This window comes from Rhea pennata, chromosome 3, assembly GCF_028389875.1.
Source record: "Rhea pennata isolate bPtePen1 chromosome 3, bPtePen1.pri, whole genome shotgun sequence".
Classification (NCBI taxonomy): domain Eukaryota; kingdom Metazoa; phylum Chordata; class Aves; order Rheiformes; family Rheidae; genus Rhea; species Rhea pennata.
The window spans coordinates 68,908,055-69,484,770 of NC_084665.1; the positions used below are offsets into that span (position 1 = coordinate 68,908,055).

General features: G+C 37.5%; 3 protein-coding genes across 8 annotated transcripts; 2 read left to right on the plus strand and 1 right to left on the minus strand.

Moving 5' to 3' along the window:
* Positions 1–757: 757 nt before the first annotated feature.
* ARHGAP18 (Rho GTPase activating protein 18) lies at positions 758–70,320 on the plus strand. Of its 2 annotated transcripts, none has more exons than XM_062572560.1 (15): positions 758–885; positions 31,347–31,546; positions 33,320–33,555; positions 36,464–36,536; positions 42,257–42,426; positions 44,676–44,841; positions 47,585–47,676; positions 50,634–50,711; positions 53,243–53,402; positions 55,899–55,981; positions 57,247–57,453; positions 58,281–58,427; positions 63,198–63,322; positions 64,520–64,581; positions 67,981–70,320. In XM_062572560.1, the coding sequence occupies exons 1-15, from the start codon at positions 818–820 to the stop codon at positions 68,070–68,072; spliced, it is 1,959 nt and encodes a 652-aa protein (XP_062428544.1). In that variant the 5' UTR covers positions 758–817; the 3' UTR covers positions 68,073–70,320. The 2 variants fall into 2 exon arrangements, with proteins under 2 accessions (XP_062428544.1, XP_062428545.1); XM_062572561.1 differs by lacking the exon at positions 67,981–70,320 and adding an exon at positions 65,288–65,441.
* A 30,487-nt stretch (positions 70,321–100,807) lies between these two features.
* Positions 100,808–478,584, minus strand: LAMA2 (laminin subunit alpha 2). 5 transcript variants are annotated; one of them, XM_062572565.1, is made up of 66 exons: positions 478,440–478,584; positions 385,066–385,236; positions 380,842–380,954; positions 359,979–360,221; positions 334,928–335,107; positions 332,695–332,784; positions 329,717–329,834; positions 327,835–328,013; positions 326,140–326,239; positions 320,590–320,750; positions 316,823–316,963; positions 315,257–315,430; positions 274,756–274,857; positions 273,976–274,187; positions 269,096–269,207; positions 264,237–264,350; positions 257,452–257,579; positions 251,965–252,051; positions 245,622–245,833; positions 240,659–240,765; positions 239,368–239,631; positions 237,058–237,238; positions 233,310–233,446; positions 230,559–230,795; positions 226,746–226,889; positions 223,962–224,141; positions 223,008–223,196; positions 222,679–222,917; positions 217,816–217,933; positions 212,533–212,667; positions 211,741–211,865; positions 207,183–207,269; positions 206,058–206,251; positions 197,859–198,001; positions 197,245–197,343; positions 192,119–192,230; positions 187,427–187,589; positions 182,762–182,972; positions 181,118–181,234; positions 179,828–179,991; positions 176,017–176,155; positions 169,613–169,715; positions 160,502–160,618; positions 156,817–156,999; positions 154,042–154,196; positions 152,134–152,277; positions 151,078–151,211; positions 145,042–145,201; positions 139,934–140,058; positions 137,700–137,862; positions 132,339–132,483; positions 130,029–130,167; positions 128,302–128,313; positions 125,664–125,784; positions 123,383–123,601; positions 120,898–121,046; positions 118,189–118,365; positions 117,217–117,439; positions 114,469–114,528; positions 111,962–112,074; positions 110,122–110,311; positions 108,982–109,137; positions 105,542–105,695; positions 105,064–105,194; positions 104,170–104,392; positions 100,808–101,342 (listed from the first exon to the last, which is right to left on the minus strand). In XM_062572565.1, exons 1-66 carry the CDS (start codon positions 478,513–478,515, stop codon positions 101,185–101,187), a joined length of 9,852 nt encoding a protein of 3,283 aa, XP_062428549.1. In that variant the 5' UTR covers positions 478,516–478,584; the 3' UTR covers positions 100,808–101,184. The 5 variants fall into 5 exon arrangements, with proteins under 5 accessions (XP_062428549.1, XP_062428548.1, XP_062428546.1 ...); XM_062572564.1 differs by having other exon boundaries at positions 206,196–206,251; positions 478,440–478,579; XM_062572562.1 differs by lacking the exon at positions 128,302–128,313 and having other exon boundaries at positions 478,440–478,579.
* Positions 478,585–515,046: 36,462 nt separating this feature from the next.
* On the plus strand, positions 515,047–539,277 carry LOC134138867 (vesicular inhibitory amino acid transporter-like). The gene is made up of 2 exons (XM_062573066.1): positions 515,047–515,355; positions 538,126–539,277. The coding sequence occupies exons 1-2, from the start codon at positions 515,047–515,049 to the stop codon at positions 539,275–539,277; spliced, it is 1,461 nt and encodes a 486-aa protein (XP_062429050.1).
* Positions 539,278–576,716: the final 37,439 nt, after the last annotated feature.

The following is a 576,716-nucleotide window of genomic DNA, read 5'->3' on the forward strand; positions in this document are numbered from 1 at the left end:
AACTGTATCTAATCACAAATGAAGCTTTGCTCCCACAAACAAAATGAAAGAAAGGAAAGAAAGAAAAGGAAGGAAACAAAGGAAGTGAAGGTAAGGAAAGAAGGAAGGAAGAGAAAGAAAAAGAAAGAAAAAAGAAAGAAAATAAAAAAGGAAAAGGAAAATAAAAAAAGAGAAAGAAAGAAAAAGCAGCGCGAAACAGTCACTTTATTCATATGTGCTCTCGCATGGAAACCAATGGGGAAAAACCCGAGACGTTGCCCTGTGACCATGCCTGCCGTGGGGACAGGGTCCTGGCCGGGTCTGGGAAGCTGCCGTCAGGACAAAAAAAAAAAAAAAAAAAAAAAAAAAGTGTGCATACGTAAATATATGTATGTATGTGTGTGTGTGTGTATGTATACATGTATAAACATACATACATGCATATACTCACACACATATATATTTTCTAGTTGGCTAGCTACCGCAACACCGTGTGTGTGTGTGTGCGTGCGTGTGTGTGTGCGTGTGTGTGTGTGTGTTTTCAGACTTCAACAAAAAAGCGTGTTTAGAGGGGGCGTTGTGAGCTCAGCGCGCAGGGCTCTCCCGGGCCGGGCGGAGGGGAAGCCGCGCCGCGCCGCGCCGCGCCGCGCAGCCCTGCCGGCACCCCCGAGCGGCGGCGGCGCAGGAAGCGCTTCCGCCGCGGGCCCTGCCCCGCTCCGCGCCCGGCGGGAGGCGGGAGGCGGCGGCCGCGCTGCGCTGCGCCGCGCCGCGGCCTCGTCGCCCCGCGGCCTCGTCGCCCCGCGCCGGCGCCCTCGGGAGCTATGCGGCCGCGCACACCATGAGCTGGCTGTCCGGCTCCCGCGGCGTCGTGCTGACGGCCTACCACCCCAGCGGCGACCCCGGCGGGTGAGTGGCGGCGCGGCGGCCCCGCGGGCCGCGCCGGCGGCAGGTGCGGCGCGGCGCCGCGGTGAGAGGCGCCGCGGTGCTGGCGGCTGCGCTGCTGCCGCCGCTGCCGTAGAGAAGAAACGGAGCGGGCTCAGCGCGGAGCTCTTTCACGGGCTGATCGCGTTTCCCTAGTCCCCTAAGTGCCCTAGCAAGTTTTCTCCGTCTTCGCACTTTTTCCTGCGTTTTTCCAAGCTCCTTCTCCCCCCCGCCCATCCTCCAGTGACTTCCGCGCCCCGGGGAAGCCCGAGGCGTGCCGCAGGTGTTCGCGCCGCAGCAGCAGCAGGCGCCCGCCGCAGTGCAGGCGTCTGCGTTGGAACGGGCAGCGGCGGTGCCGGGGCGAGCCGTGGGCGCTCCTCGGCCGGGCGTTTTCGGACGTGGAGCGCGGAGGATCTGCAGGGCGCCGGGCGGGGGGTGCTGCCCGCTGCGCATCGCTGCTTTGTGCTTTGCATTGCTGTTACTTTTTAATGCGATGAGCTTAAGGATGGTGTGAGTAAGAGCAAATAATTTCTTTAAGGGTTCATCTTTTGGCTTAAAATGCAGAATTGATGACTGGCCAGTCTGGAGGCTGAGGACCTGCTAGTGCCTCGTAATGAATGTTTAATACAGGCAGAAGCATTACAGGCTTTTCCATAGCAGCACCCAGAAAGACTGTGCATGGAAGGAAGTTTTGTCATTATGGCCCATTCAGTCTTGTCTCTTCTTTGCTGGAATTGTCAACAAAGGTCCCATTGAAAAGGATGGGACTTCTATTAATGCTGTGGAGCTAGCTGAAGCTGGAAAGGTATTGAAACTGGCACATGACTTGCTTGCGTGCATAGGGAAGAGCATTTCTGATCAAAGAGATGGCAATCTGAGAGGGGGGAAAAAAGAGGAAGTACTCTACGTCACTCTGGACGAAAGATAACTGATACACCACAATGTGTCACACCAACAGTCAGTCCATGGCGGAGGCAACAGCTATCCTGAGACAGCCTAGGCAGTGGTTGGACTACAAACCCTCTTGTTTGTTGAGGGACTGCCTTCCTCGTAATTAATGTTAGTAATCAGTTCTACTTTAACTCCTGCTGTTAACTTAGCTATGTATGTAAGGGCACTGCAGAGCCATTTGTTTACTAGTATGTGCAAAATATGTGCATTTCTTCAAGGAAGTCACAAAATCCACCACTTTATTACTGTTTGTGGTGGTTTTTCTAATCTCGGATTTCTCCTACTTCTCGAATTTATCACTTAGGAAGGAGAGAGTAAAAACCGCTTCCCCTGTTCCTTGGGATAATCTCAGGATAAGGATCTGTGTTGCAAGATCGGTTCCCTCTTTCTATGTAGGACTGAGTAGATACATGACTTTGAGCTGCAGTTACTCTTCACCCACAGAGGCCTAGGATGAATGAAGGCAGTCCTGGGACTTGCTCTGTAACCTGGAAATTGCTCTCCAGTGCGGAGATAGCAGTGTTAGAAGGAGTGATCTCATGAGGTTCCCACTAATTTGCAGCTGCTTCTGGAGGCTGCTTCCTGGGTTAAGTGAGTTAATGCCATACAAATAAAAATTCCTTCAGGAATTGTTCTGATGTGGAATAAGCCCTATGGGCTTTAAGGAGTGTATATCGGGGAGGGGGATAAAATATGAAGAGCAGTCTTCTTTTCTTACACATACCACAGAAATGTGTGTGTAAAAGCTATGTAGAACAGGAGTTCCCACATTTGCTTGAGATCCACCACTGGCCATGTTGTGGCTTTCCAGGGCGGGTTACATTTTGCTCTCTAAACTAAGATCCCAAAGGATAACTTTCCACCTTTCTGCTGTACCACTCTAAATTTGGACTTTAGTCCTATGCCTTCCATCTTCATTAACCAGGATCTCAACTCCAGGGTTCTTATGCTTCTGTTCCCACCCATTCTATATTCCCAGTCTCTTTTCAATTCACTTCTGAAATGAAAGATACTTGGAATTTTATTTTCGTGGGGGCAGGAAGGCAGGGCAAATACTTGTAATATTGCATTTTTTTTCCCTGAAGAAAATTCTTTCAAGAAGACCAGTGGTATCCTGGGGTGCAATAGGAGGAGTGTTGCCAGCAGGTTGAGGGAGGTGATCCCACCCCCTCTACTCGGTCCTGATGAGGCCACATCTACAGTACTGTGTCCAATTCTGGGCTCCCCAGGACAAGAGAGACATGGAGCTACTGGAGAGAGTCCAGCACAGGGCTACAAAGATGATTAAGGGAGTGGAAAATCTCTCCTATGAGGAACGTCTGCGAGAGCTGGGCCTGTTTAGCTTGGGGAAGAGAAGACTGAGGGGGGATCTTATCAATATCTACAAATATCTTAAGGGAGGGTGTCAAGAGGATGGGGCCAGACTCTTTTCAGTGATGCCCAGTGACAGGACAAGAGGCAATGGGCAGAAATTGAAGCACAGGAAGTTCCGCCTGACCGTGAGGGGGGAATTTCTTCCCTGTGAGAGTGACGGAGCACTCGACCAGGTTGCCCAGAGAGGCTGTGGTTCCGTACCAGTGCACTAAGGTAACAAAATGCTGTTACACAGCGGTTTTTATGATCCAAGCCTAAAATCCAAATCAAGTAATAGTTAATTGATTTTAAAAGTTGTGGCCATAGATAGTTGACTACTACTCTCTGCTCCTTACCTTACAGGCCCGCTCTGTCTTGCCTAGGAGGCTGCCGCTGTGGGCTGTCTCTCTCTTGCTGCTCCAAATTGCCACATGAGTTAGTGTCTCTCTATATCTGTTTCCAGTGAGTCATTCTGCTTGCTCACCATCAGCCAGCGCGTGCCCTTCGCATGCACTTCTTAAACTCATGCAGAGGAAAACCACTTGGAGTTTCGAAGCTTTGCAAGCAGGTGCCTTTTTAACATCATGCCCTCTCAAATAGCCTCTGAGTCTTTGCTCATGCTAATGGCTTCCTAAAAAGGACTCAGACATTTCATAAAAAACAAAACATGGTTCTCCTCAGAGGCCATGTGGCTGGGCTCCCCCTCACTTATTCTACCCTATTTAAATGTTGTGCTGATTAGCTGATACATGCTTGTAAAATGAGAAGAAGAAGTTTGGTTTCCCTTAGGTGGAACTAAAAGGCAGTCCAGTTCTGTAAAAAGTGCTATGATGTGCTACCATAAAAGAGAAGATTGCCACCTCCTCAGGTCTCCTCTTTTGAGTGATACCTGCCAGCCATGGTCTGCTGTCCTTGAGCCCCCCTGCCCCACTTCAATACATGACTTACGTGGAGAGATATCAACTGAAACTTGGAGAAGTTGCCCTTTGTGGGTTGCTGTGTTAGTCTGCTTAAAACAAAATATTTACATATCTTTGTAAATACGGGCCTTACTCATGGCAGTAGTATCTGTGTTTGCTGTGGGAATTACTGACAAAGAAGGGGCACAAAAACTTGGTGTTTTCTACAGACAGCTAAGTTCTAACCTCACTCACTCGCTATTTGGTCTCCCTGAGAAAGATATCAGAAGATAGAAGTCCTTTGAGCTTTGAATATGACAGACTTTCACATACAGTAAATTGTCCACAATATATAATTTTTTAAAAAAATATTGACCGTAATAGAAAATACAAATCACATATACAAGAGGAATTTATTCTTTCATTACCAGAATTATCTGCTTTGTTCATTGTTTAAATGTTTACTCAATTTGATCTGAAAACTTAATAGTTTGTATCTCAGGCCAAGAAAAAATGCAGTAGTAAGCCTGAATTCATGCCTTCTCTCAAGGCCTCATCTTCCTTTTGTCTTCCTTTTTGCAGGGAGGAAAGCTCTCATTTCTCTCTCCCTTTTCCTACCAATGAGTCACTCTCGGCAATGAAGTCCAGTGAAATCCAGTGTGCAGAACTAAAGCCCTGTGAGGAATACATGTAACACCCAGGGTTCAAGCAGCAAACAAGTTGATTATTGCAACCCGCTTACGCTAGTAGGCCCCTTTGCCATTTCTTTTGCAGTCTGCCAGTACAGGACAGATTTCGTACTTTCCGTATCATCACAACATTTGTTGTTTCTAACACCTGTAATCTGTCTTTCATGGTGTCAACATGGACGGCTCAGCACAGAACCTTCCCTATGTGGCTTTGTTTTTGCAAAACAAATATCTGTCACACCACAGCTGACTTTACAAAATCATAGCAATCTTTTATCTGCTATGTTTGCAGGTTCTGCATGAGCACAGTCTTCATCTAAATATATTAAAAAAAATCTTTCCTGTCTTGGATTTGCCTTGTAATTTGTACAGTGCTTATTGTACAGTGCTTATTGTCTGATGCAGACCAACATACTCAAATGAAGCTGATAGCAAAAATGCACTAAGTCACTCTGTTTAGAATTGCTTTCGTTTCTTTTGTGCTTTATGGATATATGAATATGTAGTATACTGCAGGCACTTTGTTGCTCAGTTGCCACTGTGTTAATCCCAATAACTTGATCTACAGAGAACAAGATGTGGAAGCCTACCATTTCCTGCTTCCTGGATTCCAGATTCCTGCCTTCCTTGGTGCTTCACCAGTTTGCATGTGATTTCTTTTTTGAGTTTATCTGGCTTCTGTCTTTGGTTCTTAATATGTCTTTCTATAGATTGAAAAGCCCTCCTAGTGCCTGTTAACCTGTTGTTAAATTACTATTCAATTTTATTTTGCTAAACTGAATAAATAATTCTTTTAAAGTCTTGCTTTCTCCAGTCGAAAAGCAGAGTTGTCTCTTTTCTTCAGTCTCTCCTATTTTCAGCATCTTTCTTTACCTTTGCCCTGCTTCTTAACCTGTCCTCCCCATAAGCCCTAATTACATGCACTACTTCAGTGTCAGTCTTATGAGTGTCACCTACAAATGTAAATCACCTCCTTACTGCTATTTACCATCTTATCAAATTGGATATATCACAGTCACGTTGTCTTGCTTTGCTGAACATCCTGGTGGGGCTTGCTTTGACTTGTATGTCCTTTCTGAGCCCCAGATTTGCCTAAGTTCTCCTTTTTTTCCTGTGCAGTCCTCCATTATGTAGACGTGGTCACTGTTGCTTGCTCTGACACACATTTAGCATCTGTCAGGATTATAAGACAACATGATTTCAACAAACCCAGCTGATTAAATGACCTACGTCATTCATCATTGTAGATGCAGATTTGATGTAATGCTCTTCGCTGTCAGTGGAAGTAGTCCATTCAGTCCTACTCCAGATTGGGCCCTTAGATGGATAGAAAATGAGAATAACTGTGCTGAATCAGAGGAACTATGTAGCATAGGAGGCGAAAATCAGGGCCCTCTGAACATAGGCTTTCTTTTTTGTTTTAATGACATACAGATAAAGAGATGTCATGCTTGTCTAGCTGTATGTGGAGCATAAAAGCCTTTGAACATTTTAATTAAGGGCTTTCCATTTTTTCCCAAATGTGTACGTAGCCAGATGATACAGAACGTAGTACAATATATTACTAAATGTGCTGTTGTAAGCGTGTAGACTTTATTCAAAAGTGGGATGTAACTAAACTTCCCATGAGGAAAGAGCCAGAGGAGCCTTGTAAATCTGAGCTTTTATGTTATCTCTGAATGTGATATGACAGGAATACTTTGGTTTATGTCTATAAGTGTTTTTTCTTTTTTCTTTGAAGAGTAAAATTGTTGACCTTGTTTTCAGATAAGCCTAATGGCATTTTCAATCTGCTTATATTGGCACTCAATTTAAAAATGTTAATTAACTATTATTGCCAGTATTTTACTCATGTTTTGTGACTGTTACTAAAGGTTGGAGCTGAAAGCTTTAAGGCTTTAAAAGGCTCTTCATAGGTGCTCCAGAAACATTTGCAATGTGAGAATCCTTCTCTATAATTGTTTTCTTACTGGAGTTATTGACTTCATTTTTTCCTCTTATGAATTGGAATACTACAACTGAACTGAGCCCATAATTACAGTGAGTGATACAGAGGAGTTCCTGCTGTGTGTGGCTCTGCAGATTCCTGGTTATGTGGAGGTCACTGATTATCCACTCCAGACTCTGCAGTTAATGAACTTGGCCAGGGGAAAAAAAGTTCCACACTAGTAATTTTTCAGTATTTTAAACATGACAGTGGGCTATTTTGTGTGAGCTGCTTGTTTTTAAGGAATGTGTCTCCGCCATGGAATTTTGATCTCAAAATGATCGTGTTCAGACAGAGAATTTAAATATTTCTAGCCAAATAAGCATTTTTTTTTTAAGAATTTGGAAGTATAAGAATATATAGACCTAGTTTATGAAAGTTTTCTAAAATACAATTTTTAACTATCATTTTTTTAGGGCATAGTTTTGGTCAAACCCAAGTAGTATAATGGGGTGAGTGTTGTATAAAGACTCTTCCAACTCCTGAAAAGGTGAAGCTATGAACTTACTCTTTGGACATTGCTTTGTGTCTGCTGTCTTGTATTAGTGCAGGGTAAAAGTGAGCACAGAGGCAGTTACTTTACCTGGTCACCTTCCTGTGAAGACAACCTGTTCAGTGTATCCCTTCATTCTGTGAGTCTTTCTGTGTCCTGCCCTTCCTGCTACGTTGTTCTGACCCCATTAGACTTGAAGTGCTTACATGAGAACTTCAGGGATTTTGCTGGACTTCTTTCTACAACATCCTTCTTTTCTAGGGATGCCTCTAGGCCAAAAGGTGAGAAATGTGTAAAAAATATGTTAGAATATTTATTTTATAGTGCCCACAATATTTTTTGGAGGGCTTGGGGGTTTTAGGTTAAAGTGAAGTATTTGAGGAGGAACAAAATGAATGTTTCTGGTATGTTTAGAAATATCGTTGAGGTCGTCCCATACATGAGACAGCAACAAGGTAAGAGTAATGCTGTCTACATCAAGTAAACAAACATTGTGTGTACTCAGCGCCAAACTGTGGCAAAATGGCATATTTTGCATGATTTAGCATCACTACAAGTTTACAACTCCTCAGACCTCCTTTACTTCCTGTCTACCAGTCCTTAAATCACCCAGACAGCTTTCACTCTGACTTGGGGAAGTAGAAATTTTGACTTCACTTCCCCATCTGAAAACAGGGAGAATACTTAACAGGATATGTGAGAATTTTTTTCCAATGTTTAGTGATACAGCAGTTAATAAAATACTGTATTTGTTTAATTCTTAGTACTGCTAATCCACTGATTATTTTTAGCTGATTTCTATGTAACTGTCAGAACAGTACTTGGCTAAAGACAAGGTTACTGTTGAAATGTTCCCTCTATCAGAAAGTCTCTGCCTTTAATAAAACATGACATCAAGGTCCAGGAGTATACTGTATCAAGATGTAAATGGGAGCTTTGCTGTTGATTTAAGAGAGTGCAAAGTTAGGCTTTAACTGTACAAATAAAGCAGAAAGTTCTCATATGTTCTTCATGGCCCAAAGAGTCATGTAACTGTGATTATAGCCATGGTTATAAGTCTGTGATCCTAGGTACAAGCTAAGGAGCTTAGAGCGATAACCAAAAGTCTCTACTACAGAACAGCCAGGAATCAATGGTAGATACGGTCAGATACACAGCCATTACTTACCTGCCGATCATAGTGAGAGACTGGAGCTTGATTACTGTGGGCCAATGAAATATGCTTTCTCTCTCAGCAATTGGAAAGAGGATGATAGATCTAACAGTCTCTGTAGTCTGGTTTCTGGGACCTCAAAGCTTGATTTTCTTTGCTGGAACTAGATAAGGGAAAGCCAGTAATTATCAGAAATCAGAAAGCATTATCATTGTGGGGAATGTCTTCCCCATCGTTATCACTCCTGGACGCTCGGTGGTCAGGGCTCAGTACTGGGTCCCATCCTGTTTAACTTTTTCATCAATGACCTGGATGAGGGGACAGAGTGCCTCCTCAGCAAGTTTGCTGATGATACCAAGCTGGGAGGAGCAGCTGACACACCTGAGGGCTGTGCTGCCAATCAGAGAGACCTGGACAGGCTGGAGAGCTGGGCGGAGAGGAACCTCATGAGGTTCAACAAGGGCAAGTGCAGTCCTGCATCTAGGGAGAAATAACAGTGGGCACCAGTACAAGCTGAGGGCTGACCTGCTGGAGAGCAGCTCTGCAGAGAAGGACCTGGGAGTGCTGGTGGATGACAAGTTGACCATGAGCCAGCAATGTGCCCTTGTGGCCAGGAATGCCAGTGGTCTCCTGGGGTGCATTAGGCAGTGTTGCCAGCAGGTCGAGGGAGGTGATCCTGCCCCTCTACTCAGCCCTGGTGAGGCCTCATCTTGAGTCCTGTGTCCAGTTCTGGGCTCCCCAGGACAAGAGAGACATGGAGCTACTGGAAAGAGTCCGGCGTAGGGCTACGAAGATGATCAGAGGGCTGGAGCATCTACCCTATGAGGAACGTCTGCGAGAGCTGGGCCTCGTTAGCCTGGGGAAGAGAAGACTGAGGGGGGATCTTATCAATGTGTACAAGTCCCTGAAGGGAGGGTGTCAAGGGGACGGGGACAAACTCTTTTCAGTTGCCCCATGTGACAGGACAAGAGGCAATGGGCAGAAATTGAAGCACAGGAAGCTCCGCCTGACTGTGAGGGGGAATTTCTTCCCTGTGAGAGTGACGGAGCACTGGCACAGGTTGCCTAGAGAGGTTGTGGAGTCTCCTTCTCTGGAGATCTTCAAGGCCCTCCTGGATGCACCCCTGTTTACCATGTTCTAGGTGACCCTGCTTGAGCAGGGAGGTTGGACTAGATGATCTCCAGAGGTCCCTTCCAACCTTACTGATTCTATGATTCTATGGTTGGATCCTACTAAATAAGTTCGAATGGCTTGGCCATGCCGTCTTCTCCAGAGAAGCCTGTATTCCAGGTAGACTTGAGGAATATCTTCTTATTCTGTTGGAAGTGTTATCTTGAGAGATATACCGCGTTATTCCCCCCCCCCCTTTTTTTTTTCTTTTTTATCTTCATCATAGAATGTCTCCTAGGGCTTGTCCTTAGCCTTTGTTGTATAGAGTATAGGCTTTGTTGTATAGTGACAGTGGGTGCAAGTCATGGCCACATTAAGTTAAGTGCAGGCTGAAATGAGTGTGGATTTTGCTGAAAGTGGAGCTTCCTTCCAGGACCCACCTACACATTCCTGATCCTTTTCTTGTCTGGCAGTGGCATGTCTTAGCCAGTTGAGGTAGGCTGAGCTGTATCAAAAAAATCCAACTGAAAATATTGTTTGCAAGTGTGGTTTTCAGATGGACTAGTTTCTTAACCTGGCTCAGCAAGTGACTACGCTAGTGACAGTGCTGACAAAAGGGGAGTGATGGAAACCTCCAAGAAAGGAAAGGTTTGACAGAACCCTACAGCAGCAGCCTACACTTATGTCAACTTAACATATTCCATCTGAGGCTGCGATTTGACAAGGTCACTCAGTTTTATTAAGACCTGGCACTGGCTATGGCTATATCATATAAAGGACTGATTCACTTTGTCAGTTCAGAATTGTTAAATATATTTGATGGCTTAACTTTTTACTACCAGGTTTTTATTTGGTTCCAGTATAGTTTGTCCTTTTTCAGCCACTCTGAAGCTAGCATAAATTTAAACTCTGGCTGATTTAGTCCTGACTTGTAATGTTTGGTGGTTTGATAGTGCACGTCTTCTATCTGCAAAAGGCACGTTGCAATGTGAGAAGAGATCCTCGGGATCCAGTTGCATTACCTGGTGGGAAGTGCTGTGGAGCATCTGTACTTTCCTTACCAAATTGTAAGTTGCTTGGTCTCATAGTGTACTATTTTGCAGTGGTGAATTAAAAGACACAAAAGATACAAAATGGAGAAATATAGCTCTTAATGCCATTTTCAGGTGCTAGGAATGCAGCTCTGCCATGACTGCAAAACTGCTGCATGAGACAGAGCATTCGTGCTTGAGTCTACAACAGCCAGTGCAAGGAGCCAGTTTTGTGATCAAAGCAGCTTGTGATGCAAATCTGATGGAGTCTGGAGAACCGAACACTGAGGGTTATAGAGAGGATACAGACTGCAGCTCTACAGCAGTTAAGCACTGGCATGGAGGCTGCCTTGGGATCGCAGAATCAGAAGGTGATGGACATATATGTAGGACAGAAACTCAGTGGCAGCTGGTGACTGGTAACAGTTTGGCTCTGGAAAAATCAATGATACAGGTTACTGCTGTCAAAGTGAGCAAGTCTATAAAGCTTTTCCACAAGTTAGCGTGGCTGGTTTTGAGGAACAGACAAATTCTGTGAAATAGGCACTGATGATTTGATAGGGCATTGGTGCATCCTATTTCTGTTCTGTGCCCCTTCCTTTACCTAATCTACAATTAAGTTGTGTATAAAAAGCTGTGAAGCATGTTAGATGACAGAAGATGATGTTCTGACAAAATGAGATCCCCACAGTATTTTTTACTATTCCCTTTCTAAGTCATTGCCATATTTGATAGGATGTCAGGACAACTGTTTAGTACACACAGAAGAGCAAATGTGCAAAACAATGGAGATTTAGCGTCTTTCAAAATAATTTAATTTTTTTAAAACATGGTGAGCAGTGCTTCACAAAAAGAGACAAAAGCCCAACTTTGCTTGCCACATTCTGTAATGAATCTCAATTATAGTAAACGGTTGATAAGCTTTTGAAAGCTTGCTGGTTATATTGTATCTAAACACACCTTTCTTTGCTCTGAACTTTGCACCAGAAAGATCAGTATAACTTCATGATGTGCAGGGTAGTACATCAAAGCAATATCAGAAATGAGAACTATAATCAACATAAGTCATATGATTTACTATAGTAAACAGAAACAAGCTGTGTTTTCCCCTCAGTAATGTTTTATTTTGCAAGAGTAAAGAGGTTAATGTTAAAGACATTAAATATATAAAATATTATACATATCTTATATAGATCATTAAAAATAGTACTGATTACAATGTCTAAGCATCAGTCCAGTGACTGGAATTCTTTCTGCTTTCTCCTTTCAGAGAAGGATATTCACACTGCAGTACATGTTGCTTTCTGAGGTAAAAGCTAAGAAAAATACTGTGTTTGAATTTTTTGCTATGGACGGTGTGTACAAGAACAAATAAAAAAAAATATATATTTTCTCCTGTAGGAGATAGCTCATCAAAATTTATGGGGATTTCACTAAACACAAACCTCAATATAGGTTGTTGTAATTTCTTCTAAGAAGTTTCATGTTAAATAAATATATGTTTTTAATCTTTGAAATACAGATTAGATGAAAATCAGTTTTCATTGTATACTTTTGGAGAAGTTGCAAAGTGAGGTAAAGTTACTTAGCAGTGTAAAAGCTGCCTTTAGTCCGTGCATCTTTACAAGACCCCATGGGAAGGGAGACCAAAGATTAATTCAGAATAAGCAACTTTATATGCTCATCTTTTCAAACCATTCCAGTTTTGTGGGACTCTGGAGGCAGTCTCTTAATAGGATTTTAACAACTGGGAATTCTCTCTCATAAAAATGCCAGTGCCCTTAGTGGTAGCTTTTTGGCGGTATGTCTCTCCCATCTTTATGTCTTGCAGTAGACTCAAATGCTTGAGCTAGCACCAGGCTGAGCCTGTTTGATTGATAGGTACGTTCTGTCCGTCTCCATAGCAGTACGGCTGTTTTAATGTGCTCTTGAGCTAGGCGGAGAAAGCCTTTCCTTTAACCGAGCTTTTCCTTTAATCTGGTTTGGATTTGTTTGTTTTTTCCCCACGTGTTGTATGGTGTTGACACAGATGCACAGCTTCTGATTTTGGACAAGGTTGGTGGCTTCTGTATGCTTCTGGAGCATGCTCCATTACGTTAGCCTTGTGGAGGTTTTTGAACTTGTTTCCTTCATGCCCTTCCAATCTTGTTGCGTGGATATTTTCATAGGAAAATATAATTCAACTTTGAGCCAAAAGGCCTTTAGCTCATTAGAGGATGTTTCTCCAAGCAGATTGCTTTGCTCAAGTCGCTAGTGAGAGATACTCCTTATAAACAGAAGAATGGAGGTCACATCTGGGTATACTAGTACATTACATTTTCATTTTATTTGCAGTCTTCTGTACAGGTAAGGGTAGAGATAATCTTAGTGTCATGTAAAAATGCAAACATTTTTAAGTGGGTTAATTGGTAAATGTTGTTTATTACAACATATACTGGCTTCTGACAAAATGCCTTTGTATCCATCTGTAGTTGTAATTCAGTTTACTGGCTTGGAACACTTAAGTTTTTGGTTAGCAGTGTTGCTCTAGACAACAATTTTCAATATAAAACCCTGTTAATAGGCTGCTATACATCTCTGTCTGCAACTAAAAGTTGTTCTCTGTTTTGATGGATTTCTTTCCTTCCATTTTATAATACCTATATTGTGTTAGTATATATGCTTTTATAGGAATAGATGATCTGGAATTCTATGGGAATTTGACTTCTGTTCTCTGTCATGTGAAGATTTCATTGCACCTGGGCATACAGGTCATTTTGTACGTATGCCTGTTAAACTCTTACTTAAATTTTGCTTTATTTTGCTTTCATTTTGTTTTATTCAACTTGTAGATGAGGCTTTGGAGGTAGAAGCCTTTTACTACAGTGTGCAACATCATCTATTAATGAATATCTCTGATTTAATATATGATATAATGGGGGGACTCATGCTCAGAACACTGTAGAACTGCTTAAAAGCTATTAAAACTGAAAAGATTTCCGGTGAAGTCCATCAGATATTCCACAATATTACGGTCTTTGCAAAAAAAATTCTGTTCTTCAGAATATTTGGAAAGTTAGAAGGCTGGAAATGAAAAGTCACCAGACAGTGTCTCATTTTACACAGCACTGTTCCAATAATTGTCAAGGCTATTCAACTGTCACTTCCATCTAAAACTTCCTAGCTGATTAGCATCTCATCTCTCATCTAAGAAACTTAATCCATTATATCATAACATTATTGGTATGAGAATTTAGTCTGTTCATATTTAAGGTTGAAATTATCTTTTATAGGGTTCTGGAATTGCCAAACATATTTTGTTGTTATCTTAGGTTTTATTTTTTAGATACATCCCTCATTTTTGAATAAAAAGATACATTTATACAGTACATTCTTTATATCATTACTGAATTGTTTCTGTTTGGCTTTAAAACCTTTTTCTCACTTGGAGCTTAAATTAATTGTATTAGGAGTTTTCTTACAACTGATGAAATTTATCAGAGTCAAAATATTAGCATGAAAGTAGATAGCTTGACTGAGGGTGGAAAACAAAAAAAAATGCTCAGGGAAAAATATCCTAGCATCATAAGAAGATTTGGAAAGAAGGAGCAATGCTTTTGCAGCTTTTATAACCAGTGGGTGAGCTGTAGCAATTTAAAGCTTTAATTTTTTAACTTTAGCTGTCTTTCTTTTATTCTGTGGCTTGTCCTGAGCCAACCAGAGATGATACCTTATCCCATTTCAGGCTGCTGCTGTCACCAGAAGCAACTGCTAGTACTTCAAACAAGGAAAAGACTTGCAATAATGCATGTAATGTATGAAGTATTTTTACCATACATAGTGATACCTCTGTGTAAGTGCTAGAGCACGTGTTCTGTTGGCAGCACAGGCCTTTTCCAAGTTTCCCATTCAGTAGTAAGCTGAACTATATTCTTGTAGCAGATGGTGCCTCGGGAATACCTGAGTATCGTTTGAATGAGAATGGCGATTGTTTGGCTGCCTGTAAATGATGGTGGTTTTCTCCTCCTCTTGGGACGCTGGTGCTCTTGCATAGCCCCCATACGTGGGACTTTCATGAGAGCTAATAAACAGTGCAAGGAGTGGGCTGCAGGAGTAGGAAGAAAGAGGGAGAAAACCACCAGTGAATCAAAAGGTCCTTTCAGTGGAGGGATAGCTGAACTCTACAGAAGGCTTAAAAGACTGCAATCAGAATTCAGTCAGTAGCATTTTTTTATAACTAAATAAAAGACAATCTTGCCCTTTTATAGCTTTTTCAGTACTAAAAAAGGCCCACTTCCATTGTTACTATAATGAAGTAGAATTCAAAATGAAATGTAGGTGAATTTATATGATCAGAATGTGCCACAATCCTGTTGACTTTAAAAAGTAATCAAAATAATTAAGCAAATTCTCAGGGATTGTGTTTATTTTTAGGCAGCACCTAATAAATTCCTGTGGCCTTTAGTGAGTGTGAGCTTAACTGCTTGAGCTTAGTGAGGAACAGAATGATGCCGAGGTAACTAATAGGATAACTACTAAGGATGGCATTTGCATCCATCTTTATTACAGTCCACAGCAAACCATGTCCTCAGGAGGAAGGAAGAGGGAAGTTCACCCTCTGCATATCTCTGTGGGGCCCAGAGGAATTACTAGACTTGCAGTGCAGAACTGACTTTCGTTCTGTGACTGTCAGAGTATGGAATAGGGTATTTGCATGTCCAGCTGGTATTGGTAATTCATGGTGAAGAGACCATTATATCAGGGGCGTGCTGCTGAGTTCACTCTTTTGCCCCACCAAATCGCAAGGGCTAAGTGGTGAAAATACTTTGTCTGTGCCCACACAGCAGGTCCTCAATGTATCTAGGAAGTACCTTGCAGCCCTTACTCTGTACCAGGCTCATCCCATCAGCCTGGCAGAGCTCCCTTGTTGTCCTCTATGCCAGGAGCTTGTCTGCCATGTGCAGAGCACTGGGGTATGCTGCGTAGCCATACCCGTGGGACCCTACCTGCTGCTCTCCTCTCACAGCTACCTTATGGATCTTACCGTACGAGTGTGTACATATTGGTAGTAAATCCGCAGTGGTATGTCATCCTCCAGATCAAGAGCAGGGCATTGATTTATTGATACAGAGGCTGCCTTTGTGGTTGGTCGCCATTAGCTCTGGCAATGCAGAACATGTTTCTCAGGCCTTCATCCTGATCCCAAAATACATTGCATTGCTTGTTGATGGTAGTCCATAGGGGTTGTCTAGTAGCCTGACAGTTTTATCTCAGGAGGTCTACTTTCTCCTTAATGGTCTTCAATCTCTGTGAGGCCATATGCTGTCCAGTCTGCTTCCAGCCAGTTGCCATCTCAGGAGAGTGGGAGTGTACTGCTATGGTAAGAAGTCATGGCGCACTCAGCTGTGCTGGGATACTGATAGGACATCTGTATCCATGTAGTGCCCTAAGGAGGAGGACTGTGCCTCTTTCAGCCAGAAGAGGCTGTTGTTCGTTTTCCGTTAGCAGGGCTCCCTTATGCCTCTTGGTTCTGCTTTTCCGGAAGCACCTACTCTGCAAGGTTGCCACCCAATTGCTGCTGCTACACATTTGGGATTTGGCCTGCTCATCGTCTGTTTGGGTGAGCTTTCCATAATGTTGAGGAAACCATTAAAGCAAAGAGATGTTGTCAAGATGCCTAAATGTGCTTTCTGCTAGATACGCCATGTTCTGCCTGTCCTATTTGTCTGGCTTACTAGCTTGGAAGAAAGCCAGAGTGGCTGGCAAATCCAGCTGTGTCAGGCTCACATATGGTAACTGCTGGACGTATGTGACTCAAATGTATATTCTGGTTCCCTTACAGGATGTTATGCAGGTGTTTTCCTAAGGACCTGTAGGATTAAATGTCATTAAGGAAAAACTAAAGACAGCGCTCAGCCAGAGCCCTTATCCTGTTCTGGGAAGTCTTCTGCAATGTCAAATAGAAGGAATAATGCAAAGGAAAAAGGAAAAGCACACGTTTTTTTTTGTGAGTGTGTGAGGTGGCTTAGCTGCTCAAAGTGGCTCAGCGTGTTAGACTGGCTTGTGCTGTGTTTGAAGAGGCCTGTGTGTGAGGACAGGGGGATCCAGGGATCTGGCACGTGGTTGTTTAGGAGTGTGGATTTAGGGTCCTCCAAGAAGGGTGCTTGAAGGATGGTGTCTGCCTCTTGCAATTGCTGAAAAGCGTGGGCTGGCCTAGGAGTATCGCCCTTGGCGGGTATTCCCCCAGGGGCCCTCTGAGGTTGTGAAGAGAGTGTGAACCAAGAAATACTGAGCTGAAGAGCATTACTCGAGCAGTCTTGTGGAACAGTGTGGAGGCAGCTTCTGCGTATTATCTCATATAAAGCAAGATTGTGGGTACTTGGTAATAAAAAGCAACAGTGACTCTAAGAGAACATTGCACAGATCATGCGAAGTGATATTACTTAGTTCAGAGTGAGCAGCAGAAAAGGGAAGTTGTCTAGAGGGCAGGGTCAATGCAAATAACCCTAAAATCTTTATTGCACTTTCCAGATTTTCAAAGAGCAAGGTGATCTGGGTATCTCAGGTGAAGACACAAAACAAGAAGCTGTCAAGTATACGAACCAGTTTAGAGAATTCAGAATTCAGCAAGTAGTATTGTTTAGGCATATGGGTATTTGTCATCTTTGAATGTCTGCTTTCTCCTTTATGTTAAAATGTGTTGTAGATTTTGTGCAACAGAATTTCAGCTTCCCTTGCCATTGCTATATTGGCATTAATTACAGGTTTTAAACCCTTTTGAAGCTGACAGGTGTATTCTTCCATTTCGGTGTTAAACTACTAGAACTTGTACCGTCTTTATAAATATATAATAAGGTTTTGTCCCGATACCTTACTTTGCTGAGTAAATTAGTCTTTATTCTTTGAGATAGAGTTGACTGTTTATACTATTAAATTGACTGCTTACACAATAAAATATTTCCGGTGTCCAAAGAAACTCTTAATATTGCCAGAGTATGTTTTCAGGGTGGAAAATATTAAGCAGCAGTTCCCTAAAATCTAGGGGAAAAGGGAAAGAAGGAAGAAAGAGAGATTTTAGGATTAGGCCACTGTCATAATATGCTTTCAAATTAATTATAAAGGAATTTTCATATGTGACTTAATATTGCATGCAGCAAATGTTTTTTTCTGTGTACATATAATACTGTATAAAGACATATGGTATTTATTTGTAGAAAATGTGTTTCATAATGTGAAGTACAGATGTCCAGCTTTGGGAGCTTTGTCCTGTAATGAAAAAACAGATAGCAATACATAAGTGTGCATCATACTGCTCTTGTTCTTCTGTATACAGTATATGAACATATGGCCAAAGAAAATATAAATTTGTATTTATTACCGGGGTCTGTAACGTAGCATCTTAGTGTTATGAACGAATATGTTCTATTTTTATCTTGTTTATGCATAGGAACATGTCTGAAGTCAAAGTCATTAATTTAACTCCTAGATACATTGGGAAGGTTAAAAAATGGTACAGTGTCTTTTTTTTGCCTGCTTTAGGTCTTTGGTGATTGATTCCTCTCATTTGGGCATGCAGTGTTAGAGTTATGGCTAGCGCTAAGGATTTAATCATTCTGAAAAGACTGATTGATATTAGTTAATGTTGCTTTATATAGCTGATTGGCATCTCCCCGAAATAGGCTGATACCTGTTTAGAGCAATAATCGTGGGGAATATTATCAGCTGAAAAACCGTATGTGCCACCTACATGTTGATTTGGAAACCAGTATCTGTCATATTTATGAGATGCTAGTAAAGAAAGGGGCATTGGTTAGGAAGAAAAACAGGATTTTCTTAAGTAATTTCTCTTAAGAATTATCATAATAATTTCAAAATCTAAGTAATTTTAAATTGTTTTTATATAATACCTAAATCTCAGATTCTTGCTCTGTCAGTCTGCATTCTCTTTTTGACATATGCAACTTAAACTAAAGTTGGTAAGAGCTCTTTTGTTTAGTTTCCATGATTTTTAAAACATGCTTTTTTTCCTTGTTGCCCTAGCAGCGTGTTTTTTTCACCTCTAGGACAAATAGCCTTTGCATTCTGGGAATATCAAGCTTCCCTTTTCGAAAACGGTTTTGAGCATTTGCTCTTGCCCACAGCCTGCCGGGCCCCTGCGTTAAGTTGTCATGATCTCCCTACCCCTGCACGCGCATGGGAGCCGCTGCTTACTGCAGGAAGAAGACTCAGCTTAAAGAAAGAAAAAAATGTAATGCTGTGAGTGGAAGTGAGGGTTGCATATGTAAAATACTAGATTAACTAAGAACAAGCTACATATGGGATAGTTTTTTAGGATTTTTCTTTTTGAACAGTTGGTTGTATTAAGTAATAGGTCACTTAATTGGTGCATTTATTTCTTTTTTTTCTTTTTTTTTTAATTTCCGGTGTTTGTTGTCTGTTTTTTTCCCTGTTGTTTTGTGTTGCGTTCCCTTTGCTTTCTCCCTCTCACAAAACCAAAGCAAAGCAAACCTCTTTTCAGTGGGTAGTGTCGGAAGCTGTTTTGGTGTTGAAGCCCTGATGCGCTTCTTTTTTCTCTCTTAACCTGTGGTGGTTTGAAACAAATGAGCTGCTGGCGCTCTTAAATTACAGGCCGGGCTGCTGCTGGCTTCCAGACTTGCATATCTGTATACTTGATTTGTAAGTGAAGTGACATATTATATTTATGCATGCAAGAACCAGTAAAGCTTTGCAGAGGGCTTGGTTGAAAAATTTACACACCTTTATGTCTTTTCTGCCGATATTTGGAAAGATAGAGGTGGTAACAAAGGCAGAGAGGGAAGGACTGGCTCTGTGATTCCTAATAGCTTCCAGTTTTTGTCATTTGTCTACTGATGTCTTAACAACCACCACCAATGTGAGGGGGAGGGAAGATACTAATGTAATTTTATTTTATTTTATGGGGTTCCTGCTGGGCCGTAGAACCTCTGGAAGCGTTCGTTAGTGCATGGTATATAACAGAGAGGGCTGTGAACAATTTAGTTGTTGTATCCCAGGAACAGATATTTCCCAAGAGGATTTGCCAAGGAAAAAAAGGAATTCAGTAGAAAAAGAGAAGATGCAATGTCTGAGCCTGAATTAAACCCTGCTTGCCCGTCTCTTAATCTCCCCTCGCCTTCAGGGCTGCTCCTTGGCCTCCCCGACGCCTCGCTGTGGTTTCTGCAGGCACGGCGTGCTCTGGTATCGCGGCGGGGCCCTCCCGCCGGCTCCCGGTGCGGGCTCCTCTGCCGCCTGCTCTCCGCGTCGCCCCGCTTTTGCAGGAGCGTGTTTATCCGCTTCGTTCCCGCGGCTCCTTCGTGGTGGTTTGTTTGGATAATGGAAGCGGTTTCCTTACCGCACGTCTTGAGACTCTGGCGTGGATTTCCTTGCATGCAGGCTCATGCAAATTCATTTATAATTTATTCTGGATATTAGGATTATGTTGTAATAAATTGACTATTTATGCATGCCAATTTTTTCAGGCATAAACTGAGCTAGTGAATTGTGCTGTAGGCCTTATATTTATAACTAACAGGGTTATACATCTAACTAATAGGTTCTTGAACATGGTGAGAGCTAGTGCTTTTAGAGAGCTAATTGCTTTTAGAGGCATAAAAGTGACTCCAGTATCATTTTGTCTCTGTAACTGTACTTTACTAGATAGTCCTGGTATTTGTTACGATAGCTGAAATTGGGCTTTGCTAACAGGCTTTTTTTTTTTTTTTCTTCCTGTGAAAAGAAAAATAAATTATTTAAATCTTTCCTCTCTGTGACTCTCAATAATGGAATTACAAGTACTGTATCTGTTTCACTTTCCATTTTATTCTCTTCGATATTTGTAGAGTCTGAAGTAATCTTAAACAGGTTTTATTCTCTTCTTTGTGAGAAGATTAGTTCCAGTGGTTTTCTTACAAGATTGCAGACTTTCTTTTTTTAACAAAATGGAGTGTACTTTTAAAATACATATGATATGTCTGAATATTTTCCCAATAAGCTGCAGGAGAGTTATTATAGAGAACATGCTTTGTATGTGTTTTTTAATGGTATTAATTGTAGCGAATGAAAAGAATCAGAATTACAGAGGAAAGCATCTGTGTCCGTATGAGGACAGATGATGTGGAAGGCATTTAGAAGGAATGAGAAAGGTGCATAAATGGACTAAGGGACAGAGTAGAAAATATGACAGAAGAGATTCCAGTGGCTCCATTATTTTCCTTTTTTTTTTTTTTTCCTAGCTCCGTGCAATATGTTTTCTTTAAAACCAGAGCCTTAAATATTAGGGTTGTCTGAAAGGGAAATAAGCTGAGGGTCTGTTGAGTTTGAGGACTAGCTTCTGTTTTCATTCAGTGGAACACAAGGCTCTGTAGCGACTTCCAGCTCTGCTGAGAATGGGCATGAGTTAGAATCACAGAATCAGTCAGGTTGGAAGGGATCTCTGGAGATCATCTAGTCCCTGCTCAGCAGGGTCACCTAGAGCATGTTAGACAGGGGTGCATCCAGGCAGGTCTGTTTTTTGCCCTTTTTGAAGACTGGAGTGACCTTGGCTTTCTTCCAGTCCTCAGGCACCTCTCCAGTTCTCCAGGACTTTTCAAAGATGATGGAGAGCGTCTTGGCAACAACATCCGCCAGCTCCCTCAGTACCTGTGGGTGCATCCCATCTGGGCCCATGGATTTGTGGATGTCTAGCCTGCCCAGAAGGTCTCTAATCCTATCCTTCACAATCAAAGGAAAGTCTTCCCTTCTCCAGACTTTCTCCTTTGTCTCCAGGCTCTGGGATTCCTGGGGGCTGCCCTTAGCAGTGAAGACTGAAGCAAAGAAGGCATTCAGTAATTCTGCCTTCTCTGTATCCCTTGTCACCAGGGCCCCTGCCCCATTCAATAGCGGGCCCACATTTTCCCAAGTCCTCCTCTTGCTGCTGATGTATTTGAAGAAGTCCTTCTGGTTGTTCTTGACAACCCTTGCCAGACTTAATTCCAAATAGGTCTTAGCCTCCCTCGTTGCAACCATGAGTTGCCTGGGTACTTATAAAAATATTGTCAATTGTATGACTGTGTATATACAGGCCAACCATTAGGTTTCCTCATTGCCCTGTTTTCCTCTCTGGCAGATTTGGCCCTCTGAGGAATAGGGATTTCTCTTCCTAAAAAGTATGCTCTTGAACCAGAAATTTCTATATGTGGGCAAAAAACAGGTATATGCAAAGCCTCTGAGAGTCTCCATTCGATCAGTAGGAGAATTGCAAAGTATTAGACTGGCAGAACCTCACACACCGTAGTCTTTTTCATGTCACCAATATGGAAGTAAAAACAACATTGTTTTCTTCTGATACTTGCTCTCAGTTTAGTGAATTGTGACAATTTTATTGCAAGTCTGGTCATATGAGATGTTCTATTTAAAGCCGCAAAGCTGAGTGCCATGAGACTCACCTTTCACTGAAAGAAATAAGCTGGCTTCTGTTTCTTATGGTTGCAGAGTAAAGCTAAAAGCATGAAATGGGAATGTTGAACAGCTCAGACACTCACAGGCAAACAGCCCCTCACAAACAAGAAAACCCAATTAATCCAGTTATTTTGTGGGGATGGGTTTTATGACTGCAGCTGTGAATCCTACATTCTCATTTCCATTTGTGCAGGTTCACTTTTTCTTCTGAAGCAATCAGGAATGGCATATCCAATCTTTCTTTTTCTTTTTTTTTTTCCAAATTTCATAAAGTTAATGCACAGATGTGTATATACGTTACAATTGTGACCTTGTTTGATAATAAATTATTTCCCCTATACACACACAGGGGACAATGATCTTGAAACATAGTGTATAACAGCCTTTCAGATGGATGTGTATGTGTATCAGTTTACCATCATTACAATTTATCTATTCAAAAATGGGAAAAATAGGTAGAGTCTAAATGGCTGTGTAGGAACAAGAGATCCTATCAAAGGAAAAGTCATGAAATATTTTAATCTTCTTAGAACTGCTGTATGTAGTTTGGGCAGCTTAGATTTTGGCATCATATCTGGAATCTCCCATTTTTGATACAGTGGATTAAAATGCTAAGTGTATTATTCTGTGTCATTGCCACAGCTGCCTTACGGGTTCCTTCAGTGGCCAGGATTGAGGAAGGAGGGAGGAAGGTCATCTTCACTGAGATTAAAAAAAAAAAAATCAAATCTCATGTGAGTAATGATGAGGATATGGCTGGAACTAGTGCAGTTAAAGTAATGGATATACACGTTTCAGACTTACAGTCTGGCAGCTGTTTTGCATTTATTATTCACAGTGTTGTTTAAAATGCCAAAGAGTTTGTGTGTGCAGTTTGTTGTTGTTAATCCCTAGAGAAGTTTTGAGCAGGTATTAACAGCAGCTGAAGGTATTACAAAAAATCCCAGGAGACCTGATTCTCTTTACTCAGCCCTTTGCATGCTCATTTAGAAAGTTAGGACTGTTTTATACCCTCTTTGTAATCATTTAGTACTCACTCTCTCTGAAAGAATAGGAGAACTTTGCCTAAATTCCTTCCTTTGGGCTTTGCTTCTGAACTTAAGGAGGAGTTGGGCAAGATCGAGCTTGCAATTGATGTTCAGAATATCCCATAAGGTTGCAGTGTAGCTATAGGAAAACTCTTAAGTTGTGAAAGAATTACTGCTAGAAATTTTATTTTGTTCTAGTTACTGTTATCTTTGCATGTCCTGTATGACTTTTTTGAGAAGACTGAATCACAGAAGAGTTTGCAGTCAGTCATGAAAAGAATAAATAATAGAAAAAATTGAAAGGGAAAGATGCAATTGTTGCAGCAGCTGATGAGTTTTAAGAGCTGGAATGAAATGCAGAAATAGAAGCTCAGTCTAAACCTTCTCTAATGCCTTTGGAAAATTATAAAGCACTTTAAAAGGGTGAGAATTACTGCATTGTTCTGGACACCAAATGTCTAGACTTGAGTCTAGCTAGGAATTACTGAGGGATTCCCTGCTGCTCATGAAAGCTGGTGATACTAGCTTTTCTTTTGCAAGGATGTTTTAGCTGTCAATGAAATAAAAAGAATCTTTTTGATATGTTAAGCCATACAAAAAGTCAAAGACATTAATCTCTCTCTTTTTTTCTAACTTCAGTTAGTTAGCGTCACTACTCTGTCACTTTATGCACAGTAAAACAAAATCAAGTTACTTTAGAATAACATGCTTTGATGGGCACAGGAATTACAATTTGATCTTTTTTAACAGAAGGCTTTCAAAGATGCTCAAAGCTGCACTGCAAAATACGGAATACTCTGCAAGGGAACAGAGGGGCAGAAAAAAAGGTTTCTTAAAGATAAGATTGAAAACCAATTTGAATAAGTGATTTGGTAATAATTATTCTTGACTTAACCATGTGCTTGAAATCAAGGCCTTGCATACTCCAGGTCTGATCATTTGGATAGTAGCTATGCCTAGAAGCTGTGAAGAATTAAGAGCGCCCTCCTGGAAGGCCGCATGGCTATAAGAAGTTCTATAGTGGCTGGCACTGTGAAAATTTTATTAAAAATGAAGAAAAAAAAAAGAAGGCCTAGGTCTGACCAATGCACTTGTGAAAGCCGGGTGTTTCTGTGGTACGGTGCATGAGAGAGCATGGCGCCGGTCCTAGTGATCGTGTCGCACAGTGTTTCTCACCTCAAGCTGGGTCTTTTCTGTGCTTTCTCCCAAGACCTTGCTGTCTGAGTATGTAAGACCAGGGTATGAGACCCACCAAGTGAAGTGGCTTGCTGGAGCTTTCACTTCCCAGGCCAGAGTCCCAGGCAGGAACCATCTTAAGCCAGGCCGCTTCTATAACCATTACATTGGTGCTTTCTCGGTTAATTCAGTTAAGGAGTGTTTGCACCCCAGAGCATTGCTTGGCTTTTTGGATGGCAGGGAGGGATGGGGGAGCTCTGCGCTTCGGAGCTTTATTTAGCCCCTCGCTTCAGCGGCACAACTGTTAGGTGAGAAGTGGAACAGCAGACCGTGTTGTTTCTCTCTCCTTATCTTTCCTTCGTGTTTATTTAGATTTGAAAGCATGTGAGAAGTTCTGTATTTATGTTTAAGAGCACAGCATCCCGTGGATGTGATTGCTCAGTAAATAGACTTCAAAATAGGCTGCAGTCCCCGCAGGCATTTTTTTGGTTGTTTAAATCTGGTTAGCCTTTATACGAACTTAAAATTACTTCTGTAAATCACTGTTCTACTTTGTAACTTCTGTGTCAACAAGATAACTGTTTTGAGAATGCCGCTCTATTTACAGCCACAGTGCTGGAGTCTTTCATAAAACCCAGCAGTACTTCCATCTGTCTGCCTTGCAGTTCATGCTGGGTCAAATCCTGATCTTTAAAGCTGTATGGTCCATTGGTGAAGGACTCTAGAAACCTGAGAAGTATTCTCATTTCTGTCAAGGATTTGCTCTGTGAATTTGAACAGCCCTCTTCACCTATCTGGGCTAGCCAACCACCCTCCTTTTTTTTTTTTTCTTCTTTATTTTTTTTCTTTTTTTTCCCCTCCCCTTTTGCATCTTATTTATCAGGTTATTAGTTCTTACTTGTGTTTGTATGATGCTCAGTGGCAATGAGCCCCAGTATCAGCTGAGTTATGGGTAAGAATAACAGCTTTTAAGTAGATGGCCTGGCATAAATACACAGGATTTGCGGTCATCACTCCCCTGGCGTGGGTGTTTTAGAAGCTGCTGTGTAGTGTAGCTGTGGTCAGATATATTTTCTATCATTTTATTTAAGTCGGGAAGGAAAGTGCTATTTAACTGGAGTACCAGCGCGTGTACCTGAAGGAGTAGCAGCACTTGAGATGTTGCCCATGCAAGAACCCCAATAGCAATGGCTTATAGCCAGGACTACTTAGAAAAGCTTTTAAGGCCAATAACACAGGGACTGTATTTGCAAAAACCCACTATATTATCAAGTGATAGTATTATTTGTCAGACTGGGCTGTTACAAATACCTACACTGTGCACTGAAAATACAGTCCTTGTGTTCTCAACAGTAGAAGTTGACTAATGTAAATAAATGTTCATAAAAGTTTTAGTGTGGTAGAACATTGAATCAGCCTTCAGTTTAGAGCCTGTTTAAAGACAGCGTTTAAGGTCCCATAGACTTTGTTAGGCAGCTTGCAGAAGACTCTTTTATTTATATAACCCCAAAGAGCTGAATCCTAATTGAGGTCAAACCCAGAAATGAATCAGGTGGCCTCTGTCCGTGTTCTGGTTGTGACACCTTATAAAGTTGTGACAGTTTTTACTCAGGCCCAAATCAACAGATGTTTTAAGCCAGACTTAATTTGTCAAAAGCAGCTGGGAGTAAGGACTCTGTACAGAAATTCCTGATTTGCGTGCAGGAAAGCGTTTCTTAGTGTTCTCCCGTTCTTCCCTTTCACTTACATTTTGTTTTTTCACCAAATAGATAGATAGTGGATTATAGGGACTGATGTTGTCTTTAATTTGTTTTCATACTGTATTTAGCAGCTGGACCTTGTCCTTTACTGGAATTGATGAGCTTTCCTGTAATAGTGTTAGACCAACTCCACTTCTCTTTCAGCAGTGCTGGTTTAGTCTGTTTGGTTCAACAGTGTTTTTAAGGTCCCTAGATTTTATGTCAATGAACACACTTGCATTTAGTATTTCTGTCTCTTTAGTATATTTGCACATCTCCTATATGTGTACCTATATATAATGTGTAAGGATACCACACAATTACTGTGTTTGTATAGGAGATGTAGAAAAAAAGACATTCACATCCAGAATTAGTGGCTAGTACTATAGAAATGAAAAAGCTGTCTTGTTCTGGTCATTCGCTGTTTTAAGAGGCAACACAATCCTTATTTCTTAAGGAGGAAAGATGGAAGTGAGGGCAAAATTAGATTTCTTTGAAATGAATTTATATGCAAAGCTGATGAAACTATGACTTACTAACTAGTTAATCTCAAGAAATCAGTTTCTTGCTGTCTGGCTGCTGTGGTTTACATGTAACTCATAATCTGCTAAAAAGACAGAGGAACAGGCAAGAGGATTTAGATTTTATTGGAAGGAAAATAAGGAATAAAGGCAACTGCACTGGTTTAAAGTGGCTGTTGATGAGATGAAAATCAGGCTGACAGAACTTGAAGAAAAAAAGTGACCTCTTTTTTATTACTGTGTAAAACAGTGATAAATGTTATGGGTGATGTTTTCTTACAGGCTGAGAAAGGCAAACTGTTGGTTGCAAAAGGAAAAGCCTAATAAAGGAAAAGCAAAATATTTATCTTCTCCCTTAAGTACTTGCCACAACATGGAGCTCACCAGTGCCTAGTGAAATAATCCAAATCTGTTTTCTTTTCTTGTAAATTGTGCCCTCATAATTTTACAAAGTATATAATGTGTGGTGTTCATTACAAGAATTGTTTTTAATGGCTCCCCTCTGGAAGATCGGGAGTGCTTCGTCTTGCATCCTTGATGTTTCTAATAAATAAGTGCATCTCCCATAGGTGGGGCATGAAGATTAACTCTGGTAAGAAACTGCAATAAAGGGATGTTTAACTATATTGAAGACTTGGTTTTATACCTGGGGGCTCAGTTTGGGCTGAGCTAAATAGGCAAAAATCCCATAGACTGCAAAGGGCCTGTGTCTGAATATCAGAGGTCAGAACTGACTGTATAATCTGGAAATATAAGTATTGCACTGCTCCCAGCAAAGCTATTTAAAGAATAAACTACATACTAATGACTGGAAATGGATGTTAATAAGATTTTAATGGAGAGAGTTTGAGAGTGTTGTTAGCTAAGACTTTAGTGCAAATAAGGGTTTTCTGAGGGGAAGAAACCTGTAAGAGAATAAACCTATTTAGTGAGAAGGAATTCTAAGTGAATCGTCTTCCAAGATTACTCTAAGCGACTGTGTTTGTTAGCAGTAATTTAGTTTTTTCTCGGGGAAGAAAAGGGCTTTCAATGAAGGCAGATATTCATGGAAAGCAATTGTGTTTTTCAAACTTTAGATAGAAAAACTGAAAAGTGAACTTAAAATGAAGGATGTGCTGGAGAAGCAGCCTCTTTTCTGCAGCCAGATTAATAGTTTTTTGTAGTGGACTGTGCTTATTTACTAGTAGTGTTTTATTTATTTATTAATTTATTTTGAAAGCAGTCTGCAAAACTTAAAAGCTTGCAGCATGGGATATTTGAGATCCTTTTTCAAGTTTAGCTTTTTTTCTTTGAGTCTTGCTTTGAATGAGTCATGAGTTATTTTTAAAGCATGTCTCTTTTACAGGTTCTTTAACATCTTGTTACTAAAATTAATGGTGTGTTTCCCTCCTTGCCCTCTATTTTTCTTGGCCTTAGCTTGTTCCTACCTATGTATTTTTACTCTGTAGCATGCAATTGGTGCTTAGTAAACATATATTTGGGAAAGGATTCAATTTAGTGGGAGATCACTTCAGAAAACCCATGTTCTTGGTCCTGTCAAAAGAGCACTAAAAATAAAAAATCTTAATTGTCAGCCTTTTTCCCCCCCATGTTGTGTATTGTTTTTTATTCTTTTTCTTCTCTCCTCTCACTGATGCGATGATATAAAGGTTATCCTCATTATCCTCAAAGTGCCTTTCTCATTTGCATCTCTGTGCACATGGGGGTTCGTAGGGCAGAGATAGCTGAGGATGCCCAGGACAGCTACTGCACAGTAGCATCCTGCTCGAGTGGGGAACACAAAGGAAGAAACTGGGAGTAAATGGAGAGAAAACAAGGACAGGACTGAGCTGTGCAGACCTGACTGGTTCTATCAGCTGAAATTTTAGCAGCTCTTCTCTCCCCATGCGAAGTCTATTTGTGTCGTAGCCTGTATAAATGATAATTGTGGATACGGTCAAATGCAGAACAAGAAGATGACTTCAAAAGAGTTTGCAGTCTAACCAGAAGTTGGGGAGAGCAGATTGATGAAGCCAAACAAGTGAATACAGAGAAACAGTGTGATCATCTGTGGCCTCAGCTCTTGGAAAGCCAGACTACTGTCGACTCTAGCTCTGATAGCTTTTAACAGGCCTAAAAGCAAAATACAATTTGAAGGAGAGTCATAGGAGAGCTATGAAGTTTTTGTGCGAATATTTCTTGGGAGGTTTTCCTGATTGCTTGCATGCTCCTTGTGATTGCTTGCATGCTCCTCGCTGTGGTCTTTCACGGTGAGAAGCAGCATTGTCGCTTGCCCAAAGGTGGGAGCTGCTCTACTACTTCATTAGTGAGATAGGAAGGGGCTAGGCTGTGAAGAGCAGTGGTGGCAAGAGAAGGAGCTTGTGTTTGGCCAGCTGGAGCAGGCCCGTTGATTGAAACAGCGAGCAGGAATGTGTCACCCTGAGCCGGTGAGAGTGACCAGTGCTTGAGGGGTGCAGGCTCTGAGAAATGGTGGAATATTTTTAATATATAACTGCAGAAAATGGGCTTGGGTGCTTTCTGCCAAATATCAGATGTCCGTTCCTGGACACAGACTTCTCTGGGATATAACTTAATTTGGGGAACATGAGAGTTTTCTTTTCTTTTTCTTTCTTTTTTTTTTTTTGGAAAAGCAGGATAAGCATTTCTTTGGAAGTGTGCCATAGAAGGGCTGTCTGTAGCAAAATACTCCCCGTGAATTTACCAGCGCGCCCTGCCAAAGTGCCTGCTTTCCGCTGATTTGGCGCGTTGCTCTTGTCTCTTGCGCGCTGCACTGGTTAAACTTCAGCCGCGGTGGCACAGCCGGAGCAGGGAGTTTCAAAGGTGAAGGGCCCCCGCAAAAGGAGCGAGTGGCTTCACGTGCCTACGCGGAGGGACGGTGAGCTGAAATCTGACCTCGCTACCGCCGCAGCTCCCATGTGCAGAGTCTGTTCCCAAGAAGGATCCAGGCTGCTTTGGACACCTTGAGCCGGACAAGGAGGGGAGCTGGCAAGTCCATCCTGCTTCCCGGGGCTAATGCTGCTCGGTTAAAAAGCTGCGTTGCTCTGCAGCCACTTTGCCTTTTGAGGAGGTTTCTCATGCAGCTCCGTGAATGTCTTTTTACAGCCAGTAGTGGTGGATTTACAAGGAGGTCACATGCAGACCGTGTCTGCAAGGAAAGGTTGAAGATCCCAGGTAGTTACAAGGAGAAATTGTATTTATTGAGTGACACGTGCTACCAGTAAGAGCTTGTTATCACCATTGGTGCACAAACTAAACACATCTTTCTATTTCTTTCTTAGGCTTTCAAATATGGAGAGGTTTTAGACGGTGTTGGGGTGCACATTAGCTTGGGAATTCATTGTCATTTATTAACTTGTACCTGGAACGGAGAGGCAGGGGCAGTGGGGAAACTAACAGACCTTCTATAAGGCTCTTTACCAAGGCTCTTTACCTTTAAAGGCAAAGTCCATAGAGTTAGTATTTCTTATCAGAGACTCGAGCGCGTACGGTGTGAAAGGATTTGTGACTTGGACGCACAAGGGACTTATCTGCAGGGAGAAAGGTATGGGGGTAACCAACAAGCGTCGGTTGTCCCAAGATAAAATGTGAGGACTAGGTGCTTTTGTTTTAACTCCAGATAAACTGGAGAAGTCAGCCAAATTGGAAGGCAGCACTGACTTTACTGGGTTTACATTGTGATAAATCCACAATGCTTGCTCTTTGCTGTGCTTTTGTTCTCTGAAGTGGTATTTCTTAGTTAACCCCAAACTATGCCTCTTTTTTTTTTTTAGCTATGGAGACAAATCTGGGCATGAAAGACATCTGAAACTGTTTCTGAAATGTTAAGAACTTACTTTTTATTAATACAAAGAAGATTTTGGGGTATACTGGCATAATAGTAGAATCAGTTAGTTTAGAAAAGACCTATGGAGGTCATGTTGTCCAACCAGGCCCCTGGTCAAAGTAGGGCCAACCTTAAAGTTAGATCAGGTTGGTATTCATGTAATATATCACCTCCTTCTGATCCTATGAATCAGTTTGAGGCATTTGATTTGGCTTATTTGACTGTACAGATGACCTGTAACTTAGATGACATCATCATAAACTTTGCACTTTTATAGATGATATCTTTGCTAGGTCAGTGGTAATTTTGCCATTGACTTCATAAGGTCAAGATTAGCCCCAGAGGTATCAGCTGGTTGAGTTTATTTTTCTAGTTGAAGCTATCCTTGAGAAGAAAGATCCCTGTTGAAAGCCTCAGCAAAATACATTTGCTAGGATGTACCAAAAACTAGTAACATCAAACTATAAAAATGGCAAGCTTTCCATCAAAGTGGAAGCAAGGTAGAAGCAAATAACTTCTATTAAATATTTAGACTCAACCATTTACTTTACAAACTCTACCTTTAGTATTCTACTCTGTCCTTTCCCAGCTGTAATTAAGGTCACGGATATCAGACATAACTTTATAAAAAATAAAAGAAGAAGAAAAGCAAAGCAGAGAGTATGAGTTGTGTCAAGCTATTAGAATTTATTCAAGCAAAAAGCAAATTTCAAAATTTCTGTGTGAACAGTGATGCTGGGAAGATATCTACCATGAAGTTAGTGGAATTGACTATTTTGAGTTGAATTAAAGATCTAACATAACTAGGATTAATAGAACTTGGAGTAGTTATTTCCTCTTTAACATAGACTCCTGTGCTGTTCCAGATTGGGAGGTATGTGCAGCAGAAGTGTTAAATTTAGAATATATTCCAGGTATTAAATGTTATTCTTAATATCTTGGTTTGCATTTTGACGTAAGCTTGCTTTAATACTGTTTTCCTCAACTCTCTACACAGATATTACTATGGCCTGTATTTTAAAATACTAACCAAGAATTGATTTTTGTTTTATGTGTATAGTCGCAGGTCTGGCCAGTACACAATGAACCATGAAGACCCCAAGAAGAACCCCGATGGAGCACCATTTGATCGTTCGGGTTCCCAGGACTCCTTGGATGAATTATCTATGGATGACTACTGGAAAGAACTTGAAAATATCCATGAAACCAGGGGAAATAATCATGAGGAACAGGAAGCACTTGTGGTGAAAGAGCCAGATGGTAATGAAATTCATGGCTGTGAATGATCACCAGTTTGCTGCTTCAAGGATTTACCTTATTTCAAGAGATGGCACTTACAAACACACTTACATGAAGGAGGAGGTTACTCTATTGAAAACTGACTATCAAAAATTCAGCCTCAGACAAACATCACCAGAAATAGGCAGCGCACTGAAAGAGAATTGAATTGGAGAAAAATAAAATAGTAGTTTTCCTGTAAATGATATTTGTAGAAAATCAGAAAGGTTCATATATTTGCAAATTATAACAGCCTAAGCTTTATTTGCAGTTTACTGTTAAACTGACTTACCCTTTCGTTCCTTTGTGTAAGTAATTTATTATTGTAGCTATTGTGGATAGCAACCTCATGATTTAGCAGACAAGTCAATGATTAACTATATTTAAGTTTAGTAAGTAACTTCTGGACTTAACAACTGTTGGGATTGGTTTATTATATTATTTCTGTTTCTCTGAAGCATTAAGCATGGGTCACTCCTAAGGGCAAGGACTTAGAGGAAGTGGGCAGTTTCTTTATTTTTAATACCCTATAAGACAAAAGAGAAGTAACGTCCTTCGTTTGACTGCTCTGTGAAAAGTTTGTTTTTAACAGTATAGTATATTCCCCTCTCAGATTCTTACAAGAGGCCCACAATCTTGGAAAGAACAGTAAGTTAAAGCAGTAAGCTTTGCATTTTAGTATAGCCTCTGTGTGACTGAGGAGATTCATTAACTTTCAAAGGTATTTGTACTTCTGACTCCCTAGGTGCTTTGAAATATCACCATTATTTACCAATATCCTGCAGCAGGTAGCAACGCAGCCTCTGGAGAAAGTAGGAAGCTCAGAGTCGGCGTGCCCTGTGAGCCAGGCACCCGACGGAGCCGCAGGGTACTCTGACCAGCAGCGCCAGCCTTTTTGCAATGCGTGATCCTCTTCTCTTCCTCCATCTCGCTAAAGCCTGCTATTCGGGCTCTTTGCTCCCAAAGCCACTATTTCCTTTTTCATTTGCCGAGGGATGTCAGCAGTCAGCACAACCCACGCTGCTACTGATCAGAACTTAGTGGCAGTGCTTAAAAGGAAGTATGATTAGGTGGACAGTGATTTCAGAAGCAGAAGTTTTGCCATTAGTGACAATATTTAATAGCTTTCTCCTCTTTCATGTGCAGTGATCTGTCGCTAAAGGATACTTTATCAGCTATAAGACTAAAGCAACAATTGTTTTGTGGGCTGTCAGCAGTCTGGAGACCATGTCATAAGAACTGATTAAAAAACAGCATTAAGGTGACTGCTGTAGACTGGTTTGTCCTTCATCAAATTGAGCTAGTGGAGAGCTGTAGGATTAATGTATCAAGAAAACTGGCCAGAACCCATGTCAGCAAAGGAGTTGAAAAGATTGAGGACCGAACTAAAAATCAATGAAGCAGCAATGATCAGAGGCTTTCAGACTTCCTCATATGCATTAACAGCTAGGCTACATTTATAAAATGCTGTATGACTTAACAGATATGCTGCAGATTATTATAAAAATTGCCCTATAGTGATCTGTAATGGATTAACTATTTGAATAGCTTTTATATCAAATATTAACCCTTTTAATGCTTTTTAGAAACAATATTTTTTTTCCAGGTCATGATAATGCAAATAATTGCTCTTAATCGTGAGCTCCTTTAGACCTTTCTCTGTGAACCACATTAACTTTGCCATGCCACTATAATCCAGTGTGCTTAAAAATACTTAAAAGCCAGTATTTATGCCCTTCTCTTTTCCTTGCTTAGAGGGGGAATTGGAAGAAGAATGGCTGAAAGAAGCTGGTCTGTCGAATCTGTTTGGTGAGAGTACTGGCGACTCCCTAGAAAGTATGGTATTTCTATCCACGTTGACCCGAACCCAGAAGGCAGCAGTTGAGAAGCGGGTAGAGACTGTCACACAAACCATGAGAAAAAAAAACAAACAGTACCAGATTCCTGATGTCAGAGATATCTTCAGGCTACAAAGCGACTCAAAGGGAAAAGTAAGTTGCCGTCTGTCATTTTGTTGGATTCTGGCAGATGGAGGAGAGGGATATGAAGGGGTGGGAGGTGAGAGAGAAGAGAAGGAGGCAAAGAGACAAAGGGTTTCCAGATGATTTTTGTTAACTTTTTGCTGATTTGTAAATGAATTTTTATATTGAAATCATGGGAATAACATTGATCCAGAGCTGACATTGCATTAAGTACTACTAATATGCAGAAAGGAGTATGTATGCTGGCCTCCTGCTACTCAAGAGTGATGAATAAAACAACCACTCCATGATCAAGATACTAATCAAATTTTATTTGAATGTGGACACAAAAATCAAGGCAGCGAACACCTAAAGAGTGACCAAATGCCCTCTTTAGGGAGCACTTTTCTCTTTAGGCAGTAGTACCCTATACTTTCCCAGGGAACAGTCTGTCACATAAGGAGCAATACCTCTTTCTTTTATACATACATACATACATACGTGTATATATATATATATGTATGTATATGTATATAAATATATTTTTTACTAGGTTTTTATGCCTATTCAGTGGCGGTTAACCCCCCCTGTACTAATTCCCAGAATCTGTGTGTTTCATTAAACTGTATGTGGCCAGTTGCTCAGACAGGTCCTGAAAGGGTCTGTATTTCCTCTCTTCAGGTATTGAAAAGGAGAGAAGAGTTCCTGTTCCATGTACAGGAAAGGGGAAGGAGGGAAACAGAGGCTATAATTAGAATTCCTCTTCTTTGGAAGGAAGGAATGTGTCATCATTATTCCCTCTCAAAGCAGCTAGATCTTCAACTTCAAGAAGACACTGATAAAGGCTAGCTTACCATTTTTCAGCTTCATTCCTAGTTGTTGCTGCTGCTGCCATTTGGGTTTGTAGTGGCAGTAGAAGCATGGGGAATTTCAAGAAGAGTTGATCTCTGTCCTTCCCCAGCTGCCTCCTTTCCCTGGGCAACTCCTTTCAAATTCAGTAGAGGTGAAATTTAGTGGAGCAAGTTTATAGGTGCAGATACATACTTCAGAGGAAAATTTTCCCTTTCAGTGTTCTGCTTTGCATGTGGTTTCAGATATTAACTCCATAAAAGCTTTCTGGGGTCTGTTTTGGAACTGACTACACCTAAAAATTACAAGATCTAACAGTAGAATAATTTAGGTAATATATCATGTGGTTTAAAGCAGTATAATTTCTCTTTCAAATATGTTATTTCAGCAAAGTACAAAAAATACTCATGTTCCTGTATTTAAGCTATGTGCTGCAATTTTTGAAAATTATATGTTGCAGTATCGGTAGACTGCTGTTTCCTCTAAATGACGTGCTTTAATATTGATGACATCAGGGAGAAGTCATGTGAACAGATGAATGATTGTAGTTATGAAGCACGTATAAAACAGAAGACTTTAATCAATATTACTATATTGATTAAATATAGTAATAACCAAACAAAAAGAACCTTTCTAAACCAGTCTCCTTGGCTGAAATAAAATAATGCAAATGTAGGCCCTCAAACCTAGACCGCATTCCTTTCTCTAAAGCAGTGTAGTTATTTGGAAATCATTGGTGGTGGTCATTTGCCTAATCTGTCACAAAAAGGCAGCAGTGAAGTGGATCCCACCACCTCCCTGGGCAACTTGTGTCAGCGCTTTGCTCCTCTCCCATTATTAGAAAACTCGGTACGTAACGAAAGAGGGCTGAAGCCATCTGCAGCTTTGTGAAGTCATCCCAGTTTAATAATAGCCTCTGAAAATCCTGTAACCTCCCTTCACCTGGGGGAAAGCAGAAGGAAAGGTAGAACAATAGACAATAGACATCAATATTGCGTTGATGTTTCTACTAAGTTTCCTGCTATGTTCCCAAAGAGAAGCTTGGCTGTTGGTGTCCTGACAGTTTTCCGGTCGGCTCCTGTCTTTGCTCTGTGGAACGCTAGCGGTTTTCTGAGCAGTCAGGCTCTTTGCTGCCACCTCTTAAGATCTCTGATAAAAAAAAAAAAAAAAAAAAAAAAATTAGGCAGATTTGTGTTGGTAGGAGAAAACCTTAAAACTCAAATTTGTGTTTACAGTAAGTAGGGGTTTTGTAGTGTCTGACTAAAATGCTGTTAGAAATCCAGAGTGCTAAACAATCAATGTTGATCTAAGGTGTCAAAAAGATGTTAAAAAAGAATAAGGTGGATAGAAGAGTACAGAAGCTTATCTGTAAGGTTTTCTATGCTTTCTGAAATGTTTTACCTAAAACAGGTGTAGTACAGTTCATGAAATGCAAGAAATCTTGAAACTGGGTAGTGCTTAGGCTTGTATTTCTTGATGAACTCAGGGCTGTACATATTTATGTTTTCTACTGGCTCGTATAGGGTTGGTCTGTCGACATCGTAGGAAGTAGAAGGTGCAGACCTTCTCCTGTTTTGTTGTCTCTTCGAAGTGTCATAGTTTTGCTGTTGGGAATCTAAGCTGGAAGCACAAGTATTAATGTGAGACTGCTGGCAAAAGGGATGGGATTGTTCTCTAGGGGGAAACAGCCATGTTACAGTTTGCAAGAGGAAGGAATTTGGACTGAGTTAGTCAAAATGTATCTGCCAGATACCAGTTCAAATCCTTTTCAGTGTAAACGATGGCTTCAGGTCAAAGACTAGACTGTGTTATAACACTAGAAATTTAAGTCTTACACACATCTGTCCTTCTGGGAAGAGGAGAAATAGATTTAATTGCTCATTTTTTAATTACTTTGATTTCAGATCCCTGTGGACCTTGGCAAAGGGGTTTCTATTAAAACCCCAGTCTAACAGCTGACAACACACAGGCGGACTTCTGCATACTCCTGGATTTCAGGAGTCTGTATTTTAATCCTGCAGAGTCAGAGGAATTTCTACAGCCATGCTTTTGGTTTTTCATAGGCGTGCATATTTTCTTTCTTTCTTAGGTCTGTGATGGAAGTGAACCTTCAACTGTAGGAACATGTGAAAACAAAAATGAAACACAAGAGGATGCAAAAGGTAATGCCAAACAGCTCCTTTGATCTTTTCTTTTTTGTTGTTATTGTTGCTGTTGTTTGGAGGCTTTCAACCTCACAGTCTAATACATAGGTCCTCATTTCAATTAACTTCAGCAAAGGAAAATAAAAATGTTATGAGAAAACCTATTCTAGCCCAAATTGTTGCGCACTTGCAAAATTTTTAAGTGTGGCTGTAGATAGTGTCCTTTGAGCCATCTGGTAAATCTTGTTTTTTTTACCAATGATCCTCCTATAATCAAGTCATCTGGGAGAGGTCTCCTCTCATAGCTAATGCTTAGGTTTTTCCTGGTCCTTAATTTATCCCTTCTGGTTTATCTCTGCTGTGCAGTGCAGGAAATGAAGCACTATAGATGAGCTCATCAGTGCATACAAGGGAACAAAAGTGAATGTACTATAAACATACAGAAAAGATGAGAATTGGCTATATATCCGCAGCTCAAAATGAAAGAAAAGCACCATTGGAAGAAAAGATAAGTTGCTTACCCTCATAAGGAAAACGGAAAAAAGTGGCATTCCATGTGTAGGGCTGGTTGTGCTCAAGAGTGTGTGGTTAAACAAGGAGGGGTGCAATATCTAAAGAAGACTGGCAGAGCTTCGGCCCCCCTCTCACTCCCACATAGGGCAGAGCACAACAGAATTGATGGCTGAATCCATAGTTTCTGTTACGAGGATATGGATTTTCATGAAAGACATTGACAAAACTCTCTGCTTTTCTTCAGTGCCAGTAAGAAAAGGGTCGCTACCCTTCATCGCTTTCGCTTTCTTGGAAGCAGGAATTGCATCTTATCTGCTGTACTATCATACCCAGCCCTGTAACTCTCACATGCTGTGAAATGTATTCAGATGATACTGGCAGCTATTTAAGCTTTAAGATTTGGTGTAAATAGGGCACTGCTTTTCTGCATTACTTTTATGTCTTGTCTTCTTTTGTGAGACTGGATACCACCTAACTGGTGCTGGACCCTACAACCACTTAAATAGGCACCTAGATCAGTGAAGTTCTGAACTACAAGTACACTTGTCCATAATTAAGCCAGCAAATAAATTTCTGCTGTAATTTTAGAGCATCGACCTGTAGTATTCTAGATAAATGGCTGCCTCAGGATTGGAATTAGGAAACAACTGCAAACACTACAAGACGTGCATGGAAGTTGAAGCGGGAGAGAAGAAGATAAACTAGCCCTGACTATCACCAAATCTGTGTATTTCCAGAAGTGCTATTAATCCTTCCCTTCCTCGCCCTCAGCAAACCTCACTCGAGTAAGAACAGTAAAAAAAATTGGGAGGACTGCCAAACTGCTGGTTCAGCACAAGGGAAGGAAGAGATGCCTGGTGCTTGTGTCAATAAACTGCACTGTAGGATTTAGAGCTGGAAAATTACCAGGCAATTATTACAGACTTTTATCACATCTGGCTCTTTTTTTTCCAGTGGCCCTGATGAACCCTTCAGAAATGGGAAGTTCTGAAAGGCAAGCTCCATATGCTAGCTCTCCACAGCACAGATTGGGATGTGGATCGCAAATACAGCCTACTCGCATCCTGATACGCTTCTGCTCTTGTCAACATGCTAAAGTGGGCTCTGCTCCCAAGATAAGAGCAAGGAGAAAAATTAGTTCAACTGTAGGCAAACCGTCCAAGTTCAGTCGTGTTAAAAGTACTGCACCTGTTTCAGTGCTGTGCTGTAATTTTTCCTCCAGAATAATGAGCTATTTTTTTATTATATAAACAGTGAATGAATTTAAGGCAATAACTAAAGAATGCCTGCTATTTCAGAGATACTAAGTAGCTATAAAAAAACAAATGCAAAAGCATCATTTTAAAATGGAGGCGCTTTTGACAAAGATGTAGTCAGTATCAGTTTTACTTGAAAAAAATGTGAATATCTTCTTGTACATAAAAAAAAAAAAAAAAATCCAAAGTTTAGGTTGAGATGACGATGTTTTCAAAGTTCTGTGTCTTAAAACTACTAGAGTGAGTGTGATTGACCCTTCTCCACAGGTGGTGACTTTGTTCCTAATTTGGTATTTGAATGTGGCATTCTCATATGTTTCTGCCAAATGGCGGTTGTTAATAATTTGTCCTCAGAGAGTACATGGGCTGTGCTTATTCCTCCTGAGCACATCCCAGGCCCAACACACCTTCTGTCCTCCCTGAACACTTATAAACAAACTTGGGGAATAATATGAAGCTGTCATGCTTTTGGACTTTTCTGCCTAGTCCTGATCACACGGAACAGTTGAATAAGTTCCTGCCTCTTTCATTTTTATTGTTAATAGAGGCATATGTGATTTTTTGGGAGGTCCCTTATTGAATGCTTTTAAGTGATTGTTTGTTGTGTGTAATATTGTTGTATTGCTGAATGTATCTGCAGTAAACAAAACAAAATTCAGTATCATATGTTAAGCTTTCAGAATATACTGTCATTTTAACTATCCATAGCATTCACTAAAATACAACAAAGCTAGCAATATGTTCAACAGATTAAAAAAAAAAGTAATTCTCTTTAGATGCCTATGAAGTGGAGTAAATATCAATGTGGATGAGATATCTCAGGAAATGAAAAGCAAAGAATAAAGCGGATAGAAAGCTGAATACTAATTAGCTTAAATAGGTGAGAAGCAGAGGTGAGTTTAATTTAGAGCTGCAGTTGTACTTCTAAACATAAATGATTGGCTGTAAGGGAGGAATGTTAGATAAAACCTCTGTATAAGGGCAACCTCAAAGCATAATGGTCTGACAAATGGATGAAAGAGTTGAGCCTACAATGTGTAACATGAGGGAAAAGAGTTGTATTGTTGTTTGCTTCTTAGTAGGGAAAAAATAAGGCTAAACCAAAAAGTGGGGTTTTTTTAAATTAAAAAGTCTTTTTTTAATTTTAAAAATTATTTCTTTTTAATTAAAGCGTTTGTTTCTGCTTTTCCTTTTATGTGATAAATAAGGAATCTATGGCTGGAGTGATAGAATGTTAGTGAAAAGATAACAAACTTTTTTACTTTCTATTCAAAGTCAGCAACAAATTAACATTTTAGAGAAATGTTTTGTCAGTTAAAAAAATCAGCCATTCCACATTTCAATTTAAAATTTGAGATCTATCGGTATAACTCAATTGGGGTGTACCCTGGATTCTCTAGCAAAATGAGAAATAGCAAGGTTGACACTTACGATTTTTCCACGCCATATTAAAAAGAAACCTCAAACCTAAACCCCCACCCTACTCCTGGACAATTTCCATTATTTTATGTGATCATTAAATAGCACGGTGAACCAAGGAGGGCAGACAGGACTAATTTAAAATATGGTTTCCACATCATTGTTAATGGCCAATATTTGCATTTCTCACATCACGCGTATTTCAGTCGTGAAATATTGCATGCAATTGGCAGGTTGACAGAAGACCAAATCTGCTTCCTCTTACAGCTGCTTCCTAGTTAATAAAGGCACAACAATAGCAACACGGCTGTACAAGCAGGAGGAAACTCAGCAAAACAGCACCGTTTCCAGACTTTTTAAATGTGTGTATCGTTTCCAAGACATCTGCTTTAAACTGTACCTTAGTAAGACCGGAGGACTGAAATAGGAGCTTTATTGTTTGTTAACAGCAGTTTCATCCCACTCCAGTATGGAGTACATAGGTCACATGTAGGCCACATTAGCATGACAAATATCTTTGGGGAGGGGAGGAGCTGTTTTCCTTTAGTTAAGATGCATGAAACAATTTAAATGATGTGTATACATAAACTCACACAGAGACCAGGGCTCTGAGCTGGGGATGAATTTGACCATGGATATATTTGGATACTGAGGTGTCATATATCTCTTTAGTGACAGCAGTGGCTCTGGTTTCAGGATCAGCTTAATCTTTAGCATATGCCCATAAAGTCTTCCAGATTCTGTCCAAATTGAGCAGAAGCCGCTCTGAAAAGAGAGGGGTGAATAACACCCACAACAGGTAAAATTTGGAAATGCTTAATTTGGAAATGCTTTCTTTGGTTGTAAGTCGAGTCAAAATGTTAACTCAAATTCACCTTCTCTTTCTGGAGCTGTCTCAGCTTCAGGTCAGTTAAACTGAAGTGAAAGTGTTTGCACTAAACATTGTGACCTACTAGAAAATGCCTGTTGGTGTTTGGGTCCATTTTAATACAATACACCAGAACCCGAGTTTGTCCCCAGTTAACTGAGGTAATTTTCAGGACTCACCCTAAATTAGTGACAATTCCTGTTTTATTATTTAATAATTTTACAAGAGAAATTTTCAAGTTGGTATATATATATTTTTTTTAAATGGATGCTTCACATGTTGTGGCTGCGTATTTGCAGCTCAGCTTTTTGCAGACCATTGAAGCTATCAGTGCACAGCAGCACTTCCCTGATGCCTGCTCGCTTAGTCAGATTATCTGCAGCCTTTCCTCTGCTTCATGCTCAGAGGCTGCTGTAACTGTTTTCTGGGAGGCTTTTCTGACTTAGGTTAGCTATACAGTGTGGTTATTCCAGGGCATAGAAGACTTCCCACAATGGTGAAAACAAAGTCATCTATTATGTTACCCGATATTCATATATAAAAGCATATGTACTGCTTGTAGTTCTCCTCAGCCCATGTCCCTTTCCATCTCGCATTTTCTACACTTCTTGTATATTATCTGTGAACACGCTGCAGCTGCTTTTGAGAAGGAGGCAGTGGCAGAATCTTGGCGCCAGTGAAATAACCAGGATTGATTTATTTATATTTGCTCTGGTTTAGGGAAAATCATAACAAAACCTTGCAAGGTATTTGTAGTGTCTGTTACTTGGAACCTAGTCTTGGCTACGTCCTTTAGAAGTAGCACATCACAGGTAATGGTGGGATATGTCAGAATCCTTCTCTGGCTAAATTATGTTTGATGGCTTGTATTACATTGTATACTTACAACATAGGGTAATTTTTCTCTTGCTTCTTTCCTGATGTGTTTTAACTTCACACTGAAAATCAGTGGTTGATTTGCTATGAAGTAGACTTCTTCTTTCTCTAAAAGCAGAACCACCTCTACCTCTTTCCCCCCCCCCCTTTTTTTAAGAAAAAAGTATTCTGAATTTATCTAGTGTTTGATGCCTGTATAGGGAACAAAGATGGATAAGTAAGCCATTGTTGTATGTTTAGTCCTCCCCTGTATCTTGGAAGCATGTCCAAACAGTTTTGAGGAATCTAGAGTCTTTAGATTGAGGAGAGAACAGGAATATCAGGACTAGGACATGATCCGTCTGATCCCCATTATTCCCAGCTGTTATTTCTTTGGGTCCTAGAGCAAGCATTTTGTATTACTTCTGAAATTAAAGCAGCAGAAAAAAATCTGGTTTGGCTGCAAGATGTTATGGACCTTGAGGTTGGAAAGTGTCTGAGGGCAAGAAACTTACGATATCAAAGCTGTTTGGTTCTGGAAGATCCTGGAAATCCGTTGTTAGTCTGAAATTGTTTTGTCTTTCATGACAGATAAATAGGCGAAAACCTCATGAGTGGCAGAATTATTCTAGAATAGCTACAAGAAATGGAGTCCTGTAAGGAGTTGCATTTTCAACAGGCATAAAGAACCTAGAAGTGAATAAATTTTCAACAAGGAGGTCCATCTTTTGAACAGGATTAACTTCTGCCTAGTTTTAAATACTTACTTTCAGATGCTGAGTGATATTTAGCAGTGCTGTTGTTGATTTGTTTGTCTCTTTTTTCAGGTCTAAAGTTCAGTCTTGGGACTGATGAAAAGACAAGCCTGCTTGAAGATACACAACTGTCTGAAACTGCCATCAATTTGGAGATATCATTTTCGGAGCAGGCTGCTAATCTCAAAGACAGTTCAGTAGGCAAAATGTGCAAGGGTGGAGGGGATGACACTCTTCTTCCTGTACGTGCTGCCTATTTATTGCTATTATTATTTGTTTCTAGTAATGGAACTGCTTGGATGATAGTGGTTGAATTAGATTTAGAAGGGTCCAACTTCATGGGGATAGACCTTCTCAAGATAACTTATGTTTTGGAATTGTGTTCTCAGTTATGTGGAAATAGTACTTTCATGGCTATTTGTCATTGTCTTTCTGGCAAAATGCACTTTATGTATAAGTAGTAATGGACTATTAGTATTAATCTGGGATAGTGGCTCTGTGGTAGTTACATTCACTACAGTTCAAAAAGTTCAGGTTATGTCTGTTGTCCAGGCCCTTGACTGCAGGCAATGGAATTTTTGGTAATTTTACACAAACTGTATCTCTACATCATACTTTACACATCTTTTCCTGTTATTTGAGGTGAGATGCCTTACCTCTGTAATAGAAATCTCTGTCTTCATTTGGAAAGGTTTAGTGGATATCTGCAGAAATCTTGTGCAGTTATGCAGTGCAGATAGGCGAGGGAGGAGAAAGAAGAATAGAAGGATTCGTAGAAGTCTGAAGTGAGGTGGCTGGAAGTTCAGGATTGGCTTGTGCTAAATTGTACTTTCCACCCTTTAATAAAAAAGAATCATTCTGAAAGAACTGAAATAAATACAAAATAAGATCCTCCAAAGCATTTTGTCAATGATCCTCAGGCATCTCTTGAGGGTCTTGTTCTGTCTAACAGTTTGTGATCATGCAGGCAGCTGTAGACTAATGACCAATGTGAAAAACATTTCTTTTGTCTAACAGCATATGCAAACATGTCTGAGTAAACTTAGTGTCTGAAGTAATGATCGTTCACAGTTCTTCAAACACTTAATTTAGATAAGGACATTTGCAATCCTTCAAATAGTGATTGCCCCATGATATCCTAGTTTAAACACTAAATCAGACATCACTGGATATTTAGAAATGAATTCTAAAATGTTTGAGTCACATTTCAATAATACAGCCAATAACAAGAAGACTATGGCTACACTATAGCTTATTTTTGTATACTTTCCTATTGCATGCTACATACTTTAGCTATACTTTTAGCTAGGCTTATGAAAGATTTACCAAAAGAAATGGCTATGAGATTTCTCTTTGAATGATGAAAGCAGTGGCAAAATGTTAGGCAAAGGGAGGGATTTAACAATTTAAACCTCCAGTTTGCTGTAGCTTCATCACTGGCAGCTATTTTTAAATATATGTTTATATCAGTGAAACTCAGGGCAGGAAATGGACATATCTGCCACTTGTAAATTACATTTATTTACAGTTTAGATATGTACCATTAGAGCCATATACCACAGCTAGCAATTCAGCTGTGCTATTGCTGGGTAAACACAGGATGAGAAAATCATTTCTAAAATACAGAATTTGTTCTTTCCAAATGGAGAGAATGTGTTGGCAACTGTTCTGGGTCATGCTTTAAGTCATGCATCCTGCTTGTGTGAGGCACAGGCAAGAGCCCTTAGAGGCCCATTAATGAGATGGAATTAAAAAGTTCTGTGAGTTGGGAAATCTCTCTCTCTCTCTTCTTCTTTTTCTTAATCTTTTGTGGTTGCCTCACTTCCTTATATTGGTTTTATGTCAGACCTTATATTGGTCTCAGAGAGGCTGCTGGGTATTTACTGTAATAGAAATAGAATAGAAATAATCCATAAACATGGGAGCTAAATAGGTGCCTAAATGCATATGGGTTTAGGATTGTGCATGGACAGCTACTTCCACCACTGTAAATTGCAAAGGAAAGCAGAAGGTGGTGGGGTTACAAGGAAGACAGAGCCAGACTCTTTGTGGAGGTGCACAGCAAAAGGACAAGAGGCAATGGACACAAGTTAAAAGACAAATTACCTTTGTATGCAAGGGAAAAGAAATTCCCCATGAGATTAAGCACCTGCATCCCAGAGATACTGGGGAACCTCAGTTATAGGAGGTTTTCAAAGTTCAGTTGGAGAAGGCCCTGAGCAACTTGGTCTAACTTTGAAATTAGCCTTGCTTTGAGCGGGGGATTGGTTTAGACTGCTTCCAGAAGTCACCAAGAACCTAAACGCTCCTCTGATTCTACAGTCGTCTGCTTTGTGAATTTTTTTGGGGTGGGGGTTGGTTTCAACCATGATTTAGTCAGTAAAAGCAGGCTTCATTAGGAAAGGTTGTGCCTTGAGAGGAGCACAGCATTCAAGCTATGAAATTTGTTATGACTTGGATTATTCACTCTGCTGCAAATCTCTACTTTTAGAATTTCAGATTGCCGAAGGACAAAACGGGCACCACCAAGATTGGTGACCTGGCCCCTCAGGATATGAAGAAAGTCTATTCTTTAGCACTGATTGAATTAACTGCTCTCTATGACGTACTTGGGACAGAATTCAAGCAGCAAAAAGCTGCAAAAATCAAAACCAAAGGTGAGTCAAAAAGTTTCATCTTCTAAAACAAATGGATCTGTTTTAACCAAATAAAACAAATTTATCTGCTTTTTTATGATTTTTTTCCCAGCAGAAAATGTATGTAAGTATATAAGTAGTAATATAGATTCTGATTTTGGGCATCATCTAATTGTAACATGTTACCTCAGGGCACATTTCTGTCAAATTCATGGATATAGTCACTTCAGCTAAGGGACCATGCTGTCTGTCTAAAGACAGCCCTCAGGCCAGGCCCTGAGCAGATAAACCAAAGAGTGGGGAAAGGGGATCTTCACCTTAGTAGCATGCTGTACAGGAGGAATTGCTTTACAGAAGTTTGTGCTCATGTATTCCCATGAATGTGCTCTGTATGAATATTTTTTTCCCTGCTTGGCTGATGGCAGGTATTGTGCCACTTCTACCTGCCTTTGGCTGGGGATGCTAGGAACCTTTGCCACCTATTTCCTTTTTCTATCTGGAATTAGTTTTCTTGTGACACATGCATAGCCCTTGCCCTCGATGCAAATTCTGCACTGAGCGGCATCAAACTAAGTGGAAGATTTGGGCTTTTGTAGAGGGCATTACAGTAAACAGCTGTAACAAGTCATTCCTCTGGAGTATATATATAATCCCAGTGCTTTCCTTGGGAATTTAGGGTACTTGGAAACCGATTTCAGGTTGGAAAACCTCACTAGAGGTTTTCAGTGCTTTGTTTGTTTTCTGTACTTTTGGCTTACACTAAATGTTTTACGTGAGCTTGAAATGTGTTACCAGTTAATCACAAGCCTACTTTGGCCAAAACCCTGTTGTCAAGGTTCAACAAATGTGACAGTGCAATAGCTCACTTTAAATAATTGAAAGCAACAGAGAGGGCTGAGAGCAGCAAGGTACAATAGATTCTTGAGAATATACTCTTCACTTCACTGTAGTAGAAAATAACTTCTTAAATGCAAAAAGTATACACAGAAACATCTATGAGACCTTGATCCTGTAATGCATTTTCATCTTGCAGAAGTGCTTGTGCTTTCACTAATACATAGTGAAATAGTTCATAGTTTTATGAATGTATCAATGTATCATAGTTTTAATTGATTATTCTTACCAAATCTTATTTTTGATTGAGCTTTACTCATAATATTATCTTTTTAAACAACAAGCCGTCATGAAGAATATTAAATTGGTTAAAAACCCTCTGTTTTCATGAAAACCAAAAAGATGGACTAGACTACTGGAAGTATCTAGGCAAAAGATAATTATGTGTTATCTTCTTTCCCTAATAAAATTAGTTTTGCAACATAATGGCTTCAATGTCCTGTTGCTCTGCCAGACCCACTCCTCTTCACTCAGGAAGTGTTATTTGGCCAGTTGATTTATACAGTGGTAGATCTATTGGCTGTTCTCCTTTGTGCTTGAGTAGATAAAAGTGATGAAAACATAATTCTTCTGTGGAATGATGTGCTTTTGCAAACCCAGTCTTTACGTTGGCATCTTATAATTTGTTCCTCCAGCTTCATCTCGACAGAAACTTTTACAATTGACAGGATCTTCAGGATGATAAAACTATGAGATAGGGCTATTGAGTGTTTGTATGGACCTCTACGTATTTTGTAGGTAGACTTTTTATTCTGCTGAAGTTTCTATTGAAGTTTTTATTTTGCAAGAACTGCCTGAATTGACACTTAAACTGATGTGTCTTTGATTATGTATCACATTCTTGCAAAGGCTGACACCTTTTTGTTATTTACAGCTCTTCTGTGCTTGATACTGGCATGGCATCATATCAAGCAGGAGTTTTTAGCTGCATGTAGTGTTATATGCTGTTTCAGAAAAATTACATATACAGCCATTATCAGTACTTCTGACTTCATCAGCATAGGGCAACAAACTTTGTGTTAGGGGTTGCTAGTATAGATCTCTTTTGCAGCCATTTGTTTCTGTTCAACTGGGCCATAAACACATGGGATTCCCATTTACTCCAAAAGGTTTTGCATCAAGGCTAGATTATCTGAGACTAGATTCCTTCTTATTTTTTATTGTTTGCATTATATTTGCAGTATGTTAAAGGCCATTTTCTAAGCAGCACTTTCTGTACTTTTGCTCTCACTTAAAAAAGAAGTACCTTTGGCAAAATGATATCTTGTTCTGCTGATAATTGAATAATGCAAAAGCACAAGAAAGGTTGAAAAGCTCTTCTTTCAAAATGCTCAGGAAGACAAGTGTTGAGAGTAAATCTGGATGATAACTACAGCTACTTCATTTTAGTAGCCAAATTTCTGGTTATTTTACTCATGCATTTGCATCTTAACTAAGATAACTTGCATTAAGTGATGAAGATGTGCATTGCAGAGTGATTATCACAACCATTCTAAAACCAGACTCAGGCAAATGGTTCATTTATGTATTTGCTTCACTGTACTGCAGAATGTGTGGATAGCAATTTGAAGTTGAAACAGAAGACTCCTGATTTGTGGGTGAAGGAAGTGATGAATGAATCCTTTTAGCCAAAATGCTTTGTTTAATGACTTGATTGACAAAGACATTCAGATATTTTGAATGAAATGTCAATAGCTCTGAACATATTGAATGGGCTTATCTCTTCAAAAATGTGTTTTTATGCCACTAGCTCATGTGTTGGAACAGATGTGGATAATACCTTAGAGGACTGGACTAGATGATCTCCAGAAGTCTCTTCCAACCTTACCAATTCTATGATTCTATGATTTTTTGGCTTTATTTTTTTCAGACTCGGGCTTGTTTGGTGTCCCACTCTCGGTTTTGCTGGAACAGGATCAAAAGAAGGTGCCAGGCACCAAGACCCCACTGATTTTTCAAAAGGTAAATAGGCATGAACAAATCAACTTATTGCATACCTGCAAATGAGAAACAAATAACATTTTGTCCTGGGTTTATTTTTTCCCTGTAATGAAGCTTTCACTGTGTTTACTTAAAGGGAACCTAAGGTATAGTACTCTCATCAAAGTTATTGTAGTATTTATTTGCAGCTTTATTTATTAATTCAGTAAGTCTGAGACTTATCAGATGTAGTTTGAGCTAAACGAATAAGGTGAAGTTTTTGTTCTAACTGATCTCTACTTTATAGGTATTGCAAACTGTTACTGATGTGTTCTAGGGACAGAGAGTGAATGATATTAGAAAAACATGCTGTAAGATGTGTGAAGTAATCCATGATTTAGGCAAGCTTGCTAATAAGCCTGTGAAACTTTACAGTTTCTATACTATCAGTATAAGAATTCCTGTAGAATTAGAATTCTTGCTATCAGTATAAGAACACTCTGTAGCCAATTCCATTTCACAAGGGTGGTCTAAGTCTCTTCGTCTGCACTTTGTCTTCCAGAGCAAATAACTTGAAGTTCTGTAGAAATTCTCAATCCTTGGTCCACCTAGCTTTCTAGGAAGCAGTTTTCTGCTCTCAGAAGTGTCTTAGGCCAAGAGGCAAGTCTTAGGGAGTGGATGTCAGGCTGGATAACTGTCTCTGGTAGCATTGGTAGTGCTTTTTCAGCTGATATGTTGCTTTAGTATGTGAAGGGACCTTTTGGCCTGTACCACATCATGTTAATGGGGAAGGTAATGGGAAAGATGATGGAGGCCCTGGATTTACTGCATTTATGTAGCAGGTCTTATCACATAATGAGCAACCACAGTGTATGGACCTATCCTGACACTGAGAGAAGCTCAATGCTATCTCATCACCATTTCAGAGCTCTTTTTGTTCATTCTTTTTCAAGAAACAGAAAATTCCAAGTAATTTTCCATCACTCTCTCGATACTGTTTCTGTATCATTCATGGCAGCAATTACTTCCTCAGGACTGTAAAAATATATTTGTAGGAAAGATGGTATCTAGAAGAAAAAAATCAAATGACAAAAAGTGATTGAGCACAGTGATATACTAGCATCATGGTAAGCATAGTTTTCCATGAAGAAAATTCTGCATGAACATTTCTAGCTTATATATGTAATTTGTTTTGTAAGGCACAGATGTCATTTGGAATATAGTTTTTCTTTAAATGAGAAGATAAAAATAAGAAAGGTTTCCTATTTCTTAAGTATCTTTTCTTTGAAAATGTCTGCTGCAGAGGAGGGAATTTCTATAAAGTACAAGGAAGAACATTTTTGTGGAAACTGCTTTATCACTGACATGAAACAAACCAAGCTAATAGGAAGTCTGCTTAAATTAAAAGAAATGTTTTAATAAAAAAATCACCTAGTTTTTATTTCATTGAAGAACTGTGGTTAAAAATGGTGATACAGTATAGCCTATGGGATTTCTGACTGGAAAATCTGAATCTTGTGGTATACTCTAGCCGTAGTTTTTGGTGTGGTTATTGTATTTTCCCATAGATCTGTCAGGATTCGGTGGATTCTCTCTCATTTTCTGTCGGTTTAAGACAGGCTGTCTTTTAAAAGGGTAGCTTATCTTCCAAGTGGAAGTTTTGAACTTCATGAGAAGTGGAATGAGGACCTGTGGGTGCTTCTAGGTCTCCTCTGTCTTTAAAAATGACAAAAGTGTGCATAGCTAGTGAGAGGGTGGTACAGATCCATACATCTCCACAGGTCTTTCATTCAGGTCTTTGGCCTGCTAATGAAGCAAATGAGAAGAGTCTTAAAATAGTTGAAGAGGGAATTTCCTGTTGGCAGGAGGCTGGTGGCCAGCAGCCACCTCTTTCTGCCTGCAAAGAGGGTACTCACTTGTTCCGTGTGCCTGAAGGCTAACTATAGCACGGCTGGACCTCACCTCCCCATAGATGTACGGGCAGTGGCTAAAGGAAGGACATTCCTGCAGTGTCTTTGTGCCTGACAGATGCCTAACTGCTGTTAGGTGAGCTGGGCATGGTAAGCATCAGATTTGGGCTGTCAGCAGTCTTTTTTTTTCCTTTTTTTTTCTAAAACAAGGAAAATATACCACAGCGACAAATTCTGTGCTGTGTTCCAACTTTGTGGCTTTCTGTCTGAGCCTTCCTGTGAGGTGTATCAGTTACATAAATGCAGTGGTAGGTAACCCCCCTTTAATTTCTGTAGCTGCAAAAAGTGCAACTTTTGCTACGTTAATTTCCTTACATCAGAGCTGGCGCAGGAAGATGTAACAGAGGCACAATCCTAGCTAAATGCTGTGAGCATCCATTTGTGCTAAAATGATGTCATCAGCATTTCACATTTACGGATTTCTTTGGAACGCTTTTAGGTTCATCCTTTAGCAAGTACTTCTACACTTATCTTTTGGAAAAACAAAATTCATGATACATATGCTAAGTGATTTTACAGAATTTGCACTAATTTAAGCCATACATACGACTGCAAACTGATGAGTCTGATAGAAAAATGCCAGTGTTTGCAAAACTGAAGCCTCTCTAAAGGCTAAGAGTACTCAGATCTTCTCTGTTAAAGTTGTAAAGAAGGGTATTTGTGAGAAAGTACTATATTTTTATTTTACCTAAATTAGTTTGAATCATGTCCATTTTAACAAGGATAGTAATTGGGATTTGTTTTTCAAATTGGAGTAGTTATAGAAATAAACTGCTTCACTATCTCTGGAGCCAGGCTAGACATTGCTGTTTTGAAAAGATAAACTCTTTTTTAATAATGTTCATAAAAAGGATAAGAGCCATATTAAAGGTTTCTTCTATATCTACAACAGTAATCCGTTTGCAAACCGTGTGTTTGTGTGTGTGCACCCATTCATACATTAATATAAAAATTCCACTATATTAGAACTATCTACCAGTGATTTTTAATTAGCATCTTTTTTCATGCAATTTGGTTTGTTTTTGACAGCTGATTTCCCAGATAGAGGAAGCAACACTGGAAACAGAAGGACTGCTTAGAATACCAGGAGTTGCAGCAAGAGTAAAGGTAAAATATTACACAGATTGTCAACAGCCCCAAAAGCTTATCTGCACTTGCTACCTTTATTTTTGTCTTGGGAATGTATTTCAATGCCAGGTTGTTACTAAAGTCTTTTAAAAACGAAAAGCAAAATGTCTTTACAAAAAACCCTGATTTACTTCAGCCAGGAAGCTGATGATTCCATCCGGTGTAGTTTTATGGAGAAGACTGGAGTTCAGGTTTGAAGCTGAGTCAAGGCTCTGTTTTAAATTCAGTTGTGCCAAAATCTCATTAATTCTTGGCACGAGCTTTCCAGCCTCTTGTTTTTTTCCCTGAACCAGCAGTTCATTCGTAGTATTTCTGCCCCTGGAGGAAGCTCTTCTCTGGCATCGTGAGCCTATTTTAATAGCTAGACTTAACCTGTGTTGCAGGGCAAAGCAGCTAGCATGCACTGAAGAACCTCTCACATTTATTTTTATGAACAGCAATGTAACTACTCAGCTCACTAAGCACAATCTTGTTAGGCATGTCTGTTCACAGTGACACTTAGCAGAGTGAGTGCCAATTACGTGCAGACTCTTGCCCAGTATTGCCTTAATGCAGGAAACTAAATACACTGTATGATTCACACCAAGAGTCAATGCGTTAGAAAGATGCTCTAAACTGGCCTTAAATTCTGAACAGAAAGGACCATTTAAGTGGATTCAGCTGTCCGAAGATGTCTGCCAGCCTCTGTCATGTAGAACCAGCAGCTGGTTCATTAGAAACAACTGAAAGAAAGGAATATTATGGAAACTGGCTTTGTTTATTCACCAGTAACTAAGAGGTTTTTTTTACAGTTTTCCTCCCTTCTTTATTTTCCACTTTTCATCAGTTCTGCATACTGGGATGGTTTTGTTTATTTGTTTATTCTTGAATTTTATTTGTTTAATACAATTTTCCAGGCAAGAGATCACTCAGTATTTGATTTCATTCATGTTTTGTCTATTTATTGCAGGAACTTCTTCTTTGAATTAAGCAATTGCTTTGTTAGCTAGGATGTTAAGTTCACTTATTTTAAAACAAAACTTTATAGAAAATCGCAGCATTAGATTATTAAGACTGATGTGTTGTCTAAGTGTCTTCTCAAATTTTCTTGAACTTTTTTCACCTATACAAAAAAAAATACTTTCCTTCTTAAATAATTTTATTGGAATGGCACAGATAACCTCCAGAAAAGAAATAATTTGCTATCTTTTTGTATAGATTTCAGAGTATTTTTAAAAAAATGTATTGCATATCATAACACTCCCAAATATATATATTTACTTTAAAATCTAAACATTAATCCATTAGGATGCATAGTTTATTTTTTTGCTCTTGCCTCTCAGATAAAATGATTCATTTTATCTAATTGTTTAATACTACATTTACCACAGTGACTTGAATGTTGATGGAGAAGCTAGTGAAGTGGTGAGGGAAAATGTTTATTTTTAAAGCTTGTTTTTGTTGACCAGCAGGAAATCACACCACTTGACTTTAGACATCTGAGTTAGGATCTTAATGCCTGTAAACCTTCTGTGCAATCTGTGGAGTCAAAAGATTTCTCTGGAGAACAGCTGAGAATATCCAACTTTTATTTCAGTCTGTAACACTTGATCTAAGTGTCTACATTTTCTTTCGAAATCACAGATCTATTTTCCATTTGGACAAAATAAATGTAATGAGAATAATATCTTAAAAAAAATCTAGTTTTCTTTATCCAGCTTACCCTTCCTGTCCAAATAACTAAGGCCAAATCTTTTCTGTAGTACTTCTTATCTTTGTCTCATGCACTTTGTCTCATGCACTTTGCAAAGCAAGAAAGTACTTCTGTCCCCATTTTCTGTCTGGAAGAACTGAGGCAAAAAGAAGGGAACGCAAGAGGGTTTAGTCTGTTGGTTTGCAACACTGTCCCCTTCTGGCAGAGGGCATATTTGAGATTGAGTGCTAGGCAAAGCTGCATGTGTCCAAAGGCAAGAGGTTCCTTACAGATGGCAAGATACCCAGCTATGCAATCACCCAAAATCTTGTCCTTGTATTTTGAAGAGAACCAGCCTCACCTTAATGTATGTTTTGATAGGAAATCAAGTGTCAGCATGCATAGTTGCCATATTTGTTTATGAAGGAGAAGCTACTCACACATTACAGCAACACCCTCTGCTATGCAGTTTCAGAACTGCTAAGAGACACATCTTAATCTTTGTGGGGAGGGGGAAACCGTAGCCTTTATGTGAATGCATAGATGATATCTCGCTCTTACAGAATCTACCATGTGGCCCTAAGGCAGGCACACAGGATTTCTTTCTCTATGATTTAGCAGTCTGCTGCCTATCACTGTTCATGTACTCTCAGGGTTTCTGATCTTCAGTTTATCTTTTTGTAGCAAAAGATCAGTGACAGCTGGAGTTAAGTGATATTTCAGATGTCCTTTTCTTCTCCTCCCTCCCTTCAAAGCGTGGAAAGTATTGCTATGTGTATAATGCATAACTTCCAGCAGCCAAGTGTTATTGATGCTCTCTGTGTTTGTTGCCTTTCAGAGTCTTTGCCAAGAACTGGAAGCAAAATTTTACGAAGGAACTTTCAACTGGGAAAATGTAAAGCAACACGATGCAGCAAGTCTTTTAAAACTCTTCATCCGAGAACTGCCTCAGCCACTCCTCACTGTGGAATATCTCAAAGCTTTCCAAGATGTGCAGAGTGAGTAGTGTCCTTTCCATCTCAGCTGTGAAGAACTGAGATCATAAGCATATTGAGTGCAGAGAAGTACTTTGTTACAACAGCATTTCTACTAATAATATGTTAACCTGAAAAACAAACTAAATAGCAACAATATGGCTTCACTGAGAAAAGACAGGGCATAATTTTGCTGACATACAAATAATATTTTTCATGGAATATGCATTTTAGTAGTTTATGCATAAAATAAAAACATCTAGTGTCACTCTGCTCAGATATATCTAATAGTCTTTAGGAGGTGTAGATGAATTATAAGAAACTAGTGATATGTTAAGATGCTATCAGTTTGTAAACAAAAGAAAACAGTACAACAAGATAAAATAGTTCTGCAGGAATCCAACAAAGGTTAATTCATACTGTTTAGTGTAGTATGTGGAGGGTATTTGATCTATTTGGGAAAGGTAAAGTTACAGCAGAATAGTCAGAACTGTTGATCATCCCTGGTCCCTTGAGGATCAGCAAGCTCCTCTGAAAATGTCCTCTGTGCCAGCTGGTCACCAAGACAGCAAACACATCAGTTGTACTGGAAGGAGTGTGACTTGGTGATAATGAAATCAGTTGTGAGGACCACATATATTAATTCCACAGCCAACACAGGTGTGTTGGTTTCAGAAAAATCTATTCCTTTGCTCATGGGCAAAGTGATGGTTCATTTCTAAGGAGCACATTCAGGACATACCAAAGGACAGACAGACAGATGAATACTCTTAAAAAGCTTGGACTGTTTCACTCTCCTGATTGTGAGCTGCTTGTCAGGAGCACATACCATTAATTTAGCGTGAGTAGGGGGTTAGTGCTTAAGCCCATTACACAACTTTGATTTTGCAGTAGTGAATACTGAGCAGTAAGTTAAAGCAGGCTGGAATGCTTTTAAGTGATACTGGCTGCTAACATGTCCAAAAGGTTGTTCCACTTAGCAGATACTGACTGAAACCAGTCCTGGCTCTGCTTGCCACTCCTGAGCAGTCTGAAAGCTTATGTGGTTTTACCTAGCCAAAAAACATTTAAGTTCCAGCATTGAAAATACTTTCTATGTTGAGCCAAAGGATTAGAGGCAAAACAGACAGAATGCTTCACAGCATCCCCTTGTTTGTGTTGTCTGTCTGCCTTGCTGTTTAAATGTAATAAGAATAGGTGTTGCAGAAAAGAGGCCACCTTTATGACAGTAATCAGTATCTTTCATGATACTGTGATTAACCACACTGTCTATGTGATTAAACTTAAATAAATGCAATTAAAACATCATTGTTTAAGTGAACAGATAGAAAACCTCAATTTAAGTTATCAATTTTAATTGCTTTTTGACCATTGTGACATGGTGCTTTGCAACTAAATTTAATCCCTACTTTTAATGTATGTTTTTCTAACCAGGTGGATACACTGTTATCTCTACTATACATGTTGAAATGAATATAATTCACCATTCATTTATTCAGATTCTTAATTGTGGTAGAAAGTGATGAGCACACATGTCTTTTATATTTAATAAATGATTAATCTTTTTTTGCTCTTTCTCCCAATTTGAGCTGGATTAAATGTTTTTGAAATAGCTGTTCAGCTGGAATTCTAATGGAATGCACAAAAGGAGCCCTGTTGAATTTTACTTTAATGTGATAAAACTATGCCAAGTATAGACACCTACTTCCTAATTTGTTTTATATATGGCAGGCTATATATAAATTCATTAGGAATCCTATGAGAACACTTGACAGACTGTGTCCTCTAAAGCCTGACAAGAGGACATGGGAACTGCAAGGACTTAGGAATTCTTCTAGGAGGTGGAGGAGTGGGGAAACATTTGTCTTGCATTTTGGGTGAATGATGCACCATTGAGCTATTGGGTAAAAAGGAGAGCCAACATCACTATTCTTTAATTGAAGCTTGCCATTGGTTTGGTATGGCACTCATTGCTGTAGATAAGTGTTAAGGTGGCCTACCACATCTTTAGTTTTATGAAGATGGTAGTTAATTTGTAGCTTCTCCGCTATTACTTTTATTCCGACTGGTCTGCCCTAGGAAACCTGCATTATTCAGCAACACAGTCTTTCTGCGTGGGTAGATGCGGGAGACCATGTAATTGTTCAAGCAGTTGCAGAAATGGCAAATGCAGTTGTGAATGCATCCTTTCATATATTGGGGCACAGGCTCAAAAACAGAGGAACCGTTAGCTGTCTAGTTAATGTTGTAACATTGCAAAATAAGTATATAATAAAAGTCCCGTAAGGCATCTAAAAAGTATTGCCAGAGACTGTTGAGTCATATTGCAACTGAATCATAAAAGAACATTTGGAAATGAGTATCAGAAGAGAAACATCTCCAGTTGTTTATCATACAATGACAATTAGCTTTGTATATGCATTCAACATTTTACGAGAGGATTCCACTTAAAAGTCAGTTTTTTTTCAAGAGGACAAGTGACATTTTTAAAATACTGAGGTTAATGTGTTTCACTGGCAGATCTTCCAACGAAGAAGCAGCAGCTGCAAGCTTTGAATCTTTTGGTTCTCCTTCTGCCTGAAGCAAACAGAGACACTCTGAAGGTTAGAATTACTGATTTCTTTTTCCTGTAAAAATAAGAGAATTTTATTGATTTCTCATGAATTTACTGTAATGAATACTGTAATGAATGTTGTCTTTTAACATTCTAACTGATGTGTGAAATATTATGATTTCCCTTTTTTCAGTTCAAACTTAATGCTGAAACTTGTGGTTTATTTTGTTTTCATGTATCGCAGAACTTCAGAAAAAAATACGATTTAGGAGCATAATTCCAAGCATCCAAATGACTCTTAAGAGGGGAGGACTTGAAATTTTTCCAAGAGATTGCAATAATAATCTCTCTGTGAGCGACCTCTTCTATTACGAGTTTATTTCCTTCTTTGCAGGAGCAGTCACTGATTATTTAAATGGAGAAAGAAACAGTATTGGAATACTATGGATGAGATTTGGCTTTTAATGAATGGGTTTAGCTCTTTGTTTTTATTCCTAGCTTTTATATGTGCTGTTTTGTTTCAATTCTCAATAAGCTAGAGATGTATACTTCCTCTTGGTATTTGCAGCCCATTACATGGAATCTTCCAGTCTGGCTTGTACTCATGTATCAAAGCTATTCATCTTTTCTCAGAACATATTTACTATTAAAATTGCTCCAAACAAAAATAAATTTGCAAGATTGTGTAGGATGAAGAGGATCTTGGATGCTTTCTATTCTGGGCAAAAATCCCATTAGTTCTTATTATTTAAACATGCCTTCATTTTTAAATATATTTACTGTGTGGAAGCACTCAGCAGGGCTCCTGAGTTGATTTATAAATATCTGGAAGTGAATTAATTGAAGACTGACAGTTTCTAACAGCCTACCTGTCATTCATAATTCAGTGGTTTACACGAGTTGCATACGTGACTGAACTAGCCACATGGAAAGCACGACAGCTGGCATTATTGTGTTCACTTCTAATTTAGAAAAAGCCAACAATAGTGTTTTCAAAAGTATCTTTGAGATGCTACCTATGCTCTTAAATAACAAGTATTTTGAAAGTCTTACTCTGCAGGGCTTCAGAGTCACTTGAATGCTTTTGAAATGTTATCCACAAAATTAACTAGAATGATTTACTTCATTAGTTAAAAGAAACAACATTTGCATTACAGTCTTATGAGTAAATGTATCCATAATTCCTCTATTATTGATTGCTATTAATATAGTTTTATTAGGAATAAAGAGCCTTTTCCAAGGATATATAATATGATATTTCACTCTAACTTTTTGTTGTGTAGAGATAAGGTTCAAGTTCTGCTATTATTTTAGGTACTGCTTGAATTCCTCCAAAGAGTAATTGATCATCGAGATAAAAATAAAATGACACTAAAGAACGTTGCAATGGTGATGGCCCCAAACCTTTTCACGTTTCGTGGTTTTGGCTCGAAGACTATTGAACAAAGCGAGTTTGTTATGGCAGCTGGAACAGCAAATGTCATGCGCTTTATGATTCAGTACCAAAAACTTCTCTGGACAGTAAGTATTCTTTAGGGGCAAAAAAAAAAAATCATAAACTTCACAAGCAAGGCAATTGGACAAAGAATTAATGTGAACTATGAAATTATTTCCATGAAATAGAGAAGGATCAGCCCCATCCTGATGAGTTTTTGCTCAGAGATAACTCTTAAGTGAGTGAAATAAAAATCATTACATGTTATGGTAGAATTAGCAGTGGTGATTAGGATGTTAAGATTGTGTATATAATACGTGAACTCAGAAATAAGTCCTTGGGGGATACTTGTGATTGATCTATCAGTATGCATTCTTACAAGGAATTTATTCTTTTCTGCTTGGAGATCTTTATGTCTTACCTTGCAGAAGATGTGCTGTTTTAGTCCATTTCTCTTTTGGGCCAACTTCATATTATGTAAGAAATAGTAAAACATATTTTGATAAAACAAGGAGTTGAGCCACAATTTCAGGCAGGCTCATGCACTGGCTGAAGAACTTCAGGCTTTGTTGTCCATCAGCAACTTTAAAGAATCTTGACCTTTGCATGGAAGGGCTATTATCACCATCACACAGACTGTGTTGAATGAATGTTTTTGGCTGAGGAAAGTAAAAGCACTGTATAAAGACTTGATTCTGCCTGTATTCCATTGAGAGCTTGCTGCATGGAATGTAACACCACAAGTGCAAATTTTCTAAAATAATTCATTGCCTTGTATTATTTTAATCTTTAATTATTACAAGAAATAGATACTATTTTTTTTCTATTCTACCTCATAATCTGTCAATTTACAAAGTTCTGATAGTTAAGGAAGTTATGCAGATATTCATACTCACTGTCTATATTCATTTAGATTCCTAAGTTTATTGTTAACCAAGTGAGAAAACAGAACACTGAAAGCCAAAAGAAGGAAAAAAAGGACAAAGCTATGAAGAAACTTCTGAAAAAGATGGCTTATGACCGGGAAAAGCATGAGAAACAAGACAAGACTCCTAATGATGTAAGGAAAGATGCATCTGATAAATGTGTTACTAAGATTAATAAGACTCAAAAGATATAATAAGTTTAATAAGACTCTCATATATATTAAAACTATGGATATGGCTGTGGAAATGGAGCTGCGAGGATTTATTTAGCATATTTTTTAACTGAGAATTTCAGTAAGTAGTAAATTAGTATAGCTTACATAGTTTATGGGTTCACAGCAAGATGCATCTTTGGGGGTGAGCTGGCTGGTTGGTTAATTGATTAAATTATTTATTGCACAAATTTTGCAAAACAGCTGTATTCTGACAAATGATATCCCACAGGTAGTTTCAGTTTGGGCATCTGAGACAAAAGTACCTGAAGTTCTCTATTTGTATAGGGGACAAGTGTTGTGACAACATTCAGAATTATTGTACTTATGTTTCGGTGCATTTCTGCTCAAAGGAGTTCACAATAGACCGTGCATTTATTTACTACTAGATTTCAATATTTGATATCTGTTTCAATTCAATCAGTTTCAATATTTGGTATTGAAATCTCTACTAAATTTCAATATTTGATCTTTATTAGTCATTGGAAACAAAGCTAATTCCCAAAGCACTGAACTCTGCCTCAGTGAACCTTTAAATATTCCTTGTAAAGAAGAGCATGCTGGAGCATGTACAAAGATGAGAATTCAAAAACTGATAAATTTACTTATTAGGCAGCTAATAAGTGTCTGTGTGTCCACTTCCATATTATCCCTCTAAATACAAGCTACAGTTCAGTATCTCTTCAAGTAATTACCTTCTACTGGAGCCTTCAGTGATGGCTAGGCAGATGTTTCAATGTAACAAACATTCTTCACACATTTTTCTTTAAAAATAATAATAAAAAAAAAAGTCCTGTGGCATTTTAACGTGAATTTTTCCTGTGCCTTAGGAATTTCTTAATTGAACTGTTTCCCCTGACATGGAAACTTTTCTGAAAAGTATCTTATGTACCTAGCAATTACTTAGTGTTTGTATTTCAATTAAGTTAATAGTTACAAATATATTTTATTTTATTGGCCTATACAACACTGTTTCTTATATTCATTCTTCCTTTCTGTGTTTCAATGCATCTGATGTAACCTTTGCAAGGTTGCTTTAAATATATTAACAGGTAACAGCAAATATGTGTAGTCTCATAACCCAGTGAATACAAATCAGATTTAAATGATGTGAAAATATAATCTTGTGGCTTGAAGTCATACTGAAGATTCTGGTGAGTTAGAGACATCTTGTGGTAGCTTGTAAAAATGCATTGGCATAAGTTGTCTTTTTCTTACCATGTATATGTATAGCAAACTGTTAAAGCTGTTAAGCCAGAAATTATAATAGGGGATATGAATATAATATCCCACAAGTCTGATTGGCTTGCTCTTGCAAGTATACTTTTTTTGTTGTTTGACGACAGCAAATCCTATTTTGTGTAGATTGTAGCTTGGGGAGGAACTTCTCTTAAAGAGTCAGGAAAGAAATTTAAAGTATATGTACACATTTTAAAGGTGGACTCGATAACTTGCTTGGTAATGCTTGAGTGCCACAGAATTTAAAAATGGGGTGGGAGAGATTGTACATGTTTGAGGGACCAGTGATTTATAAGCCAGAAATATATTTTGTAACAATTGCATATTTAAACATGTTTCTATGCAGTAACCATAAAAATACCTAGTGAAGAATGTTCATGCTGCAGAATGTTCATGAAGTGACACTCGTTGTAAAAGAATAAGTTTAAGAGGTGACTATTTGAGTAGCAGCATCTTACAGCGCATATTTCCAATGTTTTGAAAATAGTTTTTTAGATGGTTAGTGCAGAATTGCATCCTTACCATTTCAAAAAAAGTTTAGTGGTGGAGTCTGCAAAAAGCTGGATCGTTCAGGCCATTGCATCCACTATCTCTGCTGCAGCCATATTTTCCAATGTTCCTAACTCATTTTCTATGGAGTATTTGACACATCTGTAAATGTTCACTATGGATTAATTCCTCAGACATCACTTTGCCTTACTTTCACATCTGTGTGTTTATATGAATATAGTTGAAGGAATACACACACAGAATCACAGCTTATCAAAAATTTTAAAATAAAGCTTATTAACACTGACATATTTGTTTTACATTGTCTAATAAGAGGATTCCTTGCAAACAATTCAGCTGAGTTATGAGGTGACACTTAAAAGAATGCTGCCATCACCTGTTCAAAGTGGAAATAACAATAGAATACACTGAAATAGGCAAATGATGTTGCAATTTTAAATATATATATATATATATATATATATATATATATATATATCTAGTAATTCAGTTTGATCTTTTATAGTAAAATATGCCTTTTTAATCCACCAGAGAATTAAAATTGAAGTCTCAAGTAATGTATTCTTACCCAAATGTAAAGTTACTATTCAAGAATTTTCTTCAAGCTTTAGAAATCTCACGAGATTTTCTGAAAAAATTTAATGGCAGTACCTTTCACAAGTCCTTTCATGCTTATTTCTCAGGCACCCAAATTATGGAATGCTTTAACATATTACTCCTAAAATCATATTCTCAAATATTATTATGGCTTCATCATAAATGATTACTTTATATAAGTTTCAAGTAGCTAAATTTGCCTCAGTTCTTTAAGAAAGTAGTCCAGGAAATACCTGAAAATTTATTTTTTCAATTTGCAGTTTGTATTGCCTTAATTTTAAATTGAGGTGATTTTAATGTGCAGTTTCTGAGCTACTTTCTTTTCCATTATTAGACAGCAAAGGATGCACCAAGATTTATGGTGAATCACAGCTCCAGTGCAAACTATCTGAATCTTCTGAGAGTTGATTTTCTTGCTGGCAACTGAATAAAAACTTTGTAAAAGTAGCTATTTCCAACACCAGGTTTTGCCCCACTACACATGATTTAACTGTAGCTGGACAAGGCCTGGATCACTTTCATAATCTTCAGAAATATCTCAAAATCTGCACTCTTAAGTAGCAGATGAGACCTTTCAATCAATCATGTTTCCCCAGAGATTAAATAGTATTTCTTGGGAAAGGGGAGGAGACGTTGGGCAAGACTTCCCAGTACAGTGCTGGGAGTGGTTAGTATTAGAAACCTCTTGTGGGTTAACCACTTTTCCTGGTATCTGTGCACACAAGTCTGTGGCCCAGGTTTGTGCTAGGGATTAAGTCTCTATGTTTCTGTTGGAGTGCAGTGTGTTCTAGTCAGGCAAAGAAAGATATCCTCAGGACTGGAAATTTTTCAGCTGTCATAGCCAGGTTTGCACCATCCGTTGCTCCATTCCTTTCTATGTGGCAATTGCTCCATAGAAAGGTGGAACGTGGTTAGTGGTACAACACAACGCTCCTGGTCTATCTCATACAAGGCAGAATAACCACAGCATCATCTACCCTTTCTGTTTATATAGCCTGCTTGCATTTTCACAGTGTAACATTACTGACTTTTGCTAAATTTGTGATCCACTGTAATCCCGGATTATTTACTAAAGAATTGCTACCTGCTAAATTGTTTGTCTTTGCGCAGCTGTATAGCTGATTCTTCCAAACCAGATGCAACACTATACAGTTGTTCTTTCTGAACTGCATCCCACTTTCAGACTTTTTCTCCCATTTAGCAAGATCAGTTTGAATGCCAGTTCTTCAAAATGTTTGTGCCCTCTTTCTGCTTGGTATCATTTGCACGTGTGTGGTCTATTCTGTCACCTGAGTCACTAGCAAAAATACTGACTAGTCATTTAATTCCTCTCTGTCATGCAAAATGGAACAGGAGAATCTCTAAAAGACCCACCCCAGATCCTAGAGCCAAATAGCTATGGTTCTTTCATAATACAAAACTCAAGTCCTTCTGAAAATTAAGAGTTTGAAACAAGATGAGTACCTTGCAAGTAAAGAGAATGAACTGTTATAATCAACCTTGACTACTGGTGTTTTTACATTTCTTTTCCTGTCAAAATGAGTACATATAAGTAGTGTAATACAAATAGAAAAATTATCTTAAGATTTTCAGGAACAGAAATTAGGACCTTATTCACAAATAAATTATGCCTTTTGTAATTTCAATGTCATGTATTGCAAGTTGAACAGAAAAACAGTCTTTGGAGCCCTCCTTCTCTATAACTAGTATGATTGATATTCATCATCATGGGTTTTTGAGTTGAAGTAAAATGCAAATCCATTATGTAGTCAGACCTGCTGGTTGCCTAGCCTGAATATATTCTGGAGAATAAGAAATGGGGAGAAAAAGATGCACTGCTGAATACTTGTTCTTTAAAAGGAAATGGTGTTTGAAAAGAGGAATCACTTAAACTAGACTGACCCATGAATATGTTGTTATTTTTTTTTCTTACCAAATTCAGGTGAAATGAAACTGGAAAGGCTTCTTCTGAGAAGAGGGGAGAGGGAGGGTGGGCGTGCCTGGCTTTCAGGAGCACAGCAAGTCCTTTCCATATCAGTCTCATATGCTGCATATCATACCAGAATGGGTTCTTAATATAGCAGTAATCATTACTGTTACCCTTACCATCTTTGAAAAATAATTAAACACTACTGTTCTTTTGTTCTAAAGTTCTTCCTATCATTAAAAAGAGGTTTGAAGGTCTGATGTAATTTACTAAATTACTGCATAGTTATCATATTTCTGCAGTGAAGTAGACAATAGTTAAGCATACTTACAGAGCATTGTTCTAAGTTACTTACTCTGTACAGTATTTTGAGAAACTCCTGAAAGCCAGCTGCTAGCAGCTTTGTTATTGCTTTGCAGGCTGATGTTCCTCAGGGAGTGATACGGGTGCAAGCGCCTCATCTTTCAAAAGTTTCCATGGCAATACAGCTGACAGAAGAACTGAAAGCTGGTGATATAGTAGCCAGGTTTCTCAGCCAGAAAAGGTACAAGCATATTTTTGCTTTGTTAACATTTCAAGTGGCTTTTCATACATAATATAAAGAAAAAAATTTTAAAACAGTTGGAATCAAGGTGAGGTCACTGAACTTTTGGGCTTAATTTAGCCTGTTCAAATACATGCTTGAGGAATTAGTGTTTCTAATGCTTCTAAAGCTATTAAGGCCTTCAGGAATATACGAGCGCCAAATGAATTGCTATTTTGTCATTTGGGCCAGGAACACTTTTGTAACTTTCTGGGAAGAAGTTAGAGGGGAACTCCAAGAAAAAAAAATCTAAGAATCAAATGGATGAAGAAAAGGGAATGAAAATATTTTGTAAAAACTGCATTTGTATAAAACAGTGGTCTAAGTATGGGAATATAAATATGAGAAAATGTCGTGCACATGTAGTGATTTAAAAGGAAAGCTACATTTGAGTCATCCAAATCCACTGAGAAAGGGGGAAAACTGAGTTTAAAGTCTAAGTTCAGTCTCTACATCTACTTATCTGTATATAATATCTATTTATTTGTATATGTGAGCAAAATAAGAAATCGAAAAAGATTTAGTACAAAATAACATCTTCACATAATTTTCATATAACTGTGCTAAGGTGGTAATGTGGCACAGTAGTTGGCATTAAGAAGCTGTTTCTTTCTAAATGCTATTTTCAGGGGCTTATGCTTCTGACGTAAAGTTATTTTCTGGCCATACTTCAGCATTTACGTCTGCAGTTAAGCAATGAGAAAAATAAAGTCCTTTTGTAATTGGGAGATTTATTCTTCCACTGTCTATTTTCTCCTTCTTATAGCTGCAAGAATGTGGTTTCCCCTACCTAACTATAAGGTTATTTCAGAAATATGAATTGTGTGAGGGGAGTACTTACTTTGAAAATGAAAGAAAATTAGAGGGTAAATATCAGGCTACTTGCTAATAAAGATGAAACTGTTTTCTGAAAACCTCAGTTTCTTCCTGTCTGTCTTATTTTACTGTTTCTATTGTTCATTTACAAGATTGTTCATTTGCACTAGTGTGCAAGTGTATTCTTATTCACTTATTGTATCAGTAAATGAGTAAAAACATGAAGGGATATCTTGGTACAGTGTTGACTTTCACTAGTGTAACTTCTCCTGGATATGTTTAAATGGCTGGTGTACAAGCTCTTTAGCAGCATAATTAATCATTTTGTTTTGTTCCTGACAGTGGAAATGTCCAAACACTCAAGAAAGAAGAGGTCTTTCTGTATGAAATAGGAGGAAATATTGGTAAGAACGGCTTCTGAACAACTTCTTTTGTTAGAATAGGATTCCTTGGCACTTTGTCCGTGGACTTCCCTGTGATTGCATGCTGATGTAAACAGGAGAGGAATTTGCCCCTTAAAGATTACAGTGAATTAAGGGGGTACTCTTTCAGTCCACATATTATCCTCAGGCTCATATGTCAGCATATTAGTCCAGAGCCAGCTGATGGCGATAAAGATTGTTGTTATGGAGGGAGAAGGACTGCATGTAACCAGGAAATTTATTTACTTAATAGTTTTTTTTTCTATAGTCTGCTGGCCTGAGCGCTGTTTAGCAATGTCTAAAGCTTGTATCTGTTCCACTCTTTTGTCCTCCTCCTTCCAAGTATTTCTATTTATCATTAGCTGGCTGAGATAAAGTTGGATTCAGGTAGTTTTTTCTATGTTCCTATCCAGCCAAAGGTGAGGAGAGGTGATTCTGAATATTGTTCTTTTTTCCCCTAGGTAATTGGCAAACATTGAATGGGAGAGAAATGTTTAAAATATAGATGTGATTATGGGCTTTGTGTTTCCCTGACGTGTATTTTCCTGCCAGCTGATTTTGGGGGTTAAATCATTTTTATTCAAGTCCTTAGTTCACCCTGATGACAACACAGAAAGTTAGCCTTGAGGAGAGGGAAGCAAAGAAGTTGGTGTAATCATTGTTAGTAATATCTTATTATCTCTGCCAGAGGAAGACAACAGTTGTTGCAGGTGATCCTGGTATGTATGTACAGTGAAGAACCATAGAAAGGTTGGACAGGAAAGTGCCTGAAGTTCACCTTATTCATCTCTTTGAATTGAGGCATAATAAAAGAACTTACAGCCCTTTGTGCTCTGCATTTGAGTGTTTATTACAAGTTACTATGGGGAAGTCACTGCTAAAATGGAAAGAACCTAATCTTCTAGTGATGAAATTTTCTAACTGTTCATCTTTCTTGCTCTGTGTAACCACTGATTAAAACAAAGAGTAGATCAGCAAGGTTAATGCCGAAGTATTATTTTGAATGCAGTTCTGAAATTTTCTTTAATGAATGCAGAAGTATTTTTGCATTAAGAATCAGTTTCTAATCAGTTTCTTTCATGTGTTGAGCAAATTAAAAAAAAAAAAAAAACAAACTAGAAAACAGTATTGGATTGGATTTACATTTGCTTTTTCCCTACTAACTGTGGACTATTAAAGTTTACCTGAAGTTATAAAATTCCATGAAGACTCAGTACTTCTGCACACTGTGAATTCTAATCCTGCATGTAATTGCTACTTTTGGCACTTTTCTCTGTACCCGATCATTACTTTAAATTAATTTAATGTTTTTGTATGTCAACCAGAAGACTTAAGCTGAAATAATACATTTGTATTTTCTCTGTTACAAATTTGTTTGAGTTTTTCAGTAAGTCTGAAGTCAAAAAAAAAAAAAGTTACTAAGATATTTGGATGCCAGATTAATATATTACCTGTTTTCTTGCATATCCAATATGTATGTATATTTGTTCATGCCTGAACATAGTTTGTGTTCCCAGACTTGTATGACTTTTTTAAAGGAAGGGAGTATCCTGTTTATTGTATAGAGGTGTTAACATTGTAGAAGAAAAGTTTGTAACAGATTTTCAGTGAAACTGGAACAACTTAGTATTACATAAAACATGACAGAAAATGTGTGCGCCTCTTAGAGCATAGATGTGGCTAGCAACAGATATATTTTCTATTTGTTAGGCAATAGGATAGAATGCTTAGAAACCTACTTTGTCCGATAGTTTATTACTGGAGAATTTCAGCTTTAATTAGCTCTTATAATACTAGTCCTAATTAATTTAGCAAAAATTCTTAAGTATAGAGAGCAACTCTCTATTTTAACCTGCTCTGCAGGTTTAAGTAAACTATGTATTCTGAACTTCACTGTTTCTAGTTTTTCTGCTACTGACTCTGACATTCAGCCTGATGTGACTGACTCCTGTAAAGGGAGCCCAAAAGAAGGAAGACTCAACAGGCTCATAATAAACTGATAAGCTTATACTTAGGCTCTTAATTGCATCCTGAGCAATACTGTGATCTTGTCCCCTAACAGAGCTGCTGAAGTCTCAAGACATTTTTTGAGTACTGAGTACACTGTAGGACTTTAGGGCATTGAACAGGATTTCTGCCATTGCTTCATGGCCAGAACTGGACAAGGAAATGAGAAGCCACTGTCCCCATGCTCTCAATGCCTGAACGTGCTAAACAGTGTGGGCAAGTAAGCCTAGGTCAGGAGTATGGATGGTACATGTCATGTAAACTGGGATAAAAAGCCTGAAGGGAAAACAGGCTACCAACTGGTAAGGAGAAAGGAGAGAAACAGCAGAGAGAGACTGGGCATGGCTGAGCATGGAATCCAGACAGCTGGCAGACAATCTGGCTGCAATGGGGCACCTCCGCTTGTCTTCCACTTCAGGAGCACAAGATCTAGGAACATCTGGCTGGCCGATTAGAGGGGCCACCAGCCATCTACCCTGACACTTGCATGGTGGAGTAACAGAGTGGGTATAATGCAGAGCTGGAAATGCATGAGACGAGGCTCTGCCTATGAGAGAATGGGAGGTGTAAGCACATCTTGATGGACCAGCATATGTTTTCATAATAACTATCAGACATAAATCAGTTGTTTATAATACGCCAAAAATAGTGTACTACTTCTCCCTTCTATGACCATAACCACTGGAAGTGTTAAGCAGGCACTCCTAACCAAGGGGAGCAGGATAGAAAGTAATGCCTCCTTAGCAAGGACAAACCCTGCTTCATCTTTCCATCTAAGAAAAGGAGAGTGACTGGAAATTTTAATGGACTTCAGCTCAAATGTGTACTTAGCATTTGGATTTAACCATAGGAAGACCAGGGCATTGCTCCTCCTTTCCTAAACCCTGCACACAGGGAAGCTGTTGGGCTCATTGTGTGAAGAATCACAGAATCACCGAATGGTTAAGATTGGAAGGGACCTCTGGAGATCATCTAGTCCAACCTCCCTGCTCAAGCAGGGTCACCTAGAGCATGTTAGACAGGATCGTGTCCAAGCAGGTTTTGAATATTTCCAGAACAGGAGACTCCACAGCCTCTCTGGGCAACTTGTTCCTGTGCTCTGAATCTGACGTAGAATGAGCTACAGAAGTGAAAACAACTTCCCCAAATATAGCTGCTGCTCTCCCTCTCGCTCTACATCTATTCCCTTCCTTCTTCAAGCTGGAAGAGAAGGATAACAGATTACTTCTGGATTATAGCTGTGTCATCCTTTTTTAAATACTATAGAGGCCATGAAAATCTAAATGGAATAGAAGAGTGACAGGAATTTTGGAAGTCTATTTATTTACTTATTTATTTATGGTACTAATGTAACCACATATCTCTTTTTACTAGGAGAACGCTGCCTTGATGATGATACCTACATGAAGGACTTATACCAACTCAACCCAAATGCTGAATGGGTTATAAAATCTAAGAATAGCTAAGTTCACAACTGGGGCAGAGGAACAACCTGTGGACTGACTTTGTAATGCTGAATGTTTCAAAGGGATAATGTGTGCTTTCACCATTCTACTGTATTATATATAAATTAATAGAATCTTACCTAGTTTAAAAAAAAAACGAAAAAGGTAATAGAAACACAACAGTGATTACCAGTAAATTCTCAGTTTTTCATACATCAAAATATTAGAGATAGCACAGTTTTCCTGCTCATATTTGGAATGAGACTAAGTTAAATATTTTAATGGAACTAATCCACCTTAATGACACTCCCATCTGACAGATCTTGTTTCGGAAGAATTTATTTTTCAAGCAGATGTTTAATGTTTTTATATTAGAGATCTACAGTCTGTTTGTATAGAAGTGTGTGTTGATATAGGTTTTTACAGTGTTAATGCACTGGAGAACCAAATTCTGATCAGCACTTCTGAATGGTACAGTATTAAAAATACTTAAAACCAGTCACATGAATTTCCCAAGTGTGAAATTCACAGGAAACAACTGCAATGCAATATATCCTGTCTTTGTCTTTGGAAGTCCAATTTTTTCACTTTTTAGGTAAAGTTTGATGAAAACTATGTAAAAACAACTGTGAAGAATGCTTTCTATACAGCTCTTTTGCTAGATCTTTTTAATATTGTTTTTTATTCTTACTCAGGTTTTTGATTGTATTCCTGATACTTTTTTAAAAAAATAAGACAATATGACAAAGTGAGTCATTGTAAAGCTCACCACTCTTGACAGTGTCCTTTTTTCAGCAATTATATGTGGCCATGTTGCATACACTGGTTTCACTTTTCTTGAACATCTCATAGATTGCAAAGCATTCTGTGAACTGCCAAAAACTGCCAATTATTAGCAGAATACAGACTTTCAGGATGAGTAAAACAACTGTGGAGAGAAACTGTAGTTTGAATTTTGTAGCTAGCAAACCTTTCACTCAAAATTAATGTGAGGATTTACTGTAGAGTGTACTCATGCTTTTTGGATAATGTTGCAGCGTGACTACCATTAGCTTTATACCTGATATCTCTGGCCCATCCTGGACAAGCTAGAAAACAAATTTGGATTTCCCTTAGGTTGGTGGATGCTGTCTAAACCACTTAAAAATGAATAGTCCATCAGGCGAACTATTGCAAATCCTTCTCTTTGTAGGGAAGAACTGAAAGTTCCCCATGGAATTCACTGGTGATTGACATTAACTTAATGCAGTGCAAAGTGCTGTGAACTGTAGCTTCAGACACCTAGCCCTGTAGCAATACTCTGGGCCTACTAACTTGTCTAACACTTTACAGTTTATTTGCAAACTTGTTCATCCACGCTTAAATGCTCACACCTGCATGCCAACTACCGGAAATAACAACTGTGAAATTATACCCTTGGAGCTATGTATTTTCTTTTGGTGCACATACAGAGTTAAATTGACCTCATAGAGAATATTCTACAATCAATCAGGGCCTGAATTAGATTTTTTTTGACTTGATCAAAGCCACTAATGGGGGGGAGGAGCACACTTACTGTTGTGTGTTGGTACAGGCCTTGACACTGTGGTGTTCTCAAAATAACTGGGACTCTCAATCTGATATATAAGCAATGAAACAGAACTCTGAAAGGTCACAGAAAAATTAGGCACAGCGTTCGAACAATTTTGGGAGCATAAATATTCATTGGTTCTTAAAAGTCAAGGCTATGTTGTTATGGGAAGGAAGTATTGTTCTGAAGGATTCTGAAAAGCCGATTTAAAAAAAATTGGGTGGAATATTGTTCTAATGTGTCTATACTAGTCTTGACGCCCCATCTAACTGGGTACCCCTACATGGCATTGCACTGTGCCGTTATGGGCAAATCCCATAAGATAAATCATTTTTGTCAATAGAACAAACCTACTTCCTGTTCTTTATATGTAAGGAATAGAGTAGAAGAACAGTAAACAGAAAAAAACAATAGGTAAATATTTATGAATCTGATGTAGTAAATGTGTTTTTGTCATGTAATACAGAAATGTGTGTTCATAATACTTTATGTTCTGTAAAAGATTACTTGTTACTGGAACTCTAGATGTTATTTTAATCAGGAGTGAAGTGCAGATGATAGGAACAGCTGTACAGTTTCAGCATAAAATTGCACAGGACTGCCCTGTGTCTATGATCATTTAAATAACTTTGTTTCTGTTTTAGTGCCATTATATTTTTTAATTTAAAAGGCTTTTATAATTAAATGTTTTTTTCTGAACTCTTTTCTCATTGTGTTATTATATTTGTGTGTAAGATGTACACAAATAGCACTGAGTGCTGACTGCTAACATCGCGCTTGGTATCTTGGCAGGTAGTGTGTATTTTTGCACCTAAAAAGAGACATTGGTAGGTTATGTAGTTAGTTGCATATAGTCTTGCAATCTGCCTGCTGGGAAGGGAAACAGGGGAGAGGGGTTAATGGACTGAAACTTGTATGTCTAGCAGAGGAGCTCGTTTGGAAGTACACTACAGTCACTGCACACTTTGGGTCAGACCCTACTCTAACACTCCTTGGGCATTCGCAGCAGAGCAGCTCCCCTCTCAGCATTTACTGAAAATACCGACTCTTAATTCCTCATAATCAAAGAATTAAGTTGGGGCACGAGAGAAGATCCAACGGCATGCAGGTAAGCTGATTGAAAAAAAAAATCTGTTATAATTAAGGAGACGATACCGCCTGGATGCCTTATTCAGAGTAATTTAGCAGCCGATGTCCATCTGGCTGAATCAGGAAAAGCATCACAGCTTTTTTTTTTTTTTTTTTTTTTTTTTTTTAATAACCCTGCTGACGGATTAATTTAACACACGAGCGGCCGTGGCGGCGGTGCTGCCGCGCTCCTGGGAAACCGTTACGCGGAGGGTGGGGCGGGCGGGCGGGGGCCGCGCGCTCTGCGGCGGGCGCGAGCCTCGCTCCGCCTTCCCCCAGCGGCCGCCGCCTCCCGCCCCGCTGACGGGAACCGTCGCCGCAGCGCGCGCCGCTCTCCCGGTCGGGAGGGGCTGGAGGCGGTGGCCTCGGCGTGGGGAAGGGGCCGGGTGTCGCCTGCTCCCTGAGTGCCGCCGAGGCGTTTTGAGCGGCGTGCGGAGAGCGAGGTGGAAATCCTGCGCGCTTTGGGTCACGTTTGAGGATGGCGCGGTTTGAACCGTTATCTTCAGGCGCGGTTTGGGGCCGAAAAGTGGTGGTGCGCCCTGCGCGGGGCTTCTGCAGGGCAGTTCTGCACTCAAAAACCACCTCCCCGAATATGTTTTTGTGAGTGTCTTTTTTGGGGGGGGGGGGCACTAGTGCACCTACTCAGGAGTCTGCAGCCAGCGGCCTTGGGTTGGGCTTGGCTGCCTCCCTAGGCTTGCAGCGGGCCAAGGTCCCTGACCAGCTCCACCCTGGCCTTCCCTGCTCCTCGAGTCTGCTGCTTCCTTCCCAGCCCTTGGCCTTTCCCATCCCGGGCGACTGCTCCCTCATCCTTTCCCTATCAGGGCTTCTTCTCTCTGTCCCTCCTTCATGCGGCAGTGGGAAGGACAGCGTGGGGGTTAGGAACAGCACCGGTTGCTATTTTTCATCCCCAAGCTGTGAGTTAGCAGAGGATGAGTTTTGAAGATCAGACATACGCTCCCCTGTGTACAGTATGGTGATGACCACTGTTAGTCCATCTTTTGTTCTGCCTGCCCGTTTTGAAGGCTGAAGAGTTTATGCTTGTTTTTCACAACCTTGTCCAGTTCTGTCTTACGTGAAGCGTACATGTCCTCCAGATAAGCCTGTAGGCCTCAAGAAGAAAATTATAATTTACATCACCCACTCCCTTCCTGACCACCAGAGAGGCTGGCAGAAATGTGGTAGTTTCACTTGTGTTGCAGGTAGATTGAATGAATGTTCTGAATGTGTAGAATTACTGGCAGAGTTTTCTTGAGAAAATATGGGGCAGAAGGACGAATGCGCGTTCAAGGGGTAAGGAAATAATATTTTTATCCGACAAGTAACCTCTGAGAAGGAAAAGTCTGAGGAGGTCTTGCTGAAGATTTTTTCCAGGCCATTATTTACCAGATATTCCTCTTAAAAGCAACAGACCTGTTTAATAAAGCATGCCTTTTAGTAAATGTTAAGAGATAAACTGCAACAGAAAGCTTACTTGGTAAAAGATTTTCTAAATGAATGCATTCCTTCTGTAACACACCTAAATATACCTAACTGTTAGACCTCTGTACTTACATTTTTAAAATGATGCAGCTGCTCAAAAAGACTAAAACATGTATGCACTAAAGCTATAGCAATTTTTGTAATATTTTTTATTTATATAGAACAGTGCTGAGGCTCTTCAAACCAGTGTTTGCACACAGACTGCATCTGAGGCAGGTAAGTACTTACCATCTCCATTTAACAGATGGGAAAACTGTTCATGAATGGCTGGCATGCAGCCAGAAGTTTGATTCAGTCTGATTGTAGAAAGTGTATATAGTCCTTCAAAAATTGTTTTTCAAATCTGCAGTATTGCCAATAACAGAAGTTCAACAATCACAAGTCTGGCTTCAGGGGATGGAACTGTTTTAATAAATACCATGACTTTCAGCTTTGTTTCCAAAGGAAAGGTGTCTGGGGTAATCCTTCTGCCTGTGTGTGTGTCTTCCCCTGATTACTTTTGAATCTGTTGGCAGACTTCAATCATTTTTGGCAAATGTAGCAGGGGATGGGATGTCTCAAAATAATTAAGTTTCTACAAGCTTCATAGAACTAGGCAACTGGAAGGAAGACAGGCAGTGCAAACCATTTGATCAAAGAAAAGATGACAGTGAAAATTCAGCCTTTATTTAGACACTGGAACAGATGCAAGAGAGCAAACATGCACATGCTGTGACCATGGAAGGAAGTTGCAATTGGAGCTCACAAGCAGCCGTAGGAAGTTAGCATTGTTCATTTGGGTGCTCGTGAAAGCACTTGCTTATGTTGCCTTCTGACTTTTGAACTTACCTTGCTGACTCCATGTGTGTAACTCTTGTTGCTTATGCTGCAGTAGTTTATCTGCTCTTGCTTTTGTGGTGCATCGTCTCTGTAATTTCTGACTAGTACAGCTCATCCCTTTTCATCTCCCTTTGGTTTCAGCAACTAAATGAGCACCTTCCTTGCCTGAGCTCTGTCTGTGGTTAGTGGACTTCACGCAGGCTGGGAGGTGGGTAGTGTTGCATCTGTTCTCTCTATTTGTAGGTGTAGATCTGGGAATTATTTGCATGCTGGACAAAGATCAGATCAGATCTAAAATATGTCAGTATAAAATGGTAACCTTAACATGCAAGTGTTAAGTTGTGGAGGGGATATAATTTACTATTCAGATTGGCTGTTCCAAATTATGCAGAAATGGTGGTTCAAAATCCCTACAGAGCTTACCACTCTGTGACTACGTACTGTTGTCTGTATCTCTGGGAAAAATTTAAAGGATCCTTTGACTCTTTCTGTGACACTGTAAAACCAGTAAGTAACATTCAGTCATACTGGAGAGCTGAAGTGTCTCATTGTATCTGCTAAATGAGATTTTTCCCTTTTCCCCTCTCTCTTACCATTGTCTCTGTAATACCTTCCTCTTGATTTTTTTTTTTTTTTGATTTAATCAGTCCCTCTGAAACAATCTGATCACATACTAATAGTTTTTAGGTCTGGTTTTGTAGTTAAGTCAGTTTAGTGTTTCTTTCCCATGGGATTTCTTGTGTCTTCAGAGGAGTGAAAATACTGTCTTGTTATTACATCAGTATGTGTTTGCTGTCTGTTACAATTCATTGCCTCATTTCGGGGGAGAGAGAGCGCAAGCGCTGTTGGGAGTAGTGGAGCACCAGTCCTGCAACATGTACATCTTTATTTCCTTGTCTGAATGATGCCGTGTTTGTATAAAATTTCCGTAAGCTAGCACGGTCAGTGAAATGTTGATTTCCTGACTCGAGTGTGACTTTCTATAACTACACTTTTCTTTGGTTTACTTTTTAGGGTTTTTTTGTTTTTGTTGTTGTTTTTTAACTACTATGTTATGTATGCAGGATTTACATCAGAATTGGGGATATTACTGCGGTAGGTGGCAGTGTTGTGTAGGTATTGTTTTCATATGTGCCTGACCTGGCAGTCTGTGCTGAGGAGGCATGTGCGATGCTTGACACTAAGGGTAAGAAATTTTGGTATATGTGGCTACGTATGGGTAGCGGGACTGACTGTCTGCAAACGGCATACTTAGTAAATAGGAGAATCACAAAACATATAAATGCCTAATTAATCTCTTGTCATTTTTGCAACATATGTAACCATAAAAGACTACCTTCTGGGAAAGTGAGAATTTAAAGTATTAGATAGTGTTCTAACTACATATGTTTTGTCTATACTAGTGGTATTTTTTGTGTTCCTATCTGCTTTTGTGCCGTCCAACCTATCATTCACACTAAGAGTTCTTTGACTTCCTAAATTGATGTTGTATTTTTCTGCCCTCACACAGATGATCAGAAGCTACATCACTCATTTTTCTCTGATCACACATCGATCATATACAACTTTGTAGGGTCTAGTTGTCTGGACACTGAAAAGGGTCAACAGTAAAACTGTGAGAGTAGAAAACTTAGCAATAGAATTGCATTGGCTCATGTGAATTACTGAAGTAAGTAAACCGTACTCATTATCAACTGATGCAAATGCATGACTCACTCCAAATGACCTAGAAGAAATGAGGGAACACGTAGTTGCTCAGAAACATTTCATTGTCTGATTGAGATTCCAAACCCTGGGCTGCACTGGATTAGCAACTGGAAATGATTTGCTGCTAATTCCTTCTTTCCTAATCTGAGAAGAGGTTTGTCATTCAGATCTTGTCTTCTGATTTTGGTTAGTCTGAAACTTAGGAAGTCCAGCCTCATTTCATTGTCTTAATTATATGCTAGTATGCTTGCACATTATGCCTTGTAAAGCAATTGAGTTCCCAAGCTCTTCTTCTGGATACTCATCCCTCACTATACAGAAGCGGTCCTTATTCATGAGTCTGGTTCAGCCTGTGTGAAGGGAAGGTGTCTTTCAGCAAGAACCAGAACCTGAGGGGTGAAATGTTATTGAGGCTTGCATTGTGCTTTGCATCTGTGAAAGACTGAGCTGAGAATTGCCCATCTCGGTATTCCAGTCTGGCTCCTCTTCTTCTGTGTGGTTTCATATTTATTCAGTACAAGTTTTTGTTACTGTGACTGTAAAAATTTAGGATGTAGCCAGATGTCATTCATCTAGGATGCTGGTTTTTGTTTAGGATACTTTGATCTTGAGATAAGCAGTCTCTTGTGGGACATGATAAAGGTGATATAGATAAGAACAACTTTTTAAGACCATTATCATGCAGTCTTGGAGTCCTGGCAAAAATCTGTGGAGGTTCTTTTATCTTGCCATAGTGCACCAAAAAATCAAGATTCTCTTCTCATTGGGTTTAGCAATGAGATAATAATTAGGAGTTCAGATATATTTTTACAGTACAATAAAAGATAGGATAGAAAACATACTGTGCAAAAACCTTTTCTCTTCAGCCATTCAACTTTTTCCACTAAAAAGGTGTGTATTTCTTTGTAGATTTCTGTATGGAAGGTATTCTGGTTATGTTCCATTTGCGTCTTGGCTGGGCAGCAGAGGAAGATCCAAGAAAGTTATTCTGAAAGAAGTCTTATTGTTAAGAGTATTGTTAAGATAACAGTAATGGGCCAGCTTGTGAACCTGAAATGGAGTACTTCAAAAAAGAATTCTTACTTATCCTAGTTCCTTCCAACCTGAGGAACCGGGGCAGTCAACTGTGTAGACCAAAAGTTGCCGTCATTCATGCAGAACTATTTCATCCAAGGTCTTCTAAGAAGAGTCAAAAGAAGTGAACATTTTCCTGAACATTTAATTCAAAAAAGCTGAGTGTTGGCACTACTGATTAGAATGGCTATTCTTCATTTGCCTCTACTATTACTTTAGGTAATTTTATGCTCTCCATTCTTTTAACAATAAACAAGCAATTAGTAAGACAGAAACAAAAGCTGATGGTGGTTTTTATCTGTGCTGGTGTACACCACCTGCAGTATATGCAGAGGAACAGGGAGGAAATAAGAACTACCATTCATTTATGTAAACCCAGAAGGAATAGCTGTTTCCAACAAACATGTTTTAAGGGGAAGCTGTCTTTCTTTGTGCTCCAGAGAGCATTCATGACTACAGGGGAGTCTCTTTGTACAAATGTAGGAGTGGTTGCTGCTTGAAGTATGTATATATGCTGAGCTGAAGCAGGATGCACTGCTTCTTGAGCATTGTTGAGTGAGTGTGAAGTAACTATGTATTTTGCGAAGTGAAACTACATCGTCCACCTCACTAGTAGAATTAGCAGAGTAATTAACACTGGCTGCTTTGGCAAAATTTCTCTGGACTTGGTAAGCTTTAATAAAAGAGTTCTAGCTACCATCTCGGTGTGCGTGTACACTTCTGCTTTCTGTCTGTCTCACCCTCACCCTCTCCCCACTGATCTTTAATCAAGTCTGGAGTTTTTAAACAAAGTGTTAAGATAGTAAGAAGAACTGTGTTGGGTTAGATCAAAGGTCTGTTTAGTTTTATTATCTGCTCGTCTCTGGCAGTGACTAATAGTGGATGCTTAAGGAAGGACTGAAGGACGAGGCAAGCATATACTGACAATTTTTTGGTAAACTTTCTCAGTAAGTTTATAGTTTAAATATAGTTTATATGTAATATCCTTGTATTTGGTAGTTACTGATAAGGTTTATTTCCACATTTTTGTAATTACTTTTTGAACTCCTGTAATGATTACTGTACAATTGAGGAACTGGAGCATCTGTCATATCAGGAGAGGCTGAGAGAGCTGGAATTGTTTGGTGTGGAGAAGAGAAGGCTCAGGATGAATCTTACCAATGTGGATAAATATCTTATGGGAGGGTTTAAAGAAGACAGAACTAGGCTGTTTTCAGTAGTGCCCTTTGAGAGAACCAAAGGCACTGGTCACATACACAGTGACACCCAGGAAATTCTCTCTGAACATGCAAAAACAAATTTTCACTGTAAGGGTGACTGAGCATTGGAGCATGTTGCTCAGATAAGCTGTGGAGTTTTCATCCTTGGATCAGATGATCTCCAAAGTTGCCTTCCTTCCCACCTCAGTGATTCTGTAAACATCTGGCATTCTTTGGGCCCATCCTATGGGAAGATGTTTTGCAGTGTAACTGCGTGTTGTCTGTTTGGAAGGGAGTCCCTACTCCCTTGCACAATGAACAATCCTCTTTATTGTTGCCCTGCCACTTTAGATTTTATAGACTCTCTTGATTGTCTTTTCTTCCTGCTTGAAGAGTTGCAGTTCTTTTTATTGTCCCACAGGTAGAGGCCATTTCATAAGTTTGACTGTCTTCATTTCCCTTCTCTGAATCTTTTCTCATTCTGTTCCGTCTCTTTGATGAAGGAAAAATCATAAATGTGCTTTTCATTCACATGTTACCAGGAGGTGAGTGTGCCATAATCTATACAGTGGGACAGTATTTTGTTGCTGTTGTTTTATTCTCTGTTCCCTAATGATTTGTGATATTCTGGGGCTTTTTTTGCCTGCTCTTAATCACTGAGTTGACATTTCGTAGAGCTCTCTGTATTAACTTGGTGATCTTTCCTGTCTAGTAGTAGACAATTCAGAGTTCATCAATGTGTATGCAGTTCTGGACATTTTTTTCTCATATTCATTGCTTTTTTAGCAACATTGAGTTTCATCTGTCATTTTATCACCTGTCATTCAGTATCATGAGGTCCATCTGGAACTCTTTGCAGTTGGCTTGTTTCTTTACAACCCTCTATAATTCAGTGTCAGCAACCAACTTTATCACTTTGTTCACCTCCGCTGTAGATCATGAGTGAGTATGTTCAGCAACGCAGGCTTCGGTGCTGCACTGGTAACCTGCCTGCAACACGACAGTGTATTTGTTCCTTTTCTTTTTCATTTCTAAAGCTGTTGTTTATCCGTGAGCAAGCACTCCTCCCTTGCACCCCTCCCCCAACATCAATTTATTAATTAAAAATTTTGATATAGATGATTTTTTTTTAGGAAGTCTTTCTTCTCCACTTGTTTATAGGCTTCCTCAAAAAACTTTAGTAGGTTCGTGAATCATGACTTCACTTTATAAAAACAAACAAACAAACAAAAGTGTCATATTCAGTAATGGATTACTACAGTTAACAGTTTGGCTGTGTCCTATTTCGAGTTCCATTTCAGTTTGTGAGTGAACACCAACTGGTGCTGGTACCTAGAGAGTGTTAATATACTCAGTTTGTGTTGCAACTTTTTGCTGAAACTCAGTTTGAGACAGTTCTTCCAGAGTCACTCCTGTAACTCCTTAAGAGTTAATACGTATGAAGAAAATTTAGTTTTTCTGACGTGGTCTCCTTTTTGGTCACTTCATTTACATGTTAATTAGTAGTCTTACAAATTTGCTGGCAGACCGCCTACTCCTGAGAAAGGACTAACTATTTTTATGCTCCTCTAGCAAAACAGGCCCCCTTTTTGTTCTGCTTACTATCTTCCTGCTCAAAACATGACAGTGTTTTTTTTTCTCTCCTTTTTTATTTTTATTTTTTTCCCTCATCTGGACATGTCCTTAAATTCTCAAAGGGTACCTTCTGGTAGATTGATTAAATAACAAAAACATTAAATGAATTCAGTGAGTCTCCACTACAGTATTTTTGCTACTTGTACATACTTTAACCATTGGCTGACCCCCTCATGCCCATTTTTTCATTTTCTTTTTTATTAATGGCTTCTTCCTTTTTATGTAATTTCACTGAAAGGAAGTGTAACCGTATGAGATTTGGGAAGGGGCTATTACTGCTTCTGTAGTTTAATATATCTCAAGTGTGACAAAATGAAATGTCTGCAACATTTGGAACTGGAACCTGCGCATTGCTCAGAACTAAGTCAGGAATTGCTTTGCCTCTTATGGATTTCCTGACTAGTACTTCTGTAAAGCAAATATGTATTTAAATGTGTACTGGCTTCGTATTTTATACAGCAGATACCCACTCTATGGGGATAATTGGAGTCTCTCATTGTTGTGTTTCCAGCACTTCATGCCTCTCTGATCTCTCTCAGTAGGTGAAAATCGCCGATATGCTCATGATGGGTGCTGATACTACATTCTTTCTATTTATGGCTAGAATTTGAGTCTATAGGGTTTCTGTGCTATTTCTCTCTCTTGTTAATTTATCTGATTTAATTCCAAGCTTTTTTATGTATGGCAGTTCTGCACATGCATATCTTACTCCCTTGCCTATGTAATTTCTATCTGTTATTACTGTGTTTTTTTTGGCTGTCTTATTTCTGCACAAGTTTTTGGTATGCCCATTATAGTAATACTAATCAAACCCAGGTATTTGAGGTTCTGTTCTTTTATTTTTTTCTGTAGTTGAAACATCATTCTGAGCAGTGTACTTTTCTGCGTTTGTCTTTGGTTTAAAACTCTCCTATAACCCTCTAAATGGTAGCAACATGGTCCTGCATTGGCTTAAGTGAAGACTTTTTTTTCTTGTATAAATTTTCTTTCTTTCCTCTTCCAGAAGTTTCCTCAAGTGCCAGTGAATTCATACCTTCTATACAAATTCTTTAGCAATCTTAGGAGCATTGCAGTGGTAGAGAATGCTACCACTGATGTTGTGATCTTTAACTTCCTACCCAGTTGACAACCTTGCTGTGTGGAAGGATCATAAAAACACATCCTTTCCCTTTGTATTTTTCATGATAGCTTATTGAGATCAGCTATTTTATCCCTTTAGGCCAGTCAGTACCTAGGAATCCCTAACATCTCAGGTATGAGCAGTTTTGCTGACAGTTCGCACTATGGGCTGCCTCTTTCCTAAGAACGAGGATCATTGTCCTGACCTCATTTAGGGGATCATTTCTGTATTCATTAACTTAATGCTGTTCCACCATGAGACTTCATGCCACATCAGCAGTATGGAGGAAGGAGTGTGCAGGGGTTGTTAACAGTATCATCAGTGAATGACATTGCTGTGTTCCTCCAAATTGATCAGCTTTGTTTTGTGTCTCCAGGGGCCAAGAGCTGCTTGTGTGTATACACATATGTTGCAGTCATACGTGACAGTCATGCATGTATCTGGGGAACCTCTTAACTCTGCAGAGAATTTCATCAGCGTTTTGTTTAATGTGATGTCCAGCTGGTCAGATGGTCTATTTGGTTTCTCCCTTTCCTAATCAGATCCCAGAGTTAAGAATGAAACTTCTAGAAAACTTTCCTCACCTGCTGTGAACCTGGCTGTGGACTTCAGCCAGCCTGTTTTTTACCTTGATAGCTCTCTTCATTCCAAGGTCTACGTGCTCTGTGCTAGAGCTCTCCTCACTCCAGCAAGGAACCCTTGCTGTGGTATTAGATTTTATGCCTGTGACAAAGGTATCTTTCAAGCTTCTCCACCCTAATCATTTCTTTTACTCTTGCCTTTCTCTTTCTCCTGAGAACAAAGGGAGGCAGGAAATCTCTCCCTTGATAGTGCATGATGCCTTTTGTGGGATGGCCTTTCTCTCTGAGCTCTCCTGATTTGTTATGATTACTTACTTACAGTCTCTTTTCTGCGTATCTTGCATAATATTTAATTTGCCAGTCCACAACACTCTCCCTGAAGAAAAGCTTTTAAGAGAAGCCTGAAGATATTTGCTCACTAGTTGAGAGGTGTGGAAAGCACTCCAGCTTGCTATGTCTGTAGCTCACGCATGATCTGATGGGCTGTGATACTGCTAACTTTATGTATTTTTTCCAGTTAACTGAAGAACAGTCCCTGAGCAGCTCAGGTAGACTCCGTTGGGTTATAGCACCTAGACTGGTGTAGAGCTGTTGTGCACACAAGCTACTGATTATCTAAATCTCTGGCTGTTATACAAATTGAGCCATGGAATTAGCTGATGCTGATGCTGTTGAATTGCCCTAGAGCATTACTCCCTGTCTAGCCCAGCCCCAATGGAGTGCTGAGGTCCTTGAGGAATCCCTGTAATTTCTTGTCTCTGAGCTGTGCTTGGGTTGTTCATGTTTTCCCTTCCCCTGTATATAAGGCATGTGTTTTGAGGCTCCTAATACAATAAGAATTTTGGATAGTTTGTAGGATCGGCAGTGCTGGCCTACTCTTCTGCACTGTTATGTTAGGTATTACATAGTAAACACAGTTCAAGAGTGTCTTAACTCTCTGTGGAGTTTACCTTTGAATGATGTGATAGTAAAACAAGACTGTGTAAATTTGGCTCCAGCCATGTTAGTGCAGCTCTGAGACCATCCTGTTCTCTAACATGTTCCCTGTAATGTGGTGCTTGAAGGATGTGATTCCACCTTTGGGCAGCTTAGCTTTTCTTTATCCTTTAAATATTTTCCTTTTAAATTTTGCAGCCAGTCTCTGTTGGATTCCTTACTGCAGTAGGAGGTCCCACTTCACAAAAGCAAATGAGTTTTCTCATAGAAGTCGGTTAAAGTGCCTGGAGCTCTGACACCTTAATATCATGTCAGTTGATATCAAGATGTGCATTGTAAACCAAGGCAGGAATATTGTGCTCCCCAGATAACATTTTATGATTTTTGTGGTTAATATTTAGCATTTTTTTTTCTTTCCCAGTAGTACAAAACATTTGCAGTAACTAATGAAACTGAGGTTTTTCTATCCTTGCAGGACTGTATCAGAACACTCAAAAAAAGTTTTGAAACACAGACTCCTTTTAATTTCAGTGCTCACCTGTTCTCTGTAGCATTTTGCTTCTGTGGCTCCAGATCACATTTGAAACCACAGGAAAATTTGCCACTATCCATTCGCCTATCCTCTTCTCAGTTTGCTCCAAGGGCTTCTATTGTTTCAGCGTAAGAACCAAAATGAAAAAGAGTTAAGCAAATACCTATTTTCTTCCTTCTGTTTAAGGAGAAAGAGCCTCTCTGGAGGGTCAATGTTATGCTGATTTTGTTCCTTCCAAGGGTGCATGTTCTGATGGGTTATCTCAGACTGACATTGCAAAAACTGAGTCTTGCTTGGCTTTTTGCTCTGACACTGGTCCTCCTCTTCATGACAATTTGATTATTGATTACTACTAAACATAACTTGATGGAACACACCCTTTTCCCTTCCCACTTTGATTTTTTGAATCCTTATCTAGTACTTTCCTGTATCCCTCCAGCTCAGAAGCAGCTTCATTTCCTTCTAAAATGATAATGTTTTCCATTTCTCCTCTTTCCACCCTTTTGTTTCCTCCTAATGCGTCCATGGTGTTTCAGTGTCCCTGTGACCTTGAATCCCATTCAGAAGTGAAGAGGAACAGCTGTGCACAGTTTTTAATTGTAACTCAGTAGCTAAACTTCTGAAGACAAGCTTACACAGACTGCAAACCACCAGCAGTTTTGTGTCTTTATGCTTTGTCTCTTCATTCTCTTAAATGATTATCCAAAGAGCTGCTTAGAAATGTTAAACAACTACTGTAATTATCTAGTCTCTCTTAAATCCTTCTGATCTGTGTCACACTTCTTAAAAATGCCACTCGTTTCTGAATGAAACAGCATGGGTACAAATGATCTTTTTTTAGGCTACTAATTTATTTCTCCTCTGACCTTTCTTATCACTTCTAGGTATTTATAGTGTCGTAAAGGCATTGGTTTGCTACATTTCAGTTCAGCTTTTATCTGCTTTTGGATTCATTGCATTTAATTGGTCCTGTATCAGTGCACCTGCTATCTACCTCGATCAAAGAGGGTATGAGAAGAAAATAGCAATTTGTAGCATCGTGTACAGCTATTAACCTCGAAAGTTAAGGCAATGGCTGAATCTTCAATATGGAGCCCTAATTTTCACTCTTATTTAAAACTAGAATAGAATAATCTGTTTAGATGAAATACATGCCGCAATTTCAAAAGATTTGGGGCAATGTGCTGCAAAGTTCAGAGAAAAATGATTTATTTGTTTCTAAGCCAGAGGTTGCTGCAAATTTTCTCTAATCTGACATTTATTTGTGTCCCTACAGCCCAGAAAAAGCTTGTTATTATTCCCCTTCACATTGTCTTGAGAGTGTAGTTAGCTGACTTTTGAAAAATGATGCACAGAAAAAGTTGAGTAGTCTTATATTGGAACAAAAGAAAATGTAAAGTCAGCAGGATTCAACCTAATTGTCTCTGTCTCATTGAAGTTTATAAGGAAGGGTCAGTTCTAACTTTTAGGGGTCAGATTTTCATAAGAGCTTAGCATATAATGTCTTCCTTACACTGCTGTCTTTGGAAACTATTGGTTCTGAGGTGCAGAGTTTTTTTTTTTTTTTTTTTTTTTTTAAAGCATAGTCCCACATGCTCATTGAACAATATGACACCTGTACAGTAAGATGCTGGTTGATGGATGGTTTAACCAGTAATTCTTTGTAGCAGTGGAATTATAGGAAGTAGCATCTGTTTTGTTTTTCTTGCATGCTCAGTTGTTGTATTTTTTTAAAAACTTTATATTCCTTACCTCTTACAGCTGCTACTGGATTTTTTTTTAATAACATATTGGAAGGCCTTGTGGAACTGGGAACAGCTGACTGGTCAAGCAAATTTACAAATAAGAATTATTGAGCCTGTTTTTAGATGGTTACTTTTTGAAGTTCTGTGCCATTGTGTCTGAAGTTAGTGTGATCTTCAATTTGGTATTCTAACAAAATCTATTAAAAGCAAGCAAAAACCAAACCAACCATGTGTACTGATTAAATATCAGTCCAGTTGTGTGGTCCAGCAGTGTGCGCGCTGAATAGCCTGCATGACATCGCTCATATGCACTCTTTGCTCAGCTTTGTACGAAATGAAATTGCTTCTCAATTCTGTAGGGCAGAAGAAGATTTAGAAAAAGATTTGTATTGTGAAATGTAATCCAAAATGAAACTGGAAGCATCTCCATTCATTGTTTTACAAATCTGGGTGAAGGGAACAGTCAGTGAAACTAGAAAGTGTCTAATCAATATCAATCAAAACCTGAAATTGAATATTTATTTAAAAAATGAGGCACTGATGTTGCAGCAAATGAAACTAAAGTTGAACTGGCTTGTTATGTGACTGGACTGGAAGTTACATTGTTCAGTTGAACAGAGAACAGTATGATAAAGGAACTTCTGTAAACTTAGTAGGATAGCCTATTGAAAGAGACTTGCAGGAGTTTGAAGAGGGTATAATTTGTTCTATTAAGAGGAAGACCCTCCCTTGATCCATCTGTGATTCACAAATTGTTAAGGTTTTCTAGGCTGCTGGCAAAACAGAGGAGAAGGAAGTGTCTTGGGATAAAAACTGTGAGTAGTGAAAGCAGATCGGAAAGTTGGATGAAGGATTTCTTAAATTTCATAAGCTCTGCTAGGTTATATATATTCTCAAATAATTATTGTGCAGTGAAGTGCGGTCCTTCAGTACAGAATATCCATAGTTTAGGAAAAAGTGGAAGGCAATGTCAGATTGTAGGAGAGTCTGATGTACATTGTGCTGATGAAATTTTAGAGGAGCTCCTGTTTGCTCATGTGGTATAAGCCATCCTTTAGTTATTAGAGGTACAGCTGAGTCAAGTCCTTCATGAGGGCACATTATTCCTTTGTTGGCCTATTGCAGGCTCCTTAAACCTAGTGCATCTGTGAGATGTCTGTGGCTGCTCTCTGAACACAAGACTAGATGGACCGTGACTGAAAATGGCAATTCCTACGTCGCAGTGGCATGCCAAAGTGTTGCAGTCTAAGTGAAGAAGCTGGTAGAAACTATGAGTTTTACTGAGCAATGGTGTCAAGGGAAGGATGGGAACCACACTGAGCTCATGAACTCTTCAGAGCAAGGTGAACTAGATACAGGACAGTCCTCAGAAAGCTCCTGAGCAGTATTCCTTCAGAGAAGTCACAGTGGGCCAGTGGAGGCATTGAGAGCTACTAAACGCCCAAGGTTATGGTAGACATGGGGACAGCATCTGTTACTCAGCACCTTGTAGGACTTGCACCTTAAGGGAAAACCTAGTCTCATCCCTTTCCCCCCAACAGTGGAGTGTGTTGAGTATCAGAATGCCTAAGAAAGGAAAATTGTATATGCTCTTCCCCTTTGCCCCCACCTCCAAAAAACTCAGATGATCTCTGTTCTCACTTTCATAGTTAATGGCATTTATATGCATAAAATAAAAGGGATTTATGAAATGCACACTGTATAATGCTGATTTTGTTGCATAGTTAACACTTTTCAGACCTTGATCATCAGTCTAGATCAAGCAGCCATAATACAGAGAATGCCATCAATTAATATCTATTCTACCAGTAACTCTCCCTCTCTGCAATTACATTTCAGGATGAGTTGAGTTACAGCTTTCTAGTCATGAAAAAGAATGGAGAAAAGGGTTAAGTTTTTAAAATTTCCCATATGAATGTGATATTCACCAATATCTGCCAACTCTGAACCTTTTACAATCCTTGGGGAAAAAAGGTAGGGGAGGTAAGAAGAAAAATTCTATTCAAGTATTTGGAGTTCATTCGCATAAAGATTTGCCATTTCTTTGAAGACATGAAAGCTGCACTAGCCTTTAATTCCGTGTCTGAGATGCACTGACTTGCAGCAGGGAACATGGCAGATGTATAGTTCCACTTTTTGTTAACATGGGAGTTTCAGCCTGATTTCTCAGTGTACCAGGCTGAAGATGAACTATGAAAGGACTTACAGAAGGAGTATCAATAGATGGTGTTTTTGATATGATATTGAGCTGAATTCCTCAGATTCAGAAATACAGTGTAAGGCAAAGCCATTGAGCAGGCTCTACAGCATTCAAATTGAGAAAAAAAGGCAAACAGTGTAGTTAATACTATCCTGCTAGTCTCTGTGGATATGGATCCGTGGAGACCTTTGCAATAGTCTGTAGAAGGTGTTGATATAACTTTCTTCCACAGAAGCTGACAATCTTTGTGTGTTTATACTACAACACTGAAGTGAGCTAAACAACGCTATTTGGTGCTTTGTGCATTAATTCCATTTTACCAGTGAAGTAATATATATTTAATATGAAGAGTTGTAATAGCATCTGGCAACTTTCAAAAATTGAGTAGCAAGATACTTAGACAAGAGTATAATAAAATTATTTTTTACATCTGAAGCATTTTTTACTCCACAGAAGTGCTCCACTGGCAGAACTAGCATGTCTGAAAAATTTCTGTTACAAACATACTAAATTCAGGGTTTTGTCTTTAGAGATCTAGGCAGTATTTGAGTAGGAAATGATGTCAGAACTGTAAGACCTGTAGAGAATACATGTTACGTATTGGGAAGAGTAAACATGGCTTTTATAAAGAGAAGTCATAGTTTGCACTTACTTGTCTTGGGATCCCCAATATCTGAGGGCTTCTGCAAGCATTTGAGAAAGAGGGGAGGACCTGGCTTAGATTTTCAAAAGGGCATTTAATGAAGGCTGTTAAACTGAGCAGATGTGAGGTTAGAATCAAGATCCTTCTGCAAGTAAATAATTAGCTAAAGGATAGGAAATGAAATATAGCACTTGAGTAAGAGTTTTTGTCAAGGAAAGAATTATAAAGAGTCCTGTGTGGAAAAACTAGGCTGGGACCAATTGTGACTGGCACTTTCTGAAATGACCTGGAAGGAGATGAACTGTGAAGCGACAGCATTTCCTGATGATACTGGTTTATTCAGAATAGCAGGCAACACAAACTAGTTGAGAGGAACTGCAGAAGAACCTTATGAGAACCTGTGAGTGGGTTCATGTGATGAAATTCATGTAGGTATGTTGTTTCTTTTCCCCATCTTTTTCACTTATGATACAGCTATAAAGCTAGAAATGTGAAGTATACTGAACCAAGTTTTACACTGCAACATCTGACACAGTATGGTGGCATTTGTCTCGTCTCCCTGTTACACAGTACCAGGTACTTAAAATGCAACCATCTCCACAGTAAGTTTAAACATTTTCAATATAAGATGACAGTGAAGCCTCAGTTTGTGTTCTGGCTACCATTCCAATTAAGTTTGCAGTGCGTTGAACAAGAGAAAATACTTGTCTTCATAAAGTCATTTTTTGAACAGAAAATGGTAAGAAAATATACAAGAGAAACTTTGAGAAGATATTGCTTATAGACTTATTTACTTGTTTGATTTTTGCCATTGAAAAATACATTTTATATTTAAAAAAATGCATTTGATTTCTTTTAACAGCAGCAATAAAGAAAGCCACTATGTATTACTACCTGTTGCAGCAGAACAACTTTCTTCCTCTTTAGAAAATCATATTTTTTCTTTTTAAACTATGTTAGGGGACTGTAGTGAATTGTTCCAACCTTTCACTTCTGTACCATACATCATCTAGAAAATAGATTTTGTTGTTTTCCATTATTATTTACTTGACTCTAAGTAGCCCTTACGTTGGGGTCATGACTGCCTTTTGGTAATCTATTTGCAGACTTCTGTGGTTTGCAGACCACTAATATCATGACTCCAAGGCAAACTGACATACCTAAAAAAGCAGGGGAAATCAGTGTGAGTTATATAGCAAGCAATTCCATCTTTCACACTGTGGCTGATCTTTCAAAATGTGACTGGTGATTGCTGCTGGTTGATTCTTCTTTTCCAAAATGAGAACAGCTTTCTAGACAAGCATACTTACCTGAGATCCCAGGCCATGGTGGGAGGACTGGAATGTGCCCGTTTCGGTACTGGTAGAGGTTCGTCAGAGGGCAGGTCCCTGGAAGGAGCCCTTGCCCTTCTTCCACTTCACAGCAATAATACCAGGTTATGCAACAAGAAGCAATTAACCTTGTCTTGTCTTGTTTGTTAAGGCCTTTGCTTCGTGACATAGCATTTGTAGATGTGCCAGCATTTTGCCTTTTTGCCTCCCCCCTTGCTCTAAGCTTGAAAAAAATGCAAGGAGATTGTTAATGCTAATATTCTGTATATTAGACACAAGATAAATTACCTTCACTTTTTGAAAGGGTTAAAGGGTGTTTGACCTTTTTCTTCCTTTAAATAATGAGGAGAGAGTGATCTAGTGACAGCTGTCAGAGGAGAAAAAAACATAGAATCTACTTACTGCAGGTGAGCAAGAAGTTCCCAAGTGCTGTGCTCGGCTGCAGAGTTTGATGCTAATCTGGCTTCTGAAGCTTAAGAAAGAAGCAGGTTGTCAAGCTTAGCGTGTACTGTACATAAAATAATTACTTCTCTTTGTCAGCTGGCATTACTTTAGACAAGTCCTTAAAACAGTATAGAGGGATTGAGTGGAGTGTCTAATAGTGAACTGCAAGAAAGCAATTTAGAAATGCAGTAATAAAGTGGTTGCTACTGACTAGTGTCTTGTTCAGAGAATTACCTTAAATATATTTGCCGCTTCTGATTTTTAGTATTTCCTCTAATTGCACAGTTGCCTTGAAGGGCCAGTAGTTCTCTATCAGCTTGCTTGGATTGGGTCTGGATACAAGATAACAAGATATTGTTCAGGCAAGTAAAGAATCCAGGCACAAAGTGGCTAAGGGGGGAGTGGGGAACTGTAAAGTCAGAAATGGATACAGAAATGAAATGGCTCAACAAGTAGAGCAAAACGAATCGTTTTAGAATCATGGTACAAGCTGTCATCTTCCTTTAAAGTGAAAGAAGCCAACAAGAAAAAACATTGGTTCCTTAGAGTCATGCAGTTGCTCTCTAACCCATGAAGAGAATAATTCTGTCTATATTGCTACAGTGGTTGACTCTTCCATGCCTCTTGTGTCTCCAGTCTCATTAAATAGGCTTCAAGGCAAGGGAGTGAGTGATAAATATTTACTTACTAGTCTAAAACTTCACTATAACCTCATCAGCAAGAGACAGACTGAAGTTATGTGTATGTATGACTGCTGTGAAAAATGAAGAATGTGCACCTTTGCTAAATAAGTTCTTCTTTGTTGCTATAGGCAAGGATGCTTATTTTTGAGGGCAGAAGCATGGAGAAGTAAATCAAAGGGCTTGAATTCGATTTAATTTTTATTGGCTTTTAAACTGTTGCTCTGTCCTGTACAGATATAAGAGGGTTTGCTGTGTACGTAGACATTCTCTGGAGACACTTGGTTGTTAGCTATATTCCTACAATGAGAGAGGGGAACGTGAGATTATGTTTTGTCTTTATGTAATACAGAGTTAGATTTTATGTATTGTCTCTATATTTGGAAGAATGTGTGCCTAAAGTGCCTGTGCAATTGATAACTGAGTGCTAATTGCAGTGTTGGCAGTAGTCTGGAAAGAACAAAAGTTAGAAAACTGCCACCCGTGAGCAAAACCCTGGAAAATCTCCAGTTGTATCATCTCTTCCATGAGACTGCAGTTTATGAAGCTAGAACTGGGCTATAGCTAATCTCGCACTAGTAGTAGCACTAGCTGGTAACATGGATGCTCAGTATGTGTGAAGGGTCTCAGCAGGGTGTTTGTAGACACACTGAGACCTTTTCACACTGTTCACTACTGTTTCTATACATACTAGCCAGAGCATATGCTCTGTTCAATACCTGAGGTAACCCCAGTGGGATGTACTCTTGAGGGCAAAAAGAGAATGAGTAGACCACTACAGCTCTTGTTTTTTTATGTTCTTGATCTATGCCAATTCTTGTGCTCCAGATGAGCTGGTTTTGAAAGGAGGAATTCTGAAAATGGTGATTTGTTTTACCAAACTTTATATAAAGAGATGGAACAGCTGCTGCTAATTTTTGATTAACCTTTTCCTCTGCTGGAATTAAAATTTTAACACAGCTGTGGTTTCCTTTATGATTTTACTAGTTCTTTACATTTCTTAATTCCTCAGGATATTCCAGATTAATATGTGAATTTCCCCTAGTACTCAAACTGTCCTAATTGCAATTGAAATAACCCAGAATTGAAAGCCTCTTAGACTGGGGACTGTGGAAGATGTGGTTAATTCTGTACCTATTTCAGTGAACAGTATTCTAGTATATTTGCTAGACTATAATTTTATGTATAAAGATGAAAATATAAGTTGAATACTTCGTATAGAAAAGAAGTAGATTTTCTAAAAACTCATAAAAAAACAGGAAAAAAACCACTAAGGCCTGGATCCAGGAACTTAATTTTGTTCAGAGTATTTGGAAATCTTGTTCTCTGTTGTTTATCAGAGAAGAACCTTGCAAAGTGGATCAAACAAGATGTGCCCAAGGATCTTAATTTTAGTCTTTTGTAGATACATATGGGGTATTTTGCTCGATATAGCAGTCAAAATTATCTCGGTGACCACTGTTTGAAGATATGCTTTCTTGAAGTCTTCTCTGCTGGCACTCAGTATTAGCTTTTTCCTTATATCCTGTTCTCTCACCTGCCTTTTCAATGTCCCTTTTCCATTTTTTTATCCCAGTTGTTCAGTGAGGACCAGTCACACACTACATTAAAAATCTATGCAAATGTTCTTTATAAAACAAAAAAAAATTTTACTTTTTGGCAATTTTTTCCCTACCAAGGAAGAATTCACACTGAATTGCTGGTGTTCTTGCTAAAAGCATGCTACAGTATGTTCACAGCTGGCAGTTTTCCAGCAAACTGACAGTTCTCCAACATTTAGCATAAGCCCTAATTTATCCTTAAAGAAGTCTTTAAAAAAAATTAATGGTTATTGCAAAGCACTGAGTATTCCTATGCCCTTCAACTTGACAGCTGAGAGAGGCAGATTCAAGTCTTTTCCTAGTAAATAACTATTTCTCAATCACAAGTCCTCTTTCCTTTATTATTATGTTCATGGTATATGTAGCATGTGAAGCTACATCAGAGCTATACAGGCATGTCCAAGGAAAAATCTCTTTAATGTATCTGTACATAATTATTTAACATATTACCTTAGAAACCACAGCAGAGTCTGACATTAATTTTTGATGAAAATTAGCATATAAGGAACTGAAGGCAGAAGTTACAAAGGCAAAACAGATAAAATGAAATGGTGTAGTTGTTGGATGACTTAATTTCCTGATTTTACAGGTTTGCTGTAGGCATGCTGTTTGTAGTAAGCCCAAATTACTACTTTTGGTTATTAATAGAAAAATGGATGAGTTAATTTTCCTAAAGCATTTTAAAGATGACAAGTATTTCATAAACACTACATTTTATTAATTGCTTGTATTAAAACACTTCCCTGTTGTTACAAAAATTAGTCTGCTAGTTTGACTTTCAGCTCCAGTGATATATTTCAGTTTCTTTTACACAAATCAGCATAGACTGTTCGTAATGTTTTATTAACTTCTGTAACATCTTTTTTTTCTTTTTTTTTCCCCTCATGGCAGCTTAAATTACAGTTTGAAACTTGAACTGAAATTGAATTTTTCAGCTGTTTCGCCAAATAATCCTCTCTTGCATCGTATCTTGCAGGTGTACCAATGGTAGTAAAGTCCAAATAAGAATACTTAGTGTAGCTGTAGTGCCCTATGTCTTTCATTCCTCCTTTTAGAACAACTGTTGGTTTATGTGGTGTAATGTATTTATTCAGATATTGTTATCAATAAGCATGTAATTTTGAATAAACTGTTGAACAAATATAGGGTTTTCTTAAGGTGGTAAGAAGTATTAGATTCTGGTTTCTGTTGCTAATGCCACCATTGTGTTTAAATTAAAAAACTGTTGCAGTAAGTTATATTACTGAAATACTTGGGAGTAAACTGTTGTAGAGTTGATAGGATCTCCCATTCATGTCAGGTGGATCCTGGTTTGGATGTAGTTCACTAAAGACAGATAGAATACACTCTTGACTGATGAGAATGTATGACTTTTTAAATGACTAATTCTCAATTGTAAATCAATGTCCCTGTCCAGGCATTGAGCTGGAGACAGATCAGTGTGACTCAGATTTGCACTGCCATAAAAAACATGTACTGACACAGTGGTGCTATAATTTTATGGCCTTCTCAATAAATGGGTACAGTATACTAGATGGTTGAGACCCTTCAGAATGACTACAGCCTTTCTAATGTATGCATTAGCAGGGATATTTAAGTGCATCTTTCTCTACTAGTTCCTTTTCATTACACTGGAAAAATGAGCTTTGGTTGCTGTACTTGATAAAGCTATGTATCCTTCTTGCACTTCTGTTTTTTTTTTTTTTTTTTTTTTTTTTTAAAGTTTATAGAAGTCTAGCTGTAGGCCTCTATAAACTACATCTATTAGAGACTAGCTGATGATATCTAGTGAGAAACATGGTCATTAGCTGGAGTGGTGTTGAGCTCCTGAGCCAGCTTTTCAAGTGTAAGGAAGCATTTGATGCTCTTAGGAACTTGCTTATTTCAGTGGGTAATGGTTCTGTTTATTGCGTTTGCGCAAGTACATTTGATTTAGTCAATTTAGACTGTGCATTTAAGCAAATTACAAGTTAGGATTCGATCAGTGAGAGGTAAATTAGTTTGAATGCATATAAAAGGATCTTGCTGAGGGTAAATTTACAGTCAAACCATTACATGGAAATCATCATGTGCAGTACACGTCAGGTTTGATAAATGAAGGAGGATTGTAAAATTGCCCATATTTTGAAGTGTGCCTGCATTTGACCAGCTACAAAACTGAAGAGCTCTTATGCCTGTTGTCTTGAAGTGGCTCAGAGAGAGATCTGTTGAAAGTTAGAATTACTTAATGTAAAGAGCAGGAGTTAAAGAATGCCTGCAGGCGTAGGCAACAAGCACATACACTACCCAGCTTTTCTTCCTCCATTCCCTGGAGTTCCAGTCACCCAACTGGAACATTTATTGTGTTCACACATGGACCACTGATGTCTGTTTGGGAAAGACATTGTCAAAGGAGAAACACCAAGTACAAACACAGACAGGAAGTTACTGTTTAGGCCATAACTCTGCAAAAAGGAGAGGATAAGCAAGGTGGCCTCTCCAAAAGTCCTTTGTCCTTTTTTTTTTTTTCACATGTCTTTTGAAACGATGCCCCACAGTACAGGAAAAGACATATTTGATCTCTTGATTGCCCCAAATCATGTAGTGTGGTAGAGAAACTCAAGTAGTCAAAATATTTTTTTTGTTTTGCAACTAATACTTCAAAAATTGGAAAATTGTTGTCATTACTAAGGTGATTGAGGTGTAGCTCATCAAAGCTGTTAATTTTCATATGCTGCAAAACAGGATGTAATGAAAATGGCACACCAAAAAGTGAAAGGGAAATGGCTTCCCATGGAAAAGAAAAATATCAGTAAAAAGAAAGAACTAAACCAACTTAATTGGAAAGGAAGGGAGCAGGTTGTTGTCCTATCCCTCTGGAGAATTTTTTATTTCAGAAATGTTGAGGGGAAAATAATAGGAAACAGTCCATGGACTGGGCAGCTAAATGGTAAAGTAAATTTGCCATCTGCTTTAAGTACTTGTAACAGTTTGTAAGCAGTAGCAACATCCAGTGTCTTTTATGGAATAACATTTCAGAAACACAATGTGCCCCTGCCTACTGGTCTTTGAGAGCCATACTGGTTCTGCAGTTAACTGTGAAACTGCTTGGATGCGTAAAACAATGCACGCCTGTTAGGCGATGTATACAGTGCTGTGATTGTGCGTCTTGTAACTGTGCTTGCCCTAGTCTTACACTGAAATTACGTTAGTGTATTGTAAACTTAGCCTCAGAGCTTTGGTATGGATGCAAATTCAGCTCATTGCATCTCTTTAAATTTTGCCTCACAAGGCTTTAGGTGGCTATGTTGGATTTCAGTCAGTGATGACTACTAAGCTTTCTTTGAATGTAACTGGAATGCAGCGCTGTTGCCTTTACTTCAGTTTCTCAGGTGAGATGTCTACTCTTTTTTTTTCCTCCTCCCTCTGATATCTCTTTATGAGATGAGCACTAAGCAGCGTAGTAGTGGGAGAAGCAGTGTTGAATTTTATGGCCCATAATAATTAAAAACAACCCCAAACCCCCATCACTTTCAAAAAACCTACCTCTACCCATAACCATTATCTTATAGTTGAATGGTTGCAATCTTCAGGAGATGTAAGCAGGACAGTAGAGACTATATAGACACTTTGAGCATCATTTTATAGTACTTTTTTTTTTATTTATTTACATGAAAAAATCCAGAAACAGGAAACTACTGTGAGCCATTTTGTATCTGGTACTAGTGTGGATTGGCAATTTAAGTCCTGCCATCTGTAGCTACCACTTTCTCTGCCCTGCTATACTGGCAGGTCTGGCATTCCTGACCTGCCTATTTCCTTCTCAAAGCTGTTTGCATGGCTATATGATTTTATTGTAAGCTTATATCTAGACCTGATTTCAGCGTTTCGCATGTTATAAACTTTTCTTTCAGTGTTCACCAAACATATGCAGTACAAAATAAAAACTGAATTTTCTAGTTCAGGGCAACCCGTTGTTGCAGGTAGCTTTTATCTGAGGAGGAGACTCTCCTGTCAAACTGCCCATGATCTGGTAGAGATGTGATGATGCAATGTTATCAATACTCTGGCTTTTCTACCTTGAGACTTTCCCCAGGACAGTGGTTTTGTAACGGCAATCAGAAGTTACTTAAGAGTCTTTTGACTTGCTCTGACAGCAGTGAATTTTTAACCAGTATAATCAGCTATTCTAGCCAAATTTACCCTCTTTTCTAAATCATGTGTTATTTAATAGAGAAAATTGCTCAGTTTGTCAAAACAGACTGAATAGTAGCAATAATGCAGCCATTAACAGAAAGAAAACAGCTTGAGGAATTGCAAATGTAAGGTTAATTTCTTAGAAAGCTGCAGTTCTCTGTGACAGACATTGAAGTTATGTGCTTGCATCTGAGATTTACGGGGAGATTGTTTTTTTGAGGAAGAGCTCAGGAGCTTCTTGAGGAAACTATTCTGAGAATTTCAGATGAAGGGTTTGGTCAGATAGGTCTGTGTAGCTAGTGATGTTTGGTATTACCTGGATTTGAAATTTTTCAAGCAGTTGAACATGCACAGATATTTTTAATTTTTTTCTGTAAGCCCAGGGTTTGCTGCATTCAGTCAAGAGTAATTTGAAAGCTAGTTAGTGATCAAGAGTGTGTGAATGCTAAGATCTAGGCATTTCAGTTGAAAAGTTTGACATGAATAAAATTATATGCTGCATTAAAAGTTAAAACTCAAATTTTAATATATGCTTGATATTTATAGTTAGATATTCAGTGCAGGTCAACAATCCCCAAATTGCCATCTGTTAGTGAAATATTTCACTACATACTTGGTATAATACAAAGGCTAGATACTGGAATTTTGGAAAAGTTGTAGAAAAGCATACCATGATTATCCCCCTAAAGGAAACCCATTAAAATTTAAGTAAATGAACCTATTAAAATGTAAGTAAAAGTGAAATACTTGTATTTCAGAAACCTCACATAGTATAATCTTGAGAATTCTGTTGATGCAAGTGCTGAATATTAGTTAATTAAGTCACTAAAATCAGGAGGGATTGAGGACTCAGCATCCTCCAAGGTGGCACGATTGTCACTTTATTTGATTGTGTTCATTAAAACAGTAACACAACAGTGTGATGAACACTACCCTTTCTACAAATATGCTTAAAAAGCAAAAATCACTGCCTGAGTTATTTTAGAAGATCTAAACAGTTTAATCTTGTGAATCATGTTTAAACAAGCAGTCCCTAAATTCATTATTTCCCTTGATTGTCTCTCTGGTTTATTGCATTTGCAGAGTTGCAACTAATGACACTGTTAAAAATATATATATAGGGTGCCATTGCAAATTCTGGCAGAACTACCAACTTGGCTTTCTGCAAGTCTAATTGGGAAGAAAGGTTTTAGCAGCAACATCACATGAAACAAAACACCTAGAGTGCTATTGGGGCTGTCTGCTGCTTCTGCAATAACCTATGTTTGATGCTTCTTGATTATTTTGACAGTTTGGGCATGCAGCCCTGTTATCTTAATTGAAGGGTCATTCTCATCGTTTGGATTCTCAGGAAGTAGGAGCCAGGCAATGGAATTTGCAGATAGGGTGAGTATGAGAGCCTGTTGTGTTTATTTGGAATTAGTTCTTCTGGCCATTTGAAGTATCAATAACAAAAGATTGAGATGACATCTTTTGTTTCCAAGCAGCACTATTTCTTTCCATATGAAGATTAATAAATATTCCCATCATTTTAGTTGCAGGACTGACTTAATTCTTGGCCAGACAGGTCCATTTCAGTCAAGGAAAAAAAAAAAAAAAAGAGGCAGAATGGTATTCCATCAAGGGAATTAAACATAAAAATAGAAATTTTAAAAGAGGAAGGCAATAGCAGGATTGTTTGAACAAGGGGAAAGGAGAAAATAGTAAAAATAACTTGAAGCATTTGGATCTTTGTAGAATCTTCAAGTGCAGTAAAGTGGTACAACCACTGACACTACAGAGACATCAGTCTGTTGTTTGGCTTACATCATCTTCTCTTCTAGGCATTTCAGTGTTCAGAAAACTTTAATTTCAAATCATTTAAAAAGTTTTGAGTCCAGATTCATTCCACCTAACTTGATGGTTCAAAGGATAAGTTAGTAGCCTACATCAATGCTAAAAGTGTTACATTCGGTCAGTGGACAGGGATGGGCATATGTGTAGGCAATTCATCCTTTCCCAGGGAGCCCACTGTTGACATGAAACTGTGAAAGAATGAGGCCTTTCACCCTTTAAATCAAATTTCTGTTACATAGTAGTACAGAATCATAATAAAGAAAACTACAGGAAATTTAGCTACTCTAAGGCCTCAACTGCCTATCAGCCTTCCTCGCTTATGCCAACTAGAAGTACAGAAGTTGTCAGAATAAATTATGATTAAAAGGGGAGATGTCACAGCATATTATTCAGCTCTATGGTATATTTTATAATACCATATATCATAAAAATTAGTTTTTGAATTTCTAGACATCTGCTCTTGTTATTTTTATTCTTACAGTCTAAAACAAGAAAAACGGAAAACATCAGTTTAATTTTTTACTTGAACATCCTCCTGCAAAAGAAAGGAAAAAGGAGGTGATGCTAGCATTAGAAAAGCTTTTTGCAGTTTGCTTAAAAATAAATAAGTCTGTAGCCAAGTGAAAATTGTGAGACTGTTAGATTTGAACTGAAGGTTCTTATGCTGGTCCCCATGGGAGCATGAAAAGAGAAAAATGATTGTAGGAGGTTTTTTTCCCCATGATTTTCTTTCTTTTCAGAAAGTAAAATATCTAGTTTAAGCAGTGTTGTCAATTTATGCTACCTTTTCCACTAAGCTTGAAATGGAGAACGTGAATTTTGGAGTTAAAAATAGGTGCCTCACATCAGGAATCACCTGGGACATCAGTCACCCAACTAATTTATTTGTACTCTCAAAAAGAAAAATAGCACAGAAAAATGTAGACTGAATAATTCTGTGTTTTGTCTCACCTGATTGCATGACACATCAGAAGTATACTTCAGGATTTTTTTTTCCTGAAAAGAGTGGATGGTTTTGTGTATATTTATGAAGAATGAATTAGTAAAGGTGATGTTTCCTCATATATTTACACTAGGCATTCAGTTTGAATACACATGGCAAGACTTGATGGATGACTGAAGAACTGGTAGTATTCTGTCATTAGAAAATGTAGATGATAGGAAGAAAAAAAAAGTTAAAAATCCAGTAGTACAGCTATGGCATCCTATTAAATGGCTCTGAAAAAAAATAACATTTTTTTTGTTGTTGTTGTGCAGGATATTTTCAGCAGTTTTATAGAAATTCATAAAAATCTCAGGTAACTGAAAACTGCAGTGGCATCTTTCAAGATTTAAAAGAATTGATGTCTGCGAACAGAGGGAACTTTTGTGGGGTTTGGCTCTTCAGTAGAAAAATTCTCAAACTGTTTTTTTTTTTTTTTTTTTTTTTTTTTGGTCAGAAACAGGTCAGAAAACTGGATGCATTTGAGATAGCAAAGACAACTTTTTCTAATGTAGCAGGATGCCTAAAGCAAGAGGTTCTTTCTGTTCACAGAAGGAATGCAAATTATAAATGCCTTAAAGTCAACTGAGTCAATTTTAATCATGATTTTTAACAATACCTGGATGTGAAGTTTTTACTTCTGAAGGCTAGCAGTGAAGACTACTTATAAAAAAAACGGGGACACACACACACACATGCACACAAACACACACACACACACACACACACACACACAAAAAAACTTCTGTATGCAACAACCCAACCAAAATAAGAGTTTAAATACTTGTTAGCCGTCTTGAATGGGGAAGATATATGCCATCCCCCTTGGCACAGTCAGCAACAATGTAATGTCTATCCAGCAGTCTGAATATGGCTCTGAGGCTTAAAACCTGCTAATAGGAGTATTTTTATTCTTTGTCTTAAATCTATCAATCTATGAATCTGTTTATGGCAAAAAGTAATAGTTGGATCATTCCGGGGAGCAGGATCATTCATATTCTACTGAATCTCCAAAGGCTTTTGGAAAACTGTACTAACAAAATTTTAGGCATCCACACAATGCGCTACAAAGACAAATCTGGCAGTTTTTGGTTGGTTTCTTTATAGCTTGGCAATTTGCTGAAGTATTTCAGCCCACTGCATTTACTTCATTCAGCAGAGGACAGCAGTTGGTTGATTCTTTCCACCCCAAAGTTTAAGAAAATGTAGTTATGCACATTGTTTCATTGTTTTTGTTCTGCCCTACAAGGGACACAGCACATTCCTGCAAGGGCATGCACGGGAGAAATACTTCAACAAAGCACAGAACATAAAAGGCCTCTCTTTTTTCCTTTCCAGTTCTCTTATGCAGAAGCTTCAGTATTTGTTTCTAAGGCAAAGACATCTTTTTATGTGAAAGAAAGACCTTTGCTGATACAGTGCTGATTAGGCCAGCGACAATTTCCTGCCTCTGAAGGAAGGCATGGTATTTATTTAACCCACAGCATTCTAGGTTGTCTGAATTTCCCCTGTGTCTTTAAGTCTGAAAAGCTATGGAATATAAGTCTGAAAAGCTATGGAATATTGTAAGCACTTTCATGTTAATAGGAGTCTACTGTGCTGAACAGAATCTGGAGTGTGAGGAAATACGTCTCTAAAGTAGGTGATATCTATGGGCTTAATGAGCCACATAAATTGGCTGTTTTTTGTGTTGCCTGAAATGTATGACAATAATATGTATCCCTCAGCACAAGAGTGTTGTAGTTTTTTATTCATATTTTCAATAAGTTTTTAAATCCTCAAGTAGATTTGAGGTCTTCTGTCTTCTTATTGAGTAGCTTCGAACTACCCTAAAATGTTACACAGATGAGGGAAGAAAATTAAAGGGACATTAAAAAAAATTGAAACAAACATAGGAGTGTTTTACAGGATGTTTGCTAGCCACACTTGGAAATGGTGAGACATATTGTATTTGCATGCTTTATTAATTCTTAGCACTTCCAGTATGCATAACATTGCACTCCATTAACTGTTTGTTAACATTAAAGGTGATAGCTTCAAGTGAAAACTAGAAAACTTGCTGAAGTAAGTCAAATACTTCAGTGCCTCAGAGGAACTAGTTGTTTTTCTTCAGGGGTGTCTCTCTGATGAATGTTAGAATCTCCAAATCATTAATAACAGAAATACACATATTTATTACCATCTCCTTAATGTAGTTTCCCCATGATTAACATCTCTTTAATGTAGTTTAAAAAATATTTTTTTCCCTTAGCAGCTTGGAGGAAAAAATCTATCGCAAAGAGCCTGTGTATAAAATACAAAGACATCCTGCAGGAGCAGATTGTGCGGGAATCCTTTTTCCAGTCATATCAGAAATTCTGAAAAAGAATATTCAGGGCTCACTGTAGGGTGAAAAAAATCACTTTCCTGTTGATCACATGGTTTTGCTTCTTTACTGGTGAATTTAGGCTACTATGGATTTTTTGTGTTGTTATTGCGGATGTAGGTTTTTTTTTTTTTTTTTTTTTTTTTTTTTTTTTTTTTTTACATTTGTATTGTATATTCTTGGCATGTCCAAGGATAGCCTTTGCAAAGGCAGAGTCTAGCAATTTGAAAAAAAATCCATAGAAAAGATAATCCATACTTATGAGGGCTAAGAAATCACCAGTTAAAATATATCAAGCGCTGAGGAAAATCACCAGGATTTGGTGTTTAGAAGATCTGAGCTGGCTTCTATATTCAGAATTCGTCACAGATTACTGACAGCATTAGCAGAAATACTACAGTCTAACTTTCAAAGCTGCTTTTACATTAAGGATTTGATTAAAAAAGGGACAGAAGAGCATAAAAATATGTACTCTGGCATTCTCCTGCTTCACCTTCATTCTATTATAATGCAATAGTGCCAGCTTTTGCTTTCCTTTATAAACTTTGCTTGTGAATTTTGCTATGTGTAGCTTCTGGATTGTGGGTAGTACTGGAGGGGCAGTACCAAACTTTTTTTCATTATGAAACATTTAAAACCATGTCTCTAGATAAATGAGTAGAATCTGGTTTTACTCTTTCCATTAGAGACTGTATCTCCAAACATCAAACAGCATAAACTATATTAAAATCTAGTGCTGTTCAAATGATGATATATCAAAGATTTTAGGTGCAATATATTTTCCCCATTAACACCAAACTAAATGAGTAGAACCATTTCCCTTCCCTGAACTTGGTTTCGTGGTCACGCAGCATGACAACATCCAGAGAAAATACATAAAACTCAGAATTTTCTCAGCAAAATTTTCATGAGAGATACTATGATCAGAAAAACCTTCTAAAGTTCTTGGGAGTGATGAAAGCAAACTTCTGAATCAAGTTAATATGCCTATTTTTAATGAAGGACATAGGTGTGCGTGCAACCAAACAAATGATATATATCAGTTCCTGCATAATATGCATCAAAAGGATGCTGAAACTTTCCATTTCAAGCCACAAGGAAGGAATTATGAAAGAGTTCCTTACTGCTTTATTCAGTTAACAAACTGAGAGAAAAAGGATTCTTACGTACCTTCTTTTTGGGAGGTACCTTGAAATAGCCATTTGAATACATCACAGACACTATTAAAATACTTGCATAAAGACATTTTATTATGAATGTACTGTATATATAGTTCTTTTTTTTCTTTCTTTTTTTTTTTAATCTGAGGTGCTTATACAAACAGGCCCTTATCAGTTTAAGGATACCATGTTAGTTTGCAGGGCATGACAGTGGTTGAACACCCTTTAGTTCCAAAGCTTTGCTGAAGTTAATCTCTTGAGGTTTAGCAGTACCTTTCGTGAGCTTCAGAAATCGAATACATCCTTTAAAACGGATGTTAGTGGTCAGCCCAAACTGGTTCAGGCCATCTGAGAGAGAAGAGGGGAAAAAGGCAAAAAGAATTCTGTAAGTTTGAGTTGATACTTAAGTTTGCTCTACAAGAGTTTTGTAGAACAGCCTTCCCCAGGAGTATTTCTTATTTTTTATTTGCTGTTTATTTTTTTATTCAAAAAAGTGGCAAACATTATGACTGAACATGCTAACAGCCTTGAGTTAGTGATAACAGTCAGCTTTCCCAGCATGACAGTGGCAGAATCTGAACACATTTAAACTGCTGTAGTAAATCATATAGCTCAGTTGCATAATATAGAAAATTAGGCAAAATAGTCAAATGCCAGCTTACTATCTACAAATGATGTATGATGAGTACATATTCATCTGCAAATCACCAACTGCTCCTCTATTTATCCACAGAATAACAGAACAAAAGAAGGCCAAAATGGATACAGTTCTCCTTACCCCTAACATAATGAGACAGTTACTCAGTAGGGATTTCAGGTGTCATTTAAGGAATGGTTTTAAGAGTTTTCAAATATTGAATTTTATATATTTATTTATTAATCTTGCTGATGGTAAAGCCAGGGATTTGAGGACATCTTACTCATTAAAGGAGGTCTACTAGAGGGTAGAGGTGAGGGCTGGTTTGATGGGGATGCTGGAAATCTTTCTCTCCACTGCCTGAAATTCATGGCCAGACTTGTTCTGCCTGACCATGAGGGGGAATTTCTTCCCTGTGAGAGTGACGGAGCACTGGCACAGGTTGCCCAGAGAAGTTGTGGAGTCTCCTACTCTGGAGATCTTCAAGGCCCACCTGGATGCAACCCTGTCTAACATAGATATCATAGAATCATAAGGTTGGAAGGGACCTCTGGAGATCATCTAGTCCAACCCTCAGCGTAGCCCATATGGGGATTGAATCTGCAACCTTGGCATTAGCAGCAGCATGCTCTAACCAATTGAGCTAAAGCTGCATAATGCTCTAGGTGACCTTGCTGAGCAGGGGGGGTTGGACTAGATGATCTCCAGAGGTCCCTTCCAACCTTACTGATTCTATGATTCACACCTGTAGGGGACTGATTGGACATATCATCATACTGTTTCACAGAGTGTGTGCATATTCTGCACTCTAATGATAGTAGCAGCTGTGTAATGGCTTTATTGATAGCTAGGAATTGATATCCTTGCCCACTTTCTGGTGGCAAAAAGTTTTCTTTGAATAGGAAATTTGCCACCAGCTAATTCTAGCTGGTTTATGGCTGTTTTGCACTGCGTATGCAGCAGATGAGATGCCTCGAGTGGACTGGAAAATATCTAAACCTATACTGATTTTACAGGATCCTTTGATACCACACTTCAAATTTGTGATATTTGTACATATATAGAGAAAAGCTGTCACAGCTCTTGAACTGACCTATTCTTGTTCTCTGTCTCAGGCAAGGGTAGTTAGGAAAAATCTAGATGAAAATATTTCTCTGATGTTTTGATTAAAAAAGTGGCCAGGTGTATGTGGTATTGAGAATGTTAAAAAAACAATTCTTGGATGAGCTAGACTAGTCAGCAAGGCAAATTCAGGTGGTTAAATGTCCATAGTAAGTTTTTTAAAAAATATTTCATAATTTGGCATTTGGCTGTGGCTCAATACAGGAGTATCACTTCAACATAGTTAAATGTAATCTTGTTTTGTAAGATTGCAGTTTTACTTCAATTTGTTCCTCTTGATGCTAAATACAGTACAGAAGAAGACAGTAGCTCCATCTGCAGTGTTTCTTCAATACTAACTCCTATGTTATAATCCTGTTTGGTTGTAAAAATATTGCCAGTGAGGGTTTTTTCCTTCTAGCACCAAGTTGTCAGTCTTGTGACTGAAGTATAATCCTCTTGTATCTCAGTATCAATAATATTTTTAAAAAGTTCTGAAGTTTGAGAGAGAAGGGTTTTTTGATATACTGCATCACACAGATTAGAATAGAGGAAAAACAACTTCAAGAGAATCATTTAGGATTTAATCCAAGAGGAGTTTTGCCATTAACCTCTATATGCACTATGTCAGACATACAGTGCAATCACATATAGCTTTTTTGTTCTCAAGATAGAGGAAAACATTGTTATAAATACAGTGGAATTGGCAGTTTGTAACTAGCTTCATCTTCCACTATGCTGATTATGAATACTGGTATCTATCTATTCACAGACAATCAAGAGGCTTATCTAATAGCATGGTACTTTCTAAAATCACAGTTGAGATATTTGCAGAGTTCAGCCTAGTTCTGGATCCTGTTCATTCACCTCTGCTAGAAACAAGTTCTTTCTAGGATTCCCAGTATATTAAGTAGCAAATTTTGTTTTTTCCTGTAAAAAGCACTAGGCTGAAGACACTCTGTGAAGACATTCATCAGAAATAGATGTTCTCTTACCTCTTTGTACAAGCTGTTGTCCACATTCCTCAATGCATATTTTATAGGCTTATTTACACACACAGTCTCTTTTACCCCTCCTCACGAAAAGTACTTACACATTCTTCAGTTAAATTTGCCAAATGCTATAACCATTGATAATAAAAAAAGAAAGAATTAAGAGGGAGGTTGTGTTTAGGGGTAGCAGTGTCAGAAAGTGTCCCTGTTCCTCTGTGACAGCATCTGTATTTTAGAATGGACAGAGGAATATATGAGATCCATTTGGCACTGCAGTACTTCATCCGAAAGGCAGCTAGATGCAAGAACAAGCATCCATGCCAACTGCTACAAACTTGGATATTATTATTCATCAACTTTAGCATGTTAGTCCTAATAGCATTTAGACATTATCAAGGCAGCACTACGAGCATGAGTAAAGATTATTTGTATGTTCAATGCTCACCAGGATATCCTCCAACAAAGACAGGATCATTAGTGTCTGCTGAGGTTGAGGCTCTGTTTGGGCTGTTACCATCCACCTGGTTGCCATCCACAGTCAGCTCTAAATGGTGTTTGACCTTGTTTGCAATAACTCTGTGCCACTGTCCATCACACAAGCTGCCTGGTGCATCAGGCTCATAGACAGCAGAAAATCGACCCGCACCATTGTCAACATGAAACATCACCTGAATGACATGAAATTTCATGACATGAAAATGAGTTATCTCTGAAAATAGTTCTGCATAGTTTGGTAAGCCAGCTCCATAAAAAAGAAGTATGGATTTTAAATAAATGCAGATTATTTGTTTATTTTTATTATATCTTTGTTATTAAATCAAAGCTTTAGTGTGTGCCATCAACAGAGCATATTGATTTTAAGTTAAAAAAGGCAAATGCCATTTGGTTGGATTGCTGTGCCCTTGCACCAGTCTCACTGGGGTCTGGGTTATGTCACTCAGATAAATGTTAGTGGAAATATAAAAAATTGTTGTATTGTCATTTTTGTCTTGATTTTTGCCCCCTCCCCAAACTCTTTATAGTGATGGACAACTATGAAATAAAATAAGCACAAGAAACTAACAGTATTAATGACTAGTGAGCTTTTCTCACAGCTTTGCATAGTCTCACTCATTTAAGTTCTGATGTTGTAGTTTTAGGAAGATCAAGTATTACAGTATCTTTTAGAACATCTTAGCAAAAGTATAAATACCTCTTGATTATGGAAAGTGGCAAATGCTGCATATACAAGAGCCCTGATATTGACTAAGATATCTTGGGATTGGTGCAGTAAACTAGCATTTAAACTGTGTTTTTAAAAACAAGCTCTACAAAGAGCCAAAAATGCTTCATTACTCACTTTTCCATCTACTAGTTCAATGCCAAGCCCATCCATTTTCTGGCTGCTAATTCCTAGAAGAACACCATTCATTTGCATTGTACGGAATTCAAATTCCACTAGCAGGTCTGTTCCCACTCTGTATGCACCAACTTGGAAGGAAAAAGTATAATAAAACAAAGAAAAGCATTTAATAACATTAGTCCTAATAATCTCACTAAGTGTGTTGACAGTAATGCAAGGTAACATAGCACTATTAATGAAACCATTTCATGCAAAATCCTGTAAGTAACACTTACAGTGGTTGTACTTAGACCTTACTAGAAATCCATATAGTCTATCATTAGGCAATATAATAAACATAAGTAGGATTTTCAAACTATTGGTCTCACTTTGCTTCTGTTGAGGTCAATAGGAGTTAGGTAGCACTGAAAGTTTTTGAAAATACCATCTCCTGTTTCTTTGTTCTGTGATTATCAGAAATATTGTTGTTCATTACCTGTTTTGGCAAAGCCTGTTCCATCAAAGTATGTTCCTTTCTGTTCAGTGACAAAGCATTTTCCAACATTGAAGCTAGAAGTTGGATTATCCAGGTCAACAGGTGATTCTGTCATTTTAAAATTTCTGATGCAGCCAACAATGCTATAGGTGACCTGCATTCAGTATTTCAAACAAAAAAGTTTTACCATGCAAAGCAAGCTTAAGTACTCATAAGAAGGGCCTAAATTATGTCATCAAAAAGTACCTTTCCTCTGCTTATAAATCTGCTGGATTTATGGAGCCGAATAAGACTTGAGTTTTACATGGCTAATCCTTAATATCTGATTGTAATTGGAATCTAATCTCCGTCACACTGAGGATGAATTACATTACTTTTCAGAGATGTGATCTGAGTCATATCTGTTTGCCTTAGTAGAGGGGACATAAAATAATACACTGCATAATGAAACATAGCAAATTACATCAGCAAAGCAGAAATTTAATGGCCCATACATTACCTTTTTAATCAACTAGGCTATGGAGTTTGCTGGTTGACAAAGATACTGGATATAGTTCTCTGAGTTGCTGATTTTTTTTTTTTTTTGCTTTAATCCCTTTATTGTGCGCCTAGTGTTGCATGGTGAGACTGAGGTAATGCAGGTACATGCCTGCTAAAATAAACAGTAAAGGTTTTTGGCTGTACCTGGTTCTCCATATAACCTTATGTAGGAACACTTATCACATTCAGAATAACTGTTCTGCTGGCCACAGAGACTGGCAGAAGCTGGAAATGTGCTTGGGCATATGGAGGCTGCTGGGCAAGAGAGCAAACCGCAACTCTTGTTTGGCTTTTGTGCTGGGAGTACATTACTGCGCCTACAAACAAGTGGCATGTGCATACTTAAGCTGATGGTTTAAGTGAAATCCTGGGGCAGGAGTGAGAGGCTGCACAGGCTGGCGCTGCTGGCTTGCCCTAGGCTCAGCTGCATAAGTGCATCCTAGGGCACCTATGGAAGCATCCCTGCCTCTAGGAACCATTCTTGAGCTCGCCTTCCTTTTTCTTTCTGAGGTATGCACAAGCTGTATTTTGATTGTCAGCTTGAAATGAAGGCTTTGGTATGTGACTTGGCCAGGATTGCTTCTCCCAGATAATAATGGGGGAGAGGAAAATGGAAATAAACACTATGAAGAAGAAAAGGAAGACATACTCATAAGCAATGTGGCAAGGGAAAAATAAGAAACAACGTAAAAATACAGTGTTAGAAATACTTAAAAATACAGGCAGGAAAAAGGCACATCTGCAGAAAAGGGAAGTTTTGACTGTGCACACTATCTCCTCTATTAATATTCCTGACTACTAATTTGCAAGAATTCCCAAAACTTTTACTTAAAAAAAAACCCTTCCCTAATCAAAGCTGTGGTATTGGATCATATCAGATCATATACTGTGGTATTGTACAGCATAATTCTTTTAAAAAGACCTATTCAAAATTTTCACAAGAACTTTAAAATGTCACTGAGTAAATTCGTTTCTGGTCTGAGCAGTAGTTTCTGTCAGATTCTTCATAAACACCTGTTTTCTAATTTCTAAATGAAAAATATCTCCAAATCAACAAGTTCCAGTACCAAAAATTGAATCTTGCTAACTTTATTGTGAGAATAAATCACGGCAATGCAAGATTTTAAACAACTCTGATAAGATGCTCTAACTTTAAAATCTCACTTTCCCTACGGAAAGGCATGTCTGATTATACTTAGCATGATAATATGCTATATAAAATCTTTTTCAGAAAGTGGAGTTTTGAGTGCCTAGAATCTGAAATCTGCTGGAGCCAAACAACTAGGTATCACAGTCTTCTGCACTGAACAGAAAGCCAGCCCACGTACTGCTATGTGTTAGATTAGTGTCTAAAAGAGGTTGATGTGTGTTTAGTAGAAAGGCCTGGGATAATACATGCTTTCAACTTATTTTGCTTCAGAGACTACAGCACAACATACTATTAATACATCATGTAATATATTTTACTGAGAATGATTGAAAGGTAAGCACTGCTTTTTACCTTCTGTGAATGATGTCTGAAATTGCAGCTTCATTTAAATCCCAAAGCATAAAAGACTGTCAGAATCTAACACAACTATTATTGCCAGACTGAGCCATGTGTCTCTGTGGGTTGCCTCTATTGCTTCTGGCAATATCTAAGGAGATATAGGTGACACTTGCACTTCTGGCAAGAAGCAATGGGCAAGGATTTAGTGTCACCTATATCTCATTAGATTAGTATTTGTTAATTGCAGCAAAGAGCATAGTTTGATAGTATTAGGAGTTATTTGTTATGAGTAGTTAAGTATTTCTTCGTGTTCAGTGCCTCAGAGCTGTTTTGGGAAATCCAAATGATCAATGTGTCAATTGGGTCTTTCACCACAGACCAAAATTTGCTAAGTAGTATGATCTTTATTGATAGTCTGGATTTCTTGCTGGGATGTGTAATTTTGCCTCCTCTTTACTCATTCTGTATAACCCTGCAGAATGAGCCTAGACATAGTTGCTGCTGATAATTCATTTTTTTGTCTGCTCTTATACTGCACAATATGCCCAACGTGATTGCTGTAATGAAGCTAACTCAAGTTCAGACTTCCTGACTTGAAAAACCCTGTATCCAGAGAGAAAAGTAATACAGGGAAGAGGTTAATTCTGATAATGGCATGTGGTTGTTGGAAGAAGGGATCATCAGGAAAGAAAGATGACTGACATGGAGTTGTCTGGATAGTTGCAGTAAATGGCCTGGGTGAGGGGACGCAGTGCTCCTATTTAGTCCCGCGGAGTTTAGGCTAAAAATGGTATTGATCTCTCTGGGATCTCTGTTTGCCAAGAAATTTTTCATCATGGAAGCCTGGCATTCAGAAGGCCTAAGAATTTAAAGTAACTCCATGATAAATTCATGTATACACATTTGTTTTGGAAATAGAAAGAAGACAGCATAGTTTTCATATTCTTACTTGAAAATGAATTCTCTCCTAGTTTGGTAATAACACAAGCCGATTACTGCAGAAGGCAGCAGTACTGTTGGGTACTTTGTCCAGGGTAAATTTGGCTTTACCATTTCTTTTAGGAAAGTTCACAGTTCATTTGCACTTACTGCTAGGTGAATTACAGCCCAGAAAAAAGTCAACTGGATTTTAGGACCTCATGCTTTCTAGCTGTGTCGGGATTGAATTGGATACAAGTTATTGGATCTTTCTACTCTTCCATAAAAATAACTAATTGCTATTTCCGGTTCTTTGTACTGGGCTCTGAGTCAGATCCTTATACTGAAGATGTTTTGTGTCAGTAAGATCCATTTTATCAGTATTCCTGGGCATTTGAGTGGGGAGACGGAGAGCTGGTAAAACAAAGCAGAATGGGGAAAATAGCGGTACTGATCAGGACATATGCAGTATAGGATAGCTAACTAAACTTACCGGACCGATTCTTCTAGTTGTATAGTTCACTGGCAGTCCTCCAACATACAGCATTCCTACAACATCTAATATATCAGCCTTTTTGGGACTAACAGTCCTGTTTGAAACATCATCTACTGTAAGGTTTCCTTCTTGCTTGGTTCGAAATATTTTTATCTAAAAAGAAACACAAATGTAATACAATTACAGACAGTTTTCTGATAACAAAGTGTTTTCAGATTGTGACTAGCCTTATAGTCCAAACTCTGCAACAAGAAAGGCGAAAGTAGTAGGAGCCATCAGCAGTAGCAGTGTGGTAGCAGCTATGGATAATGTTTCTGGAATAGAACTCTGCCGTGCAAGCTTCTGTGCAAACGTGTGACTGCTTTTTAATTAGATCTGTGTCAGGAGGCTAGTTTGGATGTTCCTCAGATCATAGTTCAGGCTAGAATAAATATAATACCAACTGTATTTGTAAGACTTCTGTTCATATAAATGGGCTGTGAAAAATGTGGAAGAAGTGTGATTGCTGAAAAGTTGATGCAATTCTACTTCTAACAACTGTAGACCAATTTCTCTCTAAAGAGTTTCACTGAAATCTCTACAAAACAATATAATAATGCTCTGTGAATAAAAAAGAATTAAGTATAAAATGAAACCAGCATACCAGCAAATTTTAAAACAGCATAGTAGTTAGCTCAAAGTAGCAGAAAGAGAGAAAACAGCATTTTCTTTGGCTTTTCTTTCACATTGCTTCTTTCCGCGTAGCAGCACATTTATCATGAAACAGGTGTTACAGAATATTTACGGGGTAGTTTGGAGACAAGGAACTGAACTTGGTGTTTATACACAACTGTAAATTTCAGATGGACAGTTAACCTGGGCAGAAGGAGGATTTGGTGAGTGAGAAAGGAATCTTACACAGCATATAAAAAGACATACTTTTTGAAGGACATATTTCAAAGACAAGCATTATCTTTTTTGTTAGCAGAATATGTACTGTACAAAACATACACAAAACATACACTGCATCTGAAAGCACAAATTTTGCACACTACAAAAGTTCCTAGTTAAAAGTTTAGCTTGTATAGACTACATCTTGCAAATATCTTAAAGCAAGACCAAGATAGCATTACAGAGGGTAATTATAGACTATTATACCTTGTGCCACTGGCCATCATTTATTTTGTTGGGTATCATGGTGTTGGTGTCTCCACTGCCCAGATCATATGCAAAGTAAGGCAGTCCATTCTTTATCTGAACAGCAGCAAAATCAGCATGGTTGATGCGGGCCATATAAAAGAGCAAGCCAGAATCAGCCATTGTTCGGACTTCAAATTCAATTGTAAGTCTGAAAATCAGACAAACAAGAAGACAAAAACAAAGGAAAAGATATTCAGAGTCATACATAGACAGGTTTATCTGCTTTACCTTTCTATATTCCTTTAATGAAACTTAACAGTTAGGGCCCTATTTTGCTTGTCGATCGAAATTCAGGAAAAATAGTCTGGATATGTGTGAATTGCATTTCATACATATCTGATCCCCAACATGTAAGTGTTCTTTAATCCCTTAACTGTGGAGATATAAAAGTGCAACTTCAGCATGGAATTTCTAGATAAAATTCTGAACTGCAGCTGTAGTTGCTACCTCAAAACCCCCAGCATCTGTAAAACTCCAGTGATGTTATCAGTCATCCACACACATATCTTACAAAAAAGAGGAAGCTGTAGTGACAGTTGGCAAATATTGAGTTTCTAATGAGTTGTATTGCCTGAAGTTAGGTTACAAAACTTTTAAAGATGGACAGGAAAGACTTTACAGTAAGAATATTAAACATTGTTGTTCTGATTTCTCCCAAGAAAAAATGGGGATGTGTCTGCGGAGAGCTGCTGTCTCGTGAAAATCACTGACTGCCCCCAACAGAGAAGCCTTCAGAGGCTGCCAACCCCATATGAACGCCGGCAAGTGCAGAACAGTGGACAGTGAGGGTGATGGCCCTCCCCACATGGGATGCATTTACTGCATTTGTAGGTTTGTTCTTATAGCAAAAAAAACAGAATGTGATTCAGACTGTTGGGATGCTAAGGTTATAGTGGCAGCAGATCACTAGCCTAGCCCAAGTTAGGCTACCAAGTAAGCACCTGAAGTAGTTGATAATACAAACAAGAAAAATCATTCCATGAGAACAGTCAGGCGTGGATTCTTACTTGAAAAATAAAACATGCAAGTACTGCGGGATTATATATTTATTTTGATGATTTTCCTAATTTTCTAAAATTAGCATAAATGAAAATATGCAGTATGGCAACTTTGTAGGTAAAATAAGTGGGAAGACGATGGACTTGTAAATTAGTAAGGCTGCAAAAATATTCACTGGTGTGATATGGCACATTTGTTAATGATCATGTGCCTTCACAGCAAAAATGAAAAATTAACAAGTTATTGCTTCACAAAGCCATTGGAAATCGCTATATTTTTAGAAACAGCTCTTGGAATTCCTTTGCATGTCTATGTGTATATGTATATATATAGTTATACTTTAGAAGGACAATTGTCATTTTGCCTGGTAATTCTGCAAGTTTGATTTTAACTGTCAGAATAAGAAGGAAGAAAGTTTGCTTATTATATGGAATTATCAAGTTACTGAACCAAGAAACTCCCTTTTAAAAAGCAACTCTGTTGTATTAACTCAGTTGTATGAACTGGCCACACATTCTTCCATTTGTTTTTCTTTAAGTAAGTCAGTCCAGGATTTGTATGTATCTTAGCCTTTGCAAACAAAGAGGTAAACTGTGTTTGCGAGAGCTACTGAGGTGGACTCGCCTAGGTTTCATAACTAAATGCTACTGGTGTTCACTTAATGACATGAATTAGGCACAGGACATGATCCTCAGATTAGGCCCATAATTGGAAGGGAAAGCTTTTGAGCATATTTAAGGGAGAGGCATTTTATCTCACATTATTCCACCAAAACTTACTATTGAAATAAATGATATACCTGTTTTTCACTTTGGTGTCATCAAATGCAACTGCAAGGTGGCTGTTCCTTGAAAGACCAAATTGCTTGCCGCCTTCCAAAATGGCTGGTTCTGTGTCAGCAGCACAGGAATCCTGTAGAATTTATACTGATTATACAAACTTCATATTCTGTATCTCAGCTGGGCGCATGCTGGAAGTCTTTCAGCTGCTCAGGAATCGAGCATTCTACCTATTACAGACACTTGCCCTGCAACTTTTCAGGGTGTTGATGTCTCATCACATTAACTAAAGTAAGTCACAAACAGGTGTAACAGGAATTCAGTTTAAAAGCAGAGCTCATAAAGCTGGTTGTAAAAGCAAATACAAGTAATATATGAAGAGTGCTGCTTTCATAGCATCAGTGGATGTTTACAAGATTCCTAAGTGATTTCCAGGCAGCTTTGTTTTCTCTTAGCTCACATAACTCTGAGTTTTACACATTAGGATGCCCTCTAACAGAAGTGAAACAAGACTTAAATTTTAAAGGAATGCTGTTCTGTTGACTTGAAATCTAGTCAACCGAAAAATAATGAGTTAAAAGTAGTTTCACTTCCTGCGTCTTGTCAGTGAGTCCTCTGTTCCACTTTTGCCATATAGTTATACACTTGTATTCTTTGTTTAAAGTGCTGCTGTTTCCTCTGTTATTGTTGAAGGGCCCCCACAAGCAATGGGGGAAGCTGACTAATTGATTTATAGAAGAAACAACTGTTAAACTCCTTGAGCTGTCTAATGCGTAAATGTTACCTGCTGGAAAAATAAAGTTGTCCCTCTCTCTTATCTATTTTATTTATGTTAATCTTAAAGTGATACATTTAAAAACATCTTCTGTCTAGTATAATTTTCTCTCTTTAATTTGACCATGTCTGGCACTAAAGCTCTTTTATATGTGGGTGCCAGGGGCCATGAGAGACCATGGTAATTACCCACTCCTATTCATACCTAGCTTTTGCCTCCCATTGAGAATACTTTGAAAAAACGGCTCAAAGGATCTAACACAGCACAGTATCAGGACAACAATACCACAGAAAAAAAGCCAAATTTTGATAGCTGTGAGCTTATTTTTGAAGGACTGTGGCTGATACAGTTTTGGATTGGCGACAGTCTCTTGTTTGAGCCCTGACTCAGCAGGGACCTGCGAAGCACAAGGTGCAGTGCTTTGCCGACAAAGAGCTCTTTCTGTGAAACATTTCAAAAATGTCATGAGTGAATCATCAGGCATTGAGATTTCAACAGCAAAGAAGAAATTTCTTTTTCTCTCTCACTCAGTTTTTTAGTAGTGTCACATTTTTTTTTCCACACGTCACAAATCTTCCCAATAGTGTAGGAATTAGTTTTCACAAAGAATACTCTGTTTTGAATGTGACAGAGTAGAACACCATGCATTATGACAAATATACATCAATATACAACTAGGCAAAGCAAGGAAAAAATGGGGAAATCCAGAAGGACTAAGTTATGAATGTGTGATAGTAGTCTTCCAGTGCTCATCAAATAGATTAAAAAAACCCCGCTCTTATCTCATAATGCTGAATAAAAAGTTTCCAATTATTTTAAGCTTTACAACTTTATCTGGTAGTTTATCATTTTTAGTAGCATTTGGGCTTGCTTAGATTTGGAGACCGGGACTAACCGCTGGTACTGGAACAGCAGCAATGAATGAAAAATGCACAAACACATACTTTTTGTGGCACACTGTTACATGGTAAGAGGACATACAGTGGCATTATATTGACTCCCAGGCTGGTTTATGTTAGTAAAAGGCCTGGCCCTGATGCCTTGGGTGCCCCAGCATCAGCAAACACTGTGCCATGCCAGCTGGGGGACCGTAAGGACAGGGAATGGGAGGAAGTACCAGGCAGACCAGTGATGGTTGGAATCATAGCAAGCACATGCTGATTTTTTGCTGATAAATACTGATCAGTAATACTGAACACACACTGGGATGATGTAGAAATGTTGGTTAAAAAAAAAACAAAAAAAAACAAAAACAAAAAAAAAAAAAAAAAACAAGGCACTCTTAAAAACATTCCAGGCTCTATTCACAAGTCTGTCTCTGCTTTCATTTTAGCTTAGGCCAGCTAGCTCTACAGCTTTTACAAGAATGTGAACCAAACATTCCTGGTTCTGTTTTTCTTTAATGGCCCCAAGGTGTCCTACATTTAAACTGTTTAATAATCTTCCCATATTACCTTAGAGCTCCAAGACTGTACTCTTCAACTAGCCACTTTATCTCAGCCTTTTCAGGTGTCAAAGACTTGACTGGTTAAAATCTGTGTGTTCATCCCAGTGGCAGTGACCAATAGGAAAGCGCACTGGTGGACTGGTGTCACACATTCTCTACACACAATGCTATATTAGCAATCACAAAGCAAACAATTCATGAGGAGGGAAAAAGAAGGGAGCACCACTGAAATAATGGCACTGCAGCTCATCCAGTAGTGTTAATAAAACAACTAAGGAATGCTTAGGAAAAATGTTGGAAGATACCGTCACAGAGCCAAATGCAGATGTAATGCTGGCGCTCTTCATTTCAGTAGCAAGTGAATCCTGAGAAGCGGTAAATAACATGAGGCAGAAGCAGCAGTTACTCAAGCACTGGTCTCTGATAAGAAACGTTTTAGCACTTGCAGCAGGCAGTAGCAGCAGACTGGTGACCACTGTATTTCCCAACTACCCTAAACCTAGACCTTGTCTTGCCCTTAGTAGAAGATAGTTTCTTCATTTGGAATTAACCTTCCCCAATGCAAATGGATAACAGAAGCCTAAAACATGCCCTGAAAGGCCTTAAACAGAGCATATACCTTATTTAAGCCTTCTGTGAGGAAACAAATCTTTTCTGCTTTATATTTACCAGATACAGTCTTTCCACAATGTGTTTCTGTAGAGCTAATTGTCATATGACTGCTACCTCATTATTAAACTGTAGTTATTCATTTTGTTGCAACATTCCAGAAAAATGTTTAGGAAAATTCAGATTAGCATAAAAAAATCAAAAATCTTGCCTTCTTTGAAGTACTTTCAAGTCTACAGAATACAAAAAAAAAATTCCAAGAAAGAAAGTGGAAGAATGCTGTTTTTCAGATTTTTTTAAAAAACGTCTGTTTCAAGTTATCATAGACTCTAGATATCTACTATATAAAATATCTACTTACAATAGGACTAATTTCTGGTATTAACGAGTAACTGTTCCTCTCGATTTTGCCATTTAAGAGTTAGCACTCAGATCCTTAAAAAGTGCACTTGTCTCTGACTTTTTTTTTCTCCCTCCTTTTTTGATAATGCATGATCAAGGGACAATATCTGATAGCCTGACTTCACCTTTTCACCACAGTGAGAGTTAAGACTGGATTACCCTGTTACCTTGAGGTTGTCTGGTTTCTTATCTTTGTATGATAGCCTTACTGTACTGCAAATTTACTTACTTTTAACCCCAAATGGAAACATGCATCCAAGCCCTGACGTTACAACTACTCCACCTTGTGGTAATTGCTCGAAAATGCTGACCTACCTCAATGGCAGGAATGATGCATGAAGCCACAACTCTGAGGCTAGGGGCTAGGTGATAACTACGGTGAAGCTGCTTGTCTTGTGTCCCAGGTTCCCTTTTCCAGGTACACAGACAGCTACGTACACCATAGAGGCTTCAGTCTTGCAGGGTGAAGCTATGCCATATGTACCTGGCCAGTAAACTGGCCATAAACCTTGAATATAACTTTACTGAGTAGAGTTTTTTAGCCAAATTTTTGTATCCCTTTTTGTAAATCCTGCCTGTATTCAAGGAGAATCAGCTGTGAATTCTGAACGCAAGTCAGGTAACAAAGGATGCAGTCAACTCAGATTCTTTTGTCCCTAGCAGACAGACCCGCATCCGGCAGACTCACTGAAAATCACAATCGGGGTTTTTTGGAGGGTAGGGAGGGTCCACATGCAATTCACTGGGAATCTTGATCATCAAAGGCCACACAGAAAAATCCATAAACAAACAAAACTCACTGTTCTGTAAAGTTGTGGCAGTGAAGAGTTGTGAAATGGAAATGAAAATTAAACCTGACCTTCACCTAGTGTAGAAGCTCTTCTTAAAATGGTTGAAAGATCTTCAGAGGAAGACAATCTGGAGACACTCTCAAAATTACTGACTCTACTGTATTTTATATATGTAAAAAGGGAAGTTAAGTGTTCTAGTTGTCTACTTCTTAAAATTGCTGTTAATTATTAAAATTAGAATATATTGTAGTTATGCATCTGGAAAATTTAAACATAAGAGAATTCTTAGTATTTTGGTAAAGACTGCCTGACAGAGGGCAAGCAGCAAAAATGCTTAGGTGAGGAAGTTGATTGCCTTTCGTCTTGATGTGGGGAGAGAACTGACTGCCTTGGGAGGAAGTTCAGAGTACAGTAGTGTACACAGGCCCCCCTGCTGGGAAGTGTGCAGTCTTTTCACTGTTTGGAAACCTCACACCCCTACTGCACTGTGTAAACCTGGGCTTAACAAAACACAAAGGTTTTTTTTCCTATGAGGATTTTCCAGGGGATGTATTATTCAGTTTAATATTCAAATACCTAAGCTTACATCTTTTCTGGACAGGAAAGGGCTTCATCAACTTCTAAAACCATTGCCCTTGTGAGGGAAGAAGTTTTTTATCCAGTTGAATTGTGTAAGAAAGACCCCTGCTATGTAGCTATCTAAGTTTTCTGGCAACATCTGTTGCATTCATTTCAGCACTGACTGAAGTTTCAGTTCTCAAATTCTTCAATCTCCTGACTAAATTTATAGAATAATAGTGGAGGATTCGCCATATCAGAAAAGACCTCTTGTCTACCTGTTTCTTCAACCTGTCACTAACGTGGCTGTTATCACATGCTTCAGAGAGCAGTGCAAGTAACGTTGTGATATGATGTGGATCTCCCATAGAAAAATTTCTTTTCCAGTCCTGATCAGATAGTGGTTGGCTTACATACTGAAAAGTGGGGATTCAGGGCTAAACATGCAAGTAAAAGGCAATTCTGCTGCTAAATCATTCTTTAAAATACTCTTGCAATAATCCAAGCAAATAAGATCAACCAGTTTTCATGTATCTGCTGATTTCGCTGACCTGCAAGAAGGTGTTTCCTTTATAAAATTATGCTGTTTCTGTTATTTGACGCTGCTTTACTGTTCTTAATGGCTGTTCTTTCCATTTTGCCTTGTAAAGGAAACTTCTCAAACTTTACCCGAGAAAAGTGATCTACACTTACAAGAGCTGAGGTTGGAAATGGCGTTGCAGAAGGAGGGGACACAGTAGGAGGAGTCGTCCTTGGGCTCTCTTTCTCCCTGTAAGCATCGAGTTCAAGTTGGACCAGGGCTGTTGTGTAGACTGGTTTATCTTCTTCCTCAGGTGGCCTAGCCTCTGGTTCTAGAGAGGGACATTGGCCAATATCTGCATTTTCAAAGGACACGGGCTGAGCGAAGTCCATGGGGCTGAGGACATACAAAGAAATCAATGGCTTTGATCAGTTTTTCTGCCTCTTTGTCACCCATTTAAAAAAACAAAAAAACACTATATGCTTCAGTGTAATTCGAATTCACAGGACAAAACAGCCAGGATTCATCTGATCTATTTTAGGTACTTAAACAGGACACTTAAATTAGGAGTGATAAGCACCATGGGGTGCATTGGTGGGTCCTATAGTCAGCATAGGAGACAGACACCCTCTAGCAGATTGTAGGAAAGCTGAACTGCATTCTGAAGAGGTCTGTCATGTCTGTCTGTCTTTCTGTCTGCTGTATAGGGATGGAGTGCAAATTGCTAAAATCCTAATCTAGATTATTCAGTAAGTGAAAGAAAGATTCAGGCGGGAATTTTCTGCACAGGTTTTACTTTATTCACTGTTCTCCCCCTTTTTTTAACTTAGGTCATCCTTCCAGATCATTGCAGCAGACACTTGCCATAAGGCAAATTAATCCCTATAGTGATTTCCAGAATGTGGATACTCTTGGATATCAACCTTTTTTAAAACAAAACATCATAATATATGATAAATACTTATCACTGAGGCAAGCCTTACTGCAATGTTAAACTGTTGAATTTCTCTAATTTTATTGTTAAATAGGAAGGTGGTGTCTTGTCTGTAAAACAGTTTATTAATTGCATGTCACATGGAGTGCATATTGCAAACGAAAAAACAGGCTTCATTAACCAGATATTTGTTGGCATTAGTGAGACTTACATGGCATTAATGACAAGATTCCATATACAGCCCTCGAAGGGTGGTATGTTTCTGAGAGGTGCAGTGTGAAACTGAGAAGAAGTACCCCCCACAAAGAGCTTCTTTACAGAGACAGGCTGGTCTGTTGGTAATTTCTGAGTCTGTACTTGGTCTTCATCTACTTGAACAGTAAACATCCTATGAAAAAAGATTTTTTAAAAATATATATTTAGTACAGTTATTGCCTGTATTGAAATGGCCGTTTCACAGGCACCATTAACTCCTGACCAGCTATAACACTGAACCCATATTATGTAATTAGCAGCGCACATTAAATGAATATTAAGCACTAGAAGGTTTTCAGCTACTACTATGATTCCTTGGTAGTTCTCTGACAGGGCTTGGCAAAGCCATGCTGTGAAGAGGCAATAGTATCAGTCTCTGGTTGAACTGAAAGAAGTGGGTTGTCACGCAACAGCACTGACATGGTAAGAGCCAAGCTTGCTGTACTGTGAAGTTAGGTATAATCATATAGTGCTCAGCAGGTTGGTAATAGCATGGGGTCACCGTTTGCTTGGCTGTTTGTACATGTACATGTTATTAGCTTCTTGCTGGGGGACAAACAATGCTCCAGACTGCTCTGATTGCAGGAATCAACTGCAGATCCATACTGTACATTTTTAAAAAGATCTGGTTATTTTTTCTGGGGGAGAAGGCAAACTAAGAGAATTGCTGATTTTTCATCACATACTGACACCAGTGCTATAATTCACTCTCCTGGGTAATGCATATGTTATAAGCTAAAGACACAGCACATGCACAGAACAAACTGGAGGATGTAAAGAGCAAGGTTCCTGCAGCCTTCTAAAGCATGATGCTCCTGGCTGATCATGCCAAGTCAAGAAATGGGGGGGAGAACAAATAGGGAAGGGGTAAAGGGGTAACTCTGGTGAAGGATGTTACTCTGGTAGAAGCAAGACTCCAAATGTGAGAGAAAAGCTGAATGTTCTTGCATGTCAAAGCTACTGAGCTATCCCTTATGCTGCCGCGTGTTACTCATAGCTACTGCTTGTCAATGCCTTTATCTATATACAGTACATCTCATCATTAGCCACTGCCATAGTAAACATTTGGCACTAAGTAGAACGATACAATTGATGTGCATCAGTATCATGTACCTTAGAAGAGAAAGCAAATATTATAGGTGCAACATCCAGTTACGTCTTGATATACTATCACAGGTCAAGCTACTATATTTGCTGTAGCACTGCGTACAGGAACTTTCTTTGTTGTTTAATGCTTCTTACCGTCATCATTACTGCACAACCATGTTCTGTCACGGAGGCACACAGTGTTTCACATAATGCACTCATCTCTTTCCAAAACACCTTTTTTTCTCCCCAAAATTTATAGTTAACCTGCAACTGGACATTAAAGCTGGGGAGAATACTGCCCAAAGATATTTACATTTTTTAACGATAGAGAAAAGTAAATCAGTCAGAAAATTGTCAAAATACAAAACAAAGCAGGCTATAGAGAGTACAGAAGGACACGCAGTGACTAGACACTAGGGAATTGTTGCTCAAGGAGGCTGCTGGGAGGGCTCAGGACTGCTGCAATGTTGAGTGGAAAAAAGAGGGTTAAATTGCCAGCTGGACAGTGCAGCTTCACATTTCACTGCTCAGGGCACATAAGTTGCAGACATGTATTAGTCTTAAACCTATCTTTGCTGAGTGGGTCAAGGTGCATAAGTGTAAAGTGCGGTTCAGAATGATCACAGCAGTCTTAACTGCAGTTTTCAGCAGTGGCCAGAGTGAAGCCTGATGTTCACCTTGTTGGGTTAAGCCTGTTCAGTTATATCTAACACATTTTATAACCTGATGGATGTCACTGCTTATTTCCAATTCTTTTCTTTTCTTTTGTTTTTTTTAAAAAACAACACTGTTCATAGTGCCCTAATCCACTGAATGTTAGTAGGGCAAATACCTGCATCAAGGCTTTGATCCGTTTCAGAACGACAATTACTTCGGGCCATAAATAATACTAACTGCCCAAGTCCTACACACTAGTGTAATATATTTGCTGTTTCTAATCATTTCCTGAATGGTGAAGCAGTAATAGGTCTAGGCTTTTTTATAATGGCTGAGAAAGAGTAAAGGAAGTTAAATAAATGAAATTTCATTTAAAGAACATGCTCTGAAAAGGTCTGCAACAGCTTTCCAGCAATAAGAAGCGTTATGTTTATCTGGAATTATGCACTTTCATTGTTTTAGCATATTCAGTTGGGCACTAGTGTAACCCATTTATATAAGTCATGGTATCTCAAAAAGATTACATGCTGCTGTGCTGTTGCTGTTTATTTACTTTGAAAATAGTTATTCTCTAGATGTCTTGAAAAGGTGACTTACTGCACTTCAGCACTATTTCTTATGCACAGATTACATTACTAAAATATATATGCCAAGTACCAAAAGGTTGAAGATGGCTGTCCAGGCAAATGCAGATCTTCAGAGAAACAGGCTGATAATCTGTGTAAAGCACGTAAACCTTGCTCTGCCAAGTAATAAGTACTGTCAGAAGCAGACTTCCAAAAATTTCTGGATAAAGAAGTAATGACTCTGATATTCTTTGCTTTACAGAAGCATTTGCATAGATTGCTAATGGTGTCTGTGCATTAGGTTTGTTGAGTAAAGTTCTGTGTGTTCTGTAGCACTGTCAGGTGTCTGTTACCCTTTAGTGCGTTCGATCCGGATGGAGTGTGCTCTGCCGTCGTGAAACTCGCCCGCTTCTGGTCTGAGGGTGATTCTGTGCGGATCCCGTATTCCAGTGGAGATATGCACCTCGAGTCGCCCTCTGTTCAGGAACACCGCGTAATAGGCCTGCAACATACATATTATTAAAAGGTAAGCTACGTTTGAAAATATACCATTTGGCTTAATTTTACATTAGTATAGCTCTTGTAATTTCTTGAACTTGTTTCTAATTCAAGAAGATAACCTTAACACAGCCTCAGATCCAGACACTTTCCAACTTCAGGAGTGTAATCTGCTGAAACTTCACTAAAAGCCATGGAGGATAATCTTTCAAATTCTGCCAGCATGCACTGGTATGAATTAAAAATAACATTCCTGAAATTAAAGGCATTATTTTAGATTTAGTGGTATAAATGAGTATAGACTTGAATGCAAGAACACATTTAAAATTTTCTCTGCTACTTTTGATGTTTAGTGAAAGAAATCAAGCCTGTGATCTGTAAACAGATTTTTTTTCAGTTCTGGGATTGAATTAATTAGTATTTGGGCTGGGAATTTTTTGGGGGGCTGGGAGATCAAATTCATTATTTTGTTTCTAAAAATTTCTGATAAAAGTAAAGGAAATGTAGAAACTTAGGACTGGGGTCGCAGGGTGACTGGAGAGGAGCTGAATGCAGGTTATATGAATACACCTATAGCTTGGTGATTGGGATACTTGGTTTACCTGTGGCAGTCCTAGAGACTCAACTCTATCCATCCTGTAAAGGAGGGAGTGAAGAAGAATGACTTTTTAATCACTCACCAGGGAAGAGCATGACAGGCTTCTGGATTTAGTGCACACTTAAATGAGTATTATGTCCCACAGCACAGCGTTAACAGGTAGGATTGGGAATATCTGCTGCATCAGTAACTAGAGGTTCAAACTGAGAGGGCAGGGAGTTCAGCTTATAACTTGACTCTGAATAAAGTGGAGACTCATACCCAGGTGTTCTGTATCTCAAGTGTGTGTCCAAACCACCATAGGACTTATGACACTTCCATCTCTAATCTGGATTCACACCTCAAAAGCAAAATTATCATTTTGAAATTAATTACTTTGACATTTATGAGACTGTCCTTTCTGTTTTTATTGATCCACACTTTTGAACAAAATTGGCACAAGACTGCACATATCTACGTGCAAAAAGGTTATTTAATTTGCTCACCACAGCCAAAATACTGTAGTTTCAGTTCTGCTGCTGCTACTACATTCAGATTCTCTTGTATTTTTACAATGAGGATCAGTAAAATGAGGTCATACTGGAAATCCTCATTAAAGTATTCGACTCTCTGCACATACAAATGCAGTGAAGAAAGGAGACTGTTAAACTAAAAGTCCTCTGATTTTTGCTGTTACAAGGCTTGGTCTTAATCTTGTCAAGCCCTGAATAGCATTAATCTCCGTGAGTTCAATGTTTGGAGGCTTGGCAAAATCATGCCAAGAGTTACTCTAGCAACCAATACGTTGTAGCGGGTTTCAGGATCTAACCTGCAGTTACTATAGCAATGAGCATCACACTCATTTCTATGACCTGAAGAGCTAGTAATGGTAAAAGAGCCCCTACCCAAAGTTAATGTCATGTGGAGGAGCCATTAAAATGTGTTGTCTCTGGAGTGTGTTCCTTCAATCCACTGAGAGCTATGTTCCAAAACGGGTTTGGAGAAGAGTAATGAAGTATTTCCCCAAAGCATTGAGGAAAGAAAGCATCAAAATACTGTGTTTATCTTTGACGTAACATGTCTATTTATGAGGTTTTTAATTAATCAGGACTGGAATAATTTCTAACAGCAATCACACTTTTATCAAATAGTCAGTTGGAGTCTGTAGGTAGTTTATGTGAATACACTGACTCTGTCCTCTTCTTCAGAAAGGATTTACATTGCAGATTTTTATGTTAAGGGAGAGGAGGAGAGGCTGGGGCACTATTCAAACATGGATCCCACAGCAATGATCTCAAACATCTAGGGGCTTATCCTGCATTGATTTTTTTGCTGCTTTTATTGTCTTGTGGAAAACAGAATGGTCCTGGTTCAAAGTATTGAATTAAGTTTGCATGTCCAAGCATTAAAAGTCTGTAATTAGTCCTCAGAAGGAGCAAAGAGCAGTATTCTCCACTATTTAGGTCCAATTAAAAATGAAATGGGAGCATTTGTATGATAAAAAACAAATCAGCTGTTGTTTAACAATGAACGTATCTGTTAACATATATATTTAAGAGAGAGAAATAGTTACTTCAATTAAAAAAAAAAGAGTTTCTATCATATTTTCCTTCAGACCAAGGAAAACGTTACAAATAATTTATTTCCAAGCATGGAGTTTTTACTTAAGGATGAACATCTAACAGCAAATTGAAACAAACCAAGTGGAAAAAGCTTGGTAGAAATTATGGGTTTCTCTTTCTCTTTTGCTAAGTTCCTTGTACCTGCCCAGTCTGTCTGCGCTTTCTCCTCAGGGGGATTGCTTTCCTTCCAGAGTATCTGCGCTTCCTCCTGGTGGGGACAGTTATTCCACCTGTGCCAAACAAGATGATTCCAGACTCATTCTTGGTGCTGAAGGAGAGGTTGATTTCTGTGCCCGTGTCAAAAGAAACCGGCTGCAGTTCCATGAAACCTGGTTTGGGGAAGCTAACTGTATAAATGTTCTGTAGGAAGAAGAGGATAGGAAAGCGAATTAGTAGGACTAAAGCAGCCTGTGGACAACAGAAAGCTTAATTAGCTAATGTAATAAACTATGTAAATGTAACTAGTGTGAGAGATAGAACATAGTAATTAAGCAATTTATTTTTCAATATGCTGTAAAAAACATTTACATATCTTTTTAGGTCTGGCTTCATTGGAACATTTCTGAAATTCTTTCTTACAGAAATACAAAGTTCCAGTTTTAGTTCAATATCCTGAAGTCCTCTGGGATTAAAATTAACTGCTCAGAGGTTTTTATGTGAATGTTTTCCCTTGAGGTAATACAGTGGGATTTTGCTTTTAAATCAATATAACAGATAGCAACAGCCAATGCAAACAGGGACTCAATTCTATTATTTGTCAAACTTGGACAGAAAATACTTCCATTTATCAGTCATAATTGCTTCACCATCTACTGCTTTCTTGATGAGCTAGGCTCATAAATGAAGAACTCTTTGCTTATGGCCCAATTGTTTGCACACTGATAGATAGTAACTCAATTTATAGAGTAGAGTATGTCATCAAATAATAAATCAGTGCATTCTCTTGAAGATTTTCTGTAATCACTGCCAATTCTTCCATTGTTCCAGCTGGGGTGTAGAGAACAGTCTACAGAAACAATGATTTTTTCTAAAATAACTCATCATTTTTTTCAGTAAAGTAAAAGTTTTCACACATAGAGTTAATAGATTGTGCCAGATGATACAACCATTTTTTAGTTTGCCTTTCTCTGAAATTCCAGGGCATTTAAATAACTAAGTGTATCTGCAGCCTTTTTCTTTTGGTTTTACCTTATTTTATTTCATTAACTTAGATATCTGCTTTTGTAAAATTAGAATATTTTATTTAATTCCCCAACAAAATGCTTAATCCAACTACATTTCTCACTCTGAAAAATGAAGAGTTATAAGCAAAAAAACCCAAAATTCTAAGAAAATGAACACAACTATCCTTCTTTCCTAATTGAAAACAAATCTAAAGTTCTGAAGAAAATTTTAACTAAACCCAGATTCCTAAGATTTTTAAAAAAATTCATCAATCAGGTTATTTTCAATTTAGCTTTATCATAAACCTGAAAACGTAAAAATGGCCATCCCATGACAGATCCACCTAGTCTAATATTCTGTTTGAAAGTCCTATTTTGTTTGTCTTGCTCTGATGAAGGCCAGAAGTAATGAAAACAGCAAATAAAAATAGTAATAAAAACACTTTTATTTTGGCCTGGCCAAGTTCTAGTTACTGTTTAAAGGATAATTTCAATGTTTTGGAGATAAATGCTTGGACAGTCGCACAACGACTACAACTCGTTTGGATTTACTGTGCTGTTATCTGATATGAAACTCCAGAATCAATTTGTAAAACTATTTTATGCACCAGACATTTCCAGCAAAAAAGTACAAACTATTCACTGGGAGACAACTGTCACTAGAAATATTTTTTATATGTGACTTTTTTTTTTTTTTTTTTTGCACAGAAAACTATATTTCTCCTAAGCTTAGGATCAAATTCCTTGAGTTTTATATGCACTGAAAGCCTGTTAATTAGAAGTTGCACCGATTGAAAATAAATAGTTTTGAGTAACATTTAAAGTAATCACACCACTTTTGCACAATCATTCTTAGTTATCAGTAAGAAAGCTGCATACCAGTTCAGTGGTGATTCATAGTAAGAATAAGTGAAAGAAAGACAGTTTCTGTCCTAAAGGTGACTCTGTTTCAGTTACCCTGAACATACAGTATTGCTTTCAAAGTCCTTCTGGATTTTTTGTAGCGAATGGTTTTATAATCACCAATTCTGTTATACTTTGGATTTTATATGCAGAAAAATTTTTAAAGGTTTTTGCAACACTGTCAGTGCCTAATTATGTCCTTATTTATGTCAACATATAACAGTTCTGATGTTCAGATTTCATCCCTATCTGTGTGTATGGATATGCCCTATATGATAAATCTGTTAGGCCATAAAACCAGAAACCAGAAAACATTTATGCCCATTAAGACTAAAGTACATAGAAGACAGACTAACCTCCAGTGTGCATCCTTTGGTTAGGCCAACAAAATCAGGACTGCTTAATATATTATATGGTGTTCTTGAAATTTCAATCTCTTTGAGGCAACCTATATATTTCTTTAAGTTCACTTCAGGCCTAAAAATTTTAGAAATAAGATGTATTTTAAAAACTAGACTTTAGGGAGCAGAAATACACATACACACACACTTACATGCAGAAATGCTTGATTTTAAAAAAACTACACACATACACGAATACATGTTGCCTTCTAGCATTATCACATTGTGCACTCTGTCTTCCATCATCCATCAAAGGTGTAACTGGAGATTCATCTCATCTCCTGTTGTGAACAGTCCTCTTTTCTACTTTTTTGTAAAGGAGTACTGTCACCTTTGGTGTTTAAATGCAGTGAACTATGAAATAAGTAAGTAGTTGTTCTTCAGGCAAAGCAGAAAGATGCAAGCTGGGGAATCATAACAATAAAGAGAGACCTTGACTGGAAGACAGATGGTTTGCTCATCTCTGTGCACACTAGATTTTAATGAAAGAGGAACTTTTGCAGCATACAAACATTTTGGATGGAATATTTGCTAAAGGCTGAAAAAAACCCACTTTGTTTGAATCCTGGATTTTTTTATGCTTTGGGAATCCCGTATATTCATGTGAACTGACATTTCTTTTCTATATATTTTTAAAGTATCATTCACTGAAGGATGAAAATTGCAGTGAATTTCAGTTTGTGATGCAGCAATATATTTGACCTTTTCTGTCCGTTTAATAAAGAAAAGCACTCAAATTTGTTCCAAAACCTGACTATACATCCAAATCATGAAATTTTCTAACAGAATTGCAAAGTTCTGTGCTTTGGCTCAACAGCTAGAAGCCAGGAGAAATGAGAAAAGTCCTGAAAGAAACATTGCACTTAGCATGTTTGAGTGAAAACAAACAAACAAACAAAAAAAACAAAACCCCCCAACAATTTGGAGATGACAGACCTAGGAACACCAGAATGAGACCCATAACTGCTGGCAACATCTGAACTGGGTTTGCAAGAAAAAAAGGGTTTTCAAGTCACTTCAGAAAAAAAGTTGCTATTCATGCTCTGAAAACTAAATTCAAAGAGAGAGAGAAAAAACCCTACTAGTTAATTTACTCACGTATAGTATTACAGTCATCCATGCGTGATGACAGACAGTTTAGCAGAACACCTGAATAATCTGAACAGCTCAGAGAAAGAAAAATGATTTTGGAAAATAATAAGGAGTTAAAACTATAGGGAGAGATAAAACTTAGCTCTCAGAAAAGAAAGAAAAGATTTTGAAGAACACTGATTACAAAATAAAACCGTCTTACACAGATACTGCTAAGCTGCACATTTTGGTACTGAAGGCCATTCCTTGCAATAGAGCCATCCTAGCAAGCTCAGTGTATTCTCTGGCAAATTTGTATCCCTTACGTAAGTTAAGGTAACCATCTGTTTTACTAAAATAATCCTCATTCTACATTCTACAATAATCTTCCTCTACATAACTCATGACTACAGTCATGTAGTTAGGGTCACCTTTCATTTTTGTTCTTCTGTATCCTACCTCTACATCCCCAGTTCCCTTACAGACTCATCTCCCCAGCAGCAGAACTCTTTTGCCAGTTAACTGTCAATAATGCCCAATGCAGTCCTGTCTTTGCTATCCATAAAAAATTTCATGTTCCTGCCCGCTCCTTGTCCTGTCTATGCTGCCCAGTTACAGGAATTTGCTGTTGTCTCATCCTGTAATTCCCAGCAAGACCTATGAACTCTGCATCCTGGTAAACATTTAGCACTTGCTTCATCTTTTCTTAAGACTTCCTTTTTCTTCTTGTTCCCCTCCAAAAGATACAAAAAAAAGTCTGAGTTCATTCAGATCTCAGATAAATTCCTGTTGTCGGTCTTTTTTTTTTGGTTCAATTTCAGGCTCAGTTTCAGGAGTATACAAGAAAATACTTTTGAATTATAGGAGAAAATAATACAGGTTTGTTTAAAAAATGGGTTTGTTGGATCAGGGTGGGGAAGCTGCATTTTTCAGACTGAAGTCAGGTACTACACTGGAAATCAGGGTCAAGTTTAGGTCATACCTGAAAAGCAAAAGCAGCGGACACAAGCTGACGCAAACTGAAAACACAGGAATAGGTGGCAGCTCCTCACTCTTAAAGTCAGAAGTGGCAAATTTCACAAAAGACTGCACGTAGCAGTTGCACCCTTTTCAGCACTTTAATTGCTCGCTCGGAGTGCAGTGCTGCGCACCTATTGACCCAGAACAGAACGAGCTTCGCTGCTCTTACGCAGCAGAAGTCATAGCCAAGCTCCGAAATCCGGCTTGTGCTTCCAGAGCCCCCCTCCTCCGGCAATAAACAGACACAGCTGAAGAAAGCAGCTGCGTGAAGGAACTCGGGAAGCCGGTTGTGTAGGTGCGCGCGCGGCGTGTAACGCGACAGCGTTAGGCATCTGGGAGCAGCGTTGCTTGCTGCAGCGAGGCCAGCGAGCTGAGTTAACAGCGCTCGCGAAAGCAGCTGGTATCGGTGCTACCCCCACACTGCTTCTGCGTTGCTGCCTGCACTCCCAAGCTGTGCTTACTAGGCACATGCAAGTCATGCAAGTAATCCAATTATTTTTACCTTGCTTTCATACTAGGGCGAGAGAGAAAGACAAAAAAACAAACAAACAAAAAAAAGTCAAAAATACATGAATTGTAGAAAACGTTATTCACTAGCAAGGTTCGAAACAGTTCACACTAAAGCAAATATACATCATATATAAACAACACATGATGGATCGTGAGATTCTTTCCAACTATCTATACACACTGTTTGGCTACAATAGTTAACAGTGTTAGTCTGCAAACAGATACCTTAAAATGTAATATATCTGAGGGCTTTAATCATTTGTTGCTATACTTGGACTGAGTAAGAGCAAATCTCGTAAAAAATTTGGCAAGATTGACATAACTTGTAATTTACAAAGTCACGGGCACCTCAGTGTGTAGTGCCTGCAGTAGCTCAGCTTTTCCCTAATCTCCCTCTCACTATATTGATTCTAATTTACTCTAACATGCATCTTGCATCAATGACTGACAAATCACAGCTGTAGGCAAAATGTTACTACAGGTCCAAGTAGCTGTGCTGCACTTATTTTTTAAGCAAAAAAATAACCACAAAGGATTCGCTGAAAGATAATCTCTCTAGAGATTTTGTTATGCACTGGTGTGATTTCTCAATGACATAATATTGTGTTATATTCGGTGCGTAAAATAGCTCGGATCTTTTTATCACTGGGTAATTGGACACGCGAGGTCTTTTGTTAACCCCCCAAATTAACAAACATGTCCGTTCTTTTAGCTGCAGAACAGCCCATGGACCAATCGAAACCGTTCCTTGTGCACAAGGCGACTTCAGGCTGTCATCATGCCGGGTAGCTAAAGCTGACATAGATTAATGGGTTTGTTTTTGTCTTGTTATCTGCTCATTGCAGCGCAGAATTCTCTTGTTTTTGGCACTGCAAAACTGCTGAGTAGTCATTTAAGCCCTGAGAAAGTTTTTTGGTTTATTAAAAACCACATAATATACTTGCTAAATTCAAGTACCTGTTACCTCATTCCTTAACGCTTATTAAAACTTCAGTTAAAGTTTATCAATAATAATATCCAATACTTTACAAATAATTAAACAATGGGAATTTTATTTGAGTAAGAAATCCAGGATTGGGCCTACTAAGGAAAAAGGTAGCCATATTGCATTCTACTTACATTAAATATATCAAAAGTATCATATCATATGCTTTAATTTTATTCTAGGAGGAATTTAATCTAGGGAGTCCAGGAATTTATGCCTACAAAAAATTTTAAATAATTCCTACATGCAATATTTTTATATGTTTTAAAACTATACTGACCCTGATTATGCAAAGACATATAACAGTATATAACAGTAATCCTGTGACTTGTACCTTGTAGTTCAATTTTACTACTTATGCACATAAGGTAAATGCTTGTGTGCTTAATTTTGGGGCAGTAAGGAGCTACTTCTTTGAGTAGCTACAAATTCTATTCATCGAACAGAAGAATACATTTAAAAATAGAACGCCAGCTACGTCATGGTTGTACACAGCATTAGAAAGCTGTACTGTACTGCACTGTTCTCACAGCTTATGTTGTATGTGGGTTGTGGACCATGTGAGCTGTGTCACATCAGTACTGACAGCATATACAGAGCAAGTGTCAGTCTGGGGTGTAATTGCAGCTGTGGTGGGAATTCACCAGTCCCTTACTGCAGGTGAACTTGGGACAGTGATACAGAGAATAGGATCTTCTTCCCAAACACGAAGAAATTGCTCAGAGCCACATTACCTTAGATTTCTCAGGGTTGGCAATCCCCCAAAATATATTTTCTCATTGCTTTTCAAATTAAGCCCAAAGTGGCTTCCTGTAGAAGTTGTTGCTATGGTCTCTTCTTCGTTGGTGTCTATGTCTACGATCGATATGTTGGCTGGAAGAGATTAAAGAGATTAGTTTCAAAATACCAGACATGAACAATAATGAATAAAGAATAATGAATAAAGAAACCAAAAGAGGAATATGTGGAGGGTTAGCAGGTTGTGGTAAGGCCAAGGAATTTTTTTTGTTTGTTTGTTTTGCAGTTAAAGTACTGGATTTCCCAACTGTCAGCTATGGGTGGAGGAGAGACGCGTGCGGTCCTCTGTTGCCATAACAACCTGAAAATGCTATAGCCAGGCTAGGTGCTTTATTTTTATATATTCCCTAAACCAGTTCTAACTTGGTATGTTCTCTTTGTCAGTATAATTTTGAGCTAACATTTCAGGACAAAATCAAGACAGAAGAGATCATTTTACATCTAATTTGTGACTTCAGTCCAAAGCTTGTCACTTGAGCAATATTTTTTTAATGACAAAGTTTGTTCAGCATTGTCATGATGTGCCTAAGAGACTGGAGATCAGTCACTTTAAACCTACTGTCAACCCAAAGCAATCAACTGCTGTCATGTCATATCTCAATCCAGAGTCAGTGATGAGCTATGCCCAATTATTCATATAAATGCTCATTCCTTGTATGTTTTTAATGTACGGATTAATATAAAATGTAAGGTTTAGTGAGAGAGACTTGCTGTACTGAAAAATACCAGGCAGCTCCCAAGGAATATGGGGATGTCCATCCACCCTCATGGATGCAAAGAAGGTTTTTCTTCTTCCTCTATCTTTTTTTTTCTTTCTTTTTTTTTTTTTTTTTTTTTTTTTTTTTTTGGAGGGGGGGAGTAACAGTAAATTAAATGCAGGAAATCACTTCTAATCTTTAAAACATAGAAACAAAGAGAAATCCCCAGTTATTTACATACCTAAGGAACAGAAAGAATCTTTATTTTATTAAAAGAGTGACCTGGCTGATTTCAGGTTAAAGATAGAAAAGAATGATTTTTGGAGACAAAAGTCTTGGGAGATTTCAAAAGGAGGCCTGGCTAGATGAGGGCACGTATAGTCCATGGAGAAAACGGAGCAATCTGAGAGCAAGATGGGAGGAAGAGCGTTCTCTGATGGAAGTTCTCCCTACAGGCAAGTCTCTTGCAGAAGCTGATGAACAAATGCCTTTACAAAGAGAAGGAATCTTCAAACCTGAAAACTAAAACCTGAAAGCAAACTACCCAGCTGTCAGTGAACGGGGGATAGATTTTCCTGCTTTCCTGTAAATAAAGTGCAATTTTCCTTTCATTTCTGTAATTATATTTTCTTTATATAATCCTTCTTTATAACACTTGATGCTATCTACTTTGAATGATATAAATAAATCAGTTATTTGACCTTGTATTATATCTTAACCTGTCCAGAGTTAAGTAAGTATTAAGATAACTGGATAACAACAAGGCATCCCTCATTTAAAGCTGCAGCAAACCTCCACGTGAGAGCTTGGGTCACTTTAACCAGTTTCAGAGCTCCCCCATACATTAATTTGTCTCAGGTAAGATACTAGCAGTCTGGTAAGTAGATTAAAGAGAAAGGCAAAGAAGGGTTTCACCAGCACAATAGCCAGGATTCTTACCAATCTTATCAAATGCTAGTAATTCACATTTTGCACAAGTAAAAGGTTAAACAGTCAGGGGCACTTTTCAAAATATCCCTAGTTGCTTCCGGGCAGATTTATGCAATGGCAATTTGTGCATCATTTCTGAGTACAAAGTGACTGTTGTGTTTGTCTACCAAGATACTGTACTATTAATATTTAAGTCAGTATTTTTTTCAAGCACTTTGGGATACACTGAGTACGAGAGGACAGTATAGCATAAAAACTATTGCTGTCCCAACAGAAATCACACAGGTTTGTTTTATGATTTTGAACAATGTCAGGGAACTCATGAGGAAGCTTCCTTTTTCACCCAAAAGCATTTTAGAATGTCATTTATCTAGCTGTGTAGCAAAATTATGCTTGAAAAATAAGCTAACAGTTTCAAAATAAAGTCATAAAAGGTCTGTTTAACACTGCAATCACTCACATCCAAACTAACACACCTGCAATCTGCACAGAAGTTGCTAAATCACTAGAACTTTCTAGCTCCAGCAATTTTGTACATCATCTTGCCCATGATTAGACGGTTACTGTGCTGGGTAGGGTAATTAGGAAACTCGTGGTGTTAACTCCATAGGAACTCACCTTGTTTCTGAATTCTTGACAGGGTGAAAGATTTCCATTTGCCGTCATTATGACTGTGGTTGCTGGTAACAGAAGCGGTGCCTGAACCCAGATCGTAGCTGACTTTTATACGCCCACCGCTGAGTTCTACACTCATGAAATCCTTCTGTTCATGGGAAGGATTAGATACAGGGGTGAAAAGCGCATGAGTTACAGTTCCTGTTCATTTGGGTAAGAGACGTAGAGCATTAAACAAATACTCTCTCTTTGAGTGACAAGAGACAACTTTTGTCAATGGCTTTCGTAAATTTACTTAGGTGTTTACTGCCCAGAACTGTAATGTACCAAAGTCTACTGCCAACAAGCTTCTTTTTTTTCCTAATTTCTTCTACTTTGGATTGCTCACTTAACTGGAATTTTGCTAAATTAACTGGAGTTTTGCTGGAGAGTCTGTACTTTAATTTTCTCAGACTAAAGACAGGAATACAAGTGATAATTACCGGAAACTAATATTCAGTGTTGAGTATATTTAGTGTATTACATTTAGTGTATTTACTACATACCTCAGGTAGTTTTAAACTTGCAAGACAGAAAACAACAATACTAAAGATAGTGAAACAGACTGGTTTCCAAACCAGTTTAGGATTTCCAAATAGTAATCTATACTGATGGACCATTATAGAGCTATGATGGCTGCAAAGATACAGGGACAGTGCAGATAAGTTTACTATGCCTTGAATACAAAACTGGGAAAATACTGTTATGCATACCAACACAAATTAATGCTAAGGAAAAAAAGAGTAAAATTTAATAAAGTCAGTACTCTAGCTGCTTATGTATTTCTATCCATACATCAAAAGAATCTTCAAAGTTTTCATACCCTGGGACCATGTTTTAAGAGAGAGGTTCTGTCAGGAACTGCTTGCTTTCCTGCTCCATGGCTTACTCCCAGTCTTGTTCACAAATACAGCTGTATCGTTTTTATATAAAAACTAAATAAAGTAATCATAATTATATAGAATGATATAAAATAATTGCATAATTATACCATCAAGATACAATTATAAGAATTAATTAAATAACAATTACAAAAAAACTACATAAAGACATAATTTTCATACTACAATGTTATCTTTTGGCGCAGTCAGTCACTGAGAATAAGACAGCACTCGCTGTCTCTATAATTTCAGCAATTTTGTTCAGCTTTCCCAAGAGGGAAAAGAGAGTTACAGAAGCTAGAAATAAGACGGATTTACCCAAAAGCATTTTCTGATGTGTGGAATAGTGAGTGCTCCATAATGCTTCAAGACATGCCTGCCCCTGAGAACTGCTGTACATAATTTTTGGTCCATATGAAAAGAATAAGGAAAGGATTCTGTTTCCAGTCAGCCTTGCAAGTAATTCTGGATTACAGATGCAGAAATTCAGTTATTCCAGAATTACGTGAATATCTGGCCAGAGGTCTTTATAAATCACACAGGATCACAGAACAGTTGAGGTTAGAAGGCCCCTTAGAAGGTCCCTCTGGAAGTCATCTAGTGCAACCCCTTGCTCAAGCAGGGTCACCTACAATTGTCTCCAGATGGCTTTTGAATATCTCCAAGGGTGGAGACTGCACAACCCATCTGGGCAGCCTGTTCTGGTGCTCAGTCACCCTCACAGTAAAGAAGTTTTTCCTCATGGACTTCCTGATAGAACTTCCTGTGTTTCAGTTTTTGCCCACTGCCTCTTGTCCTGTCACTGGGCAAAACTGACTTGCATCCTCCCTTCAGATATTTATACACATTGATAAGATTCCCCCGGAGCCTTCTCTTCTCAAGGCTGGCTAGTCCCAGGTCTCTCAGCCTTTCCTCATATGACAGATGCTCCAGTGCCTTCGTCATCCTAGCAGCCCTTTGGTGGACTTGCTCCAGTAGCTCCATGTCTCTCTTGTATTGGGGAGCTCAGAATTGGACACTCCAGGTGTGTACTCCAGGTGTGGCCTCACTAGGGCTGAGTAGAAGAGGAAGATTACCTCCCTCAACTTGCAATATTCCTCCTAAGGAGACACAGGATAGATACCATTGGCCTTCTTGGCCACAAGGGCACACTGCTGGCTCGTGGTCAACTTGTCCATCAGGACTCCCAGGTCCTTCTCAGCAGAGCTGCTTTCTAGTGAGTCGGTCCCCAGCTTGTACTGGTGCATGAGGTTATTCCTCCCTACGTGCAGGACTCTGCACTTGCCTTTGTTGAACTTCATGGGGTTCCCCTCTGCCCATCTCTCCAGCCTGTTGAGGCCCCTCTGAAAGGCAGCACAGCCCTCTGGTGTATCAGCCACTTCTCCCAGCTTTATATGATCAGCAAACTTGCTGAGGAGGCACTCTGTGCCTTCCAGGTCACTGAGGAAGAAGTCGAACAAGACTGGGTCCAGTATTTGCCCCTGGGGGACACTGCTACTTACAGGCCTGCATCTAGACTTCACGCCACTGATCACAGCCCTCTGAGCTCTGACTTTCAGGTAGTTCTCAATCCACCTCACTGGCCACTCATCCAGCCCACATTGAGCTTACCTATTAAGATGTTATGGGAGACAGTGTTGAAAGCCTTACTAAAGTCAAGGTGGACAAAATCCATGGCTCTCCCCTCATCAATCCAGCCAGTCATCCCTTTAGCCAGTCATAAAAGGATAGCAGGTTACTTAAGCATGATTTCCCCTTTGTGAAACCATGCTGACTACTCCTGACCACCTTCTTATCCTTCACATGCTTAGAGATGACATGCAGAACAAGCTCTTCCATCACCTTTCCAGGGATGCAGATGAGGCTGCCTGGCCTGTAGTTCCCTGGATCTCCTTCTTGCCCTTTTTGAAGACTGGAGTGACGCTGGCTTTCTTCCAGTCCTCAGACACCTCTCCTGTTCGCCATGTCCTTTCCAAGATGATTGAGAGTGGCCTAGCAATAACAATCTCTAGCTCCCTCAGCACTCATGGGAGCTCATCCCATCAGGGCTCATGGACTTATGAATGTCCAGTTTGCCTAAACAATCTAATCCAATCCTCCTCCACCAAGGGAAAGTCTTCCTTTTGCCAGACTTCTTCCTGGTCCTCAGGGTCTGAGATTCCTGAGGAGACTGAAGCAAAGAAGATATTCAGTATCTAGTCTTTTCTGTATCTTTTGTCACCAGGGTCCCTGCTCCATTCATCAGCAGCCCCACATTTTCCTTAGTTTTCCTTTCATTGTTGATGTATTTAAAGAAGCCCTTCTTGCTGTCTTTGATATTTCTTGCCAGATTACACTCTAAATGGGTCTTGGCCTTCCTAGTCCTATCCCTGCATACTTGGTCAATGTCCCTATATTCCTCCCAAGTGGCCTGTTCCTGCTTCCATCTTCTGTACACTTCCTTGTTCTCTTAAGAGTTTTGCCAGGTGCTCCTTGTTCATCCATGCAGGTCTCCTGCCTCCTTTTCTCTTTGGGATACACTATTTTTGAACTTGGAGGAGGTATTCCTTGAATACTAACCAGCTTTGTTAGATTCCTCTTCTTCCTAGTGCCCATCCTATGAGATTCTTCCAAAAAGGTCCCTGAAGAAGCCAAAGTTCCTGAAGTTCTGGGTTGTGATCCTACTTTTTGTCCTTCTTCCTCCTCATAAGATCCTGAACTCTACCATCTCATTGCCACTGCAGCCAATGCTGCCCCCCAACCTTCACATCTCCAACCAGTCCTTCCTTGTTTGTTAGTACAAGGTCCTGCAGCACACCTCTCCTCATTGGCTCCCCCATAACCTATGTCAGAAAGATACCATCAGTTCTCTCCAGGAACCTCTTGGATTGCTTGTGCCTTGTTGTGTTATTCCTCCAGCAGGTATCAGGATGGTTAAAGTCTCCCATGAGAACCAGGGCCTGTGTTTGTGAGGCTACTTCCAGCTGTCTGTAGAAGGCCTCATTGACTTCCTTTTCCTGATCAGATGGCCTGTAGCAAACACCCACAACAGTGTCATCCATGTTAGTCTGCTTCTTAGTCCTTACCATAAGCTCTCGACCATCATCCACCCCTGGGCAGAGCTCCATACATTCCAGTTGCTCTCTTACATAAAGGGTGTTTACCCCTCCTTGCCTTCCTGGCCTGTCTTTCCTAAAGAGTGTGTAGCCATCCATGGCCACATTCCAGTCATGAAAGCTATCCCAACATATCTTCGTAATCACAATGACATCACAGTCCTTCCCCCTCATTGACAGCATTGAGGAGAAAATGACCTGGGCCCTCAGACCCCTGACCACCATCCCCAAAGCTCTTAATCCAATATGATACTTTCCAAGTTGGCCTTGGCAGTACCATAGGTGCCCACATGGAAGAACATCAGGGAGTAATAGTTGGATGGGTTGACAAGCTTCGACAGTCTTTTCATGACATCTCAGATCTGAGCCCCCAGCAGGCAGCAATCTATCTAGACAAGTGGTCAGGTTGGCAGATGGGTGCCTCCATCTCCTGCAGCAGGGAGAAGCATGCACCAAAATCAGTCACCACTTCTTCTGCCTGTTCCTGCATGTCACAGGGTCCATTAGCCCAGCTGCTTCACTTGAAGCCATGTGCAGCTCCCCCTCAGCTTGGAGAGCACTGAACATGTTCAACTGCAAGTCTTCAGGAGGAAACAAGAGCCTTTCTCCTTGTATGAGAAGTGACGAGTTTCCAGCCTTCTTCTCCTACAATTATGACTTGTTCCACGTAGCACAGGGCTCATCTGTATCTCCACTGCTGTGGGGGTTGAGACTCTTGAAGCTATAACGTCTCTGGGAACATCCTATCTATCTCTTGCTCATCTTCTCAGATGCTACACAGCCTGCTTACTTCCTCCTTTAATGTTTCTCTATTATCCAAACACATTTGATAACGCATAGGAATAAGAACTTGAACAGCTTCATAAACAGTGTTTTCTATTCTCTAGTTCAACTGTGAAAGACATCATTTGTAAACGCCATAAATAATTTTATCATCATCACACCATTCAGTTCTCCCTTAATGCCACTTAGGTCCAAACTTTTCCCATCTATTACTAATACTTCTACCTAAAAGTTCTGCCTCTTCTCATATTCTTTCCCCTCAACCTGCTGCTATTTCAAGCTATAAAAGTATAACTGTAACTGCCAATGTTTGCACAGGTAAAATTAAATTTGGGTAAAATTAAATTCATTAGTAGTTTCAGAAAAGCTGGAATTCCCCTCAGTCTAATATCCAGATGTCAACTTCTGTGTAAGAATATTTTCTGTCTTTACTCAGATACCAGACAACATCATTCCAGGACAGTGGACCATAAATTTCTATTTGTTCTCCTATTATGATGAATTCAGCTATTGTAAAGATAGAGTAAAACTTGTGAGGAGAGTGAAGGTTACTTGTTCATTCTTACCAAGTCCTCGGTAGCAAGATACATCAGCAGGGCATTGGACGAGAAGGTTCTGAATTTGAACATGACTGTGGAAATATTGGGGTTCCAGCGGATTGGGCGGCTCACCATTGCATAGCTGTCACCATCAAACTGGACAGTCCCTTCACTATCTGCCACCTGTGGGCTGAAAAGGAGGAATTTCCAACTAGTTTCCCTTGCCATATGGAGTTAAAAAAAAAAAAAAAAAAAAAAAGAAAAAAAAGGAGAGAAAAGAAAAGAAAGGGGGGATAAAGGGATGCTTCCTAGGAGTCTGCCCGAACTTGGTTTGATTTTATATCAAAGCTCCTTTCTGACAATTGAAGCTCTAAGCTTAGCTCACTAGGTATCCAAAACAAAAGCACTTCTTAGAGGAAGACAGAAGAGGAACCTGTTTTATGTATCTCATGGTCTGTACTGATTCATTGGGCAGCCTTCAATGTAAAATAGCATTATGTAATCTTTCATGTTGTCATAAATCTTACTTTTGTTATTGTTAGTGATTTTCCAACTTTTGTGGGGATCCAGACTGAAAATTTGGAAACTGTGATTCTCTGTTTACCCACAAATTACAACACTGCAAGATCAGCAGCATCAGTGTCCCTCCACAGTTTTTTGGCACTCCTCTCATTAAAGAACAGAAAAGATCAAAAGATTGGATTGAGAAATTGTTGAATATGATCTTTATGATGTAGACTGCTGTCCATTTCCATCACACATACCAGATAGCTGCAAGATAGCAATGAGTTTGGTTAATCACAGACATAAATAGATTTGAATGAGGAACCAACATGTGAAATACTGGCTAGGAATATGTTTCTCATTTATCTTGACACACATTAAAGGATCTTGAATGTAGGCCTGAAGACCTCCAAGGTAACGTTTAACAGCAATTTGTTGCAAATACATTTTCTAGAAGAACAAGACTCCTGTGCTATTGAAACAACAAGCTAAAGTAAGAGGGAGCTTTTAATGCAGTCTTCTATAAATTTCAAAGTCTAGTATTCTTTTTACAGTCCTTTCTTTTTCCTCTTCCAAGCAAGTAGTTCTACACTATCACTGACTGAATGAGAAAATTAAATTTAGGTGGAGATCCACATAGAGGTTTATGCATCTCCACTATATGTTTGGAACTGAAACACATATACCCATCATCATGATGCTTAAATTGCCATCTAAGAGCCTACATTACTGGCCAAGGAAATCCTCTGGTGTTTACAAAATTATTTTTATTCAAAATTGGTGTTTCCATCATTTACAAAGGGCTAAACCTTTGTAGTCTAGTTTGAAAAACAGTCTATTCTTAACTTCACGGACTGGGTCAAGCCTTTATCTATTACTAGATAGGCATGATACAAACGGCCACTGCCAAATTCACTGAAAAGCAGCAGTACACAGGGACAATGCTACTTTCATGTGCTGGGTCATTGTGATAGCCATGAAGCAAGAGATCTACAATCTAAATCTTTTTAACATGATAACTCCCAGGTCTGCGCTGCAATATCAGGCTGTGCCTCTGTATGGGGCCACTCATCAATGTTGTTCTTGCAGCTGAAATACTGCACAGTAAATTGTGGGAGATTTGTTTGGTGGAAAGAGACATGAAGAGGAATTACAGCTCTGGAGAGACAACGACGCACCTGGAAAGGAAGAAACTTGGCGGCAGATTGCCTGAAGATTGTTCAGGAGCCTGTGTATGCCTATATATGTGAACCCTGGCCTGGCACAGCTGGGCCATTTAGTATATTTGGCACCTGAGCGCTCTGACAAGGACAGGAGATAAAACACCTTTCTCTTTTGAGGGCCTCTGCTCACTACACTGGTGGCTGTGAAAGGCACCCGTGCTGCATGAGAGGCCCAAACACCAGAGCTGCAGAATCCAATCTGTGAGCCGGACTCAGCCCCACTGTGGAAATCACATTCTCTTGTGATTTGACTGATCTTGGTAACTGGTTAGAAAGAGTCTCTCCACCACACTGCTGCTGCGCCAGCTGTTTTGTTCTGTTACGATCCTGACCTCTCAGATTTGGTGCTTCTCCTTTCAGCATAATTTCAACATAACTTTGTACTTCCTACAACTCTTGGTGTCGCATACAGATCATAGTTGTCTACTGGAACTTGATGGTTGCTGTAGGAATTCCTACTGCTTGTAACAGAAAGTGCTGTCATCACAGACAGGTTCATAAAGTGGCATAAGAAGTCACCAATGTATTACCAACCTGACAGCACATCCTTTGCAGTCACCCTCTATGTCCCTGAAATTCCACAGTCCTATGGGTTTGCTGTCCAGAAAAGTTTCACCCATACAGCCAGTGAAGGTGGTGACTCTTACAGCATCTGACTTCTGCAACAAGAAACCACAAACCTCATTAGAATTCAGTTTTCAGTGACTTACTGCATCTAACAGCACAACTGGCATGAAAATCAGAAATATGAGAAGATGCTTATTATTTTAAATCTCAAAAGTAATATTTAATCTGACAAGCCCTCTTATTGAACAACTGATCAACAAAAACGTTGTTAAATCAACAAGATTTAACTCAAATCTTGTATCAGTTAGGATAGAAAATCCTATTTATTTGAGACTGTGGGGAAGGCAGAATGGTTCCCGGAGAACCTGGGGCTCCTCCAGGCTCCCCTGCACTGTTTGCTTTCCAGGCTGACCAGAGAGCTGCCCACTGGCGCTTGGTGAAGAGCAGATTCTTTCCAAGCTCTGTCTGTGTTTTTTTTTAAGGCATCATGGAAGTTACTATGGGAAATACTGCCCACCATACAAGCCCATACAACAAGCACACTGTTTCTACTTTACTTAATTGTCAAAAGCCTGAAAACTGAGTCAATCATCCAAGCTAAAAGACTGACCATGAACTCAGTCAGCTACACCTATAAAAATCATGCTGCGTTTTGGATGCAGAAAAAAATACAGATGGCAAAGCAAGTAAACCTCATATCCCACCAAAACTCATGAAACTAGGGCCACAGGATGGGATAGTACTCATTTGATCATAACATGGTACTATGATCAAGTGGTATTTGACAGTAAACAGAATACTCAGCTCAAAATGATCTTTCTAAAAATACCTGGTTTCATTTAAATTTCACTTCATCAATATGAGCTGACTTAAAATCTATATACTTAGCTATTTGAGATAGACAAGCACCTGCTGTTTTCCATATAGCAATTACCAATATTAAGATCATGCAAGAGAATAAGACTGCAACTTGAAAATATTCAAGGAAAAGTATGACTCAAAAGACTTAATGTGCTGGTGATATTTCCCAAGTAATTGGAAAGGTTTTAATTAGCAACAAGTTTGAACTTAATGTCACTTCTGAGAAATTCATGACATCTAAGCATCATAGTCTTCTACTCAAGTCAAATGAAAGATGTTCTTAAAAACTGAAAATTAGTATTTTTTTTTTTAAGTACATGGCAAAAGTGCATGCAAAAAGGGATGTGGACAATAATTCATGAAATCTAGCTTCGTGCACTCCAAAACCCAGTAATATGAAAAAGCACATTTGTGAGACAAAGGTTTTGAAAGTATCAGTAATGTTGATAAACGTCCAAAGAGCTTCAAGTTCTTTGAAAAAACTAACCAGTGAAAAACTTATTTTGTGAGCTTGACAACAGTACCACATGAGAAAAAACTTACAAAAAAAAGTGAAGTTACCATTTTTATTTTAATTCACAGACTGTGCCTGAATAGAGTAAGTATGATAATGTTTAAAATCTTAACTTGGAAATGCACCAGTCATATCAAACTTACAACACAGTGTCTTCCTACCTTTGCCTTCTTCTTCAGTTACCTGTAGGAGAACCTGATTTTGGGATAGGTTTTCTGGCTAAGATGGAAAAAATGATTCTAGTAAAAAAAAATTCTAAAGAATTCTTATTGAGGTTGAAAACTTGGGTTCTGGCATCAGACTTCCTGGAGCATCCATAATTCATGTTCCAGTTTGGCACTGCATTTTGCATTTAATGTCTTTATTAAGTCCTAAATTGTGCTCACAACCCACCTCTGTCTCACTGTTTCTAACTAAAGGATATATATATATTAAAAAAAAATCATTTATTTTCAGGGAAGAGTTCATATTTAACCATTATCATGTTCCAGGCCCTTTTTATTTCACAGAATCACAGATTTACCCCAGTACATCAAGAGCTCTTGAACCCTTTTCCTTTAGGGGTTCTGCTGCCATTTCTACAGCTTATCTTTTTCTTAAACACACACTTCATGATGCTTCATTATTAATTCTTGTTGTCTAAGTGTAATTAAAATAATTTTAACACTTAAATTTTAAATATCCAAAGTTAATATTTATAGTATTCAATAGCAGTAAACATTAAGTAACAAGCAGTAGTTACAATACTAAATATTGAAATGCTCATTCCAATTTTCCCTCTGATAGTGCAGTTTAAGTGAGACAAAGTTCAAGAATGGTGAAATCTTTTATTAGAGCAGTAGGTACCACCTTTAGGACCTGGTTACTCAAAGAATAAATGCAATCTCTCATAATCACTTTGCCTTGCTTACCTTTTTCTACCATCAGGCTACAATACAGAGTTCTTAATTTAGCAATAGGCTATTTATAAAGCTCAGAACTAGATATGACATCAAGTAAGTAAAAAATATGTTTTTTATTAGCCTAATGTGACAGCTTTGCTGCAGAAGCTAGCACGAGGCACTAACTATTTTATGCCCTGGCACAATAATGCTGCAGGGAGAGCTATTGCTGTATTTCTGTAATACCTCTGATTCTCCTGTTTTTTAATGTAAATGTAAGAATTCTTTTCAAGGTGGAAATCAGGTCAAAGCTTTGGTCTGGGAGGTTTGATATTCTAGAGTTGTGCAAATACAAATGGCATTACTAGGTTTTAGCACTTGCCTCACTTGTGCTCTGATAACTCAAAAATGAAATCTAAAATAAAATCCAAATAAGCTTCAAGTTTTAGTTTGTATTTGAGTTTGAAGTTTCTTGACTATTTTGGTGGATCACTCAAGAGCAACAGGCCAAATGCCACCCAACCATGCATTCTGTGCAGTCTCAACTGAGTCGATGAAATTTAAATATTTGCATAAACCAAATTTTCAAGTGCTTTTCTAAATATGGAGCGATTAAATGATTCTTTTAATCCTGAATATGGCACTTATGATCCTTACCTGAGCCAGTCTGTCTTCCTGAGCCTGCAGTTATATTTTGATAGTCAAACATTTCATTGAGGTGGGCAGAAACGACCTACAGCCTTCTAGGAACTTGTGTGTGTTTGGTCATTATAGATGTGCAGCATTGTAAGCTCTGAACAGGACTGTTCAGTGTTTACAAAAGCTCTATAAACTCTTTTTCAGAGCTTATAGAGTTAGAGTTACTATGGAGACTAAAAAACAGGACTTAACAAGACTAGAAACTAACATTTTTCATCACTAACAAATTTAATTATGTTAAGCATTTATCTAGCTCAGCAAACCTCAAGAAGTATAACGGACCCGAGAAAAACCATCAGGTTTGGGAGGTTATACCAGCTCTCCCTGGTTTATTTTCACTCCCTTTGGAAAAACAGATCATAGCGATAGAATACAGAAAGCCACTGAGGCCACTCTACAGTGTAGAATCACTTCATTAATTTTATAAATATGTTTTGAGGGTTCTTGTCTACAGCTCACAAAGTAAAAAAAAGAATAGTTGTCTCTAGATAAAAAGCTAGAGGAAGGCAGTAAACTAGAACCTCTTTTTAAGGCTGCAAGGAGAAAAGAGAAAGAGAAGACAGCAAGACTACTTTTTGTAATGTGCAATTCTCCAAGGGAGTGCTCAGTTGACTGCTTTCCCTATTTCTCATAAGAAATCAAATGGATTAGAAAATGAACATGACAGTTATTTATATCCCTCTAAAGTGCTACAAGAAGCTCTGAGATACATGGCACCTGCATCTTGAGAACTTTACAATGCTCATTTTAGATAAACTTAGATAAATTTAGATATTAATTTAGATAAAGCAGAAAGCACAGATCTGAGTTCTGCTCATATGGAATGACTTGCAATTTTTTTTAGCTCAAAATCTCATGAAATATTTTCCCAAGTTTCTGTGAATGCTTGTCAAGCACTCTGTGTCACGGTTAAGTTAGCTAGTATTTGTGCAAGCCTGCTCACAGTTGCTTTTTCTTTGTGCAGAAGCCTCAACTAGGAATCTGATCGAGTTCTAAACTAAAGTTACATTGAGTGTGTTCCAAAACACATGGATATCCTGAAGCTGAAGATGGACTTTGAGGCACTGATTTCAAGGAAGTGGAATTTACATTTTCTATTCCTCTTGTATCCTCCAAGGCCTGTTTTGTCTTACTGTCAGTCCTGGAAGGTGGTATGTGCACCCACACTACAAGAAAGGGGGAGAGTCTAGCCACATACTTTCCAAGCAGAACCAGCTAGAAAGTTGAACCTTCTGAAAGCTAGAAAGGTGTACCATAAAATACTTGAGGACATACAAAAGATTTAGTGCAAATAAATGCTCCTTACATTTGCTGTTTGGGAATATTTAGATGTTAACTCTTTTTTTTTTGGTAAATTCTTTTTTTTGGAAAGCAAACATTTGTGACATTAAAAAAATCAGAATATTAATCAAGATCAAAATATTTCATTTAAAGTGTTCTGTAATTAGTTCCACTAGAAAATATATGCTAATTTATATTTATTGGAGAGATTTTCTTTTTGTCAAAAGATTTCTATCCTTTCTATTTGATATAAATTTTGTGTTCATTCCCCTTAAGTAAAGGGATATAGAAGCTGTCACTAGGAAAATGAATGGTCAAAAAGAAGAAAGAACAAGATCATGGGTCTGATGCGGGTAGATTTTAGCACGTAAAAGGAGGATGACATAGAGGAGAAACATCAACTAAAATACAGAAAATAAAGCACTGACACCAAAAGTAGACCAAACAGAAAGAAAGAGAAAGAACCTGAATACAAATGAATATATGTTGTTATACACATTGTTAGGGGACGGGGAGTTCACGCAGACAGAACCGAGTTCCCGTTGCTGTGATACCGAAAGCCGGTGAGGGCAGCAGCATGTCCAAGGTGCAGTCCCCAGCCACTAGCAGGAATTAGTTGTTTGGGCTAAATCCTGCACTAACGCAACTACTGGGCTTCTGGTTAGAGCAAGGTAGTGGCAGGGGGAGCCAGACTTCAGATCTACACACACGCCTAGGCAAATCCTAAAAACATTTCAAGAGCTCAGGTGTACTATGTACTACTAACTCACCTACGACAATGATGCCGACGTATTAACACTTATTATTTTTATTGTAAGATAAAACAGAGAACACTTTACCTTTATTTTTTCGGTTAATCCACCAACAAACAGCATGGCATTGGCATCTACATCCAGAATGGTATATCCAGGTGGAGAGACCGCTCTGAACGTGCCTGGCACAATGCTGGCTTTGGGGCCGTCCAGAGCTCGCACTGATATTGTGCCGTTTTTTCCAGTCCTAGAGATTTGACCAACACAAATTAAACACGTAGGGTCAGTAGTTAAACCAAACGCAGGGAACAGTCTATTTAACAGCGTCTTTTAGTAAAGTCATGTAATACTGATTTGAGTATGTTCAATTCTGATACCAAAGAGTAGACTTTCTGTCTTACGTCTGTGTAAGTTAAAGACATGATCACAAAATCAGTGTTTTTCTCACCTCAGTGTCCTTTTTGTACAGAATTCACTTTACAGATAAAATGGAACTTTCACTGAGTAAAACAAATAAGTGTCACTTTTTTAATTACTACGACAAAATTATCTGTAATTGTTTCTTGACTTAACGAATGATGTAGGCAAGGTTCCAAACTAGATTTCTGAATTTCATCAAGTTTCTTAGATTTTATTTCCTCTGAAATGAATGATCATGTGACACAGTAATGTACTTTACTTCACTGGGATGTGGAGAGTTTGCATTTTCTACAGCAGAACTCTCTAGTTGCTTATTAAACAGGCACCAACCCCACTATGTTTAAAGCTGTTACTTCTTTGTCCTCTATGAAACATAAAAAAATTGATGGCGACAACAACAGAAATTACTATTTTTTAATAGTTTTCAACATTTCTTGTTCTGTTCATTAGAATTCAATTTACGTAGCGACTGGCATGGAAGCCGTAGGCTGACATAGTTTCACAACAGCATGAACAGAATGTGGAGAGATATGATACCTCCTAGTCTATCAGGTATGTAAAAAAGTATTTCAAAGGAAACTTTGAATCATTTTGAATCCTTTTCAATAACGTGCTTAATTTTTTACTAGCTTACAGCAGTTTGGATAGTATCTTTCATTGAGAAGCAGACTCTTAAGCATTTATGGTCACAGCATAAATCAATGGTTCTTCCCAGACAGAGACACACACCTAATTCAACGCACCTAATTTCTAATAGGATCATCAAACAGTTGTAGAAATAAGCACTGAGTTGGACCCAAACCCTGTCATGTGCAAATGAACTATCCAGTATGTCCAATAATGTGGTAGAGAAGCAGCTGGGAGAAGAGGTAGGTGCTGGGGGATCATGTACTGTGGATTCATGGGTCACTTTGGAAATGGCTGCTTCATCTCATTTTTAGTAAAATACTGGATTTCACATGGTAATTGTCATGTTACTTTGGAAATTCCTAACATGGATGCATGATCCTGCAACCTTAACCAACACTAAAATATTCAGCATGGATATGGATATTTATGGAACTCTTATAACTCATGTGATTGATAATTAATGCAGAAAGACACTGTTTTAACTAAAACTCATCATCTTTTCCTGTAACAGTTTACAAAGAATGTGCATCTGTAAAAATGACCGTTTTTTAAATGATCTGTTGGATTTTGTTGGCTACCCGATTACTTGCTATCAGTTTTCAAGGTAAACAAAACATTTTTTTCTCAGAAACCAGATATTTCTGATGAAAGTGTCTAGAGAAAAGAAATTAAATAAAGATGATTAAATTCACCTAAAACTTTCACATGTAGCTTTTCTAGATTAAAAAGAAATTAGCACCGATGCTATCAAGGTACCGTCAAGTCACAGATAGAAAATTAAAAAATTTCCCTTTGATTTTCTAAAGTCTTGAACTTTGCTGCATGTAAAGATGCAAAATTCCTGATTTGTCTAATTAGAAGAAAAGATGGGCTTGAGGTATTGAAGTAACAAGCAAACTGAAAGTTAAAAGCATACCTCTCAGGAAGAACTGTCATTTCTGTTAAATAAAGCTTTATTGAAGACTCAAAGCACAGCAAGGAAGACTGCATAACATTAGGCTACAGAATAAGCTTAATAAAGCCATTGCTATCTTGTACTTAAATGATTCCCAGATTTAGAAATTTTACTGGAGCAGGGCTCTGGAGGGTGGAAAAGCCTAAAAGACCTGTAACACATGTCTACAAAAACTCTACAGAAATTCCTTTGACTCAGAATCTATTACCCTCAAAACAGAGCTGGCTGAGAATTTTCTTATCTTTTAATGAAACAAAAAAGTTTCCTTGGAACACTTCAGTCCTGATAAATTTCTCCAGAACTACAAAGCAGGGCTGTTAGGTAATTTTGACAGTTTCATATAACTTTATTCAATGGGCAGTATCTTTGTAGAAGTATGCCATCCTGCCTGCTTTGGAGTCTGGGATCTCAAGCCTTTCATTGTGCATACTGAATATCTGCAAAAATATTGCTGGAGCTGCTGGATCACTCCTAGATTAACCCATAGATTTGGCAGCTCTGGAAAAGAGGTGAATGAGACTCGCAGCATTTCCTAGGGAACCTCCAAAGAGGTATCCAGCATACGGGAAGGATAAATGAGTATACAGTTGCTCCATGTCATTTCAAAGTGTTGGACTACAGCAATTCATATTATCCTAGATCATTTTTTGTTGGTGTTTCCTTTTGATTTAATATTTTATCTTTTATTTCAAAACCAAGTGGATGCTATCTAAACAGACAGCTTTCCATGAAGCAGAATTTCCCCATTTTGACTTTATTTTTTTCAAAAGGGTTATTAATGAGAAGCCCTTAAAAGGGTTCTCAGTGTAGTAGCTGTTGAAAGATTAACAGTTTCTACAGATGTTTATTAAACTATTTATATTTGATGCCCTCTGAAAGTAAGTCATTGGCACTTTCAGTATATACTGTGATGAAATCAGTATTCAGGGAAACCTGATAAAAAACATCCAAGTGCAATAGCCCAGAAGGCACTGAGCAGACTGGCACTTCTTACGGCGTCTAACATGTCACAAATAGCACGGATGTCTCCCCTCTTCGAACAGAGTGAAGTGCTAACTACAGAGTCTCTGCCATAAATAATTCTTCCTTACTTAAGGAGGATGAGTGAGCTTAAAGCAAGCATTTGGCTAGTTTAACAGCAAAAACGCTTTCCTATCCTGTGCATGCCAATTCATCAGATGAGAACTTTTTGCTCTAGTGATAGCCAGTTCCTACAAAATCCGCAGATTAAAGTACCACCACCATTTTGTGGCAGATCATCTGAAAAATTTCTGTAACACCATCCATGCAGGCTTTGCTCTTTAGGAGATGCATGATGCAAATAAGATGACTTTTACAAGTCGTCAAAATTAAAATACAAAATACCATGTAGAAACCTTTGTTGTTTGACCCCTTGAGAATAAAGAAAATCTGATGGGTTAGATTTGCCTTGGTAGTTTAAGATTGAATTCCTGCTGAGCTGGGTTGATGGGTCTGCAGTGAACTTCTGATTCAAACGTCCTTCCTCCTCAAAAGTAGGGCACTGCTAAAACTCTGTCATTAACAGTTAAAACAGTGGCGATACCTAAACTGCGCTTGATTAAAATCACAACTAATCAGGGCCTGCTCCTAATCGAGGCCCGCTAAAGTCAGTGACACTGTTTACCTGAACCGGAGGGCTTCAAAAATATTCTTTCATATATTTATTCCATAGGCATATGGTACACTTAAGGAATAAACAATTTTTACTTTAATTCCATGCAAAATTTTTTAAATAAAAAAAATAATCCAAGATAACTTCTCTATATACAATAAAATGTAAAGTATTAGAAGAATATAATTAAAAAGACAAGCAAAATTGAAAGCTTCTTTGGAAAACAGACGCAGTAGTTGTTATTATTGATCTTACAGACTGGAAATTTTGGCACGGAGGTTAACTGAAGTGAACATCTCTGATAATTACTCAACAGTCAGCTTTTCCTATTTAGATTTCATTCAGTATATGCCGAGTGCTCTTGGGGGAATCACAACCTCTTGTGCCGCTGTATCTTTTTTTAAGGTCCCTTGGGATCCTTGTTTAAGCACTGCTATAAACCTCCAAACCCACCATATTATTATTATTATTGTGGCTCAATGTATCTCCCCACTGAACCCACTGGTAAAATTCAGCAAAGCCAGCACTTCCTCTTAAGCCCCCATTCTGGCTGCCTGCCACTTCTGCCACGTTGCTGGGAAAGTCTGTGGCTGGAACTGCACAGAAATTTAGAGAGAAAAGGTGAGGGAATTAAATGAGCCAAACTCTCTCCAGCAGCTTACGGAGGGAGTCAGGAGTGTTAGCGGATGGACTAAAATGTTCAAAGTTAAAAAGCCTTCAGCAGGGTGGGTGATTTATGAAGTCTGCCTTAAGAATGCAAACCCAGTCCTAAGCTCTCCATCTTGATCCCACAAATCCAGCCAGTCTCCGCAATGTAATTCTCCTAAACAGTGCTCGAGACTCCAGATTTGTGCAACTGTAATTGTTCCAAATTGCTGATCTAGCAGTTTGCTCCGTTTGCTCAAAACTAATGGCATGGGCACCCTCTAGCAAGCACAACCGGCTTAATAGGCAATGTGCATTCGTAGGATGGCTGAATTTTTAAACCATGCCCTGGCTCCACATTCTGCTGAAGCAGCTTTCTTGTAAATGAAAGTCTGGCATTACTGTGTCGTGAAGCTATTTTAGTATGCACAATATGAACTGTATTAAACTGTTGAAGGTTTTAACAGTAGGTATTGTACCCCAGTTTGTATTTTCCTTGCAATAAGGTTTAATTAAGCCCGCTTTTGGAGAATGTGTAATAATTTTATTTATTTCTCTGCGCTGAATGGCTGATTTCTATGATTCCAGTTAATTATTTAAACTGGATACCATTTCCTCTTCTAAATGCTAGAGATATAACAGGAATTCAAGAGCTCTTTTTTTCTTGCTCCCTCTCTGCCTCATTTGCTAGCTATGTTATCATGCCTATGTTTAATACTATGAGAAATTAACATTTAAGGATGCAACAGGAATTACTCAGCTCTATATCAAATTGCCTTATAGATAAATTACTAAGATCTATTCAGAACTACAGGATAAAGGATATATACGTGTTGTACCTACATAGCATAGTTTGCTATTAACCCCCCCCCCAATGACATGGCATTCTTTACATATGAAATACTGTGCTGCTTATACTGAGCTCTATAATTTATCTAATAACAAAAGCCAACCTCCCCCCGCCTTGATATTAATACTCATTAGCAATAAAATCTTTTGCAAAGACAGAGATTAAAAACATAATCTGGATTTTTTTTTTTAATTATGTAATCCTTATGCTGTGGTTACTAAACCATTTGTCATGACTTTACTATTTGAAAGGAAAATATAAGGCTCAAGAAACTAATGTGAAATTTGAGTATTAAAGTATCTTAAGCTATTTCTAAAGTTAAAAAATATTCAACAGCTGATCTCAAAGAAGTACAAAGTATTTTCTATATGGTCTAACCATCTAGAGTATTTTATCCTTGACTTTCCATAAGCCGTATCTCTTAAAATATTGCCAGTCTGAACTGATGTTTTGCCTATTGAAATGACATTTTGAGTAAGAATCAAGATACTGGTGTATGACAGACCATCCATTTGCAGTACCATATCAAGACTAGAAATTCAGAAAAGATGCCATTCATTGAAATTCAAGGAGAAAATATAGTAGTTATCGTTTTGAGTGCCCAAATTTGTAACTTTATTAAAGGAAAGTACTCAAAGAAAAGAAGTGATGGAGTATAAGTAAAAAGGAGGGAATATAAGCAGTCATAGATCATTGACATACGAGGGGAAATACTTAATGAAAAAAATTATTGATACACAAGTAATTCAAATGTATACACTTTTGGTAATATTAGACAAAGGTTCAAAAGCTTCCATTAAATCAGATTCTAATTTCTCATATTTATGACATCACCTTTTTTTTTTAAAAAAACCAGATACTTCAAAGATAGCAAACATCTGCATAAATCTGTTATATGCAACATGAGAAGAGTGGATTAGAAAGAGAACACATTAAAATTAGTCATTTTTTCTTTAGGAACCAAATTTTGCAAGTGAAATATATACTTGCCTAGAGGCTTCAATCCGGTACCAATATCCATCATCAATGGTCAGATCTGGATACTCTACTCGTCCAACACCAGATCCCACATCCCACAGGAAGCTCACCTTGCCTTTGCGCATCTCAATGGCCAAGAAGTCAGTCTACATGTAAAATATTAAATTAGAAGAAAACTTGTACTTTGATTAAAACAGGAGGTCTCTGGAACACTAACTCCTCATATTTCAGAATGTCACATGGGGCTTCGGAAACCCATATGTAGACAGTAAAATATGAACAGTAATTCTCACAGCCACCAGAAACTCCCCTTTTTCCTACTTTTCTTAGTTCAGTCTAGGAATCTTAAGCCAAATAAGGCAAATATTCTCTGCCAGTGATATGGGCTAAATTGCTGCTAGATTTACAGAGATATTAATATTGTAGCCATAAAGAGAAGAATCTAACACAGAGTAACTTTATTTGTAAAAAAACAAGCAAAAAAACAATAAAAAACCCATTGAATTGCAGAAAGAAGTCAGGATTCTATAGGCTAATACATAATGCTATCTAACCTCTTCATTTTATATTAGGTAAATAAAACATGTAGTTCTGAATTTTAGAAATATAATATTTTTCCCATTTACTAAATTATTTTTGCTTATTCTAGAAGCCTGTCTGCTAGAGGGCTCATGGAAAACTGAATCATTCATCATTATTATGCTTGCAATCGTAGTCTTGACTTAAAATCATAATAAATAGGAGCTTTGACAGATCCAAGATGATTAGCTACTTCATTTCCAAGGGAAAACCCACAAGCAAAGCAAAAATTATTCTGGTTGCACCATGAATTTTAAAGCTCTAATGTAGTTCATGTAGAAGCCTCAGGTTTGCTTTCTGGTTAAAATAAAAATATTTGCCAGCCATATTTTAACAGTCAATATAGTAATATAAAAGAGAATAAATATCTAGTTTATCTTAGGCCCTCTACTATTGCTTTGAAGTTTCTATTAGGGAAAGAAAAGCCTTTCTCATCTTCTTTGTTTCTGATTGAGCAACTCTGACACAAAAAACAGGAGACAGACTTACAAACTTGGCACTTCCAAGGTAAAAAAGTAAATTGTCAGCAACTACAGTCTTCACATTTAAAATGACGGTGTTGTATGTTCCTTTCTTTATTTCTGGTCTATATGTGCGAATACAATTGCCTCCAGAGGACACAGACACTTTGATCTTCAAAAAAGAAAAAAGAGAAAGCAGTCAGTTTACTGCTTATTATTCCACAAATGACTTTAGATGCTTCAAAATAATTGTAAGAATATTATGGGTTTTTTTGTCCTTCCCATTTCTGTATCACATGTACAAGGGAGCTGGCAGTGATTGAGCATTCAGAGGTAGAACTTGAATTTTCTTTCTTACTGGGATTGTTTCTTGTATTTTAATTAAAAGGCATTGAAAATTCTTCCTGGCATCCAGATTTGAAAGGAGGAACTGCATGGATTTCAAATAGCTGGAAGATGCACTGGGCTGACTAAAGCAGTAATGGCAGTAGAGAGAGAGCCTAGAAGTAGAATATGCAGCAAGAACATTCTCTAGTGTTGTAGTGTATGTAGTGTACGCAGGAGGAATCGCAGTTTTTTTTTTTTTTTTTTTTTTTTTTTTAAGACAAGATGATCTATCTTTTTCTTTGTAATATCTTTGTAATATCTTTGTAATATTATCTTTGTAATTGGCCTTTGATTAGGCCAATTTAAGACACCTTTTGACAATTATTCTTAAGCCAACAGTTGTGTCTATCACTGCATTCTGCTTTGAACTGGCCCCTAATGGAGTTGGCACCCATAACTAGGTTTCATTTGCACAGCTGAGTGACACATGCATTCTGACATGTGTGCTAGTTTCCTGAGGCTCTCAGCATAGATAAAAACAATATACTGCTTGCTTTCACAATGCCAGCAGAGAGACAGTGACAGTACAAGGGTATCTCGATTCCAGCTAGACATGTTTGTGTTACTAGAACAGACGAACATAAAGGTATAACCTTATGCTTTTAGGACAAACTTTGACAGAAGGAGACCCACTATATGACCAAATACCCAAACACAGTATTTCCCTATCTCAGAAATGCTGAGCAGTTAGGTACTTCAAACTAGTTAGACAGAAGATGCAATGTAGCAAGAAAACTATAGACATCATCACAGTAACATGTCTCTCCATCCTGGGCAAATTTCCCTGAGAATATGAAATACACTTCCTTTCCTTGAGACTATTAGTCTGTAGATGTTTTTATCAATCATATGTATTTTTTCTATGGGAATTTAATGTATGTTACATAGGAAGTTTCGCTAAGTACCATCTTTAAGAATTTTTTGTAAATAACTTCCCTCATTGCATTGGATCTCAAGATAATAACATTACTATTGACCAGCTGGTCATTGACTTTAGAATATACCTGAGTCAGGGAGATGGGCTCAGTTCTGAATAATCAGACCAGAAAATGTACTCTTATCCCAAATATGAGTCCTCAGAATTGCTAGTGGACAAAGAAAACAAAGGACACGGGAAAAGCAAATACACCCAGGATTTTCAAGGGAGTTTAAGATGGCCCATGTCATTCTCAGGTAATGAGAGTTCTATGAACTTAGATGATTAATATCACAGCTGAGGAAGAAAATACATTTTCATAGACACACACACAAAAAAGATGGATATACCTTTTTGACTCTTCTGCTGTACTATCATCCACAATACTTCTTAAATAATAACTTTTCCATATATATTCTGAGAGATTTTATTGATTTAACAAGGGCACATTTTAAATGAGGAAACAAGATATAGAGTGAAAATCATCAGAACATTCTGTGTTTATCGGAGAAATTGTACTCCTCACATGTTTAGAATTAGAAGGGATTCACCTCATGGAAATGAAGCAGAAAAGTGAAAAATCAAATCGCGCCAATACTCATAAGGTCATCCTACTGAGAAAGGAGGGCTTACCGAATTGGCTTGCTTCCGAGCTTGGTTTATCAGCTCTTTTATCTGAGAAATATTTTTCCCTAAGTTGTCCTGAAGTTCTTTGATTGGCTTGAGTTTATCTAATAGGCGATCTGCTTCCTTTTCTAGGTTTTTAATACTGGAATCAGCATCAGCAACTTCATAAGAGAGAATACGATAGAATATTAGAGAAGGGTATCAGAAAATGATTATAAATAGCAATAATAAAATTAAAGAGAATTCTGCATACACAGTACTCAAGCAATTGTATATTCTACTGTAGGATATACGCAGACTAGGAAGCTAACTGAGCAGAATAACATAATTTATGAATATTTTAAAACAATTTTAAGTAGCAATAGTAAGATGATATAGTAGTATCAATAGTAGGATGATCCTGATGAAAAGCATTTGCTGTCATAAAATGTGTCTATGAATGAAGTACTTACCTTCTTTTTCTACTCCTGTTTTGAACAAATATGTTAGATTAACGAAAACCAGTTAGTGTCCATTAGTAATTTCTGCAAAAAAGTTAGATGGCTATAATTCTTTAATTAGTTATAACGGTCATAACCAGATAAAAGTTTTATTCTTATCACAAGTTTAAAATTATGTATGTGCTATCAAAAGCAGTAAAAAAAAAAAAGCAGCAGAAAACTGCAAATATTTGCTTTTTTTCAGGTGAAATTTATGATTTCCTAAAATGACGTTCTCTCTTTTTCTTTAAGCTCCAGATGATCAGTATTGCCTCTCAGCACACAACCAGTGAACTACCCCCTCTCTCTAACAATTTGTGAGTGGATCTGAGAAGTGCAGCACTTGGCTAGCATTAGGGCATGGGTTTGTGCAGATAACTGAAAGGGACAAACCAGCAGTTTACCCGAGGAATGCAGACAGAATGGAAAAATAATTGCATTATAGTTGGATAAACATGACAGTTTGGACATCTAGTTTTTGGATACTAACCCAGACACTGACACCAAACCTTCAGAAGGTTTCTTAAGGTTTCATAGTCAGTCACCATGCTTTGAGGGAACAGATGTTCCTTTAGTTACAGCCTTTCACAATTTAGCTGAATTACCAGTTGCACTTTTTCAGTCTTCTAAAAGTAACTCCCTATTCTAGTGAATAAGAAATGTGGAGCACCATGCAGAAGCTTTGACGGTAAGCTGTGAATCACCACTTAATAGAAAAAGCACAAGACAAGAAGAAAGAAAGAACGAAAACATACGTACTGATTTCTGTAGGCAAGATATGGAGACAAAGGAAAGAGAAGAAAGAGAAGGTAACATAAGAAAATGTTATTACCTTTTATATATAGCACATCTGCATAATGAGAACTCAGTGCCTGAACTCTGGCACACACCAGAGGCTGTCTACGTTAGCATGCAGTGCTGAGGGCCTAACAGCCACACTATATGCATTTTGGATGCTTTACTTTGCATTTGCTCTAATCTGATCCTGCGATCTGAATATCCATTGGCAGTTGGAGAATGGTACATGTATTTCTGGAAAGCATCTTCTAGTTTTGCTTCATCTGCCATGAATAGTGTTTGCAAGCTTTGATAGCAAACTGTTTGTGTGTAATAAACTCCTTAGTGTGAATTAGATCATGGTAATGGCACACAATCAAGAGATTCACCTCAAAATTTTGCTCTTGGCCTGAGTTAAAGTGCTAATGTACACATAGCCTTAGGGCATTTGGACTGGGGCAGAGGCCACACCAGCTGCACCACTGGAATAAACTTTTAGGCAGCCTCCCAGTTGTTTATCACTATTCTGACAGTATCTACCTGGAAGATCTGCTTGTTCCCTAACCTGCTGTAATCTAACTGAACTGCTTTTTAAATCAATACCTAACTTTTCTTGTTGCCTAAACTGATGTGGCTCAGTCTAACAGGGATTATGCCTGGGGCTCACTCGTATATCTCAGTGGAAGAGGGAACCACAAATTCCAATAGCAAGAAAGTGCCATTGGGATTAACTTCTTTCACTGGTGCAGTTGCAGCTGGAAAGAGACATCTATCCATGACATCAGACTAACAGCCTCCTAAACTGGATGTTTTTAGGTGAGTTCTGTAAGGCTGACCACAGATCTGGGAAGCCCAGATTAGCTGGGGAACTAGTCCTGCAGTAATTTTGTAAAGACACTCTGGTTTTGCAGTCAGCCCTGGCTGTACACTGCTATGCTCTATGTGCTATTATTCTACTATAAAATGTGCTGTAATTAGAATCTGGTATTTCCATCATAACTAAAGGGGAAAAGCTAAAGCAATTGTCACACTGGATAACAGGATTCACTACAAAATAAAGAGCACACAAAGAGTTTCCCTGGAATCTCTGTTTTATTCCTCCTTTTCTCAAATGTCTCCAGTGTTCCGCCAAAAATAGAAACTCACATGAAAGAAAGCCAGGATTTCTCTGAGAATTGATTATTTGACTGAAGGTAGGGATAGGGTAGGAAAATTTCCATGAATTGAGTGGTGAATTATCAGTCAAAGGGCAATTCTTTGGTTATTCACCCACTTAAATACTTCGAAGAGTAGTCTGCGAAAGAAATGTAACTACTTTGTGTTCCTCCTGCTGATACTAGCCTTCCTTGAGATTTAAAGGCTCTTTTATATATAAAGTCCAGAAAACAGAAGTGATAGAGATTCATTTTACCCCAACATACCACAGGAATTCTATGCAAGTGAAGTTCTGAAGTGTCTCTGTTTCTTTTGGGGATCAGATGGAGTACAGGTATTAAAAAAATAATAAAAAAAAGAAAGGTCTTACTGTTCTTGACAGGATCCTTCACAACCGCATTTGTTTTTGCCACATCATCTGCAAGTTTACTGTAGTTGTTTCTCAAGCCAAGGAGATTTTGGTTCAGATCTTTAATCTGGGCCAGGACATCATTTGCAGTATCGGTGGCTTGTTTTGCTTTGTCTTTAGCTGCCTGCACCTTTATAGCTGTATCTGTAGGTAGGAAAAGATAATGAAATGATGGTCTAGAACACAAAAGTTTTGCTCACATGTACCAAGAATGTACTTGGGTCAGAATGCTACCATCTTCACTTGTGCAGTTACATACTCTCTGAGAGCTCCTACTTCACATATAGCAAGACATTATTAATTGTAAGCATGGATTGCAGAATCTGACCATTTATGTCTTTTTTGAGACAACAAACACACCCAGAAAAGAGAAAAAGATTGTCTTTACAGCTCCAATTACAGGTCAAATTATTTTTATTAGATAATTTTTTGTGTAGTTTTGTTGTTCCTGAATGCCTGCTTAGCCTCTGACCAAGTATCAGAGATAATATTTGATATTTATAACAGAAATGGGATTTCAATGTTCTGATTGAAATAGACACAAATGAAAATAGGTATTTATTAACGCATGTGCACAGTACAGAAATATAGCCCTGTGTTCCATGTGTTTCAGCTGCAATCGTGACAAACAACAGATTAGAACAAATAATCCTGTGAACCAGAAGACTGAGGGTCCACTGAATGCGTTAATCACACTCATCTGTAGACATCCTTGGTGACCTTAAGTAAAACAATTAGTCTCATGCTGCCTCAGCTCTCTGTCTGCCAAACGGAAAAAAATGTTCTATCTTTGAGGTGAAAACATTCAAGTTTGTAATTTTTTTGATTCTACAACTGATAAAACAGACTAGTAGGTATTTAAATAGGTATTTATTTGAATCATGCATTAATAAATTGGTTAGCTTTAAAACTTATATTTCTTGGGCAACAGGGCAACACACAGCACTTGAGCAGTTCAAGTACAGTTGCCATGCAGGGATTAGAGCATGATGATCCAGCAGCATTAGGCTGTGCTGTGCTGGGGGCTTCCAGATATTCTGAATTCCCACAGATGGGACAAAGTGATCAAGCAGAAAGATGGACACACCAGCTTGCAAAGGAACCTGTGCAAACTCCCACTCCAACACCTGACCAGAATGGAGTTGTGGAACCCCCAGGAGCCTCTTTTTACCACCTGCTACCTGTGAAACTATGAAATTGTTCTTGGGATTGCTTTCCTCCTGTGTTCTCCAAGGTATCCTTGTGACTCAAAGTCATATGAGAATTTTGGAGTGCTGCTTATAAGTCTGGACATCTCTGATATGACTACACAGAGATGGTGCTGCTTCTTGTACTGACTGGGGCTTCCTGTTGCAGACAGGGAGTTAACTGACTGCATTTCGGCAGTGAGGAAGGCACAGGAGGATGTGTTTTTTTTTTTTTTTTTTTTTTCAGATTCATAGTAAGAGTTAATTTATACTGAGACTTGCTTGAAGAAGTTTGGACCTTTCTGATTCTATGAATGTGTGACAAGACAAGGCACGGACATTATTTCCATATTTCTCATTTAGAGGGATCAACAGTATAGGCTTCCAAACGGTTTCCTGGATGGGATCTTCTTCTGTGCAACATCTGAAGTGCTCAAGCCTGTGACCTGGGGAGCATGCTATGCTTCCTCAAGCCAAGCAGAATCAGCAGGTTTACCCTGTACACCAATGAGTTCTGCAACTCTTCTTGAGAGAAGATGTATACCTGTGGTTCAAACAACTCTATCCTCATTTCTGATGGTTTGGCTCTGAAAAGCCCCCAAAATACACTAGCACCTTGAAAGTACAACCGAACCTTTAATAAGCCATTACAATAATCTGTACTGACAAGTGAAAGAACAGAGCACTGATTGCCTTCTTCCACTTTCTTTTTTCATCATATCTAAGTATCTCTTTGCCAGGCCATTATTACAGGCCATGTGATCCTTCCATGTATAAGTTGGAGTGACTATGTTACTTCCCTGCACACCTTTTACTTATTTTCCATCACACTTACAACGTACATCCTTACACATGTGGGTTCTTGGCCTAAGGTGAGCTATTCCTCTCCCTCACTTTATTTTTTTCTGGTTTTATTTGGCTATTATCACATCATTCATAAAAGAATTATTAGTCTTAGTTGCTCTCTACTTTCTTGAATCCTTGAAGAACAGGATATATGTAAAAGTCATTCTCTGTCCCCACCCTTACTGGTTATTTCCCTGTTTGATAACTAATTTACTATATTTTCTTATCCTTGCCATTTATTAGCTCTAGATTTTATTCTTAATACACATCCGCTTGTGTATTTGACTGTCCTTGTCTCAAGAACAAGTATCCTGTAACTCTAATCTGACAAAAGTTTATTGAATTGCTAATGGTTGCATATTTCATATATTTCTTTTACTTGCTTTATATTTAGCATTCTACATTCAAAGGCCAGCTGGCCTCAGAGGTCCATTTTGTTTAACTGAGACATCTATCTCTGTGCTCAAGAAGAGAACATTCATGTCAATACCTGTGGCCAAAATCCAGGAACTGGGATAAGATGAGCATAACATATTAAAATAAAATCTTATGAATGACTGATTTCAATGATCTTCACATTTTTCTCAGTTATTTGGAATCTTAAAGCCACAAAAATATGCAAGATGAATAGTAAGTTATTTTTCATGCCAAGATTTTACTTGCAGTCTGGACCTTCCGGACAACCACAGAAGCGACAGAATATAGATTTTCTTTTGAGACATTTGTTTAGGCATATTTTCAGTTCATTATAATAAAGTGCTCCTTGGAGAGAAAAGCCATAGAAAATTACACTGACAAAGACAGGATAAAGCTTTTCATTTCCTAAAAACAAACATTCTCTTTATCACTGTCCATTATAATGAAGTTACATTGTAGCTCCCTATGACTATCACAACACAAAGCAATCTGCATTTTTTTAATATAGTATTCTAAGTGTTCATAGCACTACAAGGTTAAAGAAAGTCTGTTCCAGTCCTAAGCAACTTAGGGTCCAAATAATACAGGCAACACCAAGTAATGACAGTACATGATACTGCAGCATAAACCACTGAGAGTGCTAGAAAGGTAAAACAAACATAGCAAAGTTCATCTTGCTTTGCCTGTAAAGTCAATAGGTCTTTATTTTTCTTGAGTTAAATGATTTTACTTTTGGATCACTATAAAAAACACAGTTCATTACAACAGCAGTTTCATAGAAAGGATTTTCTGGTTTAAAGAAGACTGCCTGTCTCACAATGCATCATAATTCATCATAATTCTTTTCCTTCCTGAAACCAGCCAATACAAATTAGAAATATATGGCACCTTCTACCACACCAAAATACAAACCAATATCAGGTATCTGTTTTCAGTTCAGTTCTTGCTAACATATCTTCATCTTAATATAATAGCTTCATCTTAATATAATAATCAAATAATCATAATAGCTTTATAAAATAATTAAATCATAATTTTAATATAAAAATACAATCTTAAATAATAAAATTCGATCATATTAATAATGGTCAAAGTGGGCAGAATGTGGACATAGACAAAAATTAATCAGCTAGATGTTAAGTGATGGAAAATGAAACATGGGATGAGTCAAGTGCCTGAGCACTTTTTCCACTTACCATTAGGAATGGCTGACAGCTTTCCAAAGGTATCATTCAAAGCTCGCAGGAGAATGTAATTCTTCTCATCAGCATCTTTCAATCTGTTCTTCATGCTGTCCAGGTTATCCCCATTTTCTACCAAGAGTGCACACATACAGAAACTTTAACTCTTTGTTTCCAATATCCTTTCATTACACACAGAATCTGAAGGGCAAAGCCATTTCTCAACATATTATATTGTGCAAACGAGAAAGTCCGGTAACAATAGTTACTGTTGTAGAGTCATCAAGGATTTTACTAAGGTTTACACAGAGAGAGAGAGTAAAAAAAAAGGGACAATCACAGGCGGAATGATTTACCCAAATTCACATAATGTCCCAGGGATAGACTGAAGTAGCCTGGTGTCTAGTCACAGCTTAGATTCCTAGATTAAATTGCTGCTCATGTTTGCTTCCTTAAGGTGTTGCTTAGAACGAATGATTTGAAGACTGTGAGGAAAGAGGCAAGATGGATCGGGTCAGCTTACTGCCCTGATCAGAATGACCAATGCCCAGTTCTCACTGGGTGTTCTCAACGGCAGGAAATCACACTAGCTCTGACGATCAATACGAGCAGCCCACACTAACAACAAGTTCTTATGAAATAAACACACTCTTTTTTTTTTTTTTTTTTTTTTTTTTTTTGGCATGGGAGAAGCATTCCTTATAGATAAAAATATCATAGAAATTTGTTTAAACTGAAAAACTTGTACAAACCAACAGAACGGTTATATCATATTTTCTGTATGTTACTGATGAAAGTGACATTATCTTCTACAGCTAAGTTAATGTTCTTCACCAATTGCTTTGCATAAAAAGTATGAGTTTTTTTAGAACAGCAACAGCATAGCAATGATTTTTCAAACTCTCAGAAGTGAGGTTTTAGCTAAGCTTTACAACTATTTAAACGGACATTATTTCAAAAGTCAAAAATAAAGATTAGCAAGTAAAATGCTAGTTACTGCTGAAAATAACTATTTGCGGGGAAGGAGGTGTTTTTCATTATTTCTTCATACCAGTGTGGAACTCCTTGGCACAGAAAGCTGGTAGCTGCCCAGCCTGGAGGCTCATCCTATTGGCAAACTGACTCAGCATCACGGAGCTTGATAGCAGCAGGTGGAGAATAATTTGTACAAAAGTTGTTCGTGATGCAAACGATAACTGTGACCATCAAATATGTGACAGTTTATTGAAACTGAACCCCTAGTGTTTGGATACTTAGCCAAAAAGTTATGGGGGCAGGAAAACATATTGGAGAGGAGGTTTCTCAGGGAAGTACGGTCATACACTTATGAAGAGAAGAAAGCATCCTTTTCTCTTCACAGACAGTGATTAGATGTAGCATTTTTACTACAGCATCTCCAACAGCATCAAGGTTGTAACCTTTCTGTGAGAGACTAAACAGAAGAATGGATTAAAATGAGGAACTGATAAAATTGAAAATACTTTTTCTTTTTTCCACACCTTAATTCCAAAAGTTCCAATTTTTAGAAGAATATATTTTCTGGGAGTGGCTCAAGTTCCACAATTTATTAATTTTTTTAAAACTAGACCTGCAAAAAGCAAGAGCACAGTTTGCCATTAGAAAAACCAAACAAAATGCATATTACTCATGAGAAATCATTAACTGTATTTTCTGAGACTATAACAACACTGACAAGCTCATTCCTTCCATTCTCTCAAATCTGTGAACCGCTTAATTGATTGCTATCATGAAACCAAATTGCCTGAAGAAGCCAATTATTTAGTTCAACTGTGCTAACATATCTGGACTTCCCAGCTTCTAACTCTGGTAACCTCATATGATCTAAAAGCCTCAATACTTTCTGGCTGCACATGCACTCTACGCATTGATTCGTATGTGCATGAACCACAGCAGAATGATTGTCTTTGATTGATAAGCCAATTACTATAATGCATTAAGATATAAATTAGGAACTTTAAAAAATTATATTTTATGTAATTTATTAGAAAATATAAAGTCATTATTATAGAGTGAGTGATTCTTATTTTATTGTAAAAAAAAAAATAGAGCAAGCAAGAGAGATGAATGCTGACATTTCAATTTGGACAAAAGAAGCAACATCCAGAGGAAGGCAGAAGAAAAAGATCAGTCACAGTGGGAAATGGCAGCCTCTATTCAAGAAAATGATGAGAATAAGGAGCTGGCTAAAGCAAGATTGTGACTTCTTGCATGTGATCTCCAGCTATGACTGGATCTTGCAACGTCCCTGAGGACTGCATAGAGATATCTTTTGATACTAAAGATATGGGACTGTCTATACATATGAGACAGAGAAATAGTCGATGGAATTTAAATGACTCAAATTCTGAGTCTGAATTATCATTCGGAAAGAGATCCATTTACTTTGCTTAAATTAGAGTGACCTGGGACTCCTGGAGTGCCTGGGCGTAAGCCTTCGTTCCTGCCTAATGCCCCACAGAGAACAGGATGCTTGCGTCAGCTGTAAGAGGCGCAGTTAACACTAGAATAAAGTTGGGATGAATCCTGTAGGAATTCAAAAGATCACCCTTCTCCTCAAAAATGCCTTCTATTTTTAAATGACAGGTTTTGATTCCACTGACCGACGGAGCTCCCGGTAATGTGATGTTGTTAAACCATGATGAACATACGAGATTCTGACCTTAAATAGTCTGAGACTATTAGAGCTGAGTTCATTTCTTGTTAAGCAATACTCACAAAGTTGTTTTATTTGCTCCATTTAATTTTGAATTTACAGTCAGTCTGGTATTTTCTTGGTATCCCTGGTGCCTTTTTGGAACGTTGGTGTTTATAAAGTGTGTTAATAATTCTGACATATTTGATGCATTTCAGGTGGTGTTTGTAGTAACTTTGTTGCATAGTCTTAAATTATTCTTTTTTTCTCTTTACTCAGCCAGACCAAACATTATGTTAATTATTCCCCATTTCATATTTCTGAAGAATCACATTTTCAGACGTCTGTTTTTAGCTTTGTAGCCATACCAGCAAACTAATTTTTATGAATTTTAATAAGTGAATTTCCCCTGGAACTCCCAGATTTGAATATTCAGCCTCCAACTGTTCCATATTTTTTATTCTACTTCCTCAAATTCATTTAAACTCTTAAAAAAAATTAGGATAATAAATCCATAAATAAATGCCCTGAGGGAGGCTCTTACACAAAGAGACCTGAGGAGCTGCTAAGGCCACTGTCAGTTTTTCACAGAAATTGTTCATTTTGCTCAGTGATAACAACACAAAGCTATGTTTCGCAGTAACTAGTCCTACTCCAACTTGTCCAGACAGCCTCTTCACTAAGTATTGAGCTAATTTTGTGCATGAATCAAAATTGAACAAAATTCATTTCAGATTTTTCCCCTTCCTTTAATTATGACCATTTATGAAGAGTGCTGAAGCTATGAGTTGAAGGCCTGAGATCCTCTAGTTTATCATTGAAGCTAGATAAAATACAGGCAGCTACAGTCTGAGTTTTTCCAAACTACATAACGAATTTGGCTTGGAAGAGGTTAGTGCATCAGCACTGAAAGGTACCAGGCACTGTCAATTCCCTTTAAATTGCGGGTTGAGGAATACCCTGCAAAATCCATCTCAATCATGTTTCTACTTGATTACCTCTGCATGGAGATGGCACAGCATGCCAATCAAGGTAGTGTTTATTGTTCAAATCAACAAAACTATTTATGCATTGCTAAAATTAAACCCTAAAGAGTAAGCAGGATTATGAATGACTTTGCAGGTATGGGTCTTTACGATTTCTGGCTCCGTTAACATAAACAACTATTTTCAGTTTTTGTTCATCCTTCCCTGGTTAAATGCTGCATTCTAGAATAAACTGCTCCCCTTTTTCCTCAGAGTGAATAAACAGAAATAAGTCAATATGCTTCATTAAGAACTTAGCTATATGCAGTGATGTATTTCTTTTTTTTATAAGAGACTATTCACATCTCTTCAAATCACACACACCTGGGGCACTTGTTAATTACTGGTGATGTGCCACAGATGCTTTCTGATAGTTTGACCAAATGCAGATTTCCATGGGAAACTATCCAGGAAGATATCATAAGGCCATGCTACTCAATGCATGCCCCTCAAAAACAGGAAAGAAAGGTGTAAATCTATTCTGCAATAGCCTACCCAGTTGGTTTCATTGACTGGATGCTGCACAAATTAACTGGCAAAGATATGCACATCTCTGTGATGTTTGTTTTGCTTCCTACAGATAGAATTCTTTCACTCTACAATCTCTTCCTATAAAGAGGATGATGGTACCCAGCTAAATTTTTATCCCCCAAACAATCAAGACCTTAGAAACTGGCAGCACGAATGAACTGATGATAGGGATGTAACTAGAGAAAAGCAGCTTAAGATGGTCAGCTTTTTAAAAAGACTGTTTTCCACACCAGCTGTAGTTTGTGAATAAAGATTATGTTGGCCACAAAACTAATGCAATAATTTGCTGAATGCAATGTGCCACATTAGCTAAAACCAAAACAGGGGAGAATACACAAACAAGGGATTTAGCTGCACCTGTCAGCTGGAAAATGTTCTAGCTAAAAATGTTCACTTGTTGTCAGACGAGACAACTCCCCTAAAGTTGTCAATTCTTAGGCCAAAAGAAATGATATGAGCTGAATTTCTGTAGCCACCTGACACCAGTCTCCAGCTGAAGAGGAATTTATACATCTTATTTTTTTCTTCTCATTGATCAGTTTTGACAAAGCTTGTATATCGTCTCAAATCTGCACTGAGGCAAGTAAGTTTTAAATAGCAAATTCAAAATTACGAGGAAGAGAAATCGCTTCTGGCAAACTGAAAATCCCTCAAGGCACAGAGAGAATGAAGCTGGCAGGCAGCATTTGCTCATTTGCAGCCAAAATTTCAAAACTCCTTCTTAGCCAAAGCACTACATATAGACTCTGCTTCTCCCACTAGGAGTTAGAAGTTAGAAGGACTAACTCCTAGCCCCATAGAGACAGAAATGACTAAATCTCCATTTTAATAGCTTCTGTCAGAAGCTTTGCTTTGTAAGGACTGTTTCAGCAGTTCTTTGGTGGCATTTTCTTGATTAACAGCTGTTTTATAACTACTGTAATTGGCCACAAATCAGGGGAATGTCATAATGAAGTAAGAAAACATTTCCACTTCCATCACAGCCCAGCCTGGATTTCTGGAGGATATATTACTTGAATGGTTTACAGGTTTTCATTACTCTAATTAATGTACTACCTGTAGTGCAGAGAGAGAAATTTTAAACTAATGATCACTTCTGTCTACCAGATCTTAACAGAGTGCCCATCATCCATCCTTCACGTCTTCATTTCCAGCAGAGACCCTGAAAAGGGAGGCTCTGTGAGAACTATAAGAAAATCTCATTCTATTAGTTTTGCTCTGAACTCTCACTTTCTATCCTGGAAACACCAAGACATCCAAAAAGGATAATGCTCAGAATACTGGCAACATTACTACTTTGGAGCAAAAGCAGGTGAGGAAAAAAAGAAATCTCTCCTTGCATTTTATTTTTCTGTGTCTGCATTCCAGGCACAACATCAGCTGATCTATGCGGGTCAAGCTGTGGAGCGTGGCCATATTTCATCAGCTACAAAAGGCAGGCAGTGAGGAGTTCAGAATGCTTGTCTGTACGAAGCACTTTTAATCTAAGTCATATCGGAGAACATTAAGAAAACCCCATCTCATTAACCTTCAGAATGGGGCAAGAACATAGACAAAAATTTAATATGTGCATTTTAAGCCTTGTTCCCTGCTTGCATTATGATTGCTGTATGAATCTTCAGAACGTTTAGACTTTCGCTGCTGAATTATGGAAAGGGTATCTGTTCAAATTCTGGCTGGAGTGAAATGTGAGAATAATGCATGATTTTCAAAAAATCTCTTCCGTAGTGTCTCGCGATGACTCTAATGCACCATTTTCAGGGTTAACCCGGACAGTGATATGGACCACACAGACACCCCAGTGTAACTGTTGGGGCAGTCTCTTTGGAGGAACTCTGCAGCGGGGCAGGAGCAGCGCTGCCTTTTCAGGCGTCGCGTCTACGCCAGCCACGGCGAGCAGCAGGAGGCTGCCTTGCAGCAAGCAGCACGGATAGCATCCCTATTTTTTCTACTTCGGCCCTGCTACATTAAATGCACATTGGCCTCCCCTAGTTTTGTGATTCTCTGCGACCTATTTATTTAACGTGTGCCTCCAGCCGTAAGTCTGTACTGGATCTTGCACTAAAGAGTCACCGCAGAGTTCTATGTAAAGAGTAATCTAAAATGTATATCCAAGCTTTACCAGCTACTGCAGACACATTTTTTTTTCCCAGAACTGTTGCAATATATTTTTTTGATTTTCAAAAAGCATATGACAGTGAAAAGTAATTAATTAACTTATTAAACATTATATCCATTTTCTACTTGTTAGCAAGTTCTGACAGTTGAAATTCTAGGGCTGCCAAAAAGAAATGAAAACTTAGTAAAAGCCAAAAGATGACTCTAAGCTGCGTGGCTCTCATCCTTCATGCTGTATGTTTTTTGTAATGCATCTCACAGGAAGCCAATGGAAATTTTATATGTTAAAACTGGAAAGATTTGGATCTGTTATCAAAATCTTTCTTGCTTCTAATAAAAATAATTTTTAACTACTGTAGCATGACAGAAAAGCTTCAGGCATCATCTTTATGACAGCCAGTTAAAACTGCCTCCCAGGAAAAATCATCCGATATTTCTAATTCTGATGCAGGAAACAAACAGAAAAGATCAATTTTCAAATCCTATGATGAGCTTGCAACTTATCAGCAAAAAAACTAAAACCCCCAAAACATAGCATAGCTGTCTTCTTCCTCTTATCTTTTTTGCTTAGATCTGTTTTCTCTCATAGGTTTTTAAGTGCTATACCTTTTCCTACTTTGTGTTTAATCTCAGGTTAACCATAATCTAACACAATAGCTTCAGCCAACTGAATCAGATTAAACTATCATGTATTTAGTATGAAAAAAATTATGAAAAACTACTGTGACTGGACACATGCTTTTCAACATATATATTTGACAAAACTTCAAATTAGAAAACAGAGGGGATTACAGGGTACTAATTTGGAATAAACCATGAATTTTTCAACTCAAACTTCATTTATCTAGACCAATCAAAAAGTTAGTCAGTATTTAGATGAAAAACATTCAAAAGTAGTTGTATGGAAGACTCAGTAAATTGACACTCCTCTCTCTAAGTGCTTACTAACCCAGTGACACAAACACTACATGCTCTTTAAGTTGCTTTGGTAAATATAAAAACCCAGCAACCAAAGCATCAATGTTCATCATTTTTCACACAGGTGAGTGTGTGAAACAGTGTTGCCATTCTTCAGAGTGCATAATTGTGCTTATTTCTCCTCAGATTTAGACCAAACAAAATATTTCTCAGCTCCTTTCCAAGACTGCTGTGGAAAAGAACTGTTGCGTGCTGTTAAACAGATGCTTCATGAGTGCTGCAGTATTTTCTTAGAGGACCTATAAAACAATCTGTCTAAATAAAGGTGCATGAGATACACTGCTTTTTGTTACAAGCTTGTGCAACAGCACAAGCAATCATTGACTCATAGGCTTGAAACAGATGTCTACCCAAAGATGATTTTTCTCCTTCTGTCCAATAGTCGTTCCTAACTGATGTCTGTATGACCTGTTTTCAAAGATTTTCAAAGGCTGAAACTCCCTAACCTCAGATAATTTATTCCAGTACTTCTGTATTTTAGTTACTAGAAAGATTTTCCTAACGTGATCCATGTCAGTGCAGCTGGAGATATGTTAGTCCCTTCCTCTTTGCAGAAATCTTTACATAGTCCAAGCATATTAAGTCCCTACTCAATTGTCTCCTTTTCAGTATGGAAACATAAATTACTTCAATCTTTTGCTTTGGCCCCCTCCCCACCTTCTAAACCTCCAGTTATTCTTCAAGACATCTTCCAGATTTTCTGCAAATGACCACAACCTTCCTCAAGTGCAGCGCCCAGGACTGCAGACAGCTATCTAGCTAACGCACTATTAACCCTGAACTGAGCAGAAGGGCTGGTTCACGCATTTTATAAGTCGTGCTCCTATTTATGCATTCCTCTGTGTCATCTGTCTTTTCTACTGCTTCCCAGCGGGCGGTCCAGGCTCTCTCCTTGCTCCTCTTCTAGTTATTCACAAGAGCCCGAAGCAGTTTGCGTGTGCTCCCACCGACTGGTGTGCTACTTTCTCGGACTGTGACAAACACATTCGCAGTCATACATTTACTTAATGATGAGAAAATATGCAGATAGGTTATGAACACAGCCTGGCCTGAACTACCAGGTGTTAAATCTCATCAAATGGCACTGGTTAAAACCTTGCAGGGGTTTTTTGAGTGGAAAGTACTCGAAATGAAAACTTCTGCAGAAAGTGCAGAAAAATAAAAATGCTTGATTTTTCACCAGGAAAGCAAAATATTGTCTGAAGTCTACAAATTGTGTAATTCGAGTTATGTTTAGCCACGTATTTAAAGTTGGAGAATAACTATATACATTTTGGTGAAAATTTTACCAAAATTTCCCGTTACCTGCTTTTTGGCAAATATCTTCCTCCTGTGTCCCTATGCTTCCCTTTTCTGGCATGACCTCATAAGCAGCCTGAAAAGATTTAGTATCTCTGGCTAGCATTGCAAACCCCGCTTCAGTATTAACAAAAAATACAATTTAATGCTGGGCTGGTTTTGGTACCAATTTTCTGTCAGAGCAATTAGCAAATCAGAACCCCTATCTCCATCCCTCTCTTCTCCCTACCTCTCTTACTCTCACCCTTAAATAACAGAGCACATACTGTAGTTAGCAAGAGAAGACCAAAGGTCCCTCTTCGTTAGTCTTGTGCATCCAAGAAATGCACAGAGCAGACCTGTACCCCTGCACAAAGCCTGGACCCAAAATATGAGACTTTTCTCCATGGATCCATTGTTCAGTTTAACGTCAAGTTATAATTTCACTTTTTTTCTGTTGAGAAGACTTCATACAGGAACTATAATAGTCACACTATATTTTTCTTGTATTTAATGGACCTGAATGCAATATACTGCACATACCTTTGACATCATTTTCTAGCATCTTGGCTTCATTAAGGACCCTGAGGCTTTTCTGAAGAGAGCCCTTGGCGCCATCCTTTAATGATCCTTCAGGACCAGATGTCTGTAGGCAAACAAGCAGTGTCATACATACAGGAAATTATCTTTCTATCTAGCTCTGAATAAGTCCGAAGCTATAAAAGATATATAAAGAAGATCTATGTGAACAGTCATCTGAAATTTTAAGTGACCATCAATGTGAATTATATGCCATTGCCATTACAATGGTCTACAAGAGACCAATAAAATAATTTTCTCTTCTTAATTTTAATTTTCTTAAATTTTATTTTTTTATTTATATATATATATATATATATATATATTTTTTTATATATATATATATATATATATAAAAAAATATATATTTTTTTACAGGAAGACAGTTCTCTTTTGGAATAGCAAAAATGACTGAAAAAAGGATAAACTGTCTATAGCATAACAGAAACAGAGAGAGAGAGAGAGAAGAAAGGATATTGCAACTTAAACATGTGGGTTACTGCCTGCAGCCATGGACAGAACAGCAAACAGTACAGTCCTTCTCCCCAGCAGCAGCTACAGTTTAGAAGCCAGACTGGACCTAATGATCCAGATTCTAATACAGACAATGGAGATGTCTTCGTGGTTATATTCAAAAATTGTAATTGCTAGGTTAATAAAGGAAAGATGGTAAAGAAATAGAGTTTAAAAGAAGAAAGGGCAACTACAATTAACTTGAAAGAGTTTTTATTACTAAATAACCACCCTTCACCATGCCATTTAAAGATCTCTCTCTTTTGGAAAACATTCATCCCTATCTTCTGTGCAGAGAATGATCAATAGGTAGTATTATTTTTCTAAATTAGATTAGTATTTTCAATTGATAAGATATGCTCTAGGTTCTGAACCATTTACTGTTCAGTTTGTAGGAATGAACTCAGGTCACACATCATACTGAATACAGTTCTTTGAGAATACTCTTGACAGCCAGATAACATTCTATATTAGTCATGGGTCATAGCATTGTAACTAGTATGTAATTAAGAAGCAGCTATTTTTCATTTTCTAAGGCAGATACATATACTCCAAAATTAACCGTGTCAATTAAGTGACACAGTTATTATTAGTATTCATTATTTATATAATCAGCAAGCTCAGAGGTGATATTTTGCATACTAGTGAATCTATGTTCTTTCTCTAGGACACGTTATAAAGCACATATTGGACTTGCTCATGCCCCCCCCTTTAAAAAAAAAAAAAAAAACTTAGGGAATGCTTTGGATCCTTTGATACTTTCAAAGTTCACAGTAAAGTTCTCTCTAAAGGAATATCTCATGACATATGTTGCCATGTCACAGAGATATAGCTGTTCTTATAGTTCCTTGTAGTCATACGGGACATGAATGCATGCATAGCTTTCATCATGGGCGTAAGTGATTTTATGAAGCAAGGTTCTTATGGATGCTTTATTTCCAGGTTCACTTAAAATACTGTGCTATATACACAAATTGCTGTCAAAATCAACACGAACTATATACTTGGAATTTCAACAAAATTAGTTCTTTAATAGATTTTTATCTTTATTATCTAAGTAAATTTGCTTATAGAAAAAAAAAACATATAATACCAGAAAAAAAGACTACCCAATTAAACAAAAGACTGCTCCTGAAGGACAAATGTTTGGCCAGATTTGTTGGCAGATGCACCTGTCAAATCAGATAATACTTTCATATTCCTTTTCCCTTTAGCATCAGAACTTAGGGAACGATCACTCTGTGATCATGGATCAAAAATAATGACTGTTATTATTATTAACAAATCACTGGGCATACTTGTCTGGCCATTAAAGCTGTTCAGATTTGATAGAATGAAGTTGGAAGGCTAAATTTGCAATGCAAAAATAGGAAGTTCATCAGATCAGGTACAATAATTGGGTCAGGGCTGACACTTATGTCAGAAACAGATTTCATCATAAAGTTAATACTAAAAAAGTCCTTATTGAGAAAAAGAAATCCATACTGATTAAAAACTTTAATCCTCTCAATCAGAATTATTTCAAAATAAATATTAAATAAATAATCAGGACATCTGATGTAAAGCATACTTTTTTGCTAGCTTTGCTTGTAGCTCATCAGATGTTTACTAATGGTGAAGTCACAAACATTTTCTGACTTTGTGTGAGGTGAATTTGAGTGCTGGTAGCAAGCATCGGTCATGATGAACCCTGTTATGATTTAGTAAGACTGACAGCCAAGGGTCTGTGATATTGTTTTCTAAAATGGTACTCCTGCTATAGGAAAAAAAAAAAGAAAAAAAGAAATTGTGGTTCCAAATAAATTGGAATCTGAAGAATCCGAGTTCAAATTCCGTCTGCTCCAGAGCACACCTGTCCTGGGGACAGCAGCTTCCTCACTCTGTGACTTCCTCCGTATCCCCCCACAACCTCCTTCCACACATGCTTTTTGCAGCTTGAGTGCTTGTGGCATCTTGTAGCAGGAGGGGAATCTCAGTATGTATCCAAGCAAGGCAATCTCGATCTTGGTTTAGAGGCATAAATGCCTAATAACATACTACAAAATGCTGCCGCTGAAACCATACATCACCATTAATGGCCTGTTTTCTCCCTTCCATTGGGCATGGCAAAAATTTTAACACAGTTGAACAGAAGGTGTTTAAAAGAAAAACGTCCACTGAATTGCAGAAAAACTATGAATTATAATTAGCACATAATGATGGGTAAGGAAAGCAGTTGGCAAGAAATATTCCCTCTATGTTCCTTTTTCTGGTATTTCAATGAATCTTGAATTCCACTTCTGCCAAATGGCCCAGCTTCTGCAAGACTAGTGGAAAGATACCAGCTCAGCCCACAGCCTGAGGCGTTGTGGCACTCTTCTGGGACAGAGATCTCTTCAGATCTCCCAGAGATGGCTGTGCGAATCCCTGGGTTATTGCCCTAACAGGGAAATGTGCCACAGGCTGAAAGTTGGAGTAAGAGTAGCCACGGCCACAGTATGCTATGATGGCCTTCACCCATCCTCGGCAGCAGAGGCTGGGCATGGTCTGAACACGTATGAGACTGAGAACTGCAGGGGACTTCACAGAAAGAAACTTCTGAGGTTTCACAAACAGATGCAGGCATGAAGTAGGCATCAAGTCGCCACAAACTGCTGACATGTCAGCAACTTTGGTCATGTGCAGAGGTACAGTGCCAACCATAGAGGTAACTGCACTAGGGTAGTTTTAAGGATCACACACTTGAACTTGTCTGCCCACTTACAAGATGTTTTGTAGACCTGCGTTCTAATTCATATCAGCTCAAAACAGTTCTCCCTTACTTTTAAATTAAAGGATTTTCTTTCACATATACATATATTTTGAGGAGTTTTTACCTATACAAAAGCTAAAGCTGCAAATACTTTCACCAATTCTGAGAATTATTTGAGAATTCTGAAGTATCAAAATATTATGAATAATTTGCAGCTCACAATATCCTCCTGAGAAGGATTTCTAAGCTATTAGCTATATGTCACTATTATCTAAAGAAACCCGCCATTCAACGTAACCGTTGGGATGCTGCTACAAAGGGAGTAAAAAGCACCGGTGGAAGTAGGACCATAATCACCTAACATATCACCTGTGGCTCCAGTTACTAACCTGCAAGTCCTCTCTAAAAAGCCTGAAAACAATAAAAATACTTTTCCAAGCTACATTTAATAGCTATGATTCCGATCCGTTATTGTGACTCAACTCTTCAGTCAGTTACTGCCTAGGCTAAGTAATGGGATGTGGAAGCTGCTTGAATGCTACAGATTTCTCTTCTGTGATGAATTTATTTTGCTTTTAAAGGGGAGAACAAATCCATCATATAAAACTTGGGAAGAAATTTTCTGTCACATTTTTAATACATTTTTTTTCAGTCATTTATCAGGCTTCCTATAATCATGATGGATTTTAAGCACCTTTACATGCTTGCTTTTAGCAACATTAGCTTAATTTGAAAACAAAGTAATCTTCCAATTAAAAAACTAACAAAAAAAAAAAAAGTCCCTGAGAAAGTACTAAATTTTCTGTAATTTCTTCATTCCAATGACTTGCAGGATGGAATCTAAAAATCAGCCCAGCGGCTACCCTCCTTAGTTTATGCATCAGCTCGCTGCGGTTGGGGAACCCAGCGCTAGAATTTGCCCGTGGGAAAGGCTAAGCTCAGGGGTGTGACCCTCCTCTGAAGGTCCCTTTTAGGAACTTGAGACCTGAGTCCTTTCCACACGACAGCTGCTCCTCACTGTTCTCATAAAGAAGAGAGCATGGTTCCCTCTTTATAAAGGAGGGAGATGACAGGGTATCTGTCATGTAGAGCAGCTTCAAAGAGCACCTGCTCATGAAGGAGACAGTTTCCAGAGCTTCCTCTGTCTGAGAGGGCACAAATCCACAAATGCTGCCTTTCAGGAGATGCTCAGGTAGCCCTGAGCAAGGCTATGCTCCCATTCCCTCACTGAAACTCAGCTAAAAGTAAGTTCTTCGGGGCCTGAAAAACAAGGGAGCCTGCTGAACTAGGATGAGCAAACTTTCAGCAGTCTTTGCATTAAAGAAAATGAAAGAATAGAGAAAGGACTGAACTCCACAATTAGCTGTTGGGTTAGGCATACATTTTTTTAAACCTAGGATAAAATCCTAATGCAATCATTTACTAAATTAAAATAAAATAACTTATTCTGCAGGAGCATGATAAACACTTGCTACCTCTACTCAGTACTAAGTCGAATACATTTAAAAGGAAGTAGCTCCCTCCATTCTCCTTTTTTCTATTAACTAGATCCCTGTTACATAAACACAGTAATAAATATGCTCTCTAATGCATACATACAATGGAGATGTTTAAAAATCTTGCCTTAATCAAGTCTGAGTTTCTTTCCTTCCTACTCATTTGTCTCCGCTTACACCATATTGTCCATCTCTTCACTTCCAGCCCATTGAGATTATCTAGCCACTTCCTCTCTGTGGTATAATCAGCTTGTTCAATGCCTGATGCATACTCTTTTGTATAAGTGCTTCCTTTGTTTTTTGACTGCTGTATGTCTGCTTTTCCTAACTCAACCCTCAAAACATCCATCTGCCTCACTCACTGTGAGTCAAAGGAGCAAATCCTAATAATAAGAAAAAAAATCCACAGCTCCTTATTTACTTCTGCAGTGCTAATTAGTAGCTCCAGTGAAACAAATAACTGTATTTATAGAAAACCAGCACATACTAACATGTGAGGTGAATATTTTTCATCAAGGGAGAAAAATGGTAATTAGTGTTATTTGAACCGTAAGTTGAAAATCAAAATTGTCTAAAAATATAAAAATATTTGTGCAATGGTTAGCTTTATCCCTCTCTTAAATACAGACCTTTACAGCATGTTACTGCTTTTGCTATTTTTGTAATCCATCTGACTTAAGTTACTTTCTGCAACATACTTTTGTTCATCTACAAGTGCTGCAAGTGCAAGCTGCTTCTGTCCATCTATTTGTTCTTCTATACATTTCTGTGTTAAACATAGGGTCTGGAAATTTCATGCCATACTGTCATCTCCTTGGTTATTTCTTGCCTGTGGGGCTGTGCTCTCCATCTGACTTCCATAAATTAGCCGTTAACTCCTTTGATGCTTGACATAAAAAAATATGCTCCAGCTATGCTCAGAATGATCACTGCTCACAAAATATGTGTTATATAGCAGAGTTCCTCAATACAAATCAGGCTGAAGAGCTGGCTTTACCTTAGAATCCCATTTTCAAATGTTATCTCCATTTCATCCTAGAATTCACATTTCACACTAGGAACAAGGTTTCACTGTGAAAACTGGCAGTTTAGAAAAGCAGCTGTATAGTTTTTGTGAACAAAACGGTCATTTCCATTTCTAGAATTCTACTAATTCTAGTAATTCTGCTCTCAGTTCATCCCATGTGCAGGGAAGTACCTTTGAGTATTTTCTCAGATCTAGGTTATTTAAGTTAGGTACTTTAGATGTGTGCAAAAAAAATCTGTTAAATATAAGCTAGCTTTATAGAGTATCAAATGATGTATACTCCTGACTCCAAGCTTTCCTGCAACAGCTATTGGCTTGAGTTACAGGAGAGACAGAAAGACAGAAGACAGAAGGAGGACAAAGAGTAAAAGAAAAGGGAAAGGAGATTAAAAAAAGTAGGAGGTAAAGGCAAACAGGCACATAGTCTAAATGTACATGTACCTCTGGCAGGGACATAGCTCTCTGATCTCAACGAAAGCATTTTTGGCATCAGGGATCTCTAAATAAAGTTGTAAGATACAAAGCAAGGAAACTAGAATAAGGTACAGCAGGGCTCCACAGAAGATCTAAGCTTCCTTCCCAAGTTGCTTATTTTTCTTACCGCTTGCATAGCTTCATTTGCACGAGCCTTCGCTTCCTTGGCAACTTTTTCAGCTTCATCCGTGTTATCCTTTATGTTAGTATAAGCATTGAAAGCAAGAGTGGCATTGAAAGAGAGGTTTTTGGCTTCAGCAAGGATTCTGTTGGGATGGAAAAAGTAAACACACCATGAAACCTGCTATCAGAGCTCAACAGAACATAGTACCCTACTTTTTCAAACTGAACAGCCTGTCTTTCTAAGCCCATTTCTAAAGCACTGCTTTAAAGAGCAACGCTACACTTGAGATTTCAGGAGTTCTGGCATCATGTGTTTAATGGGATTCATGTTTTATCTGTGCAGAAAGATATAAAAAATGACGTTTCTAAAGAGCAGGTTCTGTGAGATAAAAATGGATGAGACAGCAAGAAAAGATAGCGCAATACTTAATACTATAATCCAAATGACATATATTCATAATATGGGTTTATAGGTTATTTACTGAATCAGACAACTACCGAATTTTACACTGTATGAACACGGGGGATATCATCACAGGCATGTTTCACTGTGGACTGTAGGAAGCACTCAATTCTTTGTTTGCCTGCCAAACACAGAAAGGCCAGGCTGGAGGAAGATCTCATTATCTAAACCAAATCCTAAATGTTCATTTTGCTTACCAAAATGAAAAATACAGCCAATTATGCTTCATATTGAATAGGATGTTCCATTAACATGAAACATGCCATTATAATAACTATAACCTAATTAAAAGATAATTAAAAGGTAAAATAATATTTCCTGGTGCAGGGATTGGCGCTCAGCTGACCCACTTCCAGGGAAATTTCTAGCCACTGGCTAGAGAAAACACTTTTCTTGAACTCTGTGTGATATATTCAGATATTTTCTGCAAAGAAGAATGGCTCCAATAGAATTAACTTGAAGATATCCATCTCAGAATACATTACAGCCTGATGCCTACGACGCTGTCCTGAATAAAGGGTAAACAGATTCAAAACCCTGCTTGAATTGAGCAAGAATGGATTTGAACTTAGATTTTTGCCTCTCAGGGAAATGCTCTAGCCATCAAGGTACAGGGTAATATAAGGGAAGCAGGCATTAATCCTGCTGGAACTGTTTCAGCTTGTACAAAATACTTAGCCATTGAGACAGAATGTGTGGGAGAAGGAGAAATTCCCTCTCCAACCTGGTAATTAGACTGTTCTCTGGGGAGCCAGGACAGCTGGGCTCCAACCCTCGCTTCAGTGAGTCTGTAATGATTTCTACAAAACGCAACAGGAATGACAAAGCAGAAGGAGGTTATACTCCCCAGACTCCATATGTAGTTTATCGAGGGTGGGAGCCTCTCTTAAGGCTGCTGCCTAGAAGTAACGTGGCTGAACTGCCTCTGCATCATCCCGGGAAGAGCAGATCTCCTTCCTCAAATATGGATGGAGCTCACTAGGCTACAGTGAGTTTTTGTGACATCCTTAGAAGAACGCCCAGCTAGTAAAGTAATCCTTAGAAATATGGTTCAAATCCCCTCTGGCTTAGGAGGGAACTCAACTGCATTTTCTACACTACAATGAGGTTTACTCATCAACAGGCTATTAGGCATAAGGGGAAAAGCCTATTCTAATACTTCCCTGTATAGAAGAAAAATGACAGTTTTTCCAGGTTAAATTCCTGAGTGGCTCCATGTTCCACCTCTCAAGAGAACATCCTCCCCATCAATCAATGTGCTATTTAAAGCCTTTGGGGGGGGGGGGGGTGATCTGAGAGAAATGGCTCTCCCACAGTTTCTCCTGTAAGATGAGATGGTATTTTTCAGCAAATTTAGTATTAACTAAAAGACACCCAAGTGCCAGTTGTGAGGATAAACACAGTTTTGAATTCATAAGCTAACTACATAGAGACTACATATCCCTGTAAAGTATGACTGTTTATGTTGGTGCATGCAGTAAACAGCGTTATCCTGATGCAGGATGACATGCTACCTTTGTATTTTTCCTCCTTTAAAATTTTGTAGCTGACCACACTAGAAACTTTAATTTTGAACTATTTGCTTTTAAACATAACTTCAAATGTCCTTGATTCTGCATTTTTTGGTATATCTTGAGAAACTGAGGGTGATGTCTGGATCAGATAAAAGTATACATTGTACTGCTATACCACAATGAAGGCTGCTTTAAACACTACCCCAGCCTCCCCTAAGGCCAATCTGTCAGCCTATGTTAAAGTACATGCATGCACCCATGAAAAAAATCTGTTTTACACTGTTAAAAACCTCTATCTCAAAATTTGTCTTGCCAGCACTTCATTATAGAGGTTCAATATTCTTTTCTCTCTGCATTTTCTCAAATGCTCAAATTACTTTCTCCACACTTATTCGACATCTATTTGAATATTTATATCCATATTTAGTATTGTAATTGGATGTGACAGAAGTCACCTAGTTTAGTCCCAGAGGTGCAGCACAAAACTGCCCTGTGTCCTGATCAGAAAGTGCACATAGCTTTTATAAAAGTCATTTTACTCAGGAAACCATAACTACCATTATTTCATGTATTCCTCAAAATGTAAATTAGACCAAGCATCTATGTAGAGTGAATACACTGTATGTGAGGCCAATAATTTTTCAAGTACATTATATTTTATCAGAGATAATTTTGTGCCTTTTCCTTAAAATTGCAGATGTAGGTATGAAAACATGCTAAGCTTCTGCTTACAAGTCTTTAGACATATTTAAAAAAACAAAATCCAGCACATTGTTGATGCATAGAAGTATCTGTTTTTTAATCTATGCAGTGCTTTGAGAAAATAAAACTGTTAAACTATACTGGGGACAGGTACAGGGGACAGGATGTCCATGATCTATTACTAACTGTTATCGTGGCAAGTTGTACTCCCTGTTCATGTTTCTTCAATGGAAAAGAAGATACTTACCTTTCAGTGTTTCCAGGAAACTATGCTCAAGATAAGCTATACGATATCGTTCTTTTAGACAGGACTGTGAACGTATAAATCAAGGGCATTGCATATCTCACACTTATTTAGCAACATGATCACGGTGAATGGAAACTTAAGTTTCCGTATTACGTTTAAGCATTTTGGTCCATGACAATTACTCATTTTTAGAGAGTATTTTGAAATCATTAGAGGGATTACTGTCTGTCGCTATGGGGAATTGTGAGCACCATGATAAGGTTCTCCTAATAAAAATGGTTATTTTAAAAATGAAAATATACTGCTTGTTTTTAACTAATGTTTATCCAAACACATAGTGGGCTCTGTAAGAGAAAATTGAGTTCATTTTTTTCATGTCAACACCAGCAGTAAGCATATGGTACGCCAAATTGTGTAAATTAAGAATATGCCTGAGGGTACCATTTGTACGTAATGCAGCATATAAACATCACAAAATGTATGAAATGGCTTACAACAGATATACATACACATATACAGTTACTTCTTTTTTTTTTCCAGTATCATAGTGGAGACATATAACAAACTGTAATGTATTTCTACGTGGACCTTCTGCAGAGCAGAGGTACATACTGATTGGCACATGGGTATGGTTGGAGCTAGAATCTGAACCACACAATGCACGAGGCACCTTCTGCTGAACTGATCACTCGCGCTAGTGAGTGTTTAATGCTTTGACGAAGAAGAGATGAATCCAGCTCTTTTAACTGGACTGGGTATTTGTATATCCACACAGAACCCTGGATATTTGTATACTCTTCAGGAGAGATGTCAAAGTCTGTCACTTTCTGCCAGGAAGTTTTACAAAGCTGCTTCACCATTTCAGAATTACCAACAAATGCTGCCGTACCCATCCAGTATCGCAGATGACTCATTCAGCTGGGCTGCATGACTCTCAGCTTGCAACACCTTTTCTGGAAGCATCCTCTCCTGAATTTCTTGCGATAGGTCATCTACTTTATCCTTCAGCTGATCAGACATTGATTGGATCTTATCTGCGATGCCTTCTACATACTGAAACCAAGCAAACAAAGCCTTTAAGTAGTTGAATACAAGCACTGTGTAGTATAATCCTTTATGAATTTTCTCTGTGAGATATTATCTCATAACTTTGCCATCCATTAAGGCTTCAGGGAGCAAACAAGGAAGCAATAAAGCAATGGGTGAGCTGGCGAGCACGAGGGAGACAAAACAATCTGCCAGGAGTCTCCTGCCTCTCCTGAGCTTACAGAGTGTGGGGGGAGAGGTTATTTTACAACTAAGCAAATGCACAGCTTAAACACCCACTAACTCTGATTTAGTTTTCTTTCCTAAATGTAGACTCATACATAGTTATACTAAATTGTGGTAATACTCCAAAATAAGAAGTAACCAATGACAGATGTTTCATGTATCACAAACCTTTCACTGATTCAGTTTTGGTTTTGCTTACTAAAGCATCTTATAACAACTATACTTTTTGAAGACCTTCCATTCCTGTCCCAATAAGCTGTGTCAAAAATCCTTTCCTTTCCCACTTCTCCATAAAGCATTTTTTCCATTCTTTATATGAATCTGCAGTGCAAGATGGGAAATATTTCCAGAATCAATGATTTTAAGACTCATTTCTTGGAGCTAAGGCACTGGATCTCAAACTGTGTTGACAAAACTGTTAAGGCAGAATCCTCAAAAACATTATGTAAAGTGAGAGTGCAATCCTCCCCTCGCCCTGATCTTTCTAGACTTAATTTTTTGCCACAGGCAACAAATTACTTTTGAAATTTCCTTCTGATAGGCACACACAGTTTTTGTAGAGATAAATCCGCATCTAGATCACAGTCACAGTGAGACTGTGAATAATTTTCTTGTACCTGTAATTCTAAAGATAAATTCAGTAAAATTGTAATGCCACATTTGTAAAAGAAGGTAGACTCCATGAAAAGCGATGAGCGAGCTCTCTGTGAAACAGCATAAGCTTAGTTCAAGCTTAATCATTTTTAAATACCAGTTTAGCTTTTCTGTCACATAGCAATAAAAAAATGATTCCTTACCATTAAAATATGCTAACATTCATATATGAAAAGAAAAATCAGGTGTTATTTTGCTTTCATAATAATGCCTCATTGTACTAATTCTCAGCCAAAGACGATAAAACGCTCACCTCTACAGCCGAGTTGATTTCATTTGCAAGTTGGCTGGCTTCATTGAGGACATCATTACCCTCCTGTAGGCTCTTCTCAACCTCTTGTCTGCCATCTTCTACAACTTTCTTCTTTTTCTTTAGGAAGGGTTCACAAAAAGCAAAGTACAAGTTATTTAATAGAAATGGGAGGCCAGTTCAAATACAACTGCATTTTGTTATGATGCTGTGAAAGTTAGATTTCTTAAACTGTCAGAGCTTTCAGAGGAGAGATGGTGACAACAACAGAGCATTTAATGTAAGATACCTTCTCTTTCTCCTCCTGCTCCCAGTTCTGCATCCTCCTTCCAATATGGTAGGGTTTTTTGTTGCTCTATTACAGAGGTAACTGACTATAGCACTGTTATGGAAAGGGTCAGAAAAAAGTCAGAAATCCTAAACTTTACACAGATGTGGATAAAGTTTCTCTTTTTGCCAGTTACCTTTTCTGGCTACAATGGCAAAATATTGTTCTGCTTTCCTAGGTGCATCCACTAATGTTTCACTAACTATTGAACGTAAAATGATGTTTTGAAGCAACTTTAGGAATCTTATATTTCCAAATAGTGAAAATAATTGCATATTGCATAATAAGGAAGGACTTGTGTGAGCAAGATTCATTATTCATTAAGCATCAAGGATTTGTTTGACAGGAGACTATGGCATTCTAGTGTTTATAACGCTGTGATAGCTTCTTGGTCAAAATATGGTCCGAAGAAAAAGAAACAAAATCATTGTCAAAATCACCAAGTGAGTCCTCATATTGTGATGAAGAGGAAACTTTAAAAATTGGGATAGCAGATAATTTCTCCAACCTTTCTCCATCCACCTTGGGGAAGTAAATGCACAGAACAGAAATCACCTAACTCCTTTACATCACTATTTCCTTAATTCAATCAAGCCCACAGATCTCTGATGAGAACTGAGGTCTCAGAACTCTAACCTCATCATTGTACGTTAGGCAAAGACTCATCGAGATATAAACAGAGTTTGAAACATTTATCTTCATTAAGTTGACTCTGCTCTTTATATCTTGGTTAAATGCTTGTTAATGCACAGTATAATGTGCTCTTCAAGTCTCTGCAATTTAAATTAAATCAAAAGTAGACCCCTCTGCTATGAGAGAGATCATTTATAACAGCTACTAAATACAGAGGATAGAGTTTGATTTATTAGTCTTTAATATCCACATATCCCCTTTGGTCTTCTTCCCAGGGGCTGGAGTGGAAGATGAAAGTGTAAGTTTTCCAGAAGCAAATATATGACAGCAAAGATTTTAACTGAATTCCCCTACTTAAATCTTGAGCACAGGATTTAAATTTTACATGACTATTTATACTGGGGCAGATTTAACCTCACAAAAGATAATGAATCCAATGGCACTCTCTATTCAATGTTTAAAAACAGTCAATATTATTTACTGTGGAGTTATTCTACTTTTTAAAGTCAGTGCATTTGCTCACTCAGGAATATTTTTGCTTCATATCAGATATTTCATATGAAAGAATATTTTTTTTTCTTTTTTTTTTCTTTTTTTAGGATTTAGTTGTTACAATATCTCTATGCAAAGTTTCAAAATTTGGTTAGACATCAAGTTAATCAAAGACATGGTTTGCCAGCACTCACCTCTATCATAGTCATGTTTTTCTGGTTGACTGCAGATAAACGATCAGCCTCCCTAATTTTACTAGTAGCTTCTCTTAGCAGATCTTGAGCATCATCAACTTTAGTATGGTAGTTTGCCAGCTTGTCACGGACCTCATTCTTGAGCTCCTCATTTTTTTCACTGGGTTCTCCAAATAATTTCTTCACTTTGTTCAAAAGATCTTCTGCATTCCTGCAACACAACAGCCCCCACCGCAAAAAGCATTAGGTCCATTTTCCCCACCTCAAATAATCTCAATATTCCTAATATCATGCAAATGAAGTGGACTTTTAAATAAAATCTCAGAGTAACTTTCAGGAGCTCACAGGCTTAATAAAATAAAATGACAGGTTGTTCTTAGATCCTCTGTTAAAGAGTTTTTTAAACTGCACTAAGATGGAGTGGGTTTTTTTGTTGCTTTTTTTTGTTGTTTTTGGTAAGTTGCCTTTCTTGAGATCTGAGTAGTAAAGTGAGTTTTTTTGAAACATTTCAACATGTCAAAATGCATTCCTTCATTCACATTAATGTGACACTTGACACAAACTGGTTTACTACCTTGAGTAGAGGCGGCAGAATGTAGATATGCCTGATTTCAAGCTGTCTAGGAGCAGACAAACTGCTTTAGTCAGTCAAAAATCATAAATTCTTTCCTGTGTCACAAACAACCTCCAGGATCCTTGGATTTATGATTCTAGTAGCCAAAGTATTTTCCTTATCTAAAATAAATACTGGGATATTTTTAATGGACTTTGGCAACGCAGAAAGTTCATGTGTCTGCTTTTGGCAGGGGATACAAGTATTTCTTGATCTTTACTGAGTTGCTGCACCCAGTTTTAAAGGACTGAGATAACCTTTACGCCATGTCACTTCTCTGCTTCGCGATACCCTGCCTTTCAATCACTTTCATGTAATGCAACACCACTTCCTAAATGATGCCTTAGAGATAAAGGAAAATCATAAGGAAATAAGAATCTGTATGAGAGAGAATATCTATAGAAGAAATCCATCACACTTCCATCTAGAACAGGTTGCATTTTTCTTCCTGTTACATTACGGCAAAGTGACTAGTTGTCTGGAAAACAAGAACTCTGTTTTCTGAAAAATTTTGCAGTTTGGCCTGCCTACAGTCAGTTCCATTGCAAACCTTTTGAAAACTTTATATAGAGATAAATGCAGAAAACCAAAGGTGAGAAGTGGAAAAGATATGCTGCCACCGGGCCTATGTTAGAGGAAAGACCTGAACTCAATCCATAAAACCCCGTATTATTACTTTAAGCTTGGGGTTTTCTGGGATGGATTTCCCCCCTGCATCATCTGCCCTCCCTTTGGTTTTGATGAAAAAAACCCCCCATTTAGTTGTGAATTTGCAACTTCTGAGGAGAAAACATTCAATCAAAAAAAAAAAAAAAAAAAAAAAACAAACAAACAAACAAAAAAAAAACACCCAACAACCCAATACTGACATCCTGTCACAGAAGAAATGTTGAAAGGAATTCAGAATTTCTTCGATACTTTCTCCTTTGCAGAAGTAATCACTATCTTAAACTTCTGGCAAATTATGGCACCTTTATGATTATGATATGGAACAGTACAAGACAGATGGATTTCCTTTTTCATGTCCTGTTTCACGGTGCAGTCCAAACTGCATACCTAACCAGTAGTCTATTTTTAAACTCATCACTGGAGCTCTAAAGATAACAGATCAGTATTATTTCTTGTGTACTTTTCCCTCTGCTCTTTCTCTGGAAGTTCAAGGCTCCATGTAATTCCTTGTTTTATGTACTGGAATTTCTGTGTGACCAGACCCCATCACATTTCTTGAAATATTGTGTTTTACATTCAACTTGTGTTATTTTCACTGGATATTTTCCTAGAAAAAGAACAGAACAGAACCATATAAAATACTATATATTTTCTAATATATTCTAATATATTAGAACTATTCTATCTGGAGAAGAAATGACTCTTCAGAGAGGACTATAAAATCATGAGTGGCCATGGATAAGGTGATTAGCTGACCACTTTCTCTCTCCTAACATAAAAACTGGTTAACATCGAAAGAAAATATCAGGAATCAAATTCAAAACACAGGAGGGAGTTCTTCAAACTGTGTGGTTGAGTTATGCAATTCTTTGTTACAGGAAACTGGGGAGGAAAGAAGATTATATTGGCTCAAAAGCCACCAGAGAAATTCATGGAAGAAAAATTCACAGAAAGATAAAGCTATTCAGCATATTAAATATAAAGATTCACTTCTGGCTTACATCATCTCTCAACAGTAACTCAGTGATGTCTGAGAAAATGAAAGACACTCTCAATCATATATTTCTAGGATCTTTTGATTTAAGAAAGTTATAACATAGTGTGAGATTTACTTTGGAAATATGAAAATTATGGAGTTTTGGACATAAAATGATATATTTTAAAAAGTATTTTCATTAGAGAAATATTTACTAACACGCCATTTCAATAGACTAAGGCATTCAGATTACAGACTTGACTTGAAAAGTTTGGAGGAGAAAAAAAAATAAGGGAAAAAGCTGCAAATATAATTGAAGTTTGGCCATCTATGACAGCAAGAAGCTTTAACTTCAAGGAGTAGTTGAAATAGTTTCTTTAACATTTAGTAATTCACTGAAAATGTAAGAGAGGGAAGAATGATCCACTGATTCTTGTCATTTTGTTATTGGACTAAATCCTGAAAACTAGCCAAGCAGAGCACAATCACTGTCAAATGACATCTCACCAAAGAGTTAATATGATCAGCTACTTAAAAGTGGTCATGAAACTTGCAGAGCCATTCAAAAAATAAGTATTTAAAAATGAGACTGTAAAGAATACATGTAAGCATACAGATGTACATACGTGCTTGCACAAACAGATACACACACCATTTTAAGAATGATTACTTTTTCTTTATCCCTTTTCCTGCATGCTATCCACTCTTTCTTACCACATTGTTTAAACAATTTTAAGGCATTTTTCTTTAAGAGGCAATAAGTCCCAAAAGAATTTCAGAAAACATTTTTCAGGAGTTTTTCACTCCCTCCTCCTCCCCCATAATCCACAGTGACTCTAATTTTCTTTCTGTTGAGTCAATTCTCAAAATCCCTTGGATTTCAATGGTCCAATGATTGCCCGTAATAGGCTAATCCTATCCTTAAGCTACCACCATACAACTCTGATTGAAATCAGTTAGTGTATTCATGTATTTCTGAGTATAAAATGTATTCCTTTATCAGGAAATGAAAATACTCACTTTGCACAATTCGGGAAGAATGGTAAGAGGGAGAGTAGTTCTTTTCTAAAAAAAACCCCACCACATTTCCTGCTCTAGCAATTGGACTGATTTCATGTTAGTCGGACAGTTTCAGGTTGGCTATAGCATTCAAGGACTATGAACACCATGTCTGAAAAGTACTTCTACTCTGGCAACTCCCGTCTGCCCTAAAATTGCAAATAGCACTTTCAATGAGTGGCCAAATTTTTCTCTTCCCAATTTTTTTCCTCCTGCTCCTTTATGTCTGCGGGTGATTAGAGAAGGTATAGCTGAGGCTCAGTGGAATCAAGAGGAAAAGTAATAAAACATTGCTGATGAATATGTTTTCATTATATCCTTTCTCAAGGGAACAGAAAGGGGAGCTATCAGAAGTACTGGAAGAAATACTGTACTAGTAGGACTGCTGGGAAATGATCCAGTCTATTAAGCATAAGATAGGCAGTGCAAATGTGACTCTATGCTGCTTGGAATTCTTTGCTAAATTTATATTCTATTTAAGTTTCCTTACAGTATGCACACACCTAATAATCAACATTTTCAAGCCTGAAAACACGTACTTCATCCAGCTTCTTAGGGGCTCATCATATTACTTCAATGGACTACATAGCTGCTAAGTTGAATGACCTGTTAGCTGCTTGTTGTAGGAAAGCACTTGCAATAAAGTGCTGAGTAATCTCTAGCTCTAGGAATATGCTTCGTCTCACAGAAGTAACAGACTGTCAAAATCTTAGCTTCAAGACAAGTATTTTGCTGGATCAGGTCAGTTTTCAGCATCCGGTAGAATCAGTGAAAGCACAGGAATAAGGTCTCAAAATACTTTACAAAAAAAGCAGCTAATATTATTATCTTTTAAGTTTTTTTTTTTAATTTATTTTTACAGATAGCCCAAACCTTGGGCTTCTAAAGCTTTGCCATGAAGTTGGAATATTTTGATCCATGCTGTTCCGGATATGTCAGAACACATTCTTTTGAACATCTATGTTATTGGACAAGCTTTGCAGACAGATGCTTTCATTACACCAATTAGCACTTCCAGAAAAAAACAGACAAGTTTTTCGGTGCAAAAGCCACTCTTCAGGTCTGAAACAGAAGCCAAACACAAACAGTACAACTGCTAAGAATTTGATCAGAAAAGTTGCTGGTAACTGCGGAGCAGAGAAGTAATTTTCTAGGGACTGCTTTATGCATATGTAAGCATTTCCAAAAATGCAAATGCAACATTAATAGATATGAAATATTAGACTTTGTTTTCTTTCACATTCCTGTAAGCCTCAGTTTAAAAACTCAGCTGTAATGGACGGTAAACACATTTATGAAATTTGGATGTTATCACCAGGAAGGTGAAAATAGAGGTCCCTCCACTCACTTTAACTCATCTTGGGCTATTCCTTCTTGCAGATTCAGCTTTCTGCTTCTCAGCTCTGCCATCATTCTGTCAGCCTCACTCTGCAGTTCTGGGAAACTCTTCTCCAAGGCCTTGTCTTGGGTTCTGAGCGTCTCGTTCAGTTTTATAGCATCTTCATTTACAGCTGCAGGGAGGGGGGAGAAAATATACATATATATATATATACATATATAGGGAGAGTTAGTAAGTAAAAATGACAGAGGCTTTAAGGATCTGCACATCAACTCCACCAGCAAGTGGAATGCAGTTTGCACTGGGTATTCCTGCTGTGAAATATAATGGATGGTTAATCCCAGGATCAGTAACACACGGGAAAATGTTATATATTTCAACAAAAAAATTATTGTAGCTCACTGTGAGGCACAATAATTAAAGTGAAGATCTCTTTATATACAGTGAATGTCTCTTTATATAGTTTCAGAAATATGTTACTTTCTCCTTCCTTCCCCCAAAAGAATTTACTCTGAAGCTTTGAAACAGCAGAAGATGATCTGGGATATTGCTCATGGAGTTAAGGAACAGGCAGCACAAGCAATGAAATCAGATTTAAATTACTTTTGAAGACCTTCAAAATATTTTGATTTTTTAGCATCCAGATTTAGCAATGCTAGGAAGAATAAATGATTGGGAAATTTGAGAAAGGAAAGGAGGAAAAAGAGGAGTGAAAGACAGTCACAGACAGAGAGCTCACGTGTTTAAAAGCAGATATCCAGAAGTGGAGAAAGAGAGTACGAGGGATAGAATACATGATAGTACAATGTAAACATACTATGTATTTGGAATAGTTGAATTATTCCTAAATGATAAAGTTGTACACATGGCATCATAGCCAAGGACCAGCAAAAATCTTTCAGCCATAGCACACCATAATATATTCTGAATAAACGCTTTCAGAAGCAACTATGTGACTGTGACAATCAGTTCTATTTTAAATTTAAGAAAGTACTATTGCTTCCCAAAGGCACTAGGCTTCTAAGTAACTGATCTCACCAAAATCGCGCAGTTCCTGGTCATGCAGGTACATTTGAATAATTTAAATAAAATATTTAATTGAAGAAATCAATATGTCTTTTAAAATTCAAATAAATGAGTATTTCATCGACACATTGTATAGGTTTAAAACAAATGACGAAGAGGAAAGCTCTAATTCCAGATTTGACTTGCGGAGGAAGACTGAGATTTGGGAGTTTAAGAATGCAGAGTAGTGAGGAATGGAACAAGACTACCAGTACTACTACTACTACTGGATTACTTGTGTGAATTAGGTTACATATCATTACTAGGTTACCTCAGGCCGTGGACAGGCATATACTCATTTTTAAAATTCTGGAATAAATAAATAAATAGCAATTTATACCCCCAGAACATTTACTTTAAAAGAGAAAATGGATATGTTATCTCAGCTCTTACTAGCTACAGGAAAATTTATATCTAGCTTTATCTTTTTCCTTCATGTTCCTCTTCTCATAATGATCTTTGCCTTTACTAGTCTTTATGTCTTACCTTGACTGCAAACTATCAGAGTTCAGTGATAGCACAGGATTTGGATGCACTGACATCCAAGTGCACAAAAAAAGTGCAAAGCTGTGAAAATTCCATGGTTATGAGGCAAAAGTAGCTACTGGTTCTCAGAAGTTCAAAGTGGGAATGGATCAATGCTCAGAGTACGAGTTTTACAAGAAACGACTAAAAACTTCTTCCTAATAATAAGGAGCACTGCCAATCTCTGGCATTGCCCTCACCCGGTGGAAAGAAATAGGCACTTTGAGGGCATTTCATCCTAAAGTAGTTGACTACTGAAAAAAAATGTTAGAGCGCTCAGGATCATAGACGAAGACCTGCATTCCCACAGCTCCAAAGTATTAAAACTTTCATAAATCTGTAAGCCAGTGGAGGGGAAGGTAAAGAGAAGGCCTGTAAGCAATCTGCTTGGTTGTCTCAGTCAAGACATCACGAGTGGGCGTAAAGCCTTTAGGGAACAGTCAAGCCCCAAGTCTACACAGGTCGAGAAAAGCAGAGGCAAAGTAAAAATTAACAGAAACTGAGTTGAACTATTCCCTGTAGAAAGAATTAAATAAGAGTGAAAATCATCATCTCTAAAAACAAACAGAATATAAAAAGAAACTATACGGCCGATATGCAGTGAAGATACAGGCAACTTTTAAAATAATCTAGAAATGGCTTCAAAACAAAGTGAACACTTACCTTCAGTTTTTGAAAGACAGTGATCTTGAACAGGGAGACAAATAGAGGGCAGCAATCAGAAGTAAGGATACAGAAATTATAACCAAAGAGGAAGAAAATTTCAAAAGAACTTAAGCTGGAATGGCCAGAAAACTGCTATTCTGAAAATGAAAGAGCTGGCACACGACATCATAAATCCAATTCAGTACTGTTCAGCTGAGAACAGCAAACAGTAGTGCCTGTTTTGAAAGAAGGGCAACTCCACTAATGCCTGAGAGCTTACTTTGGAAGTAAGTGGAAAACAGGATATAGGATTAAATCAACAGGATTTTTTCAAAGGTAGCACATGTCAGACTGTATGGTTAGTGACAGATCCAGTTTAATATTTTCACTGATGATCTTGGCAAAAAAAATGGAGGTCTACTGGTTAAATATGCTGCTGAGGGAAAGTAATAAGAAACTCTTGGTAGAGAAGGATTGGGATGTTATGCAAAAAGCATTGGGCGACCTGGAGAACCAAAGCAATCAAAATGGAATGAGATTCAACAGCACAAAATGTAAGGTTGTGAACTAAGTAACAAAAGAAATTTCAGGTCTAAGCTAAGGCTTTGCCAGTTGGAGATTAGCTATGGATGAGAAGAACATTGATACATTATGAGTCTCCAGTGGCACACAATTGTGGAAAAAGGAAATGCTATCTGAGAATGTATTAGGAGAACTGAGGTTGGGAGGTTTTATTGTTACTGAAGTGCAAGACACTGAAACTACCTTATTTCAATGCTGGTCACCTGTGCTCATGATGAACCTAACTTGTAACAGAGGCAAGGAAATAATGTGAAGGTGGCCAGGAGATTTGGGAGAATATGTTGAATGAGAAAAAACTTTTCTTAAAAAGAAGTGTTTTAATCCAGGAAAAAAGACTGAAGGGGAATATAGTCCCTATCTGTAAACACATTTGGGGGTAGGGGAAGAGAAGGAGAAGCACTAGGGAGAGGGAGAAACTATTTGAACTGAAGGAAAAGGTTGGCAAGAGGACAGATGATGATAAACTGACCAGAAATACATTTAGCTAGGAATGAGGTTTTGAGTTATCAAGAGTCATGTTCCGAAACCACCTTCTATTTAGTGTGTGTTGATGGGAGGAACTAGTTTGAAGAAACAGGTGACAAAGTTTATGAGGGCAGGGGACTGGATGCAGTAACCCAGGACATCTCTTTCAGTCCTGTGCCCCTATATTTAAACTATTGTTAAAATGTTGACTTTATCGTCAACACATTGATTTAAAAGTCTTTCTACCTGCTTCTAAGATACGGCGTGGATTTATTTCACCCTTCAACATCTTGTAATTCTTATTTTCTACTGCTAAACCTGCTTGAGGAAACTTTTGTGGGTGTTACAAACACTGAATGTAAACCTTGTGGAGGAAAAAATAGATTTTTGCAAAACCTTGTCATCATGAATTCATCATCAACTCAAATCTGAAAATGAAGAACATTTCCAATTTTTATTTAAAAACCTTCTTGAAAACTCCTGATCTTTCCATGTTGCTTTTCCCACATTTATTTCATGTCAAAGTTGCACATCCTAAAAGTATCTTAAATTACTGATTAGTTCCACTAAAGGTGTGTCCTGGGATGTGTTACATGAAAGTCAATACAAAATGTGTCTTAAAATGCTTTGACAGAATTAGTAGCTTTCCTGTTTAATCAGCCTTTTAGAGGCATGCCTTTTAGAGGCATGGCTACTGAAACTTGTACTATAGTGGGAGTCTTAAACACAAAAGGCAAGACTAGTATTTTTCAAATAAAAAGCCTACCAGTGATTGTCAATCATTTTCAAATAGCCAAACCATTTTCTCATTTCATAGCTCCATGGAGTATTTAGATCTTTCTTCTCGAAGTAGTCTACAATACATGAGTCTGCAGTGCAGTTGTAGAGATGGAGAATTAGCTTGTGGACAGAAGGGAATTGGCTCTGCGCCACTACTTAGGTACGGTTAAGAATCACTTGCAAATTCCAGGCAGCAAATGTTCATTAACAGCAAGCATAATGTAATTTTTTGAGTAATTTTGAAAAATTCAGGTGAAGTCTTAAAGTGTTAAGTGCTACGAGTATACCAGGCTTCTTTTCCAAATATATGTTTTTATCTTCTTTGAAAATAAACAAAAGCTAAGCAGAAGGTGCCCTTTTAGTTATTTCATCATAACAGCTTTTCTTCAAATAACTGTAAAATCCTCAATTTTCTGCTAGTCTGTGTTCATAATTACCATTGCACTAACTATTGATATGAACTACACCCTGTGGACTGCAAAAGTCTGAAGATAGTTGACTACAGCTTCTTAATTCAACATTTAAATCACACAACATTTTTCAGTGAATGAACTCTCTTCCTCACTGTCTCTCAGATCCTCTTCTCCACTGTCCTACAGTTTCCTTGAGAAACAGTTGGTATATTTATTTTTCCAGTACCTTCAGCAGCTTGGAGAATGCCTTTGACGAACTGTCCAAGAGATTTTGCTCTCTCATTAGTCCTCTCAGCATCCTGCCTGGTTTGCTCACCATCTGCTGTCACCTTGGTAGCCTAATGATCCAAATTTACAAAAAGTATAATTAATGAACAAGACAAGGTTGCATTAGAAAATATTCCTACTGGCTGAATCTACTTACAAAACTTTCCTCAGGCAAAATGTAATCAATGAATTATTGATCAGATGCATTGGAAATGACATGCTCTCTTCTAGTACACAATTAAATTTTATTACCTTTTCCTTTAAATGGAATTGGAAGACTTTATTTTAGGTTCTTAGAAACCCTAGTTGTGTGCAACAGCACAAAAAAAGGAGACAGAATGAAATTATTCATGAATTAGCTTGAATAAATGTTTTTCAGAACCTTTTAATGGATTCTTCAGGGGATACTTTCTCTAGTTTCACAATTGCACACTTTACCATTGAGAAAGTACAGCAGATATTGTGACCTCTTTGCTTCCTGCCCTGGGGCATTCTCAAAGAGACAGTCTGTGCCAGTAAGCAAGAAGAAATTTAAACCAATACATTAATTAAAGAAAGAAAGAGAGAAAGAAAGTGAAAGTAAGTTGTTTTCTTCAGTTCTAATACTTGATGTTATTTGCTTATAATATTTCAGGATGCTCAGTAAAATTTTACCCCTGTGAAATCAAACGCTTTAGAATTTTATTTAATTAGAGGAGCAGCAGGATGAAGACCTACACCTCCTGCAGACCAGAAAAACGATCATCTTAATATCTTCTACTAGGCTTTCAAGATCCACTTTCACAGAATGGACTAATTTTTATTATAAAAAAGCTGACCATTTCAAGCAAACAAAGCTTTTCAAATGGTATTGCAAAGCAAAAACCAAAGTATTTGGGGAAGATTGTAACAACCCAGATTGCATTCCCAAGAAATATCCAGAACCAGGGCATTTTGATCTTGCCAGTGTCTGGGAAACAGCTAGGTTAATGGTCCTAAACAAGCTTAGATTTTCTTTGACTTGAACGATAGAAAATCTTTTCTCAATTCGCCAAAAGCATTTCAATAATAGTCAGAAAGATACGGCATCACTTAAACGCTTCGATTTTTTTTTTTTTGATTAGTTCCTAGATGGAGGTTGTGAAGATACATCAGGACAGCTGGATTCCTGAAAAGAAATCCCTGGCATTATCATGCCACTTGTAATTTTGCTGGTAATTTTACCCTGTAGGTAATTTTATATGAAAATGGTTGAGGTAAATAGAATTATCACGGAAGAATTAGAAACACATACCAAACTAGGGGGAGCTGTTTCTATTTTAATCCCTAAACTGGTAAAAGAACATGGCTTTGGTTACTACTTTTAAGATTTACAAAAATCCTTTACCTGACTGGATGCAAAGCTATAATATTGTCATAGTGAGTTGTAAAAGACAGATAGGAAAAATGCAGGAATAGAGACTGGTTTTGATGGACTACTGCTCTAGCCCATTTTGGCATTTCTAATGTCATTTTATTCTTCATATAATTGAGAACCAGCTTATTATATATTGCCACTTCCTCAATAATTATTTTTCATTCCTTGCCTTTTATTTGCTTAGTTTTTTTGCATTTACTTTTATTATATTCTATAATATTTCTAGTCCTTTACTACAAATGATGTTTTATAACTTGCATATACTTTTATCCTTGATTACTTTTTTGACATTCATATTAATTCCAATTGGCCACTTTATTTATGACGGGATGACATGTACCACAATTTGGTGCACATTAATCTGCTTTTGAACAGTTTCTATTTCCCTTCTGTGACAGTTCTCCTCAGTACTCAAATCCCATTGAATGCTTTCAGTATTTTGTCGTAATTTGCTTTGCTGAAAAACAACCTTTCATTTCATTTTCTGGTATAGCTTTAACTCCATAAACCAAATTAAACAGCATATAACATCCCTCATATTCTACCTAGCCATTCCATGGCCAGTTGTTTCTATTTGTTAATAAAGTCCTATTTGTTTGCTACATATTCAGTTTACTAGAGTTCACCATTTCATTAAGGTCAGACTTCAATTGCTGCCAGTAATTTATCTTTAGACAGGCACAACAAACTCTCTTCTGGGAAAGTAATAAGGCTCAGGCAGGCTGGAACCAGAGTAAGAGTTTGGAATGAATCTTTGAGAAGTCTGGACACAATAAGACCTTTTGGCACAGAAGAGATCCCTGTCATGGAAATCCAGGAAAGTAAATACTTGAGATCAGTGAAATGTGCCTTGGTGGTGTTCATGGCTTATACTTAGCAATACAGATACACCAGAACAGCCTTCCCTGATCTGGTGGCTATGCAAGCATCAGTAAATGCCTTTTCATCTTTTTGTTTATTCTGAGGTCTTAATCAAACATGAGGAACTCCTGTTCTGGATTGCATTTGGAGGTGAGCCTTACAGTGAGTTCTCCAGCTAGTGAGCTGCAAGCCGCAGAAGGAGAAGGAAACACAGATGGAAGTATATACGGAAGTATTTGGGATGAGAGCCAAGAGAAATCAAAACAAAACAAAGAAACAACCCTCCAACCTCCTGACTTTTTGCAAACCAAGTTGCCCCTGCTAATACTTCTACAAATTCCTGAGCCTGAGAAGTTCAATGTTATGGGAGAAATGAAGAAGTTTTTAAAGTCAAAAGAAGCATTTCAAACAAAAGGAGCAATTCTGGTCCCTGACTTTCCTGAAGGCTCTGCAGGTATCTGATCTGAAGGGAGGAGTCATCTTTGGCTGCAAGCAGTGAACTGAGAGTGGAAAACCTGATGTCTGCCTCAGGTGGTAGACGCAGGAATGAGTCTGTAAGAATGTAATCAGTGGAAGAGAAAGAGATGAGGATCTTAGACCAACTGAGGTATAAATTGGCAGGGTGAAGGAAGGACAAAATGTAATGGAAAAGTAGGCAGAGGAGACTTGCACTCAAGGAAGAGATGAATGGTTGAGAATAGACCATGAAGAAGCAAAAAACTCAGAAGTTTTTTGGTGACTAAATACTACTGTCTTCTACATCTTGTATTAAAATGTTTAGAATTTTTTCTTTATAGAAATAGGCTCCTCGCCAATCCTCATCAACCTTTTTCTTCACCACTACAGCTTTCACTTTGAAAATCTGGTAGGTCTACAAATCAGAGCTGGAGAAAAGCTTTACTACCTGGAGTCCCACTACATACACCTAGCACTAGCCATTATCTGGTATTCAGCTATATCGTTTAGAAATGAGACTTGAATATGCTACGTCAGGATCTACTCATCTTGTTGTGACATTCCTCCTATTTAGAAATAAGAAAGAGAAGGGTAGGACTGGACATCTGTTGACAGTCTCCATATTAAAGCCTGCAAGTACAATCCAGTTAACTCCTCCCTGTAAAGATAACTGCAAATAATAAGCAAATTACTGGCTGCAACAAGGTAGAACCACAGGAAGGAAAGCTCTGATATCCTGGCCACGGCTCCAGCTCTGTAAGACCACCACCATTCTACTTTTCCCTTACAGTCTGCAAAAAGCCTAAATTCATAACCTTGTCTTAGGTTGTCACCTCAGGGGACTGAAATTTACTTCATTTTTTAGGGTGCTTTGAGGGTGTAAGAGAATTAGAAAAGGATACTAAAAAGAGCAACAGGGAAATGAAAAAAAAAAAAGTCATAGCCTGAGAAGGCTTAATGCAGGAAACGTGATTTTCCCTACTTGTTGGCCTGTCTTGAATTTAAAATCTATCAATACTTAAAACTACCATGGTTGCTTTTGGCAGAAAAAAAAAAATCGAAAAGAAGTGAAAGAACAAGCTTCCTGTATACTCACAATAAGGGTATGTACAGATGCGTCTGTGTGTGGATAGATACACAGGGTGCTAAAACTGTATGGGGCTTAGGTGCCCTCAGCTGTACGTATTATCAGATCAGTATCTTGCTTATTTGGTTATTTCAGTGCAGAAGAGTGCTCACCCTTTTGTAAATGATTTTTGCTAGTCCTCTATATCAACATCTTTTGAATGGTTGAATTTTAATAACAACTGGTCCCTTTCAGTATTTTTTTCCACTAGGTGGCACAATTTATATTATTTTCTTAGACAATCTCTCCTACTGACCAAAATAAGGTCTGTATTGAAATAAAACTTCCTTAATAGAGTAAACAGTACATCGAGTGACATCCAAGAGACTCTCACTTCCCTCATAAATGGAATATAGAACGTGTATATTTAAATAAACTCACACACGCTTTTGTGTATATTTGAATTCTCCCTTTAAATATTGTCCCCATTTCAATTACTTCACTCATTGACTTTTAATGATAACTAGTTATTTGATAAGCCAAGACTTTCTTTGTATTGCTATGGATTTTTTTAAAAAATAAGTGAATCAGCCTAGGTTACGTTTCCTTTATTCCTCCCGAAGAAACTAACCAACACAGTAGATAACCTAAAAATGGAAAACCAAATTCCAAAAAAACAGCAGAATTACAATATACCTGAGATGATTGGGCACTTAGTAAATCTGAGCGAGCCCAGAGTATCACTATGGCCACCAGCAATCCTGCGAGAGAAATAGGCTGAGAGCTATCTTGAGCCAGCCAGACTCGGAAGATTGAAAGAGAATATGCTGAGATGGTTTTGCTGACGCAGAAAACAAAGATCTTTCAAGAGACCATACTGACATTTAGGAGAAAATGAAGGAAACCAGGCACCCTAGGTTCTGAGAGCCTCAGCCCACCAAAGACAGACTCCTGCTGTCTGAGAAACTCTGTGCTAATTCTATGATTTGGTTGCCATTGGGTTTATAAAACAAGTCATGCGGAAGCCCATAAATGCTATATCAAGATATCAATGTTTTGGGGTACTTTGTTTGAGCAGCTTCTTACATTGTGAAGTCATGTAGAAAACACATCTCAATGTATTGACCACTAGGAAGCAGCAGCTAGAGGAGTTTCATTTCAAATCTAATGAAAGTCATTTCAAATATTGAGACCGAAAAATATCTTATCATATATTCATTCCTGTTTAATTCATCTTCCAAAGATTTCTATCATTATACAACCTTAACCAAACCCATAGTGCTACCTTAGCATACTACAGACTTACTCTTGTCAGCAGTTCATCCATTTCTGTCACCAACGTATTCAGATTTTCCTGTGCTAGCTCAAGAAGTCTCTCTGGTGCTCGCTGAGGTGAAAGCAAATGCTGAAGGGAGAGGAGAAACATAAATTTGTATTTAAGGGATTTCTCTGCTTCCAAATATTGTAAAGAAGAAACAGCAAAAGTCTCCTCCTCATTACAATATGTGACTCCCCCTGTCATTTTTGTGTGACACTTTTGTCACACCTATCCAACACCTTACTCAGGAATCTTGAGAGCTTTACATATTTTAGTGGAGAACATATGAGTATGGAAGGAAACATACTATCTATACAGTATATAAATGTTTTATGGATAGCTAGCATAAATATTCTTTTATTTGTATGAAACATCACTTTTCTGTGCCTGCACTATACTTCCTTCCATATATGTACACAAACAAATTATTGATACAATTTATTAAAGTCATAATAAATAACCATAATAACTATTTACCCACTACGATTAAACCTTGAATTTTTCTTCTCACTTGAACCTACTCACAGCTGTATGTTTGGACAGATTTAAGCACAGTTGTACTGAGGCCTTGTTATTTATGTGTGTGCATACTGTGAACATACCTTTAATTCCTGTGTCATGTTCTCAAAACCATGCAACATTTTATATGGAGCAGGCAGTGGACCACTAAGGTTTACACTCATGACCATCTGGTTTAGTTGATCCAGGTCACTGAGAAGGAGTCCTGTACATTCATCATCACAAACTGGGGGAAGGAGAGCAAAGCTTATTTACTCCTGCTAAATGTTTAAGGCAGATGTTTGAGTTAGAAATATTTTACAGCACATGATTCTGTGAAAGGCAATGCTACCAGCTTAAGATAATTAACCCCCAAAACATAGTGTGAGGAGAAAATGGAAACAGCAGCTAAGGAATAAGGAAGAACTTGCTGCCTTGCTGCTTAGGACTTGGTAATGGGACAGTAAACTAAGAGCAAAATTAGTAGACTTAGCTCAAAAAAGGAGGGGAAAAAAAAGTAATGTTACCCATTGCTCACCAGCCCATATAAAATTCTAAATTAGAAAAGAAATTTGGAGGAAGTCTGAGAAAAGTGGACAGGTAATTCAGAAAATCTAAGGAACACTTAAAAAACAACTATATATAGTACAGTTGTGGATTTTGAACATAAGAAAAAACAACTAAAATCTTATAATTTACATACTTCATATACTTCATATTACAGCACAGCCAAGCATGTTAAACTTAAACACTGACAGTTTTTTATTAAGAAATGCTTTTCCCGACCTCCCTTCACTAATGAGATTATAATTTTTTATGCAAGCTTACTTTCTTGAAAGTGTGCTTTAGCCTGAAAAATACTGGTATGTGCTGCATATGCTAAAGGAGTTTGCATCTTTTTTTTTTTTTCCTTGTTTCGCATTATCTATCACAAGAAGTTCTCATAACCTTAAAGTCTTGTACAACTTAAGCTGCAGACAGGAAAATTCTTCACTCTTTGGAAAGGAATTGGGGCCTTTTTGTTTCCGTACCCAAAGATCCTACACATGACTGGCAAAGCTAAAACAGCATCTCAGGAGGTGGAGCAAACAGTGAAACAGGGAATTTACTGGGGATTTTAAGAGACACGGAGGGCTGTGCCTAAAATTTTACAAGTATGTAATTATCTCTCTCAGCAACACTCCCAGGCAGCATAATGGCTAAGAAACCACTAAACAACATCCACGTTCTTACAGGAAAAGAGAAGTAATTTTCAACAGAGAATTACAGTTCTTTTTCCTGAAATCTATTGTTCATGTAGATTAAACCTCTTCTGTTCTTTACAATTTTTTAAGTCACAATCATTCAAGTGTTCTTATTCTGTAGAAGGTGAACTGTTCAGTACAACAAGGAGTTGAGTCAAATATGGAGAAAGGAAGACTAATGAATATAAATTTAATATACCATGAAGCTCATATGATGGTTGAAAGGGAGAAAAGATAAATGCTGGTTTAGTGCAGTAAGAAGTGGGTGCAGCAAGCTAGATACTGTTATTTTAAGATTTCATTTTGCATTTGCATTGCTTCCATTTGGATATTTCTTCCTTCTGTTTCTCAGTATTTTGTTACATAAGCTGAACTGCACTGTAACTACTCTGTAATTGTTACTGTGGGCATGACACCTTCTGATTTAAGTTTTTATGTCACATATAAAAAAATGCTTATTACCACCTCAGCTCTTGCCGTCTGTAGGTTTGCTTAGAAAGCAGGGAGAATTAAAGGAAATGCAACTTTTACAGCAAATTGAATGTTTTCTATAACAAACATCTGTCCTGTAACTGGTCAAAAAGTTAAGTAAATCTGATAACCATTTTGCAGGCTGCAAATAAATGATTTAGGACCTGAAACTAGTTGCTGTTTTATTCTGATGCACAGTATTTCATTTAAAGGACAAGCTAAACCTGTTCACTCTCACATTTTTCAGAGTGGTTGATAATAAAAGCTAAAAATTGGCTACATGTTAAAGACAAAGTTAAATCACACTGATAAGGAAAAAAAAAGAACAGCTTATGAAGACATGACGTATTCTCAAATAGTAAACAACTGCCATTTGATAAGTGTGCTGTGAGCATTCAGTATAAATTAACACATCTTGCATGATAATCAAGTTGAAAAGAGGAACTACATCAAGTGAGGACCACAGTTGAGTAGATGAGACAGGACTAAGCTTCTCCAAAACACTGTCTGAAACGTATTGGAGCTACAACAGATATTTCAAGAACATGATTATATTTTATATGACTAAATTTTGCCGTGGCTTGTTCTATAAAGCTGTCAGGATAAATTTGTATCTAATATTAACAAATGCAGCACTAAATTCAGATCATTACAGCAATGCAAGCATGTAAGAGACAAATCATGCAGTCAATATTACAGTATTTCAGTGAGCAATTAACACAAATAACTGCATTTTCAGCTTTCACTACACTTTCCCATGCACAAGAAGTCCTATAAGAATTGTGGCTTACCTTTTGTAAGAAGCATCTCCAAAGTGTGCGTGACAAAGAAAATTATTTAAAAAACATAAATCAAGAAGTAAAAGACACTATAGGCTTATGGACAGCTAGCCACTTACGCTGTTAAAGAGAAGACATTGTACAATGAAGGAATTGGATGTCTGAGCCATATTCCTCCAAACAGATGATTATCTAACATTCAATCTTGCTTTAAAGCATTTATCACTATTAAGATGCATAAGAAGGACAGTGCATTTGTAATATGGCTAGGTAATTTTTAGTCTAAGGGAAATCATGGAATCTCTGATAGGAGGCAGTAACTAATGGTAATTATTGACTCTTCAGTATTACTGTTTGCTACAGCGGAACAGTACGTACAAAGTGCTGATCTCTCATTAGGCTCAATAATCTTTTGGCCTTGACCCTATTTTTCCTGTTTTGGCAAAACAAACAGAAACAAATGACCAGAGCCCCAGATAGACTCCCAGAACATAGCTAAATATGAAGCTAAAAGTTCCATTGACGGTGCTGCTGGTTTCAGGGTTTGGCCTGATCTCAAAAATCTGGGAAAATTCAGATCCGGATCAGGATCCCAAGCACTGGCTCAGGTTTATTTCTGTCCTCTGTTATTTATAAAGTCCTATTTGCTGTTTTTGACTGATACATAATAACCACTACTAATTACACTTTTACAGTGTTTGAGTTTGGCAAAAGACATTGAGGTGTGCGTCTAAACTCAACAACAGCTTGCAGCTCCAAGAAAGGGATGACAACAGCAAGCTCATCAGCTACTATGCCAAGGAGCAGGGCCCTCTGTGAAGGCTGGGGAGGAGAAATTCCCATCTCCTGCTGAATCAAGGACTCTCTGAGAGCTAGAAGATGTTTCTTTTCAGACTCTTCCAGATATGCCTCCGACAGAGCACACCTGCTCAGCTTTGAATTTGGGAGGGCTGAGATCGTGGAGCTGCTATCTGGTTTAGAAAGAAGATCCTGATTGTGTCAGGACCAGTAGCTAGGAGTTCCCTCTTCCTCCTGAACGCACAAATGGGTGGGCACTAGGCAAAACTGCCTCTCATCGGAGGCATTGCTCCACTTAAAATACTATAAATATCCAAGATCTAGTGCTAATAAAATCCCATCAGTGGATACCTGACTATACAGTTTTCCTTCTACCAATTTTAAAGGTTTAAACTTGTAAAGATGTAAATTTTTTGACTACAGTGTGGCTGAAGGTCCATTTTTTTCACAAGATTGAGTCAAAGAAACATTCCTACTAACGACATGTCTTCTTGATCATATCTATGTCATGATTGCTTCTCCTTCACCATTCATCTTAAAGAACAGAACCAAACTGACTGTTTTACATTCAAGTTTTCGCTTGACCCATAAGAAAATTTATGACAGCAGCACACATCTGAGGAAAAGTCTTGCAATTTGTGTTGCAACACAGCTCAAAATATTGAAGACAAATTTTTTTGAAGTAAGTCCTCATTGCAGTTATGATGGGTGCCCTGAAAGCATTCAGAAAGTGAGTTCTGACTTACTATATGCTTAACAATAAAGCCTCATGAGGCTTTATTTATAGGAAGAAAATAAACTTCTCACTAGGAATGGTTTTTCTCTGACATTTCACAGTAGCAAGCATCATTGTTGTTCTGATGAGACTGCAATCTGTAGTTCCTCAGTTGTGGAGTTTGTACTACATAAAATGAAGTGGAATGTCACAGGGTATAGCAAAAAAAAATGCACAAGAGAAGAACTAATCTAAGAAAACACCCAATTGTTACGACTTGATGTAAACGTAAATCCCTTTGTAGCTGCTTTTTTTTTTTTTTTTTTTTCTTTCATCTCAGCTGGCCAAGGTCACAGAAATTTGGGAAGGATGAGGAGGGAACAATAGGTGCTCTGATTTGTTTACACATTGCAGGTATGTATAAAATATCAATCAAGCAAAAATTAAGGATTTCAGTCTGCCTGAGTGTGCTGGGTACGGATGGCAGTAGAATGATATGAAGAAGCCTCTGTTTATCACACAACTCATCTACATTTTGGATTAGAACTGTTGTGTATAACTAAGAAAACAGAAAATATGTCTTCAATACTGCACTGATTACACGCCTGCTGATAACTTTCATCAGAATGAATGATGCAGAGGTAAATTTATCATAGTACTTATGACAGTGATGAATAAGGGGCATCAATCATTTATAAGACAACACATTTTTAGTAACAAATAAACCCCCAAATCTGTAGGCATTAGAGAAGATTTAGGAGAATTTTATCATATTTGAAATTAAAAAAGGATATTACCCATATTATTAAAATAAGTTTGCAACCGTTACTCATTTTCTAATTGACTACTAATTGTTTGAACACAGAGGGGAAAATGAGCATAAGAAGTGCATTACTTGAGACCAAAAATTACAAGGAAGTATGCATCAGCAGAGTACTGTGAGCATCCTTGGAGAAGAGATGCCTCACAGGGATCTTATCTATGTTTATAAATATCCAGTGGGAGACTGCAAAGATGGCAGAGCCAGGCTCTTCTCAGTTTTGCCCCATCACAGGACAAGAGGCAGTGGGCACAAACTGAAACACAGGAGAAATCCATCTGAACACAAGAAAACACTTTTTCACTGTGAGGGTGGTTGAATACTGGAGAAGGTTGCCCCGAGTGGTTGTGGAGTCTCCATCCTTAGAGATGCTTCAAACCTGACTAGATGTGATCCTGGGCAACCTGCTGACCTGCACATGAGTATCTGGTTACTTGAGTTGGGGAAATAATCTAGTTATGTATCAATGTGATCATGTTATCAATGTAAAAATTTAGAATTGCTTATCCTGTGCTGTAGACTATTCAGATCCTTGTATTACTTACATAAAATCTGCTTTTTGGATAGCACTTTCCCTCCACTAATCATCCACTACAGAAAACAAAATTATTCTGTTCTAAGAAAATAATGAGAAGTAGATTCTCTCTGTGCCATTCACCTGTAATTATCTTTCCATTGTTATTTAGCAGTAAACAAACTCTTCTCCTTTGTACAGTGGCTTTAAAAAAATATCTTCTCTTTACGTTCTACCTGTAGCTTTCTAAAATATAACTGCTGTAACACAGCACTGAAAAATGGCATGCACTAAACAACTGAAAAATGACAAGTTATTAAAAAAACAGAAAAGAACCTGGTAAAAACAGATTTTCAGCTAAATCAAAAATAGATCACTTAAATGAAAGTGCATGCTCCTCTGGAATTTTTCTCTCTTTTCACTGCAGATTTTCACTGTAAAATCTTCTGAATACTTAGGATAAGGGATATATTAAAGTATAAATGTTATATCTAAACAACAACACATTACAGTAGTGTAGCTAACATCTCTAATAGGATTTAAGTATGTACTCTTTAGCTTTCATGTCATAATGTGGGGTGGCTTTTTAGAGAATTTGCCAAAATTCATTATTCAAATGGTTATTCTGTACTAAATATTCAAAATCAATTTTTACTTTCCTAAATATTAAATATAACATACTGACAGCAGGTAGCTTAACCACACAATATTTTATATCACTTCCCACTGTGTTTATCCAAATGTGAGGGTTTACATTTTTACGTATTTTCATTGAGCTAGAGTATTTTACCACCTAACTCAGGACTCCTCGCACTTCAGACAGTTACCATGCAATTGCAACAGTATTTGAAATGGAACTCTGCAAATAAGCAGAAGTAGATACACACACACAGTTCATTTGAAATATGGTCTGAAACAGGATTTTGCACATGGCATTAATTTTCTGTGCATTAAGAGTGCTTAATCACTATTATTACTACTATTTAGGTTTCACTACAACTGAGAGGATTTCACTGAGCATCCTGAACATCATCCTTCTTTGACACCTATCGTGTTTGATAAAAGGAAGTACAAATAAACTGTATATAAGGCCAAATCCTCAGCTGCATTAAATTTAGCTTGGAGCATATAAATGTTTTGGGAGTAAGGAAAGAAAGCTTCAGGGTTTCTCTCCAAAGGTCTTTAAAGGGGCTCTTTGCCAGCACAAGGGTTATTTGAGCACATCGAGGAAGGTGGCTGCAGCCTCTACCACAAGATGAGTTGTGCACGGAAGCCGGTGACAAGCGGGGCAGTGCTAACCCTGGGCAAACCCCCACCAAGCCTGGGCTTGCCCCGCTGCCTCTGCCTGCCACAGCCCACGTGTCCGGTACGGGCTACAAAAGCAAACGGTTATTCAGGTTGTGTTTTCGACCGTGTCAGGGGTATGCCCTGCATCAGAAGAGGCAGATTCGGAGTAATGTGGGGTTGAGGAACCTTTAAAGAAAAAGGAAAATCGTATCGTGAAAACCAATGGGCACAAACTGCCTAATGAAATATTGAAGCAGTTTTAGCAGTTCATAACAGGGATGCTATTGATGCGGTGTCTCTAGTAACAGAGACTAGTTCCTGCAACATAGGGGAGATTTAATGTCCCTTCCTGTTTATCCATATTCCTGTTTATCCACTCAAAAGAGCCATACATTTCATTCTTGTCTTATACCATACTTCCAATCATTTTTAGCACTTGTTGGGTTTGTCTATTTTTTCCAACTTGTTTTTAAACTGTTCACAATTTGCTTAAAATGTACCGGTTGATTTTAATATTACAGAACTGTAGTTCTGTAATATTAAACTGAAACCACTGGGTGTTTAGGTAAACACTGAATGTGTGCTATGAAAAGGCTACTTTTATGGTGTCTACTTGCCTTGATGTTGTAAGCACCTCACATAGAGGAAAACCCCCCAAATGGAAAAACTCCAATTAAAATCCCATAACAGATAAAAATCAGATGAAACATTAAAACCAATTCATTGTGCCCTGCCAATATATTCAAAGATGCACAGAATATAATATACTGTAGGCTTATTGGATTCCTATCTGTATTCTATTTTAAAATGAACAGTGATGGCCCCAGGGTGGGAGTGGGGAGTCACAATTAAATTAGTTCCCTCTCAGCTGAGGGAAAGGGAGGAAAGGGGGCGGAGGGAGAAAATGCCTTATTTCATTCAGGACTGACTAAGTGCCCAAATAAGGTTTTGCTATCTGATATTTTTTTTTATAAGACATAAGTGTACAATATCACAGGAAATGAGATTATGGGCTCAGAACAAATACAATATCCAATTTCACAGAAACCAAATTCCAAACAATAATAAAAGCGAAGACAATCAGTACATATCAAAACTGAAGGTAGGGCAAAGGTATTGGTATTGTAACATTTAACTCAGCATTTTGGGCTGGATTGGCTATTAGCTTTTCTTTTAAACAAAATCATGTTGCTCTTGCACATATTGCACTGCTATTCCTTATGCCTCTTACATTCCAGTGAGAGGTTCTTGAAGCAGCATGACCAAGTCAGCCTTGATGAAAACTTGCCACGTTCTGTGTGTGACTCATCGCACAAAGCATTGGAACTGCTGATTAAACATTAGGAGAACACTAAAAAAAAAGTCACAAATGGGGATCTTAAATCTGTCACAGCAGCAATGCCATCCTTTAGCAAAACTACAAACTTTGAAAACCCACAAATGGAAATCCTTCAAACCTTTGCTGCCAATTTTCAGTGAGTATATTAAATTGTACTGAGCTTTCCTAACATCTGAAGGCTTGTAAAAAAAATGGACCACAAAGCCAAAGTAGTAAGAAACCCAACAGGCATTTTCAAAGAAACCCACACAACCAAATGGTATAAAAACAGGGCTAAATTTCTGAAATATAACAAAGACCATCAAAAATTCCCCTAAATTACGTTAGTATACGTACAAATGCATTTCATGCCATCACGTGCATGCCGATGTTCACAGCCCACACATTTCCACCCTGTGAATCCAGGCTTGCAAGTGCACTGTCCGGTGACCGGGTCACAGGGAATAGGCAGTGAACCGTATTGATCACACTCACATTCCTGGCAGGAACCTCCTAGAGTTTGTGGGTTTCCTGTGTATCCAGAAGAACATCTAGACATTGCAAATACAAAAGCATATTTGGTCAACTGAGATGCATAGTGTGCTACAACGAATACTTGCCAAGACTGTAATCAAAATGTACATGAACATTCACGAGTCATTAACAAATCTTTGGTGCTTTATGACTCAATATGAATTTGCAGAGGGAGAAATGTTGCCTGCTCTCCAACAAAATGATAATAGGCATAATCTGATAACCTGGATGTGGAACAGTGAGGACTGAAGGCAACTGAAGGACTGAAGGTGAAGATTAGTGGATTCAGCATTCCTAATAGTTTTCAGAAAAACTTCTATTACACCATGACACAAAAGTTCCCATATTAGCTGTGTTTGATCTATAGACCTTCTTTCTCACTCTGCTTGGATTTTGAGTTAGAAATGAAATCTCTTAATACTTGTTTGCTGATTGTGATTACCTTCATCCTACAGTATTACTATGGGTGTGACAACAACTGTCCTCTGGGTTATTAGTTTGCAATGTGTTTATTAATATGCTTATGTGTAAATGTCTTCCATAGTCAGTGCCCACAGGAACATACTAATCACCAGAAAGGAAGGGTAAGTATGATGAACTCTAAGTGTGGTACCTAACTGTAGATAAATGCAACACATTTTGGTTTATCTTCTGAGTCCAGGAGAAAACAAAACAAACAAACAAACAAACAAACAAACAAAGAAACATCGGGAAAATCAGACTAGGACAATATTTGTGGTACATATAATACTAGCTATCAATTGCAGTGGAGGTATGTAGAATTTGCCTGTTAAGGCCAAGTTCTAATCATATATACAGAGGAAATAACTTATCCAATGAGATGTACTTAAATATTATTCAATATATGCTTATTAGTCAATATATGCTCTCCTTTATGTATGGCTTCCTTTACATTGTCCCTCTTTTCTCTTTTTCCGTTCATCCTACCTTTCACAATACTGGCCTTCATATCCAGGTGGGCACGCAGTACATCGGTAATCACTAGGTCCTTCCGCAACACAAGAAGGGCTAAAACTAAAACAAAAACAAATAAAAAAGAAATAGATTTGCACTCTATTACATCAGTCCATTCTAGTCAGCTGTGCAGAAGGGCCATGGAAAATTCCACTCTCCAATGTAAATGGCAGCACTTTCTCATCTATTTATGAACACATGTGGAAGATTCTTCCTTTTTGTTAAGAATTCTGCAAATGCCTTGCTGTCATCCTGGCACAATTTAGACAAAAGCTGGAAGGGTAGAATCAACTAGGGTATAATCAGAGAGGACTGAGTCAACTACATCCCTGTTGTAGGACTGTGTGATTGAATGATACTGTTGCTTACAGAGATCGAACAAGGAAGTAATGGAAAGGACATGAAACTAAGGACTAGAAACTGGGTTAACAGCTATTCAGTCTGTCCAATTTGAGGCAGATTTTAGTGAATCACAGGAGACAAACCACAAAACTTTTCTCAAAGTTAAGGCATAAAGAGGGACAAAGGAACCAAAGACATAACCCCATGGAATCTTCCAAAAAGAAGGTAGCAAATGATCTTCTGAAGGACATACTGAAGAAGAAGGGATTCACCTAGTGAGGAAAAAAATCCTAAAAGTTATCATCATCTTTATGATCATGGAATGGTTGTGTATATTTTAAACAGAGAAGACACTGAATTATTTTTATTATGCTATGGCATAACTGGCTAACCAGTGACTGCATTGTTTACCTACAGGCACTGTGTAAAGTAGTATGCTGCTGGCCTACTAGTGCAGTAGGTGTCTGCACAGACAGTTAAAACAAACAAAAAAAACCCCCAAGGATCAGGAGGGGAAAAGAAACACAACTAAACACTAAAATGATGGAGTACTTCAAAACTCAGTCAGCTATTTGTGAAATAGAAAAACCACAGGAGCACAGAGGTGGCCAGGGTGAGCCCAGAACTCTTGGTACAGTACAGTCAGTATCCTACTCTAGCTTGCTTATAATGCACTAAATCCATAGTGCTTGAATGAGTAATAAAATTACACCTTTGCAAGAAAACGTAAACAAATTGATCTACTACTCACAAACTCATTATCCAACACATTTTCAACTCCATAAAAATAGATTCACATCCTCAGAAACAACCCATTCTCTCTGTTTTTCTGGCGTATCACATTTGAAGCTGACTGCTGATTGTACAGAAGTATGAAAACAGTATTCAAAACTTAAAAGCTTAGTGGAGTTTTGTAAAATTTCATAAATAAAAATAACTGCACTATGCTCATTTAAAAATATTATCATATCAGTCTATGTCATGCAAGGAGGCTGAATCTTTTGCCATCTGCTTCATGCAGAATATGATCACTCAACTACTATACAATGTAGTTAGATTTTTTTCCCCTTAATAATAGCTTGAAAAGTTTTCACTGAGATGCACAACACACACAAATCTAAGGTACAAGACATTAATTTTCCACACAATTGTGTAGCTTTATGGAATGGATTCTACCTAATCCTTTCCATATGAAAGTCAGGCATGTAGTCTAAGCTAACTTTTTACTTCCTCTGTCAGCCAAGGAAACAGAGATGCACAGCCAGGCACAAAGACACATTCACTTCGTCTCTCCCCTATACATAGGTGGATGTGTAGTTTCTTGAAGTTGTCTGTCTCTCTACATTGAATAAAAAAGTACCTAACTTGTTGATGGCTTAGAAACTCAATCCCTCATGTCCAGAGGCATCTAAATTAAACTCTACAAAAACAAGCCATTCTGTTTCTGGACCTTAATGTCACTATGTGACTCCTTTTCAGACAGCTCTAAGAAACTGGAAGACTATCCCATGATTAAGTGTATTTACTAACCTCAGAGTAGTATTCCTCACCTACCTCCCATGAGGACCCTGAAACAAGCAAATCTCACAGTAACTTTTATGCAAGTGTGATATAAAAGGTCACAGCAACATCCACAGTCACGCAGGCTGTAGGGCTGCTTGAAGTTTTCACAGAACAATTAGACTTAGGAGAGACCTCTGGAGATCGTTTGGTTGAACTACCCCTGCTCAAGCAAGGTCAGCTAGAGTAGGTTGCCCAGAATCATGTCCAGTCAGGTTTGAAGCATCTCTAAGGATGGAGACTCCACAACCACTCGGGGCAACCTTCTCCAGTATTCAACCACCCTCACAGTGAAAAAGTGTTTTCTTGTGTTCAGATGGATTTCTCCCATGTTTCAATTTGTGCCCACTGCCTCTTGTCCTGTGATGGGGCAAAACTGAGAAGAGCCTGGCTCTGCCATCTTTGCAGTCTCCCACTGGATATCTGTAAACATAGATCCCTCTGAGTTTCTCCAGGTTGGATAGTCCCAGCCTTTTCTCCTATGACAGTACTCGAGTCCCTTCAGCATCTTTTCAGCCCTTAGTTGGACTTGTGCTAGCAGGTCTATATCTTTCTTGTGCTGGGGAGCCAATAGTTGAACAGACCACTCCAGATGTGGCCTCACCTGGGGTGACTAGATGGGAAAGATTGCCTCCCTCAACCTGCTGGCAACACTCTTCCCAATGCAGCTCAGGATATCATTGGCCTTCTTTGCCATGAGGGTGCATTGCTAGCTCATGTTCATTGTGTTGTACACCAGGACCCCCATGTCCTTTTCTGTAAAGCTGCTATCCAGCTGGCTGGCCCCAGCCTGTATTGGTGCATGCAGTCATTCCTCTCCAGGTGCAGGACTTTGCACTTTCCTTTGTTGAACTTCATGTCAGCCCATTTCTCTAGCCTGCTGAGGTCCCTTTGAATGGCAGCACAATCATCTAGTCCATCAACCATGCCTTCAATTCTATATCATCTGCGACCTTGCAAATTCCATCGTCCAAATCATTAATGAAGAGGTTAAACATTATTGGCCCCTGTATCAACCCCTGCGAGACACCACTACTGACTGACCTGCAGCTGGACATTGTGCTGCTGCTAGCAACTCTCTGAGCCTAGCAATTCAGCCAGTTTCCAGTTCACCTCAGATTAGTGCTTTATTTGTTCTCATTCCTTCTTGATGCATCTCAGCAATTTGAGTGCTCACCGAGGACATGCACTACTTGGACTACATACATTTCCTAACTGTAGAGCACTTCAGAAACATCCACTTCTTGTGTTTTCCATTAGCCATTCAATAAAATACTAGATTGATAAAAGTCATTTCTGGAGCACAAGTTAGAGAACATGTCTAACTTCTATCAAAGTGCCATAATCACCTGGTGAACAGTCAATGCTCATTTCCTGATCTGACACTTACATTTCCGGGCAAATAAAAGTTCTCAAGCCCTAGGAAAAAATAGGATTGAATGATATCTTCAGCAATTTCTGCTGGTTAGTAATAAGCAATGTCTTTTTCAGTGTATGGCTAACATGTAAAGCTGAGAAGCTTGGTTGATCTTGATCTTTGCAACATTAATGTCCTTCAGTCGACATTTGTAAGTTGACTGCATAACCAACCTATAACAGAAAATCTTCTTGCAAAAAAGTTTCAGCTGAGAAGAAAACTGTAGTTAAGTCTATTGAAGGAGCTATGGAGGCTATGTTCTAACTTTAGAGATAAAGGGAATTTCTTTAAACCCCTTTTATAATTGTTTTGGCTATTCTCAATTTGGTATTTATGTGCTTTGGAAGTTTTGTTAAAAGCACTTGCTTTAGATGAAAGATCAAGATGTGCTTAGCTACTGGTATCTGAGAAAGGAATTTCCTCCTTCAAAAAAAAATATGTCAAAATGATAAAAAGATGTCAGAAGAAAAACAAAATCTTGGGGATATATATTGGCTGAAGTATCCTCTATAATATCCTAAAGGCCAGACACAGAATAGCAAAATTATTTTAAGGAATATTTCCAATCTTCCAAGAGAACAATCATGAGGCACAAACCTTTTCAGAGCATGGTATGGCTCCAAATATCATTAAGAGCTTTTCAGCACAAGAAGAAACAAGTGCTAAAGTATCATCTGTTGGGAACACATGCAGAGATGTGGTGGCAAGGCTCATTAACATAAAGCGACCAATAAAATTTATGCTGCAATAACTATATTGCTTTTAAATTATTCTATCTTTCACAAATTGCCTAAAACTCATGTAACATTAAATAAGGAATCAATAAATTCCGCAGTGGAGCAAGAAAGGCACTGTAATACATTTACACCAACATAATATATGAGCATAAGACTTTTTACAGCTCCCTTGTGGCCATACTGTACTTGAGCTCTGCTCTAGCTTCATTTGTGAGAATACCTTTATAACACACATTCATTATCTGTTGAGTATTGCATTTTCTACCGCTTATTAATTTATTTATTACAAATTAGCAAGGGAGCAATTTCTGACTTTTAACAGAAGATCAATTAGCAAAAGTAGATAGAAAACTTTTTAGTATGGCTCTGCATGATGCAGTCCTCCTGCAGCCATCTGACAGACAACAGAGTAAGCCCGAAACAGTGTTACTGCGAGCTGAAAAGGCAACTCTGTGTCATGAGTTTGCTCACTTACTTGTTGCTGGAAATGGATAGGGGACAAGCACAAGGCTGACAGTCATCTGGAGAGCCTTGGACAATGCCATAAAATCCCAGTGCACATCTCTCACAGTGGTCACCAGCAGTATTGTGCTGACAATTCTGCAGAGGAAGGAAGCAGAGTGAAAGCCATATTTGATAATTACAAGACAGCAGAAAATATTTTGTTCCCATCTAAGGGATTCAAACATATTTAGATTCATAATTCCTCTCTCTCTGATATGATTCTCAGTGGGGCTGCTTCCTTTAAGCATCTATCAAACGCATGCTGTGTTACATATGGGTTTATACAGAGAAAGAATGGAGGCCTGTAGCTAGCCAGATGTAGTCCCACAGAATTGCTTATCCAATTCATCCGTCCTTCCCTCCTCTGTTCTAGCCATTGAAGCAAGAGAAATAATCAATTAAAATTCCCTCTTATTGTATCAAGTCACATGTACTATACTTAGCAGTGCAGTGCACTGTTTTTTTTCGGAAAAAAAAAAAAGAAAAAAGGTGTATTACATCTTTAGGTGGCAGGTATTTTATTTTTCTTGATACACAAATATTAATTCAGAGGTAAAAGGCACTGGATAGCTTTAACTCAGGAAAATCAGCATGGAAATCTGTAGAGGTAGATGGTTCACTTTTTTGGTCCAGTAACCAACAGTGTTCTTAAGTAAAACTGGATACAAAATTTGTCCTCCTTTTTCCCAGTTCTGTTACACAACTTATGAATTTTACATTCAGATTAACCTAGTGCACAAACTCAGAAACATAAGATTAATACCTGACAAATCGATGTTTCAGAGTCACACATATTGCTGTGTCCATGACACTGACACACAACACAGGTGCCCAAGGACTGAGCAGGTGTCCTTCCTGCAGATGACGAAGGAAGCCTGTAAAATCCTGAAGCGCACGACTACAGTAAAAAAAAAAGATGCAGAGAAAAACTTATCATTACAGAGTGGATTGGGTATAGGGAGTGTTGCAAGCTCTTCTTCCCCATCACCAGCTTTTACAAGTCATGAAAAGAAGCTGACAGGCTTCCAGCTGTGTTACAAACAATATACAGCATTTTACAGATAACAAAAGCTAGTCCTAATTAGAAACATTGCTGAAAGATCTCTGGAGCACTCCACTGGCACCAGGCTTTTCATATTATAGCTTGAGAGACCTTTCATTCAGATGCCGAATACCTCACTGTTCTCACTGTGCATCAAGCATCTTTCCTTTCATTTCCTGAAATAAAAATCTGTTTTCAAAATAAAATTTTTGCATGGACTGTGGAGAGCAAGCATGATGATTCTGTTTCCTTTGTCCTTGGTACATTTTTCAGGTTTGGCAAGCAAATAGCTGCCTACATACTGCCTGACGGATAACAAGCAAAAGCTCAGTGATACTCATCAAAAAATGACTACATGGCTGCATTATTTATAGCTATGTAGTTGAAAGGCTATAAATGTAAAGAATTCAAAATAATAAAGGTTTTGCATGTCTTGGGACTATTAGCCTCAAATCAAATTTATTTATCACCGAGTCTCCCTTACCCTAGCTTGGCAATAAAACTCTGAGAGCAAACCAAAAATTACTAGCAAAGCTGATGTATGCAAAATCAAGCACTTGATCTTTGTTTTAGACTTATTATGCAAATGCATCAAAGTGTCTATATAGCTCTCCAAAAGCACGCAGCTACAGCACCATAAAAATAGAAACAGGACCATTTTGATGGTTTAGACCATTAGGGTAAGTGCATATAAAGTCACCCATCCCATATATAAATCCTACCACCTCGTGGTGGTAGGATCCTATGAAGATCGTCTGGTGAGGTCACTTCCTATTGCTGACCACAGTTTGTGCTTCCTAGAAAGAACATGACTAACAACCCTTTCACATGGCAATAAAAAGGATGTAAAAGGAAACAAAAATGGATCTAGAGCAGGGAACTTTTTATTATTGCTTTTATAATCATTGCCAAAACATCTAGGAGTCTAAGTTATGGATAAAGCATAAACACAATTATTTTCTTTAGACACAGAAGACAGTAATCTAACTCACTTCTTGTTTTTGCTTTTATTTTGACTTAGACTACATTAAGATCCCTGAAGCATAGAAACAATCTATCTGCTTTTGTATGGTTTGTGCAGAATTCCAATTTAGATCAATAATCTCAAATGAAAGTAATTCTGTTTCTTACTATAATTTCCTAGTTTTTTGCATTCCTCTCCACTCCCAGAAGAGTCCTTGTCCAAAAGTAAAATGGTACAAAGCACAGCTTTACAAGCACTGAGCGAATTCAGGAATGGGGTACAAATATGCAGTACATCCTCCAGTCTACTCGCTAACTCATTTTTCTGATATGCAGTTGATGTGCTTTACTTCTATTTTGATTTAATAGAGATGATCCAAGATACAGAAAAATGAGGAAGTAAACTATACTTATCCTTGCTACTTTTTTCAAAGTTTTGAAAAACTTTTCATGCTCTTCAGAAGTAGCTACTAGGCTACTTTTTACCACTATTCTTTCAGCTTGCTTTTTGATATAAAAAAAATTGGATACACATGTTACTCCTAATAAAAACAATTGTGTACGTAGTCCTTACAATGCAATTACAGGATAATCCATGACATACATACGTATACATATATCCTGCTAGCATTAAAAAATGCCCGAGTATCATATCTTTTTTCCCTCTGCTGAAATTAAGGGGAAATTAAATAAACCTTCACAGAACACATCATAACCTTCACTGAGCACACTAAAAATAAACTAAGTTATGAACATGTGAGGATTGCACAATTAAGCACGAAGTGTGAAGGTTGCAACTGAGACATTTATTCTAGCCCTGGTGAGTGTGAATTAAAATAAAGTTCTAATTACACTATCATATATTTTCCTTGGGAAATGCAATTTGTTACAGTATTTTTTTTTTAAATTTGTACTTCTGAGCGTATTTTGGAGCACATTAATTTCATATCTGTGTATGTACATATAGACATTCAGGTGTGTGCTGTTACCCAAGAAGTGTGCCAAGGAAACATCTTCACTCATTTCCTTTGACACATTCCCTATGAACTGATCGTTTCTTTTGCCTCCTTTCCTGCGCAATACAATCCTGTACAACATCTGAAGCGAGCTGAGTTCTCGCAGATACAGTGTATTTTTCCCTCCATTCATTTACTCCCTCCAAATACTCCCTCACTGCTAGTTTTGGGGATGCCTTTACCAGACCCCGTTTGGCCAGGATGCCTGAGGGATTTGCAGAATACTTGAGGCATCGTTCCCTGCTACCCCCATCTACCCATTCCAACAAAAGCACTCGGAGCTCCTGGTGCTACGGAGTAGTGAGAACATGCTCTTTAGCTGACATGCAGGCTGCCAGTCCCACTATCAGGAGCACTGGCTGTCACAACTATTGATTAACTTCTTCTATGCTGCAACCAAAATATTACATCTTTAAAATTTTTTATGGTAACTACCATAAGATAAATTTTACAAAAACATACAAGACAGGTGATTTTCTCTAAAATGTGGGCGCCTCTGAATAATGCAGCATTAAAATATTTAAGTAAGCAACAAATAAACTACAAGTATTATGAGCACAGAGACCACTTAGTGACCAACACTTCTCTTAGTAAAGCCGTCTTCAATGCCTTAGAAATTTACCAAACTTAACTGTTCAGGACACAAGTTTCCTTTGGTTTAGTTTAGTTTTGTTTTGTGGCACAGCTGTTCAACTGCTTCTAAGACTAAAGCAAAACACACTATTTTGATCATGGCCCAGGATTTCCATTCCTCACTAAGGGTAGTTCCATCCTTCGTACAGGGGCACTGAAATTTGGTCAGGGGGAAGCTTTTGAGTACAGACTTTGAGTACAGAGCAGGATCTTGCTATAGGAGTCCTATACCAGCACTGGAAGAATCGTCAGTGAATATAGTGGAAGGAAAACTGCCCAGCGCTCTGTGGCCCCTTTCAATGTATTTTCACAGATTACTTGGACAAATAGAAGCATTCAGAAAAATGACATTGAATGACAATGAATATTCTCAGTAGACACTTGCTAAAACTGAAAATCATCATGAATGAAGCTTCTTTCACAAAACACAGACATGCTACAGCATGGTTCTCATCTACATTTTCAATGCATTTGCAGCACTGTGCTGTTTGAGCAGTAAAGCATATAAAAATAAAACAAAATAGACAGAATTAGTAGGACAGAACCTGCATCCTACTAGTGTTGGTCCACAGAGGTATGCTATTCTAACAGTTTCAAAGGAAAAAAAATCTACAGGATGAATCTACGGGTTCTAAATAATGTCCTTCCTTTCTGATTAAATTTTCAGAACAAACTCTTTCAAGCTTTTATTTTGAAATAACTTTTCTATTTTTACCGTTACTTGAGTTGATTCATTATAATACAAAAATTAAGTAGAAATGGAAATGTACTTTAGTTTCTTTAAAACCATATTTCAATCAATCATTTAGCTATTAAAGACATGATATGGGAATTTCAAATATCAAACAAGGCAAACTGAAAAATTTAAAGTAGAATTTTAACATTCTACATGGCTCTATTTTGAGTGCTTGATGCTGGTGGATGACAAGTTGACCAGGAGCCAGCAATGTGCCCGTGTGACCAAGAAGGCCAATGGTCTCCTGGGGTGCATCAGGAAGAGTGTTGCCAACAGGTCGACGGAAGTGATTCTGCCCCTCTACTCAGCCCTGGGGAGGCCTCATCTCAAGTACTGCATCCAGTTCTGGGCTCCCCAGGACAAGAGAGACATGGAGCTACTGGAGAGAGCCCAGCGTAGGGCTACAAAGATGATCAGAGGGCTGGAGCACCTGCCCTCTGAGGAACGGCTGCGAGAGCTGGGCCTCTTCAGCCTGGGGAAGAGAAGACTGAGGGGGGATCTTATCAATGTGTACAAGTACCTGAAGGGAGGGTGTCAAGGGGACGGGGACAAACTCTTTTCAGTTGTCCCATGTGACAGGACAAGATGCAATGGGCAGAAATTGAAGCACAGGAAGTTCCACCTGACCATGAGGGGGAATTTTTTCCCTGTGAGAGTGACGGAGCACTGGACCAGGTTGCCCAGAGAGGTTGTGGAGTCTCCTTCTCTGGAGATCTTCAAGGTCTGCCTGGATGCAACCCTGTCTACCATGCTCTAGGTGACCCCGCTGCGCGGGGAGGTTGGACTAGATTATCTCCAGAGGTCCCTTCCAACCTTACTGATTCTATGATTCTATTCTATGATACAGTTTTAATAACATTCTTTTAATCATTTTTTTGTTTTCAAATTTTTAATACTATAAATTATATATTTGTATAGTATTATATAAAAATAAATAAACGTAATATTATATATATTATACAGTATTATACTATAAATATTTACTAAACGTCATTCAATCATCAGATTGGTAACTCTCCAGGAATAAATAGTATATAATCTTTCATTATTCACTACTACAAATGTTAATTTGTAGTTTACTTACAGCTATCAGTATTCTATAAAATCAGCTGTTTTAACTGGACATAGATGCTTCCTGTGTTTTCCCTCCTCCCCCCACCACAGTCACGATAAAATGATGCTTGTAGTTCAGCCCTTTGGAAGATGTCAAGCTCATCACAACACAATACGATCATTCGATTGTATTATGCTCTCATTTCTTCACAAAGCCTTATCAATTACCATCAGTCACACAACTCCGGCTCAGAGATAAGCTAGTAAAGTCATATTAATTATTGAGTTATCCCCATGATTTTAGCAACATATTTGCTTATGGAAAATGAATGCTCAAATTCTTTGTAAGAACAGTCCCTGGGACAGAAAGAATCATAGAATCAATAAGGTTGTAAGGGACCTCTGGAGATCATCTAGTCCAACTTTCCTGCTCAGCAGGGTCACCTAGAGCATGTTAGACAAGGTTGCATCCAGAGAGATAATTTCATTAAGAGAGAGTTGGTGACAGTTAAACGTGTCCACACTAACTGCTTATCACACTTTATTATTCAGTGAATCAAATAAAACATCAGAATTTTACTGGACATTAGGTCAGTACTGTACCTCGCAGGACAAACCAGAATAACCCAGGGGACAGTCACACTTCTCAATCAAGTAAGCCTGAGGACTCATTCCAGACACGCTGCCATCTTCAGCAACTTCCATGGAGATTTCAGAAATCCTGAAAGTAAATAAAATAAAAATAAAAAAAAATAAAATAGCAAACATCTCTAAGAAGATTAGTCAAGCACTAACTCAAAACCAGTTCATAGTCAGCTAGCATGGAAGGAAATGGCCATAGCTGGCTGTTTGCGGTCTTCCTGGTCTACAGGAGATAAATAGCACTACTTCTGCTTCCACCTCCAACTGTGTAACGAACTAACTATAACTGTACTATAACTAACTCTTCTGTTCTGCTTGATTCTATGCCTTCTTTTCTTTCTCTCAGTCTTTTCAACCAAACTATTAACAAAAGCTCAAATCTGATTCCTCATTAAGAAATTGAAGTCACATACTAAACGCAGTTCCAACTCATGATTCTCAGAGGTACAGTGATAAAATTGTTCACTAAATGAGCTTTTAATGATTCTACTATTTTAAAAAAGTAAAATCTCTCCCCAACTAAAATCTCTCTCTCAACTAAAGCAAGCTGACAAGCTCTAGAACACAGTTCAAAGTCATTGGAAAGTTGCCTTTTTAGTAAGAATGTTAAGACCTGTAGCCAGATTGTGTTTTTTTTTCTTAGGATCATCCGGATACATAAGCAAACATTTTAAAACAAACAAAAAATCTCAGCACAGAAGGATTTGCTAATGTCAGAAAGCAATATGCTTCATGGTAGAGCTTCTGACACTTTAGCTTTACAAATATTTGTTTAGTTGTATTAATAATAATATCCTTGCCTTCCAATCACTCGCTGTCCTCCCAGCATGCATACTGACCTACCAAACTGGGTCAAGTACATCACAGACAACGACAGCAAACACAGTTTCTAATGCAGCACAGTTAGCTACACTGGACTGCAACTTACTTCTTTAATTTGGGGTTTTGAAATTTGTTTAGATGAACATTACAATTTGAAAGCTCTTACAGTCTTTCATAAATAAAAAGGGCAGAGCAGTGTAAATTTTAAACCTTCCAAATATAATGCCAATCTGTGAGAAAACGTTTGTCTTTCTCCTAGCATCAAACATTAAGATCTTGCAATAATTAGTTCAATAAACATAGCTAATGCTGCTACAGTCTATTCATTAAGTGTCTGTGTATGGGTTAACACAGAGAAATTCACAGCCCATTCACTTACTCCCAGACCTTGATTACTGAACTGCTGGGTGAGATTCCTCTTTTGCAACCTTGGCACGTAGGCACAATGCCAGGATGACTATAGAAACAGCAAACATCCACTGTTGAACTAAGAGGGCTTGGAGAGTCACCTTAGGTTACCAGATTACCTCTTCATACCTTGTGTCAGTGCAACATCCCTAAATAACCTAGTAACTTGAAGCCTGTTCTCCCTTTTTACTGCTTGAAGAAAGGGGTTCAGTGGAACAGGGAAATGGAACAAAAAGTGAAAAACAAAGCAAAACGAACAAAGTTGTATCAAAATAGAAGACTACGTAAGGGCAAAAATATTCAGATCTGATCTGTCAATGCAAGCTTACATTGAAATCTCTCTACATTTAATAGAAAATCAGAATGAAATCTGCTCCCTCCTCATCTTCAAGGCTGATGCAATGGTCTGTGTGCTGCAAAGAACCATTTACTGCCAGAAAGCTAAATTTACATAATAATATACTCTGGGACCACAAAGCTACCTGTTGTTTGTGTGAAAATGTTACTTAAGAAAGGTCAGGCTTGGCTGATTCTTGGATCATGTCTAATAGGAAGCAGTCTAACAACTGCTACCTGATCAGTGTCAGGGATATTGAAATAATTCACAGTTAAATTGAAAGCATACTTCCAATTCAAACTGATTTATTATCACAGCCCAGTTGCCTGAAAAGCAAAAAAAAAAAAATCTAATAAAAGAAATGTTTCAATTTAGAGCGGTGAATGTGAAAATGAGGGCAACAAAATGAACACAACAGCAAAAAAATGTTTGGCTTTGGATGCTGAGCAGAAATCTCTAAATCACTAGTAATGCTGCAGCTTTGAAGCAGAAACAGTAGTATTGCTGCTAAATTATACAGCTAATACAGTGCTAATGCTCGAACTGGGCTATTCTTATGTTTCCATTTCCTGCTTTGACTGCTTTGACTTTCGCAAGGAAAGGTTTTCCTACAATTCATCAGTTACCTGCAGCCTCCAAATCCTGAAAGAACTGGAGCTATTAAAAAACTTAACAAAATTAAAAAGACTTCATATACAGTGTTTCCCTTCTGCTGTCCCCAGTTTATTTTGCCTCACACTTTGCTACTAGTTAGGCAGGAACAGAAACTTTATGAGTTTAAAATAGGGCTTTTATTTAGAAAGCATATCACACGCTATTTAAGCAAATGCTTTATCTTAAGTCACTTAAATGCAAACACATGTTTAAAGTTGAGCATATGCTTAAATATTATCCTTTAGAGAACCTCAGCCTATTTCTAATAAAAACCCGTAATTCTTATTCAAGCTAATATCCCACTAACCTTTAAGAACATTTTGGTGGATTTATTTTGTGGTCTTAAGGAAAACATCCTTTGAAATCATTGAAGGTGCTACCTAGGGAAAAAAAATCATGTATTCCTGCTCTTTGTTTTCTACTTAAAGTCTCAGGTGCTATATAATGACTGTTACCTATGTAACGAGGCAGAGATCATAAAAATCTGTTGTAACATAACCACCTCCAAATCAAATAAGGTATTATATGCAAAGTTATGACATCAGATTAAGAGTTACTGGAAAGAGCAGATAAACTCTTCACTAAGTCCTGCTGTCACATAAAAGGTTACATTCTGAAATGTGATGCTGTAAAAATACATTTTGGTTCTTTAAGTGTCACCTGGCAAAACCACTCGGAAATTGAAAAGCCATTCTCTGTTCTCTCTGACACCTGCTTCATTAGTAGGTAGCTTTGATAAATTAACGATGTATTACAGTGCAGGCCTAGTTCAGTGACAGTGGTTATAGGCATCTCAGAACAAAATTATGAAAAAAAGAAGGCCATTTAAGTAACTTTGCTTATTATGCATGAGATAGGATAGCATTCAGCTTTTCCCTCTGTAGATGAGTTATGCTATATTGCATGCAAGGGAGATGAGAGGAAATACATAAAACATTGATAATACTTCTCAGATTTTCCATGTTGCATTAGAGTTACTTTCATATCTTTCTGTGGGAATTCCCTGTGCTTGTGATATAATATTCTAAATGGACTATGCCAAAAATAAACATCACTGTAAAATATTTGTGTTATTTGTTGTTATATGCAGCATGTGGTCCATGCAAACTGGATGGATACTTTTCTTTAAATCACATATTATAAATAAAAGCAATAGAAACACCAATGACTACGTTTGTTCTCATACAATGCTGCAAAGTTGCGTTGTAACTGCACCTAGCACTCACTCTTATAAACTCTAAGTGTGATGTTCCTACAGACATATTTGTAATCAAAAAATCTAGAAATAATTTTAGCCTAACTTTATCATAGAATCGTAAAAACAACCTCTGGACACCACCTAATTTCTCTCCAAACCAAGACAGATTCAATTATTCCTGTGTTCTTGCTAATAATGTTTGCTTGGGAAGGATATGGTGTAGGACATGGTGATTTTTATCATCAAAAGACCTCAGTAATTGTTGAGGCAATCTATTCCAGAACATTGCTATCTCCAAGAAGTTTTCTCTCATCTCTAACTTGAATCTTTCCTGCTGAAGTTTAAGCTCATTTCTTTTTTGACTTATGCATCATGGCAGCACAGAACTGATTTTTCTTTTCTTTTTTCTCTTTTTTTTTTTTTTGTGACAACATTTTATCCATCTTAAGGCATTTTTAATTATTCAACAAATCTAGTTCTTTACATCTTTTCTCAAAGGTAATGTTTTCTGACCTCTGATCATGTTCACTTTTCTCCTCTGAATTCTTTAATTAGTTTTTCCTTAAGCACAATATCCAAACCTAGAGGCTGAGACTTTGCCAGTGTTTGGTGAAATTAAAAGTTGACCTCATATGCTTTGCAGGCCATACCTGTTTATACATGCAACTATAACATCTGCATTTCTCGTGAAAGACTATCACTACTGATTAACATTCATCTTGTGATCTGTCATAAACAACAGATTCTTTCTGAAGAACAGTTAGCTGTATTCCATTTCTCTGCTTTGTCCAACTGACTACTCCTTTCAAAACGTAAAATCTTACGGAAGAATTTAGAGTGCATCCAATTTTTTTTTTACATTATTCCTCTAATATTGCTATTTATCTAATGTGTTTATATTGCTTCTTAATTTCATGTGCACTTCAAATCTAGTAAGCATTCTCTCTATTTCATCATTCAGGTTATTCATGAGTAAACTGAATAGAAAATATGGAAAATATTGAAATTACATGATCCTAATTTATTGCATTAGGTATTATTCCATTAAAGAAGTATTCTGTTCATCTTCAGCTATTTATTCAGTACCAACTTACATGAGAAAACTCTTTCATATGCTACATTCATATTTAATTACAGCCTCATGTTTTAATAAAGTAGACATTTATTAAGAAAACACTATGGAATTGTTTCAGGATGTGTGTGTTTGTGTGTGTTTTATGTTCTAGGATCCTGAAAATAAAGACCTAATTTGCCTATCATGATTAAAATTTTTTATTGAATAAAATTTTCCTCTGCTCTCAGCAACTGCTTATAGCTTATTCTATGAATAAAAATTCAGTTTGGAAGCTCCATTGGGTAATCTATGACTACTGTGTTATTTCACACAACTGCAGGAAATAGTTACCTGCTTTGTCTCATGATATTGCCATGAGTAGCCTTAACAAGAATGTAGTGAACATCATACAGCACATTCAGGAAGTCTTCCCGGGATACAGTTCTCCTGGATCTTGAGTCATCTCCATAGTATTTCCATGCAAAGCCTGCTTGGGAGGCCGTCCTGTTGACTCCTGGGTCATCACGATGATACTCCCAGAGCGCAGCATCTCTGACTCTCTGGTCATCGCCATAATATTCCCATTCATGCTAAAAGACAGTAATACAAACCCAGGCTATTAATGGTACTGAAAAGAAGCCCACGCTGACATTCTGGAATGAAGCAGATGGAAACGTTACCTCTGTCATCTCTATCTCATGCCTCGTCAGCTGCCCAATCAGTGGGGCGGCCACCCGCCGGACAATAACTCTTGTGTGCGCGGGGGGCCCACCTCTCATGATGACTTGGGGGTAATAGGTAGCAAAACCCGTCTCTTCTCGCGCTTCAAAGTAGATCGCGTATTTCAGTTTCCCTCCATAAGCGGTAAGCTAACAAAGCAAATAGCAAAGTGTAAAAAGGAATTTCATTTTCAGTCAGCCAAAGATAAATTCGGGACATACATTGGAACTAAATACACTTTGCACCTATGTGCAATCCAAGGAATGCATGTGAGGTAGAAAATAGCACTGCGTGCTTGTAGAGCTATCTGGGAATAAGGGCTGTGCTCAGAAATACCCATCAGCAATTTGTTATTGTACTACAGTAAAACCAAAATGTTATCTATTTCATTGTGTGTGCCTTAGTGCTCCCAAAGTCTGTGCATAGAGAAAGGAACAGCTACACTCTCACAAGCCGAACCAAGAAACATCAAAAGTGCAAAATAAAGCAGAGAGACAGAAGTGTATAATAGCCAAAGGAAGGGTTATTTCAATCATTTTCTCCTGAGTGACTTAAACAATTCAGGAACTTTTTCTTTAAAATAGAATAAAATCCCCAAAGTTACAAGGGGGGGGATATTAAACTAATACTGTTTAATTTTAAAAAATGTCTTTATAAGAGAATCCATCCTGTGGAAAAAATATTCTGTTTCTGTTTGTGAATCTAATTTAAAATAGTATCTGTGTTATAAACTTGTGAGTTTTGATGATAATTGATAGGATCATTTTTAATAATTAAATGGTATTTACTTTTTTCTTAAGCAACTTCCAGTCTGAAACGACATGCCCAGTGGAAGGGAAAAAAGGCATTGCAAAATACAAACATAAAACAAAAATATATATCCATTTAAGTATTCAATAGAATCTTACATTTACCTTTCGTCCTTCAAACTGCTCTGGAAGTCTCCAGTAAACAGGTTCTGAGCGAAGGTCCTGCATCACCTGTTCTATATTTGCTACTATTTCAGGAGGCTGGAATGCAATCCCTGAAAGAGTGCTCCGCTGAAGCTTTTCATCCACCAGTGGCAGAACCTTTTGCTCTGGCTTCAAGGTCAGCTACACATATTCAAAAGCACCAAAAAGAAAATCAAGTTTATTCTTTCCCATGAAGGAAAAGCAACATTAATCTTTCATTTTGAACTCTTTAAAAATATATATTTCTAGGTAATTTCATTTCACATTATGAGCCCTTTGTCATAAAGCTGTCTTACTATTCCTTCAGATAGAGGAGAAGCAATGATAATGATTTCCCTCTCAATCCTTTTGCATTCAGTCTTCATGATAACAAAGAACATATTAACATTGTTTAAAATAGTTTTACCAGTGAGTTACTCCATGAATCTTACTAGCATAATTTTGATACTATTATTTCAGTCTTGAACCTCTTCTGTTCAGTCTGAGAAAATTACATTAAGATGAGGAAAAATTTCTTTACTGTGAAGGTGACAGAGCACTGGAACAGGTTGCTCAGTGAGGTTGTGGAGTCTTCTCTGGAGATACTCAAAACCCATCTGGACGTGATCCTGTGCAATGTGCTCTAAGTGACCCTGCTTGAGCAGGGGGGATGGACGAGATGATCTCCAGAGGCCCCTTCCAACATCAACCATTCTATGATTTACTTCTCACCAACACTTATACATCAGTGGAGTTATGGAACAAAATGCTTGATGCTCTTTGTACTTCTCATGCAATGGTTGAGTAAAATATTCTACGGTTAATTTGCAGAGAATGAGGGTTTATATCATTCTAAATTCAAATTTAATTAAAATATAAGTATGCTATTTAAATGTTCAAAAATTTTTTAGCCTTGATGAAAGCTACACAACATAATGACAGAGAAATAATTCTTTTGGCCAAGAATTGTAATAAGAGTCTTATTAATTCTGTGCAGATGGAAGTATCACAGGATGTATATGGACAAACACAAAGGGCTGGTATCAAAATTGCTGTTTGGAAGAGGAATAAAACTAATGCAGAGTCATGCCCCTAACAGTTCTCCCATCTACAGACTGTTTCACAAGATAAGAATTAGGTGGTGAAGAATCACCCAAGCATTTTTTTTAAGCATTTTGATATTTTCATTTACAGCAGCATCTATGCACTGACAAGATATGGAAGCATTCCTAGCAATTGCCAGTTCTAAGTGAGATTTCCTGAGATTCTATCATAACCATACTTTGGTGCTTAGTACTTTAGACATCAACAAAGGGGTCGGCACATTTGAATTTTACAACAGCCTTGCCTCACTGTCATATAGTGCAGGATTCAGTTTGTCTAAATACGTCTAATGCCATTTGAGGCACCGGAGAGTATTTGAAATAGCCACCAACAGCTGGCAGAATCCAGATTAATTCATTTTACGACTCTGAATCAATTCTGAACTAGATGAGAGCACCCAAAACTAGACAAGCTGTGGACACACACTTGTTTAGATAAAAGCATAAATATAAGAGAAAAATCAATCAAGAGACTCAGAATAACTAGGAGCTTTAAACTATGTTTCTGCTTTGTGCAGCCATAAAGGTCAAAACACAATTTCCAGAACTGTTGCTGTCATGAAACTTGTTAAATTTTGTAACTTATCAGCTCTTTACAACCCTTCCTCTTCATCCTACCAGCATATGATAGGCAAGACTGAAATGATGAGAAAGACTGCACCAGATCATGATTAATCACTTCTCCCACTGGAAAGGGAAAGATGTCCTACTAGACTGAACAAGGCTGTGAAGAAGACATGCTATTCCTGTTACCTTGACCAAGAGATATGAACCCTTCAGTGAAAGATCATATCTTGACATTCAGTCTAAACTATCATGATCTGATTACTGCTTGTGCATGAAACATGTCAAGAGCTTTAGCTGATTTGCCATCAGGCAGACGTTTCCTCTACGACTGACATTCTTTCTAGTGCAGAGATGACTGAACATGTATGTGGAGTCAAGCAGTCATTTCCAATTAGAAATAGCTTTTGCAGAATATAATTGAGGAGCTGGCACAGCAGAGACAGGCAGCAGTGGTCTCAATGCCCATTTGGCACTCATTGTAGGGATAAATGGAGACCTTCAGTCTGCCTTATTTGTCAGTCCAAAACAGGTCTCAAGGCCCTCTTGCACTCGAGAGTAGAGGTTTATTGGTTTAACTGGTTGTTATGATGAGCGCCACCCTTCCATTCCTGGATTTAAATAGAGCAGCATCTTCAGTAAGCTCTTTTTTTAAATTAAAAAAAAAAAAAAAAAAAAAAAAAAGCAGCACTGAAAATAAACAAAACATTAAATGAACCACAAAATATCTGAATGTTCAACAGCAGGCATCTATGAAACTCGAAACTATATCATATACCAGAGATTATGTTACAGTGTACTGGACTGACACAGCATAATTTCCCTACACATGACTAACTTGTTCTTTTTGGGGTTTTAATAGCTTTTCTTCAGCCTGACATCTGTTATGTTATCACTGGTTTTCTTGTCTATTTGCTTTTAATGGCTTGACCCTGATTGTGTAATGGAATATACCATTCTCTCCACTTCTCAAAGTATAAAGAGGAAAATGACTGCCTAAATGTTTGGTCATTTTCTAGCTCCCACTCAGTGCCTGATTAAAAGATGCCAGCAGGAAACAACATTATCGCATTACATGGCTCAGCGGTTCCCTACTCACCCACATGTGGATCAGCCCCCTTGCCTCACTGCACTGTGTAGTCAGGCCAAAGCAATAGCAACTGCTGCAGCCAAGTGGGTTTCTGGCAGAGAGACCAAATGTGCCAGGCTTGCACCTGTCACAGTGGACACCTTCCACATTAATCTGGAAAAGAGAGGGAAAATAAAAAGCTTTATTTAGAGGTCATAATAATAATAATAATAATAATAATAATGACACATTAATCCCAACTTCACAGTGCAAAAAGAAATAACAGGTGTTAAGGAAATATTCAAGGAGTTTTCCAGTCTCTGATCATGTGTGCATGCAAATAGATACAATTAATATAGTCATGGCACTTTTATCCACTGAGTAACTCCAAGCAATGCATTCTGACTCCATACTGATAGTTGCACATAGAAAAATCAGATTGTGCTTTTGGCATGGCATGCTTGCTAACTGATTGATAAGACAAGAAAAAATACGTCCTTCTGAAACTGCCAGGGTTAATCAACCCTTTTGTCTAATAGGAATTAGTTTTGACAAGTTAGAACATTTAAGGTACAGTACTAAATGTTCTTGCTGAGAAACATATTTTAATGGAAATATTGTAGAGAAAAGCTTTCCCCTCTTCATCTGATTGTTTTCCACATCATTGAACAGTATTAACAAGGGCTGAAATGTTTCACTGTTGTAATGTCAATGCTTTTATTTTCATTTTTCAATTAGTCCAAATAAAAAGCTACACTGGATAGAGCTAGATACTCAGTGATTTATGCACAGCCTTTTAAAATCATTAAAAAAATTTTTTTTTGAGAGAGAGTAATGCCAAGAAGCCAATCTAAACAACAAAATCAACTTTCCAAAGCTTGTAAAGGAAACTAGTACTATCCCTGAGTACTTAACTCTTAACTCTCACTCTCATTTCCACATGTACCTCTATAAGCAAATATGCCTACACTGTATTTAGCTTAGATTTGGTTGCTTTTTGTCAGAGCTGACAAAGGGACTTCTGAGCTCTTTTTTTTCCCAGCTATAACAGTGGGTTTAAATGGGAACAATTACCATTTTATAAAAATCCTGCTTCTTCAATAGAGGACTCTTTTTAATAAACTAGGCAAAAGGTTAACCAGCCTCAGACTTAAACTATGAAAAAAAAATTTCAGCTTAATTCAATATTATTTATTCATTTTCTATTGTCAATTGTGAATTTTACTTGCTTTGCAGTTTATTTCAGGTCATTTCTCATCCTTAAGCATCAGCTAAGTATATACCGTTAATCTGGACTAACAGGAACACGGAAATAAGTAACTGAAAGTAGTTACTTTCAGCCTTAAACAAGATTAAAAATGAAAAATGTTTCAGCAAGGAAACATTTATATTAAAAAAAGTCATAAATGCTGATTCTTTCTATTTGGCATTTGTGAGACCTACAAGAAAGACACTGACATACTGGACCTGCTCCAGAAAAGGGCCAGCAAGATGGGTAGGTGATGGAGCACATGACATATGAAGAGAGGCTGAAAGAACTGAGACACCTATTTTTATTTCAGACGATGACATAGGACTAACAACATTTATCATTAGGCTGGGAAACAGCTTTTTCTCAGACAGTCTGTAGCAACTTATCCACTTGAGTTTTCTTATGGGCTCAGCATCAAATGGATCAGTATTTGTAAAAGAGAACATGATGTGTTCTGTTCAAATACCCCAGAAGAGTGCATGAAAGGCCAAACTGTTCAGTAGGATGGAATCAAAGAAAATCGTGAATTCCACTGACTACAATACGAACCCATTTTGTTCCTCCAACCTTTCTACCTTAACGTTTGGCCTTAGGAAGGGAATGCTAGGGGGGATATTATTGCTGTCTACAGCTACCTGTTTGAAGGGTATAGAAAAGATAGGGTCATACTCTTCTCAAAAGTGCACAGTGATAGCATAAGAGGCAATACAGGAAGCAGGAATATAGGGAAGTCTGATTAGATATCAGAAAAATTTATTTTACCATGAGGGTGATCAAACAGTTTGCACAAAGATGTTGTGGAATCTCCATCATTGCAAATATTATCCCAGCAACATGATCACATTGGACGTGCTTCAAATCAGAGGATGGACTAGATGACCTCCAGAGGTTCCTTTCTACCTAAACTATTCTATGATTCTGTAATTCCTCCACTGAGTCTATAAACTCAGAATGAAGTGACTGGTGTCCAACTAAGAAAAGACCTACTTGGCAGTTATATAATTTAAATTTCATCCTCCTATAAATGCTAACTCTTTGTGTCAATACAGTCACTGAAGCAGAATGAATCAAAAGCAGAAGGAACCACTAGAGGTCATTTTTTAAAACCTCCTGCTGGAAGTGGCACTATCACCAATGCTACAGAGGTTAGCCACAGCTTTGTCTTGTCAAAGCTTAAAAACTCTCAAGGATGGGATTTTGAAACCTCTCTGGATAACCAGTTCCAGTGTTGCCAGACCCTTCTAGTGATTTTTTTTTCCTAATGTCCAATTCAAAACTCCCAAGCTGCAATTTGCAGCCATTATCCCTTGTCACATCTTCTGCTACTATCAAAAAGGGCTTGACTCCATGATTTTTTGCATCTACCCTTTGAAGCGGTTGTAGGCTGCTAATAGATTTTCCCTTAGGATCCTTTTTGCAGACTAAAAGAGTCCAGCTGCCTCAATATATCCTTGCAGATCATCCACTCTAAGCCTCTTTGTAACCCTCCTCTGCATCCTCTCCAGTTTCTCAATAACATTCTTGAATTGAGGGTCCAAAAACTGGATATCATTTCCAAGTGCAGCCTCAGCAGCACTAAGTAGAGGGGGATAATGACTTCCTTTGCTCTCCTGGACACACTCTTCCTAATGCAGCTCATATTCAATTTGCCTCTTTGGCCCACAGGTGCTTTCAGCAGGGTTACTACTCAGTCTTTTGCCTCCCAGTCTGTTGTGATGCTTGCAGTTATTCTATGCAAGGTGCACAAATTTTGCCCATGTCCTTACTGCAATTTGTGAGCAGTTTCTACTGGCCCAATCCTTAAGTTTGTCAAGAACCCTCACAACTGTAGTTGTTCTGTTCAGCCCATCAACCTCTACACCCTCTGAATCACCAATACTCACAAATGCGTATTGTCTCATCTGGGTCACTGATGAAGATGCTGAACTGCATCGGCCCTGAGGATAGTCTGCTTGCCAGCTGCCTACTGGATGTCAAACCACCAGTTATTGATTTGACAATAATCTTGATTTGACTACAAGCCCAGCAGTCCAGCCAATTTTCAACCCCCCTAACCGTGTGTAATGTTCAACCAGTTCATATCACCTCCATATAAGAATGCTGTAGGAAACCACGCCAAAGTCTTCCTAAAGTCATCAGTTCAGTGATCCTAAATTGGATGCTATCTACTCAGATGAACAGATACTCCTGGGGTAAATTCTACACATTTTACTCACAGTACCAACTCTAAGTCAGTACACTAAGAACTAGAACTGTGGTACATAGTGTTATTACTGATGTGTTTGCTTTTAATTTGCCAAATGTCTAAACAAGAATAGTATTGAATGTCATTGAACTGATAACAGATCTGTAAGAAGAGGAAGAAACATGAAAGGAGAGGAGAGCCTAAGAGGATGCCAGCTTGGTGAGTATGAATGTGTGAAAATGTGCTGATAAGCACTTCTGTCTTCTTGCTGGACTCCTCCCAGAGAAGTTAACAAATATACCGTGACAAACAGCTAGATGCGTCTGCTTATACTGTCAACGACAATGAAAATTGGAATAAATCCCTCAGCTGCAGTCTGACCTGCGGACATCCCTCATTGCCCTACCTTGCAGCTGCATTGGCCAGTATGATCAACGCATGAGCACTTCTCCAGCTCTGCATCACAGGTCTGTGGGCTGCTCCCTGGCATGAAGCACTCACAGGCAACACACCGTGGGTAATTCCAGTAACCCAGCCTGCACTCAGTGCATCTTTCTCCGGAGAATTCCCCGCGGCAGTAGCAGCAGCCTGTATTTATGTCACACTGAGAACTCAGGGCACCAACCACGCTGCAGTCACAAGACTAAAAAGGAGAGAAACAATAAGAAAACTGCAGTCATGCTTCTGAAAAAAAGCACGCACACGCACGCACACACAAATCAGTTCTTTCAAGTACTTATGAATAAAGTTCTTTATACAGTAATGAATTTCCTCTGTCTAAACACAACATATCCGAATTACAGGGCCAGGCATCCATCACTCAATAAGGGTCAAGTAATCACACTACATCTATACACACACACACAAATACATATGTGTGTGTGTGTACATGTGTATATATATGTATACATATAAAATACTTTTCGATTACATGCTATTTATCATTGGTAATTTAGGCAATGAACTCAAGCCAACAAAGTGAAGGACACTGGGATAATTTGGAGACAAAGTCAACTTAACAAAAATTTTAAGTGCTTTTTAAAAACACTGTGTAAATCCTGTGTGGGGCATGTTCACATCTCCTTGTTGAAACTGAAAATGCTTGAGGACAGTGGTCCTTCTGAAGTTTAGTGCAGTGATTATTACTTATCCATTGAGTAGATGACTATTTTCTTTGTGCAGACAGAACTCTGAGATGACAGTAATTTACATGGTAAGGTACAGAGATTTACTGTTGTAGAATACTCGGAGATAAACCTGCTCACAGAATCAGGCTTTCACAGGCAGGTAAGCACAGAACAGGTGATTTGCCATGGGGTCTAGATCTTGAGTAGAGGAGCAAGTAGCAGGGAAAGCTTCAGGCTTCCAAAGAGCAGAAAAATCTTTCCATGCTATTACTATGACTGTACCGCAAAGTTAGCACAGGACATTCACTGTCTTCAGTGGCATGACTAGAATCTCTTATGGAGAAGTTCAGCATGCAGTAGCAAACTCAGCGCCAGTAGTACAGGTTACCACAGTAACTGACATGGATAGATTCTCTAAATTTAAGGACTCAGCGGTGAAAAAAGAGGGGGAAAATGTGGATTCAGTTTATAAGCAAAACCGCTTATATGAATACTTACAGCATCTTTCATTTGATTTGAAGAAACTATTTATAAAGAAGGTTTTTTTTTATATATAAAATATTCAAATTAATTTTTTACCACATGCAAGAGAAACTATTTAGCCAATGGTTAAATGTTGGACTAAGAGACTACTACCTAACCTTCTCACAGAAGGAATATTATTCTACAAGATATATTTGAACAAAAAGCTTAGGAAGCAAATTGTTCACCATAAACTGAAATAGCTTGGTGTGCAATATGAAAACCTAAATTACAATCAAATGTTATGTTTTTTTACAGGGAGGCAGTTTTATGCAATGTTCTCCTGAGTTATGACAGCCTTGGAAATCTTTTACAAAGGGAGTGCAAGTGGAGTAGAAGACTCACATTTCACTTTGGGGAAATTAGCTGCAATGTACTGAGAGAGAAGATGTGGGCTGATAGATCATTATTAATTTAGATCGTGCCATGGAGCTGCTATACTAATGCATTCATGTAAAAGACAAACAGAGAATATATTCCACAGCTCAAAGAAAGGTCTTCAACCTCATTAGGCTGGTTTCGGAAGCCAAGAGCCGATATCACAGCAGCGTGGCAGAGGTTTTACAAGAGGAGTTTTCTATACGTACAAAAAAGAAAACATTCTTGGTAATTAGTTTGCAGCCTGAGCTACACAAACAGCCATTTAGGAAAGAGCACTAATGGCATATGACTGTGTTCAGACAAGATGCAGTCTTCTGGAGCAATTGCAGCTGTATTTAAAGTCCCTTGTCATCGAGAATGGCAGAGAGGAGAAGGTATTTGAACTTGGCACAATATTCACTGTTACTAGCTTTCAGTTTTAACTGAATGGTGCGCACCTTAGCTCAGAATATGACATTATCGACAGCTTGCATGCCCTCTTTGACATACTACCACTGTTCTCCTGTTTCTTTTCCTTTCCCTTCTTCCCCCTCCTTCACACTCTTTATTAACTGTATGTCAAATAAGAGGGATTTAAATGCTAATGAGAAGGCTATTCTCCCTTTAAATAAGAGCAAAGGAAAAAAGCACATTTTACAGCTAAGACTGCTGTTTCTTTTCTTCTCTCTTCATTGTCTTTTAAACACAAGTTAAAGCCATTCTGAAATAAAATTCGAGTACAAATTCCCACTGATAACACAATTAGGGCCCAAGCAAATTTGTTCTGCAAAAGTATTGCCAATTATCTGTAACTGTCCATTATATAACATAGTGTTAATCTTCTCAATCACGCTAGACATAGCAATAATAATAATAAAAAGAAACAGACTCAAGCAGGACTCTGAATCAGCATGATGGTAGCATAGTATAAAGTGGCTATGTGGTGTTACAAATGGATGGCATACCCAAGACAGAAAATCTGTAGTTCTCACATACTGCTGGCAGTTAAATCATAGTCCGATTAGTACCAGAACTCATGTTGCAGAGACAATGATTTACAAACCTAAAATTATGTTCCAGCTACAAACTACTGTCTATACCCCACGGGAATGAGGTAACACATGCAGAGAAAATAGAGATCCACTCACCTTGCAGCCACTGACAATGTCATGGCCCCAGTAATTTGGTGCACATCTGTCACACATCTCCCCAACAGTATTGGGAGGGCAGACACAGCGGCCGCTGACTGGATCGCAATTATTACCGAAATGAGAACATTTACAGGCTTCATGGGAGAAAAAGAAATAGGACAGAGTGAAAGTTACCCCTTTGTGTGACACATTGAAAGCAGCATTAGGATCAGAGCCCTTACTATACTACAAATTCCCAATTATGTGGGGACATAGTGGGAAGGAAAAGTAAGGCAAGCCCAGAGGAACCCAACCAGGAGCAATGCAACACAGGTTAACTGCAGTGAAAGAAGTCACGATAACAACAGAATGGGAAAAGGAAAGGCATTGACCGTAGAAAGCAGAGACTTCTGAGATGGTGCACTTGCATGACATAACCACATGAGTAGAGCTATCTAGTTTCTGGACCCATGGCAGCTCAGGTAAGAAGCAACTTGACCATCTCTGAGCCCTCTACGCAGGGAACCTGCAGCTTATGTAGCCTGTCCAAACAATTCGAGCTGACTTCCTGCAATTTTTGCTGCTGTAAGTAGAGTTTTTCTCTAAAGTAAAAAAAAAAAAAAAAAAAAAAAAAAAAAAAAGGCAAAAGAAAGTAAAAAAACGAAAGAAAAAAATAAAGGTGTTTCACTCTCCTCATTTTATTCCTTTTTTTCAGAATATATGATTCTTCAGGGTTTTAGAGATACTCTTTAGCTTGAACCATTTCTTTTCACTGTAAACTTATGGAAGAGAGACCAAGGATTCTTCTTCTAAGCACAATGAACATACTACGCTCCAAAAGGAAAACTTGACATCCACAACGTGTTTGTACAGAGAAAACGGGAGCTCTTTGCAAACTTTATTCAATTAAAAATACTTAGTTTTTGGAAATGATTCCAAAAGTGGCCTTTTCTATTAAAACATTATTAAGCGAGCAATTAATTGGTGGCAGATGTAGACCTGAAGTACATAATAGACTAAGTAGTTATGGGGCACAAGACATCTAGGTGTTCTAAGGAATGGAACTGGTACATGGTTGTTTTCATATTCACCCTCAACATTGCCCCTGGGATCAGAGCAGAAGCATAATAATAAGCAGACCATGACTCTGCATGATACCCTGTTCCTTGAAATCTTTCTAGGGCAGTGTAACATAATGTCCCATTGCTGAGGGCTGTATTTCTATTCATTGTCTTTATTGTATGAAACACCTCCATTTGAAGAAAAATTAGATAATGTGTGAAGTGCAAAGATAGAGCTCTTATCTACAGCTAAAAAGAAAAGTGACCTTTCTTTTATCCCACCAATACTTCCAAAATGAGGTAAACCAGCGCAAAGACAATGCTAATTTCTGCCTCAGCTATGCCAGGAACAAGACATGAAAACACCCTACATAAGATCTTTTGACTTCCTGTTTCACAAATACATCTTTCATTGTGAGGCTGAGGTATTTGGCTGCTGGTTGGATTTCCAGTTCTTAGAGAAAATTGGTAAATAGGGGGAGGAGGGGAAGAAAACAATATAGCATTTTTTTGCATTTTTACTATTATCATTATTAAAAAGAATATGGATAAAGATACAACTCATTTGTTGCAAACAATAGTGCAACAGATCTCTCATATCTTTGCTGCTAATATCTCAACTCTAACTGATGATGCTTTAGCTTTTTTTTTTTTTTTCTTAAGCTTTATGGTTTTTTATTGCACAAGAAAAAAAACAAATTATATTCTTTTTGGATAAATGCTAGATAAAAGAGGTCCAATATTTTATTCTATGCTTAACTGTCACTATGATATTCTTTTTTGCGCACTTTTTTCCTAGCATAATTTGATATACTTTTATTAAATTTCTGATTTTCTCTGTGATTCATAATTTAATTCTTTTTTTTGTCTTTTGAAGGAATGCATAAAAAGTCTACTCAAAATAAATGGGGAAAGAAAGAGCATTTTTAAAAAAGAAATCCTCTCCATCTGTTGTCTTCACTTTGAAACTTCTAAACATCTGAATTTTCTGAGCATATTAAGCTGCTTAGGTTATTCAAAATATTTGATGACCATAGGCAGAAATATTTCTATTTAAAAGATTATTTGAATTTACACCCCTTTCCAACTTCACCACTGCTCCTTAAATTCTGTCTTTTCGCTCTTGCCAAAAGAGTAGTTAAAAATTTTAATGTGAAATCTTGTTAATTGCCCTCTCATTTCGCTTCCCCAGCTATAGGAAATGAACAACATTTTGTAATATTTTGCAATGGTGATGCACTTTTCAAGTGTGAAATGTTAGAGGCTAATCGTGAACATCATCTATAGTATTTTTTCCTCCCTGAGTATGCTAAGAGCTTTAGGACTGCAGATATTATTTGCTTTTTATTTCACGCTCTCTCAGCAGTGAGCCTGAGAAACAACTTCTCCCTTTTCCACGGTGCCAGTGTGTTTGAACTTTACAACATGGCAAACATCTTCTTAGCCTCTCTTTCCTGTGGAGACAACTCCAGAGCAATGTTTTCAGAAATGATTTATAATCCAGTCTGGTTCAAAGTTTATCAACAGTATAGGTGAAACTGAATAAAACTGAATTTTGTTGTACATAAGTGGATCTTGGGGCTTGGATGCTCCTTCTAGAAAAAACTTGGCTTTTTATGGAGTTCTTTCCACCAAAAAAAAAAAAAAAAAAAAAAAAAAAAGAGAGAGAGAGAGAGAGCTAGGTCTGCTGCTCCTGCTGACTGCCATTGATGGCAGGAAAGGAGGAGGAAGAACAGGACAGGAAGGATGGCGATTTCTGCTTCTGGAAATAATACTCACTACAGCTTTTGCCTAAAAAATAATAGCAGCAATATGCTTGGATTTAGAGCACTCTGCCATCAGCAAAGACTGCTGCGGGGCCCCGGCTCTGCTGGCAGCCCAGCAGCGGCTGTACCAGACTGTTACTGGGTCTCCTGCAATCAGGCCTAAACGAGTCCTTGAGATGTAAAAAAAAAAAAAAATACAGTTCTGCTACCCATCTACCAGCAAAGGTGGATATTTCTCTATGAAGAGACCAATGGATTAGTTTCTTTTGATCTTGCAATTTGTACTGCTCTAAGGACAGAAAACATTTATTTTGGTGTTTGACCTAATGTTCAGAAGAACAACCATAAATGTAAAGAAGCAGCTGGAAAAATTTATTTTTGATGATAGATTTTCAGCATCTGAAACAGGATACTTTTCGATTCCACAAGGACATCAAGGTTTTTATGTAAATATCTTGTTGTACACAAAACATATATAAGCAAGGTCCTAAATATTACTGTGTAGAGATTTAATAAATAAGGATCATCCGTGTAAGGACATGGATGTGATGTGAAAAGTTTTGGGATAAGACTAGAAACAAAGTGATTTTTTCTATTCACATCCCTTCAAGCTGACGTGATTTGGCAGGCACCCTAATCAGCCTTCTACGATACTTCTATGCAGCTAAATTATAAGAACTTCTTCAGCAAAAAGTACATGGAGAGAAGGACATGCTCATTCCTATAAACTGATCATAAAATAGCAGAAATAGCCTGTGTGTTCTGTACTTGCAAATCACCCTCTTTGCCAGCTGACTGATTAACAGAGCTGTCCATGAATATGCTGCCCTGTCAGGTAAGTTTGCAGAGCAATGCAAGAACAGGCTAACTAAAACCTTAGAGGTAGAACAAGAATGACAATTTAAAAAGCCAGTATTTGGCCACTAAGCATTTACATACGAGTACAGCCTCCTTCTTCAAAGTTGTAAAATCCATGAGCGCAGCGGTCACACTTCTTTCCTGCCACTCCAGGCTGGCAATAACACTGTCCTTCTCCATCGCAGTCAAAGGACTTGGAACCAAAAGAATTGCAATTGCAGGGAACGCATCCCCTTGAAGACTTTAAGTCAAATGTTTCAGGCTGCCACAGACAGAGGAAGAACAATTAGTTCATGGAACGATTACTGGGAGAAAAGAGGAAAAGCTGAGCGAGTAGGGAGAGCAGGGTAGTTCTTTCCTCTTCTGCATGGGAATATTACTCTTAACACATCGAACTGTAGGGGGCGAAACTGAGATGAGGGCACTGAATACGTTACACAGCTGAACAGGAATAAAGATTTCAGAGAATTATCTATTGCTATAAGGAATGTACTGTAGGCAATACGTTTCAGAGAGCTTACTAGGAAACCAAAATTTGAAAAATGAGATTAAAAAAATAGTGCTAATGAATATATAAGGAATAAAGGGAAAAATACTCACTTATAAAATGTGTTACTGTGTGACCCATTCATATAGTTTTAAATTTCTACCTGGTACAAATCAGTGCAGACTTGTTAAAGTCAGGGAAACTGCACTGACTTGCATTTTACAAGGATTTATTCCAAAGTGGAATTCCTAACTTCTCCTGTACATGAAAACCCAGAGATTTCAGCAGATTTCCATGTAAAGTATTGAAATCTGATTTCTGAGATAAATATTGAGGTTCCATCTTCCCACAGAAAATCCACTGATAGGAATCAGAATACAGGGTGAAATCTATGGTCAGAATTTGGCCTGAAGAATCATATGAAACTAGGTAAATGCTTGATTATACATATAGTAAGAAATTACTCAGATTTTCATATCCAAATTCTATAATGAAATGTTTTACCAATTACATATTTCAGCCTATACACAGTATATCAGAAGGAAAGAAATACTCAAACTCATATAATTAAACTCCAAGGTTCAATTAAATATATAGACTCTAAAGATTTCTTTTACACAAGGAAGAAAAAGAAACAAAGACAGGAACACGAAGATTAAAAAAATTCTCAGAACAGACATTCAGATTAATACAGTGAAGTAACCAATGCACAGCACGCTGCTCAGCTCTCAATAAAAGGTTTGATAGAATCTAATAAATTCTGTTTGTAAGGGTGAAAAACAGAAGAACAGTCTGATGCGGTAGCACTCCACACGGAGCAAAGGCAGAAAGGATCACTAGCATGCTGGGTTGGATTCTGTGATGAGCTCCGCACAGTGAAAGACATTTTGATCAGTCATGCAAAGCCCTGTGATGAACCCCCAAGATGAACCCTCACTGAAGCCTGCTTATACACGGGAATTCAAAGAATCATATTTATTGAAGAATATATGGAGATCCCAGATGACACCGAAGAAATATGATGAATTTTCTGAACATGTACATTATCTTGCATGCCTGCATCAGGGCATGGGGAATGCTTTTGTGGGCAAGGTGGTTGTGTAAAATACGTTAGATAGATGAAAGTTCACACTCCTAGAGGAACCCATGTGAGCAGGTGAGGCGCAGGTCCTGCTGTTTGATTCTGGAAGACAAAACATTACCAGTCTTTTTTTCAAACAGGGTGATATTAAGTGTGGAAGTTTGGTTTGGTCTGGTTTGGTTTTTTTGGGCAGCAGGGGAAGGGACCACAGACCTTAAATATTGTTTAGTTAGGAGCAGTTGAATCATAATTACATATTTTAGGAAACAAGCTGCTTTATATGTGAGAACATACCAATACTTCTGTCATGTTAGGAATTACATTCAAATAATGGGTACTTGGTCTGGTTAAAATATAATATGTGGCTCAAACATGAGAACTTTTAATACCTGTCATGTTTGATATTTCAAGATCTTAACACTTTGCTTCTGGGACTGGTCCTCCTCACACACTCCTTAAACTTTCGGTTTCTTGAATTAGGTCAGGATGCAGGAACCCTGCTGGAAAATTTTTCCACGGAAATTTTCCATGGAAAATCCCACTGACTTCATTGAGGTGAGTACGTGACTCATACATTTAGCACATACAGCTGCTGATTGTGTTGCTTCTGGATTTATTCCAGTTATTTGTCTGCTGGCCTACCTTGTTATTTGCACTACGCCAAAGCCTAAAAGCGAGGAAGTATCCTAAAAGGCTGCCTATCTTTTGAACTTGTGCGCTCATAAATTGGAGCACATATATTAAAAAAAAAAAATCTGCAGGAGCTCCAAACACAAACAAGTATGAGATTCCAGCCCATGCAACGCACACAGTTTCTGATTACCAGAGTAGCAGGCCTGTAAGCACCCCGTGGGCACCCACTGGCACTGCTGAAGCCCCATCTCCGAGGGGGGACTCGGATCTGCTGACTGCTTCGTGCATTTGCTTTCAATTTAGGCACCTGTCTGCTGATTTCACAGCGTTTGCCCGTGAATCCTGATCTGCAGATGCATCTTCCTGACATATCACAGCGCAGTGACATGGATCCTACGGCACTGCAGCCACAGGGTACACAAAACTGCTTTGCTGGGGCCCAGAAGTAGCTGGGCTTTAAGAATGAAAGGTAAACACAAGTTAGAAGGTAAAGGCAAAGAGACTACATCAGATAAAAGAGGATAGGAATAAAGAGTAGTAGTAAACAAAGAATAATTCCACAACTAACAGCCAATACTGTAGTAAAAAGCTTGACATATTTTCTGTATACATGACACAGTCTAGCACAAATTCCATTGATACTAATGGCTTTTCTTGGAATAGAATCATTGAACACTGTTGAAAATAGACTGTTCTCCCCCAGCAAACCCCTTCAGAAAGTATGAGGCTTTAAGAGTGAAAATAATCCTAGTGATTTCTACAAAATCATTCACGTGCTTTAAGTTACAAATGCACTGAGGTGTCTTGAGGACACAGGCCCAATAGCTGTCATGCTGCCGGCATCCATAACATACTGCTTAGCAGCCTAAAGAAAGCTCTCTGGGAAAGTTCATGAAACACACTGTTTATTATGTGATTATATGCGATTTATATGATAGCAAAACAACGTCAAGGCAGAAGACACTTTCACCAAAAAAATCCGTCATTTGGACAATAAGAAAAGAACCCTTATGAAAAAACAAAAAACCCCATAAAAGTACCACTTTCATAGCAGAAGTAAACTAGCATTCTGCCTTTTTGAAAATCGGATACTACCAGCTATTTTGCAACTCTCTTCACAGGGAGATTTTTTTCCCCAGGACTGTAATAGATTTAACCAGGTTATTTGCATCAAACATTCAAAATTTAAAGTGCATATACCATATACAAAAATGTATTTATATGTACAGTGAAGCTTAAAATATATTTTCATTGTATGCAAAAGGAGATTTCCTTTTGTTCTGAGTTTTGTTCTAGAAAATCTTAGGTAAAATGGCTCTATCTTTAGAATATTTTCCATTCTCCCTGCACATAAAAACAATTTATGTATGTTCTAAGTGAAAAATTAACAACAACAACAAAACCTGTCCAAAACTAGACTGTATTTAGTTATTTCAAGCACAGAAGAAAACTGAAACAAGACATAATTTCCTATCACCCACCTTGCACATGTCACACCGGCGCCCGATCACGTTGGCTTTGCACTCACACTGTCCTGTCCGAGAGTCACAGATCTCTGAGAAGGAGCCGTTGATGTTACAGCGACAGGCTAGAGGGGAATAGGAAGCGCTTGGTAGTATACACTTCTCGGAGATAGAGGCCAGACTGAAATACCTACGCCACTGAAGCTAACTCTAACAGCCAGACATGTACAGTGCTGCTTCTGACACCATGAGAAATACAAGAAGGTGGGCCTGAGTAAAGCAGCAAGGCAAATTATTAAATCCCATATGATGACAGTGCACATTTATCTATCCTTATTACTAAATAATTTTGCTCCAAATTGCTATGCTGAAGAATTCTGTTTCAGCTATAAAAACAACTTGTTTTATACATGCCTCTCAGATCAAAAGTGGAGAATTAGAGTAGATCATTGAGGACACGATGATGGAGAAATAGGTTTTTAAAACAATGCCTTTGGCAGTTCGAATTGCGGGTGCCAAATTTCAGGACAAACTGAGCGATGGGTAATGAAGGGCTCTTTCACTCTCAGGATCTGCTGCCTCAGGGCAACTTGGCCCTTGTCCCAAGCCTTGGGGTAGGCAGGTTGGCGCTGCCAGAAGAGCGGTTCAGACTCTTACACAGCTCTGTACGGGATGCAGCCCCGGCAGTCCTGCCGTACGGTGTTACTAGGGTGTCACTGCTGCCTCGCAGATCGGTCTGTGAGCGCTTCTCCTCGTGGGCAGCCCCCTGAGCACGGCCCCGGGAGACTCCCACACCTCTCCTGCATCCTTGTTCACAGGATCCCGGCTGACTGGCCTAGATCATCACAACACTCTCTTGAGCATAAAAAAAAAAAAAAAAAAAAAAAGTGGCTGATCCTTCAGGAAAATAGCAATGCTTTTGACTTCTAAATTTTCTAAATTCTCATGTTTTAGAAAGAACTTCTAGGAAGCTGTTCTACCACCCTCTCTGCTCTTCCACTAAAATTATTTTGGCACACAGAGATTAGAAAGATCCCCGAGGTACTCACAGTGCTAAGGGATGTGATTAGGTGTTACAGGGACTGTGTGACCATACAGCCCCCAATTCTATTAGCAAGAGCTGGTCCTTGCACATTCCCCTCTTCCAGAGGGGAATGAATCCACATATTTGTATTTATCATATTCATCTCTATATTATACTCATCATATATATGAACATATATATTTACCATCTCTATATTATATTTCTCATATTTCATCATTCAATTATATATTCATTTCTATATCATATTCACCTCTATATTTATCATTATTATATTCATCAATTTATTCCTTAAACCAGGGTGTCAATCCACATTTTCCCTTCTTGCAGTGCCCTGACTGCATGTGTCTGGTCTTTTTCTCCAGCTGACAGCTTCATTTTAGGAAACACTTAGGAGTCCCAACAGCAAACACATAGCAATTACACCATTGCATGTCACAAGGTACCACTTGAGATAAAGCAGTTCTCATCTCTGTTTAGGCTGTTACAGGAGGATCTTCTTTATAACTTTATTGGACTTGCTAGACCGTAAACTGAAGTTTTTTTTTTCTTTTTCTTTCTTTCTTTTCTTTTTTTTCTTTCTTTTTCTTTTTTTTTTTTGCCTGTTTTCTCCCTGCTTTTGAGGTATTACGCAATAGTTGTTTCATTTAAATGAAAGAGACTTTATGACTTGCCAGGCCATTTGCAGCTTTATTTCTCAAATGTTTGCAAAGATATGTCACATAATGGAATAAATAACTGCAAAAATATGTGGGGCACTAATGTCAGTCTGGCAGCCCTAGTTCACAATGCTGCTTTGGGTCTTCAGAGGTTTTGATCTCTTTATTATTTGTGATATACTTAAAAATTATAAACATTTAAAGACACTTCTGCTGTAATTAACATCACTTCTCTTTTCCTTTCGCTCTAACTTTTCAACACTCCTTCTTCATCCTGTGTACAGTTCTCTTTATGCACTACCATATTATGTGTATTTTAAAATATTACTCCAAACTGTACACACAGTGACAAGAATTACAGAAACATTCCAAGGAACTTTCCAATTACAATGGTCAGCAGAGAAAGACAATGTATAAGCCTGAACTCACAAAAACACAGTCCTCAACGCAAATCAGTAGTTAGTATTTACCAACATTTATACACAACCCCCAAAAAACTAGGCCTAAAGCTTATTTAAATCTTTTTGCTTATCAAGCATATGACACCACAAAAATCCAAAAAAAGAATTTACATTGTTTTTACATACAGATAGGTTTGTCCTATTTATATTATATATTACCCAAAATAACATATGATGTATTCTTTGCTTAGTCACAGATGACTCTGAGTGCAATATAGCGGTAAGGCAACATTTGCAAATAAAGGCTTTGGGTGTTTTTCTTGGCTCTGGCAGTACGTACATACAGAAGAAACATGTAGTCAGGGCTATTCATCTGCTAAACTGTTGCTCAATCTGATTAATTGCATTTATCTCACCTAAAGTCTTCTCATTCATCCACCTCTACTGGGAAAACTAGCTACTGTTCAAACTTTAAATAATTGCCATAATACAATAGAGCCTGTCAGAAAAATTTGTCTTACTTTCTCCCCAAATGACACTGGTCAAGACTCCTCTCATTCTCTCTCAATATTGATTATAAATATTTATGAGTGTGTATTTATAATCAATATTTATAATCAACCTACACATTTATCCTCCTCCAACATTCATACTTATGCACAGGCACACAGACATTCTTGAGTATCTGCTTTAATTCATCTCATGTCACCCAGCTGTACTGATTTCAGCATAACCTGTAGCTATTTGCTTCAGCACACCGTGCTGTTTCACACTTGATCACCAAAAAACAACCTGCAAGAATCTAATCAAATAAACCTAGGACATTTGCTCAGTGCTCTTAGATTTATTATTTTTTACAGATACACCAAGAAATTCAGAGATGCTGTAATGATACAAAGCTGTGCTGTCATTTGAAATGGTTAATGCACATGACAACAGCATTGTACTTTAGAAAGTGAGAAATATTTCAAAAAATAATTTGAGAGCAAAATTCATGCCTTGCAATACTCTTGGATCTGGCTTTTTAATAAGGTACGAAATTGAAAACAACAAAGCAAAGGCACAGTCCCTCTGATATTGTAGCTGCAGGGCAAACTTCATGGAAGTCTGCGAAGGAAATAAAAAGTCATATGCAAAAAGAAAATCCAGATGAAAGATGGGGAGAAGATGAATGCAAGGTAACTGTGAGCACAAGGAGATGAATACATTATGGGGCTCCCCTTGTCAGGGATACTAACGACAAAAGCAAAGCCTGTAATTCTACATTAAATATGTATTTATTTTTAATACTTTTTATTTTTAATTGTGTGTTTTCTGAGCTCTCCTCATATTACATCTCTCTTCTATGCAGCTGCCACTACTGTGGAAGGGTTCAAAGCAACAGACCTGTCAATGCCTGAGGAAGGGTGACAAGATACTGGAAGCTATGATTTTTGAAATGCCCTGCTTTTTAAATCACATTACACACTTAATGCCATAAATTATACAATATCGTTCATCATGAACGGTTAACTAGTGCAAAGATTACACGCAACTGTCCAATTTTTATCCTGTATTGTATAAAGCCGTACACAAAGCATATAAACAGGGATATGTCTTCATGGCTGTCCGTCGTTTTATCTATATCAGTGTTTCCTAACCTTAGCAGAGAATTTTGGTGATGTTTTATGTCTTGCTGGCTCCAGTGGAGCCTGCAGTGGTCCAGCAGAACATTGTATTCTTCCTGTCAAACTGCAACCTGCTAATAGACTGAATCCTGGGAGCGAACACCAGTGCCTCAGACTTTTGCACTTGCAGCATGTGCTGCTAAAGCATTCCCTGTGTTCCCCCACACAGCAACAAGACACTGGCCCAACTCTTTTACTTACATTTTATCCTGATGTAACACTTTCGTACTTGATGGAGTTGCTCTGAGTTTATCACAATGAAAGAAGAGGATTAAGTCCTAGTGGCAGTGAAATAAAATACTCTGCTCTTTCAGGGCAGCCAATAACCTGTTGTATTCCATCCTCAGAATGGGATGGGATGATATATGAATGTTTTTTAATTTAAAACCCATTGATTCTGGCTAATAGTTGCATTCTGAATTGTGACAGCAAGAACTCAATGACAGCTACAGCTGCCCACAGATGCAAGAAATCTACTGCTCCTTACTAGGATTAGCTCCTGCTCCTCCTGAATCTTCTAACTGCAGTCAACGATTTTGTGAAATCGTTGTGGGGAAGACCGACTCTGGAGCTGGGGCTCATCCTTAAATGACATGCCACCAACCAGTTGAGCAGTAATAGCTTGCTGCAGCGCCAGGCATATTCCACCACAGCACCACAGGAAACTCGGCAGGAGCTGGTAGGCTCTGCTTTGCAGGGGGCAGGTGATTCAAGGCAGCAGCTCCCAATTCTTATAGAGCTCTCGTGGCAGTGAAGAGGTTTCAAGTCCTGCTAAGTTTGGACCCTACAGTCACTGAAATATCATTCCCTCCTCCTTTCAGTGCCAGTTCTACTAGTAAATGGATTTTTTCTTCTATGGCTTATAGCATTTTTAATGTATCATTTTTATTTATTTGCATTTATTTTTGTGGATCTGACATTTAGTCTAACCTTTTTCTTCCATCCAATGCTGAGCTCTCCCAGGCTTCCTGCATGTCTGCTTCATTACTGCTTCAGCTACAGCAGGAAGGCTTTTTTAATAGGCTCTCCTTTCTATTTAATTTGAAATCTCCCTTTCTAAATGCAGATACAAGTAGAACACTATTATTATTCAAGGTTTAAGTATATCATATCATTCTCCCACTCACACATACAGAGGCACATTCTTCCTCTGAAGAACACTGATATAGAATAGATCAATTCTGTCAGGAGCAGTAAAAGTTCATGACTTACGTTGACAGTTCCTTGCATCAAGAGCATCTCCAAAATATCCATCAGCACACCTCTCACAATATTGGCCTGTTGTACCTGGCTTACATATCAGGCAAGCTCCAGACAAGCTGTCACAGCTGCCAGGAACGGAGAAGTCAAGGTTGTCATTACACTGGCATGGCTGGCATGATCCGCCTGGTATTAAAGGTTGTCCAAAATAGCCTTCTGCACACCTAAGGTAAAAGACACCATCATTTAGGACTATCCTCTTATGAAAAATATTTAGTTTTGTTGACTCACTAATAACCAAAAATGATTGATCTTCTTTCAAGTGTTTCTTGTCTTTTTTCTCACTGCCTTTTTCTCCTTTTTTAACAACACTGTATATACAGTACCAGCTGAAATCCTGCCAGTTCTGCTAGTAATTAGATTTCAGTGGGAGAAAAATCTTGTCACTGGCACTGAAGACGAGACAAAGCATAAGAAATCTGTCTATTGGCACCCTAGAGGAATTCAGGTCCATGTTAGATAGGCTTTGTATTTCAACACATCACGTGTGGATGTCTTCTGTACTCATTTCCCAGGAAGGCTGATGATTTTCTCCCTCCACCTTAAAGACTTGTGTGGTTTAGAAAAATAAGTTCAGAAAATAATACAGATATAAATTTATTTGTTTTCCTAACAAGATCCTCACCGGACCTACATTTCTCTGATCTACTGCATGGTTAGAATTGTTTAATGAATAGCTTATTTCTGTATGCATGCAGATAATGAAAAGATTGTTTATTTCATAGGTGAATACTATACCTTTGTATAGCAAATTTTAACAGAGATATTTAAAAACATCACTTCCTTTTCTCCCTTTCCCACCAGCAATTTTCTGCGAGTCCCATGTAAAACAGGTTAGTGAATCAAGACTTAACATCCATGTGTATTATAAAAGCAAATCCCTGCTAGTCTCCCAGACTAGTCTCTATTTATATTCTGGTCTGCTTTCTCTTTCTATTACATTTGCTCACTCTACACAGTAAGCCCAACTTATAAAGGGAAAAAGAAGAAAAATTCCCCCAGTTCCAGCTAATGCTGTTATTCATGTAATCTCAGATGTACTCCAACTAGTGTAAAGAAAACAAAAAGAATATAAACCACATAGCATAAATTAATGTTTCCTATTATTTTAAGTCAGTTCTAATGTACATAGACATCCTCTCTTGTTTGTAAAAGTACTGGATAGTATGGATGAGCAAGGATTTTGAGCAACATCCCAGTACAGAAACACAAAATTCCATTATACTTTCACTTGTGCCCCATTAAGAAAACCTTTATGCTCATCAAATTATTTCTTTTCCTTAAACCTGGAACACCTCATGAAGCTTCCAAGCAGATCTTAAACAAAGCAATCAAAAATCTTTTAAAAATATTATTTAACATAATTGACAAAAATTATACAAATGATGGAGAAGATGAGGGATAAAATTATAGCGGGATCCAATCAAACGTTTTTTTTGTGGTAGCATATTACACAAACAGAATACATTTTTTTTTTCCATTTTCTAAAAATATCCAAAATGCAGACTGAAGATGACACATTTATACAAATACTCCAGCAGTATGGATGCTTGTAAGCACTCAATAACATGAATAAAATTTGCATAGTCTAACCCGCTGTGCTTTATTCCTTTTGCATGGCCATCTCTCTCAATTATTTTCTCATAACAATAATACATCAAAATCCTGTCAGTATTCATTAGTACAATTCAGGCATTTTATTTTCAAAACCTACCACCAGTGTACGTATATATTGCACCTGTTTGCATTCCATGCAAGGAAACAGGTTTCTCTTCCCTGGATGGAGGATATCTCAGCAACCACAAAATTTTCTTTACTTTTGGCAAATAAATCGGCATTTTTCTAGAGATGACATCTCAGTTACAAAGGCTAGGAAACTTTCTTAAGACAGATAAGAATAATTCTGTTTTATCACAGCAGAAAAAATAGTTAAGTAATACATGGAGGAGCTTATATTACCTAAAATGGACATGTGAAGCTTCACCCATGCTTCAATGAGATCTTTCTCCCTCACCATGGGAGTATTTGTCATAAGTCTATAGCTTTTGGCACTACTTATCTATTTGACTTCATGTGTATTCAGTTTCCTCTTTCGCTTTCATTTAGCGTTACTCTGTATTTGGTAACATTCACAGCAACTAACACAGCAGTTCAAAGAAAAAATGCTCCCGGGATTGTGAGAAATGCACTGCTAATCATATCCTCCCATTAGTAACAGCAGACTTTGACAATGCTTTGTATTCTCATCAGATTAGACCTTGCCAATTAAAATTAGTGGAAACCACCACCATCACAAAGCTACATTCTACCTATATATACATACATTATCTTGAATCTAGATTCAAGATAATCCTGAAAGCCGGGGAAAAACAGTCAAATGTTGGCGAAGACTATGTGCATACATCTACATGTGAATTCATCCACTTTTTCTTCCACTTCCATTGAAGTTGCAGGTGACATTAAAAAAAAAATCCACTTGAACTAATCTCATATTTGTTCCCTTTAGGGCACTTCTGCTTCAGCTACTCTTCTCAAATTCAAAGCATTAAACCTTTGGGAAGTTTCAAGTTAAAAAACAATACTTATGTGACATGGAAAATTATTTTCATGCACCACAAAAAATACGTATCTTATTAAATGATTGTCAAGTACAACAGAACCCCCCTGAGATGAGAAAAAATACACAGAAGAGCTGAGAAGAAGGACACGCAAGAATGTTTCTGTATTTTTCTCTCTTCCTCTTTCTATGTTCACTTGCGTCCTTAAATTCAGGTGCATCCTATGACAGGTATCATCTTTTTAAATGCTTTATGTTTTTATCATTTGTTTTGGTACAACTGGTGCTGAATACAGGGCTCCTATATAAAAATATACATGCATGTATCTTGTGTATACACAGAAATATACACATACACACACAGATATTGCATATATTTCCTTATATTTATTGGAAAAAAATCCCTTGAGATCAAGTCAATTTAGGCTGCAGAGCCAAACAGTTGAAAGTTTGGAAATACAGTTACAGTTGCTTTGAAAATTATACGTAACCAACTTATATATGTGACTGGACAAAAGTCCTGTGGAGAAATGGCCTATGAATACTTAATTAAAAATCTTAATTCAGATGCACAACATAGATATTATGGATGCATGACCAAGAATAAATCTGTCATTGCCTAACTTCAGAGTGCCTAGCTTTGCAGCCTGTAAACAATCCTGCACAACACTTCTGTTGCATAAAATCTCCTGAACATTTGATCCTTTTCCTATCACAGCTGCAATATGACTAGTACTTTTGGTTCTAGTGGAAGACATACTAGGAGGAAAAAGATTGCTAGACTCATATTCTTGAATCTAGGAGGGCTAAAAGAGAAGCTAGACTCTAAGCCCTTTTGTTTCTTTCTCCTAAAACTTCAAACTTTTGCTCTACATTGTGACTGGGTAGCTGGAAAACACACAGCTTTACAGTGTAAATGTGTTGGGCCCCACAGACAGCTTGCACGCATTTTTTGACTTTCTTGCATACCCTTTGTAGGGGAACTGGGAGAATGCCTGTCCTGTCCCACACCCTGGGGAAGTGGGCAGTGAGAGCAGGAAAACAGATTTAATTTCTTGGGGAAAGGACTAGATGGGAAAGCCTGGCCTGGCTTTCTCTACAACTACAGATATCTGGTAGCTCCCAACATGGTTTATATCTACTATTATTTTGTATTATTTTGATGGTGTCAGGAGCCAGGCCTTCCAGAACATTCAGCAATTTTGGCAACCTTTTCCTGAAAAGTCCAAGTGAGAGAAGTACCATGTTTTTTGATATTTTACAACCCAGGTGTAAAAAAGCATCATGTAGCCTGAAGGATTCATCTATTTCATATCAAAGGGTTTTTGTAAATCATTAAGGTGATAATTCTTCATAAAGAAAGAATCTTACATAATACTGTCCTACATATGCTAAGCACAGCATGTAGGACCTTACCTCCCTCTAACACGATGATTTTGGAGGCCAAATAAAAAGATACAGTACAGAACTTCATATAAAGTACTTCATGATAGTTTAGGACTGTTCAGTTAATGAATCATATGACTCAGATCAGATGTCACTTTGCAGGTGCTAAAGTGAAAGAAAATTTAATGTAAAATCTTTTAGCAATTTTACAATCACTATTAACAGCAAAAGGCTACATGCTTTCTCCTGTTGATGATTATTGACAGCTGTGGGCATTTCCAAGCAACTTGTTACAATTAAAAGCAAATAGTTTTATGAGCACTGGAATTAATGGTCTAGTTTCCAATGGATACATACCTCACAGTTACAAGGCCAAGGGATGATTATTTGCAGCAGGATGTTGCTATTCAGCAGGGAGTAATCCCTCAGGCTACAGCAGTGCTTTTTTTCTTGCCCTGTGAAAGTTTTCTTATGGGCAGGACATTTAATAATCTCTCTCTCATGTAGTCTCTGCTGTTTAATCAGGTGTGAGTTCACATCATATTCTCTCCCTTAGCTATGTCCTGATCTATTAACCTCCATTCAGCCACTTTTCATAAAACTTGCAGGAACAATTATCTTTGAGACCTCCTACCCTTCTGTCAAATTTGGTTCAAATTGACCTACAAGTTCAAATGTCATTGCAAGCAGTCAGCCAGACATGCATAAAATGATCACACGAGTTTCATTTCCTTAGGAAATCAGGCTAAAATCCAAGCCTGCCACTTATTCAGATTCCACCCTATGGCATCTACAGCCTGTGCTCCACTCAGAAATAGCACTTGTTGCTAATGGAAGCTGTCAATGACCCCACATTGACAAACTGCCGCCAAAGTGCTCTTGATTTGATTTATTCCTGCCATCATTAACTTCACAGCCCACTAGTTGAAAGGACGGTGATGACTTCCAAGACAGACAGGAAAAGACAGGCAGAAATAACACTCAACAGGAGCAGACTCAGTGATGATGGGTGGAAACAGGTGACAGCCTGCACTCTCACTTTAGGACACATATAGCACAGTAGGGGATTTAAAAGGAAGTAGTTGTGAATGTAAATTGGAAAAACAGAACTACAGGATGATTCACAAGCTATGGCCAGGTTCCTGCTTTCCAGATCGGCTGTATTTCGTTCTTCCTCTTCCGCATCCCAGTCTGAAAACCCTAACAGTCTTCAGTGGCCTTATCTTTTTTAGGGTTTAAGTTGGAAAATACTGCAAGCAGCTCATGGAAGTGCCAACTGGCAGAAGCCTACTAAGAAACAGAAGTGCTCATGGGGAGCCAGTTGCCCCTGGCTCCTTCCCCCCTCTTGGAAAACGGTCATCTGCAGTGTCACAGGGGATCATGGTGACCTCCAAACAGCTAGTGGAGTTCCCACAGCACGCTGACTGCTCTTTAAAGCTGTTCCATGCATGTGAAATCCCACGGGATGGGAAGGAGTACAGATAGTGACGTACTCTCAGCTCCTGTGCAAGGGGGTTCCCATAAGCTTCGCATTAGCACTTATACTAGGCTCCTGTTTCACTTAAATTCTAAACGTGGCCCTTTCAGAATAACAGGACACAAGAAGAAAGGTGGGGTCATTGGGGGTGGGAAATTTCTCTCTCACTATTAACACATCATTCAGAGCTGTCATAGCCACAGACAGACTACATATGGAATTTTTATTTGTCTTTTTGTATAGGCAGTAGTGAAGTTTATGAAATACATATTGAGCCTTCCTATGTTTTTGACAAATAGAGATTACCTTTTCTGTCCCTAAAACCTAGCTTATTTTACATGCTAAATATAGACTGTAGCAGGAAACTAAAAGCAACAAAGATGTAAAATTTTGTTTTTTAAAAAAAATTAAAACCAACAAATAACTTACTGCGACAACTGCACTCTGACTGCATATTGACTTTTCAAAAAGAGGCAGCAGTAATTTATTGAGAAATTGATTCGCTATGCTCCAAACATTGAAATGACAAAAGAGACAGAATAATTATATAAATCTCAGAAGGGGCACAGAAAAGCTGGAGAGTCATTTAAAGTAAAGGGTTCTTACCTCTCAGCAAATGCTTCTTTGAAGCTTTGCACTTAACCATAAAATAATAAAACAAGCACTTTTTGATATACAGGATGGAAACTAGAATAAAAACTATAGAAACATGCAAGTACATGGACATCAGAGGAGGAGGTACAGGAACTTCTTTGGTAAGATTCAGAACATAGGGATGGAAAAAAAAGAGGAGGTAATAAAAAGGTAGGAACAACTCCATGTGATTAATACTTAGTTTCAGATCTCAAACGGTTAAAAGCATGGTGCTTGCTTACCTTTCACAGCGTGGTCCCACGTACCCAACTGGGCATTCATCACATATTAATCCATGACTTCGGTCAAAATGGCATGTCGGGCTAAAGCTGGGTTGTTGATTTTGGGCAAGAAGTGGGACAAGGAAGAAACATAAAGAAAAGATTATTAGCAGCATAGTTGTGCTCCTGCTTCAGAGATCATTAATTTGCCAAACAGTGCCCGGGAGGAGCGCTTCTCGTCCAGCACATGGGGCTTAAGTTGACTCGAGCAAACAGAATTTGGAATGACTTTGCTATTTCTGCCGACACTGAATATAGTGCAATGGATGGCAGCATCCCAATAGCCTGTTACTGCGGGACGGGAGCCTGCCACCGAGCGGTCTGTACACCACGAGAGAGGCAGGAATGTACAGCTGTCTGTCTGTGCCCCCGAGGGCCTGGCAAGACAAACTACGCCATAATACAGCCCCTAAATAAAGCCCTCTGAAGGGCAACTGATGCGAAAGCTCGGTTAAGTTTGTGTCCGGCCGGGAAAGGGACTCGGGGAACCAGAAAGGGGAGGGGCAAAGAGGGAGATCTGGTGCAGCTTCCCACAGAGCGCGTTTGAGCAAATCGAGTGGCAAAGACCTAACGCAACAGGCCAGGCTGCCACACCGAAGCTTAAGAACAGCTTGCAGAGCAGAAAGCTTTATTTCTTGCCTATGCTCTACTTATTTTAGCCGTGATTTTACGAATAGGGATACCATAGTATTTGCAAGCTTCACTTCTTGATGACTGTTTAACTCCTAGATGTGCTCCTTTGCTCCTCAGCATTTTGCATTCTGTAAATTTTTTTCCTTAATGCACTTTCACAAGGAAACCTCCTGACAAAAAGACAAATAGTTCAGAAGAAGAGGTAATCTATCTATCATTTGGAAGTCCTCATCAGAGATACAGAAATATGAGCACCTTTATGGGTCCTCCTGTAAATAATGGTAATCAATTCTCATCATACACTTAAAAAAAAAAAAAAAAAAAAAAAAGGAAAGAGAAAGAAAAAGAGTATGCAAATAAGAGAAGGTGCAGAGCCGGGTGACTAAACTGAACAGGAAAACCAGGATTATGTAACATGATTACCTGCTGATAACTACACTCCATCACTCAGGAGTCATCCACCCTATGAGCTGACCTCTGTTATTCCTTCCTTTGTTTCTGTTAAAGATCCAGAGACTCCCTATCTGTCACAAAATAAGTTTTCCTATGTATATTCATACGGATACATGAGAAATCACTAAGGAAAGAGTAGCCAGGTCAAGTCAGTAAACATCCTCTTTCCCATAAGGACTATGTTTGTGTTATTTTGCAGTGTCTTTCAATTAAAAATGCAATTCAGGAACGTAAGATGAGCAATTGAAGAAATAAGAATTGATCATTCTAATTTTAAATCACAATGGAAACAATTTTAAACTGAGGTACATATTATCATTGAATGTAATCAGCAGCACCTACTCTTCAAGTAGGATCCTGCTTGTCAGTCCTAATGTTGTTCTTTCATAAGAGCTAAAATAGGAAACTTTAATGGAGACACTGCCACAGCTCACTGTAGCACTGCAGTAGATTGACTGTTCCACAGACCAACTAGGAGCTCAGAATTCAACCACATCAGTTACAAAGATAATAATTATTGAGTACTTACTATTACTAAGCAATAGCAACTAATAGCAGAATTTTCACATTTTAAGGGTTATGCTTAGATCCAATGTCCTTTGAGTCTGCTTTCTCTGACTTAATAGTCAATCCATATATGAAGACTAAACATTAATATATTGAGAAGTTCCTATTTGCATACTGTAAAGGAAATGTCTGATAGCAAGGTGAGAAAAGGAGAATTTATCTTCCTGAGATTCAGAATCTCATTACTTACTAGTGATAAATTCTAATGAATGGTGTGTATTGATCAGGCAACACAAGTTTTAAAAAATCTTAGTCCCTCACACACCATCATTGTTCTTTTCACAGTTTTTATATATGGTAACAAAATAACACCAGTCAGGACATGAGACAACGTGAATAAACAGTATAGGTATATATGGTAAAGGTTTATAAATTTTGGGAGACAAGACCTTCTACAGGCTTACAAGTACTTTATAGAAAACATCTTTTGGAATAATTATAGATTATGACTTATTTAATGTTCCAAGAAAATATTAAACATTCTGAAACCAACCAGATTTCCTAGTTCACATGCTACCATTTTAGTAATGACCTTCCCGGGCTGAGTGCGACATGTTCTAGCTACCATTTCCAAAGATATAACATTCTTGTTAGGGTCTTCATTGCCCATATGAAACTTACCACTGCTTCAAGAGTAAAGCAGTTATTATCCCAGACATCAATATTTGGTAGGAAGAAGTATACATTAGTACATCTGGTAATTTATTTGGAAAAAAAAGCAGTTTATATGAAACTCCTTGAAGACTAAGGATGTTGGAACAGTTTGTAAGAGTGATGAATTTATGAGAAAAGACAACAGCCAAACGTGCATTACATATGCCGTTGATAATATGGGTATTGAGCTCATTTGCATCATATAAGTTCAAATACAGTGATATTTTCAAAAAGAGAAAAATACAGCTCAGGATCTAGAAAACAAGCCTAGGAAACTTATTATGTTTCCTTGATTTTTTTCCCAGATCTTGTTTCCCAGATTTCTTTCGTGATGTATGGCAAGTCGCTCACTGCTGTTGTGCCTAAGAATGCAGCTTCACGATTGGCTTAAGCCCTTATGCTTGGAAATTGGTCTCATAAGGATACAGGAGGGGGGACAAGCTGCAGCTAACTATGCTCAAGTTAGCCATGAAACTATATCATCACCACCACATTTCTAAAACAGGTAGAACAGTTGTCCTATGCCCTAGATGGCATTGAAAAGAAAAAAGAATCACTAACAGATTATTCAGTGCTGTAAGAACAATGATGGGAACCATTATAAATTTCATAAAGCAGTAAGACTTTGCTATTGAAGACAACACTGATCTATTAATATATCTTAGAGGCTTATTATACAGAGAATATCCTGTGTGCACCTGTGCCTACTGTTAAGCTTAAAGACCTATGGATGCCCAGTCACACAATGTTAGGAATTAAATACTACAGAAATTAAAACCTATGGAAAGTTATTTTTAACTTATATAACTTTTTATATATGTATTTCTATATACAAGCTGGTAACTTGTCAGGTTCTTCAGAAGTTAACAGGACAAAAGAGATGGACTCAATTATTATTATTTTTTATATACAGTGTTAATGGTATGTTTGGCAGACTTGGTCTATGATGATATATGAACTTGAAGAATTACTGTACTACTCCTATATCTTAGGTACAGGAATCATTTTGGAATCACTCGGAGGAGAAGGGCATACTCCACCTGTAGGCTGACATAAGCTTCAATATTTCTTAAGCTTTCACCTGAAGGACATGTGAAGGAATCCGAGTTGTTTACAGACACTGTCCCCAGCATACCAAACCCACTGCCAATTGACAGTTACATTTAAATTGATACAGTAGTAAGGATGAAAAATGAGTATTTTAATTGTCTTCAGAGAACACATTTAGTCCTTTAACAGTCTCTTCTTTTTCTCATAAAACACATATAATAGTTGGTCTAGAGCTGTAAAATCAGAAGAGATTGAGCTTTATGATAAAAGTTCTATAAAGCTTGAGGATGTTGCTCACAGTTTTGCTCTTGTCCATTGCAGAAGTTGGGAGATATTGTACAGTTCTAATCCAGGGATAAACCCTGTGGGGCTCAGGACACCCACAGTTCCACAGCTGAGGAATATTTATATTCCATATTTGTTTTGGACCTACATTTTTCAAGAAAATCTAATATTAAAAAGGGAATTTTCTGGGCAGTTTCAAAGAAGAAAGCAATACAGCCAGAAACCTGATGAATACATAATAGGGGTCTCCAGGCATTTTGCCAATAAAAACCTAAATGTAATCTGTTTGACTTGGTTTGTTGCACATCTGCACAAGCTATAAATATGACAGTATTTTTCCTGATAGTCAGTAGTGTTCTCAAACGAGAGGAAGAGAATTCATGCAATGAAATGCTAAGTATGTAAAAGCAATGAGGACATCAGGGGAACCATGCCTGAGCAGCAGACATAAGCCCATGTATATCTAATGAAATCATGTGTACAGAACTATGCTAACAGGAAGGCAGGCTCCCATCCCATAATCTCCTGGAATTCCAGATAATAGGTGGTCAGATTATTCCTTCACTTATCAATGCAGTTTTAACGTGTAACAAAGCTTGGTAGGCTTACCATTAGCCTGAACTTATTAAAGGCAGAATTCAGGTTACCTATGCCCTAGGTTAGCACACTGCCATTCAGATGTGTTCTCATCTTTACTTGCACAAGCCCATATTCTGAAATGCTTATATGCACTAATGACGAATCTTTTCAGAAGGGAGCTGCATCCAATTTGCAGCTGGAATTTGGGTAAGCATTAGAGACCATTGCAGACGCGTCAGATGTACTCAATGGATTCTGAAATTCCTGTAGAATCATTTGCTGCATTGCAGCCCAGCACCTCCTCTGCATAATCTGGACACGTGCTGCTTGCCCCAGGGCTCCTTCTGTCTGAAGCCATCCTAGATGGCATAAACCAAACATGCTAATTCAAACTGATACACTTAATTTCAAACTTCTATATATGTACAAGAAAAGCTGATCATCAGCCAAGATTTACTTTTTTTTTCTCCTTCAACCGCATTATGCCAAATGATTTTGGTATTCTTATTTTCCAGACACTAACTGGCAAGAAAACCAGTTAAAAATGTTCAAGCCATTTGCTCTATTAAGTTAGAGGCAGTTAAAAAGTATAGACAACCTTTTGCAATGAATGAAACATCATTTGCTCTTAGATCAGAGTTTTGATTAACCCTCTACCTTTTTAGTTAATGAAAAAAATTGCTAGTGATTATTCTGAGATATGCTGATGATATATTTTGACTTGTAAGGTTTAAAGCCAAATTCAGACTCCAAATGAATCAACATTACCACTGAATGCTGACAGGAAGAAAAGAAAAATTAAAGCAGAAGAAATCACAGTCACATCTGGTCAACGCAAATTTGTTTTAAACATCAATTATTAATAATAACAAAAACTATCAAATCTATAACTTCAGCTTTAAAACCAGAAACTACCCTGCAAAGAGAGGCAGAAAAGCTAACATTAGCTATTGATTAGAACAAAAGAGTTTTTTTGTTGTCCAAAATACAAAAAGTTGTCCAAAATTCTAGGTTGTTCCTTCTACCCCCGTCTTAGCTAGCTTTTGTGTTGTTCTTTGCCTCTCAGCCCGTACTCTGTGGAACTATAAATTAAGAATAGAAGTTTATGTTACAGAATTATTATCTGGTTAAAAAACAAAAAACCCCTTTAATATACATACAAAAGCATCAATTACAAGAACATAATTTACTCAGTGAAATGTAACATACAACAAATATACATCTTACTTGTTAGAAGGTATATTTAACGGGCAAGCACACAGCTGACAGTCTTCAGCTGTCCCTTTAGTAGGATCTCCATAGAAACCAGGAAGGCATCTATCACAATATGAACCACCGGTGTTGTGTTTGCAGTCCTGAATAGAAGATGAAAAGTACATGATGTCATTTCAAATTCACAATTAGAGAATTTACATATGGAAAAGTCCTTAAAGTCATTCATCTAGCTCGTTCTCTCAGCTGGATCATAAGTCTACAACACATATTTCAGTGTTCTGCTGCTCAGCTGTGAGCCAATTTTAGAGGCCAGCTATAGCAATCAGTGCTTCAGAGACATTGGGTATTTCTGCTCTTTTGGACAATTTTTTTCTATGCAAAACAAAAAGAGTTTTTAACTGCAGTCCTTTACCATTCTAGTATACAACTGCCACATTCTTGTTTAAGTTTGCTTAAAAGAAACCACCCTTCAGAGCAGCACAGAACAGGTTTATTAGTGCACTCATGCAACAGACGATGGATTTTTGGAAAACTGCTACAGGTTTCAGATGCCGATCTTGGAAATACAGCCCAAACTGTATAACTTATAAGAAAGAATTATTATATTTCACATCTAAGTGCCCTAACTCATTTTACAAGGTACATGGCTGGCAATATACTAAATATATTTGTGAACATCATCAAAGCTTGAATTGTTTAATTAATACTTGTTTGCTAGAATAGGGTCCAGATTATATTTTATGTGTAGAAAATAAGAGGACTATAAAGCTCTATCCAACAATTTGTGTTTCCATTTGCGACTGGCTTTCATAATACTAGAAACAGTTCATCCAAACATACTAAGTATCCAAAGTACCCCATAAAATCGACAGCAGTAGATCTGCATGTCAAATGACATTGTATTTGTATAACCTTTGGCTTGATCTCAAATTAAATGCTTTTTGCCAGAAATGGAATTAGTCCTCTGAGAATAGGCTTCACATTATGTAGAAACAGATGCTGCTAAGCCTTAAAGAATATTATGATCCGTAAACATTTTCTTCTTTCCCTTCACTATTTAGGATTTATAAATCCTAAATAATTTGGCTAGATCTGCCACAGGCTCAGTAAATTAGTTTTTTGGCTTAAACGCCTTTGTTTTGTTTCTCACATTTTTAGCACACTGACCTATTCCTTTCACCACGATTTGCCACAAGTCCATAGGCAGTGTGAAGGCAGAGAAAGCAGCAGAGATGTTTTCAGCCACTGAATGCCACGTTGATGTGCTCAGGTACAGATTGAGAAACTATATGCCAGCTGGAAGAGGTCAATATGAAAGCCATGAGAGAGACTGTATGTAGTGGTGGTTGTGGTGGTGGGTAGGGACACGGAGTTGTTTTAATCTGATTTAGACCACAGGTAAGTGCCAGCTCAAATCTAGAATCTTGGTTTCATCCTAAAATTTTGCCCAACCTACTACTTCAGAATTCTTGATTTTTCTAATATGTGTAGGTATTTCCAAACTGCTGATTCAACTAAAAACATTTCAAAAAAAAAAAAAACACTTGAAAACTGTTTTCTCATTAACAAAGGAACCACTTGACAGCTAGACATGCATATGGTACTGACTGATATATAATAGCATTAGTGCCTTAAAGATGAAACATTTCTTCAATAAAGGATAAAGAAAATGGAACTATTCTAAGTATTTGTGATTTCTTCTTCAGGACTTTCATGGATTGCAATGATTTGTATGAAGATTTTTTCACTATGTTGTGCAGAGCCAATACCATACACTTGGGCATCTGAATAAACACAATACGTGTTTCAGTCAGAAGCACGCTGGAGTCAAAAGCATCTTTCTCCAGAAATGTTCACTTCCAGAGAGTACATTCTTATTGCTTGTGTATAAAATTAGCATATCTTTGGAATAAGAATAGTCACAATACTACATTTTCACATAGTCAGTAGGTCATGAGCTATTACCAACTACTGAGACCTCTAGTTAAACAAGATTATGGCTGTAGAGTCTTCAGTTGGGTTAAATCTATTTCACTAGGTCATTTAAGTCCATTTGATTTTTTACTTCAAGTGCTAACATTCAAAAAGAATCTACCAGCCATGCTTAAGTGTAACTGGGAAGACTAAGACATGCTTTTAAAAGAAGATGTGACAAAAATAATTTCAATGTTTCAAAAGAAAAACCCTTAACAATTCAACTTTTTTAAAGCATCATGTCAAATTATTTGTACTTTATCTGAAAAATAATGGATTCTTCTTTTGTGTTAAGTTTAGCTTGAAATATTCTCAGACATATCTTAATGTTTTCCAAGAATATGAACTGCTTATATGTCAAGGATGTTATTAAAGTGAGGGGAGTTAACATATGATTTTAAAGCAATGCATCTGTTCGACTGGTATTTGCAGCTGCTGCTGTTTTTTTTAAGTAAAAAAAAAAAACTTCTATTTTGTAAGAAAGCAATTTGCAATACAAAGAGCTGACCTTCTCTTTGATTAATTTAATTTATGTTTAAAAAGTCTAACCCTAGCCATTTCTGCGTGAAGCTTCTAACTCTTCTCAGTCCAGATCTCTATATCTGCTTATTTCCTCACCAAGCCTCAATATTTAAATTTAATAACACAAAGGAAAACTCTCAGATACAGTGCCAAAATCTGAACATATGTTGCATGGTGTAGAGTTCAACTGAAAGATAATGATCCAGTGTGGTCCTGTATTTTTCTCCCTGAGCAAGACTTTTATAGATCAAGACAGTCTTTCACATTGGCCAGTTAGAAGGTTGCAGGACAAAGAAGAATTATGTAATGAACAGATGTGACATAATGTGCCTGTTCCCTTCTATGATGCATTAAACTTTATACTCATTTGCCAAATTTATAGATCAACTTAAGTACTGAAGTAGTTGAGTTAATAGCCCTTCTAAAGATTTTATCATTACCCATGAAAAATCTGTTTTTCCTTGTTAGCAATGGGTCTAATCTCGGTTTGAAACTTGCCAAATGTATGGCTTTAGCACAGCAATAGTTTTGAGCATCATCTAGTTTAAGCGATGTCTAATTACACTGAGATTATTTCTTTATAATATGCTTAAGCACACGAACTTTTAATTTGGTATCTATATGAACATTCAGTTTGCTTTTTTGTGTCCTGGGATTCGGAATAAAGATGATCATGATCCACAGTCCCTAAACTGCTCTGTGTACTGTACACACACACACACGCACATGAACTTTCCCTTTTACTCTCTTGGAAATATATTTTATTCCAACACATTGATCTAGTAGTTTTGTTATGCCATCTTTCATGGATCCATAGACATTATGGCCAGGAACCTTTCCCTGTTCAAATTTTTATGTTTTCAAACTGCAGGTATTGGATCTCAAAACATTTTGAAGGCATCAATTTTCTGGACCTCTTCCATCTCCAAACACTATAAAACTTCACTTAGACAAACTCTGACTAAGTAAAACTGTGAACACTGGATAATTCCTATGGAATCTGCATTAAAATTTTAATGCGTGGATCAAACCTCATTGTACAAAGACTTAATTCCTGATGTTCTGGAGGGTATCTTCCACCAATTCCTACTGAGCCAGCCCATCAATCTTGGAAGAAACCCAGTGAACATCGACACGTCCAGTATCAAGGAACCCTAAATTCAGATCGAAACACATGTCTGCTTGGCTAGGTATGCAGCTGAGTGCATACAAACATATAAAGATACAGTGTAAATAGGCGGCTAGTGATAAAAATAAAACTTTAATCAGGGAGTATGACTGACTCTAATGAAATATCTTTGGTATGCTAATGCCCTCCTTTGGGGTATCCATCACAGAGAAAATCAGGGAAGTTGCTAGGTTAAACTGGTTAAAGCAAGCGAAAGCCTTTGCCTTATCTGCCGATCTTAGTACAGCCCTGGCCTCCTAGGGCAGACAACTGTGCTGGCTCTTTGGGAGCGTGACTACACTTCTACATTTTCAAACTACTGCAATGTCAAGTCTCCAGAGACAATTCCCTTGCCTGGTCTTATAAATGTAATCCAAAAGTGTCGCAAAGGCTTTATGTGTTTTTCACCTCTGGTATAGCCTATCTTGTATTTAGTGTAGGGATCTTTCATTTTGTTACTGTGTTGTTTGAAGATGGATGAAGACATTTTGTCACTCCTGTGAGGAAAACTGTGATAAGCACAAAATGTCCACTAGCCCTGACCCTGGCCTCAAACTACATGGTATATGCTGTTTCTATACCAAGATGATGGAGGCCCCTGGGGACTATCCACTTTCCAATCTGAACATATCCCGAGCAAAGGAAATATCTTGTTTTCTCTGGGCTTACTATTAGGAACATAATATGCTGCAATGAATGAAAAACCATTGAGTGTTTTTGCTCTTTGCAAGGATTAGGTTTAACCAGCCTCCTAAAGCTACGGTAAATGTGCATGTGTAACACTACAAAGGAGCATTTCTGTACGTTAGAACTTGCCCTATGTACCAAGGCAGTTATCACGTATATCACAACGGTAATGAGAATGATATATCATGCAGCTCTCCATAAGGCTGCTGTGGGGATCAAAGGGCTTTGCAGGTTACTGCAGGATATGCGTTAGAAATGAGCATTTTATACAGGCCTGTGTTGGAGCAGATGATCTGAGCTTTTATCACAAGTCAAAAACATATTTCAGCTGCTTTTCAACTACATTTCAAAGCTAAGGAAGAGTAAAAAGAAGTATCATATCAGTAAATTAGGTGCCTAAATTGTCTGTTGTATTACTGAAAAAACACCATGAATAATAATAAGGAGGCCAAAAGGCTGTGTAAACCTCAATAGAAAGAATGCCTTTGATGTGAGACATTTCTCTTTTTCAGCATTCAGAGTTCTCTCTCTTTCACTTCAAAAGGCTTATGATCCAAACTGAGTTGCAGCATTTAATAGTCTGCATGGATACTAACCAATTTAACTTCACTTACAGTGTTTTCAAAGCAAGCTGCAAGAAAACCCCAAATTGCTTTTTAAGCAACCTGTCCTCCTCCTCTATACAGGATGACCTAGTATAAGCTTAGACAGAACATGAGAAGCACAGAATAAATGCACGATAACCTATATAGAAAAAAAGTACATATTGTGTGTTATTCATTTCAAGTGGTTATTTTCATCTTCCTTTTCAGCGCTGTGTTATCTTTACATCAGCACCCCTTGCAACATCGGATAGCAGAGCTCTACTCTCTCCGTCAATAGATCACACCAGCTGAAAAGTGCACAAGCACTACGGTGCGTAATATGCGTGCACTACAGCGTGAGCCTTCTCTCACATCTCCGGCTGCTGCTTTAGAGAAAAATAAAGAGGGGACCTCCTTGTGCAAGGGCTGAGACCCAAAGGCGAAGCAGCAGCTTCAGATCTCCATCTGACTATCCACCTCTAAGCTAAACAGTCTGTAGCTATTATACACCTTAAGCAACATTCTCCCTTTCCTTTCTTTTCTGTTAACAGATTTTATCCCACACTAATGTTACAGACATCATAGCTGGAGGCCACAACCATTAATGTAACAAATTCTATCTTTTTCAAGAGAGACAAATCCGTATTAGCCTAGTGGTGAATATTTTCTTTGCATATAAGTGAAGGATTCAAAACGTGACTGTCATGTCACACACAGATTTTTCATCCTAGGCACTTCTTTAAAGCTTACTGTATAATTAAATTGAGAATCATCTTAAGCTTCTATTCATGAAAAAGTAATCTGAAAAATTCACTGATCCACAAATTAAGGATATCTTGTTTTGTACTGCAATGCAATTAAACATCTTGTATGGGGAAAACAGGAAGACCAGTGATAATTCTAAATGCCAAATTACATTGTAAAAAGCCTGAATTTTCATTTTGGACTTTTCCCAGAAGCTTTTTCTTAAGAAAATAAAAGTGAACATTTAGAAACATGCACAATACAGAGTCTGCTTGAAATTCTGCAGGGAAATGAGAGTATGATATCCCACTAAACTGGCACTGGCTCAAATTGTGTTTCTGCAAGACTAATGAAATGAGAAATGTTGTTTCAAGCTTCATGCTATGTCAGACAATATAAAACTAAAATGCCCTTGAGTTAATCAGAACAGTCTATTCAGCATAATTCACCCATCCCAAAAGGCTACTGTATGGGCTGGAAATAGTGGTGCGCTAATAGGCTAGCTATGGATAATATCATGGATTTAATTGCTGAATTAGTAAGTAACTATATAACGTCTCCATATTCTGTAAGAAAACAGTTGTTTTAGCCCAAATCACATTCTTTTATTAATTTTTTAATTACAATTCATTAAGCATTTCTTCAAGGTTTACTAGGAAGCTAGATGAAGGAAGTCATTAACCACATCTTCAGGACATACTGGAGGAGATTTTAGCTACTACCTACTACAAACTATCAATTGAACGAATACACTGCAGGAGACGGATGGGAGGGGGAGAGAGATCTTCCATGGAAGATCATTGATACATTTTGTTGCTCTCTGCATGCCACATTTTATGCTATTGATCCTGTTTCAAAACATAAACCTTATGTGAATAAAAATTCCTTTTGTTTAACAGTAGAAGCTCTCACGTACTGGTATGAGGGGATCCTTAACTTCAGCAATAGTTCAGCATTCAGTATGTTGAACTCAATAGTTCAAAAGATCTGCTCTGTCAAGCACTGCTGCTTTCTCCTTGAATACTCCAAGTCCCAGAGGTGTTTAATTCAATAACACCGGTATATCAAACCGATCTTGGTCATGTCCCATCAGGTTTCTTACAAGCAGTGGCACTTACCAGGCATTCTCCTGTGATATCATCGCACAACTCTGCATGACCAAAGCATGTACATGGTGCACAGACTCCACCAAAAACTGTGCCATTCACACGCCTGTGCCGAGGCCAGCAAGACTGCAAGGAAGGTAATACATTAGCGAAAAAGTTAAGCGCTGGCTGGAACAGGGGAAAGAATAGAATTTTCAAAATATTACTGAATTTTATACTTGCACAGCCAAAAAGTACTTGTTAAATGACTAGAAATACTATCATTTCTCTAGAAAACTGTTCTTTCTGGCACTAAGGTTTTGCACTGACCTTACTTTTATTGGCAGGAGAGAGATTAGAGGAAGCCTTAACCTGATCATTCTTCTGAAATGGTAAAATAAAGCAGAGAAAAGAAGAATTGAAATATGACAGCATCAAAGTAAGAGGTATAGATTGGAAAATAGCCAGAAGGCAAAATCCTGAAAGAGAGAAAGGAGAAAAACTCTCCCTAAAACAACAAAGACCTTTTTTTGAGAAGCTCAACTGCAAACAGCAATTAAAATACCATTTAGTCTTGTTTCAGAGTCTGACAAAAGGCTACACTGAATTAAAACACAGGCTAAACACAAAGCTACTCTTTTATTTACAGATTGTGTTTCTTAAATACAAAGTATAGTAATTTCCCTTTAAGAATATGCTCTGATCTTTTTTAATGTTAAACTCAGATCAATATTAAATGCAAGGCCTTTTTTTTTGGGGGGGGGGGGAAGAGTGACATCTTAGAACTGTGATTCATCAGTGAAAATTCTGCTATTCCATTTCTTCATAATAAGATGTCAGACAGCAGTCTTTTTTACTATATATCTCACAAATGGCTTTACAATTTTCACAAACTCTTTCCTGCATAGGACCACTCATGTGATCCAAGGATTTTGCATAATATAAAAAGGTGCCTGACAAAGTTTTGACCTTGAAGAGCATCTGCCTAATATGAAGAAGTAGTTTTATAGTGATAGACTACTAAAAGTATTTTAAGCAAAGAAAATCTTTCCACACACATTCTCAAACAGGTAAAAAGAAGATTCACCCTTATTAAAATACATAAAATCAATCTCTCTTTTTGTCTTATTCCTGTAAAAAATGAAATTCATTTGAAGATTCATTGAAATGATTCTCTTTAAGAAACATTACAAACAATGGGAGACGTTTTTCTTGTTTTTTATTTTTTTTCCATTGTTTCGTTTCATGTTAAAAAGACTGTAACAGAAATTGTTTAATTTTTTTGTGCTTCACAAGATGCAATTGCCTAAGCTGTTTCTGTATAAATCTGTTTTAATCTTTTTCTTCTTTCATAACCTAGTGATTTCCAGTGATCCTGGAAAGAATCATCTCATGCACGGATGTACATGATATCGTACAAGATAAGGCTCTAAAGGGCTTAGACACGAGTCCTGATGCTGGAATATAACAGAAAGTTTTAAAGCAGAAAAATAAAAAGAAAAATTTCTGGATTGAGAGTTTAAGAAAAAGAAAGATAAAGATATAACACTCAAAAGTCAGGAAAGTTCTCAGCCATCATCGTGGTGCAAGTTAAACAGAATTTCTTCCACAGTGGAAGTAAATGAGCAGGCAGAGAATAAATCTGGTAGAAAAGAGCAAATAGGCATGAAGATGTCAAGGAAATAAAGGTGGAAGGTTCACATGAGCAGAACAAAGTAACAATCACAAATCAGTCTCAACAGTATTTGAAATTTAAAATTGGAGCTGCTCTAGCTATAATCATGTAATTCTATGCTCAGTTCTCAGATATACTAGGAAAAAATAACAATTCTCTTTGTATAGAACCTCATGGAAAACTAATTTCAAATTTGTGCAACAGAACAACCCCATAGGAGATGGCCTATTTTTAATGAGATTGGATGTCTCCTCAAGACTGATCACCCCAAAACATTCACAATAATAATGTAAGTAAATAATGGATGTCTAGTGCTGCAGCATCTCTGCCAGGTACCACAGCATCGTTACGCAGGAAATAAACATATACACTAAATTATACAAAGAAGAGAAAACTAAAACCCTGCAGAACATCAGTAAATCTGTACTATGTTGAAACTTGAAGACACAAAGTGTTGGACAATGCCTATAGCGCTCAGAAGAAACAAGTATGTTATTCTAAAAAACTCCACAATTTCAAGTTTTCTGCTGATACTTTTTCAACTGCTAGTTTCTCTGGAGACTCAAAACTTTACTACATTCTTTCTTACTTACCCTAGTCAAAAGAAGCACAACCATCTCCTCAGAACACAAAAATCTTTTCACATTTTGCTAACAAGCACAACAATCCTACACATAAAATGTTGAACCTGTATGACAGAAAGCTCATGAGAAGTGACTTTGGTGAATAAATACATGGAAACTGAAACTTTTAACCATGCTATTGTTATTCTAAAACAGGCCAGCTTTGGCAGCATGTCTGAGTCATTCAAAAATGCTCTGAAATTCAGTGAGGGACATAGGTCCCTCACCGAATTTCGGAGCAGAGGTTCAACAAGGGCAAGTGCAGAGTCCTGCACCTAGGGAAAAATAACCTTAGGCACCAGCACAAGCTGGGGGCTGACCTTCTGGAGAGCAGTTCTGCAGAGAAGGACCTCGGAGTGCTGGTGGATGACAAGTTGACCAGGAGCCAGCAATGTGCCCATGTGGCCAAGAAGGCCAATGGTCTCCTGGGGTGCATTGGGAAGACTGTTGCCAGCAGGTCGACGGTGGTGATCCTGCCCCTCTACTCAGCCCTGCCGAGGCCTCATCTTGAGCCCTGTGTTCAGTTCTGGGCTCCCCACGACAAGAGAGACATGGAGCTACTGGAGAGAGCCCAGTGTAGGGCTGCAAAGATGATCAGAGGGCTGGAGCACCTGCCCTGTGAGGAACGGCTGTAAGAGCTGGGCCTCTTCAGCCTGGGGAAGAGAAGACTGCGGGGGGATCTTATCAATGTGTACAAGTACCTGAAGGGAGGGTGTCAAGGGGACGGGGACAAACTCTTTTCAGTTGCCCCGTGTGACAGGACAAGAGGCAATGGGCAGAAATTGAAGCACAGGAAGTTTCGCCTGACTGTGAGGGGGAACTTCTTCCCTGTGAGAGTGACGGAGCACTGGAACAGGTTGCCCAGAGAAGTTGTGGAGTCTCCTTCTCTGGAGATCTTCAAGGCCCGCCTGGATGCAACCCTGTTTACCATGCTCTAGGTGACCCTGCTGAGCAGGGGGTTTGGACTAGATGTTCTCCAGAGGTCCCTTCCAACCTTACTGATTCTATGATTCTAAGATAGGTACAGTGTGTTCATAAAGAAGTCAGTTAAATCTTCTCAGCCTTCAGTCTTGGGAAGAAACCCAAAACCCAGGAAGGAAGTACAATATGATATACTCCAATAAATCTGCAGTTAGGACCACCTAGGGCACTTACTATGACTGTAGATTCACTGAAGAGTGTCCATGTCCACCAATGTACACACAGGCTTCAAATTTGCAGCAGCCTACATATATTCTTTATATTGTGGGATCTGATCTTACCTATATATGTATAGACAATTTCAAGGACTTTTTCAGTCTGGAGATATCATTAGCACTGAAGGACACAATGTTGGACAGAGAATTTCAGCAATATCAAGGCTCGAATTCTACCGACGTTCTACCACTTCTACAGCAAAGGTACTTACAGAAACATCTGCAAACAAGGACTTTCCAAATTTTTACCCGGCAAACAAAGCTAAATATGAACTGAGAGGAGAAATGAACAAGTCAAAAAAAAAAAAAAAAAAAAAAAAAAAAGGTGAAGTATAATAACACTTCTTCCAACCTCTTCAAACAGCTGAACAGATAGACAACGGTCACACTCCAAAAGGATCCTAGTCCAGGTAGGCAATATTCTTCTCCTATTTTTTTCTGTCAGTACCATTTTGGAGGTGATAGGAATATCCATTAATTAATCCATTAGGAATAGGATTCCTTAGGAATTCCTTAGGATTCCATTAGGAATAGGAATCCATTTTGGAGGTGATAGGAATTATCCATTAATTCCTTCAGGTCTTCTTTCTAGATTAGTTTATCTAGCCCCAGCAACAAGCAAAAGCATTTGGCATGAAACTAGACTCTTAAGCCCTAAATATCACATATAAGCATAGAACATTTTAAAGAAAAAGAGAGTTGACAAGCAAATGCCTAGAGTGCCGGTGTAAATGGCACACTGTTTGTAGTTTTGTGAAGCAGAGCATCTTGGTGTTTGAAATCATTTCCTTAAGGCAAAGCTTTTGAAGATTTTTTTTGCTTCTATTTACCCCAAGCTATGCCCATGTGAGCTAGTTAATCATATGTGTACTCACACGAACACATTTTGTAAGCACTAATGAACTTGTGGGAAAATGTGTATTTTCTGAGCGTGTGTGTATGTTGTAATCTTTAACAGGACTGAAAAAAATAGATTCACAATTCTCACAGGAGCACAAACAATCCAATGCAAAAGACAAAGACCTAGGGAAATAGAAGAGGAAACTCAGCCGCATTAACTCAGATAATTTGATACAACTGTGTTGTGCACAGGTCACATAACTGCCATTTTCCTTCTAATATTGAGCTGAAGAGTACAAATATTGTGTTAATTTCTTTTATTAAGATAAATGTCTTTCTGTAACTTAGAACTATCAACACAGAGGTGTAATAATTCAATTTTCAAAAATTAACAAATATAATGAACTATCATTTAGAAATAAAGGTAACTAGACAAGCTATACCAAGTTTATGAAAGGAATGGACAACTCTGCTTGTCCATTGGCTTGTCTGCAACAAGGCCAATGGCCACTTATAACTTTCGCTGTGTTAGCACAATTGATCCATCGTGATACTCACTTCACAGGAGGTACCATCATACCCTCGGGGACAGTCACATAACTCCACTGCAGATGCCACCTTCCTCCCAGTTGAAGAATGGTCAGCAGCTTCAATGCTAACTCTGTGCAATCTGAATGTAACAGAAATGAAATGGTTAATGCAGTGAATGAAACAGAAGTATATGTGGCATTTACTCGCTTATGTTTATTCGTTTAAAAAATAAGATGGCATTCATACGCACTTATTTCTTTCTAGACTAAATGTCTGCAGGCTTGTTACTATTTTTGTCCATCATGTGAAGGAGACTATGGTCAGACACACAATTAAAAAAAAAATAAGTCTCATAGCACTATATCAGTAGAAGGAAGGTTATTCCTGGCCTGCAATCTGCATGTTCTAACTCGTATTACAATTGTATATACATATAGCCTATTTGTTACCAAGTAACATCTTTGAAATTCATAAATCATTACCCCAACTTTCTAAAATATTACATTACTAAGCCTTGGTTATAAGGTATTTTTATTCTGGCAATTTGCTCTCTGGGGGAAAAAAAAAGAGAGAACGAGAGAGAGAGAGAGAGAGATTTCAGCTCTGTCCAAGGCAATCTAAATACTTTTTACATGAAAGAAAAAGGAAATCTTCTGACATAAATCTTAGTTTCCCAAATGACAGAGAAGAGAAAATTGGGGAATCTTCCATTTCGTGCACAATCTAGAATCAGAAAACACAAAGAAAATGTACAGTCTACCTGTTCTGCAGTCCTTATAGCATAAGGACTGCATATCACCACTGTTTACCTCAGTAGCAACTACTCCTAAAACCAGTAACTTCCATTATGTATTGTTAGGGAGAAGGAGAATGGGAAAAGGATATCAAGAAATTAAAAATATTTTGCTCCTTAAAAAAAATGCTAGAATTCTCAGCCATTGTTTAGCCAAACACTGAATATGAGTTTTATTAAAAAAAACAAAAACAAAAACCAAACAAACATGAAAATACAATGAAAGAGATGATAGCCAAAGTCTCTCTGTTGATAGGCTTATCAGTGAGATGCAAGCTGGATATAGTTTATCTCCACAGTACCCAAGTTGGGATTGGAGCATTTAATTCTTATGAGAATTCAGACGGAATCTGGGCATTGATAGGTTCAAGGATACCTATTTTCACCCAGTGAAACACAACAATCTTAACAGAGTGTCTGGTTATTAGAGCTACCTGAAAAACTTCTGAAATCTCTTTCAGCAGAAAATACCCTTCTATCATGACAGGCATTTCGTTAAAAAAATCAATTTTTTTTTGGCAAATATAACAAACTTTTTGCTCCATACTAGGACACTTATCTTTTGGCTGTCAAACATCCCCAAAATTATTTAGATGACCTTGGATAAGAAAACTTCCAAGAAAAATATTTTGTTGTTAAAGCAGCTGGGGGAGGAAAGGATGAGACAGGATATTTTCCTAGTCAGTTTTATGACTATTCTCAGTGATGCAGACATGAAAAGTAAGGGGAAAAGATGAGATTTCTGAAAATCATGGTAGAAGTTTCAGAAAAACAGAAGTGCTACCATGACTGGAGAGACAACAGGAGTTTGGAGGGACTACTACTGCAGATTATGCAGTTAGAGACTTGAACCTAATTTGGTGGTACTTTAACTTCTGCAAAAGCATTTAGAAGCTGTTTTGAGACAATGATGCACATTTCTATCCAAATCTGCCATAAGAACTTTCTCACTTTTCAGCAGTTCCCTTTCACTCCCTTGCTGCACTCTTATTTTGCAATCATCCTTTTGAGTTTTCCTTACATTAAGCAACCTCTAGGATAAAAAATACTGATGGTGATGACTTTAACTCACATTTCATAATTTAAGAAGAGAAATCTGTAAATGAAAAAGAAATGACCATAAGAAGACCAAATGTTATTTGTCCTTTGAACTACAGCTAGTTCCCTCCCAGAACTAAGTAACAAAGAGAAGCACTTACACATAGAAACAATCAACCCAGTATTATCCCACATTTGTATTCACTGAATTGTTCCAGTTTTCATTAGGTTATGCTATTTGGTAAATGGGATTTTAATGTGTTTAACAGTTTTCAGCATTAACAGTTACTCATTGAAGAAAGCTGCAGTGATTTTTTTCCTCCCGTTTTGATGCTGTAATTTCTATTCCTCGATGCCATTCTGCATTCAATAAAATACATAATGCTGGCAGTAATGGGGCACCAGATCCTGGAGATGCATGAACAATTTGAGATTCAACATCGAGACCAAATATTTAAGCTGACTGTTACTGTCAGCAGGCAACTGTTGACTTCTAAAAACAAACAAGATAAAAAGAGAAGGGGACGTTTCAGGCAGTATCAACATAGTTTACTGTCTGCTATGCTAAGCATCTGAATCACATCAGCTACATGAAGTACTGACCCAATCATTGCTCATTTGTCTTGAAGCCAATTTTGCACACGGAGGAAAACTCTCTGTCTGCCCTTCCCTCTTCTCTCCTTGCCTCTGGTGTGATTCTATACATGGTCGCAAGCAATCATCATCTTTAGCACCACTTCTATCACAACCTCCAGTGCCTATCTGAGTATCTACAGTATTTGCCATTAGTGGTCACTCCGAACATTAAAACTAAACAAATACTGCTACTCTAACTTTCATTATAGCACAAACCAAAATAGTAAATTAAACAACATGATACAAGACAGTTGTCTTTTCCTGGCCTGTTGCTATGCTTCTACCACAGATGGACTTAATTCCAACAGTTTGGAAGATCTGTAAAGTTAGAGCAGGAGTTCTCAATTTAAACCCAAGAAGCTGTGAAATCACTTTCAGACTGATTGCTGTTTCTGTGTTGTCATTTTTTATCCTACTTCATCATCTAAATGAAAGCCCACTCATTTAAGGAATATTCTTCTTAATACAGAAATGAAGCAAGATAAAGCAAAAACAGCATTCTAAGCTTAAAATGATGCACAAAATGTTCTCAAAACCATGTTCGAATCTAACTCAGTATTACTTCTTTTAATAATTATTTGAAAGTGATACTAATTTACTTATATTTATAGTAGGCTAAGCAAACTAAGGGAGAAAAGGAGGATCTTTATGTTAATGAATGCTCTTGCTAATGGGACACAACTCCATTGAATTCTCAGACCTTGTTCAACATTACTACAAAGAAGTCACTTCATTTTACAATGTTTCCATTCTTGTTTCTTTTCGAGCATAGCCTGGAAATCCTTACACTTGTGGTCTCATTTTCACCATTTAAATGAACAGGTTGCTAAATATAGCAATCTCTGATTAGTTTACTGCATAATTCTGCTGATGCTTTGTGGCAAAAAATGTCATTTATGAAGTATCTAATAACCCTGGAATACTACTGTCTCTCTGCCAGACCCTTTTTCCTCTCTGAGGGGAATATCCACCATGCATACCTTTTTAAAAGAAAATAAACAAAAAAATCCATGGGCTTAGTTCTATGCTATTTTTCTGGCAAAAATATCTTCCTTTAGAGCCCATCAACAGTAGTCCTTAATCAATGTGAGATATCACAAAATATCCTCTTCATCAGGTCCGGGCATTTTCCCTGCAGTACTCCCAAACCTTGCAGTATTAAAGGGACAGCATACTGAAAGCAGAATTGTTTTGTATGATCTTAAAGAGAATGATCAATACAGTTTTGTGCCTAATACATTTTAACATGAGTTAAAGAGATAATAGTCAGAACTGAGGCATGCACTGAACACAAGCAGTACGCCTACAACAACAGACCATGAGCTGGGGCTAGATGACAGTAGACGCTATTGCTGCTACTTCATGTGATTGGGAAAATGTACTGTTTTGTGAGAATCTATCTCTACCCAGTAAATCCCATCCAGATGGGTGAAATTTTTATTCCTCCACTGAAATCAAGGATGAAAAATCCAATTCATTTAATTGTGATTAGAATTACACACCCTGTCTTCTGCCACACTTTAACTGCAATGAGCACACTGACAGCATTCAATAAAACATGTTTAGTGACGAGCAAACTATTTGTAGAGACTTCTGGCTGTAGGGATCACTGTAACACAGTAAGCATTGCATTATTCGCTGGTAAGAGAGATCACAAGGACAATATAGAGTAGTATAGTACTCTATATAGTATACTCTCCTGTATAGAGTAGTATAATAGAAATGTATCCGTAATTTAAAGCCTTTTCTAGCAAAAAAGATACTCTTCAAAATTATTTCAGTCCTTCCTCCAACCCTATTTTAAATCATTGTCTTTAAGGGACTTACTTACCTATATTCCTAACTGTAATGTCACTCCAATTAGAAGACAATTACCACTAGGCTGCGAAGCATAAATTATCTTTTTGTCCGGGAGCTCTCATCAATGGATATTTCCAAAATATGTTTTTGGAAAGCTATTTATAGTACACCTCTAAAAAGTCCAGAACTGCACTTCCTTCCCAGATTTGCCAGTTTAGAGACCTAAAATACTATTGCCTGGTCTACTGCTAATGTGGTATTGTATGCTCATTAAACAAGGAAAGCAATACATAAGCAGTATGACATCTCTTGAACATGTCATCACTGCAATCAGTGATTTACAATATACATGAGAATTACACTGTTCACAAAATAAACATGTTTATGGAACTGTTATTCATGCCTTAATAGTCCATATGATGTCATTTTCTTACAAGGCTACCTCTTCCTGTCACCTCTCCTCCTCCTGCCTAACCAAAATGAAAAAAAAAAACTGCCTGAAAGTTTAAATGAATGTTAAGGTTTTTGTGATGATAAATTAAATAATATTTTTAAACTACATTAACTTCATTCTCTGTAGCTAGAAAACAAGTATTTTGAGAAGCTGCCTATATAGAAAATCAACGTTTCCCACATTTACCTGTAGATGGCATTCATCCCATAGCTGTATGTGGCTCTTATGAGGATCCTCTTTACATTTGCAAGGATAGTCATGAACTCCCTCCTGCTGACTGGAACATCAGTGCCATATACAAAGAAAGATTCTGGTTTCAGTACAATTTCTTTAGTGTGTTCTTCAGAAGGCTGCAGCCGAATTCCTTCTTCTTCAGTGCTGATTCTCAAGCTACCTCCCTAGAGAGAGGCATGAGACAGAGACAATTAAATATGAAAAAGGATAGAACAAAAGCTGTATCACTTTAGCCATTTAGGGCACAGGACTTATTGAGTAATATATTTTACACGAGCAATAAATTTTAGCAATAACATTCATCTTCCACAACCCTGAAAGGAGCTTGCCTGATAAAGTTTAAAGCTAGTACAAACAAAAGTACAGGTTATGCAACTAAATAAAACCTTGTGTCATGGCTTTGCATGGTCATAAACAAATTCATACAACCCTGAGCTGCAGAGAACCTCTGGAAAAGCATGTGGAATATGTCAATCAATTATTTTATTTCTTCATTCCTCTTGATCAAGATCTTGATCAGGAAGGGTATGGTTTTGCAAGCTATTGCAATATTGCCAGAGGCTCCTTCAGACCCTTTTTTTTTAGTTCTACTGAATTATGACCATTCCCTGATGCTATCAGTTAGCTGAAGGAACATGTACTATACTGTTTTGCATCCTCAACCACCACACTTCGCATTAAACATATGAAGAGAGACATTTTTTTTGTTGATTGAAAATACAATCACTTTACCTCTATGATGACATCAGATTGAACCATCATTTGAGCCGTGTCATCTTGCTCTCTGAAGTCATAGGAAACTGTAAATTTCAGATGTCCTCCAGCAGCTGTTATCTGGGAAAAGACAGGAAAGGGCAACTACATGACAGAGGACAGCCATTAGCCATTTTGGGGCTTTTTTTTTTTTTTTTTTTTTTTTTTTTTTTTTTTCTGTGATAGTATTTCTAGATTTCCAGTTCTGCAAAACCAGTTGTAGATACCTGGCCCTATGGACTCTTCATGCTCAAGTATCTAGAAATGATGTATGGTTATCTTATTTCTGTGTTTGTCAAAGGCTGCAAGTTCCTTAGACACACAGACTAACAAAATAATCAGAAACAACTCTGAAATCTATGCAAATTTCCACTTGATACTGAAGTTAGGTTTTCAGTGCATTTCAGCTATATGGTTCTCATTTAGGCTGGATGTCCAGATCAGCAACCTTAAAAAGTTCCATCAAATTCAGTTTTGCTGATGGGGAAAACTACCAAAAAGTCCCTCAACCAACCAACCAAAAAACCCCTAGTGAAGTTTATCTCAGAATGAATTTTAACCTAAAATACAAGAAAGTAAGACTTTTCTCTCATACGGTCAAAAACATTTACTTAAAAAAAATGAGCCAGTCCGTTCTCTGAGTTTGTTTCAGCTTCTAGATTAAGATGCCAATAACTGGATTATCTCAAGTCATGCTAAAATATTTTACTTATGCTCTTTTAGCACTCAGAACCAGGGCACTGATAATAGTTTTCCCTAAAAAACTGGAAAATGTAGATCAGATTTAGGACACAAAACAAAAACTGCAGACATGAATGACAGTTTATTACAGTGTTTTTTTTTTAATTATTTGGAAACAATGTAAATAATCAAAAGTTATATGAGCTACATTTTGTTCTTTAAATGCACCTGCCTCATATTTCGGAGCAAGGTAAGACTGTTCTCAGAGGTTACTAAAACCACAGGGATCCTTCTGCCCTTTGAGTACCTGCTGCTGACCACAGAGCAAACTTGTGAGTATTCTGTGAAGAGAACAATTTCATCATTCCCAAGCATATAATGTGCTGTCTCTTGTTCACCATACTGGATGGCTTGCACACCATAACAGAAAGCAGCAAAAGTCAACAGCTGCATTATGTGTTATTTTATGAGGTATCCAATAGAAGGAAAAACAAAGCCCCAGTATTCCAGGTATGGAAATCAACTAATATTGAATTATCCACGAGGGTATAAAAATCCATGGACTGCATCTGAGGCTGTACAACTATGTAGACTAAAATCAGAAAATTCATTACAAATAGAAATCCAAAGCTTGGATGTTTATCTACCAAGTATCCAGACCTGCTAGGACCACACAACTATTTTCAGCCTTGACCATGACAACTTGAAAGATTTTTTTTTTCTCTCTGATTAAGGCACACCTCCTAAGCATTTCTTTTTTGTTCTGCCTATGATCAAGGCTAAATATTGCTTTATAGCTCTATCACAACTGGAGAAAATTTAGATACTTGAAATGCTGTGAGAGGGACTAGTAATTGCCTTTATCTTTAAATAAACACCTTACAGGAATACCTTCTGTAGAATTTTACCTTTTCTGTTTCAAATTCAGACTAACTACAAGCATTAAAGAAAGTAAAAATAGTGGGAAAATGTAGATTTTCTAGTTTCAGGCAACTTATAAAAAATATGAACCAAAACACATTTTACTTTTTCCAAACTAGATAACCTTCGCCTTTGTATAATTATTAATGAAAAATGTAAATGGGAAATTGACAGGTGAGAGAGAAAAATCTTGAATGGGAAGGTATTAGGATTTATTAGATGCAGATAGAAAACAAATCAGCAATTCAAACTTTGGGTAAAATTTCTGATACAAATAGATGAAAATTTAGAGAAACAACTGGGATGGATCAAGGACTTCCAAAATACGGCCCTCAGGAGACACTGAAGAAAAGCAATTTGATTAGTCCAAGAAATAGAAAACTAAGAGGTACTGGGAAAATAGTTTGCCAAAGAAGAGACAAAAAAAAATCATGTGGCAAGTGGCAAGTGCAGGAAAGACATGTAAAACATTCAGGTTGGGTATAGTGAAAGCTTTCTAGCTGTAAGAATGGTTAAAATAGTATCAAGCTAATTTGAAATAGCTGCTTAATATTCAAGCATCACTTCCTCCAAGCTCAAGTTTAGTGCATCTCTATGAGTAAGAAGTCCAGCAAAGGGGGCAGGAGACCTGCGTGGACGAGCAAGGAGCTCCTGGCAAAACTCAAACAGAAGAGGAAATTATACAGAATGTGGAAAAAGGGACAAGCCACTTGGGAGGAATGTAAGAACATTTTCAGAGAATTCAGGGATGAGAAGAGGAAGACTAAGGCCCTTTTGGAATTAAATCTGGTGAGGGATGTCAAGGATAAGAAGGGCTTCTTCAAATACATCAATAGCAAAAGGAAAACTAGGGAAAATGCTGAATGGGGTGGATGCCCTGGTGATGAAGGATATAGAGAATGGAAAATTATTGAATGCCTTCTTTGCTTCAGTCTTTAATGCAAAGGGCAGCCCTTAGGAATCCCAGAACCTGGAGACAAGAGAGAAAGTTTGGAGAAAGGAAGACTTTCCATTGGTCGAGCAGGATCAGGTTAGAGATCATTCAGGCAAACCTGACACCCATAAATCCATGGGCCCTGATAGGTCATGGGATGCACCCACGAGTGCTGAGGGAGCTGGCAGATGTTGTTGCCAGGCCACTCTCCATCATCTCTGAGAGGACATGGAGAACTGGAGAGATGCCTGACGACTGGAAGAAAGCCAATGTCACTCCAGTCTTCAAAAAGGGCAAGAAGGAGAACCCAGGAAACTACAGGCCGGTCAGACTCACCTCAGTCCTTGGAAAGGTGATGGAGCAGCTCATTCTGCATGTCATCTCCAAGCATATGGAGGAAAAGAAGGTGATCAGGAGTAGTCAGCATGGATTCACCAAGGGAAATCATGCTTAATAGATCTGAATTAGCCTTTTGTGATGTAAAGACTGGCTGGGTAGATGAGGGCACAGCAGTGGACATTGGGCACCTTGACTTCAGCAAGGCTTTCAACACTGTCTCCCATAACATAGTGCTTAGGCAAGCTTAGGAAGTGCACAAACTGAAACACAGGAAGTTTTTTTTTTTTTTTTTTTTTTTTTTTTTTTTTTTTTTTTTTTTACTGTGAGGGTGACAGAATACTGGAATGGGCTGTGGAGTCTCCCCTGGAGACATTAAAAACCCACCTGGATGTGATCCTGTGCAACGTGCTGCAGGGACCCTGGTTGAGCAGGGGGAGTGGATTAGATGATCTCCAGAGGTCCTTTACAACCTCAACCATTGTGTGATTCTGTGGAAATGCTGCTAGATTCCACCACTAAATATTTAACATATTTTACAGTAGTTCAGACAAAAATGTGTCAGAGAGAGTTTAGGTACAATGTCCAAAAGTTGGAATATGACTAAACAGTCTCTTGAGGTCTCTGCTAGCCATAGTAGTCAGAGCTTCACAGCTGCAGCTGGCAGAATCTGCATATCACTTATAGGATCACACAACAGAGTCAAGGTCCTAAATTGGCACTTATCAGAGAGTCTGCTTAGTATCTCAGAATATATATGCTTCCATGCTGTAAAGGTGGAAAAGAAAAAAAACTCCTCATACAAAACAGAAAGTATTAGTTCCTTCTGCCATTTTTTGTAAGTGCCCTTTCCTTCCTCTGTATATTTAAAATAAAAGTTCAGTCACTGGCAAAGGAATTTGGAGGTCAATAAATGTACCACACAAACACACTCATCTCATCTAGTACAGAAAATGCACTGAATTTTTAACAAGAGGGCTCCGTGGAAGTTGCAGCACCTGCAAACCATTCCATTTTCATGGGTGGGCAGCTGTCATTCTGTGTCACCCAGTATTTCAGAGTTCTGCCTCAAGGACTGTCACTGTAGGCCATATCAAGGCCTGAGAGAACTCAGCATAGAAGTTTGTCCCGCTGGAGAAAAAGGGAGGTATCACTGAGGAAAGAACAGCTGACTAAAAATGTCGAAGAAGATCCACAGAATTTCTTTTATCTCTCTCAACTGTTTTTAGATTGATGCGTCAAAAATTTCTTCTCAGCTCTACAGGCAAAATCTGCCTTGTTTAAGGAAACTCACAGACTCCTCAAGAAATACAAAAACAGGAAAGACACATCACAGCTATCTTAGTTATAATCCAGCAAGTTTGTAGTAGATAGTGGAATTCATCAGTTGTTTACAGCTAATTGTACTTTTATTATTATGTTATATTCTGTTACAGGGTACAACTAGACGGTCAAGATGACGACTGTTTATGACATCCTGATGGTTGCATTCTGGGTCAGGTGAAACCCTCTGAAAGAGGAGTCGGCTCATTTCCTATGAGCAAAAGACCATGCTCAGCAGGAACAAAACTGGAATGAAAGATGAAGCAGACTACTACCTAGCATGAAAAAATGCTTTCAGCCTGTCACACTAACGTCACTTTTAAATCAGGCCAAGTGATAGTAAAACACAAAGATACTTCAAATATCCAAAACAGACAATGCTTCTACAAATATTTACAAAGTCACAGATGAGGAACACTTGCATCTTCTTATATGGAAACCAAACGCTAGAAGCCTCTCTCCTCTCCTCTGTATTTAGTCATCCTGCTGGCAATGCGTTTATGAGGCAAGCTGTCAGGATGTTTCACACTGATGCAATTAGAGAGAACCTCTTTCTTACATCAGCTTTTATAGCCCATCTGATGCTTGAACCATTCAGTGATTCAAACTTTCCCTCTCCAATGCCTACCATAATGCTGCCTGTAAAGTTTTAGCCCTTACCTCACTACATTGGAGACTGCCTCATTTCTATTAAGCAGTATCTGCCAAACATCACTCAGAAGATCAGGTGCTATCTCCGTTAAACAGGGTGTTGTTTACAATTCCTTATATGAGAAGTAAAATGCTCTTCTTTCAGCTAGGAAGAGATGCAGTTTGTGGTTGAAGCATGTAAACATTTGTGAGTTAGGTGATCATGCCCCTCCTGAGCAGAGGCCAGCGGGAAAAAACAAGGGTGTCTCATATCGCACTAAGTTTCTACTTGTAGGCAATTGCAAGAAGTCTTTAGTATAGCCAAAGGAGTTTAGAGAGTGGCTGGGCTGTGGTTCCTACATATAACCAACTTGTATGGTATAAAGAGCAAAGCTTTGACTTATTGCAATCTGTGATGGTCTTACTACCTTATACCCACATTTTATGCATATTGGCAGCAAAATTTGCACCAGCTGCTAAGGTGCACTTGGAAGTTGTTGTCCTTCAAAACCTGCCAGCTTTCCTGAGCTCCTTTGCCCTTCAGAGCTGCCTCCCATAGAATCCTACCTAGCAGTTCCCTGAATAAGCTGAAGTCTGTTCACCTGAAGTCCACCTGAAGTATTCTGCTACTCTCATTCCTCACTTCCATTAGGATCTGAAACACCACTAACTCACAGTCCCTACAACCAAGGCTGCCATTGATTACTGCATCCTCAGATAGTTTTTTCTTGCTAGTGAATAGATCCAGCAAATATGAAGTATGGTGCAACACAACACGTCAGGAACTTAATCAGGCCTCCTTTTCAAACTTTATGCCAAATACCAAAGGCTGAGAGATTGCAATGTTTCTTCTGAGATTTTTTTTCTTTTTCTTTTTTTTTTCTTTTTTTTTCTTTTTCTTTTTTTTTTTCTTTTTTTTTTTTTGTGGGAGTAACCAAGAAAGATCTGTGGGGAAGAGAACAATTAAATAAAAAGGATTTTTCAATAATATCCCTTCTATTTTAATAACTCAAGAGAGAGTATGGGTCATAGTGACGCTTGTCACTAATAAACATACTGTTTAAGTATGTCTATTATTAATTATACAGAAATTGCTACAGGTTTCTGAAAGCAAAAGACTTAGGTACATGGTTGCACTTGCCTACAAGTAGATATTAGCCTGGAATCACATCCCAATTTCAAGCTAAAAGTAGAAAGTTATGCAAATTCCATCTTCAAACAGATTACAGCAGAGGAATAGTGCAGTGGTTCTCACATCTGCTTCACATGCTGAAGGTCCTGGATTCAAGCCCCAGAGGAACCAGAGCCAGGAAATCTTTGGGAGGTTGGACTAGATGATCTCCAGAGGTCCCTTCCAACCTTACTGATTCTGTGAAACTTGGGCTGACATTGGAGGAGATGCACCCCAGGATCCCACAGAGGCAGCAACATACCAGAAACAGGTAAAATAAGACATACTGAGTGTTATATTATAAACATTAAAAAGCTTAAACATACAATGATACACCAATGGAAGATTTTAAAATCAAATCACTTGATATTTATATTGAAAAGTAATTTGAAAAACATAAAATACATTCCACAGCTGAACGAAGTATTACATGACACACGTATTATTGAAATAAAATTCATGTACCTTGCTCATATGTTTATCAGTAAAACCTGTATATCAGAATGGATGTAGCTCAGAGAGGCTTTGATCTCTGACCTAATCCAGAGAACATGATACTTTCAAAAGCAAAACTGAACTGACATATTAAATTAGATTTAGACCAAACGCTCACAACACTAGACTTCAGAAATGTCACTAATGAATATTGAGGAGTCGAACAATCTTTTCCATCTTTACTGGTAGTGGTTTTATGAGGAATACAGTTGCTGACACTTCCTATTAGAAGGATAAGCATTTTTTAGAGAGTTAATATTCTTTATTAGTCTAATATAGCTGTAAAACGTTACATGCTTTTGCATACATAATCCCTGCTTGTTACTACATTATTGTGTAAGTATATAATTAGATCTATATCAAGCAAATGAATACTACCAGGAAAAAAAAAAAAAGGTTTACAAGCATGAGTAGGCAGAAGATGTCAGGTGGAGAAAGCTAACACTCATACTAGCAAATACAATGATAACTATATGTTCTAAAAAATAATGTGGCCTATTCCAGGAACCATCCCCCAAAAACAACACAAGAAAACACATTTGTTTCCTCTCATGCCTGTGAACATTCTTTCATTTGTCATGATTACAGGAAATGGCATAGAAGCTCACTCAGTCCTCCTGTGGCTCTATCATATTCCTGCTGGCAATATCTACAAGATACAGTGCTTGAAGGTAATGAAATCATATTATATACAGTTTAACATTCCCTGCTGGCCTTCTTGAATTTCCATGAAACAGAGCTGCAATAAAATGTAGAAGTTTATTTGGACTCTTTCACCTTCACAAACTCTCCAGGTACACATTTACTTTATGAGGCAGGTTTTAGCACATATAGAAATACCTGACACCAGTACATCAGCACCAACTCTGTGAAGGAAATCCCTTAAAAAAAAAAAAAAAAAAAAAAAAAAAAAAAAAAAAAGATTGCTCCCACAGTATTACTGGCAGCCAATTTAGTCCCTAATTGATTGGCACCTATGCAGCTGTGATATGATTTGACAAAGTGGTGCACAGACAATGTTTCATCTTAACTTAAACAGATCTAGTGCATATGTGCTCTAACCAGCCTGCTAAACTCATGGAAAGAAGTGGACAAAGGACTGCATTTCCTAACCTACTTTACTTCTGTTTAAGGGAATATTCTACTCTTAATTCAGCTCTTGCAGGGATTTTTTTTTTTTTTTTTTTTTTTTTTTACTAGCAAGTATTAGTTGCAAATTTATGATATTTAACTAGGTTTTATTCATCCAGTCTTTCTGCTGGTTGTAGAGTGAGGGAAGGCGAGGGCTAGAAAGGAATTCCAATAGCATCATAACCAAGAAAATATCAAACTTTTTATTCATTTAATAATAGCTTTTAGTAAAGGCTGCATGTTTTAGTCCTATTCAAGATCCAATTAAAGATTGGATCCTCTCTCTTAGAGGGGCTTGAATTTAGATAGGACATATAAAGCTTTTCTGAGGCTTTACAGTAATATTTCAGATAAAGCTAGGAGCAGAATAATTATGTTCCATTGAATGACAGTATAGTTATGGTTAAAAAAAAAAAAAAAAAAAAAAAAAAAAAGCCAGAGTTTTCTTTATAGGGAAGTTAAGTTTTTCCACTGAAAACCCAACTCTCTCTGTGGAGTCACTGCAACACCTATCACATAAAATATCTAGACCAGACTAGAATCACATAGTTTTACTCCTTAAGAACATTAAAAATTCTTCTATATTAATTGTATAAATTCAACATAGGCATTCAGACGGTCAGAGTAAGTTCTTGGATGATTACGCTGTATGTTAAGAAGGTTAAAAGCAAAGTCTAAAGCATATCAGCAAGAAAACTTTGCTCTACCTCAGAAGATCCTCATGGCAAATTTTAACAGATTCCCTTGAAACTCATTGTGTAAGCCTTTTTTCCAAAGTGCATGGGATAAAGGATCATCATCTTCTACCACTCATAAGAATATCTTACAGTTTCCAAGCAATGAAAATAAAAGAACCATCTAATTTGCTGCTTTTCTTTTTTTTTCTCCTAAGAGAAAGGTTTCTGATTAAGAGACAATAACATCTACCCACAGAGCAAGTACAACTGACAAGTACCAACCAAAATTCTGCTAAAATGTATTTCATGTGTGCCTTAACCATGTCCTTTCAAGGTATTTTGCATCAATATTTGAGCAAATTGTGATCTCCTCCGGATCACATATTAGTGCTTCAGCTACAACAAAGCCTTTTTGTATGCTGCATATGATCACCAGGGAATAGAAAGAATTCCCTAGTGCCTATCAGAGAAATAACATGCTTTCAGGTTCAAATGCAACTGAAACTAAGGAGGACAGAGAACATTAAAGGGAGGAGGCAGAATCTTCTAGCACCTACTTACTCATCCCTTGCCAGTATCCCTCTTGTTGATAGAATACAAATAAACCAACTTTAATCAGATAGTGAATTGCTTTTTGATTTTTGGTCCTGCTGCTTTTTGTTTCTTGCTCCAGAAGAAGGACTGCACAGTTTTTGTAAAGCAGTTGATGATTCTTGCCACCCTGAGTATGACAATCTAATGCTTATTTCCAGGCCCTTCATACTTGAAATAGTTTATCACATGTAATGTAGATCGATGAAATTCTTACACATTTTCATAAATTCAATGCATCTGCTATAATAAGAAATATTTAAATGGAAAAGATTGAATAATTCAATAAAAAGCTTATTATTTGAGGATTTTCTAAATTATACACATAAATCCAGCCCAGACTCACTTTCACTGAGATACTGTTTTAACATAACCATGTCACAACCCTGCTTGTCTTCTACCCTCAGATGAACTAGACTGCTTTATTTTGAAGCAAAGAAAAATTCTGTATCTGACTAAAATTCAACAATTCATTGTGATTACTGCAGAGTATCAAAGCATTCAATGACAATATGGAACATCAAAAGGAAAACTGGAATATATCACAGTTCCTAAGGAAGACAGGAATTGAAACACAGCTTCTCTCCTTTGAACCCTATCTTGTCACTTCTACTTATGTTGAATAGTGACTCTTCCTGCAAGTAACACCGAAAAAAAATAATGGAACCAATAACTAATTTCCAAGTTTGTACAATCAGATTGTAAGCTGTTTCTGTAAATGTGCTTCTGAATGCAGGCATGCACTGCATGAATTCTCAAATCTCTACCATCATTCACAGCTGTCATTTCCTCTCACTGGAGAAGCAAAACAGGACAACCTGGCCAACCATTTCCAGTTTCTCAAAGCCACTTTACCAATAAGGAGCCTCACAAATTTCAAGTTTATGGTTACTTTCTATCTCTGCCTCCTCCTTTGTTTCATATATGACCAGAGGTCCTTTGTGACTGCACCTTTCCACTATGACTCTCCAAGTAGTTGTAAGGAGATCAAGGCTTCAAATGTATTAACTAGGGTACATATCCTTCCAGTAGCAATGTGATAATTATAACTCAGGTAGAGCACTGCCCGAGCCTACTACTATGGTGGCAAGTAGGTCTCAGTCTTTGGAAGCGACCCAGTCTGGCAAAAACATGCCAGTAGCTGTGACACTGCAGCATGATATGTCAGCAACTTGTCGTAAAGAGCTCTTAAAAAATATCTCCTAAGTACTTCATCAAAATTACAAATATTATCTCCTGTCTGAATACAGTTGAATTGTAGAGAAAAAAACCCAGCTAATACAAACTCAACAGCTGCTGACTAGATTTTTGCAACAGCTGCTCTAGTGTTAATAAGCATTGGTATAGCAGGGGCAGTGCAGCTGAAAGGTATAGCCTTGGATATATATTCTGTTTTTTTTTTCTTTTACTGTGGAGAGGTTTAAGACTACTAGTGGTATTGAAATCAAACTCACAATTTGATCAACTCTGAGATGTGATTCTAAATAGTATATTCTGGTCAAACATTTCTAAACAAAAATATTAACGTTACGGTTAGTCTTCTAGCTGTCAACAACCTCATAACTGAAAGTAACTCTAAATTTTACTAATCAAAAGTTCATATCCCCATTCCAGGGATTATGATTCCAAATGGTTAAGTCAAAATTATGGTAGAAATATCAATAAATGCCTTCCTGAAATATTAAAATGAAATAGTAACAATAACATTTATGTCTCTGTTCAATTATATGAAGACACAAGGACTGACTCTTATCCTCTCATCTTTGGCTGTATTCTCTCATGAATATTATAACAAGAACATGAATTTGTATAATTTTGCAAAACTAAAGAAAGCTCATATTTCTATGGCAACAAAATCCCAGCATACAAGGATTATTAAAAAAAATGCAGGAGTATAAAACAATAGCAACCATCTTTTCGCTCTAGTCCAAATTAAAAGATGTCCTTAGTAAAAGTACTTTTTTCTTCACCTTGCTATGGCATTTAGGGCTAATCAATATTTACATACAGTACTGCTGAGAGTATCTCACTATATGATGATCTTAAAATCAAAATCCATGAATACTTGTGACTGCTAAAAACGCTTAAACAGTTAAACAGAGATGCAGTGTAGCTAGCAAAAAGAAATGGTTAAACCCTACTTCCGTGTTAGTGCTGTTCACCAGATAATCCAAGTATTCTTGATCTTAAGCTTTCTTATATTTCTAAAGCAGCAAGCAAAATAGCCCAGGAATGTTATTCCTGAACATTGTTACAATAGCAAATAACAAAACCCGTAACTTTTAGTCAGCTCACTTATCAAAACTGATTTTCATACCTCCTTCCACTTAACTGTTTTGCAGCATTACTATCGACGATATTGTACCAGAATGATGGCTGCACAAGTAATTCAAAACAATGCATGACATAGTACTTTGAGATCTTTCATGAAATAGAAAACTATAATGAATTTTCAAGCAGGAAAGAGCCATATAACCACAGTATCTGTTCTGCAAACCTATTCTGGCAGAAAGGATACACTATTTTTAACATCCATCAGTGTTTTTAACTTGAAAAGTGGGAGATTTTGAACAAAACAGCATGCAAATACATCAATATTTTAAATAAAATTCTTTCTACTCCAACAAAAAATGCAGGGATATACAAAGTCCAATTCTCTGCTCTTCAAAGATGGCTTATCATTTGATATAATAAACATAACAATAATATATTCTTACTTAGTATTTCACTGCATATCATGGAGACCTCTAAGGATCACATTTCAAAATAAAAGCAGCAAAAATAAACAGTTGAGTATTAAACAAAGACATAGATCTCTATAAACATGTCTCTGTATACTATAATTCACTGACACTAATCATAAAAGAAAAAAAGTCCCTTTGCATTTGGATTTCAATTAGAGGAGGGAGGAACCAAGCAGTGAATCAGAATTCCTGTGGTTTGTCCTGAATATGCTCTATTTTCAGTCAGCATAATCCATGTTTTGAATTACTTTGCCTCTGGAGCCAATGCTTTCTCATAATTAATTTCATGGCCACTTTAACCGGGCTGGTTAAGTCTTGCAGCCATCCTTCCACTAAACTTACTCATGACAAGCTAGCATAACTTTGCAAAATATCTTTGTTTTCTTTTAAAGTATTAACTTGTGTTAAATGCTAGTTAAAATGCATGCTAGCTAATATTAACTATATATATTCGCATTACAGAATAACTGCTGCTATATCTAGAACTAAGAAAAAACAAATGTCCTTCAAAATAGTCTTAAAGAATGCTCCCTCTCTAAAAATCTTTGCAGGTAGAATTATTTTTTTTCTTAAAGATCAAAGTATTTGTGTTTCTTATACACCATCTTCTATGAAGAAAGCTATGTTTATTCCTAGAAGGCTGTAGAAAGAGTTAGTGATCAAGCTAATGAGACTGGAGAGCAGAAAGGAAGAGAGAAGACAACCAAATTGATGCCTAAGCATGAGGAAGGAGAAATGGCATAGGTTTAAGAGACATTCATATGAGAATTTGTGCTTTCAACTTGAATTTGTATTAATGGGAGCTGACCATAAAAAATTTCTTTAGATACTGTGATGATAATTTAGCTCTATGAACTTTGTGGGTTTAGCATTCAAATATGTTATTTTCAGCATTTCTTTGCTTATATTTTATTTCTTTAAAAAAGGAAGAATATAACAAATATCTGTTTTCCATAAGTTATCCTGATCAGAAAAATAATTAAATTATTTTATAGCTAGGCAATACAGATAGCCACCTCCTTCCATTCATTCATACGGGTACAGTATCTTCCATTCACAGATTTAAAGCAATATGGATCAGGAAGATAATTTCTACCAATTTGAGTTTATATACTGTGGATTCCATTGGGAAAAAAGTGACTGTTATATTCATGAGCAGCCCTTCTTGCTTTAGAGGCAAAATGATGGAAAAAATTTGCTTTGGATGACTCGATAACTACGCAGAAAAAAGAGAAACACACTGCTCACAGGTTAAATGTACTAGAAGTATCATCGTCAGTCTTGAGCAGACATAAGCTCCATAAATTCACATACTTAGCTCAAGGTGAAAGATTCATCATCAAAAACATAATTCCACAAGTTATGTTAACATAGCAAATGTTATTAATATAACATGGATTTTAATTCACACAGATGGTGAAATGTTCTGCTGAGATTAAGTGTACTCATGTCTGTCATCTTTACACACTTAATCATGTGGATATTTTGCAAATATTCTTATAGAAAGTACTATGTGGATTTAGGTGAGAGTCATATATTTCACACATAGCCTCCTTTCTTCTTCTCAAATTCACCTTACATATAGTGTCAGATTTTTTTTACCTTTGGTGACAGAGTATACTGCACAACAAATTAAGTATGAAAAATATGTGATAACATTATCCTACATACACTCTATTTTAATCTTCTGAAAATATTATATGCAGCTAAGAAATAATATAACCCTCCCAGCTTCACTGAGAACAAACACATGAAGCCTAGTTTTCTAAAAATACATTCAATATGATCACTATGTATGCACTAGGATTAATCTAGAGAAGGAATCTACGCATGCAGCAATGAAAAAATAAAAATGGGAAACATTTATTATTACTGAAAAATTATCTTCTGCATATCCACATGAGATCCAACTTAACATTGTATCTTCTGTAGCTTTCCAGAAGATATATGTAATCTTACTAGCGATAACAGACCCCTTAACTTGCTTTTTCTATGAATGTCAACAGTCTTCTTACTCTTTTAATTTTAGAAAGACTTTGTAAAAATAAATGCCTTGCCTTACAGTGACATGTGCACTGGGTATATTATAGCTGAGTCCCCTTCTTACAGGTGCGGACGCTCTTCACCTCTGGTGACACACAGCTGCCTTCTTGGCCAGCACCAGCTTGTAAAGATGTACTTCAAACTTCACCCATTCTGAGGGCTAGCCTGTCATGAACACTGAAAAAAAATCCTCTAGAAACAGAGAGGCATGTCAGGCAAAATCTCTAATACTGGTGAGTGGATATCTTGCAAGGTAAATGTAGAAGGTGTAGCCCAGTAAACACGATTTTTGCTAACACTGGAAAAAAGCTACAGCCTTCACATTGACTTGGAAGTGCAAGGCCACAGGGCTTGTTTAGGCTCGCCATGGCCTGAGCCAGCTTTAGCTTGTGTCAACAACTGCCTAGTATCAAGTGACTATTGCCCCATCTGTTTAAGTTCTGTGAATACCATATACAGTAAAGATCTGACAAATCTAAGTGGTCACTGCCTAACAAATAGCCCCTTATGTTAACTGAGAGAGGCTGCTGTCTATCTTCCAAACTTTATGTGGAAGGCAATGAGAAGGAAGAAAACCATATTAAGAAAACATATAAAAAATAAATGCACGTACATCCCAAAACGGGGAGGCAGAAACCTTCCACCCTGAACATCGCACTCATCTCAGCAAAGATGTCAGGGTGCCGATGTCTCTTAAGAAAGATGGAAATGTTGACCCTTAGGATCCAGAGACTACTTGGAAGGGTATCTACCAAAGAAAAAGGGTAGATATCAGTAAGCCTTCTCATTTAAGAAGTTTAGCTGAATTATTAATGATGCTTATCTGTACTAATTAGGTAATCTGGATCTTTAGACTGTTAAAACACTAATGAGACTAACAATAAATCCTTAGCTCTATCTATGGCGTGTTCCTTTTCTCCCATAACAAGATTTTTCAGTGTAACCAGTATCCCGCAGTACATTTCTTGTGTGAACTTGATACCCACACTGGTGCTCATTTGGTACAGTAGACTGTGAACACCAACTCCCTTCTGAGTGTGGCTATTGGATTATAATAAATCTGATGCAGTAAAGTCTGCCAGTGCCAGAAAAAAATAGCTATGATACTGAAAGCCAAATGACTTTGGAATATGTTACTACTAGAAGAGTATGTAGCATCGGGGAATGTTATCAAACACATCTGTGATGGAGCTGCAAAAACCTCCCTCGACAGACTACTTGAATATTCAACTCTTACTGGTAAAATGTTTTCCTAATGTTGTTGTTTCCTTTACCTTTGCCACCTTTATTTCAGCCTGATCTTTCTTGTCCTATTCATCATGGACATGACAAAAATATTATTCCTTTCTTCCATGTAGCCACCTTTCACATACTTTGAGACGCCCACCTCAGTCCTTACTCATTTTATTTCTGTGTGTTTGTTATTAAATAAATCCAGTTCTTTCTGTTTTTCCTTAACTCTTGTTCTCCTCTGGGATATCTCCAATTAAAACTAGAGTCCCAGACATATTAATACATTCTGATGAAGACCAAAGATCCTTTATACTGCTGGAACTGCAAAAGTGTCTTTTGTAGAGACAAAATGGTTAGATATAGAATGTTAAAACCACTTTTGACATAGTAACTGTCACTTAAAAGAAGGGAAGAAGACTGTGTGTGTATGTGTGTGCTTATCCATATTAAGAATACAGTCATGTTCAGACACCCTCCACAGAGAAGATAGGCAGACCTTAAAACAGAGTGATTCAGATCTCTTAGAAAATATTCATCTTGCTAACTGTAAAACCTCATACACTAATAATTTAAATAAAAAAGACCTCCCTATTCTAATGTCATGATAAACATATTTAACACATAACAGCTATAACACTCAAATAGTGAAATTATAAAACCACACAAAATCTGTTTGAGTAAAATAAGCTATCCATTACTCTCAATGTAAGTTCAATTTCTAGAAACTTCTGATTCATGCTTCCTCATTTATGTCCTTGGAGGATAGGGAACAACAATATCTATTGGCACAGAAGATAAAATCATTCTGAGTTTTGGTGCTATGAGTAACTGTTTGAAGAATAACTAGATATTTAGGGTCATACAGTTTTGTAGTCTAAAAAAGGAACATCTCAGTATGGAATTTCATCATGTGCTCCAGCATATTTAAAGATAAAGAACAGTGTATGAATCTTGAACCTAGTAAAATCTAGAAACATTTAATGTTCATTATGATGAACATAGTGATTCATTCGCCTTCAACAGATTTTGAAAAAAAAAATCCTTAATTTCCACAGATGGGTTGGGAAGTCATACCTTAATTTTACATTTTTGCCAGGATACCAGCTTTAACCACACTTCAATGTTTTTTGCATTCTTGGTATAACAATTAGCTATAAACCTCAAAATAAGTCAACATTCTTCTATATAGTTCATATATAATACATAAATACAAGGTCCTCTGAGTGTGATATTTGATGTATATACATATTTTTTAAAAAATTAAATGTATTCCTTCGTTCCTTTTTTCTGTTGGCAATGTCTGTTTTCTGCTCACTTCCAATGTAAGCCAGGGTGCTAGGTCCTAATAAAATACATCTTGACTAACAATGTAAATTTTCTGCTTCAATCTCAAACTCTTTAATATTTAGCAGGATTTCACAGTGCCATAGATTTAATGCAAATGGTGCAATCTGAAGCAATGATTAACTTTATAGCCAAAAGAAAAAATAAGGATAAAAGAGCTATTATTTCACAATAGCATTAAGCAAAAAAAAAAGAATAGAAATGTTGAGCTTAACTTAGCCCTATTTTAAAGTATGTGTTAGATGAGGATGGTGATGCACATGAAGTTACTCAAGTTTCTTGACACAGTAAGAACACACTGTTATCTCTTTCATAAATGCCAGTCTATATTTAAGTAATATTCATGTATAAGCTCACTCAGCACGAAGTACCACTCATGATAAGGGAATGATTTTATTTGCCACAGAATCCATCTACAGGTTGAGAGTCATTGTTCTGACCTAAGTAATATGTTCCGTGCTCTCTGCACTTTACTTGGTTGTAGGACAAATTTCATCCCCATTGTTGACAGCTGAATTTTAGATCAACCATTCTTTGATATTTAGAGTGATGAGAGATTTCTGGTATTTGATCCAACACTGTGTTTCAGTCCTCCACAGACATGACATCCATTTTTTCCATGTCTGAAATCTTCTTATTCACCTCTCTTCCTGCCCTCCCCCTAGTGGTACTGACCCATTCGTTATTATATCATGACCTCTTACATTAAGTATCAATTGCAATTCAAGAATTTAAGTAAACTATTTTTTAATCTAATGCTGTGGATTCTCTAATCCACTTAATACTGGATTCTCTTACCTCAGATTGGAACAGAGCTCGTCTCTAGTTCAGGAAAGCTGTGCAAATTGCTGCATCCTGTGTTGCTGTACAGCATCCATGTGTGCTTGCTTACTTATACTATTCCATGGGCATCCACTACTGAACACTATTGGGGACCACTTCCTAGGCTAGACAGATCTTTCCCTGACTTAACCACAGCTGCTCTTACTCTCTCATGGAGGTTTTCAAACCCTCTCCTGTTGATAGAAACTGCTGTACTGCCATGAGCTTAATTGATTTCTGAAAATTTCTGTAAACAAGGGATCTGTCTTCTCTTGTACAATTAAATGCCCACTATGGTATTGACATCTCACATATGAAGAGCTAAAGACAATGCTAACAGTCTCAGGAGGGTAAATGAGTGTCCAAGACTAGCTAGCAAGAATGACTGTTCCTTAACCCTTTGAAAGAAAGGCTCTTTCCACTAGCTTTCACAAAAAAAATGTGTACTACATTGTAACCACTTACGTTTCCTAAGAATTTTGTAGTCAATATCTTTCATTACTTAAAATTTGAGTTGGGAAGAGAAAACAGATAGCTCAAGCTCACAATAAAACTCATAAACAACTTATTTTGGATACAAGAAATAATATAATGTGAACTTGTAATAAACACATTAATACAAATTTTCTCTACTATTACTTAATTGCTTATCAGTCTTCACTAATCATAGAATGATAGCCTCATAGAATAGTTGAGGTTGGAAGGGAGCTTTGGAGATCTAGCCCAATTCCCAAATCTAAACAAAGCTATAGATGAACATTTATTCCAATTGCGGAATGCACTTAATTAGGCTGAGTCTTGTCTGGTAGGAAGGTGTAAAAAGTGCTAATATATAAAGGCTGGAAACAACATTCTAGTATACCATTCTGATACATACTTCTGTTTTTCTTTTGGTGAGGTTAAGGCCTTCTCCAAAAGCAAAAAAAATCTAACTTTTTTTGTGAGAATGTGTAAAAAAAAGAATCCTTGAAAAAGATGCTAGATTCATCAGGTGATTAAAGGACCTTGTTTAAAACTTCAATTGTTATGTCTGTTTTCTCCATTATTCCTTAAAAGAAGAAAGGAGAAAGAGCATCAAAGGAATCTAATACTAATAGCACAAAACTGTTTGGGATAAAATTTAAGTTGATTTGAGGATTTGTTAAATTTTAATAATTACTTGCCCACATTTAAAATGGTATTTTGTTTTTCCTGGAACTGTTCAGAAAATCTGATAAGTTTGCCTGACAATTTAATCTGAAAAATATTTTAGAGGCTAAACTGAGAAAACAGAGAATTTACAAGTCTTCCAGAGTTATGCCATTAATTTTCTTCTTTTGAATAAATGCCTCCAATGCAAAAAAATCTGCTCCAGGTCACGTGGATCCTTTCACATTAAATGAAATACTTCTTTTTTTTTGTTGTTGTTGTTTTAGCTGAAGAAAAGAAATTTTTAGCAGGAGTTGATCCAAACAAATTCCCATTCTTCTGTTTTTTGCTACAACTCTTCTATTTCATGACCTAATGGAAGATGGATCACTCACTCAGATACACTTTAGAATGATTCCCATACTGCTAGACTACCTGGTCTTCTCTCGTGGTTGTATCATCTCAACTTTAGAATTAATGCTGCCTAATTCCAGTGCACATTAAGTATTCATAAGGCAAATTATGACCTTCCTTTTTCAGAATAAAAATCTAAATGCTTCAGGAAAAAAAAAAAAGACTGTGAGAACATTAAAGTGTGGAACATACATTTCAGCTAGATAATGTAAGTATGTCTACAACTAACTCTTATTTGGCTATTTAACATGAACCACAAGTGTATCTCTATGGTGCAGTATCATTTGCTGTTTTCTAGGAAAACAGGAGTTTCTACTTAGTAAAGACAGGCCCCCAGGGCATCGTAGAGTTTCTGCTTAAAGGTCAAAGTAGGGCATGAAAGCATTGACTATCCATCAGGACATGAACTGCTGTAATTCTCACACTTTCTTGGGCGGCACAAGTATTTACACAGCTTTCAATACATTTAATTTAAATTCATTCCCGCTGAAGTTAAGTAGCTATGTTTTCCAGGAAATCTGTCTAGGCACAGGATGACCTTGCTTTTATGCTGAGTTATTCTCATTTGTTTCCATGCAATTAAAACTGCTTCTCAATTTGCTTTCCCTTTTAAGACTTACCTCTCTCTTTAGATACACTGACTCTCTATATTGCTTTTGTCTATTATATAAATCACTTCAGCCAGAATGTTTTTATTGACTCATGACATCTAGTTGGTGGAATATAATACAAAAATTAGTGGGTTACTGCATGTAGAGGACTGGAAGCAGTCTAACCCAATACAGGTTGGGTATTCAGTTATTAATATCTAAGCTACATCATTTAAGGTTAGCTCAGAAGGTTTGCACTGACAGCAGTATAGCCAGGCCAATTGTTTTAATGAATACAGCTTTGGACCACTGCTTAGCTATGGACCGTAGACTGGTCATATGCTGTCAGTTCATTTCCAGCTGCTTCACTTCATGGGGGAAAGCTAAAATACACACATATTTATTAATAGTACTTTTTCCATATAACCAATAATTGTGTTTGCCACAGGGACAACATACAGTCATGACTGAGTGGTGAGATGACCTCCGCAATCATAAGTACACACACTTCACATTTTGTTTTTTGCTTTAACAAGAACCCAGACTTGTATCATCTATTATCTCTGAATCCATCAGAATAATAAACAGTTGGAAACCTTAATGTCAGAGGACTTGAAATACTTACTCAAGAAATGATTTTTAATTATAGAGTTAGTTTTATATAATTTGCCATACACAAACATTCCAGTAACATAAATCATCATTTACAAATTATATTCAATGTAGTTTTTTATAGTAGTGTTACACAGTAGATACTGTCCCTCAGTATCACGTGTTGGTCAGTTGTCATGACTTGTCATATGAGAGCAATGACAAGGGACTATTTCTGTGAAATGCCTGATTGGCACCTGACTGGGAGATCTGCGTGTTATTATACAGAATATCTCATCTATTTGTACAGGTTTCAATTACAAATTAATCTAATGCCAATGACATAGCCAGACTTTCTATGCTTAAGTTTACTTTAGAGGTAGAAGTGCCTAGTGGTGCAGAACATCAAATAAATTTTCAATAGAAATTAGAAACTTAGGTACTTAAATGAGTTGGACTAGTCTACTTGTATCCACCTTTCGTCAGCATTTTGGAATATTTCTCAAAATGGGATATTTTCAAGTTAAAGTAGGAACTATAGGGCCCAGATGGGATGCACCCACAGGTACTGAGGGAGCTGGCGGATGTTATTGCCAAGCTGCTCTCCATCATCTCTGAGAGGACATGGAGAACTGGAGAGGTGCCTGAGGACTGCAAGAAAGCCAGTGTCACTCCAGTCTTCAAGAAGGGCAAGAAGGAGGACCCAGGCAACTATAGGCCAGTCAGCCTCACCTCCATCCCTGGGAAGGTGATGGAACAGCTCATTCTGGAAGTCATCTCCAGACATATGGAAGAAAAGATCAAGAGTAGTCAGCATGGATTCACCAAGTGGAAATCCTGCTTAACCAACCTGATAGCCTTCTATGATGGAATGATTGGCTGGGTAGATGGAGGAGAGCAGTGGACGTTGTGTACCTTGACTTCAGCAAAGCTTTTGACACTGTCTCCCATAACATCCCCCTAGATAAGCTCAGGAAGTGTGGGTTAGCCGAGTGGACAGTGAGGTGGATTTAGAATTGGCTGAAAGGCAGAGCTCAGAGGGTCATCATCAGTGGCATGGAGTCTAGTTGGAGGCCTGTGGATAGTGGCATCCCCCAGGGATCAGTCCTGGGTCCCATCCTGTTCAAACTTTTGATCAATGACCTGGATGAGGGGACAGAGTGCCTCCTAGGCAATTTTGCTGATGATACCAAGCTGGGAGGAGCGGCTGATACACCAGAGGGCTGTGCTGCCATTTAGAGAGACCTGGACAGGCTGGAGAGCTGGGCAGAGAGGAACCTCATGAGGTTCAAGTGCAGAGTCTTGCATCTAGGAAAAAGTAACCCTAGACACCAGTACAAGCTGGGGGCTGACTTCTGGAGGGCAGCTCTGCAGAGAAGGACCTCGGAGTGCTGGTGGATGACAGATTGACCATGAGCCAGCAATGTGCCCGTGTGGCCAAGAAAGCCAATAGTCTCCTGGGGTGCATTGGGAAGAGTGTTGCCAGCAGGTCGAGGGTGGTGATCCTGCCCCTCTACTCAGCCCTGGGGAGGCCTCACCTGGAGTCCTGTGTCCAGTTCTGGGCTCCTCAGGACAAGAGAGACATGGAGCTACTGGAGAGAGCCCAGCGTAGGGCTACAAAGATGATCAGAGGGCTGGAGCACCTGCCCTCTGAGGAACAGCTGCGAGAGCTGGGTCTCTTCAGCCTGGGGAAGAGAAGACTGAGAGGGAATCTGATCAATGTGTACAAGTACCTGAAGGGAGGGTGTCAAGGGGACGGGGACAAACTCTTTTCAGTTGTCCCATGTGACAGGACAAGAGGCAATGGGCAGAAATTGAAGCACAGGAAGTTCTGCCTGAACGTGAGAGGGAATTTTTTCCCTGTGAGAGTGACGGAGCACTGGACCAGGTTGCCCGGAGAGGTTGTGGAGTCTCCTTCTCTGGAGATCTTCAAGGCCTGCCTGGATGCAACTCTGTCTACCATGCTCTAGGTGACCCTACTGAGCAGGGAGGTTGGACTAGATGATCTCCGGAGGTCCCTTCCAACCTTACTGATTCTATGATTCTATGATTCTACGACTCTATGACACTGACATGAGATGCCTAATTTAATTTTAGAGAGGTGGTCTTCCTGGGGTCCCTTTACTGTCAGTGGAGAGGAGATAGTATCCCTAAGATGACATAGAGAGCATGTGTAAATTATTGCTATGAATTGCTCTTTTGGGAAAGTTTTTTCTCTCCTCTGGTTACTCAGGGAGTGGTTTTTGCATTTCTCATTTAGGAAGTTCATTCGATAAACTGCATGATGAGCAAGCAAATTAGAATTTGTTTAGAACTGTTTTCTCTAGTGATTTTCATCTTGCTGCAATTTTGCTTGCCACAATTAATGTGGCTTGAAGCTTTTCTAAGCTCAACTAGATGTATGCTTTCAGCTCTACTGAATTCTGAAAAGTCTAAAGTATTAGCACAGAGGCCTTAATTCAGGTGGTATTCAGGTATTCTGACAGTCTGAAATACTCACATATCATAGACTTGTCAGTGGTAGAGATGCTACAGAACAGAATGGTGAGCTGTAAATGGCTTGAGACTCTTCAGCAGCGTCCATAAAAGCAATGTTCAAGTGAGGGTCTGAACAGTGGCACTCATCAGCCATACTTTTAAAAACAATAAAATAACAGCTGCAAAAGTAGGGGCTAGGTCCTGGGTGGTGCTTAGTTTATTAATACAGTTGTGTCCTTAAAGTAGACCTGTGAACAATACTTCTGACAAGATAGTTCAAAAACTACTTGACAAAACGCTTGCATCACTGTAACCTCTGTATTCAAAATTTATTCCGTCCAAGTTCCAGAGAGGAACTTTTGGTTTAGCACAGAAATTTTGGTGTTCAGTTTTGGCCCATGCATCATGGGATTTAATCACCCCAGTTTCAGCCTATTGCAAATGAGAAGTTCCTGATGAAAATAACATTAGGCTTTTACTACAGTACTACAACAACTCTATACCCTGCTTTTTCCTACTCATCTCATTCATTATCATTTTATAGCAAAGTGAGGAAGAGTACGATATTTCAAAAATATTTTTTAAAAGTCTGAAGTAGTAGTTAAGCCCTAATTCACTGCAGCAAGATTTCAAGACAACTTTTCCCAGACTAACATATAGACATAATTTAGTACCATATTGTACACATGTTGTATGAAGATAATATCCCGCCAAGCAGGAAAATGTCATCTTAAAATAGAAAGCTACATTTCCTCAGGATATTGATCTAGCTTAGCTGGATTCTGTAAAAGATAGAAAAGTGGATAATATGACTTCAGATGTGAGAAGTTATTAAGTGAATTGACTGTTAGAGTTGTACCTAATCCTCAGTCCCTACAGCATGAGAATCTCCTGAGGCAGATTGTTTTTATAGCACTAATCTCCTAATGCAGCTCACTTTTGAGAAAGAGGAGGAACTCTGAAGTGATTAACTTGCTATGCTGTGTCATGTATTTTTGCACAATAGAATTATTTATGTACTTGCCTCCCAAAGCCATAATACAAAGTGCTTGAATTCCACAATTCCCTCTGAATACTTTTGTGAGGACTTTGTATCTAGTCATAGTTCCTTAGTAGTAATTTCTACTTTGGAGGGTTTGTTTTCAAATTCACTGTATTTTAATACTTAAAAGGTTTAATCAATCACTTAAAACACATGTTAAACAAAATATGACTAGCAACATTTCAACATGACATCAACAGTTAGACATATATACGCTTAACCTGCGTCCTGATATACAATAAATAGCAACAGTAGCTTCAGTGACACTATGTTCATCAACTGAAAATTGGTCATGTGTAGTCTGGGAGAATAAGGAAGAACAGTACCAATGGAGAGCTGCTCTGAGAGCAGCACATTGTTAAGATCAAAATTCTCAACTCTGTGTACACATAGCGTTTAATTCTAAAGGTCCCTAGAAAGTTGTTTAAGATTTAAGACAAGATATTAGGAGCTGAAGTACATCTTCTCTGCCTCATAATAAATGTTGCTAGTGTGCAAAATATCATTAATTAGTGCATCGTTAAAAGAGTGCAGACAGCATTAGCACACTTGAGGAGCTGAGCATGATCACATACAGTTTCATACAATTAACTATCCTGCAGAACTCAACATTTTGCTCAGCAAAGTGCAGTTTTTGGAGAACGCAATGTTCCCCTAATTCCTGCAAGGCAACATAATTTTTGAAAGAGAGATTCTTTGACCACTACTTCTCTTGCATGGGCCTGCTCAAGAAAAGCCAGACTGAGAAGTAGTTATGCTAACGTTCTTTTCCATATCCTCCTATGACCCTATTTATTACCTACCCTTATCCAACCTTTATTTAGCAATATCAGTACTGGATCAGATCATTTTCCAGGGCTCATGGCTTTTTGTATATTCCAGTACAAAAAGGCAGTGTGTGATGATACAATCGCATAAACTAGAAGAGCAGTAACAATGACGCTCCTTAGTTTATTTTGATCCTAAACCTGAAACAAAGGGGAAGCTTAAAAATTCTTGAAAGTCTTTACCAAAGCAAAATTGGAAAACACATTAACTCTTAGGACATTCTGATTCTAGTCACTGCTAACATAACGGTTTTAACTAATTAGCAGAAGCTAATAGTGTGAAGATAGAAATAACCACCCCCCCATCTCTGCAAAGACTTTTAAAAGGATTTTCTCATGTTATAATCTCAAAATATTTTTTTTCTTCCTGATCAGTGTCAAAGGTAACAGAACTCATTACCAGTCTCCAGCCTTGGCCTCCCCCCTCCACCAATTTACAGCATGAACAAAAGGCTGAGAAAGAAATGCAACAGTTTGTGCTTTGATGTCAGGGCAAATAACTACGTCTCTTTACAGAGCGCAGTTGACTTTTCCCTCAGATGAGCTGCCAGTTACAGGGGGCAGAGTAAAGCAGCAATTGGAATTAATATGAAAACACTGTGATGTCACTTCAAAAAAAAAATTAATAGTGCTACTGAATTCTGGGGAAAAATGTTTTGTGCTCCAGATTTTCAGGAAAAATTCAAAATCAAGTAACCAGGTGGGCTGCCACAGAACCAGACTTTCTGCTCCAAACAAGTCAGAGTCTCTCAATATTTGTTAGAGCTTCATGTGATAGAGGTTTGAATGTCATGTAGGATGACTGAAGGCTACTGATGACAAAGATATTGAATGGTATGACTACGTCCATGAGCTTAGAAATCTCCAGGTGACAAATTGGTTGAGTTTAGGAAACTATGTGATACTTTTCTGTTCCCAAACTTTGTTTGACTTTTCCTCAGAAAGATACTACAGGTTTGTAGTTCTGTGTCAAGAACTGGAAGTATATCCCCTTCTTTTGGGGCCTTATGATCATAGTAATAGAAACATACTCCAAAGACAATGTATCACCACATCTTTCTCTGTTTTCCCTGAAGAGCCAAATATAACTATTGCAAGAGTAGTTTTAGACCTAAATCTATGATTTCTCTCTGAGGCAAAATTCATCTTCTCATATCTGCCATGTGAATCTCATTTGCAGATTTCTGCCTTATTGTACCTTGTGCTCCTGTTTCATGTGCAAAGCTCTCAGTATTGCTGGTGAATTGTTCTTCCTCAAAGATCTACGATAGAATACCTAATATATAATAGCATCCCCCATATAGACTGAGATTAAATGGGAGAATTTTAGCTTTAGGTAAACACTCAAAAAATCTACCAGACAAATATTCTGTACTCTCTACCAAAATCAATCATTTCCTTTTCTTCTCTTAGCTGCTTAGATGAGATTTATGCCACAAGCAAGTGTGCTTCCACACTTTTCCTAGAGACAATTCTCTCATGAATTCCACATTTTCCTTCTCTCCTCCCCCAAAACAAGAGATCAGGGAGATCGTGTGATATTTTTAGACCACGTTTTAACAATGTGACTGTCTCTAAAGCTTGTAGCAATCTGTATGTCCCTGCGGAGAGGTGACATAAAAATCAACAAGGAATGAATGAATAAATAAATATTTAAATAGAATGTATTAGAAGCCCTATTAGAACTTACAATGAAAAATAAGCTCTACGGATCACGGTAAGAATCTTGGGGACTTTGAGGAGCTCACTGAACCTATCATTTATTCACAGACGGAGCTGGCTTCTTGGCTTCTTTTATATCTGTTCTAAACCAGATATAAAATCTGGTGATGCTGGTGAATGCTGCTCCAAGGAGATGTACTTATTAGTTAGCAGCTCAAGTCATGGAGAATTCATGCTTTTGTTTACACAGTCAGAATAATAAAGCACACTAACAACAAAATCTTTGTTTAATACCCATTGTCATATTACTGAGATTTGTATTTAAGTTCCTGTGCATCCAAAGGAATAGAAGAAAGATTCATTACCTTTTGGGCAGTATTTAGACTACTTTCTTTGAACTTTCAGTATTTTACATAAAACACATGAATGTACTTTTGACGCAACAGTTAAGTAAAACTTTTTGCTGAAATGTTTAAATTTTGCTAATGGTCTGAAATGGTCTGACTTAGTTGCACAGTCAACTAAGATATACATATAACACTGTGAAGAAGATTACACATTTTTACCAATACAATTAATGAACAAAATTTATCTTAATGTTCCTCCTATTACTCATTCATTTGGTATTCATTGTCTTAACACTGACCATAATGATATCCATTAGGTATTACAATGGTTGTCATTTATTCTTCTATAAGAATTCCATCATAATTCAGGATAGACAGTAATACTCATTATGATGGATCTTTTCATTAATAATGTGGATTTTTAACCACATTATCCAATATAGTATCTCCTGTATTCAGGTATTAATTAACATCCACTTATTTTAAAGTGAGAGTGACTACCTGCCTACAGCAAAATAAATCTGCTTTGTAACAGAAGCTTAAATTCCCATATGCTTCAGACAAAATGAGCATGTATTAGTAAATAGCCAGTGTTTTCAGTGCTCCATGAAATGCTGCAGCAGTCACATAGATGCTTCAGTATTTATGAAAACTGAGTCTTCTCACACTGGAAAGCAGCACACTTCTACCAGGCTGTGGTCAACCAGATGTAGTTGACTTTAGTCGCTTTACAGTTACTTCTTCTATGGCTTTTCTCTATATATCTAAGCATCAGAGAATAATCTCAGGTACCTAAACAGAGAATCTGATAGATGGTTTTTCAGCTCTCTGAAGATTTTGGCCTCTGAATTTGAAACTGAATTTGTACTGTAAGAATCAAGGGCTTTAGCAGGTCAGATAAAAATCTATTTAGACTAGTGCTCTCTATTCGAGCATAAGAAAAACTGCATAACAGTACTAAGTAAATAATCAGTCATTTTCAACTCAAAAAGCCCTAGATATCTTTAAATTGGGCAAAATTTCTGTATATGCTAAATACAGTCTTTTACTTTGTTACAGAGTGGAATATAGCCACCTGTTCTTGATACTTTTTCCATAGAAATCTCTTTAAATTGAAGTTCAAAAATGAAACCTGCGCAAAATACATAAAGGAGAACTATATGACAATTTATTAAATTTCCCTGTGTTATAAACATTCTGACTCTTTAGAAGAAAACAGAAAACTACTTTTTTAAATAGATTTTTTAAAGTTTTTACTTTTAGCTACATTCATGAAAAAGGAGATTCCCTTGTGCTGATACCTTTCTTAGATCTGAAGAACAACTGTTTTCTAAATAGAACGTGCAGCATTTAGCCATCTAAAACAGTGAAAAGCATAGACAGCATGAAATAACTATATATCAGTAACAAGATATATTTGAAAAATTGCTAAGTTTTTCATATTTGCCTAGAGCAATGCTATCAATGGCTCTGAGCCAAATGTATATATAGTAATCTAAAAGTCTACTAGAGCCAATCAAAATATTTATAAACAAATATCTTATGGGACAAAACAATCTTAAGGGAAAAACTATTGCTTTCATTTTAATAAAGCAAGTGAATTTTATCATCATTTTTGGATTTTCCTTACAAAAATTCACTTTGAAAATTTGGAAATGCTTTTCTTATTGCATTATATTTTTGTTTGAATATTTCTTGAATCCACTAGATTTGCAACTCTGTAAATTGTATTAAAGAATGTGTTTTGTCACACATTTTCATATAAGTTTCAGAGTGGATGAGACCACCACCAAAGAGAAGATGAACTTCAATTTATTGTGGAGCTGAGACTCAATGCAGGGACACTCAGGATATATTCTGAGGTTTGTGGAGCTTTATGAACTCTCCAGATCTCTAAGCTACCATTTAACCCCTTGAATTTTGCGGGCAGAGGGATCTTTTGTTATATGCTGTTCTGAGAAGGTTTACTTATGAGTCTGATGACTGGTAAGGTCATCTGCTTGATCATATTCATGGCGAAAATTAGAGATTTTTGATTTGCTGCTTTTGCCACTAAATGTTAAAACATTTCCACTACTGCCATTCAGAAATAAAGGAAAGGCAGGGAACATGAACTACAGATCCTCAAAGGCGCAATGAAACAGCTCAGAAAAACTCCATTAGTGCCCAACAGACTCAAATGATTTGATCAGGCAATGCTGCTGACTAAAATCCGAAACAAACTATGTCACTGCAATTTTTCCAATAGAAAATCTGAAAATGTTGGTAGAAAAAATCCAAGTGAGTATTTTGATGAAAAATTCTCAACTATGTAAGCGTCTGAGTTTTCTAATCCCATGTAACTAGTTTTAGTCTCTTGTATTCTCTGTCATACATTCATATTTTTGTTAGATAGGCGAGACAAATGCATAAAGCTATTTGTATTCAAATATTTATAGATACATATTTGACATAAAACAAAAGACAGAGTGACAAAACTGGACTTCTGTGAATCTACTTAAACTGAATTTATACATAATCTCTGAAAGAGGAATAGTGTATTGGACTGCACATCTCATGAGATGAATCTCAGAAACAAAACTGTAGCAAGTTCTTTCTCAAAAGGATGTTTCATCCCAGCAGACTAAACAGAATTAACTCAAACATTTAAATAATAAGATACAGCTGACCAAACATCATATCTATTTATTTGATCAGCTTTAAAGGCATCTGTTGTTACAAATCTACTTTGTAAGTTAAACAAAATAGTTTCAGTCCACCAGTTTTCTCAATTTGGACTGATTGGCTTTGAAAGTTAGGAAATCTTGTTTCCATAGCAAATGACAACAGAATATTGATCTAGTTCTTTTTCATTTTACTTTTTTTGTATTCCATCTGCTCTCTTAGCTTGGAAAACCATTAAAATGCCTGTTGCTCTGTATTGCATCCATTTAATTTAAAACACAGTCTAAGAAAACGTTCCTCTTCAATACAACACATTTGATCACCTGACCTTCAGAAAACACCCAGAAGTAGAATACTAATTGATGCTATGGTTTTCTGGAGCATAGAAGATACAATATTGACAGAAGAAAAAGGATTACTCTTCAGTTCATTCATATCCATTAATATTGCTGTGAACCTGCTAACTAGTTCTCTGCAAAGCAAAAATGTAAAATTGTAGTTCTTGCCTTATTAACTGCACAGTAAAGTATGCACTGCAATGGGGCACAGCTCTTCAGGACGCACTGCAGGTAATCTGATGTGAATCACACTGTTTAAGAGAAGCATGAATATTAGACAGCTGTGGTGACTGGCTAGCCTTGCGCCACGGGAGTACGCTGGGTTGCACTTCAAAGCAGATTGTAGCTACCTTGTGGATAACTGAAATACAGTTTGGGAATCTACCAAGCCATTTTTTTAAAAACAATTTCATAAAAAGGGGAAAAAAACCAAAATCTTCTTTCAGGGCTCTAAAGTGAAGCTACATATCCCTGGCACTGTTATTCTTAATTCATAAAATACTGATATCCTTAATTGAAAAAAGTCAGAAGAAAACTGATACAGAATGTCATCTGTTGAAACAGCAGCCTTTATTGTGGAAAATTTTGCAGTCCTGAAAAATGGTTAAACCAAACAAAGAACTGGTCCAGAAGTCTTCTAAATATTTCATGATATTTGATACTTAGAGATTTCAAAACCTTATAATAAATTAATGAAAAATACAGGTAATGTTACAGTTCCTCTGTCTTCTTGTTTTTTCTCAGGAAATTACTTTTGGAACAGAAATTAATAGGGCTAAGAGGGCTAAACATGTAAAACAAACTTTTCAGTTAGAAAAAAAATATTCTCCTGCATGACAATGCACAGTGTTTTTGAGACTGAAAAGGCATATAAATACCAATCAGAAATTCATCCAGCCATCTCAGGAGACAGCGGTGGTACTTCACCCACTTTGAGAAATGTTAGGTATTAAAAATATGGAAAGCTCAGGCAAGCCCATTAAAAAAAGAAAAAAAAAAGAAAAAAAAACAACTTCACCCAAAATAACTGCAGATACATTCATTTGGGTAAAACAGTCATCTGTGTCTACTCATGCATGCTGGCTGCTCTCACTGCTGCCGCTCGTGTCAATCTGAAGTTGAGAGGTAATGGCCCTACGATTCGGGGGAACTGCTGAAGTGTGTACTCAGGCTTCAGTTTGAGAGATGGGTTCATTTATCATCATAATAAGCTATTACCATTGATAGGTCCCAACTCATTGAAGAGACAGCCAGTCTAATTGGCTCAACTGCGTTAGCTCTGGATGTGCCTCAAGGAGACGAGCAGCTCTTTGCAGGTAATATTCCATCACCCAACAAACCATTTGCTTAATAATTCATCACAGTTCAGATTGGGGTTCGAGCACATGATTCTCCTCTCAATATGCCAAATATCTGGTCTTAACCCTTTTGTCTCTTGGGCCCAGGGAAATGACATTATTCATATTGTAGTTTAGAGTAACCCTCTCTTCAGGAAACTTTTAAAATATTTAAAATTTCCACAGAGATGTTCTTTCTAAAGAAATTTACTCTAGTTAGCTAGAATCTCTCTTTGGAAAAACAAAATCTTTGCCCTCATCTCCCCCTCTTACTGCAGATTAAATTACAGTATGTAAACCTAATGGGAACATAAGGGAGCAGAGGTCAATTTGCCTTCCAGGGATTTAATGAAGCAGCATGGGCCCATTCAGAAATCTTTAACAGTCAGGTAATGATAAGGTAGATGACACAGAGGGACATACAGGATTTAATCTATTCAGATATTAGATCAAAGCGTGAGTGACTCACAATATTAAAACCTTTACAATAATGAATCTACGAAAGACAACTGAAAGCTAAACCAGTAGTTCAGCCCTCTGCTCACTACTGTGCTACTTTCTTGTCATTTTGGTTACCATTTGGTTTTTCAATTCTTTGTCAGTATTCTGCAGCCATACAGAAAACTTCCTTTTAAGCGCTGCACTGCCAAAGGCTTAAAGTTTCCATTTCTTCTATCATTTTCAGGGATGTAAGATGTGATGTTAATATTAGATTAACTAGCTGAAATGGTCTGTCCTTATCTCTCTCTTTCTTTTTAGTATAAAACTAAGGAGTGCAAAGTGATAGTTGATTTTGATACTTGCTTTTTGTTGACTAACCAGAAATGTAGTAAGTTTGGCATATTATCCTGAAAAATAAGGCAGTCACAGTATAGTGGACTTATCAGTCATCAATCTTTTATGTAAAAGTCAAGAATATAAAAAAAATCTGCAGAATTATGCTTTTATTTTTTCAATTTTTCTACTGCTGATGAAAGGTTGATAATTACTGAAATTTGAATTAAAATTCATTTCTTCCACCACTCTCCTTTCTTCCCTACACTGGTGAGTAATGGTACTTTGGGTATCAAAAATGAGTAACTGTTTCCTTTAATTACTGTCAATCAAATTTTTAAAATTATAATAAAAAAAATTCGGACTTTTTTGTTCATAATAATGGATGTAAAATGCCATTGAAAGTTAGATGGATTAGGTCAGTCACATCTATGTACCAACTGAAATTTTATATGACACCAAGTACAGCAGATAAATAGAGGTGTAATGCACAAATTCATACACATATACCTCTTGATTGTATCTATACACCTGTGATTAGGCATCCAGATTCAATGAACTGTGCTTCAATGGTTTAGTCTTAAAACTTCTCAATGCCATAAGGCAAGGTTGATCGATCTAATTTAGGAACCAAAAGTTAGCTGTCTAAGGACAGAGAATAGTAACATTAATTATTATACGTAAAATGGAAATAATAGTATTTATCTATCATTTGGAGACTCCAAGTCAAGAGGACTTTGAGCTTGCCAAATGCAAAGCTATTGAGCATGTCAGACTTCATAAACAATATAGCACAGATTGAAAGTACTACAACTAATTTGTAGGAAAGGCTGTTTCTCTTCTGCAGCATCAGAAATTCAGAAATTCTCAGTACGTTTGCCCTTCTGCCTTTTTGATGTAGGAGGTAAAAGTAGAATAGCACAAAATTACAAAACTAAAGCTCATAATGGTACCATGAAGTTTTATTAACGGCTTACAGACTCAACAATTTCAATTACACTCTACTTCAAGATTTTGAAATTTGTTTAAATTCGAAGTAAAATTGGGGGGCAGTTAAAATTAAACAGAAATAGCAAATCAATTATTCACAAAAGGAAACCCCGAAAACTCAGCCAAGCACTAACTCTTTGTATCTATCATAATTAAAGAACGACCTTTCAGTAGCTCTAACATATACTCTTTTTGTAATGGACCTAGATTCCTTTGTCATATTCCTGTGCAGCCTAATTTAGACTAGATTTCTGGACAATAGAATTCTGTCTGGTTAACACAACAGGATAAGCTGAGAAAAACTCCACTAAGCTTTTTTTTTTTTTCTTTTTTTTTTTTTTTTCCCCAGGTGATCTATGATCAGGAAATAAGACCAAATATAATTTTCAAAACAAATGCTTATTTATTCAAGAAGCACATAGCAAGCAAAGGTATGTAAGAGGCACAAAAATCCTGAAGTTTCATAAACTTCATATTTCCTTTGCAGACGTAATAATCACTGTTTAATCCAGCTACCTCTGTCTTCGGAGAAGCAAACTGTACATTTGTCTCCATCCTTCCTGCTTGTTGATGTACAAATCCATAGGCAGATCAGTTGTCTCCAAGTAACAGACTTTTCCACTTTTCTTCTGCTTTGTTGGATTCTTCGTTATTTTATTATTTGGGATCAGAGATAAGAAAATGAAAGCTTTCCAATCTAGCAAGCACATTTCCCAATTTACTATCTTCACCACTATTTCCCAAGGCTCCTCAGTATTCTCTCTCTAGCCTTTACTTCCCTTCTTCTGTGAAACTATTTTATATCCTGCTTGTTTCTCCATTTTCCTGCTGCCACTGTTCATTAAAACCCTTGCCTTCAAGGCAGACTTGGATAAGCAGGTAACCCAAAGGACACTTGAGATTTATGAAATAATTTCATCAACAATAGATTTCCTCTTTTCTCTAAAATAGTATAAGGTGATTTTAGCAAATAGGAAATTAAACATATCATAGGATACATGTAGTACTGTAGTCAATGGACTCAGCTAGCCAGATTTTGAGTCCTGTTTCAGCTCATTTCAAAGGCATAAAAATGTGTAATAGGAATCCCTAGTTTTCCTTGCAATCACAACAGTGGCTGTAATTGAACCACCCAAGCAGGCTATCCAAATATTGTCAGAAAATGTTACAAGGAAAAAGGTGTGTGAAATTCACTTATATCTTGATGGTTCTTTATAGTCGTGGGTAGCTGAACTGCAAATAGGACAGTTCTGATATTTTTTGTAATATGTACTTGGCATCAACCAGATTTTGGTTAGCCACAACTGTGAAAAAATACATAAAAGTATTCCATCTCACTTCTCAGTGCCACGCTGAGAATATTTCGGCAAAGACAAAGAACCTAAACCCAACCACATAATAAGAATTCAGTAAACTTAAAGGAAGCATCAGCTAGCTGTGGTTCTGATCTTCAAAATGTTTTGCTCCTCACTGCTATTCCGTTATATTTGTCTCATCTTTTCAGCATCTGAATTTGGCTATTAACTCAAATAATCTTTAGAAGTTATAGTGAAGAGCTAAACAGCACATTTGGTATATGCTGTAGACAGCTTACTACTGTTCACTACGTTTGGTTATCATGGTAACTTAATTTCCATCAAGGCAATTTAGACTATGATTAAAAAATATATATATTATTTATATTGGTTTAGAATTTACTTGTTAAAAGGTAAAGCCACAACAATAAACTAAACTAGCTTTTTATCAGAAGAATGCATTCAAATACAGAAGCCAAATAGTTTTCTTTACAATAGCATTTTTCAAAATAATCATCTTCATTTTCTGGCATGTGTTGGAACTATGGATGGTCACTACTTACAAGAAATCTGAGGGTATGCAGCAACTCTGAATACCTTCACAGACTTTGCACTGAATGGAAATTTCTGGAATATTATGTGCTGCAGATGGTCTATTGGGTTTAGCTCAATTGGTTAGAGTATGGTGCTAATAACACCAAGGTCACAGGTTCAATCCTCGTATGGGCCACTTGCTTGAGAGTTGGACTAGATGATCTCCATAGGTCCCTTCCAACCTTACCAATTCTATGATTCTATGATAACTCATTGGCCTGCCAAGCTGTCATTGTTGCATAAATCTGTGCTGACATGTATGTGTTTTTCCCCAGGGCTCAGTCCTGGGTCCCATCCTGTTCAACTTCTTCATCAATGACCTGGATGAGGGGACAGAGTGCCTCCTAGGCAAGTTTGCTGATGATCCCAAGCTGGGAGGAGTGGCTGACACACCTGAGGGCTGTGCTGCCATTTAGAGAGACCTGGACAGGCTGGAGAGCTGGGCAGAGAGGAACCTCCTGACGTTCAACAAGGGCAAGTGCAGAGTCCAGCACCTAGGGAAAAATAACCTTAGGCACCAGCACAAGCTGGAGCCTGACCTTCTGGAGAGCAGTTCTGCAGAGAAGGACCTGGGAGTGTTGGTGGATGACAGATTGACCATGAGCCAGCAATGTGCCCTTGTGGTCAAGAAGGCCAATGGTCTCCTGGGGTGCATTAGGAAGACTGTTGCCAGCAGGTCGAGGGAGGTGATCCTGCCCCTCTACTCAGCCCTGGGGAGGCCTCACCTGGAGTCCTGTGTCCAGTTCTGGGCTCCCCACGACAAGAGAGACATGGAGCTACTGGAGAGAGCCCAGCGTAGGGCTACAAAGATGATCAGAGTGCTGGAGCACCTGCCCTATGAGGAACGGCTGTAAGAGCTGGGCCTCTTCAACCTGGAGAAGAGAAGACTGAGGGGGGATCTGATCAATGTGTACAAGTACCTGAAGGGAGGGTGTCAAGGGAGGGACAAACTCTTTTCAGTTGTCCCATGTGACAGGACAAGAGGCAATGGGCAGGAATTGAAGCACAGGAAGTTCTGCCTGACTGTGAGGGGGAATTTCTTCCCTGTGAGAGTGACGGAGCACTGGAAGAAGTTGCCCAGAGAGGTTGTGGAGTCTCCTTCTCTGGAGATCTTCAAGGCCCACCTGGACGCAACCCTGTCTACCATGCTCTAGGTGACCCTGCTGAGCAGGGAGGTTGGACTAGATGATCTCCGGAGGTCCCTTCCAACCTTACTAGATGATCTCCAGAGGTCCCTTCCAACCTTACTGATTCTATGATTCTATTCCTGTTTCTTTTACTAATATGAGTAATGTGCATAGAACATACCTATTTTGTCCCACTTAGAGTTACACAGAAATGTATAAAGGCCTGCACAAATGTTTTTTGATATGTTATGGATGATGCTTGAGGATCATGTTCTATTCTTCATCATGCTCTTCTTCATCTCTTCACTTTGCTAGCTGGGACACCTTTGCATACATTAAAATCTGAGGCTGAAACTCATTTCTGTGCAGGGGGCATAAAAAAGTCAGTTTAACTTGAAGTACTGGACTTACCATCATGACAGAAAATTCATTCAGCCAGTTAGCAAATATGTCAAGCATGGCCATTATGGTATTTAATGGTGGTCTGCATAGACTTGGACAACCAATCTCCACTAGGGAACCAAATTGTTTAAATGTAGGGCCTAGATTCTCCAGATAACTAGTTGAAAGAAAGAAGCATTTTTTTAAAATAGATGCCAGAGGGAGATCACATCAGCCCACCTAAATTTCACTATTTCTCTGTCATGACTGTAAAAGGAATACAGACATAAGCTTAAGGAAAATCCACACACTCGCTAAATTTAAGGTATAGCTAACTGTTGGAATTATGCAGGCTAAGTCATTCACTGCTTTCCATGAGAGGCATACGAATCTCAAAACAAAATGGTGGTAGAAAAAAGTGCTTCCACCACCAATTCATTTCTCACCTCAGCTGTTTATACCAACAGGTGCTAAGTTTGCTCTCCTTTTTAAGGTAGACAGTAAAAGCAAGAAAAAGATCAAGATCTAACTTTATTGTGTCTTACGTATTAGGAATTTTTGATATCTGAAACTAAAATCATGACACTACTCAATGAAGCTTTCTGGGTTTAAATGCATTAATAACTTAGGACAATTGATCTTGGCATTTCTGTTCCAGCTGATTATTGTATTATTTATGCATCTTTATGCTTTGGGTTTCATCCTCCTCTCTGCTGTGCCTCCTTCCCTGTGCTGTAGACTGCAGTTTGCTTCGCATTATTGTGCCTTTTGCATTAGAATTGCCCAATAAATGAAAACAAATGGAAGGAAATAAACATAAAAGCCACAAAGACCTAGCTTATGATTATTTTATAATTCAATATTTGATCCTATGTGGTATTCTGGGCAGTTTGCAATACATATAATGCCACAAAACAAGCTGCTCACTCCATCCCAATCTTTCACTTTCCACAGTAGGGAATTTATTAAAGGCCAAAACTTTTGTAATGTTTATACATGTTGGTCACAGGTTTACTATAGTGTCTCCATGTTTGGAAACAAAGAAACATTGACCTCTGACTGTCAGCAAATAGGTTATACACTTAATTATGAAAGAACAGACAAAATAAGTAAACTCTTAAGTCAAACAAGTCCCTTACTATCCAAACTGCAGGCACAGACTTCACACAAAATTTTCAGTTTGTGTCTTGACTCTAAGCTAGAGAAAGAACAATGAATCCATCATATGTCTGCTTAAAAGTATATGGAGTTGATGGATATGATCAGCTGGAAATTTTCAAAGAGATAACAAAGCTTTTTACTGAAGCATCTTTGGCTTTAATTTCAAACATATTCTGACTTCTCGAAGGACCAAACTGTATTTTTACTCACACTGAATGGGATCATGCTGTACAATTATTTCAAATTACTCCCATAAAATTACATCTGATGAAAACAACTGCTCAATCTGGATAAAATCTGTCACTATGCAAACAGGGTTTTACAGAAGAGAGGTTAGGGCTTCTACCACGTTGTTTGAAATTGGAGTAATGGCAGCATGAATATCTGCTCAAAGCTCAGATGGAGGAGTTAGAGGGTGCATTACCTAATTTTTGCATGACTGCTGAGTGCTTAGATTCAGCAGCGTTTGGTGATCTGGACTCCAGGCCCTCCTCTGCCTACAGGCTGATCTAACCTGTGACTGCTGACACAGGGCCGTGAGGGCACTGTCCATCTGAACGATGTGCGTAAGTCTCCACCTGCACGTTTATAGCTGGGCCTTAGCAAAGAAAAGAAGGTGATACCTGCAGCAGCAGAGAGACTGAGACTTCCTCTTATCAAAGACGGATGTCTCCTCACAGAATATCAAGTGGACATGACATAGGAGGTCATATGCCTGAATCATATGTCTTTTGGCATATGTCATGGCATATGTCATATGTCTTTTTGTCATATGTCATATGTTTTCTATTGGTTAAATGTAAATGGTTCCTTCTCAGCACAGGAATCAAATTGCTTTTTCAGAGGTGCCAAAGGAAAAGAGACAGAGCAGATACTTAACGAAGACTTCCGAAACTTCTTGATCAACTAACCTTTCTGCATTGATTTTAAAGAAGCAGGTGTTTCATCCTGCTATCATCCTGCTGAGTTTGGTATCTAAGTTGCGAGTAACTTAGTTACTGAACGACTAGTTACTGAATACTGAAAAGCGAGTGCTTTTCAGTGTTCCTACAAAACAGTATCAGAATATAATTCATAATGCTTTGAGACAAACTGATAAAATATTTCAGCATGGATATAACTTTAAAATAAACTTACAGATTTGTTGTCAAAATAACTTAAGGAGCTGCTAAAAAAAACCAAATATGTTTTTCAAATATCTATAAAATGTAATTATATCCGATAGAATACATTTTTTGGTAACTAGATGGTCTAACAGATCACGAGTCCTTATGATTGCTGCAATCCTTAGTTCAGTAGGCTATGCTAAAGTACTTAGGCAGGCATAGATTAACCATTTAATGATACTTAATAAAATCTTAATACTAGCCATCTTAAATCTGTTCTCCCAAATTATCTGATAGTTTTCAGAAAATAATTTCCTCCAAATTACTCCCAAATGTCTTCTGTGTCAACAAGTTTTCAAGTTTTCATTTCAAATACATATTACACAGTTAGGCATGTAAAGTGTCTAGCCTCAAAAAGTGTTTCTGTATTATTCTGTACAACAAAGTTTAAGCTCAGTAAAATCCCACTTAGCTGACATTTTGTTAGTATTATGTGTATTTAGAAGAGCAAAAGGAGATGGTGATGTTAATTTAAATTACTTATGTTCTCGTCCCATTTTGATACAAACAACAATCCTGTATTATCTACAGTCTCTCGTTATTTATAATGGGTCCTTAGGGACACAGTGAAAGACCAGCATCACACAGTCTAGTGTCATCCATTTTTAGACAAATATGAAAAAGCTGAAGGCTGTGCACTCAAGAGTATCCTATTTACAACACAATTTTCATCTGAAATAAGCATTTGAAGACAGATAAAAAACAAGTGGATAGCATACATATGGCAATTAACATTGTGGAGGCATACACAAAACACATCAACTTTATACTAAAATAACTATTTTAAACAAGGTTCTTGGGCTATGTCTGAAAACTGGGAAATGCAAGATGGTTCCTACATTTTGTTACTGAATTTTACTTTGGGTGATACAATTTAAGAGCAATCATTTTAATAATAAAAAGGAAAGGCAGTTTTCCCTGATAGGTTTGTGAATTAAAATAGAAACATACATCTATAGCTACAAAATTTCCTAAATCACTTTCTACACTTCTTAAGACAAAAATTCGTATGGAAACTTGCCTGCTCTGAGATACCAATTGCCACATTGTAACAAAGCTAGCAATCATTCTCAAGAAATGCTGGGTTCATCCCGTTTCAGCTATTTAGAGAAATGCTTTATTGAGTTTACAAATAAGAACTTGCAATATTCCATTTCCATTGCATAACTCACACCGGCTAAGCCTGTCGTTACGACTATAATTTAAGTGATGTAACATGACAGTTAAGACATACTGTGGTAATTTCTGAGTGCTTTCAGTATTATTGTAGTATCAAAAATCTATATGGTTCAGTTATTAAGGCAAATTGTTTCATTCATACAGAGATGTCTGACAATAATCACAAAGGACCTCCAAATTACACTGAAAAAATATCTTCCATGTTCAAGTAATTTGTACATCTTCTTACCATTATTTTTCTCACTGAATAGAAACAGGTTGAAATTCTGTCTGGAAAAGTATCAGTTGATATCACAGGGTAAGTAAGTTCACCAGGTACGGAAGATTATAGAAAAAAAAATCTTTCCCTTGCACAGCTGAGTAAGTCAGACTACCTTTAACAACTAATGGCCATGAATAGGATGCCCAATTCTTTGGAATGATGCTATTTAATTTCCACATGCTCACTTACCTTCTGTCATGTAGATTTTCAGCCAGCAGGAAGAAAATAAATAAATAAGAAGCTGACTAGCCTGAGGAGACTACTATGGAAAATGTGTTCAAGCATATTAACATTAGCGTTTCAGATAAATTTTACCATTATCAGAGAAAGGCTGTGTAGCTTTCTGTAAGTTTAAGACTCACTCAGTCCTTTACTCTTTGGAAAAAAATAGCATTTTCATGGATATATCATGTATGATAGCAGAAATGTGAGACCTTGATAGTCATACTACTTAAGCACCTAAGAAGTCTTTTGAAGACTTTAGAAAGTAAATATTTGGTATTAACCTGCAGGGCATGAATGTGTGTGTATGCGCACACACACGCACAGGCGGATAAATATGTGCATAGAACTGGCACAGAGCTCACAACAGCATTTTCTGAGTCACGGGGCAAAGCTCTCTACACACAAGTGTCTTGCCAAACACTGAAGTTTTGCAACACACCCCCACAACATATGATATATTATTTGCATCTATGAAAAGCAGACAAGGGAACTGGTATTCAAAGCTGAGGACAAGATAGGAAGAAAAGAGGACAACCAGAACCACATGCTAGCCAATTCACTCGAGAAACAATGCTGCAAACTACATAGACTTCTCTAACATCTGACAAGAGAAGCCCGAAGAGGCCTCAAGGTCAAAGAACTTAATTACTTTTTTCTGCTTAATTTTTTTGCCTCACAAGGACTCTCCTTATGCCTCATTCCTTTCTGCTTGCAGTTTTGCTGGTCAAGTAGCTATCCAGCTTAATCTGGCCTCAACTCCTCCCTCCTTCAAAGCCTTACTTCTCACTCAATAAATCAAATTAGCATTTAGGCAAGTACCATCTGTACTTACTTTGTTGCCCAAATAAGAACTGGGTGCACTCCAATAATAAGTCTGTGGCAGTACTTTTCTTGCAGCCACATTGCTGATGCTAAGCTGCTGACGTCCACGAAAGCTCTTTTGTTTGGGGGTAACTCTGATGAGACCAGGCAAGTCCGTCAGATACCACCCATTCATGTCTTCTATCTGTGAAGATAGAAAAAGAAAAATACCCATTACAATGACATTCAAGACATTAGTCATCTAAATACTCACAATCTCTCATTCTTCTATTTTTTTTAAAAAAATATTAGGTTTACAAATATGATTAATAGTAGTTTAGGAACAGAGGAAGTAACAGGATAATAATAGCAAACCTATTCTCATTGTACAAAAACAGGATTTATATTAATGTATAAAACCAGGTTGTCAGTAACTGCATAACACATGCAAATATTTGTTTCCAGTGCTTTCACATCATCCAGAGAGGGCAGAAAATTCTATCTTACTCACAACTATGTAAGAATTATTTCTGCAATTATTATAGAAGTTTTCTCTAAATAATAACAGTCACAGAAGGTATGGAAGATGAACTGAAAAATGTATATATTTTTTCTGATTGTTACAGACAGCGTATTTTATAATCGCTTATAAAGCCTTACAACTTACAAGTTCAAATATTCATTTTAAAAAAGACAACAAACATAAAGCAAAGCTGAAAAGCACCAGAAGTTCAATTTCTGAAATCCCATTATTAAGAATGAATCAGTATAGAAGTATCAGTCCTCATACAAGCATGGCTTCTAGAGCGTGGATACAAGCAGAACAATAAAATAGCTCAGTTGTGGGCTAGAAAATTTTCCAGATCCTGGCATGTAAATAAGCATACTAGGCATATTTTACTTTCAGACTTCCAGCATACAGACAAGATAAAGAGCTAGTAGACCTGGAACACATTTCCCAGGCTAGATCTACAAACATGAATATGTAGCATACATCCGTTACAGTGGAACTAGTGTCCAAGCTTTGAGAACTAATTTAAAGTTCAGAGTATATTTGCATACTAAAGACATTTTTCTACAGCAAGATTCTGCAAATAAGAACAGCAGGCTCACCACACTTTTACATCCTTCTCCAGGGATGCAGCGTACAAAAGAAATTCACCCAAAATGTCCCCATAAGCATCCCTTTTTCTTACATAAGCTATGTGTGGTATATTTAGTGATTCAAAATTGTTAATTATTTCAGGCCTGGAAATTTAAAAATGACCTGCAAAGAAGGCTGCTCTATGGACATGCTGCATTTAAGATATAATCAAGAGTGATTATATCTGCATATTCCAGGACTGTGTTTATGCACATAGCTTCATTTATGACTGGCTTTTCTTTAGCAGTATTGCACGATTCAATTGCACTGTTTCAGAAGTTTCTGACAACGAAATCAAAAAGCTTATAAACATTTCCATTTGGATAAATGAGAAGACTTATGTGGCATGAAAGAATATGCGTGATTTTATAATAGGTGATAGTGGACAGTGACAACAGACAAAAACAGAAAACTAATGACATTTACACAGTGACATTTTACAAATTTTCTTACACTTTTGTAGGCTAAGTGAGAGTCTATGCAGATGTCTGTTTTCCCAGAGCAGAAACATTCTTCACAGCCTGTTGGATTATTTTGCTGCAGGTTGAAGAAACCTGGTTTGCAACGATCACAGTTTTCTCCTTCAACATTTTCCTGGAAATGCACATTGGAATATCACTTCAGCTGTCATAGACTAGAATGTGAGACCACTGAGATCCCCAGGTATTACTCTCTTTTGCTTTCATGCAGGGCTAAAAAGACATTTACAGGAAACACTCATCTGTCAATATTAGAACCAAGTCTTCCACACAATAGAAGTTAATCTGGCTGCATAAAAATAACAAAATCCAGAATGTTAAGATTTTTAACTCTTCTTCTACATGAATATACATATTGGATTTCAGACAGCATTCTAATTAATCTCCTGATTAATTAGAGCAAGAGAGGAAGGAAGTAAGGAACCCAATAATGGGGGCCTTAACAGCTGTAGCTATGTAGTATGGCTGATAAACTACTGTGCATGCTCAACTGATGCAAACTATAGGTATGCAGTATGAGTTGTACCAATCCTTCAGTGTATCGTTTTTAAGTGGCCTGTCATTACTAGCTGAATTCAGGCTAAATTCAAGTATGAACAAAGCCTGTATTTCTCCTTTCTATGGAGGAAGTCTGCCAACCGTGCAGCCAGGTCTGCAAGCTCTTCTGTACAGTCAGGGCACTAAATGTACATAAACGATTTTAAACAAGGCATTTTGTAATTGTATTTTTCAGAAAATTATTACATTGTGCAGAAAGTCCTGCTACCCTTACGAAATAAATCAATTTATGAAATAAATCAATAGGCAAACATAAAGCTAGCTTTTCTACAAGGAATATACTACAAAAGGCTCACACTGTGGTACTGGCTTAGTAATTCAATATTTTTCCCAAGATAGGCCATAAAATGCTTTCCTTCTCAAAAGTGTTTTATATATAGTCTCTTTAATCCAGGACACAATACTCTATGGTATGCACACAGAACCAAATTGTTGGCTCCAAATCAACAGAGAATGAATACATTATAAATAGCCTGCCCACACTGTGTAGTCTAGGATTGCTTTAATTGTATAGCTCTTGAAAAAAAGTTCAGCAAAAAGCCATTTGACAGCCTCCTTGTCAAGATGAGGAAAAGATGGAGAGAATAAGGTAAAGCATGTGGTGGTACAGGAAAGCAGGAAAGCAATGGTGGATTAAGAAATAATAGAGATAATGTAGGAGAGAAAGGACAGGTAAAGAAAAGAAGACAAAAGCAAAATATAAATCGGATTTCACTATATACTGTGACTGCTATTATACTGTGACAACGTGTAGCAAAATAACATTGTGGTACCTCTGTAGCTATGCTGTATCTATGCTATCAATCAACATCATCATATACTGACTGTTCTACAAACAAAACATTTCTTCAACACAATTCTCACAGCTAGTAGTCAATAAATTTTAACTTTGACATCTCCTTAATTTCAAGGATGGTATTTTTACATTTTCGTCAACAATCTTAGGACTAGTATCAATGCATATTTTAGTCATAGATGTTGAAATCATCCAGTTATTTATGCTCTATATGAAAAACAATGTGAGACAGCCTTTGGAAACTTAGAGGCACACAAATGCTCACATGCACAATTCTAGAAAACAGAATTATGCACGCTGCTCCTAAAAAGTTCCTTGCTGAGGTGCTTTGTGTGGGCACAGTAGGAGGAAGAAAATAAAGAGAGCTGCAGAGAACAAGTATTTGTTTAAATGAACAGGAGAACAGTATCCTACTCTGAAGTCACACGCATGTCCTCAGTGAGAAAAACCTGTATCATTCTCATGAGTAGGTAGTAAATTCACTGAGTAATAGATGCATAAAGCTTGAAGTTGGAAAGGTGATCTAACCAGCCAGTGAAGCAGTGTTTCTGCAGTCTAATTTATTTCTGAATATCATGTTCAGTCCAGTTTTAAATTACACAAAAATGAGACTTTAACTGCATACAGCCAAGAAACCTTCTCTGATAATCAGTGATAAAACCATCACTTAAAATTGTCCCTCACCTTTCTGTGCTTTAGTTTACTCTGGCTGATGTGATAAAGGTAACAATCTAATGACCACTTTGTTGCATTTTGCTTTTCATCCTAGGAACTATTTTCACCAGTCAATTTCCTTAACAAGAAAAAACTATCTTTAGTAAATTTTAGAGCTCATTATATTTAATTGAAAGATGTGATTAAGAGAAGGGAAGCATTTTTCCTAAGACCTGTTATTAACTTGTCCAGCATCCCACTTTATTCTTCATACAGAGCATAAGTAATGTGATGATTTCAGCATCCCCTTGACCATAACTGGCATTGATTTGACTTTGAAGATTGCTAGTGAAATAAATGTGCATGCATCAGTATCTCAGCTATCTGCAAAGGCCATCTTTTTTCCCCAATAAGCACTTAAAAAGGAATTAGCAAAGCAAAGAGGAGACAAATGATGACCAAGGAAGAAAAAATACATACAGTATGGACTCTCTGGGATAGAAACAGTATCTCTATTCTGTATTTGTTATTTTGGTCTGATTATACCAACAGGCCAGTTTGGTATTACACAAATAATGCCATAATAATAAAAATCATTCAGCAGTGGGTATCTTCTTTTTAGCTTAGGACACCTCCATCAAAGTTCCCTTTCAAGTCAGAACATAGCAAAAGCACCCCTCGTCTGATCTCCTAGATTTGATAGCCAAGGATTAGAACTCTGATATGGACAGATTTTATTTCTAACAGAGAGCATCTGAGTTTATACAAAGTAGGGATAAGGTTAATATCCTGGATAGATTTCACTGCTATCCAGCTGTCACACCAGAACTTTTATAAGTGTATGCAGCATGAGCTGACAGAGCAAAGTATTTTTTGTACTTTCTTGCGCTTCAGAATATAAGTATTTTTGCATTTACACTTCTGTCCAATTATGTTAATTAAGTACTGGAAGAAAACTCCAACAAGTACAACACAGGAAAAATAACCCACAGGATAATCAGCTGTCCTTTGGGCATATTCTTGGTGACTGACTAAATTGTAACTTTCAGAGCACCAGCTTTTCAAAAGCATTTCTGGTATTTAGCTATTTTGTAAGAAATAGATGTATGTGGTTTTAAAAGATTGTTTGTTTCAAAGTGATTTCAGTATATAATTTGCTGGAGATACATGCAAGCATACAGTGAAAATCATTCTTGATCTTTCTTCATAGAAATTCATAGATTTCTAAACAAGCATCCCAAGGCAAGAAAGAATATTCTCAGTTTAAAACTTACTAAGAAAAGAGGATCATACCCCTTAAGACAATCCCTAAAATGCTATATGATGTTTTGTTTGTTTTAATACATCAGCAGTTTACCACATTTGCTCTTCTGAAGTCATACTACAGGTTATTTTTACAGCTCAAAGTATGTATAGTTTCTAGGAGTTTGAAACAAATGATTCACAGACTTCTTAAGGATCTCTTTGCAGATTTCTAGAAGACTTACATGACTGGCAGCGGACTCCTAGGTACCTGTTTTAATTACAGTGAGTACTGAGATGACCCAAGACAATCCAAGAGTACACAAGAGACCTAAAACAAGTCTCTTGTCCCATGAGAAGTGATGCCATACAGATAACCACGCAGCTGACTAGGGCAGTGGAGCACCGTCATAATGACAGAACTCCACTGACTGCAATCTTTCAGTATCGCTGGTCTCCTCCTGTGGCTCCGAAGAATTTGACATCCATACCTTGCAGATGCAGAGCCCTATGCAAGGGTCAACATTCACGCTGCCTTTCACGGAGCAGTTGCAGGGCAGGCAGTCAGGATATCCTGTATAACCCAAAGCACATCTATTGCAGCTCTCTCCTGCATAGCCAGGCTTGCAGTGACAGAAACCAGGCCACATATCTACGGGCGGAGAAAGAAACAACATGAGACACACATACTGGAATTATCATTATCATACGTGTTAGTGCGCACAAAGCAACACCTTTAGTAGGTATAATGTAAGAGTGTCCGCTCTGGGTCAGATTACACCCCTACTTACCACAGTATCCTGTCTGAGAGTGGCTGCGTCAAAACATGTAAGAACAGAGCAAGTGTAGAGTGATTTGAATTCTAAGTTTCCAGGAATCTGCATGTTAGAGATCGTCTGATCTTAAAGTTGCACCTAGATCTTTGCATCTAACAGTCTCTGAAAATCTTTTCTTCCATTAACTTGTCTAATTGCCTTTGAAGCTGTTTTTACTTTCAGAATCTGTAAAGTTCTGTGGCAGCAAGTTATACATTTAGCCATGTATAGCGCGAGAAAACATTTCATGTATGTTAAATCTGTATTTACTGCCCTGTAATTCATGTATCATAGAAAATGGTGAATAACCATTCCCCATTCACTCTCTCCATATCATCTTGATTTCAACATACCTCTATCATATCCCACATAACAATTTTATTTCCTATGCCAAAAATGCCTAAGCCTACTTACTGTCTTTTTACCCAGAAACTGCACTGTATAGCTGAAAATCCCTACTGTCCTTCTCTGCACTACTTTGAGTTCTAATAAATTACTTAAGGGGGAGGGAGTGTACAGTGTGGACTTACAAGTGGAACAATGATATTTTCAGTTTTGTTCTTAAAACACCAGTAATTTCCTAAGGCTCTTTTGACTGCTGCTGAGCCATCACTGAGTTAACACAGGCAGGGCACAATCTAAATTCTAAGACTTGTTTCATTGGTGGTAATACCTAATTTAGAAATCACTGTAATCAACGTACAAGTAGAACTGCTTTCCTCTGTGTTCTACTTTCTATTTAAATGCTACAGAAATTCATTAGTTATTTTATTATCTAGCTACTGACTATCTTGAGATCCTTCTGAACATTTTGGACTTCACTTTTCTAAGTTTAAAGATTTTTGTTGTACCTACAAAATTTTACTACTTTCTTACTCATCCCTTTTTCAAGTAATATGTGATTATTCTGAATTGCTCATATCATTCTGCTTTGTGAAAATGGTCCATTTATTCTTATCTGTTCTTATGCTAAGTAATATTAATTCATGACCTTTCCTCCTTACCCCATTTTAGCCTCTTTAATGGTCTTTGGTGAAGGACCTTGTCAAAGCTTTTTGAAAATCAAAATACAATATTAATCAAAAGAACCTTTGTTCACATGTTCATTGACTCCTTTAAATAGATTCATGAGGAACACTCATAGAATCATAGAACTGGTAAAGTTGGAAGGGACCTCTGGAGATCGTCTAGTCCAACCCTTTTAAATGAGTGGCCCATGCGGGGATCAAACCCATCACCTTGGCATTACTAGCACCATGCTCTAACCTACTGAGCTAAACCTAACCCTGCTCCCTGTGACAAAATAAATTATCTTAAATTTTGCCCATTAGATGGAATTTTAGCCACAGGTCAGTAATGGCATATATCTTTTACTGTAGTTCTACTGATCTGCTCGGTACAGAAGCTAACCTCCTGATTTTCGCTTTCTGGAATCCCCTTTTTCTAGGTGCCCCTTTAATAAATTGGACAGTTTCTATTCATGAGATGCTAATGTCAATTAAAACAATATATTACAAAGTATACTTATGCTTCAGCAATTTCATTTTTAACTATCCACAGAAGCCATGAATAAATCTCATCTAGCCCAGATGATTTCTTATTATTCCTTTATCAGCTTGTTCTAAAACTGACACTTGTGTTTGAGAAAGTTCTTCTGACTTGTTCCTGTGAACAACGACTCCCAAGTGGGAAATTCCCTGAGTTTTTGTACTCACCAATACAAAGAATTCATTCAGCTTTTTTCGCTGTGTCCTTTTCTTTCTCGAGATCTCCAATTATTACTTGATTACACCTTAATCATATTTAAACCCTACAGAATTTGAATCTCTAGCAGTCTTTTCAATTCTGATTCATCTGAAGAAGCACTTAGTAACAATTAAGCATTTACCAATGTGTTATTAAGAATATGATGTTACAGAACCTGTCACAATTTATGTCCATTTCCTCAACTGGATATAACTTCACTTTTGAAGGGAATTTCTTTTTCAGATCCTACATACATTTTATTTTATTTTATTTTATTTTATTTTATAGCTTAATTATGCTGCTTGAGCCTTTGCACTACAGAAATGCCTCTTCTCTGAGTGCCTAATGGCCTATAAACATCATGGCCTGTCATTGCTTGCTAATCCTTGGCAATATCCACAAACAATATTCCTTCTGCTGATAAAATTGGTTTTCAAGGGGGGCCTTCAGACTTCTACAAGAACATTGAATTTGAGTGCTTTTCCAGGGGAAGATTCTAAACCAGTTCCTCACACATAAATCCAGACTTACTGCTCTTTTTATGGATTCTCTAATTAGGTTTTTGAAGAAGCAGTCACCTACAAGAGTTTAAAATATTATCTGTTAATCTATACAGAGATGAATTCAATCTGTCTTCTCTACCCTTGCTACCTCTTTGATCTCTTGTAGCAAGTCATATTGACTGTCACCTTCTTGATATGTCCTAATTATGAATGGAAATTCAGTGCGTGAAGTTTCTGTGTTACTTACTATCACAAAAATGGATGTTTGTGGGTCTTGGGGCTGTGGCCCAGCAGCTTCCCAAATCTTTGAGTCACCCTCTCAGTTTGCCACTGGTGAGCTCCTGCAGCACAGGAGACCTCTATCATCTATTAAGGGACCTCACATTGCATGATTGAGAGAGGCAACCGTAGAGACTACTAACAGTCATACATTCTTCCGCCTCTTAAACTTGTTGAGATGACTGGCTTATATGTCTTAGTGTGCTCCCTGCCTTCTTTAACTTCCAGCACTGCCACACTGGCAAGACCTAGTCCTTCCTACCTAACGTGTAAATTCCTGTCAGCGTCCCACTGATTATCTTTTAACAAGCTTCTGTGATGCATATTATGTCAACATCCTAATTGCATTCTAATTTAAGGCAAGATGTTTCAGGGTAATCTTTTTTCTTTGTAAAGAACTAACACTTGACAGAAGCACATTATCTTCTGCTTTTGGTCTGATTACTTCATAAGCCTTGTTTGAGTGGGGCTTTATTTGTTGAAGCTCTTCTTCATTGTTTTCTATCTGAACATTATCAGTTTCTGTCCTATCTTGCAGTGTACAGAGGCTTGAAAAGTTCATCCTAGAAAATGAGTCATCTTGAACTAGGAGTTTTATTAGTCAGTTTTCTCCCAGTCTCACAATTTTTTAAAACTGTATGCATGCAAAAGCATGCACTGATGACCTTGAAAAAAGCTGGCATTCCAAAGAATGGCCTCTGCCATTTTCAATCTTGTTTAGCAGTGCATTAATTCAAAAAAAAAAAAAAAAAAAAAAAAAAACTTATGGAAACTGGTGGGACTGCTTGCCGAGCAAAGTACTATAAAGCTTGATTGAAAATGGCTGGATTGGAGACTGGGATTACATTATACAGAAATAATAGAGGGAAAAAACTTGACTGCATGACAGCCTCTGCATCATGAAACTCTATAAGTTCCAAACGTCATAGCTCTTACAAGTGCTTAAAAGCCAAATTACATTACTATTTGTTGAAGTCTAATCATGATGGCTAGAAATAATAACATTGCTTTCCTGAGAATGCCTGCTACTGCAGTGTAGACCAATTCAGAATGTATAGGTACCATCTCTTCTGTATGGACAACTACAAGTGATCACAATATCAGTGATGGCCTATTATCAGCATGGATCGGACACAGGTGGTTAAGTTCTGTTCTAAAATTCAGTGTATTAGTAACTTTCAACTACAAAACCCAGAAGCATTTTCATCAGGGTTTAATTTACTGATACCAAAGTTTGTGAACACACTACGATTCATTAAAAGCTTCTGACTCTAGCTTTTACCTGTAGTGTTCATGAACATACCATACAACACTGACACAAAAGAAAACTTAAAAAGCATTCTTGGACATTCAAAAATAAGAATAGAAGCTAGAATAATAATGTTCCATTTGAGAATGAGTGAAACATATGAAGACAACGTACATTAAGCTGACCAAAAAGGAAATTATACATACAAAACACAAAAATATTTCTTTTTCCTCCTGAAACAATGCCTGGTTAATTATAAAGAGCTTCCTTTATGTCGTTCTAATATGGAAGTGGGACACCATATTCCTTTGAATTAATCATTCTTCCATCTCAAAATCATAATCTCAGTATTTTACAAAGGAACTGAATGCTAACAGTGGTGAATGTTTGAATAGAAACTGTCCTTTTTAATAGTATGAGAGTTTTGACTGTTGTTTTAATTCTCTCATCTGTAACCTGCATACTCTGACCCACAGATTTGCTAAAGACATTGCACTGTCCTGCTGTGTTTTCTCTAGCTCTGGGACTCATATTCTCTTCTACTGCCTTTCCTATTAATGTGTGATTTCTTATTATTCCTTTATCTACGATATTAATCAAGCTCTATCTTTCTATGTAGAAACTTTAATCATTTCATTGAATAGATGTAATCAGTACATGGTTGTTATAGTAGATTTTGTACCTCTGGGCTCTGTATTTACAACTCTGCTCTGCTCCTTGTACATTCCATTGATCTCTTTTTTAAAACAGATCACTACAATATCTCCTGTCAATAGTTTGTACTTAGCCCAATTAAAAAAAGTCTCTTAAGAACTGACCTTGATTTTTTTTCTTGCCTTCCTACTGTATTTTCAGAAGCTTATTAGCAAATAAAAAAACAAAAAAACCCCAAAGTACTACAATCCATTATTTCCAAAGCACAAGAAAACAGTTTATTCTCTATTTGAAGATAGCTTCTTCAGGACTACAGTGAAGAGCTTGTAATCCTATAGTAATGATATAGATGGCATGCAAATATGACACATCCCAAACATTTTTTTCTAGGTTTCAAATGTAAACATATAGAGAAGAAAAGAGACGAAAAGATTAAGGCTGTGCTACTTTTAAGTACTGTTGTTGAAGAAGAAAGCTCGTTAAAGCCAAAATGCTCTTTAAAGCCAAAATTCTCAAATACCTTCCATGGGAAATACTCCCCTAAATGTACGCATGGTTGCAAGCCATAAATCTTAAAGAATGTCTCAGAAAATCTACGAATATAAATCCTGAATTTCCAAATAAAAGTATCACAAGAATGCAGGCGGATTATTGATCACCTGAGTAAATTTTCAAAAATCTCCTGTGATACGCTTTTTTTTAAAAGATTTAACACAGAGAAGAACAAAGGTGATTCAGGTTTTTTGATCACTGCTGAACTTAAGCTTTACTATCATTATCTGTCAGAGGTCTCACCTCCTTCTGCATGTTTCTCATCTTTGACGCAGGTATCATGTAAAGACCCATTTGGATCACAAGAACATGGCTGGCATGGATCTGGGCTATCTGGCAATACCTAAAAGGTAAAAAGAGAAATTACAATTCATTATTCATTATTTACAAAAAAAACCCAGAGAAATTACAAAACAAAACCTCAATTTTAATAACTAGAAAGTTCTTTTTTTCTTTTAACTACAATGAGGTGAGAACCACATTCTATGTAGATGATTTGCATTCTAACAAAAATAAAGCAGCTAGCTCACTTAGCCCATGCAGTATAGGCTTAAGCATTATATTTTTATGTATTAAACATACGTAAGCCATTTAGACACAGATATGTTTTCAACAAAAAAAGTTGTATATAAATATTGTCTTTTTAATAACTAAAATAAAAATAATGAAGTAGATTTTAAACATTCTCTACCTAAAATATATGTAAAGTAATTACTAACAAATAGTTCAATTATTCTGTCCAACATGAGACAATACTAACAAATAGTTCAATTATTCTGTCCAACATGAGACAAATGAAGTAAGAGTAAAGTGAAGATCACTAGACAATAGAACAATTTCCTTTCATTCTTGAAAAGGATACCCCAACAAAACTTAAAACTTAGGGTAATATCACATTAGGGATATAAACTAGAAGTTCCACAGAAACTAAGATCGTGCGTGCATGTTTGTGTGTATATATGTGAATATATATATGTATGTGTATATGTACGCGTGTGTGTATATATGTATGTGTTAGGTATATGTGTATGTATATACACACACACATACATACACACACACAAATGCACATGTAAATATATGTGTATGTATATACGGATAGATACTGTCACTATTAGCTGGATAGTCTGATTTAGATAAACAAATCAAGAAGTTCCCCACTGTTGAAAAGAGATCAGTACTCCTTCTACCAAGGCTAAAAACAATATAGTAAAGAAAATTTAATTATCATTATTTGATGATGTTTTCTGTGTTTGAGGAGTGAAGTATAATCAGACTAAGCACCATGCTTTGCTCCACTGAAACTATACTGACAAAATATCAGGAATTTAAGCACACATTAATAGTGTAGCTATTTAAAACACAGATGTAGCCCATATTGACAATGCAATCTAATATAAAATACATCTTCTGACAGCTTCAATTTAGATGAAAATCTAGCATTATATGCGGAAGCACAAAAAAAAGGTAGTGCCCTCTGCACTAAAAATGAAAGGCATTTATGGGACACTAGAATTTCAGTAGTTATTATTTATGTATTACATTTAAAAAATAAAAATTACAGACTCTCTTTCTCCAATATCAAATATAGCAACTTATTTTTGATCTTGGATAATACATCCTGAAATTCATTACTGAGGCAAAAAGTTCTGCTAACAGGATCACATCCTCCTTTAATTTAAACTGAAACACTAGCTGGAGGCCCTGACCTCAAGTGCATTCCTTCATATCAACAAAATTCGCTTTCATATTTCTGTGAACATTAACTTTACAGACTTCCAACTGTGAAAGGCAACACTGTCAGAATTAGAAATTAACCTTCATAAAATGGCAGTCAAAAAACTGTGCCGTCTCAATTTAATAACTTAACTCCCCACGCTGAAGTGGGGGCTCGAACTCCAAGAACTACAGTGAAGTGACAGCAGAAGATGCGATTACCCCTTTTGGCCTGAAGTAGCCGTCAACGCAGGTCTCACAGTTTATGCCAGCAGTGTGGCGCGTACAATTAACGCACACTCCCCCTCCAGCGTATTCTCCGTGGACGTTCAAACTCTGGTTTCTGTCAGCAACATTCTGGTCATAGTAACATTCCTCAGTCTTCCCATGACAGTTGCACGCTAAAAAAAAAAGAAAAAAAAAACCTCTATTCGCAAACATCACTTTCTGGCTGGAGATGTAAGACTATTACTAACATATTAATAATAATCTTTCAACATTTTGCCATTTGTTCTGTGTATGCTGTGGCCAATAACACACTCAAATGTTAATCTACTGCATCTTCAGTCATTAAAAATAATATGGTAGACTCACAAATGCTGTTTGGAGGTCTCTGTATTATATCTTTTCCTCAGTGTTTTGTCTGGGGGAGACTAGGGAAGTGGGCAAACATAGCCTAACTATGCTCTTGCTGGATTTTTTCTTTTCTGTTTAAATTGATGATCCAATAACCTTCTGCTGAATGCACACCCACACGGCTCGGGAAACAGTTGGCCAAAAGAAATATAAAAGGATACAAGAACTTTAAGGGCTATAGCAAACTGGTAAGAGTAAATTAAAATAATTTCCATGAAAGCTAAAAGAAATCTTAAAAGCACTTGATTTACACATACGCATATAAAAACTGGGTCAGAACGAGAAGGCTCCCACTCTGCCACTTTTCCAGAAGTTCATATTTGAATCTTTACGCTGCAAGCCCATACGTGTCTGAGCTAATCTAATAACCTGTTGCTGTGAAAATGAGAGAGACTCTCACTCTCCCTCCTCTTGGTATTAAAGCTTCCAAATTTTAATCTGCGTTTAAAGAGGAATTTAAGGCTCATCAGCATTGCAGCAGCACTGTCATTCTACTGACAGCTTTGTGTTTGGAACCGGATCCCAGGGGATTGTTTCCACCACGAAAGCAGCACAGTTCACTGAGGGATGAACAGGGCATAAGAAGGATCCCTTAAAAATTAAACCTGAAAATTAACGCATCCTCATTTGATTCCAGAATGCATTCCCTGTACAGATAGTCTGTGCAAACAACAGTCTCTATAAGAATACATTACTGGACAGAAATTGCACTTCTACATTACACTTTACATTAATATGAGAATATAACCACTCTTGGTAAATCCACAGCTGCAATCCTAGAGCTGAATAAATACGTATGTATACCGGAGCACTAGATATTATGTTCAGAAATATAGATACTTTGTGACCTCTGGAAGTAAGATGTTGAAGTTCAATTATTATTATCCTTGCTAGCAAGGAAAATGCATTTCCCACCTTGTGGGAAGATGGTATTTGAATGGATGGTTTCATTCCATGTTGTAAAATTAAATATAATATTTTTTTCCATTAAAAAGACAGAAACTCAAATTATATTTTGATCATGTAAATTATTTTGTTTAAGCAAGGCAGAACATTATAATATATAAAAATGGCCATTTATACAAACATACTGCTGTTAAAGTTTAATTTAATGAAAAAATCTTTAAAAAAGAATTTTTAACTTTATCAGAATGGACTTCTATGGCTTTATCAAAACAAAACCACAAAGATTATTAATTCAAACAAAGTGGTCAAAATGATTTTTAGATATTATCTCATCAAAATCAGCATGTTATACTACCAATATTCTGAGTTCAATAAAACTAAAATTCTACAAATAATGGTTCTATTGACTTCCTTGAGTTAGTCTAAATAACAAGTGAACAACAACTGATTTATAAACAAATGTGTTTAGAAATAAAATCAATTCCAGAATCAAGTAGGACTCAATTTCAGTTTTCACCAGTAGTTACACTAAACCTTCCCTTCAGTACTGATTTTGACTTACGTTCACACTCATGCTTGACGAGGAAAGTTCCAGCATGCCAAGGTTTTTGATTGAAACCAGGACAACAATGATCACATGTTTCGCCACACGTGTTGTGCTCACACTGACAGACAGATTTCTAATTTAAAAGAAAATCAGATATTAACACAGCGTGATGATTTGAAGAATCTGTCCATGTACATACTCTGCATTACACTTCAAATTAGGAGAATGTTAACGTTCAAACTTCTCTATTAATTCCCGTGGTTTATTCCTTTATGTATTTTGCACCCATCAAGTCAGAGACAACAGAACGTGTTCAACCTTAATAGTTCTATTATAAGAAAACAACCACTGTGCAAAGGAAGTTGGCCAGCACTAAGAGAATCTACTTACAACTGTCTGAAGAAAGGAGAACTGGAGAATGACAATTCCCCAATACAATAAATAAGCCAAAGTGTTGATAGCTCTCAGATACAGTTTCACATTATAGCTAGCTTACACAAAAAGCAGTGAGCCAACCTCCACCCTTTGCCTCATGCAGCTGCAGAGTTGAAATCACTTTAGCTGGTTGATCCAATAAAAATACTCCTCTCTCTCCATTTAGCATTAATTTTGTAGTGGATAATTCAGTTGCGCTGACTCATATACATGTGCATACATACATGTATGTATGTGTGCATATATATGTGTATGCATATGTACACACACACACACACACACACACACACACAAAATGTAGCTACATATGCAACCTTCTAGCTGCATCATAACTAAACAGTATGTGAGGGTAGCAGAAAGGATTTTTAACAGAGAGGAACCAAGAGCAGGCCCATCCTTTTAGTAGCACTTTGGTTTTTCAGCAGATCAGCTTAGTCACTGCATACAAACATTGCTATAGAGAACACACAAACTCTTGGATGCATAGAGGAAACTTGTGAAAGATAAAAGAAACTCTAGTTTGGAGAAATGAGGAGCAAAATATGCCTCCATAATATATGCTGGGAGATGGGGTGGAGGGGCATCCTCTCTGGTCCCTGTGAACCCACTTAAGGTCAAAGGAGCAAACTAATCTGGAAAAATTCTGGCTCACAGGACAAGGCATGAATCTTGAAAGATTAGGTCAAGTTACAGAATGTTTCAGAGCAGCATGGCAGTAAACACACTGAGTTTATTGTTTATGTTGCTAGAGAAATAATATGTTCTGCTACCAACCAGAGCCATGATGCTTTATAAGCCAAGCAAAGCCAATTTATTTCAGTATGGCTCATTCTAAAGATTATGCCTGGAGAGCTCAACCAAATGCCCCACATCTCTTACAGCTTGAGCTGCTTCATTTATTACCTCTTTTATACTGTTCTTTATACTGCAAAACATCACAACTCTGCTACAATGCTGTTTTTTACCCAGTAGTCAAACCATCCAAACTAAAGTCCTTCTTGATCTGCAATAATAATATTTTCAGACACGTGGCACTGGGACAATGCTGTCATTTGGTAATTAAGACCATCTTAAACAATGGTCCCTCACTTGCTAGGTACATCATCACTGAAAAGGCTTAGAAAGATTAAAGCAAGGATTTCATCAGGTTTTAATAAGGACCATAAAAATTGCTTAGAACTACAAAAGCTGTCTCTGTAACATTTTTCCAGTTTCTTTTCTTTTTTTTAAGCAGTTCCTATACAATTGCTTAATGTCCTATAGAAACAATAATTTCCATTTAATTCTATAAAACTTCTAATTAAAAGAATAATATACGAAGAGATTCCTTGTTGCACCATATCAGCAATGTTAGCAGATTGCAAATTCTGTATTAGTGATTATACATGCATGGCGTGTATATAGATTTCAACCGTCAATAAGAAATCATGTTTCTGACTTGGTTATGTGTTTATTAATTGTGTAAAAGAAAGCTACAAGTTTGGAAGAATTATAAACTGCTTCATGATTTTCTAGACTAGTTTGATGATTGATCACTCAACTAATATTTCCCATGTGGTAAATGGGCCATTCTAGAGCCATCATTTATTTGCAAGTATCCATTAAATTGGTGACATTTATTTAGGAAACATCTTGATTAATACCAAAGAAGAAAAAGAAACATCAACTAGTAGAGCTCATCTCTACAGCTACATCACATAATCTAAATTTCTGTTGTTCCTAGGAGGCTTTCAAGACAGACTGAATTATCTGGAACTTATTTTTTCATTCAAGAGAAAGCCTTCACTGACACTTAACGAATGTTTATCATTCTAGTTGTCAGCATTATTTTATCCTGGCACTGCTTTGGATTGTTCTTGTAGGTGAAGAACAGATGCCAATTCACAGAACTCTACGAATTATCAGGATTCTTTCTCATCATAGAATCATAGAATCAGTAAGGTTGGAAGGGACCTCTGGAGATCATCTAGTCCAACCTGCCTGCTCAGCAGGGTCACCTAGAGCATGGTAGACAGAGTTGCATCCAGGAAGGCCTTGAAGATCTCCAGAGAAGGAGACTCCACAACCTCTCTGGGCAACCTGTCCCAGGGCTCTGTCACTCTCACAGGGAAGAAATTCCCCCTCATGGTCAGGCAGAACTTCCTATGCTTCAATTTCTGCCCATTGCCTCTTGTCTTGTCACACGGGACAACTGAAAAGAGTTTGTCCCTGTCCCCTTGACACCCTCCCTTCAGGTACTTGTACTCATTGATAAGATCCCCCCTCAGTCTTCTCTTCCCCAGGCTGAAGAAGCCCAGCTCTCGCAGCTGTTCCTCATAGGGCAGATGCTCCAGCCCTCTGACCATCTTCATAGCCCTGCGCTGGACTCTCTCCAGTAGCTCCACGTCTCTTGTCGTGGGGAGCCCAGAACTGGACACAGGACTTGAGATGAGGCCTCGGCAGGGCTGAGTAGAGGGGCAGGATCACCTCCCTCCACCTGCTGGCAACACTCTTCCTAATGCACCCCAGGATACTCATGTTCCACCCTGTGAACAAGCCACTTAAATAAACCCACTTACATTAGTCACTGGATCCAATGGACAAGCCTTTGCATGGCCTGAACAGATGCACATGCCTCCAACAGAGATATCTTTTATAGAATAGTAATACTGTAAGACAAAACAGAAAATGAATTGCTAAGTGGATTGTAAAACGCAAGTGTCAAACTACAGAATTTATTTCTGGTGACAAAACTGTCAGATCTCTTTTTATTTCTTTTTTGATCTATTAAAAATATAGCAGACTAATCCAAGCTGCATGTTGATCAACAGATTCAAGCTTAGCGAAAGAAAGGGTATATAATGGTATATAACCTGGCACAGTTTCATTTGTGTGAAGTCACAAGAGCTATGCCCATTAACACACCACACACACTCAACAGGAGTGTAGGAGAAATCTATATGCACACTAGATAATAGTCAAATGCTATAGACTTTACTGCCTTCAGAAAACATGGTGAGGAGTAGAAGAAAAATGATGAAAAAAAGCCAAGAAAGGGACATCATTATTCACCTCAGTTGTGTATCACGTGAAGGTCTACTACACTACAGGAAAAAAAAAGTGTTTCTCTCTACTGGCCTTCAGAATGACTACATAAGAGTCTCCATTACTAAGATTTAAATAATTTTTGACCTGTCGCTCTGCCCTGTGACCATTTCTATTTTTCTTCAGTGGGGATTAACAGCATTTACAGGAAGAAAGGAAAGTTGTTTATAATCGTGCATTCTTACATCTGTAAAAAGCAAATTCCATGTGCTATGTTGTCCACTTTCATCTATTCTGATAGGGGTCCTGCAATATCCTAACAACTGGCTAATCAAAATAAATGCATGCTGTTTGCAAATGTTGCTGTTCCTGGCTTCAACCTCTTTTGCTGATCATTAATACAAACATCAAAAACAACTGGACCTCATGTCACTCATAGTTAATCTTCTACCATGCAGAAAATGGATCATTCATGACTACCTTTTGTTTCCTGCTTTGTGGCATAGTGACTTGCCTAATATCTAAGTTTCATTTGCTCTTTGTTCTTCTGGAGATGTCTCTGCAGCAGCCTCACAGAGAGCCGCCATACAGAAATTATTATTTTTTGTTCATTCAAGAAATCTGTGGATCCTCCTGAACTAGATTTTAGGAGTATACAGTGAATTCTAAAGCACGAATTGGCACCTTAGCTAGATTCAATTTTATATTTCTGCTCACTTAGTCTGTTAAATGTGCATCCTTATGTACACATTTCATTTCCATGATTAGTTAAGCCTGCAAAAAGTGGAAGTTCTTCTGGGTCTGTAATACAAACCAGAATGCCACTCCAAACATTCAGAGACTGTTCCATTTCAATAGCTAGCACCCTACGTACTTGGAAGAAGAAACAGAAACTAGCAATGTGGTACAGAAGAAGCCACTTTTATTTGCAATTATCCACCATTGATAAATGGCATTCATTGAAGTCAAGAATACAACAATCCCCTTTCATAACCGGATTTACTATATTGGTACCCCAAACAATTTTTCAAAACAAAAATAGAAGATCAAATAAAGAGGAATCAAGTAAGGGTTAAAAATGTGGAAAGGTACGTATCTACAGCTTTTAAGAATGGCTAGCAGAAAAATCAGAGAAAAAAGAGACTAACAAAGTCTGATCAGCAGGAAGATGGAGAGACCTGGCATAGGAAGAAAGGGAGGTCTAGGGAAAGAAGAGAACATGGGTGCATACACATACGGAACAGTGGAGAAGAAAAGGGGTACAGTAGGAATATGAATGCTGCATTCATTCTTTTAAACTAGATGTAAAATTTTTACTAATAGTAACAGTATTATAGTAATGATAAAAATACAAAATTCAGACACTACTGCTATTAATAGTACCACTGTTTGGAATTTCATTCAAATTAAGTATTCAAGAAATGTTAAAGGTTGTAAAGGAGGGAGCAAAAAAAGGGATAAGGAGACATTATCTAACAACAGTCACTTGCCAGTTACCTGTATCCTAATGTTTACAGCCCAAGGAGCTCTGTGCTTCTGATTCTTTATGTTAATAATACCACTAAGCAGAAAAAATAAATCATTCACTTCTGCTATAGAGAAGAAAACAAGGGAAGAAGGGAGAATACTCTGCTTATGGATTTTGACAGATAACAGCAGCTGCTCATAATCTTCCAAGATCTTCTGTGGCAAGCAAAGGCAGGTGCAGCATTTATAAGCATCGTAGAACTTCTACCCATGCATTTCCATAGTGTTGCCAGAACTTACCCTCCTTGTAACAATAGGATCGATTTCATTGGGGTCTTTGTGGGCAAACATCATTAAATCAGCATTCAATGTCCGTATCCTCTGAAATCTCAAGCGAATAAAGCGAGCAGAGGTGAATTCTAGTAATACATGTGAAGGATCATCAGCACTAGGCCGTCCGTTAATTAGAGAAGTATGAATCTGAAGAGAAAATTATTAAACAGTTAGATGACATTAAAACAGCTGTGATGATGCCAACAAAATACTATTACTATGTGAATGTATTCTAACTAGAATACCTTCTTCCTTAAGAAAGCAGATATAGCAGATATCTCCTCAAAAATATTCCGTGTACCTACTGTTCCCAGTTGTTCAGAGGCTTTACAGTGAAAACTCTTTGGCCAAAGGAGAGTCATTAGCTACAGAAAGGTTCTAGCACAAACTGCATGCAATGCAGCAAGACCCTGTAACAGTGTCCACACCACCGGCAAGTCATTTCTCCTGCTCTAGTCTGATCCAATGAAACAGATGTTTTCAAGTCATTTAACAACTGAAGTAGCACAAAAAAAAAATGAGTTAAAGGAATGGATACTTGGCATGGGACTCCAAGTTCACCACAAATGGGGACCAGCCTGTACCTCTCAGAGCAAGTAAGACCAAAAGACTGTTGAACTAGATGTTTTCTAAAGTCAGGTGCACAAAGTAGAATAAGGTAACTTTTGGAATCCAGAAAACTATGAGAGCTGGATGAGGCAAAATACTCATTTATAGATATCTCCCCCTTCCCACTGTCTCTTCATAGAGTACATCAGTTCTTTTGAATCTTGTTCTCAGCAAATTAAAGTGATTTTCTGTGTTGCTACAGTTTTCATCTGGTCTCTAAAGAGTCTCTATCACCTCTGAGAACTGTCTGTTCACTATTTGTTTTTCTGAAGACTCTACCAATATCTGCTTGCACCATGTTTTCTGTAAAGATTGCCCCCCTGCCTGCAAATATCCTAAACTCCAGAAAATTTTTAGATAAGTGCACTCATTGGCTCTTGGGGAAGATGCAATCTCTTCTCTTTCATAAAGAGACTTTCTGACCCAGATTGCAGCAGCCAGGACAAGGCAAACAAAAATAAGCAATCTTCTTCCCCTGCTGCCAAGACAAACCCTTTTTAGCTGATCATGACATACATTAGCTGTGAATCAACAAAATAAAACAGATGGGCCATTACAAAAGAGTTCTTGGAAAAGGCCTCCAAGAAGAAAAATGTCAGGTATGGCAAAATATTGTTAATGAGTACCTTGGGGGGAGGGAGGAAAGAAACTATTAATTTTCTTGTATTCTGAAGTGTTAAATTTTAACTGAGGCATTTATATTACAGTCTGGTACACTGAAAGAACGGTCAGATGTTGAGCCAAACATGCAGAACGTTAGGACGGATGAGAGAATTATTTAGTCTTTGCAATGATTATGTTGTGCACCTTATCTCAATGCTCTGAGTGGAAGTTCAGCCCATACAGCCGTTTTCTATCACTGAGCATGATCATATCACCACTGTTACAGGCCAATAGCTGCATTTAATATGCCAGCTGGCACTCACTCAGCAGTGGCTGCCGCACACAGGCTAGAGAGAGCAAATCTACTGCTCCTGGTGAAGCAGTGGCTCTTACTTTCCTGGAGCTTCTGGAGGTGCTGCAGGTGCACAAAAGGCTTGTGGAACAACCCCTGTCTTGTACTGGCTATGTGATACTATCAGTCTGCTCATCTCTTTTTCACTGACAACAGGGAAAACTTAAGCCTCATCATGACCACCATCCTGCTCTACTGCATCCACAGGTACTCAAAGATTGTTGCAAGTAGCTCTGCCAGCAGCAACTGATCAGTCAGATCTTGCCTAAACAGGAATCAGCACCTTTAGTTATCTCCAGGAAGAGGTGATATCAGTTCCTCCTCTTGAGATTACAACATACTCACTTTGAGCTCTGACTCAATTTTACTCCTGATTACAAGTGATTAAATTAATGGAGAAGGCTGTCTGGAAACAGACAGAATGCAATGAAAAAGACAGGGTACAAACAGAAGATAATACCAAAAACCCTAGAGGAACCAAGGAGGAGCTCCTGAATGAGCAATGCTTGGCTCCAACCAGCATAGAAGCACATGACGGTGAGACAGCAAACTGCTCAAGTCCCCTGTCAATAGCAAAACACATGTGAACATGTAGAAAGTAAACTTTAAAAGAAGCTCAGAAATGGTGGCAATGGAGGAAACAAACAGATCTTTCCCCCAAAAGGTAAAATTTTAGCAAGAACAGATGTCTACAGACTGCTCCTGCTTTTCTCTGCATATCATTAACTTGTGGGCAAGGAAATAGTCTTATCTTTGGTGGGGGGAGGGGAGGTTGTATTGTCACCTTACTTCTTTAAACAGGATCCAAGAAATATGTTTCTTACAGATATCAAATATAGCTAGCTAGGTAATGGTATCAAGCGGTAGAACACTAACTTAAGACTGAACTTTGATACTGCAGACAGAAAGAAAGAAGAAATGCAGTCAGTTTAGTACTCGAAACACTCCCCAACTCACCTTTGAATAGCAACAGCAACGTGGCTATAAGTAGCATGACAGCCTGACCATCTCCTCAAACAGAGAGAAAAGTCAGCTTTTGGAGTGGGGTGGAGGAGGAAGGTGTAGTAGAAACTCATGTCTGAGAACAAGCAAGTGCCTACAGAGAATTTAATCACAGACACAGACCCAAATGACACAGCTGACAAATAACGTTTATATCTTTGATTTATATCTGAGAAAATGAACAAGTTTAGTCTTCAGAGGCTGGGGTGAGGGGAATCAGAATGATAGTTCTGCAGAATTAACTTGAAAATTAATAAAATAAAACAAAAGAAGCCTTTTTAGAATAAACTCCCTTTCTAAAAGGTTCCATGGATTTATCTGCCAGCAGCAAATCCATTTGGTAAGACTAAAAGAATAAAGGTGATGACTTTAATTTATATTGTGTCTTTCATACCTGTGTCTAAGTGTTTTACAGTTTCATTTCAAAACTACAAACAAATAATTTCTCATAAATTCTGAAAAGCAGCTATGTCCTGGGTGAAGTATGGCACCTGTTAAAGCTCATGCACCAAAATAACACTAAGAGAAGATGACTGAAACTGGGTAGTTTTATCAAAACCAAATTTGAAGGAAAAATTTTAGACAGGAAAAGTTAATTACTCTAAATTATTTCTCCTCCTCTCAACAGCTGAGATGAAATCATTAATTTTTCCATAGAAACATTTAGAATCCACTTTAAGAGTGTCCATCTAAGTTTTTCCTACTCCTTGAAAAGAGCACTAAGGAAGGAACTAAGAACACTTTGGAAACATCTGTCACTAATCAGGAATAAACAGTCAGAATCAGAATTTTACGCAGCTTTCTTTTTTTTAGAAATTTGAGTAGACTCTTTCACAAGGACATATAACTGCTTTTTAATTTTCTGTCCTTTTCTCCCTGCACAATCTTGCACCAATTTGTAAGATATTGTTTGCCTGATAGCAGGTTTTCAGTAAAGACAACAGCCTGACCTCTACTTTCCAAGAGGTTTTGATTCAGATCTGAAAACTGTTCTAGTAAATGTAGTCCTCAATACTCATCTACCATTATGGCATCCAAACTCAACACAGAACTTCCTACTTTAACCCTCCCATTGTGCTACTCCGATTCAGATAAGCTAAGTCCTCTCAAATTATGCTCAGGTTTTACGGACATTTTTTATGTATCAGCTTCAAGTTTGAGGTAATCACCATTTTGGATTCTAAATCAAAACCGTATAGATTTCAACACTAGAAAATTCTTCCCAAACAAGGAATTCTTCCTAGATTAAATTTCGTCAAATGGGATCTTAGTGAAAACGAATATTCCCTTCCAAAACATCTAAATGTTACCATAACGGAAGGCCAAATTCTCACTTTGTCAAAGCAATCTGAATTGTATCTTATTAGTCAACCAGTTTAATAGTCAAAAGTATTCAGCAAAAGGGTAAGATGACCTTTTACAGTAGCTGCATTAGATGGCATATTCAAGTTATTTTAATTATCATCTAGCCTCTGAATTTGGTTCAGAATCAAAATCTCTAACTGTTATTGTAAAGATACATATTCTATTTAGATGGAAAAACATAAAAGCTGGTTTAGAACCCCAAAGGTCTACCTAACCCAATGTCCTGTCTGTAACACAGGCCAGAAAAAAACTGTTAGGAAGAAATATAAAAACCAGAGTATTTAGAGAACGATCCCTCCCCTAGAATATCATCACCACTTTTGACTGAACAGTTTAAGCATTTCCTGAGCTACTGGCTGCTTCTGAGTCATAGTGTTTAACATACCATTTGCCCTTTTCTCCACTATTAATCTGATCCCCTTTCAAGCCATGATATTTTTCATACCTGTCACAAGTTTCACAGTTTAATTATGCACAATGGGAGGAAATTTGTTTAATTTGCTTGTTTTAAACCTCCTGATAGATCCTTCCAGTGAAAGTACTCCAGTTTTTGGTTTGAGGAAATTGTGAGTGATCACTCCTTTTCATTTTTGAACTTCTGTATGTTGCTAAGATATTAAGTCAACTTTTTCAGAGAGCTGTTAAGAATGACAAGTTCTCTAATCAGAAGAGTTTAGCCCAACTTTAGCCTATCAGCATTCACACACGATTCTTTTTTCTAAGGTGTATTATTTTGCCTTTACCAATACTGAATTTTATATGGTATTTTTCATCTAGTATCATAATTTCCTAATACAGTTCTTTGAATCAGCTTATCTTAAATTTAGCATTACCAACATTTCACTCTTCCCTGCTTTTCCAGATTGTCCATGAATACAAACAGCACAGATGCTAGTACAGGTCTTCAGAGGACATCTCATTATATTATAAGGGCTGTACCATATTCAAAGAAAAAGATCTATCTATCATAGTATCCTGCCTCACACAATAGCCGAAAAGCATGCTTAAGGATAAGACAAACATACATAATACTTCCTCAGGGACTTCCTGAGACAAATATAGTTTTGGTAAGCCTCAAGGGATTTACAAGAACTTATTCAATCCCACCTTAAATCCAGGTCACCTTTTAGAACCCACATCTATCATATAATAGAGAACTTCTCACCCTACTTTCATATTACAGGGAAAAACATCCTCCTTTTTCCTGTTTTAAACCTAGTTCCTACTAAATTAACATGATACCTCCTAGTTCTTAAATTGGAACAAATAAGTATATTTATCCTTCTACTATCTCTACTCTTCATTACATTTTCTACTAATTTGCTTGGCACAGATATCAGGCTTCCAGATCTTGCAGTTCCCTCAAATTCCTGAGGAATGTTTCTGGAAACTGGTGTCTCATTTGGTACCCCACTCTCTTCAGTTTCTGAGAATACTTTCAAGTGAGGGGTTATACATTGCTGTTATAAATCAGCTAGTTCATCCTTGAGCTCCTTTTCACTATTCAATTTATCAAGTATTTCTGCACCTCTTCAGTTAACAATCTAGTTTGTAACTGGTTCTCACACTCCTCTCTTGTAAATAATGTTTCTGCAGCAGGAACCTTCCTGACAGTCTCTCTAGCAAAAACTGATTCAAATAATTAATTTAGCTTTTCTGCAATGACCTTATCTTTCTTGAATGCTCTTTGATCATCTCCCAGCCCATCAATTCTCTGGCAGACTTCTTTAATCTGATCTGTTTGAAAAAGGTTTATTTTAACTTCATACCCTTAGCAAGTCACTCAGAATCTTTTTGGCATCTTTATCATGGTTTAAAATTTGCTGGAGTTTATTTTTATCTGTTTTACTCATTTGAAGGAAAACACAAGTGATGTGTGATACAAAGTGATATTAGAAGTGATCCAAAACACTTCTGATATCTAATATCTTTTCTTACCTTGCAGTTTAAATATGTGGTAGCGCTTTTGGAACCATTTTTACACGTCGAATGCATGTGTTCCAAGCACGTGTGATGCTAACTTTAAATAAACGCTACGCCACCTGAAAATTTTCAGCTGTGCAACCAACTTTCTCATTTTTAAATTGTACTTAGGCAGATTTTCTTTCCATGGGATGTTGCATTTTTAGTTTTTTATGATTATTTTTACATATTGGTTCTCCAACAGTTTTATGTCTAACCAGGATCTGTGCACCTTAGCTGCACCAAGAATGGTCAGGTGTCTAAAAATTCCTCTTTGCATTACACCCTATTCAGACAGCTCTATAGTCTGGCAATGAGTAGCAGAAGGCTGATACTGTTTTCTCAGCCTTTATTTAGTAAATCTCACTCACTTCCACACTTCTGATGGGGCAGTTGCTGATGCAGTGTTAAACCTATGATGTCCTGATTTAGGAAAACATTTAACAGACATCTCATGCACCATTTTATTTCTCCTGACTTCCTTATTTTATACTATGTATTTCTTTAATCTATAGTGCCCCTCCTCCACAAAACAGGCATTCCTAAAGACCTTGTTGTTGTGACTGTATTTTCAGTCTATTGTGTCAGGATTTTCAATTAGAAAAAAACATTGTGATACACCAATCTATACTCTGAAACTTCTTATGCTGTTTCTAAGTTAAAGCCCTCTCAGATTGCCTAGCTATCTAGCCTTTAACATGATGCTGAGAGCTCTTCAGGGAGCCTGTGTCCTACTCCTTCCTTTCAGCACTGGTAGCAATACTGCTTTATAATACCCTTTAAGATTAGGTATCAGCTAGCAGAGTAAGTAACCTTTCTCAGCTGCTGGGTATGGATTCTACTGCAGACTGTAGATTGTATTGGGACAATACTTGGATGCAACCGATCTTGGCCTCTGTTGAAAAGAGACCTGAGTAGAGCTGCAGTGCAGTCCAACCAGATGGTCAGGTGATTAGGGTTTTAGAATATACTTCTGTCATTTAGAAGTGACAAATGTAGCCTAAGAAGCTTTCAAGATGTCCATACAATCTGTTATTTTGGGATTAAAAACATTACATCACTTACATTAATGAAAAGAGACTTACTTTGCCTGTACTTCTAATGGGTCTTTAGAACAGAGAAGAGCTCCATAGGAGAGGCTCAGAGCTGTCTGCTATGTGCAGCCTCAAAGGATTTTTTTGTTATGGAATCAGAGAATGGTTTGCAGTTGGAAGGGATCTATGGTGATTCCCTGGTCTAGGCACCTTGCTCTTGCGTTAGCTACAGCAGGTTGCTCAGGGCTGTGTTACTCCATAGCCTCTCTAGCCAATTTGTTTCAGTGTTTGACCATTCTCACAGTAAATGTTTTTTAATGTTGAAATGGAATTTCCTGTACTGCAGTTTGTGCCTGTTGCTTCCTGCCCTGTCACTGGGCACTACTGAGAAGAGTCTGAATCCATCTTCTTTACTTGCCCCCACTAGGTACTTATACATATAGATAAGATTCCCCCGATCCTTCTCTTCTCAAGGTGCTAATAATGTCTGCAAGGTTGCTGAGGGTGCACTCTCGCCCATCATCCAGGCTGTAATAACCTGGTGGTGGTATCAGGTACTGGTATACCTTGGAGTATACCACTAATGACCAGCCTACTGCTGGACTTTGTGCTACTGATCACACTTCTGAGCCTGGCACCTCAGCCTCTGTCCACCTCACTGTTCACACTTCATCACTTTATCAGTTAAGTTGTTAGGGGAGATAGTGTAGAAAGCTTTGCTAAAATCAAGATGAATGACATGAACTGCTTCCCTCATGCATCAAGCCAGTCATCTCATTGCAGAAGGTCATTAGGTTGGTTAAGGATGATTTCCCCTTTGTAAATCCATGCTGACTGCTTCCAGTCACCTTGTCCCTAATGTTTGGAAATGGCTTCCAGGAGAATTTGCTCCATCACCCTCCCAGAGATCCAGGTGAAGCTGATCAGTCTGTAGGTTTCTGGATCCTCCTTTTTGCCCTTCTGGAGGATACGCGTGACATTTGCTTTCTTCCAGTCCTCAGGAACCTCTCTTAATCACCACAACATTTCAAAGATAACTGAGAGTGGCCGTAACACAGCTCCCTCAACACTTGTTCACCCTATCAAGTCCCAAGGACTTGTGCACATACAATTTATTTAAATATCCCCTGACTTGTTCCTCCTCCACCTTGGGTCAGTCAAAGCAAAGCATCTAATCTAGTCAGCTCCTTGATCACTTCTATTAGTAAAGTGCACTCCAGAAACCTCCTGAATGGCTTGTGCCCTGCTATATTGCCCTCCAGAAGATATCAGGATGGTTCAAGTCCCCCGTGAGGGCCAGGGCCTGCAGACTTGAGTCTTCCTCCAGTTGTCTGGAGTTCCTCAAATCCACAACCAGTGCACACCTCTTAGAGGCAAAGAGGCAATTTAAAAATGAGAAAGTTGATTGCATCATCCCCTTCTGCCTCAGCCTTCACAAGATGCCTCAGCACTCCCTGCAGCCCTGGAGCTGGACAGCTGCATCCTCCCTACGGAGCTCAGCCTGAGTCAAAGCCTCGGCTGCACTGAGGTAGTTGCTCCAGCTGGTGCTGGGGACTGTGCCCTGTGGTGCACCAAGACCACTGCAGAGCACAAAAGTACTGTTCTCAGCACAGTTTCCAACACTCTTCTGTGAGTCTTTCTGCGTGAACTGCTGCACTAACTGCTGCATCTGCTAGCTGCCTGTTGTTTTATTTAATGCAACAATAACGATGCTGTTGCTTTGCATGAAAATATATTACCAACTGCTAAATTACTTTAAATTTATGCACATCAACAAATTAAGTTTTAGAATTGCAAGTATGCACAATATTCTCATTCAAATTTAAAATGTCCTTATATGAACGCAAGTGGTATATCTTTCTACTCAGAGCTTTGGTATTTGAAATTAGTTACTTTGCCAAGCAATTTGAGTGCAGTGGATCTCAAGCTGTTTCTAGGATATAAAAAACCCCAGCTGTTTGACTATGTGGCATGGAGTCTTTATGCTCACTTCCCTTTCAAGTAAACTACTTCACTAACTGGTATGCTTATCATTGGTGCATATCTATTTACTGAATGTTAGATAAACTGAAAGGTGTAATTCTTTCATAAAATGGTGTAATTTGTCACAGAGATAGAGCAGGAGCACCAGCATTCCACAGTAATTTTTGGCTAGTAGCAGAAAAGAATTGTTCAAATAGGCAGTGGTTTATTTTGGATGTCATATCAGGATTGTGTGATTCAAGCTTAATGTTCTGAATAAGACAATGGTCAGAACCAAAAATATTTCTACAAAAGGTCACATTCTTACTAATACATCTTAGTCAGCAGCATAAAGGAGGGAAAGCTTCTTTCCTGAACCACAAGACTTGCTATTTGATATTCAGCAGTGGAGAAGACAGATAGGCCAGTCTCAAAATCATTTAATGAGAAGGGCACTCCGCGATCTACATTCTCAAATTACGCAAGCACATTAATATGAAAACGGACAATAGAAAGTATCAATTTTTCACAGGTGATTCAGTAGCTCTCATAATTCACCTATCTAATACCTGCTTTAATTATCTGTTGCAAATAGCTCATTTGCAGTAGACCTAAAATTACTGTTGATTAATGAAACCCTTGGCATCTTATATTTAATCCCTAAAGACAAAAGTTCTGTAGGCTTTCTTAGTGTTAGCACTTTTCACACTTTCAGCTATCATTAGAGTTGGTTTCAAAACCAGTAAACTAGATTGGAAGTATCTGCCAGTGCTCAGCATCTGATTCTTCATTGCGTTTGTACATGCACACACACGAATATATACACAGACATATATATTTATAAAAGTCATATATATGAAATAGTTGAAACAGTGTATTTGGCAAGTTTTGCTGTATTTCTAATCAATATCTCACTATCTTAATAAATTAATAGTTTGTTAAGAGAAAGCACAAATCCATTCTGTGCCTTGCTAATGAGTACAAGAGCTGCTTGAAATGCAGTGCTTAAACTTGCATTAAAATGTCAAGGGCTGTGCATGTCAAACTATCTCAGCTAACTCATTCCCCCAAAGAATACAGGCAAATGTCAGCTTAACGAACTGTTTAGCAAATACTATTGTGTCATTGACAACTATACCCTACAGCTTAAGCTGAACAGAGCTTCATCTCTTCAGTTCTGATTAACTAACTCCCTTTTGTCACTCTGCAGTTTCCTATTTCACCTGAAACTTAAATTGCATACTCCAGCCACTGCTTTTCTACAGTTCCTGTAATTCTCAGGCTTGTCATTTTTGGACAAGAAACAATTTGTCAAAGACATCATCTTGCATACTTTTAAACAGACTGCTCAATGTTAGAGCAATAACTACTAATAAATCACAGAATAAGGAGGAATTTGATTACCTTGAAACTGTATTTGTCATTTCAAGTTTTTATTTTCTTTTTGTTACCCCCTTAATTAAGAGAAAATGCTACACAAGGCTGCAATTTCAGTTATGCATATGACAGTCCATCTCTTAATAAACTAAAGAGGTGTTTTGTGCCTAGTAATAAATAACAACATAGCTGGGGAAAAGGCTAAAGCCTGGCTCATTCTCAAAGATAAAAAACACTGAACCTGTATTTTTAAGAGTGATCTATGATGAGACGGATTGGCAATGGGTTATAGGTTCTTTAACACATATGTGTATCAAGCTGGCTTATGATTTTAAATCATCAAATGATATTTGTTTCACAATAAGGGCATGACCTCTGATATGTAAAAATGTGTATGACCAGTGTTATTCTATTTTACATTTTGTGTTTCATAACTGCTACCTTAGCTAGTGGCCCTTAAGCAAGTAGATCCAAACTGAGTAAGAAATGAAGCCACACTAACTGAATAGCTGATGCCAATGACAGCTCTAGGTGCCAAGTACTTAATTTATAAAATTTATGAATTCTGAAAATTATGCTAGTCTGAGTTTTGATTAACCACAGGTGAAACACATTGATCGTATGGAGTTTAGTACTGTCACCTATCTGCTTAAAGGATAAAAAATAGCAGTCTTTCAAACTCATGTCTTTCACAACTACTGCAAAAACATAATGTAAAGGATATAAATTATGCTACTTCTTTTAAAAAAGACTAAAATGAGATGGCACATTTTCTTAAGTGTGTGTGTGGAGGGTGTCTCTTGAAGTTCTGGACAATGATCATCCATGCAACAAGTAATTCCAAAAGAATGACCAAAACAGGAAAGCTTTGTTTCCCTGCAGATTATAATAAAAAGCATACTGCTCCATGAATTTAAATAAAGGTCTTCTAACTATGCCAAAACAAAACGAAAACCCAGCAAAAATCCCTTTCCTACCAAGATATCACAACTTCTTTAATTTATTACTATATGGTTGTCCTAAAAACATATAGCACTCCATATTATTTTTTTTTCCTGAGATGAACTGGGGTGTTCATTGTGGAATTACAGAAAAATAGGCAAAATAGAACTGTGAAGAGTGAAAAGAAAATCCACAGCAACTTGTCCAGCTGTAAGCAGTTGTGAAGAGCTGCCAAACAGAACAGCTGATGTAAAAGAGGGAGAATGTGAGTATTTAAACCCTTCCTGAATGAAGGGCAAGGGTTTCAAGATACAAAAGTAATACTGTTAAAAGAGTAAACAAGTACATCTGCTCCTGAATGTTATCGTTAAATAAACTGGAGTAACATGCTTTACCTTACTCCAACATTCTTGTTTTGGACTACAACTTTGAGAAGCAATGAATTCAGAAAATTTAAACAACAGTTTTTTTTTTTTTTTTTTTTTTTTTTTTTTTTTTTTTTGCATTGCATTGCAGTCCCTTATGTGGGAAAGTCCATTACAATTACTGCACAATGCAGGAGTTTAAGTTCTAGCAAAAGCTGTGTCATATCATCTGTGACATACACTGAGGAATACTTTTGAAAACCAGATGGGATCACTTTGAATGGTAAGCATTCAGTGCCTTTAAAACGATTTATAATGTTTTTAAAAGAAATACGAAATGAGACATTCAGCTGTGGAATACAAGCAACTTTGATCCATCTCCCACTTTGAACCAGATCTTTTTAAACTTGGAGATATTTTATAGGAGCTAATACGAGAACAACCAGAAAAACAATCTAAGTAGTACAGAATGGACAGGAAAGGTCAGGAATAATATCATAAATCTGCTTAATCAAACATGTAAAATATGGGAGACTAAACAATTATGTGCATGAAAACAGTTTTTATTCTTTGCTTCCTTTGCTAATTGTAAAGTTACAGAAAGGATTTTCATGCTTCGGCCACAAAAACTAAATTTCTCAGGCCTCTGTCAAATTCGCAACTGTTTTTTTTTTTTTTTTTTTTTTTTTCAAATTTTACTTACTGAAAACAATATGAGGTGTACAGTAAGCTAGCCTTGTCTTCTCATACTGGGTTTTTACTGTTCCTTTCCCCACTTACTCACTTCTTACCAACCGACACCAGCCCTAACACACTAAAATAGCCAAAGTACATTGCAGCAAATGTACCCCTAACACAAATTCCCATCTCTGATGGCAGCCAGCAGTGGTGCTTTGGCAACTAGTTCCAGTTTAAGATTCCTTTCTCAGACAGCTGGCAGCCTCAATGCCTTCTAAACTGGAGTTTGTAACTGAATTTTGAAGACTGTCTAATGGACTTCATTTCCATGAAGTTCTTTCTCTAAGAGCTTTTTGGATGCCATTTGTATTTTCGGTACTCGTATGACTCCATGGCTTAGTTTATTCTGTGTTTTGAAAAAGTTGGTCTGAAATTTTTCACTCTGAAGTTCCATTTTTGGAACACAAAAACCTGTTTCACACTGCTGATGATTTTTTTTCCTGTACTCTTTGTTTTTTTAGACCATTTTTGAGAGTAGGGGAGAAGGGAGTCACCTACAGTATTCATAAAATGGGCACAGACAGAATAGGATGTATACAATGCTGTAGCAAGATTTTCTGATTTACACAGGGGATTTTTTCATAGCTATATCTGTATCTGCATCTATCATACATAAATACATACAATGTTCTATTTGGACTTTTGAATGCAATTGAGCATTGAATTGATTTTCAGAGAATATTCCACACAAGATCCCTTTTCCAACTGGCAGTAACTAATTTAGAACCTCTCACTGTGTACATGCAAATACAGTCATTTATTTTCTTATATACTCACCACTTAGCATTTATCAACATTGTATTTTCTTTCATATTAATCACAGAGTCATCCAGATCCTGCAACAACTCTCTGCAGTCAACTTAAAATGTAATTATTCTGATGATGATATATCAGAATCCCTTGTCACCTGATTAATCACTTTCAGATTATTTATGAATAGACTGACTCCAGTGGTTACCTTTCTCCAGGTGAATATTCATTCCTATCCTTTATTTCCCATCTTTTAAATGATTACTCTCTCCTCTCTCTGGACATCCTGGTTTCTTTAAATTTTTGATAAATGATCTTGTCAAAGGTCACTGGACTCCTCACTAGTCTTGGATTTTGGAAATCTAATTAGACTGTATTGACAAGATCATTCTTACCACTTACTTGTTGATTCATTTTAAGAACTTCAAATGATTTGTGATTTACTTCTCTTATGTGTTTGCTTTTTCTTTTTGTTTCCATTAGTTTCTCTAGCATAGAAATGAGATTTGTAATTCTGCAGTTTCCCATTTTATCTCTGGAACACTTAAGAATTATTTTTATCTTTGACACTTATCATTTCTCTGCTATAGAGGTAAAGTAAGACTGACCACAATAATAATTTATTAATTCATTGAATGCCTTCAGTACCTTTAAGCAAAAACTGCCTAGACTTGGTAACTAGGTATTGCTGACTTTAGTACTTGTTTTCCAACCTGTTCTTACTTCAGAGAATTCCTCCAACATTTTTTGAAACAAAGTAAAACTCTACTGGGGCTACCTCTTTAGATTCATCTGTGTGGAGCTCAGATACAAAGAATTCACCAATTATGGTGTTACTCAGTTGTCTATCAGTCCTACAGAACTGACAAGCTTTCCTAGGCTGATGTGCTTGAAAAAGCTTCTTACACTGTTTTTAAACAGTCCTTTTCATAGTGGGGAAGGGCAGTGTTTCGGTTTCCTTCTTTTTTCTCTCTTTCTCTCCCTCCCCCCTTTTTGAGGGGTTATTTGCAAGAGTTCATATTTTCTCCTCTTTTCCTTGCTGGGACGAGACTTTCACTTTTTACATGATGTCTTTTGATTTCTAATGATTATTTTATATGACAATATTTTACCTTGCTAGGTTTTTGGACCATCAAAGATTTTCTGAATAAGTAGCCTGCATAAGCTCCTAATTGTTTAAGAAAACATATAAAAACATATTTCTGTCTTTAGAGATCATTTTACCATTTTGACTGTTTATGCAAATTTTCTCAGGAGGATGTCAAATGTTGAGAATATTATAGTCACTTTACAGAACAGTCCTCAAATAACATCATTTCAAACTAGCCTAACGTCTGCTCTTCTCACACGATTTTTTAGTTGCTTCGTTATTGTAAGTTCTCTGATTAGACTGCTACTTGGAAGAAAAATGAAGGGCACCTAAAACTCAGTCTACTCCATCAAGACAGGTAGCCAGACTACAGGATGTTAACTCTAGTTTAGTTTTCCACTATAATGCTTATTTTTGTATTCCTTTTTGCCTTTCCAGCCTCCCTAATGAGCTTTACCATCTTGGTTACTTAGTAGTGCAGTCCTAACTTGTTTGCTCTTATGTAGGCATGAAATATAAATTCATATGGATACAATGTTGCTTGCTGACACAACTTGTCTATGTATCCCACTTGGCTCTGTGCTTTCCTTGAAAATATAGTATAACTCTCCCGCTGGAGTGATCTTGAATCTAGATCTCTATCAAAGAACTTATATTGGTATTACAGTGTCTCAACTATCGATTTTCCAGGAAAATCAATATCATCTATATTTAAACCAAAAATTTCAAGTAAACTATGCTTTTTGGTTTTGCTTTCATTCTACATAAACTCCTGAGTGCACACCTTAAAGCACATCTACATTTGGCCTCAGGCTGACTTACTATGTCCCTGCATCAATGGGATTTTTATTGGTCAAATATACTCCTCCATGCTTGCTACTTAGATTTTAACAAATTTGCATTTTTTGACCATACAGAGTTTTACTATTTGACTATTAAAGAATTACTCATCTTGAACTACAGGCACTCATGAGCATTCTCCCAGTCCTCAGTTTTAAATTATCTTGTAAACTGTACAACTTTTTCTCTCTCATCTCTGCAACTCTCAGCTGCTTATCATCTTTACCAGGTCCGCAAGTCCTTCTGTCCCTAGGAGGTCACGCCACACAGACAAAAACAATTACACTATTCTTCCTCCTACTAATCATTCATGACTGTTGGTAATTAAAATCAAACAACAACAACAAAAACTCAGAAAGTTGTGTTTTGTGTTATATTTTCCTCTTCTCAGGAACGGCTTTGGCTATGACCACACAATTTGACACAGGGCGCAACAGATAGCCAAAGTAAATAAACATTCCAGGTTTTACTTCTTAGTGAAAAGTCATTACAAGTAATATTTAATTTAAACAATCCTACTTGTTATATATTTCAGTTGTGTGGGTAGAGGCTTCAAGTATCAGCTCCCCTAAAAAAAAAATAGAAAAAAACCCCACTCTCTGGGGATCTTCATTTCCCACAGTCAAGCACAAGAAGAGCAAAACCCTCACCAAGTACACAGAGTTCTTGTTTCTCTGCCTAAATGAAATCTACTACTGTCCAAAAAAGCAGCTTCCAAATCCAACAAAAAAATAGCAAGTTTAGATCATTACTTGCTTACAGGTAAGTACCAAAACTTAGGTGTACCTACTCCCCCTACTCTACCAACACTAACTAAAAAGTGATTTCAGCTGTAAAGCGAGGCTACATTTACAGGTATGATGAGTCTTCCTCACATTATTTGGAAAAGCCAGCACAGATTTATGCAAAGCTGAATATCTCTGATCTCTTTTCAGTAAGAATTGCAATCAGTAAATGATGAGTGCTAAAGAAAAAAGGTAAATCATCTAATCAATTTGTTTCTTCAACTTCAAACTGAAAGACTGTTCTGTACAATACATGCTTTGTATGTTGTCACTTTAAAACTATTACTTTTTAAGTTTCATGATTCATATAATTAATCATTTTTCTTTTTTTCCAAAAGTGGTGGAAATTACAGAAGAAGTTTCTGCTCAGGGACAGAGGCATGCCAAGATAGAAGAGTGGACTGTATGACTAACTACACCAAAGAAATTTTTCATTCTAACCTGGCCCACCAGAAACTATCCTTCTCTTGTTTTTAGAGTAATGGTAGATTGCTGTACCACTACTATACTACTACTACTATAAATGGCTTTTAACAGTTGTTTCCTCTTTGGCACATAATTTAAATGTACATTAGCTATTTTACATCCACTCAGTTTTCTGCAATATTAAATGTCAGAAACCTAAGTTCAGTATGAATAATCACTTAAGAATATTACTCTAAGTTTTCTTTTTCTTTTTTTTGGTAAATATTAACATGGAATCTTGCTATAATGCAAATCATTAATTTGCATGATTAGTCGTACAATATTTGAACAAATGATTGCAAAGACTATTGTCATCATGTACATAGAATCATTAAAGATGTCTTAATCACACACTAAATACATTCAAAAATTTTTCCTATGCTATTGAGCATCTATGTCATTTGCTTGTCATTTTTCTTCTGTCACATATATATGAACTATAAATCATGAAACATTAGTCAATAATTTTGCATTAATGAGGCAACATACCATTGTGTACACAGAACATATAAAATTACCCTAGGTATTTGGCATCATTTATAAATGACTTTTCTCCTCAGGTAAACTTTTAAGTTTAATTTTCTTCAATCAAATAAATAAAAAAAAAGTAAAGCCAAAGAGCAGCAAAATGGACTAGTGCTGAATCTCTGTCCAAAGCTCAAATCTGTCTTAGCTGTCTTTATGAACTATTTCTTTCATGATTCCTCTAATCTGGATGTTTGGACTCCAGCTGAAAGCTTAAGTGCCAAAATTTTTGAAGAAAAGCTGTATTCTAATCATTTCCAGAAGACACAAATCACATTTTAGGCTAAGCTGCACTTTGAAAACACTCAAGAATGGAATATTAACTAGCAGAAATTATCACAATAATCTCAGTAGACCAATCATATACAAAAATCACGATGAAAACGGTGATCTCCAAACCCATAGCTTGACCATAAGATTTCCTGAAACTGTTGCAGCCACAAAGGGTGCTTGTGTTTGAGGTGAATAAAACATAAACCAGCACAAATATGAACAAAGTATGATGTAAACTAACATGTTAAACATAGTGGTGAATCATTCAAGTGGTGGAACACTGAATTAAGCCTTTAGCACTTGACATATCTGAATGAGACAAAAAGGCTTCACAAAAGACCTGATACAAAGGTTACTGAATTCAGGGTGAAGATCTCTTTCTTTAGTAATCAGCATCTTTTATCTAAGGATCCTGCTGGCTCTGTCCCACACATACACACTACAAATTACTACAAATTCACATACAAGATAGAAAAGGAAGAGGATGAGATTGATCCTAAGCTGACGGGACACTTGGATTTCAGTCCAGAAAAGCTTCATTTATACAAAATTAAACTATGACACCTGACTGCATAGCATACTCAGAGCCTGGGGAGCAGGATTTGATCTTGGATGTAAGGACTACATCTGACAAAACCTGTACCAGGTAACCATTCAGTCAAAAGGAGGACAATCACATGTCCTTCTATCACAGTTCTGTTAAATGAGCTTTCACTGTCCTTGTGTTCTTTTCAGTGAAGATGATCCAATAAAATGTTTTAATTTTGCATCTCATGGAACGATTCATGCTGATCAAATTCAAAATTTCCCACTTACTGTTTTGAAAGAAAAATTGAATCATTTTTAACCATTGTTATTCTCCCTATTCAGATGTCAAACTGAAAAAAGTTATTTGCAAAGACATTGGAATTTCTGTCTCAAATTGCATTATTAGTTTATGTCTAATGCCTTTGTCTAACCTGTGATGTGGAAGTAGAACCAGTTTAAATTTCTGAACAGTTTCACCCATTAAGAATAGATTGTTACCTAGTTTTTCTATCATCCATTTGTTGCAATGACAGCATATCAACAAAATACTGGTGCAAGACAACATGCGCTCTATCTTATAAATAATCTAAGAAAATGTAGAGATGCGTACATCAAATATATGGAAATCTAGCATGCTCACGAAAAATGCCTTGGGAGAATGTGGCTGACTGCATGGAGAGAGATATTACTGACATTATTTTTCACTGTACAGGTTCCCTTTCTAAATCTCATGTTACTGAAAACAAAAACTACCACAGTAACTCAAGGCAAACGGACAGTTCAGACTCTAGAATACGAATCCACCGTTAAGACAAGATGCTGAATGCAGGTTAGGTGCTGAGAGGGTCAAATTAAACATAGGAATTATAAAGGCAGTATAATTACCGCAGTACATAAACTCCTATGCAAAATGTTTGCAGAATCCTGTAGTATCTATGTCACCTGTTTTTAGGAAAAAAGTTGCCTCAGAAAATTTTCAGGTTGCTCTTAAAATGGATATATTTCAGTACTCTGGAAAATTCTGACTCTCTGTTCTCTTAGTATTGACAATCTCAAACTCCTAGTGAAAAAAGATTAAATTTAGCTGTAGGTTGAATTGGATTTACAGTTCATTTGTAAGTCTCTCTTTCTTCTCTTTCTTCCCTGCAAGTCAATCAGACTATAGTGAACAGGACAAGCAATAAGGTATGAAGAGAAAAGAACTAACAGGATAACACTGGGAAGTAGCAGAGTTCAACACTGGTCTGACACTAGCACAGAGGAGGAGCAAATTGTAGGGGAAAAAAAGTTTTTAGAGTGAGACCTGCAGCACAAAGAGGGCTTCAAGAAGGAACAAAGTACAGGCATTTGAGCTGTATGGCAAGTGAACAAATAAAAAAAAATGGTAATATCAATGTACTTGTTTCTGTTTATTTAAGCATTTTCTTTGCATGTTTCATCCATGCTTTGAACTTCCACTTGACTGAAGAAAATAAAGGTTGATGAATGTGCTCAGACAGATTAGCCTTTATTGCCATAGAAATTGTAAATTATCTTTTTGACCTCACACTTACATTGCTACCATCACAGGAGAAGCAAGAGGTTAAGAGTTTAAAGGATCAACAGAGCTGCATCATCTTCATTACAATATCATTCCCACCACTATAATAATAGTGACAGGAAAACTCATGTGTGGAAAAGGAAGGTGAGATCAGGTTTCTTAACTCCCACTACAGCTGCCTTCTTGTCAGTTCCCCACTTTAGCCTTAGTGCTGGCTAATGCCCTATAGCAGAGAGGAAGAACATTCTTGCTGTTAAAAAGAGAAGCATGAAGACTCAGAAAACCTGTCCCATTCGGACAGAAAGCTCTCGCCAAAGTCCTTTGGTCTTTAACACTTGCCTTTGTGAACATGGAAATAAAACTATGCAGTTTCACTGACTGACAGTCATCTCAGAAATCCTTTGTAAGTATGATGTTTTAATATTATGATATTTCTGACAACATTCCCCAAGTAATTTTCATCTACCACTAGTTACAGTTAAAAAAAACAGAACTGAGTTAAACTGGACTGTATCAACCATTTAGTATTCTCTCTTGCCCAGGAATCTATGTTTGAAATATCCATTTGGGAAATTTGATAAGAAGAGTTAGTACTGCCTTTCCTATAACAAAAGATACAACCTTCCTACAGGTGGAATCGCTAGACAGAATAAGGTTAAGGTTCTACACTGTGGAAATCTTAAAAAAAAAAAAAAAAAAAAAATCTGATAAAGGCCTGCACAATACTACATGAGTGCTATATGCTTTCAGAAGAAATAGTTCAGTAGTTCACTGTTCAATTCAATACTTGGCATCACTCCAGTTGTTAAATGATGCCAATGATATTTATACAGACATGGGAGGCATGACACAGTCCATTCAGCCAGCACAGTATGCTCATAGCTGCCCATCCAACCAACTATCTGCACTGCATTCCTGGCTTTGGCATCTTAGTTTTTTAAGAATTGTAGGCAAGGTGAGAAAACTGTAATTGCCAAAGAATTATAGGACGAAGAAAATTAAAAAAAAAAAAAAAAAAAAAAGATTTTAAACAAATAGAGATGGAGTGCACATGATCTGGTAAAAAGACAGCTTAAAGAGGTAAAGTAAATAAGGATGCAAAGATGAGGATGCAAACAATATGAAGATAAGGATGCAAACAATATGAGAATTTTAACATCTAAAGATGCAAAGGAAGCCAGGAAGGCACAAGTGATATAGAATTTAGTGGCAGGCTATTATAAAAAGAATTTCATATTTTTAAGTGACAAACATTATTTTTTCCTACAGAAAGTATTGGACTTTGGTGAGCAAAAATGCTCTGCAACAGTCAATAAGAAAGCAAGTCAAATGCAAGTTATTAGGAAATCACAAAGTAGAGAACATAATACTCTATAAATCCATGTTTCACCCCCATCTTGAACACTGTCCCCTCATCTGAAAATGAACATATTCATACTGGGAAAAATTCAGAGAGGACAAGATGATGAAAAGAGTGGAATGTCTTCCAAAAAACCCCATCAGGACAGGTTAGAACTTTTCAGCCTGGAAAAGAGATTACTTAAATAAATACATGACAGAAGTCTATAAAATCATAAATGGCAGGAAGAGTGTGGTTACTGATTGACTGTACACCAGGTGTTCCAGTACAAGAATTGGAGACCATCAGATGAAACCAGTGAGAGCCAGGCTAAAAAGAAGCAAAATGCGACAGTTCTTTGTACAGTGGGTACTAGGCAAATGGTAGTTCTTGCCAAAGGATGTTTTGAATGAAAGAACCTTAGATGGGTCTGAGATAAGGCTGGAGAAGTACTTGGAAGATGGATTCATTGGAAATACTAGCCAGGCAAAACACATTAGGATGAGGAAATCCAACAAGCTGAGAAAAGTTGGATAAAAAATACAGCTCTGATATCTAAGGGTTATTTTTAAATCCTTTTCCATGCGCTGCTTTATTTAGTAAGAGTCAACACTACATGAACACTGTATATGCTCTGTGGGTATAACTTTTTTCCCCCCTACTTTGGTTAAGCTTACACAGTAAAACCAATGCTGAAAGTAGGTTGACACTGTTGAAGTAAATGACCCAGAGCTTTAACACTGACGAGTCATTTAAAAGGTACATTTGGGCCAAACTATTTCAAAAAACTCTAAGTATCAGACATGGAAATATATTATCTGCCTAATAGTAGATAATTTACTATCTGATCTTTATATCAGTTGTTTCCCAAATGCCAATGGCTGAAAATAACAAGCAATGATCTGTGTTTGATCTGTAGTGTCTAGACAATCATTTTAGAAACTTGATAGAATTGGTATACTGCAATTAGGTCACATTTTCTTTTCTACAATCATATGACTTTCCTTCAACTATAGAGCTAAAGCCTTACAATTTTTAGATCTTTAAAATCAAGGTAGATCATTCTAAACATCTGAATATTAATGCAGGAAAAGTGTTTCACAGAAGAGAGTCAGAATTTTTGTTTCTCTCATTCAGTAAAAGCAACACTGAATCCTGAAATTTCACCTCCTCATTGCCCGGTTAGGTTGAATATGGCTTTCTTAATTGGTTACAATTTACGGCAGACATACATTTATGGATTTCTCCTCATGATACCCAACTAGTATTGCAGCAATTACCGGGGACTGGTGTTCACAGCATTCTGATACAGCTAATATGCACCTCAGTTTTATTCTGCCATGAAAAATGAAATGCAATAGCATGACAATATACTCTACCCACAAAGAGGGAGAGATTCCTCCTCCTTGCAAGTTTATGTAACTGCATCAAGAATCATTATAATTTGAAAAACACCTTTCTATCAGAATTCTTACATGTGATCACACTAATATGGACTACGCAGTCAGCTGCTATTCTAATTAAGATTTACCGAAGAGGGAATTAAATTCACATCCTTTGCTTGGTTTTGATACTTTCAGAAAAAAAATAAATTCACATCCTTCTCTTGGTTTTGATACTTTCAGAAAGCCTCACTTTGGACAAAATCAACGTTTCCCAGAAGATGAGATTTTTTTTCTTCCTGGCTTCTCAATAAAACCCAGGGCTTTAGTTAAACCTGTCTCCAATTGTCTTCACTGGATTTGAGTTTCAATGACTGATTGCATAAAGAATTGCTTATATGAGAAAAAAATGATAAAACAATTATTTTTGATCTAACCTATACTAAGTACTTAAACATCAACGTATTATTAAAGAACGCTTTTTTCCTAAGTGTAACTTCCTTATTTGAAGGAACTTCAGCTCTGATAGAACACTTCATTTGGTATGGAAAGACATAAATTTTCTAATGTGTTACAGCAAGCAATTGGAGCACCTCTAGTCTTCATATAGTCCAGTTTTGACATCTATGATAAACAGAAAGCAAAATTCTATGCATCAAAATATATAAATTACACACGCTTGTTCAAACAAGAAATGACTAACCAAAGTTAAATAGCTCACAGAAAAAAAATATAATATTAAAAGTTCATGTCCAGAATCTTACATCCACCCAGCCATCAAGATATACAAGCTGTGACACAAATTGTAGTCTAGCAGAAGAAGAAGAGATTTCACAAAGAAAAGTACAAATTAGATGCAAACATCAGAAGCTTCTATGTTAGGGAAATGAAGCAAAAATCACTATGGTAACACACTAATTTTTATTTCTCAAACTAATGATGATCTGAGGAAATAAAGAAAAAATACCATCCAGATATGGTGTTCAACTAAAGACAAAAATGTCACAAAATGGTCTTTCTTCTTTTCCCCAAAATAGCAGCCATGTCTTGCCAGTTATTTCACTTTTTATAAATAACTCTTTCCCTCTTAGGGCCAAACAAATTACTGTTAAAGCAAGAAACATCAATTAAGTTCAAGTTAATGAGTAATTCATTAATATAATTGAAAGAGGTACTCTGTTCCTGGCTTGGGGACACTGAAATAGTAGAACTTGCTTTTTCATATTGAAATAGTATTTTGGAAAATTTTAACTTTTAAATTAAGTGATGACGTATCAGAAGCATATATGCTAAAAGTCTGCCTTTGCAGGGTGATATAAAAGATATCCTAGCCTTATAATTTTTAGTTATCACTGATCTTAGCTTGGAAATTGAAATTTTAACAATCTTTCTGCATTTATGTCTATATTTTTGAGAGAAATTTCCTTATTTCAGATAGAGAATTGCTCATTTTTTTTCCACGGTTCACAAGCTGCTACTATGCACTTTCTGACTATTTCATGAAAATATCCAATAGAACCATTTTATGCAAATAATTCCTGGTCTATGGATTGTTTACTTGCACCTGATTGAGAGAAACTTGAGCTTGTGTTGGTTAGACCAACCTGAAGATAACCTACCTGGTTTTGTTTGCTGTTTTGTTTGTTTGTTTGTTTAATTCTGTGATTGGCCAAGAAAACATTTTTAAAAGCTATTTCTGCTGCAAATACTCATATTATTAAAACCTTAAATTCTATTTTTGCTTGAATACAGACTGAACCTATATTTCTAGAAATACTCTTATCAGTCAAGTCACTGATTAAAATGTTAATTGAAAGCATAGATGAAAATAAACTATTCTGCTTTTTCTAAGACACCAGGTTTTAATTTAAAATGCTACTGCAGACATAGATTTGGCTTTGGGACTGGTCCGTAGACCTACACGTCTGCACTTGATCAGGTTTCCTGAGCACACCAGAATGATGTGGCCTAAACTGCTCGAGGTTTTTCAAGCAAAGATATTTAAGAACATTTCATAACTCTGTCTGTCTTAGAAAATTTTCCATGTAATGTCTGGTACATAGAACAAAAGTTCTACCCTGGAACAAAAGTAAATGATATGCAGATGTAGTTCCACTGAAAGCCTGGGAGCCAGTCAGATAACTCCTACAGTGCAACTGCAAGTAAATCTGACATTGGTATGAATTGCATTGTATTTCACATTACGTGTTTGATGGAACACAGAAAAGGATTAACCTGGCTGCTGTGTATTTTATAATGCAGCTTGTCACTAGCCAGACAGATGAGACTAGTGTTTTACCTGTGAAAAGAATACTGTAAAAAATGTAAGCTTATTAATTTATGTGGCATCACACTCCTCCAGTGACTATACAAATTAAACTTTAGGCTTTTCTTACCAAAATGTTCTGTCTCTATTAAAGTCATTTCTCCGATCAATACCTAGTTGTTTATGTCGGCTTAAATGATGCATCTTGCACAGAACATGCCTGCATCTAAACTTCTGCCTTGTAAGCGCCGCCAAAGCACAGCTCTGTCAACCGCTGTTTCTCATTCTCACTTCCACCACATCTTTTCTATGCTTCCAGTGAACCCAAATGACTGACCCGTGATTCACGTGGCTGGGCTCACAGTGAAAGAGCGGGGGCCTCTAACAGGGAAAGAACGAACAGCTGTGTGCAGTGGCAGAGGGTCAATTAGAAGTTGTTAAATAAGTAAACATATATGTATGTACATACATGTGTGTGTACATATACATATATATGCCATAAATTAAACTCACTGAGTAAAATCATTACCATTTAACATCCCAACTGATACACACAGACTGAAAATGTGACAAAAAATCTTCTAATGACTTCACTAGATCCATGATTTTTCCCAGTATTTTTTGCTGACAAGTGAGGCTGGATCATATTTCAACTTTCTAAAGTGTCTAAAAGTACTAGTGCTTAATTCCACCTAGTAACTTTTTTACGTCCTGGTTTACTCTGTAGAATAAGCTTGTTAGAGTTTTCATCTTACTCATTTAAATAGGACCATGTATGATTATTTTCTACAACAGCAACCAGACTACCTCCCCGTTTCTCAAGCATACTGCAACATTCACTGTCTACTCAGGGGGTATTTGTCAATTCACCATAATGCTTTTTTTCTGCAGGGTTCCCGGGTACAGAATAACTTTTGATCTTACCTCTCCGTTCTCCAGAGGGTGGATCTTGGAATAGTAAGACGTGCATATAACTTCATCATCTTTTATATAGGATGGAGTTCCAGGACGAGGATGAATATTGTAGCGTGTCAGGCACTCACTGTCTGTGATAGCATAATACTGCCACGGCTGATAGTCCACACCATCAAGTGAACGCTCTAATATCCAGTTCCCAGGTCGAGGTGAGTTAGCTGCTTTCACAATAACATATGCTATCTGAAAAATCTGTAAAATATCCAAATTGTTAAAATATATGTGAATATGTAATTATAAATTCATTCCATTTTCCTATTACCTACCAAATTAAAAAAAGTAACTATGATAAGGTCTTGTTTGAAAATTTTTCCCTAGAAATGCAGTATAGCCTCAAATTCCATCGAAACTCTTTAACTATAAAAATAAAGTCACTGCATTAACATTTCTAAAAAAGCTAAGCTGCATTAAGACACCTGATATTTGCAAATAGAATTAAAAAGCACTCTGAATTCCACATAACTTACTAGATAATTGTTACGCTATGGCTTCAGCCAAATGTTTGTCAAATTTTCTTTCAAGTATTTTCAATTTGTACAAACAGTTATGTTTCTACATGTGTACTTATATACACATACTTTCTGTAATGTTTACCAGTTGCCAAACTCTGTCACAACTTTATTGCTCTTAAGAAAAAGCATAGGTTGAAGTCACTGAAAGGTAATCACATCATTCTATAAAACACTCGTGGTGAAATCACAGGGCTCTGCACAGTGGCCATAAATAAACTTTATAGGACACAGATACATCTCATATGACTATACCCAGAATGGAAGCACGTAACCAGTGCTCATTATGGCCCATTTCACCTGCCGTCTCAATTGATGTCTCCAGCCTGTACCGCAGGCTCCAGGAACGCAAGCCACAAACCTTGCTTTGCAACCGCAGAATGACATACGTTAGTGATGCAGTATCCTTCTCGCACACAGCAACATCTAGGTGCTACAGGGGTAAAACTGAAGCTACGAAGGAAACACCTATTTCCATTAGCAAAGCAGAGCGTATAGCAAATTATTGTTTCTAAAATGCAGTGCTGTGAGTCTGCACATAAGGATGCCAGAGGGCATCATGGAGAAAATAGCGCTGATTTAATGCATTTAACCTAATGTTTTCTAAATTGGATGGTGAATAGTCACTGTAAAGAAGCTGCATGATTCAAACTTAGTCCACAGAAAATCTGATGAATACTTAGGCAATTAGTAATGTAGGTGAAAGAAGATGCTACATTAGTCAGTTACTGAAAGAAAAAGCTTTTTCAATGGGAATAAGAAATTGGTGAGGCTGTATTTATTTCAACCTGAAAAATCTCTGTGAAACTGTGCATTTGTGGAAAATTATCTCAGATTATTGACATTATTCTTCAATAACATAACAGAAAAGTTCAGGGACAAGGAGAAATCTGTTTCATTCCTTTGTTCCAGTAGTACTCACACAATCATTTGTCCTATTCATGAATGTCTTTTCTTCTCTTATCTAGTCTCATTTAGAGATGGATTCAACTGCAGCCACAATTTGACACATGGCAACAAATGTTATTTACAATAAACAGAAAAAACCCACTACATTTAAATACCCTCTCTCCAGAAAGATTAAGCTTTTTGAAATCAAACAAAATAGCTGGAGTGCTTAATCATTTATTATTTCCTAAGGAAAATAGGTAACAGCTATATTTTAAGGAACTAACATATTCTTTTTTTCTATAAGGTTATTTTTTATATTGCTCTTTGCATGAGTAAACAATCCATTGCAGCAATTTTTATTTATAAAAAAATTAAAATTATAAAAAAGTAAAAAATATATCAGCATTGTCTAGGCAAATCACATAAACTTTTTCAGCTCAAGCCACTCTGAACAGAGATTGCAGCATTTTTCTAAAAGATTTTTTTTTAATCTTTTACTCCAAGTCCTCATTATAACAGCATTCTTTAAATAACTAGGTTAAATTCATTGTTAGGACTTCCACAGCGGAAGATCTCTGGTTTAGGTCCTAGCTGACAATATATCCAGTCTTAGGTGTGCATCTATTGTCTCCTTTGTGGAAGCCATAAAATTTGCAAAACCTCACAGGAGATTCAGTGTTAAGTACTGACTTTAGCCAAAAACATTTAGCTCTGCAAACATCTGAGATGTGTTGGCTCTGTTTGGCCAAGAGGTATAAACAACAGGAAGTCCTTTCTTTTTTTTTTTTTTTTTTTTTTTTTTTTTGTCTGCTTGCTTTGAAATCCTAGGCTGAGGAGGAGAGTGCAAGTTTCTAAAATTACTTTTCAAATTAGAGCCCTATTTTAATAACATTTCCTGCAATTCTGCTCCAGATTTGTTTGAAGTCTGGTTCTTACCTTCCGGGATAGTGTACTGTTTGACCGTAATTTATTATATACCTTTGGCTTTGATTATTTTTAGCATATTTCATAGAGGAAAACTGCAGCAAAGTTTTATATATATATATATATATATATATATATATATATATATAAAGCAGTGGAAAGGAAACAGCACATTGCAGGTCACAGAGAGGTGGAAATCTTTCTTCTTAATCTAAACTTGACTAGGAAAAAAGCTTGTTAAATAAAATAGTGCACATAAAGGTTTCTTTTTAGATACTAATCAGTGACAGTTACCAGCCTGATCCAGAACACTGCTGCTGTCTTAGCCGCTCACTGGAGAGTTGCTGAAGTGGTTTCTGCAACGGTGCCAAGCTACCTACATCCCACTGAGCTGCAAAACAATCCATTTTCTCCTTCGTGTCTCCATTCACCATCAGTGCAGCAGAAAGACTGTCTTTATAAAGACACTCTTCTATGGGCAGAGATATGGAACTGGAACTACAGACCAGATTCTTCAGTGCTGGTAGGCTGCTAACGCCTGTTAAGAGAAGATGAGCTAGCAGAGACTTCAAATACATGCCCTTTTTGATATTATTCTTGATTTTTCTCACTGACTGGCCTGAGCTAAGTAGAGGGAGTTAATCCATGTTTCTTAGAAATACCTTTTCTTTGTGGGACATGTAGAACTTGTGGAGTTCTACAATACTTTACTATGGATTTTAAGAAAAGCAGTTGCCCTAGTTTGGAGCAGTCAGAGCTACACGAGTTACAACTGGCTCATTATAGCGCCATGATACACACAAGAAACGCAATGCGTTCTTCACTTTAATGTGCTTTCTGAACAAGCTAACAGTAACAACTAACGCAGAAAAAAGGAGACTAAAATTTATGGCCACTGATTTATGGCTCTCAGAGCAAGTCTATGTTATGGAAGCAACACTGATTCTTCCCTTTTCCACCTGATTGAAGAACCACCTTTCTCCAGGGACAAGCGTAATCTTCCTTTACTGCGGACTTGCTTAGCCAATGGTATTCTGGTTACTGTAATGCTACCAGCTAGAGCTTAGCTGCACAAGCATCCTAATACTAATAAAGTTTAAGGCATCACTGAGCTCTGCTGCATTTCTGTTCCACTGTTACTGTGTTTATTTCACAGTCAAAAAACAAAAGTGAACCTACTCTGGGTCCTGGAGCAAAGTTGCAACACTGAGCCTGTATTCCCGCAGGGTGATTCATGGAACACGTCTGGTTTATTTTTTAAATAGCATCAATAAGCTGACACGTCAAATGAGGCGATAGCTGTACAATCTTAGAGCGCATCTGGTTTTCTACAAGTCCACCAGAATGCAACCTGGAAAATCAGTTTGCTGATATGAAAGTGAACATGGAGCAATACCAAACTGCTTAGTGGCATGTGACAACCCATTAACACAGCTGCCAAAGTACAGCTGCTGCTTTTTCCACTTACTCTGCTCATGTGACCACAGCATAATTAAGGGAGTGGGAGGGAAACACTCTAAACAGTCCTTTCAGTCTTTCCCAAATTATAGACAATATGAAGCTCAAGATGAGAAACAAAATGAGTCTTGGGTCTCATTTTCGTTGGTAATTGTCTCAGCAGTGAAGTCTGCAAAACACACACTTTGAGGAACACTTCCATAAGTTACAGCAGTGTATTTTATGAATGCCTCATAAGACATAGAAAAGTGCATCTTACTGTACCGGATAATTTGCTACACTAATATTATTCAGATAAAGCTGAAGTGAATCATTAATCTGCATAGGGTTAGCTAGTGAAGCAGGAAATTTCATTGTGCCTGACTCCCACCTGCTCTTCTATTTAAAAAATAAATCCTTCAGTTAGGAACTGTTCATGCAAGTCAGAATATCATCATAGAAAAAATACAGTACCACACAATTCTATAAAAGATTTTCAGTATTTCCATTTAATTTTCCCATCAGAGGAATGTAATATCTCTAATGGAGGTTTACATTAGCAATCTGGTATAAACTGTGTAGCTACTTATTTACTGTAATCACATTATCTTGTTGATTGTTATTCCAGTTCAGTGGTCAAGTAAATATGCTATTCCTTATTGAGAGTGCAGAATTTGGGCAAGGGTTTGTTTCCTTACAGGCTGGAATATACGTTATTAAACCTTGTGGCCTGAAACATCTTTTAACTTGGAGAGTTAACTCCCACAGACTTATTTAACCAGTCATTTAAAAGTTCTGTCGGAGGCAGCTGAGCACTGCAGACACTCAGTGTCCCAGTCGAAACCCACCAAGATGAGTCAACCAAAGAAGCTGTCACAGAATGCCTTGCAGATCAGTGGGGTAACTGGCTCCCGAGGTGTTACTGGCAACAGGGGCTCATTACAAGACACAGGCGAAAGAACATTTTTGGCCTGTGTGAATCTTATTACGGGATGTTTGAAGGGGACTGTGCAAATGGGTGAAACTTATTATGGAATGCTTAAGGGAGGGACCAAATGTGGGAAAGGGAGGAATAAGTGCAGGATAGCAGAGGAAAAAGGTGATAAAATGGACCAGTCGAGTATAAATAGCTAGCTGGTCTGTACGCTTGCCTGAGCTTGATCGCTGCAGTCTGTCCTAACTACCATTACATCCTAAGTCTAATCACCTTCTGTGTGGCTTCACTCTCTATTTTGAGAGAGTATGTATGAAGGCTAGTGAACTTCCTTCCAGCTGGACTAGCCAGTGAGTAGAAGAAATCTGAGGACCAGCAACTGGAGTAGGGCTGCAAGCCTCTGGAGCTCATACGTTCAGGTACCAGGAACTGAAAACACCAGGGGGATCTCAGGCCAGCTAGCGGACAGACTGTCTAGGGCCAGCTACTGGAGCGATCTATATTGAGTATATACACGCACGTATGCCACTGGCAGACTCTAGTTCTGATCAGCTGGAGAGGAAGAGCAGGATGGTGCAGCCCACGTCGTTTGGATTTGTGTGAGTGCTGTGTGTTTATGCGGGTGCTGATAAGGCACTATAGTCTATTTACGTCCATCTATGCGGCCAGCTGTGGGTGTGCATGTGTGCATCCCCCTTGCTCTCTCAGGAATATGGGCTCTGTCTTGCTAGTGGCTGAACCTGGAGAGACATAGCTGTAGCAGCCTTGCATCCATCAAGCTGCCAGCATCAGTAACTTCTAGTACCTAGCTTTACGAGGCATCAGGGATCATGTATCTCAGTGTATTTTGAATGAAGTTAAATCAGTGTCAATTTCTTTATCAGCAATTTTTATCTATACATACTTATATAAAAATCACTGATACAACACATACAGATGTCTTCATATGTAGGATATCACACATCTCCTTTAAATGGAATATTACATTTGCAGTATTTTTTATTTCGGAATAGCCTCACTTTCTACAGGCTTAAGATCTGAAACAGAGACCAAGTCCAACTACTTCTGCTAATGAGCTAAAGGAGAATTTTCATGATTTTGTGAGGCAGCTCTTCTTGTTTTCAAAGGCCAGTACCAATTCCTTATGATTTTATATAGTCCATCATACTTCAGTTCATGTTTGTTGTTATGGGTTACTGTCTGCATCTGCTATTTATAACAGAGAGTAGACAGCTTTGATACACGAATTTTCAAAGGACTGGCTATTTAAAAACACCTTGCATTCTTATTTCAGTCTAGTTTTAAAACTGCAACATGCATTTCAGAGTGAAAAAAGGCCTAATTTAGGAATGGAGTGGCTCTGAAAATTCTTCAAAGCATCAGCTACATAGATGTCTTCCTACCACTGTCCTGAGAGACAGCAGCATTGGTTTTAAACTTTCAGCTCACAGTTAAAAACTCTGTAATTGAAAATGTTGGCATGGGGAAAAAAAGATGCTTAGCAGGAATCAACTAATATCAGTTTAGAGAGCTGAACAGCTCCCTACCATGGTGCAGTTTGACTTCTAATGACAGCGTCTCTCCTGTTCATCTGAGCTGTTTCCAACTGAAATGTTGCTACCAGATGGGGAAATCTAGGCTGAAAGCGGCACATACTTGATTCCAACACAGTTTTTTTTTCCTATAGTGATACAAACAATTCTGGTTACTAGTTACCAGGGCATTATCTACCCCAGAAAATTTGTAAAGAATGCCATACATAAGGTGTTCACAGAGGAACACCTGAGGAAAAAATGAGAAAGACTTTACCATAGTATGACAGGTGGGGGTCTCTAAAACAAACCAAGTTTCAGTTAGAAATCTTACATCTCTTCTAACAAGATAAAAGTTCACTCTTGTGCAAACCTCAGTTCCTTTCCATTAATATCAGCAAAACTGTAATCTTTAATATGTATTTTAAACAACAGTTTAAAAATGCTTCCATGAAAAAGAACAATCAGCTTTCTCTCTACTCTATATATAACTGTTAAAGAGGCCAAGGTTCCTGGTTCCTTTAAAAACATTTTCTTCTTTTGAGAAAAATAGGTTCTTTATTGAAACCTCTCAACTTTTGCTCATGTTATAAGTAAAAGATGATTATAACTTATGTCATTTTTTAACATTTAAAAGCAAAGTTTATTAAAACTGCACACTTTATAAAATGTCAAATTACTGCAAAACTCTCAACTTGTCCAACTGTTGAAATACCTGAAGTACATTAAGCTAAACGGAGGGAGTCACTACCTGTAAAGTTCCTGGCAACACCAATACTGTTCTTTGCAATTTTCTCTGTTGGTTTTCTCCATTGCCCACTGTTGAGATGTTTGTGGAGGCCTAAAAAGCAGTAACTGTTTTCTCTTGACTGTATTTGCTGCTCACCATTGGTCTAGCGTACATCAGAACTGAGGGTTAAAGTCAGTAACTCCTTTCATCACACTTTTAAACAATGGGAGAAAGCAATTGCTTTTTCCTTTATTTCCAAGGAGTAATCACTTCTTTCCATGCAGAGCAAGTGTGGTGAGGAAAGGTAAATTGATGAGAATGCCAGTACGCAAACCTTTTTCTTCAAACCTAGACAACAAGGGAGAAGAAAAAAAAAGGTTCTTCTTCTACTTTGGTGTAAAAACACCAAAATTTTCTTTTTTTTTTTCTTCTTTTTTTTTTTCTTTTTTTTTTTTTTTTTTTTTTTGCTTGATCAAAAACTGATGTTCAGCCTGGGTTCAGTCCAGTAGTGAGTCTCCAGTGTAAAGAGAAAATTCTCATTTCCTTCAGTGAGGTTTCCACAAGAAGTCCTCTCAACTGCTGTGTTTCAGAGTGACCTGTGTGTTCCCCTAGCCTGAGAATCAAACAACTTCATGGGCAATTTTTTAAGCTCCATTTAAAAGCTCTGAAATACACTAACCTCAAAAACTAAACATTTAAAAAACATTGTCAATCATCTCCTCACCTATTCTAGCCTCATGTCAAATCTTTTTAATGTTTTATTTCCATATGAATTTTTACAGATATAAAAAAGCTATTTAGTCAGACATAGGAATAGTACATAAAAACCTGTTTTTTCCTACAGAATACTTTCTTTGTTTAAGAAGTTGTTCAAATTGCTTGTTGAACAAGTGACAGCAAATTCTCGCAGCACTAAACTATTTTACAAATGTGAAGTTTAAAGACCTTTTTCAATGTTATGGTTTCTGTACTCTTCAGCACTGTGCTAAATACTACACAGCATATAAATAAATACTTGTTTTTAGTCTGAGGTGCCATCCATCTGTTATCCACCTTGTAGAGAGCGATACAAACACATCTGAAAGTGCTGTACTACTAGCATACAGCAACTTCTACATTACTGACATTTAAAACTTTAATATTCCCCTGCCAAAATCTTAGTGAACTGGTACTTTGAGAGTTCTCTGTAAAAGTATATGCTTTACCAGAGTACACTATATATAGTCTATGATAAAAAAAAGTCTTCTTCGGGACCTGAGATTTTGATCATAAACCATTTGAAAAAAGATCATTGCTCCAAGCATGGAGCAATAGGCACATGCTAATTTATTCCCATTGCCTCTAAGTAGGAACAAATGGGCTCAAGGTTCTCTCCATCACAAGGTGGGAATCCTGTTTAATATAAACAACTTGAACAATGAGGATATGAATAAAGTAGGGATGTAAAACTCCAAACCAAAAAAAAAAAAAAAGTTTTCTCAGAAGTATTTTAAGCTTTTTACAGTTTCTTCCACATATCATGCTTCATTTCTTTAACTGAACATCAAAGTGATTAAAAAGATTGAAAAAAAATTCTCTGGCAGAGTTTCTAATTTGCCTCATGTCAGTAAACTTTGGAAATTTCAAAAACATACACAAGGAAGGAAGAAAATAGAAAAGAAATGAGATTCTCAATCTGATTCCCAGATCAAAGTAGTGTATGCATGTTCAGGCAAACATTTGAGTTTTTGATTCTTAATATTTTTTGAATATATTTTGAATTTTCCAAGTTTGTTCAGGCACTTACACCATGTAAGTCCAAATCAAATAGAAAAAAAAATTATTAAGTGTTTTTATTGACCACCTAAACTATATCTCTGAAAAGATACTATCTAAGTGCTTCCACAGAGCACGTGTCTTGCTGCACATGGACTTTGCAGAGCAGAAAGAATAGTTTTGCCATTGATACACTGTTTTTATTGTGACAGGAAAACATATATTCATCCTTCATTGTTCAATTAACAGTGGATGACTTTACACAGCCTCAAGTTCTGTTTAAATATTTACTTTATTACCATTATTATTTTTTCTGGGAGCAGTTCAAGAGCTGCCAACAAATCTAGGCCACTGCAGGGATGAGGAAAAAAAACACTGGTAAGTCAGATTCAGTGTTCTTCACCAAGCTTTGGCCTACTGTGCATGTTATTAAGAGTAGCAGTATTTTACCCTCTGGCGTATACTGATATTTGGACAAATACTTTTACATCCTGCTATTGGCTTAAACAAAAGGCAATTAAAAACAACCTCAGGCATATTTCATCAAATCATTGTATCAGCATTAGTACAATCGTGCGAAGAGCTACACGCCATTCATACGGCAAAGTGCCTTCTTGCTATTACAAATTGCTCCCACTCTCCTAAATCTTAACTAACACACAGAACATTACCAAAAAAGCAACTTGGTCAATGAACAATCGATCTGTTAATACATATTCCGCTGGTTTTTGTTACCACTAGCTTTTATACTGATCTTGCCTGAATCTTGTTGAATTCTTTCAAGTTTAGCATAGACCTTACATTTTAATAACAATTTCATGATAAACAGCTAGCTCCACAGCAGCACTATTATATTTCATGACCACCAGCATCAACTGCAAGTGGTTTTTTCAAAGTTAGCTTTTGATTCACTATAAACTACTCATTCATGACATTTCTCAGCAAGAAAAATCTGTTCAAGACCCAGCTTCCATTGATCCCAATATTTGTCATGCCACCAGGCTTCCGGACTCTCCTCAGGACCAGAATTGCCGAAAATAAAAATCAGAAAAAATGTACCAACGTGTGCTATTCAGGATTCAGAAGCTATAATAGCGTATTTAGGATCTCTACCTGAAACTACTTGCCCAAGGATGAAAAGGTGAATAATACTTCTGGTAACATCCAAAATTGGAAAGGGAAAAACGGTACGTGTATTTATTGTAGACATCTAGGCAAAATTTAAGGCAAAAAATAACCTCAGAAAAGAAAAACTATACATTCTTGAACATTTTTTAAATCTTTGTAGGTGTGTATTAGGATAGGAAGCTGAAAGGAATAGTTTACTTTTAGCAATCTTTCTGACAAAGCACAGAGCAATAGAATCTGTAAAGACGGGGCAAAATAATTCTGTGGAGTTTTATTGCTAATACAACTACCTGACCTAGATAGCAGCACTGTATATGGTAAGCATTACAATCGATCTTTCAGTACTATAAAGGCTTCCTAGCATTTCAGGATGCGTTGTCTTATTACTCCACCCAAGAAAATCATTCTTTTTTAGTGCTGTTGAAAAGTCAACTTGAGTAACATTGCTAGCACTTATTTATTAGAACATCCAACGGCTTAATGCAGAAGGTTCTACTGGAGTTACAGCTGGCATAGTTGTGCACTCTTGATCCTTGGCTAAGAATACGTTCAGTTTTCTTTAGGCTTCCATCTGAATGATATGAATATGGGAAGCTTAATTCTGAGACAAGAACTGAGCCCTGGATAACATCTGCCACCAACATGCATGCATTCTGTTCAAGCATATTCTCTCCTTCCAACAAAGAGAAAGCCCAAGAGATTTCCACAAAGGTGGAAATCTACATGATATGAAATATACTTGCTAATATATATAAACCAGGTAGTTCTTACAGGTATTCACTGTGGTGTCAAAATATTTACTACAGTTCTGTTTGTTTTCTTGATTACTAATAATTATATTTCCTAGCCATGTTTGCTATAAATCATCACTGGCATATTTATGTGCTGTTTATTTTTTTTTTCAAAGCACTTCATCATAAAATAACCTCAACTCCAGTGGTTTAGCTTTAGTTAAAAAGAATATCAGAATGGCAAAGTATGCTTTGTTTCACAGATATCCAATTATTCTATTAACAGAACATTATGAATCTGAATAAATGCAAGCAAATTATTAAAACGTTCAGATTCAAGTCTGTAAAGGCAACCAACTAACTATCTACCTAAATAAATAAATCATTTTTATAACTAGCATCCAGTTATGAGTGCAAAAATTGGCTGGGAACTTCAACAGAACAGAACAGACATCATTCTTTCCTATATTAGTTCCATGATTTCATTTTCTTGGTTTATTTACATCTTTTAGGGCTTTTGCATTAACAGTCCATTGCTAGTTAGGTATAACTGAGTTTGAGAACTGGCCTTGGGATTTTTTTGAAATAATTAAATGCTTTGTATTGTCAAATGTTTACATTATTTTAAATCAGAATGATTCATGTGCAAGAAATACTAAAATATTCAGGATGATAACTCTAAGTTACAGGCATGCACTGTATCTCACAATACTCAAAGCTCACAGATTAATATTTTATACTTTAAAGTTTTACAATCAGTTGAAGCCAACACAGCATGCCAGCTGCTCCTGAGAGGAGTGGAACTGATTTCCCTACCACCTCCAGAAATATGTTCTGGGCCCCTCCCTCATGCTAACATTAAAACTCACACAGCAAGCCAAATTAGAAAATTGATCTGGCAGAAGCCTATCCCTCCAAAAGACAAGACTAGTTTTCAGCCAGCTCAAGGAATTGATCTGGTTCACTGCATGGCTGCATCAACCGTTAGTGCCAGATCAAGGCATATAAGAATGCTTAGCCAGGCTGGGGATATGCAGAATTGGGTTAAAGTAATCATGAAACTGCAGTGTTTGCTTCTGTTCATATTTCTCTCTTTAGACATTTGAGAAGATGGACAAAACAGACTGACATTTGCTGGTGAGATGCTTCACAGATTGGATTTATTTTAATTTCTATGAGGTTACTTTCCAGTTTGGAGACAAAGAAAAGCCACTTTATCTTTACAGAAACTTCTACAGAAGTGTCTCAAACATTTAAAGCACAGGATTGTTAGCAAAAAAAAGAAAATTCCAACTATAAACCTAAATAAAAAGTTTGGGCATATGTTTACAAGTTTAGTATGTGAAGACCAACTGGTATTTAATTTTACTAATTTAGTGCTTGCATCACAAGACTAAATAGTGTCATGAACCTTCTGTTTGTTCCTTTAGTTGTTCTGATATTCGATATCAGAAGTTCTTTGTAGCAATCTATCTGTAATTCTTTTCCATTGAAAAACCTCTTTTATTCTCCAGAGAAAAGAAAATATAACATGAAAATCAAAGACCCTTTGCAATATGTATGAATATTTTCTGTACCACTGTGTGGCTAGTGTGCAAAGACTATCTCAATATGGTCGTGGGGCACAATGTTTTTGATTCTGTGGCTGTTCTTTGGTTAACTATTATCGGTTAAAACAAAAACTATAAACCTATATTCAATGAAGTAGTGCTGTTCTAAAGTATCCTACCATCCAGTTTACACTGTATTTCACTGTGGCTGTAAGAGAAACCTAAGTCAATCCTTAAAGCATTAGTCTAACCAGATCTAACTGTGCAGGTCAGCTGGGCAGACATAGGTCTGCACAACGTGTTCCATTAGCTTTTGAAACCAGACAACAGGGTTCAGGAACAATATGGTTCCTGAATGCAAAAATCATCCCACAACTTCTAAGTGGTCAAGACTCAAAAACCTGGCTATTCTTCCCTCAAGAAGGAAACAGATTGGACAGGGATGCAGATAGCAAATTCATAGTCTCTGCCACTTGCAGTATGACACAGTTCCTAGAACGTGCATTTTCAGTCTAGCTTTGGACTGGGACAGTGAAACAAAAACAATCTCACTTGCTAGAAACACAAAGAAATGGCTAGTCAGGAAATACAGCTTTATGTTTGAGATTACACAAGTATTCCAACCCAATCCCTCCTAGAACAATCTTCTTGTAACCTTCACAATCAAATCTGAGAAGGGAAAGGAAAGAGTGTCAAATGTGGGTAGAGAACTGGTGATGAAAATAACAATTTAATTGCTCATACAAGGTTTCATCAAAAATAGCCATTCCTTAAGATAAACGTAACCTGTATCATTCTGGCCACACGTATGGACAACTTCAACCTAGTTCTGTATGACTGTACCAGTCGCATTGGCCTCATGTTATCCTTAGTAAACAAACATGTGACCTCTGCTGCTGTGTGACAGCGATGAGCTCTGAAAAAGAGCTGTGCACCTGCAACAGATGGGGCTAATACTGTGCATCAGGGGATCCAACGGCTGTAAATGTTTCCTTTAAACAGCTATCAACACAGTCTTACTGACAAAGCTGAGGAACAAACGACAAGCAAAGTCTCTTCATAGAAAGTTTCTTCTCTCCAAACACAAGACAGCAATATTGCCCGAAGTCATGGGGGAATGCTACCATTTTTGTGAACCCAGCATTTGATAGGCTTTATGCAAAATCTGGACTAGGTTCAGATGCAAAGTTTGCAAGGGCACATCCACATTAGCTTTTTTGTTCAGATAAGGAGCATGCTTTTGAAGTGTATCTCCTGACTGCCCCAATTTAACATGCTTTGGTTCACATCATGAATAGATCTTGGAGCTCACAATCTGCATTCCTTTCAGATAAAACTAAACCAAGAGAATATGCTCAGAAGCATACCAGATTCACTTGAACTGCTAATGGACATTCAGGCCACAGTCCAGAACAGAGTCAGTTCAAAGTAAACCTCCTGACAAGTGGACAGTGTGGAGCCCAGGTCCTCAGCATCAAAAAACAGAGGTCCCCCCCCCTCATTGTGCCACATTCTTCACTCATGAAGACACAACCAAGTATCAATATTCGTATTTTTTCCTCAGTTGCTTTCCAATTTTACCCAAGTGTTCAACAGAGGTCATATTTCATGTTGTGTATGTCAGTGAGTCTTCAGCACAGCAGCAGATATAAATTGCATGCAACCCAAAATTCAAGCTTTCGGTTTTTTAAATCAAGTAGCATAAAGCATGGTGACTCACAGTCTTTTTTTTTGCATGCGGTATCCATAACTCAGCTGTGAAATACTACTTTCAAAAGTGTACTATATGTTACTTCTGATGTTTGCAGTTGCCTTACACATAACAGCAAGGAGTCAAAAGAAGTATTTTGCATAGAACTCTTCCTCCCTAATGATTTTTTTTCAGCATGGAGGTGAATGTGCGTGCACACACACACAAATCCTTTATTTCCTTTCATTAATAGAATTTTTTTCCCTTTTAAGCTCTTCCACAGACTGCCACACTGAGCTTTTATAACACTAGTCTGAGTCCTATCCTGTTATTTTCATGTCCCAGCCTGAATTTTTCCATTCAGCTTGTCACAGTTGCCTAGTTCTATCATGTCTGTCTATTGCCACAGAGCCTCTTACTTATGCAATCTTGTGTGGATATTTATGCTCATGGGCACTCAAGTGAATCAAATAATGAAGGAAAAAAATAGTTTAAAAATCCTCTATCTGAATCATATCTGGGAAACATTGAATTACAAAAAAATGACTTAACATAAGCATAGTACTGCTGTCTGCTCTTCATAAATGTTTTTGAAAATGCTTCTGAGAAAGTCAAGCATTTTTTTCCTATTTCCACTTATTCAGTTCTCTACATAGTGTCAGAAATGCCACTTCCCAAAGTATTACATGTGCCCCTCAAATAATAAAAGTTCATGATTCTTAAAAGCTTATATTCTAAAAAGTATTGAAATGCACTTCATGAGAAAGAAGAAATGGGACTGCAGTGATTTCTATCCAGAGCCAGAACACACAATTTTTCAGAAGCATTTTCTTTTTCCTTTTTTGGAGTGGGGTGTGTGTGTGAAGAGGAGGGGTAGAGGGAGAAGGAGAAGTGAAGAAATTGGACACTACCAGCACTTAAGGAATTCAAATTTGATGAACTGCAGCAGCTTTATAAGGAAAATGACTATATAACTTAATGATTCTTACTCTCGAACCAAACCTTACGAGATTCTGAGGAGTTTTAGTTTCTTTAGAAAAATCTATCCTCTTTAGAAATATATTTGGCTGGAAAGGATTACCTAGACACAATCTCTGGAAATTAAGCTGTAGATATTAAGTCCAGAAGTTGCTGCTAAAACATCAACTCTGGCTCCACCTGAGCTACACAAATGCTACAAATCACATAAAATATTCCAGCACCCTTAAAAAAATATAAAGCTCCTAACGACATAAATAGGCTCCTACCATAAATATCCTTGCAGTATCAAGGATATTGCTAATGTCCTAGTTTCCTGCAACAGCAGGGAATTTGTTAATACAAGTGTCCTGATGTGTGTAGAAATCAGAAACAGATGGGCTGACCACCTCACCTCTGAGAGCCAACTGGTCTTCCTGTGTATTTGCCAATTTTCTTTAAAGATACTCTGCTAATCTTCCACAACAAAGTGAAATCATTAAACCACTAGAGGATTTGGGATAACATGAGTATGGGGAATATGTTCTCCCTGGAAATCTATGCATTTCCATTTTGCTAAGGCCTTTCCCTGCACTTAACAAAAGAGCATAGCTCTTTGAAGAGAAGGAGCTTATAAATAAGAGAAGGCTTATTTCCTATCCTCCTAAAAATTGCACTCACTGGACCTGAATTGCTTCTGTTGCAGTTGAACTACCCCTCGTTCTTAAGGCCAAACCCACACTTCCCGCACAACCAGCAGGAGCAAAAGATGCAGAACAGCAGACCTATTCTCTTCATAATTTGTGAGCACTTCATAGATGCAATGATCATAGACGCACTGATGGACTTAGCCTGTTGAAAACAAATCTGCAGTTGCACTTTCAGGAACCAGGGCAGCTCAGGTTTGAATTTTAACCTTGATTTAAGTTTGTCTGAGTAGTCCATGCACATAACAGAGGAACTTCTACCAAATAAATCTGTATTCATCCTTTGACCTGCTATGCAGTTGTTGGATGAAAAGCATTGTAAAAATAATTTCAGATGTAAACCTATAGATGGTATTGCAGAAAACTCCTGTAAAATAGATAAGCCACAATAATTCTGAAAATGGCTAAACTCTTAAAAATTAAAGAGTTAAGAGCAAAGCATAAATAAGCAAAGACGCTCAGAGCCCTGCCCAATAGTCCCAACTTTTAACTCATAACTTCTTCATGGGGTAAATATCAAAGGTACATTAGTGAATTAGAAGCCTAGCCTCCATTACAGATAAAATTTCTTTAAAAATATTACGTGACATCTCAAATGTGTATGTGAAGGAAACCTCTGCATTTTCCCAACCTGACCAATCTGCTTGTGCCTTCTAAAGTTAAAGAAATATCTCTTCTTCAAACAGTTTATTAGTTACTGTTAACTACCATACAGCATTTTTATGACTATACTACACAATAAAGTAAAAATATGTAAATGCCCCCAGAGGTCAAGCATTATTAAATGAAGGAATTGTAATTATTTTTCTGATTTTTTCATGAAATTAGGATATGCTAAAAGCACTTCATGTACTGTCATAATTATTGGTAATAACACACAAACTAATGCATTCCTGCAATTTACAGTCCATTACTTGTAAATTTGTCATTTGTTATTTCTATCTAACAAAAAGAAGCTAAGCACTTTTGTACTGAAGCAAGACTATATCAACACAAACATTGCAATTACTGAATCTCATATAAGCCAAAGGAAAAGAATGATATTTTTTTTTCAGTGAGGTGTCAAAGATTTCTTGTGACCTTCCTCCATTCACCACTACGTACTTCTAGCCGGAGGAGAAATCTCAGGTTTTACTTTATTACTACTTTATGACTACTTTATTAAAGTCTACAATGCCATATATATAAAATAACATGTAAACAAAAGTTTTCTAATACTTCTCAAAACTCAGACAACTCTATTTCTTATTAGCAAGACATATTGAACATTCCAGAAGCCAAGCAAGTTGCAGCATACTTGTTAAAAGGAGACCACGTCAGCATTAGTCCTGTGAAGAGGAGTGCTAATCTTTCTTTGAACAGTAAGCAGAACAACATGGAAAAGAACTTGAGCCCTATCTCACTTAAAAAGCAGAAACAAAAACCAATAAAACAAACCCATATAACACCTAGTGCTCTATTGTCACTTTGCTGTCAGCTGGCACACAAAGAAGCCTTTGAAGTACATTTGAACGATCTGAACTTACTGTTTAATATAGTCACAAACTCTGTAGTTGCTAGCTTTTAGGATGTTAAAGAAACCCACAAACTTTAGGAAGTATACATGTTTGGTTATTTATTAAGACAATCTAAATACTGACACAACAGGAAAAACAGAAATTGTAATGTTCAGTGGACCTGGCCTAAACAACTACACAAGTAAAACCTCTGGCACAATGAACACCCAGGATGCGAATTTAGTTCTAATGCATGAGAGCTATTTACACATTAATAAGCCATAGCCAACTATAGAGACAATCCTGTGTTGTATTGGCAAACCAGTGAATAATCCTGAAAGTTCAACTGAACATTTTCAATTAACATCCTGTGCCTTAACAAGTTTTAACTTAAGCTTTCTTAAAAAGGTTTAGTCTCACTGAATACAAGAGAAACGCACATGGAACACTGTTGCAGATATGGGGGCAAATACCCAGATTTATGACTCCCACGAATCAAGACAATGTGGGCTCCGAAGTCAGAATGCAAAAAAACCATGTGTAGCACCCTCCAATTATTCCAGTGCAAATGATAAGATGTATTTATAGGTATGTTTATCTTTAGATAATTTAGATGACAGTTTGTTTTCAAGAAACTAAAGATAAAAACTACAAATGCAGGCAAAATACTCTTTGATAAACTTCACAAAACTTCTGAATTCTGGACTAAAATTAGGACTATGAATTTTTTGTGTGTATGTATGTGCATACACAGACACCTCCATGTCTTGCCTTTATTTTCATTTTATTTTCTACCAAACTATTCTTTATTCAAGTCTCTGTAAATGATAATCAGCTATTGTCCTTTTTAAGGAGGGATAAATGAGAAGAAAGAAAAGAAGATGGGCAGTCAGGTTCCAGATGAAAGATATAAACCAATAATAGTACATTAAAACAGAAAAAAATCACAGAATCACAGAATGGTTGAGGTTGGAAGGGACCTCTGGAGATCATCCAGTCCAACCCCCCTGCTCAAGCAGGGTCACCTACGACACATTGCCCGGGATTGTGTCCAGACAACTTTTGAATATCTCCAAGGAAGGGCAACCTGTTCCAGCGCTCTCTCACCCTCACAGTAAGTAAGTTTTTCCTCATGTTCAGATGGAACTGCCCGTGTTTCTGTTTGTGCCTGTTGCCTCTTGTCCTATCGCAGGGCACCACTGAGAAGAGTCTGGCCCATCTTCTTGACAGCCTCCCTTCAGATGCTTATACATATTGATAAGATTGCTCCTCAGCCTTCTCTTCTCAAGGCTGAACAGGCCCAGCGTTTGCAGTCTTTCCTCATAGAGGAGATGTTCCAGCCCCTTCATCATCTTAGCAGCCCTCTGCTGGACTCTCTCCAGTGGCTCTGTGTCTTGTTTGTATTGAAGAGCCCAGAACTGGACGCAGTACTCCAGATGAGGCCTCACCAGGGCTGAATAGAGGGAGAAGATCACTTCCCTCGACTTGCTGGCAATGCACTTCCTAATGCACCCCAGGATACCATTGGCCTTCTTGGTCACAAGGGACACTACTGGCTTATGGTCAACTTGCTGTCCACCAGGACTCCAAGGTCCTTCTCTGCAGAGCTGCTTTCCAGTGAGTCAGCCCCAGCCTGTACTGGTGCATGGAGGTTATTCCTCCCTAGGTGCAGGACCCATCACTTGCCTTTGTTAAACTTCATGAAGTTCCTCTCCTTGCAGCTCTCCAGCCTGGCAAGGTCCCTCTGATCAGTGGCACAGTCTTCTGGTGTACCAGCCACTCCTCCCAGTCTTAGATTATCAGCAAAATTGCTAAGGATGCAGTCTGTCCTTTCATCCAGGTCATTGATGAAGAAGCTGAACAATATCTGAACCAGTATTGATCCCTGGGGAACACCACCAACTACACACCTCCAACCAGACTTTGTGCCACTGAGCACAACCCTTTGACTTCTGCCATTCAGCCTGTTCTCAATCCACCTCACTGGCCACTCATCTATCCTGTACTTCCTGAGCTTGCCTATGAGCACTATGTTATGGGAGACAGCGTTAAAAGCCTTGCTGAAGTCAAGGTAGACAACATCCACTGCTCTTCCCAGAGAGTCATTCCATCATAGAAGGCTATCAGATGGGTTAAGCAGGATTTCCCCTTGGTGAATCCATGCTAACTACTCCTGATCACCTTCTTTTCCTCCACATGCTTAGAGATGGCACTCAGGATGAGCTATTCCATCACCTTTCCAAGCAGATGGAAGAGGAGGACTGGTCTGTAGTTCCTTGGATCCTCCTTCTTGCCCTTTTTGAAGACTGGAGTGACACTGGCTTTCTTCCAGTCCTCAGGCACCTCTCCTGTTTTCCATGACCTTTTAAAGATGAAGGAAAGTGGCCTAACAATAACATCCACCAGCTTCCTCAGCACTTGTGGGTGCATTGGGGCCCATGGATGTCCAGTTTGTCTAAGTGATCTCCAACCTGATACTCCCTGACCAAGGGAAGGTCTTCCTTTCTTCAGACCTTCTCTCTTGTCTCCAGGGTGTGGGATTCCTGAGGACTGGTAATGACTGAAGCAAAGAAGGAGGCATTCAGTACCTGTACCTTCTCTGCGTCCTTCGTCATCAGGGCCCCTGCCCCACTTAGCAACAGGCCTACATTTTTCCTAGTCTTCCTTTTGTTACTCGTGTATTTAAAGAAGCCCTTCTTACTGTCCTTGACATCCCTTGCCAGATGAAACTTCAAATGGGCCTTGGCCTTCCTAGTCCTATCCCTGCACACACAGATGACGTCCCTACTTTCCTCTCAAGTGGCCTGTCTCTGTTTCCACCTCCTGTATACTTCCTTCTTTTGTTTGAGGTTTGCCCTTGTTCACCCACGCAGGTCTCCTGCACCCTTTGCTTGACTTCTTGCTCACTGGGATGCATTGTTCTTGAGTATCTATCTCAGTGAACAGATCACAGAGGAAAGAGAAGGTGGAAAGGAAGCTGCCTCTCTAAAAAGGCAGAAAAAGAGGCCTTCCCTTTTTTCATTACACCGGAAAACAGATTAGGTCTCCTTTGCCTCTTTCAAGTTGCAGATCAGTAGAGGCAAGAGACAATTTTAAGAGGAAAATGAAAATAATTCTTGATCATCTAGTTAACTGAATATCAAGATCATCAAGTTTAATAACATGATGAATAACTCCGGTATCAGATAGTTGTTCTATATTTATTTTAGCATAATAAAAATAGAACTAATTTTCCTTCAGCCTTCAAATCTTGCTTACACACCTGGATTTATCTAGCATTTTTGTAAGCATCAAATAATTTTATTCTGTAAAACTACAGTTCTCAAGCAGAGATTTCAGTAATGAGAAGCAATTTATTTAAGGACTTTGTTAGCCAAATTCCTCGTTTTACTCTCCAGATTCTCCCTCAAAATAACCCAGTGCATGTGCACCTATTTCCAGCAGAGCTAAAGATTATATTGTTGGAATGTATAGTAATTTGTTACTAAAACAGTAAAGAACAATTGTAAACATAAACTTTAATTTTTCCCTTTAAACCATCTTTTATTTGTCTTTAAAGAGTAAAACCAGAAGCAATAATGAAAAAAATCCTGAAAATGTTACGTTTAAAATAACTGTTACTTCATAAATGTGCATATAAACTATTTTTAATTCAATACCTTATATTACGATGAATAGATCACAGTCAGCATTATCCATATTAACAGCCAAAAGCTACAGAGGAAGATGACCATGACTTCATGATACAAAAGCAATAGAGCGTGTTGAAGAAAATAATGTAAATGAACTATTATGTAAGAAAGAAAGCCTTTGCAGAAACAAACAGACAGCAGAAGTCTACCTGTTTAAGGTCCAATGTAATAGTCACGTAATGATATTCAATCCCATTCTGGATACTAGGGCTTTGCCACCAAGTGTTCTTGCCATCAATTGCATTTGTTATCGGATGTCGTTCTGTTACAGTAGTAGAAACACATAAAATAAACATAATTCAGAATTGTTAAGAGATATAAATGGTTTTAGATCTAAAATCTAGATTCAAAAACAATTATTGAACTAATGAGGTAGCACAGTAACATAAAAACCAGGAAATTTATTTTTCCTTTACTCTAGGGTTGCAGTCTTGTGCTTACTATTACTAAGACAGTCATTTAATGTCAGCAGTCTAATTTTGGTTAGAATCCAAAAGGTGATTCAGAACACCTAATTAAATACTCTTGGAGGCTCCACTGATTATGTAGAAAACGTAGGCATCTAAATCAAATAGTATGAGCACTTCCTGTGATCTTCCGAACAAAAATTTAAAGTACTGTGAAATCATTAAATGGTGGAATGCAAACAACAAATCAGGAATCTGAGATCTGACTTGCAGGGAAATCAGATTTACAGTAATATGGGTACTTGAATTTCTAAGCTATTTCTAAGCACACAGGGAAATAACACAGAAATCACTACAGAATATATTTCTTAACTAGAAAATAATCTAACTCATGTACATGCATACAAAGATAGTTCTCTTGGGAATAAACCATCAGCTCAAAGTCCAAGATGCATTATTTTTCATGTCCATGTTTACCTTGTGTTAGTGGCCCTAATAAAACCAGAATAATGGGAATATAAATGCACCCACAGCATGAAATTCTTCACAGATTTCAAGATGAAAATATTGTAAAGGTTAGAGTAAAATACTGTAACTTGCTTACACAGTATTTTTTTTTTATGTTACGTAAACTGCATTTAGCCAAACCTCCAGGTCTTCCTTTTGGCCAATTCTTGTTTTTGTCTTGTATAAACTGGAGAATACCATAACCTCAAATTTAAAGGATACAGAGGATCTAGTCTCCTATATTTTGAAGTCCCTAATTGCCAAGAGCAAGAGTGTATATTACAGGGAAAATAACCAAAAGTTATTTCAAATATAGTAAGCTTCTTTGACCCAGGTTCTATTTGCAGGAGCGTAGAGAATATAAAAAGGCAGAAGAAATTCTACCTCTCTTATTAAGAAGAGGTAGAATTCCTAAAATGAGAAGTTTTATTTATATAAAACTGAAATACGTTTTATTATCAGGCAGTCCTACAATTCTAAAGAATTAATTCATTTGCTTGTTATTCTGATTATTATTTAACTCAACCAGCCAGATTGATAGTCTTTGTGTCTCTGTTATTTATTACACCAGCCACCCGTGGAGGACAGGAGTCCTAGTTCATTAAGGAAAGACAGAATGTCTGAACATATTTAAAGATACAATTAAAGTGCCTTGTGGGAGAGAGGAAAGGCATCAGCCCTCAAAATTGAAAATGCCAAAAAGTTTACTTAAATATCAGATTATTCAGTGGCCTGAGTTGGCACCAACATTTGCAAGTCAGAATACTTACTGGTGCTATAAGTGCTGTTATTAGTGGCATTATCTTTATACTGAAGAGAGTAACAAAGAAAACACCCACACTTTACATGTTGTCAATTCTCACAGCTCTGATCATCTTTACAAACCTTGGCTTTCAATGAGTCCTAGCAAAAACCACCTGCAAATCAAACTCAGAGCTCCTCCGCGATTGTGACAGAAGCTGTCTAATTGGAAATTTTGAGGTAAGTCTCTTCAGGTGAAATTGATATAAAGATACGTCATGAGAAGGCGGGCTGGGAGATGAATTAACAATTAACTATAATTACCATTATGAAAGTTTAATCATAATTAATTTGAAAACACTGATTAATTGCTGGCATGTTTTTCCCTATTTAAAAAGGAAAAGAAAATAATACAACATTTGCAAGAAGAACTGGATTGCAAATGCAGTTCAAGGACCAGTCTCACTGATGGATGATAAAGGGGATAACTTATAGAGTGAGTCCATCAAATCGTACTCTTTAATTTGGGCTCACATGTGATTAACCAGGGAATTTGTGTTCATTTTCTACTACAGTAATTAAGGGGAGGAACAGCAGACTCACACATTCCAGGGGGATCATTTAAAGTCTGGTTACATTACATGTCTCTCTTATTAATGAGCCATCTCTGTTTAAATAAAGCACTTCCTGCTGCCAAATGAACATTTCAAAACCTTAAAATGAGATGTGGCTGGCAACGGAAGACCAGACTTTCTGAAGCCAGGCAGATTCAATTTTGCATGAGGGTAGGAGTTGGGGAAAACACAGATACAAAGTAGTCAGGTGTTTATACATACATAAATATATATACACACACATATACATGCATACATGCACACATACATACATACATACATATAAATGAGTCTATGCTATCTAGTGTCATAGGCAGAACACAGGGACAAAGCAATGCAGCTCCGTTTCAGATTTGCTTTGTGAATTAAATAAACTTGACAAAAAACCTTTAATGCACCTCTAAAAATCCATCTATAAAGAACGAATCTATTGCACACTGTTTCTGCCAGTCTAAATGTTTCCGAAAAGCCCTGAAAGCTTCTCCAAATGACAGCTACTATTATAATGTAATGTATCTTTGAATGCTTATATCGTTACAATAAAATCATATGACCTTTCCTCAGAAGGCAGTGGTTACTACAATTAAAGAAGATATCAAAATCTGGAAAATTGTCTTGGGAAAAAAACATGTTTCAGCTGAATTCAGACAAATGAAGTAGTCTATACTCAGGCAATTATAATGAGCTGTCCAAATTCAGGACGGGGAACAACTGGATAAGTAGCCATTTGGCATAAAAGCATCTGGGGATTATAATGGAGCACTGGCTAGACATCTCTAAACAGTGTCACATCATTAAGAAAGTGAAATAGCTAAGTAGAATGTATAAACAGGAATATAATCTGTTCATTCTGAAGCAAACCATCTCTATTCAGTGCTGTTAAGAGCTCAGGTGAACTTTAATAATGATTAAAACCTCTACAGAGAATTCATATAAATTCGATTTGCATAATTAAGAGTTCTAGAAAACACAACCTGTGAAAAGAATGAAAAAGCTGGGATAGCTTAGGGTAGAAACTAGGCAGAGCACTACTAACAGCTCTTAACTAAGTAAAAGATCTTTGTAAAGAGAATGCGAATAGTCTACTCCTTGTATTGACTGAAGTTAGGGCAAAAGATAACATACTTGAATTTCATCACGGAAGACGCAGAATAACTATTAGGAGGGGGAAAAAAAGCTTTGTAATGAGAAAAATAACTCTAGGACAGATGGCCTAGGAAGGAAGTTTCTAAGGCGAGGCTAAACAAAGTTCTGTCTTGGAGTCTAAGCTGCTTCCAACACTGCATATCTTCAATGAAAAGCTGTATCAAGTGTCTATCCACTGGTCTACTATTTGCAGTGCAAGCCTATACACACACACACAAAAAAAAAAACGGCACAGTTAATGCTATTTACATCTTTCACTGAAAGGTACTTGTACAATCATTTCCTACTTCTAATCTTTCTTACCATTCTTAAGTGGTTAGAAATATACATTCTGAACCAGCAGATAATACTCATATGTGAAAATGGATTTTGCTTGTCGCTAGTCTTTATAAAAGCACCATTAGCAAAGATCAGTTTTAACATAAAAGAATAAGGAGCTAAACCATGCAGTGCTCCATTATCCATTTTTGCTGATTCAGTGAAACTGAATTAACATTAAACTAAGAAGAAAAATATCTCAGAACACAATAAAGTAAAACTGGAGTTAGCCCTAAACTGAAATTTGAGATGTTAATTAGACTAGCCAAAATGTTCAAGATCCCCATGTAGGTATAAAGGTAAAAGTAATTGCTTTTCAATTAGGGGGATCATATACAAAGAGAATTCCGCAACAGCTGTAGATACTTAACTCTCCTAAATCTGAATTTAGTTGCTCCAGTTTAAGTTTCCAAACTGGAATCTTCAGTTTGAGGCATATAATCAACAGGTAACAGATTTTGGAAAAGTAGTGAAAGACACACATAACGTAATTTAAAAAGAACAAGACAGATTTTCATATGATCTGTGGTTTTGTTTTGTTTTTTAATCTCTCCTCCATGACCAGTCAGTTGATCTTAAAATCCCTGAATGTCTGTAACCTTAGGAAAAAAATCTAATAAAATGAAAATGGCACACATACGATGTGGAACTCTACTCCTTTGATCACAAATACGGCACTGAGGGTTCCTCGCAGGCTGTCCAGGAACATGTTCAACAAGTTTGCAGTACATTTCCCGGCCTTTTTCTCCACAGGTAGCATTGGTTGTGATGAGAGCATTAGTAGCCAAGTTCAGCACTGCAGGAAACAAGCCTGCAAACAAAATATATAAAAAAAAAGATCATAAACAGAAACAACAGAAGGGACAGTAAGATGAATTCAGTAGTACAATCAGAAATTTTCAACATCCATACGGCATTAAAGCAAAAGGCTTAGTTTTCAACAGTTATGGAAGTAATGAACAACAGAGAAGCATCAACAACTTTGTTTTTGAATCCAGAATTTAGACATCAGAATAAAACCATTCATACTTGTGGTTTTGTCCTCATTCTCCTCTAAAATTTAAATCAGTATGTACAGGTTGTATCTGAAACAACAGCAGAATGCCAGGGTAGAAAGTAAGGTACGGAAACATTCAAAACATGTATATATTTTTTCACAACCAAATCATTAGCTTGTGTGCCTGCCCAACTGGACATTGAATCACTGTATGCAAATTACCTATGACACCTCTTTGTTACTTTTCTTTTCTGTTTACATCTTCATGGAAGAGCTTTTTCTTCAGAGGCTGCATCACTTGATTTACCCTGTATTACTGTCCATTTAGGACTTCATAGTCACTCTTCTCAGCAGAGGAGTAGAGCAATTCATGCAGCAACATGAATAGCATCTGTGTGTCTGGTTTGCTCCCTACCACCCTTTCCTCAAGAACTGGATAATATAATACAGCATTGTATCTTTTATAGCGGTACTGCTATTATTTTTTTCAGGTGCATACACTGCTTGGTGTATTATAATTCTCATTCAGCACAGCACTTAAGCATGTGTCTGAGTACTCTGCTGAACTGAGTTCTATGTAGCAGTAAGCTATAAAGATTATAAACTATATGAGGAACAGTCAATAAGTTGGGTCTACTCTCCCTCCGCACCATGATAAAATTTATCCATGGAGACAGATTGATGTGATGGGCTGAATGTATACATTGACCTTTCACATTGGAAATCAATCAGTTTTGCATCCTCAAAAACGTAATTTGTCATGGCTACAGGTTAAACCAAAGGAGAAAAAGAATTCCTAGGTATGGATTGGAATCACCTTTGCATTTATTTCATGACAATCTCCATTGGCCCCAAACCCACCTTTCTACAATTCAAACATCTTATAACCCTATTGCATTCTTCTAACTTTTAAAAAAAGGCTTTAACCAAAACTGATTTTGCAATTGTGCATTTATAAAGCTTCCTTTATAAAGACTTTCCTTTCCTCCTCCATAGATGGATTAATATAATGCTATTCAACTGATTCCTTTTGATCCTTTTAACTTCATCTCCTGATTGTCTCTGCAATTAACCTGTATGACATTTAATTACCAAGCTTGGTGGTCATGGCACAGCTGTCCTGTGACATTTTAAGTTAGTGACTCTCATGCTCACTTTAAAACCATGTTAAACATACTGCTTGAGCACAGCATCCAATTAGTTACTAACTTGTCCAATTTGTATAGTCAGTCAATAGCTGAGATTTTATTGATTTTGTAGCTTGCTTCTCCTTTATAGATTGCAGCTTATTTTCATTGCATTTTAAAAACTTTGATTATTCTTGTTGTATTTTTATTCAAAGCATCTAGTGATATTTATTGCTTTCTACAACAGGGGCACACAGTGAAACCTGTGTAAGCATTAGCAGCACAGATGAACTGTTAATAGCTGTGCAGCTTCTTTTGATGACTTACAGCCACATTGTTCTCCTTTTAGGCTGTGTAAAGTTAATAGTGTAAAAGCCAGTAATCATTTAGTCCTAAGCAGAGTCTAGCATTTGGTTTAGAGTGGAGCAGCTTACTTCTTCAAAGGGAACCTAGTGTAAAAAGGACAAAATGATCCTTCACGAAATGAATTGCAGTACACGGCAACAGGAAAATAAATCCTTCAAAAAATCCAGTGGAACGGGCGAAGAACAGCACAGGAAAACTCTGCAGATTCATGATTTATAAAAACAGTATACACATAACCCTTATGTGTCTATACACATACTGTATCAAGTTTTAAGTTTTAAATTTAAGATATTAACATAATTTAAGAGTACTTAAGTTTATCAGTTAGAGCATAATTTCATTCTCTGGTAACCTTTTAAATACAGTGCAACTTTGGGCAAAAGTTGCCCGTTCAGCCTTGCACATTGTGACCAACCAGTAAACTCCTACAATGGAAGAAGGCCCAGCAGAGCTGGGCAAGGGCCGTGTGCCCGTGAAGCCCAGGGAAGAATGTAGGCAACGACTGACTACAGCTGTTGCAAGAAAAGTTGAATTTATACCCCCACACAGCGGTCTGGAGGTTGGCCATTGTTCTAGATAAACAGCTGTGTCAGTTGACCGGTTCAACTGACTACATCACACTTGAGTGACCAACTGGTTGTGGAAATGTTTCTCTCCGAGTTCATCAAGAGTGTGAATGTCTCCCTGAATTAGCCAAACCAGCACAGGTGAAATATATATACGTAGGTCAGCCTACCAAAGAGAGCAATGGGCTTGAGCTGGTTTCAACCCATGTACTCCTGCCAGGATCCTCCTTGTGACTGGGGACGCCCAGTGCTGTGACAGTGAGTGAGTGTTATAGAGATTGGTAACGCAGATCACATTTGTATTGTGATTGAACTAAGTATTGCAACTGCTATACTTTGCTAAGTGTAACTTACACTCGTAATGCGATCTCAATATATTGCTCTATCACTCTGCTAAATCAAAAATCCTGTTTAATGTCAAATATCTTCAAGTAAATTTGATATTAAATCTCACCCCTTCCATGCATGGAATATCTAAAAGAACCTGGTCAGAGAATGTTTGACTCTGACAGATGTTTCACTGGAAAGACTGTATCAAGACTGAGGGAGGTGGTCCTTCATCTCTACTCAGCACTGGTGAGGCTACACATGCTGTGCTGGGTCCAATTCTGGGCTCCCCGGAACAAGGGAGCCAAGTACCTACTGCAGTAAGTACAGCAACCAGCCATAAAGATGATTAAGGGACTGGAGCATCTCTCATATGAGCAAAGGCTGAGAGAGCTAAGACTGTCCAGCCTCCAGAACAAAAGGCTTTGAGGGGATCTTGTCAATGTGTACAAATATCTAAAGACAGGGTATAAAGGAGATGTTGCCAGACTCTTCAGCAATGCCAAGTAATCAGACAAGAATCAACAGGCACAAACTCAAAACACAGGACGTCCCATCTGAGTATTTTTTCTGAAGAAAATACTTTTTTATTTTGAGGGTGACTGAACACTGGAACAGGTTGCCCAGAGAGGTTGTGGAGTCTTTATGTTTCGAGATATTCAAAAGCCTGGGCACAGTGCCAGGCAGCCTGCTCTAGGTGACCCTGATTGCGAGTTGGACTAGATGATCTCCAGAGATGCTTTCCAACCTCAATCTTTCTGTGATTCCAGTGTCCCACAGAAAAGAAGTGTGTCATGTTTCACTCCTTGCAGGGTCACAGGAGTGGATCTGACAGGCAAAGAGCAAGAGATGCCCAAAGTGCTCTTACACTGAGCCCAGCACCTAGGGTTTGGTATTGAGGAATTTTCCAGCAGTGGCATTTTAGCAAGTTTAATTTAAAGCTTTTAGAATACTCTATGCCTCAAAGAAGCACAAACAGCATCTTTGTTTTGGCCTGGAGTTTTTCTTGGAGGAAGCAAAGGGAGCTTTTCTGTATTAGGTTGGTATTTAGAATGGGAGAGAAAGTTTATTTTCAATTGGGAGAGGAGGTAGAATTCACATTTTCTTTCCTCTACCTTGAGTTTCCTACCATGAGAAGCCATTTTTGCCATCAAGTCTCAGAATACCTTGATGTAACTATTAACTGTTGTAAAATGACCACATTTCTTTAAAAGGGGCATTCCTCTGACATGCAGTTTGTTTTCTGAATTGTGATTGATTGGAATATGTTGATTTCCAAGAAACACGACCCAAAACCTATGCACAGTGATTTATTTATTGATTCCTAAGAGGAAATCTGAATCTGCTTAATGACTGATCTAGATGGAGTGCTGCTTATCTGGTGCAGTAGTAAAGGCGCTTTGAGACTGAGCCTGGAAACCTCTACAGCACAGCTCAGAACGAAGTCATGAACGTCAGTGATGTTAGTCTACTCAAAAGAAGCAAAAAAGAGATACAACTGAAATCAGAACTGGAAACCTATAGAAATTCTTCTCTACCACATTACAGAAGGGCCTTATGATGCATCAGCTGCTTTCTGTATAATTTTTATTCTGTGCCAGTCTGCAGGTTTTCTTAGATGCTCAGAGGAATGAAGACAGGCTATAGCTGGAGCTGAAGCAAGTGCTTCGCAGAAGCCGTGGAGGCACTGACTAAGCGGTACGCTTTACTCTGGGACATACTGCTTTGGGTAGCCCAAAACAGGGCCTTGGCTTTTATTTGCATTTGATGTGCAAGACTGATGGAAGAGAGGAAGCAATGCTTTTCATAGTACTGTCTGGCAATTTATATATATATATAATACTTTCACAACATAGATTCATGAGATTCAGGCAAAACAAAAGATGAAAGCATTTGTTGTCTTGAATCATTTAATTAGGTCCTTTGAATTTGAAATGAAAATGTGAATGTTCACAATGTTAATAGACACTGTTTAGACTTTTTCAGACCTTGTTCTAAGTGTTTACATCTATTCAACCATACAGCAGCAGGAAATAGACAGCGGAGCTAGAGCCACCACAGTTCACTTTTTAGAGAATTTTGACTTATTTTGCACGAGGATTATTATGTGGAAAAAACATTTAAAAAGCAGTGTACTAGTCCTGTGCATTTTAAAACTCAGTTTCTCGCCAAATTATAAAGTTTATTTAGTTACCAATCTCACTTTGAAATCTACTGCCACCTTGCTATGAAATACTTCCAAAAACCATCATCTGCTCTAATAACATACAACTCTTCATTCTTTATTGCCAAATAACTTTGGTAGTCACTTGCTCCAGTGCAGACTGGGTAAAATACCTCCAAGTCAAAAAGTCATTATCTCCATTTTGTGAGCTGAAAGTGCAACCAGAGAAATTTGACTCCTTTCAAATTCCAGCTACTACTCCAGCCTTTTCCCTTCTTTTTGTCATTGGTAAAAAAGAGATTAGCATTCATTTCTACCTTTTAAAATGCCAAAATTCTAGCAATTACATGGAGAAAACTGATAGAAAAGATGACTTGTACTTAGAGAGTGGCTCTAGTGGTTCAATTTCTGTTTTTACAACAGGCTTCTGTTACACTAAAAAAAAAAAAAAAGAAAGAAAGAAAAAAGCAAAGTAAAATAAAATCCAGAGTCTTTGTCTCAGATTTCAGCCCCTGGGTTGGAACCATGAGTTCATACTTTCATTTTCCACTTGGTGTCTATAAGCACATAGCATATTCCAGGGAGCTTTTAGAGAGTGGAGGTCTGACAGAGAGTTTATTTAGTGTTAATAGATGATTAAACTATGGAAGGAAAATAAAACAAAAACTAATCAAATTCTTTACAATGGTGTATCGTGCAAGGGAGATCAATAAAGTTTGCAAACAAAAAATGAAACCTACTCAGCTTACTACAGATGATAGAATATGAAGTCAACAGAAACAGTTTTAGGAAAAAATTTATAAAGTTACATGGCAATAAATCAAGAGGAAAAGGTGATTTTTGTCTACAAACTCAAGTTTCCCCTTGCCACTGTACTACTTAAACAGGACTTGGTACCAAAGTGGTAAATATGGTATCAGTTTTTAGGCTGATAAGATCAAAAGGCTTCTATGTCAAAGGAGATCTGAATGTTTTAAAGACAAAAGTAGTGGATTCTTAGACCAGTACAAAATACTGAGTCAAGCTGTTTCTTACAGAGGCCTCATAAGAGTCATACCTTATCAATACTGGAGATCTTTGTAGGAGCTGGCAAGCACACAGATGGGGCAATCCCCTCCATTCAACATATTTGGATTAACAAACAAATTTTGACAAGATTCCTCTATGGCCTTGAGAGGAGCTAAGCTATCAAGACATATGAGGGAAGGACTGCTCATCAGATAATTACAACAAAAAGAAAAAGGAAAATGGGGAAAAAAAATGGAATAACCCAGTGATCTTTGCTGAATCCTGTTCTGTTGAACAGTTACACGGATAACTTAGAAGATAAAAAATAAGGTGACAGTTTATTGATAATATAAATTATTCAGAATAATCAAAATTAAGACAAACTGTAAGGAGTTGTAGAAAAATTCAGTGTGGTGTGTTTGGGCAATAAAATGGCAAATGAAATGTGGTATTACGGAATGCAAATTAATACACATGGAGAAAACATGATAGGCTCTACACTAACTCTTACCATCCTTGAAAGACTTATAACAGATATTTCAATTAAAATACTAGGCTAGTAGTTAGTGCATAAATATGCACAATTACATTACATTACATTAGTGCATAAATATGCACAATTACAACTCAAATACTCTAAGAAATTCTCCATTTCTCATCTCCAAAAGAGATGGTAGAGCTAAAAGAGATATCAGCTTCTGAGGGTAGAGATTAATAGCAAGTCTTCACACTGTCACTGAGATTAGTATGAGTTTTTCACAGGGAATAGAACTGGCTAGGAGGTGTATAGAATTATATAGATGTATATAAAATCATAAATGGGCTTAGCAAGTCAATGCTTGGAAGAAAACAAGCTAAATTTAGACACTCTTTTACCACATATTAGGGGTTCTAATTCAAATCATTATACAGAAGCTGTTTTCTTCATTGATTGGGGGGGTTGCTTGTTTACAAATAGGAGTGTTTTTCAATATAATAGAAATTAAATTCTAGAATATATTGCTATAAAATGTTTCTATTCCAAGAAGGAAGAATGGGTTATAGAGCTATCAGACCAATGCACAGAACAAGAGTCCATCAGGGACTATTAAACATGAAAGGTCTTGTGTTCAATTTTCAGCTCCCTAAATCAGGAACAGGCTGTTGCAGGGTTTTATTCAGAGAGGTATCACTGTACTCATTCCCTTCTTCCTTCTTTCCTAAGGAACTGCTCCTAAACCTTTCCAGTATCTAAGACTCGAAAGACTCAATATCTGTTCCTATAGATACCTGTAGTTGATTCTTACTATGGCTTGTAGCATCTCTAGCCCAACATCAAAGTTTACCTAAACTGGTGTACAAACTAGAACCTTAGTTTTGTGTGGAGTTGTTATTGTAACCATAATATTTTTGCCAGCATTCATTTTTTTCCACTGCCCATTATCCTCTGTACTACTTCAAAACACTACCTTACATGCACAGAGGTCTCATTATTGGTTACTGACCCTACCGAGCCTCAGAACAGTCTCCAAGATTTGTGATTTCCTTGCAATTTTCTGCAAAGCAGAATTGCCTAATTCATTTTCTTTTTATGTTTTTCTGCATCTCACTGCATAAGGGAACATAACAACCTAGTTTCAAATGTTTTCTTTTATGTACTTTTCAGATTTCCTCACAAACCTCTAGCTCATAAAAGCTCAATGAGTATCAGTGGAATAAATACCACCAATGTGATACCTGGCATCCTGCCCTGCTTCATCACACCCTATTACCTACTTCTCTGCCAAACAGACAGATTTGCCACATGCTTTATTGTGATAGTTGAGGTCAGCAGAAGCACATGGGCTACCCAAATAGCTTGTACAAGACACTTTCATAAAGCCTGTCAGCTGTTGAATTCACTCTCACTCTCTCTCCTCCCAAATAGCCCTATTTGATTGACCTGCAGAGCACGCCACAAGATGTAGCTGATTTCCTTAGCTGAGAGAGGATAGAAAGATTCTGGTGGGAAATCAAAGATATTAACTATATCTCCAGCTGCTGAATGGTGATTATAGGTTCATTATGAAGTGGGGATAGTCGCTGGGGTAACCTACTTCTAAAATGTGTCAAGGAGCAGCTACAGAAAGGAGGGGTACTGAGGGTAGATATGAATCTAAACAAAATAAATACTTTCTACATGAGTCTTCTTACCATTTACCAGTGCTGACTCATATTTTTCTTTTCCTTCTTTTACATAAACTTTACATGGAGAATTGCAAACACTGTTTCAATCACCTCACCATCCTATATCTCCAGACCAATTGGTAGGATATATCATACTAGAAGGACACTCCAGAACTAGAATGGAAGCTAGCACCACAGGAGAAGAACCAAACCAAGATTACAACCTCTGGTAGACTATTGTTACTGGATGGAAGAAGTAGCAGCCACCTTGAGTGAGAAAGAAGAAAACATTGGTTAGAGATAGGAGATGGAAGACAGCAGTAGCAATTTCTGCATGGGGAGAAAGGAAGGTACTGTCTAACTGTGTGGGGCAGACTGGAAAGGAAAGAAGAACATGCAAAGAGAAAGACCACTGCAATTACATGCTAAAAGAATGTTCTATAACCTTTCCTCTTGACAGATAATGACTGGCACACAAAATTTTGTATTCAGTATTATTTAACATCTAGATTGTGATTACAGCAAAACTGTGATAAGATCACAGTCCCATTTTAGTGAGGGCAAAATTAATATAAATGGAAGCAGTCCCTGCTGCACACATATGCAAGATGTTAACTTTAAATTTTAATTATTGCTTTTTCAATAATATTTTTAAAATACTTCCAAGATAGAAGACAAGTTTTGTTTTACCAGCTTTAGGATTTCTTTTTGTCTTATTAAAACATTAGAATGGAGAAAATATTTTTCTCCTTCAAAGAAAGCTCTGCTAAGACCAGCATTCTCTTCTAAACAGACCAATATTTGGCATTGTATATTTTCTTCAATCTTCTTCTCAAAATATCCTTAGTCTCTTCAAAGAAGCAAATAAAACAGCCTGCCTAAATATGTCTAACTTTTCAAGCCAATCACCCTAGTCTACAGAGTACTTTGAAATGTTCATGCAGTCAAGCAGAGCTGTTTGCCACTGAATTTGTGTTAAAAAGACAAAAGGGAACATGTCAATTTCCGATGTTCTAAGAAGTGTCACCAGAAAAAGAGACACTCGCCAGCTGTAGTGCTAAGCTATGCTTAGTGTGTGGGAACACAGTGGGGAGAAAAAACTGGGACAAAACAAAACGTTGCAGTGAAGAATAGTTTCCAGCTGTGCACCATAGGGAGTAACTTAATGCACTCTAGCCACAATGTAGATGAAGAGTTTTATACAAGCAGAAAATAAGTCCAATTTGAAGAAATAGCTATCCAGACACAACAGAGCTCACAGACTGGAAAAATTGACACTATGCCCATTTGTCCAAAGGAAAACAAAATTGAAAAGCAAATAATTCAGTCCCCATTTATGCCTGTTGCTCTAAGCTATTGTACAAATAGTAATATTACATAGCTCTCCTTTTTCCTTCAAAAGGAAGAGGGAATGTAGTTTCAGGTGTTGGGTGGTTTGCTTTTATTTTTGAGTAAATTTCTTTCTTCATACTGAGGAATATTACACATGCCCTCCCAAATTTTTAACGTAAGAGACGTAGTATAAAATCCTACAAAGGAAGTTTGATAACAGAGCTTCCTAGAATCCTTACAAAACAACAGAGGCATCTAAACAAGGCATCTATCTAGAAATATTACCTTGCATCTCCACAGCTTTCAGCATTCAAAGATCTCTAGGGATGTTGTTGGTCTTAATAGCAAAATACAGTCAGTTTTAACGATTGGAAACTGAGTGAAAACCTAATACTGGCTTAACCCAATATTATATTGTATAAAAGATATGTAGGCATCCTCCTAGCTTTGTAATGGATTCTCTTTTTCTTAGAGTTGCCACAGAAAGCTGCTTTGCAAAATAGAAGAGGAAAAACACAGCTAAAGATGAAATCCCATCTCTGGCAGCCAGGGCAGAATTCCCACTGAACCCAAAGCACAAAGATTTATGAGAAATCCCATTTTCAAAAGTATTCATATGTCCAGTCTGAGTCAGGCACCCACTAAAAACTAAAGAACAAAAACATGTGGAAGTCAGACTTCTCTCATAACTTTTTGCCATCACAAGAGCTTAGCACAGTAGAATAGATTTACCAGTAGGATTTACAGTTCCACTAAAGCACCAGCTCAGTTTTCTTCTGAGATTTAGTATAATGGACACACACCACGTATGTAAGTTTGGAAAGCTAAGTATTAATGGGACATTAATTAGTGTGAGCTTTGCATAAAAGGAACAAAGTTCCACCGATTATCGAATATATGTTTGTACTGTGGCTGAAATTGAAAAATGCAAAATCCAGGTTGGATAAATACCTTAGAAGGAGTGTGTTAGCCACAGTTATTTACTTGTATTAATTAGCCACATGACCTTTATTAAAACCCATGGGATGTAGTAATACAGTCCTAGTCAGCCAGCAGGCCTAACAAGAAAAAGGACCTCTGAGACACAACACTGATCTACAGCAGAAAGCGCACCTCCAGAATTCTGCAAAATCATGTTCATTGAAGCCACACTGCAGAAACAGTATTGGAGTTACTGTGGCCTTAAGTCTCCAAAAACCATCAACTTAAACAGAAAGGCTGAAATGTATGCTGTATCCCTTCATGAGAGGCAACATGCTATGGAGGCTAACAACGCATCTACTCATCATCTAAAAAAAAATCAAACTGAATTTTGCACCATAAAAACAAAGTGTAAATGGAAAATCTGATCTCACTATATGTAAGACATTCCTTGCACTTACTTTTATCCTTAAGGATTCAGAAGAAAAAAATTTAAATTAAGTTTCCCTCAACTAAGGAGTTTGAATAAATATTGCATTTGCATCCAGTTCTCATTGCTTGAACTGATTTACTCCTGAAACCTCTTGCTGTTATGCTATAATGCCTTACATAAACATATTGATAAGGATTCTAAAAGTTTTAATTCATATACTGGTAAATCAATTAAAAAGAGTCTTTGGCAGTTCTTCTAGCTATTTTTATGCAAAGTTCTTAAACAGCTTTTAAAATCAGTAGCTTAGTTATATTTATCATTTACATTTATTATTTTACATTTAAGTGTTACTTAAAACTCAACTACATAACATCCATTTTAAACTCAGGAATGAAGAGATTGCTGTCATCAAGCAATACTGTAAGGTCTTAAATCTCTGATCTGTTCTATTTCAATGCATGTACAGTACAGTTTGCAAGAACAAGGCCTGTATTAATTTCAGTATTGAAGATAGAATGTAAAAATTAAATTCTTCCTTATATATAGTCTCCTAACTTTCCTTAGAATAGGAAATTACAAATTAAACTGTATATTAAATAGTTGGTACAGTAAGAGATTACTGTTTACTATACTTTGATTCAAGAACCTCTTCAGTTGCAGGTTAGACCCTGAATATTTTAAATATTGTGTCAGTTTTACTATAGTTTTTTCTGTTCAATTGCTTGCTGTTAGATGCATTTGTTTGCCATATATTTTCTACAAAGTTACATATATTACATGCAATCAAAAATGATGTTAGTATATTTATATGTTTATAATTTTTTCATATAGAGAGGGATAGAGGTAATATATACACACTAATAACTAGCCAGTGCACCTACATTTGTAGTCACTGTAGTATATATCACAGAGGGTCTAAAATTCCACATGAATATAGAATATCTACTTTATTTCAGTATCTTTTTAATATATATTTTGTGAGAAAGTATATCTAAAAGCCATAATGCTCCATGGAAAAAACAACCTAATAATTTCTCCCTCTTCCACACATTTTGTCCCCTAACTTGAACTGCAGCTAAATGGGAAGATCAAATGAGGTCTGAGCAGATGGCTCTCAGCAAACCAGTGACTACGTAACTATGGTTTAGAATTAGTGACAAAATGTGCAACGTAGTATACCATTTCTGCTTGTAACTGCCAAAGACATCTGGCTTAGAATATAAGCCAGCTTGAATATCCCTAAATAATTACTTTATCACTACAGAAAATTAAATTATATCAGTATCTCTTAATACATCCCTGGTAAAGCTGTGCCTATCTGTATTAATGCAAACCCTCTTCTTCTTCTTTATAAAACCGGACTCAGAGCTGTCACAGATGTCACATATCTTTACATTCCATTAAATCAGCCAGAACTGCATACAGATGAATCTCTGCATGCTACTTTAAAAATGCATGGGATGACACATCAAGGAAATGAATCCTTCAGGTTTTCTAGGAGGATTTTAACTAGCTTCAGTGGTACTACTGTCACTAGTATGACATTTATTTGCATGATTAAAGCTTTTAGCAGTGGACTCTCAGCTGGAGAACAAATGTTTTGTTTTCCAGAAATTTGAAGCAAATTTACATCTCTCAGGTTTTCCTTTGGATGGCCTTACTGTTTAGAAAGATTGGAAAATGCCAAAAGAAAGTTTTAGGTCCCACATACTTTGTGCACGCAACAGATTTTTAAGCAGCTTTTTCTGATTAACAGAAGTTGCTCTCAGTCGTTTTAGCTGACAGACTGCTCAGCTCTTGGAAGCCTTAATTTCTACATTTTTTTTTAATTCTACACAAACTGTCCACTGAAGCACACAGTTCCACATTACACAATGAGACTCTTAGCAGTATTATTGACAAGACATGGCTGGTTGGAAGCCACACAAAAATATTTGGACTATAAGTTCTTTGTACACTTATCTAGTTGATACCATTCATGGGCATATCTTACAATTATCACATAATGTGATAATTGGCTGTAACGTTCAAAGCTAATTATGAAACTTAAGTGTTCTCTGACTCACTTACTGGCCTGAGAAAGACAAAAGGAAACAAGGACACAAAAATCAGAGCCAAGTGCATTAGAAGAGTGACAGGTTTAACTGCCTGTAACTGTCTATATAACCACAGTGAACAGAGCTGGCTGATAAATGCAGCTATTAATGCTTTCCAGGTAACAGTAATACCCTTGATTATCCATTCATTGGAACTGAGTTGTAAGACACAATATAGAGCTGAAGATAAAGATTTCTTGATCAGTGAAATATGTAAAGGAGAAAGGAATATGAACAGATACTGAGACCTAATACAGACAGGAAACAGTATCTGCAAAATAATTTTGCAGATATGCAGAAATGAAATGCAGCACTCCTTTTATGGAGGATTTTGAGGATTTTGATATATGAGAATGGAAACGGAGGAATTCCTATAGAGGATGAAGAAGAGAACATGGGAATAGACACAGCCTTTGTCAAGAGAGAAAGGATAAAAACAGAAAGTCCTTGTCGGGAAGATCAGAAGAGAGACAGATCCTTCAATAAGGGAAAGGGATAACAGAATATGCAGCAAACATATCTCATGCAGTCTGGTGGACCTCTGAATGTAGGTAAAGGGGCTATGAAGAGAACACCAGGATCTATGTGGTCCTTTTGTACTTTTGAGACCAACAATCCCTGATGTAGGGCACCAGTATAGCAAGGGGAACACAAAGTGATCCAAGTATAGCAAGTGGGAGAGTCATATCCCTAACCTGAGAGCACAGGCAAAGAAATACCATGGATGAAGTGGTGGTAATAGTACACAGAGGGATCTCAGGGGCTGAAAACAGAATGAAAAGCAATTAATTGCATTTGGTGGTAAGAGACAAAAAGTTGGGAGACAAAGAGAACCCGTAAGAAAGGAGACAAAGGATGTTCCCAAAGCAAGGAAAGAGGAGAGGAGAGTCATACACAATAAACTGGGGTGGCAGCACCTAATTTGCTTGGGTAACTAAGACTACAATTTTGTAATCTTCTGTTTATACACAGAATAAAAATATGTCTCCACTTATAAAGGATGACAGAAGCCATCACCCTGAAGACAAAAACAAAATTGCAAGGTAGAACTGCCGTAATTTCTACAGTGACAGAGGAACAGACTGAGAATTTTCATCCAAACAATTTTCTGTGGAAAATGCTTCCAGCTGTGCAATGGCCACCGTAGAATCAACAATGAACAAAGCTTGAAGACACATCTCTCCACTTCCGAGTTTTCATTTAAAAATCTTTTTTAAGAAGAAGCATCCACCTTATTCTAGTTATTTCCCTAACTAGTTTTCTCAAAGCTATCATTTTGATGGTAAGGTGACGAGTTCTGTCTACAAACACACTTCAGCTTTTGTTATACAAGAGTACAGTGTATCCTCTCCTTAAAGTACAGTGCCTAGCTCTGAGTATGAGCACTTTTCTGACATTGTTATTATAAACCCCCAAACCGAAAGTAATTTCTAAAAAAGTCATCAGGTAGTGTCAAGCTTCTTTTTTCTTGTAGGTTATCCTAATAATAAAGAATCTTTTTATGTTTCAAATATTTAAGAAAACTGTACTTGAAGTTTCATGCAATACAACACTAAATGTAATTATTAATTATAATTTGCTTCTTTGAGGCATTACACAAAGGAATTGAAGGAGGATTCCATACAGAATATACAAATTAATTCCCTCTGAAAGACTCATATTTGAAAATCTTTTCAGTATAGGACCTTTCTCACTATTATACAGTATTGTTACTCAGGAGAATTAATATGACAAAAATACACTTATTTTAATCTGCATTAAATATGAGTTTCCCATGTTATGTTATACATCAGTAATATATTAAAAGTTGGATATGAAGTACCTACTTTAATGTCATTTTTGTCTGAACTTTTTTGTTAACTTGAAACACAGACCTTTAAACCTGCCAGGCATCGTTTTCGTATCACCAAAATTTGATTCCTTTGGGGCTACAGACAATTACACCTCATAGTGTAACTAAGATGGAATACTACTCTTTTTCCACCCCATCAATATGAAAAGTTATTTTGGCATCCTTGGAATGTATCCAGCTGTTCCTAGACCAGGACCTAAAGCCAGCTAAAATTTACTCCACTTCTTATGTGGCTATCAGCATACCAGAAGGAACTATGGGGAGTCTGTGTCACAGCAGGGAGCAGGACCTTGTTTTCTACCCTATATCTTTCTACATCTTATTGTCCTACCCAGAAGTGTCATTATTTTTGCACTTTTTATCCATTTGTTGAGAAAAAAAAACCAAAAAAACAAAAAAAACTAATATACCAGGCAATAAGCAAATTTGTAAGACAGAAGAGATCAGTTTAATATCCTGTAACAGAGGAAATTTTCTTTTATTAGAAACAGAGAAGTTATCCAGTTATTGGAAAGATAACAGAAATACACATTTCAATTAATTCTTCATATTATAAAAGAATCCCTTGGGTCATCTTCAGCCAACTGCTCAATTCAAATTAGAACTACTCACAAATATTCCTCACAGATTTCTGCTCACCGCCCTGCCTACCTGTCATATATTCAATATTTCAGTGACACAGTGTACATGGGTTGGTATATGACTTTTCCCTAGTAGTATTTTCTCTCTGTAAAATGATATTGCCAGGCTTTATCCTTTCTTAAATAATGGTTCAATTGTACTGTCAGTACAGCTGAGATCAAAGAAAAATACCCCTGCTGTCATGTAGCAGTATTTCATTTTCTCTTGATTTTTGTGGGGTGCTTATACTTGATCCATCTTGCTCCCAGGCTTGATTAAAACATGAAATATATTAATATTGCATCATGTTAGAATTGCATACTCTCTCTCCTTTTAGTCTATCTGTGTTTTAACTCTTCTTCTCTATTTTAATTGGATTCTACTGAAAATATTTGTATCGCACTGCGGACCTCAAGCATGTAGTGAGGGGAGAGAAGGAGCGAGAGAGAGTGCGTGCAATCTTTTTGCTGTGGCACGTGGGATTTTAATCTCTAGATGCAGTCGAGACTTGGGTTCCTGTGGTCTCACCTGAAAGAAACCTAACAAAGTAATCTGCAGGATAAACAGTGTCCCGTCCTCAGAGAGGTGAAACTCCCACAATAATCCTACAAGAACTTGAACCTCTCATTTCAGGGAGATTTCGTATTAAAAACTCAAAGCTAAAAGTATGGCACGATCTCCACAGTCACCCTTATGAGCTTTTATTTAGAACACTTAAAGGCTTAGCATTAATATCATTCTCGTTCCCCTCTTTATTCTAGTTAGATCATTTGCTGTGATCTTTTGTGAACAAAAGCCCGCTTGGCCCAGAACTAGATGATCACAAGTCATTATGCTAGTATATTGATTGATAAAACCTTCTGTGTTTTTAGGTAGGAGAACAAGGGAATGCTAAATATTCATAAAATATTTGCTTCTAATTGCAAGAGATGTATGTTGCGATTATTCCATGCAAAATTATTTGCCTTTACTTTCAAAAGACTAACTTTTTTACTACATCCTCCCCTGGATCATATACTCTGTACTCCACAGAATATGCTCAGGTTTTGTGAATGTTTCCATCTTTGTCTGGAAAAGCAGGATTGAAGAGACAAATGTTCCTCACAGATGAGCTCCCTCCTAAATGGAGGCAGCATCAATTTTAAGGGGAGTTTTGGATACTGCAGACAGCAGGTAAGTTCAGGATACTGGTTCAGACAAGAACTATGCTGTCATGCAGGTTGAAGGTACATGCTGCTTGTGTGTCTGACAAGGGTATCTCCCAATCTCCTGAACTCCCTACACCTGAGCCAACTTGCAGACACTCCCAGGTGACAAATTCTTTAATCAAAGAAAACTGAGCAGCACAGCTTTTAAAAAAAAAAATGCTGTTTAGAGCAATTATTCTCAGGTATAGGATTCTTTGCTCTCAAAACAATTGCACAGTAAGTTTATTCATATTGATTCTATCAACATTCTCCTCGGAGTACACAGGAAAAGTCAGTTAAGTCTTATGTTAACATACACATTCATGGTATTGCCACTGTAGAATACATACCCTCATGATTTATCTTAAAGACTCTAATTTAAGATGATTGTTAAGTTGATGAGGGCACAGATAAAATAGGATCTAGAGCGCTGTCACTAAAGCAGTCGGCAAACGTACAAGTTCCTAGCAGTATATTGTTAAAATCTCAGCACAAGGATTATAATGTCACCAATTGTACCTACATTCTATGCTGCACTATGAATTCACATTTTAATATGACTTTATTTTTAAACTAAAAGTACAATTTCCTTTACTTTTTGTGCCTCCATTCACCGTTTTTAAGTTAGTCAGATGTTCTTGAAGCACTATTTTTGCTGTATGTTTCTGTTAATAACATTTCTGCTTTCATAAACTGAAAGGTCACCAAATAACTATATTAACTTCCTTAGGATTTTTTGTTGTTGTTGTTCTGTTGCCACTGCCAGAGATCACCCATTCAGATACGCACCATGGAAAAGGCTGTTTATGCTTTGTGCTCTTCATATTCTCCCATTTCTGATGGCCTGTAAAGCACCAAGAAGCCACGGCTCGCAAAAGCCAGCAGGCATCAGAGGCAGCTGAGTTTAATAGTGGACTCATAAAGGAAGACACTCAAGTGAGGCAATGAGAATCTGCCATGCATAATACTACAGAATATGATCAGGAGAGTCGCGTGAGAATTCTTTCTTTTTAAACTTAGAATCTTTCAACGAAACAAAATTTCAACAACAAATCACAAAAACCAGCTTGAGGTACTGGCTGTCTTGCAACTGCAAGATTATTCACTTAATTTTTTTATTAAAATGGATTTTTGCCCTCATGTATTGTTTTTCCAAATAGCCATTTTCCACAGGGGAAAATCCACCTTTAAAGGAAAATTTTGTTTTAATATCATCACTCCTATCTACCAGTTGCGTATTGTCTTTTTTGAGCTTGCAGAAGATACCCCTTACCAATTTCCAGTGGTTTCATCTCAGGCCAAACTAGCTTCCTTGCCAAGAACTACTAGGCATTTTTCTATAACCTGTCAATACTACCTCCAAAAAGAAAAATCTCATACATTATGCTTATGAAGATAATAACTATATTATTATATAACATATACTGAGTTTTTTGAAAAACTACCATCTAATCAAAACTCGTTTGCATTTTCATTTTTGGATGCTTCTTTAAATTTCTCTTTCCTTTACCCCATTTTGTCTTCTTTTCACCATGGAGGTGAGAAGAGAAAGGGCGATGATAAGCCGTAACTGAGAATAATATATTGTTTATGAATTTTTCATCAAATTTGAATTAAAGAACATTTTCCATTAAAGCTGGGGGTTTTTGAGATGTCAGTTTTTCTATATAAAATAAAAGACAGGCACCCCCCGACACACACACCATTCGGGAAGCCCAGGTTTGGGCCGCAGAAGCCCTTTTCCACGCTCCCCAAAGCTGCCAGTCCTAGCGTGGTTCCAGTGGCCTGCGACAGCTTCTAGCCACAGAACCTCCCTGTAACATAACGGAAAGTAAAACTAGAAAAGGCTGTTTTAAGAACAGTTTCTTCTGTAATTCAGGTCTCCTGAATCATTTCAGTAGCTTTTTGTTCAGTTCTTAACAGACAACAACACTGCAAATTCCCTCTCATTTTTCTCTTTTTATGCCCCGAACTTTTATATCCTCAGTCTTCTCAGTTATAAACACCGAAAGATTCTCATGACATAAAAAGAATGCATGGACAAGACACTGAAGTAATGAGTCCAAAATAAAACTTCTATTTACTGGATAAAATGAACACCCGTAGTTATAACAAGAGAGGGCAAATGTTTATTAAAAAAATGATTGATGAAAATGGGTGAAGTATGATTATGGTTGCTCTACAGTCTAACAAATCATACTGTGAAATGAAATGTTAAGAAATTCCACAAGTCTTGAATATTTACAACCTTGATCATTTTTGGAGGAGAAACAACTTCTTCTAGAAAAGCCACAAAAGATACATTTTTCATGACAGAAAAATGGTAGAATTTATTTTGTTCATCAAGTGGATATAAAACATACTCTAGCATTTAGGTATTCCAATACATATTAGGAAACATCTCTGAGGTACCTGTGATGCAGAAAATATACAATTATGAAATGATATAAGGATTATATCTAGAAACCAACAATCTGTAAGGCCTGTTCATGCAACAGCAGTTTTAGTTTGAGGAACTCATATTTACATTATGTAGATGACAGAAGACTGGCTGCATAATTAGAAAAACTTTAAATACATTTTTCTTATATAACTTCCAATTTACTTTTTTCATTTTTTTTTTTACTTTAAAATATGCTTGTAACAACACATTTTTTTCCATTAGAGTATCTTTCTTGTAAATAAAAACAAAACAAACCCTATGATTTTCTCTCATGTGGTGTTCCATAAAGATCAGGATTTTCTCCCCTTGGTTTCTGGCTCTTTTGTGAGGTTAGAGTTAAAAGGAATGGAAATAACTTTTAAAAAATCCTCTGCAACAGAGTAATATTCACATATGAATCAGTCACATTAATGTCTGCAAGGCAAGATATCAAAGTTCTGCTTCCAACTCCATCACTGGCTTGTGGCAAGACCCCACATTACACCTTTTTTTCCACATCTGTGAAAGGGAAATAATACCTCCCTGCTTTATAAAAAATATGGAAATGACACTGGAAGAAATGTTTAGAAGTGAAAATATATATATATATATACACACATATGTATACACATATATGCACATATATATACACATATATAAAATTTATACATGTATTTTTTTCCTAACATGGTAATATCTGAAAAATCTCTTCTGGTACTTATAAAAGAGAAAAATATACCTTGTTTTGTTGACAGAGAAGATTCAGAGAAGACAAAGGGCATGTTTTAGACTAGAAACAGACTACCTATCTGGTTCAGTGAGAGCAAGCACAAACTCATACACATGTAGAAAAAAACAGGGCAGATCATTCTACGACAGTTCTCATGAAGCATTCGTTTAACCTTACTGATTGAAATCCGGCATGGTCTTTCTTTTTCTTTTTAAGTGTAACAAAGCCTCTGTCTGTGTTCCCAGCATTATCACTGCAAAATGTTGATACTCATCTCAGTTCCCTTTATAAAAGGATTTTGAGATCTACAGGTTGAGGAATTAAGCATTTTACAATTCCCTTGAGTTCTCTTTGTGGGGAAATTCCTATGCCAATAGTTAATTTTTAATAGATTCTTAGTGTTCACATGGTGTTGAGTGCAGAACAAATGACTAAAAATTTAGTAAAAGCTGTTCTAAATTAAGACAGCAAGCAAACCAATAACAGACTCTTGCATAGTTCTGCATTCTTTCACACTTTTTTTCTGTAAGTACCAGGGACATAATGTCCCTTTTTACCACTCAGCATAGAACCAAGTTAAATCTACATACATAGTTCCATAATGTATTTTGATAGATATAACTTATTCTCTGTATGTGCTAAGGAAAGGATCAACTACTTTTAACAGTCAAGCAAATTAACTTAGTAACCCTTAATATCAGGTAACAGATACAAAGTACTGATAGACCAACAGAACAAAATGTTGATGACTCCAAGTTTACTCACCAATGTTAAGTAGTAATATTGTATATCAGAAATTTATTTAATCTCACATTCTAACCAAATCCATCGAGAACTGGTAGGTGATGATGGCCATTTCTTAACATCTCTAAAATGGCAGGGAAACAACAATCTCTGTAAGGAACTACCTTAAAATAAGCACCTCTGGGTAAGTCACCTTAAGCATGAGTACTTCATGGAATTCAAAATGTGTATGTACGGATACACAGTTACTCAAGGATCCTGAACATGCATTGGAAACAGAATCCAACTAGAACAGAAACGTGGAGAATGCATTTTTTTTGAAGATTTTTCAGTTTTGACACAGTCTCATGCAGGGTATGTTTAAATTGTAGGTATGGGTCAGAACTTAGGTGTTACATCTTAACTGGACCTTGTTTTAAATTGTTAAAGTTCCAAGGCTGAGTGAGTCTCACACCTTTGTACCTTGATGTCAGAACCTTCTGATGCCACCCACTAGAAGTCAGACGAACTCAAAGTCATACATTATAAAGTTGCATATACTTGTTTCGTCATTTTATTAGAACTACCTATTCTAACTGCCATCCTCATTCTTGCTACAGTTCACTTTTGCAAGAAGTTTTCTCTGCTTCTCCAGTGCACATACTGAGGGCATAATAAGTCAACTTTCTGCTAACAGTCTTGGCTGGAGTCATCACTGCTCTTCTAGTGTTCTTTATTTCTCCTCCTCCTGACTGCTCGTACTGTTTATATGGCTCTGTATATTGTGCTGTCATAAGCATTGGTACAGCTGTAAGGTAAAACAATCCAAGGAAGTTATCTGACTAAAGAAGTAAAATTTTTCCTCTTGACAACTTTTTCAACAAAGTGGTAAACCTCACCACCTTCTACTTACAGCGCAAGACATCTCTTTTGATCCTGCTTTCTTTCAGGTATATGGACATGTAAAGAATGCAAATAATCCAAAACAACGTCAAAACATGCATGATATATTTGAATGATATTCGTTTATAAGTTACAGAAAGGCATTAAGAAACTACTGTAACGTTAATGGCTTGAGAACGTATACAGAAGACCCTCAGAATGAACTTCAGACAAGTGAGAGTTTCAAAAGCTTCACAAACATCTATTTACAATACTATGTGGTGCCCATTTATGTGTTACTTGTCACAGAAGAGATATCCTAGACCATTTACAAGAGCAGTTTGAAACTAGTCTCTCGGGAATAAAGTAATATATTCAGCTGCAACCCAGGCAAGTAGGAAAATAGATCAGGAGTTGAAACTGGTTCCTACTGCATACACACTTCAAAGGCTGGAGACACATTTCCTGTCTTTGTAAGCCCAAAAAACCTATTTAACTTATGACCATCTTGCCAGTGCCTCTAGGTACAAGCTACAACTAGATTTAAATTCACTGTATCACAGACTACACAGAAGTTAAAAACAAGAAATGATAGTGTATTTGTGGAATATATTCACACGCATATATCACAAATATCACATTTCTTTCCCTTTTGCTGAAATCAGCATTAGCCCTAGTAAAAAATAAATAAAGGAGACAAGGACATAAGCTAAAATATATAGAGATAAAATACATACCTGACAAATATATCTGATGCTCTAAGACTTTCTAATGTCTTTTCTTGCCATTAATGCTTCAAAAATTTTAATCATTAAAATACAGTAGCAGAGAAAAGTAGTAGGTATGTAAGTCTGTTATTCTATTATATAGCATCTGCCTATTCTCTCACACCAGTTTCAATCAAAGAAAATAATTTCTGATCTGCCAGTTTGTGTAAATATGGTTCAAGATAGTAATTCTACTTAATTGGTTTAATTCAAATATTTTGACTGGAAGCTACATATCCACATTTGGCTTTAGTACCAATTTTCTTACAGTATCAATCCAAACATCAAAAGTTAGCCTTAGTGCCCATCTAGCAATGAACCAGATTCAGAGCAATGGTACTGACTGGAGTTATAGTGACAGTTTGACATCCAGAGAAGATTATTAGGAAAAGTGTAGGTTGTAAAGCTTGTGACTGGGAGGAGGATAAAAACCTAGTCCCATCCTGAAAGAGTCAAACACTAAACAGCACTTCAAGTAAAAGTAACATTTGGCAGAAAAAAGATGTATGTATGGATGTCTCAGAATTTCTGATGGTGACACGAAGGCTAAAGCTTGGGGGTGGAAACCATGGAAGTGTCACTGCTCAGCTCATTCCATCCCTTACAGGTATATATCAAAGTGAGAAAAAGTACTGCCTGTCACCAGCAGAACAGAATACTCTTTCATCCTCCCCATCCAACCCATTCTTCTACATGCACAAATACTTACTAAACTTTCAGTTATTACTGGGTGGAACAATTCTCTCCTTAATGTTTTTCAAAGGCATAGATAAGCCTTTTGATTCTATTTCTGGACCACAAAGAGGACCATCCCAACACCTCCTTTGTTCTGATATTGTATCCACAGTAAACTTGGTACAACTTATTAATTTAATCTTCTTATTTTGTATTGTATTCTCCTAAAACCAGTCATCGAAAGACAGCCATATTACTGCGACTCACTCCTTCATGATGAAATCATGCTGCCTTTATTAATGAACAATCCTACTCAAGTCAGGCTTGTGCAAAGCATGCAGATTTGAGCTCAGTGATATTCAGTCTATTGTGCATCTGATTTAAATATAAAGATTTTCTTTTGTATTATTGATGCTTCCATCACTATTGAGTGCTTCTAGTGTCACTTTTGTTGAGTGGAAAAGCTGTTGTTACACACTGACTCTGCAAGAGACTCTATTTTCATTTGTCCAATCATGGATATTTCAGAGGTGACAGACAGCACTCGTAACACAAGGAGAGCACATACTGAAGGAGTGGAGGCAAAGGAAGAAAAGAATATGAAGCTTCTCAGAACGAGACAATACTTTTCATACAAAAATAAATTGCACACACATTAACCCAGACTATAACTCAATATGAAGTTAGAAATAAATGGAGCATGAAATGCAACTGATAAAATATATTAAATTATGCAGATAAAGTCCAGGAAGAAAAATGATCTTATAATTCAAAAACAGCATTGTTAATAACAGCACAGACCAGCATACCTTGTAAATACTTCAGATTCAAATCCACCACAAGATGATTGTTTATTAGTCTCTGTGGTATTTATTTCACCCTACTTCTGGAGTTATGCATACACTTACTAAAAAAGTCATTTATCCATACACTAATGACTACTGAAATCAATGAAATAATAGACTCATCCCATCAAAAAGAGCCTGAAAGCATTACTGAAATAGAGATGTATTACTTAATCTACACTAATAACGAGCCACAATAAATGAACAAAAGAAACCTACAGACGAATAACAGAACAGTGAATGAGGAAAAGTAGTTTGAGACCAGCATTTAAATCTTCAGTTGAATCCAATGTGAACTTCTTGCAATTTGAATGATATAAAATATATAGACACTTGCATTATATTTGAAAGAGTTCAATCTTGCTTTAAATAAGACAAAAAGAAAAAGTCTTCAGCAGAAAATATTAGGAAGATAAGAGTCTGAGGTAAACACAGGGGATATGTTGAATTCAGCTGCAAGGAACATAGCAAGAAGCAAATGGGCATGAGGCCACCAGAGGTTCAAACTGGCCTACAAGAAAAATTTCATCTGAAGGGTAGCATAGCACTGGAACAGGTTTCCAGAGAGGCTGTGAAATCTCCCTGCTAGGATGTTTTTAAGATTTGGCTAGACTAAGTCAAGCAAACCTAATGCTGCACTGGTCATAGTAGGATTCTGAATGTCAAGGGGCTGGACTTCAAAGGGCCCTTCCAACCAACATTTCTTTTATTTCTATCAATTAACAATTGGAAGAGAAAATAGAAAAATAAGAGAGGCAAAGAGGAAGTATTCAAAAAAGTTTAGATTAAAACAAATCCTTCTGGATTCATCCAAAATTTTTGAATTTATGGCGCTAGCCTATATTTTACCTGCTCACTTTTACAAATACAACATGAAGGAAATACTTGGTTGCACAAAGAGAAATTCTCAAGTCATACCTCTTTTATCTAGACTATACATTCCTCTTTTTTTTTTTTTTTTGAGAAGTTAGTTTCCCAGTCTTAAATCAACCTATCTTGAGTACGTCCTGCCACTGAAAACACGAGATTCCCCGTCTGCCTGCATCCATACATTTTTGCCATATTTTTTTGTCAACTGTGGAAATCATTTGGCTGCATGGTGAGTTGGGGTTATACATGCATCTGAGAAAGAAGAGTATTCATTTTCAGGAAGATTAGTAGAGTGACCTAACTTGCCATATGACCACATAATCTGTAACAGTTACATAAAAGAGATGAAAAAATACCATATGTGGGAAGTCCAGCGGAAGGGACGGAATCTCTTCATTTTGTAGCAGCCCACTGTTAGGCCAGCTGTGGAACTACGCGCTAAGATTAATTATCCATTTATTTCTTGAGCTTTCCTACAGTCATGCATACATACAGTCACAGACCTGCTCTTGCTCACTTACCATACTTTCAAAGAATGAAATCACCAGACCAGATTTGGGGCTTAAACCATTTGGTTTATGTCCCAAAGCTTGGAAAACTACTGATATTTAATTTAAGGATATCCAGGCTGTTCCACTGGAGTCACAGTTCGACTTCAACTGCCTGTCCATAGATTCAGCATTGGCTCAGACTCATCTGAGCCATCCTCAGATTAACCACATTAATCACACTTTTTCCACAATTTCATCACAAGCCTTACAGTTTACAGATGAACATTTTTGGCAGCAGGAATGAGAGGTCATTTACCTCAGGTGGGTGGCTGTGACTACCACCTAAATAATGTGGGTTTGCCCTCTTGCCTCTCCCTTGCTGGAACTATAGCTCTCAGAATTTAGTCTAAATTAGCATTTAAGGGAACACTGGGAAAGCAAGGATCAGCCTTAAAATTAAGATACAGTTTCAGTTTGACATGGAGTTACTTGTTCCAAACAGAATGAGTGTTGTCTATAGAATCCACAGACTACCTATAACCACTCTACCTGTTTACATCCACGTCCAACTTTCCCAGTTCTCTGATCATCTTAAAAAAATCCAACCATGTAAATAGCAATTCAACTAAAACTGGAGCTGGAGGACATTATCCCGATTTCTAGTGAGATTTTGTCCTTGCTTGAAGGCACAAAAGTGGTAACACAAAATGCTTTAAGTGACTGAATGGTGGACTAACCAGAACACAAAAGAACTTTGCTCTTTTATGTTTAGATTAGCTGCCAGATGAAGACAAAACACATGAATGCTTATTAAGTCTTGAGAGTAAAAATATAAAATTACTTTGGAGACATGGAACAGGGGCACGGGAAGGGAAAGTCAAATGAAACACAAAAAATATTTGGAGATTGTTTTCCACATCTGAGGTCCTTTCAAAAAAATTCATTCCTGCAGGTAAGTGGCAAGGGTGAAGACCTTTAAATAAGTAACAGAAATTTACTGAGTAGTTTGTCATCAGAATGATGAATATAGTTAGTTTAAGTTATTCTTAAGGAAAAGACATTTTGTGCCTCAGGATTTGTAAGTTAGGCTTGTTTGAGAACAAGTAAGTGGCAGAATAATAGCTATTCAGGAATGAAGTAAAATGAGGAAGAACAGATGTGATTTCACAGAAAACTAAATAGGCACTTCTGAACCTATATATATGAAATACCATCTTCCTGCCAAACATTTTTTTTAAAAAAAGAAAAGAAGAGTAGTACAATATTATCTTGAGTCATGAGATACAGTTTTTTTCTATATTTTATAGATGTTTTATTACTAGCCTCTCCAAAGAGCACAGCACTACATAGGTCTTTGGAGGTTTTCTCCAAACAAAGGATTTTGATTTGTTTTCTTTAAACAAAGTATAACCACCTTCCACCAAATAATATTTCTTTCTCTGTTCAATATACAAGGACTACAACTGAACTATGAAAGTTTTGGCTTGCTTTGTGACCTTCTAGCGCTGAAACTCATATTGAAGATAGAAGAGGTATATACAGTCCTTAATTACACTGCAACCTTCTGCAAATCTCTGAAATTTCATCACAAAGAGCAACTCTGATACAGAAAGGATTTGATTAAATAAAATCTGTATACATCTGAGGCATACATATGGTAAGAAATTACACAAAGCAGTATCTGGGCTGCAAATTTAAAGGTCAAAAAGAAATATTTCTTCTGTTTGTTGGTCTTGGTAAATTCTGATTTTTCCTCACCCCCAGGTGATACAGCCTAGAAAAGGAAGCTTACAGATTTTGATGCATGTATGAAGATTGTATGTATTTACCAAGATAGCTTAGGCCCTGGTCTATAGATACTTTACCTCTTTTAACATTGAAAATTAAATTATTCAGCTATAAAAAGATTTAAATCTTTTAAACAGGACTCTAGTTGCCAGTTTAAATATGATTTATTGTTGTTGCTACTCTGTTCATGACTAAGAAACCTCTAATAATCCTTAACAGCTGTCGACCAACAGGTGCTGCTGAATAACACTGAAACACAGTGCCATAAGCTGGAATCAATTTTGTCTTCTTCACAGTTGCAATCAGGCAAGCAGAATAACTGCAGCATTTTTAATAGTACCTTTAATAATCTCAAGAAATTTAGGTGGGGAACAGAACCTCACTGTATAATCAAGAAACCTCATCCTAACATCATTATAATTGCTAGAGCTACACATTTTGAGAGATACGTATGGAAGTTACAGTGACAGTCTTTCTCTGAACGCTGAATGCAGCTGATACCCAGGGAGATGAGCTTAAAAGATATAAAACATAGTCTTGAAAATGGTGTCTTGAGTTTCATCAAGTTCTAAAGCATGCTTACTTGCAATCCAAAGGCAGCAACAAATGACCTTTAACTCATCATTAGCCTTAGTTTTTTCGAAATAACTATTTGTTCTTCAGTCTTCAAGGCCTTCCTTGAACATCACTGTCAGACATTGAGAAATGAAAGTCAAATATAAGTAATTTTTCTGTGGATCTCAAAGACAATTATTCAAAATACTAAATTTCTAAGAAAGCAAGATTGATATAGTTAAACTTATTTTCTCTGACCTTCACTTCACACTAGCTCTGATTTTTCTAATTCAATAAGGAGAGGAAAATTTGATTCATTAAAGTTACGTAATTTTTTCAAACTGAGAATCAGAAGTATGCAACTATTTATTTAAATTAGCGCCTTCTTCTTACAAATAATGCACATTAAAATTAGCTATTATATTATATTATTCCTGACAATAAAATATTACAAGTAACAGAAGACTTTTTCTAATCCTGGAGATCTTCATGGAGTGACCAAAATGTGTACTAATAATTTGCAACACATTATACCATCATATTCATTAATGGATAAATGTTACACAGCCTTGTTACACTCTTCATTCGTCCCAGCTAGATGTTCTCTCAAAGGCCTCCAACCTTGTTAACAATCTTACTTTATTGTTCACCTTGTCAGGCTTGTGCTCTGTGGAGACCCAACAACCAGGCAGTCAAGACAGCAATACAAATATGTAAATCTAGACAAACTAATAGAACAGACAAAATTTTCCTTTTTTTCCTTTCCCCTCCTCCCCTTAAAGCTCTGGCATTATTTTGATGAAAGGCATAGTCTGAGGACACCAGAAGCTAACTTCCAGGTCACTCAGCTGCAAGAACTCAATCTCCTGCCACATCTAAACCATCTCCATCTCTGAGAGAGTTTCACTTTGTAATTCCACTGTTTTCTGAGACAAAGTTAACAATATCTTCTGTCTTTCTTTCCTCAATTAACTATTAAAAATATTCGTGTTTTTTTCTGCTTTTTCTCATATGCAAAAGATTCTTTTTAGAATCTTGAAACAAGAACCACATAATGAAACATGTTGTATCTTGCACTTTTTAACATTGCATCAACCCTGAATGCTATTCGTTGATTATTACATCTTGTTTACAGAAGAACGTGCAAGTTACAGGTATTTTCCAATACTTGAGAACAGCTGTGTAACTGAAATAATAACACAAAAGTGACCTATACAAACATTCAAGAAAGTAAAATACACGTCATATTTCTCAGCTGTAGCATAATTATCATAGAAGGAGATCTATTTTTCAAATGATCTGTGTCCAAATAATTCTAATTAAAAAATCCTTTCTAAAGATGGTGAGTGATTTAAGTCATTAGTCTTCAAATTTTCATTCTTTATTTTGTATGTACGTTAACTTCTGAAAGTTTAACTTGCATGGAAGAACACATTAGGTAGTTTTATCCATACAAAGTTAGATTTTTTTTGGTTAAGCTCTATCGATAGGCATAATTAATTGATGCTGCACAACAGAGACCTCTTATGTATCTAACATAGGCAGGGTGAATCGCACTGTGGAGACTTGTGTCTTTTGCCACAGTTAGGGAAGATGAATACTATCAAAATACATCTAGGAGACTCCTCTCCTTCTGGCATTTAACAACTGCAATGACTAATCTCATTGCATTGAATTACAAGCATATGGCCAATATTAATAAACTATAATCTGTGAAATTGCAAAACACCCAAACAGGCTATAGCCAATGTTGCTTGAATGTTCATTTAAAAAGTTTAATTACTTCCAGAAGTCCAAGAATTTCCAGAAGACCAACAAAGTGTGGTTTACTTAGAAAAAATTCTGAAAGGCTAGATGAGCAGTGTGCTTGAGGTAATTCTATTCTCTTGCAAGGTAAACTAGTAGTTCTAAGTATAAAGTGACATAACATCATACTGTATTGGAATCCTTATCATGCTCGTAATGTTAAACATGTAATATGCTTGATAGTTGGAAAGAAAGATGATGTATGGAAACAAACAGGATGGGAATAGAACAGCTCAAGATAAGTCATTTTCCAGCACAAATTTGAGAATTGTTATAAATCAATGCTCAAACAACTAAGAATTTACCCTTTGGCTTCACCTAAAGAAAGAAAAAAGGAAACTACATAACTGACATTGGCAAACAGGGGCAAGACCTAGGACATCTGACAGCTAATTAGATAGGAATACTGCTCAAGATGGCAGCAGGTAAAGGTCTGGTTCAAAGTAAATGAATCACAGAATGACTGAATCACTAAGGCCAGGATCTACGCCTAGATCCGCTAGTCCAACACTCCTGCTCAGAGTAGGGTCAATTAGAACAGGTTGCTCAGGGCCATGTCCAGTCAAGTGCTGAATAATTCCAAGGAAGAAGGCTTTACAACCTCTCCGGGCAACTTGCTCCAGATCACTCTCAAAGTAAAAAATTTTTTTACGTTAAATGGAATTCCCTGTGTTTCAATTTGTGCCCATTGCCTCTTGTCCTCCAGGTTGGTTTGGCATCATTTCCCCTTTGTAAATCCATTCTGACTACTCCCAATAACCATTTAGTCTTCAATATATTTGGAAATGGCTTCCAGGGGAATTTGCTCTATCACCTTCCCAGGGATCACAGTGAGGTTGACTGGCCTGTAGTTTCCTGGATCCTCCTTCTAGCCCATCTTGAAGACAGGAATTTGCTTTCTTCCAGTTCCCAGGAACCTCCTTCAATCACCATGACCTTTCAAAGACAGTCATTAGAGGCTTCACAAGGACAGCAGCCAGCTCATTCAGACTCATGGCTGCATCCCATTAGGTCCCATGGACTTGGGAAAGTCCAGTTTGCTTAAATGTTCCCTAACCCGATCCTCTTCCTCTTCTGAGCTCTGGTTAGGAGAGGAGATGGCAGAGATGGTGGGGATATAACCAAGACTTATACAATTGCAAAGGTTCTGGGGAATGCAAATACTGAACTGTTATTCACCAAGTCGCTAAATACTTGAATTTGGGGGCACTCCCTCAAATTATGGGGAGGTTGGCATAAAACTGATGAAAGAAAGTGTTTTGTTGTATGGATGAACTTCTGGAACTTGCTGCCACAGAAGGGTAGAGAGTCGGAGAGCACCAGCAAATTCATGGATGTCTGTAAAGAGATACTGAAGGGAACTGTTTGGGATATAGTGCTATCCTTTGTGGGGCGCTGGGTGACACATGCGGATGTGTCAGCTCAGAACATGTCCAGAGAATTCAGTTGTGCTGCTCACTGATGCTCTACCAGGAAATATGACAGGACCAGGGAATGAAAACAGATGCCCTAGACCTTGGGATACTTCTGTTCCTTCCTACTTCACTTCCAGTCACCCTTGAGTTAACTCCTTTTCATGGTCTGGAGGATAAATAGGTCAGAACTAGTGAGACTTTTTCTTTTTTTTACATGGAGTAATAACCATCAGGGATGTATCCTCTCCCATTCCTAATCTGATGATGGTGAAAGCTGGAGGAATACAACAGTGTCCAAACTCATGCTTGAAATAGCAGCTCCTAATTTCAGTTTCAATAATGGAACACTGGGCAAAGTGGACCACTGGTCTGATCCTGTAAAGTTTTGTCTTCTTAAGTATGTCAGAAGAATTTAGAAAAATTAAGTTAGGTATGAAGAACTCTCTTGAAACCCTATAAATGCTTGCTCAGTTCCTGCTGTTGTAATAAAGAAAGGCTTCGGTCTAAGAAAATGTATGTTTCTACATTTGTCACTATACTCAGAGATTCTTTAGGAAAAAGATTGTAATCAGAACCTGAATCATATATGCAAGGTAAATATTAGTATATTTAGACTAATGTGTCCAGCATACTGCAGCCCCAAAGCAATACCATTAAATCTGTTGAATTTCTGATTTTTCAGGGGAGGGGAGCTGTAGCACCTGATGAAAGAACATAGTGCAGACAAATAATGCCATCTAGACAGACAGACAGCTCTGACACAGTAACACAAGGATACACAGCAATGATTAGATCATAGGAAAGCATATTTTAATCAACAAACTGGCAGAACATGGGACCGATTCTACAGGGGCTTTGAAAAAAAATGACCACTTTGTCTTCTATCTTCAAAATCATTTGTCATGTGTAACTAAAATAATCTTGAAAAATGATATCTCCACTTACTTCTGATCATAGCAGTGGCAGAGTGTAACTATATCTCAGTAGCAAATGATTTGCCTGTAAGATAAAACATGAGTATTTCGGGTGACACAGTGAAAGAAAAAAAAACTAAGGAGGCAATCATATTCCACTTTAATTTCAGCATTCAACCATCTTGCATAGTCTTTCTTGACTCTGACACATTTTTTCATTCCTTTTATAAAAAGTCTACTCACAAAAGTTTGGACTGCTGACAGAAGTTTCTAAAAATTTTGTTTTAAGTAGCTTCAGAATTTTTCATGAGAATTTTTCAATATTGTCACTGTCTGCTCAGAGGTGAACAAAACCCACATACTGTAATGTATTACACTTAAATTCCATCATCCTATCCTCTAGATGACAAAAAAAAGATATCAACTAATTATCACAGCCAATTTCACTGCCAGTCTTACCCGTTCACGTTAAAGGAAGAGAAAGAAATGACACGGATGATGCTAAAGTAATAGCTTTGTAGATGACTGATATTCAAAGATAAAACTACAAAGATTTGTACACATAACCTGATTTACACAAAACTCTGTACCAGAAGTTCAGAACTTTTTCTATTTGTGCAATCACACGCTAGATACATGAAGCACATCACTGATGCTAGCAGTCATCCTATTTCTTTGGAGGTAAAAGCAAAAATTCCATGGAACATTCCTCATTTAGTGCTTTTGTTGCAGCAGATGGGAAGCAAACAATGGATATCAACAGTGAGCAGAACTATTTTCTCAGGTTCCACAATTATTTCTACAGCAGGCTATACCAAGGAATCTGTTATCACATTCTCAAGAAAAAAACCCTAGTGAGCATACCATTCTTTCCAAATGCCATTTCTTCCATTGAAGGTACACACATACCCTAGAAAGTCTATCCTCTGAGCTGAGCCAGATAGCTTTCAGAGCTGCAAATATGAACCTCATACTCTATGTTATTTAGGAACCTTTAATTGCAAATGTCATTAAAAAATAAGTTTTTAGTTTGTAACGCTGACATAATAGCTCACTTTCAGGAAAAAAAAGAAACAAGCTTCATATAAACTTCATATAAATCTTTCAGAGCAGAACTCTGTCCTGTTAGCAATTAGTTGCTGACTTCATAACTCCTTGTATCTAAAAAAAAAAAAAAAAAAAAAAAAAAAAAACACGAAAACAAAGCTTTTTTAACTATGGAAAAATTATTTAAATATATTTTAGCTCTCTTTTTATCAGGCTAGATTTATTTTCATTCCATTATTTTTTCTACTGTTTATTTTAGTACAATTATTTGAAGTGATTTTAGGCCACACAAACTTTTGACCATCCTATAAAAATTTCCGTAAGAAATTAATCTTGTAACTTAACTCTTTCAAATCAGTGTTAAAAAATCAAATCAGTGGCAAAATTCCACAAGTTTGGGGGATGTTTTCATTAGTAAGGGGTAAAATTTCAGAACAGTAATTAAATGAATGAATACACTTCATTTCACCAGCAGCATTGCTCTTTTATAGAACCCAAAGATACAACAAGAAAATGTGTCAGATATATGTTTTGCAATACTAGAATACACACAGAATTTCAGGTGCATTTTGTTATAACTCTTCAACTTACATGGTTTAAATTACAAAGAAATCTACAGTATTACATGATGCAATACTTTTCAAAAAGACAAATACAAAAGGGATATCACTTTCTCTCAGATTGCTTAGCATTCATTCACTTGAATTTGGTTTCAACTGCACTTCTTGTAGAAGAAAAAGTAGTAACATTTCATTTTTAGAATGCAAAACAAGTTCATAATCAGCAATAAAAATGAAGCAGTCTCTTGAAGGTGAACATACACCTATAGGCAAAGTACAGTTCATTCAATTTTGGCATAATGGAAATAAAAATACTGAGTATAGTCTTGAACTAGCTGAACACTAAGAAAACATTATACAGCTGAAGAAGGGAAAGCCCCATTAAACTACTTTTTTTCTCCTCCAATCTGTAATGGACTCAGCTGCACTAATAGGATTATGCATGGCCCATGTGAAATCTGATTTCCACTCTTTGAAAATCTTAGTAATAACCAAAGTGAATACTACTAAGAAGAAATATCCCCTCCATTTGTTTGTCTCCTGCATTCTTTAATAGGTTATGCAAAGTACTCTCACACACCACAGAAAGCCTTCCAGATAAGGAGATATTACACAGCTCTAAAAAAGTAGGTACTTTTACATACATTTAGAAAATGTATATAAATACAGTTATTAGCAAAAATAGCCTGCAACATTGAAAAGATAGTTACTACAGAAAAATATTAAGTCAATCTGTGCTGTTAAGCAGCACTGTCAGCCAACTTTTATAAACTGGACAAATATTTGTACAAATGCTCCAATAGATTCACATTAAAAATAATTTATTTATATCTAAACTTCATATAGATTTACATTAAAAAAAAGTGAACAGTCAACAACAGTGTGTTGTTACCCAAAAATAACTATGTTGGTTTTGTATTATACCTTCAAGTATTTCATATAGTCATTCCTATATGACAAATACTTTTAGTAGATGATTTTAGAGAGTCTTGGGTCATGAAGTGTGTTTCATCCTCAGAAAAAGGTACCAATATTTCTAGTTATCCTTGGTTGATTCTGGTAGCCATTATCAAAGTTTTTGCTTTGAAATAGAATAAAAGTTGCATATACTATGCACACATTCAATCTTCAGCACTATTAGAGATTCTTGTGTAATGATACTTTTTCAACAGATGGTAAGCATACACCTTTCAAGATCAACAGCAAGATCTAACTTTATTTGAAGATTTCCAAAGAATTACAAATTGTTGAGATGTTCAGAGGAAGAAGGTGGTTATTTGTTTTGTTTTGTTTTGAATCAAGGTAAGTCCACTTTCCTCAAGATTGCAAGAAAGTTCTTCTGTACTGACAAACCCTAAGTTTGTCAATACAAGCCTAACAGCCTAACAAGATTTATTTTGTTTAATATTTGAATTAGGTGTCTGCGCTACTATAGCATCTTTCTGCTATGGCTTTTTAGAAATTTTCCTGGAAGAATTTCTATCACAAAAAAATATTTATATCAAATGCACAGATAAAGTAATGCTGATATACCCTTAAAATTGCATTAGAGGTTGGCAACATTTGCAAGCTCTCTCTAAAGCTGTATTTTTAAAGGTGATGTAAGTATCTCAATTTTTTGTTTTTTTCATATGTTTCTTGTTTTCATGTTTATAAAGAAAAACTCAAAAATTAACAGTATGTGCAGGGAAATGCAAAAAAAAAAAAAAAAAAAAAAAAAAAAAAAAAAAAAACCACAAGGCAAATGAAAAGAACTCAGATCTACTACTTTAAATCAAAATAGTCTACCATTAAATGATTTTGACTCAATTTCTGGCAGTACCGTGAGAATCTGAATCACTATAAAAAGCAGTACAGTGAAAAAAATGTTTCAGAAGCAAAAGGGAGAGGATGGTTGCCACTGCATTTACAGTTATTTACGCTGAAAGAAAAATACTTCTGGATTTTTGGGTGATGGGCAGCACTTTTTACAACCACAGTGATTTCTTACCTATCAAGTTCTGAGAAGCCCTTTAAAAATTTTTGTAAATTGAGAGGAACATCTAAATCCAACTTCCCCCTTTTCTTAGGATTGCAACCTTGACGAACTATGAATCCTTTGAAATCAAATTCCCACTGATTTCAGAGATGCCAAGATTTTTCCCAGTTGTTTGCCTTTCATAACATACACGGTACATTAAAGAATATTTCCTGCAATAATTCTGAGAGTAAATCTGGGGCCTGGTGCAGGCCTGCTGAGAGGAAAAGAAATCTGTATATTTTAGGAAATACTAGATTACTTTAAATAAAAGTCTCCTTGTTCTCATGGCCTCAGAGTTCAGTTAAGCAGCTGGAGATGATGAAGAACTCATCTCTTCACTCAGTCATTTCTGAAAGGTCTCTACCCACTCTGTCGTGTTTTAATAAGACCCCTTCCTTAGATAGGTACCAAAAAGGGACTCCTAACTTTCAAAGAAGCAGTAACATGTAGATGAAAATAATTCTTCTTTGTTCACTATCACAACATCATCTTATTTCCCTCAGTGCATTCCTTAACATAAAAATGTTTTTCAACCAAAATATCCCCACAGTATGTTAGAATAAAAGGAATGCATATTTAAAGGATGCATCCAACTCAGTCTTTCAGATTCAACATTTGCTACTTCAACTGCAGGCCCCCACAGAGCCTACCCTGCTCTTCTGTTTTACGCAGATAGTATTAACATGACATTGCCTATGTCACTACATCATCACCATCACCATTCTCTTTAAAAGGCCACTCATGGAAAAGCCTTTTTTCTGTTCCTGATTGCATGCTTCTTGCTCCCCACCCCACTTTTTCACTCAAAGGTTGGACAGCGCACACTGCAAAACACCATAGTAGTGGAGCAGAAAACTTAATTCCAGAGACGTTGCAGCTATGCAGGAAAGACACTTCCATAAATGAACAAATATCATTCCTCAGGATCCTGCATTTCTCTGAGGAAAAATATAGGCACTGTCACTGTTTCGTCATTGCTTGGCCAGGATCTCCTGAGGGCAGGAGATCATCCAGTGGGACCACACTGTCCTCAGAACTTAGAATGACCAGCAGTGGGGCAAAGATCTTCTGAACACAATGCAGCACTGATTATGCTCTCTACTGTGAGTTTTCATTTCTCAAAAAATTTCAGAAGCCCCCACCTCTTTCTAAGAGCAGCTTTGTGAAGCCTCCCAGTTCCCAGGTTCTGCTGTGTCACTAACTAAACATTTTGGGATGGGCAAGTCTGCCATGAGCAAAGTCAGGATCAGTGCCTCCAAGGACATTCTCTAAATCCTCTTTCTTCCAAATATTAATACAAAGGAGAAATATCAAATTGTCCAGGCCATGGCTCTCCATGTGCTCATGATCTGTGAGGAAGGCACTACCACAGCTACCTCTGTCACTAATTGCCTTGTATTTCAAGCAAGTGGAAACTACCCTAACCTACATTTATCATTCTTGTTTTGCAGGGCAGGAACAAGGGACACAATGTTCCTGTGTGCAATGCCATTTCCACATCACCATACCATAACCTGTTTGGGAAGACACTAGGTTAATACAAAGTTTATGATGACTGCATTATCTATGTACACCTCAAGCACAGCTCTTTCACTGAGCAAACAGTTTTTGAGGTGGCTAGTGACTATGTGGAACATTTCTTCCACAATTCATAGAGTACACAGTGCCACAAGGACTTTTAAAAAGACAACAGACACTGTAGTCAGATCACCATTACATGTTACTTATCCACAGTACAAAGCTGAATGCTCCAACTTGATCAGCACCATCCCTAACATCCTTAAAAGACATACACAGAGAAGCAGTATGCTCACCTACCTAGAATCAGGAATGTTGGCTTAAAGGGTGGGATCCAGCTGCCAGGATGGAAAATGGGCCAAAAAGATATCTTAGGATTTGCCCTCACAAGGGTTTCTTCTGGGATCTAAGGTTAAAGACCACTGAACAGCACCAGAACTCTCCAGGTACTTTCAGATTCTCACATATGATAGTCCCATACCCCTATGTGGTATTTCAAATAAGCAATAAGCTCAGTCAGGTGTTCCTATCCAGTGATTTCCTAAAAATCTTCACACTTGACATATGTCTGCTGTGAAACACTCTATATGCACTTACTCAATTATACTATCTTCATCACCTTGAATTTCATGCAGCATTGCTTGCTGGCCCTTTCTTACAGAGTTGCAGTCATAACTTTGGAAACCTTCTGATATTCTGGTTATCCTGCCACCAGAGAAACTTTCGGCATTCCGATGGCCCAGATTTATCAGCACTGCCACTTCCTGGAGGCCTTAGTTTGCACTTCACTTGACTTTTAGGAAGCTAAAATCAATGCAATCAAAAAGAGAAAAGTAATAATGAGGTCAAAGTTAAACAAAACAACAGAAGGTATGGTTCCTTCCCAAGAAGGAAAGGATTTTCAAATCAGAAGGACAGATGAATGAGGAATAAGCAGGAGTCACAAACTGTTGAGGACTGGTAGTTAGAAAGGTGTAAATGGCAGTCAGCCCTTATGTAACACAAGAACCACTTCAGGGTACTGAGAAGGCTTCAACAATGTTAAGAGTCTTCTGCTAGTACATGCACATAGATGCATATGCTACAGAACTTTGTAATTGTGTGGTTCACGCATTGATTGAGACTTTAAGAGGGCTGGAGTGGATTTAGGGAAGAGCTTCAAGTTTAGAACAAAACTCTCTCTCTCTCTGAGAACAAAACACACAGCACATGGAGTCATCAGGGAACCACCTTCAAAATGGCATAGCTTCTCCAAACCAAATGGCTGATATAGAAACATTAGAGCAGAAGCTTAGTCTCTAGTTTCTGAAAAAATGGTTTGCCAATGTCTCTCCTGGGGAAAGCTGGACTTCTTTTAAGGCTCTTTAAGGTTACAGCAAGAGTTTAGACAGTTCTCTTACAGACACTAACATATATCACCTTAGGTATCAATTCACAAGCTGAATCTCACCTTTTGTGTTTATACGGTTCCCAAAATAACAGAAGATTGGTTTTCCAGACATAAAGTTTCCATTCATCTCAGGTTATAAACCTTCAGAGATGTACAGAATGTCAGGAATGTCCCATCCTAGAGAGTAAAGTGGACTATAGCCTAAGGGGGGAAATATTACCAAACTAGCCTACAAAGAGGTACAACAAACAGGAGCACGAGTTGCTTAAGCCAAAATAATATTAGAAACTATGCCTTTCCAATACCTCAGCTTGACTCATTCTTTCCAAGAGATTTTTTACATGTGGGACTCTATTCCATTCCATGAGATGCTAAGTTTTCAAAATATTACATGTTTTTAGGTATGTAACTGAGTAGCATTTTGAAAATTTACTCCGAATGTCACTCAAATTCACCCTGCCAGTTTACTGCTGTAAAAATTAGTTTATAGATAATACGGTGTATGCATTTGTCTTGAGCATTACCTCCAAATGTTAGAAACCTTCAAATACTATTGGACAAATATCTACCATTGAACAAACTCTGAGCTGATGAACTTGACACCCCCTAATCCCAGCTGCCTCTTTAAAGGAAGGATTCTTCAGACACATGTTATTAATATTCTTCAAAATCTTGATCATTACAGTCACCTGTGGCAGATCGAAGGAACACATTTCTGAGCCCTATTGCTCAAAAACTACAGCCTCTGTACATGCAAATGAGCCTTGAACATAAGATTAATTAATTTGAGCTGTCTGATTATACTAAAGAAAAGATTCTGCCACTACTAATACTTGATGCATTTTTAAGAACCCATGACAGTTTAATCCTATGTCCAGGAATACATGAAGACATTTCTCAACTGGCCTCCTACAATGTGAATTTCTGAAGTTATTTTCTGTGAAATTTTTAGGTTTTACTATTGCTTGATATTACAGTAATATTCTGAGTTTCACCAGAATATTACTTACTAAGTGACATAATTACTATTCATTTACTAATAGCATACAAAAAAGAGCAAAGAAACCATTTTGTTTTCAGCAACTGAAAGTAAAATACTACAAAAAGGTAAGGAAAGTAATAGCTAAATAAGCTCAGAAGAAGTCCTACAAATAAGAACAATTTTGAATATATGTAAACATATCTAAATGGAAGGAGCACCATCTCAGATGCCTTTAAAATACAACCTCAAGAGAAAGGTTTGGGTCCCAGCCATGAAGTATAATAAGTTGCAGAGCCATCCTAGGCATTTCATCCAGTAGCAATACTGTCAGTTTTGGTTGATCCAGATTTCAAATCTCAGTTTTTAAGATGAGAATCTAAAAAGGTATCTATCTTTTTTTTATTTATTTATTTTCAAAATCCACACAAGCAACTGACCTATTTCCATTGATAGAGATACATTTTGTATTCATGGCCATACACATGTAACAGTGATAAATCAAAAAGGGATAAAATAGGTTATGAACAAATGGGGGTGGTAAGGGAGGACTGAGCAGTATGATACTTACAGAGTAGTACTCTGTGATTTACTTCAAAAGAATAAAATGTGATATTCTCTCTTTGAATACCTAATAAAAAACAGGTATTTCAGACCTGCCTAGTAATTAATTTGTAGAATATGCTACAGAGAGGAGCAAGTGAGACAGTTTCTCAACAGTCAAATATTAATACTTCTACATTTAAAATCCTATAGTGCTTCAAAATGTACTAAAGTGATTCCCAAGATACAGGAAAGCAATTTATGCTCTGTAACAGTAACACAGGACCCCCAGCTAACCCTGCAGAAAACTAGAATGCAACAGAAAACTCATCTGAAACACGGTTGTCTGTAGCAAGTGACTGGTTCTGGGGATTAAACTAGAGTGTAATTTGGAAATGGAATCGAATAGCTTGAGGTTAAAACACTTTGCCCCCACATTGGAGTCTGTTTCATTCTAATTGACATCAAATGAAAAAAAACCCACTGTTCATTCTTTCCTCACAGAGTTGCTGCTTTAACTACATAAAGCTTCTTCCCCAAGTGCTGGAGAAAGGCTATCATGTCAGAAGGGGTTACCTTTGGACAAACAATGTAAAATGAAAATAGTTACAAGAAATAAAACTATGTTCAATCCATGAAGCAATTCTTTCTGCTGAAAGAAAGGAAAGAAAGGTGCACTGCTGAAAACAAGCCTTCATTGATTTAACAGGTCAGAGCAGAGCTGTACTAACCTAATATTTATCCAAATAAACACCTAAAAAGAGAATTCTCTGTATTGTTCAGTAATTTATAGAATGTACGTAATCAGTAACAATTCAAATCAGTGCTTTGAACTGAAGAAATTTTTTTTCAGTTAGAATGAAGAAGCTAAAATAAGTGTTTCATTAAATCTTCTTAGTTTTTTTTATTACTGAAAAAAATCTTACTACTGAAATATAGATTTTTTTTTGAAAATAAAAATATCAGAACACCTGAAATTTATAAAGTGGCAGAATTCTGATAAAGATAAATTATTTCACATTGAGTGACTGAGTAACTTCTAGGAACATGCAATTTCTAGCTCCCCTGCAAGTTTACTGTGCTCCTAATTAGAATGAAATGCCTGATGTGCACCAGCACACTAGGACCAAAATCCTAAACTGGAATAAGAACAATTGAGAAAACGGATGAAAATTTCTTCTTTTTGGAAAATACCTTAGCAAAAGCTTAAGGTTTCGTGCTGTTTTTGAAGGACATTAAATATCCATTAAAAAAGGTAGAATTGGTTGATTACAAATAGCAACAAGGAACCCCAAAAGAGAAGACAGCTTCGTCAACCCCACCCACGTTCTTTACATTTGCAGGACAAAACGTGCCCTCCTCAGAATTCAGACATCAGCTACCTTACGCGCACTCCCCTCCTGGTGTCGCAGTGGCACGGCCTCTCTCCAGCCAGACAAAATACTCTGTGTACTGACAACGCACACATTTGGTCTTTTGCACTGTTAAGCATGATGAAAATAAAAGGTCAGCTGTTCAAGAGAACATGAAAGTGCAAACAAAAACAACAAATTAAATTAAAGTGAAACAGGTGCTAGTCTTCGTTTTCCACTTGCAGGAACTCAGCAGTATCCTTGCAGATATCTGAATAGGCAAGAAGAGGGACAGGAAAAATCAGTAACTGTCAGGTAGAGACAGTTTCTCTATTTCAGAAACAAGCTACCCTAACCATTTCTGCTCTGATCACAGGTTTATTTTATAGACACAGGGATTTATTCACATTGCTTACTGGCAATGACTAACTTAATAATTTAAATTTACCATGGCTTTTGAATTCAAAAAAGCAATACATGATTCCAGCCACAGCTTTCAGATCCTAGTTCCCTATAGAATCAGCTGACAAAACCAGTGCACTGACCCAGTATCTACTCAAGATGCTTGCAGTATGCAGCCTACCAAGCAACCTGGCAGTTAAGCGACAGCAGCTACCCATCACCTAAGAATTCATTCTGGTTGACACAGGAAGTCGGTTATCAAATCCATTCTCTGGTATTTTGAAGATATGTTCCTCCTCTTCCCACAACATTTTTAATTTCTATAGTATTACCAAATCATTTTGTAAATCATGAGTTAAATACACAAACAATTATTCTGAGTTTCTTTTTAAATAATCATCAGAACTAAAAAATATTGAGATCAGATCAGCAGAGCAGATGACCTGAATGTTTGTCATAAAATGTAACCTCAAAGCTCCTTTAAATCAATAACAGCTTTTGCATGAGACCAAGACAGAAGCAATCAGTTACCCAGATCATCAGTTTAAAATCTTTCACAATATTACATTCCTGTTAATTAAAAAAATTCTCCAAAATAGCTTAAGATTGAATTCCTGTTTCAGATTTTCATACTTAGAGCCTTAGGAAAAACAATCCTCAATAACCTCCAGAAGAGAAATGTGGCCTTGCAGGTGTGTGGAAACTTGGTTTAAAGTCCTTAGAGATAATTGGTGATGCAAGAGAAATTATTTTTCTAAAACAAGAAGAGTGAAGCAACTGTCTCAAACACAGACATGTGCAATAACCAGAGAGTGCTACTGCAGATGGCCATAACACTGTTTACACAAAATCTGATTATTTCTCTCATTTTGGCACAGTGTATAAAGAAGCTTGTTTTTTTCTACATGTGTAATGCCCTTGGCAGATACATTGAAGAGCTCAACAACCATATGCTTCCTATATTTCATCTAATACAACGACTGTCCCATGAGACAAGGTCCTATCAGGAAAGTAAAGTCAAGAAACATTAGATTGGAGAATCTCATCTGTACTACAGGTGTGCGAGGAAAACAGAGCTCCTTCAGCTTGCAGGCTTCAGAAAGAAAACAGAGAAGCTTTCAGTCCTGTACACAGCTTGTTATGACAACATCAGCCACAGGAGAATTTCCCAACAAATATTTGCTGTGACTGAAATGTTTGAAAATATTTTCCTCATTTTTTCAAACTAATTCATTATGATATAGATTAGTAAAAGGAAGTACTCTGCTACTGTTTGCTGTAAGACCTCCTCCTCGAAAATGAAATATGACTATGTATTTATTTTAAAAAATCAGGAACATGAATAGTAAAGTCCTGCTTCAAGTAACGGCTTTATTAATTATAAAACAGGCTGCTAGACAGCTACTAATTACTAGAGTTCATTATTTCTTACAAGGCTCACACTTTGTTCAGAGAAATTACAAAGTTTTACCTGTAAGCAGAGCTAGGTTGCTTTTCATTTTGTTTCTTGTTGGAAAGGCTATTCTAACTAAGCTTGCTGCGAATTACTTCTCTTAGTTTCACTACTAGTCCTATCCTTTTAAGAGTATTGAAGGCAGTAAAATGATGTGTTATAAATTTTCTGTAACTCCTGTCCTTCCTAAATGCACCACCAGTGATAAAGTTAGTTATAAAGTACAGCTCTCCAGTAGAAACACCAGTAGGCATTAGAAAAAAACAAACAAAACCAAATAAAACAAAACCATTCAGATGTTTGCATGAAGCCCTAAGGATGATAAATAAAAAAATCATATTCATGTTCTTAAAGTATTTATTTAAGGAGTGTAATCTCTTGTAAGTGACAGTGTCAAAATAATCCTGAATTTGACTTCCAAAGAAAAGTAAGAAGCAATTTATTTTAGCAATTCCATATTTAAAATGACTTAACAAGCTCTACTGTCATAAAGAAGGAGAACAAAAAAAAACTGAAGTTATTATTTGAAATGAAAGAGATTTGTCTTATGAGAGGCTCCTCAGAGAGTGGAAAATATCAAAAAAAGTGACAGGAACAGATGGTATTTAAGATAACTTAAGCAAAGAATTAGCACATGCTCTAGGTCCATTAATATTAATGGCTAGTGTTCTTTCTGAAAAGTACTGTTTTCCTGCTAAACATCATGACGAAATAATTTTTCCCATCATTTAGCTGTGTGCATTTTCTTGACTATGCTCATTATGCTGAATGTCTGTGACAGAGGGAAGGACAAACTGGATTCTTTGAGTCTTCTCATATTCCTGTAGTTCTTTATATGAATCTGGTTATGTAAAGGATAAATCAGAAATCTGTGCTAATAATTTCAATTGTAAAATCCTTCACATTCAAAACAGCAATTCTTAAACTGTAGGTTGTATGTAGTAATCTCAACAATGAGGCTGTATCTACATTAGCAAGTAGCACAGTACAGTAGGAGCAGACCTGAAACACAAAACAAAGGGTGCAGAGGACTGGCACCCATGCTATAGGCATTTTCGAGGAAGTGGATGTGTTTATTTTGGAGGAGCTCCTATCAGGTCCCAAGAATTAAATATTAGAACGTGTCTTTGGGTTTAGATTCACCTGAAAGAAATCCAGTTTAGATTCACCTAAAAGGAATCCAGTTTGTGCACACTCCAACACAGATCAAAAACTTAGCAAGTGGGAAAGATCAGGATGCACACTCAAAACACCCTCTTAACACTCTTAATCAGATCTAAAACACTAACATTTCTCCCTGAATCTAGGGAGGAAAATCTTAATCAGTTCCTCAGGAAAATGGAAAATCTATAGCTCAAAAGATGCGAACGAAAGGTCTGATATATATTACACATCTTGAACTATGGATTTTGGGGTATGATCAAAAGCTCATACAAAAGGGGGCCTCTCACCTTCCCCACATGACTCTTCAGAGAACCAGCAAGAGATCTGGTCCCACAGAAGCAGTGTAGAGCCATGGCAAGGAGGGACCTGCCCTGCACAGACTGCTTGCTGGTTCCAAATCCCTCTTTTTCCTGCCTTGAGTTTCACTATCTCAGCTTTAACCTACTTCTCCTTTCTGCCTATCATCATCCCTTCTTTCTTTCAGTTTGTCCCTTGCAACTAAAGCAATCTATACAGATGGATGGATAGAAATGTTTATTACTCTGTGCAACAACTATGAATTATTACTCTATCCTATTATTAACTCTGTACACCAGAACTTTTCTCTGCTACAGAATTCAAAATTTCAGTCTTCCATAGCTCCTATTTGCAGCTCTGTTCTCTGCCTATTTGGGTAGTTTTAGATTCTGTACTACAGCGCTTGCACAAAGCCTGTGTATCCAGCAGATTGACCCTGAGTGCCTGTTTTGAGCCAAGAACTTTGTTAGTCATTAGTGAGCACTGTGTCACCTACTCTCTTCTGAAGCCAACCTTGAGCAGCAACAAAAAAATATTCCAAAGTAGAAGAAAGAAAAAAACCCAACGATTTCTCAGATAAAGAGAGGCTGCAGGAATAATCTTCCTGCTTGTGGGACTGTGCATGATTATTAATGAGTTTTCAGCATGTATACATACTCCTCAGAGAACCTTTCATAAACTGTTCCACAGCTGGGGGACACTTGACAGTGCAGCTCCACAGGGAGTCTCTATAAATACTCCAAGGCCGAAAGAAATTGTGAAGATGAATAGCTTGCCCTTCGTACAGTTTATATGCTCAAAGTCAGAAAACACTTTGCATATATCAGTGGGGCTCGTGGACTTAAATTGTGATTACCTATGCAGTAAGAGAATAGCATTTCTTTTCTTGAATTTGAATCAAGGAAATCAAAATGAAAATGTCCGGTAATTTTTAGAATGCCTGCATTACACAAGGCCATGCTAATTCTGCAGCTGTACTGGCTGGGCTTCTAATCCACAAACATTGCTACCAGTACTTAAGCAGGTTGGTTATCTCGACTTTGAACAGCCATTTAGTTGTTATTTAGGACAGCGCAACTATGCCGAGACCAAAATAAATAATGAAAACACTCCTATGTATCTCAGAGGGCTTTGGCTAACACTCTTTAGACTTAAGTGTACACGAACCAGTAACTTCTTGTCGCTGGAATTTGTCAACAAATAGATGGACACGATGGACTCAGATTCTAAAAACACTACCAGAAACATCAGAAGATGTCAGCATCAAAGAAAATAGAAAGTTCAGGAATCAAAAAAGACAATGGTTTAATCCTACAAAGGCTGATGATGCTATCAGGGATTTCTGATAATAGATTTTTTCTCTATAAGGTTTCTGCTATAAATGAAAAGAACATTTATTTGAGTAGTACTTCTGTATGTTTTTTAGAAATGTAATTCAGGAAATATTAACACATAATTAATGGCACATTTTTATTTATTTATGCGACCATGAAAAGAAACATGCAGGAATCTACAGCTGATTCTCAGGGCTAGCTTTTTCATTCTCAGCTTTTCTAGGAGATACAGACCTGATGACAGCAACTTGATAGCTATATAGCTTACAATATAGGCATTAAATATAATGGGTCTACATTTCATTCACACTAAAGACATTTTAGTACTTCTGTGACCTTAAATGAGAAACCTTTTGGAAATAAAGAAGACCAAAAGAAACTACTAAAAGCTATATGTATATATATAAGTATACTGTAGCTTAACTAAATATGTCTAAAAATATGTCTAAAAAATGGATCTTTCATTATTTTAAAAGTTTCCTGTGTATACAAGGTCTTATTTCTAGAAATATGTATATTATGAGAATCACAAACTCATTTCAGGAAAAAGAATTAAGCCAACTGAAGTTGCAAATGATTTTAAAAGAATGTGCAACTGTGAGCTTTAAACTAAATTTAAGATTGAGATTATAAAAGGAAATCAAGAAAAACAGACAGCATATGAATTTATGTGCTTACTTATTACAGGCTATTTGAAATCCTAGCATAAAAACAGAATATGGTAGTATAAGTCTCTTTTATTGCTTACAGAAATATGGTTGTGTATAATTAGTCGCTCTGTAGATCTTTCTCTTGAGAGAAAGCAACTGAAAATATGATAAGGGAAAAAAAACAAATTAGTGTAATTTTTTACGAGACTTAAGGAGCAAAAATTCTGCTACAGAGCATCAGTTTAATCCTTTAATGTCTTTTATTTTGATTAGTAATTGAAAATTACTAACTCAAATGTGATTGCTGGCAGGATCCTACATCAAATTTAGTAGACAAAAACAGATACCAGTGGACAGTCATGGTATTCACAAGGCCAGCATCTGCCAGCATTCATCAGTTCACCTGGAATCAAAAATCAAAATTCTCTAGTACATACTATTTTTGTTTCTGGACCTGACTGAGAGGAAGAAGCCCACGCACAGGAAGGAACATAGTCAGACATTGGCCAAGGTACAGCTTGAAGACATTTCAGTACTGTCTTCCATTAGACTAATTTAACTATCTTTTATAAACAGTGTAAGAAGAAAAAAATCCCAAACCCATAACTGTGGTTGACAGTGGTGAGACTGCAAAACACACTAATAATTCCTGATGCATCCGAACTGATATCAACATAGTTGCATCTGGCCTCTTGCACTTCCACAGCTTGCTTTTTACTGCTCTAGTTTATCAGCTGTATAAGGGAAGCACTTACAAGGCTTTAAATACACAGAACACTTAATGCCTGCCTAAGTTCCACTAAAGGCGATGGAATTTAGGCCTACATTGAAAGTTAAGTGTATATTTAGACACAATGATGAAATGTGTCCTAAATCACATTATTGTGGTAATTGGATCAGTGTCTGAAAAGCCTGCAACTAACGTGTTACCAGGCAAAACAGAAACAGAGCAAGTGACAACCCAAACCTTACAGAACCTAGCAGGAGAAAAAAAGGGCAAAACAGGCTTCCCTAACACAACCACAACATGCTCCTGCCTACCTAGAATTTACAGGCCTGAAATTTACTCTTCTGAAAGTACACTCACAATTCCTCTTTTAAAAATGGAACAGGGGACCGGTCTTTTCATTTTAAAGCAACTATAACACTTACCTGGGAGAGAAGAAGCTTGTCTTCCAGTTCAAGCTGATAGGGCTTTTTCAGCATTTTATGAATCATGTGAAACACATAAAACAGATATCGAAGAGAGATGAGAACACTAGTCTTCCCCTTTCCACTGGACAGTCTTTATCATATCCTACAAGGACATGATCAAACTTACTCTTACCTTGAAAGTCTAATGAGTCTTGTCTTTATACACGCAACGAGAACAGCTGGAAGCTCCAGCTCCAGAGAAGCCTTTGTAGAAGATACTTTGTGTAAGCCACTCACTATCGTGTTTTGGCTCCAGCCAGTTCCTGGAAGTGCACGCTGTGGTGACCCCAGAAGACCCATCTAACTACAATACCTGTGAAGTTAGGTAAGAACGACTTTTCCACATCTCCATCAGGGTTAGGTGTAAGTGTCAGCTGTTCTGCAGTATCACAGATGGTCTTCTAAGCACACAGGAAAACAGAGACTTAAGGATTAAAATGTGAGATGTGTATGAGATTTAAGAACTATCAGGCAAAGGGAGCACCAAAGTCATTTCATGGTATCTGGCTCACGGTGCTTGCAAAACAACAGCTATGAGGGCAAAAAAAGTCAGTTCCTCCAGTTGCAGAGTAGGTGCAGGCAGCCTGCAAGAACAGCTCTCGGGATGAGAGGTTATAGTGTGTTTTTGTTGCCTTTTCATGCTGAGCCTTAAACTGCAGCTGTGAAGAAATGCACAGGTTTTGAGGGTTATTTGCTAAGTACAGATGTTTGTACTGTGTAACTGGAGTGGACTGTGATCATTGGTCTTTTCCATCTGCTTTTAAACGTGTATATTAATGTTCTGGTCACTTGGATAAATTCAAACTAGCTACTAAAAATACTATTTAAAAAAATTCTCTGAACCATGCTGTCCCAATAGAGGAGCTGTTATTATTTGGGACTAATTAAAGAAGTGCTATGTCATACTTTTGTATTGTGTCTAATTCTTTGGCATGCTCTTCGGATTTTAGGATAACATGAACTCTAATGAAATTATAATAATTCTAACAGAAGCTTCTTGTTCCCTCCCCTTCCCCCCACCCCCTTTTTTTTCTTTTGTAATACATTGTTCCTAGTGAAAAACCACCTCCAAATTCAGGAAATTAGCAAAAAGAAAGCTGATAACTGAGTGATCAAGGAAACTACGCCGACAATGTCACCTGGCGTAACAATCACACATTACGGATCACAGATTTCATTTGGGAAGAATATTTTCTTTATACTTGGTAGGTAAGAACATCTTGAATTATCAGCAGTGCTGAATAATTTGTGCAGCTACTTACTTTTTCAAACAGTATCCATGTTAAGCAGTTGAACCCCTGCTGAACCCAATACAGGCTATCAAAATATAAAGGGGTCAGCATAGCATTCTTTTTTTAGTCATGCTTCATCTTTGCAAGCATCGCATTTTTCTCAGGAAAACAATCTTCTTGTCTTTCATCAAGCTCTAAGGTTCTCATTTTCTCATACCCAAGATTGTAAATAATCTCTGTAATATTGCAACAGTCAAATACCTCTGAAGTTTTTTGGGGAGTGCTATTCCATTTTCCATATTAGCATATATTCTCCTGCAATTCTTACACTGGACAGGCTTAGATGTTTTTATCCTGTCTCCTTTTATGACAGTAATTGATTGTCTTCTAATAAAAGGTCACTATGAAGAACTCACCTCTAAAAGCCATTGGGAAAAAGGAGTATGTATGAAATTCAGAAGCTGTTGGTATGTATTTCTTGCTAAATGTAGGAAAATCATCATGAATAAAAATAAAGATAGCACGAAAAAGACACAAATTACTCTTTATGTGTTAAACTACTATAATAGACTGACTGGATCAATTGCTGAGTTTTCAAAAATGTTGATTGTTTCCGCTAACTAAATATTCAGTTGGTGTAGTAACAAGTGTCCTATCTGGCTTTATAGATTTTTAAATTAAGTCTAACTTGGTGTTTTCAACAGCTCTACTGCTACCCCTCAAAGTTAAGCAAGAAAGAAATAAAGACAGCCTTCAATGGAAAAAGGTGACTATTACACATCTTTTAAGATAAGAGAAGCTAATCACCATTCTGAAAAGAAAAAAAGTGTGTTTTCATACTTTTCTTTTCTGAATTTTACATTCATGCATACCCTGTTCATTTTGACAATTAGCTATTCTTCTTCCTTAGCAAAGAGCATGAATCACCAAAATAGTATCAGTGAAACTATTACAGTAAGCTGAATTCACTCAAGTACACAAAATCTCTGACCAGAATTAAATTCCATTTTGCTACAATGGACAGGAACAATAATCACAACCTTGCACCCTCAAGGAATTGAAATCCAAGATACAGTCTTTTTTTCCAACTCAGACAGCATCCCACTACTTAAACTGTTCACACTGGCAGCCTGTTAAGTGTAAATGACTTTTTTTATTATAAAATTGTTGTATTCTTTTATGCAAATCCGCAAAACCAGAGACTATGAATAATGTGGACCTGTGGTACTATTGTCTCATTTTCATCTCAGCAGACAACAAAAGAGCCAAAAGACTGTTCTCACTGTATAATACATTTAGGCAGCGAACAGGAAAGAAGAGTCAGCTCTTAGTCTTACTTATTTTTAAAGTGATAGTGGCACTAATGCAAACCTTATTCAGAGATGTAACTCATTCAGTTATAAGTCTTTCAAATGTCAGCAAAAGAGCTGACATCTATCATACTGGCTCATTAATAAATCCTATAGATGGCCATGGCCAAAGTATTACTATTCAACATTAAAAGAAATGTTATTTATGACAAGCCTGTCAACTACCCCAGTGGAAAGGTAAGAAATGAAGTAATACACCAAATATATTAAATCATAAGTTACATATATCCCTCATTTCTCCATACAGAAAGCCAAAGCTAGGTGAGACTACCAGCTGAAATTACTGTAAATATAAATCTTGAAGACTGATAACCTGTAGTCACTGTGAAAACTAAAGGATACAAAAAGCAATATTCTACAAGCTCTGTCCCATGTTTGGCACTATTTAATTTTCATTAATTATGTAAATAGAACAGAAAGTATGCATGTTAAGAGTGGCACATTCTGCACCAAAAGTGCTCTAGCAGCTAGAAAACTGGTCTGAAAAGCAGAGCTTGAAATCCACTGAAGTTCAAAACTTACACAGGAATAATCAGTTGCAGAAACACAGCAGGGGAGCAATTACTGAATAGCAGTGCTGGAGAAGTTAGATGGCAGCAAAAGTTTCCAAAGAAACTGTGCTTTCCCATGTTCAGGATTCTGTGGATTATAGTCTGTCTGTTCTGTAACTCAATCTACCCAACATCCTAATGAAGAATTTTCCAGCACCTCATATAGAATTTCAATGAATGTTTCATTAACTGAAATATTGCCATTTAACTGTTATTTTTAATCTTGTCTTTAAGCCAATGTCTATTAATAATTTGCAGACATCTTGAACACAGTGAAAATGCATGGATTAACCAGGCAAGCATTATGAGTAAACTGAACTGTGGAGGTGACATGAACTGTCTGCTTCATTAATGATTTCAACAGATTTTATATTATCATCATCATCATTTGATTTATTTGATATGTTCTGCCAACAGATTGAAATATCTCCACTGGTATCTCCTTGAAAATTTTACCCTGTGATTGGAGTAAGCAACAAATACTCATGATTAGGCAGTTCTAGCTTCTAATTTCCAGTGATTCATTGCATAAGTCTGAACAAATGACAAAGATCTTTAAAACTGACCAAGTAATTTAGCTTCTCTTGCAGTCTTTCATTATCTCATCTAAAGTCAATAATTATGTAATTCATATGGTTTTTGCAAAATTCAAAACATGTATGTAATATTTTAAGATAAAGAAGCTGGAAGTACTCTCATATTCTAGGCATTTCATTATCTAGTTTCTCTAAAATATATTATTTTTTTAAAAAAGATATTTTAATGTAACCATTCTAACAAAAGATTTTTCACTTAAGAGTTCAGATAAAAGGCTAAAGGAGACAGTTTGGGCTCTTTTAATATAGGTTTGTCCATGGTCCCAAAATAAAATTAGTAGATTTCCCACTTTAACAGTATAGTGGTATATGGTGGAAGCCTGACTTCATTTTAGCAGAAGTCACAGTGACACGAATGTGAAAACATTATCTGTGTAAGGATGTCAGGTCATTTTGTGCAAATTCCCATCTATCCTACATTCTTCGTACTGTGTGATGGAACTTAAACTAGGGCCTTTTCCACCCTCTTCTTTTCATATAACAGATTTTTGGAAGATACTTCTTAGTTTTCAGCTCCAAGCCTAGAGGTTGAACTGACCGTATGGATGAGTTATTCTTTTAATCCACATGTATCAGTAGCTACTCTGAACATGGTGCTCTGCAGTTTTGTCAAGTCTCCCAAATATCATACTACGACTAACAACAACGGCAGTTTTATGCACATATATATTTCTCATTTTGATGCAAATGGTATTTTTGCAGCATGTCTTGAATTTCATCTACAGCTGAGAATGAGATAATTTCTGTAACATTACCAGATGCATGTACGAGTACTGTTCCTTAAGTTGTAACTTACCAAATATTAACAACTGAAGAAGTGTGAGCCAAACGGGGGAATAAGTTTAAACAGTGTTTATGTGACTGATCACCCCTTCCACCCTTTACATGAGAAGCAAATGACAGACAAACTATGCAATCAATCAAAAACTAGCTAGGCAATCCACTTCTGCATCTGGTAAATAGGAAGAGTGAGAATAAGGGAGGGAGTAAGGCTCCCTATAGTTTCAGTGTACTGTCTGTGTAAGGGCAGGAAACGACGAGAGGAAAATGGTTTGGGAAGAGGACAGCTAGGAGGTAAAAGTGCTCTGGCCCGTAGCCAAAGGAAGGGGCAGTTTCACAGGGCACGTTCAGGAGAGAAGCCCAGCGCCAGTCATCTTTGCACCACGTGAGCACCGGCACCCCAAAGCCATAAAGAGACAGAACGTAGGTAGCTTCACAAGTATTTTATTTAAGCAGCTTTGTGCCTCACATTGCCCATCCTCCCTCGTACCTAGCTTTGCTAATACATCTGTTTATGGATATATTAGCCCCATCCTGCGAAAATAGGGGTTAAAGTTCAGTGTGGGCTTTTTCATTTTTTTGCTCTTTTAACCTGCATGAGGTCCCACACCTAAGTCACCACATGGCCTGGCCATCTAGACAACTATTGTGAGAGAGCAATGGAGGAAAGGAAATAACTGGAAGGACATGTGTGCTGCTTAGAGCAGTGCTGCCAGTGAAATAAATGCTTGTGAACACTAAGCCTGGAGAAAGACAGTTGAAGACAGCTCTAAGAACAGAATGGATGGGTCCCTCTTCCTCTCATTAACTCTTTTTAATTTTGATATTTTTGTAACCTATTTGTAACATTGCAAATTAACTACCTTAATAAAATAAATGTATTATTTTACCTTTTAATATTACCCAACAATAAACACTACTTGTGTCATTAAGTTTGGTTACATTATTCTTATGAGCATAGTGAATAGTTTTAGAGGCTCAGCTGGCACACTAACTGAGCTGTGGATTTCAAGAATCTGCCACTATGCTATGTAGGGCCAAAAAAAATGATATATTTAATGGCATATTGGTTAAATGACACCTAAGATGCAAGAAAAGAATATTTCCCTTCTTTGTACATTTCCAGTACATTTCCCTTCTTTCGAAAGAGAATCACTTTGTTCAAACAACAAAGTAAAAACTATTTTGATTATCTCTATATAACTAAGCATCAGTTTTTATCATTTTATTCTCTGCTGCAGTATTCTCCTCAGGAACTAGAAATTACAGTTAAGCTTGTATAACCTGTCCAAAAACTAAAATAGGATAAATAGAGATGCCAGATTGAAAGAGACTGTAGTTTCCCTATAGGCAGGAAAAAAAAAATAAAAATAAAAAAAAAACCTAAGGACAACAGGACAACATAGAAAGACCAGAGAAATATCTGTATGTCCACAGTACTGCATAATGCATTTCACAGAAGACTACAGATGTCTTTCTTGTACCTCTCCTGCTTGCTGAGCATAAATGAGGGAATTCAGGAAAAAATCTGACTGAAAGAAAAAACAGAAACACACAACATGCTATTGTTACAGAATACATATCCCACTGAGTTAATCTGACTCAACTCTCTATTTGCATAAATACACTTGCATTTCACCAGCAATTTTCTTGTATATCAGAAAAAGAACAGAGATGTCAGAATAATAAATAATTCATAATAAATTGCTAAACAACAGCTGAAAGACAGATTCACTGTCTTTCAGCTGCAATACAAATAACCTAGTATTTATATAAAAGCTCTAAGTTCAAGTCAATTCAACTTAGACTTCTGCTTATATTGGAACAGGACAAGTAGTAGGTCAGATCCCATAAAAACATATCCATAATGGGTCTGTAAACCACAGACACTGGCTAAATCCAGTTTCCTGCTGCTCCTATTAGTCATAATCATGTTTCTTATTGGAATTTTGTGTTGTACAAATTTCATGGGAAGCAAATAAAATTTCTTTAAAATTATTTTGGCAACTTACTTGAAAACAAAAAACCCTCTGCTGAGACTTTTTCAAAAGCACTAAGGGTGTTATAAAAATAGTGTTTTCAAATTTGTACTTAGAAAATTTGAACTTAGAAAAACAGATCATAAATTCATATTAGAATTTCATAAACAAAAATATTCTGGCTGAAATTTTTCTGGTGTGAAATCTGTTCAGTTCCAGATTTTTTACCTGGGAAAACATCACAGAATTGAACATTCCTTACAAATTCTGTTCTCATAATATGAATCATAGTTTTAAAATGTTTTCACAAAGAAATCTGAACCAGCGGTGAGATTATTTTCATAAGTAAAGCAAGAAAATTTCTAATAAGGAGCAAAAACAGCTTAAGAAAATTAAAGAATACAATAAAGAAAGGCTAAAAAATTATTATTTAAGTTATGATAAAAACTCAGAATTTTTTTGTGGTGTTCTCTGTAGAACTAATGCATCTTGTACTTGTTTCTGTAGGGAATGTTGCAATTAGCTGACAGGGTGATGTGAAAGGTCCTAGACTTTAAGAAAGAGGGGACCCATTTTTATCTAGTTTGGTCACATGCAGAACCTAGGCTATATATTTTCAAAAAGAGATGTCACTTACCTAGCTGAGCTAGGAACATGTTTCCTAGAAAGATACATAACCATGACTAGACTTCTGCATCACTCAAAAGTATTTCAAAATTAGAACCTGGTCAGATTTGGAGCAAAACTTTTTTCATAATTATATTGGGTTTGCTGAACCCATTCCTACTTAAAACATTTTGCTTTGACATTTCCTTAATTGTTTTATTCCAAAATGGTGTTTCAAGTAATGAAAATTTTTAAAATTAAAAGGAAAAATGAAGGGAATGTTTTCTTTTAGCCTAAGACATAATGATGATTACTTCACATGGGAAAAAAAAAACAGAATAAAAAATCAAATTCTTTTTTTCAGAAAAACTGTGCTATAGCCAGTGCAGTCACAGCTGCCTATTCTTCCGTTGATTTTTCTCTTGAGTACTACAGAATCACTGTTCCTCTTCTAACCACTAATCTGCATTATGGTCAGTTGGCTACACACAGCACTTTGATGAATGACAGCTTTCTAAAATTCCAATACTCTGATTGGGTATGTATGCATTTATACCCTTTATTCATAAATATATATCCTATTCAAGTGAGTTTAGGCTACCAGGCTACCAGTAAAATTCCATTTTTATTTGTTTATTTTTATGGGTATTTAACCAGTTTCTATAACATCTGCAATATTTACTAGCAATATTATGAGACTTCCTTGCAGATATGTTATAATGATGATAAACAGCCTCAGGACAAGAAAAGGTCCCGTGGGCCTCACTGGTTATAACCTATAGCCTGATTTTCTGTTTACAACTTATGTGGGATATCAGTTACCACTTAATATGTATCTATGCAGAATACTTATTTTCATGAGGTTAAATTGATCAAAGTAAAATAAATAACTTAGAGTACTAAATATGTCAGCTTTGTTAAAATGCTGACTTTAACAACTATTTTATTACAGTCGTTTCACAAGACTGTCTTCCAACATCAGGTTTCTTGATAACTAATCTCGTGTTCACTTTCCCACCATTATCATACATTGCCTCCAGTTAGCAGTCCTCTGCAGGACTTTTCACTGGATCACTGTAGTACTAATCAGCCAAACATGACCTAGAACATCTTACTTCGACTTTTTAAATGCTGGCACAGTATCTGCCTTTTTTTTAGACTTTCAATTTTTTCTAGTAGTGTGATGTTCATGAAACCACTTCAGTTCCTATCCTTGATTAATAAAAAGCCTACACTATTCCCAGGGCTTGCAGGTGTTTTTACTGTTAAAGAATTCGTATTGTCTTTATAACAATGGCAAAAGACAATTCTTCCTCCCCTGATTTGTTTAGCTTTCAGATATCTACTCATGAATGTTAATTCGTACTAATTATCTCTTTCCTTTTCTTTATTATACTCTTTTGTTTCTATTGACATTTTCATTTCTCTTAACTAGACCTGTTAAAAATATTAAAGTTATCCTTTCTAGTTGGAGAACCAAGCTTCACATATCTAATGACATTTTCTTCCAAATAACTCCCAGTTACTCTGATTGTGTTGTTTTGTTTAACATATTCTTCCCATATAATTTCACAGGAGAAAACTCTAAATGGATCAGAATGCTTCATTTCATATTTGTGATACTGGTATTGTTAAATATGTTTTTTGCTAAAAGAAATATTGATTGTATAATATATATTTTGTAAAGCAGCACTAGATAAAATCAGCAAGTACCTAACTTTATTCAAACAGTCACTAAGACAATGTCCTCATGGCTCTGGCTTCACTAGTTTAAAGGCAATCACAGACGACTTCACAAAACTATGGGGTTTTAGTTTTGACTGCATTCCGAAACTGGTAAAAAATAAACAAATAAATAGGAGAATGTAAGCATCAAGAAACAGTATATTTTTAGAAACGGGAAACTGAGAAGAGACAACAATAAAGTAGAGAAATATTTTGAAGCCTCATCTGTTAAATACTCGCTCCCTTATTATTTATCTCAGTCTCTTCAGCTTCCTTGTCATTTTACATATTAAATGGATGTTTTTTGAACAAAACCAAAAATAACCAAAACACAATGCCATGCTCTGAAGTTGCCCTGTGATAAAACTTGTGTATCCTAATTGTAAAGCATGCAGCTTTCTAAAGAGAGCTAATACCTGCTCTCAACTAGCAATAAAGGGCATCCCTAACCCCTAAATTCGTATCTTACTCTACTGTTTACAAAATCATCAGCAAAATGTGATTTCTGAATATCAGCCACAATACTGTAACCATGTCTGATGATGGTAGTTCTGAATAAGCATATTTCTATCTAAAACTGAAATCAGCAAAAAAGATTAGGATAGGATAGGATAGGACAGGACAGGACAGGACAGGACAGCACAGAATAACTTAAAATGCTTTAAAAGAGTGAACAGCTAATGAATCAGTGATCTGGCCCACATTCAGATGATATATTTTAGGTAGCTCCAAAATTACAGATAACAGTACTTCTTTAGGTAAAAAAGTCTGCAATAGTCTTCCCTCTCAAGGCAGTGTGTGGTTTTATTCAATAGAATGAATTCAGTTATTGCTTTGAACTTCACTACATTTCAGATTTTACTCATATTGTCAATTCTCTGAATCGAATAGAGCAGTACTTGCCTGAACTGAAGCTAAATTTCTCCATGTTTTCCACTTGCAGAGAAGGAAAACATTTGCGACCATTTTGGCACAAAATGTTTAAGCAAACAACAAAAAAGTTGAAAAAATACAGCAACAGCTGGTAGGAAACTTTCTGTGAAGTATGAAATCAAGAGACATTTTTAGGAAGTACTGGGAACAGTAAAAACTATTGCATGTACATTATTAGATATATTATAAAGATAATATCAAAAAAATTGAACGTGAGGAGACAACTCATGTTTTCCTTAACGGTTTAGAATTCAAGATGCCCCCTGTAAAAAATAGCTATTTACTATCAACTACAGCTCAATCCTCCTATTAAGGGCACTATCAGGAGATCTTTTGTAAATTTAAAATAAAATTTAAAATACTTTTCCTTGCATCTTTTTCTAATAGCCCGTTTGAATCCACAAATTAAAACCTATTTTCCAGCTGGAGGCCTGATTATGCAACATCTTCTCACAATGCTTGAAATCATTCACATGAACAAGTGAACAAGTGCATAGAAGTGTTTCAATATGATTAAAAAGTTGCAAAATATATTCCTGATGTTCAGTCTTCCAAAATGGATTATTATTACAGGTGTTCTTGGCAGTGTTTGAATGACAGCAAAATACAGAATCTGCTGTTTTGCTGGAAACCTGGTAGTACATGCATTTTGGAAACCAGTGTTATAAATACATCAATAAAAAAACCCACACTCCTGAAGAAAGAAGTTGAACATCAAAACTGCCAACCCTAATAACATTCCTTTCAAATAAAAATACAAACTCCCCATATGCACCCCAAACAAAACTGAGCAATACTCATTTGAAAGTTTCTCCCAGGATGTGATGACTACATCTTGGTTTTCATGACAAAGTACCAAGCAGGGTTAGTCAGGATTAGGCTGTGGACAGTGTGGTTAAGGCTCACTTGATCGTCTTAAGTTTTGTTAGTTTATTCCACTTTTATTCCTCTCCCTGTGGTTACATCAGTGATCTGTAATTCTTCGATAAGCACGTTTAACCTCAGAATAGCTTGATTCACATAGAAAGAAGTCACTAGGGTCACCTAGCGCCTCTTCACATACAAGTGCAGGACTGCTCCTTACACTTTGATCAAATGTTTACCTATCCAGATAGTCTATCTACAAAGACGCACGCTGTGCAGACTACAAGGAAGGAAGGAAGCAGTATGTCCTATACTTTTGCCTCATCTGTTTTTGCAGGCAGCAGTGTGAAAACCATTCAAAGCTAGACCAATTACAACAGTATGTTCCCCAGATCCCAGGGAATTCTGCACCTTTCCAAATTCTTTGAATTATAGAACACCTTAAAACACAAGAGTGTACTAGGATTTATACGACACATCATCATCAAGGCCAAATCCTACTTTCTTCAGCAGGGACTAGGCACCTAAATACCTGTACAGCTATAAGCTATTGCATCTGTCTGAGCAATCATGCTCCTTGATTGTCAGCAATTATTGAGGGATAGGGGAGAATCAACATTACTTTCATGAAGAAAAAGTGAAGGTCCAACCTTAATTTTTCATCATTATTTAACAGAAATTTCTCTCCTCTAGAGTATGGCAAAATTGTTCACCTTCAGACATTTGTCTGCCTCCTCAAAAATTTCACTGTGCTCTATACAATATAACCAATGCAAAGTAAAAATCTAAATAAGTCATCGGCAATCTAACAGCCAAAATGGAAATCTTTAAGGAAACAAAATACAGCTATGCAATCTGGTAAGAGTTTTCAAGGTTGAACTTACTGAGATTTTGTTCTGTACAATATGTTTTTGTTTTTAAGATTTAGTTTTGAGTTTTCCTTTTGAAATGGATTGTGCAGAACATAGTCTCAACAAGTTCAGCCCTGAAGACTCTTACCAGATTTTTACAGAAGCATTATGTATCCACAGAGCCCCAAAGTTGCTTTTTTCTCTTGGACGGAAAGAATTGCTACATGTTTTTTTTTTTCCCCCTCAGGAAATTAAATACACAGTAATCTCAAAGTCTAATTTAAGTATGCACAAACTCTTGTTCATGTCTTTATATAACTGTATATTGCATTAGGTGCAGATTTTATTTTTGTGTTCATTGATGCCTCTATCTTGTAACAGCTAAAATTATTCACAGTGACAATGAGGGAAAGGGGTCATTCCACAGTACAGGTTTTCTTTCCAAATTAAGCCTTTGATGTCTTCTATGGTTATTATTGTCAATATGCCAGTGCTTCCGATGTGCTGCTGCTTTAACACAGTTTCTGTAATTAGAAAATATTGCTCCATTGATCAGTTGGGCAAGTTCTTAAACTCAGTTGGGCTGCTAATCATAAGGTTTTATGCATAAATAATCTCTATGAAGAAGCAAATGCAATACAAAACCAGGCAATAAGCCTGCAGGAGTTTAACATAATAGCCCACTTGAAGTAATTTGGAAATATACTGCCTGGAAAAAAAAATAAAAAAAAAAAAATAAAAACAGAAAATAACCATAAGGAAAATCAGCTTGAATAAGAACTCTTATAAGGAGTTGTTGGGGCTTTAAGAGACTTCCATTACTTTCTCATGGCTTCTGCACTTCTGTCCAGCTATAAGCAAAGAGCACACAAGTACATATAATCTCAGAGCTCATTAAAAATTTAAAATGGGGAAAATAAAAAAAAGCACTTCAAATTTAATATTTAAAAATTAGTTATATAGTAAAAGTAGTTTATTTTAAAGGAGTTTATACTCTGAAAAGTAAATATAGCTAAAATAGATATAATGAGAAATCTAGATCATTTAATGTTTTAATAGAAGTGTTTTTAAAAATCAAAACTCAATGAAGTATTAAAGTGTATATAGTAGTGGACCCTACAAAAGTAAATCTTTAAGAGAAAACACCAACAAGAGCATGAAAAATCAAGATACTAGCCCATAGTTCAAGAAAGCAGGGAACTGAACCTCTAACAGGCGGAAGTCCTCTTTATCAGCTTCGTTCCTAATTTTTCATCAGTAAAGCTAGCCACCTAAAATTTTGTCACACCTAAATTTCTGCCAGATGTCTTTCCAAATCTGAGAAGCAGAGACTCTTAGCATCTTTCCATGACTAAGGCTCCTAGATAAGATGAGAAAAATAAACCAACAGTGTCCACCAAGGCACACAACATGACTGCAACAAGACCACAGAAGCCTGTCATAACTGCTCTCCCCAGAAATAAAAAAACGCATGAAGAGCTCTGGAGGTGTGCTCTTCCCTGTGAGTCTTCCTCTGTCCAGAAGCAGGAGGGATAGGAAATCTTCTTTCTCACTGCTTTGCCTCTAAGTGGGGAAAAAACAAAAAAGGGAGGAATGTATTGAATTAGAGTCTAGAATTCGCTTCCCCCTAGCAGGAGGGTAGAAGGAGCTGCCACAGGATGTGTTACAGAACCAGCCATATCCAAAGAGCTGCCTTCACTAATAGAAAATACGGAAAAGGAGATGGCTCTGAAATCCTACATTGCTTCATAGCGTTCTCCTATATTAGCTCCTCTATCCTTGAACACAAAAAGCATCCAACAAACTCATTATGGTACTTAGAAACCTAATTTAATTATGTATCCTTTTACAGGATCCAGAAGACAGCCAGAAATAATAGATACAGTAACGTATCAGTCATGCTTGTCTCCATTTGAGCACAGGCCTACAACCCTAAACCCTAAGGCCTACAACCATGAGCTATACTGAGCTTCAGCAAGAGGCTTCCAATTTGTAAATAAGCTAATTTCATTAGCAATTGATACTTGTGTGCTTATTCAGGTTTGCAGATACATTTTCACTGCATTATTAGACTGAGCAAGCAGCACTTGAACTTCAACTGATAGCTTGCAAGCAGCTGACTCCCTTAAGCTTAAAGTACCTCTTAATTCAAACTACAGATTTTTGTGGGTAAACACAAATTGGTTAAGAGCAACATTAACATTATTCCTCAAGCTAACAGTGTCACAAGGAAAACACTCTGCATCCATTTTATAAACAAGAATACTTCCCTTCTTGGCATAGCTAATGTAGCAATAAACACACTAAATAGCACAATACATCCTATCTTTAATACAGCATTACATCAAATGATAGGCAAGTAAATGCAAGCATTCTCATTTAGGCTTTTGAACTCTCCTGCTTGAACCTGAAAGCATAGTTCTTTATGTCAAAACACTGATTGGGAAAGAACTGCAGAATTGTGAGTTAAGCGGCATGTGTGTGTGTGCATGTGTGTATGCACATGCACTCACTTATGTACACACATATTTTGATTTACCTACCTTGCCTTCCTTCAAGAGTTACCACCCTGAAAGGAACTGAACTACTACCATGAGTGCTTTGCATTCATCCTCCCGGCAGCTACTGAGGAGCTCAGCCTCCACCCACCTCTCTAGCTCTGGTGTTATAGCAGCTCCCAAAGGGGAAATTTTGTTTAAGACAGGCAAGATCTGAAGAGCTGAATGTGACAATGATTAGAAGATTTAAAGAAAAATTATTACTTTAATTAAAAAGGGTTTTTTCCTGTACACCACAAAAGCTACACACAGCTCTGAAACTAGAGTCACATTTGTTCATCCTGCACAGGACACATTTTTGATGTAGTTATCAGAGAAAAACTTATTCTAAGCTTAACTTTTTAAATTCCCTCCGTAACGCTGTCACACGGACTGTCACATGGCTTCCTTCTCCTACTATAGTTTCAAGTTCCAAAGAGGCCCCCACTACACACTACTCCCTCTCCTCAAAAACTCCTATCAAACTCCTAGCAAACTCTAATAACACTGCCTGAAACCCTCCATTCTTTATTTATATACCTGTTGTGAAACAGTCAGAACTCTCCACTTCTCTTCATAAAATGAATCTTCTTGAGCCCAGTGCCATGACAATCTTATAATACAGACTTACGATTTCCCACTGGACAAGTGCCATCAGAATTAAGTGAGGCTGCTTAATTTAATAAAGTTATTCTAACATAATACAGCCCATAACTATACATTGTATCTATCTATCATCTACAGATTCAATTTTTTTTCCCTTATGGATTATGTTGGTAGAAATTTGATTACACTTCTTGAACTTCAAATAGTGTTGGATAGATGGGGGTGAGAAAAATAGCTAACAAAAGCTTAGACTCTGGAGCAATACTCTCTAAGCAGGTGTAAAGTCTCTTCCAAGTGCATGCTGCAGAATTACCAAATATTAGAAACCTCACTTAAATGTTCTTCTCCATTGATGTAACATCTAAATAGTTTTTGAATTAGCTGAGTTTCCTTCAAATTCATAATTTAAGAATAGGAAAAAGTCCCTAGCAGAATCTAAGTGAAAGATTTGGTGTTTATAGGTTATTCTTACTTTCCTGGCACCAGACAACAAACTATACCTGTCCTTGATACATGTCTGTAGAATCATATGCCAATTTCTGTAACAAAAAGCAATGGCTGTTGTGAAAAATAAACAAACCTTTCAAGATTGGTTAGAAAATTATTAAGCTCTCTAAAGAATTTGCAGTGTTAGAATATCTTGGGATTGGGATCTTTGCACCTTGAGAAGATTACATGTTTTGTAAGTAAGTACTTAATTGTCTTTATGTTGGCCTACTGGTTCAATCTGAATATGAAAAATTAAAAATAAGCAATTTGCACAATATATTGAGATGACAGAAAATTCACTGCCTTGCTCTATTGTAGAAGGTTATTTTATGCTACTAATGCCTGTGAGTAACCATACATTTAATGATTTTGAGGTTATAATGTAATATAACATTATTCAAAATTATACTTGGTAAGATATGGCAGGCAGCTTCCTTATAGATAGCAGGGTTGACATTATTAGTGAACTGAGTAACTTCTGTTCTTCAAATGCCAATTTGCAAGTGTAAGAAATTAATTTCTGTACCAGAATACTGACTACTACAGCACTGCCCTATAGATCATTTCTGCTTTCCAGAGAAAGCATTCCAGTGCTTTCTTTGTTGGAATAGTACATCCTCCCCTTTGTTTCTCTAGGTTTACAAACAGTTTCCCTATTATATATGTACTGTTCCTAAATAATTTTATAGAATTTAAGTTTATTAATTTACTATATTTTATTCAAATTAGAACCAATACTCCTCAATCTTTCAGGCTTAAATTATATTCCACTTCTCTTCACCCCCATCATTTCCCCTTACTTATCTGGCTCATGACAATTTTTCCTAATTGCCAGGAACTACTTCAGACATTTCATCTAGATTGCTCAATCAGTACTGTCAACTTTTCCATGGTCTTTTTACAGTTTATCTCTCCATTTACAGCTAAAATCTAAAGCTGGTAATTTTATAATACTTTTAAAAAACAATGGTGATGCTTTTGATAAAGTATAAGAAACTTCATCTCTAAAGAGAAACCAGATGGGAACAGTATTAACTGAAAATCATTTTTATTTGAGAGCTGGCCTGTAAAGTTGTGTAACAAAAAGGTACAAAATCATCCAACATTGTACATAGCAGAGGATAGCAAAAGCTCCTTTTACATTCAGTAAGTCAAAGAGGCTAAATACTGAATGACAATAAAAATTCATGTCTTGAACCTTGCAGTCAGATGATGATTAGGCCATGCTGACAGAGGAACGACAGGAACATGTTCTTCTAACTCATGTTCTTTAGATAAGCTCAGCAGACCAAAACCTTTTATAAAGGCTATTTTAATTCTTTCAAAAGGGGTAAAATAACATTGTTAGAGACACAAAAATCTTTTTTATTAAACAGTCACTGAAGACATTTAGCACTCATTTAACATTCTAGGCATTTCAATATTTTTTAGCACCCTACTAGGCATCAAATAAGCTTTCCTGCCTCTAAGGTCTGCTGGCAACAAACACAGCACATAAATCACAGGAGCAAAACCTTTTTAGAACAAATCTCAATGCTGCTATTTTTTTTAAGTAAATTACATGATCAAAGCAAATCATAGGGGTAGGGATTTGCTATCTTTCATCCAGATTCAAGGTTATTGAGGGACTTTAGACCATTCTATCAGAATAAACATTATTTATACAACAGATGTATACGTGGCAAAGGAAGCTTATGAACTTAGAAGTTATTTCAACAGTGTGCTCTAGTTGTGGTATTTTTCTTCTGATTTCTACCTTATCTCATTTTAACATGATTTCATGAATGTAGGAGTTACTTTATTGAATCAAACTCATGTCGCATGTAATTCAGGAGGTTTTGACACAATAATCACCAGAAAAAATACAGGAAAACTCCATAGCAAATCAATGAGAAGTAAACTTCACTTTCTATTGTTTCAATATGAATGCTTAATAGCTGAAGATACGTTGAAATCCTGCAAGGCCATGTTTCTTTCCCTTCAATACTCCTTTTCTCAGAGTCACCTATTATACTTCAGAATATTCTCAATACAGAAATACTTGCTTAAATTATCTCCATATTCTGGCCAATGCTATGGAAATCTTGAGGCTTTCACTACATATGCTAACAGTTTCAATTAACTTTTTTTTTTTTTTTTTTTTTTTTTTTTTTGCATGATTCTTTCTCTTTTGGAAAATTTTTCTGTATCACACATCATTTTTAATATATCCAAACTCTAAAAGAAATATATCATATTCCTATCAATAAGGTAAAACCACAGTATTTATCCAAGTCCCCTAGTGTATTTTTAGCTTAACAAACTCAAGTAACAGTCAGAGTCTACTTGCACAGGCACCCTAACAATCACAGTTAAGGTCAATTATGAGCATTCAGAATGCCTTGTAAATCTGACATTATACAAAATTACAGAAGGCTCTTCTTCAACACCTGCATTGACACTGTCTGCTAACAAACATAAATCTGCTAACAAACATCTAGGGCATGTTACACTTCTCAGTGGTACAGTATACCTGATGACTATTGTGGCTGCACGTGTAATATGTTTTGATCATCCTTCCTACAATAAAAGCCTCTAACACTGAGTTATGGAAGCTGGGTTGTGTACAAGGGCTTTCAGCTTCACCCTAAGGCTTTCAGTCCATAAACAGGAATCTAGTTGCAAGTGCACCAATGAAGGATTTAGATGTACCTGCCAACATCCCACCTGACAAAAAAGAGACAATTTTGGCCTCAGGGTAAACAAGAAATAAGAAACAAATATTACAGAACATATCCAGTAAGATTCCACATAAATAAAACTCGTTTTTGTTCTGTTGCCCGTATTAGGGATTTATTACTCATGCCACAATTCAGCTTTTGACTATCCTAAAGGCGACCTTGCATACATCATTATTTCAATTTTACAAAATCTGACAGGGAAAAGTGATCTGTCTAAGGAAAAATAAAAAGTCAAAGACAAGATAGGCAACAGAATCTTTTTTTTTCTAAATCTCTCATGTAGGGTATTAACCAGTGTGCCCCATGTCAGTGCAAGGTGGTAGGTCTTTGACGCCTCTACTCCCGAAGTATTTTATTTCTTTGATGTCTTTGCCCTTCCTGAATTGGAACTAGACAATAGAAAAACTCCAGAAGAGTTTTCACTAATGCTAACACCATAATGCTTACAGTGAAATAAGAATAAAAATTAACCAAAATATGGACGTATTCATGTTTCTTAATTTATTTCACCAGGAAAAGGAACTGATGCACTGAAATATCTTGAATTTGTTTCAATAACATTTGCATTGGATCTATTGTATTCCAAAATTCAATTTTCCTTGCTGCATTTTACAAATTGGTGACCAAATACCCCAAACATTCTCTGCCACCTCAAACCAACGAGTATCCTAAAAACATATACATGTAAGAGGTGACAATTACTTCCAGTTAAGGACAAGTCAAGTACGTGTAACATTAATCCACACTTTGTGTGTAGCCAGTTTAATAACTCATCTGCAAAACACTTTTGAAAACGAATCTTTCAGGACTAAGATCATTTCTGAGATGTTTTGTAGGGACACATGCATTTAACTACAGGCAAAACATTTTTGAATCATAAATCTGTCTTTAGTTACATGTCTGTGTCCTTTTCGCTCAGACTGTAGATTTTCATGCTTTCCTGTTTCTGCCTGCCTCCTTTTCTGTTGACTGCAGCAAGAACTGTCAGCAAGAGGTATGCAATGTGCAGCTCTATCTAAAAAGTCAAAAAAATTTCCTAATAGCTACCCATACTATAAAGACCCATACTGTGAAGTATGAATAGCATATATTTTGGAAATCTTATTTAACAGTGTATTTTGTTGGAACTTTTTTATTCACTTCAAAACAAACAAACAGTATATTTCCATTGTGTGCGGTAGATACAAAGTCTACTAACAATAATCATCCTTAATAAAATCCACAGTCTTTGACCTTTTTATCATTGTATAGTTGACTACTATAATATGCATATCAGGCTACGAACCTTCAGGATACACTATCCTCTTCAATCTCTCAGCAAAGTTAATGTTTTCTGCTTTATAATTGTTTAAAAAGGAATTCAAGGAGAATGCCAGTGAAGGCAAATGTTCAGTCCTTTCTTCTTTTTGAGCTAATTACCCTGAAAAGTAATCTCCTGCTTTACTTCAGTAAAGGAGTAAGAACAGCAAAGAGTGAAATGAAAGTATATCATTCTCTTCAGTTTCACAGATTCAAACATTTTGTTGTCTTTGCATACACAACTGTTTCCAGTGACACTAACATCATAAACCAACAAAAGTGACGAGCAAAGTTTAGAAAATGCTATAGGCCATTGCTAGTATCATCAGACTTTATTCTACTGTGACACATATACCATACACAGCAATGGAAATAATAAAGAATCTGTTACCTTCAATACAGATTTATCGGAGATCGCCCTTCCATAAACCGTTACCTTTTTGTCCTGAGCAAATCAGTAACTCTGCAAAATTAAAATGTAAACTCCATATACAAAAAAATTCATAGGTCAGTATAAATTTATTAAACTCAGAGAATACACAGAATACAGTCATTTCAGTACTTCCCTCTCCGCCAGCCCTGAACTTGAGAATCACAGCGCATATTTTAACATCAAACATTTAAGTTGCTTACCCAGAATCTGCAGAAACTCAATTTTACATTTGTATCTATATTGTTTGTATGGCCACCCAGCCATAGATCAGACATAATAGCATGTATTTCACCTGACCAGTCATGTCAGACTTCAAAGGATCCAAACAACAGATCTGAGACTACTGCAAATGACATTCATTTGCCTTTCCATTTCTTTAAAGGAATACTACTTGAACACATTAAAATAATCTGTTATAAGCTGTTAAGCTCTGGAAAAAAAAAGTTCACCATATATATAGTCAAGTAGAAGATGCAACTTCATAGAATAATACTGGCTGGAAAGAAACTCAGGAGGTCACTGGGTCTACCCCCATCCAAAATAGCATCAACTTACAAGTCACATCAATATTCAGGTTGCTCAGGATCTTCTTCCATTAAGTTCTGAATTCACTCATTGATGAAGATTCCACACCTTCTCTAGGCACCTTGTCCCAATGTTTGACCACCCATATTTTGAATAAATTTCACTACTATCTAAACAGAATATCCCTGATTGCACCTTGGGTCCATCGTTTATTATTGTACCATTCTGCACCACCAAAAAGAGTCTTGTCTCCATCTTCTGTATATCCCCCCATTCAGTAGCTGAAAACAGTAAGATGCCCTCTCATGACATAAAATTATAGAAGTTATCAATATTTAAATAGGAAGAGCCTTAAAACATATATTTGGCTATTTTCAGTATACATGAAAGATTTTACATGACAGACAAAGATTATAGGCACTGGCAAGTATCCAATTAGAAGAATAAAAAGGAAAAATCCTTCATGGGAAATATACATGTCCAGGATCTTTGAAAGAGATGCTACAAGTCTTAATGTTACATTAGTATGGATCACACCATTGTTGTGTAAAAAAAAGAATATATTAACAGAATTGACAAGCTTAGAAACACAAATTATTACCGTTCAATCTGGATAAATTCAAGATAATTTTCCTCAGTATCATCTTCCTCAATGTAGATGCACAGAATTAAACCAATACTGGTTCTACCTTCTATCTTCTTTTTCCCCCCTACCCAAATGACTGGATGGAATCTGCTAATAAGATATTCTTCATTTATACATTTTCTACTGTTTTAGAATTTGATTCCTGCTTTTCAAAACATATTCCAACAATAATAAAATTTATAATCATCTTTAGTAAAGACTAAAATCACATGGCATTATGCAAACCTTTCCAACTTTCCTGCAGTATTTGAGCAACTAGCTTTGTATGCTTCATCATTTGCATATTATCTGACGTCACCAAAGGTTTGTCAACATTCTTGTAACTACCAATACTCTTGATTTCTTTCACAAAAATTAGTCACCTTACCAAGATCTATCTTTCTTTCCCTTTCTTTTGTGATATATTTGTACGTGTGTGTGTGTACATACATATATAGAGTGTAATACAGCAGATATTGAATAGCATCATGGCCTGTGAGCCTGCCAAATACACAAGACCAGCACTACAACAGTAGCAAATTGCATTTAAAATTGCCGGTACAGTTGTGTTGGTCACCCTTTATATTCCACAGTCCACATCAGATGTCTCAGCCTGGAAATGGAAAACCAAGACTATCTTCTAGTGCCCTGCTTATCAGGCATAAGAGGATGAACTGGGAGAATTCTGCAGCCTGCTCTTACTGACCCTCTGCCAATGTACATGAAGCACTGCAAGATGCAATGGTGGAATGCAAACCAACCTGTAGCCCAAAGACTACAGGTCTGTTGTCGTTTAAAGGATTAGCCCCATATTTCCTATTACAGAATCAGTGAATGAAACATGTAATTATGCAAAAATGGTGTGGGAAGTAAGAAGCAGATATCAGATCTAGTCTGTCTGTCAGATGAGTTGCCTTACCACTAGATAACATAGTGCAGTTTTTCCCAGAACGCTTACACTCTTTGATGGGCTGGTGACTTGGCTTTAACACAAGAGGTGCAAGTTAAACTCCACCAGCTCTGCCTAGCAACTGATGAATAGAACATCTTCCCTGGAGATGAGACTGAAGCATTTCATCCTGAAAAGGGATAGAAGCTCAGTCCCCACATCAGAAGTGACAGATCTGTCTCATAGAAAATAGGCACTGTCATTCACCTACCCTAACAGCTGCAGTTTGGAAGAAAAGACTGCAATTGTCATCTGTAACCCAGAAGGACAATATGACAATGTCAATGGAGCAGCAGGCTAGGAATCTTGATCCTTGGACTTGGCCTTGGGCTGCAAGTCAGCACCTAATTCTGGAAAAAAATGTTGAATTTCAAATACATCCTTCAGCATTTGGATTAGCAAGCTACTCAGTACTGTGGCTGTTCTGAGTCCTGTTCATAACAGCTTATTTCTACAATGAATCCCAGATGTAGTTCAACTTTGTAACATGGATGAATGGATTTCACCTCAAGAGCCAGACACTCAGCACCACTACAATTAGCCTATGGTCACTATCAGCCACTACATTTGAGTCTAATTTGAAGTTTTATTCTCAATAGGATTAAAATGTTTTAAGATATTACACGAATACTTAATATAAGTATGTTCTAGCTACCTAAATTGTTTTTTTTAATATATAAAGATATTGAGCACAGCATGGTAGTCTGCATAAATTACAAAGATTGAAATGACATTTGCCCACCAGTTTGCCCAAGAATTGAATACATGCTGCATTTCATCATGAAAATTTAGAATTTTTTTGTTTTCATTTTTTCATAACCTTCTACCTTCTTTTAAATGTTTCATCACCTATATAACAACCTTTTTCTCTACATAACATATCTGAAAAACAGCAGATCACTCAATAGTCACACAAAGCAAAACAATTAACATTTCAGGACACTTAAAACTGGAGGGTTCTCTCACAGCAAGGTCACTGACTATGATATGCAAATGCCATGCACAAATCTTTTGAAATGAATGTGAAATGCTTCAAAACAGCAAATGAAATCTTTTACTCAGGTGGCATTTGATTGAGAAGATCTGTGTTTAGAGATATTACAGTATGTCTTGCCTAAGAATAGACACGTCAAAGCTTCACTTGCACCTATAAATTACACTGGATAAGCAGAAACAAAGTTCCTAATACACATGGCTATAGCACAGTCCCGCAGATATATTCAATAATGCCCAGAGACTTCTATGGGATTTAGTTAACGTAGAATGAAAAATGGCACTTAAAATGAAGAATGCAACAATCCTTTAGCATATGTATGCCAGTAATGTTTTGGGTCAAGGTGAAGTCAGGTCATTAGAAAGTGAAGTACAGAGACTAGATCCTTTAGTAAAACATTTGGCTTGTTTTGTGAAAGGTTTCAATCCTTTTACTTGCAAACTAAGCATAGCAGCATGTTACATGATTTGCAAGATGTGCAACAAACTGCACTGCAGTAACAGAAAGACACCTGTCCAAGTCACCTTGCTGAACACTGAACAGCTGTTGGAAAAACATACCTTTTTCTTCCAACAGCAAATACACTATTGTATTTAAAAATTAATTATGCTTCTTTAAAATCTAAATGACACTTAAATTCTTGTAGAAATATATGGAAAATCATATTACTCCTAACAGTTGAAATGAAGAAACAATATAAATAATGTTTTCATATAAAAATGTGAAATCATAGATCCATTGGAGACATGGACTATATACTGGCACCGCTATATTGTCAAGCATCTTAAAATATACGTACACTTCTTTGTGCTCTGCAGAAGACAGTTGACGAGGAACAACATAGTAAATCTGTATGGCAAAATGGCAGAGTCAGCTTTGGAAGGACAAAGGCAGTATCCAGTTCAGCAGCAAACTGGAAGTCTGAAGGCAATTGTGTTTTCGAGTAACTGTACCTCCCAAGTGTATTCCTTGCAAGTGTTCCTGCTTCGAAGAAGACAGTAACTACTTTTAAGCTCTTCCTGTGCTTATCATCACCTTCTGCCTCAGGAACTGAAAAAAATCCTAGTCTTCTTTTTCTAGTTCAAGAAATTTTAAATACAATCATTCTTACTTGCTTATTTAAATAGTTAAAGGTTAACCAACAGTAAGAGGAGACATAGAGCATCTGTGTTTCATCTCTCATGACTGAAGTTAGGTCACTGCTGCTGAATATTTTTTTTTCTGACAAGCGCACAACAGTTACCAGGTCATATTTCATTTTCTTGCCTAGATAAATTTTTAGTATAGCTTCTCCAAGTTAATTTTACTAAATAATTGTATGATGCATAAATGGGATTTAGATAATCAAAGAACTACTTGTTCTGATACTGCAAAGCAGAAAAGTGACATCTTGATGGTAATATGAAAGTTTCCAGTTGGTTGACCAAAGCAGTCAGCATTCCAACTGCACTGTGAATAGAACTGAAAAATGTGAGACATCTTAGGCTTACCTAATTTGGGCTAGTTATTTGGATGCTAGGTATTGATTAACATAACTTCAATAGAAGCTTATAATAAGAGAAGCACAAACTCAAAGCTCTTGATTTTCAGCCTTTAATTGAAATTTCTTTGTTTCTATATACTACCTCAATCTGCCATATACAACTGGCAAGCAATTTTCTGTCTTTAGAATATTCTAATGTCACTATTACTTAACATACACTACTAGAAATAGTTTAACCAACTAATAAATTTTCTATTTTAATTTAGTTCCTTTAACATACAGAAAATCCCGATCATCCCTTGAATAGTAGTACATGCTTATGTAAAAATATCAGAATGTGTCTGAATAAAGCATTACAACCTTTTATATGATATACTAAACACTGAATTCACTGCCAGGAAGACTCTTTGTTTATGCATCAAATTACAAATGAACACACATAGTTTAAGCCCAAGCTGCCATGTATCCAAACTGCAGCCTAGGTATCTTTCATACAGGAGAACTGCTGAGCTTACTTGCAGAGAAATACACTTTACCTGCACTTTCACAGCACATCTACACTTACTACTACTCAAATATAGGAGGGCAGAAAAGAGTTATCCATATTATATTGACTTGTTGACTTTGTCAAATGCAGCTTAACTTCAGTGTAGTTTAGCTATAACGTTCAATACATTATCGACTGTAATTGCTGTCACCCCATGCTCCAAGAAAGGCAGTGTATGTAACAGCAGAGGTAGTAGAGCATTCCCTCGACAAAGTCTAGTCATTCTAATCTACATTATTATGTGAATATTTTTGACTTTATGAACATGTAAGTCTTTTCCCATGCAGAGGCCACAGAAAAACTGTTAATTATCTTGCCTTTTAAATCCCATCAGAAAAATGGAATTGAGTTTCTTGTATTAAAAAAAAAAAAAAAAAAAAAAAAAAAGAAGAAGAAGAAGAAGCTAGAAGTTTTGAGACTGTCTGGAGACAAAATATATGGGATATCTTGGATACCACAAATAACAACAGCACTCAGAAGGAAAATATTTGTACATACTCACTACTTAAATGCCTAGATAGATCTACATGCAGTAGATTTGCATGCAGTAAATACAACTTTTGTCTATAACAGTCCTGTTATCTTTACTTAAAAGTCTTTAAGAAGATTCCTGAAGTTCATGTTCCTGAAAGTTTTGCTTATTTCTTCCTCCAACTACTTCTATTCACCTATTTGAAGATATTGCCTATTTAAAGATATTGCAACAGCTTCTGCTAGTCTCAAGCCCATAGGCTTAAAACGTTTTTTTTTCTCTCTCTCTCTCTCAGTGAGATAAAGGTATTACTAAGGTATCTTCTTCATAGATAAAAGAGGACTTGCATACCCAAAAAGCTCATTCATTTTCCCTAACTACACTAGTTGGTCTAATAAATGACCTCATTCCTTCTTAAAAGCCTCAGGTATCTCATCCTGAAGTGTATCTACAATGGTGTACTGCAATACAACAGACTAACAGAGCAAACTCTTTTGGCTTTGAATTTGCTGAGCTTCCAGAGTACTAGGAACATCTATTTAAATGGATGAAGAATAATGAATTGAATCATAATTCAAGTTTCCAGAAGTTCCAAAATTGTTAATATGGATTTATCAAACGTCCATAAATATCAAGCTTATGGCCTTACTGCTTCTAAGATCTAATGTTGGAGTCTTTGCGATCATATCTGAAAATAAGAACCTTATCTGACCTGCACAGTACTAATTATACATTAAGAACCTGAATAATTTATTTGGTACTAGGGTAGAAGATTAGGTATGTCCAGTTAGCTCTATTTGTTCACTGTTTTTTTTTTCACTTAAGATTGAGCAATAGAATTTTATATTTCTATTAAACTCTGACCAGAAACTATTTTATTCAGACTAATGCATCACAGAGGACTTGCCCTTGGCTGGCAAGCTTCCATGCAAGAGAGACTTCAAAAGAACTTCTGTAAACAGATGGACCCATTCCAGCTGAGACTGCAAGTTTGAAACCTGTAGACCAGCTTTTGAAAGCTCTGCCAGTTGCCAAGGAAGTCAAGATCTCTGATGTCGGGAGAGATCTATCTAGTTACCTCAGAGGATTACTTAAGACCCTTAAAATGATACTTTCTGAAATGTCTTCTACTTCATTTGAACACATGGGGGATAAAAAAAGGGAGAACAAACAGCTATGTTAGTGTTACCAGAATCTTGCATAAATCGAGAATTTTGATATGAGTTCATCCATCAAGCTCTGTATATTAAATTTCAGAGACCCTTTCTCTTCCAGTAATGTAACACAGAGCCTGGCCTGCAGTGAGTTTAACAAACCTTTTTCACACCATGCAAGGCAAAAAAAAAAAAAATCTTTTCAGCCAGCTGTCTGTCTGTATTTTTCAGGTTGTCAGTCAGATTCCAAACAGGCTCACATCACTAGTATCATCAGCTCTAAGGATGTTTTCTAAGTTATCACCATTTCCCACTTCCATCCTTTATATCTCTCAGAGAGAGAGAAACACAGAAAGAGAGCGCCCTTAAGGACACAAATCCTGTCTTTCTCAGTTCTCAAGCCCTTTCTCAAATGTTTACAATGCCAAAAATTTCAGCATGCTGAAAAGGCATTAAATTGTGCTAGTCCATTGGCCACAAGTACTTAATGAACCCTTCGTAATGGGTTAAGATCTCATGATCTTAACAGTGACCTCAGATCATCCATAATTGCAATTCACATGTTCAAAAGGAAAATCAGATTTCCCAGTAATAGTTGCTGCTCATATCTGATACTACTGAGGCAAAGGATCCTCTGTTACTTCAGCTTTAGAAAGTAAAAGTGTAAATTTCTCAAAGGAAAACGTGTAAATTTTTGTTTATTCAAGTTCAGTGTCAAGAAACCAAGTTCCTTTCAAATAAAACAACACAAATATAGGAGAACAGTGAGCATGAACCACACCTATTCTCTGAATGTAACAGAGACTACACCTGCTCCTTTCAGAACAAGATTCAGATTTTGTCATGCTGCACAAATGCAATTTGTTCTTCTGTACATAACATTCCCATTTGACAACATAAATTCATGTTGCATAAACTTCTGATCACATCCTGTGCCCTTGGATATTTGAGAAAGTAACTGCACTCTTTCCTACTTTCTCCCAAAAGACTTCATGACTTGTGTGGTAACCTACCCTTGTTAAAAATCACAGGGTCTGGAACCTATTGTATCTTAAAAACTCTAAATTAAAAAAGAAAAAAACAATGAAAAACAAAACTATCGGGGAAGACTCTGCTGGAAAGAGGAGAAAAAAACAAGTCAAAGGAATAGCCATGACAATTTGTTCACTGGTGATTTATGCTCTAGTGGATTTGGTTTATATGTTGATTCTTGCAAATTTGGATCTTTAAGGCTTGTCTAGCAATACAGAAAATCTCAACACATTTAAAGACATCATAACTTGCCACTAAGTACCTTGCCTTATAAGTACAGAGGCTAAGGTCCATGTGACATGATTCTGATTTCTTGGGTTAATTTATTTTTCATAAAGAAAAAAATTAAAATAGTTGGAAAAAATAATTGATGTATTTTGACAGCAAAGTTTGAAAAATATCTTTTCCTGTCACCCTGAGTTCCTAGGCATGTGGTGCTCACTTTATCAAAGCTGCCATGTTCTCATCCGTTCTTTGCTGACACTGTATCCATAGAGTGTATGGAGGTATTCTACACATATGACATTTCTGCATGGGTATGCTTGATTGTGTGCATGCTCTCAATCAGAATGAAACTAAAATCTTCTACAGGATCAAAACTATCATTTTGATTCTGTCCCATTATAAGGCAAACCAAGGTTTCTTCCTCTTGTTCCCACCTGAGATTACAAAAAGGCACAATCATACTTATTCACTGAATTCAGCTTAGACAAATTTCAAAATGAGAGCTAAAAACATGCTTTCCCCCACTTCTAAAATAGTAATCTTTTACAAATATCACTGCACCATAAGTACAGCTGCAAATAATAATCTATTGATGTAATTTCTTTACTGAATTATAAGGCAAATTAAAACCATATCTGTCTTACCATGGGTGAATGTAGTTGTGTAATAAAGTGGCTACAGAAGGACACTGGTAGTTGGTTTCTATCCTCAGTTTTGTCACTGATAACTTCAGTTATATGACTTTTGAAGTCATATAAATTTTTATTTCTCTGCATAACTTGTAGTTAGACATAGACACAATATGGCCACCCAGTACTGCTCAAAAAAGAAAAAATTGCTCTAAAAGCAATTTAGAGCAAAAAAAAAGTGCTCTAAAGAAAAAATTAAGATTTTAATTAAAAAAAACAATGGGACTCAGCTTTGGGGTTGTTTCAGAGCTGGTATTTCAATTTCAATCTTATGAAATACTACAAGCGCTCCTTACTTTCTAAGACTTCATTTACTGGCCCCTGCACCATGTGGTACAAGATTGGTGAATGTCATCATCAAATAAGGCTTCAGAGAGACACTGCTGAAACAAACTATCTTCAGTGTTAGAAAATTTATCCAGATTTGCCCAAAAGGTCTTAAATCCATGTTTCTCAGCTCTTAAGACACTTGCCCAAATTCCAAACCAGTTGAGAAGGGAAGGAGGCAGTGGCTATTTTTATTTTTTTTTACTGAACCTGTTCCCCTAGGAGTACTTAAATATGCAGTAGGTCCAGAGAGAGCAAAAGTAAACATGACTGTCAAGCCAAGCAGACTAGCCTAATCTAGTTTTTCAACGTAATAGGTACATTCTGTCAACACTAATTTTCTCATTTCATTTTTTTTCCTTGCCCTTCTAGCTCTACAGTACTAGTCTTACTTACTGATTTTATAATCCGCTATTCATTTGTATTAATTCTGTCCTCATTATCTACCTTTTATTGTAACAGTATCAAAATATCAAACAAGAACAGTGTCTAACTTAACAGTGTCTAACAAGAACAGTGAGGTAAATCTCCCTCTTTAAATAAAAAGAGCAAGTCTCCTTCAGAAGACCAATCAGAGCACCTCAGACTCCTCTCACTTGCCATATGAAAGAAGATAACCGTATTAGTGATAGGACTATCTCTAACCAGGTTACATGCCTGCTCTTAATGGTATGGATACTTCCCACAGCTCTTTATATCTCAGTGGCTTAAGTCTCTGTAGTACCTTTCTATTTTTTTGTCATGCTTCTGAAACGCCTTATTGAGTTATTAGAGAAATATAATGTTAAGACAGTTTTAGCATAAAGAGCACATTCCTCTCAAAACCTATTTGAGTCTTTACCACATGCAAAATCCTAAGTGAGATTGTGGGCTACTATGCAACTTTACATATTTGCATACATATATATACTATGTGTACATGCATACGTATGTATTACATACATACACACATATTATTTGGTACAACCAAATAAAATTATCTATTTTGCTGTCTCTTTTTCTGAGTGCTGAACAGAATTTGTGAATAAAAACGTCAATATCTGATCCCTTCCCTTTGCTTGTTAATGCCTAGGCAGGCTTCCAGTAGAAGTTTCCAATGTGAATTCCAAAACCAACATTTTTTAATTAAACTACAAAAAAATGCTTATTTTGAGGAAGCCAAATCACAGTAATTTCATCACCACAGAGAAAAGATGCAACAGTTTTACTTCCATTGAAGTAACATGAAAGTAGTTAGCTACCCTAAAGACACTGCTTTGAATAGAAGTATTTGTACACTTAAATGTAGCATAAAATAATACTTAATTACATTTTAACTAAAGAATCATGTGAGCCACAATTGCTTATTATTTAGAAGCTACTCTGCACACAAAACTGAATGCAATAATGTTCTTCCTTTTGTGAGAGGGAACAGTTAATAGTAAATTACAGAATAAATAAGGATAACAAAGAGCATCCATTTAAAACAGAGGTTGATTTTGGACACAAGCTTGTTTTATCTGGCATATCAGCAATACTACAGGAAACTATGCTCAGATTAGAATGCATAATGTTGAAAGATTCACAGCATTGTGAAGTTTCCCATGCTGCATACTGTTGCTCTGGGTAGCATCTTGAGAGTGGTAACAAAATCCAGATGCAAATCTAGGACATTATTTTTTAATCTTTATTTAAATTTATAACTTCCTGCTTATGTTGCTCAAACATGAAGTTTGTAATAGTTTATTAGAAAAAGATATACTGTGTCCTGATTTAGAAGGCTGCTAAACTTCTTCCACATCTTTCATGTATTATTTGCCCTTCTAGGGCCTTACTTCGCAAACACAAAATATTCCACTAATAACAAGAGGTAGGTATATTTCAGAAATCCCATAATCAGCATGCAGGCATTTATTAAATAACAACATTGAAAGGTTTTCAATTTAAATAAAGGAAAATAAATAAAGTATCACCAACTATTTATACAATATTTTCTATGGCCATCTTTACCCTCTTCTCCACATCACTGAAGATCACCTTAATATTAATATTGTATTTTAAAAACATATACTTGTCATTCTTGTTTTTAATAAAACAAATAATCCTCCATCACACATTTGAAATAATTTAATATAACAACAGACAGCAATTATTTCTGGTAGTTTATTTCCGACTTTCTTTTATGAATTGCTTGGAAATGAAAGCAAATAACAGGCAAGAAAGGGAAGAAAAACTGTCAAGCTTATCATACCTCAGCAGTCATCACGCCCTGAATCTTGAAGCATCTGATTTGCCAATAAGCAAGGAAACTACTGCAACAAATTGTTCAGGGTAAGATATTGCTACTGAAGTCACCTTTTTGTTATTTAAGAGTTGTGGATAAGAGCCTACCATCTGGTACCAGAGGATGCTTATCTTCAGAAACAACACTCTTCTTTAAGAACAAAAGTATTCTGAACAAAAGTGAATTTTCTATTGCAAAACAATCTTTAAAGACTGTCACTTTTTCTGAGAAAGATAGAAGTTGGCCCCACAAACTGATCTCCTGAAAAAAATATGGTTCCAAGAGAAACAGTGCTGCCACTGTATGATACCTAGTACATTGGCAAAGAGACATCGTCCAACCCATTCCAGAAATTCTGAACTGTTGAAATTATCCCCTCGAGCCATTTTTTTTATCAGATTCAAGTCTAAATCATGAGCAAATTCTTCCAAGGTGTGTGTTACTCATCTTTTCCTTTCACCAAATAAACTGTCAGACCCAAGAAGAGTTAATATGTGGTCATACATCATGAACCTACCAGATGTAATAATGTTAATAGAACAATAAAATTAATTCAATATCCCATTATCTACTCATTATTTCAAAAGAATGATGCATTTAGCAAATAGCAGAGTGTAAGCATCATCTCTGAGTCTGGACCTTACCTCACTTTCCAAAAACACATCTATTCTGAATAGATATAAGTAATTTCCACTGATGGAAATTATGCATGGACATTCCACAGAGAAAGGATGGAAGAATAACAAAAAGTCTGGAACATAAAAGGCTTTTCATAAGGATACAAAATATACTCTGTCTCTAACCTAGAATTTTCTTTAAAATTTCTATTAAAAATGAAGTTTAATAATACACAGTTATTCTTAATATTAAGTATGTTCCAATTTAGAGCAGACTAACATACATTCTGATGAATCCAAAATCCTTTGATATATAATGCAACACATTGGGGGCAAAAATTGAGTTCAGAATACGGAAAAAGATAAAACAACCATTCTTAAAATCTGTTTAGGTTCAAAAAGCCTAAAAGCACTCTTACACATTAAATCTATCCTGAAATGGAAAATAAGGTGCCAGATACAAAAAGTATTGTTAATAAAAATAATAAAAAAAAACCTTTAAGAATAAGCCTCTAAAACTTTGAGCTTAAAGTGTATTAGCTAATACACTTTACTAACAAAGGATGGATCCCTAACTGAAGTTTCCTTGCACTGGTAAAAATTACAAGAAACACCTATACATAAAGAATTACATGCCTATTTGAAGTTACCATTGGTCATTTTTTCATTGAACACACGTGCACTCACATGTCAGTGTGTAGGAATGATTAATGTTCATGAAACAAACAACAGGATTCTAGAAATTCTATTTGATGGCATGCCAGTCAACATTTTGATCCTCATAGATTTAGAACAACACTTTCTTCAGCCCAGTTGGTACAGTAAAAACATTTCAGCTTGGACACAGCTTTAATTCCGAACAAAAAGATTACTTTGCATATGAATCTGCATATGTCACTAAAGAATTTTTCCTCCCATGCTATTTCCACAAAAAGTTTTTCTTAGAAGTTAATTGTCTTTCTTCAGTATTTATGTACCACTATGAAGTCTACAGGCCTAACATTGGAGAAACAAAGCCTCATGTAAACAGGAAACAACATTAAATGCTTCTTAATAGCTCTCTGTAGCAATTCACTCTCTATGTTTCAACTAAAGCTAATGCTTCAGTTTAAACTATTCATTCTGACAGCTCCAAGACCCTCTGACTCCTCGTTCTCTCAGTCATAGCAGAAATAAACTGCTTACATATATACATATGTTCAGCAGCACATTAAGACAGAACAAAATGTGATGTTCCGGACTATAACCTCTCTTTAAAAGGACTGAGAATGAAATTCTTGCCTCAACAATGTCAAGAATTTTCCCTTAACTTCAGATAAACCTAATCTTTCACTCCAAAATAGGTACACATCACATATCTTATAATTTATATGAAAGTATGTATTTTTACTCAGATATTCCAAATAACAGCCACACATGAAAAACTGGTAGTGAATGATGGAAAATTATTTCCCTGTACTTTCCATGGATTTGGTGTAGCAGGCTTTTATAAGAGAATTTGCAAATTCTGCTTCACTACTAGAAAAGAATATACAGACACTGTCATGTAGTAGGCACACATCATGTTTTTAAAACTAATTCAAGGAGTGATTTAAAGGTATGCTGTGCAACACATTGGGGGCAAAAATTGAGTTCAGAATACGGAAAAAGACAAAACAACCATTCTTAAAATCTGTTTAGGTTCAAAAAGCCTAAAAGCACTCTTACACATTAAATCTATCCTGAAATGGAAAATAAGGTGCCAGATACAAAAAGTATTGTTAATAAAAATAAAAAAAAAAAAACTTTAAGAATAAGCCTCTAAAACTTTGAGCTTAAAGTGTATTAGCTAATACACTTTACTAACAAAGGATGGATCCCTAACTGAAGTTTCCTTGCACTGGTAAAAATTACAAGAAACACCTATACATAAAGAATTACATGCCTATTTGAAGTTACCATTGGTCATTTTTTCATTGAACACACGTGCACTCACATGTTTTTAAAACTAATTCAAGGAGTGATTTAAAGGTATTCTGTGCAAAATAAAATGGCTTTTTAACATGAAATTTAATAATTCCTTGAATTTGTGAAACTTTGAGCAGTAATTTCATCTCATTCTAGATGGTCTTCATAATGTTGAATCGTATTCAAACTAAATGTTTTACTACAGATGTACTTAGATCAATTAATGGATTAATTCATCAATGTATTTTCAATTAAATTAAAATATTTATTTTCATACTGTCTGGCCCAAATTTTCACTAATTTCCAGAAACTCAACCATTCTATGGGACAAGAAGAGTCTAGAACAATGTCCTTCATGCACCATATTCAGTAATACACCTGAGCACTATAAATGCTTCTCCAGCCACATCTGACATTGGGGGGTTCTGTCAAGGAATCACAGGCATACACTACTCGGGCCACCCAGCTTCTTTTGTATTGAACGTATAGTTCCCTGCAGCAGTTATCAAGAAGAAAACTCCTTGTTTTGTAAATAGCAACATATAAACACAAATAAAGATTAGTAAGCTTCACTAGTCAGTAATTTGTAACTGACAGAGGTAACAAAGTCCACACTGTGCATCCTATAGTTAGGATTGTTTATACTTTGCTTTTACTAACCTGGTACAGCAACAGTAAGTATTAAAACTGCTTCAGCCCTACTTTTCCTTACTTATGCAAACTGTATGTGCACTGGAGTTTTCTGTGATTCTTCACTTTCCAGGCAAAGTTCTCCTAGGAAAATCTTTACAATAAAAGTAACGGGAAAGTGAGGCAGTGAGAATTTCTTGTGAGAAATGTTTGACTGCTTTTTTTCAAAAAAGTCAGGACAGAGGTAAAAGATTAAAAGCAGTCTTTACATGGGAGTGACACCAAATATCACCATTTTTGAAGCAGAGTGCCATAGAGAGATTCCCAAGAAAAGTAATCGCCTATCATCTCTGTAGATCTTCAGTAGAACCAGAATTCATGAGTATTCATAGCAGCATACAGTTAAGTAAGGAAGAACACTTACTGGATGGGGGTAAGAAGTGGCATCCTATTCACTTGAATGTTGCAGTTACTCATGTTAAATGAAGGAAACAGAGGACCTGCAAACAACTTCACTACCAATATTACAGCAAATTACTGAATATCTTCCAATGCAACCATTGTTCAGACCCATCAATTCAAGACTAATTCAATCTCAGCCAGGCATACTGCTTGTCAAAGGCTTTAAACAGCTGTCCTTCAATCTCCTCCCTATGCTTGCCCAAGTCTAAAATTAGCTGTATGTTAATTTTAGCCTAAACTAAAAATATGAAAATGTAAAAATTGCCATAATAGGTCAGAACAACAGCCCACCTAGAACAGTATCCTCTCTATTGCTAGTGCTCATTGACTAAGGCTAAAAGAAACAGATACACATAATACTTCCCTGACATATAGTCCATCTTCAAGAAGTTAGCATTTATGGATCAGTGTATGTTAACTGTCACTGATGGATATATCCTCCATTAACTGGCCCAGTCTTTCTTCAGGATAATTACTGCTCTCAGACTCTACAATATTTTATCTTAGTGAATTCCAAAATTATATAATCTGTGGAAAAGTTCTTCCCTTTTTTAAACCTGCAGACTGATCACTTCATCAAGTGTCCCAGTTTTTGTGTTCTGGGAAGCAGTGACTTCCTCCTCAACTGCATCGCAAAGCCACTCTATTATCTTTGACAGATTGTGGTGGTTTCTGAGGTTCCTGAGGACTGGAAGAAAGCAAGTTTCACTCCTACCTTCAAGAAGGGCAAGAAGGAAGATCCAAGAAACTACAGGACAGTTAGCCTCATTTCAAGCCTTGAGAAGATGACAGAATAAATAATCCTGGAAGACATTTCCAAACACATTATGAATGTTACTGGGAGCAGTCAGCATGGTTTTACAAAGGGGAAATCATGCCTGACCAACCTGACAGCCTGCCATGGGAGGACAACCTTGGTGGGTGAGGAGAAAGTAGTTGATATTGTGCATCTTAATTTTAGCAAGGCTTTTGATACTGTCTCCCTAACATGTTCATTGACAAACTGGTGAAGCATGGGATGAAGATGGTAAAGCGGACTGAAAAGGAGCTGAACTGCTGCACTCAAAGGGTCATGATCAGCAGCACAAACTCCAGTTGGAGGCCAAATACTCATGGTATCCCTCAGCAGTCAATACTGTGGCCAAAACTGTTTAACATCTTCATTAATGAATGATAGGACAGAGTACTCTCAGAACCCTTTGCAGATGATGCAGAACTGGGAGGAGTGGTAGACAGACCAGATGGTTGTGCTGACCATTTCAAGGGAACTTAACAGGATGGAAAAATGGGCCAACAAGTACCTCATGAAATTCAACAAAATGCAAAGTCCTGTATCTGGGGAGGAATAACCCCAAGCACCAGTACAGAATGGGAGTCTTAATGGCCCTGATCAGCCTCAGCTGGGGCTTCCGCCCATACACCCTGCCCTTGGGCCCAGGAGCTCTATTTAAGCTCAGTCTTGGGCTTTCATCTTCTGTATAAGCTACATTGGAGAAGTATTACTCCTCAGGTCAGCCATAGCCAAGCCTATGTCAGACCATGGATGCCATTGATCCTGACCCAGAAACTGACTTCCCAGTTTGACCTCAGTCTTGCTTTGTCCCTGTGTGGCCCTGCTGGTGATCACTAGTCCTGATCCTACCCCTTACCTGTGAATTGACTTGCCAACTTGACCTGATACCTGCCTCATCACCATGAACTAGCTCGATAACCTGGACTCCTGGTTGAACTTTGCTATGGCCTCTGGGTCTGTCCTGCTTGCCTTGCTTGAGTACTATGGGCTCTGGCTAGTGAAGCCTCTGCCCTGCCAGCTGTGACAGTTCCCCATGCCTCAGGGGGTTGGTCCACCTTGCTCTTGACAGCTACTCCCAGTTCTCATTTCAGCATCATGCAAGAGCTGTTTAGATTATTTTCTGCCTAGGAGTATTACCTATTACTGAAGGTCATCTGCCACACTTTCAGCCACCTAGCCAGTTTTATGATTTCTTCCATAAACTGAGTCCTTTGCTCTTTTTCTATGATAACTTCGTTTAAGAAATTTTCTCAAAAACCTTAAAGACTGAGTACATTCTAATGACTACATAGCCCTTAACTTTTAATACAAATTCTTTGAAGGCATACTGATATGATACACAATTTCTTTCTACAAAAGCCATTTGGCTCTTGGCAATACAACATACTTACCCATGTATTTACTAATGCTACTCTTTATCATGTCTACTAATGTGTTCAGTTCTAAAATTATTGTTTTAAGATCATTATTTGAGGCCTCTTTAAATATTAATATCATATTTGCCAGCTTCCATTTCCCTGCTACTGAGGCTGACTTCAACAATTACATAATGTCATTACAGCAATTTCACACTGAGCTCTTTACCTCTCTTCTATAAATATCAAATCCAAATACGCATCTCCCCTAGAGCTCCTGAACTGGTATCACTCATTAGCTTTAACCAATCTAAATCTAAGCTGAATCCACAAACATCTATGCCAACACCAAATCCTATACTTGGAGCTGACACTTTTATAAATCAGCACTTCTGTCTTCCTGTCTCTGCCATTTAAATCAAGACCCTCAGGGCAGCAATTATCTTCCTTTATAGTGCAAAGCACAATCAGGAATTATTGTGTATTATTCACTATTTTTCTCATCGCCAAAATTTTTCTTTTGGATACTTTATACACATGACCCAGCATCACATCACCTTCTGCATACAGTGCTTCCAAACTAATCCTGAAGAGCCTGGAATACAAAGAGAAGGCTTAATACAAGCAAAGGTTACTTTCTAAAGCAAACAGTTTTGTTTGTTAGCAGTCATTTCACAGAACATCTATTTATTTTGATCTTCATTTTTACAGACAGATGTAGCTAGCCTCTTCTCTCAAACTTTTCCCCTCAAAAACATCTCCTGTTCCCAAAGCAACGTTTCTAATATGAGCACTATCAAGCTGTACATATATCAGTAAGCCATGTGTTCAAATTAAAAACCATAAATTACTCTTGAAAGGAAAGGCTATCCTCTTTTTAAAACAAATACTGTCATTACATAGGTAATGAACAGCATAGAAACACAGTATGAAGAACTGTGTGCACTGTCAGTAACAAAACTTTTCTATCTAAAATAAGGTACTAAGCCAAGCGCTGATCTCTCACTTATTAGTGACCTACCTTTGATTTTACTGTTTTGAGCAACACTGCTGGATTAATGAAAATGAAAGACAACAGGTTGTGGTAAAAAGTAGACCAGTGAAACATAGAGTTGCACTTGAACCTATCACCACCTATGAACCATAAAAGTTTTAAACAGATATTTTTAGGACAACCATTTATTTCAAGTAGAATGTGATCTATGGAAAGTACTATACAAACGTCCACAGATATGTTAGTATTATGAAGAACCAATCCATTAGTTTGCCAGCCATCTGTACTTGAATTTTTCAGAATTACAAAGCACAGCTGCATTCATTGATCCCTTTAGATATTGTCACCTAAGATGACCAGCACAAAAAGAAATAAGGAGAATAACAATATTGACCAAAGCATATGATATATCTTCAACAACAAATGACTCAATATAATGACTTGAGTTCCACTTTGTTCTTCCTAGACAGTGTCTAATTCCCCCAGGTGACTCAGGCTCTTGGTTATTATTACTGCTGCTATTTCATCACTTTTTTTTAATACCACAAAAGTTCTTTCACCAATTAAACTATGACCTTCAAAGCCCCTTTTAAGTAACTCTGACCAATAAGGCAAGCAGGCTTAGTGCATTTTCCCCTCTGGTACGAAGTTGGTACAAACATATTTTGTTGGCAAATGAATACCTTATTCTCCATGTCAAAGCTGCAGCTGGAGGAGGAAAAACTGAAGCTGCATGCATAATCAATGATTATAGGGTATGCATGTAAAAGCTTCCCACCCACTCTGAATTTAGAAAATATTTGCCATATTTACTATATAACCATAAAGTGACTGGGAGGGAGAACACACTTATGCAGACCCTAAACCCACACAACACACAGCCTTAATACAATGGAATTAATTTAGAAGGCTTTGCTCAGCTCTAGAAAGATGCTGAGTTCAAGAGAAAAATTCCACATATATGTTACATTACATATTTTTCAATAGAATGTCATTTTTGCCTTGTTGAAACTATTAGGTTGAGGGCTTATTCTTCTCTGAAAAAGAGTGATTAAAAGAAATCATTGCCAATTTACACTAATATGAAGAGTCAATGAAGAATTTATTCCATTTTATGGGACTTCTTCAATCACAGTTGAGTATTTTCCACAATTGCAAAAGGTGACTAAAAATTATCACAAAGGATGAAATGGTACCAGGATTTTTTTTTAAGTAACATTAACAAATTCTACATTGCCAACAATGGTTTGAGGCTAAACATCAAAAGCATACTTTCAGTGCTCTGCAATCATAACACCTTTTTGTTGCCACTGAAAAAAATGCGCACATAACTCACACAATTAAAACAGATGTGCAACTGAATCACACACAAATCACCAGCTCTGGGATTTGCACAAACACACACTTTCTATTCCTGATGTTTTCAGATATCAAACTCAAAAGGCTTGTATGTTTTATTTATGTTACTTTGAGTTCTTTAGTAGGAATGCATTTTTTTTTTGTTTGTTTCCTAGTACTCTTTGGCCTTCAGAGGAATTCAATATACTCATATTCCCTACTACCACAGTCAGATTTAGAAAATTTGCACATAATAGTTATCACAGCAGCACAAGGATTTTAGTATACATATTTAGAAGCATAACAATATGTACAAATAATGCTATTCATTTATTCATTCTCCCAGCCTAACTGTTATTCAACAATATTGTAGTTCTGCATTCTGAGTGCAGGATACACTCCAAGAAACTTAACAGATTATGCATTTCCCTGTAATAGAGATAATCCAGACACTTCTGTGAAACAGGAATATGGACTGTTGAAGAACTAATATGAACAGAAAAATACACTGCTGTTCAGCATCCTCCTCCATATCCTAAAGGTAGTGAAACTACTGGAGGCACGATTAACCCAAGTGAAAATGGCATCCAAAATTCTAATCAGGGCTTATTTGAGAAGCTAGTGTATACGGAGAGGTCCAAATAAAATTCTAAATTAATTCGCACTCTCAGTGGAAGTGTGTGGAAAAGTAGTGTTTCTGATTTCCTTTTCTCACAACTCTCAGTTCCTGATTGCTAACCCCCAGATTTGCCTCCTTTTCCCACAGCAATGGTTTTATACATTGTGTTTGGCATCATTTTCCAAAGCCTTTTCATGAAGTATTCTTCTGATTCTCTCCAACTGACCTTAAAGACTTCCCTCACTCATTGGCAGAAGTGAAGAATGACAAGATATAGTCATCTGAAGCAATTAAAAAAAAATGTTTTGATCCCTTTTTGTTAACTCTCTTTTTCTCTTTTTTATTATGGCTCAAACCCACAAATTACAACAGTAGCAGATACATGTGTCAGTTGGGACTGGACAAGATTTTGTAACGATATTTGGATAATCCACTCTGCCGGAATGTTCATTATTCTTCCTGAGGTTACACAATGGTTCCCTGGCATTACACTGCATTACTACAGCTGCTTTAGAGTCTAATGTCATTACAAGGTCTGATTCAGAGATAATGTCTGCTAGAAGAATCTGGCAGGGAGCACAGTCCTAGTAAAAAACTTGTGATGGTAAGGGATAACTAATGGATATTGAGTAAAGTTAGTAAAAGGTATTTGTTTGGAGTTTTTTTCCAGCAATCCTGAGACATTTTTGTTATTTCTCAGGACAAAAATCTCATTAATTCAAGTTACTTTTTCTGGAAATCCTATCATTTTTTTCTATTCAAAATCAATCCTAAAAGTAAAAAAGATTCACTTTCTGCCTTATCCATGGCACAGAAATGGTCCAAAAATATTGGTATTTTCTTGGCTATCTCATTTAACTTTACTTTTGGTTGAAGGAGACCATCAAAACTGCAGGCAGCAAGAACTAGGAATCTGTTATCAACTATAGTAGCTGGTACAGGAGAACAACATGCAATCATCAGCAGGAGCCCACTCATGACCTAGCCCTGCTGACAACTATCAAGGAATTCCCTTTGCTCTTTTAAAAACATAAAGGAGGTCAAAATAAAGTTTACTAAACATTTTTGTCTATATTTTATGTCTGTAAGCAAGATATGGTTTACATTATTGTTAGTATAGCCTGAGTTAGTGTGTGGCGTAAGAGTTCTCAGATATTCTAGGCACAGCACTCATTTGGAAAGAAAGATATCCAATAATCAGGGGCTTATTGACTAAAAGAAAGACGAAAAAGAAAAGGAGATAATCAGATATAAACACTGGTTCATATTTGTTTGTATTTGTGTCCTATTATCCTTCTCAACTTAGAAAAACAAGAAGTCTGGACTTAAGAAAAAACAAACTGCAATAGGATTCCATGGTGCAGTGTTTTTTCTCTTATTCCAAAACATGATCATCTCCAAAAACTGTCAGTCCAAGTAGCTGGATAAGAAATAAGAACATGTGTGGGTGGATTCCTTCCTCCAGCCTGAATAAATTAAAAATGATTGTTTGCTGTATTATTTTAAAGGGTTTTTGGAACAGGTTAAAGAGCCACTGTTCTGACTTCAGTATTTCAAGAAAGCTTCCTATAAAAAATTGCAAGAGTAAAACCAAATAATATGGATTTTTAACTTCAAGTTTGTCTTAGGTTTTAATTATCACTTGGAAAAACTTACACATTTCTGTACATCACATACCTCACCCAGTCTGGCTGTGATTACTTCAAGTTAAAGAATGTACACAAAAAACATACACAAATGCACGTCTCTAGTCAGACTGGACAATTCTACTTATTTCTAAGTAAGGTGTAAAAGTGGACATTTGATTACAGTATTTCTAAACCTCAAAGCCATACCAATACCCTCTGCTTTCAGTTTCTCAACCATTTATTACATTTTAAGAAAAATAATAAAGTAAAAAAGTTACAAATAACTACTCCATATTATTGACAGCAGCATCTCCCAAACATTTTGGACTGGTAAATCCCTATTGATCCCAAATAGTCCTAGCAGAGTTTCCAGAACCAACCAAGATTTGTTCTTGTATATCCATACCCATTCCCCCAGAAGAAATCTAGTTTCCAGGTCAGCAAAAGTGTATCTGACAAAGCATTTAATAGAATACAGAATGAATGTAAAAAGGGCATATATATACTGTACTATGCTGCACTGCACTTTCAGAGAAAAGGGCATGCTACCTGTTACACGATCTTGAAAATAGATTAATAAATTCCACTTTTTAAAAAACACAGACAGAATTTTATGCATCATATGGCTCCTACCCTCACAACAGAAGTATTCTTGAATGCAGATCTCCACATATGTTGACTGATCATCCTGAAGGGATTAGCTAATGGCCAAATTCTACCTTCCCCTCTCTCAACAGAGACAATACTTTGGGGCTCTTTTCCCCAAATAGCCATTGATTTTCACAAAACTTTCAGAGCTAAATTGTCTTTGACATTTCTACATTTCTTTCAAATCTGGCTGAAACAGGAAAACAGATTCAAGTTTTTTTTTCAAGGGAGAACTAGCTGATAAACAGAGCAACCAGTTAAACCTTGTTCTTTCAAAAAAGCAGACTGTAAGTTCATCAGAATTATTCTCTCTCATATGAATAAACTGCTTCTCCAAATAAAGTCAACAGAACATTTCAAATGGTTAAATGCCATGAACTAGGATGAAAAGGCTCTCCATATCAGAATTACAATGTAGTACTTTTTGTGTTGTGGTCATTTTTAAAAGGTGACCTTACTCCAAAGACATCCTTATAAATAAAAAGGACACTTACATATTTCTTTATCTTACTAGATTAACAAAACATCATTTTTTTCTCCAGAATTTAAATCCCCACGACAATCTTAAATCTTAATATGTGAAATAGAAATTTTACATGATATGCATCTTTGACCCTTCAAATCTCTATCCATGTAAGTGCTACAGATATACATCTGACCTCCCATGGGTGGATTCACAAAAATAATATCCACAAAAAGCTTGTTGTCATTATCCATGTAAAATACACAACTAACTGTTTTGTCCTTTGGTTTCTTTTGTTATCACAATCCAAATAATTACAAAAGTTTCAGAAGTAAAAACAGGGCAGGGAAATATGGATACAAATCCATACCAAGAATGCAGAAGATAACTTTTAAGAATTATACATTCCTGCTAACTAGAGCTGCACAGAGGTGAGAGATGCCGATTACTGTTACGTGACATCACTCATGCAGCATTGCAAGTGATTTAAGACCCCTTCATGGCTCTCTGTTATTCTACTTACTGCAGCAACCCCTTATCTTGTTCCTTTTTCTCATTCTGCAATAGATGAGACAAAGAGCATGGGACTATTATCCCTCTCTCTTGACTTTTCAGAGCAGGTATACAAGACACACATAAGTATGTAACACAGAATCATAGAATCACAGAATCAGTAAGGTTGGAAGGGACCTCTCGAGACCATCTAGTCCAATCCCTGCTCAGCAGGGTCACCTAGAGCATGTTAGACAGGGTTGCGTCCAGGTGGGCTTTGAATATCTCCAGAGAAGGAAGGAATCCTAAAACTCCTGTTTCCATGAGATAACACAGACAGCAGTTTTGAACTAAACTGTAGAAAACTCATTTTAGAAAACTATATCTACATACAGACTTAAAAAATATTAATGAAGCTACCATCATCCACTGCCTAACTGAATGACACCAGTGATGTTCTGCTAACATTAGGTGGATGTTCACCCATTTTTAATGAGAAATTTCACTTTGACTTTATGAGAATCTTATCTATGTAACCTCTAGAAGCCAAATTACATTTCTGACTATTGTCATGCTAAGGAACATCCATACTCCACTGAGTTATGTCCACTGATATCAGCAGCAGAACTCATAGAGCAAGTTACTGTTCAATATATCAGTTTCTTAGCCCTGCCTCTTCTATTCACATTTACCAACATGCATAGTTTCAGTCCTCTCCTATAACAGATGCTCAGCCTTTAAGGATGACTCATTCACACTCAAAACTAGTTTTGTTACTCCTTTCTGAAGTATTGTTATTTTGCTTCTATCATATTCTAGAGGAAAGAAGATGAACCAAAGTCCAGGTTTTAAAATGAGCATTATATAGCACTCTAACTTACAAAGTTAGTGCTTCACTGTAAGCTACACATACCTTTAAGAATTAGTATTATAGAATGCACATGCCTTGCTTCTGACATTTTACAAGATACTCTACAAAATTACTTAGTGTTCAAAAAAAAAAGAACAACAAATAACATATGCAGCTGAAACAAAAACTTAAAATTAATTCCAGGTTTCTGACCACAATAAATCTTCCACCAACTTAGAAAAAAAAAATACAGACTGTTCCCATGTTTGAGGTGCAAGATGTTCTTGAACAGTTCAGTTCTAAAAAAACAACATGGGAATTCATTGTGATGTCTCAAATGTTATTTTTCAAAGCATCCCAACTCTGTTACATAATTTTCTCCATGGACAGCTAACTGGTGCTAACAATTACAGAGTAACAATTATAGAGTAACATCCAGTGTTATGGTTATAACCAAGTAACTGTTAACTAGAAAAACAAATGTTCTAAGTCTAAAGGTATAAACCAAGGATCTAGGAACATTCTCGTATGTGTTACAACTCCCCCAGGACTTCAGTGAAGTCAGTCTTTTCAAACTTTTTGGATTACAGTGGAGTTGATTACCTCGTTGTCCCAGGAACACAGGGCTATCTGCATAGTACTAGCACCTCCTAGCAGCTGTAACAGAGCTTAGAAATGAGTCCAAAAGACTCTGATAAATAATCCAAATTACTCTGATAAATAAATAGCTTAAAAATTTGGCAGGCCAGCACTTGAATTCAACTGTGAGGTTGAGAAGGTCCCATCAACACAATATTAACATTTAATTAAAAGTCACAGAGCTCATCACTGAGTTACCAAAACTCAGTTATAACAATACCAATGGTGCAGCCACTCATTTCCCATCTAAAAGGAAAGTAATGATCACATCTCCTTATTGCAGAGGTTAAAAAAACAAGACACTGAATAAAGAAAAGCACATTTTCCAAAAGTGCATGTCTGTATGTCAGTATAAAAAGAAATGCCTCAAATAGTGTTTTTCTGGTTGAAAAGAAAAATTATTTAGCAGAAAAAGCAAGAGAGAAATGCATGAGGCACTATATATTAAATGCTCTACTTTAAAATCTCACTCTGCAGTGTTTACCAGTAAATCACCACCTAAAAGTAGTCTATTTCTTGGTAAGTTTTTATCCTGGGTTACTCTAAGTATAACATCTACAGAGACACTTGATCAACTGTCATTTGTCCTCACAAACTAAAATTAGTATAAAGGAGCCAGCTGCTTGAAATACTTTCTTTTTCTTGAAATGACAGCTCATCATGTTTTCTAAACTAGAGTAAACCCTAAATTGACCAAAAATTCCTAATCCAAAGTGTTCAGGTTATAGTATGACATCAAGGTCAACTAGAAGCTAGATGTTATTCCAGCGACTTTTAAATTGATTTCTTTTAATACACCCATGGTATCTCCTTACTGAAACCTTTTCAGTAGGGCTAAAAATGTTAGGAGCAGCAAGCGCAGGAATGATAATGTGTGCTGAAGAGAGTTTTTAAGGATTTCCTCTGAGAGCTAATATATTTGATAAAGTTCATTTTTCTATTATCTGTACATGAACCTTTCTGATCTTTCAACATCAGATTAACTGTAATTTTTTTTTAAAAAAAGTCAAAACACCTAAGGATTATATAATGGAAGGTGATTATTTATGTAAGACGCTGCATACTCTGGGAGGATACAGTTCTGTTCCCATCTCAGTGCTGAATAACTGCATCCAACTGCAACCTTGCCCAGAAGGATCGAGCAGCCTGCACTCATTTCAGTACAGGCTACCAAGCTCTCCCTAACCACTGAGATGCCAGCAGGCGTGCACAACACCGGACGAGGTTAGCCTGCGATGCCTCTGTGACACGTCGGGGAGCGGGGCACCTCGTCGAGGCGTCCTCCCACGACAGTGCCATCAAGCATGATTTGCCCCTCCGCGCACAGGGACAACGCGGATCATCTACCTCGGCGGCGCTCCGAAGCGGAAACAAGCGTGGCGCTTTCCATCTGCCTCTTAATAAAAGCGTGTGTCTGCGAGAGAGCGGGGCGCGGACGCGCAGCGCGTCCCCGCTAGTCACCGGACTCCCCGGGCAGCCGCCGCCCGCCGCGCCCGCGGAGCCGGGCGGCAGCGCGGGGCCGGCGGTGGGTCCCGGTCCTGCCCCGGGGCGGCCGCTCCGAGCTGCGCTGCCCGCACACGGGCTGCGCCCCGGCGCCCCCAAAGCGGCTGCGACGCCGGAGGCTCCTGCCTCCCCCTACTCCCCCTACCGCCCTCCCCCCGGACTCCCAAGCGTGCGGCACGGCCGCCTCCCGCTCTGCGCCCTCCACTGCCCCGGCGGGGGCGAGCGGGGCACCGGCGCCCCGCTCCCCCGTACCTCTTTGCGGCGGCGGCTGGCCTCGGCTGCCGAGCGCCGCGAGGAGCAGGAACAGCGGCCAACTTTCCCCGGCCATCGCTCCCGGGCAGCCGAGCCGCTGCCTCGTCCCACCGCGGGTCACAGCGAGGCGAGTGCGCGGCGGCCCGCGGAAGCAGGGGAGAGCCCGGTGCCTGCGGGCAGGGCGCAGGACACACCCCTGCGCCCCCACCCCGCCCCGCCGCCGCCCGCCCCGCCGCTGGCCCGCGCCTCCCAGCGCGGCGGGCGAGCGAAGGGCGGCCCGCGAGGGAGGGGGCGGCGGCTGCCGCCGGCTCCCCGCGCTGCTTTCCGCGGCCCCCCGCGCCCGCGCTTCGGGAGCGGCCCGCCGCGGAGGGCCGAGCCGCGCGGGCGGCGGCGGGCGCGGCGCGTGCCCTAACGGCCGCTCCCGCTGACGCAGCGTGCCGCCTGCTGCGGCCGTTAGGGCACGCGGCGCCGCCAGCGCCGTCGCCGCCGTTTACCTCAGCGCTTGCCGCAGCGCCAGGCCGCCGCTGTGTCTGAAAACCCTCGAGACCTGTTACGCCCCTTTCTATCACGGGTAATTTGTTTTGCCTGGAACCTTTATACAAGTTGATACTCTTCGTACATATAGAGGGAAGCACATTAAATTTTAATCTGAAGGTGCAGTGGAGGTATATGCAAAATGAACACTTGCAAGCCCAGCACGGAATGGAAGGCGTAACTGGAAGGTGGTGTGTTGTGCTTTAACTACCATCAAATACATCTTCACCATTTGCCTAGGTGAGATACGAGGGAATCTTCTGGGTTAATGGTGTCTGGTACTCAGGAACAGTGCAATGGAGCAGTCACTTGGTGATAAAATGAGCCCCAGAAGATGCCATGCATCCCTTGGATTTGTGCAAGTGGTCTGGAGCTTCAATGCATCAACCATCTGTCTCCTCTCCACCATCGCTAGAGATTTCTACCACTGCCTTCATGCAAGTTTCTCTCACAACAGAGTCTAGGACATGATCCTTATGCTTTTCAGAAATTTTCTTGTAATGTCACTTTTTGAAAAATAAAACATTTATCAAATTATATAAAAAGACACAAAAATACCTGTATTGTGAAAAAAGGTTTTCTGAATAGTTATTCGGAAAAGTAGAATTACAAATAAATTAAATTTTTCTACTGTGTCTTGGAGCAGTATGTCAATGTTAACCACATATGACAGAAAAAGTCCATTTTACTGCAGAAAAGAATAATGAAGGTGGCATTAAACTAAAATGCTGATTAAAATTTATTGCATAATGTACATTAAAAAGTTTACCAAAAAATGAATAAAAACAGATTATGACAATGGAAAGAAGTCAGCCTCACCTCGATCCCTGGAAAGGTGATGGAACAGCTCATCCTGGATGCCATGTCCGTGTAGAGGGAGTATAAGAAAGTAATCACGGTACTCAACATGGGGAAACCAAGGGGAAATCATGCTTAACCAGTCTGATAGCCCTCTAAGATGGAATTGCTGGCTGGATAGATCAGGGGAGAGCAGTGGATCTTGTCCACCTTGACTTCAGCACAGCTTTCGACACTGTCTCCAATAACATAGGGCTCATAGGGCAAGCTCAGGAAGTGCAGGCTAGATGAGAACTGGCTGAACGGCAGAGCTCAGAGGATTGCACCTAGGGAGGAAGAACTCCATGCACCAGTACAGGCTGGGGCCGACTTGCTGAAAGGCAGCTCTGCAGAGAAGGATCTGGGGGTCCTGATGGACAACAGGTTCCATGACCATGAGCCAGCAATGTTCCCTTATGACCGAGAAGGCCAATGGTATCCTAGGTTGCCTTGGGAAGAGTGTTGCCAGCAGATCAAGGGAGGTGATCCTCTCCCTTTACTCAGCCCTGGTGAAGCCACACCTGGAGTACTGTGCCCAGTTCTGGGCTCCCCAGTGCAAGAAAGACACAGAACTGCTGAAGAGAGTCCAGTGTAGGGCTACGAAGAGGATTAGGGGAGTGGAGCATCTCCCCTATGAGGAAATGTTGCGAGAGCTGGGCCCGTTTAGCCTGGAGAAGAAAAGGCTGAGGGGGTCTGCAAATATCTAAAGGGAGAGTGTTAAGAGGATGGGGCCAGACTCTTCTCAGTGGTGCCCAGCAATAGGACAAGAGGCAACAAGCAGAAACTGGAACACAGGAAGTTCTGTCTGAGCCCAAGGAAAAGCTTTTTTTTGCTGTGAAGGTGACAGAGCACTGGAACAGGTTACTCAGAGATGTTGTGGAATCTCCTTCTCTGCAGATATTGAAAACCCACTTGGACATAATCCTGGCTAACATGTTGTAGGTGACACTGGTTGAGCAGGACAGTTGGACTAGATGATCTCCAGAGGTTCCTTCTAATCTTACCCATTCTGTCATTCTGTGAACAACAAAATTGTATGTAAGCTTACAGAAAAAATATACGGTAGATTGCATTTGTTGGAAAAAGAGAACTCTTGCAACTGCATACTGAATTATGATGTATTGCACAAAGACACACAAAAAAAGTTGCACTAGCAACCTATTTCTGACTTGAATGATCACCCCTGCCTCTTTACAGTTCTAACATGATGCTTCAAACTGAATGTTCTTTGTGTTTCACATAGAAAGTAAGCAATTACGTGTATTTGCTGACATAAGTATGTTAGTGTGTATGTGCACAAACACGTATTTACTTGATGAAGTCAACATGAAGCAGCTTATAGACAAGTATGTTTTCCACAAAAACGCAAGACTGAGTTTGATACATTGCCTGTTTTAGCTCTCAAAGCCACAGCCTTTTCTGTTGGTAAATTTGCCTGTTATTTATAATCCAAATTCAAGAGAACACAGTATTTTGCTTATAATAGACTGTTATATCCAGCAACACAGGCTTTTTGTTCTTTTCACTCTTACCCCATATTGAGCAGACTGTCTTCACAGTAACTGCATATTTTTGAGGTTTTATTCAAAATAACATGGGTTCTGGTCCTTGCATTTTTGTTAAAGGACACTCATTACTTCTAAGACATCCTAGAAATTGTTATGCTTTTTCTTCCTGTAAAATGCAGCAACAATAATGCTCTTTTACAGCTCAGCCATTTGTCACTCATAAGCAAATGGAAAATACTCTACTTGGCTTGCCAAGAGATGATGTAGTGGCCTTCTGCACATCTTACTGGGAAACCCAAGTTCAATATTCTTGATGGTTTTCAAATTGAAATTTATTTGCTTTGTTGTGGAAATATGTATATGTATATTCAGTGATATGTGATGCATAGACAGCGAGCTGGAAGGTATTTATGACACTATTCTCTATTTTCTTCATTGACATTATTTAGCCACAGAAGCAGTAATTACAGCTAATTGCTCCTTGGCTGCTTCTCCCTCCTTAATTCTCTTCATATAGACATTGTGACCACAAGAAACTGTACATATATGCAAGAGGAATGTGCTACTGAATTGAAAGTATGCAGAGTAAAATCACTTCAGTCCAAGTATACTCCTGTAATTCGGAGAATTCAATGACAATTTTATAGGTAGGCGTTTGATTTCACCTGTGCCAGGTTGATTCTAAAAGCACGTTTATTGGTTGAGGAGTGCCAGGGTTATTAGATCAGGCATAATGGCAGCTGTTGCATAAAAGCCATACTAGCATGTGGCATACTCCCCCCAACTGGACAAATTCTTTCCAAGGTTCGGAGAGTTGCAAGCACTACCAATTGTGGAAACTGCAAGTGAGACCTGAAGGCAGGATCTTCTACGTCTTAGGTAGATGGCTCAGATATGGATTAACCACTTAAAAGAGCTGAAACAGATACTAGTTTTGGTTATACATTCAAATGTCATTCGGATCCTGTCAACATTTTTATTCATATCTAAAGATAAATCAAATTCGCTCATCAGCTCTGTTTTCTTGTGTATACTATCCTTCTTACTTGCCTTTGCAGCTTCTCAGGTTGTTGTTAGTCTTGCAAACAAAAAATACTACTTTGTCAGTGTCTGCCCCAGTATATTTTCATCTTTTTAGATCTCTGCAAAGTATCTCTATGACTCATGAATTATTGAAATCAACAGCAGATTTGTCATAGAGAACTCTACTTCCCCAAATATCAATATTATACCCAATATATGTTATTTACCTGAACTTTTCTTCAAATCAGCTTTTCCTGCTATTGAGCCAGTATAATCTTTAATGTGAGATGGTGTTGTAAGAACAAGGTACGTAACACTGATGTCTTCCATAACTACACACCACAGCTATAAACTTTAATAGTTTGGGAGCACATAGAGTATCCTGTGCCAGCATAACCTATTGGTTTATTAGATCAACTGAATTTTTCACATCTGAACCATAGGAAATAGCGTCATACTGTGAAATGCCTAGCTGTATCAAGAAGTAACAAGAGGAGCCTGCACCAAAAGGAGAGGCAAGCCCAAAGCCAAGGACAACATCCAGGCACACAGGACAGTGGCCTCACCAACAGGATGTAGGCCCACATTATCTGAATGAAAGCAAAGCAGGTCTGGTAACAGTCACCGGGGTCAGACAAGAGTCCAGATCGCCAGACAAGTCTGTAATGATGAGACAGGTCTGAGGTCAAGTCAAGAAAGTCAAGTTTGGAGATCAGGTCTTGATCAGCAAGGCACAAGGCCAGGCAAGCACACCTGTGATGTAGCACAGGTGGGAACCAGGGGTGAGGCTTGGAGCTTAAATGCTGCTCCCATGCAAAGTGGGGAGGCCATGACAAGACTTCTGCCATCCCTTTCTCATCCAGGTCTGTCATTGCTGCCTGACAGTTGGTTACATGGTTGTGCCATGTCAGAGCTGTCCTTGTGCACAGGCAGCCAAACCTGCAGAAGGGTGAAAAGAGCCTGCAGGGTCTGCTGGTACACTCGGGCCCATGACAAACTGGGCAAATGACAATTGATATGAAAGTTTTCAGCTACAGCAAAAGTAGCTAATGGGGCAATAATGATAGGGTGTACAGAAATGTGAGCTGTTAGGCTGAAAGAAGGGTGTGAGCAGAACCAGGCAAGGACTCATTTGAGGACTAATATTACTTAATATTTTCATGACCATTACATAAAAAAGTAAAGGTTTTTAATGAGTTCTGTTGATAAAATGTTTGAAGAAGAATAACTGTATAGAATTTATACTATTGAGGACTGGGATAATAGAAATGAGCAGATATTAAATATTACAAAGCCTGGGGTTAGCATTTAAGGACTAACAATAACAGTTTCTCATGAAAATTAACAATAGAGAATAAACTGTGTGACAGTCCTTCATATCTCAGTGAGTCATAAGGCATTTTTGAGTCACCAGAATGATGCAGCTATGAAATAAGCAAGTAGTGCCTAGGATGCAGCAGAGAAAATATTTAAGTAAAGACAGAAAAAATAACACTGTTGTACTGTTGCATTCCACCTAGGAATAGGGAATTCTGATCACCTATGTTCAGGAAAAATGAATATAGATTTAAACAAAGCAGACGCTTCTGGGGAAAGGGGAGCTTATCTCATACACAGAGATTAGAAAGGCTTGATTTGTTTAACTTTGCAAAATGAAGACTTCTTTAAATGAGAGAGCTGTAAGTAAATCAGGGTTGATAATGGATGGAATTGTCCAAGCAAAATGGGCATAAACAAGACAGAAATCAGTGTAGGCTGGAAAATTAGAAAGTAGTTTCTAATCTTCAGGTCTTCTCTTAGGAGAGGTAGGGGAGAAAATTTAACTAATTTAAAGGTAAAAGTTGGCAGATTTATCAAAGTAGTTCCATAGCAAACTTGTGTGCAAAAGGAAGCAGGAGTGGATTTGGTGACATGTACAGCCCTGTTGTATGTTCCTAAGAGTGCTGTAGTCAAAGGATAAAGAAGAAAATAAAGAAGGAAAATGAAAAGGAAAAGGAAAGGGAAAAAAAGAAGAGAAGAGAAGAGAGAAGAGAGAGGAGGGGAGGGGAGGGGAGGGGAGAGGAGAGGAAGGGAAGGGAAAAAGGGAAGGGAAAGGAAAAGAAAAGGAAAGGGAAAAGGAAAGGGAAAAGGAAAGGGAAAAGGGAACAAAAGGGAAGGGAAGAAAAAAAGAAAAAAAGAAAAAAGAAAAGTGAAAAGTGTAAAGTATAAAGCAAGGAATCAGATGCCACAGTTAAGATGAGCTGAAATGCATGAGTCATAGCAATCAAAGAATTTACCTCAGGGACAAGTCTATTTTAGGGGCAAGGTGGGAACATAGTCAGTGGTTCAGGCCCAAGTAAGGAGCCAAAGATTTTCTAGTGTCAGGGTTGTGCTCATCCAAAGCAAGCATTAGGGAAGGGGCTGGCATGAGACAAAGATCAGGGCTGATCAAATGAGGTATGGGAAACAAAAGGAGAAATATAATACTGATACAAATCCATTCTCATGTTGCTAGGGTCACTGAGTGTTGCCAGTTTAGACTGATATACTAGCAGATGATGGTAATCTCATAGATAGCTGCATGTCAGGATGTAATCCTGTAAAATTATAAAAGAGAAAAGAAAGGAAAAATGAATGGAAATAAGGGAGGAAATATGGTAGACCTGGGTCTAGGAAGTAAAGAGAGGGCAAATATGATAACTTGAGAGGCAAGGTTATGTGAAGGGAAGCATGACAACAGTAACAGTCACTGAGTAGCTGGAGGCAAGAGTAGAGTTGTTACAGTTAGTGGGTTACAAATGGCATCACAGAGCAACTCATTTATATTTCAGGCCTCTTTCTTTGCTCATCATTCCTGTAATTAGTCAGTCTGTGAATCTCATGCATCGAACCCACTTACTGCTGCAATTTTTGTCCAACTTTCGCAAAGCTGAATGCTTATCTATTACCACCATAACTTGTACTTGTTATGCATAAGGAACAGATATGAGTGATGGTCTTGCCTGATCTTGAATGCTTCATGCCATTTATAAGAGCCACTCATTTCTTGTCTTAATTTCTAATGCCTTCCTTTTGAGCATTGTCTTTTCTGTCTTTATGCTATTTCAAATGACATTTGTTTTAATTTTGGTCCTGTGAGAAAGAAACAGTAAGGAGAGCAATGGTAGCTACATTATGTTAGCTTGTGTTTACCTAGGAGCACGGAGCAGAAAACAAAGAGGGTTGCTCACCTGTTGTAAATATTTTTGTTGTAAATAATTTTGTGGCTCTGTTCTCATAGAATTAGATAACTGCCAAAAAAACTTCCTGGTTTTAATAGATACTCCTCACAAAAATCTAGAACTTATTTTGAAATGACACATGATCCTTTCAGTTTTAGAATGCATTTAAAAATAGCCTCTATCATTCATTTATTTAGGAGGTCTGTTGCATGTAAGAATCTGCCAAAACTGTTAGAACTGATTAATAAGAAGAGTTAATGTCTACTGATTTGCCCTGAAGTATAACTTTGCCTTTCATGAAATGGAGATGAGGACTATTTGGCTGAATCATCAGTGTGGGTTTTATGTTTCCCTGCCAGCCATTAATGAATTGTAAAAAATAAAAATTAAATAATAATGATAAAACAGAAGATTAAATCAATTCCGTAGAATTATATAGACTTGTCTTGCTAAAAAATGGATATTACTGCAAAACATGCAGACAGGGAGAGAAACAGATGGACGGTATCTGACAAATAAAATTTCCAGATATTGCCCCATCTGTTTCCTTCTACACATTTTGGCTATAATTTTTTTCGCATTATAAGGTTGCTTAGGTGATATTCCTCTTTGCAGTGAGGTTGCACCCAAAAAGCAACAAAAGCAGGTAGGTGCAGTAATTGAGGGCAGGGATCAGTTCACTAGGTTATTGCCAATTTATATTCTCAAAAATATAAGCATTAAATTTTTATCTTTTTTCATTTCCATTTTTCAGCTGTTAAAATCTAAATTTCTAGCTCCTCTGCTTAATTTTTAGCATTTTTCTTCACAGTTCTAAACAAAGCTTATTTTCCCTCTATGAGACTCTTGATGACTTCATTTATAAAAGAAAAATATGTTACAATTACTGCTGCATTTCATAAAGACAGAATTCACAGACTGGGAAGTAGCATGGTATGAGCTTCATGGGAGGACAGCCATATGGACGGTTGAAAAGGTAGCACAGTCCAGACTCCTCTCAGGGACATCAACGAGTCAAACCAGGCCTTAGTCTAGCAAAGCATAAACAAATGCCTTTATCATCTGAGCGGTTGTGGGGACAACTGAAATGATTATGAAGTATTTGAAGCAGTGAGATCAGTTACATGGTTAAGTTTATGCACATGATTGCCTCTTATGGGCCGGCTGTACAGTGGTTTGATACACTAAGGAAAAATCTTTGGCATTTTTTGGACAAGGCTTTTGGAATTCCCTATCACAGTGTAACCGAAGCTGATGACAATTTTTGTATAGGAAATTTGACCTGTGATAAAAGTGGCACACAGTCAGGAAATAGTACCTATGAAAGTTATATGATCAGTAGATGAAGAACAAATTAAGAAGCATGTAACATTCTCTTTATCTCTCTGTTCTCCTTTTACTATAAATTCTGAGGAAAATATTTTTTCAAAAATTTCAAAATGTTAATTCTTACTCAACACTGCTACTATACTTTGTGAAAAAGTATTTAAATAGTTCATAAAAATATATACAGCTACATTAAATGCACCAATTTCAGTAATCACATTCATCAAAAATTTTGAGTGAAGTTCAGTCTTCAGTGAGAACTCAATATGGTGTAACTCAGAGAATTTGTTCTTTTATCTTTAACTAAGTTATTTCAACATATTTTGATCTGTAAAATCACATTTTGAAAAGCGTTCTTTTCAGCTAAGTTCCTCAAAAACACTTCATATATATTTAGCATATATTATACAAAGGGTCGTGCCTAAAGCCTTGGAATATACAAAGCTATAAATATCCCTAGAGCTTGGTTTAACGCTGAGATACAGCTGATCTAGGGAGAGCAAAAGCAGCATAGTCCAATGCTATGCATACTATTTCTATCAAGGGACAAGATACAAAATACACAGCAAACCCTCTGTTGGGAAGCATGGTTATATTATTTTTTCATTATTGTTTTATTTTAATCCATGAACATACATAACTGAGAAAAGGTAGAATACAAAAGCTTGTAACTAGCAAACAAAGTATCAAAAGAAGGAAATTCTCAGTCTCTTAACCCATTGCTGAGTTTTTCCTCAGCTGATTTATTCCCAGTCATGGAAGGCCAGCAAGAGATATTTAAAGAATTCTCACATTCTGCAAAGTGACAGATACTAAGTATATTCTCACCTATTTTGTTCAGAAGTTGATTTGTATACTTCTTCATTATGAAAACCAGGGGCATATAGTAAAAAAGGTAAAAAAGTAGCAAAGGTCACATTTTTGTCTATTTGTATGTTTACGTGGTTGATCAAAAGTGAACTGCTTTATTTAAGCTGTAGTGTAATTTTCCACTCAGTAAAGAAGCCTCCAGATCTCATCCATAGCCTTAAAACTGTGATTTCAGAAGTACTTGTGGAGCAGAAAATTTTTTTACTCATTTGTATTTTATTTCCTATTTCTGGAGTAAAAATAATGGAAATCTGGAAACTATTTGATCATTGGAAATACACAAAGAAGAATTTTGAAGGCAGTGCTCTCTTCAAGAGAATAGCATATCAAGTACTATTTAGCAAACATCTTTGAGAGCATCCACAGTACCATCTGTCAAAGGGATAATTTCTGTACTGATAGCATTCTTTCCTTTTACCAATCTTAAATCATAAAATTAAGGAATGTTTCTAGTATGTATGAACTTCCTCAAAGGAAACTTGCTACTTACTTCTATCAGTAATGTATTTCATTTATTTTAGATTTTTATCTTTTTGAAATAGTATTTTAAATGGCCAGACTAAACTAGCATCTTTAAATAAATATGGCTCTATCTTTATTGATAGGTACACTGTGTTACTGTTGGTTTTAAGATGACTTCAGTCAAATATAATTGGTCTGCGGCATGAATCCTTCATGCTTTCATTATTGGTATACCTGCCAATCTGATATACTGTAGAGCTGTGTACCCAGTACAAAAGCATCTCCTACCAGTTCTAGATATCCCAAGACAATAATTTGCATAGAAACTATAAAAAAAAAAAAAAAAAAAAAAAAAAGCAGAGACAAGCACATGGAATGTAATTCTGCTAATTAAACAGCTGATTTTGTTCTATCTTTATAAGTAAGAAGCTGAGTGTCTTAGAGATCGTCTCTTTTCTATGGCATGTTAGTTTGACAGCTTGCCTAAGAAAAACAATATATATTCTTAGGTTTGGTTTATACAAGGCTGATAACTGGATGTTCAGAAGAACAGAAGGCTGTCAGTTCTGTTTCTCCTTCTCAGTCCAAGGTTGTAAACTTTCAGAACATGCTCCAAAATCTATTTCTTCACAAAAAAAAATAAGAAAAAATTAAGAGCTGATAGATAAAAAACTTATCTTGATTTTATTGTAGATATAGGACCTCTGTATATTTTATATCAGGCAAACTTTTGGTTCTCTTTTCAAGTTATTATCCTAGGGATATTGAGAAAGCATTATTTGATTTCTTTCCAATGTACAGTTGGCTTGTGGAGAGTTCATTTGTTCATGCATTTGTTTCAGTCTTAGGCACTATGGGTTTTTTTGTCTTTGTGGAGCGAGGAATGGTTTGCCACACATTAGAGCAGCAAAATAAGATGCTGTAGCATATGACTATTTACAGTGGGCAAATGGCAAATACTTTTTGCTTCTCTTTGCTGGCATTTGCTGACATTTGTGGGATATAATGTACTTTGACTTTAGCAAGGCTTTGGACATTAATTTCCCAAACTGACATTTGGGAAACAATAGGGTTCTCACTGGGAACCTGAAGATGCATGAGTTAGATTAATGGATTGTTAGATGGGCTGAGAATTAGGTGGACTGCAAGTCTGAGAAGGTAATAATCAACAGTTTGATATCTAACTGGCCTCCAACCTGTTGAGACTGAGACCTATAATGCTTGATTCATGCATAAACAACGTGGATGATGACACAGTGCGTACCCTTGGCAGATCTACAGGTGACTGTAGACTAGGTGGAATAGCTAACACAATAACTGGCAGAGCTTCAGTTCAAAGGCACCCGGAGAAACAGAAACTAGACAAAGCCATGGCTGACTTGATCTGGTGTTGGTGAAAGGGCTGCATCAGGCAGGAGGCTGGGCTCACCAACCAACATATTTCTGTGATTTTTATAACATGTAGGTGGCATGCTTGCTGTTATTCAAAGAATATGATTCTTTCCTTTATAAACTGTGAGTGATCTTGTAAAAAATTTAGGAGGGCTCCCATAAATTGAAGTAGGTAGAAAAAATTGCTTTCCCTTGGCAGACTAAAGCTAATGTATTGCAAACCATTCCCTTTATAACCAGTTTTAAAACTTATATTTCACATCTTCTCATCCAATTACTGCATTTATAGGAGTTTTGTTTTACAAGAGGATAATGAGGTATTTGACATAAACTGTTTGCTGTATTTGGAATATTAGACTTGATAAGATCTTAAAATACAGATGATATGAATATTAAAACCATACATTATGCTTTAATAACATTAAATATAACACCAAAATAACATTATTAAATTTGTATATGCGAATATACTTCTATAACAGTTGCAATATATGGTTTTAATTTTCTGGTTTTTTATATATATATATACACATTAATATATACACATACACAGTTTCTATATGTTACATGCTACTTTTTAATGAAAGTCACATCCAATAATGTATGTAAATGAATGATACATATATCTCCCATAAACATTATCCATACTGTAAAAAGTTTTAGTAACACAGCTGAAGAAAGATTTTCCTAACTTAAATTGGAAAAAAATTGAAGTTGTTTGAAAATTACTTATAATGCCACCCTTCAGGAAGCTGGTAAATTAGTACAGGGAACCACCTCATAGTTCCATAAAATTTTGATTTTCCACTAGTATAAATTTAACAAAATCTCACTAGGATTTTGTCAAGATTAATTTATTGTTTGTAAAATCACTTAAGGTCTTCTAGTTCAGATGATTAAATGTAATAAAAAATTAAATATTGAATATATTAAACCTAAATTCTTTCTCAAATCTTCAAGGGGAGATTACTGATTCCTTACTACTATGGGTATTGAAATAATACTTAGGATGTCCCCTCCTGCAGGTTGTACATACATACAGAATGCATCTGTGCTATGAAGTCAGTTCACCTTCCTAATCTCTGAATTAGCATAAACCAGGTTCACACTCCAAAACATATTAAATCAGCTAATTAGCAGGGCAGCTGTGAACTATCGGATTTCTGGGTACATCCTTGACCATCCAGAGAATCTGGCTACCTGGATTCAGAGCCAGCTGTAATATGGTGCAGGTGACCTGACCTGGAGGAGAGCTGCAAGACACTTCATATTGGGCCTCCTGTCACTTCTCCTGAGTGTGAGATTTAAACTCAGGCTTCTGCCCTTGATCACTGCCTGAGCCAAGGCTTGTGCCATGTCTTACACTTTCCTGTTTCTGACTCACAGACTTGACTGCCTGGTCTGATCACAGACCTGCCTCATCACTACAGTCTTGTCAGGCAATCTGCAGACTGTCCAACCAAGGTTACCACCACTGGACCTAGTCAGGTCTCTTCAAGTACTGTGGGACTGCGTTCCCGTTGGTGAGGCCACTGCCCTGACTGCATTGGTGTTGTCCTCAGCTTCCAGCTTGCCTCCCCTTCTGAAGCAGCCCCCTCTTGCCACTCCCTGACACTAATAGGATAGTGTGCCCCAGGATTTAAACTCTGCATACAGTAGGAAAGTGACTTTGGTTGGTTCAGTCTATTATGGTTCTCCAAGGATGTTCCAGGAAGCCTCGTGTTCATAAGGAAGGATGATGAGTAGGTCGCAGCCTTCTTCCATGGATGGAAGGCTGTTGTTGCTGAGTGCAAGGGATGATGAGGCAGTCCTTGAAACACGTGCTTTCCTGTCAGTATGCCCAACTGGAATGGATGAGATTCGTTGTCCTGTAGAAAGACAAACAATATGGATACACACCTATTTGCATTGCTTGGCATAGAGAGCGTTTTCCAGAATGATAACTGAAGGCAGTACAGAATACAGTTTTAATGAAAGAAAATCTACCTTGTAGAGCTTATGAATGAAGATGGGCAAGAAGTGGTGATAAAAAGGAAAAAATGAATTTTGGCAAAGTAGATTTTAACAGAATTTTTCAAATATATGTATTCATCATCTTAGTAATATATTGCAGAATATATTGCCTGTGCTTGCTAATACTACCAACAACCTGTGCTGCACCATCTACTGCAGTCTGTGCTAGCTTTAGCCTTCAGCAAGAGCTCTTGAGGCAACCTAAACTTTGTTGCCAAGTCTCAAAATATTTGCTTTTTCTTCCTGGAGAGAAATGATTTCCAGTGAATACCAGCTTTAGTTTAAAACAAAATGTTAATTTATAGACACACTAATTGCAAAGTCTTGAAAACTTGATCTGGGTGCATCCTAAAGAATTAAAAAAGTCAGTGAATAAAATATAGTAATATTTTTTAAAATCTTGCATTCTTATAAATTTGGAATTTGATTATGAATGCTGGATGCATATGATTGGCAATACTAGAATGTACATTACTGCACTCAAATATATTTGGATTAGGATTTGGGGATTGAGATAGGAATTTAGTAAACAGGGAAAACAGTTCAAGGAGGCAAAAGTTCCTCTTGAAAATTTTTGCTCTGGCCCATGCTCAAAAACCATTGAGTAGGATCACAGACTTGCTGGGAAGATATTCCAACATTCCACTTCACTTCTCCCTCCCTTGTATAGTAGCCTAGAGAGTTTCTCCCAGCTTTTTATGACACAGCACCGTCACCGTCACCACAGTCCGAGCCACAGTTACACAGCTGTGCTATGTCAGAACCGTTCCTGAGCTCTGGTAGCCAGTCCTCTGGAAGATGTGTGGCAGGTGCATTCAAAGCCTTGACAAGAATTAAGAAAACATATTGCTTCCTTTTTTCCTGTGCCTAAAAGTAGATGAACTGTGTGTCAATACAGCTAGTTTCTTTAGTATGGTTATCGGGGTTTCAGGGGAGTTTTTCGTGTAGGCCTGTTATAGTATTGAACAAAAGCTCTTGATCTGTACAGAGGTGTCACAATAGAAATTGCAGAGGATTTGCAGAGAGTAGCAAAAAAAGTTTTTTTATTGATTGTTGCTATCAATAAAGGAAATATGAAATCTGAGAAAAGTATATGTAGATGTCTACCCATGGTTATAATGGAATTACAAAAAACATCGATAGGGTTATGTTATCTTTTTCATTTTACAGTTGAGAGATCCAGTACCCTGACTGACTGAAACCACAATGAAAGTAAATCAGAGTGAAATTAGTATTGTCAAAAATAAAAAAAAGACTTGTTTTTATCCCTGTGTTATATGTGCACCTGATTCTGAGAACCTTATTCTGTTAACAGGACCAGTGAGAGCAACCTTGAAAGTTACCATCAGTATGAGTAAAACAAGGAAATTTTTGCTGTACCTCATAAATGAAGAAAAGAAAAATATTGTGCTTTAGGATGTACTTCTGTGAAAGTTTAGGCTTCTGAGTAAGCAAAGATTAGTTCAGCAAGATGTGGAGGTATTTATATATGAAGAACAAATGGAATTTAATTATTTTGACAAACTACTGTGGTTTTCAGGATTCACTGCTCATGAAGAAAAATTAATATGCTTAATAAGTGATCATTCTTATTTCAGCCTAGTAGTTCCAAACGTTTAAGTGCTCTTTTCTTAATTCTAGTTAAAATATCAAGCACAGAATTATACAATTTTCAATATATCATTTGAGCTATAGTTGCTTATTTGTGAAATGTGTTGCAGTCCTGTCTGTGCAAAAATGGCTTCATTTTTTTCTGCTACCAAATATTAATCTTGCTTTAGCTTCATCTGTGTTTTCAAGGAATATCGTTTCCTTCATATTTTCCGTGTATTTCACCATATTTCCTATCACAGGAAGCTGCTGTGTGGAGCAGCCTACTCTCCCTGAGCATTCTTATCAGAAAGTTTTGTATTTTATTACCAGACTGGGGTACTTGAATGACTACTGAAGGTCCATTTTGACATTTACTGTGCTCTACTAGATCTATCCCAACGGCTGTCCCAGCAAGAATATTTCTGTGGACTCACAGCTTTATTCACATCCACGTTTCAAACTTCTGGGTCATGTCCAAATATTATACCTGATATGACTTTACAGTCCTGGTTGGGAGGAACTCTAAGAGCCATGTTTTCAATGGGACCATTTCATCTTCCAAATTCTTGGACAATTAACAGTTGGCTACTAATTTCAATATATTGAAGTCTATCGTCCAGGACTTAACACTAGGTCTGAGCATTTCAGTTCCATTTGAAACATAAGACAGCTTTATCACTTTTCAATAGGGAAAAATGCCCAGCTGTTCTGGGCTTTGGGCAGATATACATTCCTTCCAACATCCATGGGAAAGAATCCATGACTCGCATAAGTAACTGAAAGAAGAGATGACACATCACTATACTTCAGGGTCTCACACCAGGTTTAGACACATCAGCTGCGTTTATGATGTTCAGGGTTTTTTTGGAATGCCAAAGTGGCACATATTGCTCACCTTACTGCACTAGAACTTATTTGCTGTTGGTGAATGTTTAAAGTGTTTAAGATCCTCTGAGGCTGCATGTGATACTGATTTGATAACACATGCCCTTTACCACCTATGGAAGCAAAATGAATAATCTTTCTCACTCACATAATTCCAGTAAGAATAAGCACTCCAGAGGCTTCCACTCACCTGATTTTGTATTAATGGCCTTGTGGATCTGGCTCCATGGGGAAAATGTCATCCACAGCATCATTTGCACTTACACTGATTCCAATTGCCCTGACTGAGTATAGACTCCTCTCTCTTTTCATCTTTTCCATAGCTCTCCTCTTATCCTTTAATTCCTCTTTATTCCTGAAGATAGTAGATTTCTTTCTCTCATCTTACAACAAGCAGCAAATTGACTGTGCTGGATAGAGTGTTTATCACTTCTCATAAAAAACAACTTGTATGGAAAATATTTCTTCATTTGTTTATTAACACTCTGATGTAATAGGAAGACAGTAAGGAAAGGAGACTTGTTGCACCCTAATTGATCACATTCTGCTTTACCTTCACTTGTAGTATAATTTGCACAGCACAGTATCCAATGGAACATATACATCACTTAATTGTACTCTGGTCTGGTTGATTTCCTGCACTTGAGGATGATTTGAGGCAGAGCATGACCTCTTCCAAATATCCATCACATCCATATGTAGCATCCTACAGTTGAGCATGCCCAGCCTTCTTACAGAAGCCCAGCTCTTGTGAGAGATGAGGGAAAAACATCATTCTATTCAGTGCCTAACATAAGGCAGAGTAGGTGGCTGCCCACACATGCAGCAAGTCCAAAAATCTGTCTGCTGGATGTTTCCCACACATTTCCCAGTCTTCCCTCTATCCCCAGCTACTATCCTAAGCCTAAGGCCTAGAGTCATAGAATCACAGAATCATAGAATTGGTAAGGTTGAAAGGGACCTCCAGAGATCATCTAGTCCACCCCCCTTGCTCAAGCAGGGTCACCTAGACAATGTTAGACAGGGTTACATCCAGGTGGGCTTTGAATATCTCCAGAGAAGGAGACTCCACAACCTCTCTGGACAACCTGTTCCAGTGCTCCGTCACTCTCACAGGGAAGAAATTCCCCCTCACGCTCAGGCAGAACTTCAATTTCTGCCCATTGCCTCTTGTCCTGTCACATGGGACAACTGAAAAGAGTTTGTCCCTGTTCCCTTGACACCTTCCCTTCAGGTACTTGTATACATTGATGAGATCCCCCCCTCAGTCTTCTCTTCCCCAGGCTGAAGAGACCCAGCTCTCGCAGCCGTTCCTCATAGGGCAGGTGCTCCAGCCCCCTGATCATCTTTGTAGCCCTATGCTGGACTCTCTCCAGTAGCTCCATGTCTCTCTTGTTGTGGGGAGCCCAGAACTGGACACAGGACTCGAGATGAGGCCTCCCCAGGGCTGAGCAGAGGGGCAGGATCACCTCCCTCGACCTGCTGGCAACACTCTTCCTAATGCACCCCAGGAGACCTTTGGCCTTCCTTGGGCACATTGCTGGCTCCTGGTCAACTTGTCATCCACCAGCACTCCCAGGTTCTTCTCTGCAGAACTGCTCTCCAGAAGGTCAGCCCCCAGCTTATACTGGTGCCTAGGGTTATTTCTCCCTAGGTGCGGGACTCTGCACTTGCCCTTGTTGAACCTCATGAGGTTCCTCTCTGCCCAGCTCTCCAGCCTGCCCAGGTCTCTCTGAATGGCAGCACAACCCCCAGGTGTGTCAGCCACTCCTCCCAGCTTGGTATCATCAGCAAAATTGCTGAGGAGACACTACATATTACCTCATCTTTTATTCATCTTTTGTCATCTTCTGTGAGATTTCCACTGCCAAACTAGCAAACTGCTAGAATGTGCAGCAGAAAGTCACGGTAGACTGATACTTGCCTCCTGTTGCAGGAATTACAAGAAAGGACTTATATCTCCAGCTGATGGGCTTTGAGGCATCATTGCCTAGAAACAGGCTTGTGTCCCCTTTCGTTCTCAAAGTAATCTGTTTCATATTATAGCACCTCTCTATGTAAGGACAAATTACTAATTTAGAAGGCCTTCTTAAACTGAACTTGTTTCCTGATAAGGCCAAGTAATTTTCCACATTAATTGAGTCATATACTTTGGAAGAAGAGACAGCTGCCCAAGATACAGGAGCAGTGCCTCACTATTTCTTGGGAGCTCACTAATGCAATGAGAACATTTGCCTGCTTGAAGGCTAAGTTTTAAGGCAGTGGCGTATGTCCTTAATGCATATGGGCAGAGTGATGGTGCTGGAAACAAGAATATTCCTGGCTGTTAAATGACTCAGCTTGGCCTTTGTGGTGAATTACCTCTGATGACTGAAGGCACAGAATGACCTGAGGGACTCCGTTTCGTGTTCATCTACATTTTCTTTTGAATGCTTTCTAGGATGGCCTGAAAGCCAGTGTGATAAGAACCCAGTGTGCTAAGAGATACACACACTTGATGATACAGGCCTGGAAGCATCTCTACCTGAGACATCCCAGTTACCGTACAAATCTGCTCTACTTGCCTGAATATCATGAGCTCTTCTTCATACCATGTCTCTGTGCCACCCAGGAACTAGTAATGCATTTTGGCCTACACCTTCTTTGCTGTACGAGACTTACTACCTAATTTTTTTGAAGGTGTCATTCTGAAGAGACCATGGTCTAGTCAGTGACCAACTGCCTATTTAAAAAAAAGGAATTAAATCTCTGATGCAGTGATGGTGACTCCCAAAATGGAGAAGTGTTACATATAGGGTACTGAATGATACCCTAAGCAGGTGGGCAGTGTTGATTTCTTAGAGTATGGGAGGCAGTGGAGGGAGTAGGGGAGAATGATCTCATCATCAGCTTGCCAGAGAGAGGGGTGAGTCAAAGAAATACAGCTCTCCAACTCAGATGACAGCTCTACTGAGGACTGTGAGGAAACATCAGACTCATCCTCTGTGTCTAAACAGGGGCTTCATCTTTCTCTGTAGGACAACTAGAGACGTCTGCTAGCCCAGCTTTGAGCCTAGGAAGCTTAGAAAGAATCAGCAGTGTTTCTGTATTTCTCCTCTGGGAGCACACAACTAGCACTACATTAGCTTGTGAAGAGGCAGCATAGTTCTAAGAGGGAAAAAATTATTTTGTGAAATAAGAAGATCTCAGTGGAACGAGAATGAACAATTGAAGACTTGTTATACTTAAAAATATTAATTTGGCACTAACATCTGTATTGCTTCCATGTGTTGAATGCACTAAATCGTTCTAGCATTTGCTTACCATGATCCAGCACTCTCTGGCTTTAGAAGAAGCAGTACTGTAAAGGGAGCACTCAGCCTTCCTTTAAAATAAAAGTTTCTAGCCCTTTCACTTGCAACAATAGACTTTAAAACATGTTTAAATATTGCTATTGATTCACTGGATTTAAGGGAAGAAATAGCTGAGTTTTACCTCTGTGCCAAGACACCATGTACCTCAAGATCACTTTTCTGTGTAAAGGAAAGTTGACCAAGTAGGAATATCTCTGGGGACATCTTATTTCTCATCTCTAACCTTCTTCAGAAAATGCCCTTTAGCCAGGTCTTCGTAATGAGCATTATAGGAGAACAAGACTTGCTCAGAGGTGAACAGCAAGAGCAGAATGCCCAGGAATTGACAGAGTGGGAAAACGTTTGCTTTAAAAATCCACCTCAGAAGGTCAGGGGTTGACTCTGGAGCAAACAGACATTGTATAACCTATACTAGCAAGATTGCTTTTAGTAAAAGTATACATTTTCCTGGCCTCTCTCTAGAAGAAAAAGAAATCTGGGTTAGTTGCATTGTGTTTTCAACATTCATGACTGACATACTCATTTCAATAGCTTATTGTGAAAATCCATGACACCAGTAATAGCAATACTTACATTTTGCTATGGCTATATTACCTTTAATCAACAGCAATTTACTTCAACAACATTTCATTACATATTTTCTGCATATGCCAAGCAAACTTTCTTTATTACAAGTTATTAATGAGAATTCTCTTCATAATAAAAATCTGAGAAATTGAGAATGTCTACCAAACAAAAGAAACATATGTCCTGACCACATCAGCAGGTCAGTTTTCCATTCCTCTTGTTTACTTGGAACAATCTTTAACACACCACTTTTGAACTTTTTTTCCTCTTGATTGCGGCTAACAATCTTCAGTTGACAAGAGTGGTGATGGCAACATTTAAGGGTTTCATAGAGCAACAGATGTTCCTTATCAGTTCTTAATTTCTCTTCTTTTCAGGGCTGATTTGAATATTTCTACAGTAGTTTTTGTTCAACTTCGCCTTTCTCTGTCAGTAAACACTTTGTTGATAGGACATACAACCTACACACAAAACAAATCCTACTGTAACTATGATAATCCCATTATCATGGGATTATCATAGTTAGGAATTGGATAAGTATTGGAGTTCTTACTAGTTCTTACATTTTAACCCTCCATTTTCTTGTTTCTATACAAAGGTAAAAGGTTCTAACTATGATTTTCTGTGAAGCCAGCAGTTCACTTGCTCTAGAGCAAGTACAATAGTAGAAGTAACAAGCCTCTTTAAAAACAGAAAAAGGTCTCTAGTGCTTGTTGTTGAAATACTAACTTTTATAATGTATTAACATATAATATTAAATAGTTTTAATCTGGATAAAATAAATTAAGTGTATCTGCTGTTGTATATATATCATCCATATACCTATCTAAAGGATTATTGATCTGTAAGCCAGGACCACACAGAAAAAAATGAAATTTAAAACAATCAAAATAGCAGAAATATATTAACATAGATTGGGGGTATCATATAGCAAAAATTGAAGATGGGGGCAATACAAGTGGGATTGAACCTGAGGAGTCTGAAGTGCAGCATCAGGTGCGTAGGACTAACAAAAATGATCACAGTAAAAGAAGGATCGGTTGCAGGAGACAAGTAAAAAGGTGAAAGACCTGTACATGTTAGTCAACTGCAAGATGTCTATTACTTACAAAGGTGATGATGTCATGAAAAGGACAAATACACTCTTCTATATGTCTCGGATGTTTCCCACAAAAGAAGGTGAGATTCACACTACTGTTCAAGCCTCAAGAGATCTCACGTGAGATACTGTATATGGTTCTGATTATTCATGTTCAGGAAAAAATAATTCAAATTGAAACCAGACAAGAGATTGTTGGATGAATCTATGTAATCCAAGAGACATTGGATTCTTTCAGCAAAATAAACGAAAGTTGAAAAGCTGTATGATTGATGTCTAAGAAAATATTAGCATAATTGTTGTAGATAATTATGCCCTTGAAGTTTCTTAACCAGAATGTAACCAATAAGAAGGTGAAAGGATCCCCTACATTCCTGGTGCCTATTAAAGGAATGTCTACTTCTTAATACTACATTGGTGTTAACGAGTTTTTATTTCTGATTTTCTGTAAATTATAGAAGCACACAGCTAATTGTTTTTTACTAAAAATTGGCATGAGTTAACTAAGAATAAGTGTAAGCTGGAAAAAACAATGCAATTTTTTCTTGTAGGAATAGTATAGGCAAGAAATCTGAGAAGTTTAAAATCAAATTTGATCAGTTTAGAAGCAGATTACGTGAGGCATTTGTCTGTAATAAGAGAAGACTAGATCTGATGACAGTGGAAGTCCTTTTCAGTCATGCGTGTCCTAGTTTGAAGTCAGCCTAAGAAAATTCAGCAACACCTGTCATTGCAAATACTTACCTATAGTGGTAGAAATGAGATATGGCAATGTTAGGAAATTATTTATGTTGTTTAATCATGCAGTAATATGTGCGCTATGCATAATTTAATATGCTTTTTTACTCTGACAAATAATGAGCCAGGTATTTTGCACATAAAGCCACAAGAAACCTTCCCTGTAATCAAACCACTGTCCCAACTCTCTTTGCATTTAATGAGCTGATTCACTTAGAATATACAGCAATATAATTTTAAATGGGAAGAAGTGTAGTATAAAGGAGCTTAATAGAAAAAAGAAAGAGCTTCAGAAGTTGGCCAAATATGAGTTTCAGCATAGTGACTCTTGTGTGTACACTATTACTTACTTCCTCATTTCTAACTTTGATATTCCCTTTATTCCCCTCAGATTCGGGGTTTATTAAGTTTCCTCTTTCTAGAAATTTGGAATCAGCAGCTGATTATAGTCCATATCCAACCCCTTCATGAGTCTTAACTGTTTTATCATCTTATAGACTGACCCTAAGAAGAGAAAAGTCATGAGCTTTTGACTCAAAGGGAGTTGTTCACCAGGGTCTGCAGCTTGGCAAGAAGTCCTCAGCAATTCTGTGCTTTAAGTCTGAATAATGTCTTTATGCACAATCTCACAACTAACAGTAAGTCTATTGTATTGTCATTAGAATATGTTGTAACACAGCCTGCATACCAGCTGTTCTTGTTGTTTACAACATGAGAAAATCTTCATTGTAAAGGCTTACACTTAAACAGAAAGCATGGCATATATTCTGCCCATGCTATGAGCATGTAATTCCTACGAACTTGTATGAGCTACATTTACTGTTTAATGATCACTCAGACCTAAGTAAGTTGTGGTTGACTGAACCTTTCATCTTATATCCACCATATACATCTATGCACAGATGTGTGTGTGTGTATATGTGTGTATATATATATATATATATATATATATATATATATAAATATATATACACATATTTAACTGAAAGAAAGAACATGCTTATTATTATGCTTGCTCTACTAAACAGGTAACAAGGTGATATATTATTGCTATGTAGAATTAATTGCTTTGGCTTAGTCAACCAAGTTAATTGGTATCCTCATCTGTTTTCTCAAAATCAGACTTTTTTTAAAAAAGAGAGACTGCGTCGATACACACAGTATGTAGAGTGCCCTTCTGTTTTTGTAATGCTGATAATAAGCTGCCACACAATACCTCTTAAATTCTCAGTAATGAAGCACTGGCATGTGTCTGATTTTTCTCCACATGGTTTTAATGAAGAGCTTTTCAGTTTTACTAGTACATAATTAGAATATATGCATAAATCCCACTCTATTGCTCCAATGTAATTAAAGATCTTTCTTCAAGAGGAAAATTATAAAGCTTTTTTAAGGAGAGTTGCTGAAACTAGAAATCCTTGACTAAATGCATTTTTATGCATGAATCAGTTTTCTGAAATATTTCTGAAAACAATTAATAATAGTCTGTTTAAGAGAAAGCTTCTTATTTGTTAAATGTGGGATAGGAGTTTCTCAACATTGTCTACTGTACAACTTTTGTGACTGTCGGGAAATGCAGAATGCTCAGGCATTCTACTCATGCAGAAGAAGAAGAACCCTTTTTATGATAATTAGCTTTAATAAATTTCTTGGCAATTAAAGTTATTTGTTTTTCTAGATGCCTTATACTATACACTCCAGTAAAGCATAATGCAAAAAAACCCTCTCCTATTCATAAAGTAAACATTATAGGCCCATATGAGTAATATTAAACTTTTCCAAACATTCTCAGAGTGCAGCAGAGGCAGATAACAGGCGTAATACTTTGCACGGTGATTCTGAGCTCTGCTTCTTTACCTTCTGGGATCTTTGGAGGACATCTGAGAACTCTTCAAGGAATTTTGGGATGTCTGCTTTTGCTGGGAAATTGTGGCTGTTGGAGTTTTTCTTCTAGTAAACTCAAGTAGTTTGTAAAAACATCTTCCAGTCCTTCCTGATCAAAAGGTGCTTAGACTTTCTGTCTGCAGATGACTCCTGATTAGGGAGTGTCAAACACTCACTCAGGTAATGCTACTGAGAAGTCTGTATGCCTGTGGCATCTAGACTGCAGCAAGCAGAAGTAGCTAAAAGATGCAGCACTTTGCACTGAATAGTGCATGGAAAGGGGCTGAGAAGCTCTGCTTAGGACAGCAGGAGTCCGGTCAACAAACTTGGGGATGTGACACACGGCACAGTTCTCAAGACTAGCTTGAGCAATTACCCCAATACAGCAGATGTCTTGACTCAGAGCTCTGGAGGGCAGATGGAGGGCCATCCAGGTTTGGGGCTGCAGTGAGTGCCTCGTGTCTCTCCCTGGGGCTGGAGCAGAAGGAGACAGTGTCCCTATTTGCAGGATGTGCAGAATAGGTTAGTGCCCTTTCAGCAAATGAGGGGCTGGAAGTTCTGTCTGGTGACACATCAAAGTCAGCTGAGCCTGAAGCATGCAGCAATACAAAAGGTAAGTGGTGAGTGCTAGCAGTGGGAAGCTTGCAGCAGAAGAAGGCCTCTGTCTGCTGATCTAACCTTCTGCCAAGGAAAGTCTGCTGCTTACTGGGGGCTTAAATCCAGGCTATAGCAGAGAGACTGCCAAGGCTTGTCCACCTCAGATTACTACCCCCTCCTGCTTATCTGCGTGGGCACCAATGATATAGCCAAGGAGACCTAGATCATATCAAGAGTTATTACATGGCTGTGAGGATGAAGGTCAAGGGCATGGTGACCCAGGTGGTGTTTTCTTAATCCTGCCGTTGCAGGGGAAATGCTTAGTGTAGAGAGGAGAGATCCTGCAGGTCAATACCTTGTTGAGTAGCTTGTATCATATCAGGAATTTGGCTTCTATGACCAAAGGACTTTGAGGATTAGAACAGTTGGGGAGAGACGGATCCACCTGAGAAAGTGGGCCAAGAACATCTTTGCCAGCATGCAGGCCAACATGATGAGACCTTTAGTCTAGAAGTAATGGGAAAGGGAGAGTATAGCCCACAATTAAGCAAAGTAACAGTGGATGAGGTCATGAGAACAAGAGACACCTCAGAAACAATAAAACAGAGCAAAGATACCTGCTGCAAGTGTATGCAGGTAGCCTGGGAAACAAGCAGGAGGAACTAGAGCTCCACATATGGTCACAGAATTACATTGCTAAAATAGCTGAGTGACAGTGAGACAACTTACGCAACTGGAGTGCTGCAATGGATGGATACAAGCTCCTCAGGAAAGGCAGGCAGGGAAAATGAGAAGCAGCTTTTATGTGAAGGAACAGCTTGTTTTTGTGGAACTCTTTTATGAGATGAGTACGGTGGAGGGCTTTTGTATCAGGATCAGAGGAAAGGTTAGAGTGATATCATGGTGGGAGTGTATTACAGATCACCTGAGCAGAGTGAGAAAGTGGACAGTCTTCTTGAAACAACTTGACAAAGCTTCTGTTCTTATGGGGAACCTTAACCTCTCTGACGTTTGCTAGAAGCGAAACAAGGCAGGATGCAAGTAGCCAAGGAGATTTCTGGAGGGTTTCAAGGATAACTTCTTGGTACAGGTTCTGGCTCAGCCAGCCAGAGGTGAGGCACAGTGGGAGGTGTTGTTCAGAAACAAGGAAGAACTGGTCAATTGTGTGATAATTAATGGTAGCTTTGACAGTGGTGGCTCTAAAGTGCCTGAGAGATGGGAGAAAGGCAGCTGACAGACTGTACTTCAGGCAGATTTCAGTTTATCCAGAAAACTGGTAGGTGGGACCACATGGGAGGCAGCTCTGAAGGGCAGAGGAACTCAGGAAAGCTGGCAGGTCCTTAAGGACAGCATCTTCCATGCACAAGAATTTGTCAAGAAGAAGCAAGGGCAGGACTGCTCCACAAGCGAGAATGAACTGGGAGCAGAAGGTGAGCACAGCATAGGCAGAGACAGCATCCTCATTTTATCTGAGCAGGGTGAGTGGAGCAGAGTGGCGACAACCATCATCAGTCCCAGACAAGGCAATAAAAGGCAGGTGTAGGATCCACCCAGGAAGTCCAGTCATGAACAGTAGGAGATGGAACCAGAGACAAGACTACCCATACCACAGCTCCAAGATCCATTCAGGAGGTTAAAGGCAGAGACAGGATTAGAGACAAAGCTACATATGTACAATGTCTTTTCCTGGATAGATCTTGGAACTCAGTCAGTAGACTAAAATATCAGGAGAGAAGATGAGATGGCTATACCTACCACATCACCCAGATGAGGCCTGGGTGCCAAGGCTTCAGCTTAAATTGAGCTCCTAGACCAATAAGCAGAGGATGTGGGTGAGGTCCCAGGTGAGGCTGGTCAGGCAGTTAAGGCCTGTTGGTGTGCTAGAAGCCTGGTAGAATCGTTTATCTTGGTATTCAGGAAAACAACTAGACATATTAGAATACCAGCTTGAGTAAGCAGGAATTTCATAACTGTGCTCCAATGCAAAAAGGTAGTATACAGAGCTGGAAGTAGAGATAGGCTACAAAAGAGGAATATGGAGACATTGCCCTTGCATATAGACATAGTGTCAGGAACGCCCAAGCTCAACCGGGTCTGGGACTTGCAAGACATGTCAAGGGCAACAAGAAAAGTTTCTACTGCTACATTTATAGTTAAAGTCTGAACATGCCAAAATGTGGGCATGGTGCTGAATGAGGCCAATGACAATGACAGTAGGCACAGGCAAGGTAGATACATTCAATGCCTGCTTGCCTTTGATTTCACCAAAATGATCTTTTAGGCTTCTGGGTTAAATGAAGGGTTTCAAGAGAACTAACAGCAATGGATGGGGTTTGAGTCAGGGATTATTTAAGAGAACTTTTCTCATGCAAGTTCATGAGACCAGATGGACTGTTTCTAAGGGAACCAGATGATGTCTTTCTAAGATCATCTCTCTGCTGACTCTTCAAGCACAGAGGCTTGAATAGCCTCTTGTTTGGTGTTTAGAATTAATCACAAAAAAAAATGGTACTTGGCATTGAACTAAACACTGTCACCTCCCAATCACCAAAAGAGCAGTGATAAAAATAAATCATTAAGAGATGAAGAGATGACATAAAAAGAAAAGGAAATAAAATACATTGTTTTTTTGACTGGCCTCTTGAGAAAAAAAATCATTACTCAAAAGAAAATACAAAAGAGAAGCCTGCTGTGAGGCTTGATGCATTTCTAATCTAGAAAGTAGACAAGGCAGGTTTAGAATAAGGATCAGCAGAGGAAACTCCTTCGGTTTTTCTATTCAACTACTTTCTACACCTTTTGTTTCCTTTCCTTATTCTAATTTAACCTCCTGTATAATTTTGTATGATCTTGATTTAATTACTGCATACTGTTTATTCTAATCTTGACAAGTGTTGATATTTAATCTCTGTAGGAAAACACAAACAAGTACAACACCTCAGAGAATCTGTTTACCTGTGAAAGCAAAGGACAATGATATGTTATGCGAGTCTTTTTTTATACATACTTTCAATGACAGATGTCTGTCTTCGGAGGCTGTATGATTCTACTATTTATCTAAAATTTTGAGCTTGATATCAGAAATCAAATATAAGGGGTCACAAGGAAAGTCATGTGGCTAATGTCTTAATGAATTATCACCCAGATTCTGAAAAGTATCTGATCAAGGATTAAACAGAATAAAATACTTAATTGCCTAATGACTGTAAGCATTACAGCACTAAGTCATCTTCTGTGTTAACTTGAACTTATGCCAGAATGTCATAGTGTCCACTGATAAGCAGCAGCAAGTAGAATGCATAGACAGATGACAATAATGCCATGGATATAAATATATAGTGGACACTACATACAGTAAAGACATATAGTAACTAAAGAAACTATTTATCTGAAGAATGACTTTGTGAATAGGGAGGCTATGGATGAGAACTGGGTGAGCAGAAATTGCTGAGAGAGCAATATAGCTGGGCCTGCGGCGCTACAGATGGACGCAGAAAGATGTAGCTCTGATGGAGAGTTGCTCTCTTCCCAAAGGCAAAGCAAAAAAACCTGTTTCCCTGTGGATATTGTGGAACATATGTACAAAAGTATCTAGTGTGCATTTCATGTTGTAAATCTCACTTATTTCTAAAGAAGATGGAAGAATACTTTATGTGCTAGAGAAAAAATTGCTTATATCTGCTGGCCTTTATTACTGTAATAATATTTTCCTTGGCAGCTGGCTCAATACGTGAATCATAGTCATCATCTTCATCCTTTACCTGTTGATATGGTTCACTGTCTCCTCATCCCCTGCCCTCAGTGGCAGATTTCTGGAATTTTACACTTCTAATTAGCAAACCCTTTATCTTTTTCTTTTCAGAGTTCATTTCATGAGAGAGGAGGTGGAGGAGGATGTAGGTGAATGGACAATGGATATTAGATATTATTAACATCACCATCTCTCATATGTGTAACTGAGAATGTTTTAGTCTCTGTGTGTGCTGCTAATATACGAGTTACTGGGCTAAAGGGCAATATTTCAGGCTTGATAGCTCTTATCCTACTGTCTAAAATTAGAACACAAATACGTATTTAAATTCATTCTTGCAACACTGTCATTTAAATTCAGCAGCCCAAAAGTAAAACTGAGCTGTGTGTCCTCTACCATTGCGACTAAAGTTAACAATGAAATTCATGTTATTTTATACATCCATTAACAGAATTATTCCGTTGAATCATTGTACAGGTACAGCTTTTGCACAAGCTGTATGACAGATATCTACTATATTTCACACAACCTAGGATCTTTTTCTTGTTCTGTCAAGTAAGTGTGCACCTCTACAGAGCTGTATGTCCCTAAAACTGTTTAAAAAGGATAAGCCTGAAAAAGCAGTGCTGAAGAGCAGTAAATGCTCTGTGATGTGCTATTACAGTCTTAATTCAGCTCCTTTATGCATATTCATTACAACAGTCTTTAACTACATAATCACCTACCAGCATTTCACCCCTCCACCTTATTCAGTGCTAAGGGACAATCTTCACTTAAAAAATCTCTTTGAGAATCTCTTTAATCCTCAATATCTCCGTGGAACCTCATGCACAGCATACTGCACTGCATGTAGACCATACCTTAAATACAGAATCATCAAATTCATGCTATCCATAGGCTGTATTTAAGACATTTAAGAATCTAACTTTCTAAATCAGTGGGCTCAAAGGTCTCCCAAGTAAATTAAGTGTAAAATCTTGCCTTTCTTTCTTTAAAAAAGTAATATATCTATTTCTACTGTAGTCTCTGGAGACAGGATGAACTATTTCCGTATGGAGAACATATTACCACGTGTCTAAACTGAAGCACAAGGATTATCAGCAAAAGTGCTGAAAATATCAGAAACTGCCAATATTCAGAAATGCCAAAAATGTGAGAAATTTAATCAGTATCTAGTGCACTGTGATGGGCTCCATTGCAGCAGCAGCACTCAGATATTGAAGGAAATGAAGCCTGTGTAGTGTGGGATTCTACTGACTATATAAAAGGGCCCTAATCAGGTCACTGAGATCATTTCTAAATTGCTCAGAGCAATCTCATCCATCTTAACCAGAGTGCAAACCACAGTGTGCCTCACCAAGCATGAACTTTGTGCTGCGGTCAGACAGAGAATACATTTCCCGTTAGCTACCCAACTACCTTCTCTCTTCCTGAGATCCTCAGTGTTATAATCTCCAGAGTCTTTTTAGCACTATAACAATGACACATTACTGGATAATGGTGATCTAGTTTAGTGAACTAGCCTATGGGAAGCAATAAACAGCTATAGAATTTGTAGAGATCAGAGTTAAGGTCAAAGAAAAGGTCTAGTTTTGGCATTTGCATCTTTTATAAACTTGATTTGGAGACAATACATTTCTTTGATGGTCATATCTGTGATGCTTTCAAATACCCATTCCTCATGAAGCATGTCTTCTGCAGTCTTTCTGGTCCTCACAAGTTTCTTTTTTTCTTCTCCACCAAAATATTAACCATGAAAATTTCCAGAATTGATTCTACTTCCCTCTATTGCAAAAAATAGAAATGATCTTAGCATATCTCTTCTTTGAGAAACTCAGGAAAAAAGGATTCAGCATTCCTGTTTCATATGGGGATTTTTGTAGAATAATGTGTAAATAAGTAACAAAGTTTTTCATATTTTGACATCCTGCCCTTCACTGCTTAATCTGTCCACTTTCCCTTCTGTCTCTATGCCTGTTCTTCCTCCTATTTACCCCATCCAGATATATGCTTCTTACTCTTTTTTTACAATCTTCTTTATCTCACCCAGTGTTGGTTTAGTTCCTTTCATGTCCTTTGGTCTTTAAATAGCTTCCTACTCCTCCTCCGACAAGAACCATTCTCTATACATCCTGGCTAACAATCAAATTATTTCAAGAAACTTTACAGTACTGACTGTTCACTGTCAACTGCTCCATTCTTCCCTTTTTATATTAAATTATCACATTGATTGTTTTTTGTCTAAATTAGATTTTAGCCCATTGGCGGTAGTGGGGAACCTTGACTTTTATGCATTTCTAAAGCACCAAGCACAGTTATATATATACATACATATATATATGTGTGTGTGTATATATATATATATATATATATATATATATATATACACACATGTGTAAATAGCATTTTAAATAACTACTTAAAGAGCTGTTAGAAAAATATGCGTAGAGCAAGAAACAATACAGGAAGCATTACAAAAGCGTACATAAATATAGAAAGAAGTAAGTGCAGAAGAAACCTTTCCACAAACATACAATCAGCTACAAATATTATCTTTCATCATGGACTATGCTCTCTCTGTGCTTGCTTTCTACATTTATATAATCAAGTTTCATTGACACAAACACCTAGAAAAAAATAAATTTTGATCAGATACCTGAGCATTCATGAAAAATATCAGTTATATATGTGAGAAATGTTGCAAATGTTTGTATTAGAGAGCCACAGTAGCAAAACTGAAACACTTATTTCGGTATAGAAAAAAAAAATTACTCATCCTAGTCACAGTTAACCTACATAAGGTGAGGGGAGAATGGGTAGTTTGTGATATCATTTCTGAATGTGTCTGTCAAACTAAACTCTCTGTTTTATTTTGTGTGCCTTTTCATTTTGCACAGTACCCACTATTTTACTCTAAAGTCATTCAGGTGCTACTAAAAGCTATACTGAGGAAGAGTCTCTATGAAGCTTTATCTGGAGAGTGGGATAGCCAGGATGTACCTAAACTGCGCAACATGAGCAGTCAGCAGTGCATCTGCACTCCTTGTCCCTCCTTTGTGTAGCTTGATGGTTCTACTGGAATACACCACAGACCTATCTTTGCAAAATCCCCAAATTTTCATGCTCTTGGTCCCAAGTTTGCACACAAACCTAGTGAATTGACAAGGAAAAGACTGGGAAAGTCCTTCAGTAGGAACTGATTCCATCATGGAAGAAATTTATTCTACACGAGTAGTAATAAATTTTCTATTTATTTCTAGGGAAAACAGATGTCTAATATCTAATCTAGAAGTGCTGTATTTGCCCCAGCTAGCCTCCTGACTAAGAAGGGTGACTATTTAAGATACTCATTTGTGAAGAGACACCTTCTCCCTTTTAAAAGACTATGCGAAGTAGCCAGGACATGCTTTACCCTAGTGCTTGAACCAAACTCAAGTTTCATGGCTAATGTGATATTATAAGGAAGAGATACCATTGCCCGTTTTATAAAAAGATCCATAACTGCAATACTATGTAAGATAACAGTGTTTGGAATTAAAAAACTGTTTTGTTAACCTTCTTTTCTTTGCTCTTCTGAAACATTGTGCATGAAGCGTATACCTAGATCTTACAGTCAAGTAAATTCTAAAGGAAGCATGTCCAAAGCAGGTGGCAGTTTAGAAGGACTCATCCCTTAAGGAATAAGGAGCTGCACTGTGAGATCCTATTGACCCAGAAAGATGTGTTTTTGAAGCCTTTCCACCCGCTCTTCTTGTTTCTGAAATTCATCTTATGAATCACAGTGGCAGTCTGCCCCTCTACAAGGAGCAGCTGCAGCAGTCTGGCGCAGAGGTTTACAAGAGCAGCTTCATCCACCCACCTCAAAAAAAAGCATCTGCATTCTGCTTGTGGGCAATTCTTCCAAAAGGTACTCTGTTTCACTCCCTCAGACAATATCAGCTTCTGGGATAAACGGGAAATAATAGACAGGATGGTACGCATTCCTGGAGTGGTAGGACTGTTATTGCCGTAATTAGTCTAAGAATGTCAAGATGACTGTAAGTGTCTAAGAATGTGTGCAAATCAGGCTTTATAGGAAAGGTACTGATTTATTGGGAGAAAAATTGGCAACTTTCCAAGGACACTGTCCATTCACAAGGTTGGCAATGGATGAAACTAGAAGTTATAACGGTATTAATCAAGGGATGAAAACATTCTATTTGAAAAATGAAAAAAAACCTAAAATAGAGTTCACAGTTAGATGAAGTCTATAGCGTTATCACTATTGTAGTGTAAAAGTTGGTTAACTTAAAGTTAACCACTCAAATGTTTATCTAGGTAAATGTTCGGCCAGAATTTTTTTCAAGCTATGTTACTGTCTTTAAATTACTGGTAATCTTCAGCCTAACTAGTTTAAAGCTAAGTTCATCATGCTAACTTTTGCTGTGGTCAAAGCAGTGGTGACAGGTAGCATGACAGTATGCTTGGAAAGATACAGATTAATTGTAGGGAAGATATTTCACTTACTAATATCTCAAAAGGCACTTTTCCAAAAACAAATTCAAAATCTGATTTATATTGTGATTGACCAGAACTTTACCCATAAACTATCTAGAATAACATTGTTTCAGCCCAGTTCATAGTGGATCAATCCTGGCCTGAATCCAACGGTTCTCTATCCTTTTGCTCTCCTTTCAAGAGACAGAATTATGTGGAGACACAGAAGTCTTCATAGGAAGCCTAAGCATTTTTCTTAATGTCCTCTTTCCTTAGCTTTACCTCTTGGAGTGGTGAATTCCACAAACTGAGAATCAACAGAGAATATGAACAGCCTCTTAAGAGGGAACTAAGAGAAAGAAAGTCATCTGTAGCCAGATTGACTAACTGAAGGAAAGCAGGATATGGGGGATGTGCTGTCAGGGGGGATCTCCCCAGCAAGAGAGTGATTCAAAGTCATATAGAAGCCAGCTGCAAGTATATCAAAATGTCAGACAGGATGGTAGAATCACTGGGGATTCAACAACCAAGACAAAAGCATAATTAAAATTAGCAAGTAAAGGTAAAATACTGTTAACATAGCTTCAGCTTTACTTCCATAATTAACCAACCAGCTGGACCTGACTAGATTATTCATTTTAGCTCAGGAGTGGCTCAACCTGATAAGAGGTAAGAAAGGGTCAAGCAGTACTTCAGATCCTCATTTCAACAAAAAAAGGCGAAAGAAGCTAAGGAGCGAGAGTAGATAATAGACAAAAAGTGATATAGAGAATTGTTATTGAACATGGCAAAAGAAAAATGATGGCAGATTATATGGATGAGGAAAGAAAGGCACAAAAAGCCTACCCAGGATTTAGATGAGGGTGTGATATGGCCAAGAAAAGAAGAGGAGATGAAAAAACACTGTAAACCTGGCAAACCTACTAATTAGCCCATGAGTGAAGAGATTAACAAGACAAAGACAGAAAGCATTCTGACTAAGGAAAATTTTAATCTTGATTTAGGTGCTGAAATAGATAAGGATGAAGACGGATTAAATTTTAGCTGAAGAGGATGATGACAATTGTACTTACGGGTCTCCCAGGTTAGGAATTTTTTTAACAAGGGAAGGATAAGGTTTAATTAAGCTTATAATACTGGCTTGTGTAGTTCCAAATGTTGACACTTACGAAATTGTATCATTTTATGGCAAAAGTATCCATTTTAATGTCCTACCTCTCACCTCTGCTTTACTTTTCACATTAGCAAATTTGTCATGCTGACTATCTACAGCCTCTTAAGAGGTCTGTAAAAAGAATGACTGTATGAAGAAGAGTGTGGCAAAAGTGAAGATTTGGACTGCCCTTCCACTGATCTTGCTCTCTGTTCCTGTCTTTACAATTTGCTTCATCCTGGTGATGTGGAAGGAGCACAATAAATATGAAATTTGCTACAATCACCTAGGCAGCACTTTTTAATGTAGTGACAAAGCCAGATTTGATACACATTCCTTTACTTATTATTAATGTCAGTGAAACAGCCAGAGGATACACACTGATGTAACTAAGAGCATAATTTGTCCTACTGCATGCAAAATCAAAGCTTCAAGTAATACATACAATGAAAAATCCATGCCTAGTAGACAAAGGATAGACTCCCAAATCGCCAAGCCTTTGTCTGTCTTCTCTTGTTAAACTGTAAAGAAGCTGTCTTCTACTATTTGATTTTTAAGGCATCTAATCCAAAGGAATCTTGCTGTCTGCTAGGATCCCTAGGTAGCAATGTAAATAAATAAATAGTGTACAGTGATGATCTGTATTGTCCTGTGCTATGCTCTATGTCAGAGATTAATAAAGATAGTTCACTAAAACAGGTAGTCCCAACAGTCTATCAAGCCTGGGAGGTCTAACATAAATATTTTACTAAAAATTCAGGTATTCCTGGAACATATAACTTACTTGCCTTTCTATTTGGTAGTCATTAGGCAACAGTGATTTTAAACCAGCTAAAACTTATTTATTTAAATAGAGTTTATATTGTTTTTGAAGATCTTTTGTGTAACTGTGAAAGAACATTCTAAAACTATAATTTAATTTTTATGACTTCCAGATATGATGTAGATGAAGTGTCTGGCAGATAATAAAAGAGCTAAAAATGGAATTCTTTCCACTGGTCTCAGTGGACCGTAGCTAAAACTGGACAATATCTCTCCAACCATGTACAGGAAAATGAAGCAATTTTAGATCCAGAGCTATCTATCTATTCCTAAACCTGCTCACACTTCCCTTTATTAAGATTGCAGCATGAAACGCTGACTAGTTTACAAGGAAAAGCAAACAAATTAAAAAAAAATCAAGCAACACCGATTGCTGTCTCAATAACTTTTTTTAGAAAGAAGAAAAAATCTACAAACATCAGACAAACAATGTAATTTCTCATGTAATTTATCATTTGTAAAGTCAACAAGAACAACAGAAGTTTTGCATTTGATGTAATTCAATTCCTCAGTCAGGATGCTAAAATGTCTGTTATCCATATTCTATCTAATAAAAAAGGCTTTTAAAATGCTAATTATGCATCTCATGAGATTATACCTTTCACAAAAGATAAAGACAATGACAACAACAAAATGTTTCTGTCCAGAAATGTAAACATCTACATAAATAATGCTTAAAAACAGACCAAAAATACATATTAATATTTAATACTTCTTATGGTTCCATTTTGGTTTCTCAAACCATTCTATATATGTTAGAAAAATTAACCATGTAACATTTATGCTATTATTTTCGCTTTATAGATGTTGCTACCAGATTTACTTAATGCAAGCAGTATATAGACCCATCACAGAGCAGTTCCCCTCAGAAATCTGTCTGAAACTTTATGTTGGAATGGCTTTTTAATGAGAAAAGGACAAGATTAATGTCAAAATTTGCTGTAAAAAACATAACTGTGTTTCAAACACCTTCCAGGCCACCTCAGGATATTATGATATGTTTGTGAGCTGACTAGTGTGGCTCACTTCAGTCATCAAAAAAATCAATAAAGGATATTTTGACATGATGAGATCCACTTGTTGGTCAGCTTAATTCAACATTAGCAGATGTCATACAATGTAAAAGAAATATTATAGAGCATGTAGGGATAAATCCCCAGATACAGCATTTCCAGGTATCAGTGATACAATGTGAACTAGGTAGGTATAGGAACACCATTCTGTACTGATGATATATATCATACTGATAAACTGTGGAGAGCTGCAGAAAATTGGTTACATCACAAGAAGACAATTCCAGTGTATGACCCTAAAAGATACAACAGAGAAGGTTGTCTCCATGTTTACTTAATCCTGAGCACACTAGAAATACAGACAACTAAAAAGGCTCAAAGGAAGAACATCTCGTTTTGGAAATGAGTGAAAGCTGAGAGTTACTAAAGAGTCAGCGGTTTAAATCTGATGTTTTTCAGTAATATGCATTTCTGAATTTCTTTTGAGTCTTTGGAAATGTTCAGCTAACAAGAAAATCACACTAATGCAAACAAGGATTATAACTGATCCTGTCTGGTCAAATTCAGACCCCTTGTAAATAAATACTCTTTCCGTATAATCAACATCGTGGTGCCCTGATGTAGAAATATAGCTTTTGAAATCCTGTGCTATTATTAAAGAAACAAAGAGAGAAGAGAAGTACAGGGCGGGCACGAGAAACAGACAAAAGAGAACATGCATAAATAGTCTTAAAACTGCAACTAAACTCTCTCTCTCTTTATTTCACAAATTCCATGGGCTATGCAAGGGAAGAAAAGAAAAGTTAGGTAAATACGTTTTGTACGATTTTGCAGTGTGAGTAGTCATAATGTATCATGTTTACGCTCCTATAGAAAATACATAATCACAGCTTTATATCATTGCCCTAGCTGTCCCCAGCAAATATGAATTAGATATGGTTATGAACAAGCTAAAATTTTTTCTTGTAACTTTGAGCATTTTAAAGAACATTTTTAAAGTTCTACTGACCTCTGTAGACACTAAAAAAATAGCAGGAAATTCTCACATCTGGAAAAATGAACTTATTTACATGTATTTTGTTAACAGTCAGTCCGTCAACTCTAGTTTTTAATGAAGCATTTTTTTCCTTTTGGCAGAACTATTTACTCGTATTGGAAGCATGCATAATTTCCAGAAGGTGTTCTTGCAGCCACCTGTAGCTGCTTCATGAATGACTGATCTACGTAGATGCCATAGGTAAAAGGAAAAATTATTTGAATTGTAAATTTCTGCTCGCAGACTACATAATCTCATTGCGGACTACTCTGGGCAGTATACTGAAGACTCTGGAGATATTTCTTTAGTTGGCATTTGAAACTGACACAAATAAATGAAAGAAGGCCAATAAACCTGTTAATCATAGCTACATGATATGTAGCTAGCCTAACAAAAGGATTAACAATGTACAGCTGCTGAAAAAAAAAATAAAGACATATAAGGAAAGATTTTGCTGTAATATCCAGTATTCAGGATGGGTCACGTGAAGCAGAATTTTTCATCTCTTTTCAACTGCTTCAGGGAAACACATTCTCTCTTTCTGAAGCTGGTGAGATGGGACAGTTGCCTAGACACTGATGAAGAAAATGTGAATTTTGCTAGAAGAGATGAACTGAACAGGAGCCACGGCAAGGAGAGAGAGGAACCTGATGGACCACCGAACTTTGAGCTTGATGTTTGCCACCAGGATGCGGGACGCCAGTCCCCGGCTGCCCTGCCGCGTGCCCAGGTCAAACTGCTCACTAGTTGGGAAGCAGGATGGAATGTAACAAATGCCATTCAGGTAACCCTTTACTTACCCTGTCATTATAATTAGCATTTAAAACACCCAGTCATCACTTAGCCTGCTTTATTTTACTTAACTACACCATCATTTCACAATGTTCTAAAAGATTTCTAAGAATTTATTACTAAGGTAGCTCAACCTTTCTACATTTGACTAACACTCTGAAAAAATACTTCTAAAGGGAAAAAAGACAGAAAACGTTTCAAAAGTATTTAAACTAGGTAAAAATAAAAAGGTGACGATTTCATCTGTTTCAGAAGTGTAAAAATTGTCTTTAATAGATATATTTGAATTCAATGACAGAGAAGGCTCCTATAAATGTGAGATAAACATTTAATAAAAACGGCATAGTAAGAGCTAGACTGACATCAGATATGTATTTACTGACATGTTACACTAGATATGGATTGGAACATGAAGCACAGTAAGTGTAATAAAACTTTTCAAGTTTAAAGAAAGTAGTCCAATTGAACCATTTGGTCCTATCATTCCCTATGTGGGATTTGAGTACTCTTCTGAATCCTTAAATTTAGCATTAAATGTTTCAGATTCTTTTTATCACTTTTCATGATTCATTTCCTTACATAATTCTACCATTGCCACTAACTTTGTGTCTGACACAGTGAGAAGAAAGCAGTATCCAGAAACATGTATATTCACAGTTACTGTTATTAAATACTTTGTATAGTATTTCAATTATAGGAAAACAATCCTTCTAATGATACGCAAATCTGTGATTATGCTGATGTACATTTGTTTATGTATCCTGTTCATCTCTCAGTTCTCAAAGGAGGTAAAAAAGGACATATTTGTATCCCTGCTGTATTTATTTCATGTTTGAGAAACATGAGCACCACCACAGGAAAGCCAATGCAGTAATATTAGGATATCATATTCACAATGTGTTAGCTGTGAATAAAAGTATATAATCTTAAAATACCCAAACTACATTCTAGTAACACACTGTATCTTCAGTTTCCCTCAGCAGCAGCACTTAATCAGGACAGAAGTCTGGGATGGAAGCCCATTGGGGTCTCTGTGAGTTTTGCCTTTGATTTCACTGAAGATGAGATTGTATTTTGGAAGTCAGTTTTGTCAATATTTGCTGTATGACCTTTTGGCAGGTCACATTCTCTCTTACCCATTGTTTTCCTGACTGAAAAACAAAAGTAATAATGGCTCTGTAAACATCAAAATGCCTAAAAATTCCTGAATGTCTTTACGTGTAAAATTTCTATTAATTATTAATTATATAGCTTCCTTTTCAAAAATAGACCTGTCACAGAGTGTGAAAATACTATCAAATATACAGCTGACTATTTAAAAATAGGACAAGTTTAACCCAAAGTACCCAATCAGATCAATAGCTAGACTCTTAGCGAAAACTCTCAGCATTTTGAGTGTTGCATCCTGCTATTCAGTCTCATCTGATCAAATATTTTAGAAATCAGCATTAAAATAGCAGACGATAGGCTATAATTTCAGTGAATTTTGCTTCTAAGGTAGGCTGAGGATAGTAATGTGAAAGAATTGTGGTTTACTTAATGGTGCAGTTGAAATGTTCTAACATAAATGTTATGAAATTGTGTGCATATGTGTGCATATATGTGCATAGGTATGCATCCTTCCCAATACCTGGGCATTTGGGTTTGGGAAAGAGGGAGAAGAGAAGAGAAAGGGAAGGAGAAATACAAGAGAGGAGAAGAGAGGAAAGACTATTGAATGATCATAGTAAAAAGCAAGAGTTAGAAGAAATTTCTATGAATAGCTTTGACAAGAAAGAGTTATGAACAGAATGATTAAAGCAATTCATATGTTCTTGACTTGTGAAAACAATGTATGCTAAAATGAGAGTTGTTTTTGCCCTACCCAGTGTTTTGCATGGCAATTAGAGATAAATGTTTAATCAGAATTCTGAAGTGTTCTGAACACTTATTCCAAAGAATACAATTAATCTACAAATGAAATTACTTCATAATCCAGAATTGCTTTAAGAACAGATAACTCTTTGGTCCCTGAAATTAAACACAAGGGTCTTTTAGAGTATTTTAAATGAAAATATTTTCAAACAAACAGGTAGACAGGCTTATTTTGTTTTCCGCTTCAAATGAAGAATGTCCAATTTTGATGACTATATTGTTTATATAAATGATTGTTTCAGGCATTCAAAGTTTCCAGGGAAACATGCCTCATATTCCAACACCATACATGCAAATGAAAACCTGTCTCCGGTTAATTCACCTTTAAGTAAGAGCAGAGCCTAAAAAGCTGAGTTAATTGAAAAGGGAAAATGAAAAGCATCATCTGGCAGAGTGACGCAAGTTGTATTTGTTTGTATCTAGCAGTAGAAGACTGGGGCAATAACTTGTACAGTAGTGCAATATAATAATTGTGCGATAACTTGTACAGTAGTGCTGGATAGAAAAGCTAGTGCAAGGTGGTGACTGCAAGGAAGAAAGTAGCTGAACTATAATGGCACAACATTTTGCGGCAGAGCCAAAGGAGGCTAAAATCTATTTATTTGCCAGCCACATGGAGGAGGTTTGAGACAAATGGTAGGGAGAATGTTTGACTATGAAAGAGAAAGCTGAAGCAAGAAAAGCCTCTCAGTCTACAGCATCATGAAGAGATAGAGTATCACAAAAATGAAGAAAAACCAAGAAAGAGAGAAAGGAATAGGGAAAGCAAGCAGATCTGTTGGCAAGAGATGAAATAAAGTTCATCTCATCATATCTGTAATCTCACCATAGTAAGTCTAACTGCTCTCAGGTCTCAGGAGACAAACAAGATTCACGGTGCCAAAAACTCAGCCACTTTGCCAGGCTGCTCTAAAGTGTTTTTAGAATTATGATGCTTTTATAATCTTTTGAATATAGTGTAATATAAATGAACAATATCAATGTGCATTCACCATGTGTTCATAGTTATACATACACTATGAATTCAGTGGACTTTCAATTTATATCAGCTGAAGATCTTTTCCTGTAGATTTGGTACAACATGATGTTGGATCAAAACATTGTTTGATTCAACACATCTGATAACATAATGGACAGGAATCAATTTTATATTTTGTATCCAATTTACATTTTTTAATGTCCCTGGAGTATTAGTCCCACTCCCAGCCCCTTTTGCATAGATTCATATGGTGAAACAGTCTTTCTTTTTCTTCCTCATTACATAACAGCAACATATCCTAACTATCTAGTTGTGCAAGTTCCTATGAGCCACCAGGTGCAAAGATGCTTCATGTCCTCCTTCAAATCCCAAATTAAAACTCTTTTTTTCTCAATATTAAAAAAAACCCTTGACAACAGCTATTGGCAGCCTGAAACAATGGACTTCTAGGCTGAGCATCTTTGTCTCTCTTTCCTTTTTATCTCAGTTCTGTCTGTAGCCATCTTTTGTCTCCTGTCTTTTGCAGAGATCAGATTATACAAAGATTAGAAATACCTGTGGCAGAAGCCATTTCCTTTTCCGCAATCAAAATTACACGGTAGAATGCTTGTCTACTACTAATGCTATGAGGAATAACAGTAATGCAATTAGCATTATTTATAAAAATAAAAAATTGACAGTAATAAGTTAATAATGATTGCAGTAGTGAACATAAATATGCTTATTATATTTATATTCTGCATGTTGTACATTGTAGTTTTAAAAAGCCTTAACAGCTCAGTACTCACTGTTTCCATAAATAAAGGTATATATTTTCTTCATATATACCAACATAGATATATTTCCATGTTTGGTTCCATTCCAGCTCAACTTTATTTCTGTGACTCCATAGTATTCTCCTGAGACTATATAATAGTTCATATTTATTTTTTCTACCATGATTCATCTGAGTTTACCTGCTTTCATCTCCCTAATAAAGACTACATCTTTAGAGTGCTTACTGAGGATCAACAGCTCCCAGAAACCTAAGTAGAAATCACAGTGACACGGAGAAGCAGAATTAGCAGGCATACCCCTAAAGATAAGCAGGTAAACATCTCTTTACAGAGCCTAAACACACCTCCCATTAAGCTTCAGAGACACAATACTTAAGCATTTTCTAAATATAAATAAATGTCTGTTGGCGTGTTTAGAAAGCTAAATGTTTTTGCCATCAGGTCGTTAGATATACCACAATACAAATCCTCTCATCCTTAACCTTAAATAATTTAGGCACATTTAACTAAATAATCTCTTAGATGTTAACTGCAGTACTTGATCTGAAGTATTTATTTTCTAGACTTGAGAGCAAGGGTCAATCCTGTACTAGGCCCAGAGCAGTAACTTGCTTGAATTATACATTGAAGCTAAATCATACCCTGAACTAAATTATAGATGTCTGGGGGAAACAGACAGCTGCATTTCTCATTAAAGGGTGGTACTGAGAATTAAAGAGAGATGCCAGATGCTGATATCTAACCCAGGAGCAGTGAGTAATTCAAGTTTCCAAATGAAGCTGGTCAAAAATGGACAGCACAAAGTAAAATTACAGGACTATAGGACTCTGTGGTGCACACAGGGATGCCAGTTAATTTGATTTTAGCTGAAATACACCTGGAGTGCTAGCCAAAGGTATGTTTCACTCACAGGTTTGCAATTACAGCCACAACCAGAAAGGCCCCAAAAGCTTAGAGCCTAATGAGAACCATCTAAACGCAAATCTGTTTTTCCTTTCATCGACTGTCATCTTTATATAATACACAACATACGGTGTACTTTAGGGAAAAAGACTCTGTACCTAATGCTTGTACCCTGGCTGTCTCTTCAGATTTTTTTGGGGGGAAAAAAATCTGGACATAGGTCACTACTTCATATAACCTTTTATTTCACTTTAGACCCTGCAACAGATATCTTCACTTTCATGTACAACTGAATACAGCATGGAGAATGCCGCTCACAGAATATATATTCTCTCTATTCCCAATCCTACTTTTTATCACAAAAGCTTTTTATAAGAAACAGGTGATACTGCAACAATGCAATTATATTTACTTCACAGAAATTTGTTTATCTGACAGGTAAGCCCTGTGCAGTGGACCCCTCTTGAGTTAACTAACTGCCATTGCTATAAATCTCATTACAGAACACACTTTATCAATCAAATTTTCTCTTGGTCAACTGGAAACACTGAAAATGTTATGAAGTCAGGACCTCTACACATAGAGAGATTGTTCATTGTTTCAGGAAGAAATATTTGTATTATTCTGATAGGATTTAAGTTATTGCATTGAAGATTTTATATTTTATGTTATTTGTCACATCATGGAAGTGATGAACTGATGGAGGGAGAGTTGAATGGATTTACATCAACATATAATATTGTAACTATTATGGAAATGTAAGGAGTGGCAGATCAGTTTTCTATAGCTCCTCTGAGGCAGATTTGCCGACAAATAGGTCCTGTGGTATAACATAAACACTCCACAAATTGTTCCCTGGACCTACAGACAGTCCCCAACATATGGATAATTGGTTTAGAAAACACCATACTAGCTCCTTAAGCATCCCAGAAGCAAGTACATGGGCTACAGAAGTAATGGGTCAAAGTACTGCAATTCTTGCAATCTTCTAAATGTCAAAATGACCTACTAAAAAGCTCTGGAAGTTTAAGCAGTCCTTATATTATGCTAGCCTATACTATAGCCTAAAGCTGCATTTCCTAATGACTGGAGTTCAAGAGGTTTACAAAAATCTCTTTCTCTTCCCTTCAGAAGTGACTCTATCCTATGCAGAAGTATCCACAGTAGTCTGCCTATACGTTATATATATAACTAATTTATGGCACTGGTGTATATTAAGTGAATTATCACAGATTTCAAAAGAGGGAGAGACCTTCTAAACCATAATGTTTGACAAACATGGAATTTGATTTACAAGCTTAGGCTTAGATTTGAATATCTTGATTACATTGACTGCAAGATAGATATATTTTTATATATTTATTCTTAACTGTATTTGAAATAAGGCAAACATTGAATCCTTTTGATAAAGTAGCCAGAAACAGTTTACTGTTTTTTTTTTTTTTTTTTTTAAACAGTAACTCTGTTAGGAATCTTAGCTTATAACCTTAAGTTTCAAAAAGGTGTCTGACAATTGCTTTTTGAAGGTTTGAAGGTGTCAAATACCTATCACTTCCAGCAACTTTAGCTGAAACTTTTCCTGGATAGTACTTCTGAAAGCGGTACCTTTCAGTGTCTAAGTTTTAGGGCTACCCTATTATTTTCTTCCTAATTAACTTAGGAACAGTAACTAAGTCATTGCAATGTATAGTATACTTTTCCTGCTTTTCATGTTCAGTTTGTCACAGTCTGATCAGGAGAATCTTATGGAATTTGCAAATACTTGTGTTTCCTGCAAGCAGAGGCTTTTTATTGTTTGTTTGCATTTTGTGTAACTTTGAAATTCTTTTTGCCTGCAAAATCTATTAATATTATTCTTTCAGAGAAGTTACAGGTGTGAGGATATCGTCTTGCTACATAAAATAGCTTGTACTAATTTGTACAGTTTTGTGCGTGTGAAAGGACAAATGAACTACCAAGTAGCATTGATATTGCTGCAACTTACACTGTAACTACTACATCTCAGAGCAAAATGGTAGTTTTGCTACTGCTCAGTATGTATTTGAGGACAGAGAGGAAAAGCGCACAGACACAGCTAAGTACTTGAACTCCTTGATTTTCTACCACCTTTCCAACTCATTTGCCAATAAAAGCTGTGGATAAAACTCTTATGGTCCAAGGTAAAGCTACAGTTTTCTAAATTTGAACTGCTTGACCTTTGACCTTTGAATGCACATAGACGTTCTTTGAACAGGAATCTTTTAATTACGTTTTCAAAAGTCAAAGTTAGATTGTGGCAACCTGCATTCCTACTTCAGGTAGGAGCAGCCTTTCGAGTCGTTGATTTACAGGGCAGGCTACTGCTTTCTGAGCTGAAAGAGGTGACCGTCCTCAGCACTTCTTCCTTGAGGGACATGCACAGGGAAGCTCTACCCTGCAGGGGCCCAGCGTTAAGGCTCTCTCACTTGCTCCCTCCTGCTCTTTTCCTCCTTTCCTCCTCCCTCCTACAGGCAGAGGGAGCTCCTGACAAGGCTGACGCTGTCAGAGCAAGGAATGGGTTTCTGCACCCTTGTGCTGGTTCAGTAGATGAGCTGGGAGAGACTAGCTGAGCTTTTCTCCTTGTAATGGTGCTTCCAGCCAGTATGAACCTTTGTTTTAACTGGAATGTTTTAGTCTCTTTGGCATGCTGCCAAATTTAGCTTTTCAGCAGACCACCCTCCCCCAGCAGGGCCATTAGTATTTTTACTGCTTTATATCTCAGCTTAAATAGTTCCATGAATGAAGTGAAAGTGCATCTCCACCCGAGAGCTATAAACTCTGCCAGGCTTCAAAGGCCACCTACTAACAATGGTGTTACTACAGCTTAACAGACAACCTGCCAAGTGCCAGAGGTGTGATTCACATGAACATTTACATATATTTGCATAAAGCTTGTGTCAGTTTGTATTTCCCCCATGACATATTTAAAATAAATGGTACATGTGCATAACACTTCAAAAACCCAAACGTTGTGCCTTTTCCCAGGCCATTTCCCTCCTTTTCTTTCCTTACCTCTTTAGGAGGAGCTTCAAGCCATGGAGGAGACAGTCTGCTCTGAGGGAGTTAATGCCTACAAAAGCTTTTGCATTAATAGGTAGATAGCTATAAGCAAATACGCTCTATGCAACTCTATTTTGCATTTTAAATTGCAAGAATTATTCATAAGAAAAAGTATTAGGTATCTTAATACACAGGATCACTACCAGCTTCTTCTACCCTGTCATGCCTAACCATGCTCACAAGGAATGGAGGTGGTCTCTCCTGCATGTCTGCCTCCTGCCTTCCTTCCCGAGGTCATCACCTATGATAGATGCAGGCTCTGGGGGCTGCCAGAGACGCTGCTGATGCTGCATCCCTCACTGCCCACATGAGCATGTAATGAAGGAAGCACTGCCAAAGATGGAGAATGTTTTCCTGGGACAGTTCAATTTAGCAGCTTGTTCAGATTCCTGCCCCCTACAGTACCGGCCTGTCTCTTCAGCAATCGGTGGGTGCAGTTAAACAGAGCATCTCCCTCCCATCCAGAGTCTGCCCAACCCAGTCCTTCTTGCTTTCTGTGAACATCTTTGTCCTTCCTGTCATTCAGACTGGTCATCTCATTTTGTCTTTCACTCAGACCTCTTTCTAAATCCTTATGTCCAGCTTCTGCTTATTTTTAGTGTACAGCCTCACCAATATACAGCCTGATTTATCAATCCACAAAGCTAAAATTCTTATCTGAGCTCTAATAATTTCCCATCTAAGTCACAGTCATACAGTCTTCGCTGGCCTTGGTAAGCTTGCCCCATGAGCACCCACCTGAAAAGCAGCTGCAGGTCCATGTCCCATCTGTCAACTGTTTCTTCACAGCTCTTGACAGGCATCTCTTCATCCATCCTATCAAGTATAAGCTATCTATCTTCTCTTTGACAATCTGCCATTTACCTTTCTGCATATGCCGACTCTGATCCCTATTACAATTACCTTTGTCAAATTGCTAAATATTAAAACAAACATTCCCATGAACTTATAAGAAGATATTTATTTGCTGTCTCCTGAGCCTCTCATAAACACACTTGTACTGCAAACTTCACAGTTATAATGTGTAATAAAACCACTACCTATTCTCTTGATTCACGGTTTCCAGTATTGACTCATGGTTTCCATGACTCCCTTGTTCATCTGTATGTGTTTCCTGTGATCTTATCCTTAGATTTTAAATGCTGTGGAGAAGAGACCATCTTTTTGTTCTCTACTTGCACAATGCCCTGTACAATGGGATTTTAATCAAGGACTGGCACTTCTAGGTGCTCCAATAATGAAAACAATTTTGAAAGTAAGCCTCAAAATGTTTTCTATTTTACAGAGACTCTTCACAAAACAATAAGATTGTTTAAATGTGGTCTGTGATAAATCAGTCTGACATTTGATTCAATTTCCCCTCTTTTTTTTGCTGCATAGGATGGATTCTTTTTGCTGTTGAAACCCATTGTGGGGGCTGAGTATGAGATAAAGCAGCAAGTTAATGCCATAAGAAGATCTTTAGAGTATCCTGCCATTAAAATGGGCATCCCATCTTAACACTCCAGGCCGTCAAGCAACAGAACGACAGGACTGTGATATCAAAAAAGGGTTGTGTTTTTGTAAAAGTTACACGCCTTGAAAAGGTAAATGTTACCAAACAGAGTCAAGCAACTGCCAGCTGCTTGAAAGCAGCCATCACTTTATTCCCCAGGAGACCCCAGCGCACCAAGACTTGTTGCAGAACAAGGATCTCCAGCTCCCTCAGCTGAAGGGAAGAGCTGATATACTTTCCATCTACACTAAAACCAAATCAAATCTACCATGCTTTTCATCTCATCAATCCTTAAGAGCGCTTTTAACAAGCTGAATGAAAACAAATGGCATAATTTCTCCCTTTTTAATTCATGGCAAGTCACATGCTTTAAAAAACCACTATTATTAGGCAGCTTTGGATTTCTGTATCTGTTAGATATTATATCTGCTCACTTTATTGTTGTGATATTACACTTGACAGTTACTTTTCAAAACAAAGTCCAAATCACCTGTTATAATTATTTAGCAGACTTCACTAGCTGAAATATTGTGTGTACATTTGTGCCTCTCTACAGGATCTAGCACATACCAATGACCATCTATCACTGATAGAAATATTCATCATCAAGAACCTGCTTGATGGTTCCGAAGTCTTCAAATTTGTGAGATATGTAACTTCAAAGAATTTATTTGCCTTAATAAACAGCATTTAGGCATATAACTCATTCCTCACAAGAGAGCAAGAAATCTTGCTGCCATAACATAGTGATAGACTGCAGGAAGTCAAACATTTTTCCAGAACAGAGTCCTTTCCTTTTTTATATAAAATCCCTTCACTGTAATTAGCACATTTTTAGCAGGAACTTAATTTTCTTATAACAGAGAAGGGTGACCCTTAGGATTCATCAAGGAATACAAATTAAGACAACCTTAATATGTACAGGTGTGTATGAAATCTTTTAATACTGAAATTGAAGGACATCTAAAATAATAAAATGCAGCAATAGAGTTAGTAATAGAAATAGTAATGTTTCTGTAGCAAACTTTCCAAATGATAATGCTTCTTCCACACAATCCATAGACAGTTAAGCTACAGTTTTCTTCAATGTGCGTAATTCGTGACAGCAGGAGATACACTGAAATGGCACAAGCTCTGTCTGAATGAGCAAATGGAGCTATTGGAGAAAATAAAAAGCCCTAAACACTGATTACACACAATACTGAAAAAAATAAATTGCACTCTAGTCTTAGCATAGTGAGCTATATAAAATGTTTTGCCCCTAAAGCTAAACAGAAGAAATCGACTTCCATTTCCATCTATTCTCTCTCTTCTCCCTACACACACCATGTTTCTTGGATTGAAATGTTTCTCTGTATTCTTGGCCAGTGGCACTAGTTTTGCCATATGTACAATACTGTGTTCACTAAATAGCTAACAAAAAAAAATAAATTTAATATTTACTTCTCAAAAATGTAAACAGATGAGTCAAAGTGAGGAAACATTACTTCAGCTCATACATGCGTTCTCTGTTATCTGTTTCATTTTCTCTCAGACCATTTCTTGAATTGAGACAAATAACAGCACCAAGAGATTATGCTTTGTAAGTCCCTAGAGCAAGCATTTTCTGAGATTTTATGATATCAGTAGCAGAGGTAGTTTCAACCTTTGCTTTTACAGTACATGGGTATTTCCATTCATGACAGGTTTCTTCATTGCTTAGTTTTCCCCTCCAGAAGCATGTCTAGTTTAGGCTTGTTCTTCCCTCATAAGTACAGGGTTGTGGGGTTTTTTAGTTTAAAAAACACTCAACTTTGATTATATCAAATTAAATCTGAGTATTTAAGAAGTTATGAATAATTCCCCTGAAGCACGAAGAAAAGTAAATAAGTATAAAAGAAGTATATGATGGAAGAATGTTATTTTCTTTTTCTCTTGAAATGATTGTTAATTCCCTCATTTTACTGTCTACGCCATGTTTGTGAGCTGGCACTAAGGTCTATTCTATCTTGCTACATTTTAGAACAGTTCGCTTTGTCTGCCTGATACCTTCAACTCCAAATGACAGTTCCCCAGCCACTTTCCCTTAAGGGACTTAAAAATCTTCTGTGCCTTAATTGGGATCTGGAGTCTAAAATGAGTTCTCCACTCCTGCTCTTGTAGCTTTTGCTTTTGCCTGCTGACTTTTTTTCACTTTTGCTGGGAAGCCAGCTGCTTTCAGTTCTTTTCCTTTTGTATTTTTTATTGTTGTCACCTCAAGTTAAAAATAAAATACCTGCACAAAACTGTAGGCTTCTCTCTGCTGCTTAGTTTGGATTTCAGAGACTCTCTGCTATCTCCTAAATTGTGAGGAGCTGCCATCCCATCCCTGAAAGTTTCTTTTCCTAATCAGAATGGATAATCAGCTGCATAATTCATACTTTCCCTCTAGCATCCTACTGACTCCTGTCTTTTGCCTCCAGTTACATATTTCTCATATTCAGGCATTTTTCCTCACAGCTTCTTACCCATCATATTCTCCTTCTGCTTGTTGCTGCCTCATAGGGTTCCCAACCCATATTCTAGTATGCCTTAGCTTATCTAGCGACATCTTTTGGCCCATCCTCCTGCCCTGGTGCAGTCATGTTCCCGTGATATCCAGCCTTCTGCTCTTCCTCTGTTCTTCCCAGCCACCTCACAGTCTCATCTTCCATGCCCGTCACAGAGGGATTCATCTCACTCCATAGATGATATAGAGAAATAGGCACCTCTGACAGAGTGTGTCCGATCCTGAAAATGAGTCCCTACATGAATAGTCCCTCTGGTGATGACTGTTTCTGTTCAACCTCTCCAGAGCTAGAAGATTAGTTATATTTAGCTTTTTTCTATATTTAATAGATAATGGTAGGAAACTTATTCCTAATTAAGTGTATATTAGAACAAGGTAAGTTTGTCATGTATGTCTTTTCTGTGACTGTGAGTATTCATTGATTAAATGTCTGTGGTTTAGATAGCAAAAATTCGGTGAGATGAATCCCATTCCTGGTAACTAACAGGCAATTATTTCTTTGGGGACTAGAGAAAAAAAGACTAGTCACTGTTCCCTAAATTCTGGGAATTTTGCCCCCAAATAAACTGTGATTTTGCCTAAAAATCAAATGTGAGGAAACAAAAGTTATTTAGGAGAAGACAACAAATGCAAAATGTAGTCTTAAAATAAATTTCTGAAATATGATGTCAAATACGTCAAATATGATGTTGATACAGCTGTCAACATAGAAGTCTGAAAAAAGGTGGAATACCATATTGCTGAGAAATTTCCCCTGCACTCTTGGAATTGCTTGGGTTAAAATTAAGCAAACCAACAAACAAAAAGCAGCTCTTTTCTTAAATGGAAAAAGCTTTTACAGAAATTGCTAACTAGACTTAATTTTAGTAAAAAAAAAAAAAAAAACAAGTATTTCTATCTTTATCTGTGTAAAAATAATCCTGAGACCTTTGCCAGTGGTCAATAATCAGTCCCCAGTTTGTTAATCCAGTCCTCAGCTGTTGTTTCCAAATGGCATCTTACCTCCAAGTCTTTCCAGTGCTGCTGTAGACCAAGGGAAGAGAGGAGAGAAGAAGAGAAAGAGGGAGAGGGAGAGGGAGAGGGAGAGGGAGAGGGAGAGGGAGAGGGAGAGGGAGAGGGAGGGAGGAAAGGAGGAAGGATGGGAGAGAGGGAGGAATAAAGGAATGCAAACACAGAAAAGGAATGACTTTACAACTCTAGTACTTTTATTCATGGGCCAATAAAGCTCAAGACTCTGTGTCATGCTCTGTGCCTGTATAATGAGAAAGATCACCTGAAAGTGACAATCCTTTATGTTACATCTACAGACCTTACAAAGAAGTCTTCAGCACACAGCTGATATGCCATATGCCTGGCCTCATAATGCATTACAACATTACAAATTTAAAAATCAGTCATTTCTGAAAGGAGAGACTAAGTAACTGGTTTTGCTACATACATTACTCAGGATGCCAGAAAACTCAGTCACATTTCTTATCTTTAATTTTTCTCTTTATATACACTATCTTAATTGGAGATTTTTTTTGTCTAATCTACTTGAAATTAGGTGAATTAATCACCTTTGTTAGATTTTAAGAACATTTTGATCTTTTGGGGCATTATAGGAGAAGGACACGTCCATTATGGAAATTCATTTGCAATCTCAACTTTATCTGTATCTGTGTATGATAAAACATCATCTGTAAAATCAGCTGCTGTTTCTTTTATTCTAAAGGTAGAACCCCCAGGAGGTGCCACTGAAGTTTAGTTAAGGTGGAGAGAGTAAAAATAGTAGAGAATTGCTGTCTGTAGCCAAACTAGTTGTAAGTTAGGATCTTTTCTCACATATTTGAGGAGAATATGCTGTAATACTCTGTATTAGTTTACTGATTCATAGACAAAAAATAATAGTATACCACTATTTATGTTTTTCACCCAGACTATTAACTGTATTCTCCTCAGGCAGTGGAGACCCTTTTCCCCTTTATACAACTGGCTGCAGAAATCTTAATAGCTGAGTAAGAGTCCACCTGGAATTCGTGGTTGGATCTGTGTGAGAAAAGAAGAGGATAATATCAGCCAGGGAATCAGTCAGTCACCTTTTATTTCGTATCTAGAAGACACAATCCAGCTTCTAGAAGATATAACCTAGCTTTCTTTTTACCTCTCAGATCTAGATAAGATTTGTTCCAATGCAATCTTCTTTTTTTTCTACCTTACTTTTTCAGAGTAACAAGATCTGTGGCCTCCCCCATATAGAGGGCGTTCAAGGAAAACTCCTAGCAATCCAAATGGGCTCTCCAACTTTTTTGGTGTGTCAGTGCACTCTCAAATAAAGTTATATGGTTCCCTACAGCTTTGCCTCATTTCCAGAGTTTGCTCAAGTCCCCTGACTCCCTCTCTTACAGCTCTTTGGGCCACTTTTTCATGGAAGCCCATTCCCATGTCACTGTACGAGGTGATTCGAGTGCCTGTCTACCTTCGGGTAAAACCTGAGAATCAGTGCTAAGCTATGAAGTGAGAATTAGGTAAGTAGTCAGATGGTCAATATTGCTGGCCACAGCTAGCTTTCAAAAATGATGTTTGTTTTAAATTTGACTTGCTTACTTCTTTCATCTCTTTGTCCTCTTCTCTACATAACACATAATAAAAGCCCCTCATACTATTAGCTAAGCCTGCTTTCTCCTTTGGGACCAAGGGAAACAATATATTTTCTTAAAAGATAATTTGCTTCGGAGATTTGCTTTGTGTGATTCAGTGCATTCTTGCAGACAACTGTGAATTTATACAAACTAACAATTTCCATTAAATCATGCCACATTAAGCATCGAGTATATTGTTTCACTTTTACAACAAATATTTAAACCAATAGCAAAACCAAGGGGATCAGCTGTCACACTCAGTAGAAGCCATACCTTTCTTGTTGAGACATTTGCTTTCCTCCATTCCCTTGCTTAATCTTTAGGAGAGTCCTGAGAATAATCTGGCCACTAATAGAGAAACAAAATCAGTGACTTCTCTGTTGGCCAAATGGACACATATGTTTTGCAGTTCAGACTGGGCAACTTCCTTCTTTCACTTGTCTTATCACAGTATCTCCTGAGCAGTCTATCTGCCTAATCACAGTCCGGATCTGTTTACAGGACCTGAGGGACTGACAGATCAACACGTCTGAAGTTTCTCTCAGTGTATAAGAGATTGCAGGCATTAATCACAGAATAAATACCGTAGCCACTTTCCTGCCTGCAGCAAAGAATAGAGTGGCATTGGCAGAGGGAAATAATAAGAAAAATTGGGTAAAATAAGATTGTTGGGGCCTAATTCAACCATCCTTGTAGTTAAAGGAAGACTTTTCACTGACATTAAAGGAGATGGATCTGCCACTAGGGTCATGCAGGCCATGGACAATATTTGAAGTTTTCCTCAGAACTGCTTGTAGTATTTTCAAACTCAAAATCAGATGAGCTGTGAACAAACTGGAGTGAGGGGACAAGCAGATGAATTATTTTCCAGGTGTCTGTAGAACAGTGCCAGGAGTCATCGTAGCTAGCTAGAGAAGCTGAAAGTTCTCACTGATGACAAGAAATAGGCTATAATTGGTGTTGCAGACACATGGTGGGATGATTTATGTGACTAGAATTTTAAAATAATTAGATAAAACATTTACAGAAAAAGAGTGGGTAAAAGAGGTGAGGGTGGCACTCTAAAGAGATGATTATCTGTGTTAAAGCTATTGTGTAAAGACAAATTCTATTGTTCTCAGAGACTTCAATCTTGAAGACCTGTGCTGGAGGTTGTACGCAGTCTGTAGTAAAAAATTATTAAAGGTTCTAAAAATGATAGATGATAATTATCTAACACAAAAGATATTGAACCTAACATAAGGTAAATCTATTTTGAGCCTCATTATGTTGAATAAAGACGAATAGATCAGTGGATCTAATTATATTCATTATGGGAAAACAGAGGACAGTAAAATACATATACTTGGTACTTCAAAAGAATGAATTTTACAAACCTGGGAAAATTATGAGGGATAATTGATTAGGTAGAACAAATAGAGCAATTTGTGAAAGAAATTTGAAAGTTGTTTAACAAGAACTTATGACATAGCCAGAAGTCACATCTCACAATTAAGAAATAGTAATGTTAAAACCCCTCCTCGCTCAGGTTTGATGTGAATATATCAACTAAAACTCTGTCTCTCTCTCTGTCTCTCTCTTTCTCTAAAACCAAGCAGAGAAAGGGAGGGTGAGATGTTTAGTGCAAAAATTTGAAACAAATATTAATATTGACATGAATTAAGTTTGAATGGAAATGTGCATCTGTATATGTGACTGAGTGTGTGAGTGTAAAAGCATCACAAGAAACAGCAGAACTTGGTTAAAAGGGAAGGTATGCCTTAACAGTTGCAGAGCATCATATACGTGATTTCATTCAAATGGAGAGGTAATGAAAGTAACTTAAAGACAGGTGCTAAGTACAGGACTGTACCTAATAAAATATCCAAATAAGGAACACAATAGAACTGTGAAATTCAGTAATTTTGTCTAAGACTTATGAGGGATGAGGGGAAAAAAAAAAAGATGCAAAAGATCCAAAACAACACTCACTCCAAAAGGGTATAAAAGATAAGTCTAAAATCTGTTTGCTATCACGAGTCAAGAAGAACTGAAGACATAGTGAGGGCTCAGCAGCTGGTACCCCATTCACCTTGTTGCACCCAAGTGATCTCAGCCAGACCACCGGGACACACATGCTTTGGGGCTGACATGTATGTGGGTGTTAGTGTGCAAGGGGGTAAAATCAACTTAGAGATTTTGCAATATAAGAGCACTTTCCATAAGAAAACACACTGAATTTTGCTACACTAATTTCCTACATTAGCAGTAGAAGGAGATTCTAAAATTAATTGTAACTGTAAAAAAGAGATGCCACTCTCCATTAGCATTTTGTTTTGGGAGAGAATCAAGATGATGTGCTCAAAACACAGCAGAATAGTGGGCCACTTTATAATTTCCCAGGATGGGCATCATGCTATTTCACATAAGACATTATTTGAAAGTTAATTCTCTGAATTTCTAAGCTGTTTGTCTACACTCCAACTATCGCCCAGGAAGCAAATAAAGGCATCTCTAGTAGGAAATTCACCTCAGTTCGGCTATCCATCTGTCTTAAGATAGCTGTGAGTCATAAGTGGAGGTGCCTATTTTTCTAATAGTCTATAGAGGAAGTTTAGATGAGTGGTTTGGACTTGGCCAATTAGCTGTTAGATGTCTGCAGTTAGTTTCTAACATGGAGTTAAAATGTATCTCATTAGCATTTTGAAAGCAGAATGCATGGAAAGCTTGCACTTGGGAAATGAAGGAGACCTCGCTAAAGATGTATTTAGCCTGATAATATCCTTTTTCAATTGCTATTATATTTTGGAAGTTTCAGAAGATTGTTGATCTCATTCCAATATTTAAAAAGCCAGTTAAACCTAGAGTAGTTAAACCTGTCAACATTTCTGGGCAAAATAATATAATTGTTAGTACAGGACTTAATGATACAGAATGAAAAGGCAGCAATATAATTAATGTCAATCATTATGGTTTTGTAGAAAGAGTCCTTAGAGTCCTTATTAAACATACTTGATATAATTCTTTGATGAGATTGTAATATAGGCAGTGAAAGATAACTAAGATATTTAGATTTTTGAAAGGAATTTTGGTGCATTAATATACAACATTCTGACTTTAAAATTAGTGCAACAATAAAATACATCTTAAATGAATTAACATAAATGACAGATCCCCCAAATGTAACTGTCAATGAGTTTTCAGCATGCAGGAAAGGAGTTTCTGGTAAGTTAGTAGGACATCTAGTAAGATAGATGGCAACTTGTCCAGTATTATTTAATACTGTTAGCCATGATCTGGAAATAGATAAAAAAAAAAAATCACTGTTAATCACAGTGGTGGATGAGAAAGGAAAGAGAATATGGACCTCTGCAAGCAAGTAGCTCTGTTATAATGTCATCAGATTAAGGGATTTACTGTTTTTATGAACCTAGGTTTGGTTCTAGTAAAGTTGTATCTTCATATAAATATGAAAGCAATGTATGCTTGTATCAGTTCTAGAACAAAATATATGTTAAATGACAACAAATGCTAAACAACATAATTTAGCATTTTGTGAAAGTGTACTGAAAAGTAGAGTTCTCAAATTTATCTCGTTGTTCTTCCAAGAAGATCCAGGGAGGAATTCTTCCTATATAGGTTGTGCCTAACCTAAGTTCATGCAGGGAATCAGATACCTAGTTGGGAATATAGGCTTAAGTGAACCATTCCAGTGGAGTAATTATAGATGGTGAGAAAGGTGACCAGAGCGAATCCAGCTCTCTGGCATATTAGCATGTACTCTGCATATGAGAGAGCTTCTACTAACTGAATAATTTTCAGTTAAGTTCTCCATTTCTTAATTTGTAAAGTCTTAAGGTGAAATCTTTTTTCCCTCTCTCTCTTGTTTTCCCAGTGTTGATTTTTACTTCATTTTATTTAATTGTCCTTTAGCACATCCCAACTCTATGACTATGACCTGATCTTCTTTACTTTTTAATTACTTTTCAATTGTGTATCCCCCTCTGTATTTTAAAAATGTCATATTCCAGGTTAAAATGCCTGTAAGAGGAAGCATGTGATATGGGATTAAAAAAACCTTCTTAAAACTGAACATTAAGGAATTTTGATATTTTGTCAAAGTGCTTGCCTTTGTTCATTTATGTATTTTTCTAAACACTTCTCCGGGGAAGTGCTTACCCTGAGATGAAACACTGCCAAAAAAAATTATCATAGTAAAAAAATGCTGTTACATGCCCCTTTTTTGCACTTTACATAGATCCAGATGCAAGAGAAATCTTAATGTGCACAGGTGAAGCTGTCAGAGTAGGAACTCTCAGAGCAAAGTGCTTGATGTGGAATTTTTTTGGATTGGCATCTGGATAGTTTTGGAGAATCTGATCTGCTTGTTTTGTATTGTAGATGGACCAGTAATTTCTGATGGCAGCTGTGATAGCTGGCTGCTTCTGCTTGACGGTACTCTGACCGGACTAACTATCCTTTTGGGTGGGATTGACGTCTTCCCCCCCTTCCTCTTTCCTCTCTTGTCCCTGCTGCTTCTTCAAAGGCTAATCATCTGTTCAGCCCTCAAGGGTTTCTTCTTTCTAGGCCTGGTTGCCTACGGCTGTGTTCGCTCTGCATGTTTGACGTGGCCCTCTACCTAGGCGCATGTATCGGCAATGCAGGCTGGTGACTCACCTCCGCTGCCTCCTCGACCAAAGGTGAAAATCCCCAAGTCTTGTAGTCCTCATGGGAGAGAAGGGTCAGAGAAGTCTCAGCCTCTGGGTGAGTTGGGGCCACCTTTACACAGGGAGGATGGAGCGCTGGCAAATAACAGGGCCACTCAAGATGTGCTAAGAACTGCTTCAAAAACCACTTCTCCACTGTCCCTGGCTGCATAAGTACTCCTTTTCTGTGCTACTCAGTTTTGTAAACAGGTCACCTTTAAACAGCCCACTTAGAGCTAACCTACTGGAGCTTGCACTAGAACAGAGTGAAAATAAACCCACTCAGACAGGCATACCTCCCAGACAAGATGCCAAACTAACAGCTGGGAGGCAGTTTGAGAAGCTGCTCCTTTTGTCCCTCGTTTTTCATTGCTGCCTCACAAGTACAGCTGGCTGTGTCATTATCTGGGCACAAGATCAGAGGGGTCAGAAGACTCACTAAGAGGAGGCGCTGGTGCTCGGCTGGACCAAATATGCATTGTAGGCATTACCTATGTCCCTGTGCCGGTTGCAAAGAATCAGTGAAATATTGACACGCTCCAGCTACCTTCTCTTTTCGCTCACTCCTCGTGAGAGGGGCATAAAAGCCATATTCAGCAACACTATACCATGCAAGCATTTCTTTATGGAGAAGGAATTTTCCATGGATAAGTTACCCTAAGCAATGTTCTAAGGTTGCTGAGCAGCTTTAAATCAGGGAACATGGCTCACCGTCTGTGCTGCTGTGTGACATTGACAGTAAAATAAGTGCTTACTAAAGATATTTGCTTCTTTGAAACTAAGCTATTTAAACCCGATGGTGTGCAGGAAATGGTCCTAGCAGAAAGCATTGCTTTTGGAGAGGTAAGAACAGAAGATTAAATCTGAGATGACTTTGGAAGTCTGACGAAGGATCTTGCATTCTTTCAACTCTCATGGCCATCACTAACATTTTTTGGCTCTTTTGTAGAAAGCTGGCAATAACCTGCTATATGAAACCTTTTTTTTTTTTCTCTTTATGGAAAAAAACCATCACTGACAAGGCAGCAAGAACATTTTGCTCATACATACCCTATACGTTATGCACAGGTTCAGGGTTCTCCTGTTTCTCTTCACTAACCATGCTCTGAATCGAGAAAGCTGCAAAACCAGTTATGTTCACAATGTTTGTTTTCTATTATTAACTCAAAGCTGAAGGAAACAGAAACAGTAAGTTTCTTACACAAATCTCACCAGCTATTTTTCACGAACTCTAGGAAAAAGAAGAATGTCAGAAACATCAGGGGAAAGGTAAACTTACAGCTTCTGTAGGAAGGTTCAGTTTAAGCTTTCAGTTATAACCTCTGAACTCACTCTCTGTGATTTGAAATTGCCAATCACTGATGGATAATTTTAAGAAAGACTAGGTAATACTTAAACTGCCTTATTTAATAAGCTCTAGGTTCAGAAAAATGAAAAAAAAAAAAAAAAAAAAAAAAAAAAAAAAAAAAAAAAAACCTCTCGATCCTCCTGTGGCCCGAATTAGGAACTATACGAAAATTATTTGGTATAAACAAACTGCAAGGGGATGTTAGAGGTTAGAGTTATGTTGCGGTCTGATTAAATTAACAATTAAGCAAGGAAAGGCAGACACCTGTGGAGAGGAGTGTAAACGACTGTCAAAAGTGATAACACCTCTGAAAGACTTATACGTGGGTCTAGGATGAGGCTAGTCATATCAACATTAGTGGCCTAAATTTGGCAGGAGAGAAGCCGTTGTGTGGGTAAGGCCTTCGCTGACGCTTACTCGCAACTTAATTATACAGTCACCCTTTGGGTCAGCAGACACCGTTTGAATTCCCAAATGCAGTTTAGGGGCCAAAATAATAACGTTATGAATATGGAACAAAGGAGATAAGCTTGCCACAAACTGCAGGAACCGAGAAAACATCATTGTTCATATGGTAATATGGAAGATGGCTCTGTGGTTTTTATCCTACTGATTTTTTCATAAACTTGGTTTATTTATGATGCTTTTAAACTCAATCTGTTATGTAAATGTTCTCCAAGGATTGTTTTCCTAGGAAAGAAAGCACATTTTGTTCTTCAGTCAAGTGCCTAACTTGAGCCACTAAGTGAAAGTCATGATTAAAAATGGCATGATATCAAAAGCTGCTGTTACGCATGTGCTACCTGCTGTCTGCGTGCAGACAGACATATAGTCTTTTTAAGAAAGTAGATTGTTAATCAGCAGAAACTGTAGAATTTTTAACACTTCAGTGAAGTTCATGTACAAAAGAAATGCTAATTAAACTGCTAAGTGAATTGGGTCACAAGATCTGTATTAGAATGAGTTAAGCCAAGACTATGTGAAACAGGGGGATTTGGGTGACTGAAGCACCACAAACCACGTGGCAGAATGACTTCATCTGAAAATTTCTCATGTGCATCTTCCCTGGGTAATATCTCAATGAATTTAGCACTCCAGGAAGAGCCATCAAGTGGCACAAAAGAGGGTCACAGAAATAACACGGTGGAGCTGACTACCTTCTCTGAGTAGGCCTGAATCTTTTGGGGATTCACATGTTTTGTAGAGCAAAATGGGGCTGCTAAGGTTTGGTCAGGAGTAGAGTTAAGACAGGATTGATCCGGATCAAATCCTGTTTGGCCAGAATAGCAAATAGAATGCACGAGTACTTATATGTCCTCCATGCCATCAATATTATGAGAAATAATAAAGTAAAAATTTCTGTGAAGCTAGTTAACTGCATGTTGTTTCCTCCTTACTTTTCTTCCGTCGTCAAGAACAAAAAGCTCCCGACTAGAGTCTGACTAATGTGTATTGTTTAATTTTAACTTTGTAATATAAAAAGAGAAATGTCATCGAAACTTCTTTTCCCAGATTGGATCTTTTTATGAATGACTATTGTTCAAGGGTTTTGTTGGTTTTGTGCTGATGGAAATTAAACTACAACAAAAGTGTTATTTTTCCTTAAATATAGAAAGGAAGAGAGAAAATAAAAAGAGAAAGAGAGAAAAGGAAATATATGCAGTGTTCTGTGAAAGTAAAATGCTGTTTTTATTGGATAAAACAAATATAATTCTGTTCTTTTCATAAACTGTTTAGATAAAAGCATGTCTATATATTTCATGTATATTTTTAAACACCTAATAATTTCACGCATTCTAGAGTCTCAGCTGTGAGAATAATTGCTTTAACTATGGATTTACCAGGAGCAAAAGCTGTATGAGCTATACAGAAGCCACAGAAGAAACACAGTCAGACTCTGATGTCACTCTAATGCCATTTTCTTTACAGACATCTGTTAACAGTGACCACCCACAATTTTTAGATTGAAGAGAATTGTCATTACTGGATCTACCTACAGTGTTATTTTTAGTTAGAAAGAAATTTAAAGAGATGATGCTACAATTGCTTAATTTTATTGTTATTGAATCTGTTTCATTAATATGCATGTTGACTGAATAGCTGCCTATGAACTTTCTAAAATGTGCTTCTAATCCCATCAGCGTTAAATATTAACTAGGAACCTGACTCTATCATTCACTCACATTCTCTCTTTCTTAGCTTATCGTTACCTGGGTGTCAGTAGGAGCAGTTATTCTTGCTGATAACTTCATTTATCATAAATAAACACATTTCTCATGATTGTTATTCACTTAGACAGCTGAACGTAACAGTGCTTCCACCATGCAGTTAGGTGGAAGTAATGCTCAATGGAGGGCAGGTTTGGGGATGTGGCTTCTGGTAAACATTTTGCCTCAGGGATTTATGCTATCTTTTCTTTCTCTTTTTCCTCTTTAGGGAATCTTTGTTCTAGGACTGCCATATGCTGTTCTCCACAGTGGATACAGTGGCCTGTTTCTTATTATCTTGGCTGCAGCATTATGCTGTTATACAGGCAAAATCCTAATCGCTTGCCTGTATGAAGAAAATGAAGATGGGCAGCTCATAAGAGTGAGAGACACGTATGAAGACATTGCTAATGCCTGCTGCAAAAAGCTATTTCCCAGACTAGGCGGTATAGTTGTCAATGTGACCCAAATGATGGAACTGATCATGACATGTATTTTGTATTTGGTTGTTAGTGGGAACTTGCTGTCACACAGTTTCCCATATGTACCAGTGACTGAGAAAACTTGGTCTGTAATTGCATTTGTTACACTCCTGCCATGTGTATTTATCAAGACTCTCAAAATTGTTTCCAAACTCAGCCAGCTTTGCTCCTTGGTCCATTTCGTTATCATCCTTGTCGTGATGACTTACTGTCTGACACAAACACATCAGTGGTCCTGGGCAAAATTCAGACTCCCTGTTGAGTTTGAGGACTTCTTGGTCTCTGTGGGTGTAATCATTTTTAGTTATACTTCGCAAATATTTCTTCCTACACTTGAAGGTAACATGAAAAACCCAGTGGAATTCAGATGCATGCTGAACTGGACTCATTTTTTTGCTTGTGTGTTGAAATCGGCCTTTGCACTGATTGCGTTCTTGACCTGGGGTAAAGAGACAAAGGAAGTGATTACTGACAACCTGCCATCCTTTTTGCAAACCCTAGTGAATTTGTGCCTCTTAACCAAGGCGCTTCTTTCTTACCCACTGCCTTTTTTTGCAGCCACGGAAATTGCGTATGCTTGTATTTCTAGAGGCAATCATCCCAGTTACAGATCTCCACTATTTGCTCTGGGTGTAAGAGGTTTGCTTCTCCTGTTAACTCTTCTGATGGCTATGTTCATACCACATTTTGCCCTGTTGATGGGTTTAACAGGCAGTGTAACAGGTGCTGCAATGACTTTTCTTCTTCCTTCTCTTTTCCACTTAAAACTGAAATGGAAAAAATTAGTCTTCTTAGAGAAATGTGCAGATATTTCTGTTTTTATTTTGGGTTTCCTTTGTAGTCTTGCAGGTGTAGTTTGCTCAATAAAAGGACTACTTGAAGTATTTGGAGGAGGGTAAGAAGTTTTCCCGATAGCTAATTAGGGCCCTAGTCTTACAAACACTTCTAAGCAGTAATCCAATACAGAAGAAATTGTGCCACTAGGTATAATCAAGCATATGCTTAAAAGTTTTCAGGATCAGGGCTTTAACTTGTAAAAGTATGTGACTGTAACAAACTGAAAAAATTAGCCTACACACAAAATGTATGCAATGACCTCTATTAAAAAATGTTGACAGGAAGGAAAGTGTTTGAGATGGTTTGTCATGAACATAATCTAAAACTAATCCTTTATATGTTCATACATGACCTGCACATCATAAAATTGCTCCTGCATGTGATTTCACTGATTCTCCAGAATTTCTGTCTGTGTTAGATACTGTTCAGTCTGCTCAAAACTATCAAATTGAGCTTACAAGTTATGATAGTGTTTGAGAGAGCTGTCACTGCAAACTGATGAAATACAATATGACAGTATTCAGGGAATGTAACTCAATGTGTGAACAGGGCAAATCAGGGAATTTCATATTTGATGTAAGATGAGGTCTACTACTTGTTTTTTAAATGAGTAGCCAAAAACAGAACTCAGTTTACAACAGCTTTGAAAACCTGCTTCTATCATGTACTCAGATGGGAATAAAGTCAGCAAAACAGGCATACCAACAACTCAGAGTCATGGAAAAGTGAATATGTTCTAAAAGAAGCCAAAGCTAATGACTGCAGCTTTTCTGCAAGTCTAATTTCTAAGATTCATTCCTCTGCAATGCAGTTATTCTATTGGTTAGGTTACAAGAAGTCTCACTGGTAGCATGAAAAAGTTAATATGCAGTTCACTTTCCCTTTTAGGCAGGAAATTTCTTTGATCTTGTTATTTTATCTGATGATATTAAAAGCTCAATGGAGTAAATCAAGTTCAATAAATAGACACACAGTTAACTTCCTGTACAACTTGCTACATCTTTAGCTTTAAAAGATATTGGCTTAATAAAAAGATCAACATCACAATGTATTTCACATTAACGATAATTCATTACGATAGGAAGCAGTCTTATCGGAGTGCTTTAATGAATACAAATCATCTTATTGTACTAAATCTATGTTATGTTAGGTAATTAAAGTAATGATTTGAAAGAAGAAAGTTTACATTTTCGTTATGAGCAGTTTCACACTATCTTCTACTGAATCATATTAAAAAGACTGCATGTCAACGTAAGGTCAGATCACAGAATAAAAAGATTAGTAGTAGCTGCTTAACTGTACTATTTTTCTAGGTAGTATCTTAGCATTAATGCTTCTGGCCTGCATGAGCAACAGTGACCTCTCAAGGCTAGTTTGTTGAATGATAAATAACATGCAATTAAACTTAGAGAAGGGGTCTGATAAGCCGTATATGTCATTCTTTTCCTTTGTCTCCTAGTGTACGCTTGTTAAATGTGGAATAATGATGAACAGGTTATTAAAACAAATTCATTGTATAATTACAAAATTACAGGAAAACTGAAGAAATAACTAGAGTTTTTTAGAATTTGTTTTACTGCTTTGGGACAGTGGGTCATATTCTCCACTCATCTCAAATTCACAAAAATTTAAGATATTGATATTGAGATTTGTGCTGGTACAAAACGTATTTGTAAGGAGTCTTTTTTATTTTTATGTAAAATGACAAAAATATATTATTCAGTGAAGTAGTTGAAAGCTTATTATTACCCCTATGACATCGTCAGAAGGATATTATTACTCGGATGATGTCAATGAAAGGGTATCATTACTTTTTTGTGTGGAGAAGTTTCAGAGGTAAACAAACATGCAGGAACAGTATTTGTTGTATTTATCCTATATAAATCGCTGAGGACAGAATGAGGTAGTCCTAAGAATTTTATAAAAATTCTTTCAGCTAGTTTACTTAACAACTCTCCACAAACAATTCACCATTTTTTCCACCTCCTGCTTTTCTTTAATGTGCTTTGTCTCTTATTCTTCAGAAATTCTTGGAGTTGTCTCAGTGCATTCACTGTTGGGAAAAGCTTATTGATGGGCTGAGTAGTTTATTTTCACAGGGATTTTAGGAATTTCCTGGCTCATCAGGGTGATTCAAAATGTCTTCAGGTTCTTCTCTCAGCCAATTTTCAAGAAGCCAATGTCTATTCCTTTCAAGGCAAAGATGATAATTTCCCCCCACTACACACATACACACTCACTCACTCACTCACTCACTGTCATTTTTTCTCACTTATGTAAGCTTTTTCCTACAAGAGAATGATGCATATTGGGTAAGGCATGTACTATTATTGTCCTTATTTAATCATTTATATCATCTCAGTCAACAACAGAGAATATGATTAAGCAGGGAATATAATTAACAAATTAATATAACTGTAAATGCACAAAAGCGAAAGAAATGTCATCCAAGGGAAAGGCTTTGAGAAGTCACTTAACAGAGGCCACTAGAATAAGAGCGAAAATGTAGTTCAAGATTCCCTTTCTGTGGTTGGCACTGTCTGCCACTGCTGTGGGACACAAAAGCGCGGTGAGGTTCCCCATTTGAGTCATGGCCAGACAGTTTCAGGAGAAACTTCAAGGGTCACCAAGATTAGCAGAACCTCCCAACTCAGAAAGTCAAAGATACACTTACATACTCTGTAGACAAGATAAAGACAGAAATACATATTCATGGTATGAGGCTGACTCCCCAGAAATCATTTTCTATAACACACAGTTGTATACTCTCAGTTATAGACTTATTTCTGAATACTTTCCAGTGGCAAAATTCTATTGCAAATGCATATAGAGTATTTGTAACTATCATCTGCATTACAAAATGCTACCTATCGAAAATGTTCGGAGAATCTAGTAAAGATGGAATTATAATGAATTACGAACGAGGAGGCACTGTATTCATCTGTAAAATTGCTATCAGGAGTTTTTTTCACTAAATTTATAGTACCAATCATTAGAATCACTGAAGCTAGGAAAAGGAAAGACTTGGTAAGTATTATTAATCCACTATTTTGGGCACTCCTGGATTATTCCTTCTAATATTTGATGATGCTTTATCAAAATTAATTCTGAAAGCAAACAACCAACAGTAGTTAGCATGAAGCAAATGCTGAGGAACAAATTATAGGCTGAAAAAAAAACATTTTCAAACAGTCTTGCTTCATTTGTTGTGCCTACTAAAGTCTGAGTAAAAAATTCTGTTTTCCTCAACAAGAATATCACTAGTGTTGCGCAAAATACTTTTCCCCTTTTCTAAGGATTGTAGTCCCAACACCAAGCCATGAATTCAGTTTCTGGCAGATATCAATCCTAGTACTGAAAACAGTTTTGCATTTGAAGTCGGTAAGATTACTCAAAAAATAAAATGTAGGCACCAAATAAGGTATGCCCTGCAAATAAGATGAGGAATTTCAAGTATCTATTTAAGAAAAATTTCAAAAGTTTTAAGCTGAGGTGAGGGTGAAATCCTGGCTTCCACTGGTTCTGTGGGACTATTCTCACTGACTTCAGTGGGCCAAGGCTCTAACATTTACAGTGCATTAACAACACTTAATCTAGTTTTACACCAAAGCTTGCCAGTTTAAGACCTTTATTTCATAACTGGGGGTTACTTTCCACATTATCACATGGTTTCTCTTTTCCAGCAATGAGATAATGTTTTTCTTGTTGATGCTACTGATATGTTAGAGCTATGTCAGAAAAGCTTTCAAAAGAAGTTCTTGAGGCTAAAACTACTTCATTAACGCTTCATCCTTGATTATTCACTTCATTTTCTTTCTGTGAATTCCCCAACTACATATACAACATTCATTTTACACTGACTACTCTGAAAAGGTAGTTAGACAAAAACAGAACAAATACAGTGTCCCATCTATATTTCATTCAATCAAGTTTCAGTATTCAGTATTTCTGTTCAGAACTAAAAGATTTTAAAATTTTATAACTAATTTTAGAAATAATTTATCAAGTTTTTCTATGTAACAATAATATTCTCTATTATTATTAATAATCTGAATGATCCCAGAAAATGTAATAGAAAATATTTATTTCCAAAATTCAGTGTAAAGGAAATGAACCTCCAAAATATGTTTTGATGGTATGTCAAGATTTACCGTCCCAAAAGCTTGTATAGGAAACAAAATGTTGGGAAATTAATCATGTTCTGTAGTAGCTTGTAATGAATTTGAAACTACACAGTTTGCAAACATCTTGTACAATGCTTATATATTTGTCAAGTTGTAACGACTTTGGATTTAACTAATTATCACTCTTACTTTGCTTTTCTATCTATCTCTTACTTTTTAGATAGTCACCTCTCAAATTTCTGACATTTTTTTTCTTCACACGGCCTCTCTGAAGGAAGGAAATACCAATCCCCTCCATTTTACAGGTAGGAGGCCAATGCTCAGAGAGTATATGCATCCAAAAGGGAGTCCTAAGAAATCTGGGAAGCTCCAGGTTAATACTTTTCACTTCATTATGCCTTCATAGAGATCCTGATAGTCAATGCTTCCTTTCCCCCCCCACCTTCTTCATCCTTCCTTTCTCTGCCAGTTTGTGTCAAGATACCATGAAAGTACAGAATACAGTGAGCAGCCCATTATACGGTTTAAATATTTAACTGGGAGCTGCCTTTCTCACTTAACTTTTTTGTCTTTAAAAAGTATAAAATACAAAGAGATTAGGGGAAATGAAACAACTAAATACACATTTGGAAGTAGCAAGTGATGAGAAAGGAAGCAGACAGGTGGGAGAGAAATTAAGATGAAGCAAATGCAAGAAAAAAGACAAACAGGAAGAGGAAGAGAAAAGGGGAGATAAGCGACTGAAAGGGTGAACTGGCAACTAGCAAAAAGTGAGAAACTGAGAGAAAGGAAGGTACAAAAGAAGGAAAAGGAAGATCATAGAGAGGAAAAAACTCAAAAGGAGAGAATAAAAAAGAAAAAGGGAAAATACATCTGTAAGAATACCGTTGCCTGCAAACATTTTCCACAGTTTCATGCAAGCAGTAATTCAAGCTTCTCTGGTTGATGCAAGTTAATATAGCCTGTGTGTGATCAGTTTTCATTTCTTTGACTTATACAAACCTCTCACAAATTCAAAACATTTAAAATAAAATCCTTATCATTTCTCTAGGATTATCTCTGCGTTTAATGCTTTCTGTTTTCCAAAAGAATTTGAAAAACTGCTAAATAAATAGTATTATAAGAAAATTTGACTTCTCTGTATGTCATTGTTTATTGCCCTTTTTCTGACCTCCTTTACTGCATTAATTCAGAGCTATGCACTGGGCCTAAACAGTTACCACCTTGCAGCCTGAACGCCAGTGAAAAAAAGATTCTAAAACAGAAAAAGTCCTCTTGCAATGACCACTACAAAGGACCTTCTGCACCTTGGGCCCAAACCAGTTATCCCTGCAGAATTCTGTTTGGAAATGGTCTAGATTGGTCTAGGTGTCTGTTGGTAAACCTCAGTTAGGGTGGAGCTGGCAAAAGGTAACACTGACATAGTACTGTAATGTTGCTTTGCTGTTCCTCAGGTGGCACAACGTGTAAGAAGGCAGTTTCTAAAGGATACAAATTAAAACATCCTTGTGAGCTCCCTCATGTGGCAATAGGCACCACATTAATCTGTCAGTTCCCCAGAATTAGGAAAGTGGAACTCAGAGAACCCAAGACCCATGGCTATGTCAACAGATCGCCATATACAGTTAGTGCTTAGCAATGCTCATAATTTGCAATAATAATGTAATGAGCAAAGATAAGGTGAAGGCAGAGGGATTAACAGCAAGCACTCAGCACCCATAAGCAATGCTGCATCTACCAAATTCCCAGGGCAGCTGCTTCAGGGATAGTAAGCCTCAAGTAGACAGCTGCATCCCCCCGCTGCCATCTGTGGCTTCTGTCTCTGGTCCTACCACTCACAACAAGCTGCACAGTTGCAGACACATAACACTCATCTGCAGAAACTATCTTATCCCACACCTGCTTGCAGGGGGTATGGCTAGCACCCAAGCCATCGGATACAAGGGCTTTCCTGAGATTCAATCAGCTGGTAACTAATCCCAGAAGTCTAAACAGGGATGGCTACAAAGAGGAATGGGTTGCCAGCTGAGGCATCAGATGGGAACACAGAGCAGGCATTATCAGTTTTATTAGTCAATACTAATCTCATCTGCTCAGTCTTGCTAATTACACTTCAGGAGAAAGTTTATTAAGGAAGGTGTGATGGGATCTTGAATTGGGTCGAATTTAAAGGTGGGTCAACCTGAATCCTTTCCTTATTGTGCATGTTCCCCGAACTCAGAGCACTGATTTCCAAAAGCTATTTTATTAGAGCACAGGAACTTAAACAAACAAACAAAAAAGGGAAAAATACATTTGAAGTGGAATAAATATAGAAGATTTGTAAACAAATTTCTCCTCTGCCCCAGGCATCATTTCAGGGCAGACCCCCTTCTTTCAATTTTGCGCCATCCTGCAAATCAGATGCAGGGTCACATCCTGGGTCATAATAGATTCTTTCGTTCTCTTCTTGGTCCTAGGAAGAAGACTACTTTCCATCACAGTTAGGGCCCAGAGAGGTGTCTGTGCCCTCCTTTTCTTGGAGGTCCCTCGTTCTCAGCTTGAGCTGCTGACTGCTTGCCTTTCTCCTTCACACGTTGCAGGTGATGCTCCCCTGAGCACGTTCAACAGCTCTCAGGAAAGAAACAGCCTCCCTCTGCCTCCGCAGGCTGCTTTTAACCACATGCAGCAGCCAGGGCAAGGGAAGCTTAAACAGGCAGCCTTCTCTCCTGGCACACTGCTATGTAATGGATTATGTGTTGTTTTTACATGATAAACTGCAAACAGGCGAATAAAACTTAGAGACTGGCTTATCATTTGAATGAAAAAAAACAGAAATGCATCCTTACATCGTCTTTCTAATCATCTTAATCATATGCTTTGCCGCGGTGTGCTCAATTTTTATTCTTTAGGAACAGAAGTCATAAAAAACAAGAAAAGTTACTACCAAAGAAAATGTATCTGCTTGAGTTATAGTAGGTAGACTCAGCCTGAGCTTGAGGCAGCCTTAACAGTTTGGCTGCAGGGCTTCCAGACAGGAGCTGATTCGTGCAGGTGGAACCAAGATTTACCTGCATTCCACATTGTGATATGAGCTGAGCAGCTTTCAGGTCCAGCATTATATTATCATCCGTGCGCTAGTCGCCATAAGATAGGGAAAACATTTTCCGTACTGTGTATAACTCCCTCTCTTCTTCTTTTACATGTGCCCTTTGAAGCAACTATGACTTTGTTGTACCATTACTAGGAACTATCCTGGGATCCTGCAGACATCCTCTTTCTGGATAGAAGTCATGGCTCTGTATTCATCCAGCTTCTTTGCAGTGAAGCTCTGTGCACTCAGCCGCAGGCGCAGGGCACAAGGCAGTCTGCACTCTGTGAACTGTCCTGTCTCTCTGATCAGCTACTGTGTAGCTTATATTTCACCATGGCTGTGTGCATGAAACAGATGAGACGTCAAATCAGGCCCTGGAATATGAATTCCAGACAGCTAAACATCATACTTTCTTATGCTTTCAAGCTTTTGCCTCAATGAAAAGAAATCAACATCATAGAAGTCTTATCAATCTTGCCATAATTTAGCCTTATAGGAAACTTCAGGCCTCTAATGACTTACTGAAGTCAGGTGTACAGCATGGTTATTTGCAGTGTCATGAAGCAGGGCAAGAGGAGACAAACTACAGGAGTCTCAAGAGTTGTTAAGGCCATGGACATCAGCGAGGAAAGGGTTTGGACCCAAAGTCCTGAAGAATTTCCATCCTCTAGGACAATATAGGCAACTCTGAAGCACACTTCTTAAATAAGCATTTAATGCAAAACACCATCCAGGAAGAAAATACTAACCTTGATTTTCCATGAGATTTCATCTATTTTAACTTTAAAAGTCAGAAATGCAGTTATTTGACAAAGCCATTAGCTGAAGCAATGGAACATCTTACTTAGTATCCAGCTCTTCTGTCAATGCGGCTTTTTAGCCTAAGGACTAATTAGGATTCTTTTAGAGTGATTGGGTACGGTAAGCTTCTGGAATAACACTAAGCCAGTAAAATTGGAAGGGGCTCTTAGAGGAGACTAGCATTTAATGACATCTGGTCAAGAGGTTACTTTGAAAACCAAGAAGTCTTTCTGCCGTAGTTATTCAGCTCTGCAAATTGAATGAACCTGGGAATGTGGTTCTGAGTCCACATTGTTAGGACAGATAAGGGACACAAGGCCTTTGAATACTGACTTTGTGTGATAGAAATGGTGCATTGGAGCAGTGAACATAACATTATAATGCTTGGGACTACTGTATTTTACTGCTTAATGCTATTAAAATTACTGATGAAAGATTGCTTCATCTCAATGATTAATTTCTAATACATAGTATGTTATGTAAAAGAAGAATAATTTCATTCACCAATGAACTGAAACAATCAGAATATATAATGTAAAACACAATGGAATTGGATAAGATAGGATAGGGAAGGGAAAAGAGTTTTGTATCTTTCTGACAACAGACACATTTGACATTTTAGGGAGGAATAATTGTAAGACAATGAGTACTGGTCACTTTGAAAGGTGTGATAGAATCACGGGATGATCAGTATCTTGCTGAAGCGCAAGAATGGGTATGTACTCATCTATTTAGAAGTTATAGGCATAAGTCATATTTATTTCACTGAAGACCTCACCCTCAAACAAAATACCAGAAGCAGTGAGCTCTGGAGAAAGGAAGGTAACACAAATCCATAAACCAAGACAGGGAGGTTTTTGAGGGAATATGGAATTTCCTTGCCTACAGTGTAAATCCTGATCTTTGAAAACCTTAGCTTTATGGAAAAACACTATTTCATTTTATGTAAGAAGGTACTCTATATATGCTACTTTAAAGCTCTTAACAAAAGCAGGTGGCAAAATTATCCGGAGCTGTTTTGTGATACAACTTACTGTATGAAAGGCAAAACAGAGAGCAATCTGCTCGTTTAATTACATGCTCAGAGCAAATGCAATAGCTGCAGCTTTAATAAACATTGGCCCTTTAACCGAATGTGCCCTACAAACACATTAATGCCCATCTGGGAAATAATCCAATGAAATAATCCAATCATACCAACTGGGAAGGACTGATAGATTGGCAAGTGAGAGCTTGTATACTTTGGGCTGTTCTCCATTAGCTTCTTGCTGGAGCTGTGCATCTTTCACAGAACTTTTCGTCTTTTAAAAGTAGTTTTAAAAGCCAGTTATCATGAAATGAATCAAAATAACATCACTGTGAAATTAAGTCCTCCTGGATTAGTGCTAGTACTGAAGTTCTGTCCTTATTACTCAGGCATATAGTTGGCAGAAGAAAAAGGAAACTGAATTTCTCTGCACTAGGTTCACCCTTTGCTTCACAGAGGTGCTTCCCCCAGGAAAAACTAGCTGGTGTTGCTATTATTTGTCTTCTCTTAAGTAAGTCTGCTGAATGGGGGCTGTGCTTATCGATAAAAAGAAATTCACCTGAGGATACTCTTCAGAAAATCCATAATATCTGTCAACCAGCCACCTGGAAAGATCCAGCCCAGTCTCAGGAGCAAATGCTACCCACCTTTGACATGGTGTCCAGCAAAGAGAAATGAAGATTTTCTCCCTCCACTTCATATTGGACCAGTTGTGCTCAAATCTCAAGCAAAGATTTAGAGTCAACTCTGATGCTACAGTGAACTACAAAGTTGTAACCAGTTAGTCTCAGGGCTAAGCAAAGTCAAATCCGCCTGAAAGAGTCAGGTCCACTTACACCAAAACTGATTGTATTAATTTAGAGCCACTGGGTCCTGATGGTTATCAGGGATTTTTGCAGTGCAAACAGGAAAGTATTTTCATGACAATGTAAATATATAAAGCTGACAAAAGGTAAGAGGAGAAGAGAGCAACAGCTAAGTAAGTGAATTGCCCATTCTTGCTATAATGGCAAAAAAGAGGAGAGATCAGACTCCAGTCACTTGTTCCATAGCAATTGGAGGCTTCAAGCAGAAGTTGCCAACCAAATATAGTTTTTTGTTTGTTTGAATGTTGATTCTATAAATCACAAAGGCTGTAATTAATTCCTGTAAGATCCCAAGTAGAAAGCAAAAGGTAATAGTTTACATCTGGTTTTACCTTTAGAGAGTACGGGTTGTCATGAAAGTCAGACTCATCAGTAGTTAGTGTGAACTGTCAAGGAGCAATTTTTCCTACTGCCTTCATCAGGAACTCTGTGTGGAAAATCACCACACTTAAAGACATATGAGGACCATTTTCTAAATAAAACTTTCAGCTTTAACTTGACAATAGAGTTGCACTGATACATCCCTTTCCTGATGGAATTTATAACTGTGCAACATCTACAGATATTCAGCCTTAGAGGAGATACCATTTTGATGCATGTTGAAATGAAATCCAACCATAAGAAAGATTTTAGATTTTTTTTCCTCCTTTTTTGCTTTTCACCCCTTTTCTAATGATGCTGGGTGCTAAAGTGCTGTCTGTCCTGCACCCAGCATTTCTTTATGGGCATCTTGGCATGTTTTATTTTTGCCCTATCTTCTCTTTAAATGATCACCTAGAATTTCAAACACTTCCTCAGAGGCATAATGTTACACAAATGTGTAATAAATACAAAACAATAATTTACTATTTCAGATAAACACTTTTGTTTATATTTATGTAGTTTTACTCAAGTGCTGATAAACCAGCTTGCATCCTTGAGAAGACAGATCCTAGTGGTATCCAGGCTATTCCTTTCATACCCAGAACTAGCACGTTTATGCCTAAGAGAGATGAAAGGGTAGCTTCTGACTGAGACTCTGCCCCCACTCTGGGTTGTAGGGAACTTAAGAAATTAACCTTCGTATCCCTTAGCTTTGTATTAGGCATCCTTATACATAAACGAGGCACTTTAATTATGGCTCTACTACATAAGATTAAAAGTCTATTCAGAAAAATAGCGTGTCTTTGACAGTGGCTGATAGCAGGTACTTGGTAATGATATGAAAAGAGGCTCAGAATATGCCGAGCCTTTCCCACCATACATTTCCAATATCCAGCAATTTGTGGTTCCTGAGTGCAAGGTATTATCTTTTTGCTTAGAGGCTCCAGCAGATTTTTTCTCCATTGATTTGTCCAGAAGTTTTTGAACTTGTATAAACTTTTAGTATTAAGCTATCCTGTGTGAAAGAGTTCTACCGTATAACCGATTTTGTTTATTCTCAATCTGCTTCCCCCAAATATCAGTTCATCTCTCACTAGCTTCTCTATTAGGAGAAAAAGTCACTGTTCACCTTCTGCAGGCCACACTAACCACCAAAAGTTAAAGATGTCTCTTTCCCTGGCTGAACAGTCCTAGCTGATTTAGCTATTCCTCACAGAAGCCATTTCATCTCTTTAATCATTGTTATTGTCCTTCTTCAGGCCTTTTCCAGTTCTGCCCTGTCCCTTCTGAGGACGAGAGACGGGAGGGTAGACCAGAAACGCAGCACAATATTTAAGAAGTAGCCATAGCATGACGCACTGTTTTGTTCTCTGTTCCTGCAGTAATAATTTCCTGCTTTTTTATTGGTAGCATTGTTCTCGCTGCAGTGACGCAAAGCAAGCAGCATGGAAATGGGGGCATTATGTTCATCAGACCAACTGAAAAAATAGATAAATTTTTAGCACACATTTTGAGAAGGGACTCATGCACCCAAAAATAAGTGTAATGGAAATACTTTATAACCTACTGAAAAATCTTGTCTTATTCTATAGTTGTTTCTATGACTGTTACTGAACAAGAAACTGATTTTTTTCACAGAACTAGATGTTACATTTCCAAGATCTTTTTCTTCTGAACAGTAGTATAACTACTGTTACAGAAGTACAGAGCTTATCACTGCATGCAAAGTTAGAATTGTTTTTTCCACCCTGTGTGTTACAGTCTAGAAATCAAAATCCCTGGTCTGCTATCCCAAAATCCCTTATTGAGACACTTCAAAAAATTACTGTCACATTCACCACCTTCCATTTCTTTCAAATAGAGGCAGGAAGAGGTTATACACCGCAGTTAGCAATTCAGCTATTTCGTCCTCAATTTCCTTTAGAAATCCTGGATAAATACCATATGGTCCTGGCAGTTTACTACTGTTCATTTTGTAAATTTGTTCTATAACCTCCTCCACAGACATTTCAGTTTAAAACAAATCCTCTGACATGTCCGTGGTAAAGAAGAGTTCTAGCGTGTGAATCTCCTCAGATCCGCCAACGTAAATAAACCTGCAAGAATTCTTTTCTCTCTGCTACATCTTATCCTTTCGTTTATACATTAATTGGCCTTAATGACTCCAGGCTCTCTGCCTGCAATGGCTCTGAGGAAGAGTTTGCTGTTAGTTTTTATGCCCTTAGCAAATAGTGCCTAAAACATTTATTGTTAGCCTGTGATTTGTGTTACTATGCTTAACTTGCCACTGTTCACATTCCGTTCTCTCTTGCTTGGACACGGCTTAAGTTTTTTTGAAAAATACTTTCGTTCCTGCCTACCCCATTAAGCAGATGTTGTGTGTGTGTGTAGTGCTCCCTTGAAAACTCAGCTAAGACGAAGTAGGAGGAACTGTAGCTGTGTCCTTTTTTCCAATATGCGCTTCTGCTGCTGAAGTGAAGAAAAGAGATTAGTATTGAGAAGCATGCTCCTCAGATGAAAGGCCTATCACAGACATCCCTGAGCTGTTCAGCGCCTGAATTATGTAAAAGTTGAATTCATCACTAATGAAAAACTATTTTTTTTCTTTTATCCTAGAGATAGGAAAATCAAGTTGCAGCAGACATTTTTCTTAGACAAATCTTTCTGGCTAGTTTGGTGCTAGCTTGTGCAACTTTAGCCCCAAATGGTGACAGTTAAACACAGAAGGCATCTTTCCGTATTAGGGGGAAAGTGGTGACCAAGAGATGAGAAGGTCCCTGCTCCTTCCTGCCAGCGAGCAGGGAGAAGAGCTACTTCCCCTGCAAAAATCCCAAGCGGGGAAGTGCTTCTTGCCTTTGCTTGTTGTGAATAGATGAAAATATGGCTATAGGGAGAGCTTCATTTACATTATACTTTCTAATCACAGCTTTTTCAGCAGTTCTTTCATTGTCACCTTCCCACAACATAAGTATAACTTCAACCCAGGACTGAGGAACACGTATATGTAGAAAATGACTTTTAACAATTGCTAAGGTGAAGAGACATTGCTTGTAAAACACCCCATAAGAGTTATTCTACTTCAAGAAACTGCTATCACAACTCGATTTTATTTATTCACATTATTTGTTGCTTTGTTTTCCCAAGCTGATGATTTTTTTTGTTTCATTTCTATCTTGTTATTCCATAACTTAATGGTAAGCATCTGACTTCAAAGCTTATTTTAAAGCAAATAGACTTTGATTTTTATACTGAAGAGTGGACAAATGAATAACTATTGCAAACAAAAATGTAAACTACTAATCTAAACAAGTTAGATTTCGCTAGTGATAAGATGCTAAATGTCAGTCATGTCATATTTTTCCCTTCATAAATCATTTACAAAATATCATTTCCTTTTCATTACTTATACTGAACGATTGTCCTAAACTCTTAATTGTTTTAAACAATGAAGTGCAATGAGTTTGTTTCCTTTTATATTTCTATCTGATTTCATTTCCAGTTTACTGCTTTTCTGGTGCTACAACACTAGAAGGATATTTTTATCATTAATGATATTTTCTTCAGAAGTTTTTACAGCATTTGTTAAAATTGCTTTGTGTCCCAATCAAGTTTGTAAAACTATGTTTACAGGAAAGAAAAGGACAAAGCCCTTTTGTGAATCACTGGTAAAAATGCTATTCTTTTTTTAAACCATGTCTTTTAATGTCTTGCTTTGCTTCTCTACTTTTTAAAGACTGCTTTATTCATTGTTTTCCTTTTTTCCATGTGATATACTCACATTCAGCTCATTTACTGTTGTGTTCATGCTTTCTGCTGTCTGAATTCTTCCTAGTCATAACTTGGTATAAATTTTTTCATTTATTTACTCTGTGATTTCTTCTGTGGCTGGTATTTAGGTTCACCTAAGTTATGTGCTGAGTATAAACGCCAGAAGTCAGATAGCTGTGGTTAATATGCAAATACCAATGTATCAGAAGCAGCACATAGGGAAGAATTTTTCTGAGTTGATCTACACAGTTAATGTCTGTGCTGCAATCTATACACATAAATGGAAATCAATAGATGATAATGGAAAGAAAATCTCTTGGGGAGATTTGGCTTTTACGGAGAGCATTCTCTCAGGGGAGCGCAAAAATCGCAGACGTGAACAAAAGCTGTTGCTTGGGAGCTGGAGAGGAACAGATGTGTGCAAAGTTCTTCACAGGATGCTTATTCTATCCCAGCTCCTTCCTGAGCACCCTACAGATAAGCATCAGGTAACTTTATTTTTTTTTTTCAATTGCCTTAGCCACAGAGAAGAATTGCCATCCTAAGAAAACATGCGCAAAATGGCCAGTCTAAGATGACTGACCTGCTTAGAAGATCTTACCTTTATCAGAGCCACAGAAAACAAATTTTCAAAGGATAGAGTGTCTTAGATGATTGATGTAATGAATTGCCTAATCGATTTTCTGCTGAAGGACAAGGCAATTTCCTGTCTAGACTGTATTGTAGAAGTGCTTGATATTAATTTTCAACAAGCGAAAGAATAGCTGCCTGTGACTATTCTCTGTTCACACAAAGCCCACAGAAGATTCTGCAAGTTTTTAAAGGTAATATTAAGCTGACCAGAAACAGGGCACACAATAAAACTTAACATCCTGCTCTCCTCAGTATTTCTGTTGAGAGGAGATGCTGTTTATTTCTGACGTAATAGAAAAACTTGCAATATGAAATCTAACCTTGTCTCACGTCTTCACTTACAATCCTAAAGGCTGCATGGCTTAACTGTGACACTCTTGTATTTGTTATACCAAGCTAATAGAACTATCTGTGGAATGAAATGCTTTTTGAAAGTAAAGGTATCACAATTTAGCCGATAGGTTGCTTTCTCTGCTCAGCTTTGTTTTTCTCTACTATTAAACTACATTCAATTCAAAGGATGAACTGAAACAATTCTTATTTTGGGACACGATTTCACTCATTAAATATAGTAACATACTAATATACTAACTGTGAGTCATCAGATTTCTTTGATTATCTGTCATGTGCTTTTTACCATATATGCTTATTACCACTTGTTATAGCTCTGCTATAGGATAAATACCTCTTTAATGTTAGTTTCTTCGCATTCAGTTGCAACAATTAATTCAGAAATTGCAGCACTTCAGTATAGCTTTATTGGTCCCATATGTTCAGCTAATAATTGCACGATGGAAAATACAGCTCCGAAATTACACAGGCGATTTGGGAGCACAGTGGTCTTCAGCAAGGTCTTGCATAGCCCTTTTACTCTGACATCAGGAACAGATTTCCATATATCAATACAACAGGAAAATGTTCAGAGGTAAAGCCAAAAGAGAAATATTTGCAATTAACCCAAGGCTGAAGAACTGGGTGGTAGAAATGTTCTGATACTTCTTTTAAATGTTGAGGACATCTAAAAATTGTAAATAGATGCTACAGGAAAAATTGCTCTTGTTTTTCAAATGAATTGTCTTGCATAAAAAGTGTTTTGTAAAAGACAGAGCCAAAGAAGAACTTAGATTGGTCATCTGGTCCTATCTCCTGCTCAAAGCAGGGCCAACTCTGAAGTCAAATCCAAAGCTGATCTAGCTCCATCTTTTCTACACCCTGGGGCTGAGGTCCTCAGCTGTTTGGTGCATCTATTTTTGGCATAGTCTACACTAAAGCCCCTGACACAATGTGCCTAAAGGCGGTTGGGAGAGTGAGGCGCTGAATTAGCAACCACTTATGCAAACTGGACACATACAAGCCTATGGGACCAGGAAGAACAGCAGATCCTGTCCACCCCTACAGTCCTGGGGTCTTAGGAGCCAAGGTAACCTATGCGACAGCTGCATCAGAGCTATGCAAGATAACCTCCTCCTCAAATCTAAAAAGTTGTAACAAGTTCAACTGCTGCCTTGCATCACCTGAAATAACTCAGATGAAAAATGCAACTCCAGTTTGAGGATATAACCATATATAAATCCGTAGTAGCACAGTGGTAGACATCCTGACATAACTAAACTTTGCATGACATGAAGCAATAGGTTTGTGCTTTAAGTTTGGGCTCCATTAAAAATATGGAGTTTTTGCCATTCAGTAGGTCTAGAATTTCAGCTTATATTTTCTTGTCTTGGTGATAATCAAATTCCACAATTAGAGAAAAGGAAATCCCACGTCAGGTTTCATTGTAGGACCAGAAAAAGAGATCACTTGTTCACAATCTTTGAAATCCATCCTGAAATTAGGGTTATTGGTATGGTGCTATGGAAAACTGGAAAAAGTCTTTCATCAAAAAACCTATAGTTATTTGAGTTAGTCTGTAGATGCTAGAGTATATAAAACATTTTAAGTGCCTGAGATAGGAGCAATTGCGTACTTGATGGTATTGAACACACTTCTGGCACTAAACAAATGCAGGTCTAGGTGCTCACATGTTTAATAAATCATATTCAGAAAAAATCTTTTAACTTTAGGGAGAACTGTACTAGAATAAAAAAAAAAAAAAAAAAAAAAAAAAAAAGAATATGGACCTCAGGGTTTAGTTGTATATTAACAAACAAATAAAAGGTCCATCACCTAGCCATTTGCTAGGCCAGAGCTATATGGATAGGATTGTGCTGTCTATTACCACAGCACAAGCAAAGAAAATGGAGTTCTGACTGTAAATGTATTTTCTACAGCTCTAAAGATCAAGTAAAAAGAATATTTGAGGTTTTCCAGCCTTCATTTTTTTTGATATTCATAGATTTATTATTATTATATAGAGAATAACATAAGCTGTTAGGATACATCTTGATACTAAACTGGCATGTTATATAAAACAATACTCTCCTGCTTCCGTGGCACTACGGTGGACTGCCTGAAACAAGTTAAACGAGCACAGCTCGTCATGTTCTGATATCAGAATTTTTCAGAAGAAAAAGTGTTTTTAGGAATGAAACTTTCAACACTATGTATCTAATGAAAATCTTTTCTGTTATAACCTTCCTTTTAAAAAGAGACAGATCAAACTAAGGGACTACAGACACACGTCTCACCCTTGTATCGCAGGTACAGGAAAGCAGGTTACTGAATGCCAGAACATAGTCAAACATGACCTCAAGTATCTCTGGCACTAATGCTGACCTGCCATTTGAATGGTACCACTCAGATTTCCACCCATCTCCAGGCCAAACTGATAAAAGCCAAATAAATTTCAGATTTCAGAGTCTGTCTCTTTAGAGGTCTCTCACACATTATTTCAAACTGCTTGCCTGCTAGTGCAGTGGCAATAGAGCCATTTAAAAGGTGCTGGCCAGAACACACTCAAGGTACTGAAAGATAGCAGAGATGTTAAAAAATAAGGCCCTGTACGCTGTAGGCAAACTGTGTTTAGTGCTGTTGGTCACAGGAGACAGGTGAGTCAGTACCAGTGGCAAGTCATTGGCTTTGCATGTGGCACACCGAGACTTGGCCAGGGCTTCGAGGCAGCTCAGCTGAGCACGAGGCTGAATGAGACCGGCAGCCGCGTGAGCATGAGTAGCGGCGCGAGGGCCGGGCAATGGGCACCTTGCAGCAGCAGGGTCACCCCAGGATACTGCCAGCCCCTCTCTCCCTGGCACTAGGCAGGTAACTGGTGCCAGCCTTCTCCACAGCTCCAAACTTGCGTTCTTGCGGCCTGGCATCACTTCCATCCACATGTAGACATCTTTTAAAAATTCCTTAGGAGACCAGGCACACACCTGCATACCAACATATTGTTTTCCGTGAGAGGAAGACTCCAATACAAAATCTATTTGAGAGCTGTGAGGCTCTGTAACACTCTTGATAAAATGTTATATATACATTATATGTGTACATGTATACATACTTTTATATGCAATTTTTAATACATACTTTAAAGTCTAATTTGGACAATCTGCTGAGGTTAATAAACTTCACTTTACTAGCCTCAGTGTGTGGTCCAAATTAGTCTTTAAAATTAGACTGCTAGATTGCAAATTTCTGGATTTCTGAGCTGCACCTGTTTTGTCCAAGTGCAAAAATGGAGGAAAAGCACTCCACTCTCTGCTGCCAAAAACAATACAATGACTCCACCTGACCATCAGCTTCCTGACTGCATCTCTACTTGAGACAGCAGCAGAACATTAGATATGTTACTACAACCTCTGCATTCATTAACAGGGAATATGCTCTTGTATTGTGCTGAAAAAAGTCTCTAAGTGTAGCTAATATAATTAACAATCTGCTTGAAGAAAAGCACTGCTTAAAGAAATAAAAACAGAAACTAAAGGACAACCAGTGCAAGATCAAGTGTACACAGCTATTCAGCTGTCAGTGTTCATTTTATTCCATACTGATTAACTTTCTCTTCTCTGTTGGCTTATTTTTGAGTCTTTGTCGGCTACAGAGCTGTATGCAGTCATGCACTTGGCACTGGCGCCCGTACAGGTGATACGAGGAGAGATAGCCATAGACGATATCTCTGGGCCAGATCAGAAGCTGGAGGAAATTGGCTTCAATGTAGCTCTGACAGTTTACGCCAGCTGAAAACCGAGACTGCTGTCTCTGTGTGAAATGGTGTTTCAAAGACACATCAGAGTATTTCTTATAAAATGGTTTCAGTTCCTTCAGCAATATATTAGCTAGATATGCCCCAAATTTCCAATGAGTGTTTTCCTACTTCTTCTTCCACTTATCCTAACAGTTAGTTCTGTTGATTTTTTTCTCCTCAACTGCTGTGATAACAACTTGAATTCAATTTACCATGTTAAGAAGGTAATTTTTATACATATAGAAACAGACCAAATAAAAGATTTAGGCGTATACAGATGACATGTACTCAGAGTGAGGCTCCCTATACAGTACACGGGATCATTATGCACCCCAAATGATTATCAAAAAATATCATAGCCTGAACACTGAATTGCCTCCAGGCAGCCTCTGTCCCAGGCCCTGACATGCTCTGCATAGCACAGAGCCCAGGTGCTCCAGGGCAGAAATACAGGACTCTGTGACTCTGCACTATTTGCAAGCCTAAGAGAAAGATGGAAAGCCCAGTATTTGGGGTTCCTTCAGGATTAGGAGGTAATCTGCAAGGTGATCTTTTTTTTCTTTTTTTTTCTTTCTTTTTTTTTTTTTTTTTTTTTTTTTTTTTTAATTTTCAACTTTGAGCTTTCTGATTCTGAGTCTTACTCATGGTCTGTGAGCATCTCCATTTTTTTTCATCCAGATACCTCCGTGGAACTAGGGGCTGAAAGGCTTGTTTTGTGATCTAGATTAAAAATTATTCTTTGTTCATCACACACAATTTTATCAGCCCTGGTGCCACGATTCTATAGAAGAATCAATATTTTGTTTTTTCTTGACCTGCACTTGTTACATTAGAAAGCCATTTCTCAAACATAATTAATTAATGCTTGAATGCTTCTAATATCTGGATTCCTGTCAAAATGTTTTAAATTATTCAAAGTACTAAAGTTCATCAAAGTGCTTGAGCACATGTTGAACCTTAAGCCTGCTCTCAAGATAATCTCTTTTCAGAGGTACCGTTAAGCAAAAAGGTTTAAGCATATGTTAATAATGCTGAAAAGAGGATACACTGTATCAGATCCTATCTAAATCTGGTTGAAGCCAGTATAAAAAGACACCATCAAATGCAGTGTCTATTGGATTAGGCTGTTAAACTCATTACTTTGAGAATAAAAAAATAAAAATAAAAAAATGGTGTGTTTAACTCTAGAGTAGCTCCTTAGAAACTCATGGAACTTCTTGCTCACACGTGGAGGTACAAGGTATTGTATGAAAAATATACTTGTACCTTCAATTTCCTTAGTGCAATTTAATTATTAATAACAATAAAAATAATAAATATAAAGGTATAAAATACTTTTTATACTTTTTAAAAATAAAAATCTACATGGAAGCGTCTAGCATTTATGAGATCTAAAGCCACTTAAAATAATTAATAGTATTAATTTATGTCATCTTTATCAAACATATAAATTAGAAGAAATTATCTGCCATGGGCTATTTGGAACTGAATGATTAATGAGAGGTGCAGTGGCTGGGATCACCAACTCAAGCTGCACAGACAGTACACACCATTTATGACTTTTGAGAACTGCTTCCAATAAATAAGTGAGGCGTTAGATTAATTAATATTTGCAAAGGGCTCTGACTTCCTAAGATGAAATGTGTCAAAAGTGCACATGCTTATTTCTTATTATTTTGCACTAATGAAAAGCCAAGATATTTCCAGAATTGCAAACAAGTGCTCATTAAGCCAGAGCTTTAATTAATGGAGAACAATGGGAATTATCTGCACTATGTCTGGAAATATCTGTGAGTGCACATGAAATCAACACTTGGTTTTTTAGACTCAGCTGTTGATCTCTGACTTGTGAGTGACAAGTAGAGAGCTGGAAGGAAGCTCAGGGAGAAGAGTGAAGGGAGGGTGTCCAGAGAGGAGGGTGCTGCTGTCATGAGATGCTGAGCCTCGATCCTGTACTCTGATGCTAACAGAGGTGTTGTGAGCCTTTTAGCTGGTCTCTTGCTTCTCCCCACTAAATCCCAGTTTTCAGAGTAGGTATAACAAGACTGACTTTCATACTTGAAAATGCAGACTTCACCACTGGAATTTAATCTCTGCAATGTCTGATTAATGCTGCATTTCACAATCATTTCAAGTTTGTGGCCAAGTCCAAAGAACAGCTTTTATCTGTTTGCTTAGTGTCTGCATCATTTCTGTTTTCTCCTTCTCTGCAGAACACGTCTTCACATGTTTCTTTTTTTTCCTTTTTTTTTTTTTTTTTTTGTCAGTTCAAGATTCAGCACTAGACTTCAGCTGAGAGTGTCTGTTGTCTATATACCTTTACTGAAAAGATAATGGACACATCAGATTTTATACTTTTTTATCATTGTTCTTTGAATTTTGGAGGGTGAAGGTGAAGATGGCTCTGAAGCAGGCTCTTATGAATGTGCAAGCTATCACAGAATTAATAATTTGTGCATCTGGATTCTAAGATAAACACTTCTTTCTCATTTTGTAACCAAGTTCTTTTAGACTTTACTAAGTCTAAAAGTCTAAACTTTATCTCTAGCGCTAGAGCTCAGTTAGAGCTAACTGAGCTAGGTGCACTGTGGTAAGCTCACCTGGTAGCACACAACATTAGTGTGGTTTCTGGTCCTTAGCCATGATCCGTATGATATGCAAGAGAGATTGTAACCACTGAGAGGAAGCAGACCTTGCTTTTATCCACTGCTACTCTGTTTGATCTTCCAACAGCTGTGCAAATTGTTACGCTGGGACTAAACTCTAACATTTTTTTTCCCCTATAACATAGGAAGGTAATTAGGTGGCCAGTTCTGTCTGCTAGGCAATACAGAGTTCTCTCTTGCAGTGGACATGATCTACCTCCTACCTCCAGCTGTCTGGGGAAAATGAAAATATAATTGAAAAATTCCTAATAGTCACTGTGCAGGGAGAAAAAGGGCTACAACTGCAGATATCTTTATATCTCTCTCAGTTAGGAAAAGGAAAGAATTTGGCAAACTAGTGTACAGTGGCCTGTAAAGCATTTCCTCTCTGTACAAAAATTATCCATAAGGAAAGTTCAGGCTATCAGTAAGAAGTCCTACAGGAAATAGCTCCTAATCCAGCTACAAGTACTACTCACAAAGTGAAAGTCCCTTGCCCCTGATGACCAAAGGGGTCCAAATGTAGAGAAAAACTTGGCTTTTATCCAGATAGTCTTACCTCTTCTAGTTTTTTGCAGATCTGTGCAACTTTTAACACTAACCCTGGGTTAATGGAATTTTGGTGCTTGCTGTTTCATCTGCCCAATTTTCTAAGGTTAGGATTTGTATCTAAAATCCATTTGCTAACTGTAACCTTTTATGCATATATATAGAGAGAGATTCTATGTAGGAAGAAAAATAGCCAGTATAGTTTTAAATGGTGTAAATGCTCCCTTCTTTGATAGTTTCATCATTGCAATGTAGGATTTCTTTTTCCTATTAGTTAATTTTGCTTAGTTTTGTCCAAAATTACTAGAATTGTTACTGCTGCATTTGATGAATGGTATATGGTATCTCACTAATAGAGTGACTACTGTACGTGAGCTTGTGTGCATGAAGATTGACTACTTTTTCTACTGTTGCACATAAAATTAAAAATTGTGTGAAGTATTATTGCCTTTGCAGTTCCATGGCATACATGCTCTCCTTTAATTCTCCTGGCATCTTTGGATAGGTGAATTTAACCCAAGGATTTCTCTTTCTGAAGTTAAAAATCTTGATTCTGCAGGTCCATTGTTTATAAACTGTGCTTGAAACCATGACTCTTCTCTTGAGATTATATGAGATCTTGATGAGAGCAAAATTTGGCCCCAAAATCTCAAAACCTTTGAGATTTGAGAACCTCAACAATTTTATTGGACACAGGTTCTCTCTCTTGTGTGCCTTCATAAAATAATTTACATTCAGAAATAGTCTAACTTTGCAGAATTCAATTCCCACCTTGTTCATGGCTCATGTTCAGAGCATAGCTAATAGAGGCAGTGAACAGAGGCAGCGGTTTGATCAGCAGTTTGCACAAGAAGGCATCTTTGTTTCCAATCCTAGTAGTGTACACTTCCTCAGATATGGTCATAACACACTGCAGAGGACATTCCCCAGTAGCTGGTGGAGTCACTCCATCAACTGTGTCAAAGGCTTGGACCCAGACAGACCCTCTGGCAGCTATGCAGCTCTGCAGGTCTCAGGCTGCAGGGAGTGCTTGGGGCCTCTCCACGACGCCTGGCCTGACAAGGCAGCTCTGTTGCAGAAGATGTGCTGTTGTGGATGAGTTGTATCATCAGGTAAAGAAGCTATGGGAGAAAGTCAGTAGGCTGTGTAGCATCTATGAAGATGAGCAAGATAGACAGAGTATTCTCAGAGACCATAGAGCTCCAGGAGTCCCAACCCCCCAACAGCAGTGGAGTGGCCGGAGGGCTCTGTGCCATGTGAAACAGTACCTCACAACGCTGTAGAAGAAGGCTGGAAACTGGTCATTTCTCATAAGAGGAGAAAAGCTCTTACTCCTCCTGAAGACTTACAATTGAGGAACAGGTTTAGTGCTCTCCAGGCTGAAGAGGAGCTAGGCATGGCTTCAAGGAAAGCAACTGTGCCAACAGACCCTGTGCCTTGCAGGAGCAGCCAGAAGAAGCAGCAAGTGATTATTGGGGGTGACTCCCTGCAGCAGGGGATGGAGGTACCTGTCTGCCGACCTGACTTCTTGTCTAGAGAGATTTGTTGCCTGCCAGGGGCTCAAATAAGAGATGTCATGGAAAGGCTACCAAGGCTTGTCCACATGTCGGACTAGTATCCTCTGTTGCTCTCCCATTTGTGCACTGATGATACCAAGGGCAAATTGGAAACCATCAAACAAGATTTCAGAGCTCTAGGGATAGTGGTCAAGTGTCTGAGAGCTCAGGTCATTTTCTTCTCAATCCTGCCAGTGAGGGGGAATGATAGGAGGAGGAGTAGATGGATTTTCCAGGTTGACAACTGGCTACACCACTGGTGTTGGCAACAGGGTTTTGGTTTATATAACCATGAGACCCTGTCTGAAGATAGACAGCTGATGGGGAAAGGTGGCATCCGCCTCACTAAGCATATCTTTGCCAACAGTTTGGCCAGCCTGGTAAGGTGGGCTTTAAACTAGGAACAGTGGAAGAAGGGGAGAGTTACAGAGTCATAGTTAACAGACAGCAAAATGTGGCTCAGGTTGGGATGTCTCCAGTGAGTGCATGCAACCAGGGAAGTGCATTCAGGACATGGCTATGGAGGATCCTCTTGCACCCCTCCTGGGAAACATTCATGCACAATTAGCTCTCTATAATGCCTGTACACAAATGCACACAGCATGAGGAATAAACAGGAAGAATGAGAGATCTGTTTTCGGTCGCAGGGCCACGATCTCATTGTGGTTACAGAGACATGGTGGGATAGCTTGCGTGGCTGGAATGCTGTCAGAGAAAAACAGGCCAGGAAGTCAAGATGGTGGCATTGCTCTTTATGTGAGAGAGCAACTGGAATGTATTGAGCTCTGCCTAGGGGTGGATGAAGAGCGAGTAAAGAGCTTATAGGTAAGGATTAAAGGGCAGGCTAACATGGGCGACACTGCTGTGGGTGTTTACTACAGGCCACCAAGAGGAACTTGATGAAGTCTTCTACAGACAGCTGGAAGTAGCCTCATGATCACAGGCCCTGGTTCTCATGGGGGACTTCAACCATCCTAATACCTGCAGGAGGAACAACAAAGAAAGGCACAAGCAATCCAGAAGGTTGCTGGAGAGCATTGGTGGTAACTTTCCGACGCAGGTGATGGAGGAACCAACAAGGAGAGGTGCACTTCTGGACCTTGCACTAACAAACAAGGAAGGGCCGGTTGGAGATATGAAGGTTGGGTGCAGCCTTGGCTGCAGTGACCATGTGATGGTAGAATTTAGGATCCTTCAAGGAGGAAGCAGGGCAATAAGTAAGATCGTAACCTCCCACTCAATCAACGTGCACAGAAAACTTCCATTCTTACTTGACTGTTGGTGTTTCAATTTGTCAGTAAGCATGCTTCTCACCAGGCTGTCATTTTTTTTGAAGCTGGTCTCTTTTGCTCTCTTTGAGGCTTTTTTTTTTTCTTTTGTGTACAGATGTGGAAATGGGTTGGGGTGGTGCATATGACTTACAGCCAACCAGCCAGAGCAGCTGTGTGGCAGACTTGGCTTCTCATACTCTAGGAGGCTTCCAAGTAATTTCTGAATTGCACTATAGCCCATGCTTAACGTGTTTGAGATACTGAAAAGACCTTCAAATTCCTGCTGCAGCTCAGGTAAAGGATAGATTTGCACCCTATATTCTACTCCAGTGATTATTTTACCATCGTATCATTAGCTATCAGAGGTAGTAAAACAGCAAAAGACGCATCTCTTTCTTTTTCCTGACTTAGAAAAGGAAGTGCTTGGTTCTTAGGTCCCTAGTACTGTGGAGGATTCATGGCTGGGACTTGCAGCTGGGAAAAACACTCATCTCTGTGAAAGGAGAAAAGAAGTTGTCCTCTTTCTCTCTGTGGTATTCCCTCCTGGCTAAGTTTTGTGAGTGTATAAAGAGCCAAGGCACCTTAGAGCTAGGTAACAGGCACATAGCCTTTATTGTAGTCTCCCCTGAGCACAGCTCAGTGCTGTGCGCCTCAGGTACCTTGGTGAGCTGGGCTCTCAATCAGCTCAATTCTGTGCTATGCTAGATGTCACTAAAAATTACTGTCTTCAAATTTCTTCAAGAAGTTATGAAATGTTTTGGATGTCATGTTGCTCATCATAAGTAAAACCTTTGGGAGCCAAAATTGAGTAGCAATAACAAGGATGTTTTATGTTCCGTGTTCTCTAATTAAAAAAAAAAAAAAAAAAAAAAAAAAAAGGCAATATCTACTTTGGAGGGAAGAATTCAAAGGAGTCACCTGAGATGCTCAAGGGAAGGAGTACAGATGGAGATATGCTGGTCTTTGGTAAGGCCCAATTTGAGCTTCAAGAGCAGTTTTACCACTCCAGCAGTTCCTGATGTGAATAATCTTTCCGGCAGAGGATGAATGAGGCTGCAAGAACAGCAGTCTGCTGTTTCTCCTCAAGCCAGGTTACAAGCTCTTTTGGGAACCCTGGAGTCCTTGAAGTGGACTCAAGACCTGTGGAAAGCCTTGGTAGAATATATCTTAGTCATCACTAGTCTAAATTTCTCTCTGATGCTTTTGCCATGTGATTTTAGTCCCAAATATAATTAATGCGAAAATGACATGAGCCCTTTTTCCCTTCTCTCTATCTGAGAGAGGCTTCATTCTTTTAGCAAATAACTTCTTTATACAGCGAACCCAGCTTCCTTGTTTTCCAGATTAACTCAGGTTAATTAATAGCAAATTCTTAGTCATTAAACTGAGGAGAATTCCTTTCACAAAAAAAAAACCCCTTTTGTCTCCTCTCATTTCTTTTATCATTGTCCAAAGAGAATTTTCTTTTTATAATAGCTAACCCCAAATAATTCCCTCTCAATTAAAAAAAGAAAACTTACCATATTTACTCCCACACTTCTGCCATTCTTGCAAAACTCTGCAGATAGCAAAACACCACCCCTAAAAAAAATAAAACAACCCTCACTCCAACAAAGCGAAGGTGAAATTTATTCCTCTTGCTTTCTCCCTCTCTTTCACCAGACTGAGAACTATGGATATTTAACATGTTGGCACAGCCGGTGAGCCAGGCAGTCAGCAATCTGAATCTAGACTTTGTACTCAAAGGCAACCAGTTCTGGGAACAAGGATGTCTGGTTTCAAAGCATGTATTTTCTCCCACTGTACTTTTGGAAGGCCACAGTCAAGGCGTGCTTGTTGAGTAACATACTCCTAGTGAGTAAAGATATTTGCAAATTCATTTCAGTAGACTTAGTGACATTATGACAGTGACTGACAATCCGGATATCTAACTTAGACAAGGAAATATGAACCGGCAAGATAAAGAGTGAATTTGCTAAAATACAGGAGCTGCAGAGATGCTATTGACTAAAAGATGCTAGTCTTGGTTACTTTAAGTTATCTCAGTCCCAGGAAACCTCGATATCAGGGATATGACTGTACACAGTAGTGAGCCTGGCATGGTTGCAACGGGTCTCGCTGTGTTGGAGGAGGAGGATCAGAAATGTTATGTTAAAGTATTCTGTTTCCCGTTGTGATGCGCCAGAGCGCTCAGGAGTGCACAAAAAGGAGCCCTGTCCCTAATGACCCTCCCCGGAAGGAGCACAACAAATTCAGTCACCTTGTGTTGATTGCTTGCTTGGGAGGGACACCAAAACTCCTTCTAAAAAGAGGCAATTAGAGCTTTCAATTTTTGTGTTTCCTGCCAAGACAACAAGGGAGGAGATGAGGGATGTTTGGAGCTGCAAATGCTTTTGCCTGTCTCAAAGGCGATAGGAAGTGAGGAAACTCACAGGGCAGAATACTTTGTTCCTCCTGGCAGCTGTATCTTGCCTTGTTTAAAGCTGCCCTGTTTGCAAAAGGGCTACGCATGGGTGTACATGAAAGCTGCTAACACTGTTGTTCATCAGGTTCCTAAATACATTAACCTTGTCTTGGAATAGGTGCGGGGTTTAGTTTAATGGTTACAGCAGGGGCAATGAGATTCTTGAACTGAACTCCAGCTTACATCAATATTTAACTTTGTGAAGGCTAGAATCCAGAGAGCTGTTGCTTTTTCCCCTTTTTTTAATTGGTATCATTCTCTTCTCCCAAGATACATGGAGGCTGGGATGAGAAATATTTAGATCCTCTTTCCATATTCATTGAATATACTGATATTATATTTTATTAAAGAGTCTCAAATAGCTTACATCCTGCTCTTAATAACCCTATGCATTACAAGCTTCTGTTTCCTCAAGCTACAGACAAATCCTATTACAGGGAGTAGATTAAACTGGGCCTTGACAAATCTTTGCAATTCACTGACAAAAAAGGACAAGTTGTCTTACTAATAAGATGACATCATGATCACACTAATATTATGCATTTCAATGCTCTCGCTGCAACAACTTCTATGCACACACACCCCTCTAGCAGGCACATTACCCAAATAAAAATCAAGCAATTCAGCTTTAACAATAAACCAAAGTACACAGTAGAAAGAATTACTTCAAATTGTGTGAATGAGCCATCCGTCAGCAGCAACTGCATGCTTGATCATGCCCTCTGGCTCCACATCCGCAAGGGACTCTGCTCATCCAGATTTGCTGCTGCCACTCTGAATGATTTGTATGCTTCCGTGTACAAACATGAGCCTGGAAGAGAGGGCAGAGCGGGAGCTGGGGGAAGAGAGCACAAAGACGCATTATATTGCACTTTCTCTGAGGCCCCACAGTAGAGCGGAGGGTGGGCCTCGGGTTGTGAATGCAATAAAAAGAACCATAGTGCGTAGAAAAAAAATAGTTATATCTCTTTAAAATGCTCTGAGCTGCTTTATAATCCTTTATATACTGTAATTTTTTTTACTCAACAGAAACTAGCCTAAGTGATCAGGTGCTGGTGATCAAATTTTTCAAGGGGCCTTGTGACTTCTTCACATTATTTTAATATGTACAAGGATAAAGACAACTGGCAATACTAGCAATAGAGTAGCTGACTACTTTCACGGGAGAAGAGCATGCCTTCTAGAAGCAGTAATGTTACCCAGGAATTGCCACTTCTGGAGTGCCCATGACGACTCGTACTGGAGAACTGACCTATGGGGAAATCCTCCATTCCTTTGATATTTCTACAGTAAAGGTAAATAAAACTATAAACTGGCAGTAGTAATGGTAATAAAGCTAAACTCATGGTCTGTAAAATGAGGAATTTGAAAAAAAATATTACATCATCTTCTTATAGTTATGCCAAAGATAGATTTATCAATAGACTTATTAAAAAAAACCCACAAGTGAATCTTGCTCGGTTTCAGGATGCAAGTGGCTTACTACAAAACTCTGAACATCATGTTCCTCAAGAGAAAGGCAACAGTAACAGACCAGCTCAATCACAAAGGGCTACTTGGAAAATGGAAATCAAAAACTTGCCCAAGCTTGTTTAAATACAGTCTTAAGATAAATGTTCTTGAGAAACAGTATGGTCACATGGCCAATAATAATTATACAGAGCTGCACAGTCTTCATGGGGAAGAAAGGGTCTTAGAGAGCACACGTGGAGATGAGTCATGGAAATCTTCTTAGAGAGTGAATGTGGAGATCATTCACGGATTTCTTGAATGATTACAGTAGATTACTTCAGCGTTATACCGGATAAAAGTGGCACTGACCTCTTAGTTCATGTAGGAATCAGTTCACAGTGAAAAGCACAGTTCTGGATATCATTTCTGTATTACACACTTACTTAGCCTACAGCACATTTTCTGTGATGCCACCAAAGAAACTCTGGCTCCAGTAGCAACCTAAATTCTTCAGAGGAATGCCTGGTACAGATATGCAATGTCTGCACACTCTCCCAGGTAGTACTTTGTTACTGACAAGATGCTATGCAGAAAGATGTTACAATGCATATCTTTGCTTTGTAAACATAACATGCATATTTGCTAATAACTTTAATGTATATTTAACTGTTTGTATCCTTAAATTAAAGGTTTCACACATCTTCACCTGGAATGTCGTTTGAAACATCGCTATTCAATAAAGCACAGAAGTAAGAAAGCACTAGTTTACTGAGATCTGTCAAAGAGCCATGCACTGTACAGGCATTCGCTAGTATGCTTCCGATAGTTTGTGAACTAGTTTATTCACTGTAAACAGTTATTCACTGTGTTGCAGAAGCTCTTAGAAACCAGCCAAAGCATTATAAGCACAGCAAGGCCAGTACATGATTGCAAAGAGTTTGCAAATAAATCTTCTCAGATAACTTTGGACTTTCCTCACACTGCAGTTAACTGTACAAGGCATAAAACTTGCACAGATGGAGTTATGTCAGGCAAGAGTTGGGGCTGGACAAGAATCACGGGTACAGCAGCAAACACTGTCCATCAGGATCAGCCTTTTGAGGCATAAGTGCCAAGTATAGGTCTCAGTGACTTTATGTCTGGAGCCTACGTGGTTGCAGTGAAAGCCCATTTCTCAGGGAATGCAACGAGGTGGCTAAAATAAAAGTGTCCCCCAGAGGGGGACAAACCCGCTATCACAGGCTGAGTCCCTCTGCCAGAGAAGTCCAGGGCTGGCTCAGTGCTCTTGGCTCTGAAAGAAGAGCCACTTTTTTTTTCTTCTCCACTTTTTCTCTGGAGAGAAAACTCTCCTCTTGACTCTGGTGGAACAAACCACCAAAAAACTTAAATTAAATTCTGCCAAGGATAGTGTCTGGATCTTGTCTTGATATGTAGGAAGTTTGAGATGATTTTGGATAAGGACTATCCAAATTTGAAACAATTTGTTTCAAAATGTCTGTTACTGGATCTACTTCTCCATCTTTCTAGTGTTTCAAAATGGGACAGTGGTCACAGTGTTCTCTTTCTTTGCAGACAACAATGTAGTTTGTGCAATAAAGACATAAAATAGAACTGCCTTAGGATACATCTGGTTTGAGAGAGAAAAAAAAGATTTCTTTAAAAAAAGTCAAGAGTTATATAAAAAATTAACCTTTTACCATCTTCAGCAGCTGAGGTTGAATCTCCAAATAGGACCATAGATCCATCTTTTTCTGTTCTTTTTCATAGCTATTTGTTTCTCCTTTGCAACAAACTGGCAGATAGACAATAATCCTCAGGTGCTGGTTCAATAGAATTTGGTGCAGATGCATAAAATTTTAGACATATGTACACAGCTGTTTGGGATCTTGTTGCCAGGTTCATTTAGTAGTATTCAGATTCATCAAGCTGTGCCAGTCATAACTTTTTCTACTATTTAAGATTTATATTATTTTACATTTTTTATTCTCCTCTTGATACTAATCACACTAGTGTACCACTGATTCAAGCTCTGTCCAATATTTTCTTGTCCCTGATCTTTCTATACACTTCTTAAAATAAAACATAGCAGGAAAAGAACGAATGCATAAAAAGTCATGAAATCAAAGTTATGGTTCCCATGGCAACTTTGAGTCCCTCATGTTGCATTGTACATGCACTAAAAATAAACATGTAATGAAGCACCATATTTTGTATGTCAAAGGGAGCAAGTTACTGTGACTTTAATTTTACTTGTTTAAGTTCTATGCATTTTCAGTTCTCAGCCACAATGTAGCAAGAACATAGTTTGACACTGAAACAGATATACAATGCACAATATTTGTTTACCGAAACTTCATAGAGTTTGCCAGGTGAGCAGCACTGATTTACGCCAGCTGAAGCTCTGGCCATCTGTGTATGTGTATATGTAGGTGTGCTGTGTGCAAGCACACACGCGCGCTCTGTGATTGTGTGGGTATAACACATTCCTGTATAACGCAGGTACCTTTCCGTGGGTTCCTTTACAGCTTCCGCAGCACCAGAAAGAGGGGGCAGAAGCACCACAGACCCTAAGCAGCCTGTCATTGGCATCTATTCACAAAAAAAAAAAAAAAAAAAAAAAAAAACAGCAGGAGCAGCAATCAGCTGTTTTTCTATACTACTTTTCTCTACTATTTGCAGCCCCTTGGATATATGAAAGTATTTCTATATGAAAAAAAGTTAGAAATTCCATGCAAGTCAAGAGCTGAAGTACCATAAAGAGCAAAACAAAGAACAGCAGAATAAGCAAAGAGCTCCTTTCCACATGAGGAAGGGAAGAAGTATTTTGTAATTATTTCTGGTCTTCAAAGGAATTTAAACAAAATCGAGAACTTGTAGGTGCAGATAAATGTTATTCTAAGCTATTTTTCTTCATCAGAGAATATGAAATCCACAGTTCAAAGTACACAAGCAGTTACAATATTTCTTTTATACAAAGGTATCCTCAAAACCAGTAAGACAATGGGTGTTCTGCCAACAAGACATTATTTCCTTTTACTTCCTGACCTGCCTGTAGCTGTTTGGTGTCCCTTATTCTAGGTCACCTGATCTTTGGAGGAGGGGTTCTTTTCTTCTGCGTTGTACAGGATGAAATACCATGTGGCTTTAACCCATGATGAGGCTGTGAGATGCTGTAATACTAGCAATGTGTCCCATAAGCTACACATTAATAATAAATAAATAATATCCTTTGTAGAAATCCATTTAAAAGAAAAGGGTGTCTGAAGGGCAACTATGGCATGAGGTGAGATTAGCTTAAAAACAAATGACTCAATTGGATTTTTTTTTTTTTTTTTTTTGAATGATCCTAGGATCTAGCATGAAGAGAAAGGCATGGAAACATGTATGGAATAAGTACTTGCAATAGGATCATAGCCAATGAGCAACTGGATTTCTTTGTTTCTGGGAAGACACAAGAGCAGTGGCTCTCCTGCTGTACATTTTCCTGCGTTTCTGAAAGGGGAAATCTAGACCTACCTTTGATTTCCCCAATATTTATAGTTTATGAAATTAAATTTGTGAGTGTACCTTAAAAATATTATTCCAGTCCTGGAGGTAAAGAACACTTCCTGAGCATTTTCATGCGAATGATACAGTGTTGAGACTTAATAGGTATATCTTGACTGAGAAAGCAGGTGTGACTCCATTGGCTACGATATTATCTTAGGACAAGGGACATCTCTCCTACAATTTAATGTCCAGATTATTCAGAAGTACCTTTTTGAAAGCCTCTGTCCTGAATCAGAAGAGAGCTGGACTTCGAGCTCCTCCATTACGAGCACTTGTGCTAACGACTAGTGATGTGAAAGCCTCTCTCAAAATAGTTTGCTGACACATCTGTGAAACAATACATTTCAACAGGAAAAAGAAATAATACTGACAAGATACGACCTTTCTGCAGAACCATGACACACACATCCATGGTAATTCTAAATCTACTCCATATGACTCAGTAATTCTCAGCATAAAAACCTTGGTTCTGGGAAGTTCATGACTCTTCGTAACCTATGCCAGTCAACATATTTATTTAAGTATTTTCTCCATTTCATCAAAACACAAAATTCACTTTCCAGTTTTATACAACAGCAAACATTTAGTGATGATAGCAATGTCAGGGGCATATGTCTATCACTTCTAAATCTAAGGGGTGAAAAATTAGGACTGATTCACAGAAAGCACTGATACATCTAAAGTCTTATTGATGATCAGTGGAAGTTTTCAGAAAATTTAATGCTAGCACTGGCCGCTCTACAGCATGTGCCTCAAATGAACTCCAATATAGAAGCACATTTTCCTTTTTCCAAAGAGAAAACTGTAATGGCAGCTGGATAGCAGAGCTGTTTCACACAGCTGTTATTGAGTGCAGGGTTTGCATCCTAGCTGCAAATCAACAAACGGCACACTAGCTGCAATTTTATTTTTCTATCTTCAACACTACTGACTGAAGTTATTTATTACTGGGTATTGCAAAACCAAAAGAGGAACAAAACAGAAAATATTCCACCACTGCAACTATTATATAGGACACAGACATGTATCTGCTTTCAAATGGATGGAGAATTTTTAAGGCTTTGCCACCTCCTGGTAAGCTACTGAGCAGGAGGTATGTATGGCAGAGCAGTCCTCACCTGCCTCAGTGCAAAGTCTATCTCCTTAAAGACAGTAAAGGTGAACTGAACTTACCTGAATGACTATAATGAATTAGGGAATGTGCAGCTATCTTCTCTTAGCATTTAGTAACAAGTAGTGAGAAGTTATAGTATCTTTTTGCTGTAGTTAGGTATGTTCAGACAGAGGCCCATGCAACCAGCCTCTTGAGGAAAATAAAACACATGAAATTGCTTGCTGTTTATCTATTTTTTTATTTAATCTCTATCAGGTTAACTGCAGGTGTAATGCAGTTGTAATTAGATACATTTTAACACTTCATTTCTCACCTAATAGTTTTATCTCCTCTAGATCAAGGATATAACAGTTGGAGGAAAAATGAACACAAAATCTATACAGTTGGAGTGATTCTATCTGCTAAGACACAACAAAGTCTTGACACATGGAGGCAGGTTTCTGACAGCACTAATCAATCAGAACTCAGCTTGCTATTACCTTGATTAACTATAAATAAAAAACACCTTAACAAACCATTTGTATGATGCTTTAGAAGAGTTACTTTCTGCCTGATGTTCCCTTAACTCTAATTTGTATACCTCAGCTGGAGGCATTTGCACCATGCCGCTGTCCTATTCATTCTTAAAAGTCTTTGTCAAAACAGATCTTCCCTTAGGAGCTGTCTCTTCCCTCTCTTCTTTGCTCTTGCTGGACATCGAGCTCCATGCCAGAAGAAAAGCCAAAACACAGTCACACGTGCTATTGCTCTGCCCTTTCCTCCCTGCAGCCTTCCAGACTGCTGCTATTCTCTGTCATCTCATTTTCTTCCAGCCCTTAATACCCTGGCTCTGGAAAATTTTCTGCCAGCTCTCAGTTCTTCACATCTAATTATGCCCTTCAGAAGATGCCTGCAAACATCTAGATCTTTTACCCCCAATCTCATTAAAATTCGTAGTAATAAAGTGTGCGTATGAAGGTATGTGTTTATTAATTCCTTGATGCTTGTGCACTTTTCATTCTTCTGTATATCAGACTCTTTCTTTTTCTGTAATTCTCGGGGAATTTCTCATTTTTAATGAGATCCCTACCAAGGACTACTCTGCCTATTCCAGATGAGCTCGGTCTTACTAATTACTTAACGGGTAAGTGATCGTTTAAGAAACAACTGAATAGAAATAAAAATGAACTACTAGAGCCCAAATGAATATTTCAAAGTATTATAATTGAGCAATGTACATTTGTGACATATCATAATTCTTGTAAATGTTATGTAAGTGTCATATATAGCTCCTCTTACATGGAAAAGGCTATTAAAAAGCCTGTCAGGCTTATTTCATTTAAAACTAGTTGAGGAAATACATGTTCTTTGGACTGCATACAAAGAATGAGAAATCTCTACAGAAGAGGTAAGTTGTACAGTCAAAATTCCTGTGTTGAAAATTAACTGATGCTTACAGAGATTCAGGCTCGGGTAATAGGATCATTAATTCTATTTTTCTTTAAATTTTGTGCTTTTGGGGGGTCTATGTTTTTATACATATTTGCACAGTACCTAACAGTGAGTGGGTGCTTCTATAATATAGTTTACTATTAATAATGCATGTCTGAGGTGACACCTACACAAAGAGAAAAAAATTACAAACAACTCATGCAGGTAATATGTTGACTATTAATTAACATGAGTGATTCATTCAGTGCTATATCCAGACATAAAGCCAGACTGCAAGATGAAAGGCCAATTTAGAAAAAGACTATGACTTGCACAGTTATCAGCTGCAGTATCCGAGACCTCAAATAATAGCCTAATTACAGCTCATCTGAAAGATATCAAGGCCTTATCCTTTACAGGAAGTATTAATAGAAAATTATTTGCTTTTCAAAGCCAGTAAGCCCATCTGCAGGTTCTATATCAGCTCCCTCCAGGCATAAATCTTTCTACACATGGGTGGTCTGCCACATGATGAGTGACTCAGTCTTGACAAGAAAAAGGATAGAAGATTTATCACTTCATGCAGATATGACCACTTCCAGCTTTGGCAGGTGAGGCAGTCTGGATTGCTCCACATGGACCTAACTGCAAAAGGTAAAATTTTCTTCAATTCTTCTGTTTTCATAAGCACTAGCAAACATATCTGTGCTTTCTGTGTTAATTCATCCACTCTCAGACTATGACTTCTGCTATATTTCTTTCACCGAGACCAATCCTGTGGGTAACAATTTTATTCAGATCAAACAGTATTTTCCTACACAAATGTAACTATTTACATCCAAGGTAATTTTCATTGGAAGAAGGACATCCCATTCCTGCCATTTTACTGAAGTGATATGTGTGATCAAAGACAAATTTAACAACTGTTTTGCCAGAATACTGGCACTCTGGAATTATAAGGTGAAATAGTGGTGTTCAGGCTATTTATATGCCAAGATCTGGCCAAGCTAAAAAAAAATACGTATATATTTTTTGCCCAGGCTTAGTATGTGTGCAGATAACATTACCTAGGATGGTTCCAAGGATCAAGAGATCCAAGCCAATTCTGGAATAAGTCACCAGGATATTTGAATCTCCTCAGAGAGTAAGTTTGGTGACATCCTTCCTCCCCTCCCCAAGGCTGGATCAGCACCTTGGCCGTTTCACTAAAGCATACAACGGTGTGCCCTGTTCACAGCGATTATTGTATATATCTATACTTGCTCAGTCTTGATTTTAGCATAAAGGCAGCCTTCTCCGTTCTTGTCTTGCAAACATGGAATTTGTCTGAAGCCCAAAGCAAGTGACATTGCCCCATTAAATGGGGCTAATGCTCGCTTACATTTATTTCCTTATAAAGCAGATGCTTTCTGAAAGTAAGGTACGACAAGGAACACAGCTAGTTGCCAGATTAATCTCTAGGCTATCTTTAAAAGCACCTTCCAGGGCACCTGAACATCACTGGAACCAAGGCGGGTGGTGAAAAATCAACCACCACAAGCCTCACTTGTCTAGTAAAGGACTAGCAGATGTGGGATCTGAATATTCACTAACTATGAAGCAGAAACAGTAAGCGCTCAGTGCGGGACTTTTTTTGTTGTTGTTGTTTGTGTTAATTAGTATAATTAGAATTAGAACTTCCACCGCTCGCGTTTCCTGCAGCTGTGCGGAGCTCGCCGCTATTGTCAGCGCTCGCGGAGAACACTCCAACAGAGGGCACCAAGAAAATTACTTACACTCTGCACACCCACACAATCCTGTCACATTGGAAAGACTGCAGACAGCATAACTAATAAAGTTATTGTGCTATTTTGAAAGAATAATAGCATGTTTGAAGAGACCGTATTAACCCCGTTGTAAAGCATTGATTGCACTCTGTAGTAAAGGAAATGAAACAACAAAGACATAGTGTTTTAATTCTTTCCCTGTTTGCTCTTGCTAGTTTTACTCTGTTTCAATTTACACCTGTATTTGAGAACACAGCAAATGTTATCATCTATGGTCCCAAAGACAGTTTTATCTTCATAGACACTCTTTCAGCAACTTGACGCTTTTAAGAAAGGATCTGTACTTTAATTCAAGGAAATGGTTATGAATATGAAAGAAATCCCTGTGTAAAACTGCTTGAACTCCATTTGTCATGCTTACTTCTGTGCAGGAAAAAATAAGTCAACACGAATGTCAAAAGATGCCAGCTGATTGGCTCTGGAGATTTTAATTTAGATGTGCTACCAAAAAATATATATATATATTTATAAATATATATGTTATAATTATCATTTCAGTCTCTAAGGAAATGCATTAATTCCATTCTAGTGCAGTACAAAGCAGCAAAACAAAAAAATGTGTCTTTTGTAACAATTTGCTGTTGTTCTGCAAGCACATCTGAATGCATACATCTAACGGTACAAAACCACCATATAAAATCGTTTTAGATGGGGTTGAGGCTAATATTTCAGATTATTTTAAGAGTTAACATTTTCAGGGTACTTAAAGCACTGGTCCTGCCACTGAAATAACTACATTCAGTGAGCTGCAATAGGTTTATTTTAAATTTGATAAAAGCCATAGGAAATTCTCCTTCTTCTGTGCTAAATTGCAAGTTTAAAGGTAAGAAGACAACAGAATTAGCAGCAGATGATGGACATTTCAAACATCATCTTTTATATACACC

Bases quoted from the DNA above. Each gene is read 5' to 3' on its own strand.
- LAMA2 (XM_062572565.1), bottom strand. From the start codon at position 478,515: ATGGCCGGGGAAAGTTGGCCGCTGTTCCTGCTCCTCGCGGCGCTCGGC. The intron at 257,580-264,236 runs GTAAGTGCCACT...TCTTCTATTCAG, and splicing joins ATATCACAGGAGAATGCCTG to GACTGCAAACACAACACCGG. The intron at 217,934-222,678 runs GTAACTATTTCC...ATTTACTTTCAG, and splicing joins AATATCATGAGACAAAGCAG to GATTTCTGAAATCTCCATGG.
- ARHGAP18 (XM_062572560.1), top strand. From the start codon at position 818: ATGAGCTGGCTGTCCGGCTCCCGCGGCGTCGTGCTGACGGCCTACCAC. The intron at 53,403-55,898 runs GTGAGTAGTGTC...TTTCACTGGCAG, and splicing joins AGCTTTCCAAGATGTGCAGA to ATCTTCCAACGAAGAAGCAG. The intron at 58,428-63,197 runs GTAAGGAAAGAT...ATTGCTTTGCAG, and splicing joins AAGACAAGACTCCTAATGAT to GCTGATGTTCCTCAGGGAGT.
- LOC134138867 (XM_062573066.1), top strand. From the start codon at position 515,047: ATGGGTCACGTGAAGCAGAATTTTTCATCTCTTTTCAACTGCTTCAGG. The intron at 515,356-538,125 runs GTAACCCTTTAC...TTTCCTCTTTAG, and splicing joins ATGTAACAAATGCCATTCAG to GGAATCTTTGTTCTAGGACT.